We start from the raw sequence: 507535 nt of genomic DNA, 5'->3' as shown, positions 1-507535 counted from the left end.
AATCGTAGTGGCTGCTACCAACGCGCGGGCTATCATGGCGGTGCGTATTCGTATTTCGAGCCATGCCGATGAGCCGCTCCCGCCCCGGGGCCAGAACGGGCAAAAAACGCACACAAACCACACAAAACAAGGAGCACAGCAACACAATGCCAGGCCCAGGAACCTACCCTCTTTTCGCCCCCCGAATGCAACAAAGCATTTGGGCCTAAAAACCTAACCTACCGGTCGGGCAACTTAGGGGCGCCGCAGGAGGGCCCTGGAATTGCCCCCGTTGGCCCTTGGCGCGCTCGTGGGAAAGCCTGCTAAAACAAGCCTCGAGGTACGGAGGTACTTGTGATTAGTCGCCCGCCGCCCGCCGCCGCTGCCAAAGCGGCTCCACGACCACGGTTTGGAACGAACTCGCCCGGGCGAGAGAGCACACGGCGTGGTAAATCACGTGCCGTGTCAGGCGGTCGCCCGCGTCCCCGTGATTGGCTGCCATGACGCCAGCTCGCTCGCTCACCCGCGGGCGACTGAGTGACCAGCTTCGCGGCCGTCGTTGCTCCAAGCTCCGTTCCTCGACCTCACGAACCCCGAAGTCACCCCCCTCCTGACTGCCGCCGCCGACGCCGACGACTCAGCGCAGCGCTTACTCCGCCGTCGCCATCATGGAGTCTGAGCTCTCCCCCAAGTTCGCCCCCTTCATCGGGATGGTAAGGCCGCCTGCCCGCCGACGACGCGCGCACCTGGCGCTGGACATTGCTAACGCGGCCCTTCCTCTTCGCAGGCCGGCATCGCCGCCGCCATGGTCTTTGGCTGTAAGCTCTGGCTCCTCTCCGCGCGCTGCGCGTCGACTCCGGTGTAGTCTGGGTTTCTAACCGTCTTGTGCGCAGGCATCGGAGCCGCCTACGGCACCGCCAAGTCGGGCATTGGGATCGCAGGTGTAGGAACGTTCCGACCGGACCTCATCATGAAGGTATGCGCGCCATCCCTCTCGAAGCCGTCTCCTTGCACCGAGCAACGCCGTCTAACACGCCACAGTGCCTGATCCCCGTCGTCATGTCCGGTATCATTGCCGTGTACTCGCTCGTCATCTCCGTCCTCATCGCCCAGGACCTGAACCCCCCGGACAAGGAAAGCTACTCCCTCTTCTCGTACGTCCCCGACCTCCCCAACACCCCTCCTCTCTGCACATAGCCGAGAGCTTGGCGGCTGACATTGCGCGGCAGCGGCTTCCTGCATCTAGCATGCGGCATTTCCGTCGGCATGACTGGCCTCGCGGCTGGCTACTGCATCGGCATCGTCGGTGAAAACGGCGTCCGCGCATACATGGAGCAGTCGAGGATCTTTGTCGGCATGGTGCTGATCCTCATTTTCGGCGAGGTTCTGGGTCTCTACGGGTAAGCTGCTCTCGTCTCAGCCTCACGTTCCGGTCGCTAACAAGCTCGATAGCCTCATCGTCGCCCTGCTCCTCAACACGCGCGCCAAGGGCTGAACTCCGTGCGGGGTCCTACTACATCCACCGAAACCAGACCGAGTCGTGTACAGAGTACTGTTGGAGCGCAGAGCACCGCCCTGTCGTCCCGGACGGCACGAGCAAGCAATTTCTTACAAGCTGCATGGGGCATGGCGTTATGGGACGTGTATATTTACGGCGGCAGGTAGAGCTGAGGCGGCGCCCGAGACAGAAGCGAAGCTGCAATGTCTTGCGTAGGTACATGAATGACTTTATCACGCGCTCCCACGCTGCGTGGTGCGCCATCGCTCATCTCAAAAGGTCTACGTGCAGTGTACGCGTTGGTGCTTTAAGCCAAAAGCAGCGGCCCTATATTGCGCGTCCTCAGGACCGCGTATGTCATCGTGACCAAAACCTATGTACCGCACATCAAGCAAAGATGCGTTTCCCTTGGCAAGCGAACCATATCGAATGAGGGACGAGAAAACGAATACGAGCAAAACTCCGTTTGCCCCTGGCGGAGTGATGTGAGAGTGCACCCTGAAGGAGTCCATTCTAGACAGTTGCGCCGGTCAGATGCGGTCATGCGTTCGTGAAAGAGGTAGGTGTGTGCGCTCAGTGTGAAAAGGGGGCACCCCCGGGGTAAGATGGGCAGATGGGCCGCCGGCTCTGTTTCACGAGAGGAGACGGCCGCCGATGCGGTGGAGCAGCTTCTTGCGCTGCGTGTTGTCGAGGTCGCGACGGAACTTGGCCCAGCTCCGCTCGCGCTCGTCCCAGCTCTTCATCTGGGCTGACAGCAGCAACACACACGGTCAGCTTCAAATCTCCATGACAAGGGAAACAGGTAGCCTGGGTACCACGCACCTAGAAGCCAGTCCCACTGGCGGTCCTCTCTCAGAAGGACGTCTTCGCCGGACTCGCGGGCGAGGCGCTCTCGTCGAGCCTGGGCAGCAGCCACCTCTCCGACCAGGTAGGGGTCCTCCAGGGGGCGAACCTCGTGCGTGGTGGTCGTCTGCGTGCCGGTCTGGTGGTCAAGCGTGCGGTCGACGGTGCTGGCGGCGCTGTAGCGCCTGCCGGCCGGGCCGTCGCTCAGGTAGCGGCCATCGGTGATGCGACGCTCGGCGACGTTGCGGTAGTGGCGGGCCGCGGGCGCGTTGTTCGCAGACCAGGTGGGGATGCGGAAGTTGGGGAGGGCGACGGCGCTCTGAGGAGCCAGCGGAGGGATGGGCGGGAGGCCTATGGTCCGAGGCCGAGGAGTGGAAGACGAGTTCCGGGCAGGCGCACCGGCCGCTGCCGGGGCCGCCCCGCGAGGGGCATACGGCGGCGCCGAGTCTGAGTACTGGGCGGTTGAGTGGTATGATGGAGCTTCGGAGACTTGTCGAGGGTGTCAGCTGTCTGCTGGCTCGGTGGTCACGCCGGATGATAGGGCCTCCGTGAGATGCCCGCGTGTAGAGGGGCTTGCGGAACTCACCATATGAGGGGGCGGCAGATCGAATAGATGCCGTCTCAAAGTCATCGTGGCTGTAGCGAGGGGTTGAAATAGGTCCCGTCATAATGGGCCAACGGAGTCGAGCGAGTTGAGAGTCGAGGGCGGACAGAGAGGAGTGATGGACGGGCCCAGCATCGGTTCCGGTGCACGTGCTTATGAAGATGGCAAGGCTCACCGAGGGCGCGGGCAAGGAGTACGGTCAGACCGAGGACACGGGCGAGTGATGCGCGTACGCGGTGGCAGATCCGTTACGGATGGGTAGAGGGTCGAGGCCAACGCGTAGAGCGTGCTCGGATGATGTGACCTCCGTGACGTGGTTTCAAACACTGACACGGATCAGGCCGACATACAAGAGATGAGAGGGGCCGCTCTTGAAGAGATCGACACGGCACAACAAGAAGCAAGCTCAGGACACCGTCCGCGTTTGCTTGCCGTGCTGAGAGCCGCGTACTGGCCAAGCGGTGCTTGATGTGGCGAGGGAGCGAGAGCACACGTGAGGTCGCACGAGGCGGGGATCAGGAGACGGGCCGCGCCGACGATGTCAGTCTGTCCAGGCAAGAACCAGCTTTACTGGAGCGTGGCGATGGCCAAGACGCCGTATAGGCTCTTAGGCAGAGTGAGATCACAGGGAACACGGTAAACGGCTCGACCTGGGGTCGTCGGGGCAAGTCGACGACGAAGTTGAAAAAGGAGAGAAACGTCACTCGTGCGCACGCCAGGCTGTCAACTGTCGACGGGCAGCAGCCGCTTATAACCCAAACCGGGGGAGGGTTGCCTCCCTTTGCCGGTGGATACCGGGCGACGAGACAGACTGGTCGGCTGGCGACCGACACCGCGTCGTCATGCACAGCATGCACCGCTGAGACTCTTTTGGCATGGGCGGAGCAACGCCAGGCAAGGTACCTTGCGGCTGCGAAGCTAAGGTGCCCTGCCTTAGCTAGCAGCTCGGCGGGAGGGAGGGGGCCACGCAGAGATGGATGGAGCTCCATGGCTTGGCTGGGCTGGACTGGACTGGGCTGGGCAGGTGAGGGGAGGAGCGGCGCAGAGCATCCATGATCCATCCCGTCGACTCTGTATGGGCTGGGAGCCCGAGGTGTCTGGGAGGGAGCGCAGAGGAGCAGGAGCTCCAGGAGCCCAGTTAGCGGACAACGCGCGCCTTTTCGTGGGGCACTTACACGGCGTCGCGGGATGGCGGGGTAAATCGCTATCGCTGTCATGGGCAAACGGACGGATGGGTCCATCAGACTCCTGCAGACTGCCCACCTCATCTGCCCGAGTGGCTCTTCGTGGCCCCAGCGACCAGCGCCGCACAACGATTGCCCTCACTGCTGTCGGTGCCGAAGCCGTGCAGGCTTGCGCTCGGCGCGCCACCGCGTGGTGGAGCTGTGACACCTGCAAGTACAAGAGTAAGGTTGACGGGACGAGTGCAGCATTCGTACAGCGCTGTATTTGGACGTGCGTCTTTGCCCTTCCTCCGTCCTTCCCACTGGCTCCCTCTCCTAGAGTTCTTGGGGAGGGGGGCCGGCCCCGCGGGGGTGGGGTGACGAGGCGCCGCGGCGGGAACTGGAAGCCGACGCGCCCCGAACGGCTGGCTTCTGGCGCCCGGCGTGGTCGTGTGGTCACCATCAAGCTGCTGGGATCTGGAGGCAACCGTCAGCGGCTGAGCAAAAGGCGACAGCTGACACTGCTGGTGGTTGGAGGGCGGTTGTGCGGTGGAGGTGGCAGCCGCCTCCGCTGGTGAAAGAGGGGAAACGCGCTGTGGCGAGGGGGATGGGAAAGCGACGACGGAACGGGCATTCGCTGTTTACTGTACGGAGTACATGATGCCGAGAGCAGCAGGCACAACCCACTGCGCACCTGCCTCGAGGGATACCCAACCTTGCCAACGTTGCTGCTGCGGCTTGTGGGCCGCGGAGCCGGTGGGCAAGAGCCTGAGCTGTCCGGCCAAGGTACTTACTTGCCGTAGCACTTTGCCATCACCTCTGCACTTGGCACTGGATTTACTCCATACATTTGCACGTAGGGGCAGCAGCACTACAGTACAGTACAGTACTATACAGTAGTCTCATCAACGGCGGCAGGAGCAAACAGAGGTGCGCGCGTTGCATGCGAGCCTGCGAGGCGCCGGCTTGGCCCTGTCTGTTGCAACCCAACCCGAGCGAACAGACAACACAAAACACTCGGCCCTCGACCTCGTATCATATTCGCGCGACCGCGCAACAACCATGGGCGCAGCAGCAACCCGAGCCTCCCGTTTCCCGGACTCCGACGAGCGGGCCCTTTGTTTCGTTTGCCCTGGTGGGGGCTGGCGGCCGCCGTGCTGCGATCCGTCTGCTCCAGTGCATGCATCCGGCTGTCCAGGCGATGCGCGCCTTTAAGCAATCCGCAGCAACGGGAAACGATGGGGCTTCTCCACCCATCGTGGCGTGCCTTGTTTTGGCGTCTGTGCCCGTCTCCAGTTGCCCGGTCCATGATGCAGTCCAAGCCGAGTCAATCGAGATGTCAGTCACGACTCGCCCAGGGAGCAGCGAGCCAAAGTCCCACGTCGTCCAGACCGCAAATCTGGCAGAAGCAATGCAGCTTACGAGTCGTTGCGATCCAGAGCGGTACCCGCGCGGTCTGGCCTCTTGGCCCTGCACGCCGCCGTCCTGGGGGGGTATTTGTTCGTGTGCCTCGCCCCAAAGTTCCACTCCACGGCGCGTCTCGTCGAACAGAGTTGAGGGCCACAGGAGAGGCTGTGGTCCGTGGTCGACCCGACGTGCAGTAGTCGCCGGGTCAGGGGCTCGGGGCATGTGGACGGGCTGCAGTTTTGCCCGAGTGGCTGACGGAATCCCTCGTCTGGTCGACACCATCTCACCGCGGATGCGCCATCGTTCAACCTGTTGAACTCGTGGCGACTGTTTGAAGGCGGCCCATGCCTCGTGTGGCAGCCCAACGCAGGGTCCGCGCGGTCGGTGCCTGTCTCGGCGCCGTGCTGAGGCGAGGCCTGCCACGGCATCCACGCTCTAGGAGACGGAGTCCCATCCGTCGGAACAGCAAAACCGCTCAACAGTGAGGCTGATGCCCTTGTCCATGTCTCTCCGTCTCCGCTCCTGGGTGAGACTTGCAGCAGCCGCGATGCTTGGCTTCCAACGTGGGCGGACGCCACGGAGCAAACTCTTGAATATGCTTTTTTCTAACCTTTTGCTCAATGCAAAGTGACAAGGGCGCAGAGTGGTCCGAGATGTCGGGGCCCCGGAGCTGTGGCCGGGACGTTGCCCGCTGCTGCATCTGAGATGGTCACAAGCTGGCCTGCTCGTCTTGGGCTCACACCAGGCCGTCGCCGCCGCCTGCCAACGCTGGGCGGCTAAAGCAGTTGGGTCTGCTGGACACCCGAGGCGCGAACCACCTGCCACCCTTGGGACACTGTCTCATGACATGTCGTGAGGGGCCGACATGTCTGCCACTTACACCCCGCGGGCTGTCCATGGACGCGACTTTCCCGCCAACGACAGACTACACCGCCGGGTGCTATATACAGTATCAATGATTTTCCGTCAACGTGCAACGCAAACAGATGCAGCATCCTGCATCGGGACCAGGCCGCGCGAGAGAGGGTGGCATTGTTGTCGAATGCGACGCCTCGGTCGCTTGTCATACTACAAAGTCGGGCTTTGGGTAACCAACTGCATAACAATGACTCTGCCCGGTGCGCTCAAGGGCGAAAAAAGCACGAGATATTCATCAAGCCCTTTCGTTTGCTCCAGACAGTGAAAGAGCATGAAGACCAACGAAACGCAGGTGGCCCTACGTTGGGCAGACTTGCGAGAGTGAGTTGAAGGCGAAGCTCCAGGGTAAGGCGACGGTGGGTGCACATTGAGCTCAGCGCGGACGCGGTGGGAAGGACGCCTTGGATGCGATGCGGGGCGCCACTTCCCATTAGTGGCGGCACGCAACTCGTCGCGTCAACCACTTCGGCTTGGTCACGACGCGACCTGGGACGCTCTACCGAATCAACGCACCGGCGCCCTCATCCTCGAGCGCGGACTTTATCCTGACAGAGGCTGCATGCACGACACCGCCCGGGCGCCCAGACCACCAGCACGCGCTTCACGGTCCGCAGCCGGGCCCCTGGCCGCGATGCCGACCCGTGTTCAGTCCTCTCCCGAAGAGGACGACGATTCCGTCACGTCTCCCTCGCCATCTCCCACTCATCAAGGTCTGGCCGTCAGGCAGCGATCCGAGGGACGGACCGTCTCCGGAAGCAAGCGAAAGCGCGGCAACACCGCCAACGGAGAGGCAAACCACCGACAGAGAACGGCACCGCCCGACGCGAGCGATGGCGAGGACTCCGACGACGTCTACGATCCCGACCAGCCCGTCGAGGAGCGGCGCAGGGTGCAAAAGGAGTACAGGGACATGCTGCGACAGATCACGGAGCATGGCGAAGAATTCCTAAGCAAAGACTCGAGAGGGTTGCACGACACAATCCTCCAGGCCGACGCGCTGTCCAAGAAGCTGAAACAGACGACCGAGGCAACCATCGACTCCCGGCTGCTCGTCACCACCACAGATCTTTCGTACCGCAAGACGCTGCGCCTGACGCAGGGCAGCCTCTCGCAGGGGCTCGACGTCGACGAGTTTGTTTCCAAGTGCATTACCTACATGCGTCGTGGGGGCGGCATATCCGACGACAATGCGCCCGAGCTGTCGAGCACGCAGCGGCACCGCCGGCGACGCGGAGGCTCTGACGATGACGACGAGGACATTGGCGACGAAGGCGACATGATGAACTGGCCTCATCTCGGCCGCTTCGCCTGCTTGCCGCATATTCGCCGGCCTGCGTTGCCGGGTTTCCTGCTCGGGCCCTTATCCGTGGAGAAGAAAGCGCGCAAGATTACCAAGAGGACTGCCCCATTCCGGGCAAACGACCTGACGGAGACGCGGCCCGAGGTGCTCAACGTGGATGATCTCTCAAAGAAGGAGAACGACCTGACGGCCATCTGCGGAAAGATTCTGCAGCAACTGCACAAGATCCAGGCCGAGGCGCAGGAGACGGTCATGGAACTATTAGATGATGACATGGAAGACGAGGAAAAGACAAGGATCATGCACGAGCATGGCCTGCGAAGCACGGGCGGCATCGACCTCATGCGATTCGTCGTCAACCCAAAGTCCTTTGCGCAGACCGTGGAGAACATGTTTTACGTCAGCTTCCTCATCCGCGACGGGAGAGTCGAGATTGCCTTTGATGAATCTGATCTACCGGCTCTTGGTGAGTCCTTGCCCCTGCTGCGTTGATCGTCTTGCCACTGACCTTGACCAGCGCCCGTTGATAGGGAAGCGGATGAGGAAGGGACCGTGCGTCACAGCGCCGCCAAGCAGCAGGCGGTGCTGTCGATGGACATGAAGACGTGGCGCGAAATCATAGAAGTGTTCGACCTGAAGGAACCCATGATTGAGCACCGGAGAGAAGCAACCCATGGTGGCCCTGGCGCACGGGGCTGGTACAGCTGATCGTGAAAGGGACCAAGTTTTGGTCGAGTTCACGACACACACTGCTAGATTTTGTACGACGAGCGATACCATGATGAATACCAGCATTCCTTCATTGTCGATGGACTCTCCAGCTGTGTTCCGGCTTTGTCGACCGAGCCAGGTCGGCGCGAAGCGTTCAGTTCGCGGAGTGAGTGATCGAGCCACCATGCGGCCCGGTGCTGTCGTCGACTGAAAGAGATGGCCGGGCATAGACGAGAACAGGGACGGAACAGAGCGTCCTGAAGTCGACAAAGACTAGAGCGGCGGCTCGGTCGATAGTATAAAGCCTACAAATGGAGAGGATGCGAGCCCCCCGCATCCTCACTGGACTGGTCCGAAATCTCTCTTCAACACCAGACACTACCAGGCCATAAACGAACACATACGACGTGTCTACTTGCCGAATTTGGTGACGCAAAAGGACCATCAACATGGATAGAGCCCGGGGTGTGCCCCGGAACATGGCGGCGTCAGGACGCAGGGACGGAGCAGTCGCCGACGGTGATGGAGCAACTCCTTTCAGCCAGGCACTGGGTAAGACGGGGCACGCTCGCGACCTTCACAATCCTGGTGCGAAAGACGCACAACCCAATAATCAACAACCAAAGGCGACGGCAAAGGGAGCTTCAGCCAAGGGACCTGCAGCCAGCAGACCTTTGGCCACGGGGCCTTCGGTCAAGGGGCAGGCGCCCCTGCCCAACAACTCGATCGACGACATGAGCTACCTGAACCCGAGGGAGCAGCAACAATGCATGGCAGAGTTAACCAGGCTGCTGAACGAGCCCATCGAGGCCGACGCCCAGCTTTCCGTCATGGAAGCCCTCCTCAGGGCCACCGTCGCCATGACCAAGATCGTGCAGGATCACTGCGCCATGGCGAGCGGCGACCCCGTGTCGGCACTGATTGCCTCGCAGCCCAAGTGCGGCAACGCTACCTGCAACGCAGCCCAGAAAATGCTTAGGAAGATTGCGAGCCACCAAAAGGGCCTCCGCAAGACGGTCGATGCGAACCACGACGCCGCCGCCAAGCACCTTCGCGCGTGGGCGGGCGAGCGCCGGGATCCAGGCGTTCGCAAGCGCACACGCGCGCCAAGCATCGACAGGTTGGAGGCCGAGGCCGAGGCCATGAAGGCACTGTCGCAGGAGAAGTCGAAGCTCATAGAGGAGAACAGCAAGCTCAAGATGGAGCTCAAGCAGTCTGACACCGTGTTGCAGACCCTTCAGAAGGAGCTCGGCATCGACTTGAAAGCCAGGGGCGTAAAGGATGCATCGCAGAAGAAGGGGCTCGCCAGCTCGTGGTTCGGATTCGGAGGCCAGAGGGATGGTGAAGAAGCCGACGCTCAGCAAAAGAAGAAGCAGCAGGGCAAGGACAAGTTGGCGGGCACTCTCGGTAGTGGCTTGGCAGGGTTCAACAACTCCAAGACCAACCCCGCCGCTCTTGAGAAGCAGGTCGAGATGTGGAAACAAAAGGCAACCGAGCACCAGAAGACGGCGGAGGTCCTCAAGGAGGAGAACACCACGCTCCGCCGCAAGGTCGACGAGGCTGACATTGCACGAAAGAACCCCACTGGCAGCAAATGGAGCGGCAAGTCGCTGACAGTTGAGAAGAGCGGCACCCCCAACACAAAGATTACACCCAATATGGGGTCGCCCCGAATGCCGCCAACGGGCAAGAACGCCTTCGAGCCATGGTCGTCGAAAAAGGGCAGCGCGACGGCGCCGGGCCGTAAGCGGGGCCCGGCGTCCTGGGTATCATGGCTCACGGGGGGCTCGAAGGCGAAGACGGCCACCCACAACCGCCTTGGGGACGACAAGAAGAAGACGGGCCCCGGGTTCCTGCAGGGGATGCAGCAGATGGTGGCGGGCACAATGGCTCAGGCATCGCAGGCGTACGGCAGCTTGGAGCAGCAAATCCCGTGCACGCGGCCTCACGCGAACCGGGAGACTTACTCGTCCTACCTTTCTGGAGAGCTGATGGCATGGCGCGACGTCCTCGTCTTCTGCTGGCTTTGGATTCACTTCGTCTTCGCACTCGTCAAAGGCACGGTATTCCGCAGCCGCGCGACGTCTTTACCATCTCTCGAGCAAGAGCTGGAGGGCAAGCGGGGCATGAATCCGGCACGTACAGGCCTGTCAGACAAGAAGGGCACGATCGGGGCGAAAAAGACCGTCTGGACGATCCCTAGGATGCCCACGCTCCCGGCGCCGGATGTGGTGCTGCGGGTGACCCGGCACGTCCTCATCCTCGCATCCCTACACGCCTACTATGAGTGTCTGGTCCAGCAATACATCTGGCACCGGGCCAACAACTACACGCGCTCGTACCTGGCGGGCCAGATGCGCGGCGGCACGAGGGACCACTCGTCGCTGCTGGCCATGGTCGGCCTGGATCCGACGCTGTGGTGGGTGAGGCTACGGTTTCTGGGGCTGGGGCTGGTGTTGACGTGGGACTGGGTGGTCGAGCTCGCGATTCACACCGACTGGCTGACGAGCTTGGTCTGTCGCTGTGGGCTATGGGCTTGGAACGGCATGGGCTGGCTTGTGAGCAGGGACTGGTTCTACCACGGCATCTGGTGGGCTGTGAAGGGGGCAGCGGTCCGCATCTGGCGGTTCGCGAGACGGGCGTGGGCCAAGACGGCGAAGCTGCGGCGAAGGCTCGGCTGGACTCGATGCTGTGTCGTCGTCGGGGTGCTGGTCGTGTGCGGTGTTGCCGGGTGGTTCCTGGCGCCAAGGGCAATAGGGCTGACCGCGTCGCTTGTCAAGGCTTCCTCCGGTCGCTCCAAGCCAACAAGCGCCGCAATTGGTACCAGCGTACGCAGTAAGTTAGTTGCTTTCCGGTCGTCGTTGCTGGGAGCGGGCGGCGGCGGTCTCTGATAGATGGGGAAATTGGAACTCGGCGTTGAGAGGAGAGGCGCTTTGCCGGTATGAGCGTGGCTCGGGCGCCTCGTTTTCTGACGTGCATGCATTCGTCAAGTGATGGACTGGATGGAGCACATGGCTCTGTTCCGACGGCCGGTAGTGGTGGTTCGGCCCCCCCGTCGCTGATGGTCACCGCAGGCTGGGAGCTATTGACGTTCGTACATACCCGTACATGCACGCACGCACCCATTGCATTGCTTTGCATTGTATCATGCTCCGTTCATAAGATACGTACGTCTGTGCAAAGTGCGAGTGCAGGAAGTATCTAACTTGGGTAGAATGTACACGCTGTGTCAGATTATGGCATGATGGAATCAGAGTCATATTCATGCCAGGTTGCCCTGCATGGGCGCTGTGCGCAGCAACGCCACCCATGAGCTTACATACAAGCACCATGGAAGTAACTCGACTTACAAGGAGAGAAGCCAAAACAACCTTGAAAAGAAAGGCGGACCCTGGCCCTGAAAGACGGACGGGGGCGGGATCTTCAGGGCCCTTTCCTTTCCCTGGCTGGCTTCCATCCCTCCTCCGGCGCGGCGCCGCGGCCGGAGCCCGGGTGGCCCAGTGGAGCCCGAACGCTCCGGTGGAGGAGGCCCAGGGCAGTGGGAGGGCAGCATGGCAGCTCCACGGCCCGGCGGCCCCGCCGAGCCTCGGTAGCCGCAGCCCTGCAGCTGTGAGCACTCACTACCTACAGGGCTGCCACGGAGGAGCCATCTACTGGTGGAGAAGGCCCCGCCGGAGCCGAAGCAGCGACAGAACATGGCGGCGCGGCGGCGGCGGTGGTGGCAGTGGTAGTTAGTGCCAGGTGGTGCGTAGCGCCGCCCTCGTGGCTGACGCCATGGGCCCCTGCAGGCCCTCTCTCTCTCCGCCGCGCTGGCTGGATTTTTTATGATTTGAGTTGCTGATGTCATGGATAGCCCGGAAGGAATGGAATGGGGCGGGAGGAGGGCCCAAGCTCTCTCTTGTCCCTCTGGACACCATGGCCCGTTTTCGTGCGAATTGGTCCGGGGGGGAGCTAGTTAACAGGCAGGGAAGAAGGGCGGGCATGGGTTTGTCAGAGGACGGCGTTTTTGAATCATTCCAGGTTCCCGGGCGTCCATCGCTGTACTTGTACTCGGCAACCAGAGTCGCTAATGATACCCATCCGTACCTGCCTAGTAACAAAGTTGATACCCGCTCACACACACACGCAACGATACCGCACACCCACCTTTTCGGGGGATAGGATGATTCCATATACCCCGGGCCCGCGCAGCCTCGTCGCAGCATTTGTCATGCGAGGCCCTCCTCATCTGCGGCTGGGGCAGTGGAGGAGCAGTGGTGGTGGAGGTCGTGGCTGGAGCAGCACCGGCCGCGGCGGCACCGGTGGACGGCCGGGAGACCGCGGCGTGTCGTCTTGGTCGTTGTCGATGTTGTTGTCGTCGAGGCGGCGGCCGCTAGTTGTGCCCCGGGCCCTTTGCGTCATCGATAGCGCGGCGTTTGCTATAAACTCTGTGCCTGCTGCCGCGACGGCGAAGCGGCACCAGCAGCAGATACTTCAGCAGAAGCAGACGCACCTACAACAGCTACGGCATCTTCAGCAACGACACTTTACATCGTCAAGACACTCCGAGCTCGACTCGCATCCACCAGGCAGACCACAGCGGAAACGTACCTCGCGAATCGTGGTCTTAGCAGGCGTCCTCGTGGCAGCAGCAGCCACAGCAACATCACTACTCGTCTCATCGTCGACGCCAGCGGAAATGTCGGCCACGCTCATCCCGTCCAACCCGGCGGACGTCATGGTCATCCGCAACGTGACGCCCAACGTGGCCACGTTTTCGGTGCCGTTTCTGCGCTTCGGCAAGATTAAGATTGGCGGCCGAGGCACCGTCGGTACGTCTTGACTATTTTGCTTTCTTCCTCGTCATCGACCGTGCGTGTGTGTGGCTCAGGATTTTGAATACTGACATGGTTGTCACTGGCTCAGTCAAGCTCAGCTCGGGCGCGCTCGCCGTCTTCTCGCCCACGGCGCTGACCGACGACGTCAAGGCCAAGGTGGCCGAGATGGGCGGGCAGGTGGCGTACATTGTCGCGCTCGACTTTGAGCACCACATCTTCATCTCCGAGTGGTCCAAGGCGTACCCGGGGGCCAAGCTGGTGGGCGTCGAGGGTCTGCAGGAGAAGCGCGACAAGGCGGCCGGCAGCGACCCCAAGATCGGCACGGAGCGCTTCGACGTCGTCTTCACAAAGGCCAACAAGCGCGAGACGCGCATCGGCGGCGACTTCGACGCCGACTTTGACTACGAGTACGTCGACGGGCACCCCAACCTGGAGCTCGTCTTCCTGTACCGCCCGGACCGCGTCGTCATCGAGGCCGACCTGCTCTTCAACCTGCCCGCCACGGAGCAGTACAGCCGCGTGCCCGAGGCGGAGCGCAACAGGAGCGGCGGCCTGCTCGAGCGCGTCTTCCTCGGCGCCCAGGGCAAGAAGGGCGAGGAGCCCACCTGGGTGCGCCGCGCCAACTGGTACCTGTCCAAGGACCGCGCGAGCCTGACCGAGAGCGTCAAGCGCATCGCCGCATGGGACTTTGACACGGTGGTGCCCTGCCACGGCGACACGCTCGAGGGCGACGGCAAGGACGTCTTTGTCAATGTGTTTAAGTGGCACATTGAGGGCAAGCACTGATGAGGTCTTTGTCGTCGTCGTCGACTTGACTTGCTGTTATTCGAATTGTGTTGTGTTGAGTTCAAAGAGTTGGTTGTGCTGCGAAGAGATACCACGGCGGGGCGGGAGTTGGGGCGGGTTTGCTTTACTGGGAGGAACAAATGGTGTGGGTAAATAATCACGAGTGGCCACAGGTAAATTTATAGGGATATTGTTACTATAGAATTTCTTTTTTCACTGCAGCAGCCTTGCATCTGTGTGATGAAGACTGGATTGATCTGTGCTGCATGAGATGTCTGCTGCATGAGCTGAGAGGCAGACCACAGCGGGCTGGTCCTGCTGGAGTGACACACAGCTCTGGACTGGAGCTCCAGCCTACCTTAGGTCTGACCCACTGGCGGGGTCAAGTGCCCAACCCAAGCTTCCCTGGGGTGAGCTGCAGCTCCGCCCGGGACGTCAGCTACCGACCTCTTGTCCCTCCAGGGCTGCATCCATCAACTCAACTAGTGCCGCCTATCGGACGGCGTCCATCGCGACGGCGCAGCTCGCAGTGTCCTCCCATCTCCATCGCCCGCCTTCACCACCTCGCTCCGCGACGACTCCTCCCGAGCGCGCCCTTCTACACCCCCTCAGCATGACATGAGACTCGCTCCGCCGCCGCCATCATGACCGACTACGGGAGGATGGACCCCTTCTCCTTTGCGGGCTCCAAGGATGTCGACCACCCCGTCAGCGTTCGAATGTACGATACCCGCGTGCTGCCCCCAATGCCTCCAGCCTCGCTGACACTTCCGCGCCTAGCATGAACCTCGAGGGCGACGAGCCACCCGTCAAGTACTCTACGCTACTCGACCGACCCGACCTGCGACACGTCGGATCCAACACGAGGTGAGCCGCCCTCATCCCAGCGCATCGCAAGCCGCCCCAGCAGCATGCTGACCTGTCTAGTCCGCACTCCGATCTCTTCGTAACCGTCCAGGTTTGGGCGGGATCCAAACCGCTCACAGTCCCGGTACAAACAGCATACAAGGCGTTTCGATCAGAGAGAAAGTACGTCCAGCCCAGCCAGCTCCGAAGGGCAGATGCCCGTTGCCCCCAGACACCACGCTGACCACGTGCGCAGATGGAACGAGTGGCTCGAGCTGCCCATATCCTACAAGCAACTACCAGTCAACGCCCGTCTCGCCATCACGATATGGGACCTGTCGCCCACGGGCGGCAAGCGCGCCACCGATCACGCGATCCCCTTCGGCGGCACCACCCTGCCCATGTTCGACGCCGAGAACCAGGTGCAAAAGGGCCGCCAGAAGTGCCTCGTCCATCGGCACAAGCACGCCGATGGCACCGATAGCTCGAGGACACCGGCCCTCGTCTCGGCTCGGAGGCGCCCGGGATCTAAGGGCGGCGACGCGGCCGTCCTCGACAAGGACGCCGAGGAGCTCGACAGGATGGAGAAGCTCTTCAAGAAGCATGAGATGGGCGAGATTCCGCGCGTTGACTGGCTCGATCAGATGGTCTTTCGCAGCTTCGAGAAGCGCGGGCTGCAGGCAGCCAAGTCGTCCATGCAGATGCTTCAGCGCCAGCGCGCGCTCAACGGCGACGGCGCCGATGCCGACCCCGAAGACGAGGACGCCGTCGACGACGGGCGGAACGGCACTTCCACCTTCTTGCTCAACGTCGAGCTGCCGCGCTTCGACTTTCCCGTCGTCTTTGCCGACCACGAGTACGACCCGCCCCCGATATCGTCGCTGCAGTCGTTGTCCCTGTCGCAGGGCAATCTCGCTCAGCATCAGCCCCAGGTCCAGTTCGGCCCGGGCATCAACGCACTGGGTGAGAGCGCCGACGGCTTCGGCGCCCGCCTCATCAAGGTGTACGATCCCGAGGTCGGGCAGCGTGACAACCCGGCCGAGGCAAAGCACCGCCGGCTCTTCCGAAGCTCGCACCGGCACGGCATCCTCGACAAGGACCTCAAGCCCAACGCCAAGGTCCGCGATGAGCTCAACGTCATCATGTCGTACTCGCCAACCCACGTCCTGTCGCCCGAAGAAGCGGATCTGGTCTGGAAATTTAGGTATCACCTGACCCGCGACAAGAGGGCGCTGACCAAGTTCGTCAAGTCGGTCAACTGGAGCGACCAGAGCGAATCCAAGCAGGCGATCCAGGTCCTCGGCCGCTGGACCGAGATTGACGTCGACGACGCACTTGAGCTGCTCGGCCCTTCGTTTGACAATCCCGCCGTACGGTCGTATGCCGTGGATCGTCTGCGCAAGGCCGACGACGAGGAGCTTCTCCTGTATCTGCTGCAGCTGGTGCAGGCCCTCAAGTACGAGCATATATCCGCCGACGCGGACCATGAGAGCACCCAGGACTCGTCGCTAGCGCGCTTCCTCATCCAGCGCGCCGCGGCCAATTTCAAGCTTGGAAACTACTTTTACTGGTACCTGATGGTCGAGTGCGACGACCACAGCCCGGAGCAGGGCATCGACAACCGAAACATCTACCGCAAGGTTGCGTACGACTTCATGGCCGAGCTCGTCACTCAGCCTGGGGGCGCCGAGGACCGCAAGACGCTGCTCCGGCAGGCCGAGATGATGGCCATCCTGTCCAAGCTCGCCGCCGAGGTCAAGCTCGCCAATGAGTCCATCGCGAAAAAGGTGGACCGGGTCAAGGGCTTCCTCGCGGACCCCAAGAACGAGCTCCTCACCATCGACCCGCCGCTTCCCTTCCCGCTGGACCCGTCCATCAAGGTCACGGGCGTGGCGCCGGACCAGGTCATGGTCTTCAAGTCGTCGCTGAACCCTATCAAGTGCACCTTCAAGACGGTCGGTGGGAGCACCTATCCCATCATATACAAGCTGGGCGACGATTTGAGACAGGATCAGCTGGTGATCCAGATCATCACGCTGATGGACCAACTTCTGCAAAAGGAGAACCTGGACCTGAAGCTCTCCCCGTACAAGATCCTGGCGACGAGCACGACGGCCGGCGCCTCCCAGTTCGTGCAGTCGCAGAGCCTGTCGAGCATCGTCAACAAGTTCAAGACAAACCCGGCCTTGGCGTACCTCCGGCACCACAACCCCGACGACCGACAACCCCTGGGTGTGCGGGCGGAGACACTCGACACCTACGTCAAGTCGTGCGCGGGATACTGCGTCATCACCTACATCCTCGGCGTCGGCGACCGCCACCTCGACAACCTCCTGCTCGCGCCGGATGGGCACTTTTTCCACGCCGACTTTGGCTTCATCCTGGGCCGCGACCCGAAGCCTTTCGCGCCAGTCATGAAACTGTCCAAGGAAATGGTCGAGTGCATGGGGGGCGTCAACTCGGAGCACTACCAAAAGTTCAGGCAGCACTGCTTCATGGCGTACACGGCGCTGCGCAAGTCGTCCAACCTGATCCTCAACCTTTTCAGCCTCATGGTGCACGCCAACATCCCCGACATACGGCTCGAGCCGGACAAGGCCGTCATGAAGGTGCGCGAGCGGTTCCACTTGGAGCTCAGCGAGGAGGAGGCCATCGTCTACTTTGGCAACGTCATCGACGGGACGCTCACGGCCTTTGCGCCCGTCGTCATAGACAAGCTCCACGAGTGGGCACAGGCGCTCCGGGCGTGAGCGAGAGGGATGGTAGGTAGATTCTCTGTACGAGCAGCGGGCCATAACGACATCAATATAACGCCAGTATGAGACATGGTTGACAGCGTGATAGCTAAGCTTTGACGTGCTCGACGACCAAGTCTGGCCAACTTAGATGCCCTTGTCATTGCCTTTTTTGATATGCCAGCTACGGACAGGCCTTCTTCTGGGCCATTCGCCCACACGCCCGACGAGTCTTCGCCCTGGTGGTGGCTGGTCCGCCAACGCCATCCCTAGCGCAAGGCCAAATGCTTGTTTCTACGACCGCCTCAAACATAGTCGAGAGTCAAGTTGCTCAAGTCGACTACGAAGTCCCAATCATCGAAGGAGACATGAATGAAAAGTTTGCGGAGGAGTTGAACCTTTGTCAAGGGTTTCTGTCAGAAGTATGGCATATAAAAGAGGTCTTCTGGTATTCCCCCCCGGGTCCCTCTCGCCCATCCTTCCTCTGGCAACTCGTCGACAAGACACTCAACTACCGCTTCTTACCGAGTCCCTACCAGAGAATTGCAGAGGCTGTCGAGTTTCCAGAAGGGTCTTGTTCTCTTGCACGCGACTACTTTGCGGAGTTGTGTCGTCCTCAGTTGTCTCTAAAAGGTGAGTCTTGACAGCTCGCCATACCTTTCCCTTACGCGCCTTGCGGACGGCCCTTCGCGATGGGCTGTGACTGTCCCCCTCGCCCCCTGGGAGGCTGTATGCCGCACCCTCGCGTGGGCAAGGCCGGTCCGGTCTGGTCGTCGTACCGCAACCCGATGCCCCGCTCCTATGATGGCCCCTTGCCCGAAACACAGGGCAACGTGGACGGCGCCCGCACCATGGACGGCAGGGGCACTGTGCCCTTTCTCAAGATCTTCCCCTACCACGTGCAGCCCAGCCATCGGTACGAGTGGCGGCACCCTGCCGACACGTGCTTGGACGTGCGCTCGTGCCTTGACTGGGGATACGAGCGCATGGCCTTCACAAAGAAGACCACCGAGTCGCTCGAGGCGTTGCTCCGGGACTGCGAGCAGTTCCGCACGCAGAACCCCTCGCTGCTTCTGGACGATGACAGCAAGTGCTTGACGCAGCTGAGGGAGACGGCCACGAGGGTCATCACACGGGCCTGGCGGGAGAGGACGTACTGGCGCATCCTGGACCAGCTGTCGAGGCTGGACTGGGACAACCTCCGCGCGCGGTACCTGCAGTTCTTCCTCTGCAGTCTCGACGCGGCTACATCGTCGTGGAGCCCACTGGTGCCGTTCGTGTGCACCATCATCAGCGAGGTCGCCAAGGAAAGGCGCAACTACGCAGCGTGGAGGGACGCCGTCGAGGGCGGCCGCCTTGCCGTGACGTCGGCGCCTCCATCCCGTCGCTGGCACCGCATGCTGCTCAAGGTGTCCAAGCACGCGCACAATGTGCCCATGTACCGCGGGCGCTCGTTGGCCTGGCCATTTGCGCGCATCATGCGCGTCCTCGAGGAGACGCACGCGCGCATCCACGAGCAGCACCAGATGGGCACGTTCCTCACCGCCGCGCTGATGCACCGCGTCCACCCGCTCGAGGCGGGCCTCATCCTCGCGCGGGACACCGTCCTCGACTACCGCGCGCCGCCAGGGCACAACTGGCTGGAGCTCGAGGCAATACGCGCGGCCGTCTCCAGGCACGCTTCGCAGCTGCTCTACAGGGCTGTCGTTTCCTGTGCCGGGGTGCCGCTCGCGCTGCACTTCCGGCGCGAGGACGACGTGGGCGAGACGTGCCCCCCCTGCAATAGCTTGCTCGTGGAGTCCGTCGTCACGGCGCGCGATTGGCAGGCCGTTCCGCTCATCAGGGCGCGCTACAGGCGGCTGGTACAGGCGCAGCGTGTGCGGGTGGAGGACCGCGTCGCCGCGACCGTGTACCAGTACACGGCCGGACACGAAGACGTGGTGTCCCGGGCACATGTCGAGGCGGCGTGGGAGGACGGCCTGCGGCAGTACCTGGGCTGCCACGGGGGGCCTCCGTGGCCGCACGACGAGCTGGCCGAGCTCATCCACGCGGACCCCGCTCACCACGGCTTAACCCCCCTGGGCATGTACTACAACCACGGCGACAGGAACGTCGCGGCGCGGTGGGAGTCGGAGACGCAGTCGTCCAGCTACGCGTCGACGTGCTGGGGCGGCTACGAGGGCCTGCCCGTGATGGGCCTCGACTACGGGCACGAGGTCGTGCCCAAGCGGGAGGACTCGGCGGCGGAAGACGACGACGACGACAGGCGCCCGCTTTCCCCGCTGCCGCGCCTCCGGTCCCGGCCCGTGGGCGAGGCGGCCATGCACACGTGGCTGGACGGCGTGGAGCCGGGCCGCGCGGAGGCATGCATCCCGGCACGGCGGCCGTGGGACGGGTGGGACGAGAGCGACGGGGACGACTGCTGGCCCGGGTGGGGGCGGGTGTATGACGCCGACGGGGAGGGAGGGCTGGATGACGACGGGTGGTGCGGCTCGGAGGATAGCAGCGGGGAGGGGGGGAACCGCGGGCGCCGCCGACGACGGGATGGAGAGCCCGGTGAGGGGGGTCGCGAGGACGATGACGGGGGGGATGGTGAGGAGCGGAGCGGAGAGGACGCAGCGCCGGACGGTGTCGACAAGGAAGCTGAGGAGGGAGACTGAGACGACGCCGACACCGACACCGACACCGACGAGGAAGAGTGGGCGGCCAAGCATGAGGGGATGGAAGATCACGGGGGGAGCGGGCGGGCGATGATGATGATGATGATGAGACGGACGGCGATGACGGGCACGACAACGAGAAGGACGCTGCAGGTGCGCACTCAGTCCAGTCCAGTCCATGCATGCCCTCTCAGCCATGCCCTCCGCGCAGGCCCAGCGCCGAAGTCCAAAGCCCGCGATCCTCAGGGCAAATCTTTCATCCTCGTCGGCAGACAAGCACATGCGCCTGTTCAGTTCAGCTCAGCTCAGTGCACAGCTCAGTCAACATCTCGCGCCGTCCCGACGCCCATCACAGCCCCCGCGCTCTTACACCCCCTTCCGGCTCGAGGAGGACGTTGGCGACGGCGGCGCAACAGCACTGCTAAGGCACTATCTCCGCTGCAGCTTGCCGGTGCCGCTGTCATCATCGCCAGCAAGGACATACATACACAAGGCGATCACCTTGTTATATACGCTTCCTCGTCGACACAGCGCTCTGGACGTCATCGCCACTCACCCTGGACTCATTGCAGTAGCCTCCCTGCACATAGAGCCACCGCTCGCACGGTGGCAGCGACGACATGGAGGAGATTACCACCTACGACTTCTACTTGATGGCCATGCCCCTTCTCATCTTCGCCGCTGTGGGTATCCCCCCCGACTGGATCATCTTTTACGCTGTGCGCTGGATAGTCCCGGTGCCGTACGTGGATTGATGAGGGGCAGGAGGGCGTTGTCGTTCGGTCACGGATATGGTCAAGCATCTGATACCCAGACACGTACGCGCGTATTTTGGCCGGCTGCACGGCATCGTTTGGCACTTGTACATGCACGTTCCCAGACTGAGGGTCTGACAGGGGTCTTTTGTACTAGCGCCGGAGTTGGGGTTGGAGGCATAGGCGTCGAGGCGCTTGCTCCATTGGGTATATTCCTGTTATACAGTAGATAGACAGAGCTCAGGTATCACCAAAGACGTATACCCCCTTGCCTTGCCTGAAGCCTTCGAGGCCACGCTGCGCCGCGCCCCGCAGAGTGGCCTCGTCCGTATCCCAATCCCACTTGACCTCGTCGACGGGCGCGTCGCGGAACTTGCCATCGCGCATGAGGCCCAGGATGTCGGCCACCATGTGCCGCCGCCCGACCACATCCTGCTGGTTCCACTTGGAGAGCCAGAAGCCGACGAAGCGAATGTCCTTGAAGATGAGCAGGCCGACGGGGAGCGCGACGGGCTGCTTGGCCATGCCGCCGTACGAGACGAGCGTGGCGCCCTCGCCGAGCGAGCGGGCGAGGGCCGTGGCCGACTTGCCGCCGACGCAGTTGAGGCCGAGGCCGACCTGCTCGCGGCCCTTGCGCGTAATCTCGGCGAGCTGGTCCTTCCACCCGCGGGACAGGAACTCGGACTCGGCCACCACCACGTCGGCGCCGAGGTCTCGCAGCTCCTGCTTCAAGGCGTCCGTGGCCTCGACCGTATCGCGGTCGCGGATGACGTTGATGCTCCGTAGACCCCACAGCTTGCCGAACTGTATGGCGGCCCGCCCGACACCCGAGTTGGCGCCGTTCTGGATGAACCACTGGCCGGAGCCGACCTCGAGCGGGCGCATGCCGAGCGCGGCCTTGACGCCGGCGCTGGGTCCGTAGGACCGCAGGATGCGGTACGCGGTGCAGGGGTTCACGCTGACGAGGGAGACCTGGGTTGGCGTCAGGCCCTCCTTGTCGACCTTGAGCAGCTCATCGGCCCCGAAGACGGCGTGCGTCCTCCAGGTGCCGATCTGGGAGGCGGCGGGGATGACCCAGTCGCCCTTCTTGAGCTCCGACGAGGGGCTGCCGGCGGAGAGGACCTCGAAGACGCCCTCATTGCCGGGCACGGCCGATGGCTCCGAGGTGCCGATGAGCGACGTGAGGGGCTGCTTGGAGCCATACGTCCCCTGGATGGTGTTTACATCGGCCGGGTTGATGGGGGCGGCGAGGCAGCGGACGAGGACCGACGTCGAGGGGATGGAAGGGGAGATGGAGTGCGTGTGAAGCCTGCGGGGGACGCCGTCAGTGACCGAGTTCAAGCGTCGCAAGCTCAATGGGTCAGAAGGGCAGTCGCGCGTACTTGAGGACGTCGGCAGGCTCGCCGTTCTTGGAGTAGACGAGGGCCTTCGCCTGGGTGTAGCCGTACGGGCCGGACCTGTACCGGACGGCGGTCCGGGGCAGGTGCAGGGGCAGCGGCGCGGCGCGGCAATTGAGGGCGGCGGCCGGCCGCGAGAGGCCCGACGATGGCAGCCGCAGCGGCGGGCCAAGGAGGCGAGAGCTGGCCATGGTCGCGATGGGGATCCAATGCGGTGAGAATTGGGTGGCTTGCAGCTCCGAGTCGAGGTTGCCGGGCTGGAGCTCGTGACGGCGCGTCGGCCCCAGTCGGCAGGTGCAGCTCCGGCGATGACGTTGCCGGGTTGCCGGTTTGACCTCACCTCAGTGAACCTGCCGCGTTGGGTGTTGGGTGGCGCGGCATGCCGGGTACCCGGGCTCTGGGCGAGTCGACACCTGCAGCGCAAGTACCGCAGGAAGTACCTAGGTACCTGGTTGGGCACTGCAAGCCACACCAGACGCCAAGCAATTTCAACACCGCCATCGTACCTTCCCACCGGAGATGCACGGCACCTGGGCAGCAACCGCAGCGCCATAACGCGGCAGCAACGGCATTCGGCGCAACGAAAAGCCGTAGGTACGCAGCAGAGGACGAGGAGGCCGCCCACAGCGCCAGGGTCTGCTGGGCCTTGCACCAGGACCTCCACCACCACCTCCACAGGGCTTGCGAGCCGACGAGTGCTGTGCTGCGCTGCTCACTGTCCTGATTGACCTCGTCGTCGCCTGAGACTGGGGAGAAACGCCAAGCCGGCTCGGCTTCCCTATCCCCTCCCCTCCCCATCTCCCCCGCCTCGTCGCGCTCGCTCGACCCAGGAGCTTATGCCGGGCCAAATGATTATTACGTGTGCGTGGGCGACCGATGGTGTTTGATGCGCTGCGTCGAGAACCAACCCTCGCACCTCATGGCCGCGGGCCCCCCTCCCTGACGGGCTTCTGAGCCGTGGCCGCTTCGGCGCCGACACCGACGCGGGACATCGTGGGGCGGCAAGGAGGGTTGATGTCATGTCCTCGTGGCACCACCGGCGAAGCCAACGAACGGTCGGACGGACGAGCCGAGTCGACTCGAGTCGGACAGCCTGCCAGCCGCGCGTTTGGTGGCAACTCAAAGGGAGAGACCGAGGCGCTCTGCCAGCCGTGGGCGTCTGCCTTTGGGCACAGCAAGCGCCCCAGTGGCCTGGACGACTTTCTTCAGTGGAGAGGGGGCCCAGCAGCCGCCGAACGGGGGCCCGTGGGATGGGGTCGCCGTCGCTCGCGTTAAGATTCTGACGTTCAGCCAATTTCTGGCTAATGGCCTCGCCGCGCCAGCCAAGGAGAAAAAAGCTTGATCTGGGTCGCCTGGGTCCAAGTGGGCTGCGCGCCGCTGCTGGACGGGCTGTGGATGGCCTGTGGGTGGCCTGTGGGTGGCCTGTGGACGGCGTCTGGGTGTGGGTGACGGGGGCCCTTGGGGGGCCTCGCGTGCCTCGACAGTGACACCGGGGGCCTCTCCAGCTGGAGCTGTGGGGTGACGACGGGTCTGTCTGCGGGCGACAGCGGCCCTGTAGCGGTCTCCAGTCGCAGTAGTCAGGGGTGCGCCGACATGGAGGCGAGCCAATGGCAGGCGGTCCGCATTTCTTGGCCCAACGCTTGGGACTCGGCCGCCGCAGATCCTCCTGAGTCTTGACTCTGGGCGAGGGCGATTTGCGCCGCTGGACGGGCGGGCTGGGAGACACACACACACGCTCTTCTCACACACACTCACACACTCACACACACGGGGGGGCGTAATGCCAAGCATATCGCGCCCGCGCAACGCAATCCACTTGGCACAAGCCGTGGCCCAGCCTGACAAGCCTGGCCTGGCCCGTCCTGGCATGGCAGTCGTCGTCAGTCGCTCCCCGTCAGTCAGTCTCTGCGCGGCACTCAAAATCGCCGTCCGCCGTCTTCCCGTCCCCGGTCGCCCGCCCGCCTTGTCTCCCCTTCTTGTTGCTGCTCCTACCACCACCACCGCGCCGCCAACCTCCCTCCCCAACTCGTCGTTTCCACCGTTGGCTCCCCCCCGTCTGTCCATTCTCCCTTCCGTCGTCCTTCCTCTTCCTCGGCCTCTCCAAAATACCGCCATGACCTGTTGACGTTGTTCATCTTTCATCACGAGCAACCTCTCATCCCTCCCTCCCGCCGGCCGGTCGTGAGACACATCGACGACGACGAGCTCCCCCGACCCCTGGGACCAACAACGCCTCGTGCGCCCCGACTGCCCCGTGCGCGTGCGCGCCTCGCCCCTCCAAAAGACGCCTCGTCGAACTGCTCCCGCCGCCGGGGCCACTGCCACCATGGTCAAGCTGCAGCACGACGGGCCTGCGCCCTCGTCGAGGAGAAAACACATCATCTGGGCCGCCGTCCTGATAGCCATCACCTGCGTCTTCTGGTTCCGCCACCTCCTCTACATCTCGTGGACCCTGACGACGCTGCGGGCCAGCTGGCGCAACGACGCCGACGACTTTATTCTCTCCGAGGCACACGACAACTTCGACGTCACCTTTACCAACTACACGCGCAACCAGCTCTCCGCCGCCCCCTATGAAGACGTCGTGCCACCCATCCTGCACCACATCGCCCTCGGCACCACCAAGGACCAATGGCGCGAGTCGTGGCAGGAGGCGGTCCAGAGCTGCCTGGACCTTCACCCGGGCTGGAAGTCGTACCAATGGACCGACGACGACGCGGCCGCCCTGGTGGCGGAGAAGTTCCCCGAGCTGCGGGACATGTGGGAGAACTACCGCTACCCCATTGAGCGCATCGACGCCCTGCGCTACATGGTGCTCTACGAGTACGGCGGTGTCATCCTCGACATGGACATCAAGTGTCGGAGCTCGCTAGGCCCGCTGCGCCGGTTCGGCTTCGTGGCGCCCGAGGCCTTCCCGACTGGCTTCTCCATCAGCTTCATGATGGCGGCCAAGGCCAACGCATTTATCGGCGAGATCCTGCGCAACCTGCCCCTATACGATAAGCACTGGTTCGGCCTGCCGTACGCTACAGTCATGTTCAGCACCGGCGGCCACTTCGCCTCGGTCATCCACACCAACCAGCCCGACCGCGCAAACTTCAAGATCCTGCCGGGGCCGCTTCACAGCCTCAACGGCCGCGTCGTGACGCCCCTCTTCGAGCACCTGGGGAGCTCGTCGTGGCACTCGTACGACGCGCAGCTCATCACGGCGATCGGGGCGCGGGCGAACCTGATCTTTTTCTTTTGCGTGGGCATCGCGCTGGCCATCTTCATGAGGAGGCGCATCATTCGCCGGTTACGGACGATGTGAGAGAAGGAGGGAGCTGTTAATAAAAGAGACGGAGACGGACGCATGCATGTACATAGGCAGTGCTCTGCCGCAACGACACGACATATCATAATTGAACAACTTGAAATGGGTTGGTGGTCGACGACGTTGCCAGTGACGACTGAGTGCGCGACTCATGCCCTCCCTGTCGGAGGCGGACGCGGGCGTGTGCGCCACATAAGACGGACTTTATTCCCGTGCCGGTCCCTTCGCCAGCCCGTTGCTGCTCGACCGGCCGATACGGAGAATAGCAGCCGTTCAGCTTACGCTCGGCCGTGGGAAAAAAATCCGCGGAGATGAGGCTGGTTTAGGCAAGTGAGCCAGCCAGCCAGCCAGCCAGCCAGCCGCTCCATGCCAGATGCCAGGGGGGGAAGGGGGGGAGCTGCCACGGACTTTATATATATGCGCCGTCGAAATGGGGCGCCCGAACGACGGCGGCGGGGCGCGTGCATGCAAGCATGCATGCATGCACGCGTGCCTTAAAAATGTCAAAGATGGTACGTACGCTATTACAACCTCACCCCCAGACGGGACGTGACATCACACGCGTGCGTGCGAGTGAGTGAGTACAGTACAGTACACGGATGAGATGTGAGGATGATGATGCCTCAATGGGATACGTAACTTGATGGGATACGTAACTTGGCCGATGCAGATACGATACAGATGCACATGTAGATTGAAATGTAAATATAGAGATATGACGGCGGGTGGCGTTTTTCTGATGACGATGGGGCTGGGGCCGCAGGTTGAGACTTGCGCTGAAAGGGAAGGGCACGGCGCTGTGGCTTGTAAGGCGCTTGGGGCCGTTGGACCTGTGAGGCAGAATAAGGTACTTTGCACGAGCTCGCGTGTGTGCTGCATTACATTACATCAATGCCGGTCTCTAAAGTACGAGTTTCAAGGCGTGCTACGGACTGTAAAGGATGTGAGCACGTCAAGGTCGTGCTGAAGAGGGGGTGATGAAACGCGCTCCGTGACGATGACCCCATTCCAGCCCGTCGGCGTCGCGCGACTGCCTGTGGACGGGAGCCGGCGCGAGATCAGATCCAAGATCCGTCCACGTCGGTCCACGGCGCGGCCGGGGGGGCCAACATGGCGTGAGGATGGTCCCTGCGAGCGGTCCGTGGCCATGGCGCAGGAGCGGGTGCGGGTGCGGCGCATGACGAAAGGGAACTTGGGTTGGGGGCCGGCAGTTCGAACGTAGGTAGATAAAAGCCCATTCGTCTCAAGTTTATGGTTATCCGGCGCGGGCTTCCGTCCGTACCGAACCGAATTGAGAGAGAGCGGCCACCTAGGCAGGCGCTCGCGCGCGGCATCTCGCACCACCCGCAGGATCGCGCGTCCAATCGGGGGCGCGGGGGGGCGTGAAGCGGCAGGTCCACGTGCGTTGCGTCGGAATGGGACGCCGATGGGGGGATGATGATGCGTCACGCAGCACCACACTGTAATAGCATGTACGCTGCTTCGTACTCCGTATCCGTGTTTGTGCGTACATAACATGGTACGAAGCCCAACGCCGTGCCGCCCATATATTCTCCGAGCAGTGTACGGGCGTACAAGGGCTTCCCCCCCCCCAGCCCCCAACCGCTTCACGCTGGTGTGTGCTTTGCACGGGGCGGCTGGGGCGAACGAAGGAAGCAAAAAAGAGCGACTCCCTCTTTTGTGACATGTCTGCCAGCCTGTGCGGCGGGTTCAATTTGCTTTGCTTTTCGGCGGAGGAGAGATCGTCACCCTCCGTCAGGGGGTCCGTGGATGATGCGTGGGCATTGCTTTGCTTTTGGTTTATCGGGAGGGGCGGTCCTTTGCATAGGGAGTGTCGAGAGTTGGAGAGAGGTCTGAGAGCCTTTTTGTGTTTGGGGGTTCTGGGCGGTGGTGGAAGAGGGGGAGGGAAGAGATGCGGGGCCGACGTGTTGGAAGAAGGAACGAGGAAGGCGGTTCGTGTGCTGTCGACTGACGATGGCATGGATGGCATGGGACGGATGAATGCGCATATGCATACATACTGTACGTAGGTGGGCGCATCAGACGGGACGGAAACAGGTCTGTGGTAGGTGTGAGGGTGTCGTCCCGTCTCGAGTGCTGTCTCGACTGAGGTGCTTGCCCCGGTTGGCTCCAGGGCTGCTGCCGCAGATGGTACTCCGTCAAATACTTGTACTACCCGATACCAATTGGCAACCCGCCGTCACCTCGCCTCGCCTCGCCTCGCCTCGACACGGCAGACGGGCGGCACTTCTCGTAACACGTAGCCTACATGGCGCTCTCCGTGTCGATGCCACCATGGCACGAGGCAAGTACTTGGGCCCCCCGACAGGCACGAAACTCTCTTCAACAGTGGACACACGTCCACGGCGGAACCACCACCCCCCCTGGTCCCGTCGCCACACCCACTTCAGGGACTGGACGCACGCACATGGCATGGAATGGCACGGGAAGCTTGGAAGCCACACGGCCCGGGCGTCGTCACCTTTTTGGGGTGCCCTCCACTACCTACCCACTGCAAGCTGCCCTGTGCTGCTGCTAGGGCTCGGGTGCTGCCGCTGGGACGCCTGGAGCAGTCGCGCAGAGGCCCGTCCACGGGTCCCTGGAGTGGACCCCCAGCCTCTCCGGGCTCTTCCCCTGCTCCACCATCATGCCTGGAAGAACACCACCAGCAGCCTCACCTCGCCTCCCCGTCCGCTCTTCGTCAACCGGTCAGCCACGGGGAGGGGGGCAGAATTTCGTCAATGGATTGTCCATTGCCTGTCGCCGTGACGCCGATCAAGGTTACGGAGCACAGTCGAGATGAATGTACCTTACCCAGTGGACAGCAGCCCTAGCACTATCATTGCCGTACCTGCCCTGCCCTGCGAAATTGGCCACTTCGGCCTCCCCCCGAGCAGAATCAATTGCGCTGCAGACTCCATCATCCAATGCGATGCAGCAGCACGCCGCAGGGTGAGCGCCGGGCTGCAGCCACCCACCTTCAGTGCCTACCCAACCGAGAGGCAGGCGTGCCTGGCGGCTGCGCTTGCGTGAGTGACCGTACGGCTCTCGCCCCTGGCAGCGTAGCACAGCGCGCACGCACGCACACGACTTGCCATCGTCCATGATCCATCATCCGATCTCCTGCTTCCCGCTTCTCCTCCTTCTCCTCTTCCTCCTCCACATCCTCCCCTCATCGACCTTTGCCTTCGCATTCGCCCATCCACTGCCACCTCAATTGACGCGGCACAGACGAGCGCTCATCCCCCCGACCATCCCGACCGTCCCGGCCATCATCAACCCATCCCCTGGCACGTGGAATACGTACTGCCTGGGCTGTGCCCCTCATCTCGTCAAGACCCGTCGTCGACGCTCCTCTTCCCATTTACAGCGCCCCTAGCCGGGAACTACTGGCAGCACCCGTGCCACGCAGCGCCACGGCCGCCCACCCCAACCCAAACCCAGACCCAAACCCGGGCAGCAGCCGTCCCATCCAATTCCCATTCCCAGGACCCAGAAGCCACCTGGGCAGGAGGACCTGGAGCCACACACCACTCGCGAACCGACCCTGGGGCCAGCCATCCACCGCAAGCCATCCGCCTGCTCCAGTTTTCCAAATCGACCCCCGGACTCTTCATCACGCATCGATTCAGCTGTTGCTTCGCCTCCTGAATCGTCTGCTTCCGTCGTCAGTCCCGCGCGGAGCTTGTATTCTTGCGTCCGTTGCTCAATTGGCTTCCTGCGTCGTCTCGGCATCGCCAGCTCGACCGTCTTCTGCTGCACCCTGCCTCCCCAGGATCGAGGTGCTCTTGGTTTGCCGCTGCGTGTCTCACTGGCCACCGACCACCACCGACCCCCCCGGCCGACTACTCGTTCATTTGTTTCTTTCTTCGACTCGACGGATCCGTCGTCTCCCTTTGTCTCCTTTCCCGCCCGCATCGACCACCCCGTCGCCTGCCCGCTTCCCGTCGACGCCCTCGCTCCGTCCCGTCCCTCCCACGTACGCACCGTGCACCGCGGACCGTCGAATCGAATCGCCCACGATGCCGTCTCGCCTCAGCAACGGGGCGTCGCATACCAAGTTCGAGCTGCCCGCCCTCAACCTCGACTTTGGCAGCATCACCGACGGCACCAACATCCCCCCGCCTCCCGCCTCGCCCGTCCAGGAGGTGCCCACGCCGCCCCAGACCCCGCCCGCCGACAAGAAGGAGCCTGCCGCCATCGCCAAGGCCAAGCCCGAGGCCGCCGTTCCCAACGGGACTCCCAACGGGACTGACAAGCCCGTCACTTCCACACCACCAAATGGTAATCTTGCCGGAACCAAGCGACCCGCCGATGAGGCGCCCCTGAGCCCCGCTGGATCCGGCCGCCAGGGCAGCCTCCGCAGGCTGTTTAGTAGGAATATGCTGAACGCTAGTTATACAGAGGGCCGGTCGCCGCTGACGGCCAACGGCTCCGTCACCAACTTGGCCCGACCCGAGAGCCGCGGCGCCTCGAGCGTCGTCGACGACCGCAAGTCTAAGCGAAGCAGCGGCTGGTTCCGGCGCCTACGGGGCGGCGACCCCAAGCGGTCCAGCCTCATCTTCGAGGACGCCGCGTCCACGATATCTGTCCCCTCCCCGAAGAAGCCCTCGGGCCCCCCTCCCCCGATGATCCCGGAGCTTGCCGACCTCGAAAAGGACGACGGAGGCCTCGGCTACGACATGTTTAAGAATATCAAATAGCCTGCGCCGTCCGCTCTCAGGCGGCAGCCGGTGCAGCACGACATCGTTCACAACATCCCCCCTTTCTTCTTATATGAACGAGCCACGACGCATCCGAGGCGACTTGCGTTTTCATCACTTCATCTTTTTAAACACCCTTCTTTAGCAAATCCCCCTCTCATTGAACCTATCGAGACTGTCGGAACCAGAGCCGGAAGCACGAGGCTGGGGAGCGAGAAAAGGGGACGGGTCCGGGCACGCCAGGAACGTGCGAGAGCAAGAGGAGTGGCTAATCAAGATACCCAGCTCTTTTCCGAGCTCATTCATCTGACGTGTGGCCGTTTTGCGTTTTGTCCTTGTCGATTCACTTTCTCGGCACGACGCGGTATTGTTACCCCGCGACCATTGCGCGAGATGATTATGCCGCATCATCTCCAGGGGGCAGGAGGAGGAGCAGGCCAGAGGCAGTTTGAGACGCGGAGGAGGACTATTATATTGGCTCACACGGGGCATTGTGTCGATTTGAGTGCAGGTTTTGGACCGTGGAGGAGAGCAGTTGGCAGGAGCTAGTCCCCGGCGTCGCAGGTGGCGGCTTGCACGGGCGTGGGCGACGCAATGTCTTTATATAAACGACGAGCTTGGCGCGAGCAATTTACCAATGCACTGGCCGCACACGAGCATCATCGCAGCTGCATGTATGGCACGGACTCTTATGACGGGCACGCGGTGAGTGGCAATGGTATTACATGATGACTGCTCAAGCACGTCTACGCAGAACGTCCCTCCCTCTGACACTCCCAAGCCCTCCACGGCCGATGCCGAGACCTGGCACCACCCGGTCCCCCTTCTTCGCAACTGCCCTCGTGTCCGCTCAGACGGCAAACTCGCCCGAGGCGAGCCTCTCGGCCAGGAGGCGGACCTCGCCGCGCAGGGCGGGGAGCATCTGGTCGAGGGCCTCGGGAGGGTCTGCGTTGAAGAGGGGCACGACGCGGGAGCCCGAGTGGAGGACCTCGAGGATGGTGCCGTCGCCGAGGGCCGGGTCGACGACGAGGCGGAGCATGGCGGCGGCGACGTCGGGGGCGGGGATCCAGGAGACGGTGCCGGCGGAGAGGGCGGCCTTGGAGGGGTCGGCGTCGAAGATGCGCGTCTGCGAACGTCAGTTTGCGTATATTTGTGATGAGGGTAGCGAAGGGGGTTGACGTTGGCTTGTTAAGAGGTTGAGAGAGGGGAGCGGTGTTTACTTGCTATATGATGGGCATTGGGCCAAGGGGGAGTGTCGTTTCTTACCTTGACAGCACCCGGGGCGACGGCGCCGAAGCGCACGCCCACTGCATCCCTCAGCATGCCCATGGAGCGTATGAAGCCGTGCAGGCCATGCTTGCTAGCAAAGTAAAACGGATACGTGGGCGAGGCGGTGTGTCCCGCGATGCTACTGACGGCGATGAAGGACGGGTTGCCGCCGCCCGCACCGCCGCCGCCAGCCGTGATCATGCCGCTCCTCGTCCAGTGCGCGAGGGCCAGCTGCGCGAGGCGCATGGGCGCAACGAGGTTGACCCCCAGGGCGGCGAAAGCGCCGGGCTCGGCGTCGGCGTCGTCGCGCGAGGGCGAGGCCGGGTTGGTGGCGCTGCGCGGCGGGTGCCAGAAGGAGGCCCAGGGGGGCTCGAAGACTCCCGCGCCGGCGACGACGATGGTGAGCGTGTGGGGGAAGGCGGTGGCGGCGAGGGCGAAGAGGGAGGAGAGCTGGGGGAAGGAGGTGACGTCTGTGCGGTGGAAGAGGGCGCGCGGGGAGGATGATGAGGAGGGATCGGAGGAAGAGGTAGAGTCGAGGGAGGGATCGGATGTGGAGAGGGATGAGGGAGGCGCAGGAGGAGGAGGAGGAGGAGTGTACTTGTCGACGAGGGCTTGGGCTTCGGGCTGGAGGGCGAGGTCGCCGATGATGACGGAGCAGCCGCTCTCGAGGAGGAGCTGGGCGAAGGCGAGGTTGATGCCTGGATGGAGGGGTGGAAGGGTCAGCGGGATGTTGTGCATGGGGAGACTGGAGGAGGTTTATAGACTGGGACAGACCTGAGCCGCCGCCGGTGATGAGGGCGGCTTTGCCCCGGACGTCGTTGGCGGACATGGTGAGCGGGGTGTAAGCTGGAGTGTTGTCGCGGTGTGTTGCTGAGCAAGGCGTTGATATATGAAGCCGACGGGGTCGAGATATATAGACGAGGAGACGAATCGAGAGGGCAGCAGACAGCGGAGAGAAGCCCGTCAGAACAGCGCGAGATGCAGTCAACTTATATCAACACACAGGCCTGCCTCGGCGCTCGTGCATTCGTCTCTCCATCTGTTCAGCTCTTCTAATCTACGAAGTACTAGACCGCAGTATCCCACCCGTGGGGGTTAGCCCGGACGCGGTGCAAACCGGGGAGGGAGGCGTGGGCATCCCCATGTAACCGGACATGGCGAGCCAACGCCCTCCTCTTCTGGCCAAGGGAGGTGTGCGTGGGTGTGATATCGTACTACCTGTCGCATCTCAGCTCGTCCGAATGCGAGCACCCACTTGGGACCTGCTGGCGATAGCATCGTGACACAGCGTCCCGGGGGGTTTCACTTCCCCACCTCGCTCGTGTTCGGTTTATACATGGACTGAGCCTGTGACGACCAAGTCCCCCCTCCTCGGCTGGTTGGGACAACTGGCACCCCGCACACCTCCTTATCCTCATACATACATGCTACATGCTGTCTGCGCTGCGTGTGCGACCTACACATACATGCCATCAGACGCCCAGCCCCTTTTCTGCGTCCGAGGCGGACGCCGCGCGCGCCGCGGAGGTGCCACGACCTGCCGCCGCAGCATCATCATCCGCGGCCGCCACCATCGTCGTGCCCTCGCCCTCACCTCGCGAATTGGGACACCCGCGCCCATCCTCCGGCCTGCCCGGGCGACACGCCCACGCATCCACAAACGCCAGCGTCTCGCGGGACCAGAGGCGCGGCATGAGCGTCAGGCGGAGCGGCACGAGGGCCACGATGAGGAGCGGAAAGGCGGGCGCCGCGACGGTGAGCGTCACGCCGAAGACGAGCCCCGTGAGGAGCAGCTGCGCGACGGTGAAGGCGTGGACGCCGCGCCAGGACACGCCCCGCGGGAGCGGCGGCAGCGCGGAGGGAGGCGTGACGAGGTGGCCGACGCGCGCGAGCATCGGGTTGGCGCGCAGCGACTGGTACGCCATGAAGAGGAACAGGCCTGCGAGGACGGACGTCGGCGTGAGGCCGAGCAGGCGCTGCAGCGGCGGGGCGATGAAGGCGAGGATGAGGGCGGCTTGGAGGAGGGGCGAGTAGCGCTGCTCGTGCGTGCGTGCCGCGGGCGAGGGGGGTGGCGATGACGACGATGTTGGTGTTGATGGCGTTGATGATGGCGATGATGCTGCCGCGGGACGCGCGGGCTGCTGCTGCTGCTCCTCCTCCTCCCACTCCCGGTCATCGTCGGCCCCCCGAGACGCCTCAGCACCACCGTCGTCGTCGCCGTCAGCATCGTCATCACCGTCGACGTGGTGTAACAGCGACTCCGTGTGCAGCGGCGCCTGCGGCAGCAACCCATTCGCAGGCGGCACGCCCACCACGCCGCACACCGCCGTCGTCACACCCAGCAGCGCCACGTCCCACGCAAAGCCGCCAGGCTTCCTCACGCCGTAGCGGCTGCGGCTCGCGCAGATGATGCTGCTGATCTCGTGGTCGAAGAAGAAGAGCACCGTGACGATGGCGCCCGGCACGACCGCCAGAAACACCCACTCGACGGGCAAGCGCCAGAACTGGACGACAAACGTCCCGCGCGCGGGCCACGCAGACGGCCGCAGCGCCTCGCCCTGCACCTCGAGCCGCGCGTGGTCCAGCGCCGCGAGGTCGCCCATGTGCGGCACGCCCACCCAGAGGAGCACCGACAGCGCGGCCGCGTACTCGCCCAGCCCGAGGCGCGCCCAGCGCGGGAACAGCGGTGCCCAGGACGTCGGCGCCGTGGAGAGCAGCACGGCGAAAAGGCAGGTGCCCGTCGCGCCGAGCACGGCGTAGAGGAAAGGCGCGAGGGCGGCTTCGATGTCTCCGCCCTCGGAGTTGGCGCGGGAACGGGCGCGCGCGTGCTCGCGCTGCAGCTCCAGCGCCGCCTTGTGCACGTAGATGACGCTGTTGAGCAGCGAGAAGACGTCGGCGCTAAAGTGCGTCACGTACCGCATCGTCCAGTCGTGCGCGTTGAGCGCCGCGAGCAGCGCGTGCATCCACCCGGCGTGGATGAGCGTCCAGGCCATGAGCGACAGGAAGTCGACCTGCGGCAAACGGCGCCCATCGTGTGTGAGCAGCGGCAGGTTGGCACTAACAGTTGGAGGTGGGAAGACGGAAATAAAGGAAGGAGGGGTGAGAGAGAGAGAGAGCTGCTCACCTGGAAGCGCGTCTCGCACAGCTTGTATATGTTTTCCGCCAGCACGGCAAACGGGCCCGTCACGCCCAGGATAGTCAGGGGCTGCGCCGAGAAGCTGCACGGCACAAATCATCATCATCAGCTCGACAGCTCCCGACAAGGCACCCTGCGTATCACCTCGGGAGAATCACTTACACGGCAAAGACGACGCCGCACAGCCCCGTGCTGAGCACCACCTCGACGGTGCCCCACGACCGCCCCGTCTGCACCGCCAGGTCGCCCGCAAACGTGATGCCCGGCAGCAGGTTCGTGAAGAAGACGTACACGGCGCTCGCCACCACCTGCTGGTTGAAGACGGTCCAGTCCGAGGGCCATCGCGCCCGCAGGTTGGCCGCGTCGCCGCGCAGCAGCCGGAACGGACGCAGCTTGCCGTCTGGTCCGAAGTAGCGCCCGCGGCGTCGTCGGCGACGGGTGCTGCTGCCGCGCGGGCCCGGCTCTCCTGTGTTGGGCTCGTCGTTTACCGGCTGCGGGTCGAGGCCCGGAGTTTGCTTGCTTGGGGTTGCTGCTGCCGGCGGTTCGCGCGTTGCGGCATTGTGATTGATGCCGTTGCTGGGATCCGTGCCATTGGCTCCGGGCGGTCGGTCCATGCCGGGCTGTAATCATGTGCCTTTCCTTCTGCTCAATAACGGCTGCGAATGCCAGTCTCAAGCGCCGACGCGGGGGCCCGAACAGACAAGCTCCCACAACGAAGCTATCAACGACACGTAGGTCACTCGCACAACGACAGCTCGCTGGGGTCTGCATACTTGTCCACCTTGGACATCAGAGCCCAGCGCATCCCATCCTCTTTATGCCATGACAGACCTTTACCCCGTACCGCAAATGCTCGCCCGCCGCTCCACCGCGGCTACGGCCTTGCGACCTGCAAACCGTCGTGAGCCGCGCGCCATTGACTCCTCTTGCGCGGCCGTGGCGGCGAGCCAAGCCCCCAGCGCGCTCTAGCAGCCATCGCCAACTGCCTCAATGTGCGTGTGAAGCCATAGGCGCGGTGCCCTCGTGCTGCGTTCCCAAACCGTGACTGGATGCCGTCGTTTCTTGTCCCTTCTTGGCGGTGACGTCAGCTCCACCGGCGCGGTGCCTCGCTAAGGAAACAAGGTTATCTTATCGGCACGTGCAGAGGTGGGGCGGTCGTTTGTCCGTTGCTGCGCTGTGAGTCGTGGGTCGCGACTCGCGACTGCTCCTGCAGCTTTCTCGACGACCCAAGGAGAGTCCACACGGCGATCACATCTAACTCCCGAGAGTCTTCACCACCACGCTCGTGTGCTCGCGGCTCGCTCCCCCTCGAAGCAGCAAACACCGCCACAGGGCCAATCGAGGCCGCGCCTCGGCCAAAATGATCAGCACACGGCCGACATCAAGGTGACAGCAGCTCGCCACAGCCAAGGCTCCTCCCGCGATGGCCGCGGCCGCCGCGCGCTTCGTCCCGCGCGACTCCTTCGCCATCCCCTCGTCCATCCCCAAGACGTACTTCCTCGGCCACCACGCCGCGGGCGCAAGCAAGATCAAGGGCCTTCTGTCGACCATCTCCCTGGTGCTCGAGTGCCGCGACTTCCGCCTCCCGCTGTCGACGCACAACCCGACGCTGGAGCGCGCCGTAGCCGGCCGCGAGCGCCTCGTCGTTTACACAAAGTCGGACCTGGGCGCCGACTCGGCCCGCGCGGCGCGCCCCGCCCTGCGCCGCCTCTACGGGCCCGACCGCGTCCTCTTCTGGGACAAGAACCGCCCCGCCACGACGGACGCCCTGCTCGCGCGCCTGCGCGACATGGCGCGCGAGCAGGACTCGCTCACGGGCCTGCGCGCCCTCGTCGTGGGCATGCCCAACGTCGGCAAGAGCACGCTGCTCAACGCGCTGCGCACGGCGGGTGCCCCGCCGGGTCAGCGCCGCGCCAAGGCCGCTCGCACGGGGGACCAGGCGGGCGTGACGCGGCGCGTCGGCACGGCGGTGCGCGTCGTCGACTCGGAGGACCGTTCGGCGGGCGGCGTGGCGGGCGGCGTGTACGTGCTCGACACGCCGGGCATCTTCCAGCCGTACGTCGACGACGGCGAGACCATGGTCAAGGTGGCGCTCGCGCACGGGATCAAAAAGGGCCTCATCCCCGACGAGATCCTCGCCGACTACCTGCTCTACCGCATGAACCGCTGGGACCCGTGCCTCTACGCCCGCTACTGCGAGCCCACAAACGACGTCAACGAGTTCCTCGACGCCGTCGCCCGCCGCGACGGAAAGCTCAAGACGGGCGGCCTGCCCAACTGGCAGGAGGCCGCCGCCCGCGTCCTCTCCCAGTGGCGCGAGGGCAAGCTCGGCCGCTACGTCCTCGACGACCTTGACGACGCCCACCTGCGCGCCCACGAGCTGATGCTGCAAGAACCGCAGCTGAGCCTCAACCAGGCCCGCAAGCTGCAAAAGGAAGAGCGCAAGCGGGAAAAGACCCGCTGAAATTGGCCTCGACTATGCTCGTGTCATAATTCTGTATCGATATTCAATCTGCCTGTACACTAGAACGCCCTGTACTCCTAGACAAAGAACGCGCGCATCAATATATCACGCGCAAGCCATCCACCCTCCCCCCCAGCAGAGATTGGCCGCCTCGTGTACTGCGTGTGCCACATCATGCCGCCCCCAGTCTCGTTCTGCGCAACATGTAGGGTATATTGTGAAAGAAGCAGCCTGCCCGCGCGGGCCCGCGGACCTTGCGATCCAAGCCAGTGTGAAAGCCCCTACACGCGACAAACTTGCCGCCGACGAGACGCCATCGAATGCCCAGCAATCATCCAAACGCCACCTTTGGGAAACCATCCTGCCATTATCATACACGGTTGGGCCGGGCCGGGCCCATGACGGCAACACTTTGCTGCTCTGCCAGACAGGGGTGTACCGTCGATGACGCCGCAGCCCGCAAGTCAAGCGTGCAGCGTGGCTGTCATGAGTACTGGTTCTGCCACTTGACCATATCGCGTGTCAGGACGTCCATCATCTCCATGCAGCTGAGCTCCTTGAACCCCTTGGCGTCGGACGCGTCTGGCGTCGCGCCGTTTCTGCCCTCGCCGCCCGCCTTGGCAGCCGTCGCGTCCCCGTTGGCACCGGCAGCCTCGTCCTTTTGCGGCGTGTCGGCACCGCTGGTGGTGGTGGTGGAGCCACCGTGCTCACCCGCCAGGTCCACCTGCGTCCGCGATATGAACTCCATAATCGCGGCTACCCGGCGCTTCATGTCCAGCATGCTCATCTTGTGCGCGGCAGCTTGCTTGCCCTTGTGCCCGTGCTTGCCATCGCCCGGTGCCTTGCCGTGGCTAGGTTCGTCCGCGTTCTTCTGGATATCTCGCGACATGGAGCGGGCCGGCGACTCGTCGTCTGCCTCCCGGTCCTTGGTGTATTGGTTCCGCCCCTTGCCTCTCTTGTGGGAGCTTCGCGCGGCCCTCTTATGGGTTGTGCCCGCCGTGCCTGTTGGGTTGCTCGTGGGCGGCGTGCCCGGCGGCTGTGCGGGAGTAGGTGTTTCCTCGACGCTCGGTGGCTCGACGCTCTTGCTCTGGACGACTTTAGCTGCCGTTAGAGGCATCTCTTCCGACAAGTCTGAGTCTAGACGATGCAGCGTTAGTTTCCGACCATCATGACGCGGTGACAAATGACCTTACCTTCTGCCCGGCGCCGTTCGGCCCGGCCCTTGCGCTTGTTTGCTGCCTCCTGCCTTTGCTGTTCCTTGTCCTCCTTCTCAGACTTTTCCCGCTGACTTCTGTTATTCCTTGATTTCTTGGCACCGTTGCGGGCGCTGGAGTCCTCGTCCGAGGCGTCTCCACCGTTTGTGTCCGGCTGTTCTACCGGGGGTGACACGGAGCGAGAGCCAGTGCGCTGCCGCTTGGCGATTGTGCCGTTTCTGTGGCTAGTCAGACCGGTGTCGATTGCTTGACTGGTGTGAGAGACCAACTCTTCGCTGTCGCTTCGCCCTCGCTTCGCTGGCCTGGAGGCCGTGTCTGATGTGTCGGGAGGCGCGTCCTCCTTGCTCGCCTCAATCACTCGGCGGAGCAACTCGTCATCGTATGCGGCGTCGCGGCTATTCATCGTGGATCGCCTCTTTGCAGCGGCTTGCGAGGCGGAGCTGAGGCGCTCCCTCTTCGAGCCGCCCGGTTTCGGGGAGCGGGCACCATCCTTTGCTATCGACGTCGCGCGCGAGGTCGTTCGTGAGGCTTGATGGAGGGGGAGGTATTTGGAGTATTTTTGCCTGTTGAGAGGGAGTGTCAGTGGCGAGATGCGGTCGGGAAGCAAAGCGTCAAAGGAGCCCGCGTGAAAACCCTGCCCAGGTGGCTTCTGGGCCTCGTGAGGGCAGGGTTGCAAAACAGCCAGACTTTGCCGTCCGCGAGACAATCGCGAAAAAAAAGGGACAAGAGAATTGAGCGAGCGAGGCGTACCCATTACTGGCTGTGTGAATCCTGTGAAGGTCCTTGCGGCACTGCTCGCAAAAGTACTCGTCGGGCGACGCCTCGGCGCTGAAGATGCCGACGCAGGCGCCGTGCTGCCAGACCTTGCAAATGTCGCACTGCACGAAGAACCCAGTAACCTCTTCGGTGAGCTCGATACCGGCGAAGAAGTCGGCGTCGGGGCCCTCGACGGGTGGGCGGCCCGGGTAGTCCTCGGAGCCGCAGATGCAGCGGACCGCCTCGTCCTCCTCGTCCTGGAGGTCGTCGGTTCCATTGGCCATGACGATTGTGTTTTCAATGCGGGGGGTTTTGTCGGGGTCGTCTTCCTGTCCGCGCTTGCGTCTCCGGCTGAGGAGGGTGTCGTCGAGGTCGTCGAGCGGTTCCGACGACAGCGAGGCGCTGGGCGTCGACTTGCCCGACGGGGGCTTGTGGTGGGATCTGGTGCTCCGCTCGTGGCGGCCAGAGGTCCCAGAGGACACGGAGGACTGTTGGGATTGCGAATTCGTCGCGCGGGCTCTCGAGGATCGGCGCGGCGAAGGGGGTGCCATTGAAGACTGTCGGCGGGCCGGCGTGGGGTGACGGGAGCGTCGCGATTTGGACAGCGGCGTGAGGCAGGCTCGCCCGACCGAGTAGGAGCTGCAGCAACCGGAGGTTCTCCAGCAATCGGCGGTGACTGGGCGTTTGGGAGGCTGCGCCGCTGCTGGCGATGGGCAGCAGAGGCGGCAGAGAAGAATGCGACCGGGCTAGAGTGACGGGGACAACGCGCGAGAGAAAGCACAGTCGGGTCGAACAGAGAGGAAGCTTGTCATGACGGAGCGCGCCGGGAAACAGGATGCGCCCATGCCACAGCGTGCTTCGCAAAAGAGGGGAAGGAGGATTGGAAGTGGGCGAGAGGTGTCGGGTTGGCTGGCGAGGAGGAGACGAGGAGGAGAGGCGGAGGAGGAGGAGGAGGAGGAGGAGGAGGAGGGCTGGTGCTCTGGACGCGGACAGACAACAGCAGGAGGGACTGCGGGCAGTTTCCGTGGTCGGGTCTGGTGCTTTGGCACTGCGCTGCTGCGAGTGCGGCCACCAGTCCACCTCATGTACTCCGTACCAGCCAGTGGGCGGACCGGCACGGCTGGCGCCAGAGGGAAGGTACACGGCCGCACCTTGTCCGCACTCGATTGGTGGGCTGTGACGGAGGGATGGGCGCTGCGCTGGGTGCTGCTGGCAGTGCTGCCAGTTTAGTGGGGCCGAACCGGGCGGTGGAGCCCGCGCTGCACACACTCGGCAAGTCGCTTCCAGGTTGGTTGAGCCCTGGGGAGCTGCCGCACCGCACCGCCCAGCCGCCGCCGTGACATGGGGAGCAGCCCGCACACCTTGTCAGTGGGCGACGGGATCGATGGGAGCTTTACACGGCCGGGCGCTGCCAGATAGTGCTGCGCTGGCGGACAGTCGCAGTCCGCCAGGCCGGGCTAAGCTTCGGCTATTTGCCGCACACGCACAACAGGACATACCAGGACAGCTCCCATCCGGTCACCACAGACAGCCCAACAGGCAGACGAACCCATCCACCGGGGCATAAACGGAATTAGCAGCAGCAGGTCACCACCAGTGGGAATCGACTTGATTATGCGCGACTGCGCAACGGCCGGCCCGGGACGTAGATACCGCCAATTGGTCAGATGGCAGCAGCGCCGCACGGCAATCTTGTCGACGGCGACCTCCACGACGGCCGGGTGCAGCTTCGCAGCCATCGCAGGATCCAGGTCGCGCGCTGCTGGGCAGGGCAGTTGGACTCGCCCGTTCAGTGTCGACGATGAGTACATAATACCAGACGAGACGAGGCGGGATGGATGATTCAGTCACGGGCCAGGTCGCAGCTTACCTAATGGCCGCTAGTGGGCGCGCGGCCCTTGGCCGGCCTGGCTCGGGGCGGCACACCTCCTAAATCCACACAGCCAGCGGCCAGCCGCTGCCAAATGCTGTCATTTGCAATCAACCAAATTACAACCTCGAGCCTCTTGGTCGCTGTGCGCCCCCCTCGGCCTCATTCTGCCTTGCTCCCCGCGCCCGGGTCGGTCCTCGCTTCCCAGCTGCCATAGCATCGCCCGCCCCTCGCCCCAGCGGCCTGCCTGGTCCCGGCCGAGGCGTCCTCGCTTGTGCCTGTCGGGACGGCCAGCAAGGTCGGTAAGTCTCTGGATCCCCCCATCCGCCCCCCCTCCCATCGTGGCCCTCGACGACGGGAGCTGCTCGACGCCGCCCGCAACGCAGCACCCGGCAACGCCGTGAACAGCTCAGTGCCCTGCCAACCAGGGTAGCTGCCGCTGCGTCCGCGTCAGGCGGCTCCCTCCTCGTTTGCTCCCGCGAGTCCCAGAGGCCGTGGACCAACGCAAACGCTCTGGCCCCGACCACTCGTTGACCTCTAATGCAGAATTGTGGCTCTTGGAGCCCGACGACACGAGCCACCTCCGATACCTGCTCCCCAGACGGCTTCGACCATTTGCCGCACCGTCATATTCTCGGCTTCTAGGAGGCATATACCGCCACCTCGACGACTCGCTGCCGCTGTTGTCCATTCTGTCGTCTCGACTCCTGTTCCCCCCCTCGTTCGCTTGGCGTGGCCGCTGCCGTGTGGGAGAGGCGCTCGAGTGTACAATGATAGATGGGTACGCTTTCCCGCACATGTGTTTTCCCTCCTCCTGTTCAGTCCAACGCCCACCACGCCGCACAGCTTCCCTCTTCCCTCCTCCTTTCACAGCTGCCGCCACCCGCCGGTCCAGTGCAGAACAAACATGCTCGCTTGGCTGCTGCCACGCTGGACCGGCCACCTCCTCCGCATCGTCACCCCATACGCAATGCCTTCGCTCTGCGGCATCGCGGCGATATATCTGCTGACAAGGCGCTCTCGCTGGCGCTCGGCAGGTGAATGCAAAATGATGTCCCCCGATACAGTGTCGTCGCTGTTTCCCGACCGGCCCATTCGGCCCCTCCCCAAGCGGCGACTTCGAGAACGCCTCTCGCCAGAGGCTGCCGACTCGATCAAGTATCCGCCCTCGACACTCGACAACATTCCCCTCTTCTACTACCCGCCGTACACGGCCAAGGAGGACGGCCCGGCCCAGTCAAACGGCGACCCCGCTGGTGCTCTCGAACACGGCCGGCGACCCGACCCGCCTTCGTTCCAGAGTCTCCGCAATGGCGTCCGGCCGGCGGCGGGCGAGGAGCAGGAAAGCGGCCCGCGAAGCACGCTCGTCACCAGGTCCCAGCCGGACATCTTGACGCGAGCGGCACGTCACCCGTCTCGTCCGGACCCAGCACGCGGGGCTGATCCTCAGCCGCCTCCATCGGCGGCCTCGTCGGTCGACGGCTACGACTCGTTCGAGAACAGCAACAAGAAGAAGAGGAAGATCCCCTCAGCAAGCGACTCGGTCCTTAATGTGGCTGGCTCTCTGAGCAGCGACCTTAGCTCCCTGGGCATCTCTGGAAACGCAAATTCGCCCACCAACGATGCTGGCGAGAGGTTGCACCACGCTTCTGCTGGGTATTCAGCTCCTAGCTCCTACGCGTCAACCAATCAAGGCTTTTCTGGCCCTGGCAGAGGCAGGCTGGGTCGCTCTCGAAACGGCAGAAGCCCTTTGCGTGCTCTGGCCGACGGTAACAGCGTCTGGCCAGGCCGGCCTCCCAAGGGCGGCACTTCGCCATGGTCACCAGGTACGTTCATTCGGCTTACGCCTTCCCATCAAATGCCTCGCTCCTCCCCGTGAGAGACCCTCTGGCTGGCGGTAGAACTGTGGCATGGTTGCCTTGTCCGGCCAAGCAGTGGAGGGAAGGCATTTGTGCACTTTCCCCCCCGGCAACGTGGTCACGCACCGCCACCCATGAGGCCCTTCGTGCAGCTTCAAGCAGACATTACATGGCACTCGAATCTATATCAGCGTAACGTCCACGGGAATCTGGCTAACAGCATTATTTTGCAGCAACCGAAGGCACGGGCATCATCTCTAGCGCGATAGCCAACGCCGAGAAGCTCCCTCCCCAGGGACAGGAAAACGTGAGCCTGCTGCAGCAGCACTCGGCGACGCCCAAGTCCACGCCTGCATCGACGCAGTTCACCTTTACCTGCGACTCTCAGGTACCGGGTACCGTGCAGTGGCCTGGTAAGTCAGAGACCCGCGATGGCGCTGCGATTTACTCACGCGGACTAGGCCACCCGAACAGGCACGCCATGCCAGCACAGGCGTCGCCACCTGGATCTAACGCGCCCAATGGTGCGAATAACGAGGCGGCCCCCAGGGCAGCCGGAGCCAAGCCGAACGGGCGACGAAAGTCCCGTCGACGGCTGGATCGAGAGCTCGACATGGCCGCCCGCCAAAGGAAGCAGATGGCGGCCGACATGTACTATCACCAACCTCCCCGGCCCGAGGACGTCTGGATATGCGAATTCTGCGAGTTCGAGAGCATCTTTGGCCGACCTCCCCTCCGTCTCATCAGAGACTACGAAATCAAGGACCGCCGCCACCGCCAAGAGGAGGCCGACCGCAAGCGGCTGCTGGAGAAGGCAAAGGCCAAGAGCCGCAAGGCCAGGAAGACGGGGAAGCCCCTCGGCAAGGGCGCACACGGGGCGCAGGTTCCCGAGGACCCTCGCCAGCCGGACCCCCAGGACGACCAAGACGCAACGCCGATGCAGCACAGCCACAGTCACTCGACGCAGTCTGAGGAGGGCGAGTACGAGGACGACTTTGAGGACGATTACCCCAGTCCTCTTCCCGAACGAGTTCCACGACTGGGAGACGCTGGAGGTGGCGTCGTACCCTTGGAATCGGAGCCATAGTTGGTCTTTGTTTGGACGTTAGGCTTGCGGCGCCACCAAGCCCGTGTTCCAGAAGAGAACCAGAACTTGGTCGTGCATTTGCTGTGCATTTGCTGTGCCGTCCTGCTCATCGCTGGACGCAGACCCATACGGCAGAAGCTGCGTCGGGGAACTGCCCCGGGCCCGGATAGGCGACGGCAAGGACGAGTACGGGCACGAGCGCGCAATGAGGAGCCGGGGCGGGTTGGCTTGCACGGCGATGGCGGTGACGACTGCAAGGCGGCAGAGTGTTCATGTGAATGGTATGAACGAGTCTTTGTACGGGCAAGCGATCTCGGTGGGGAGGTCGCTTGAGAAGAGGCCATGGGCTATGGGGTGTGCCCACGGCCTGTGTGGCTGCATCGTTGAACTATGTCCAGGATACGGGCGGTCTCAGGTAGGCCGGCGACTTTGGAATGTCGACGTGGACGGGGTACGGCTCGTCTGGACACGGCATATGTTGGGCATGCACTCATGGCGAGGTGGGGAAGCGAGAGGCTGGCTGGGTTGTATCGACTGAAGCACTTGGCTCAGGTGGAAACGACAACGACCGGCATCCCGTGTACTTACTTGATGCTCTGGACGGACAGGATAGCGGCATACTGGTTCTAAGTGAAGCGTTGAGTTGCACGTGTTTGTGTTTGGGTGAGGCCTGCAGTGGGGTGTGCCCGAAGCAGTCGTAGCCAAGTGAGGAGTGTGACGATGTGAGGTTGGTGACGCGCGCCGCCGGGGTGCAGGGGCTACCCGATTGGGGATAGCGCCGGAAGCCCGAGATGCCGCTGGTGGATGGAATCGGTGGACGGACGATGGAGTCAGTCGTGGAGGGATGCCATGGGACGCGACGATCCAGACATCCCTGCATGGCCGGGGCGGAGAAGCGCCAGGGCCAAGTCGCCTTGGCCAAGGGGCAGGGACAGCCGTCTGGGCAGCGGGTTGACGACGACGCGATAGTAATCAGCACGAAGCCCAGACGGTGGTTGATGAGCCGTGCTGTCGAGCATCCCTGTTGATTGGCCAATTAGCGGCAGACAGAGCTACGCAGTACGTACTCGGTTGAGGGAGCTGTCGAAGCCGCCGTCTCGGTGAGCACGGCGCACCCCGGGCTCGAGCGCTGGCTGGCGGCGGCGCGGTTCAGGGCGACTCTGCAGGGGTCGGCTGATGTCTGGGCCGGCCGCTCCGTGCCTGGGAGCCTCCCGAGTGCACAGTGGCAGGAGACGGCCGGCATTCGAGGCACGAGGTACTACGAATCTAGTTCAGCAACACCATCTTACGAAGGTAGTACTGCAAGTAGCTCAATGTCGAATCGTGCGTGCCTGGACGGGAGGTTCCAGGTGGACGGGACGGGCTCCCAACGCATTCAATGTCTGGGCAGGCAGGCAGTGGAGGGCCCCGGGCCTTGCCCTGCGCCACTTGCGCTGCTGCATCAACCGCCGTGGGAGCGGAGCGGCCGCCGGCGACGACGCTACCGCCCTCTAGCCTGGCGAAACTGTCGTCATCGCGGGCGGGTCAGCCCTGGGCTCTGGCGCCGCTGGGCCAGTCACGGGCGGCCGCTGGCGGCCCACGGCGATCCATTGGTGTTGCGGGCCAAGCTTGCCCTGCTGGGTGTTCCCTGCAGCAGCCCTGGAACACCCGCCGCAGCACCTAGCAACAGCACCACCTCAGCAGGATCCAATGGCGCACCCAACGCCTGGCACCGTACTGAGGTATCATCCACGTACCTCCAGCTACAGCGCAGCTCATCGCCCCACCGCCAGCAGCACCCGCGAGCCCGACAGGCACCACCTGGCACGGCATGCGCCCACTAATACTGGACCGCTGCACTCATCCATACCACCACCTAGCAAAGGGTACCACCACCACCACCACAGCCGCCAGACCACCTGCGCGCCGGCAGAAACAAGCGTCGCCCGCATCTCCCGTCCTTGCTTGCCTTGGCCTGCCCGACCTTCCCTTAGCTTCCGTCATCGCCACCCGCCGTTCCTCCTCTTCCACCTCTTCTCCTCTCGTCTCATCCGCCGACAGCAGCGTCGCAGGCGCCATTATCCATTCACAGCATCGCCATACCCCGTCCGACGCGCACATGCCGTCCCGTTGAAGCGGTGACGACGACGACGACGACGACGACCACGGCGCCGCCATGCCCAGCTTGTTTGGCTCCCGCAGGCATGCGCCGCCTGTCCAGGTAAGCTTCAAGACCGTCCATGCGCCGCCCGCCCCATTCGCAAAAGCTTCATTTTTAGACTTTGCGCTCCTCAGCTGGTCTCCCTCTCCCCCCCGTCCCCCCCGTTGCACCGGACTCTGCGCCGGTACTCGTGGTCGTCTCGGCGCACTAGGGCAATGACGCACTTGTCCGTGTCCGGTGGTGCGGGCCAGACTGCGACGTTGACTTTGTTTGAGCCTGTCGTCGGTCGTCCGCCCTCGCCGTCGCCCGGGGGGAGCCACCCCTTATATACTGCCTTGGCGCATGTTTCCGCAACGGCTCTGGCGTTGAGTCCTGCACACCCGAGCTCGTTTTGCGCGCCCGCCCGTTGATTGCTTGTTTGGTTCGCCTCGCTGACCGGCCATGTCGCGACAGCCTCTGACCAGGGAGACGGCCGACCCCAATGCCGCTACCGCCGCGGCTTCGGCGTTCATGCGCCGCGGCTCCAATGCCTCGCTGTCGTCCGCCGCCGCCGCCGCGGCGTTGCGCGCGCGGCCCATGACCCCGACCAACGTCGCCGAGGTCCAGTCCAAGCGCGCCGTCCGGAGGAGTCCCTCGGTGGCCTCCATGCCCGGCGGCAAGGACCGCTCCCCGGGGAGCCAGCTCCGGCGCACCCCCAGCGTCGGCTCCATGATCGAGCGGACCTTTCGGTCACCGTCCCCGGGCGGCCGAAGCCCGATGCCGAGAGAGCGCAACGTCCCGCCCGTCCCGAACATCCCCGACGACCACATACTGGCGAGCAGGAAGGCTGCCGCAGGGGGACAGCGCAGGAGCGCACCGCCGCCGCTGCAGACGCAGCCATTCAAGACGGCTAGTGAAAAGATGAAAGGCGGCGGCCACCATGGCTCGTGGTTTGGCGGTGCGACAGCCGGCGACGCGGCAAACGTAAGGAGGACCGACTCTGTGATGCACTCGGCCACTTCTCCCGTCGAGCCGCGACCCGGCAGCGTCAGCCCCTCCATCAACTTCTCATACCCTCGGGGCCGCGTTCACTCCCCCTCGCCCTCCTTCGACGACCAGACCCTCGTTTACGACGCCAACTCGCGGCGGATGGTGCCGCGGGGAGAGCTGCTGGCACGCTCGCAGAGCGTTCGCGAGGTCCCAGAACGGCCGAGGAAGAAGCAGCAGCAGCAGGAGCCCTCGAGAAGCGGCTCGCATCTAGCAAAGGGGACCGTGGCCCGGACACAAGCCCCGGCTCTCGAGGCGCTGCCGGCCCAGCCGGCCCAGCCGAAGCAGCAGCTCCAACCCCAACCCCAGCCCGAACCAGAGCCCGTAGAAGAGGAGCCTGCTCCCGCACCGGCCCCGGTAGCTGCGGTTGCACCAGTCGCCACCGCAGAGCAGCCTCAGAGCCCGTCCAAGAAGAAGAAGAAAAAGAAGAAGAAGAAGGCGCAGCCTGCGGCAACCGAGACATCCGCGGCCATCGTGGCCGAGGCGCCGGCGATGGATCATCAGGCTCAAGTACCCGACGAGCCGCGGACCGTTGCGGCTACAGAGCTGCCGGCGGCGGTACAACAACCGCGCCGTGAAGAGCCGAAGGAAGCACCACCGCAGCAGCCGATAGCGCAGCCAGTTGCAGCAGAAGTCGCAGCCGTGGCCGCTACGCCGGTCGTCAAGGCCGCAGCCAATGGGCAGGCCCGCGACCCCGGAGTCCAGCTGCAGAGCAGCCCGCGAGCCGCACGAGTGCAGTCCGAGAGCCCCGTCCGCTCGGCTCGCTTCGCCCCGGCGCACGACCAGCTCGCCGTCCGGCACGAGCCGCCCCCGCGGTCCGTCTCGCCTAGGAAGTCGGCCATGAAGCTCTCGAGCCCTCGCGGCGTGTCTCCCTCGGACGATGGCTCCGAGGTGTCGGCCAGGAATCTGAGCCCTCCGCGCGCCGAGGATCCCGCCGTCTCTCGCAAGAAGAGTGCACGCGTTAGCTGGGATGATCGGAACACGGTCGTGGTCGGCGAGTCGGTCCAGCCTCACGAGACCGATTCGCCCGTCGTACCGAGCCCCCAGTCTAAGAAGCCCTGGCACAACATCGTCACCAAGTACACCAAGAAGGAGCCCTCCAATCTAGACGAGGACGAGACGATGACGCCTCGACCCGCGTTACCGCTGTTTGGGAGCGTGCGTGAGAAGAAGTCGAAAGAGGCCGAGGAGCGGCCCTTGGTGCGGCCGTCAGAGCGGACGTGGTCTGGCGCAGGCGAGACGGCGGATGCCGGCCAGTCGTCCGACGCCGCCATCGGGGCCGTCCTGAGCCAGGACCAAGCATCCAGAAACGCGGCCAACATCTCCAAGTACCGAGAGCCTTTGCCTCCCATCGTACAGTCGAGGGAGGGTGATAGCCGGGGCGACGACCTGGTATCCGACTCAGAGGACGACTTGGACACCGACGGCACCACCGAACTGGACGACGCGACCGCTGCGACGACACCCAGAACCACGCAGCTTCTCACTCCCGAACCGACGACCCCCACCAAGGCCGCGTTCGGCGCCGAGGCCACTGACGGCGAGGTCCCGACTATTTCCGTACAGCAACCCAGTCCTCGCCCACAAGATCCCAAGGACAACGCATTCAGCGGCGAACAGCCACACGACGTTCCAGGGACGTTCCCTCACGAGGACTCGCCTGTCGAGCCTACCGGTGTACAAGATGTGCCACTCACGCACGCCGTGTCCACGGATGCGTTGCCTCCTGCTCAGCCCATCGAGCCCGCCGAGTCCATCGAGTCCCCGAGCGCCGCGGCGGCCCCCGTTATGGACGACATCACGGAGGAAGAGGAAGAGACGGACCGCTGCAGCGTGTACAGCGATGCTTACGAGGACCTGGAGGAGGTCAACGGCGACGGCTTCATGTCGCTGGACGCCGTCGTGGAGAGCCCAGCCGGATCCAAGATGGCTAAGAAGATCCAGGAGCAGGTTATGGCTCAGCCGGCAGACGAGGCTCGTGAGTCCCGTGAGTCGTCAGGTTCGCCCATCCCACCGGCACTGGCCCAGTCATCCAACGACTGGGAGAATGCCAAGGCGTATTGGAGGAGCCTGTCGACGGAGCAGCGCCGCCAGCTCGAGGTGGAGGCGCTTTCAGAGACGGGCGAGGAGGCCGACGTGGAACAGCCCGCGACCCCGGACGGCAAGAGGACGAGCGCCTACGCCAGCGTCGAGGACAGCCCTGTTTCCATCACCAACCACAGAACCTACCAGATCGTGCCAGGCACGAAGTGGTCCGACAAGGAGTCCGAGGTCGCTGCCATGACGGCGTCTGCTCTGGCGGCGCAGCCCAAGACGCGCCCCGTCAGCGTCCCCAAGCTTCGACAGTCCATGCGAAGCGAGCAGCCCGCCCCCGCCGCTCAGGCCGGCCAACAGACGGGCAGCATGAGAAAGTCGATGAGGGCAAACGCCCCGGGCCCGGCCTCGACGCCAGAGAAGCGAGCGAGGCAGGCACGGCATTTCGAGCCTGAGCCCATCCCGGCTGCGGCGTCTGCCGCGGGCGCCGGCATGAGGAAGTCGTTGCGACAGAGCGCCTCGAATGGAGACACACTCCGGCCGTCGCTGTCGCAGTCCGGCCGGCCGGTGTCCTACAACCCCCCGCCCAGCGTCGAGCCGTTCAGGTCCCACAAGCGCAACCTCTCGGCCGATAACCTCGCCCCGGCGGGCGCGCTGAAGCCAAGCCTCCGACGCAAGGGGTCGGACGACAGCGTGAGCAGCTTCAAGCGGGCTCGCGCCAGCTCAAACACGGAGCACGGGTTCAGGATGTCGATGCGCGCCACGCCCCAGGAGCCGCCGTCCCCCTCGGCCCGGGGAAGCGGCCGCTTCAGCCTCCGCTCGTTGTCACCGCCGGCCTTCCGCCGCACCTCGATGAACGCCACGCCCGTGGGAGTCAGCTCCTTTGGCGCCGGTCGCATGCGCCAGTCTCTGCGCGCGGAATCGGTCGACGCCAGCAAGTCGCGCCTGTCCGTGAGCAAGAGATCATCGGGCATCTCGAAAGGCAAGCGCAGGAGCGCCAGCCGCTTTGCCGACTCGAGCGATGAGGACGAGGGAGGACCGTCATTCTTTAGTAGCCGATTCGCCGACTCGAGCGACGAAGAGGACGTGTCTCGGCCGCGGTCCAAGGGCAAAGGGCTCCCCAAGTCGATGCGGAGCAACAGGTCATCGAGCGCGGCCGCCGCCAGCGCCATGGGCATGACGCCCGTGCTGCGCGACGCGTCTCCGGACCTCCCCGACAGCGACGATGATGAAGCTGCGCGGGTCCAGAACGGAGCTCTCATTAACGGCCAGGCGCAGACGCTGCGTCGGAGCAGGTCAGGGCGCGGCACGCTCATGCCCCTCCAGACGTCACAAGGGGACGAGCCCGCTCGCGCCCGTGGCGGCTTCATGTCCATCCTCCGGCGCAAGAAGGACACGTCCAACCGCATCTCACGAGACGTCGGCGAGAGCGCCGCCCGGCGCGACACCAAGTTTGAGCGCTCGCCGGAGCAGCTGGCGCAGATCCGCAGCAACAGCCTCCACAAGCGCGAGCCTAGCTGGCCGCTGCCCGACGGGGAGGAGGGGACTTCGGCCGAGGGCTCGCAAGGCGCTGTCCCGGCCGCGACGGACAAGACGCGGCCGTCGACAGCCGGCGGGCCCCCTCCCACCACCAACGGCGGCGCCCGGAAGAGCGCCTTCCTTCGGCGCCGGAGCACCTCGCAGGGCGTCGTGGGGCTGGCGCAGCCTCCTCCGCAGGACGACGACATCCCGCCCGTGCCAGACCTGCCGCCCGTTAAGAAGAAGAAGTTTGGCGCGCTGCGCAAGATGCTCGGCATCCACGACTAGAGCTGTGGAGGCTGCTGCTCGGCGGGCTGAGCGCACTGCCCTTTACACGAACTACATTGCTACGGTAGCGACAGCAGCGACAGCAACAACAATCATCACACTATTGGACATATCAACACTACCACCAACAGCCAGCATCTCCTTTACTCGTATTAATACTCTATGGCGCTCTCACTGCGTCCTTGGTTTTGTGTACACCACGGGCCGCCCGTGGCCCGTTTTGCTTGCGCGGATTCCCCCCCCTTCGTGTCGTTTTGCTATTAGGTGCTAGTTTCTTGGGTTTTTGGTTTTGGGTTTGGCTGGTCGGTACACGACACACCGTGCATGCGTGCGTGCGACTCTGGTTTCTAAAAGAAAAAGGGGGGAAAGGGAGGGAGGTTTGCCCGATTCCCACGCGCCTCGCGGAGTAATATTTTGGGTCTTTGGTTACTGGAGCTGAAGAGGGGGAGGTTTGGCCCTCCCATCGAAGGCTGGCTGGCTTGTATAGGATGGGATGGGATGGGATGAACTGGATAGGAGGAGTATTTGGGAGGCAGCGGCAGCAGCAGCAGCAGCAGCAACAGCATGCATGCGATTTGCACGGCGAACAAAAAGGACAAACGCAGGGATAGATGGATGGATGGATGGATGGATGGATGGATGTCGCGATGTGGCTACTACTACTTCGTACATGGGACATGTAATACATACGAACCCGTGGTGGCGCGGAGCTGAATGCGCACTCTCAAGATCGTTGACGCGTGATGTAGAATGTAGATGCATATCCGCCACGTCGTGTGCACACCATGTTCCATCTAAATTGCCAGACAGACACACAGCTAGGGGGCCGAGTCTCTTACATCGTATATTATATATGTATCATGTACGGCATATGCCGCCGTCGCGCAGCTCATTGTAGATAGCTATTGTAGCCATTGTAGTCATTGCAGCCAGCTGAGATGAGCTGCGCTGAGCTGCGCTGAGCTGCCGCTCTTGCTTTTCCCATTACCTATTCAAAGCTTACATGCCATGCAGTCATTCCCCCACTAGACGAGCGTGCCCACTGCCCGCCAGCCCGTCGTGTCACTCACTACCTCAGCCATCTCAAGACTCCCTACTACCCTCCGTCGTGTTTGATGCGCCCCGTCCCTCGCCAACGGGGGAAACAAGAAGAATAAGGAGACCAAAGCAAGAATAATCGTATTTACACGGACCGTTTCGTTCCCGGCCGCTAGCGCTTCGCTCCTTCTCTCGCCGTACGCCTCTCGAGGTTTTTTGATATTGCTCCAGATTTCATAACATGAAAAAAGAGCCAGAAAAAGAAAAAAAGCAAGTGATGATGCCACGCTCCCGTCCCCTCGCTGCCGCTTCGCTGCCGTGGATGGACCAAAATATCGCAGTGGTGGTAGCGGCTCGGTATGAAAGGATGCAAAACTGAAAAAAGACATGCTACTGTACAAGATATTACGGGAATGCCCTTAAAGACATGGTTGAAGATGACCACGGGTTGGCGCCTCGCAGGCTGGCTGACCGCCGTGTCAGTTCCTCGACCGCGGCTTGTCCCCTATCCGGGCCTTTTCGCGCTCGAGCAGCAGGGTAAGCTGACTCCTCGTGCGCGCCATGGGCACGCTGGCTGAGGGCCCCGGCCGGGTCGGCGTCAGGCGTGAGTCGAGCAGGGACGATGACGAGAGCCTGCTCGGGAGGGCGTTCTGGTTCAAGGACTCGCCGAGGATGCTCGACTTCGGGAGCGAGCCGGACTGGTCGATGATGGTCCCTTGCGCAGCCACGTTGGTCATCGACGCCGTCGCACCGGTAAAGAGCTTGGCGTTGGGGCCGTGGCGGTCCGGATATCGCTCGTGTCCGTACCCATTGTGGGAGTGCGAGCGGCCCATCGCGGGTGCAGCTTCCGCGGCGGGAGAGGCTGAGGCCAGTGGCAGGTTCTCGGATTGCCGCTTATGATCCCTCATGCTGCTGGCCGCAGATGATATCGGGCCATGGCTCGCTCTCGCTGCAGGCTGAGCTGGCGACAACAGCGACGACGTCGAAGACGACACACTCCTCGCCTTGCCAGACTCATCCTTGTCCGTCGGCAGCCTCTGCGGGACAGCTGGCCTCTTCCCGAGTGCCTTGGCGCTGGGGGCCGGATCCTCCCCGTTTGGCTGTCCGTTACTCTCGGCTACTGGGCTGGCGTGATTCGATGCTCGCTCCGGGATGGGCGAGACGGGCCGGGCGAGTCCCGCGGATCGAGAGCCAGCCTCGCCATTGCGCGAACCCACGGCAGACAGCACCGGAGACTGAGGGCTGGCCTTCCTCTGCATCAGGGGCCGTCGCTTAGCAGACGACGTGCCCGCGACAAACTTCTTGGTCGCGTGCTGCGCCTTCTTCTTGTGCGCAAAGGCTGGGACCTCGAGCCCCATTGCAACCGTGCTCCCGGACGAGGGAAAGTCACTCTCTTTGTCGTCCTCATCGCCGGAGCCGTGAGGCGAAACGAAGCGGGCCGTGGGTCGGGGCCCGGAGGATGACGGGCCCCTGGACTTTTTCAGGATAGGGTGAGGTGGGGGCGGCTTCGAGGCGCTCGACGATAGGCTCTTGACGGAGCTGTCGCTCTGCTTGGTCTGCGGCGGCGGCGGACGCGGCTCGGGCGCGGGCTGGCGCGTGCCTCGCTCTTGACTCAGATGCGCGAGGATCAACTGTCTCGTCAGGGGTGGGGCCTAGGTTTGGTATGTCAGATCCCATCGCCATTCCACGTCGGCCAGATCGTCACTCACGTTGGGACCCTCCCATCGGTTCGGCGGGCCCTGAAGGGGGGCAATGGTAGGACCGACCGAGATGTCCTCGTAGAGCCTCGCGAGGGTGCGGCCGCTGAGGTGTCGCCGGTCGCTGCCCCAGACCTGCCACCAAAAGTTTTCCAGGCGCCGGGCCGTGGGATCCCTGAGCTTCTTGTTCGTGACGGTGTAGACTGGAGGGCGTTGGTCAGCATTCCGTAGCACCTCGCGCGCACGTTTTGGTTCTGGGGGGCGCCCTACCATGCCAGTACTCCCAGATCTTGTCTGCGGGGACGGTGGGGTAGCTTGCAACCTCTTTGTAAACGTTTGTGGTGTTGATGACGATACCCTTGGGCAGCATCATGGCTACACTGGGGTCCATCTGTAACGACGGCAGGCTTCCGAGAGCCGCGACCGGTTGGCAGAGCGGACGAGCCGGCGGCGTGCTGCGTTGGAGACTGGACCTCTATATCCTCCTGGGGGCTCAGCGCAGCCAGTGTACCTTGGCGTGCGAGAGAGACGGAGAGACTACGTGCGACTTGACGGACAGGTCATCGTGGTTGCCAGATATGAAGGGAGTCAACGTCGTCGTGCCGAAGGCAGAGCCGAATCTGTGCCGCGAGCCGGCGAACCAGCAGGATGACGGAAGCTCTCGATATGACTCTTGCGGCAAAGGTGTTGCTGTCGCAAAGTGGCGGACGGTCGGGCGCAGGGATGTTGCCGGGTCGCGCTCGCGCACGGAGCCTCGGAAGGCGACTGGGTTGGGGCGGCGGCGGGAAGACTGTTTGCTTATTGCTCGAGCACAGGCAAAGCCAGTCGGCAACTAGATCAATGCAGCGTTTCGGCGTGGGCCGGACCGCGGGGGTGGTGACGCCGTGTAAGTGCGACAACCTATGCCACTGTCCTGGTTGCGCGGAGCTTTGCAAATGTCCGTCGAGCCCGTGTCCCAATGTCGTGAGCGTCGAGTGAGGGTGAGGCGTTGGTCACGCGGGCCGGGTTAACTGACGCACGCTGCCACAACAGAGGGGGCGGAACGGATAGAGCAGTATTTGGCGGATAGGGCAGGCGAGGCTGCTGCTGATGAGTGAGTGAGAGAGTGAGTGAGTGACTGGCTGACCGAGCCAAGTCCGGTCACGGGTCCTTTGTCGGGCGGACAGGAGACAAAGCAATTCAGTCTGGCGCAGGACGGATGGGACGTCGGTTTTCAATTTTTGGCCCGGCGGCGAGGGCTTGTGCGGGACCAAGACCCTGCCAACCCAAACTGCGGTGCGGAGTGCAAAGGCGCAGGCAGGGGGATGGATGGGGAACCGCAATTGCGATGGCGATGGCAACGGCGACTGCCCAAGCAGCTGCGGTGGCGGCCTAAAGCAAGGTACAGGTACCTTGGCTGGAGCGGGCAGTGTGCCTTATCGTTGGCGTCGGCGGTGCGCTGCGAAGGCGAAGGGGGGCGGCGGCGCCTGGCCGGCGGCGGGCTGTGGGCGAGGGAGGGTCTCGTGATGCCGATGGTCGGGACGCCGGGGTGCAAAGGGCGGTATGGCGGCGGCTGCCCAGCCACTGATCCGGGCGGCCTGGGCCCGAGGGGTAGGTTGCTGGTGGTGGTGGTTCGGCGACCTGGCTGGCCTCGAAGAAGACGGCCGGGGTCGTCGTTGTCGTCCTGTTGTTGAGGCGAGGAGGAACCTGGACGACCTCAACTGTCAGGAGCGGGAGAGTGTCGGGGTTGTCGGTCGCCTGGGGGGTCAGCTGCGCTGCGGGCAAGACGCTGTGTTGCGCTGCGATGCGCTGCACGGCACTGCGCTGCACTGCGCCGCCTTCGGGCACCGGTGCTCGCCTGGAGGAACCGAGGTGGAGGAGGGGGAGGGGGGGTCGCTGGACGCTGCAGGGTCGCCCGGCTGCGAGGACGGGACGCCGAGACAGAGGTGGATGGGAGGAAGTGAAGGACGGAACCGCCTGGCAGGCGACGGGACGATGCAAAGACGAAAACGAGGGCTCGTCCGACAAGACAAGAGACGCAGCAAGAGGCCCCGCGTAGTGTGGAAAAACGAAAATTGGTCACGACTGATTGATGGCGGAGAAGGTGGACATGGACGGGAGCCCAGCGGCGGCGTGCACGCGGCCACGACTGAGGTGCTAGTGTTTAGTGGATGAGGTGGCCCGTCGGCAGGTGGCTCCCAGCCCTGAGCCCAGCCCAGTGGAGGTCGGAGTCGACGGCCGGGCCTCCGCTGCCACGGGACGCGGGCGGTTCACAGCAGCCGGTCGCCCCAGTCAGCAAGCAGGCAAAGTCAGGGCCCCAAGGGCCCGTGGCAGGCGAGGGACCCGTTGGGATTGGATTGGCGGGCGGAGGTGACAGACAGGCAGCCCCAGCGGTGAGTTCCGGAACCCCTCCACTGGAAGCCGCGCGCCAGAACCCGCCTTCGCCGCCCCCCTTGGCCCACCAGCCTGGACTGACAGGGGCCTCACCTCAGCCCTGTAGGCACGCGTTCCAAGCCCCCCCGGGCGGTCTTTGGGCAACTCCGGACTGTCGCCAGGAAGCCTTGGTGCTTAGGTAGGTAGGTGCCTCCTGCTGCCCTGGGGTCTCCGGCGGCCCAGCCCAGCTGAGACGAATCCACGGACGGGTCCAGTGACCCCGCCGGACTGGGGGATCCGACGTCGTCGCCAGGGACCAGGCGGCTTTGCCATCTCGGCGGCATGCCAAAGCCACCTTCATCGAGCACTCCAAATATTGTCCCATCCCTGGCTTGCCTGCCTGCTCCTCTGGTGCCCGCCTCGCGATTCGATTCGTTCCCGGCGTGGCGGTTTAATTTGGCCCAGTGGCCCATCCCATCCTCCATGCCTCCCTAGCAAGGGTTACAGCGGACAGTCTTGGGAGCATGTGGCCGTGCAAACCGTGGTCCGCGGTCGCATCTTTGCCTGCTTCCGGCTGCTGCCCAACATGGACCTTTCCAAGACACGCGGTAGAATGTTCCAAAGGTCTCCCCACACGACGCCCCGGGAATCGTACGAGTCCCCATGTCGCGGGCATCCTCAAATCGGGCCATCTGCGCTTCGACCTCGATCAAGTGGTCGGGTCCAGCTGAGACGAGACAGCGGCTCACCCCGGAAATGGGGGCATCGCCTGCCTAGATGGGGGCATCCCGAGGCCCATCTCTGGGCAGGCGAGGAATGCCCGCCCGCCCGGCATTGTTTTACTCGAGCCTCCCGCCAGCTCGGTTCGCCCGCAGGAGGCTTGGGCGGAGGCAGGCTTGGCAGGCTTCGGTAGGGCAGGCACGCGCGCGGCCAGGGAGCTCGTCGAACGCCCTCGATGATGTGGACATTTATAATGCCGTCTCGAGCGTGCCGGCGGATGTAGATAGATCGGTGTCGTTCAGTAGTTGCCTGCTCCCGAGTCAGTACCAGCCACGACGGACGGCAATTCATCGACGCCGCCGCGTCTGCGTCTGTTGGGACCCCAACCTCGCCCGACCGCGGGCGTCCGGATGCCGTGGCTGCATACGCTGCTCCATCGCGACTCAACACTTGACGTGGCTAGCGAGGCTCAAACAACTCAAACATGCTAGCGCAGTGCCGTGCTGTGCCGTACGCTGCGCTGGATCCCCGCGTCAACAACCGGGCCCGTGGACGTGCCGCTCGCCGCGATGATTAGCGGCTGCCTGATTCAGAGCCTTGTCCGCGACAGAGGCGGCGACGAGTTGCAAGAGTCATGACGGCCGCAAGTGAGACGAGGCTCCAGCAAGCATGCCTCGTGAAGCTGGCGGGCTGGCGGGCACGGACGCCTCTCCGCACTTTGCCATTGGCCGTCCAGTATACTCCCTAGAGCAAAGCACAGTAATACCAAGTATTTGATGCTGCCTCTCTGTGCCTTGGGTGCCTGAGGCGCGTGGTCTTGGTGCCGAACCCAGAGGAGGCAGGAAGCAAGCACGCTAGGCGGTTGCTGCCTCTTTCAGTGGCCGACTGACAGGGACCGCTCGTCGGGCTCACCCACATCCTCGTCCATGGCGAGCAGCGCGACAACAGCTTCAACGCACTCGACACCTGGACACGCCGTGACGTGCGAGTAAGTCAGACGCATCCGCGTTGCACCCACACACCACCGCGCCAATGCCATGGCAGCCAGACGATCAACCTCTCCGCCAGCGGGACACCAACGCGACAGCTCAATGCCAACTCGTCCCCTTGCGCAGCGGCAGCTCGTGCCCCTCATCCGCATCCTCGTCCGCACCCTTGCCGCCGTGGCAGCTCCACTCCGCGTCCGCCTGCATGGCCGGCCATCCATGCATGGTGTCCCATGCGTTCTAGAACAGAAAACGTGGTCTGGCGCTGGGTTGGCACTGCACTGCCTCGCCTGCCACGCCTGCTTGGCCTGCCTCGAATAGCCCCCGGTTCCATCCAGCATCAGCTCCAGCGCTGTTCCTGGCCGATCAGCATGCCACCTCGCAACTGGCAGCTGGCAGCTGGCATGCCTGGACTGATCGACGCTCGTCGCCAAGGGCCTGGCGACTCTGTTGCGAGCCGCCGCCTCGTCCGCGGCACGTCGAGCTCGGGGGTTCCGCGCGGAGCCTGGCCCTGTCGTCCAGGCCTAACAGTTGGGCATTTGGGCATCAGCGCCAGCAGGGGCATTGCGACCGTTTCCCACACCGAGGCATGACGGCCGAACCGTGGCGGCAGGACCAGATCACGCGTGCGCCACCTCTGCCAACAATTGACCATTTCGCGGCCAAGCATCAGCAGTGTCCCGCTTACATCTGGAATCCCTGAGAGGGCACGCCGCGACGCTGGTCAGCAGGGACTCGAGTCGAACGGCATCATCGGCTGTAGTTTACTCGTAGACCCGGACTCGGCGCCGCCGCCTCCTGCCCCTCGTTCTCTGCACGTCGAGCAAGGGCCAGACAATTCCACCGTTGCCACGACGTGTCGGGATCGAACGACTGTATTGCGGGATTGCAGGATTGTCTTGTTATCGACCACCTTGGTCCCCGCATTGGGTGTACCGCAGGAGCGCCGATGCCCGCGTAACACGACACCAGAGCGGTTCCTTGGCCGGCCGCGGAAGAGGCCTGCGGTTCCCCCATCGAGGCATGTCCTGCCGAGGCCCGCCGTTCGCCCGATGGCCCAAGCTGAGATGGGGGCGGGCCATATTCACGTCGTGTGACACGCGCTCGCCAGCCTTGGGGTTGACCATCCCGCGGAACCCCGCGCGACGCGAAAATCCTTATCCCGTCCAACTCGAGGGATCATGGAGCTGACCGTGGCATTGGCCGACTGCTCGCCTCATCATGGCCATGGGATCACCAGAAGAGGCAGTCAAGTTCTGTCCCCTCGTTTCAAGTAAGCCCAGCACGCAGGGGCAGCGAGGCACCTGACCATGATCCCCTCCATGGGGTTTTACCATTGGCGGGCGACATTCCATCACACGCTTGATCGCTGGGCAAATCGGAGTCGGGTAGCCCAATTCGGACCTGCTCGAAGCCGAGGTGCCATTTCCTCGCTCGACCCCGACACTGACAGAGTTCAGTCGTCATTCTCGGCGGCGGATTGGCAAGGCAGCCGGCCATCGCCCCGCGGGGGCTGCCTTTGGCGGCGTTGTCATGTGAGCGCGATATCGTGGGCCCTGGACGAATGCGGGTGGAGGCTCAAGCCGTCTCAGTCGCAGCCGGCGCAAGCCCTGCCCGCTGGAGCCCCCAGCGCCCCGCTCCGGCCCCGCCTGCCGCGAACCCTGGCCGTCGCCGCGCCGGCACGCCAGACGCTGTGTTCGGCGCCGGCGACGAGGGAGGGGCATGACCTCGCCCGAACGTCAGATCGACCACGCATGCCACGGCGACGGCGACTCACGCTGGATGACTGGCTACACGGACCGCTCGCTGACGTATGTGCAGGCGGGCCTCGCAGCTACGAGAGGCCCCCGTGAACGCGTATCGCTCGCCATCCTTGACGAGTCGGCCCGTAATCAGACGGCATCGACGTTTCAAGCTGCCGGCAACTCCTCTGCCGCTGCGTATGGCGTATGCAATCGATCGAAGCAATCAAGTCTCGGGCCTGACACACGCTCGGCCAACCGCCCTCGCAACGCGCCGAGCCTCGTCCTGCATGATTGCCTGCCTGCCTGCCGTCTGCCGCACTGCCCCAGCGCCGGTGCAGCCGCCACACGGCGGGCCCGAACCGCTGCTTGCTCGGTGACCCTCAGGCCTCGACAGGCCGCCCCTTATCGCTGAAGGCAAACATGCCAGCCAGCCAGCCGTCCAGTAACGAGTCTCCGCCCCGCCGCTTCGGTGTGCAGGGGTGACGATCGATTGCAGGTGGGGAGCTGCGAGGATGCGGCAGGGTTGTGGGGATTCGTGGCGACGGATCCCTGCGAGCCCTCTCGCTGCGCTGGGCTCTGCGACGACTCGTGTGCCGCTGAGATGTAGATGTACGAATCTGCACTCGAGCGTATGTCCACACTTGGACGTGTAGGTCGGCACTCGGGCACTCGTCCGTCGTCAGTGCTGCAGTAACCTGGACCTTGACACCTTCACTTCACGAGCGCCAACTCGTTGACAAATCCACTCCTGCTAGCACATGGCACACGACCTTCACCAAGGACACTTGTTCATAGAGCATCGATCTTCATCGTTGGTTCAAAGTCCGCGTCTTTACCAGACTGCATTATTATCATTATGTCAAGCACAGCCAACGCCACTGGTTTTTCCCAGATGTAGATTTCCCCGGCGCCTGCAATCAACCAAACCGACGATTCCTCCCCGCCTGCTGGGCACTCAGGTCCCGGCCCAAACAATGCGTAAAGACAGTCACCACGCGAGCACAGCCTGCCGCTTAGGTGACGGTATAGCCGCCGTCGACGCGAATGTCGGCGCCCGTGACATACTGCGACGCGTTGGACAGCAGGAAGGTGACGGGGCCCATGAGGTCCTGGGGCTGGCCCATCTTGCCCTGGGGGATGAGCGAGGTCCACTTCTGCTTGAGGTCGGGGTTCTCGTCGAGGATCTTTTGAGTGAGGGCGGTGAGCATGTAACCGGGGGAGATACAGTTGACGCGGATGCCGGCGTGCGCCCATTCGACGGCGAGGGAGGCGGCGAGGTGGCGGACACCTGCCTTGGCCGCGTTGTAGGGACTGCGAAGCGGCTGTCAGCGGGGATTCGAGAAGAGAGCGATTAAACCAGAGAACTTACGCCTGAGGCTGGGGCACGTTGACGATGGAGCCAGACATGCTGCCAATCATGACCATGCTGCCGGGGGCCTTGCGCTCCATGAGATGGCGGGCGACGGACGTGGCGAAAAGGTAGGTGCCGTCAACGTTGACGGCCCACAGCTTGCGCATGCGGTCGATGGGGTAGTTGATGGCCTCAAAGTTCTCGGTGAAGCCGGCCGAGGTGACGAGGTTGTCGATCTTGCCGTGCTGCTGGATGACCTCGGCGATGCAGGCCTCGACCGACTCGGGGTCGGAGACGTCGGCGTAGTGAGCCGTGACCCGGGGGATGCTGTGGGCTGCGTCAGCGATTAAGCTGGAGATTGCAAGGCTTCAATGGCGACTCACCGCTCGGCGTTGGGGTTCTCCTTGATGAAGGCGTCCACCAGCTGCTGGCACTGCTTCTCGGCCTCCTCCTCTGTTGCGCGGTCAGCGGCTGCGAGTGGCATGATTGGGGACGGTGCAAGACTCACTGTTCATGTCGACGAGCGCCAGGTCAGAGCCCGAGTAGACCATACCCTGGCCAATGACCAGGCCGAGGCCGCGGGCGCCGCCAGTGACGAGGCCGACGTTGCCATCGAGCGAGAAGCTGGCGAGCGTAGGCTTGACGTACTGACCGGGGAGGCCACGGACGGGCTTGGAGGGCGGCAGCTCGTGCTCCTCGGGGTACTCGACCTCGATGTCCGAGTCGGTTCGCGCGTACTTGCCGGGCTTGTCACGGCGCGGAGGCACGTTGTGGAGGTTGCGCGCGGCGGCGAAGGACGGGCGCAGGGCGGCGGGTCGAGCCGCCGAGGCAGCTACCCGGCGGAGGGCGGGAGCGAAGACGCTTGGTCTGGCGGCCATTGTGAGGGATGTGATGTGTGGTGAGTGAGTGAGAGTGTTTGCGAGCTCAATGGAGTCGCGAGAGCAGCAGAGGCGAAAGTCGTGAGAGGAGCGGCACGCTTTCGATTAAGAGGGGGATCGAAGAGGATGCGTGCGGTGGCAAAACGGACGGCGCAGGATGACGACGGGGACGCAACGATCGTCGCTGGGGCCAACGCCGGCGATGCTCAACGAACCCGACAGAGGCGCGCAGAAGCGAAGGGACGGCGGAGACGAGAAGAGTCGACACGGATGAATGAGGAGAGCAGAGAGGAGGGAGCAGAGGGAGCAACGGCGGCGGGCTTATATCCCATCTCACGAGCCCTAAGGTCGGTGGCTCTCGTCCGCGTCTCCAAATATTCGACACGCCCCGAGCTCGGGAGCCACCCCTCCCCCCTCTTCGAGATTCTTCCCTTCTGGCGCGTCCCCATCCACCTCCCCTGGCATCCCTGGCACCATGCCTGGGAACAGCCACGGCATCCCCGCTGCGGGCACAGTGGTGGACACTAAAATGGGAATCAAGCTCGCGCTAAAATCTCCCATCTCGCCGCAGGCGCGTGCGGGCGATGCGGCCGGGGGCAGAGGGACGCCCACTCAAGCCCCTTTTGACTCTGCCTCCAATGGTTCCAGGGGCGCCGTTGTGGTCGAGTTCTGGAGCCACGGGGAGCACGGTTGGATGTCCGCGCTTCTCCAGCGGGAAGAGAGGAGAGGAGAGAGGAGGAGGAGACGACTGAGGTGGAGCTGCGACACACCTCGCCGCCCGGCCCGGGCAGGTCGGCGAATTGTGCCCTGATCGGATCCAGTGGCAGGCCACCAGGGTTCCCCTTCGCGGTGCCGAGCCAGCGCAAGCGCCGCGGAACGTCTTTTTTTGTCGATGGCAGAGTCCAGACACTCTTGGCTCGCATTGCAGCTCGCTCCGGCTTCGCAGGCGTGCGCAGAGTCGATTTGGGTTCCATGCAGCGTTCACCCCCACAGGCGAGGAGGGGGAGGGTTGCATGGTGGGCGAGCATCGGCACACCGGCGAGGCGGGACCGCGGACGGGGAGGCGGTGCTGGGACGCACGGGCCGGGGGGGTCGACAGCTGGAAGGGTCGACCGGACGATCCTCGATGAAGACGACGAAGGGAGTCTGTCAATGTCGACGACGCTCGCTCAATGAGTGGTACGGTATGGCAAAGGGGCACTGTGCAGCGAATTCATGCCGTACGATTGATTGCCTTACTGCTGGTCAGGCCCAGGTGCTGGGCTCATCAGGCAGGCGCTCACCGACCGGCCACCAAGGTCAGCAACAGCAGCAGCAGCAGCAGCAGCAGGTGCGATTTGCAGGGTCCTGGGGTGTCCCTTCCAAACAGCGTATCGCTCCTGCCACCACAACCAGCCAGGTGGACGATACTTGCCAGCCTGGCAGGACGAATGCACCGGCAACGGCACCAGCAGTGGTCACGCGGCACTCTGCGTTTTTGCCCCTGCTGCTCATCGGCAGGCACCCGGGGCGGCTGTCAAACCTACCCTCCCCTGGGAGAGTCACATCGCATCTGCACGGCCGGCTCTCATCTCAACAAGGGCATTCTACGGTGCTGTTCTCGAAGGCGGAGCGTCGAACAAAGGTCCTCCTGTGCGAACCCAATTCAATGAACGTGGACTCGCCGCTGGCCCCGTCTCTGCAGCCGTCGTCGACGTCGCCGCCGTCCCGCCTTTAGAGTCTTCAACGGGCCCCCGGTCCACAAAGCACAAGCCCTCGCTTGCTTCGCCGGCGAGCGGAGCGCGGACAGAGAAAAAAAAAGCTGGGGGTGGCCCACCGATGCCCGCCGCACCCACTGGCTTGGGGCTCGCGTCGACTCACGATGCTTGCGGATGGCGGCCACCCATCTCCGCGAGGGCGGCGCCGCCGCCGCTTCCGTGTGTCGCCCCGGCGTCTGTCGAACCTGCTTCGTTCCGAGCCCAGGATCGGCCTTCGGAATGCCAATTCATCACACACCGTCCCATCAGCCAATGTCAATCATATGGAATCACATTGAGCCCATGGGCAATCCCTCGACTCGCAATGGCAATTCGCATGCCCTACTCTCTCCCCCCTCCCGTGCCTGCGATTGTCCGACCGCGCTGCCCGCCGGCTCCTCAATTAACTGGGTAACAGTCATATGGATGCCTTGACCACCCTCCACTACGCGCGGCTTGCCGCTACGAGTACCGACGCCGGGTCAGCGACTAGCCCCTTCTCGTCTCCGCCCCAGCCCCAGCACACCATCGTGACTTTTTCTTTTTGGTGTTTGCTCTCTTCTCCCACACTCCTGTCCGCCTAGCAATCTGTCCGCCCGCGCACACACACACGCACGCAATACAGGCACTCGCAAACCCCCTATTGCCCATGCTCGTTTCCCCCCAGCCACAGGACGGTTCCACAGGCCGGTCCCGTGAGCACTCGAGATTTTTTCCCTGGCTGCTCCTGTCTCCCTCCTCTTCGGTTTGGTTGTCTTTCGTGCTGTGTCTCGTTTATCCTTTCAACCATCGGCTTGTCGCCCCTCTTTTCCTGCCCTCACTGCTGGGTCTCACGGCTCCGATTTTTGAAAATCTGCATGGCTAATTTTGCTTTCTGGATCTTTATTTATTTATTTTCGGCTGAGCTGCCACATGCACCGTTTTGGCCTGGTTACGAGTATAGTACAGTTTTGTAGATATTGGCCTTTATGTGCCAATTGACCCTGTCGGCAGTGCCTTGCTGCCGTGATGCGCGTCGACGCATCCACTTCATCTGCCGACGCCCCTCAGCCCGTGGGCCTGCATCCACAGCGCATCTCTGATGGTACGGCGCAGGTGAAACCCGTCCTCCCGTCGTCGCGGCGAGGGTTCCAGATGTGCGGCTGCTTCGCCTCCGTGCCATGCAGCCAGGCGTCGTCGCCCCGGCATCCCGCCGCGACATGCCGCGCTTGACTCTCGCGTCGTCGTTTCAGCATACTGCTGCTCCGTCGCGACTCTACGCGTTGGCATACTCCTTGTTGAACGCGCGGCCGATGACCATGCGTCGAATCTCGGACGTGCCGGCACCGATCTCATACAGTTTGGCGCTGCAAAGGGCGAGCTGTCAGCAAGAATAATTCAAAAAGCAGAACGCGAGGCGGGACAGAAACTCACTCTCGCAACAGGCGCGACGCCGGCATCTCCTCGACGTAGCCCATGCCGCCCAGCAGCTGGATGCAGTCGAGGGCGCACTCGGTGGCGCGCTCGGCGGCGTAGAGGATGGCGCCGGCGCAGTCCTGGGTGCGGATGAGGCCGCGCTCGTCGACCTTGCGGGCCGTGTCGTAGGTGTAGGCGCGCGAGGCCTGCAGCTTGGTGTACATGTCGGCCAGCTTGCCCTGGACGAGCTGGTTGTGGGCGATGGGCTGGCCGAACTGCTTGCGCTGGTGGGTGAAGGGGGCGGCGACGTCGAGGGCGGCCTGCATGAGGCCGAGGGGCCCCGCGGACAGGACGAGGCGCTCGAGGTCGAGCCCCTCCATGAGGACGCGCACGCCGCCGTTGACGGCGCCGAGGACGTTTTCGCTGGGGACGAAGACGTTGTCGAACATGAGCTCGCCCGTGTTGCTGCCGCGCATGCCCATCTTGTCGAGCTTGCGGGCGCAGCTGAAGCCCTCGGTCTTGGTCTCGACGATGAAGGCCGTGATGCCCTTGGAGGCGCGGTCGGGCTCCGTCTTTGCGTAGACGACGATGACGTCGGCGTCGGGCCCGTTGGTGATCCACATCTTGGACCCGTTGATGAGGTAGCCGCCGTCGACGGGCTTCGCCGTGGAGCGCATGCTGACGACGTCGCTGCCGGACCCGGACTCGGACATGGCGAGCCCGCCGATGCTGGTGCCCGCGATCAAGCCCGGCAGGTACTTGGCCTTTTGCTCGGCCGAGCCGTTGAGCTGCAGCTGGTTGACGCAGAGCTGCGAGTGCGCGGCGTAGCTCAGGCCGATGGACCCGGACGCGCGCGACATCTCCTCCATGACGACGCAGTGCGCCTGGTAGCCCATGCCCAGGCCGCCGACGTCCTCGTCGGCCGTGATGCCCAGGAGCCCTGCCTCGCCGAGCTTGGGCCACATGTCGTTGGGGAAGGCGTTGCTGCGGTCCGTGTGCGCGGCCACCTCCTCGCTGATCTCGCGGCGCGTGAACTCTTGCACGCGCTCGCGCAGCTCGTCGAGCTCCTCGGAGGAGGGGGGTTCGAAGCCCTTGGGGTGTTTAGAGGACGAGTGCAGCCGCGTCTGCACCATTGAGGGCACGGCGGCGGCGGTGAGGCTAGAGCGGCAGGAGGCGGACGGGGAGCATCGCAACTGGCGGGACGGACGGGCGAGGGCCCGGCCGAGCGTCCGGAGGCTGGTGGTGCTGGCCATTGTTTGGTGTGTCGTGTGTGCCTCTCGTGAGTGTCTGTAGTTTCGCTCGGTGTCGACGCGGAGGGAGGGGGGATTGAATTGGGGGGACGGCGAGGGCAGCTGACTGCGTGAGGGAGGCGGGAAAACGCAGAGGACAAAGTCGCCGGCTACAAAGGCAATGGCAGTGGCAGTGTCGACGGCGACGGTGGTGGTGATGACAACGGCGAACGGCTAAGCACACGCACGCACACATAACGGAGGCCCAAGGCCGAGGCAGCCCTCGTTCGGCCACCCAAGGCTCACTGGCGGCCGACCCCGCGGCTCAACGCGGCTGGACGCGGGCCGGTACCCCAGATTTTGGCGACGTCAGGGCGGCTCGGCTTAAGGTAAAGCTTGCCAGCGCCTCCCCAGATGGACCCGATCCCCACTGTAGCAGCTGCAGCGGGCTTACAGCAGGGCAGGCAGTGTCTGTTGAGCAGCGGCGGCACAACCACCACCACCACCATCGTCAACCCGTCTCACACCTCTCCTCTGCCCTCACCCGTTGCCAACCAGTCACGAGGAGATCAATCGCTCCAAACACGCTCAATCCTGCCCAATTGCTCCTCGCAGGCTCGCCCTCATCTCCTCCCGGTCATCCCCCGTCGCCATGTCTCTCTCGCGGACGTCGCAGCAGGCGGCCCTGCGGCTCGCCGCTCGCCGGCCGTTGCGGGCGTGCTCTTCGTCGTCCTCCACATCCTCGTCCGCCTCATCCGCCGCCGCCGCCGTTCAGTTCCCCTGCCGTAGCAGGACCACCGCCACCACGCGCCGCGGCGTGGCCGGCCTCACGCCGCCGCACCAGGCCGCCGCCATCTCGCGGCTGCCGACCAACGTCGACCCCTCGTCGGACGAGTACCGCGACAACGCGCAGCAGATGGGCGAGGTGGTGTCGCGCATGCAGGAGCTGGCGCGGCGGGTGCAGCGCGGCGGGCCCGACAAGGCGCGCGACAAGCACCTCGCGCGCAACAAGATGCTCCCCCGCGACCGCGTCACCGCCCTCGTCGACCCGGGCTCGACCTTCCTCGAGCTGTCGCCCATGGCCGGCCACGAGCTGTACCCGGAGGCCGACGTGCCCGCCGGCGGCATCATCACGGGCGTCGGCGTCGTCGAGGGCGTCACCTGCGTCATCGTCGCAAACGACTCCACCGTCAAGGGCGGCACCTACTACCCCATCACCGTCAAGAAGCACCTCCGCGCCCAGGCCGTGGCCCAGGAGAACAACCTGCCCTGCATCTACCTCGTCGACTCGGGCGGCGCCAACCTCCCCCACCAGGCCGACGTCTTCCCGGACAAGGAGCACTTTGGCCGCATCTTCTACAACCAGGCCCGCATGTCCGCCAAGGGCATCCCCCAGATCGCCGTCGTCATGGGCCCCTGCACCGCGGGCGGCGCCTACGTCCCCGCCATGAGCGACGAGAGCATCATCGTCGACGGTCAGGGCCACATCTTCCTCGCGGGCCCGCCCCTCGTCAAGGCCGCCACCGGCGAGGTCGTCTCCCCCGAGGACCTCGGCGGCGGCAAGATGCACTCGTCCGTCTCGGGCGTCACCGACTACCTCGCCGTCGACGACGCCCACGCCATCACCCTCGCCCGCCGCTCCGTCGCCAACCTCAACTGGCCCCGCGGCACGCAGGCCTCCACGGTGCCCCCCGCAGAGACCTTTGCCGAGCCCCTCTACGACCCGGAGGAGCTGCTCGGCATCGCCACCACCAACCTGCGCAAGCCCATGCCCATCCGCGAGGTCATTGCCCGCATCGTCGACGGCTCCGAGTTCTCCGAGTTCAAGCGCGACTTCGGCACCACCCTCGTCACCGGCTTCGCCTCCATCTACGGCCAAAAGGTCGGCATCGTCGCCAACGACGGCATCCTCTTCGCCTCCTCCTCCGTCAAGGGCGCCCACTTCGTCGAGCTCTGCTCCCAGCGCGGCATCCCCCTCGTCTTCCTGCAAAACATCTCGGGCTTCATGGTCGGCTCCGCCTCGGAGCGTGACGGCATCGCCAAGCACGGCGCCAAGCTCGTCACCGCTGTTGCCTGCGCCGACGTCCCCAAGTTCACCGTCGTCGTCGGCGGCTCCTACGGTGCCGGCAACTACGGCATGTGCGGCCGCGCCTACTCCCCGCGCTTCCTCTGGATGTGGCCCAACGCCCGTGTCGGCGTCATGGGCGGCGAGCAGCTCGCCGCCGTCATGGAGACGGTCGGCCAAAAGGTCGACCCGGAGCTCAAGGCCCGCATCGACCGCGAGAGCGACGCCACCTACTCGTCCGCCCGCCTCTGGGTGCGTTTGAAGCCCCTCTCTACTCACTTCCTGACTCATGCTAACTCTTTCTGCCCCCCAGGACGACGGCATTATCCCTCCCCAGCACACACGCCGCTATCTCGGCCTCGGTCTTCGCGCGGCCATGGGCGGACGCAACGAGGTCAAGGCCGGAGACACCAAGTTTGGCGTCTTTAGGATGTAAGCAGCGCTCGCAAGAAGAGCAGATGCAAAATGCGGTCACGGGGCATGGCTCGGGTTCATCACTGTACATATAGACTCAGCACATATGTCCCTTTGAAATGTAGAGGTTACACAACACTAGCTAGACGCCCGCGCGTGACGGCCTACCAAGCCATCGAGAGAAGCTCGTCTCCGTCTGCTCGAGGCTTTCTCCTCCTACAGATGGTATCTAGTCCTTTGAATCAACGCCGTCGCTAACTGCTTTCGAGAGCTGCATATGCACATCAAAAAGGAGCCCCGTTGAAATGCCGTATACAAGATCTCCCACCCCGTCCACCATATGGCGTATACCTCCCGACGTCCAGGAGGCAAGGCCCGAGCCCGGAAAGGTCCTGGCAGCCCGCAAGATGCTCGCAAATGTCTAAGGATTCGGCGTTCCGTGGCCATGCTAGAGAGGATCTCGTCGCCAGGCCCGTAGATCTACTCGTCTGTACCTGCCGGATGCCTGGGTCATGGCAGACCAGACACGTCTTGTCGTCAGCCGGGGCCTGGAGGCAAAGCGCCGGCCGCCGGCTCGACGCTGCGCTTTATGTTCTTGCGCCCAACCGGCCCTTTGCCCACATCGACCGTGAAGTCGACGAGGTTGATGGTGTTGTCGCCTCCAACGATGACCTTCCTCGCCTCTTGCTCCGTCACTTGGACGCCGAGCTGCGTCTTGCTCTTGCTCGCTCGGCTAAAGAGGGCCTGCAGCTCCGTTTGCGCAGTCTCGGCCGCGTTGACGCTCTCCTCTTGCAGGATGTACAGCATGGCCACTCGGCCGAAGTCGACGACCTCTTCAGTAACAGTAAACAGGCCAGTTGGGGTGGGGGTCGGCGAGCCCGTGCCAGAGGCGCTCGAGCCTGTCCCCGCCTCGGTCGTCGTGCTGGCCGTGGTCGGCTTGCTTCCGGCAGGCGGTCCGTACGAAGAAGTGTCGACGATGATTTGCACCGGCGGTCCACTCGTAGAGTCGGGCACGGGAGTCGGCTGCGTGTCCACGTGGCCGCCGGTGAGGACGGCAGAAGTAGCTCGTGGTACGAACGTAATGATGGACACCGGGGGGAAGTTTTCGTCGCGGTTCGCCAACGCCCTGGCTGCCTTGCCGCTAGCGTCAGTCACCTCGTCCTTGGCTTCGCCGCCTCTTGTCGACCAGCCGTCAAAAGTGACAAGGGCGTTCTGCGCGATGCACGACAGATTGGCCGTGTTCACTTTGGCGAGGACGATGGTGCCGGACAGAGGCAGCGAAAAGTTGGCGTCACCCTGTGATATGAGCCGGGGGATGGCCCTGCCCAGCGTCACGTTGTTGATGCTGGCTGACCCATCCGTCGCCACCAGGTTGGTCGTAGTGCAGCCCATGGAGCCGCTCTGGCCACAGTTGGACCCCGTGAACCCGTTTGTGCAGATGCACGAACAGACGCCCTGCGAAACCACGTTTGTGCCTCCATTCAGGCACGTCAGCGAGCTCTGACAGTTGGCAAGGCTATCCTTGTCGTCCCCGTGATTGCCGAGGTTCTTAAAGACGAAGAACTCCAGGGGCACCACGATCGCAGCGACGACGAGGCACAGGAGAAGGAAGATGACGAGGATAAAGGCCCACAGCGGAAGGCCGCAGCAACGACGCCGTTGTTTCTTGGCGCCATCGTTACCCCCGATGCTTGACATGCGCGAGTGGCCCCGCGCCCCTTGGTCACCGACCGCGGGCCAGGAGCTCGGCCGAAACCACGACGCGTTGCTCTGTCGATTTCCTCTGGGAGTGTGTACGGGAGGAGGGAAGGCAGCCAGCATGTCTGAGAGACCGGAGTGGTGCCGTTCGTCAGCTTCATGTCGGTTAGACGATGGACATTTTACATAAGAAAAAAGAACTGCAATAAAGCCGACCTACCGGATAGTGATCCCTCGCCGTTCCTCATCGGGCCCTTTTCACCGAAAAAGGTCAGGTCGTCCATGCGACTGCCTGGCCGCTTGCCCTTGTCAATCATGGAGGCAAGCCTCGTAGCCCGCCGTATCAGGTCCGGCAGGCTGGTCAGGCTACCCCTAGCCTCTGCCGCCCGGACGGCATCGATGTCCAGGCGCGGCGGTCTCCTCATGTTAGAGAGGCGATTCGGTGGGCGAGACGGATCCGTCGCATCCGCGGCGTCTCCGAAGCCAGAGCTGGCGATTCCGATGGCCACCGGCGTGGCATCGGGGCCGAGGGCTGTCTGGTTGGTCGTTGCCGGGGTCGTGTCTGGCGACGGCTTGGCGGTCGGAAAGGATTTGGACGAGCTGGTCGACGCGTCCACGTAGCCCGTCCCGCCGTTGAATGGCTGCACTGGGGATGGCGCCGGCCTCGCATCGCCCAGTTTGCGGCCACTCCCAGTCCTGTTCATGACGAGAGCCGGCTTCCCCTTTTTGCCGATGCTGGCGCTTCGCACCAGCTTGCTTTCGTCGCCAAACTCGTCGTACGTCGACTCCTTGTCCGTGATGGAGTCGTCGAAGAAGGCATCTCCATATGGAGGGCTGCCCGAGATCGGGGAGATTCTGTCCCAGGCCTCGGGCATGGCGGCGCTCGACGCGTAGGACCCGTGCGACCTCGATCGGGGGCTCTCCTCGGGGATCGGGGACACGAACGACGCGGTCGAGTAGAATGATGATGCGCCGCGACGAGCCGACGGCGGCGGCCCGAGAGTGGAGCTCTTCTTTGCGGCGGCACCAGACGCGCTGGCCGGGGCCGGGGCGGGAGCCGGCACGGGGAAATCGGGAATCGTGCCGATTGACGAGGTGGTCTGCCTCGAAGAGGCGACCGCGGGTGACAGCACATCGTAGCTGCCGTCGCTCGCTACATCCGGGCTCTCGGGGGGGTTCGAGCGGGCCGTCAACGGGGGTGCGGGTTCTCGTGCTTCGGACTCGTCGAGTATGGAGGGAACGTTGCTCGGGCGAGGCGGCCTACGCGGTGCCCGCGCTGACGGCGTGTAGACGGGCTCCGACTCTCCGGGGCTGAGAGGCGACGCGGCCGGACCGGGGAGCGGCCATTGGGGTGCGTGCATCGGCCGCGAGATGTTGCGTCCCGCGCGCCCGTCCCCGGCCTGCTGGGGCCTCGACTTCGTCAGCCGCGCGGGCCCGGGCGCGACCGCCTGCGGCAGGCGAGATGTCGACGTCGGGTAGTCGACCCTCGAGGGTTCCGGGTTCGTTGGCAATTGGCGCAGGGGTAGCGACTCTCGCGGCAGTCCCGCCTGCACCCGTTCCCGCGCGCGCTTGACGGACCCGGCGGGAGGATCCGAGGCGCCCACGTCGCCTCCTTGATAATTTCGATTCATTTTGGTCCTGTTCTTTGACGCTCAACCGAGCAGGTGGCTATTGTCGCGGTTGAAGGACCTTGTCAAAGGTCGGTCGCCCCTATTCGCGACTCGACGTCTGACTTGCAACACCAATGCGGATTCTGTCGGAACCGGCGAGACGGTCGTGTAGCGTCCACGTGTGTGCCGTATCAGCGACTAGTCGAGATGTGCGCGGTTCCGCAACATGAAAGAGTTGGTTACTTCCGAAGCCGTCGGGCTACACGAGCGCATCGATCTGTACCCTCGTGATCCGTCGCAAATGAAAGCCGGGCAGGCGCATGAAGTGAGAGAAATGTAATGATACGAATGTACAGGGCCACAAGAACGGTCAGAGGCGGCCCCTTGAACGAGTGTTGGGGCTTCTGCCTTTGCGGTCGCTGAAACGCTGCGCAAACGCAACTAATTGCGCGATGAGCGAAGAAGAACTGTGCCCAGAGGTCAGCACGCAAGCCGGCAAGTTCGTGAGGCAAACACTGAGCCGCGCAAAACGCCCAACCTGGCCACGAGACAAGTCGTGATGCGGTCACCGACTTGAACCCGAGGTCGTCGACGGCTCGATTGTGCGACAGAGACAGAGGGCGATGGGAGCCTGGGTCACGTACGAGAAACACCTGGAGTCTCAGATGGCACAGCCAGATGGTCAACGCTTGCCGCGCTGGTCACCGTAATCGACGGGGCGGTTGCCGCGATATCCGGCCCGAAGGTGATGAACAGTCGAACGACGAACTGCGGCGAGCAGGTGCGACAAGGCGGTGTCGGCCGACTTGGGCTCGACGAGAGAAGATGGATGAATGAAAGTGGGCACCGATGGCCACGGTTGTGTACACAGGCAAGTTTGATGCGGCTGCTCCGTGGTCGTGTCACGAATCTCTACCGGAGGTCGTGTTTCAGATCCGATGCCAGCAAAAGGTAGCACGGCAGGAAAAAGCTACGATGCGTAACTCGGTAAGCTCTTGTCGACTAAACCAGACGCCGCAGCATCCCCTCAACTCGCGACGAACGAGCGCCTTCCACGCCCCGTCGATGCTGGAGATTCCTCGAGCGGCTTCGCAGCACGAACATGCGACGTCTCCGGGGCGTGTGGGTGAGGGCGTCGCGAGGCCAGCGGAGGCAAAGGCAGACGAGAGCGTTTTACCTTGTAAGTCAGAAGCCACTCTGGTGCGGCGCCGTTTTGGGGGTGGAGACACGGGGTCGTCGAAAAGGGGCCAGATCTCGCTGGCCGCACCGAAGGAAGAGAAATGACGGATCAAAAGAAGAGAATGCCAATGGCCGCGGTGAAGGGGTAACCGGCAGCGGCGGCTGGCTGAGGCTGAAGCCAAAAGGAGAGAAGTGAAATGGGAGTGAGTGAGTGAGTGAGCGCGGAAAGAGGGGAAGTGCGAGCGAGGCGCACAGGGCAGGGCTGGCCGCCGCAGGACCGGGAAGGCACGATGGCGTTGGGAAAGAACGACGGCGGTGGGCGTAGGAAAGAAGCAAGAAGGAACGAACGACGAAGCGCCAACCAGCCCCACGAACAAGCGAAGAGGCAGCCACGCGTTACTAGTACTCCGCTCGCACCTGCCGCAACTCTGTTAATACCACTACAGTACAGTACCAAGGCAAGTACGAGAACTCTGCTCGCACTGCGCCGTCCGTGGGCGCGACGGGAAAAACCCAGCCAGGTCACGACATGCCTCCGCCGGCAACAACAGACGGACACGGCGGACAGCCCACGGTCCAGGGTGTGAATCAGCCGCCTGCGCAAGATTGAAGGAGGGCGGAGCCGTCGAGACCGGCCTGTGAGGTGAGGTGCGTCGTCCCGATCCAACAAGCGCAGCGGGCTAGCGAGCCACCTTGGCCGCCGGGGCGACTAATAAGCGTCTTCGTGTCCCGGACCCTGGTCGACCGACTCCGTCTCGTCCCCGTTCAACGCACCGTCCGTCCGGGGAGCCTTATTATCTGGGCTTCCTGCTGCTCGCGGGGGACGTCTTGAGATGCCGCTGCGAAAGGATCGCCCTGGCGCAGCTGTGACGCTTTCATCGCCTGGTCGAGAGATCCGAAGCCCTGAGCAACCACGGGCGCGGCGCGGACGCGTTGTCGCAAAGGAGTCGGATCCGCACGAAATCGCGCCCGAGCTTCGCCCAGTGTCGAGGGCCTGCCGCCGGGTGGGGACGCATTGCAGGAGGGCTTCGTTCGGGCCGCCTGTGGCCGGTGCTCACTACGTCCATGTCCACGTCTTGTCGACGCCGCCTCACCACGCCACCTCTGCCAGAACCGACAGCACTCGGGTGGCCGCGGCCCTGGTCGAAGGAACGACTTGCGACGATGAGTGCGTTCCGAACCTCTCATAGCGGTCCCCTCGCGTCCTTGATAGTCTTGGACAGCGTACCAGTACTCCGGACAGCCCTGGCAGTCGCAGCCAGCTGGTCCGAGGCCCAGCCAGAGTCCCGCCCGCTGCTCGGGCCACGACTGTGCGCGCTCCTCTTGGCGTTGGACCAGGCCTCCTCGCATCACACCAGACTTTCTTCTTGGTCGCACTCGAGCCAACTCGAAACATCCCGGAGCCTGGAACTAGGGGTCACCAGTCCAATTTAGCCACTGAAACCACGAGGCGGTCCCTGGCAACCCGGTCAAGCCACTGTCAAGCGGAAACACTAGCGCCCCCGTTCCTGCATCTGTGGTTGCGTCCGCCAATGAGCCTGTTCAGGAGCAACGCCGGGCAAAAGCTGGCAGCAGACCAAGGAGGTGGACAGCTGCGAAAGAGCACTCAACATGCCCAGGCTGTCGCGGGCGCTCCGTTTAAATCCACCACTGTTGGCTGTCAGTCGAGGAGCGATCGCCCAAAGCACCACGTCGACAGAGTCTGAGCCAATGAGCCTCCCAAGGCACGGGACGCATCCATCTGGCGGTCGCTACCTGCAGGCCCTCGCCGGCGAATCATTCAAGGCGACGGCAGTCGGCGCGGCCAGGACCTTGGACGCCATACCTTGCCGGCCAGACGCATCCTCACGCAACCTGCGCATTCAACTCCGCAAATAGGCGACAGAATCATGTTCCCGCACCCACGGTAGCGTGCTTGCGTGCATCGAGAAAGGCAGCTCGCGCGGCGACCCCAGCAAAGCCGCCTCCGCCCCAGTCTCTAACCTGGACCAAAGGAACCCGTCTGAACATCGCCGGAATTCGCACGCAACCCGGCGACTTTTGCAACGTTCCCGGACCGACCCTGGCATCGTCGTCAGCGCTTACATCTCCGATCATCTGTCTCCGGCACCCATCGCCCTCCGGCGCTTCCTGCAATTTCGCAGCGGGCGCTGATTAGTGTTGCTCCCTGTAAGCCTGCCAGACGTCAAGTTTGCGACGATCGCGAATTGCGCGCGATTTACGGAGTACGTCAGATTCCATCCCATGTCCGGGTCTTCATTTGTGAAGAGATGACGGAGGCGCGAGGACGACATGGAGCCCGCGCTGCGCTGATCCGGCGGCAGGGCTCGCGATGCTGTCCGAGTGGATGCGAGCCGTCCCACGCAGTCCCGCATGACAACGTCGTGTCTCAGATTTACCCATCCGCAGTGGAGAGTGGGGACGTGGTCCGCAACCTGCTCAGTAATGCGTGTAAATGATGAGGTGGGACAGGCCCTGTCGATGGGTGCAGTGCAGGACTGCACAGTCCCGTACAGTACAGTTTTTAACGGCTCGTAAGGCATTGCGCGCCGCAAAGCTGACGTAGTTCGATGGCTGCTTGTCCGCGCCGTACGATGTGACAGCAATGCGGAATATACGACACTGCTCTCGTTCTGTCGACCTCGAAACACAAAGACATTGCCAGCCACAGGTCCCGGCTTGGCTTTGAACGCCATGTGCCTGCCAGCAGATGAAGCACATGAGCAACGAAATGAGCTCGATATCGTCAGGCATCGCTTGAGCAACACGTCTGCCTGGGCCGCTATCACATCGACGGTGCGGCGCAAGGGCGACCCAGTTCCGGCTCGACAGCCGGCAAGTCGGGGCATGCCAGACATTGCCCCGTGCTGCTCGCCGGGATGCTCCGAGTATCGTAACTTTCGCGTTCTGTCTGGTGATGAGCCCGCGGTCGTGGCATGGCCGCGCCATCAAGTTGCACAAACTCAACATGTTCACCACGGCCTGAGCCTCTCGCCTCTCCCATTCCGTTTCCGTTTTGCCAAAACGCGTTCGCGTTCGTATTCATGCAGTGCTCATGCGAGCGAGACCAGGTCCATGGTTCGCGAGGAGCTCTGGCCAGAACTGTTGGGCAGTGTAATTACGAGCACAGGCGCTGCCCCGTGCTCGATGCCCGAGCTCGAGACAGCAAACACAAAAATAACTCCCTGTACGAAGTACTCCGTACACGAGGTGTTATTTATGGCGGAGACGGAGGGTTCTGTCTCAGAATTATCATTCTTGGTCGCGTGCTGCTGCGCGTTGGGTCGAGACTGGACGTGGCCATGCAGAGATGATGGCTTCCTGCGGCCTGCGGAACGGCACCGCTGGGGCTGCAAAGCAGAGTTCCGCTAGGTACTAGGTAGCTGATGAGGTGCGAATATGTCACGGAGTACATACTGTACGTACAGTGGCCCTACCAGGAAAGAGTGGATGACAAATTGGGACAGCGTTGCTGCAGCTTGAAGCCGTGATCAGATATGCTCGTGTTTAGGGTAGGCCGGCCGGATACACCACTCCAGATCACAAGTTCACCACCACGCAGCCCATTTACTGCGTCAATCAATCTTGATATTCATAAAAGAGACCGTGTATAAAGGGGGTTTGCCAGTGTAGAGCTCGAAGGCACCGACTTGACTGGCCCGGCCGGCGTCATCACCGCCGCCGCGTCACCGCCGCTCCCACAAGCCCGGGGGCTCACGGCTGGTGAAAGACCTCCTCCATGGGCCGCCACCAGCCCGGCTCGCCCGCCTCGGAGCTCGTCGCGCCCTCCACCAGGCTCTCCTGCATGGCGTCCGTCATCTTCCACCACTCGCGCACCTTGGGGTTCTCCGCCATGCGCTGCATATCGCCGGCGAAGTCGTAGCCAATGTACTTGAAGGAGCTGAAGAGCAGGCCGTTTTTGTCGTCGTACCAGATGGAGTCTGGGGAAGCCAACATAAAAAACAAGGTGTCAGCGCGCGCGGCACACGTCAGTCGCTCTGGAGGGGGGATAGGAGATAGGTATTTGGCCTTGCGTACAGTCTTCCAGCCCGCAGTCCTTGATCTGCTTGAGCACCTCGGGCCAGACCCGGGCGTGGCACTCCTTGTACTCGGCGACGCACTCGGGCCGGAGGCGGACGACCTGGCCGAAGCGCCGGCCGGGGTTCTTCATCTTCATGGACGCGGAGCGGTCGCGCATGGGCTGCTGCGCCGTGGACTCGGTCGGGGACGGGGGCTGCCACATCTTGAGCTGCTGCTTTTGCTTCGTCTTTGTTCTCTGCTGCCTGCCGCGTCTTCCGTCTTCGTCGCCCTCGTCGTCGTGGTCGCTCGTCGGTCTTTATACCGACTCACCGAGCTAAGCCTGTGGGGAAGTGGATAAAAGCCGTCGGGAGCTCTGGGGTGTGTGGATGTCGTGTCGCGCGCGGGCAGTAGCTATTTCGTACTCGTGGTCACCGCTGCATGTAGGTAACACCGCCGTGTGTAGAATCTCGCCAGATGAGCCACAGCTCGGGATGAAGGAGAGAGAGAAAAGACAAAATCGATCGCGAGACTGCAGCAGCGCCCGCGCGAGGACAAAAGTAATAAGCTTCCCGTCCTGGTTGCTGCTTGCTCCCCCTCCCTCCACCGCCGCCCCCGCGCTCGCAGCTGCAAGGATGACGGCTAAGACATTTGTACCGCGCGCCGCCACGGCCGAAACCCCGCAGGCGTGTGGTGAGGGGTCGAAAAGGGCAGGCAGCCCGCCCGTGTGCGTGTGTCGCACGTTACGTCAGGTCTGGCGCGCGCGCAGTGTTCGGTGGGATGACGCGCCTGCCTAGAACGGACTGCTACGTCTGCTACGTTGCCGCAAAGGCCGCAAAGCATCGGCGGCGGCGGCGGCGGCGTCGGCTGGCTGGCCGGGGTGGGAGGGATGGAGGGATGGAGTGGTGGTTGGGCGGCGCGCCGGACGTGGCGGGAACGGTGGCGGGGCTGGAGTCTGGAGTCGCTGGACAATGGGGGTTGTATTGTCGATGGGAGGGGCCAAGGCAAGCTCCGGCGAGGGTTGTCGATAGGCTATTGGTAGCTCGTGCGAGGGGAGGAATGTGATGTGTGGTGACTCGCTCGTAAGACGTGACGTGCGAAAAATAAAAAGTCAGGTTATCGAATTGTCACGATCATCGGGGTCGGCAGAGCAGACGGGCCCGACGACGTTGCGAGGCATCCACGTTCACTACGAAATATAGACGATGGACGGAGCGTCGAGACTCGAGACCCAGGTCCAGCACCGGCTCGATGAATATCAGTACACACTCCGGGCATCGCGCTTTGGCGAGCCGGACTTCTTGCAGCTCCTCCACCTATCTCGCATCTCCTCCCAAGTCGAGAGCACTAGCCAAGTACAGTTTACAACACACTCGGCGCCTCTCTTCGGCGATCCGGACCGCTCGCGGCTTCTGCCCGTAGCTCCTTCTCTCACTGCTCCTCTCGCACCTACTCCGCCACAACTCCTCCGCTCGCCGCTCTTCTTCTTTTTCTCGCAGCTCCTGTCGCGTCTACTCGGACCACGCATCTCGACGTCACAATCCTTTCTCGCCACAGCTCATCCTTGTCATCATCGCCATCGCCATCGCTGTCCTCCTCCTCCCCCTCCCCTGCCTCCTCCTCGCTGTCTTCAATCACGATCGTCTCTGGAGGCGAACGCGGCGTACATGGCGCCGACAAGGTCACAACCGACCCGCCCTCTGCTTCGTCACCATTCTCGTCTGCGTCCATTACATCATCCCCAACGCGGCTCTCAACATCACCACTGTCGGCCTGCAGGCAACGTCAGCTTGGCTGCCAATTCCGAGGCGCAAAATACTTACTGATTCGCCTGTCGCCCTTTGCTTAGGAGACTGGTCGCTGGCCTGGAGCTTCACGTCCATCCAAGATACCAGCCGCATACCCGCGAGATCGCGCTGTGCGAGCATCAACATCACCACCACCGCAAAGAAGACCACGGGTATCGGATTCGGGAACCTGACGCTCATCAGGTAGGCTGCCTGGCCAAGAGACAGCCAGCTCCATGACGCGAACGTCCACACGACGGCGACGGCGTCGAACGCGAGCTGCTCCCGGACCGTCGCCGCCGCAAATTCGCGCCAGATCTCAGCAATAAGCCGCCTCTGGCCGTCCCTACCATCAGGCTTGTCCTCCTCGCTGTAGCACCGCCTGTTGTTGATGCGCGCGGTCCAGAACCCGTGCAGCTCGTGAAGCTGTCCCCAGGGCTCCTTGGCGCAAAAGGCAACCCACCGGACCGACACCTCGCGTGCAACTGACTCGTCCACCTTGAAGTACTCGCAGTGCGTGTTCTTGAACGAGCATCCCGGGTCGACGCGAAAGTTGTGCAGCTCTCGCTGGATGAGGTCTTCGGCCTGTTTGGCGTGCGCGATGAGCCGCTTCGAGTTGTAGACGACCCGCACCGACTCGTGCTTGCACTGGCTCAGAATCTCCGTTTGGCGCTTGCCGACGCTTCTTTCAGAGTACCCGATCTTGATGCATTGCACCGACGTGCCGTTGACCTTTCTGGTGACGGCAAGGACGTAGTTGACTCCTGGCGGCCGCTTCGCCGCGGGCGACATGATGTAGTCGTTTATTCGCGAGTCAATCTCCTCGGGCGACTGCTTCTTGAACGACGACGACGTCCGTGACCTCGCAGGAGGGCGGCCGGCACCTTGGTAGCTGCTGACCGATCCTCCATCGTCTGTCCTTCCGCCAGGGCTCGACCCGCCCACGTCGAGCACATCGTCCTGGGCCGCTGCTTTTGCCTTTGAGCCCCGTCGCGGCTTGGGACAGGGACTCGCGTCTTCAGGCACAGACAGCTGCGTCTGCTTGCTAGACTTGCCCGTCGAGCCTCGACTCGAGGTCCTCGACCTAGTCGTGGCCGCAGACGAAGGCGACAGGAGGCTGCTGCGGCGGTCCGGCGTCTCCATTGTGTGTTGGAGGGCAACGGTAGAGCCACCGGATCAAACGAGCGGCCGCGTTCTATATACCGTAGCTTCGTACGACCTGGCTCCCTCCCTCCCAGCCATCCTTTATAGTCGTCTAAGCGCCGGCCTCCTTGGCGACCCGACCCGGCCGGGTGTCGTTATCGTGGGGGCGGTGCGGGGAACGCGGGCCGTGCCGTGTCTGTCTATTTATGGCGAGGCACACTATCGCGTGCGCCCCTCAAACGGCCCTTGAAGTCGATGCCTTTATGGCCTCTGCGAAAGCGATAAATAAGTATGTGGCGTTGAGCGCATCGGTGATGCCCGTACGCCCTTGCTATACAGGAGCCGCAGGGCCGTTCTTTCAATGGCTTAATATTTCTTGTATATTGAGTTAAGTAAGGACTTCGTAGGACGATGCAGCCACAAAATGTGCATAGCAGGCCTACAGGAATTAGACAGCGTTCATACGGCTGTCTGCTTGCCTACAAGGGTTGGGTTGCTCATAATCTCTCTCATAACCTCTTGCTCCTCCTGGCCACTTAGATCTCCAAATGCTTCATCCATCTGCTCGAGGGTCTTGCCCATAGTCTGTAAGGCACTGTCAGCTTTGCAATCGTTATTCGCGTGATGATGTGAAGCATTACTTCTGGAACGAGAAAGTACGCCCAAAGGGCAGCAAAGCCGCAGAAGCAGGCGTAGAAAACGTATGTGCCGAAGCCGATGCCGTCAATCATGGGCGGGGTGACGACGCCGCTATGACTTTCTGTTAATTGATCGATCTATACCATCCTGTAAGCACCTTGTACTTACACTGTGAAGTTTGAAAGCCAATTGATGGCAACCGAGAAGGCAACACCCTTGGAGCGAATACTGACGGGGAATACCTCCGGCGGAAGAGCCCATCCGAGCGAAGAGTAAGAGGCGCCGAAGACGACAATGAACAAGAAGGCCATGGTAACGCACGCCCAGCCTGCACTCGTGTTCTCGGCCCAGATGCCTCCATACTTGCCAACGAGCACCGCGATAATCACGAAGCAAGTCAGGTTGCCGATGCCACCGCCAATGGCGAGCGGCCGTCGCCCGATTCTGTCAATAAGCACAAAGGCAATGCATACACCGACGATCTGAAGCGCGTTGAAGATTCCGGATAGGATTAGCGACATGTCGTCAGATTGGCCAATGTTTCTGAAAAGTGTCGGAGCGTAGTAGATGAATGCCTATGTTTACAGGATTGGGTTAGTTTTCTTGTTGACTCAGTGTTCAGGATGGTATCAATCCGGCTCACATTCACGCCTTGGAGCTGTTGGAAGAAGCAAACTCCTACACCAACAGCAGTGCGCCTCCACCGCTTGATCGTGAAGAGGTCAAGCCACTGCACGATCTCCAATCTGAACCCACGGACTCCAGGATGGCGGCGCTCTAGCATCACGGCCTGGAATTTGACCTCGGCAAGGATACCCTGGTACTCGGCTTGAACACGCTCATCCGAAGCCGGAAGATTCCGCAGCTTGCTCAGGCTGTCCAAGCAGTCTTCGTGTCTGTCCTGCATTGCTAACCAGCGAGGCGAGTAGGGAAACAGTTGGATCATGGCGCCGAGGATAAGGGCGCAGGGCAACTGCAGCGCGAAAGGCACGCGCCACGAGGCGTCGCTTGCAATGTCTTTGCATGCGTACGAAATCCAGTACGCGATTGTGACTCCCGAGACGATTGCGACTGACTCCAGGACGAGGAGAGTTCCGCGGAGATGGGGTGGGGATATCTCAGAGATGTACTGCAGCCGTGTTAGTCACGGGAGGATCATGTCGCGAAAAGGCGTTGGGTCGCTCACCATCGGGGCACCCAGAGCAAGTGTCCCGGTTCCGATACCTCCGATCGTCCGTCCTGCAACAAGCGTCCCGTAATTGTAAGCGGCGGTCTGGATAACTCCGCCGATGGTGAAGATTATGGAACTCAAAAGGAGGGCCTTTTTCCTGGACCAGCGGTCGGAAACGTATGGGTAAAACCAGCAACCGATAAAAGCGCCGAGTAGAAGCATGCCGGTCATGAATCCCTTGCCAAATGCGGTTTCCGCTCGCGGAATGACTGTGTGGAATTGCGGGAGGACGTTGATGATACCCATGACGCCCTGATCGTAACCGAAGGAGAAGCCACCCAAAGACGCCAAGAATGCAGCATAGAGGACGTAAGGGCCCGAAGAGAACATGCCTTTCACGCCGCCTGGTCCATACGGGATGTTGTGCGCGAACAAGTCGATTCCGCCATGGGCTTTCCCTTCCGTTGGCATCTCCCGGTGTTCCACGCAGCCGTCAGCCTGGGATTTGTCACTGACGCCCTCCATGTTGAATGACTCGATGAACAGTTACGTGTTGTACAAAGATTCTGGGCCCAAGAACAACGAGCTGTTCATGCTCTGTGGTGATATGAGAGCAAGTCAACACGGGCGAGTGAGGACGCTCGCTCTTATAATGACCAAGGGCGACTAGGGTTCTGCGCAGATTGTATGGTAACGCCAGGGGTGACATGAACATGGCGTTCGAGTTGTTGGGTGGCGCACCCTTGATGCCGTGCGTGGTAAATTCCCCCACTGAGCACAGAGACTGCGCACAGACGGCTGTGAACCCATGAACATGGCTGACACCGACTTTTGGCTTGTAATGCGAATCTACGAAGCTTTTATGGCGTTCCGGAGACTAATCCTGCGTTTACTGGTTAACATTGGTCTGAGTTGCTGGAGGTTACGGAGGTACAAGTACCGTGGGGAACATGAAGCCGCGACCGCGAGGCAACATTGAAACGGAGCCCCGTCGGTCCTTACAACAAGTATTGGGACATTACGTTATTGCTGGTGCTTGTGATTTGCTAAACACTATCATAGATCTCAGTTTTCTATTTAGAAGGCAGAGGTTTCAGCAAAGGCTGGCCCGACTCATCGAAATACACAGGTTCGCCCAGACGGAAGGAGTGCTGCAAAGCGCATGCGATCTTCCCAGCCTCGTAGGCATCATCAGGCGAACAGGACAAAGGACTGTCATCAAGCACAGCGGCGGCGAACTCTGCGATGTCGTTGATAAACGTCTTGTCGTAGAGAGCAAAGGCGTCAGGAGTCGAGGTCGTGCGGACCCCGTACTCGTCCCGAATCTCGACTCGGTTCAGAGTTGAGTTGCCGTTAATTACGGAGTGACCCTTGGTGCCGCACACGCGGGTGGAGGCTTCGAACCCGTTGGTGATGGTGCGGCTCAGGCGAGCCTGGAGAATCTTACCGTTGGCGAACTCGACCAGTCCCCAGGCATTGTCGGCATCGCCGAATTTAGCAAGCTCGCTGTAAACAGCTTGCTGGCCGAATGCGATCACGCGGTTGACTTGCTTCTTGGGGTTTGGAATGTTCTTCTCGACGTCGAGGAAGTACCGGCCAACATCGATCTTCGGCTGAGTCAGTACAAAACATCATCAAGGACCTCCTCAATGGAATAACTTACAATGTGAATACCGGCATCGACGAATATGCCACCTGATTGCTGGGAGAATGCGACGTAGAAACCTGTGGAGTTGTCAATTCATTGATCTTAGCATGATATTCACTATCATAGAGTGCGTACCATCCTTGTCCTGCGGATCAAGGCACGAGGCCTCGACAGCATGAATGTCTCCCAGCAGGCCGCTTTTGACCATGTGCTTTGTGGCACGGTAAGACTCATCATCTACAACGCGTTAGCTTGGCAATGATATCGGAACCGTAACACTCACAGCGGCGCGAGAATGGGAGCAAGAACTTGAGGTGAGGCTTAGAAGCAGACTTGGCCACGACCTCCTCGGTAGTGATGATATCCACTGAGATTGGCTTCTCGCACATGACGTGCTGCATCAATCGTTAGCGTTTGCGCACCGAAACAGACAAGTGGTAAATGGCATACCAGTTCCAAATCGAGGGCAAGACAAATCAAGGCAGCGTGGGTTGCAGTCGCAGTGGAAATCAAGACAGCCTGCGCACCGCTATTCTTCATGCAGTCCTCCGGATCCGAGAAGAACTTGACAGAGGGCGGAAGGTTGGCTGCAGCCCACTCGTTGGCACCAGGTTTGGTGTCGCATACGGCCACAAGCTCGATGCGCGGTTGCTCAAAGGCTAGTATCGTAGCCCGACGAGCACCGAGACGGCCCAGGCCAATAAGACAGAGCTTGAGGCGAGGTTGAGCGACCATGGTAGAGTCGTCGGACCGGCGTAGTGATCTATCAATATGAACGAAGACTTCCGCCTTAGTAAGATCCCATAAAGAAGTTCAATGAAGCAACATGAAGTAGACATTGTCATGGTTCAGGCCATGTGTTGGGTTTTTGAACATATGTAGTTCCAGGGGCTGCTTTTGCCAGTCACAGCAGCGGACAGAATTACTCTGTCGGGACACTGCTGTACACGGCGTGGAGGAGAGCGAGATCCCCCACAGGCCACTGGACACTCTTCTACTCGTACAGTCAAACGGCAATTCTCCCCGCTCGAAAGGCAATCCCCCCCACTCGAATGGCGAATCTCCACAACCGGCAGAGGCTCGTCCAGGTCCGTGCCCGCTTCTGTTGGGCGCACGTTGGGGCGCATAAGCTGACTTTCTCTACTTCATACTTGAAGACGGAATTCTGGCCCGTCGAGTGGTGAGCCAGACTTGGTTGGCTGAATCTTGCAAGCAATGCACTGGCTTACTTTAGGCACTGGTGCTTCTGTGCAAATGGCGGGCAGTACGATGGCCTGTCTTATGCCGAGTGTGCACTAACACATGTCACAGGACGGGCGCAACAATTCCCAAAGGGCAATGCGATTGGGAAAAGGATATTCATGGACAATTTGAACAACTATATGTCTCTTACCAAGTTGGAAGAGGAGCCTCGTAAAACATGGCAGAAAGAAGATTTCCTTAGAGTCTATGTGAATGAGCCTATCTATGCACTTATGCCTTGTATGGGGGAGGCGATATGCCTTCCTTCAGTGCCTTCAATCGAAGAGCCAGCACCCTTGACTGGTAACGTGTCATGGGCAGAAAGCCGACCATGATCCAGAGTTTGGACACCCCAGTCTCTCTGAAAGCATTCCTGTACTCGCCTTCCTCATCAATACCCCAGACGGGACCAACCTGGTCAGCAATCCTGGGGCCCAGGGTGTCGCGAATCGAGTCGTTCAAGTTGGAGAATCCCGTCGCGAAGACGATCAAGTCAAATTCACGCTCACGCCCCTCGCTGAGGATGACCTTGTTCTCTGTGAAGCGCTTGATGTAGCCCTGTTCGACCTTGATCTTGCCATCTATGATGTGCTCACAGGCGCCGGCGTCGAAGTAGAAGCCACCGTTCCTCGTCTGGCCAAGGGTGCTGTTACCAGTGTTCCTCTGGCCACGCCATGTCCTCAGACCTCGCGCGTTGAGCGCCTCCAGCAAAGGCTTGTCAAGGTCTTCGAGCACCTTGGCGTTACGCCGAGCAAGCTCCTCGCCGGGTCCCACGGGGGTGGAGAAAAAGATGCGATCGTGCTCCTCGGGATCGCGACGGTTGCCCTCGGCGTCCGGAGCAAAGCCACCAAGCAGGAGAGGAACAGAGTGTGTGAGAGACATGATATACGTGGGCGAGCGCTGAAGGAGGGTCACGTCAATACCGCGGCGGGAACAGTCGAAAGCAGTGTCAAAGCCCGAGGAAGAGGTGCCGACCACGCAGACCTTCTTGCCGACAAAGTCACGAGAGCTATCGTGAGCAGAGGAGTGACGAATTTTACCACCCTTGAAGTGGTCCATTCCAGGTATATTCGGTGTATATGGGACGCCGCAGAGGTAAGTGGCCATGACGACGTGCATAGGGTGCAAAATCCTGGTGTCCTTGCCGCCCTTATTGATCTTCACCGTCCATTTGCCATGGTCGTCTTGCTCGGCGTGGGTGACGGTTGATTTGGTCCAAACATTTAGTTCCAGTGCGGAAGCGTACCACCCCATGTATGTGCCCTGCTTCTGCGCAGGGGTATACGTGGGCCAGTGTTTCGGGTAACGGAAGAAGGGCAAATCGTCTGCCCAGTGAGGGAAGTGAAGAGAGAGATACTCGTATCTCTTCTTCCAGACATCTCCGATCTCCTCATCGCGCTCGACAATAAGGCAGTCGAGGTCGATTGCTTTGCACCGCGCAGCCAACGCAAGACCGCTGTCCACTGTCAGTACAATGCGGTAAGCCTGCCTGAAGATCGCGAATCTTACTTCTGTCCACCGCCAATGATCAAAACCTCTGGGTCCGCCGCATCGACCTCCATCGCGCGCTGCGTCTCCCAGCTAACAGTCCCGGTCATATGGCCGTCGGCAGGAGCCCGCTCCGGGAATTGCTTGAGTTGCTCGGCGACTGTGTGCATCGTGTAGATCTTCCAGCCATCCTTGGTGAGGACGGCCTTGATGACGGCCGAAGCGACGACGAGCCCTGTCTCGAACGACACAACAAACTGCAACTGCGCGAAGTCATCGTAAGGCCGGTCAATTGTAGGAGCCGGTTTGAGGAAGGCAAAGTTGAACGCTTTCGTAGTTGGAAGGATTTCCTGGGCAGCCTTCAGAATTGCAGGGCGGAAGTTGAAGGTTCGTTGGTCCCAGGTGAAGGAAAGCTTGTCGCGCCACACACCTGAGTTGTTCGTCAGACTCGCCATGATATGTTAGTAGGAGGCTGTTGGAAAGGGAACGTACCGGACTCGAGGAAAATATCCGCAAAGCGAACGGCGTCTCCAGCCCCTAGAGCGTCAGAAAGCCGCTTGACGATGCGCTCGGCTTCAGCCTGCGTGTCGCATTCCTGGGGGATTTCGATCCCGAGCACGTCGGTGGTTGGAAGAGGGTGGTTGTACTTAAAGTCGTACATGTAATCGTCTGCCACAGGAGGGCGTTCTGCAGCACCGTTCACCTCCGCCTGCTTGGAGGCAGCCTTGGCCTTGACGGCAGCGACATCGACGCGGCTATCGCGCAGCTCGACGTGGTCGGCGATGGTATGGGGAGCCATTCTGAAGTCTATGCAATGAAGCTGTTGTGGAACAGATTGTGACCTAGAGCGCGGCATCGCCCGCTTTCATAGGCATCTTTGTACCGCCACGAGACGGGAATCGACCCTCTTCTTCATATCTGCAGTCTCCTTAAGGCTTTGGCCAGGCGGGGAAAATTACCCCGTAGAGTTAGACGAGCCCCGCGGCGATGGGCTTACACGTCTGGACAGGGAAGCCGGAGGGAAACTTCGGTGGGGAGTCTCTACAGATCATCTGCAAGATTCCGCCCAATTGCAAACGCTAGTTCACGCTGGGCAGAACGTGGCTGTTGCAATTGAGCGGACGGCCATCAGTCAGGCGGAGGACGATCAACGGAACGGAAGGCAAATGACCCGGTAAGGTGCATCAACGCCTACCTCCACATCGACAAGGCAAATACGTTGCCTGCAGCTATCGAGAACCCCTTCTATCTAAAGAGGCTGCTGTAACTTACGCGGCAGTGTCGGCTTGTCGTGTACGGCCGGAACGAACCCTTCGCAATTTGCCTACTCAAGATTCGCACCCAGATGATCACTCCCAAACTGACTGGTTCAGTGGCCTGCGGAAAAAGTCCATATCAACACAATATCGGGCTGGCCGATCCGTTCAGGCTTCTATCCATGACGTCGAATGTCCATGTTCCCGGGATTGTGTGCCGATAACATAGTCCGCAACAAAAATGATCAAAGCTGTGGGTTCGAAGCCTTCAATCGTCCTCGATGTTCTCGCTCCACTGTCGCTGTAGCGATTCGACGAGCACCGAAGTTTTCCAGCCAGAGCGCCGACGCCATTTCTCTAGAAAGTCGAGGGCGGCCCTTTGATCGGCCGGGTGGTGTAAGTACGCCCCCCAGACAGCCAAACAGTGCCTCGCAGTAAACCAGGTGTTTTCGGCCCTCTCATTCGACGTAGCCAGGCCCAAAACCATGAATAAATGATGCCGAATCCGTCGTGCTGTTGCTCTGCTGTCGGCGAGATATTCGTGTGTGTGGACAACATCTCGTGATCCTATGGCGTTCAGGATAATCTGGGCTATGTGGTAATATTGTAAGCCAACGGCATGGTAGGGCAACAGCATCCAGACTTCCGGAAAGCAGCGGCCTTCCTCTCGTGATCGTGCTCGAAAGTAGATGGGCTGGTGGGATGTCGGTTTGGAAATGTTCCAATCTGCAATCTCGGCTTCTGATAGTGCTAGATTGGCAGGGTCCCTCGGTGTAGAGAAAGCGCGTTTCAGGAGGATTGCAAGGTTGAGAATTGATTGGCTCGCCCAGGAATAATCGTCATCGCGACGGATCGAAGCAGAATCATGGAAGCTGTCGAGCCCAGTCTTGATGGGTGTTTGTGTTGTCAGCGATATGTAGATATCTTCTCTTAAGCATAGCCAGCATGCGGCTTCGCCAACACCGCCCATGATGGAGAATTCTGGAACCATGTTCAGGATGCGAGAAGCACCTTCCAAGTGGAAGCGATTGTCGTGCTCTAGATATTGTTAGCGTCCATACGACAATCGCCGTAAAGGCTCAACTCAAGATGTGCGTGGATCCAACACCCTCGAGGACGGTGGTCGAATCATCATTGAGCATGCCAAACGAGCAAGGTGTTCAGGCCAACCTCGGCTTCAAGGAAGCCTGAATAAATACGTGAAGGGTGGAATCAAATGGTTTACCGACCGTCCATTTCCTCATTCTGTCTCAGTAGAGCAACCGCGGTCAAGACGCTCTCGGTAATTTTCTGACCACCGGACATTGACGGTATGAGAAGGTTGAGGCATCGATTCTGGTAGTCCAGAGCCTTGCCATCTCCATCTTCATCATCCTGGCATCGGTAGAAATGGCGTGCTGAGAAGGCGCAAACGGCGTTACGAATTATGAGATCTGTAAACGCCAGTCGTGATACAACTGTCTCAAATGTCCGGAAGGGATCCGCGATGTCAGTCCATTGGGCCATGTGATCAGTAAAGTTGCGGATGAGGAGCGCCTCAATCGGAGTCAGAGGTGAGACAAGGTCCACGAGGTGCTCAATCGGGGCCCTTGTCAAGGGCTCAGGCAACGGCGAAGTATCGTCTGCCGAGTATCCTAGGAGCATGGAATCGTTTGAGCACTGATATGCCACGTGGCTGCTAGTTTCGTTGTCTTCCCCAGCACTCTCTGCTGACATATCCTTGCCCGAAGAGCACCGGGAGGGCGACAGTTTCTCGGGCTCAGGCGGAGGCAGCTCTCTCTCTCGATACATGGCGCGCAACTCCGGGGTCTCGTCGTGGAACCGGGCCGGGCCTCGCGGTAGCGGACACGGGTGCCACTGACCCGAGGAAGCGCGAGACAATGCCTTCTGCATTGGATGATAGCGAAACGTGAGCGACGGCTGGCGTACGCATTCGATGCCGGCGTTCTTGCATTGCAGACAGCCAACTTCCTCCCAGTCGCACTTCCGATGGCGAAGCTTGCAAGCCTGGCAAACTTGAGTCGGTTTCGTGGCTGGGCCTTTTTCGGGGACTCGCATGTTCCCAAGCGAGACCGCTGTCCGGGTCAAGGAGGATTTGGTAGATATGCAGCAAATAGAGGCAGCTCGATCTCTCCGGCTGCTCTGCCGATGCAAGCCCCGAGTTTCCCCAGACTTCGCTTTCTCGCCCAACCCGATGGTGTTGGGCGGGGGCGCAACCAACTAAATGGGGCTCCAATTCAGTTAGTAGCCAAAACGTGGGACAGTCACGACTCACGACTCAAAAAGTGCTTAGGTAGGAAATGATTTGCACTAACCTTGAACACTGATATTGCATGAGACCGCAATGAAGAATGCATCGCGATATTGAGTTTACTCTCTGTGGCTGTCCACATCCAGAATTCGAGCTTCTGGCGCTGCAAAATCGGGTGCCGAAGCCTTTGCCCGTGGCATGGGCCTGAGCGTGCTTTGGTGCATATTGGAGCAAACCTTGGGCCCTGCCCGCGTTTTTTGGCCAACGGTTAGTGGCACGAGACTCCCCCAGCTGGTCGGGTCCTCATAGCTCTCTCGGCCTCAGTCGTCTCATGTAGCCAACTCTCTTTCCTTTCATGTTATCATAATTAGACTACATGTATTGCTCGTTCAGCCCTCTCGTCAGAAAACAATAGTAGGCCTAAGTGATCTCATCGGTTGTATAATAGTTCCTGGCTCATCTGGACACCGAGGAATCATCGTGGGTACCCATTAAGACCCATGGGTACCCAACCTTGCATCCCAGACAGGATCCAGGGTGCTAGACACGATGTCCGACAGATTGGATCTGGCGCCGAATCCTCGCTGCAGAGTCTGCAGAGCCATCGTGCGCATGATCAAGACGCCACTTCGACGTCAGTTCAGCCAGAGCATATCATTTACCGAAGACGAGGATCCCGTGTCGTGGAACTGCGCGTTCCACGAGCCGCTCCTCCACCTTTCTAACCCCCATGACAATGGCATCATCTCGCGCGGCAATTTGAGCCTCTCGAAGTGGAAGGGTCAGCCTGTGTTCAGAGTAAAAAATACAGTGTTGCATCTTGCGCGTCGAGACAACGTACCGTGCCATTGGGGCATGGGCAGGATCCTTGGACATGAATGGATCGACCTGGATGTCATCAAGGGCTTTATCGACAACTGCGCGCAGAACCACGGGGCCATCTGTGCAAAGTTCCCGTTTGGTGACGCGCCGAATGCCATCGACGCCCCTCGGCCCGCGTTCCTAATCGATGTCGATGCATCGTGCGTGGTTGACGCATATGATGCGGCAACCGGCGAACCGTTCACCATGCTCAGTTATGTGCGAGGCGACCAAGGAGATCACATCAGTCTGACCACACGCAACCTCAAGGAGCTGCAGCAACCCGGCGGATTGAAAGCGCTCGGAACGTTGGAGTTGATTCCACGCACGTTTCGTGATGCGATGAGTCTCGCCGCGCTCCTCGGGATCCGATACATCTGGATCGACCGGCTCTGCGTACTGCAAGACGACGACGCGCACCGCCGGTCCGAGATGACCAAGGTAACCCTCTTGTCGGTCTGCGCGGTATTTGTCATTGCCGAGTGCGACGGCACGAATGCCTCGCACGGCATAAGGGGCATTCGCGAGATTCCCGACGCGCAGCCACGCTCCTTTGCACAGAAGTGGGCCGCGTTTGGAGATGGCGAGGCGTTTGTGCGCTCTGCCGCTGTCCGGCGAGGCCATCAGGTTGAGGCGGGCCGCGCGTGGCGCGATGGCGTCACATACACGTGTCAGGGCGACACCTTTGCCGAGACGGTCCTGGCCCGCCGCGTGCTGCGGTTCGAAATGGGCACGGTCCAGTGGCGATGCCGGTCATGGCCGACGTATTGCGGCGACGAGGAGCAGGATGACCATATGTGGGAGGACTGCGCCCATCGCTGCGACCGAGCGAGATGGCTTTGCCAGATGGACTGGCCAACGGTGATCGAGAAGGAGGAGGAGTGGGACAGCGAAGAATCCGACGATGACGGGCTATCGGACGGTGGACCACCGCACTGGACGACGGCACTGGCTAAGCCATGGCCGGGGGTGAGAGAGTACTACTCCATGCTCATGGACCTGACCGCACAGAAGAGTGTCAAGCCCAGCGACATGCCCACCGTCCTCGGCGGACTGGCGGTTACCTTTGCGAGGTGCTTTGAGGGCCGTATATTTTGCGGCCTGCCCGAGACATTCTTTGACGCCGCCCTGCTTTGGAGAATCCCAGCGCGATCAGTACCGTCGGGCATAGCCCCGAGCTGGTCCTGGATGGGCTGGGGCTCGCCTCCGAACAGCCAATATCCCTGGGGCCTGTGGCACGCACCGGAGATGTACGGCGTCGACCACCCCGCGATCAAGGACACGGCTAGCGTGGAGATTATTCCCATCGTTGAGTGGGCGGTCGGGGACGAGGCTAACTGTGCGCCGGACCGCCGTCTTCCTCTACAGAGCTCGAAGTGGCATCTCGCCAGGGAGGCCTTTCGCGATGCGAGCACGCCGCTTCCGCCGGGTTGGGTCCGTCAGCGGTTTCACCTCGATCCACTGTCAAGGTCGTCCGTGCCGAGGGGCTTCGCGACCGAAATGGTGTGCAGGCTGGTCGGTCCGGAGCCGAGCAAGTCCTTTTGGTATCCCATTCCGATGGTAGATACCCTCGGCTTCTCCAATGCTGACCCTGGCAACCCCCATGGGCAATTCTCGAGCAAGATTGTCAACGGACCATTCCATTACTTATTCGGGACAGTAAGTATCAGTCGAGGCCATTTCTATGTCCACGGCGCGGATTGGGCCACCGGTACGGGTGACGTGTTTGTCAACATTGTCACCCAAGAGGGCAGGTCGCACACAGGCACCCACGTGCTGAGAAATGAGGCCGGTCGCGTTGCAGGTGTCTTGGAGATGTACGACCTGGACCAGGACAGCGGAGAAAAGGCCGCGTCGCAAAGCCGCGTCCCTTTGGACCTGATCGCCATCTCAAGAGGAGTCACTCGGCAGACCAACCAGGGCTACCCAGAGTGCGCCGCAAGACAAAAATTGAGCAACTTTCAGGACGATTCCTGGTATGAGTTCTACAATGTGGTCTGGGTTGTGTGGTCGCAAGGAGGAGCGAATGTGGCGTTGAGGAGAGGACTGGGCCGAATCCCAGTAAAAGTGTGGGATAAGTCTTCGACGGAACTCGAGGATATCGTATTTGGTTGAGGGTCCTTGATGCGGAAGTACGCGTGTAAACAGAACGGGCTTACAATGCAGGTCTGTGATGGCTACTACGACTGGATTGTGGACTGTCGAAGCCACAGCGACTCCAGTCACAAGGCCGCGATTGCGTAGGAAGCCAGTAAACTGCTGAGCATCGAGAGTTCGCACATTGCCGCTCCCAAGACACACAAGGTTCGCATTGGAGTCCTCTGTGCAAGTGTGTACAGTTTCACAACGATTTGCGTGATTGTCTTGGAAATGACAACGAGGGAGCTTCCCTCATCATTATGGGGCGATGATTGCGGGCAGCTATTAAGTCCGTTAGCGAGCCCATCTCCAAAGTCGGGCCCGATAGCTTTGCCCGAGTGCGACATCTGCGCTGGAGGTGTACATCAACCTGGGTAAGCCAAGTGCCGGAGTGCAACGGCAATGAGCATCGGGATGTGATCCGTAGTCCGCCCCGCACACCCCTGATACACCCACCCTCCGTGTGCGATTGTCTATCGCACATTACCGTGTGAAGCCTGGGAGGTAGCGCCCGGCATCGAATGTTTAGCCAAGCAAGAAAGAACGCGGAGGGCTGTTTGGACCAGGTCATGTTTGAGACGACTCATCGGCATATCCGCTGAATCGCCTACTTATCTTTCACCTATACTGTGCCAGTGTTCCCTGGAGCCAAGCCCGAGTGACACTCAATCCCTAGCTACTCGACATGGAGAACATCCAATATCTGACTAACGATGCAATTCACAGCCTGCTGATAAACTTGACCAAGAATGAGGCTATCAACTTCCGGGCGACCATCGAGCAGGCGTTGGAGGACTTTTCTGTCGGGGGCGAGCGCCAGTACCAGCCTGAACCCAGCGGCATACTCCGACCCAACGGCCAGAAAACACTATTCCGACCCTTCACCTCGGACACCAGCGTGGGAGCCAAGCTCGTCGTCGAACCACCTCCCGGTCCTGGAGGCAGGAAAGAGCCCCTTCACGGCATTCTCATCTTGATGGATGGGCAAGGTAACCCCACTGGGGTCCTGGCGGCCGAGGAAGTGACTGGCTACCGAACATCGATGAACGTCATGGTGCCGTTCTCTTGGAGAAAACACGTCAACAAGATCGTTATTTTTGGCGCCGGCGTGCAGGCTTTGTGGCACACACGCCTCATGTTGACGCTCAGGGGTTCCGAAATTGACACCATCACCTATGTGGGCCCTCGAAGAGACCAGGTCAAGGCACTCATCGAAAGGGTATCCAAAGAGAACAAACCTCGTTCGGGTTCAGATTGCTCCTTCCACTTCATCGACTCGACCGCTGTGGACTTCCATGAGCATATTGAGGCACGTCTTGGCGAAACCGACTGCGTCTTCTGCACGACACCTTCCACGACGCCCCTGTTCCCCGCTAGCTACCTGACCAAGCGAACGAATGACGACCGCCAGCCTTTGGTCTCTGCCATAGGCTCTTGGCAGCCTCACATGATCGAGCTGGATCCCTCTTTGTTGCGCCATTGTATCGACGCCAAAGGCGGGTACAACCCTGTCACCGGAGAAGCCAAAGGAGTAGTGCTCGTCGACGACCGGAACTACGCTCTCGAGAACTCTGGGGAAGTTATTAAGAGTGAGATCATGGCCGAGGACATGGTCGAGCTAGGTCAGATAATCGCACTCAGGAAGGGAAGGATGCAGCCGCCAGACGAGGAGCACGCCGAGCAGGCGGACCGCTTCATCTCGGAGGGTTTTGTTGTGTACAAGAGCATTGGCGTGAGCCTGACGGACCTGGCGGCTGGCAATGCCATCATCGAACTCATTCAGAGCAAGCAGGGTGGAATTGACATTTCCAGTTAAGCAGACATATTGGTGAAGGTCTACAAATGCAGACTGTCCGAGCGCGGCGTGCCACTTGAAGAATGCCGCCATTCTTTTTTCCCATATGCCAAGTCGGCTGTAGCATGGCCAATCCACTCTGCTTGCTCCATTATAAAGTACATATTGGCATAGACCTAGACTAGACTACGATTCAGCACCGCTTTCCTGACACTCGTGTTGACAACATTCCCAACCCCGAATGCTGGTACGATCCGCAGAATACGCAAGGGGACGGCAACCGCCATGCTATCTCGAACGGCTGCCAAGCGCCTCAGGAGCGGAACGCGTCCCTGTCTGTTATAGTGATCCAAGCCGAGGAGGTGGATCGGGGTCGTGATGAACTGGGCCAGGGCAGGGAGAGCCATCTGCGCCGCTTTGAGGCTCACATCCTCTGATCTCAAGACGCCGCCATACGCTCCCAAATTTGCGCTAGCAGCCGCGCTTGAAAGCCATTGAGCGACGGAGACTGGCATCGTAAACGAGGCGTACACCGTGACGGCATCTCGCAGAACGAACAAGGCATAACTCTGCGGGGGCACACCGAATGCCAACGGCCGGGAACCGAAGATGCGGGCCAATTGGCCGTCCTTGTAAGTGCAGAGCGCTGTGCTGACTGCTGTCGTGCAAACGAGTTTCTCCGTCGTAGACGACTGATGCGCAGGCGGCAGCGCGTTTCTTTTCGCGTGGACCGAGTCGACGAGATTTGCGGTGGCGAACGTGAAGAAATAGACCCCAAAGATGAGCCGGAAAGGCAGCGATCGTACCAGCACTAAAGGATTTCTGCCCATGACTTGAATCGAGGCCCCGATGCAGGATCTTAGTGAGTGTCCGGTCGCTGCGCGAGTGACGACGGAGCTGGTCGAGGGACCTCATTAGTACGGGTTGGGGGTTGCGCCGTTTGGCGATGTGCAACCCTCCATCGAGAGATGTTTCAACTTTGAAGGCGCAGATTTCCAAGCTTACCTGTCAATTAATGTCACCAGCGGCGAGACCAAGAGAGAGGCAGTGGCGGCGGCGCCCAGGTCTGCAGACATGGAGATCGTTCGAGTGGCTCCTCCATAGGAGGCTCCTTCTGTTTGCAATTTCTGTCGCCCGGTCATCGTAGATAAAGCCGTCCAATTCATCAGAGAGGACTGCCATCGAAAGCGTCACCGGCTGGGCACGTAGCTACCCCGACCGACGAGGTGCTCGCTGGCCCTGTCCATACATTTGACGGGACGAACTTGCCCCGGGGTCGGAACATTGGCCTGGATGAGGCTCCCTCACATGCCGCACTCTGCAACTCATACTTACATGCGCGCTAGAGTCGGATACGCAGCCGTCGCGACATGTATCATTATGGCTCAGCGCCTGCATGGATCGGTTGTCGAAGCCGACCCCGCCATCCGGTCATGATGCAAGCTACGGCCCCACTCCGGTGACCCCGGGCCCGATGTTTCGGAGGGTGGCCGTTTATCATGCGGCTGTTAAGAGGCGCGTGTCACGGGAGCGGAGCAGTATTCAGTGTCGCCTATTAGAGCCATGTCGGCGCCCAAGATTACAGAAGCGATGGGAGGCGGGACAAGATCCATCACAAAGACAGTCAAATTGACGATTTTCTTGCTGGCCAGGAGCAAATAGACCCTTAGCTGTGTCGGGAGTATGTTATGGCACCATTAGCTAAACTAAAAGGTATCGCATGGCGGTTGGGAAATATATTTCGCTGGCCGTGGTGTCAGCTGCGCGTGAAGGGGAGCACGCGTCGCCCCATTTCCCTCACTATTGCTAAAGCTGTTGTCCTGCTCCTTGCCGCAGCATCCTTGTTCTCCTCGGCGCGGCGCAACATGTACAAAAGGCATTCCTGGAACGTACCCCATATAGAGTACTTGTAGACTCCAATGCCGGGGAGACGACGTGCAACGTCGGGTTCAGCCTCCAAGGCAGTACCGCTAGCTTCTGCGGACATGCTTTCAATCTCCTCTGTCAGCTTAAAGGACAGCTCATCGGCCATACCCTTGAGCTGCGCAAAGGCCAGACTTCTTAGGCCGGCTCCGTGAGCTGCAGGCCCGATTCCGCGGGTCAGAAAGCGCTCCCGGTACAGTCTCAGGGCTTCCCTGGCGCTATGTGTGTTGTGAGTAGCGAGCATGAGATCCGCGGACCAGGTGGCGCCTGCTCCGTTTTCGTCGGCCAGGCTCGCTCCGTTGCTCCCAACCAGAAGCCGCACTGCTTGATCATACTCGGCGTCGGTGTCCGCCTTTGTATCGTGGAGTAGATCCCGATCGGGTTCAGAGTGGATGTACGCTCCTCGAACCATCTTCACGCCGAGAACATAGTTGTTCTCAATAGAGTGGTGTAAGTGGGCTACCAGTTTGGAGACCCCAGCTTTGAGATACCTGATCCCATTTGTAAGTAAGGTGGATTCTATCGACACGCGCTGTGAGGAGAGAAAGGACACGATGCTCACATTTGATACGTATTCAGAACCACGGCGTGGTCGCCTTTATTAAAAATCGGCATGATGCTCTGAAAAGTTGTCAGCCCCAGGAGTGATGAAACGGCGGTCATGCTGCCTACCAAAGCAACGTGATCAATGGTAAGCTGGCGTCGTGTGTCTTCGGCATCAATCAGGACTCTGATGCCACGAGACTTTGCAGCAGCACAAATCTTCGTTAGAGCATCCTTGAAGACATTCACTTCCGCCGAACCCCGTCTCAGAGCTTCCCCGAGGCCAAAGGCTTTGGAACGCTCAAAGACGTCATCCATGCACCTCAGGGTTGCTCTCCCAGCTCCCGTACATCGCACGCCGAGGTAATCTCCTTGATGAAGCTTGTCTATTGTTTCGAGATTGGAATGAACCCATGACTGCAGCTCCGTATCCTCTGCGGTGAGTTGCGCGCTGGCGGAAGATTTGCTGCTGTCGGCGGCTTCTCGGGCGAAGGAGAGGATGACACCCCGAACGCCCATTCGCCTCAACTCATCCACGTGCCTCTCAATCTCCGACTTCGTTTCGCCGATGCAAAAATGGTTGTAGAAAGTTCTGCGAGCAATCCCGCGCAGAAGTGGGATCGAGTCGACCCAATGGCTGTGGCGCTTGACTGCACGAAGCAGCAGCGAGAGTGCCGGCTGGGGTAGTGAGGCGACAGATAGAACTGCAAGTGATCGGAACAAAACACTAGTAGGTAGGCCACGTAAGCCGGTTCTTTTTATCGCCGTGGTTGATGGTGTTGCTTCAATAGTGCTTTCATTATTTATGGACGCGGCTTCTTTTGAGTATAACCTCGCCGTTGCGAAAGCTGGACGAGATGGGCGCGTCAGCAAGGCAATGGAAGCTACCCTCTGAAGCCGACCAGTGACGCAAGACATGGTTGTCAAGACAAGCTAAAGATTGAAGAACCGTCAACGTTTTCAAAATAGATTCTGTGATTCAACATGAATACGAATGTACTTTGTTAATATCTCCTTGCCTGGCTGGCTGTTCTATGGCCCTTCGTCGGAGCGGCTCAAATGTGGGATCCCGTCCTAGCCCCTGGGAGTCTGCGAAGTAGCCCACATCCTCTTTGGTTGCCGGCATGCACGTCCCACGCACAGAACTTTGTGGGCGGAACCTTGTGACTACGTGGCTCGCGAATATGTGATGCGGTTGCTTACACCCGCCGGCTACTTCGTTGCAACGAGGTTACCGCAAGCGAGGATGGGGCACATCAGGCGTTTTTTTTTTGCCTTTACCTGCCACGCAACCCCGAACCCCCATGTCTCCAGTATGTGTGTGTGCCTCCAACTCGGGCTTCGGACCAGCTCCGAGGGAGCGCACAGACAACCCGTGGGCGCTGTCTTTTCCGATCGGCTCTGCCGGTCCCTGGTCCGGGGCGTGTGCGGGGAGCCGGACTCTCGGTCCAGAGACCCCAGCCCCCAGGCCTTGACTGCACCCCTTTTCTCACCACCCTCCTGATCGGTACGAGTCCGTTGGCTGAGGCATCATGGCGCGTGTCAATATAGCGGGAGATTCAGATATAGGCTCCAGAGTCTACGTAGATCCTGGGCTAGACGTACATGTAGCGTGCAAATACTTACGATTTGGGGAGTCAGATAGACTAAGGTTGGCCTACATGTATCGGGAAGGGGAACCTGTCGCTGAACTTGTATACTATGGGTTTAACAAGCACACCGCAACCTTGGCAATGGACATGAACCAGGCTCGGACAAACTATGCGGGGCCTGCGCGAGCGAGCGGCGCTGGCATGTCTCGTCGGTAATACATGAGCGGTCGCTGTGGGTACATATCGTGCTGCAACGCCTGAGTAGAGTCTTCTTTCGAGCAGCGCCACGGGAGAACCAATCTATTTATTTACAGAATGGCAATCGGAAAGTCATCGCCCGTCGCTGTCGTCGGAGGCGGCGCATGGGGTCTTTCCACCGCTCTGCACCTCGTCGAGTCCGGATATACAAACGTGACAGTATTTGATCGATCCCACAGCGTTCCGTCGCCGTATTCAGCGGCAAATGATCTCAACAAGATTATCAGGGCCGAGTATGAGGATCCATTCTACACCACCCTGACCTTGGTAGGTATGTTCCTTTGCAAGACCACTTCCTCTTGACAGGCGTTCTAATCATCGGTCGGGGCAGGAGGCAATTGAGAGGTGGAAGACGCCTCTGTTTGGCCCGAATCTCCACCAGACCGGATACATCAACTGCACGTCGGGTCGGGCTCCTCAAAGATCGGTCGACACCCTTGCAAAGAACTTTGCGTCCGCCTCATGCTTGCCAACCTTTGCCAACGAGATACGGATCCTTCGCGAGAAGAAAGACTTCAACAACGTTGCCTGGCAGCTGACGGGCGAGCTCACTGGGTTCAACGGCTACTTTAACCGCCTTGCGGGTTACGCCCACTCCGGCAACACCCTGGCCCGTGTGCAGGCGTTCTGCGCGTCGAAGGGTGTGCGGTTTCTCCTCGGCGAGAGAGTCGGCAAAGTCGAGGCCTTCATATACAACGTGTGCGGCCGCTGCACTGGAGTCCGCACAGCCGACGGGAGCACCCATGATGCCGTCGTAACCATTTGCGCACTAGGAGCTAATGCTGCAACTCTGGTACCGAGCATTGGGAAGTTTGCGATCGCTTGATGCTGGTCGGTGGTACATATTCAGCTGACAGCGGACGAGGTGAACCTCTTGCGCGGTATACCTGTAGTCAACGTGCGGGACTTGGGCTTCTTCTTCGAACCCGATCCCCACACTCGTCTGTTAAAGCTGTGTCCTCTTGGAGGGGGCTACACTAACACCGGCGTCGACGGTGTTTCTCTTCCTCCCGGGAGTGTTTCGGAACCAGGCTGGGGTAGCTTCGTTCCGCCTGATGATGAGCGGAAACTACGAGCCCTCCTTCGGGAAGTTCTGCCGTGGCTCGCAGACCGGCCCTTTGTTGACAACAAGTTTTGTTGGTTTTCCGACACGCCAGACTCAGAGTATTGCATCGACTTTGTTCCAGGCAGCTCGAACTCGCTGGTCGTTTTAGCTGGAGACTCCGGCCATGGTTTCAAGATGATGCCCACTGTGGGCAAATGGGTGCTGGAACTGCTTGACGCAGGGCGGCAGGCCTTGCCCCGTTGGCAGTGGAAATCGAATCAGGGCAAGGCCGCATGGGAGGGAGGAGTGAGCTGGCGCGTAGGGAATTCCAAGGAAATGCGTGATTTGATCGGTGAGTAAGGCAAGATTGCAACCGCACGCTTATGAGGCGGGTAGACTATTTCATCCACATGTAGATACGCCTGCCCTTAAGACAGAGATGGCTTCTAAGTCCCGACCGAATACCCCCAGATCCAGGCCTGGAGAACAACTAACCAGTGCCTGTCCAAACAGGGAAGCATATACTTTTTGAGACTGAAAGATACAATACAGTTACGACCATGAAGTATCGATATATCGACGATAGGTGAGCTGGGTCAGGGCCCGGACCGCGAGGCTTCACGAACAGATGACCAACGGCTAAACGTATCGCGACTCCGCTCCTCTCAAGGGGCGAATCGGTGACGGCGACGGGGGCTCATTGCTCTCTCATCGCCCTCAAGAGACCGGTGTCGGGCTTGTCCGAAGAAGGGACATGTGCTTGACACGGACTGCCGACAGAAATTGATGCCCTCCGCCGTTCTAGACTGCTCGTATGTCCAGACCGTTACCCCTTGAAGCGCGATCCAACACCCTGGTACCGCCGCACGTCCCCGATGTTGCAGGACAACCGGATTGGAGTACTGGTGCCCGGGCCATGTCGACTACAACCACACCCCAGGCCCTTACAGGCACTCGAAACTGGAAGGCAAGAAAACGGTTCATTTCCCCGCAATTGCCCTGGATCGAGTGCCACAATTTCCCCAACGTTATTCATCGATATCTGGGGACCCCAGAATCGCTTAATCGTAATGACGTGGAGCCGTGCGTCGCGACTGGACGCGTTAGGAGCAGTCGCAACGCCGTTCGACTTCGTACTCGTTGCAGGTCTATATTAAGACTCGACGCAGCCGCTCGCATGGCCATAGGTATCGCTACTGCTCGACCGTTACAGAGCCTCGGATGACTTCGTCTCCGAGATCCAAGTTCTAAATACCTGGCCCAGCATATTACTACGGTGCGCGAGTCCCGAGTAAGCTACTGCAATTCTGTATCCAGCCGTCACGCGCCCCGTACCTTTCGCATTCCTTGCGAAGCCTTTAACCCTACGCTCACGGCTCCATGATGGAGAAACACACATCTTCAGAACTTACAATCGGGCGCGACGCACATTCACATCCAGGTGGAGATTCTGAGCATGTGGCTACCGCCCATGATGCCGTCTTCGGCGAAATCACGGACAAGGGGCCCAACTATCGCAACGTGAGTATCAACGCCTCTTCGTCCTGTGCGTAAACTGGCTTACATAACGCCTTCCAGGTCGGATGGCTTGGGACAACTGCCCTCATGATGAAGACTCAGATCGGCCTGGGTGTCCTCTCCATACCGGCCTCCTTTGATGTGCTTGGACTAATTCCTGGCATGCTTTGCATGATTGCTATCGCAATAATCACCACCTGGTCCGATTACATCATAGGTGTCTTCAAGCGTCGGCACCCCGAGGTATATTGCATCGACGATGCTGGAGCTAAGATGTTTGGCCGCGTGGGACGCGAGGTTTTGGGTATCGGATTCTGTATCTGTAAGTATATGTTACCCTTGCTCGGTACAAATGCCCACCCCTAACCCCTCGTAGACTGGATCTTCGTTGCTGGATCAGGAATGATCGGCATGTCCATTGGTCTAAACGCAGTATCAACCCACGGCGCATGCACGGCCGTATTTGTCGTTGTTGCCGCCATCGTGTGCTTTGCCTGTGCAAGCATTCGAACCTTGGGGCGTATCAGCTGGCTTGCCTGGTTTGGGCTGGCTTGTATAATGACCGCGAGTGAGTACTAGCAGCCCTGTTGCCCCTGATATATAAGTTAATCACTCCCATAGTTCTAGTTGTCACCATCGCGGTCGGGATCCAAGACCGGCCGGCAACTGCGCCCCCGCACGGCCCTTGGGCCTCCGACTTCAAGCTCTTTAAAAAGCCTACGTTTACCTCCGCTATATCTGCTGTTTCCGCGCTCGTCTTTGCCTACGCTGGGACTCCTGCTTTCTTCAATATTGTCTCTGAGATGCGCGACCCACGCCAATATACCCGGTCGCTGCTTGTTTGTCAGTCCGGCGTGACTACGACATATACCGCCATCGGGTGCGTGGTCTATTACTTCTGCGGATCCTACGTTGCCTCGCCTGCTCTTGGATCCGCGGGCGTGTTCATGAAGAAGGTTGCGTACGGGCTGGCTCTTCCGGGGCTGACCGTGACCACGACCCTCTCCATCCATGTGAGCAGTACCACACCAGCTGTATAGTGTGGACGCATGCAGTGCTGATGCAACTATTCAACAAATTTAGCTGCCTGCCAAGTGTGCATTTGTGCGTATTTTGAGGGGCTCTAGGCATCTCACGGCGAACACTCTTGTTCATTGGGCCGTCTGGCTTGGGTGCACATTTTGCGCCACCTTGATTGCCTACCTCGTCGCCAGCGGTATCCCTGAGTTTGGGGCTCTGGTGTCGCTCGTAGGTGCTCTTCTAGGCACCCTCATGTCCTTTCAACCCATGGGCTGCATGTGGTTATATGATAACTGGGGCAAGCGCCACACACAACAAGAGCGTTCACTGAGGTGGATTGCGATGGTGGGCTTCAGCGGCTTCGTGGTTGTTTCTGGGACATTCCTTATGGTTGCTGGGACATATGGCTCAATCGTCACCATCATCGACATATTCAAGTCGTCGGGACACTCAGCTGTATGGACATGTAAGGATAACTCGAATTCCGTTTGAGAATTCCATTTGAGAGTAAAGGAGTTTGACAGAGGGTGTGGGATCTGTTGACCTGTTTCCACCGAGCAAACACCCTTTAAATGTACTCAGCGAAGCTGTCCTCTATAGACCAGCTGCGCGGTGCTGCCTTTAGTCACTGCATGTGCCTTTCATTTCTGCGACTGCGTGACCGATTAAATTGGCATGCTACATATAAGTCCGAGACGACCTATGCAGTGGACTATTCGACACTTGATAACCGCCAGTTAGTAGTTCGAAACGATAATGTCCAGCGGCAGCCATTGACGCTCAATGCATTGACCATTGGGGGTTGACACCCTCTAGTTGTACCATCACATGATTCGGACTTTTACTTCCTTTGAAGTGGAGCATTCGGAAGGCTACCAGTTGTGGAACGGTCCGTGGCATGAGGAGAGTTGCGTCAAGCTCCCAGGGGATCTGGTCAAATCCCTCTCACGGCACCGTTGGAGATGGTCGCTACGGCTCCTATCCCGATGAGTGTACGGAGTACATGTGGGTGGTCGGAGTGGGGCCGGTGTGGGGCGGGACGCCGGTTCAAACGGTTTGTAGTCCGGAGCCATGCCGACGCTTGTCCCACTCTTCTCCGGCCACCCCTGTTCCCGACAAGTCCTGGCACACCACCTCGTCTGGGTTGTCACTTCCATCTTCACACGTATGGACAAACTACACTAGGGTCCGTATTGAGTGTCACTGTTTTCACTCAATGTAAATTTACAATGCGTCCAATGTTGGCTGAAAGTGGGGTCGTGTCGGTTTCTGTTTGAGCCCCTCTTGTATCCTCGCCAATTGCCCATAGACTTACAACAGCTAGAAATGCGTCATGCCAGACGAGAGAGACCAAAGAAACTCAGGATGACATGGACTGGCCTTGCAAACAGCCATAAGAGCTCCGCAAGATAGCATAATTCAAATCCGGCGAATTGCCGACCAAAAGTTGAGGGAGTCCATGGGTACAGATACATCCAGCTTCGGCGGAGGAAAAAACCAGCACCAACAGCCCAAACACACAGGCTTTGCTCTCCGATTTTATTGATCGGAAAAGGGACACTCAAAACGGACCCTCCTGTACTCGCGGGACGTAAAATGAGGATGGACACATTACTAAGAGCATGACTTTGAAAACGGAACTCAACTTGTGCCACCTCTTGCTGAGGCAGCCACTTTTCAGCGCCAACCAACCCGACCGCGAACATGTTGGCGCGTCCAACAGGCTGAGTTGGGAGCGGTTACGAAGTAAGGGCCGACAGCCTCCCTGACAGACGAACAAACCGATGTTGTCACGGGCTAACCCATACCGTACCCCTGGGTGTGATCACAGCGGCACGCAGGGTCAGCGGCCACCACGATTCACCATCGGCGACAATCCCGACGTGGTGACCAAGTTGTCCGTGCTGGGCGCGCGGGGCATCTTCCCGAACTCGGCAGACCTACGTCAGGGCCAGTTTGGCGGGCAATGGTCGTCATATACGACCACAAGTGGCTGTGTCTTGGCAACAAGAAGCAAATACATGTCGTCAACTACAATCGATCTGGGTCCAAAGTCAGTACCTCCCTGGATAGTGACGCGTTCCCCGAGGCCCTAAACAACCCATCGAGATGGTCTTTGGAAAAGTCATTCATGTTGTTGGCGTCCATGCCGCTGGCGAGGTTTGCGATGTTGTCGTTGGTGGCGTGCTCGATGTCCCGGGAAAGACCATGTACGAGAAGATGATGCATCTCTGGAAGAAGGCAGACAGGCTGCGGCAGCTGTTGTTGAACGAACCGCGGGGATCGTCTGCCATGTGTCACAACATGATCCTTCCTGCGTGCAATCCGGAAGCAGACGCCGGGTTCATCACTATGGAACACGAGGAATATCCGCCCATGTCTGGCGCAAACGCCATCGCCACGGCAACGGTGCTTCTGGAGACCGGCATGGTTCCCATGCTGGAGCCCACGACTCATGTGAAGCTGGACACGGCAGCAGGTTTAGTGGCAATGGAGGCGGAGTGTTCCGGAGGGAAGTGTACCAGCGTCCGTTTTCACAATGTGCCCGCCTTCGTCTTCGAACTGGACCTGGAAGTTTCCGTTCCCGGGCTTGGGATTGTCAAAGTGGATATTGCGTGGGGAGGCATGATATACGCGCTCGTTGACGCTTCCTCTGTTGGTTTGCATATCAAGAGCGAGAACGGCGCAAAGCTCGTGGAAGTCGGTGAGAAGATCAAGCGTGCAGTTCAGGAGCAGTCAGACCCAGTTCATCCCGAGAACCCCGGCATCCGAGGTGTCAGCATTCTTGAGTTCACGGAACCGCTGACGGACGACGGCCACCACAAGTCGGCTGTTAACACGGTTGTCGTCTCGCCTGGGCGGCTGGATCGGAGCCCCTGTGGCACGGGGACCTGCGCCCGTCTTGCTGTTCTCCATGCACGGGGTCTTCTTGCGCCTGGCGACTCGTTCATTCACCGCAGCGTTATTGGAACAGAATTCGTGGGCTCCATCACCGGCACGACCACTGTCGGAAAGTACCCTGCGGTACTGCCTACAGTACAGGGAAGTGCCTGGATCACCAGCTTCAAACAAGTCGTGCTGCACCCAAGCGACCCGTTCCCGGAGGGGTTCAGAGTAGGAGACGTTTGGCAGATGTAGGACGGTATCAAAAAAAAGTTTGTTTTGTACAGCACGGAGACAGGTTTCGTCGCGAAATGTTGAGACCTGGATAATGTCGCACTTGCGTCCTTAATTCCAATCTTGAGCAAAGCTAGTGAGATACAGTAACAGCAAACCAAAGGCCTCTCTTGGCGATGGTTACCAGCAATTTATACATAGGCCTTTCAGTCAATTGAGGCGCTCAGGTCCTGTGGAAAGCGGCATGCTGGCCATCGCTGGGCCGACACTACGCGAGGGCTCTCACCGGCTGCACCCGAGAGCGGTGGTGTCTTCTTCGTGAACATCTGTCGGAATCGCATTGGGCTCAGTTGACTCATAGCAAGCCCCGATGAACACATTAACGTTCTGGCTTTGTGCAGGGACCCATGTTCTTCGCAGCCATTTCTATCCAAACGCGGTGGTCCCGCCACTAATACGGTACCACGAGACGACGAAATTTTGTTGACTGACTCAGAGCGGCACAATCGTTTTGTTGAGAAGTCAAGGGGCATCCGATCAATCAATTGACACATTCACAGCCACGGTTCACTTACCGACTTTCCGAGCGGGCAAAGCCGGGATCGAGTAGGTCGCACACTAGATTAGGATTGCAACTCTTCATGTTGTCGGTCGGAGGGACGGACAGTCACCAACCATCTATATCGAGGTAGTTGCTACATCAAACAGCAAGCTCCTTGCCTCCGGGACCAGCACACTACCACAGAGCTCACTGGGATCTTCCTTCACCATGGCCGAGGTCGAGAGCGTGAAATCGCAGCAACGCTGCACCTGGCGCTCTGTTGCTGCCGATCTCTGTTCTGCCGCCTGTGCGTCAGCGGTTGCCTCTCCAGTGGCTGCAGTCATCGACAAGTGAGTTTGACGCGTCTCCGTGCATTGCTAGCCTCGCACACAAGCCCATGCGTCTTGATACCGTGCACTGGATCTGGCCGTTGACACGAATGGGCACAGAATTGTCTACAACAGAGCAGTACATAGCATCACCATGACTGAGTCGCTACAGTCATGGGTGTCGACGCCTCAACCATTGATCCGCTCCTTGGCAATTCCGTTCCTGGTCTATTTCGCAACGTATGCCACATTCAACTGTCTCGATACATTCTACGCAGCGAACGATTGCAAAGACCAAGCAACCGCGTCGTCCACGAAACTTGTCGCCACGACTGGTATCGGCATCGGCGCATGTGTTTATAAAGACGTCAATTTTGTCAAGATGGCTAGCAGAGTTCCCGTACGCCCGTTGACTTACGCATTGTTCACGGCAAGAGATGCTTTTACTACGTTCGCGGCTTTGAACCTGCCGCCGATCGTCGCCGCGGCGCTGGGGTCATTTCCCAGCGTTGGCCCATCCCAGGGCCAAACGGCGTTTCAATCGGACGAGTCGCGGCTAAGAGCCGCGCAGATGATCGCTCCCGTGGCATCTCAACTAGTCAGCACCCCCATCCACCTGCTGGGGCTCGATATGCACAATCGGCAACATAAAGTTACGGTCCGCGATCGCCTCAAGGTTGTGTGGAAGCACACCCCTTTCGCAACCCCCTTGCGAATGGTGAGGATGATTCCAGCATTTGGAGTTGGCAGTGCAATCAACACTGGCTGCAGGACATCGATGCTGCGCTGCTTCAATTGAAGCTGGCAGGCTGATGGCATGGCTTCGTCACTGCCTGGTAAGGCTTTTACTTGGTTGGTCAACTTTGGAGTTCTAGAAGTGGTAGTGATGCAACAAGTCGAGAGTCCAATGTAATCTCATGTCCAAGCCAAGAAGACATGTCTCAGAGCCCTCTTTATTCTCCATGGACAACCCTCGTTAAGCAGGCGAGGGCCAATCTACAGGCCACTACAGCAAGCATGCAGTCCCAGTGTGTGTGACCGAGGCACCATTATCAGTTGTATCGACTGTCTCTTGTGCTGTCGTTTCCAATCGTAATGATCACATTGGACAATACTTCCCCGATGCTCTAATCTGTCCCACGTATTGACGAGTGTCCTCCTGGTTTTCCACGAGGTTGGCCGTGCTCCCCCAGCCCAGACCAACGGCCACGTGCATTAAGCCTGGCATTACCCCACGAATGCCTTTCAGGTCCGGGCGCGCAGGCCAGGCCCGCGACTCAGAGCGCGTATCTTGATCTGCCTATTTCTGGGGGACCCAACCAGCTTCACGCCCTACTCCGCACTTGGCGGAGCGAAGTCGGGGCAGATCGTAACCGCCCGCGTGCTAACCTCGTCAGATCACGCACAAACCGAGAAGGGTTACTCAGGGCTATGACGCCGAATGCGCCATCGCTGGGCGGCGATTCGGACAAGACGGAATGGGGGAGAACAGCCCCCCGACTTGTCAAACGATCGTCCAATGCGTGGGTGGTTGCTCTGGCCACTTGAGCGGGGGGCTTGCGCTAACTGCAATGTGACGACGCAGATGCGACCGCTGTCGCAGGCAAAAGATCAAATGCACAGGCTACCGCCCCTGCGACGCCTGCAGCAGGCGCACTTTGCCATGCCACTACGACGAGCGTGACCGGAACGTCTTGGTAAACCGCGAGTACGTTGTCACCTGTTTATTCTAGCCCTGCACCGTCTCCCCTGGCGCTCAAGTAGCTGACTGGTTTACTTGTTAGGTATCTCACATCTCTTCAAGAAAAGGTATCGAGCTTGGAGAAGGCGCAGATCGGTGGCAATGGCGGCAGCCATCCGCAGACTGTCGTCAACGACGAAGAGGACTGCAGTACAGCAGCTTCTGGTGCGATCCCCTAGCTGCGTACCAGGCAATGGCCGGCTTATTTAACATCTGTGAAGCCGATGTCCTCCGAAGGTCACCGTACCGCCATGATTCTGCTGATCGAGGACGAGATGAGGGGCAGGCGGCGGCGCGCCGCAATGCGTCACCGTTCGACGCCGAATCGTCCAGCCTGAGCTCCTTGACAAATCCTTTATCCACTGGGCCCTCCATGTTCATGACCTCCGATACTGGGAAAACATGTGCGTCTGGAACCAGATGGCTGATCGTACACGGCTCCTAGAATATGCGTTGCTAACACCGTGGAAGTTTACCTTGGGATTTCATCCAACTGGTCCTTTACTCGGCGGATCCTGAACATGACTCACGAATACATCTATCATCGCGCCGTACCTTCTCCAGGCTTGATATTCGACGGCGAGACCTACGAGCTGGAGTTTGCGTCTCCGCAGTCTGCTTCCGATACGCATGCGGCGTTGGTACCAACGATGGACTATGCCATCCACCTGATCAATACAGTAAAGTTTCACTGCTGCCAGCTCTTTCACCTATTCGACGAGACAGAATTCATGGGGCTACTACACGAGTTTTATGCCCAAACACCACAACCCGCACTGGGCGCAAGCTTATGGGGCGTTCACTTTCTAGTCCTTCTGGCCCTTGGCAAGGCATTCCTATCCAAAAGCCAGCGAGGGAGGCAGCCTCCGGGCGCCGAGTTCTTCATCCGGGCAATGCAGCTGCTGCCAAACATGGTGATTCTTTGGCGGGACCCAATTCGATCGACAGAGGCCTTGTGCTGCATCGCTCTATACCTTCAGTGTATTGACTATCGAATTTCTGCCCATAACTTTGTGAGTTCCACCAATGACCGACAGGCAAAACTCTGACTCTGTACCAGATCGGTCAGGCGATACGGCTGGCTATGAGTCAAGGCATGCATACGGATGTGTCTGCGAACCAAGTTGGAGACTGTGTCGCCCAGAGATACCAGCGAATCTGGTCGACTGTATATGTGCTAGACCGAGAGATGACCTCGTGGATGGGCCTCCCACAGTCGGTGAATGACGAGAATGTCCCTACCCCGTTGCTGAACCTTCCCGACGACCCTCGCCTCGCCAAAGGCCTTTCTATGCGTATTAAACTTTCGCGCGTCATCGCCCGTGTGAATCGAGGTTTGTCGGCACGTACTGTAGCACTAACACCCTTATGGCACTGACAATTCGGTTACAATATCTAGACATCTACGGCTCCGACGGGCGGGTTGATACCAAGTTTCTGCTCCGGACCAAGGAGACACTGCCAGGGATCGCCGAGCTTACGGATGAAATCCAGCACGACTTTCCACTATTGCTCGATAACACAGAAAGCGGCATCTCACGGCTCTCTGCCCACGTCCATCTACTCTACCATCAGGCACGTAGTCCGAACTTGGCTATCACGCTGTGCGGTGGCAGCATACTTACCGGTTCTAGTGCATCGTCCTTGCGACGCGACCGCTGCTTTTCTGCTTCCTCAAGATACGGCTCGAGTCCGGCGACACTTGTCGAATGTTATTACACTCTTCTCAAACAGCTCTGAGCCTGATTCAGATGTGCCTTGACTCGTGCCACCAAATTGTTGTCATCCTGGAGTGCTTGCAGCATCAGGGGCTTCTTGGTAAGCATTAGACGCCTTTCCGCCCTGCACAAGAAACCTTACTCATTACTCTGAGTTCAGAAACGTTCCTGGTATTCGATCTCGAAGCACTATCAGTATCCACGACCAATCTCTTGGTAGCACCAGCGTTAAGCCAAGATCTCACACCAAATCACCCGGTCTCGGTTCAAAAGGCGTATGCCATCTTTGAGGAACTGTCTCGAAATGGAAATCTCATTGTAGATTTACAGAGGTTTGAACTTCAACTCTTGGAGCAGTTGCTTTCGGCCGTTTCCCAACAGGACTGGCGGGCACCCAACGATCATCTGAATGCACAACCGCCTAGTTACGCCGAAGCATCATCCATGAATGCAGGGCCCCCGATGCCTAGTCAGATCTTCTCACAGGGGCAAGGATCACTGTGCGAGCAACTCCCAGAGACACCAATGGGCGATGGCTTTGGAAGCGGGCTCTCGACAACGCAAATCATGGCTTTGGCAGATGCCATCGATATCGACCACACGGAGTGGATGTCTCAGGCAATGACTAGGTACAGCGAATAACACTCCCAGAGACCACCACTATTGGAATTGTACTACGTGTCCGCCGGGAGGATGTAGAGCTGGGCATGTGTGCTTGTGAGCAAAGCGACCATCACGGCTGTCGGCAGGCAAACTATATGTGAGTTGGACAGCACGATACATTACTTTAGCGGAGCTCTTCTGGTCTGGTACATTCATGACGACGTCAATTGAACTAGCTATTTGAGTACTCCCTCCAACCCAAATCCTCCGTAACTGTGCCTTTGAGGCCCCCTTGAGCCCGTGCTGGAGTCCGCTCTGAAGGCGTCCTGGGTTTCAGGATCTTACAAACCGCGGTTGAACCAGACCTTGCCACCGACGCCGCCCATGCCATGGAACTCCTCTTCGAGACTGTCTGCCTCAATGTACTGCTTCTGCGGAAATACGGCAAGGGCCAGGGGTAGAGCGGTGAACGACGTCACGGCGATCAAGCCCAGGTTAACCCCGATGGGGATCACCATAGCGACTTTTGGTCTCGTCACAACCCATTCTCTTGCCATAAGACGCTTATACCAGGCGCCCTTTTGTTGGATATAGTAGAGGAGCATTGGCGGGATAGTCATGATGGGAGTGCTGTTGAAAACGCGGCTGGCAGCCGTTTCATACACCGCAATTTTGGCCGCTAATTGACTACGCCCCAGAGCGGGCGCGTCGTGGTCGGATTTGCCATCTTCTTCGAGCGTGTCCTTCGGAAGAGCCGGATAGATGTCAATGCCTCTCCCAATCTCTCCTCTTCGCATAAGGAAAGAGTTGAGCGCGCCGGCCGATGCTACTGCCGCAAAGGGGACGAGGCGCTTAAGAACATTCCTGGCCCCATCTGAGACACGAAGCCTTGGCACTAAACGGCCAAGGCCGACGGCAACGGAGCATGATGCGGTAACGGCAATGGCGTACGACTGGGCAAGCGTAGCAGTAGGCATAGGCGAAGACTTATTGGCGTTTGCGCTGTTGATGGCGACGTTGACGGACTGGTTAGCTATTTGCCAACCAATAGTCCCTGCGGTTCCGAGTCCGGGCTGTAGCATGCCCAAGGTCACGACAAGGCTTGTAATAACGACGCAGGACATTCGGAATGGCAAGAAAATGGGCTCGCCGGTATCTATCTCAGTCAATATTAGTGGCATCCCGCGAGTATCTAACAATGAGATAGCACATAGACATACCCGGATGGAGCGTCGCGTCGATGATCTTCTTCGCTTGCCATAGTTCTGGCGTCATTTGCTGCAGCTTCCCAGTCTTGTATTCTATGACGAGCCTCTTGGCCTTGTCAAGGCCGGTGGCTCCAGCAAGCAGGGTGCTATAGTCCAACAGAGAGTCAGCACCTCTTCCGTTCCATAATACTAGGCGCTAGTTTTCAAGATGTAGCATGGTGGTTTTTGACAAGGCGGTTGTACGCCAATATAAATTAGGGACCAACCTCGGATCCGTTATAGACATCGAGTGCCGTACGCGGCCCATATAAGTGGTCAAGTCATATTGGGAGGCAGGCAGCTCGCGACTGCCGGGCAATGAGGACGTCATGACGAACGACAATCCAGAGGCTCCAGCGAGACGCTGCAGAGAAGATCAGAAGTCGCGGGATGATAGATGCATGGAGAGACTTCTCAACTTGACGTTCCACCCAAGGCTATCCGCTTGAGTATCACTCACGGGCCGGAGCTGAAGCGCTGGCACAGGCGACGTGTAATAGATATGGGCACCCTTCGGGTGAACGAGCTCCCCATGTCGGGTTCTTGGTCGGCTGGTCCGGTGCGAGAACCAACGGCAGAAGGCCTACTCCAGGATTTGTACGGAAAGTCTCCCGCTATTTCGTCCCTGTCGCAAGTGGAAAGCGCACTTGTAAGTTGGCTGCGCGACTTGCCTGCCGCCTTTGACCAGCGGCTAGGCCTTGCATGGCCACGGCTTCTCTCCCATGGCTGTAGCAGCTTGGTCAAAACCGAGGCCTTCTCTAGCCCTCACAGTCTCCGCGTCACTATTAGGCCGCACGTCATGTCCGTTGGTCGTCTGGTGGTTGGGCCGTCTCCATTGACTGATCCAACAGTAGGTACTCTTCGGGTGCAGGATCCGCGCGCCATTCCGAATGTTCCTCCCTTCAACTTTCACTGCTGCTGCAACCTCGTGACGGAGAAGCGCAACTGCCATCGGCACGGGCGGGCCGTCCGTGAAGATCCAACTCTTTGCTCGTCCCCCCCATCACCGCCATGGCGAAACACGACCCTCCTGACCCAACATTAGTCCCAGGGCAATATTTCCAGCGTTCATATGCTCGGGCGCCTTTCGTCGTAGCTGCCATCACCTCTATGTACTTATGCACCACCAATTAGCTTCGTTTCACAAACTAAGATCCTACGTAAAGTGGTGATCTCTGCCTTCTGCATCGCTATTTAGACGTCTACTTTAAGTGCGCGACAGAGCCGAGGGCTTGCGGAAACTGCCGCTGCGGACGTACTCCACGACGTGATGTTGTAAAATATCTCGGTACTACAGTGCGACTGGGCGTGAGTCTGCGTGACTACGAGTATATAGACGCGCTATTGCCATATGAATGGGTGAACCGAATTGCAGGGCGAAGCCTACGGAAGGTCTGGTGGTGCGTGCAAGCAAGAGCATACCTTGCATCGATTAACACACGCCACTAGCTGCTGCAACTTTGGAATAGTTGTTGACACGATATGGGCATCGAATTTTGCGAAGCCAAATGCAAGTTGTGGCGAGAGCAATGTGTTCTGGCAAGGGGGAGGACCTGACCAGATCGGGGCGGTCGCATAACAGGCCGCAGGTTGGGGACCAGGTTTTACCAGGCACACTGCACACCACCATTTTTAGCGACCGCACACCCAAAAATGCAGCAAAAGCTTGTCAACTTTCACGATGATGGCTCTGCTCTCTGAAGAGTAGAGACAAAAATTTGGCCAAAAAAAAACATACAACAGCCGGTGTTCGCTGGTCGTCACCGACCCAACTACTAATCTGCCCCTTACCAGCTTAACTATGGGAGAGCGGACGGGATCCCGTGCTTTCTAGTAGGTATGGTCGTATGTACTGGGAGTCGCCGTAAACCAGGTTATATACACCCCAAACGCCGCATCTGCCTACAACCCATATGCGCCAGTTTCTAGCCGCATGAACACAAGTGCGTCTATTCCACTACCATCAGACTTCAAGTCAATGCTGTAGTCACATGAGATGTCCTGAGCAAGGCGGCCGGTCATCACAATCTACGAAAAGAGAAGCGGAGTTGGCCGGCTCTCGTATGACCTCACAATTTTCCAGCATTAAAACAATGAACAATGAGTTCCCTGTCTAAGAGTTCAAGAAACCCTGTTGAGCACTGGTCTTCCAGTCGCGTCCTGGAGAGGAAACCGCCGAAACTATAAGCTTGCACGGGCGGATCGGCCAACAAGGCTGCATAGCTGCAGCTTTTGGCGCGGTTTGCTGACCAGGAACAGGCTTGCCCATGCTCGTCATCACGATCGCCCTCGTGCATGCCTGCTAGCGTGGTGGCCGTTGTTCGAGCTGTTGCCCTCCCTCATCTATCCAGTTTCCAGCGATGATGGGCATTCTGTCCGCAACATTCCATTTCTCCATCCGACTGGCCATTGGGGCCAAGTCGCCAGCATCATCATGGCTGCGACGACAAGCAACGCCTTTACGACGACAAAAGCTCGTCAAGTAATTGGACCACTGACGACCGTCTTCAACGCGCCGCAAGACTGCCATGAGTGCACCCTCGAAAGTCAAGGAGATCATGGAGGGCCTTCGTGGTTCGAGGGTTGCAACATCTTCAACACCGAGACGTTCTGTGGGGAGCCTCCGCTTTGCTTCCCTCGCGTCACGAGCTACAGCGACATCGAGGGCGGCTACTTTTTCTACTCGCCCGGGTTGGCCTGCCCCGACAAGTGGCAGACCGTTGCGACGGTGAAAGCGGAGGATGCGAGCTTGGGGAGTCTCGTCAGCGGTATCCGCGTTGACACGTTGATGAAGGGAGAGACTGCTGCGGTGTGCTGTCCCAAGTAAGTTGCCCCCTTCACAGCTGGGATGAACAAGTGCAACACCCACGCCCAAATCGACTTTAGTCTGACAGCTTTGAAGGAGTTTCACATATGTACCCGACAACACGACCACGGCAAGCTGCATCCGCCATGTCACCACGAACCCCTTCTTCTACTCCAGCTGCGGCCAGGGAAACACACAGACGTTTATCCAGCAGACGAGGATCGGATCGCCGACCGTGGTGTCGACCTTGAGCGCCTCCGGCAGCACGACGTGGATGATAACAAACACCATGGTCTTTGCAGGTGTGGAAATGAGCGCGCCCACGATCCAGCTCAACTTTCGCTCCCAGGATTTGAGCCTCAGCTCTACTAGCAGCCAGACCTCCAGTGCTGCCGATCCAAACTCCTCCTCAACGGACCAGAGCTCATCCGGCGATTCTCAAAAGTCGTCTACCTTGAGTGGCGGCGCCATCGCCGGCATCGTCGTCGGCATCGTGGGTGCGCTGGCGATTGGCTTGGCCATATTCCTCCTGATGAGGCGGCGGAAGAAGCGCCAAACTCTGAGCAACCAAGACCCTGATCCCGCGCAAGGCAAGGATAATGCCTACCACAAGCCGGAGCTGAGCGGCGTGCCAGCGACGACTGAGCCTGTGCGATATGGCGAGTTGCCGGCGAGCGAAGAGCCACGCTTTGAGCTCGATGCTCACGAGAGGCCAGTGGAGGCTCCTGTGCATGAGCTGCCGCTGGAAGCTGACGCAGGCGTCACTAATAAATAATGCGTACCTCGAGGTGTGCCAGTACTTCAAGCGATGGAGTTTTACTGTTCGTCGGCGAAGTTCCTTTAAGCATCAAACGTGGATGGGCCGGCAAAGGCGTGTGTCGTTCACACTGTCAAGCAGGTGCCATCGCAATTTGTTGTTCCTGCCTCTGCATTCATCTGCTTGTGATTGACCTCCCAGTTAATCATTCCGGTTGACGAACCAGCTTTTGCTGTATAAGTGAAGGCAGGGCTCTCTCGGGAGCTCCCTTGCCTCCATGAACTCGCCTCGCCGCAAGAGACCTAATCATGCCATGGGTAACGTGAAGGCAGACACAGTGGATGCCGCATTCCATGTCGGGGCAGATTTGAACTTCCTTGGCCTGCATGATCGTACCTGGACAGAGGCTGCGGCTCAGAAGATCCCAACGACGATGGCCAGACATGCTGATCTGCAAGATGCGGCTGAAGGCGAGCAATGCGAAGCGCACGGCTCCAAGGCACTTAGCGCAAGCGCCTATGCGCCGTCAGCATAAGCCCCGAAGCCATGCAGCCCGCCGTCCTGCGACAAGCCACCCCCACAGGGCCTATGGCGACTCTCCATTGGATGTCGCTACTGGACATTGTCGAGGACACAATCAAAGGTGCATTCAGGATGCCAAAGAACGAGCGCGGGCAGCCTTCACTTCCAGACATTGGCATCCTCGAAATGCTAGCAGCCGCCGTGAGCCGGGAAGAGCACGTGGAGACTGGCATGCATGTACAAGTTCGAGTAGATTTTAACTTAGTTTCTCTCGAGGACCATATACGAGGAACATGTAAAGGAGTTTGTTCAATAATGCGTAGTACAGGTATTTGTAGGGTGCGGCCCGGTTATTGATGCAGGCTCTCTCACAGAGCGAGCGCAGCCACGAGACCAGCGACAACAGCCAAAGCAGAACCGCCAGCAGGCCCATTGGCAGCCATAGCGCCACTCGTAGAGGTCGCAGAGGTCGAAGAAGTCGAAGTGGCAGTCGCGCTCCCGCTGGAGGCCAGGGGATTATCCGTCGTGAACTCCGTAACGCTGCTGCCCCTCGTCGACTCCGGCGGCGGCAAGCCCGTAATAGCACTACTCGTATAATTCTTCTTGCAAGCACTGCCAAAGATCCCATCACCAATAAAGACCGTAGAATTCGGCACGTCCACCTGCTTCATCGACGTCGTCGTCGCCGCCCCACTCCCCCCGGTGAAGACCAGCGTCAGGCTCTCCTTGCAGGTCGCCGTAACCGTGACGGACAGGCGCGAGGCGCCGCACTTGCGCAGGCACTGCGCCTTGGACGACAGCGTGGAAAAGTACGTCTGCAGCACGTCTACGTAGGAGGTGTACGCCTTGGAGAGCGACGCGGGCATGGTGAGCGTGCAGCCCCCGGTGTGGTCGTTCTGCGTGGCCCAGCTGAGCAGCGCGGAGTCCAGGGCCGTGGTCGGCGGGCTGAGCTCGCTGAGGACGGACGTGAGGCATTGGCGGTCGACGGCGCGGCGGTGCAGCGGCGGGGGGGTCACGTCGGCGAGTGGTGGTGGCGCCTCCGTGGGTGTGGGAAGAGGTATGCCGATGGTGATGCCGCCGGCTGCTTGGGCGAGCTGGTTGGCGGAGGCGAGCCCGCGGGCGAGGAGGAAGCTGATGAGGATGTGGCGCATCGTGAGCAGAGGGCGGTGCGAGCTTCGCCGTGGTTGTTATGATCTTGGCAAGAACCGGATGCGAAAAGCCAGCCTTGTTCTCAGGGCAGGCGGACAGATTGTCTTTCACAGACCATTATCCACAGGCATGCGAGGCATCGTGCCGTCTATATAGCTCACCCAGTGCTACATAAAACGCGGCCGAGCTGCGACTCTGGCAAGGGACCCTCTCCACAAGCGAATATAACTTGTTGCCAATACTCCAAGCCGGTGATCGCACGATCCAAGTGGGGATGCATGCTGGGGGCGGGTGGTCGCCAAGGACAAGAAGGAGCGGAAAGGGGGCGCAAACAATGCCTGGCTTACAGCCCTCCAACCATGGACCAGCCTTGGAATTACGTCGAGGGATGGCAGATGCACCACCACCTGCGGGATCAAGTAGGGCTGCATACGGCCACTGCCCTTTTGGGACAGACACGGCAGCTTGCATCTCACCCCTGCCCCAACTCCTGTGACAGAAGGTTGTCCATCACATCCGTTTGCGAGCCGCACAGCAGCCAGCGAGGACAGGACCAGACCTGAGAGACGCGTCGTGGGACACTTCCATGTCGGTACGCACCACCGCTGGGGAAGAGAACGCGCTGTAGAGAAGTAGTAGTATGCTTCCAGGCCTATCCTGCCGCTATCCGCCAAGTCGATAAACCAATACACGATACATGCTTTCCTAGTAATACACGTGGAGGCGGCTTTGTGCCATCCCCACCGCTCCTCGCGACGGTCAAGCCCAAACGCTACTCCTACTCGACCCTCACAATCACCTTCCACCCGAGGGCGCCCGCCTCGCGGATGGCGCAGGCCAGGCACCCGCGCTTCCTCCTACTGACGAGGGCGTTCCAGCCGCGCTGGGCGCACAGCGCGCGCACCAGCACCTCCATGTCGGAGCCGAACTGGCGCTTGCGCGACTCGAGGAACATCTGCGCCGCCGCCGAGAAGCTGCCCTTGCGGTGGCCCACGGGCGAACCCGAAGGCGACGACGCCACGCGCTCCAGCGCCGGTGACTGTGGCGCGTCGGCGAGGTTGGTGATGCAGTCGACGACGAGCACGCCGTTGGTCGCCCCGCCCGCCTTGCCGAGCGTCGGGTCCAGGAGGAACTCAGATAGCGTCGTCCGCGGCTTCTGCAGGAGTTCCGAGATGTGGATGACGGTAAAGTTGTAGTACTTGTGCAGGGGGTGGCCTGGCAGCTGTCAGTCGCGGCAAGCAATTGTCATCATCGCGTGCCTTACCCATCTTGTTCACAGACCGCGAACCCTGGAGCATCGCCGAGCCAGAAACGTCTATCTTCTGAATCGTAGGGCTCGAGGGTGACTTGAGCATCCTCACGCGGTGCGACGGCGCGCACGGGTGCGCCGTCACGAAGCTAATGTCATAGGTGAGCGGGTAGGTGACCTCCTCGTCGTCTCGGCCCTCGACAGACACAGAAAAGCGGATGCTCGCTGGGTACGAGATAATTTCGGGCGCCTTGCCGGCGTCGGTGGTCGTCGAGGGCGTGGGGATCAGCTCGGCCAGGGGCGTCGCCGGGACGGCTCCTGCTGGCGCGGAGAGCTCGAGGGCCAGGAGCTCGACGTAGACGGAGGGCGGCGAAGCCGAGTAGCCTGTCTCGTGGGGCACGATGAAGTCGGCTGGTGAGACCGAGTCCTCCTTGCCGTCACCGAGGATGCTCGATTCGCGCTCAAGCCTCTTTTTACCCCAGATCCTCGCCTTCTTGCCGAGGTGAGCCAGGTCGTCTGGGCGGTGCCTAGTTAGTCCAGGAACATCATATGGGAAGGTGAAGGATAAGAGGGGACAAACCGGCCACGTCCTCGGCCTCGATACTGAGCCAGCCGTCGCTACGGCCCTCAGGTACCACGTCGGTCGATATCCACCCCATGCACTCGGCTGCGCCTTTGCCGGCGGCAAGCACCCGGCCGACAATGCACGAGGTGCTCCAAAAGCTCTTGCCGGAATAGACGAAGCCGCCCGAGAGGTTCGCGCAGGGCCCCAGCTTGGCCATGGCCTCGCGGTCGTTTTCCAGTAGCGTCGCCATGAGGTAGTGGCAGAGCGTCTCTCCGGGCAGCACGAGCCCAAAGACGTAGGACTTGGTGATCCACCCGGACTCATGCAACGCGGCCGCCAGCTTGCGCCTCTGCGCCTGAGCGCGGCCCTTTCGCTTCCCGCGGTGGCAGGTCACGTCCCAGGCGCCAAAGTAGGACGATGGCTTCTCCGAATCGACCGATGTGGTGGAGCTGCTGGGGTGCTTGGTGGGTGTCGCGCCGCCGGCAATCTGGGCGCGCTCGGAGATGGTGTACTCATAGCGGTCGATGCCGGGCCACATGAGGTTCCGCGCAAAGTGGATGAGCCCGTCGACTTGGCGCTGGCTGTGGCGGCCCTGTATCGTATAGCGGCACGGCATCGCGGGCGCGTGCCTGTGGTAGCGGTTTGAGACTCTGCTGACGAGGGAGGCCAGCCAACTGCTCCCGCGCCGCGGCATAGGAGGCGGCGGCGGCCGTAAAAGGCCGGGCTCCTTTTCCTCCTCCTTAATAATCTCGACGTTCTCCAGCCAGCTCCGGGCAAGCATCAGGGACCACTTGACCGTCTGGGTGGCGCCCCGTTCAAAGTAGGCGACGTCGATGGGCTTGATGCCACCCGAGCCAAACTCGACGCCGTCGGTCACGGCATCCAGGCGCAGCAGCAGCTCTGAGGCGACGAGAATCTGCATAAACAGCCAGTACTTTTCCTCGGCGCGCTCGGCGGCGCTGTCGGCGTCGTGCACGGCAGTGGCGTCATCGAGGTCGTCGTCGCCCTTTTCGCCCCAGAGAACCTGGCCGAGGCGGATGCGCCACTCGACGCGCGACAGGTCGATCCAGACGTTTGCGGTGCCCATGCACTTGAGGAGGGCGACAATCTGGTTAGACAGGCTGTGGCGGTCGGTGCGGTCGATGACGGTGTTGCAGGGGCGCATGAAGGCGTGGAACAGGTCAGCGTAGGTGTCGGCCGACTTGCGGGAGCGCAAGTCGTTGCGGCGGTAGAGGTCAGCGTTGCGGCGGAGGCGGTCGAGCAGCTCATGCTCGGGCAGGCGGTGCAACCAGCCCTGCGGGCCAAGGATGCGCTCGCGGGCGTCGACGATGGCGCGGGCCTTTGTGCCGACGCTTTCAAAGCCAAACTGTTCCTCCTCGAGGGAATCGGCCGCGGACAGCTCGAGGGCGGCCTGGTAGCCCATGGTGCCCTTTTCGACGCCATGCATGCTGAGCATGTTGGGGCGCTCGCGGCAGCGGACGTAAAAGTGGGCGCGATGCTTCTCCTCGGCCTGGCGGCGCGCAGCCGCGTCGTGCTCCTGATCGCGCGTGATGTGCGGCCAGGCCGTGACGCCGCTCCAGGCGCGGTCCTCGATCTGAACGTGGTCCGTCAGGTCGCGGATCTCGAGCTCCTCGTCGAAGGGGAAGGCGACGCTGGGGTGCGGCGCGCCATGGTAGTGGCTCTCGGTGCGGGCAAAGTACTGGGGCGCCCCGGAGAAGAGCTTCTCGATGTCGTCTTCGCTGAGGGCCGCCATGGTGGTGGCGCCGTCGTCATGGGCGGCGTGTTGTCGCTGCTGCTGCCGCTGATGCCTCTGTTGCGGACGCCAGGTTTGGTGGAGTGTTGCCGGCTGCCAGCGCGCAGGCGAAGCATTGACCGGCGGCGGTTCGAGGCGGAACGGGAGGAGGGCCGGGGAGGAGGCGCGGGCGGCGGGAGGAGAGGCGTGGCAGCCGTCGGGCGTGGGCCGTGCGAGGTTGAGGATGAGGTCGAGGACGAGGTGAGGTCGACTCTCGAGATGGAAGCTGGAGCGGGGCCGCCGGCAGTGACGGACGGGGGTGGCGGCGGCGGGAAGGGCGGGGTCGACCGGGCGCCTCTAGCATCAACGTCGGGGTGTTAGTGAGATCGATTTTTGATTGATTGATAGATTACGCTGTGCGAGAGCCTGCTATTGAGGCCGACGATCCGGATGTCGAGGCGACCTCGACGTCTGGCCCGGGGCTGCTGCGTCAATGGAATGCGAGCATGCGACCCCGGAGAGGCACAGCTGCTGGGAACGGGGTCTGAAGCTTGCCGGCCGCCCAATTCAATTCGGCGGGCGGCAGCACAGCAGGTCGAGGTGGCGTGACCCTCGAGCAAGGTGTCGCCCGATGTCTTGCGAGATCGGGCTTGGCTCAGCGGGCGGGCCGCCTGATCAGCGAGCAGCACCGCGGGCACGTAGCCAGCTGCAGCTGCTAACGTGGAAGTTACAGGGCGAGGCGGGTGGGGGCCGCCTGGCGCTCGCTGCATGCGGACTTGAGAGCACCTCCACTCACGAAGCAGCAGCGCACCGCACCACACCACAGCGGTTCCATGGAAGGCACCGAAGCACCCTGCAAGGTAGCACTGACAGCTGGGGAGCCCCACCTGCAGCTGCCGAGCGCGCGTTGGGCCTTGTCCGCCGTTCCTGCAGCTCCAACGTCCCGGGGTCGCACAACCGATGCCCCGTCGCCTGCATTGGCACGTCGCCATGCCTCGCCCGCCACAGAGCACGCACTCCACGCGTTGAACAATGCGCAACGTCCAAGATTACACTAATAACCACGCCGTGGAGTCCATTCCTGTGCCTGCACCTGTACCTGTAGCCGTGCAATGCGGTCGTGCAATCGTGCCTCATGTGCTCGTAACACCGTCGTCCCAGCGCCCCCACGTCAATAATCTTCCGAGAACAGCGTCGATGGCTGTTCCATGTCCATGCTTCCGTCGTCGTCGACCGTCTTCCCCCGATCCCAATCCCGTTTCTCGCCTGCCTTGCTCCACACCACGTCCTTCTCCGTTTTCTCGCCGCCATGCGCAGCTCTGCGGATTTGGTCCTCGGGGAATCCTGCGTCTCTCATGCGGTGTTCCTGGTTCTGCTTGAGCTTCAGTCGGTCTCTAAAGGCTTCCACGGCGTCGTCCCAGTCGCCGCCCACGTCGCTATCGGGGTTGGCGTCCATCTTCGGGTCGTAGGACGCGCTGAATCGCCGGTCGAGGTCCGCGGCACCGCCGATGGTCCCTCGTCCTCTGAGCTTGGGGGGTGGTGCCGGACCGATTAATTCGTGATCCGATTCTTCGCTGGCTGGCTCGACGGGTTTGCGATGCGACTTGTGCCCGTCTCGATATGGGGTTTTATGGGGTGAACGGTCCCGGTGTCGCCTGCTTCGTTCCCGAGAGCGCGATTCGTGCCGTCTGGGAGACCTAGACCTGTCTCGACGTGACGTTTTGTGGCGATGGGATCGTTCCTCACCTGGCCTGTCGCTGTCGCGTCTAGACCGTCGACCTGTGCGCTCGTCATCTCTCGATGTGTGCCTGTCGTCGGTGAGCCGACCGTGCCGATTTCGATGGTCGCTTCCTCGTGCCAGGAGATCACCGTCACGCGTCTCCGGCCTTTCGTCGCGCCGTCGCCTGCCGCGGCCCTGATCCCGATCCTCCCTGCTGGAGGATGGGCGTCCGTCTCGGTCTCCCTGCTTGGCCGATTCACCCAGTATGGCGTGAATGCCGCTCATCTGGCGCTTCCGTAGATCGTGGTCGCGCGTCTTCGTCTTGCGGCTCGATTCCTGTCGCTTGGGCTCCGGCTGCTTCTCCTTGACCCGCTCGGCTTCTCGTGCGCCCGCTGCAATGCGTCAGTACGGCACACGCAAACGCACACAAACACGCCCACTGTGCTCCATACCTTGAATGATTTTCTGCAGGAACCGCGTATTCGGTCTAGGCATGTTTGCCGGCCTGCAACCCGTCAGCTTCGTGCCACTCGACGTGCTGCAGAAAACTTACCGTCTCTCGGCGGGGAACGCGCCGGAGCCAGAGGCTCCCTGGCCGCGCTGCGCCTCCTCGACGAGCAGACCGGCAACATGGTCGTCTGAGAGGATAAGGTCGTCAGTCATGGCTGTCCAAGCTGCCGCGGAAGGCGGTCGCACCCGTGGCAGAGACAAGACCTTGTCCGGATGATGATGCAAAGGCAGGGTGCGGCGGGTCTGTGTCACGTTCAGATGGCCCACTGATCAACTGGGGCAGTTGCGACAGGTGCAAACGAAAGCGCTGTGCCAGGTGCCCCACCGCCCCCGATAAGCGATAAGCCTGGCTTCCCTGCCACTAGCCTGATTGGGGCCAAGTAAACAGCCCTGGAGCACTTCAACTGCCGACGCCGACTTCATCCTCTGTTCGTCCGTCACTCCAGCAATCGAACAACTGCTTGAACAGCTGCCCAACAGCTGCCCGCACGAATAAACGCTGTACGGCCAGTCTATACGCGTCGCACCAATAATCTGAGCCAAAGACTCCAGTCACAAGGCATTCGCCCAGGCGCCGAACATGGACACGACACGCGCAGAGGAGGTCCTTGAGACCTTGCGGCGGCTGCAGTCCAAGCACGAACTCTCCATAGTCCGCCTCAGCGAACCCATCGCCAGCTCCGCGGCGCGCGATGACGGTGACTCGCGGCAGCGCGGCTCCGACGCCTCCAGCGCGCCGCTCGACGGCCCCACGCCGGCCGGTCTCGAGGCCGACCTCGCGCACTACACGGAGCTGTTCGCCAAGCTGCGCTTCTCCTACGTCGAGCAGGTGACCAAGGAAAAGTTCATCCGGGCCATCGTCGGCGACCCGCCGCTCATCGTCACGATGCAAGAGAACCTGGACCTGGAGCGGGCCAACGGCGAAGCCAAGGCGCAGCTCAAGTCGCTCAAGCTCGAGGTGGCCGACATGGTGGAGGAGCTGGAGCGCCGGGGCCGGGAGCTGAGTTCGCGATACGAGCGAGTGCGCGTTGAAACGGCGCGCCTGGACGAGCTGCCGGACCGGATCCGCGAGCTGGAGGCGCAGGTCGAGGAGCTGCGGGCGGAGCACGACGTGCCCGGGGCTGCGCCGGGGCAGAACCTACCGCTGGCCAAGACACTCGGCCTCGTCGCGAAGCGCAAGACGGAGCAGCAGGAGCTGGCGCGTGAACTGGAGGCGCTGCAGTCGAGGGCGCCGCGCAAGAGGAAAGAGGCAGAGAGGCTGCGCGCGGAGCTGCAGCCCCTGGAGGCGAAGCTGCACAACAGCGCGGCGGCGGCCCGCGAGGCGCAAAGGCGGAAAGAGGCGGCGCTTGGGGGCGCGGCCGACGACCTCGAGCAGCGGGCGCGGTGGTGGCGCGCGAGTGAGGGCGTGCTGCGGCAGGCGCTGGATATCAAGGAGTGAGACCAGGGTGTGGACGCTGTTGGCTTCACCATGGTACGACCAGAGGGGTTGAGGCGGATGGTGATACCACAGGGCGGGGGCAGTGACCGCCTAATTATGGACAGAAGACGTGCTGAAACGGATCCCGGATATCACGAATATGATGCGAGGAAAGGGTTCGCTTGCTGCGCCGTCGCACAGCGGCTTCAGCATTGGCCATGGTCTTTGATTTGGACTGTCATTTGAGCGGCACGGCGTTGTGGTGTTGAGGCAGCAGGGCCAGCAAAAGGCTGCCTCGGATTATACATGTACATCAGGGAACAGTCAACACGGGTCATTTACAAGCAGCCACGGACAGAACATGTCGAGATATGAAGGTAGTCAGTCAACACTGGTCCTGTTGAAGCCATGGCTGGACGTGCCGACATGTGCGAGCAGTCGCAGCAGACCATCTGGACAAGCCATTGGCGGCATACATGAACAGGTGCAGAGAGTCGACAGTCCCGATCAGTCACCGAAGCGATGCGTGACCCTGGAGGAGCAGTCAAGAGTCGTCATCTAGAAACTGACATTGGCGAAATGGGTCGATATATGGGTGTGTTCAGTGGCCGCTCATAGAAGCCATCGAGAGACAGACACTGTCAGCTCGTTGCAGCACTCAAGTACCGATCACTTGGAGAAGTCAATGACGGGGTATATCGATATTTAGTGCTTCGAGGCAAGTACTTCTTACACAGGCACGAAGTAGTCAACAGTCGTGTACTTGAAGCTGGTGTTTACGAGATGCGTCGTATATAAAAGCAGTTGACAACCCTCGACGCAGCCAGTGACGTGATGTATAGACATATGGAAACACTCAATAGCAGTCTTCTATGAGCCAGAGCCATAAGGTATGTCGATGTGTACGAGCGGTCAACCGCCTTCATCTACAAGCAGCTGTAGACGGGACATCTGTTTCTCACCCAATTGCTACGCGCAGGCCTCATGCCACCGCATTGACATTTCGAGGCGCCCCGAGCCCGCACATCAACGCCGAGCTATCACTCCAAACCACACAGCTGATCCAAACCGACTCTCGCCTCTCGCAGCACAGCACTCAGTCCAAAGCCGGTTCCCCCCACCTACGAAACTCCCAAGCAGCACGACGCCTCGCGCCGCCCCCATCGAGTGCAATGACGACGATGAGGGCCTCGTCAACACCGGATATCGGCATCAACACGCTACGCTCTTCTTCCGTACGCTACTTCTTCTTCGTACGTACTGCAGCAACACCACCACAGCCTGCGAGGCCCCCGCCCACGCGCCATGCGATTGTGGCCTCATCTCGGACGCCTCGTTTTGATCGCTTCGCGGCGTGGCGGCTGACGGACCCGCGCTCGACACCGCACCAGGGTACGCACCCCGTCAGCGCTGGCCCGCATCCGGCCCTGCTCTTCGGCGTGGCGGCGCGCGGCTCCGGGTCGCTGATTGACCGGTTACCCGCATGGAAGCGGCAGGGTGCGATACCAACGCCAACTTGGCGCGGCGACACCAGCCATCAATGCAATCTTTCAATCAATCGGTCAATCCGTCCGCCGGGCCCCCCTCCCCTTTCTCCCCTTCGCATTTATCCCCGCCGCGGGGCAAGCAAAGCGAAGAAGAGCCCCAGGCGGGTCGAGACGCGGCCTGCGTGCGCGTATCGCACGGGCGTATGTATGGTGGGAAATCAATCGCCCTACACCAGAATGCGACGACAGCCGACGCTGCTGCTGCGGGCAGCGGGAATCATCGCCAACGTCGTCAGCCGCCCCTCATCCCAACACCAAGCCACCGAGCTCGAGTATTTGTCAAAGACGGGTACGGGTACGGGTACGGGTACGGTGGAGTCTTTGTTGGCGTGCACAACAGGGCTGTGAAATGCGTGAGCGAGATGCGATGCGATGGCTTGACTGACAGGTTTTCTCGGCAGGGGTTGCGTGTAAGTCGGGGCTGTGCCTGGAGCCCTGGACCACCCACAACGGCGTCCGAATATCAGGGAAAGGTTGGGCCCTGAGCCGCATCAGGGAAATAAGAAACAAATACGTACAGTGACGAATGCGCGCGCCCTGCGCCGCAGCCCGTGAATTAAGGTGCGCGGACGGGTAAGCGGGCGGGCGGCGCAGAGTCAAGTCACCCAGGCACAGGCACAGGCACAGCCAGCTGGAGAGCCCCCGAGATGCGAAAGCGAGTCGCATTGCCCGTATCGCGAGCTCTGCGCGCTGTGCGTACGCGGATTCGCCGTCGTCGACCGCCGCCAAGCTGGCTCCGGCGCACGCCACCGAGCCTCCTCTCCCCCTGGCGCCTTGTCAACGAGATGGCCTTGTTCTCTCGGCTTGGCTTGCGCGCTGTCGACGCTTGGCTGACTTGAAGCGGGGACGTCCACGCCCGCCGTTGGAGTCATCGTCGTCTCGGCCCTTCACGCACAAGCTTGAGCGGACTGGTTTCATGACATCTGGCTATTCTCAGCATGCTGAACCCGGACAATAAGCGTCACGACATGGCGGTCCCTCGCCTTGCGACGGTGGGGTCGAGGCGCCGGCTGCATGCCACGCGAGGAGGCGTCCGTTAGGCTCAGCCCAGCGAGGCACGTCGTCTCACAGGGTCCAGCTGGGATCTGGGTCTGGGTCTGGGCCTGGGCCCTAACGACATCACCAGCAACGACAGCAACGCAGCACCCAAGCCCTTGGTGGGTTGGCCGACGGGTCTTGACCTCCTTGGCCGGGCCTCTGTCAGACGCCATGTCTCGACTGCTGGCCGGGCCAAGGCCCACGAGGGGGAGGAGAAGGAGGGGCGAGCAGCCGGGCAGGCAAAAGCAACACCTCTTGTCCGCCCTGCACGCGCACGAGGCAATGACACACAATGAGCCAGATTGCCGCCATTGACGCGGGGCGAGTGAGACGAGACAAGACACCGTGTCAGTGCATGCAGCCAGGCAGGCAACAACCCAGGCGAGCAGCTCTTTCTCCCTCTCCGCAAATCTCCACCCCGGACGGCGGACATTTGGAGAGACCGTGACCCCCCCTCCTCCGCTCGGGACCTCGCACAAATCGCGGGCCAACAAGTTATGCGCGTCCCCATCGGGATTTCGGAGCCGAAAGAACGTGCATCCGCACAACAAGGTATGGCAGTAAAGTTTTACGGGCGCGGGACCCCTGAAGGGCGGGTGCGGGTGCGTGCTCACGCGCGCGCGACGGGGTTGGCTGCGGAGAAGGGGAACAAGAGCGCTGCGGAACGGGAACAGACGACGACCGGGGGGGGGGGGGGGGGGGGGGGGGGGGGGGCCAGACCCAGGAGGTCAACTCAATGGGCTGACCAGTGGTGCATCCTCGTCGGGAGGCAGGGCGAGCCCGAACCCGGGGGTGCGGACCACGGGGGACGGTGGCGGCGACGACGACGACGACGATCGCAGAACGGACGGAGAAGGGCGGTGGAAGCTGCGCTGTGCCGCTCGATTGCACACGCTGCACGATGGAGAGCAGAGCAGCTGGTCAGGGGTGGTGATGCCAAGGTGACGCGAGTGCGAGCAGCAGGGGGCCCCGGGCGGGCGGCCAGGCCCAACGAGACACATTCATGACATTTGTGCAGACGGGCATCTCGTTGGCTCGTTTTCCCGCTCGGGTTGTCGCCCTCTCTCCTCGTCGCATTCGCTCGCTCATCGGGCGCCGGCTCGGCGGCGGCGGTCAATATACGTGTACTCCGCACTACATGCGTATGAGCGCACCGAGCAGCAGCAGCAGCACGTCGTCGCCAAGGCGGGGATCGCTCCCTGCAGGCGGGCGGCTCATCATCATCGTGTTTGCAAATGAAGCAAGGCAGGGCATGCGTGCGTGCGTGCGTGCGTGCGTGTTTTGGTACGGAGAATGCTTTTCGCTGATCACACAGCCCAGCCCTCTGGGCAAGGACATGGGCGCGAGCGGGAGTCATCTCGGTGCCCGAGAGTCCACGCACGTGTTTGTGCCGTAGAGGGAGAGGGAGACGAAGGTGCGATGGACGATGAGGCTTGGACTTGAGGTGTGTGCGAGGTCAGCTGCCGTATGGGTCGAGCGCGGAGCGGCATGCATCCGCGTCTTGAATACCTCGTTGATGGCCTGACGCTCCGCGTGTTGGATATTGATGTCTATACGTCGAGGATTGAGGGTCGACGCCGTGCACGTACGGTATTTCGATACAAGCCGTAATCTCTGTGTATCATACATCGGCAACAGGTCCTCTGAGCTATCGAGAGGCTCCTGCGCTATCGAGAGGCTCCTGCGCCAGGGATCGTGGACCGACGCCTCCACGGTGCGATTACAGCATGCGTCTTTCTTGCGTCCAGCCCATGAGCCAAGTCACAGCACCGTACCTGCTGCATTGCGGACGAAGCCGCACAAACGACTCGCGCATCCACCACAGCCCCGCGCGGCCCCTGGACCTTGGCAACCCCCGAACGACAGAAGCGCACCCACGCACCCACGCACGCACATTTGACGCACCCAAGAACCTTCAAGGTTTGGAGCCACGTCCCGCAATCAAGGCAGCGCCGCCCGCTAGTTGCCCCCTCGCATTCCAGGGCCAGATACCAACGTTACTGTACTACTTCTGTTTCCTGCATGTGCTTGCGGGCGGTGGTGGTGGTGGTGCTGGTGGTGCCTGTTCGGCCCCGGCAGATAGACTTGACTTTGGGGCGCCGCCCGTTTATGCTCGCGCCCGCGGCAACTCTGATGCAAATCGCGGCCATGCGGTTGGCGAGGAGGAGGAGGAGGAGGAAGAGGGGATCGGATCCTCTACGTATCGCAATGCTTGTCTCCCGCCTCATACAGATAGAATTCTCGTTAGCTCGTTGCTGTACCCGTTGCCGTGCTTTGCTTCGAGATGCGATTTGCATGTATCGCGGCCGTGGATGGCCATTTCCCGATGCGGCAATCGGACCATCCCGCGGCGCGTCGCCCCTCATTGGGCGCAGGCACTTTCACGATTTGAGGCTGGCCGCACGCCCACCGTCCTCGCAGCGCCAGCGAAGTATCGACGCTGCATTCCCTGCAGCAGAAGCTACCTGCACCACGACCGCCGCGCCCCGCTCCTCCTCCTCCTCCGAGAATGAGGCCCCCCCAGCGAACCGAACCGGGGGGCTCCACGCAGGTCTCCACAATTCCCGGAGCTTGTCAAGAGCCCGAACGCCGGGAGTCGCTTTTCCGTAAAGTCGCCGGCTCGCTGTTTTTTCTTGGTCAACTTCTTGTCCGTGCAGGTGGTGGTGCTGCTGCCAAGCTGTCCACTGCCATGTCTCGTCCGCCGTGCTTGGCGCCCTGGTCGACGTGACGACGATGGCGACGTGTGGCGGGCTGCGCCCCGTTGGTCGTTTGTGCGTTATTGCAGTAGGTATGTATGCCCGCGTGACTGACTGCGTCTGGTCATGGTTGTTGTCATCGTCGTCGTCGTTATTGGCGCCGTCCGGGGTTCGGGGGGCGTGATGTGTATTCACGGCCGGGTTGAACCGCAGCCGTTATGTGTGTGCGAATACGTATTATACGGCACGCACTTTGTCCGCACAACGCGTAAGCACCACGCACCGGACGAGGCTGCTCCGTATTCGCCATGCCCCGGAGTCATTCCCTTCATTCACGCAGCCCGTGCCAGGCAGGCTCTTGCAGTCCGCGGCGGGCATGTCGTGAGTGAGTCCCACGCACGCCCGCACAGACCAGGGGGCAGGCAGCTCATTGTCCCGCCGCCCCCATTGACGCCCATGCTCACGACTTTCAAGGCAACAGACAACACAACCCGGGATTTGCATCCAACTTGCTACGAAAGCCGCCCGGCCCAGCCTTGACCAGTCCGACGGCGCGCGTCTGCGCGTCTGCGGGGAAGAGACAATATCAAAATGAAAAATCAAGGCACCGCACCGCACCGCACCGCACCGCACCGGCGCACCGGGAGCAAGGCGGCCAACCGAGCCGAAAAAGCTTCTTGGCGGGCGGGATGCAAGTGCCGTGCATGCACTTTGCCAAATGGCCAGCTTAGCAAAGCCTGAGTAACAAGCGCGTGTCGTGCTGGCTGGTGGCCCCTCCATTCATTCCCCCTCCACTCCCCTTCTTCGGCCGCCGGCAAGGGGGAGCCCCAATCCACCGGGCGCGCGAGCTTGCTGACTGACGCTGTTGTGTGGGATAGAGCGAGCGCAGCTGGGCAGACAGAGGCAGACCATTTGAGCTTGATTATTTTAGCTCGGGGCTGCGTTACCGCCCCGTTGGGTTTGGTTCTGGTGCCCGGTGGCTGAGGAGGGCGGGGCTGCCGATGGGGTTGGAGGGATGGATGATGGCATGGGAATGGATGACGATGCGACTGTTGCAGCAAGCTGTGTGTCCCCAGCTCCAGCTCCAGCTACGCACAACACCAGTAAGAACGGGACGACCGCAACAGCGCCAGTGGCAGTAGCTGAAAGCTTCCCGCTCTCCGTTTCTGTAGCAGAATCGTGGGTTTAGTGACATTCGCCGGGCTAGGGAGGCACAAAAACTGTTTCGTTCTCCACGTCAATGGCCGATTTGCGCAATCGATGGCCAACCGACATCGATACGTCGGAAACGGACATGGCACGGCAATGGGCATTCTGGCAATTGCGTTTTGACGGGAACTGGTCCGTCTCTCATTGACTCGCTCACTCACGCAAATCAAGTGACGGTGGATCTCCCCTCGAGCCAACCATCCGACTTACACCCATCTCGTAGTCCGTAGGCCAAATGTACATCCCGCCTTTCCTGCTGCTGCTATCAATTGCCCATCGCATTCTCGCATTGGCCATGGGCAGATCTGCACCGTCGCAGCCCTAGCGTGCGCATCGCGATCCGGGGCAACGCAACCCCCCTTGTCCCGGTGAAATCACCATCATGTCAAAACACGACACGCGGCATTCGACGCCCGACTGGGCCCCCAGGACCGCTGCCCAAGCGCAAGCAGGCACGCCCGCCAAGGCGACTGACTGACTGGAGCTCCGTTGCTCTGTCCCATCTGCCGAGGCGCAGGAGTGCTCCGCCGCGTGATGATGCGCCTCCTTCTCTCCCATTACGGTCCTGTGCCCCTGCGCCCTGGGATGAGGCCCGTCTGCCCAGGCCGCGCGCCAAGGTGCTCTGCCAGCCAAGGCTGTACGCAAAAACCACTCCAAGGCGCAGTTCCCGCCGACTGCACGATGCAAGCCTCCCCCCAATCACGTCACTGCGTCACGCATCATCGACTCTCGACAAACATGGGGGAACTTCATTGTGCTCTGACCAACAGCGTGGACAAGTCAAAATCGTCTTTTTGTCGGTTTGAACACTGAAATCTGGCGGCTTTGTGCCTGCGCGTTGTGTTGTGTGTGTGTGAGTGCGTTGCTTCTCCCGTCTCTATCGTCTGCCCTGGTGCCTGTCCCGGCCCTGAAACCCCGAAGTGCCCATCCCACGCGAGACCGCCCCATCTCCCGTTCTTTGCAAAACGCCTGGCCCCCGTCGGACATGAAAAACAGAAAAATAGAGATTCGTATGCCGCCGTGTCATGTCCCCAGTAAAATGAAATCAAAAAAAAAAAAAAAAATACCCCGAAGTGAAATCGTGTGGCATTAACAGAGCTCCCCCATTCCACTTTGAAACGCCTCCCTCGGCCATGGGCACAGCCCACCGGCCATGCCCGACATAATCCAATTCGAGTTGGCCGCCGCCACCACCCTCCGGCGCAGAAAAGTCAAATAGCGTACCCGCGATATTAGCTGCGATGAGGGGGAGGGCTTCACCGCGGGGGGTGGTGAATAAGCCGTGTGTAGTAAAGTCGTATGTGCGCGAATCGAGTTATGTGACAGGGTGCGTGCGGCGGCAGCAGCGGTAGTGCCCGCCCAATTATAGCCGCATGGCCTCGCCGTCGAAGCCGGCGTAGATCATGGGGTCGTTGATGCCCATCATGACGTCCGGGTTCTGCACCGACAGGATGTCGGGCTTGATGCCGTAGTCGCCGTCGACGAGGCCCTGGTTCAGGACGTTGAGGCCCTGCAGCCCGCCCTGGAAGAACTCGAGGCTCAGGTCGCCCGGCTTGCTGCTGGGCGGCAGGCCGGACCAGACCTGGAAGCTCTGCGAGCTCTGCGGCTGCGAGGGGAAGAAGGCGCCCGTGTCGATGTCGGTCGTCGGGCTCAGCTCGTAGTCGGTCGCCGTCGTGCCGGCCGAGTGCGGCGACATAGTCAGGCTGCTGCTGGCGCCGTGGCGGCCGCCAAACGCCTCGCTGCGGTAGTTTTGCGAGATGCCGCCGAAGCGGTAGTCCTGCTCGCTATCTGAGTGCTCAAACTCAGAGGACGAAGCGCGGTCGTGGCGGTCCTGCTGCTGGGAGGCCTGTTGCGTGGATGGCTGGTTCTGCTGCTGCTCCTCGAGCTGGCGGGCGAGCTCGACCATGCCGGCCTCGTCCTCGGGGAAGACGGAGTGCACGGGCAGGTCGATGTCGCTGTTGGGGCGGATGCACCCGAGCTTCTGGGCGATGTTGTGGATCACGGGCTGGCCGCGGTCGTTGAGCTCGGGCTCGCCCAGTGTCCAGGGCTGCGAGTTGCGGACCATGGAGTAGAGCTTGTGGACGGTGGCGATGAGGGCGAACTGCGTGTTCTCGAGCACCTCGGCGTAGCTGTCATGGGGACTTCTCGTCAGCTAAATGCCCTGCCAGTCAAAAGGGAGAATGTGTCCGACGTACCCCTTGGGCAATTGCTTGTACTCGACCTTTTTGCGGACGCCCGCTGTGCAGACGACGCCGTCGTCCTTGCACCGCTTACACGGGAACTCGCCATCGCACTGCCAGCCCGTTAGTGACCTGTCCCCGCGCTGCCCCCAATCAGACGAAGCCGGTTGCGTACCTTGGTCTTCTTCATTCTACACCGCTCGCAGGCCTTCCATACGCGCTTATGTCGGCCGTCCATGCCGGCGGCGTGGGTGACGTGGTCGTGGTGGTGAGCGGCGGCGACGCCCGAGTTGGCGCGCTTGGAGGCCCGATTGGAGGGCTTGGTGGATTTGCTGCTGCTCGACGTCGACGATGACTTTCTGCCCTGCTTGCCCTCCTCCGCCGGCGGCGAAGGTAAATTATGTGATCCCATGGCAGGGTATGTGTGTCGTGGTAGTGAGGGTGTGTGTTGGTATTTCGAGGTTCGTTCGTGAGAGGCGGATGGTGCGTCGTGTCAAGGGCAGAGCTCGACGTGTGAATGTGTGCGAGAGTGAGAGTGACGCAGGACGATGAATGGATGCTGGGCAGTGAGGAGTGACGACGAGGTGTGACGAGTGCCTCGTATAAGTAGAAGAGTGCACGGTATGTGTGTGTGAGAGGAGTGCGTGCGTGGCGTGGCTGTGGCTACTACGAGGTATGTATAAGAAACCACGAGGTAATGCACAGGCTGGATGTTGTCATGTATGTATGTAAGACGGGATTCAAGAGGCAGCGGCAGGGCATGCGAGAAGAGGTGGTGGCCCCGGCCCGGGATATATAAACAAGGCACGCAGAGGGTATGCGGGCCGGCGTTGGGTCAATGAATGACTCGACGGGCAGGCCTAGGGGAGCTTAATAATGGAACGGGAAAGTGCCCAGGCGTCGAGGGGATGGATGATGTGACAGTCTCGGAGCCTTTATTAATGTTCTGCACGGAGGCCGGTTGCGGGTGCGGGTGCGGGTTCTGGGTTTTCGACTGGGGCCCTTGGGCTTGGGTTCCCCATCCATCCATCCATCCATCCATCCATCCATCATCGTCCATCAATGGCATCCCTCCATCCCCTCCTCCATCCCATCCCATCCATGATCCCGCCAATGCACAGCGCGGCCGTGGGCCGTTTTCTTTCGAGCAGCCCGGGCCTGGCGCTGGGTCTGGGTCGGGGAGGGGGACGGGGACTGTGGGTGGGCGAGCGAGCGAGCGAGCCTGCGAGGCGGGCGGGCTGGCGGGCGGGCGTGTAAGCTCACGGCGACGCGGGAACCCGGACGGAGGACACGACTGGGTATTCCGTACATGGCACCAGGCAGGCGGGCCAAGCTGGGCCCCATGTACGGGTTACTACCGCCTCGATGATGGGTGGATGGGGCCCGGGAATTTTTGGCTTCGGCGAGCAGGATGAAGCCGCCGCCGCGGCGGGCAAGCCCCCAGCCCCAGCCCAGCGCATTCCCAGTGGGCGGCGGCGGAACGTTGCTCAGTAGCGAGCGAGCGAGCCAGCGACAGAGAGAGAGAGAGGGACCACAGATGATGGGCGCTGGCGCCGGGCGCGCGGCGAAAAGGGGGGGCGTGCCGGGGGGCGTGGACTTAGCGGTGTCGGTGCAAAGTTTATGTCCGAACTGGCGAGAGAGGGGCGGACAGGGGTTCCGCTGCGAGGGTGGGCCCACGGGCAATCCCCCCCCCCCTCCCCCTTCATCGGGTTGCTTGTGAGGTGCTCGCCGCGAAATGGGTACTCGTACTCGTGCAAGTAGCATCACCAGAATGAGTCCAAGTGAGTCCCATCAGGAGCAGCTGCGTCGCTGCTATCGTTCGACGTCATGCTGTACCATGGCCCTGCTGTTGCTGCTGCCCACATATGCACGTAGACTCGCACTACACCTAGGTGGCCCTGTCTGGGACGGTCCAGCGGCAGACGCAACCCGAGCCCGTTGCGAGAAGCATCAGCACATCCCATCCATCAGAGCGACAGCATCAGTGCATTGGATCGTTGGCGCGCCGTCCGCCCACCTCCACCCCGACAGGCAGCCCAGACCAGCCCAGCCCAGCCCAGCGCTGAGGCTCGCCCTGGGGAGCCCTGTCCTCCACTGGCGGGCCACCACCTCTTCCATCATTACAGGGCACAGGGCCCCAGCATAACAGCAACCCGAGCCCGCCAACGCCGCTGCCCGCTCAGCACCAGCACCACCACCAACCTAACAGCCGACACCTCTCGGCAGCAGCAGAAACACAAAAAACCACCCGAGAGGCCATGCATGTAGTTCCATCCAGCCTCGCAAACTCCGCCGCGACGCCGCGGACTTGGGATGCCGTGCCGGGCGGGTCGCCCGCCGGTCCGCTTATACAAGCGGAAGCACACCAGCAGCGCGCGCCCGCGTTTTTTTTTTATGCACGCGGCTCATTTTCTTAATTGTGGGATCTCACTCGATCGACGACTCGCCCGAGAGGAAGTGATGCAATGCCAGACCATGGCGGCACCGACGCAGGGACGGAGCTACATCCATAGGGAAGAAAAAACTGTTCCACGGACACGGAGATTCCACAACCCCCTCCCTCCCCCTAACCCCGGAGGCGCCCCCCTTTGTGGCCCTGGCACGAGACCACATGGCTGGTGGTTTTCATTCGCAGCCCGCGCCCACGGCAGTAGGGGACGCAGAAGCAGTACAGAAGGAGGAGGAGAAACGAAAAACTGCCTGCCGCGAGGGATGACGACGGCTCCTGGGGAGGGTGCTCGCCCGCCGGTCTGACTGGGCGCCCTGGGGGTTTGGGTTTCGCGTCCAGGGCTCCAGGCCCCAGCCACCGGGGACTCGCTTCGTACACTACGGCGGTGGTTTCGCTTCAGCGCGGGAATGTGAGGTGAGCGAGCGCCAACCCCAGGTGCCCAGGCGGCTGGTGGGTAGGTAGGTAGGCTGTCAGCAACGCGCCAATGCACCATCAGCAATCAGCAATCAGCAACCGGGGGCCATCAGCATCATCAGCATCCATCAGCGTGCTGTCATCCGCCATCAGCCCAGGTGCCACAGCCTTGGGAAGCGCTAAGGCAGCCCACCCCCGGCGCCCCGCCTGGGCAGCAGCACCAGCGGCAGCAGCATAGGCTACCTTGCCTTGCCTGCGTGCTTGGCTGCTGCTGGGCTGGCACGCCGCATACCTACAGTGCCCACGATGCCACTGCCTACCCACACCGCACGCGCTACGGGGGCCCGTACCTACATGGAGGATGGAGGAGGCGCCGCGATGCAAACGGTGGCAGCGGTGGCTCAGCGTGTAAAAATACCTTTGATACTATTGCCCTTGGCCTGGGCTGGCCTCGCACGATCCACGCCTCGCCTCGAAATACTCATCAAACGTGCTCGCGTATCGTCCATGACGTCCTGTGCTGGGTGACTGCATCGCCGTCGTAGCTGCGCATCGCATCGTCGCCCGTCCCCCCGACCCGTAGCATCGCAGGCTATCTTCGTACATGATTGCAGCATTGCCCTCTACAGACCCATCACGAGTCACGAATGGCACCGGCCCCGTAGCTCCATGACAAAATGACAATGACGCTGGAGCATAACGCATACCACAAACGCACGCACAACGGCCGCAACAACAACGGTAATGCCAGCACTAGCACGCAGGAGGCAGCAGCAGCACCCATAGAAGAGGCTCTGGCACTACCCTCGTAGCCTGGGCTTAGACTCGCGGTGGCGCGGCGGAGCTCGCACGAGCTGCTGCCGCCACGGGAGCCAGCCCGTTGCGCTGGGGCTGGGCTTGGGTGCTGGCATAGGTAGGTGGCCCTGTATACTGTAAGGTGGCGCTGGCTGGGCGCGGGAGCGCCGAGAGCAGTCGGCCCCGACGAGCGCTGCTGCCCGCCCGCGACACGCTCGTTCGCTGCTGCCGCGAACAGAGTTTCCGCTACCGTTGCGCCTCGCGCGGCCGGGTGTGTGCTGGGCCAGCCCCAAGGAGTCTCAGCAGCAGGCTCGTTGGTGAAAATGCGATGCGTCTCGATGTGCCGCTTGTGTGCGTGCGTACGAGCACGGCACGGTGTCGGCAAGCGTTTGTGCTTTCAAGCTGGTGGTACCTCGTAAGGCGGTCGATGTGCGATGCGTGTGTCCCTCTTCAGCACCAGTACCGTTTTGGTCCACAGCGGGTTTTCCACAGGGCCACCACCACCACCTAGGTCGCCCAGGGAGGGAGGGACCCCCATCGATCGGCACGGACATGGGGGTGTCCATGCAAAGCGCCCTGGAATCATCGACATGGAGCTCCCTCACCGACGACGACAACGCAGACGGGGTCCAGATCACCAACCTGCCAAGGCCCATCTGGCGATGTCTGCATTGCCGTTTGGCAACTCGGGCTCTCAATGCGGGACAATGCTGCCCGTCTGCCGGCGCCAGAACAAAAACACTCCTTCCTGTGCGGGCATCAAGACGCAGAAGAATTCCTCCGTCGAACCAGGACCCCCGGCCGTCCGTCAGCAACAAGCGGACGCCCGCCCGCACGCAAACGCAACCAGGGGGCGCGGAATGGAAGCCATCGTGCGTGCCTCCAGAGGTGGAATTCAAGACGCCGTGCCCGTGTGCGTCCGCTCATCGAAGCCAAGCCAACAGCGAGAGGGGGTGCCACCACCGTAACCGTAGTATCAAGTAGATCAGACGCAAACCGAATCAAGGACAGCGGGAAGCAAAGCTTGCCCGCTTCTTTTCCGTCCTCCTCGCAGCCGTTTAAGCTCGCCAAGCGCGGTGTTCCCAAGCGAGCTGCTTCTTTTTCTTCCGTTGCCCATTCCCGCAAAAGCGAAAAAAACGGGTTTCCCATCAAGGGCATCGTCGCGGTGCGATTCGCAGGCAGCGCCTTTCGTCGATATGCTTGCCGAACGAGGTCTCCCCCCTCCCCCCGCCGCCGGCGTCTTCAGCCTCAAAACCCAGTTTCCGAAGGAGCACCACTTCCATTCCCACTCTTAACCACATCCAGGTAGTAGTAATAGTACAGCATAGTAAGAGGAGCCGTCGTTACTCGATTATCTCTACGCGGGCGCCCGTTTTTTTGCCCTTGCGCCGCCGTTCCGCCAATCCAAAAACACCCCGCAACGTCGCGCAATTGGATATCTTCCAGGTTGTCGTTTGCCTGCCCTGTTTTTTGCGTTGGCTCTCTGGAACGCGGGAATCGGGGGGCCATCTCGAGGGCAAAAACAGGCCACCTGCTTTTGCGTTTGGGAAAGATGGCTGGCCGTTGGGCGGCCCCGGGGGGATTGGTCGTCCTTGGCGAACACACGCTCACCCAGACGCATGCCCCTCAACGCATGTCGTCGTTCGTCCGCCTCATCTGGGGTCCTCCAGGGGGACGAGACAGGGCCCAGGGTGCGTTGCTGGTCAAGTGCTCATGCTCATGCTGCTGCTGCTCGTTGCCCATCTCGGATCCGTCCACGGACTTTGCAGGTTACGAGCGCGTGCGCGCGCGCGAGGTGACACATCACGGCGCTTGTGGAGCCCCGGCGATTTGCTATGCCCGACTCCGACCGAAATCCGCGGACGGTCAATCTCGCCCGCCGCCCGCGCTGTTCTGCTGCCGCCGCTGCAAGGCTGTTAGCTGATGTCGCAGTCGCTGCCTCCTGCCCGTCGCGGTAATTAGTTAGTGCCCTCCTCACTGTGCCCTCCTCACTGAGGTGCATTTCCCAGCATGTTTTGTTGTTGGTGCACAGCGCAGCATCCATCCATCCACCGGCAGTCAAGATGCCGATCTCGTCCTTGTGCAGGCTGGTCTGGTCGTCACCGTCGTCTCTCGTCTGGCTTGGCACTCCCCCCTTTCCCGCCTCCGCCCAAAAGCCAAGACGAGGTGAGCTGCGCAAGCTGCTGCGCGCGGGACTGGTGCTGATGCCCACCACCAACCATCTGACCTCCAAGCTTCCCTCCAGACGGTTGGCACTGCGTCCGTCTCCAGCACGGTGGTGGCGCCCGCTGGACCTGTCAAGCACTTGGCGGCAACCACTTCTCCCACTCCGCAACCACCAACCACAAGCCCGCCCGCCCAGGAGCGCCAACTCTATCGCCCAGGCCAAGCACATGCCGTCCCGTCGAAAACGACCTGCCCAGCTCTCCCGGCCCCAGGGCCCCAGCACCAGCAGCAGTAAAACCGATGCGAAAAAAGGCTATCGGGAAACCCAGGCCCTGACGGCTCTAGACTTTCAGCCCCGGATGGGCCAAGATAAGGCACCAGCCACAGCTCAAAGCCTAACGGCTGGAGGACGACGCAATGTCGCGACGGGCCACGGGCACAGACGGACGGACTGATTGACCGACTAACTGACTGACGTGACGGACTGGCACATGCTTGGCTGGGCTAGCTGTCGTGGACAGCGGACACAAGGCAGCCGTCAATCACATCGCATCATCGCATCACATTCACCAAAACCACCGGCTGGAGCATGTATCGCGGCCGGCCGCCCGGCGCCCAAGGTTTTTCTGGCGTGATTGATAGTGGATGATTACTGAGCCCCGCCCTCGTCGTGCCCCCTCCCCGGCTCGGTTCCCCCTTGCCGGGCGCCGCAGCGCGTTTCGGCCTAGGCTCACCGGGCCTCGCAGCGCTACGGCGAGCCTACGACGAGTGCGTGCGTCTGTGGGACAATATCGCCGCGGCGGGCCGCCAATGAGCGTCGGCACCGTCATCATCAGGTCAGCACCGCCATCCCAAGTTCTCGATCCATTCCATTCTCAAATCTGACGCTGCTGACGGGCGCTGGCGCTCGAGCAAGCACATGCATGCACCATGCATACTCGCACGCACACACGTATTGCACCGTTCTGCGAGTGACTCTTTTGTTTCTGCCGCGGTCCTCATGTACGTAAGCGACGGCCATGCACGAGAGCCGTTTACCCAGGCGATGCTTATGGCTTTTTTTTTTTTTCTTTCTCTTCCCCCGGCCGGTCGACGGTGCATGTGGCCCGTTGCTTCAAGCACGATTCGATTTTGGATTTTTCCACGAACTCCCTCGCCGTGTTCTGAAGCCCGCGCGCGGAACGAGAGCGCGCGCACCTTGCACATTTGTCCGTGGCGCCATGCATCCATGGAAGCACATGCCGACCCTCGCAGGACGTCGACCTGGAACCGTGGCACAGAACGGTGGCGGTTCGCCCCCCCTGCTAGGTGACCCCTTTGGGCCCAGACAGGACCCCTGGAGCGCATGTGCAGCAAGCCTCCGTGGCAGGTGGCTTGGGGGGGAGTCTTTGGCCGTTGGCTGGCGCTGGGTTGGATTACAAGGGCGTGGCGCGCGCGCGCGGCTGGGCTGCTGAATAATTGATTTGAAGATGGCGGATTTGGACGCGAAACCCTGATCGGCAGCGGCAGCGGTGCCGAAGGGGGCGGGCCCCGCCAGGCGGGAATAGGCGGGGCCCGGGCGGGAATAAGCGCGCAGGGCTGGAGCTGTCATCAGCCCAGCCAGCTTTGAGCCTGCGCCTGTGCTGTGCCGCTGCGGTGCGAGGCGAGTCGTGCTGTGTGTGCCCCAGCGGACGCGGTCTGGGCTCCCAACGACACTCGATGTTGGATGATGATGATGATGACGATGCTCCATCACGACGCTACTATTCTGGGGTCTACAATCCGACGAATTCGTTCGCCGTCTCGATCGCATTAACAGGAGTCGCGAGCTTGTGGCGAGGGCGTGCGTGCGAGACAGCTGGGTTTGACACCATCGAAAGCATGGAGGTCCCGGAGCTGTTATGACGCGCCTCCGTTACGCTGAGGTTCGCATTTGCGTTTTGCCCTGCCTTGCTGCTGCTGCGATGCCATACAATGCGATTTTGATGCCGCGCTCGGGCAACCTTGCTGCACAAGGCCCGCCGTCGCGCGGCTCGGCAGTTGGCCCGCATCGTCTGCGACGGCCTCGGCAGCCGGGACGCAGGCGCTCAAGAAACAGCAAGGCCGCACGCTCCGCGCCGACAACCACGACAATTGATGCTTCACGGTAGATGATTGGCTTTGCATTGCGATCCTCTGCCCGCCCGTGAGTGTCGTCGGTTGGTCGAAGAGGTTCCAAGTACTAGTGGTGATGACGAGACAATGCTGTCGCCCGACCCGCAACCCGCAAAACCTGCACTCCGCTCCAACCCAAGCTCCCGGGACCTCGAGTCTCGACTGCCCCCATCAACCCATCAACCCTTCAACAGGGAAACGCGCGCGAGCGTAAAAAGCGGTGCCTGCCTGCCTGTCCGCACCCATGCCTTTTCCTTTTCCAAAATGTTGGCGAGGGTTTCGCGCCGTCTCTGGTTTCGGGCAGCAAGGCCCCGTCCGCAGCGGGCTTTCAGGAGTCAAGCTCCGTGGACCAAAAAAACTCACACACAAACCACAATCCCGCACAATGGAGGGTCCACGGGACGCGGGTGGGAGAGAGGGTCCCGCCGCCCCGCTCTTTTTTCTTCGCGAGGGCCGAGGCTCCGAGTGGGGCCTCCGTCCCGCCCGCCGCCGCCGCAGTCGCTGGTGCTGCTGCATACTCGTAGGGTGCTGGTGGTGCCTGTGGGCGCGGTGACAGAGGTGGCTGCCCACTGGGCTGGCGCTCCAGACGCGGCAAGTCGCAGCGGCTGCGGTAGAGCTACCTGATTGAGTGCTACTATGCCCCGCGAGCGACAGGAACCCGCGACTTGCCCTGCATGCACTTGCAAGTGCCGTGAACGCCAAAAGCCTCAGCGCCTCGTGGCTCTGCCTCATCACGCATTTATTCCATCTCCGTTTACTAAACCAAAGTTGCCGTTGCCTGCCCCCGTCTGTCGGTCGGCGTTTATGCCAGCCTTGTCTCGCCATGGGCCCCCCCTTGTTCGCGCACAATAATGGCTGTTCGGCCGCTTCACTCACGCAAACTTGGTGACGCACCTGCGGAATGACGACCGTCCTCTCGCGCCTTGAGGCGTTGTTTTCCCCCATCCCCCGTCAGGTCGAATCCTTTGAACACGGACAAGCCCAGCGGTTTGGTACACGCCCCCTCCCTTTTCCCTTCCCCGGCTCCCTGCCCCCCCTCCACCTCCTCATATGCGCCCTACCTCGATTTTCTTTTCCTATTTTTTGTTTTGTTGGTGGTGGTTCGGCTCTGAATTCTGATATCGTCATCCGCCTCCACCCACCACCACCCTCCCTGGCTGTGGGCTCTCCGGCTCCGATCCCGTGGAGACGCTGAGAAGCCGAGCCTGCCCCGGCCGCCCAGCGCAGCACACCCTTGGTACGGTACCTACCTAACCTGCGCGGTACGACCGGCTCCACCCTTGCCGTGCCCTGCGGTGGGTGGTGCGCCAGGCCCAGCCGCTCTCCTGCGCCCCCAAGTGCCGGGCTTCCATGCGGCGTTCTGGAAGGCCAGAGCGAGAGGGGTGCCATGCGGGATGCTTACGCGACTGCCGTGATGCCGAGCTTCGGCGCTCGCGAACGTTGTTTGGGTCCTGCTGCTACGCCCGGCCCGTCAGCCCTTGCGCTCTGACGGGCGTTTTCCTCTACCTACCTACTGCTGCCGTTGCTTCCAACCCCGCGCCGCCTTTCTCCGTGTCTCACGGCCGGCTCTCGACATCCGGCGGGGGGTCCTTTTGATGCTCGTCCGGCACGGAAGACGCCGTATGAGTGAGCGTTGCGTCTTACGGCTCCGTGACGGGGGCGCGGTGCGGTGCGGCGCGGCGCAAACTGCCCCTCTCGTCATCATCATCATCACGGCTGCCGGCGCCGACAGCCCTCGAGCAGTGAAGGCTGGTGCCGATGGCCGTGATGATGATGATGATGATGATGATGATGCGCCCTCCCCGCCCCGGGCGGTTCTGCTGCCCCCGTGATGCTTTGCATGGCCTTTCTCCGCGGGGCCGTTTTTTCTTCACCTGCATGTACTAAGAATCAACCACCACCCGGCCCAAGCCAGTGTGTGCATCCCGCCGTAGCGCGACCCCTGGGCCTTGCCTGGTCCCAAACCCCGGTTCTGCAACGGCCAGGTCGGTCGCGGGGGAGGCTTGCATGAGGCGGTCGGTCGGTCGCGTGGTGGTGAGTGAGGGTTGAGGGACCAGCCAGCGCACATGCGACAACGGGCGCTGGGCTGGGCTGGGCTGGTCTGCTGTGGCTGCCCCCCTTCGCGCCTCCAACGGCGACTTCGGGTGCCGACCGGCATCTTTTTGCGCCGCCGCGTTGCCGCCCGCCCGCCCGCCGTCTGCCCGGCGGAAACCCACCACCCACGGGCCACGGCCACCACCACCACCTACCACTCGTTGCGTTTGCCGAGCTTCGCCCAGGCCAATGCCGCGCCCGGGTCCCTGCCTCTCTTGGTGTCTCGCAGGGCTGGCTGGCTGGCAGAGGCAAGATGGCTGGACGGGCGCCCTTTCAAGGTTTACAGGTCCCACCAATCGCCCGCCCATGCCCATTCTGGAGCCATGCAACGGTCGGCGCCGCTCTGTCTCGTCCGCCGTGACTCTGTCTGCCGGCTGTCGCCCCTCCCCCTGGCCGACGACCACGACGATGTCATGCCTCGCATTGTCGCTTTGCTCGCCGAGACGGCCCCGCCGCGCGGGCCTTGTTCTCCCCCCATGACCCTGAGAGCGGCGCTCTCCTCCCGGCCATGCTTCTTCTGGGCCAAGTGCGCCGCCCTCGATCTGGCCATGTAACGAGAACAAGCCGGGACGCGCTCAAATGCCTCACGTCTGCCGGGCGCAACAACGAAACCGGGGGGGTCAGCTGTCCCTGAATGAACGAACCCATGGACCCTCGCCTTGATTGGGGGTCCTGCACGGAAATAACGACAATGATGATTTCACGTCGCACCCACGCAACGGCGGCGGGCTCGCTCATACGAGCAAAACACCGGCACGGCGCGCGCATGCACATTGGACAATTCGCATCGCCCAGCAGCGCACGCACAAAGATCATCATTGCAGGGGACAGGGAGGGCCCCTGGGAGGGAGGGAGGGAGGCGGCCGTCTAAGTCCGATCTCGCGGGCCCACGCCGCCCCAGTCGGGTCGGGAAGCTGTTCGGCAACCCGGGCGGGTACCCGGGCATGGGTGGCTTCCAGAACGCCGACCCTGTTTCCCGAGCCCGCTTAGATGCGTGTGCTGGCTTCGCTTTGCTGCTTGCTGGCTTGCTGCTTGATCGAGTCGAGCGTTGAGGCCATTCCGCTGCTGCGGCGATGGCGGTTTGGAGGCTTGATGTTAGGTGAAGCCATGAAGCCATGGCGTGTTGTCTTTTCCGCACTTTTTTTCTTCTCGATGCCCATCGTCCAGGTCGTGGTTCCTGGCCATGCCCCATGCCAATGTCGTGTGACGCGACACAAGGCGCTGTTGACATGTCGACATGCCAGTCTTGGCCTTGCAAGTCCTTGTCGTCCGACTATCACCGTCGTCAGGATCGCCCCGTCACTACGTGTGCCCCCCCTCTCCCCCGGCCGCCCGCCGTCCATCCATCCATCCATCATCATCAACCCCGTCGATCCAGTGATTGCCTCATCCTCGGTGCCGCGGTCGGTCGTCGCGCGTAAACATCCATCACCACCACCAAGCCCCCCGTCTGGAGAAGACCCCTCGACGACGACGACCGGTCTTTGCCCCATCTCCGACCCCGATGCACAAAATTAACACGGCTCGTGCCCTCCCCGTCGCTAGGAGGTGGGCCGTCGAACAAGGATCCGCTAGGGGGGGCGACAAAACGTGGTGCGATAAACCCCGACAACGTCCATGGAGTTTTGCACGCGCTACCGACTACCACCACCTACCAAAAACCCACTCGGCCGAGTCAGGCCTCCTGAAAAATTCCTGCGACTGCCCTGTCACAGGGCCCGCGATGCGTCTGCATTGCATTGTCCAATGCAGGATGCCGCGGGTAGTGACGTCCCGGCGGATCATCGTGTGCGTTGGCCAGCATGGACAGGGCCAAGAAGACCGTTTGTCCCCCCATCGTAGTGGCCCCCTTTTTGGGGCAACTGACGAGGTGTAAAGTCGCCGAGCCCCTGCCAGTGAGGCTGTCACCCTGTCACCGGGCGTTGACAGCTGGTGGGCTCCACCGCGACAACGACCAACGCTCGACCACTCACCGTGACATCATTGAGCCTGCGCGGTCGCATCTCGCGAACGGGCCAGCACGACGACCTGCACGTTCCGATGGCTCGCGATCTCGGCACTGCTCATTGCCCTCCTCCACGCCCCCCGTGGCCACCGCGGCCCATATCCGAAGCACACGGCGCAAAAGCCCGCGGACCATCTCGTCGTCTTCGTCCAACTCTGCATCAATCATCGTCCGATGCATTGACGTCGCAGCGCCCGCAACGGCCTGACTCGATCGATGCGTGTCGCCACAGGCACCGCTCGGTAGTCTCCGAGAAGCCAATGCAGCCCAAGGGTGGAAGCCAAGGCTCGCCGAGGCTCGGCAGCTCTGCCGTCGTGTCGCCGCGGACGAAAGGGGAGCCAGCGGGCGAGCAGAGTTCGCCGGCGCCATGGCCTGACGCCGTGGTGTTGCGCTCCCTCATCAGCGGGCGAGCGGCGAGTCCTTTCTCGTCGCTTGCAATGCCGAGGCTGTCCCGATGACATTCATTCGCCGCTTCTCAATACAGACAACAGTTTTTTTTCGTCGAGTCGCTTCAGCTCTCGAGATTGTGTCGTCACAGGGAGCCATTGAGTTGCAAAAACCCACACCGGAACATTTCCCGACCACCACGCGCGGGGGAAAACCGACGTTTAGACTTTGCGAGGTTAAATCGTCGTGGCGCCGCATTCCGCCGCAATGTTGGATCACTACCCGCTCTGGCAGGGGCCGCAACCCGCCGCCGCCAGGCCTTGAAGCCATCGCCAAAGCCTGATTGTGAGGAATCATCGGTCGTACGCCGATGCAGCGCAAACCCGTTGAGCCAGCCGCCAGCCGCCCCTCTCTTCAAAGCCAAACCCTCCTAGCGAGCGGGCTGCGCGCCTCGAAACTATCGACGGTGAGGCCAAGCCAAAGCCGGCTCCTGGCTTCCGAACCGAAGTCTTCGAGACGCCCTCTAGACGCGGCGCGCGCGCCCCACCTAGACGAACTTCCCGATCCGCTTCGGATGGCACCGATCTACGTTCAACGACGTGCTGTGCTAGTGTGCAGTTGGTAGTCAAGAGCGAAGGCGACGATGGATCTCATCCCACCGAGGGGAGTACGTCGTGATGGTGTTTGGCTATCGATGGCCTAGACGCTGGCCCCGTGGGAAAGGGTTGACATCATCCTCGTATCACCCCAGCGTGGCGGCCCTGGCCTCCACAGATGCAAGCAAGATCCGGCACGCGCAGAGTCTTGGGACGCTCGACAAGGTTTTCGCGCCAAACCATCTCCCAACGCCCCAGGAATTGGACGTGTGGCCAATCAACGAACCCGAGTTACATCTGGAGCAGACCGCAGCCTCCCGTTCCACTTACACGAGGACGACCAACGGCGACGCTACTGCGAGACATCAGCCCATCGCAGGGCGACGCACCACCGAGGCGAAAAATGCGCCTCCAACGGCCCTGGATCGTGAGGCATCGTCTCGCGCAAAAGGGGGCGTGCAGGTACGGCCTCTCTAGCTTAGATGTCGTTGAACAGCAGCATCCGCGGCTCCTCGTCCTCGCACACTGACCACGCCCACGCCGCGCTCGGCCAATATCCCAGCAGCGCAGAGTTCTCGAGCCCGTAGTTGGCCGGCTTGAAGAGCGTCGCATCACGGGCCCGGGTCTCGGCAACGGCATCTGGAGTCGCCAGCGCGAGGAAGTGGCTTCTCCTGGAGCCCTTCTCCAGCGATCTGGAACGTTACGTCGGTTAGTTCCGGACGAGCATCATCGCGGAGAGCCCCGTCTGCTTCCTCTTCGCCATCGGATCATGATCAGTCGTGACTTACAGCGCGTTGCCGAGCACGCCGTGGCAGAGGCTCGGCTCCTTCTTGAGAATGCCCTTGGCCCAGGTGACCTCGCGGCCCTTCTCAATGGCCTTGTCAAACCGTCCGGCGAACTCGGGGTAGTGAGGGCGCAGTGACTGCAGCGCAAAGACGTAGCCTGGCGCGCCGTGGCAGTATTGCACCCGTACGGCCGCCTCGCCGGCGTCGAGCGCCTTGGCTGTGTGTACCCAGTTGCCCTCGCTGTTCTGGAGGGCCAGGAGCTCCTCAAGCAGGCCGGTGAGCTCGGGGGCGAGCGACGGAACGCATAGGATAATCTGCGCCAGTGTGCCAATGTCGCCGTGAGGGGCGCCAAAATATCGCGCGCCGTTCCACAGCCAGTGGCCCTTGCCGTCGTCGTCCTTGTCCAAGATGCGGCGCGCGAGCTGCTTCACCGGCTCCTCGAGCAGGTCCGCACAGTCGGGCACCCAATGGCGCACCGCGCGCAGCATGTAGAGCATGCCCGCCCTGCCGTATATCATCTCGGCCGGGAACTTGTCTACGCCCTCTCCCGACGCCGGCTCGAGCAGTCTCGGCATGTGCGCGAGCAGATCTGTCACGTAGCGGCGGTCTTTGGTGACGCAGGCGCGCACGGCGTCGAGGGCGAGCACCTCGGCGACGATGCCGCAACACCCGTCCTCGAGGACGAGCGTCCCGCGGTCGCCCTCGGTGTACCTCTTGGCCCAGTGCAGGAGGTCGTGGCCGTTGATGCGGAGGTCCGGGTGACGGGCGGACAAGCAGAGGAGGGAGTAGGCAACGCCCGTCGGGCCTGCGAGCAGCCCTATGCACGTCTCCGGGTCGTACTTGTCCTGCGGCGGATTCGTCGTAACGACCTTTTCGAGGCTTTCCCTTAGCAGGTCCGCCGGGGCCGCCCCGAGGGCCTTCTGCGGCATGGTGTTGTCGATGTACAGCTGGTCCATGATGGTGTCGGCGATGGATATGAAGAGAAGAAGTACGGCTCACGAGGCGGTGCGATCAGCTCGGTTTTGAAGGGACAGCCCGCGCAGTGAGACAGTGACAACCCCGCGCCGACTGGGATGAGCGTGCCGTGCCGACAGCCCGTGACGGCGGGGAGCTGAAGCCTGGGATGGCGCCGTCGACGATCAGCTCAGGGTCTGCATCCCGGCCTCGACGCTAGACGCACCGAATAGGCAGGCGGACAAACGTCAACCGCGTACGCGAGGGCTAGCCCAAGACGGGGTGACTCAGGTCATCAGGGACCGACGCGACTTCATCCCACGGTGTCATCTCCACAGCGCGCGAAGGAACAGGGCGTTTCGTGAAGGCAGCTTGGGACGTGACTCCATTCAGGGCCCAAGACGTGGCTTCTTGAGCGAGCTGGGTGTGGGCTCGTCGCGTGAGACAGGCGGGCGGTGGGCCGTCGACAAGTTGCCCCCGTCGCCGGTGCATGAAAGTGCCTCGATGAAGTGTCTTCGTAGAGTGCAATGAGCAAGTGGTCAAAGAAGCATATCACATCGACGCAGTGCGGCAATGTTCTCGCCAGGTGCTGCCTCAGGTGTCCGTGCCACCTCTTCCCAGCTGATAGCGACATTGGCTGCCCCTATCAATCGCTGCGATGCAGGCGGACTACGGGCGACGTTGAACCTGGAACTGCCCCGCGCCCACCCCACCGGAGCAAAAGCCCCTGCCCAGCGGGCAGCAGCTGGAGCTATACAGGCTGTAGTTGCAGCGATGACGACATCGCATCGAGCTGGCATGACCAGCTCGTGATTCACCTCGCCAGCCTCTCCCCGGCACTTGAATCCTCGTCTCCTTCGCATCGAACTGGCACGAGAAGCTCCCAAGGCCAGCCAACAGCTTCTCGCCCGCAATTGAGTCTCCCTGCTCCGTCGCATCGCATAGCAGGCCCGCGACTTCGCCTCGGCATCTTCCCACCGGCGACTAACCTGCGACACCAGACGCGCTTTCATCTACTCGCGCGCATTCGCCCACCGCAGCAATGGCAGACTCAAAGGAGCAATCCGTCGACCAGACGTCGTCGTCCCGGGGACAGTCGGCCAGCCGTCGCGTTGCCGGCTCCGTCGGCGAAAAGGCGCAGCAAGTCCTGTATGAGCGAGCTCTCCTCGCCCCCGAGGCAAGAAGACGTGCTGACTCTCCGCAGCAAGGAAGACTACGACAAGGCCAGGACGCTGGCGTTCGACGCGCTCAAGAGCAGGGCCTACCTCTATCCGATCAAGGTCCCAACCCTGAGCGCCTCAATCTCGTGATCCGATGCGAAGCAGGGCTGACTCTCACAGGGGATATTCTACTTCCTCACCCATCGCTCGCTGTGGAAGCCCTTCACCTCCCGCCTCGCCCCGTACATCGGTCTCTCCGTGTCCGTCATCGGCGGCATGTTTGCCTTCACCTACCTGCCGCAGCTTGCCGTCCTCGTCTTCGTCAACGGCCCGCTCGCCGTCTTCTCCACCGTGCTGGTCGTCCTCAACGAGTCCTCCACCATTGTCAACATTGTTGCCCGCAACTGGTTCCTCCAGGAGGCGCTCCTCGACACCTTCGACGGCACCCTCATCGCCCGCAACAACACCGCCATGGTGAGCGAGGGCCGCGAGGTCAAGTCCGGCAGCGACCCCATGGCGCGCCTCGGGCGCATCCTCAAGAGCCCCTTTGACAAGTCTAGCATCACGGCGCTCGTCCGCTACGTCATCCACCTGCCCCTCAACTTCATCCCGGTTGTTGGAACCGTCATTTTCATCGTCCTTCAAGGTGAGCGGCCTCGGCGAACCTCGAGCTGCGGTTGCTGACAAATGTGTAGGACGCGCCCGCGGCAAGCGAGTGCACGGCAGAGTACGTTGCTTCCCCAGATAGCTTTGCAGACGACGGAAGCTGACATTGCCTGTAGTACTTTCAGCTGAAGAAGTGGTCAGCTCGCCAGCGCGAGGACTGGCTCGAGAAGCACACGGGCCCGTATACGTCGTACGTCAAGCATCTCCTGTTGCGTTGAGCACGGTGTCACCCGTGCACGATCTTTGGCACTTCAGCTTGCTAACCTCGGCTGCCAGGTTTGGCCTCGTCGCAACGTTGCTCGAGATGATTCCCGTTGTTTCCATCTTCTTTACGTATACAAACACGGGTGAGTGTTCTCGCTATATCGGTGCTGAGAGTGAGCTGACACGAGCAGTTGGTGCCGCGCTTTGGGCGGCGGATATCGAGGCGATGAACACGTCCATGACCGACGACACGGCGCCAACACTCCGGGAGGCGGCCAAGAAGGTCGAGTAGTACCAATGCCCTTTGTTTCTGCTCAGCAATCTACAACATCTCCAGCGTACCTAGGGAAGCAGATAGAACCAATATACACGATGCTCAAGGAGTAGTTTGTCTCGCCTACGTGAATGAGCTTGTCGCGACTTGTCTTGCCGCACGCCCGCCTTGTTGACTCTCGGCTGGCATTTGCAGCGCATGTGTTGAACCGCCAATTGCGCGACCCCGGTACAGCAAGGGCTCACGATGCAGGAACAGTGATACTGTCTCGCTCGCCGTGCAACATGACAGCCCTCAACGGCTGGCTGCACGACACTCTGCCGAGGGCAGCAGATCTCGCGCTGCCCGACCGGATCCCTGCATTTTACGGTAGCGATCAGACACAAGTCGCCTCGCACAGACGATGTTACCCGTCCTCGAGTTGGTTGACACAGGACTGCTATCGATCCTCGCATGAACTCCGCTTGTGCATCTCGCTTCGGACCCTGGCAGCTCTCCTCGTAGTGGCCGTAGACTGACATACTGGGTCCTGGCATATCCATGGCTGCGTGGGACCTCGCGGATTCGTGTATGCGACGTCGGCTGTGAATAGGCGAGGGCAAGAGATTCAGCTCACCAGGCCAGATACCTCCATGGTCTAGCCCGACGAGTAGCGAGGTTCGGCCCAGGGCCGGCAAGGAGTGAGACGCCCAGCCTGCAATATCGCCGAAAGTCATGCCTTGACGCGAGCACCGCCGGTTCGAGTGGCTTGCTCCAGCAGTTGCTGGGCAGGTATTCCGGCCAGGTGTAGCCATCGGAAGACAGCAAACCTCGGACACGGCAGCGGTGTCGTAGACGGCACCCTGCGGTGGGCTGCGAAACATCGAGTTTGATCGAGATGAGCGGATCGCGGCCTCGCGGTTGACTGACACCTGTGCGCGCGTCGCCGGCCGCTCCTTCCCGCATCGCCAACCGACACCGCCGCCCACGCGAGCTATTTTCCTCGACCCGCCGCTCTCTTCTTCTCTGCCCCGATGCCTCGTCGCATTCTTCTTTGTTGCTCCCTCGAAGACGCGTCGACTCGTCCCTCGTTGTTCATCTTTGGTCATCACCTCTCGTCTCTGCTCTGGAGACCATCTTCGCTCCCTCTGGAAGGCTGAGAGCCAACCGCTCGCTAGACGACTCTTTCTTTACGCTCCCTTGTTTTGCCCGTCTGGACGCGCACATTCGTTACTTTTGAGACATCTCAGGATATCTGATTCTCAATACCATCTGTAGAGAGCAGGTAAGGATCGTTGTTCGTCTGCATGGGTCAGCCCCTTCTAATGAAGGAGTGTAGCCCCGTTACCGATTGCCAACATGCGGCTGCCGATTGCCTCTGGTGGCTTCGTGTCAGCCATTCTCTTATGCCTCCTTGCTTTCACCGCTGCCGTTCCGCATGGCAAGTGGCAGAAAGACAGAGGCCGCCGCATGGAGGCCCGCGACTCGCCTCCCTCATACTACGACGACCCGGGCAATACCTACAATCCTCCGCCCCCTTACTATGGCGATCCGGGCAAAACCTACGGCAATCCGCCACCTTATGACTTTGGAACCTCTTCTTTGGCTACTATCTCTACTTCCAATTCCTGTAAGCCCGGTGCTGCCCCTCTCTTCTACCTCACAGGCTTACCTTTGCAGACCGCACTCCTGGTTCGTCGTCATTCGAGACCTTTGATCCCACTGCAACGTCGCAGTCTTGGACCAGTCTCGTTTATCCTTCGACGCTGAGCTCTGGCTACTCCGGAACCAGTACATCTAGCAGCACGAGCACGTCGAGCAGGGAGTCCGGCCCGACGAGCCACTCGTCTGTCGACGAGTCCGGTATTCCGGGCACGGCACCGACCTCTACGGACACGACCACGAACGCCTCCACAGCCTCCAGCATCTCAATCTCCACCGGGACTCTACAGACATCGCCAAAGTCTGTCACGGAGAGCTGGCCCTCGACGTCACAATACCTCACATCGTCGTCCACTTACGGGCCATCCAGTGACTCGCAGGCATCGCCAAGCTCGTCAGCATCATCAGCGCTGAGCAGCTCCTCGCGAGAGCCCAAAGCATCAATTTCGGCGAGCGACCCGAGCTCACGCATCTCTGGAACCTCTGTCACTTCCATCTCGACAACCCAGTCGCAGTCAACCCAAAGTGGTACTATTGAGACGAGCACGTGGACCCCTCTGTCCTATACCTCCTATCCAGGCTCTGGGGGCTCCCTGCGACCATCGTTGACGCACGATAGCTCCATGGTCATTAATGGTACCAGCGCCTCATCCTCTAGCGCCACTCAATCTCAATCTCGGCTATCGGGGAGCAGCGCCGAGACGTCCCTTACCGTCACCTTGACAATGCATCCCTCAAGCGCCACTCAGTCTACATTTTGGCCGTCGGCGAGCAGCGCCAAAACCTCTCTTACCGTTACCTTAACAATGCACCCCTCGAGCTCCAGCGTCTCCCCAAGTGACTCGTCTCTGCCCGAAACCGAGACTGTGACATTAACTCGAGCCTCAGATATCGGCAAGCCAACACAAAGCCGGTCATCGCCGAGTTTGTCTACCGTCACAACCGAGGATCCGAGCCTGACGCAGACTGGCTACCCTATTTCCCTCTCTTCAGGCTGGGCCAGCTTCACCAACTCATCGACCGAGACGGGGACTGCCACTGAGACCAGGACTTATTCTCAAACTGTTCCCTCGGCTGGAAGCAGTGCCTATTCATTCAATACGGGATCCACAGGTATCTCAACTGGTGTGACCACTGCATCCCCGGCCACGACCGTGACCGCATCAACGGACGGACCCGGCACGCCGCCCTTGCCATCCACAAGCCAGAAGGTCACGTATAGAACAGAAACGCGCATCATCACCAGCTGGACCAACTCGACCAGTTCTGGGGCGTCTGGAACTCCCACGAGCCTCCCGGGGTCAATGCCGTCAGCCAGCTATTCCTCTGCAACACTATCGCAAGCATCGACGACTGTGTATTCCTTGACTTCATCTTCTCCTGCTTCGGGTATTCGTCATTCGACAACTACCAACAGATCTTTGACCTCAAGCCCGGGCTGGGATCCCGGCAACTCGTCTCATACCTATGCTTCCTCAATTCCATCCTCGGCTGCGAAGCAGTCCACTTCAAGTGCATGGAACTCCTCAGCTACCACAGCTTCGCATGCTTCAACTCGCACCTGGACTTCCTCTCCGCCATTCCCTATCCCATCAAACTCGACCAGCTCTACTCTTCCAAGGCGGAGCTCCGTGTGGATGAGCACCTCTGCACGAGAAAGCTACAGCTTTGGCCCTTCCGGCACCGCAGTCAGCTCCACAACTCGGACGTCGAACGGTGTCTCCAGTGTCCCAATCAGCAGCCCCCCTTATGGCAACTCTACCTCGCGCTTCTCCCAGACACGGCCAGCCAAGTCCAGTGATCTGGGCACCATTGGAGTTACCCCACAGTCTGGTTTGTCGAGCGCGACGAGTCGCAGCTCTTCTCGCGTCAATTTGACAGCGACAGTATCCAGCGCAAACTCGACGCATTCCTTTACGTATGCGTCGCCACTCTCTCCCACAATCTCGCGAAGTTACACGTGGGGAGGCGGCACAGGGTTCCCCTCGAACAGCGGTCCTCGGACGTCGCCGATGACTGGTGGCAGCTCAATGTTCTCTACAGTGACTGAGTCGACTCCCACATGGCCCAACACGACAACACGAACAAACACTGGTCCTAGACACAGTTCGTCGCCTCGGTCAGCAAGCTACTCGGCGCCTTACCCAACCACGTCAAACCACACGGGATCCGGCACGTTCACTGGTAGCGTATCGTACACGCGGCGATCGACAAGTCTTGAAGTCGTCACGGTTGTGCCAACGACGTGGACCACTGTCAGCAAGGTTACGCATGGCACCTCGACGGGAGTCGTGACTGTAACTAGAATCTCGACGCTTACGCGAACCTACCCTATAAGCTCCGTGGGGAACACCAGTTACACCACCCACACCACAAGATCGAGCAACGAGTCCGACGAACCGACTGTGGGATCATTGACAAGCACCTCCGGAGTCGTGAGTTCCGGGGGGCTGAGCACGACGATTTGGCAATCGACCAGCAGCAGTCCGACGGCGTCTGAAACGACATCGGAATCTGAATCATACAGCCTGACCCAAGTCACGCTCACAAAGGTCACCCTGACGCCGCGTCTTAGCTCCAAAAGTACAAGCATTTCGAACAGCTCGTCACTTGATACTACGACAGAGCCAAACACGACCACTGTTCCGACCTTCTGGACGAGCAGCTCCCCAGGCTACTCCACGACAGATGCGGCTATGTCGTCGACGTCTAGCTTGTCGACGGGCATTAACGGGACATGGACAAGCGTGGATACGACTTGCACGCACAAAGGGACTTATGTGAGCCCACTGCCCGCAAGTGAATCCACAGCGTCGTGCACCACAGTCGTGGATGACATGACGCTGGTTTTGCCTTGCCCTGGGGATATGACGGCGACGATCGCGTCTATTTCGTCTTGTGGGGCGTTGGATTGCCCAACAGCGAGCTCCACAGATGGCTATGAGACATCGCTGAGTCTGGCAAGCGCGCCCGGTAGTATGATCCCTAAGTCGATCACGGAGACTGCAGAGAGCTAACGCTATGCTCAGGAACAGAGACGCATGCCGCTCCAACAACATTCAGAACGTCGGTGGCCAAGTCCGGTGCGGGCTCGCAGGGCGTCGAGTCGTCGACTGGGCTCGCACCGGTGACGAGCCTTCCCAACAACCCCAACTACCCGTGGGGTGGCGACTCGCCGATTCATAGGCACGAGAACGTGACGGAGCTCAACAATGGCATGGCGAGGGTGGGCGTGGATGCGCGCACGTACGCGTGGCCGAGGTGGGCCGAGGTGGTGGATAGGCTGCGGACGCTGTGGTCGTGAGATGGCGAGGGGCGTCTCTCTTGTAGGCAGCTGGCGACTCCCACGAGGATCTGGGTCGACGCGGCACCGTCTCGGCGGTTGGTTGGGCATAGCCTGCGCTCTGGCCACGGCGAGAAATGCGCGTACGTCGAGGGCGGTGTGACGATCGACAGAGGCTTGGAAGCAAATGAGGATGCATTCGTGTAGCAGTGCTCGTGGCTGCAAGCAGAGGTAGACGAGACAGCCCAGACTGACTGACAAGACAGAGCTTGCATTATGGCAGTGTGTGTGTGTGTTGTTGCACGCATCGACAAACGAGCTCGGCGGGCTGCACGCGTCTGAGACAGCGATGGCGTGGAGTCGCGGACTGCCCGAATCGGCACTTGGGGGTGGGCTGGTGCCACGGATCGTGGCCGCCCCTGCAAGTGCAAACCTCCACTGAGTGAGCCCACTGGCCGCGTGGGCCCTGGTACCTGCCGGGTGCGGAGGCCGATGGCGTCGCCGCTGGTACCCCTGCTGGCCCTGCAGGCGTCGAATCAGGCGTCGTGGACGCGGGGGCGGGTGGGGCCCTCGCGCCGTGGCTTCCGGGGCAGGGCGAGCGGCCAAACAGCAGCCCTGAAGGGGCAGCGCAGCCCGGGCGGTGCAGTGACAGCAAGCACCAGCGGAGAGCAGTGGGAGCACCGCATCAGCACTGCCAGAGGGCCCCTACGCCAGCCCAGTGCCGCCCGGCGACGCAGGCCAAGCCCAAACGGCCGTGGAGGCCGGGCCTCATGCATCTCTCCCCTCCCGCCCGCTCGCCACTCTTCTTCCCTTCTCTCCTCCATCCATCCTCTCGTTCACCCTTCCCATCTTATCACCACACGACGGTTCCGTTTGTTCCCGCCGAACAACTATCGAGCAGCATCATCAGCAGCCGGCTCTGAGCAGCATACGACACGCGCACGCGCCGGCCCACCATGCAGCTGAAGCCGCTCGCCTTCGCGGCCGCGGCCGCCGCGATGCTCATCGTCCCCGAGACATCCGAGCAGGGCGAGGGCGTCTTCAAGGCGCTCCCCGTCCACGCAGACACCTTGTCCGTCCCCTCGAGCGCCGTCGCCCAGACGGTCAGGGTGCCCTGCGCCCAGTGCAAGGGCAGCGACACCCAGCTCAAGCTCGATTTCGCCGTCGAAGGCGGCTCCCGCCTGATGCTCAACGGCTTCGAGCTCTACCCCACCGCCGACCCTTGGAACGGCGATCTATCGGCAGTCGTCGTCAAGGCCGATGGCCACGAGAAGGAGCAGCGGCTGGGCTACAGCCTGTCCATCGAACCCGAGGCCGTGGACCAGGATCTGCAGATGCAGCTCATCGCCGTTGAGCTGCGCGTCATCGAGGTGGGCAGCCGTTTCGTCGAGGGCGTCCCGACGGTAAGGCTGCAGGTACTCCGCGCCGCCGACGACGAGATCGCCATCGCCAACGTCGCCCTCATCGAGTCGCCCGTCTCCGGGTGCACCACCATGTTGTGCCGCGCCAAGCACCTGACCGGCGACATGCTCAAGTCCCTCAAGGGCTTCAAGGGCGGCAAGGGCTGCGGCAGGCACCGCAACAAGGGCCACCCGCATCACGACGGCACCGGCCCCGGCGGCGTCATGCCGCTCCACGGCGGGCGTCCGCCGCACCCTCACCCTCATCGCCCGCATCCCCATCACCATCACATGGGACCTCATCGCCACGACTGGCGCAAGCTCATGAAGAACGTTGCGTCGCACATTTTCCTGCCGGTCCTCATGGGCATCACCGCCGGTGTCGGCGTTGCAGTGTATGTTACGCTCTTCCCGTTGACTGATTGATTTCGCACGACCGTTACTAACACGAGCCAGGATCGCTATGGTCCTCTGCAGCGTCCTCGTCCGCGTGACGCGCCTCGCCACGTGCAAGCGCGCTGGCGCTCGCTGCTGCCGCAGGAAGCAGGCCACGCCTCAGCAGGATTCCGACGTCGAGAAGGTCGGCCTGATGTCGGAGGAGGAGCACGAGGAGCCTCCCCCTCAGTACCGGGACGACGAGACCAAGTAGGCCGGACTCGCCGGCAAGCCAAAAAGTTTTGCGCATCATGCTTTGTGCGGTGCACTTTTGCGCGCGGAGCAAGACGGGCACACTCATCGACACAAGACACACACACAAATACCCACCATGTATCGGTACAGAAAGGGTTGGATATTGGGCGTTATTTGGGCATGCAGGCACGTAAAGGGGCTGGCGGACTCTGGTTCGCGCGTTGACCGGCCGGGGGCGAGATGGATGCTGGATCGCCCACTACCCTCCTTTACATGACGACATCTGGCTGCAGCGTTTTCATTTTGATATACCACACATGTCACACAGGCACACTCCTTATTGAACAGACGATTGTTTTAGCGCACGAATCGGAGGCGGGTGCAAGTGATGCTGGCTTGCTGGTGCCGTGCCGTGCTGTGCCGTACCGACAATGCCGTGAAATGTGCGGGCCGCGGCGAGGCCGCTGGGTATGAAATCCCATGGACTCGGGACTGCGAAATGGCTCAATGCATTGCGGCGGATGCCCCGATCACAACGGACAGTCCCGCGCCTCCTTCTCAAGCCTCTGCCGACTTGAAAGCCTGTGAGGACGGCGGGCGGTTAGGACGCCAGGCAGGTGAAAGCGCCCGGACGCCTACCCTCTCCCAGCGGCTGCGGGCGTGCGCACCGGTGCGCCTCGAGCCCTGACTCGTTGGGCCCTCCCCTACTCTGTAACTCGGGACGAACGAGGAGGGGAGGGGGCGCTGGAGGCTGAGTGCGTATGACCCCTGGTCCGGGCGAGGGTGGGACACTTGACTATAGTACGTGTGTAACACAGGCAACTACCTTGCATACACACATTCATACACCTTGTCGCCCGGTTGTACGGCATCTGTTTTCCTCTCTGCGCGCGCGCCAAAAAGGGGGGGAGGGGGGTTCCCAGTGGAGGAGTGCGGGCTTGGACGCTTGCTTGCTTGTTCAGCTGGATGGGGACTGGGCTGGGCAGGTGGACGGATGGACGGATAGACGGCACCTTGGAAGGAGCAATCAACCACTTCACTCATTTCGCGCGCAGGCTGGGGTTGGGGTTAAGAGCTATTTTGTACCTAATGAGAGGATGGCCGGGGAGTAGGTAACAGTATCACGACGATGATGGCGGCGCGCCTTCGCCGACACAGTACAGTACAGGGCCGTACACAAGCAACATGTAAATCAGCAGTGTTCTCTTATGTAGCGCAGGCTCCAGTACCTTACTCTGGGTGAGCTGTGCAATCTAACACGTGCCGAAAGCGCTCTCTTCCCGCTGCGTGGGAGGCTCTACATTACACATACGTGGGAGACGGATGACGAGCAGCGCCAACGCGATATGTTAACTCTATCTCACTGTCCTTTCTCTACTTACTTGACCCTGCACGGCTCTCCCTACCCACCACCGCAGGCCTCCTCTCCAGCCCCGCCGCATTCCCCGTGTTCTTCCTTTGGCACCCCGCGCACCACTCCGTGCTCTTGTGCCGCAGCTTCTTCGGCACGACGCCCGGCTCGCACGTGCCGATGTGATGCTCGGGGTCTCGCGGGAACCACAACTGCACTTGGTAGCACGGCCGCGGCGCGTCTCGTCTCCAGAGCCACTCGGTTCTGCAGCTAGGGTGGCTTCGGCACTGCCGGTAGTGGAGGTCTTGCGTGCACATGATGACGACGATCACCACGACGACGACGACGACGGCGGCGGCGGCGAAGTTGGGGGTGCGGATTGCCCTTGCTTTTTGCACTCTCTTTTTTTTTGTTTTTTATAAAGTTAGCCGCTAGATGGCACAGTAGATGATGGGGCTTTGGTTGGTTTCGGGTCGGGATCTGAGAACGTGTTTGGAAGTTCGCGGTGTTTTAGGACGTCAACGGTTTTGGGTACGCTCGTGTTTTGCGCACGGAATGTATATATGTGTCTTTCGAGAGTCGCCGTGATTCAACGGCGCAGGACAAAGAGTTCTTGTTCAGTCATTCACCCGGTTATGGTGGCAGCAGTGCGAGGGAAAGCCATTGTTGTTATCCACCCGACGTTTATGGCAGCCTTTGATCAAATGACAGTCCCCCCTTGACCATGGTTGTTAAAACGTCTGTCACGCACTCGCACTACGCTTCTTCTTTTAACTGCGCGATACCAAGTCGTAAGTCACTGCCAAATAGAATTAATCCTCGACAGTCTGGGCGGGTCAAAGTAGGCCTACACAACCAAGACCACCAGATAAACGCCTGGTATCAACATGCCGACATGGGAGGTTTCACGGTGCAGTGTTGCAAGGTTTTGAACTTCAATTACGATATACTGCTGCTGCAATGCTCATCTGCGCGACACATGTCTGCTCAACTAGTTCTTTGGGTAAAACTCGTACTTGAGACAGCCGACCTGCCTCGAGCCGCCCGCGCCACCGTTGTTGCCTGCGAAACCACAACTCGTCAGTCCAAGATACCATAAACAGAGAAAGGCAAACACGCAGATAAGTGGGCAAAGAGCGGAAGGATGAAGGGAACTTACACTTTTGGTAATTCTCCACCATGAGCGTCTTGCAATCGAGCGAGTCGTCCTTGCCCAGGGGCTTCATGGCCGACTGCTCCTTGACGATGTCGCAGCCGTCGACCCACGAGATCTGGTAGTTGAGGAAGTAGATGAAGAGCGAGTGCCAGTAGATGGGCTTGTCGCCGGGCTTCATCACCGTGTCCGAGTAGTCGCGGCAGCCGATGTCGGCCCACGTCTCCTGCGCGCCCCAGGGCACGTCCGGGTGCGAGTACTTGTCGGTGCAGACCTGGTCCTGCGCCTTGGGCGGGTCCGGCTTCGGGTCCGGCTTGCGCGGCGCCTCGACGTGCCACGTGTACTTGCCGCAGCCGACGTCGATGACGGTGTCGACGAAGAGCCGGTCGCCCGCCGAGCCGTGGTTGCTGCCGCCTGTCGCGATGAGGTTAGCCAGGCAGGCCCGCAGGGCTTTGCTGGAGAGAGGGGGGGCGGGGGGCGAGTGAAACTCACAGTTGGTCTGGACGGCCTTCTTGTAAGCATCCACGCACATGGTGTCCTTGGGCAGCACGCAGTCGCCCTTGGCCGGCTCCCAGCTGACAAAGAACTTGTAGTCCTTGTAGTTCTCCTGATACTCTGGCGGCGTGCGCTCGTACAGGAGCGAGCGGCCCTCGATGGGCGTCTTGGTGGCCACCTTGTTCTTGAGGAGCGGAATCTTGTTGCCGTAGACGTCGTAGGCGATGGACCCCGTGCCGAGCTCCGACTTGTTGGCCAGCGGGCAAAAGTTCTTGGTGATGTCGCCGAACCACTTGCTCGGCGCGTTGGAGATGGCCGAGTCGCAGGTTACGCGCACCTCGGGCTTGGCCTCGTGCAGGTCCTTGGTCGCGGCCCAGATGGTCTGCTGGTACTCTTGGAAGTACGGCGTCACGAATTCCACCGAGGGGGGGTTGCACTTGCAGCCCTTGGTTTTGCCCTGTCGAGCGAGAAGCAGGGCGTCAGTCTACGTGTTGGGATGTAATGAGGATATCAGCGAGGACGGGGACTCACCTCGGAGCACTTCCAGTCGGGCACTCTGGTCTTCTTGGGGTCCTCAATCTTGACTTGTGTGGGAGCACAGTCGTCACCACAATCAGGCTATCAACTTGGGTTACTATATGTGTTGCTTTGGCTCGTCGGAGGTCAACTTACCACTTTGGTCCCCGTGGGGCACGTCGAGCTCGTAGTCGTGCTCTCGTGCGTCGTGCTCGGACCCTTAGTCTTGGTCTTCGTCTTGGTGATCTTGTGGATGCTCTCCTTGGGAACCTGGTACACCTGGTCGAGGGCCTTGCCGCCCTGGAGGGTGGTCCACAGCAGAGCCAAGAAAGACCCGGACGTGACGGTCGAGGCGCCGAAGATGGACCCAGCTTCAGATCCAGCTGCCGCGGCCGCAATCGCCGCAGCCTCCTCCTCAGAGGAGAAGACGACGGCCTCGACGGTGGTGTCCCCCTCGGCGCCCTCAAAGAAACCGTCAGGGTCATCGGAGAAGTAGCCCTCATCGTCATGCACGTGCTCGAATCCAGGGTTCTCATCAGGCCCCCCAGAGTAGCCCTCGTCGACACCAGCCCACACTTCGTCAGTGATCTGATGGGTGAAGGTGTCTCTCAGCTCGGCGTCTTCGCCGACGCGGTTGACAAAGTCGGCCAGACCGCATGACTGGCCTTGACGCTTCTGGACCCCGCGCCTGCGCTTCGCCGAGCAAGGCTTCACCTGCTTGGCAATGGCCTCGAGCTTGGCCTTGACGGCAGGGCTCAGGAGGATGTCGAGGCCGCCGGCGGCGTTCTTGGCCGCGCCCACACCCATGGTGATTGTGGCCACGGTGGGCTTCCCGGCCTTGGTGGCGGTCTTGGTGGCGACGGTGATGAAGGACGGGTTGGGCCCGATCCACTGCAGGGTGTCAATGCGGCGTTCGTCTCTGCTAAGGGGATATAGGCTTACTTTGGTGCTGGTGCCCAGGTCTGTTAGGTACTTTGTGTTTTTGCCAATGTGGCCCTTTCTACGGGGTCGTCAGCACCAAACCACGTCAATATAGGCACGCTAGAGGTCATCTAGACTTACACGGACTCCGGTGGAGGCGGGTTGATGCCTATTTGACCAGACTCTGTTGGTATAATGGCCGCGATATGGAATCTAGCACTGCGTCAGCAAGAGTCGCACGATGAACGCCGTGTAAGTCAAGTCTTCATACGAGGGCGCGCCAGTGATCTTTGGCTCCCGCGGGTCGATGCTGCCAAGGGCGCCGGCGAATGCACCCAGGGCAGCAAGAGCTTGCAAAGCACGCTTCATGGCAAAGACTCTCGGCGTGCAGTGCAGTCGTCAAGAGTTCAAAGCAAAGTGCAAAGGTTGTTGGCAGTGGTCTTGATGGGTTCCAGCGAGACACAGAAAACACTGCGAGGATGCCACAACAGTTAAGTACGAGCATCTAGTGACGACGGCTATACTCAGTGCTCTTTGTCAGACTCAATCGCTAGGTCGTCATCGCCACTGCGAGTCAAGGCCGAACATCCCGATGCCATTCTGTAAGTGGCAGACCCCGAGGAAGGATCATGCTTGCAAGCAAGCTGAACATCATGAACGATTCAAAGTCGCGCATTTTGGGGGCTGTGGTCAGCCTCGATCCTTGAGCTCATATGATGCCTCTGATATGATGATGCTAAATGTGTGCTCGGAGTTAAAGCTCGAAGCAGGTACATGGTTCGAGATGGTGTCACCGCCAGCTGCAAGTGCTGGCGCCTGCAGCGGCTAAACCCTGAAGATTCAACGTCAGCACATGGCTGAACCCCCCCGCAGGAATCGGCACGCGATCGATGTATCGCGATTGCGCAGCAGGCATAAGCCGCAGGAACAGATGCCCAAGACGGGAAGAGCCGGCCGCTGACGAGCCTGGGTGAGGGTGTTGTGATGGGGGCCGCCACACGTGCAGTTCGTTCGACTGCCGCCCCCAACAGGGCTGTGTCGCTTACACGGCCCCGGCGCTTATGCACGCACGACTGCCGCGCTTGTCGATTGTTGCCCTTCCAGGACTTATCCTTGGGATATACCCAGTTTCTTCGCGTGAACTGTATACCCTCGGCGGCGGGTGTATACGAGTATGGCCATGGCCGAATAGCTTCGACTGGGTTTCTCACCATCGTGTCCTCGTCATTGTTGGGGCGAAGGATCGGTGCGGCTGCGAGTCGGCCATATCCCGATAAATTTAGGCTCGGAGACAATGGGTTCATGTCGGTCTCAGATGCAATGTCATTGTCCGAGCTGAACCGTGCTAGGCAAGATCGGAAGGCTTACAGACGACCTCGTAGTGTCGAATATAAGTCTCTGTATAAGAAGCGTCCCGGGCCGTTGGCGGAGTGTGTCAGACAAAGTCAAACGCAAAGCAGGCAACTTCCTTGATACTCGACAAGCTTTCGTTCTCGCTCAAGATGCACTTGAGCTACGTCCTTGCTTTCCTGGTGCAGGCCGCTGCGTTTGTCGCCGCGGCAGATGAGCCACCAAAGGTCAAATGGACCCTTCACAAGAGTTGCTGCAAGTAGGCCGTTTCTCCCTCTAAGGGCCAAGTCGCTGACACTCAACCTAGACGGAGACAAGGCGCTTCGTGATGCCATCCTCTTGGGAATGGAAACCACCAAGGATCGCGCCGTGGCTGCATCCACCAAGGTCCTAGACACCGGCAACGAAAAGGTGCAGGCCGCCGTCAAGTTGCTTCTTGGCGGCGATGCTGAGAAAGCAAAGGCTGTCAGTGGTATGTAGTCTCCGTTGCCTACCTAATACCAAGGTAGACCACCGCCTTGTCGATGCGGCGAAGCGCACTGGCTCACTCCGTTTAGAACAGTTCCGGCTGTACAACGGTCTAGAGGGGCCGATAGGGGCACCCTCGGACAAGAACACCCTGACTGGGGCCATCTACCTCGACTCTGATGCGTGGAAGGCGGTGGCAAAGGACAATGACAAACATTACCTCAATTTTGTGAGTCGTTCCCGCTTCAAGCAGGGAAAGTCTGCGCCACTGACACACCTATCCCCCCGTGCAGGTCATCTACTGCGCACCAGACATCCTCGAAGAGAGGGATGAGTGGGGTAACAGGATCTGGACAGACTTCGGGCGCCAGCGACAGTTCACCTTGGGTGGCTCGACGCTGGTGCAGATGAAGACCGAAGCGGACAATAATGCCTGGAACAACCCCAAGTCCAAGATTCTGGGCCTCACGGAAACTGACAAGCCTGGAGAGCGGGAGAACGGCCTCCCGAGGGGCGACCTCAAGAAGATTGCCGAGACCATCACGCTCCACCCGCTCTGGTTGCGGGAGATGAAGGACCACGCATATGACCTGCTGACTGCCGAGAAGCTCGCCGACATCAAGAAGCCGTCGGCTTGGCGGACGTTCCTCCAGCGCCTCAAGGATGCGGAGCCCGAGGCGCGGCCCATCGACGCCCTGATGGGACTCGAGGGGACTCTACACCACGAGGTACGAGAGGCCCCTACCTCTGATATGCGAAACTCTCCCCGTGATGTGCTAACACGAACCAGACGTACCACTTGACCTCGTTTGGCAAGCTGCTGGATACGCCCGAGGGCGCCGGCGCATACGGCTGGGTCAACAACCAAAAGACCAAGAACATCAAGAATCCGGACCTGCTGGCGTATCTGGCGCTCATCATTGACCTGGTGGAGAACAAGAGCTGCAAGATCAACGAGAGGGGCGAGGTGACGCCCCCCTCGTGATGCGGCAGAAGGTGCTATGTGTGACGTGTCGCGCTGGATAGAGTCGAGTCAATCTCAGATAATTCAAACGAGCCTTGCGTGTATGTTCGGCAAACGTATGTGTCTTTAAAAGTAGTAAAATCCCCGCCTGTGATGTCATCCGATCTGGCGAATGCGCCGGCTATGCGTGTCATGTCGCACACGATGCACCATGTCGCAAGTTGCAAGTCCGGCCACCTCGTTTCTAATCAAGCGCTTAAAGCGTTGAATTCACGGCGTAGAGGGCTCCGATACCTGTTTCAAGTGGCAACTGTCTCTGTGAATTACTCCATGTTGCGTTCTATAAGGCAAGCCCAGGAACCACAAAGTCACCCAGACTTTGGCTACATCCAACTCGCACCTCTCTGTTTGCTTCGTCAGCTTCGGCGTGTAAAGGCGATACATTCCTCAAACCATCGGAAACTAACCTCGAATTGCTTGTGCGGATTAGGCTGTCCTTTCCCAGGCGCACGGCCAGCCGGAGCGTATTCAGGTAGGGATGAAACCGATCTCCCGTGCCCCTCTTCCAAAGCCTCACACCTGGCTCCGCCAAGCTCTCGACGTATCCGTCTTCCGGCTCGATGCCGACACCCAGGGGCATGCTCAGAGTGACGGATCCGATCCCGGACAGGGACTCTGTCATTCTCCTCAATGCCTCCAAGTCCAACTGGTTCGAGGCGACAAAGTCGCGCTCCCCGTCGTAGCGCAGAGCCAGGCCGCGGGCTGCGATCCAGATGTTGAGGCTGCTCAGGCTCGTGAACATGCCAAGTTTCAGCCAGTGGAAGTCGTAGGGGCCGTGAGCAGGGCCGCTCTTGCGGTCGGTGGCAACAGTGCATGGTAGCAGGACCGGGAAATTTGCGCTGAGTGACAGCTCCAAGCTTCTCGCATGCTGGAACAACGCAGAGGGTACCCTTGGCGGTTTGTACGGGATCTTCATCGGGATAGGAGTGTCACAACTGCCCACGAGTGCCGTCAGGGTGGTCGTGTCCGTGACGACGAATGTAGTAGACCCATAAATGGAAGGTAGGCACTCAGAAGAACTGAGAATGGGAGTCAGCGTCTCATATCTTTTGAGTAGGTTGAGGGCTCCCTCACACGGCTTTACACGACAGCAGCATCGGCAAGTAGGGCGCTCGTACGCGCGGGACGTGATCTAGTCGTTCTGGCGTCTTCCAGCAGCTCGTTGCCGAGGTGGCCAAGGAGTGGACGGCTTCGACACCGTAGGCCGACTCAGCACGTCGGCCACACACGCGATGATTGATCCACGGGGAGAGCAGATCGTGGCAGAGCTGGGTGTTTTCGAATTCGCGTCCCAGAGGGATGCCTGACCGAGACCTCGCGTCTTCGATCTCCTCCTGCAATGCGTCTTGAACCTCGTACGGCGTGGTGCAAGGCCAATGGCAGAAGTGTGCCGGGGCCTCGTCGGTCTCACCTCGATGGTGGAGGAAGTGCTGGCGAAGGCCGTACGAGCGCCACAGCTCGAGGTACACGAGCTGGCGGATCTCGGGGGGCAGCTTGGTGATGAAGCTGGACTGGAGCTGAGGATCTGCCATGTTGCGCTGAGCTACCCAAACACTGGCCACGGGTAGAAAGGGTCTCTATGGCAGTGCAGTCGTTCAACGCACGATCCCGAGCCGCGGGGCAGCAGCTTTAATGCAGGTGTAAGCGAACGCATACAGGCGTACATAATGTATGTGGAGCCGCGATTCGGCCCCCAAGGAGCAGCAGGTTGCTTACCTTCTTCAAGGCATGTCCGGCGCCGCGATGACGATTGGAGAGAAAGATCCGGGCATGATGCGACGACGTTTTTAGAACGATGGCCGAGGCGTTTGTGCCATGCAGAGGCGGCGGCCAGGCACCGCCACGCGACAGGCGTTGATGCAGCAGGCCACGATGCAGCTAGCGGGAGTGCGTTGGTTGCGCAGCCACAACCGCAGATTTGGATTGCATGCTTTTCTCGACTGGCTGGTGCAGAGAAGAGGAGGAAGCTCCTATTGATTCGACTGAAGAGATGTTGTCGTTTGAGTTTTCAAGACCGGTGATTTAAAAGAAAGCATTTGTGCGTGTGTGAATGAAGGGCAATGAAGGGCACGAAGGGCAGGCAGGCGCGCACTGCAGCAGCAAAGGCAGGAGCAGGCTGAGGTGAGCTTCAGCTTTCCCAAAACGGCAAGTGTCCCTACTGCTGTCGCAACTGGCCGCTCCCGCAAAGCACAGACCACCTCAACTCGCCCCATCCCCCAGACCCCCAATTCCCACAGCTTCACCGTCGCCATTTCGCCGCCGTGTCTCGCTCTCCTCCCACCGCAACCCGCCGCCGTCCACATACCCCTAGCCCTCAGCAGCACCCGCAGTAATGGCGCCGCAGACCAAGGACATGCGCCGGCCCGACCTGAGTGAGTCTTCCGTACCCCATGCCCCCCCCGCGCGCCGGACGGGAGACACTGCGGCGCCGATCGAATGGCGCCCGGCCCTCCGTGGCCCCGACCTCCGTCTTTGCCTGCCGTCGGCTGACATGTTGCAAAACACAGTCGTCCCGTATCAGGAGCCGGCCGCCGCGGGCGACAAGCCCGAGTTTGCCTCTACGCTGGCCTCGACCATGCCCATGGCCGCCATGTTTACGCGCAACAAGTTTGTCGGCTGGTGCGTCGCCCCCTTTGTGTGCCTCGAAGCCTCCCCTCGGCGAATGCGGACACCGGAGTCGCCTCGAATCCCGCGCCGGGAAATCGCATCGAATCATACAATGGCTGTCGCAAGGACACGGGTTTTGCTAACGAGCCACCCTCTGCAGGGCCGCCGTCGTCTTCTCCATCCAGAGCTACCTCGGCGAGAGCGAAGACGCCAAGAAGGCCTCGAGCACGCCGGGCTACTTTTCCATCCTCATGTCCGGTACGTCGCCTCCGTGCCGAAGCCGCGGGCGCATTCTGCGTCAGTCATACAGGCGAGTGCAGTGCTAACAACCAATGCAGTCATGGCCCTGGCCGTCACCTACCTGCCGCTGTTCCTGCCCCCGCGACCCGGCATGCCCGGCTCGGCCACCGAGGCCCCCGCGCCCGTCCCGCCGCAATGAGAGACTGGGAGAGATGATACTGGGAGAGCCTGACTGGGCGTGTAATGGCTGTGGTTGAATTGGGCGCGAGGCGCGTCTCGGTCCTGCGAGTGTCGATGGACGGAACCTGTACTACCACGGTGTACTATGGTGGCAGTGAGTGCATCAAGGACTCAACATGGGGAGGGTCACTTCATGGATAATAGCCAGACTGGGTAGCATTATGTCAGCCCTGGGATTCGCGTGTCAAGAGGCTCGGCGCATGAATAGCACTCCAGCGCATGAATAGCACTCCGCAGGTGTCACGACCCTGACAGATTGGAGGATCCTCGCAAGATCGCCAGCCGAGCTGCACTCCACCACCATCAACGAGGGACCCGCCTCTGTCGACCCAGTCAATGGCACGCTTCTCGCAGCATGTGAGTACCTTTTCAACGGTGCTCGGCTGGCAGCTGCAGCAAGAGCCCGCAGCGTTGCACCCGAACCCACGGTGCCCTGCCATCTGCCTCCACCACCACAGTCGTCGCCCCACCACGGCGCTTGGGTCGCTCGCCGCATCCTGAAACCTTGGCCGTCCCGGCGCCAAAACCCCACTGCGACGGACCAAGTTTGAGGAACGAGGCCACCGCCGAACCACCGCCCGCCGCCATTCGCCGCAGTCTTTCCCTGATCTTGGCCTCTTTGTCCCCTCGCCTCTGTCTGCGTGCCGCCTGGTTTATTTCCTCCTTCTTTTTTTCCCCATCCATTCTCTCTGTGTAAGCCTCTTTGTCGTGCCCGGTTTCGCAAAACCCGCAAACTGTCCAAGCCTCAACGACAAGGTCGTGTAAGCCAAAGCGCGCATCGGCGGCAACGGAATTCGAAAACCAGCACGCACGCACGCACGAACGCGAAAAGAAAGAGTGTGCGTCCAGGCCAAACGCACAGCCATGAAGTCGCCCTTTGCGCTCGCCGTCGCGGCCGCCCTGCTGGCCGCCTCGCTGGCCAATGCGGGCATCGTCATCACGCCCATCTTCAGCGACCAGGTCGTGGAGAAGACGTCCGGGGACTGCTTCTTTGGCGTCGTCACGCCGCAAGGCTGCGGGTACGTTCTCACTTATTCTCTACCTCCCCATTAAGCTTTCTCCATCCTAGTGTGAGCCGCTTGTGCTGACTTGAGTGACTTGGACAGGCCGAGACGAGGGTGATGATGAGAGCGAGGTACCGCGATGCGTTTGCAGGAGGCAGTCTCATCAAATTGGTGTGAGCACTGGAGGAGAAATGTTGAGGTGTGCTGGTTTTTCTACTGGAGCGTTACATGGGGACACGGCGTTTTGGACAGCGTTGATCGCTGGGCATACCCTCATCGGCAGGCGGCTTGCACTTTGCAGCCGCGAGAAAGAGCCACAGCCACGGGGCTCAACTTACACACGTATCAACCAACATAATAGTGCATTACATAGTTTCACATCACATACATAGCCTTCAAAGCCCTCGCGTCAGGCGGAGCAATATACACGCAACGAGCCCCGACTCGTCAGCATATAGATATAAAAGACCGCAGCCTTGCCTCGACTCAGTGACGACGCACTCCCTCAAAGCAGACCGACCACAAGACAGACTGACTTACGCAACCACAACTTCGCTCACATACTACCTCCGCACTGCCAAATAGGCACCCCTGGCATGATGCCATGATCCCCCGTGCATGCTTGGCTCCTGTCAGAGACCGAACCCCTCTCCCCCCCGCGCGGGCGCTGTCGTCCGAAACCGCGGCCCCGTTTCTGCCTCACCCCCGTGGCCGTCTCAGACCTGTCCGCGTGCCGGATTACAAACCGCCAGCCGTCGCTTAAGTCACGTCAGGCTTGCGCCGTACATAATACTTCGTACAGGGTTCTCTGGCCGCGGTTGTGGCGAGTTGCTACGTCGCAGAGGGGTCGGGCGCCGTGTCACTGCATGCGATATGCGACGGCGAGCAGGGCGAGTCGACAGAGTCTAGATACTGCGGTGCTCCATTTTCAGCGGTAAGAAAGCCGCTTCCACATTCTATGAACAAAGTCTCGAAATACAAGGAGCTGTGAAGGCAGCGCCCCATTTCCTCCCCAGTCTGCAGTGGCAAGTCCCCCGCCTCTTCACACACACACGCTCGTAGACCCAAATCCGCACACTCCATCCGTAGACTGAACTGCGCCATCGAGTCTCGCCCTCATCCGGCATGCGCACGATAGTCAGTGGCACACAAGTCTCGCTGAAGATTCCACTTCTCGTCAGCCACCAGGAAGTCAGCATTCATGCCAATGTTTAAAACTATCCACACGTATTAAAACAAAAGAGTCAGCATAATTCATTCGGCATCCTCCAAGCCAGCCGTTAGAGCTGCTGGTCAGAGAGCTCCGATACACAAGTCGAAAACTGGTCCGCGCAGTCAGCTTCGCTGGTGCCGCCCAGGGCCCCGGAGCTGACGGCGTCAGCACAGACGCTGCGCTGGAGGTCGCAGGCTCGCTGGACGACCTCGGCCCGCTTGGTCAGGAGTGCTGGTTCGCCGCCAACGACGAGCCCGTCGGTGAGGTCTCTCGGGGTGCGAGAACCGGCGCGGTTGTTCGTTCCCTTGCCCCGGTTCGCGGCGCCCCCTTGCTTTCCGGTGCGGCCACTACTTCCTTTGTTGCCGGCGCCCGTCTGGTTGCCATTATCAGCTTCCGTTCCATTACGAGACGGTACGCCGGCTTTGGACCCACTGGTGCCTCCCGCCTGACCTCCCTGGCGGCCACCGCCCTGCTGGCCGTTTTGGTCCTGTTGACCATTCTGGCCTTGTTGGCCGTTGCGGCCTTGCTGACCATTCTGACCCTGCTGGCCGTTTTGACCTTGCTGGCCCTGCTGGCCGTTTTGACCTTGCTGACCATTCTGGCCCTGCTGGCCGTTTTGGCCTTGTTGACCGTTCTGGCCGTTCTGACCCTGCTGGTTGTTCTGACCTTGTTGACCGTTGCGACCTTGCTGACCATTCTGGCCCTGCTGGCCGTTTTGGCCTTGTTGACCGTTCTGGCCATTCTGGCCCTGCTGGTTGTTCTGACCCTGTTGACCGTTGCGGCCTTGTTGTCCATTCTGGCCCTGCTGCTGGTTGTTGTTGCCGCCTCGGCCGCCCTGGTTGTTGTTGCCACCCTGGTTGTTGTTGCCACCCTGGTTGTTGTTGCCGCCCTGGTTGTTGTTGCCACCGTTGTTGTTGTTACCACCGTTGCCTCCCACGGTGAAGCGGACGCAGTCATCCTGGGCTCCGCGCTGGGCGACAGGCATCAGCACGGGCTGGTGGTTGGCAGCCGACGACATGCTGCAGACGCGGTAGTTGCCGGCGGGCAGGCCACCCGCGACGTCGGCGGACAGCAGGCCGTTGCCGTTGCCGTCGTCGTTGATGCCCTTGAAGAAGGCAAACTGGGTGGGGTCCAGGGGCCGCGCAGGGTTGAGGGTTCTGCCGGTGTCCTGGACGGTGACGTGCGTGTGTCCAATGATCTGGCCGTTGCCGTCCAGGTCCTGGGGAGCAGAGTAATAAGTCGAGGTAGCGTTGGTGAAGGTGCCGCCCTTGAAGTTGAGCATCTGGACCTGGATCTGAAAGTCCTTGTTGGCGGCGAGGTTGTCTCCGTTCTTGGGGTTGACAAAGACGCTAGAGACCATGTTGTTGATCGAGGGGATCCTTCCCATGGCTGTAGGGATAGTCAGTGGTGAGCCCAGGACTCTCAAACGTACCAGACTTACGGATGCCGTTGCAGGAGCCGGCCTTGAGCTGCTGGCCGTTGGTCACGGTCTGGCCCTGGCAGAAGTTGATGAAGTTGTTGTTGTCACTGCTCTGGTTAGATTCAGTCCCGTATCAGACAGCCTCAATGCACCTACGTAGCAGAAGCAGCCTGGCCGTCGGCGCCGGGGTTGTTGCCGTCGTCCGCGGAGGCAGACTGGACCAGGTTGGCGGTCAGGGCGCGGCCGCCGCCGCCACCATTGTTGTTGTTGCCGCCATTGTTGCCGCCCTGGTTTCCACCGTTGTTCCCACCCTGGTTGCCGCCGTTCCTGCCGCCTCCTTGCTGGCCACCGTTTCGACCACCGCGGTTGTTCTGACGGCGACTCAGGGTGTTGGCGAAGAGAGAGCGGTGAGGGAGCTCGGTGGCTTCCGCCACGGCCGTTATGCCCACGAGGGCCACGAGGACAGTCTTGACGTGCATATTGGTTGTTTCTTCGCAGGTCTCGTATGTACGATATGCTGTGGTAGCGTCGAAAGGCTTTGTGAAAACTTGGTGCCAGACCAGTTGAAGTAAAAACGTCTATGTGCGAACAGACAAGAAGCCGACCAGACGGAAAGCGGCCTCGAAAAGGAGAGTTGATACGGAGACAAGGAACGAATGTACTGTACAGGCACACAACCAGCGCGGCAGAGAAGGGAACAGACGACGGCTGGTGGGCGTCTAAGGAGCGGGCACGTTTAGAGAAGAGAAAGGGAAGAGGACGGGACACAAGGCTCGAGGAGACGACGGTCCAAAATAGTCTGCGAGTTGCCAAGACCACGGTTATAAGCTGGACAGGGCCGATGGGACACATCGGAAACCCGGCAAAGGCGCGTCTGGGCCGGCGACTAGGGCGTCGAAGGTGCGGTCCTCGACTCCTCTGGCGCCGCCCGGCAGAATGGACTGCAAGAAGTCCTTGACATCCGGCGAGGCGATCAAACCGGGGCGCAAAATAGGCGACCCCTACGTGTATGCGAGGTCATGGAGAGGCGGCCTCCTAGCGACGGGGGGTTGCGGTCCCGGGTGGTGATGCCTCAAACCTCGGGGGTACCAGATGACAGGCCCCGCAGCCCACATCTGCCACCGGCGTCACCGGCCGAAACCTGGTAGCCCATGATACATGGCAGTCATCTGGAGGTGCCAGCTGAGAGCGCTGGCGGTCCGTGTAAGAGTCCGGGGAGAGTTCTCAGCGTGACGAACACCGAGCCGCCTCGCCTTCGTCTCTCGTTAGCCGTGCCCGTCGTCGACAAACTCGACGGCCATGGCCGTGCGCACCCGTCGTTGCGAGGAGGGTTGCGTGCGGCACGGGCCCCGCTGCAGCGTGTGCGTACGGATTGTAATCCCAAGAGGGTAGAGAGCGAGCGAGCGAGCGAGGCGTGGGCTGCAGACGCGGCGCCGCAATGGTGACGGGAAGCCAGCGACGTTGGCGTCTGAAGTCGGAAGATTGAAGCGGTTCCTGTCTCGGGCCTGTCGCGGGCCCCTGCACAACCCCTGGTCCTCTGGGGCTCCCCGCCCGCTGCCCTACAGAATTCCCACAGCGGGGCCCAGCCGACCCAATGGCAGCGAGCGAGACGCCGGGCAGGCGTTCGGGGGTGGCACCTGCCAGGCAGTCGGCGTTTCGCCGAGCCGCGCCCAGGCTTTCTGGGTTCAGCGACCTTGGACGAACTGGGTAAGCATAATGGATGGCAGCCTCCGTACCTTCTGTACTTCGTCCACAGCGCCAGACGGGCACCGATACACGACCAGCCGCCCACCCGCGAGCACGACTCCTACCACCGTCACACACACACACACCCATCTCATGCGCGCCATCGCGTCTCTGCGACGCAGCCCGGGCCCTCGTGCCGGCCGCCTGCAACCCGCCATCCGCATTCTTCACCCTGCCTCGTGGTGGTGGCGGCGGCGCCTCACCAAACCCAGCAACCGCGCCGGCGCCGCATACCCGGACGAACCGCAGCTAATGATGGCCAGCTCGTCTGATGTCGCCTGAAGACGGAACGCGCAGGATCTGGCCCTGAATGAAGCCGGCAATCAGTCTACTGGACCACAGCTGTAGAGACCCGGCTACGCTACGAAGTAAGTTACTCGCAACCTGATATCCCATGCTAGAGCCCCGCCAACCCATCGCGGAATCCGAAACGCATGGCCGTCACGGCTGGTTCCCTGTTCCGCGCGATATCGCCTGTATGGCGTGCAAGTGTCCACTCCCAAGACTCTGGCCGCTTGGCATACGCGCCCTCGTCTCTGACTTCGGATGGTTGTCGGCAAAACGACTACCCCTTCATCGACGTTCGTGGGACACACATTGGCTCAGTGTGCTATCGCAACGACGTCATCAACTTCCGAATAAAGCCCAAGCAGCGTAAAAATGCCTCTGATATCAGGCAAGTTTAACCAGTCCGTGTGGAAAAGCAGGGGTAGCACCTGGTGTTTACAGTTCGAATCCTGCAGAACCAGGACCAGCGAGAAATAGGTAGTGCACCTATGGAACTACTTATGAAAGTGGCCATAGTGTCCTTCGATGCTGCCACTTGCGGCCGCTCACGGCACGTAGTACCACTACAGACGCATCCGCAACTCTCTGATTCCGGTGCATTTACGCTGCAGTCCGAGCCTTCAAGACGCAGCGCTTACGAATTGCTCAGCTGCAATCTCTTGGCCTTGTTCGCAATCCCGCGTGACCTGCAGGAAGCTGTTCATCACAGGATCCGGTTGATCAAACTCGCAACTCTGCGTTCCGAGAGCGCCCACCCTCGCGTCAGGGGCCCTCCTGCGACACGCGCGATCCAGGCGAGACCCTTGTGGCGGCCCCAACCATCCCAACGCGACAAGCACAAGAAAGTTTTCGTCTCGTTTCTCCCGCGGCCGTGTGTCACGGAAATTAACTCGAGCGGTGGGCACTTTGCAGCACGGTCCGGTGTCTCAGGAATCGTTCGTCCGCCTCCTCTCGTGCTCTCGTGTCGAGACGTCCGGTCAGCGATTGTGCCGGGCGCCGTGGGATGGCCGAGTTGAGACGGCTCATGTCCGGCCTCTCATACGCTAGAATGAAATGCAAACCTGATCGGACGGGTCGTCAAACGTTTTGCATTCGTCTGTATGTTCTGCCGGCTATGGTGCAACTCGCCGTCTGATCTCCGCGCGGCTCTACAACTCTTCGTTTGCCGGCTGCGCGACCCCGTCCGCCTGATACTTGTCGGCGATAATATCCAGCCATGCCGCCATCCGGAACCCGGCGCGGGCGACCTGCTTCTCGATAACGGGGCCGGCCTTGGTAAAGTACTCGCCGCCGAGCTCCTTGCCCACGATTGCCTCGGGCCCTTCGGGCAACACTTGGAGAGCGGCATGTCAGCAACATCTTTGACGTAGGGAGGGCTTTTGCACATCATCCTCACCATGGGTGCAGACCAGCGCGTTGGCCTCCCTGGACCACGCCATGGCCGTGTCAATGGGCTTGTCGAAATCGAGGTCCTTAAGCCAGGCCTCCTTCTCTTCAGTAAACTTGCCGTCGGTGATCTCGACTGCCAGCTGGTTGGCCCAGCGCTGGGCGATGAGGTACGGCTTGCCGCGCACTCCCCCGATCCACTTCTCGGCGATGGACGAGTCCCAGACGTGGTGCAAGTTGTACTCGCGACCGTCCCAGCGGACGTAGATGCCGTTGCCGCCGCGGGACACGTCCTCGTTGTGCAGCGGCTGGTGCAGGTCGCCGACGAAGTGGACGACGAACTTGGCGGCCTGCGCGCGCAGCCAGGCGGGCAGCTGGCGGTCGAGTGACTGGCTCGTGTAGTTGGCAAGCGCGTTGATGACGCAGCCCGTCTCCTTGCAGTCGCGCTTAAAGTCGACGTTGCACGATCGCGGCGGGTCGTCGTGCGCGTCGATGAAGTGGAACGTCTTGGTGAAGCGGCCCCATTTGGTGTAGCGGATCGAGTCGGCCCACGAGGCGACGCTGCCGAGGTAGTCGTCGCCGTCGTTGCGCAGGAGCTGCTTAAAGTAGGCCTCGGTCGAGTTGGATACGAAGCGGCTCGCCACGTACGCCGTCGCGATGTGTCCCAAGCCTGGTGAGTTCGTCAACGTCAGCGCGTCATGTTCACGGTCGTGGCACGCCGGGGGACAGGGGGCGACGCACTGCCCCAGGCGACAACGCCGGGCGCGGACACGAGGCCCAGAGCCAAGGCGCCGAGTGAGATCTTCATGGCGGCCTGAGTGAGGTGTTTGATGGTGGTGGTGAGGGTGTTTACGTTCGGGCCGGCAGTGCAGCACCGTGAGTCGCAGATAAGACCCGGGCTTCCTCAGGTACCTTGTCAAATGGCTGGCGCTGTCCACGACGCGTGCCGCGAGTCTACAAGCGCAAGCTAATGTCGACGCACGTCAAGGCACAGGCCACGGCCAACTGACCAGATGACGCACGGCACGAGTTGGTTGGTGGTGAGTTGCCGTAGGAACCACCACCGCCCAACGGGCCCTCAGCTGACGGCCGCCGCAGGGGACGGGCCGGGAGGCTGTAGCGGCTGCGTGCCTGGGGGCGAATCAAGCGGGCCCACGTGAAGCAGCCGCGGCGCAGATGGGATGCAAGGCACTGATGAGCGCGCAGCCATCCAGCCACCACGGGACCGGCTGTGCGAGGTTTGGTCCTGTGCGATGGAAGCTGGCATGAGCCGCAACGGGACGCTTTCCATGTTTGGTCAGCCCGCTGACCGCAAGTCGCGGAATGATGTAAGTTGTATCGCTGCCGGCGGCTCCAGCAGCGGCACACCCTAGCTGCCCGGTCAGGAGCTGGAATGGCCCAGCAGCCCGGGCATCCATCACTCCCCGCGGCGGACGTAGCAATACTTAGATACTGTAGCTCAGCCGTCCCAGCGCTACTGCACCGGTGCACTCAGCACGCGAGCTGTGCGTCAGCAGCGTCAACCATCCCATCTCGGGCGGCGACGCTTGCGGCACTGGAAGAGGGTGACAGTGACGATAAGGTGGGAGCTAAAGCCCGCTCCCCAGCTTTCCAGGCGAGCTCCAGGGCTGCACGCCCCACGCTGCGAACCCGATTGGGGAGGCGGGGCCATCCATTAGGTTTGCAGCCTCTCGCACCTTCCTTGGCTGCGCAGCAGACGACAGACAACTGGAGCCTCCCGCGAGCAGCTCCCGTTCCCTATCTCTGGCGCTGCACCCGCGGGCCTGCATCGACCTGCAGTGGCACCACACTCGCCAACAGTCCACCCCAAAACCCCCCCAAACGCAACCCCCCACAACAGCGCGCGCTCAGGGTGCGTCATAAGGCCGCCGAGATCGCGCCCTGCCCAGCCAATGGGGGACCCCGCTGACAACCAAATTCTCTTCGATAAGTCGATAAGGCCGATCCGCCTGACTCTTCCTCCACCGACTTTGGCCTGCTAGTCCCCGGGGCCTACTACTTGACGCTTCTTCCCCCCTCTCGCTCGAGGAACACCTGATCTCGTGAGCTTGCCCGCCCTGAGCTGCAATACCTCGCGAGACGCCTTAAAGCTGCCACCGCCTCCGCCGCCGAAACCACGATCCAGTGCGCCCCTGCTATTCGCGTGCCTCGTCTCGGATAGCAGGACCGGTACTTCGCTTTCTTCTCCAACATGGCCTCTCTCGTGGCGACCGCCGCGTTGACCGCCGCGGCGCGGACGCTGCCCATTGGCGAGGCTCTTTCGGGTATCTTTGGAAGCATCAGCTTGACGGCGTGGATATGTCTGTTGGTACGTCGTGCGCTGCTCGCTGAGACTTGGATCTCCTCGTCGTCGCGGCTCAATGGCCCGTGCCGTCGCTGACCAGAATGCAGATTCCGCAGCTGCTGGCCAACTACAAGGCCAAGAACGCTGATGGGCTGAGCATGACCTTTCTTGTCGTCTGGCTCATGGGCGATGTTTCGAACTTAGTCGGTATGTTTATCCGTTGACACTGGCGACTGTCGCGTGCAGCTTCACCGAGGCGACAAGCCAACCTCAAACGCACCTCGCCGATGGTCCCCAGCTGACAAGGTCGCAGGGGCGCTACTCACCCGCCTGGCCCCAACCGCCATAGCGCTGGCAATCTACTTTTGCATCCTGGACGCCGTCCTCATCAGCCAGTGCCTCTACTACAACACGCTCAACGCGCGACGGCTCGCGAGGGAGCAGGCAAGCCCTCATACCGAAACGTCTGAGGAGTCGCCGCTTCTGCACAGGCGGCGCAGCTCTTCCCTCGGCCTGCCCGGCTCGCACCGCCGCCACTCCACGCACCACGAGTCTTCGATGGAGCCCATCAGGAAGATTGTGACTGGCGAGGACGAGACGCCCGACAGCAGGCCGTGGCTCCACAACACCCTGGGCCTTCTGGCCGTCTACGTCGTCGGGTTCGCGGGCTGGTTCGTCTCGTACAAGGCTGGGGCTTGGGACGGCGACGGCCCGGGCGTCCCCGAGTCGCCAGACGGGAAGAAGCAGCCGCTCGAGATTCTCGGCCTCTTGCTGGGCTATGCCAGCGCAGCATTCTACCTCTGGTAAGGCGATTCTCAGGCCCTCTGTCGCAATCATCTGCTAATGCTGTCCCAGCGCCCGCATTCCACAGATTTACAAAAACTTCAAGGAGAAGTCATGCGAGGGTGTGTTGAATCCAAGTCTCTGCAGGCGCCAACCACTAACTGAATCCAGGCCTGTCTCTCCTCTTCTTCCTGCTCTCCCTGACAGGCAACCTCACCTACGGGCTGAGCCTCATCGCCTACTCCCAGAGGAAGGACGACCTGCTCAACGCCCTCCCCTGGTTGCTAGGATCTCTCGGCACCATGGTGGAGGACGCCACAATCTTTGTTCAGTTCCGCCTGTATCGCGACAACCACCGCGCCGTCGTGGACGCATAATGGTACGCATGTGGTGGAGACATGTTGGGATGCGCGTGGCGGATGCATGATGTGTAACGGTTTCCATTCATTCCTCGACTGGCATCAACGTCGGGTTATCGGTGCATTGGTTGGCGTTTGGGGTTATTAGGGTCGCGATAAAGCAGACATGCTGCGCGGGTCTCGTACGGATTTTGGACGCTGTAATGACCGTGTTTTGGCACCTGGACGATTGGCTCGTATCACGGGCTGCGAGCTTATTCATACGAAGAGATGTTTTATTTGAACTGACGTTGATTGACACCGTCTAAAGTGCACGCTCGGGTCGTCGGCGACCGTCTGGTTCCTCCCTTTTTGACGTCTCTCCGAGTCGCTACTGCAGCCCCACCATGCTCCGATGGCGGGGCAGCATCCTGATAATGGCGGGGTCCCGCAACAGCACGTCAGTCCAGCAGCCCATGAATTTGTTTGGGAATTTCCAGGCAGCCTTCCTTGTCACCACCAACCCTCTCTTGGCCTTGACTCATTTCACCACCCATCCGCCTCCCGACAAAAACCCTCGCTTTCTGCGTCCCGGTCCCCCCCTCGTTCGCATCCTACAGTTTGTACATATCCCAATTGGCACCATGGCTTCGCAGATGCCCACCAAGAAGTGCGGTACGTTTCGTCCCTCCCACTGCGGTCTCCCTGACCACCGATCCCGGAGCGCCGCACCTGTCGCCTCAAAACCCTCTCTCCACGAGGAAAGGGGGGGAGGGGGCCCTTGCGCGTCCGTCGATAGTGTTCGAAAGAAAGAAGCTGACATGAATGGTGAAACGACGACGCAGGCGTCCTCGGCTGCACCGGCTCCGTGGGCCAGCGCTTCATCCTCCTCCTCGCGCAGCACCCGACGCTCAAGCTGCACGCCATCGGCGCCTCGGCGCGCTCCGCCGGCAGGAAGTACCGCGACGCCGTGCGGTGGAAGCAGGCCCGCCCGATGGGCGCCGAGATCGCCGACATGGTGGTGCGCGAGTGCAAGGCGTCCGAGTTTGCGGACTGCGACGTCGTCTTCAGCGGGCTGGACTCGGACGTGGCCGGCGAGATTGGTGAGTCTTATCCTCCGTGCCTCACCTCCTCTCTATAGACGACGTACCCCCCTTCCAGGGTCACCGACGACGTGGACCTACGGCCGAAATCGACAGCAACAAGAAAAGCTGACGAAGGGAAACCTCCCCGAAAAAAATATAGAACTCGAGTTCGTCCAGGCCGAAATTCCCGTCTTCTCCAACGCCAAGAACCACCGCCGCGACCCCCTCGTGCCGCTCGTCGTCCCCACCGTCAACCTCCCTCACCTCGACCTCATCCCGCACCAGCGCGCCACGCGGGGGCTCTCGCGCGGCTTCCTCGTCTGCAACTCCAACTGCGCCGTCATCGGGCTCGTCGGGCCCTTCGCCGCCCTGCAGGCCGCCTTCGGCCCCGTCTCCGCCGTCAGCGTCGTCACCATGCAGGCCGTCTCGGGCGCCGGCTACCCGGGCGTCTCCTCCATGGACATGATCGACAACGTCGTCCCCTTCATCCCCGGCGAGGAGGACAAGCTCGAGTCCGAGGCCCGCAAGATCCTCGGCGCCCTCAGCGGCGACAAGACCGCCTTTGTCGAGCAGCAGGGCCTGCGCGTCTCCGCCACGTGCAACCGCGTCCCCGTCCTGGACGGGCATACCGCCTGCGTCAGCTTGAGCTTCGAGCGCCGCCCCGCGCCCACCGCCGAGCAGTGCAAGCAGGCCATGCGCGCGTACGTCGCCGAGGCCCAGACCCTCGGGTGCCCGTCCGCCCCGTCCCCCGCCATCATGGTCTTTGATGAGGACGACCGGCCGCAGCCCCGGCTGGACCGCGATCTTGGCAACGGCTATACCGTCAGCGTGGGCCGCATGCGCGAGGACGAGAGCGGCATCTTTGACATAAAATTCACGGCCCTGAGCCATAACAGTGCGACCCCCCAATCCCTGAACCCCTCGCCAGGAGACAGCATAGCTGACACCCGTGTAGCCGTCATCGGCGCCGCCGGATCGTCCATACTTAACGCCGAAGCCGCCGCCCTCAAGGGATACATCTAGATCCGCTACCCCATGCCATAGAGATGCGATTAATGATGAAAAGCTACGACTGCGATTTTGACACCAACAGAAGCGCTCCAGCGTCGCCTCACGTCCCCTCATTTTCACCGTCACTGTCACAGAATGCCGATGCCGATGCCACCGAGCCCCGAAGGCAGCCGTCCATGTCATCACGTAGAATTCAGGCCCCTTCCGAGGTCCATCATCGAGGGGTATATACCTCCACAGCCTAGAGATTTGCGGGCGCCGCCGCGTTGCGAAACCAGCCCCAATACAAAAAGAGGAAAGCAATGGTGCATAGTAAAGAGTGATGCTATGCTCGAGACTCCAGTGTCCGAAGCCGATGGAATGCGTGCCTGCTCCCGAACAAATATCCCGACCCTTCCAAATACCAATTACGCCTTAGACTATCGCCGCGCTGTCAAAACCAAGGTTCGGAATGTGGTGGCACAAGTGCCGTGTAGTGTAGTGTAGTGTAGTGTAGTGTAATGCGGCGTGTTGCAATGTGGTGTGATGTCGCCAAGGTGATTCTACTTTGCGATGCACCCAGGGCTTCATCGGCTGCGATCTCCTGGCGACGGGGGCGGCGACTGCCGCCTGGCTCTGGCGGCGAAGCTGCTAGAGAGCAACCCGAACCAGCTATCTGGTCGAGAGGGCTCTTCCGGGTCTCTGGGCCGTGGCGAAAGCACGCCCTGTTCGAGGTCGGGGGTCCGCTCTGACGAGCCCGAGCCCGAGCCCGAGCCCGAGCCCGAGCCCGACGCCTCGATCGAGAGGTCGTCGTCGCTGTCCTCATGGTAAGGCTCGTATCGTGGGCCGTTCCTAGATCCGTGCGCCAGGGACCGGACGACGTCACCCTTGCAGATGGGGCACGTGCGTCGACGGGTCGTCAACCAAGGGGTTCTTCAACAGACGTCAGTGCCGTGCTAAACAGTGTGGGGAGGCACGTAGATACTCACATGCAGTCGGCGTGGAACTCGTGGCCGCAGGGCAGACTCATGACCCTGCTCACGCCGTCGACGTACTCCTCCAGACAGACCACGCACTCGACTTGCCTTCCCATGTATTTCCTCCACTCCGCCGAGAAGCCTCCCGCGCCCTTCTCGTGCTCGTTTCGCGCCCTTGACGATCCTGACGGCGTGGGCACGACGGCGCTGGGGGCCAGTAAGTTCTCGCTCTCCAGCACGCCCGTGGTGGTCCTCGAGCGCGGCCGCGGCCGCGATGCGCTGTGCTGCTGCTGCAGAAGTGGCGTTGTTGGGGTTGCGCTCGCCGGCGACGGCAGCCGCGGAGACGAGCTGGTCGAAGAAGCAACCGTGTGATATGTCCGCACAGGCAGACGGTCCACGACGGATTTTGGCGCTCGCCATCGTCGGCGACGAATCCTCGCGCGAACAATCAGGAGCGCGTAGACCACAGTCAGCGTCACCAACGGGCTGATGACGAGCACGAGAAGCGTGTCGAAGAAGGGCGTTGCGCTGCTTGTAGGCGTGATGGTCACCCACAGGCCTTCATGAGGCTCGGTTTCGGGGTCGTGATCCGGGTCCGTGGGGTCCTCGTTGTGGTCGTCGGCCCTGCCATGAGCGCCCGAGCCCTTGTGGTCGCCGTCATCGCCGAATAGCTTGGACATGAGTCCGTGGCCCTTGGCCCCGGCCGCTGCGTTCGCCGAGGCTGGCTTGGCGCCGGCTGCGTCCTTGCTATCTTTATGAAGAACATTGACAGGGTTATACTCGCCGCTTCCCGGGGTGATGCTGCCGCCCTTGGGGCCGTTAGCCTCGGGCGCGGTCTTGCCGGCACCGTCGGTACGGTCCTTGGCGTTGAAGGCTGGTTTCTGGCCAGCCGTCTTGTCCGCGACGGCGCCCTTCTTCGCGCCAGTCTTGTCCACCAGGTCAGGGTCCCGCCAGTCTTGCACGCCAATGACGAAGTCGTCCTTGGCCGAGCTTGACTTGGACGACTTTCCGATGCTGTCCTTGAGCGCCTTGTCCTTCTCGTCGCTCCAGTCCTCGACCAGGACCCAGTCCAAGCGACCGCTGCTGGGCGGCCGGCTCTCGTCGCCGATTGCCCGAGCCGATTTGCCCCAGCTAAACAGGCTGGGAAACCACCCGCGTTTGCCAGACGTACTGGGCGTCGAGCTGCCCGCCTTGTCGTTGACTACTGCTCGTTTCGTCTTCGGAGTCGACGAGCGCGTGCTGCGAGACGCTGCAGGTCTCTTCCGGAGCGAGCGCTTCTTGTGTGGCCTCGACTTGGGGCCTTGCTGCACTTTGAGGACTGGGTTGCCGTTGTCGTCAAGCGTGTCCTCGATGAAGCTGCCCGGCTGCGTCAAGGACGACAATAGGTGCGCGGTCGTTCGCGCAGTGAACACAGACGGGACGGTGACATTGTCGACCTCGCTGCCATGTGCAAACATCTGAATAAGGGGCCCGCCCTTTTGATTGTCGCCGACGATGACGGCGATGGCACCGCGTCGCTGTGCCCACATGACCTTCTCCAGGAAGCCGCACCCGCCCCGCATGAGAAGGACAATCTTGCCCTCGATCTCGGCGGCCTCTTGGATGGACTGGATATCCGCGTGCTGCGGGGGAGGGGAGGACGCATCGCGCCGCGAGAGAACGCCGGCCGTCTTGTCGTTGAGGTGGTTGTCGGTATTATCGGAGCCGGCAGCGGTACCGGACACGGAACGGCCTTTGACGGTGGCCTCGTGATCACCCGAGCCGTCAAGCTCTCGACCGCGCTTGGGGTGGCTCGACTTTACCTGCGTGGCAGCGACGCGAGCGGCACTCGTTCGGAACGAATTCTTCAACGACGCTCTCGTGTTGCCGCTGCCCCAGCCGGGGAGGTCGCTGCAGCCCAGCTCGCCATTGCCGTCGAGGCTGTCCTCAGCGAAGCCGCTGCCAACCCAGAGCTGGCCGCTCAAGCCGCGGGCCGCGAGCTTCGGGCCAAAGGCAGCCGGGCGGGCGGCAAACGAGGTGCTGTTGTCGTCGGTCAAGCTGATGGCGGCGTTTGGGGGGAACAGCGAGAAGGGAGTGTTGTAGTAGACGAAGCCAAAGAGGTGCCTCGAGCGGCCTTCGGCAGGATAGGCGGCGGCATGGCGTCGGTTCGCGGAGGTGAAGGAACGGAATAGGATGAAGACGGAGGCGGCGGAGAAGAGGGCGAGGATGGCAATGCGCGACGGCCGCATCGTGGGCGGTGCCGCGGGCGGGCGGCGGCAACGATGGCCGCGCTGCGACGCGGAGTGGTGTCGTTGGCGGCCGCCAGTCAATCACGCGGCGTCGGCTGGCATCAGCTCGCGGCGAGGTCGAGGACGGCGGGGGCGCGAATCGAAAGGGTGATGAGACGCAAAGAAAGAAATGACGGAGCAGGGACCAAGCATGCACAGACACGCACCAAACGCTGGAGACGGCGACGATGAAGGTGAAGTTGGGTTGAAGGGCAAGACAGGATGGAAGGAAAACGGGCCGGGCGGGGGATGGATGGATGGATGCGTCACGGATGAGCGAAACAGCCGAGTGAGTGAGTGGTGGTGGTGATGGGACGCCGGGGCTGGACGTGGCTGCGCCAGCTGTTGGTGCTTGACGGCGGCAGGGAGGGGGAATGGGGGGGGCGGAGATGGGGGACTTGGAGTGCCGCAGGTGTGTTAGGCAGTCGCAGGGTACTTCCAGTGTTCAAAAGTACGTACCCCCGACCATCCAGCGCGGAGTCGCCAGTACTGGCCCGGGGACCTAGGGAGGGAGCGGCACAGGCTCCTGCCGCCTGAAATTGACCCTGGGCGTCAGCGGGCTTGGCGCCTGGGCTGGGCGGATCAGGCGGTTGGCGGCATCGTGAGCCTGACGAGGTCCCTTGATGGGCGGCGTGCCTGTGCGTGCCCTCGGGGTTTCAATGTGTCAGGGCCCCGGTTGCCCGCGCTCGTGGCATCTAATTGACGTGCATCGTCCGCATGGGCAGCTCTCGCGGGTCAAACCCTGCATTGACCATCCGTCGTCGCCACCGAATATTAGCTTTCGGCAGTCCCTCCAGTTTGCTGCCCGCTTGGACGGAGACGGCTCAAACGCATGACGACGGGACCCATCCAAACGACGCATCTGAATTCACCGGGGGAACCCAGACCTTGTCCGCCAGACAAACGCTGTAGGTACTTCGCACCCAGCCCAGCCACCGCGGCGACGGACGGGGCGGGAGTCAATGCAGCGCCGCCCCTCGACTGCCGGCACAAACGGTGCCGTGGATGGAATTGAAGAGGTCCCCCGCGGCATGGCCGTGCCGAGATGGACTGCGCCCCGAGTGACGCATCGCCTGCCCTGCCTCTTGTCTTTCTGCAGGGCGCGCGTGGTCTCGGACACGCTGAGACATGAGACATGCCCGCCTCTCTTGACGACGCCAAAGCCAGAGGAGCCAGAGGATTGACGGGACCTCAGACAGAGGGATGCGTTGGAGGCGGCTCTAGCGCCGCGTCGGAGTGGCTTGGACCCAATGGGGCGGCAGTCAATGGCTGCTTGAAGCTGCAGCAGGGGGCCCTGTGACACTGTCAGTCGCGCACGCCAGTGGCCGCACCGCAAGACGCTACGTCACCGGGCCCGGGTCAGTCAGGCCATCCATTAAATGTCCTCACCGAGGCTCACCTTGGGCTTGCCCCACCGACCTTGGACCCTCCAGACGGAGACGGGAGCCATAGGGTCATGGTCCACGGATGTTGGCCAGACGGTCCGGGATTATAAGCAGCCAGTCATTGTCATTGCCGTCATCTCGGCGAGCACCGAGGCCATCATGGGTCGCCGGTACGAGCTTAATCAACAACGAGACCTCGTTGCCTTGCATTCTCTCACAGGGTCACCAGATCAAATCATTGGGTAATCTCAACCCCAGCCCTACCATGACACGATGCAGTACGTGCGCAGGTTGAAGCTCCTAATCAGCGAACACGCCAGCCACGAGCTCGACCGCGCACCAAAGCGGCCATTTCGTTGAGTAACTGTTTCACAATCAGAGTGTAGTAACAAACATGCCTGGCTTGAGGCATTTTGCTGTTGCCGACGAGCCCTCGTAACTATTTGAACCACTGCAGAGATGTGTTTGTCAGTCTAGGTATCTACCAACGTCATTTTTTTCGCAATGCTGCGCACATATCTCTGCCTCTCCATCTTCTCGCTCTTTGGCCATGTCACGGACGCTTCTCCGGCACCCCGGTATGTCCTCCGAAACAAACCCCGAGGGCTCGCTCTTTACCAATCCGACCCTATCAAGTATTTGGCGGATGGGGGTCAAATGATCGTGATTGAGTGCAAGGGAAAGACCGAGGAGGAGGCGGACGAATTGCTAAAGCCCTGCTTTGTGTTTGGCAAGTGTCAAAACCGCTTCTACTCCTACAACTCGCTGTATCACCCGTCGCCATGTCCGGGATACTGCGCTTGCGTGCCGCATACAAAGGTATGGGCTAATCCGCCAGGTCTCGGACCAGCCGACTGATGCAGTCCACCGTAGAAACCCTGTCAGTCGGGACCTTCTCAGAGCGCAATTCACGGAATGGCTGCCTCGACGTCGGCACACTACATGAGGCCAACGCAAGGGCCGCTGCCAGCATAGGTTCCGGAATATGTGCTCTCGCGTATCATCGCATTGGAAGGGCCGATATATCGAGGCAATTTGGATTGAGATGAGGTCCCGTCCTGGGCGTGCGTTATCACGCCACAGCCGCCGATCCGCTAGACTTCCAATAAAGCAATCAAAAAAAAAAAAAAGAGTTGATAGGGATTCACGCAGCAAACCACCAGCTCTTTCAGATAGACACAACGAGCGCCAAATGCTAGCAAAACGGCTCCATCAGTGGCGAACTTGAGATGATGCACTTTCCACAGTTGTGTTGCCACCCTTTAAAGAGGATGTGAAGCGAGATGCCACTCGTCGGATACAGCTCCATGCGCATTCCATTGCTGACCTCATACCTCGAGTTCGTACAGGCTGTACGGTGAAAGTCCCCAAACGACCCCTGCTTAATGTATTCAGTCCATCCCCGCCTGGCATCGTACTGCTGCTTCCTATCACAGCCCATCACCGAGCAGCGCCCGCAGGTTTGCTATGACCTCCTCGCAACTAAGGCCCCTAATGCCAGACTGGAGCGGGCTTGCCGTGCCTGCCTCGGCAGGAACACCTGTCCTCCAGGTCACGCCCGTACGGACGTCGAAGTGCCACAACTTAGCCACGCCGCGGCTTCTCGTATGCAGACTTGGCCATACTGCGTTCGGCCGTCTTGTTCGTTTCGAATGGGTATCAAAGCCGTCGTTATCGTGTGTACCAGCGGTTTCACGCGGGTGGTGTATCGTGGACCACGGTGAGGAGGTATTTCGCGTCAGGGACAATGACAATCTCCTGTTTCTTAGTTCGTAATCGCAGCAACCTGAGCTCGTCCTGGTACGGATTAGCCATTGCCCTTCGCTTCCCACGGACATGTTACGTACATCTGTGTCTACTTCCTGCACCAGCTGTCCCGAGTTGTTGACAAAGTTCCAGATCATGGCAGCAAAGTCCTCGACGCCCTTGGCCTCGCTCGCCTCCGCCAGAGGGGCCTCGTTGGAGAAGGACGCGGCCGTGGCGGCATCGCGAGACTTGGCCGTTCTCAAGGCAGACACGTCGCCGCTCGTCTTGAGTACGGCGCCGCTGGCGCGGTCCAGGACGATGCTCGCCTTGACGCCGGGCTTCTTAGTCAACCGGCCCAGCTTCTCGTCGAGGGAATCGTGCCCGTTTGCCTGCAGTGTCGATTAGAACGCAGCCCAACTACCACGGGGTCCGTCAGGGGAACTCACAGCGGTGATGTCGACCATGTTGATTGTTTGTTCACATTGGAGGGGTGCGACAGGGACGCGTGCTCAAGCTGGTTGTCCCAGTTGTCTCCATTAGGCTCCGTCAATCCGTCGTGATGGGGCAGCCCAAGTGGGGAGCTTGGAGAGCCACCGCGGCCCCTTGACGGCATGCGATTCTGCCAGGCCACACCGCCAAAATTTCGGGACCCACCTAGGCGGCGGCTTGTCGCAAACCTCAAAGCAGAGTCCATTGAGAACTTGAGCCAGCTCAACGGTGTAATTTGAGAAATCGCTACTCTACAAAGCGCCCGCCTGCCCGCGACTATTCTGTACCTACAAGTCATTATCATACGCAACCGTCAAGATGGGCTCCAGCGCGAGGAAAAAGGCGGAGAAGAAGAAGGACTTCCAGGTAGACCCCGTGCCCCTCCTCAACTCATCAGCAAACACTGACATATGGCAGAAACCAAAGTACAAGGTTGGAAAGGACAAGCCCAAGGCTTCGAATTTTACGGACACTAGCTTCAAGGCAAAGTGTAAGTTGTTCCGCCCTCCGTCTCCCGCATGTGCTCTAACACAACTCAGCCATTGTGATGGGCCATCAATCCCTCTCAACCGATGCCCCAGATGTCGTCCAACAGTTCAAGCACACCCTGTCGCTGGCATCATCTTCCAGATCAGACAAGCAGCGCCGTGAGTCTCTGGCATATCTAACAAGCCAGCTGTCGTCAGAGCCGCCGACCAACCCTGTGGGGACGCACGCCATCCTCGCCAAGCTCCTGCCTCTTATTTCTGACAGCTCGACTCCCGTTCGAGCCCAACTCTTGAAACTTCTCCGGACTCTGCCCCAGGACGAAGTCAAACACAGCATCGAACACGCCGTCATGTACATCCGTGCCGGGATGACGCACTTGTCGTCGGACATCAGCAACGATGCCCTCGGCGTCATGGAGTGGCTCCTGGAAGTTGCGGACGACGAGTTGGTGACCTGCCCGGGCGGCTGGGTCAAGACGCTTAACACATTCTGCGCCATGATGGGTTGGGCCGTCGCGACGTCGAAAAGTGGCTGGACATCTGGGGCGCGCGGAACACTCAAGGCCAAAGACGCACAAACACTGGCCAGGCAAATCGCCGCGCTCTCCAAGTTCCTCGGAGCTGGCCTCAAGAACGAGGATGTGGGCGAGACGGGCTCGACAGAGTATTGGGACAACCTGTACAGGATACCTCGCGCGCCGAACGCGTTCGATTACTTGAATCTTTCCGGAGCGAGGCGCGACGAGGAGGGCGAGATGTACTCGAGCCGCGAAGCGCGGCAGCAGGTTTTTAGCAGACGTTTCCTCGATCCGATGATGAAAGGCCTCGACAAGGCGAAGAAGGAGGGTGGGGCGACGGGTAGAGCGGCCTCTACGCTGGAGCAGACTCTGCTGGATGGCATGCAGGACTTTGAGCCTTCGACGGCTATGGACACGCAAGATCTGTTGGACCTTTGGTGAGCGGGAGTGTATCCCATGAGAACCGAGACTACACTCACCACCACAACTCGGGTGCGCTCGCCGCAAGTAACCTGGCGCCATGGAAGTGCCCGCAGGGGGTGCCCTTCAAAAAACAGCCCGCAGCTGCGCCAGGTCAAAGATGGCTCACGGCACGGCTGCCAGCACGTCTGCAGCCTTGTGGCTGCAGAGGCGGATGCACCCCGCGCCGACCAAGTCGCAACAAGACACATCAAGCCTGGCACCTCGTTTGCCTCGCGTAAGGTGGAAGCCTCCATGCGTGCAGCGCCTTCAATGCGGCGATCTGTGTGCGTGTTTGGTCTTGCCGCAGTCGTGCCTCGCCGCCACTAGAAGTCGGGAGTATGCGTATGGTTGAGGTGTGAGACTGCCCGACACGGGTATCTCACTGCCCTCCTTGACTCAATGGTCATCCAGCACAGGGTGGTAGAATAATCTAGTAGATAAAGAAAGATGACCTGCTGGCCATAGAAGGAGCCTTGAGCTGGCGGTTAATAGAAGAAAAGAACCAGCTTCCTTGATACTCGGCCGCGTCATGACATGGTGGCCGCTGTACAAACAAACACCTTGCCGCTGCGGTGAAGCGCAGGCTACTTGAAGTTCACCGTCTATTGCCTCTGGTCGCTCAGCTAGAGCACGTGGTTCCCATCCCACTGCAATATCATCCTCGGCAATTCCGGGTCTCGCGAGGCACGACCGACCAGCGTCAGGGGTCTCGTCACATACCCACATTGGGCGGGCGGTGAGAACAGCAGGTGTGCACCCTTCGTTCGTTTGCACGCCCGATCAAAGGGGGCCCGGGGGGCTGCCTGTTCAGGGCCGGTTGCTGGGCCAGGTGCGAGGAAGGTGCGTGCGGGTGCTGCCACCTGCCACCTGCCACCTGCCTGCTGCCGTGCGCCGCCCTCCTGCCTATTTAACACCCCCTTCCTTCCTCTTCCTTCCACTTCCCTCTCTTTTCCTCCTTCAACCTCCTCGCATCCGCACAGTGGTCACGGAAGCCTGCATCTTGGACCGTCACGTTGGTTCGGCCGGGCCTCCACTTCCCCTGTGCATCTCGAGGCATCGCAGCACTGCCTTCAGCTTGCCTCTCGCATCGACACGCAATCCCGTTTGCCAGCAAGGTTTGTTGTTTTTCTGTCTTTCCCGTGACACCTGCCCTCCAACATAGAATCTGTCTTCGTCCCTGCACCGTTCTGCCCATTCATCCGCGGTCCAACTTGCTCCCTTCTCGAAGGCAGTGCCACATTCGCCTTTCCTTCCAGAGCATTCTTCTTTCCGCGCCCCTCTTCACTTCAGCACCAAGGCTTCGCGCTTCCTCTCACCAAGCTACCTTCAAGACCTTCAGGCTTCGATGCTGATCTCGTTTGTTTAGTGTCCTCGTCCAGCGTTGAGCATCTGCATCGGTCGCAATGGAGCATTCTGCCGACACCGAGGCTGCCGCCTCCCCCGGCATTCCCGACAACACTGTCCCCGGCTGGGTCGGCCGGGAGGCTGTTGACTACACTGCTGCCACCGGCGGTTCTGGACAGCATGAGTTCGACGGAAGCGCCCGCATCTACCAGTTTGATGAGGAGTTTGGCGATGTTGGCCCCAAGTTCCCCGAACTTGAGCTCGAACTCTTCGGCGATCCGGCCCTTCGCCACGAGCGTGCCGGCCTCGACTTTGCAAAGTTGGTCCCCTCCCCAAGATGGCTCGCGTTGGTTCTTCTGCTGACATCTCTCAGGATCGATCGTATCGAGGTCCAGCAGGAGGGACCCGTCAAGATCAACCCGGTCCGAACTTTCAAGGACGCCGGAATTCACCCCTTGATGTTGGAGAATGTCGAACTGGCCGGCTACGACACTCCCACTCCAATCCAGAAATTCACGATCCCTGCCATGCTTCAGGGCTACGACGTCATCGGCATCGCTCAGACTGGTAAGTCCTTTGCTCGCTTAAAGCCAAGTCTCCAGCTAACTGTCGGGACAGGATCGGGCAAGACTGCCGCGTACTTGATTCCCATCCTCAGCAAGCTCATGGGAAAGGCGAAGAAGTTCGCTGCGCCCCGCCCCAACCCTTCCGCCTTTGTGGAGGGCCGTGATGAGGTGGTGGCGGAGCCGCTGGTGCTCATCGTAGTTCCAACTCGGGAGCTTGCCGTGCAGATTTTCAACGAGGCACGGAAGTTCTGCTATCGTACCATGCTTCGTCCGGGAGTTTTGTACGGTGGTTGCCCAATCCGCCAGCAAGTGGCCTTGTTGAACCGCGGTTGTGACGTCCTCGTGGGAACTCCGGGTCGTCTGGTCGACTTCATTGGCCGTCCCAATGTTCTGACCCTTCGACGCCTACGCTACATGGTAATCGATGAAGCAGACGAGATGCTTGACTGCGATTGGGGCGAAGAAATTCGTCAGATTTTGGCCGGCGGAGGTTCGTCTCAACATTTCACAATATGCCCGAATATTGGCTAACAGTCTCACAGAACAAGATGAGGGAAACATCAAGTACGGACTCTTTTCGGCTACTTTCCCCAAGGCCGCCCGTGATCTTGCCAAGGATCACCTGTCGGCCTCTCATGTGCGCTTCCGCGTCGGCCGGGCAGGCAGCACGACCGAGAATATCAAGCAAACTGTCATCCGTGCGGAGCGCGACGAAAAACGAGAGGCTCTATCGCGCATTCTGGGCGAGATGCACGGAGTGAGAACGATCATCTTCACCAACAGCCGACAGGAAGTCGACAGCCTGGACGACTTCCTGTACAACATGCAGTTGCCCGTCACTTCGATTCATCGTGACCGGACCCAGCAAGAGAGAGAGATTGCACTTCGAAGCTTCAGATCTGGCAAGGCGCCGATTCTCATCGCCACTGGCGTTATGGCTCGCGGAATCGACGTGCGCAATGTCATGCACGTCATCAACTATGACCTCCCATCCATGGATCATGGCGGCATCGAGGAGTACACGCACCGCATTGGTAAGTCCCCGTACCCTCCAGAGCATTGTGAATTCACTAACGGATTTTCTCAGGCCGCACCGGTCGAATTGGCCATCGGGGCTTGGCCACGTCCTTCTTTTCGGAGAGAGACGAGCCTATTGCCAGTGTGCTCACTCGTACTTTGCTCGAGACCAAGCAGGACATCCCCGAATTCCTGCAGATGTATGTTCCGGACGGCCCAGAGGGCGAAAACCCAAAGTTCGAAACCGAATCCGACTTTGACCCCAACGACATTGCTGCACGCGATGGCGAGGCTGGTGGAGACGCTTGGGGCGGAGGAGACGCAGCCAACGCGAGCAACGCCTGGGGCGGCGGCGGCCAGAGCAACGGAGAAGACAACGGCGGCGGCGGTGGTGGATGGGGAGCGCCTGCTCCTGAGGCCAGCGCCGGAACCAACGGCTGGGGAGCGCCTGCTCCTGAACCGGCTGGATGGTAGATGTGTGCCGCAAGACGGCACACGCTGAAAGCCATCATCCGAGGCGCATCGATCTCGTTGGGGGAATTTGAGGAGACTAATGGCAATGGAGCACTTCGGCAATGTAGTCTAGATGGTGAAGCTCGCTACGAATGTGGCTGGCAAGAACTAGACAGAACCTGATGCTGAAGAGACTCCGGTAGTATCGCATGTTCCAAGCTGCCTCGGGTCAGTGATGATTGTGGTGGCAGGGCAACTCATAATCTTCCAATAAGTGAACGTGGTCTATTACGGCATTATGTTTATATTGATACAGTGGGATTTGTGATGGCTCAACCGTCCGTCGCCCACGCGCAACCCGCGTCTATTCCACCGCTAATCTCTACAGTTGATACGTCTGCAAGCATGAAGCAGCCTACATGTTCTTGAGCAGCCTGGCCAGGCCCTTGGCCTTTCTGGCGGGGCCGCCGTAGCCGAGCTCGACGACGCCCTGGGTAAAGTTCCAGCTCCTCTGCTGGCTAGGCACGGGGTACTGGACGGGCGGGGGGATGGCGGTGCGGACGCCAAGCCAGCCGAAGCGGTCCTCGCAGACGCTCTTGAGGTTGCACATGCCGCGGAGGCCCTCCTCGCCCGCGAAGCGGCCGTAGCCGGAGCCGGCGACGCCGCCAAAGGGCAGCTGGACGGCGTAGTAGGCGGCGAAGTCGTTGACGGCGACCATGCCGGCGCGGAGGCCGCGGACGACGTGCTCGAGGGCGGGGTCGCGCTCGGAGCCGTGGACGGAGGCGCCGAGGCCGAAGTCCGGGGCGTTGGCGATGGCGAGGACGTCGGCGGGGGAGGAGGAGGGGGCGCGCAGCATGGTCAGGACGGGGGCGAAGCACTCGTGCTGGGCGATGGGCATGTCGGGCGTCACGTCGACGAGCAGGGTGGGCTGGAAGTAGTGGCCGCGCGGGTGGTCCGGGTGGCGGAAGCGGCGGCCGCCGGCGAGGAGGCGGGCGCCCCGGGCGACGGCGTCGGCGACGAGGCCCTCGAGGCGGTCGAAGGAGGCGTCGGAGATCATGGCGCCGACGTCGGCGTCGGGCCCGAGGCGGAGGGCGCGGACGCGCGGCTCGAGCATGGCGGCGAGGCGGTCGTAGACGGCGCCCGAGGCGATGACGCGCTCGATGCCGATGCAGTTCTGCCCTGCGGCCTGGAAGGTGCCGCGGAGAATCACCTCGGCGATGCGGGGCAGGTCGCGGGCGGCCGAGTCGAGGACGATGAAGGGGTCCTTGCCGCCGAGCTCGGCGACGACGGGGGTGAGGCTCGTGGCGGCGCTGGCGGCGACGTGGCGCGCCACGGCCTGCGAGCCGATGAAGGTGACGTGCGCGACGCCCGGGTGCGCCGTGAGGTGGCCCGCCGTCTGGGGCCAGCAGGCGACGGCCTGGACGAGCGCCGGGTCGTGCCCGTGCGCGGCGAGGGCGCCCCGCGCGACGCCGAGGAAGTAGGCGCTGGACCAGGCCGTCTGCTCCGAGACCTTGACGACGATGCCGTTGCCCGCGAAGAGGGCGCTGATGACGGGCCCCATCATGTTGTGGAAGGGGTAGTTCCAGCTGACGAGCGCGGCCACCACGCCCATGGGCTCGTAGCGCACCGTGTTGCGCTTATACGCCATGAGGAGGTTCGTCGGCCGGCGACTCGGCCGGAGCGCCCTCTCGCCATGCTTCAGCGTCCACTGGATCTTCTCCACCGTGACGAGAATCTCACCCAGCTGCGCATCCACCATGGTCTTCCCGCTATCGAGCCCCGCGACGCGGCAAATGTCCTCCGCATGGTCAAGCACATGCTGCATGAGGGTACGCAGCACAGCCCTGCGCTGCGCAAACGTCGTGCGCGCCCATGACCCAGCCTGCGCGGCCGACGCGGCAGCCACGGCGCGGTCGATGGCGCCGGGCGACGAGGCGTTGACGTGGCCCAGCAGCTGGCCCGTCGCGGGCGCGTAGCAGCGTATCGCGGAGGAGCCGGCCTCGCGGATGGACAGCGGCTCGTCGAGGAAGGTCTCGGGCGAGGCGGCCTTGGGCAGCGGGACGGAGTAGGGGATCGGGCGGGAGGATTCGCACCGGGCGAGGAGCCGGACGAGGAGCGTGGAGACGACGACGACGACGATGGCCGCGGCCACCTGGAACGTGCTGGCACTGCATACCCAAAGGACGTGGTCAGCTAGAGAACGAGCAAAGATGACCAGCAAAGCGGAAGAGCAGGGGGTAAAACGCACGAGACGCCCAGCCGCGAGGTTGCATACCCGCCAACCTCGTGCCAGAGGGCCACCGCCCGCGCAATCGGGGCCTCCATTGTGAGAACACAGCCGATGCAAAACAGACCGTTCTCCCCGATTGAAAAGTTGCCGGAGCAAGAGACACAAAGTCGGCGTGTCAGGTGTGCGGTCGGCGGTGGTGGTGGTGGTGGTGCCACCAGGGGATGAGGCCGCGAAATCTTGGGGTGAGGTCGGATTTGGGATTGATCAATCACCCGAGCTCCTGTGGACCCCTGAGCTGCCGCCGCCGCCGCCGCCACACTTGACCTCCCGACAACCCCTTCCCATATGTGCCTCTTAAGCTTCACTGCACCGCACGCCTCTGCAAGACACGGCAACCCTTACCCTTCACCGCTCCCGCACGACTACGTACTGCACATCCCGCCCTCACTCATCGCAGACACCCAGCGTTGATGATACTCGTCTTATTCTCCAAAATCAAGGCTACTAGGATATTTCATATTCCCCCTATCCAGGGTCGCAGCCACTTCATGACCTGTGGGCGCGTCGCCCTTCCCATCCACTGACGCCCGGCGTCGACCACGCCCGAGCACTCGGGAAGCGCCGCCCTCTCCCCTCCATCAGCTCTAAACAAGGTGTAAAGGGGAATAAACACTACAATGTCGCCCGAGCAGCAGAAAGCAACCGTCTCCCATGCCCCAGCCCTAAAAACGCCTTGCAAAAGACAACCCGTTCCCCGATTAAGGGAAGGAACAAACCCCCCCGGAAAAACAAAAAGGAAAAGAGACTTCTTTTATTGCCATGCCATGACGACGGTGGTCGGATGTAAGATGCGTCTTGCGTGCATTGTGTATGCGTGGTGGTGGCAGCCGTCGTGCAGAGCAAACCGCCGACACGGCGACCCATATCATAGATTGCTCATGCAGATCGTCCAAGCATGAAAATGCTGCCCGCGCGCGCGAGCGAGCTGTCGAGAATATTTGACGATGCGGCTCGGCAAACGAAAAACCGTAATAAGGGAAAGTGGAGGCCGCATGTGGTGGTGATGATGTACAGTTGGAAGGGCTGAGCCTAGCTGCTTGCGCGGCTCGACCGCGACAAGCGAAGCTGCGATGATCTCTAATAGTTCGCACTCTTCGTTAGCGACAGCCCGCGCAGCCTGGCTCTGAGCCGCCCAGCCCCGTGCTGCTGCTGGCTCGCACTCGACTCGATGCGAGACAGCCGCGCCGCAGACGTGAAGTCGCTGCTGGCCTCGTAACTGGCACGGACCCTGTCCATGGACATGCGCATCCGGTCATACGAGGGACGCGCCCTGTCCATCGACGGCCGCCCGTGCGCCGGCACATCCAGCGACGTCCGCTGTGCCGGTGCGATGTCGAGCGACGTTCGGTTGCCCGTGTAGTTGGTCGAGTCGCTGCCGTTTTGCGTCCGGTTGTGCGTCGTCGTCCGTGTCGCCGTCGACGGCGGGTAGATAGGCCGCAGGTCCTCGTCCACGCTGCCGTAGGCTATGTGCTTGGACGGCTTCTTGCTGCTGTCCGACGACTGTTGGCTCTTGGCATCGCTGCCGTTGATCGTCTTGTCCGCCCCGTCCTTTGCCGTCAGGTGCGCAAACTTGCCCATCTTCTCCTGCTCTCGGATGATGTCGACGTCGTACGGCCAGTACACCTTCTGGAGCGCCTTGATGGCGAAGCGAGGGAACAGGCAGATGACGGGCACGATGAAGAAGACGGCCCAAAACGTCGCCTCGCCGTACACCTGCGCCGCAGTATGGTAGAACATGCCCGACGACGTAAACGACGTGTAGACGCCCGTCCAGAAGAAGATGAACAGGTCGCTGATGGCCACGATGAGCAGCATGATCCAGTCCCACCGGTACGTGTTGATCAGAATGTATCCGTTTATGGTCAACACGGCGGGGTGGGCAATGTAAGCGCCGAAGCGCAGCCTGTCCTCGACGCCCAGACCGTTGAACGTCACCGGCCTCGAGGGAATGAACAGCAGGTAGGGGATGAAGAAGACCATGACGGACTGGTAGACACCGTCAATCATGTAGAGCCTGTGCAATCGCGTCAGTAAGTGCGCACTATCCGCGTGCTAAAACAGGGCTGGCTTACCAGAACTTGCGCTGCGTCCACTCCAGCCGCTCGATGCCGCGGCGATACAGCTCCGGCACAGCCAACGACACCTTGTCCGACACGTCCTGGTCCAACACACCCATGATACCGACGGGCACCGAGGTGAAGAACAGGTTGAACATGAGAATGTAGGTGTAGTCGAAGAGGTACGTGATGTCAAAGTCGCAGAAGATCTCGAACCAGAAGATGCTGAACGTCCAGACCATGTTCTTGTAGAAGAAGTTGCTGATGCTCTCGGCCAGGCGGCGGTACGACCAGCGGCCGTGGACCAGCACCAGCCTCTGCAGGAATCGGAACTGCGCAATGGCGTAGTCGGACGACATGGCCGCCTGGCGACCCTCGACGCCTGCGATGCCAACGCCGACGTCAGCCTCCTGGATCATGGCCACGTCGTTGGCTCCGTCACCAATGGACAGGGTCATGACATCCAGACCGTTCTTGACCATGGCGACGACGGCGGCCTTTTGCGCAGGGCTGACACGGCAGCACAAAACCGACTTGCACTGCTTGCAGAGGATCAGGAATTTTTGCTTGAGCTGGTCATGGAGCGCCCATCGCAGGGTGAAGCCGTCGATGACGATGCCGTGCGTGGGGGCCGGCGGCTCATGGCTCTTCTTGGCTGCAGCAAGGTCGTTGTCGTCGCCCGTGAGGCCGAACAGCTGCAGGTTCTGGTCGAGAAGCTGCTCCGTCGATGCGAGGAACATCTCATCGCTCGTCTCGCCCGTCTCATCCTCATCGACCTTCATGTGCACCAGCTCCATGTCGTTGTTGAGCAGGTTGCACGAGAAGCCGATGTTGATGGCCGTCTCCACCTTGTCGCCCGTCAGCACCCAGAGCTTGATGCCAGCCTGGCCGAGCAGGGCAATGGTGTCAGGCACGCCGTCCTGGAGGCGATCCTCGATGGCGGTACCGCCGAGGAGGTAAAGGTCCTGCTCGATGAGCTCGGCGACCGACTCAAGCTTCTCTTCGCGGTTCTCGAGGGCGGCCGCTGCGGCGTCGTGCTCCTTCTTCCAATCTCGGTATTCCTGCTCCGTCAGCTCCTTCTTGGCGATGCAGAGCGTCCGCAGACCCTCCCGAGCAAACATCTCGAGGTGCTCGGCAGTGTCCCGCCTCAGCTGCTGCTGCTCGCCGCGCTTCAACCGAGCATAGATGACCGAGTCGGCGCCCTTGCAGTACAGAATGATGCGCCCGTCAGGCATGCGCACAATGGAGCTCATCCTCTTCCTGCTAGAGTTGAACTCGATGGTGTTGAGAAGCGGGTAGTGACGCTCCTCGCCATGGATGCTGAGGTTGATGGCGTCGCTCGAGTTGCCCAGGACCACGAAGCCCATGTCGCGCGCGGTGGCGACGAGAGCCTCCTCGTCGGGCGACTGGGCCTTGAACACCATCTTGGGCGGGTCACCGGGGGCTCTCTCGGCAATGACCGTGTGGCACAGCGCCAAGGCCAGCATAAAGTCGTCGTTTGCCGCCTTCTGTTCCGGTCCAGACTCGCCAGCCATGTCCGCGACGAAATCCGGGGCGATGAACGTGACGTCCTCGTCGTGAAGGTACGGGTTGTCGTTGATGCTTCGAAGCCCCGCCAGCGCCTTGGTCTTGGCCTCGGCAATCTCGGCGTGGATCCTCTGCCCTTCCTTCTCCACGTCGACGCCCAACCGCTTCTGCATGCCGGCCTGCGCCTCGGTGTAGGCCTCGCCGTACGGCTGCCCGTTGATGGTCGCCTTCTTGAACTCCATGACGTTTTGGGTGAGTGTGCCGGTCTTGTCGGAGAAGATGTACTCGATCTGGCCCACGTCGTCGGAAATGTTCCACGACTTGGGAATGCACGGCTGGTCAATCTTCTCGTAGTACATCTCCACGTCGCTGAAGATGAAGATGGCCTGGAGCGTGCGGACGATTTCGAGGGTGATGTACAGGGAGATGGGAACCAAGTTCTGGAAGACAATGATGGCGGCCCAGAATGTGATGAAGCCACTCATAGGGGCGGTGCCACCAATCGACCCGAAATCGAAAAAGTACAGCGAGGCGTCCGTCTTTGCCCAGGCCACGCCGTTGACGATGGCCGCGAGCAGACACATGATGAGGAGGATGCCAAAATTGCAAATGACGTTGAAGTTCATCTCTCGAGCGATTCGAGACCGCTTGCTGGGCGTGATGCCGGCGTTCATCATGATCTTGGTGTCGTGGCCCGTGTACACGACGACTCCCAGGACCCACTCCGTGTTTCGAAGGTTGCATCCTCGGAGGAGCAGGTTGTCGATGGTGATGGGCTCCTGCATGTCCTCGGGTTCGTCGTCGTGGAAGCCGGGCACCAGCTGCTGCCATCGAATGGCGCCGTTGTATTTGTAGAGATTCGGTTGCGGAGGCTCGCTCTCGATGACGAACTCGGCTCTCTCGCAGTCGCGGGCGTGTCTGAGCTTCCTGCCGCAACGAAGGGCCTGGCGGACCTTGAGGTTGGTCTCACCGTCCAGGTTCTTGGTCTCCACATAGCAGGCGCCGTCCGGGTCGGACGTGGCGAGGATGATGACATCCGCGGGCAACTCGTCGTCGTTGTAGATGCGGACAAAGTCGCCGACAACGAGGTTCTTCCAAGCGTCCTTCTTAAACTTGGCACCCTGCGGCGCGTGAAGATAGTTGATGACGTCCGACTTCATATCCTGCAGGGCGATCGCACGCTTGGCGTCCTGGGTGTCGGGCAGCTCAATGCGGATGGCGCCGTTGGCAGGCGTCGGGGATGGCACGGGCGTCATCTGGATGTCCTCGCGGGCAGACACGTACGAGTCGCGGTTGGTGAATGGCGACGAAAGCGACTCACGCACCGAGCGCCTGGTGCGGATTGTCTCGATCGACGGACGGCCCTCGCTCTCCTCCGGAGGATTCAGCTTGCGCATCTTGCGCTCCTGCCTGGCAGTTCTGGCCTTCTTAGACCAAAGACTCTCAATGGCGTGCCATATGCTGCCAAAGAACTGGGAGGTGGCCTTTTTGAACTTGCGCCAGTCAGAGACGTTGTCCGTCTCGACATTGACATTGTTCCAGTGGTGCAGACGGTGGACCGGCGCGTTGTTCAGCTCAATGTCGAGGATCGTTCTCCGGTAGTCCTCGATCGCGTCCTTGATGGCCGTCACGACAATGATGAAGATCAGGGGCACGGCATTGAGGCCCGGGTTCACACCACCAAAGATGGGGAAAATCTGTGGCGAGACTGGTCAGCATCTGCGACGGCTCAATTCGGGGTAGGAGGCAAGAAATTGGCTACTCACGACGAGGATGACGAGGAACAAGAAGAAGATGTTGGCCACATTGTGGAACTGAAACCACAGGTTCTTGGGCACAAACGACAGTGGTGTGTACTTTGCCGTCCTGATCTTGTTCCGCGGAAACGTGTATATAGGATGCCCTTCCTCGAGCATGTCATCTGGGAGGGGGAGGTTGAAGTAGAGAGTGCGGCTCTGGTGATCCTCGTCGTCCTCCGACTCGGAACCGCCGTCATCGTGATTGTCCCCGTCGTTGGGATCGTGATTGCCCAGCGGCGGCTCGTTGCCGTCGTCTCCGCCCGGGTGATTCTTCTCATTCGAGGCGGTCCTCCGGTGCTGCATGCGGTTCAGGAGGGACATGCGCTTTGTACGGCCGCTCTTGACCGTCATCTTGCGGGTGGCCCATCGCGCCCGCTGCGTCTTGACCTTTTGCACGTCGGCCTCGGTGCCGGGGTCGGTGGTCGTTGAGGTGGCCATGATGATGGGAGAAGGGAAAGAAAGTCGCGGGCTAGCGCCCGTTCAACCCCAAGTCGCCAGCCAGGGTGCGGTGGTGTTGTTGTATCCGGGCGAGAGGCCTCAGCACGAAGGGGGGGTTGCCGTCGGAGCAGGCGCCTCGCTGAGCGTGTGTCGGAACGGCGACGGGCAAACGTGTCGACGACGCGGGACGTCGAGGCGGGTTGTACAGCAACCTGAGCCTGACCCGTGGAGGGAGGGAGCTCGATTCGAGGCCGCACCGGGCGAGAGGTATCGCTTCGAGGGGTGGGCGAGTCGTCGTCGCCGCGGGCGATGGGTGCGTGGGTGAGGGAGAGTGAGTGAGAGTGCAGGTGGAAGCGAAAGATTGGCGATGGATGGACGGATGGAGGCTTCAGGTAACGGGCCCAGCGGGCGGGAAGGGGGATGGGGGGCTACGAAAAATGCAATGCTCACTCCAACCTGTCCTGTCCGTCCGGCGCTCGACGATGTAGCGTGGCATGTACCGGGACGCTGCGAGGGGGCGGCGGCGGGTACGTCGCGACACGCCCTGCGGTACCTCATGGCAAGGCCCGGTAAGCCAGCGCCGTGGGAGGGCCAGGGGGTGCGAGAGGGCCACTAACAGCGCGCAGGAGACGGGGAGAGCACCAGCACCCGCAGTTGCAGGGCAGGGCAGTGGAGGGCACCGCGCCGGGGACTGGCGGGCACCACGGCAGGCCGCACCCCCCGAGCAAGCACCCGACCCTCAGTCACCTAGCATTGCCTCCACTGGACAACTGGCGGGTGCTCACTGCCCGCCCACCCGCCCGCGCGTGAGTTGGATGGCGGCGGCTGGCTGGCTGCCAGGGCCACTAGCTCCCGGCCCATCCGACCACATTCGCTCCGCCCCCACCGGCGTCCCTGCGAGGAGCAGGCCGTGAAACTGTTATTCGCTGCCAAAATGCGCCCGAGGCGCAACCAAGTTGCTATCGTAAGCACCAGCCGTTGCGGTGCGGTGCGGTGCGATGCGGGAGGAAGTTGGACGAAGCAGACGGGCGATCAATTGGTCAGCCGGCGACCGGCCAGCGGAGAGGGCCAGCGTCCTGCTCCCCGGGCATTCGGGGAGGGCGAGCGCGCGAGCGCCTGAGTCGGCGCCGACGCCGATTCGTGCACGCAGAATTGGAAGCCGTGATTTCACACACACGTTTGTTCCTCGAGTAAGATGCCCGTACCGCTAAAAACTCTACAATGGCGTTTCTCTTTTTCCCCGTCATTGTCGTTCGCATCGGCATTCGAGCAGCGCTACCGAACCCTCCCGCGCCGCCGGGCCTCCGCACACGACGGGCTCGGGAGACGCGCGCTGGTATTCCACATGCCAGCGGAATATGGACGGCCACGAGCGACGGCCTCCGCGAGTGGTCGAGGGGCGCGTCGCCCGGGAAAGGGTCCATCCATCTCACGTCCGTCCCTATTATGTACGAGTCCCCTAGCCCGCAGCGCGTGTCGCTGGGGCCGGACTGGGCGTGGGCGGACGGCACAGGAGCCCCTTGAATTCCGGTCCATGGCACCCGCCGCTTGGCAAGACATGCAACGGACGCGTCGCGAGCTGGACGAGAGAGCAAGATGCCCGTCGGTCGCGGCTCGCGTAGTGCACGATAGCCTGTCCGGAAACCGGGCGGGCATCGCTGCGACTGCATGGACGGGAAGCCGGGCAAGCCGCTCCTCGTCTGGCTGGCTCAGAGCCCGTCCGTCATTCACGATGCTTCAAAACGTCCGTCGTCCCCGGGGTTAGCGGACTCGGACTCCATGGGCGCACCGTGGCTCCGCCGCCACGCACGCCCACCGCAACCGCGCGACGGAACACTGGGCTGCGTGTGGGGGGTGGGCGCTGGGTCCCACGGCAATACGGGTCCCGCTCCGCTCGACACAACCTGGAAATGTGATGCATATCATGAGAAGTCGCACCGCGGGGCGTCGCATTGCGCTGCGGGCCATGCCCGGACTGGCACTGCTCGGGGGACGGCGGTGACGTGGAAGAAGCGCAGTCACCCGTGAAGTTTGCTGTCGAGACGCGCACGCCTGTGCACGCTGGACAGGCACCTGGGCAGGTTCCACGGATGACGACAGTCGGTACGATGCTATAATCTCAGCGCTGTTACAGGCGGGGGCCAGTGGACTTTGGGTCGGCAGGTAAAGTGCCCTGCCATTTGAGCCCCAAGCGGGCACGGCTGCCCGTGCTGCTGACAGCGGGCCCTCCCCCTTCTGGGCCGCCCTCCACTGGCACACCTCAGGTGGCAGCTGGAGCCCGTCGCCGGGCACCCATGAGTTCCTGCAAGCCCCCCCCTCCCTCCTCCGCTCCCTGCCACCCCCGTCGTCCGTCCGTCTTTGCTCCGCCTGCGCCGCCGCTGACGGGGCTAAAAGGAGCCCTGTGCATGGCCCAACGGCCGCAAGTAAAATTAGATAGACTTGGCTCCCGCGCCACAATTCGATGTGGCAGCAGCGCCTTGTCGCTTCCATCGCTTTTATGCGGCCGGCCGAGGCCCCGTGGGTGCGTGTGCATGTCTGTGTCTGAAGGGGACGATGGGCGGCGAAGGGAGCGCTGGGGGCTCAAACGTGGCATTCTGGCATTTTCGTGCCCCCAGCGCCCGCCAACGCCGGGTCCCCGGGCTGCCGGTGCAGGACGGATACCGGAAGCTGCCATGACGCAACAGCTCCCTTCTCCGCAGAGGCAAAGGCTTGTTTGGGAACTGCAATCACGCACTGGGAGCACCAAGAGTAAGATACTGTAGTACTACTACCTTGGACTCGCACATGCGAATGGACGGGCGGCCGCGCCATCAAAGGGCTCGCAACGCGTCCACCCACGATGCAAGAACGCGCACTACGAAGCAGTACGGTGCACCAGCAGGACGCGCGTGTAATACTCCATACGACATGCATACACGCTCCTAAATATCGCAGTCCCCCCAGAAAACAAGCACGTCGTCATTTGGCCTTGTGGGACGGACCCCTGACCACCGCCTCACCTCGCAGAGCCATCTCGGACTTTTTGAAGCGCTACCCGCGGCGGACCTCGCCAAACTCGGATCTGGTGGGGGTCCCTGTGCTGTGCCTGCGCTGTGCCTGAGCTGTGAGCTCTGTTGGCCTCCTCGGAAGGGACCCTCATCGTGTCATCCATCCCCTCTTGCCCCCTTTCTCGTACTGTACCAAGTCATTCATCTCCACCGATCCCGCCGTCTCTTGACACGGTCAATCAATCGCGCTGGCCAGCCGGCCGCGGCCGGACCGTCTCGGGCGGGTGGGAGGGTCGGACGCCCGACTCGCTGGCCTTGTCGCGGTTCCGACGCCGCCGACGCCGCCACCGGCGTGGCCGTTGGTGATTAAGGTATTCGCCACCCGGACGGGAGTCAGGACAAGAGTTGCCTTCGCCACGTCCGTCCTCCACGGTTGCCGCCCGCCGCCGCCGCTGCCGTGATGGACTTCGTGCTTGTTCCGGTCCGGATCTTCAAAGCACTCCGCACGCGAACGGCGTACCAGATTACATCGGCGTGCGCCTCCAGACGCATACGTACCCCCCGGCGAGCAGCTGGTAAATCCCAGTCTCCCCGGCCCCTGACCTGGGCTGGCCGCTAGGAGGTACCTTGCTTGCCTGCTTGCTTGCTTGCTTGCTTGCCTCACCTTGGCACGGCTGCGCTGTCCTGCCTGTGAGAGCCCCAAAATGTCCAGCGACGCGGGTGAGTCGCGATTGATCCGCAATCGCGTGGCATTGGGGTCAAGATTGTCGACTGGAATCCGCGCCAGAACCCACCGCGACGGGCACTTCTGCTTCGCTGCCTCGCCGCGGCGTGCAACCCTGCGAGAAAAACCTCAGACATGTCCATGTTTAAGTCTACTTCGTGCCGCCCGTGCCATCCCCCGTCTCACATTGTCTCGCTTTCAGCCCCAAGCCATTGGGTCCAGCTGCCGAGCGCAGGGACCTGCCACCTGCCACCTGCCTGCTCAGACCGAGAGTTCGTTTGGGGAGACTTGGGCCGGCGTCCGTCACCGTTCATCGCGTGCATTGTCGGAAGACGCTCATCTTCCCCTTCTGGTGGGCGCACACGCTGATCACTTCTGGGGGGGCCAAGGGGGGCTGTTGATTATCGCATTTGTGTCACCCTACCTTCAGCATCGCCTGCGCGGGCCCGTCAAAGATGTGACAAGTGTCCACTTGGGACGGCCATGCGGGTAGCCCTATTCGGCAGGCGGGCAATCCCATGTTTGGGATGTTCGCGGGATGCTTTGCATTGGGCGGGCCGCTTCGTGACGAGCGTGCGTGCGAGCATCGCCGACAGAGCCACCACCGGCAGCATCGAGACAAGTGGGCTTGCAGTTTGCGGCAGCTGCGGGAGAACGTAGTATCATGGATGTTTCAGCGCTGCCGCCTGTTCCTGCACGGATGGACCAGAAGATGAACACCGCGCCCTGCTTGGAGGTGTTGTTGCCGAAAGAGTCCCGAGACCAAGCTTTCCCTCGACGTCTAGCTACGTGCGGTACAGTACTCGAAGATAAACCCTTGAAGTGTTTCTGTACATGCTGTTGCATGTACCACTGCACTTGGCATTGACTAAGGACGGCGAGCATTGATTGTCCTTTTGATGTGCCAGCTGTGATCCTTTAGTTGCCGGTCCGTGAACTTCACGGGATATGAGAGGTATAGGGTAGTCTGGGCTTATATAAGCCGACGCGGTGGGGAAACGCCTCGACGCGCCGTGGTGGGACCCGATCTATCGTCCTAGACCCTGCTTGCCTTGACGCGGATGGCACCGAACAAGGCGAGACCCTGGCCCCAATGACATCTCAACGCCACGGCCGTCAAAGACATCGCGTCAAATCCAACGTCGAAGCCCCCTTGCCGCGGGGTCTCCGGCGTCGTTTGCGCCGTGCCACCGTCGGAGCACCTCGCAAGAGTTGTCGTGGCTGATAACCGGCGCCATGCCGTCTCAGAAGCCCAACAAGACGGCCGCTGGGAACGGCAACATCATGAGCTTCTTTAGGCCCATTCCGCAGTCGCAGTCGCAGTCCCTGCCGCAGACGCCGCCGCGGGCGTCCTCTTCCTCGCGTCTCTCAGCACTAACGTCCCCGTCCCCGGTCCCGTCGCCCTCCCCGCTCGGCGCCAGGAGCCGGAGCGCCACGACGACGCCTGCCGGGCGACGGCTGCAGCGCCAGGAGATTGCGGCGTCCGACGATGAAGGAGCCGAGTACGAGGCGTCCTCATCGGACGACTCGCTGGAGGACCTCTCTGTGCTGCTCGGGGGTACTGCTCGCCGGGCCACGCCGGTGCAGCAGAGGGCCGGGCAGAACCCCTACGCGACGCCCAGAGCCAAGAGGACGGCCGTGGAATTTCACTCGAGTCCGCTCGCCATCATCCCAAAGCACAAGTTTGACATCAAGGCGTTGGCCAAGGATGCCCGCAAGGACAACGCTACCATGGCCAGCTCGCTCGCGAGCAAAAAGGCTGCCGAGGAGTCGAGGCAACGAGCCGACGCAGCCAGCGCGGAGGCGTCAGGAGATGTCATCGCCGGTGTCGTCACAGAGAAGGGCGGCCACGATGCGCAGAAAGTCCTGCGGGCTGTACAGCGATCGGACCCCGGCCAGGCTCAGCTGCGGTACTGCTTCTTTGACCAGGAGCCCGCCGCGCCGTCGCCCAGGCCAGTGCCCAAGGAGGGGAAGAAAGGACCCTGGCAGTTGTTGACCCAAGGCAGCATCAAGGTCCGGGAGCAGCATCTCGTGTCCGGCTTGCCCCAGATGGTTGTACGCAAGCTCAACAACCTGCCGGATGCCATCTTTCAGTGGATTCTGGACGATATGTGCACCCAACAGTCTGTGATTATTCGGCAGGAATACCTACAAATGATACTGGACTGTCGCGAGCAGGTTGAGCGGCTGCTCACGCCGGAGCGGTTGCAGTACCTGTTCCTCCAGCTAGGCGCGGCCGAAGACATCAAGAATGGGGCCCCCGAGTTCTCAGTGTCTAAGCTGGCCAACGAACCATACCAGGACCGCGACTGGTCATGTCTGCAGACGTTCATCGAGCTGCTAGGATGTATCTCGGCTCATCTGTCTGTCCCTGCTGTCCGATATGCGGTCAAGACGCTGCTGCGAATGTCCATGGACAGGCTCCTGATATGCAGCATCGACCTGTTGAATGCGTACCAAGACTCGGTCCAGGGTCTTGTCAATGCCATCCCTGGACCTTCATGGGATTCGTTTGTACGTGCCTCCAACCACCAATCGCCTCTGAGCTATCCAATGCTAACTAGTACAGTGCTTCGAGGCAAGCTCGTTCCTTTCCGCAGGTATCAAGGTCCAAAGCATACGGGCGGACTCGCTGCTGTGCCTTCCCGTCAGTGACCGCAGGACGCACGACCTGAGGCGGAGGTTGGCCGTCGTGTTCCTCTTCGAAGACGACACCCTCGGCCGGCACAACGCCGAGGATATTGTCACCCTCCGGACTATGATCGATCTTGTCAGCGGGGACGACTTTGGCATCACGTCCAAGACCGACTTTGCCGAGCTCAAGGCCAAAATCATTCTCCTGGACATGGCCGTCGACGACGGGTCCGTCGGCGCCTTTGACGACCGCGAGGCCGAAAAGAGGTTCAACGACGACGTTGATGAGCTGGCCTCGAAGCTCCGCGAGATTTGGCGAAAGATCAACGACTCGGGCATGAAGCTGGCGCGCACCGAGACCAAGAGTGTTGTCGAGTGGGTGCAGCAGCGGTTGCTGACCACGGTGCGAACCAAGAGAAAGGCCAAGAAGAGCGTATTTGACCTCCCGGGCGAGTCCGACGCCGCAGACCTGCCACGTCAGCAGGACTACATGAAGAAGTTTCTACAGAGATAGGGCGAGCCACCCTGCCGGCCCCTGCCCCAACGACGGATGCATTGTTTTCGCGGATTGATCTAGAGTAGCGGCCGATACCCACCCATTATCACGAGGCATGTTGGCGACGGATGACAGGAATTTATGTGTGCGTGCTTGGAGCTCGGCGTTTGAGGCTGGAAAAGGTCATGTTTTATGGTACAGCATCTAAAGTAGGTACGGGTCGCGCGGTTCGAATAGAAACATTGCAAGAGTCCTGTCGATGCATACACGCACATGCGCAGCTCCGTCTCGTGTCCCCCCTCTTGCGTCTCCCACGGAGCAGTCTCAACACTTGGCCGTGCCCCATGCGAGGAGATATCTAGTCGACGAACTTGCGGTTCGGGTTCTTTCCAAACAGTGACTGGCGCACGGCGGGGGCGGCAGAGTCCTTGAGCAGCTCCAGCCGCGTCTCGAATGTGTTGTCGATGTCGATCTTGCCGTCGCCACCAACGATGATGACGCCTCCGGACCTGCGTGAGCGATTGTGTGTCAGCACGTTTACTACCAGCGGCAATTGTCGGTGGTCGAGGAACGGAGGGTTGCGACGTCACGTACGAGCCTTCGGGCAGGGGATGCTCCTCGTGGATGACGCCCTCGACGTCCTTGCCCGTCTCCTTCTTGTACTCCTGCGCCGCCTGCTCGCTCGCCTTCTTAACCGCGTCGTAGTCCTTCTTGCGGGCGCGCAGCTGCAGCTTGGGCTCGTTCATGGCGTAGAAGCCCTCGAGGATGAGGCCCTTGAGAATCTTTTGGTACTTGGCCTTGTCCTTGGCGCCGTCGGCGAGCTGCTTCTCGGCGGCCTCGAATATGTTGTCGAGCAGCTCCTGGCGGGCGCCGAGGACCTTGAGCCGCGTCTTGTTGGCGACGGTGGAGCGCGTGATTTGCTGCGACATGGTGGCCTGCTTGAACTTCTTCTCGTACTGCGAGTCGATGGCGTCCGTCTCCTGGCGGACGAGCTTGGACTTTTCAATCTCGAACTCCTCGTTGGCCTTGATCTCGATCTCGCGGGCCTTTTCCATGGCCTCTTGCTTGATGAAGGCCGTCATCTTGCGGAGCTCATTGTCGACCTGGTACGACGGACCTGCGTCAGCGGTAGGTTCTACGCGCGCGGGGGAGCGACCGCGGCGGGGGTCGCAGCAGAAGCAGCGGCGAGGGCGAAGCTCAGCGCGGAGGCATCGCCGCGAGCGCCGCATCGTCGTCATCGGCCTTCGTGCGCACGAGACGTACCTGTTGGTCGGACAATGCGTGTTGCGACATGGCTGCGGTGTTGGGGCGGACCGGCGCGGCTATAGACGGGGGAGAACGATGGGCGACAGGCGGGCGGGATCCCGATCACAGCCCGAGGATGGCTGCGGCGTCGAGGGCGGAGGGATGTAGGTCGTTGCTGGGGGATGGACGGAGCGGAGATGGACGTTCGTCGCAGGAGGAGCTGTGACGCCTTGGGGTCAGTTCGAGAGGCGGGAGCTGTCGTCGGCGGCCCCCCCAGTGAGGTGGCTGTGGGTACGATTTGAATTGGAACTCGCAGCCTCAACCGCTGTTCCACCAGCCACAACGGCCCAGCTCAGGTGATGCTCCCCGCTATTGGGCTGGTGCTTACAGGGCGTTCCAGCGGCTGGGATGACGTTGCGACCGTTCCTAGGTACATCATCATGTGACCCCCGGCCGGGCACCAGCCACATGCGCTCGAGCACAAGGGGGCCTTTGGGGGCGCTGCTACAGCACCCGCGCGGGCCTGGCTCGGCGAGTCTCAGGGCCACGGTAACACCTCAGCGTGTTTGACCCTGTCAGGTGGTCTCGACGGGACGGTCTGGCGCATGAGCTCCGCCAAGCAAGCGCCCATCCCGCTCCTGCGACGCTGCTGCAGCCTTCATTCAACCGTCGAGACATCATCAATTGCAATCGCTTACCTCGAGAGCTCCCGCGCTCCCTCCCGTCCCTCACGCAGCCCCCCTGTTTGACCTTTTTGTTGCGCGGGTGCCGGCGCCCTTCATTATTCGCTTATCCACCCCCCTCCCGGGCCATCGTCATAGCTGGCGAGCAGCCACCGCTCTCGCTCCCTCACCACCCAACAAACCTGGCCTGACCGACAGAGGGCCTGCTCCTCCAGCCATCAGCGAGCCTCGCGCCCCGACCGACGCCGACCGCGCACTCCTCCTCGCTCCGGTGCCCACCGGCTGCAAGGTGGCGCTCTCGATATCGACGCGCGCACGAAGCTCCCGTTCCGCTCCTCATGCCTGGCCCCAGCGACGCTCTGCCCTTGTCCTCCGCCAGATGACCGTCGATCTGGACGCCGCGCGATGGGACCATTCAGCGGCATCTCCCCTGGCGGGAGCATAGCTGTAAGCACTGCTCTACGCCTCTCCCTGAACGAGGCTCGCAATTCTACGAAGAGAGAACGCACTAATACGATGTGCGCGCCCGCAGCTGGGAATCATCGTGGGCTTGATATCGACGAGCGTGCAGAGCCTCGGCCTGACGCTCCAGCGAAAGTCGCACATCCTCGAAGACGAAAAAGGCCCGCACGATGTGCGCCGGCCGCCATATCGGAGGCGCAGATGGCAGCTGGGCATGGGCATGTTCATCATCGCCAACCTGCTGGGTAGCACGGTGCAGATCTCGACGCTCCCCCTGCCGGTGCTGTCGACGCTCCAGGCGGCCGGCTTGGTCTTCAACTCGATCTGCGCCACCCTGATACTGAGCGAGCCCTTCACGCGGTGGTCGCTCTGCGGCACCGTTCTCGTCACGAGCGGCGCCGTCCTCATCGCGATATTCGGCGCGATCCCGTCCCCGGCACACAACCTAGACGAGCTGCTGGAGCTGCTCGCCCGCAAGCCGTTCGTGGCTTGGATGATCTTGCAGGCACTATTCGTCGTCGGCACTGCCATTTTGATAGACGTCATAAACCGAACTTCCAGCATATCGCATAATTCTCGCTTCCGCCTAGCCCGCGGCATCACGTACGGGGTCATCAGCGGCGACCTGTCCGCTCACGCCCTGCTCTTCGCCAAGTCGGCCGTCGAGCTGGTGATCAAGACGATCGGGGGTAACAATCAGTTCGCTCACTGGGAGTCGTGGGCCATAGTACTGGCGCTCGTTGCCCTCGCGCTGTGCCAGCTCTACTACCTACACCGCGGTCTGAAGCTAGTGTCTACCTCGGTTCTATACCCGCTTGTGTTTTGCGTTTACAACATCATCGCCATCTTGGATGGATTGATATACTTTAACCAGACGAGTCTCATCTCGGCGCTGCACGCGTGCCTGATCGCGCTCGGCACCGTCATCCTGCTGTCGGGCGTGCTGGCGCTGTCGTGGCGGCTTAGCGACGAGCAGCACGCGCCAGGTGTCGGCCAGTCGACACTGGCCCCTGGGCTGGGCCTTGTCGAGGACACAGAGGGCGAGGAGGAGTCCCTCTTGGGGTCCGAGGAGGCGGCGGTCGAAGAAGAGGTCCCTACCTACCAAACATTCCCAGCCGTCAACGGCGAGACATCGCCGCTTACGCCAACGCGCAAGAAGACGTTCCGGTGGGCAGAGCGGGCCGAGATCTGGGGTGAGCTGGAGGATCAGGAGGAGCCGACCACGCCGGTTGGCAGGCTGCGGGCCATCACCCTCCCTGGACGGACGGAGTCTACGCCGTTGCTCGCCTCGGCGCGGAGGTCCGTCAGCGGCGTCATTGGCGGCCGCGACGATGGCAGTGGGCCGAGCACTGAGGCGAACCCCCGCAAGTTTACCCGCAGGCGGAGGAAAAGCACCGGCTTCCCTGGTCTCGTGGCGAGGCGCAACGTCCGGAGAAGGAACTCGTCCGGGTCCGGGTCCGGCTCGATACGAGACATGCTCTCGCTGAGTTGGTGGACGCAGCGCGGGAGCCGCGCCTCGGTCAGCAGCGCCGGAGCGGTGGGCAGTCCTTCGCAGCCGCGGCCGTCGGACGGCGACTTGGGCGATGACCGACCGGAGAGCGCCGGCGGCAGGGGGCGCGACGACTCGGCTGTATGAGTTGGAAAGAGATACACTCTTGTTTCTGTTTTGCATCATTTCTCATGTCGGGCGGCAGCTGGCGAGGCGAACAAGGCGTCCTAGAATATCACATACACGACACGCACGCACATTCCGGTGTGGAGACGGACTCGTTGCAACGACTTGGGGGGTTCACCGGTGTACTTTGGAAGCGAGGGCCTCGCGAAGGTGAAAGATGGCCGAGGGCCCCTTAATAATATACGATTATGCCTCTGGTGTCTACAGAACAGCCACAGCTTGGCTCGAAGGGTCTCCTGATCGGAATTTTGCACAGACACCGACATGTCTCCATTCCTGTATACTGCCGTTGGAGGACATGATGATACCGAAAGATTTTATTTATACCGTGCATTGACAGCTGCTTTCTCTAATTACAACAAAGCTAGGACAGCGCGTGAAGAAGGAGCAGCTGGGCAGTGAGTGAGTGAGTGAGTCTTTGGTTCAGACCAGGAGCCAAAGGATTTGTTGGTAGAAGGAGTATGGGGCGAATATGTCGTCAATGCGTGACACTTGTTCTCTCGAGCAGCGCTCCAGTGCTGCTATATCGCTGATATCCAGGCAATATACACAAATTCTTCCTCCCGTACAGCGGGCACGCAGCAAGATACCAACCAAGCTGGGCTTAGGGACGGACGCTCGCCCGCTCCGCAAGCAGGCAGGCAGCTCAGAAGCCGCGGTAGCCCGCCTTCTCGTCGATGTGGCGGTAGCGCTCGCGCTCCTTGCGGTCCTTGAGGAGGCACGCGATGGCGAGGATGAGGACCGCGTCGACGCCTAAGAGGAAGAGAAGGGGATGTTAGATGGGACGGATGCCGGATGGGAGCAATGGCAGCACTAAGGGGAGGGGGTTTCCGCGAGCGGCTTGTGGGCAGAAGGCGGGCAGAACGTACCGACCATGCCAAAGACGGCGGTAAAGATGTTGTCGATGAAGATGTTGGCGAAGCTCGAGATGGCGGTCGCGCAGCCGCGGACGAGGGCGGCGGCGGCGGGGCTGGGGCAGGTGTCGTCGGTGACGAAGGCGGGCGTCGTGCGGTTGAAGTAGCCGCAGCAGTCGAACTGCGACGAAGCCGTCATCAGCACACTCAACGTTTCACCCCGTGATGCACATATGGACCCAAGCATATGCCCACACACCGACTCAACCCAATACAGAAGTTTGTCCACTCACCGAAGTTTGTATCAGAGAATGCACGGCGGGTGTCTGGTCGACGTAGGTATCGAAAAACGCGTCCTTGATGCGCAGCGTCATGATCCAGAGGAAGACGCCGATGCAGAGCGTGAAGAGGCCGCAGACGGTGATGAGGTAGCCGCCGGCCTTGAGCCAGCCGCGCATGGGCGACATCATGCCGGGGATGGTGAAGACGAAGGCGGCGAGGATGAGGGCGGCGTTGACGATGCCCGCCGTCAGGGGGAAGCGCTGGTACAGCAGGTTGCGGACGGCCTCCTTGCCGTCCCGCGGCGCGTCGTCCATGAGCCCCCGCACGACGAGGCAGAAGCCCAGCTGGACGCAGCCCGTGGCGAGGAAGAGGACGTCGGCCGCGAGGGCCGCGAGGAAGACCTTGTTGGGCATGATGGTTGGGTTGGGTGGGTGGGTGGTGACGTTCGCCCGGGTTGCCCGGACGGATGAGTGAAGAGAGCGCTTCTCGAGGGGGAGAGTGAGTGGTGTTGATGACGGCCAGCGTCTAGAATCGGGCGTTGCGTTCAATCGAGCATCCGTATGCAGCGTGCGTCCGGTTCAAGTCGAATCTCGTAGGACGTCTACCAGGACGGCGTCTTCAGTCGGCGATGAAGCGAGTGACACGGCCCTACACAATGGCCTCGACGGAAAGCTCACACCAACGAAGAGAAGATAAGAACTCGAACAGCCCTTCACGGCCTTCAGAACGAAAGAATCAAATCACCACGCTGCCATGACGCGAGAGGGAAAAGGAAGCCTCAGGAAACCACTACCGCCGCTGTTACTCACGGAGTCGCACCTCATCAGTCCCACGGAGACCGAGCGGGCACGCGGGCGGGCGGGCGCTTACACCCAAGGTACGTCTGTCGGTCGGTTGGGCCAAGCCAGACGGGCGGAGCAGCGCCCTGACAAGGACCGTTTCAGGCGTGCATCAGAAATCAGTGCGTCGACGGTGGGCGCGGGCACGGTTGCGCGGGCTTCTGGCTGCCGGGGTGACGCTCGGCCAATCAGGAGCGCGCATCCGCTGGCCAAATCGCCTGATTGGGGAGGGGGCAGGGACGTCTTCCACTGCTGGGGGGGGGGGGCCCGAGTTTTGGTTTGGCCCCCCCCAAGCCCCCCGTCATCGCCCGCTCGTGGGACTACTGCCTGCCTCGTCGATGTTGCACTGCGAAAACCTTGCTGCTGCTGCTGCTGCTGCTGCTGCTGCTGCTGCGTGTCTGAGGAGGTGACGAGGCCAGGCCAGGCCAGTCGCTGCAATGACAGGCAGAAAAGTAATTGCCAATGTTAATTTCACGGTGAACGAACATGTTTGGTGTCCTCCTGGTCAATGAATGCGGTGCATTGATATGATATACCCTGGGAGGGTATCCGGCCCGCCTTGCCCGCGCCAGAACAAGGAAGAGAGGACTTGGCATCACGCGCATGTGCAGACGGATACCCATACGTACTCGTACAAATTTTGCAGGCATCACTGCTGCTCCGTACTCCCGTGGTCCCTTGCAACGGTCCTTGGAACCCTCACTTGCCTTGCCGGCTGCTTGCGTTCTTGCCTGTCTAGCTCGTGGGATGAACCAACCGGCGGCAAACGAGCCTCTTGCTCGTCCAACACGCCTCCATCGCCGTGTCGTGTCATGTCAAGACGTCTCTCGTCTTGACGCGTTTGAGCGAGGCTTGCCTGCCTGCTTTGCCTGCCCGTCAGCTGCCCATCCATGCGCGGCAACCGTCGTACGAGCAACGCCACGCCCGTGCGACCCGACGCGCGACACGGCCGGACATCCGGCGGCTTGGTAGTCGGGTATCTGTCGTCCTCGCTCGAAGGCAGTCAAGCGGGCAGGCGAATGGACGGGCAGGGCTCGGTCAGTGTGTGCTGCCACCGCTGGGCGTGACGCCCGCGCAATGCGTGTCGTGTCTCACGGCGCTGCGGTGTCAGGCCAGGGGAGGGGACGAGGCGTCCGCCAAATGTGCCCATGCCGGCATGTGCGGCGTTGGGCGCGCGTCTGGAAACAGACGAGGGTGATGCTGGGAGGTCGGCGGCCGTTGAGACACAGACGTCGTCGCCATGAGAGTCAACAGGCACACCGGCGCTGCACATCTAATCTGGGGGCCCAAAACGGTAGGTATTGCTCTTCTGCCTTTGCAACCACACCACGTGGACGGGTTTCCTGAATCGTCCCCGTGCGGAAAGACGGAGCGTCGCGAGCTTCCGGTGCAGGGTGGCTTGCTTGTGTCGTAACGCACTCGCAGTCGGCCGAGTAGCTTGCGAGGGTGCGTGCGCACAAACCCTAGAGTTGGACAAGGCAACTCTACTCCGACTTTATTAAGGCTCTCACCTCGATTTACTGGTCTCGGGACGCCTCCAAGCACACATCCCGAGGCATCATCTTACTGTAACAGCCGCTGCCGCACTCGAGCGTTGTCGTCGCCGGCGACCTCTGTGGCCGCCGCCTCGCTCCAACCGCCACGCGCCCTTGCCGCTGTCGACAGCGCCATCGACTGCCACTGCCGCCGTGCTCGCAACGCACCCAACAGGTGCCAACGAGGCGCCCGAGCGCGATGTGCCTCGACCCGTCAGCACCGGCACCAACGCGTTGCCCATCTGTAGCGGAGTATCCCGTCTTATGCTGCTAGCGAGGCCCCCCAAGGCGGCTCCGCCTAAGTGCATACTCGTACCAGCACCTTTTGAACTGCACTCCGTAGGTGCATAAGGTAGGTACCTCGTACGTCGTACTTTCCAAGGTTGTCAGTTCGAGTACGTGCCAATCACGCCGGCCATGCCAGTGGAGGCATGTGGCAAGCAGGCATGCTCTTTCATCTCGCCCCAGCGTCAACACAAAACAACCGTTCGAGCCGCCGGCCCCTCGCATGGGGGTAAATGCCACGGGAACCCCTCCGAACGCTCGACGCCCTGCGTTTAATGCCGCCGGCCGGCCATCCGTCTGATGTCCCAGCCATCCTGCGTGCCATCTCGTCGTGTCCTCGCCCCGGGGCTGTCGCTCGTCTGGCCGTCAGCCGGCTTGCCTCTGCTGCCCTGGGCCTGGCCTGGACGGACTGGACCGGACTGCTGCAAGGCGACAGGGGAACCGTGGCGCCAGCGGGCCACGCTCACAAGCTCCGTTCTGGAACCTTTCCGGATTCACACTGTGCGCGCCCAGGTAGCTGCCTAAAGCGGCCAAGCGCGCAGGATCTCCGCCGAGCCAGCCCTCTGACAAGCTCACTGGCGCCGGGGCAGCCAGAGCCTGGGCTGGGTTGGACAAGCAAGCATTGGACAGGCAAGCAAGGAGAGGGGGCATGGAGCTTGGGTTGGAGGGAGGGTTCCTTGTGGGAACGCCAGTGCAGGTCCCTGCGGCAATCATTGGGCCAGGCGGCATCCGCAGGAGGCGTCATGTCGAGTCGCCCGCCCGCAGACTGAGACGGCCGAGCCGTTCATGTCACGACGCCTGTTGAACCGATCGCGCTCGCAGCCTGCTGTATTCGGCCTCGACGGCCTGTCGGATTGGTTGGGGGCGCGGCCGTGTTGGTACGGGCGCCAGACGACTTGTACGACCGACGTTACCTGGGCCTTCTTGCCACGATCGATGTCGAGGCATCCGGATCGGCTTCAGTGACCTGGACGGAGTCGCCACTACCAGGTACCGTACCCTCCATGCCTCCTCCAAAGCGCCTCGTCGTTTTGCACCGGCGCATCCTTCGATACTGTTCCCCATGGTGCGTGCAAGGCATGCATGTGCCCCCCGGACGTCGTCTATAGTTGGCAACACCACAGCTGCGACCCGGCACGCGAATGACGCGGGACAGGCCAACAGCCCAGGACCCTGGCTGTCTGGAACAACTGATCAGCATGCTCCGGCTTCATGACGGGACCGCATGCTTAGCACGAGCGCTCGCCAGGGAACTTTTGCCGCTCTCAGCTGCCAGCGCCATGGTCTCCCGTGCCATGCATCTCCGATTCCTCGAGTGCCCGTGGCCATGGACTCGTGAGTGCCGCGTCTTTCTCTGGGCTGTGTCGACAAGCGGGCTGTCTGTCTCTCGCGTCAACGGTGTCATCAAGGCAAACGTGTGCCATGGGGTTGCACAGAGACGGCTGACGTCCGGCAGAGCCTGTCAAGCAAAGTGCTCCGCACCCCGGCACGCACCTCGACCACACCACCCGGCGGCACCGCAAGAGCACTCGCGGTTTTGGGGTTGCATCACAGTCGAGGTGGAAAGGGGTTCGACGGCCAACGCCCAAAGTGCAAAATTACCTGATTTGATTGCGTCGATTGCTGACGACAAGGACGTTTCGCACGAGATCATCAGAGGCGCCGATTGCCGTGGCCCACCCTAGCGCAGCTTCACCATCGACGCCGCCGTCCAGCGTCCCTTGCTGCACGGGGGATGTGACGGCTGGCGAGAGCGAGTGCCCGCCAGCCAGCCCTGCACACGCACACTGCCCGTCGGAGCAATGTCCCGAGTCATGGCCTGTGCTAAGCGAGGGCCGCCTCGGTCTCTCAAGTCGACGGCTGCGAGACACTCTGCTTGCCTTGGCCCGCCTCCAGTCGTCTTCATCACCGGCAAGCGGTTCGTTGGCTGCGTCAATCTCAATCGGCAGCGGCAGGGCGCTCGCTCGCCGTCTGGGGCCTCCTGAGGCGGGCCGGGGGACCGGCCAGGATGGCGTGCCGTGACCCTGGATCATTAAAGGGCCCCAATTGTGTGGGTGGGGACTGGCGAGCCAAGTCCAAGCCGGAGAGTCCAAAGTCCAAGGCATCAATCCAGGCCGCGGAGGCAAGGAGGAGGATGGAGGGTCGCCGCCAGTGATTGATGGACTGATGCATGCCGTGCGTGGTGGACCAGACAGCAGTTTTCCCAAAAAGACCGCCCCGTAGCGGCTGCGACTAGCGAGTGGCCCAGGCCTGGCCTTACGGGGGCAGCGCGGGAGAGGCACGGCCAAGCTCTTACCTTACTTTACCTTTCGCCTCGTGCCCCGGGCGGCAGCAGGTCCTCGGGGCGAGGCCCCAGTTCAGCCCCGGTGCTGCCGTGCGAGGCAGCGCGCGCATCTTGTTACCCTGTGCATGTGCCGACTACGAGGCCACGGAGTGGGAGCAGGACACGCAAGCAGCTCGGCCACCATGACGACCGCGAGACATGTCCTCGGCAACCTAACTCTGATGCCATCCATTGTACCTGACAGTCCCAGCGTCAATGCGAGTTGGGCGGACGCAAGGCCTCGGGGCTGGGGGACGTGGAGCTTATCTGGCCGATGGCGGGATGAAAAGCCACACTTGGACGCCGGCGTGCGTCGATGCATCGACAGCGCGAACCATGCCATGCCACCTGCTAGTCCCCGGCCGGCGCCATGAGGCACTGACGAAAGCCCACGCTGCAGAATGCACATCCCGTCCGTCTCAATCCTGCTTGTCATCTGCACAAGGCTCGTCGCCCGCAGGGTACGAGGTAGGCAGGACACGACAGGACCGGACGGGCCATGACAGGCAGGCTGGAACAGAGCTCCGCCGCGTCTCCCCCACAGGCACAGCCCTGCGCGCTGCATCCAGTCCGGTGTCTTGCTTTTTTTTTTTCGCGCGACGGGCCCGGTGGATCCCCCGGCCTGCCCAGCCCTGGGGGCCTCCACCGATGGAGCCCTGCTCCAAGGCTCCTCCTCTCCCCACTAGGTCCTCGTGCTGGTGCCGAGCGGCGCTGCTCTCGGTCGGGTACCGCTGCTCCTGCTGCTGGTGCCGCCGCCGGCGCGGTACCTCAGCAGCCGGACGGGGCCCCCTCCACTGCTCCAGGGCTCGGAGCACCAACAGTGCGCGGACAGTGCTACTAGTACGGGCCACCCATGCCAGCTGTGGATGGGCCCCACCCAGCTTGCCCACTCACAGGCGGCCGTTCGTTCGTCCGTCATTCCAGCGACCGGGGGGGCTTCACAGAGCCGTCCAATCAGCGCGTGGCCGTCGGCCATTCTTGTCGCTGCCCACCCACTCCTGCTGTCTCTCTCGTCTCTTGTCCGTCGCCAGAGGTCAGCAAGTTGCACGCGGCTCCAGTCCCACTGCGAGCCCAGCACCGCAAGGCCCCCCCCCCCCCCCCCCCCCCCATCCTCGCCCCCCCGTTGTTGCTCTCCGCCCCCCCAGGCCAGCCACTGAGCCGCTGTCCTCTGGGCTGGCTGGCTGGCAGCTCCGTGACCGTGACGACCACCAGCAACCTACGCTGCCCGCCCACCCGCCTGCAGGACGGCCCCGACAGTTGAGGTGAGGTGGGAAGTGGGAAAGGCGACAGGGCAACGACGAGCAGCAGCAGCCGCCAGCGGCGGGCGGGCATGTACCTCACCTGCCTGCCCTGCCTGCCCTGCCCTGCCCATCCCCCGCCAGTCCAGCCTGCCGCCTGCCAGACTTCCCCCCCGATAATCAAAAGTCAGGCCCAACACTCTGCCCGTTCGCCCTTCTCTCTTCCTCGCAACTCGCCTTTTCCACCAAGCGCCCCGTCCCGACTCTCTCGAGCGCTATGCGTCAGGGCCGAAGCTGGCATCGCCAAACAAAGCAATAAGAACTGGCGGCAGGTCGTACCTTGCCTCGTTTCGCACACTTCCTACCTTTGCCTAGCACCTACATCCAACTGCCCTCGCTTCCCCTTCCGCCCAGCGCGCCCAGCAGCCCACCTGCTCCTCCCGAGTCCCGTCCTCACCTCACACCAGACTCAATCCAGAAGAGCGCGCGCCCAACCGGGTGTTTCTGCGACACACAAGGGCACCTCCCTCCCTCTCCGCTTCGCAACTCCAGATCCAGTATAGATCCATCGGCACCACGCTCAAAGCAGTCATCTCCACCACTTTGTTGCCTGTTCCAGCTCTCTTGTCGACGCCGACAAGCAACTCGTCGAGACCGACGACAGACGTGACGAGAGCCCGTCTCGAGTCGACTGCTTTGCAGCGCCGCCGCCTCTGCGCACGCGCGATTGCCTGACTGATTGACCCGGGCGCTGCCTCGACCCGCCAAGCCGCCCGCCCCCTCGCCTCCTCCCACCTCGCTCTCGCCCACCCAAACGGGGCAAACAGCAACAACTCGCACCTCGCGTCGCCGCGTCTTGCCCGCACTGCCGCTCGCCGCCTGCAGCCCCCAGCCCGCCGTCGCCGACGTACCCCAAAGGAGAAACAATGGCCGACATCACCGACCAGCACGACCAGACGTCGCCGACCGACCTCGACGAGTCGCACTCGGTCGGCAATGGCAACGCCGCCGCCGAGAGCCGCGGCATCAAGCGCCAGCGGCCCTCTGCCGCCGACGACGACGATGATGACGACGAGAAGGGCGGCCGCGAGCGCCGCAAGATTGAGATCAAGTTCATCAGCGACAAGTCTCGCCGGCACATTACCTTTTCGAAGCGCAAGGCCGGCATCATGAAGAAGGTGCGTCGCGACCCTCGCCAACCCTCTCCCAGACCCCTCCCCTCCTCGCCAGCGCCCACCGCGTCGATGCATCGCGCTCGGGCGCTGTCTCGACGCGGCGCCAAGTCCCTTCATCATCGATGCGGTGGCGCGTGGATTTGCGTCACGTCTCTTTCCTAAGAACGCGTCTGCTAACTTGCATTTTCTCCCGCAGGCATACGAATTGTCCGTTTTGACCGGCACGCAGGTCCTGCTCCTGGTCGTCTCCGAGACTGGCCTCGTCTACACCTTCACGACACCCAAGCTTCAACCGCTCGTCACTAAGGCTGAGGGCAAGAACTTGATTCAGGTACGCAACTACCCCCACGCGTTTGCGTCGCATTCAATCCATTTGCCTTTTGCTTTTTGGCTGGCTCGTTGCTTTGTATTCCGTCCAGACCCGCTCTGCGACCTGTCGCGTCAAGCCTGCGCCTGGGCCGCCCGTTGTTATGTTGCGGCTTGTGAATCAAGCGCGTATCGGCAAGGCATAGCATGCTTTTACGCTCGTACGATAGGCTCATCTTGCTGACAACGGAAACCTAGGCGTGTCTGAACGCTCCCGAGCCGACGCAGGGCAACGAAAACGGTGTCGACGGCGGTGATCAGGTCGAGTCCCCCGAGGAGTCAGCCGGGCAGCACATCCCCCCTCAGGGCAGCCGCCCCGGAATGCCCCAGAACCCGCACATGCCCGGCAACTACATGCCCAGCATGCCCTTGGATCCCCAGCAGGCGCTCGCGTACCAGAACTATGTACAGCAGCAGCGCAGCCAAGGGTACGGGTCCGGAATGCCGCCGCAGGCTGGGATGCCACCCAGCAGCCACCATCAGTCATAAGGGGGAGGGCAAGTCAAGAGGGGATGCTCGATGGGTCGTTTATACCCGGCTTCCGATGCTCCATGGGAACGTCGAACGACCACGGCCGTCCTGCTCGCGCGCGCTGCCATATTCTGCGGGGCTCTGGTGATTTGGCGTTGATGACGAGTTGGTACGCTGATTCGATGTTCGGTCTATACTTGTTCCTGGTTCTCTTAAACACAGAAAAAATGTCTGCCGGGACCCCGCGTCTCGGCTGTGTCTTCGTCGCGTTGGTTTGGCTCAGAATTCTGCCGTAAAGGACGACAAGGCGCTACTGGCCGGCCCCGCCACGTCCATCGCAGGACGAGGAGCGGCCACGTTCGGATGCTTGGGTCAGGGGTGGACAAGGCTGCCGGTTCCTGTGAAGCGTGTGGGTGTGGAAGCAACGCGCGATCACGTTGGCGCATTGAGGGTCACGGACGACGGGCGGATGGATGGGATGCTAATGGAGGTACTTAGGTTTGAGGTCAGAAGGCTGAGAAGCCACGGCTGGTTTGCACGGCCGCAACACGGGGCAACAATGTTGTCCTCTTCTTCTACAAGTAGGCGGCAGGGGCGGCGATTTGACGGTCGCAAAGGTCAGGGTGCTACGACAACGGCGCATTCAATGGAAGTATCGTATTCTTTGGGTCCAGTGAACACGGCACACGGTGACAGTAGTACGCATCAAGAGAATTGCCAGTGCTTTGTAGTTACAAGCCATTTTGTGTCGAGAATCACGGGCCATTACACACGGAGCTGGCCACAGGTGGCCGTGTAAGTCGAGTCATGGCGCATTTCCCATCCTTTTTTAACCTTTTTGGAGGAAACAGAAACACCACTTCCCCTTGTAGACAAGCGTAATTATGGGCCGTTCGTTGTTGGATCGGCGGGGTGTCGGGAGGGAACGAGTCGAAATCTGATGAGATTTGCGGGATTGAGGGGGGGGCCATTTCCGGGGACGGGGAGGGGGTGGCAGATCTGGGGAACAGGCGGGCGGGCGGAGGAGAGAATGGGAGAGAGATGGGAGGGCAAAGATCGCCTTGGCGAGGCGGCGGCCCATGCCTGATGGAGTAACCTCCCTGGAAGGGGGCATCGCGCGCGCAAGCGGGAGCGGGAGCAGGCGAGACATGACGAGGCCGATGGGTTTGAGTTTCATTAGGCAGCGGGGACGAAGGGACCCCGGATCCAAAAGTAAAGAAAAAAAAGAAAAGCAAAGCGGTACAGTAGATACTGTAGCCCGAACTACGAAGTGTGTGATTCTCTTGTACGGCTTTGGAGGTGAGAGTATGGGCGAGTACTCGTAGCAAGGCAGGCTGCTTCGTCACCGCGGAACACTAGGGTTCTTCGCAACATGTCGGCACGATCTGATCTGTCTATGGCCTTTCCGCCACGGCCCCCTTGTGCGTACAGCGTACAGCGCTGCGAACTGGTGATTGATCATTGCTGTTTTGGTGGTTGTCATTTGGTCACGCGCGAGGGTTGTACGCCCAAGCTCCGAGGGGGGTTAGGCGGGTACAGCGGCAGGCGGGTAGGACATCCGGATCGGGCATGGGGAGAAAGTTGCCATTTCGGGGCGAGGCGCGGGACGTGATTGGGGAAAAAAGGGAAATAGAGAGAACAATGGAGGAATAGGACGGGCTGAGGCGTCTGGGATGAGCATACACGGACTACGTAGGAGGATCACCCGTGGTGGACGGAAGACGAAGGGTGAAGGGTGGTGGGATTTTGGACCCGGCGCGATGCTTGTAAGTTGTCGAGGTGGGCGGGCATCGCGTTCAGCGTGCTCGGCACGGAGGGGCAAAGACATGGGCATGGGCATGGGGATGACTGGAGGAGCAGTGCCAACACGCAGAGGATGAGGTTTTGATGCGCGTGTGAGCGAGTGCTGCCCGACCGGGCCGGGAAGAGAGGACGGACTGAACGAGTGTTGGCTGGATCTCGTCCACGTACATACATGCAAGCATACATACAGTACAGTACCGTGGTGCGAGGCCGCATTTCCCCGCGGACGGATCGAGCCCAACATGTGACGACAGCTCTGACCCGAACCCTGATGATGCTGCTCCGCAAAAGTCCGCGGAGCGGGGGAACCAAAGCTCGACAGCAGCAATCGGGGGGCGGCCATAGCTTCACGTTGGGGAGGGAGGGGGGCGATGACCATGGCCCTTGAGAGGTGACGTATCGCATCGGGCGCGCACAGACGACGACTCTCCAGCTTGCAGATATTTTAGGCGGGGGGAGTTTTGACCCCCATCACGTTGCTTTTGCTGCTGCTGCTGCTGCTGCTGCCCATGATGAGGATGATGCGACATGATGAGACGTGACGAGACGGATCGGCGGAGAGGACAGATGGCGACATGTGTATGCGATATGTGCTGCTGCTACTGCTACGCGAGTGCGTGCGTACTGTATGCGACGGTACGTGGATGGCATGACGGGTTATCACCACGACACGGCCGAGGGCGTCATGGCAGTGGCACGTGTCGATGTTGTGAACGCACGGGACTGGTCATGTGCTTATCACGATGAGCCATCGCCGCATGCTCTATACGTTTATTCTGCACACTGTACAATACAACGTAAGCTGTGCGCAGAGTTTGTTATCCTCAAGATTGAGGAATGTACTAGACGGGCCGAGTGCGGAGGTCATCATCATCATCATGGTGCGAATTATACATAATAGTTCCTTATGGGATACAGTACAAGTGGCTTGCTGCTGCACATGACTTTGACTGGCTGGCCCATCGTTGCCTACTCCTCGTATCCTCCCTCATATTATCTCCTATCTGCATGCAGCAGCATCAGACATGAAACCTCTTATACATAATGAAAAGCCAGCTCCAGGCGTGAGCAAAGTCTCGGGCACCAGGGTATCCCGCCTTGTCTTGACGTTCGCCTGAGGGAGGCATGCTGCTGCACCTCCGACCTCTGACTGGTTATTTTTAACTTTATACCTCATTTAAAATCTTCCGTCTTTTATGTCTCAAGTGTGTTATCTCGTAGTTGCCTTGCCGGTGTGACGTGGTTCCGTGCTGCGGGCAGGCGACCTGTGTCTTTTGCGGCGGCGCCTCTTCATAACGGCTGCAAGGGGCACGTAACCTAGAATGGATGACGTTCGTGTACTGATAAGGCTGGAGGTTGGAATATTCTGGAAGAACCGGCGAAGGCAATGTATGAAAGAACCTTGATGCTGCCCATGGAGGCAGCCAATACTGATACGTGCCGTCCGACACTCCCTGCTCATCGACCGCTGACGACAATTGTCAGGGTTCAGGTGCTTTTAGGCTGGCATAGCAAATAGCTCAGTGATTGGTGATTCACGCGAGCTCGATGATCTGTAGGGACGCAGTGGCATCCGGCTTCCTGTTCGTAGTATGAGTGTTTCATTACACATCCTGATTCTCGGCACGTTGGCAGTCGATGTGTACGAGATACATCCTGCGGGCCACTCGCACGGAGAAACATGACACTGAGGTTGTTCAAGTCGATCTGACAACTTTTCTGAGGCTGAATGCCGGCCTTACAGCCAGAATGTCCTCCGCTGGAACTGCAAGTGTCTACTCAACGAACCACTTTGGCATGCTTGATCCATGTGACACACGTGCCGGCCACATAGTAGACTCGTGCGACTGCAGTACTTTTGGAGCCACTGGCTGCATGACAATGATAGCCTGCCAAGTAATACATACCTTGCATAATGACGGCATCTTGAAAGTGTCGTGGCAGGCGCCAGACTTGGAAGTACATGGGAATATATCGCCTATAGCCCCGCACGTGCCAAGGGAGCTCGACTTTGACAGCCCTTCTACTTACTTCTCTTTATTGCCTTTTCTGAACCTTGTTTTCCGCCCGAAATGGAGACCCGCGTACGCTGGTCAATGCCACGCTGGTGCCGTCGCTTCATGCACCAACGGCGTGGACTCCCTGTAGCCCACGCGAGGTTCTGGAAAAGTGGCCTCACTGACGGTAGGTAGTCGTACCCCGCCTGACTCACCATCTCTGGTGTCTCTGCACATGAGTCTGTGGCATGGTAGAGCGAAATTGAGAGGTGAAAGATGTGATTGATGGGTTATGCGGCTTACACGATGAGAAGGCACCTCGAAAGAGGCACTCACTCGGTCGTCATTCGTGTGGTTGGATGCTGATTCAGCAACGTTGGCGGAGCTCTCGGGCCGGGTACTGGGGGGCGGGCAAGGCGGGTTGCCGGTCGTGGGTGGCCCCGCGCTAGTGCCTGTCGCTGAGCAGATAAGAGCAAGTTTCCCGCCTTCCAGGTACCTGTACCCGCGGTACCTCACCTCGCGTGTCCCTGGTGGAGGAAGCGACAGCGACAGCAGCCCGAACGATCCATCAAGCTGGCTTCATCCGGCGACAAGAGGCACGTGCGACATTCCAACAAGGCACCAGCAGAAGAGACAGAAAAATGCTTCTAATAGTATTCCATATTGCGATACAGTACCTACTACCCGGTAGATAGACTCGCCGCGCCGCAATTGCCTGCCGTTCCTTGTATGATGATGCCCGATTGCAACTGATTGCCCTGAACGCCTGCTAGATAGTGTAAGAATGTGTGGGAAAAGACCGCTTGGTGTATACCGAACGCGATGCTGCTTGCTGCTGTCGCCGAGGGAAGAAAGACGTTTAAGTCCTCTAGTGCTCGCCCACGCCGCTGTAGCGACCGACGGCGAGGCTGCCGATGAAGACGCCCGCAAGGACGGACATGAAGTAGCCGACATTCATGGTCATGACGGCCAACATGCTGTATCCGAGTCAGTCAGCTACTTCGGCTCCGACAAACACAGGAACAGAACGGGAGAGAAGACGGGGGAGCAACAACGCACAGCAGGTATCCGACGCCCACAATGACCGTGTCCATGACAGCGCGGACAGGGTCGACGCTGAACCGCCACGGGCGCGCGACGTGGCCCCTCCGCTCCACGACGCAGACCGACTCCTCGACGCCGTTGACCGACAGCGCGACGTGCTGCTTGGCGTCCGGGTCGCGCGAGAGCGCCTCCGCGAGCGACGCCTTGCCGGGGGCGGCGACGTAGCGGCGGCCGAGGTCGCGGTCCAGCCAGCGGGCCTCCTGGAGGGCGCGCGCCGCGAGCAGCAGGCGGGCCACGACGGCGAGCACCACGAGGAAGATGCAGGTGCCGGCGTAGGCGCCCGCGCTGCCGGGCGTCCACGCGCTCGAGTAGAGCGGCGTGGCCGTCTGCGTCTGGAAGACCATGGCCATCATCATGGAGCCCATGGAGCCGTCGTGGCCGCCCGACGTGGACGAGTTGCCCATGTCGCCCATGCCGTCCATGCTGTGGCCCTCGTGGCGGGGGAACGACGGTGACGAGGACGATGCCATTGTTGCTGGTGTTGGTGCTGTGCTGTGCTGTGTGTGTATGCTCGTATGCGACTGTGCGGTGTGCCGTTTGAAGAAGCGGTGCGTTCGCTACCTATCCGTCCAAAAAGAGATGGAAAGTAGTGGTTGCTTTCTGTTGTTTGTTGTCGTATTGCTCGCGCTGGTCTTCAATGTCTCGTTGTCGATTCCTCAGCCAGACTGAATCCGCATCTGGTGGGCGCCCGCTCGCAGATATAAATGGAATCTCTCGTCTGCTTCTCCGCCGCTGCTGAGACACACACGCACGAGGAACAATGGTGCGCTTGTTTCCTCCGCACCCGCCAGTGTCTGAGCCAAGCACGGAAGACTGAAAAATGCGAAACGGGCTCACGAAACCGAAAAAAAAAAAGACCCAGGGGGCGATTCGGTGGTCAAATTGTTGGCGGGACTGCTGATGATGCGACAATACCGTCTTGGCTGGAGGGAGGGGAGGAGGGGCGGGCGAGCGGCCCTGGTGGCCCTTTTTGTTTCAACTGTTGGCGGTGCTTCGGTCGTGATGCTTGACAGTACGTTCTTTACTTGCTCGTCAAGGTGGGGAGGCCCCGGACCCCATTCAGCTTCCCCTAACACCCGCACACGGAATCTGTATGGTGCGCTGTTAGTGAGGCGAAGGGTGAGACCCGCGCGCCCCGGCTTTGGGTGGACGGGAGGCGGCGTACCGGTACCTGCCTGAGGTACTGTACCTACCTCCCTGCCTTGCCCTGCCTGTCTGCAGCGCTGACCTGCGTGTAAGCCGTGCTGCCTCAGTCAGTCAGCACTGCAGAACTTGACGGCAACCTTTCAACCAACAATGAACTAACGTTCACTTGCAATCAAATCCCAGCACCGGCTCGTCTCACTCCCGTGAAACACGCTCGCCGTCTCGACGTCCCCTCCCCCCCGGGGGGAGAGCGAGCCATATAGAGCACGTTTGCAACGGCCGGCCCTTAGTTCAGGTCAGGTCAGGGCATTCCCTCCTCCTCCTCCTCGTCAATCCCACGGCCACGACATCCCGAGTACCTACGCCGCGCTCGCTCCCGATCTTGACCGGGGGCCAACGACACGTCGTCAGCCATCCCCAGATCTCGCAGCCGTCGACTGCCAAAAGTCCCCCTCCCCCCTCCCCTCTGCGCAAGTTGCCTGTCTTCCCGCGCTCGGCTCGTCGCCGCTCCGGACGCCATCCCGTCGACCAGCCGGTCAGACCGCAGGCACATCACAGGGTATGGTAGCAGCCGCAGCCGGCAGCAAAGAGAAAGGGCTGGGTGGGTGTTGAGCCAAGGTGTGGCGCTGTGTGATCTACCCAGAACGTGCGGCAAGCCTCGCGAGACCCTGGCCTGACACGGCCAAGAGGAAAACTAACTCACGGCGCTGGGCAGGGGACACCGTCTTAATTTCCACGCAACCTCGATGGCAATGGCGAGACCGAATCGACGGCACTTGGGTCGCGGACTTATTGCAGATACGAGCAACTATGCGATTCATTCGCGACGACTTCGCCCGGCTACGGTATGAGGGCGCTCCCGCTACGTTCTCGGCTAAATTACTTGCTGGCTTGTCCAAGCCTGCATGCGAGACAATGCCGACAACATCTCCCAGCAAAACTGCGTCTGTTAGTAGTAGTACTCCCCGGTCGCACGCAGCCCTCCCTCCCTCTATCTCACACGAATCACACTCGTGTAGAATTGGACCTCCCCTGGCAGCCCGAACCCGGGTCCTTCATGTGCTGCGCTAGGTGCGCAGAAACCGCCGCCGAAGCCTCCGCCTTCTGCGTCGAGTTGGCCGGCAGCTCCGACAGGCGATAGCACATGACACCCAGCGTGATGCTCACGTCTGCTGCAAGCTTACCTGCGTCGCCACTCTCCGTCAGCATGCTGTCTGGCCAAGGAAAGAAGGGAGGAAGGTGGAAAGGGGACGGCGACGCTCCAACGCGTTGCCGTTCACATACACCAGTTGGTCTTGTCGCAGCGCTCCTCGGCGCAGCCCTCCATGCCGGAACCCATCTTGCCGATGCTGCCGCAGAGGCAGGTGATGTTGTTTGCCGCCGCGCAGGACGTCGCGGCGACGCCCGGGGCCCAGCACGACCAGCCGCAGTCGGGCATGTGGTCGAGGACCTTGGCGACTGTCGGCTCGTAGAGGATGCCTCGGGACGCTATCGCTCCGGGGATGAGCGCGAGGAGGGAGCTCGTCTGGGGCTTCATTTCTGCGTGGCTGCCGTATGCGTGGTGAGCTGGTCCGTAGAGAGGGCAGTAAAGGTTGGCTGGACAGCTCCTCGCGTAACATATATACTTTCCGGGAGGGTCCCCGCCGTCGAACGTGAATCATGGAAAAACGATGGTCGAGTCCATCTCATGGAGGACTGGCGAGAATTGCAACAGTAGACCAGTGCGATGCTGCAATGTTGGGGCAGGCATCCATCCCACACGGCGCGTAACTTACGGCCGCGTCTGCCGCAACATGTTCCTTGGGTGCAATAGTCGCGTCAACATGGTAATGTCAAGTTGGTGCTGCAGAGGCAAACGTTTCCGTCTCCGTTTGCACCGCGCTGCTTCATGTTAACGCGCCTTTCCTTTGAGATACTCACCAACCACACGATGCACAGACATGGCACGTCAAGAGTAATAACCTCGTCTGCTGTATTTCATGTCAGCCCGTAATCTTCCAAGCTAGCAAAGTTGTCGACATGATTCCTCTCTGAATACAGCAGCGAGATGAACTCAAGGGGGGCGGAAGGGGGACTTATGGGTGGAGGGTGAGAACCATAACCAGACGCAACAAACCCAGCGCGACAGAACTAAACCTCTCCGGCCAGACCATCATCGGCAAGGACAACAATCAAGGGCAAAACAATTAGCAATCGAGAACTCCCACCGTCATTACCTCACTCCCCTCCAGCCTTCCTCCATCCGCAAACCAAAAAAGAATCGCGGGTCACCTTATTCGATAACCTCCTTGTTCTTGAGCATGTCCCAGGTGGGCTTCGGCCGGATCGAAAGCTCGACGCTCTCGAAGCGTCCCTCGGCCGCCTTGCGGGCGGCGTACAGGCGGGCCGTGTCCTCGACGTCGCGCCAGTCGGAAACGGCGGTGCCGATGGAGAGAAGCGCGCCGGAGCGGCCGTTGACCTCGAGCTGCTCACGCGAGTCGGCGTGGAGGCGCTCGAAAACGTCGGCGACCCAGGTGCGGCAGCGGAAGCCGTCGGAGCTGCACGAAGGGCGGTAGTTGTGGTCGAGGACGCCGCTGGCGGCAGAGTGCTGGACGGGCGCCGACGCGGACGCGATGCCGGTGAGCGTGGTAGAGCGGATGAGAGTGCGGAGGCGGCCCTCGTTCTCGACCTTGGCGATCAGCACGCGCACGAGCAGGTTGGCCGAGACGCGGGGGTCGGGGAGCGGCTGCTCCTCGTAGATCCAAGCCGAGCCAGGAGGATTCTTGACATGGAAGCGGGTGCCCTCGGCGGGATGGCCGTCCTTTTCTTCGACCTTGGGCGACATAATCAGGGCCCAGTGGTAGCTGCATGCCCAAGGCATAGTCGGTCAGCAACAGATCGATTGAAACTCATGAGAAGGAACCAGAGGTGTTAGAGAAAAGAAACACATACCGGCGCTCTTCATTGCCAACGACGCCGCTCGGGTAAAGAGCCACGTAGAGGCGCTTCTTGTTGCTCTTCTTGCAACCGAGTCCGGCCACGGGGAGACATCCGGCAGGAGCCATGTCGTCGACGTAGTCGTTTTTTCGTTTGCGTTTGCGTTTGCGTTTGTTGTCGTCGCCGTGGGCGTTTGCTTCGCACTGTAGAAACAGGGGCTGAGGAACCCGCTGCAAACGCGCAAGGGCGTGGGATACTCACTGGTAACGACAAGAGATACCAGGCCTAGGGCCTTGTTGCTTAGCGTTGTGCAGATGGTTGAGCGTTGGTGTTGGTGTGCGTGGATGCGCGAATGCAGCTTGCCTGACGCGAGCGGGGAGAGACGTGAGAGAACGGGAGAGGTTGTTTGAGAGAGGTTGAGTGAACAGGGCACCGGCCGCAGCGACGAGTTTATATACGGCGGCTGTGAGCTGTGAATGGCTAGTGTTGTCATGGCCAGACAGGACCAGCTGGCAGCCAGCTGCGCGGCCTGCCGGCTTGTGCCATGCCCTGCGACCCTTGGCTCTGCGCGGGAGCTGTTCAGTGCCTGTTGCTTAGGGGACACGGGCCCGCGTTCAGGAGCTGAGCCGGCCGCAGGAGAGGGCATTCCCCTGAGCGCGACGCGAGGCCTCTGCCAGCGAGCGGTATACCTGGCGGCTTCTCCATGGCCGTCTCGACGCAGTCTGGCTGGACGTGTTGGGCATTTCGGAGACCTTGGTTGGCGGCTTGGACGATGGTCCTGTGAGTGGTTGTCTCTGCCCATCAGTCAAGCCGTCACGATCCGGTGGCACTCTCGCCTCGACGGATTGCCTGCGTTCCCATCCAGCTCCGCAAGCCCTCTACCATGCCTAGCCTTCGCACTCGCGAGGGAGACGGTCCCGCACAGTTATCACGGCCGCTCTGCAAAAGGGGCGTCGTGTCCAGCTCAGAATTCCACCTCTACGAAGCTCAACGGCCCGACGCCGTCCTGCACGCGGCCCTTGTCAGTCGATTGACCGATGAGATGGCAAGGGCAGTAACCACGCCAAGACGCCAGAAGCAAGGCCACGGCAAGACGAAAAAGTATCGTGGGTATAGCAAGACAGCCATCATCGAAGCACAAGATACCGTCACTGTGCCCGTGCTTCACCGATTCCGTCATTGTCCACTGGCGCATCTCGAGCATCGCCTTCGGACCGTACGGGCGCAAACCAATTCGGCCGACTGTGTGGCATCAGGTTCGGCTTAGCCACGCCTGTCGTGACCATGATAGACCGAGGGGTGGGCAAATTTCAAAGGGCAGATGCGCTGACCTGCATGGTCGCCCAGGCCGCCTCGTTGTCCAGATATGGGGCAGAAAAACATGGCAACCCCGAGATTCCGTCTTGCAGCGCCGAGCATTGCACGATGCGCCCTTGTGCCTGCTTGAACCTAATCCGCCGTTGCGCGTCAAAAGGGTGCACACATGGTGGTCACGATTTCGTTCACATGCACCCACAGCCTCCCTTCAACGAGCTCTAGACTTCAAGGATCACGATTCAGCGCCCAGCAGGTGCAGTGCATGATGCTGACATGGACCTTAACTCACGGCCTCTGGCCAACTCGTTCCATACTCACCTCGATGATCGGCAAGCATCAAGCGATGGCCGCGCCCTTGGGATGCCCCTTGACGGCACCGACTACAACCAGTCCTGGACATGCTCCGTCAGCGACATCTTGTCTTGCCTGCCTCCGCCAGGAGGCTTCGCAGAGCCGACAGATAGACGACAAAAATAGAATGTGTAAGAGGTCGCCAGGGTTCGTTGGGGCCTGCTGTTGTGTAACCTCTCTCGGCGTACTTTGTAAGCCCCGTCCCGCAGCGCAGTTGCCCGAGACGCCGAGGAAGGACAACAGACAATGCCGGGTCCATTCGATCAAGCCTCAAGCAGACATCAACTTGTCCTCATCGGATAGCGAGACTCCCGGGGTCGCCTAGACTAAGGCATTCACGAGCAAACGTTCGCGCCGAGAGTCGCGTTATGCACTCGCCCGCGAGGATCCATCATTGCCTCTGTTTGTGCTGGGGTGTCCTGGGTCGATCGCTTGCTGCTCCGCTTCTTTTACCTAGGTTTAGGCTGGACTGGCGGATTCTGCTTTGGTGTCTCAACTATATCTCCCCAGGCGAACATGGCCAGCGCTTCGTCGCAAGTCGTCGTAGCGCTTGCGCAGCCGGAAAAGCCCAGACTGAAAAAGCAAAGACAAGGGTCGCCGGCCGGCCCGTCCACACGGGATGCGAGTATCCGCGCGAGAGCCTAATTCGACGACGCGAGGACCCCGAGCCCCAACCCCGTCTCCGCACAGTTCTGCACTGGGTGGGAGGCCATTTGTCCCACGTCAACTGCATGTTGGCCCGGTGCAGAAGGGAGGCTGGCCCGATGGAGACGTCCGAGCCGGGGGTCGCATGAAGAGAGAGAGAGCAAAAGAGGGGGGGGGGGGGGGGGTGCTGCTTCCCACCGTCTCGAACTGGGTCGCACTGGTTGGAGTAGGGGGTGAGCAAGTTGTCCTGGGTAGTTTGAGGGCTCTTCGAGTGTGTACGCTGTACTTGGTAGCCCGTGAGCATGCGAGGACGCGCTGGTGTTAGCATCGCGACACGCACAAACACACTCACGTCGGAACCGGAGCTGCCCAGACGCACCGAGTCGAATCCGAACCTGTTTGGGCCTCACCGGTCGCTGCCGTTGCTGCAGGTACGGAACGCCCCAGGGGAAAGGAGGGGCCGGTGGCTGCCGCTCTGCCGGGCTTCCGTATCGCCGTGGGCATCGCGAATCTATAACACGAGGATGCATCCGCCCCTGACGTCGCGTCCCGCACCTCCGTCAGATCTCGCGGGCAGATGAGTTCATGCCGAGGAGGGGGGCAATCACCGTAGGGCGACATTGCACAAGGAAGATGAAGAATGCTGCGCGCCGGGGTGTGATGTTGGTGGTGGTGGTGGTGCCATGCCGGGGTGTAATATTGGGTCCATGGCTGGGAAGGCCCACGTCGCACCAAGAAGCATCCATTCCTTCGTCCAGTTTGCTTCGTACGACGGACACTGCGGGCGACAGTGAGAGAGTGCACGGTGCCGACTCCGGACGGACAGACGCGCGCACAGGTCTCTCGCGCAAAGTCCAAGTCAGGGGTCACGGCGTCGGAAGCCCGTGCCGAGGCGAGGCGCCGTGTGGCCCGCTGCACCGCATCGACGCGGGAAAGCGTGTTGGTTCCTTTGGACCAACGTCCGGGCCGAAGGCGTGTTGTGTCCGTGTATGCGTATGTATCGGTCTGTGTGTCTGGTCGGGCGCACAAAGAGTCGACGTATGTCCTTGGTATGTGTCTATGTGCCTGGGCATGCATGTATGTGCGCACGACGTCGCGGGCAGCGCATGTCTCGAAATGCTTCCGAGTCGTTAAGCGAGTCCGCATGCGCATACGAGGAAAGCAAATGGCAAAGATATTGTTAGAAGCAGAGCCCCTCTCGACCCCGGCTCGCCAAGGGCGTGCGCCATCATTTCTCGTGTTTGCTACTCCTGCTGTTAGTCGCAAGATATCGTCAGTCAACCCCTGTCAATCCGTCGGTGCCGAACCGAGACCCAGGCCAGCGTGTGGACGAAGCGACGCAGCTGGCCTCGAACACAGCCGAGACCGACGGAGCAATCAGATGGACCTGTACGGAGAGGAGAACAGGGCGGGCGACAGGCGACGGACTGGGTAGGGGTTTCGTGGACGGCGCAGCCAGACCAGCAGCCAGCCGACCAGGCGGCCAGCCAGCCACGGACAGAATTGGAACCCAGAGAAGCGCTCGCAAACACTTTGACGGGCGCGTTGGATGGCAAGGAGTGCAGGTTTGACGGGCAAACAAGCTGATGGGCTGACAGACGGAGGGATTGACGACGGACAAGGGGGCCCGGATGGAGGCGCAGGTGCAAAGAGACGGGAGACCGACCAAGCAATGCAAGATGCAGCAACAAAGCTTGCGCGGTGAACCGTGACGAACGAGCCCCGACAAGGTCAAGTCGTGAAGTTTGCGACTTGCGTGCGTGCGAGACGGTAGAATGTAGGTACGATGTAAGTACATACTCCAAAGTACGTTCTTCGTACAATGTACCTGCCCTAAGTTATTTGCCGAGACCGACATCACTGGGCAATTACCTTGCTTCGAGTATAACCTGGAATGTACCTTTCGAGTCGCTACTTCCCCCGACGATTGCTGGCTGCAACAGCAACTGCGACCGGAGGGCCAAGGCCAACAGCGCTCATGTTTATCCTCAGGCATTCATTCATTCATCCATCCACCCAAGGAGCAGACAGAGGTGAGGGAGTTTCTCTTCCGCTGAACGAACCACGGCTTCCATCGGCCATCTTTTTAGGTGCCCACGGACGTCTGCGGCACTCGACTTATCCATCTATGCTTTCTACTAGCACCAAGGCATGCAGGCGATTAGAAGGTACGGGAAGACCTCTAGGTGACCGACCGTCATGCAGCATCACCAAGTCAAACGCCGGCCATCGACATCGACGCGCCTCCATCAAATGCACCGCGGCCATGTCGAGGGCGGGTGCGGGTGCATCGCCCCTTGGCTGGTAAGAGCAGCCATGGAATCAGCCATCAAACCACCAGTCTCCACAACCGAATCATCACCATCTCTCGCACTCTTCATCTCTTGCGACATTGATATCGCCGTCGCCGTCGCCGTCGCCGTCGTCATCGTCGTCCTCGTCGTCATCGCAGCCGTTGTCGCAATTTGTCGTCGTCCATCTGCGTGCCGCCGACCTCGCATCCGCCTTCCCCCCCACCTGAACCAGAGTCGCAGGTCGTGCCGCCGCCGCCGTCGCCGCCGCAGCCGCCCGCCCGCCAGCCGCAAACAAGCCAACGCCATGCCAGGCCATGCCATCCCACATGTCAGAAAACCCTCCATCCTCCCGCAATTCAAGCTTTCTTGGCCGCTACGTCCTGGGTGTGGCCACCTTCCTTATCCACCCCCCCGGCTCGTCCTTTCTGTACGCCCCCCACAATCAAGCACACCCAAAGACACGGGCGCCAGGGCGCCCGCGCAACTCACGCACACACACACAAACACAACACGCCCCCCCCCCCCCCCCCCCCCCGAAATCTTCAATGTAACCCCAACAAAAGCCACCCCGCCAGCCAACCAGCCAGACGGAAACTGGACCCTCTCCGACTGGCACCAGAGCTCCCCCGAGCTTGCGACCGCATGCATCAGCAAAGTCCTGCCTATGGAGGCGGCCGCGGGAGAGGAAGCTCGGGCAAACGACTTGTCAGCGCGGACAAGCAATGCACATCACAGCACGGCGCCGCACAGCGCCGCACGCAACGAGCACAGTCCACAATCCCAACCGTCAATCCACCTTTGCACGGTTATACGTGCATCTTGCCTAATACTTCGTAAGCGTCAAGGTTCGCGACTGTAGGAATCTGTCCTCCCCGCCCACGACCTCCCTCCATCTACGAGAACACCCGACACTACTAATTGCAGGCCAGGTAATACCTATCTGCAGTCTACCGCGATTACTTCGCACCGCCGCGACCGGCCTGAACCCACATGGATTTTCGTGGATCGGACGGCATCTCGAGCTGTCGGATCGACACACTCACAAGATAGAGTCGCAGCGCACGCCGACTGAAGGGGCCGTGCGGGACCCCAAAATCAAGCTCACCATTAGCGCCCACCCCCGTCCTTCCCCACGCGTTGCAGCAGCCACGTCCAAACCAAGCGCCACGATCGTGCATCTTGGCCGCCGCGCTGCTGGCACCTCCGCGCCCTCTGCATCGCCTGCCCGATCCTGAACAACAACATGAAAGGCAATGGCTGACCCGCCCGAGATGCGTAGTCGAGGCTAGCCGAACTGACGATCCGTCCGGTTCGCTTGCCGTCGCCGACGCCGTGCCCGTCCGTCTCACTTCCAGAACCCGCCGCCGATGATGAGACGTCGACCTTTATTAGACGCACTGGCAGCTTCTGGCCGTCATCGACCGCATCCGTCGCGTGCTCAGGTGTCTGTCGACGTCGTCGCATTCTTGGCTGCGTACCTCTACCGTGCTGCAATTTCAACCCGATTACCTTGTACCCTGCATGCACTTCTACCCGGTGCAGCGCACAGTGCCGTGCACTTGCTTTGCCGTAGCTACGCTACGCTCACGCTCGCCGTTCACTTCACTGCTTTTCGCGCGGCCTGCAACGACGCCAAAGCCATGTCCAGGACCTGCCGCTGCATTCGCCCCCTCCCCGGGCCAAAACTAGTACATCGTAGCTTCTACACAGAATACAGCGTGCTTCGCCGTCGGGCCGTGGCGCCAACCGAGCGCCACCTCTCGTCCGACCCGGAGCCCTGCGCATCAAACCAAAAAGCAAATCACATGCGTCGACTGACCCTGACGTTCCCCCGTCGCGGCTGCGTGCTACCCCCCGGCTGCGTTTCTCTCGGTGGTATCGAAACCCGTCCAGCCCCAACCGTAGCCGATGCTCCTTGCCACTTGGTCTCGCCAGACCCCGGAATGCCTCGTCAACCATCACACGTAGAACAAACAAGACGCTCCTAAACACCCCCCTCCCCTAAACACAAAGAGATGGGAAGGGAGGGAGGGAAATTCACGCCGTTCACCTGGTACGCCAATCTCCTGATAAACCAATCCCCCGAGTCCCAGTTCGCCGGAGCTGTCCCAAACGTCATCCATGATCATTGCCATATGCAGGCGGCCCGCCACGCTTCCAATTGTGCGGTCCTGTCGGTCCCGTACACATGCCTCTGTCTCTCTCGCCGCGTACCTCCCTAGGAGCTTCACACCTCCTTTCCCACCGGAGATCGATCGTCGTCGTCTACGCTTCGGTCCGCGTCCATTCTGTCGCCGCTCGCGTTTTCGTTGGATTTGGTCTCGCAGCCCTTGACCAGTCGATGCCTCTGTTGCCCCAGAACGGTTAGATGGTGAACCCAAAGTGAGCAACGGACAGGTGGCTAGAACAAACCTTGAGGGCGTCCTTGCGGGAGAAGCTCTTGCTGCAGTAGTTGCAGGGGAACGGCTTCACCGCCAAGTGAATCCTCTTGTGCCGCTTCAGGTCGTGGTTCCGGCTGAAAGACTGCGTGCACTGGTCGCACTTGAACGGCCGCTCGGACTGGGCCTGCGGCTGGCTGTGGTGGCCGTACATCATGGGATGCGCTCCGTAGCCCGCCGGCATCCCCATGGCTGGAATCACCGACATCTGGCCGCCGGGCTGGTGAATGTTGGACATGACGGGGCCGTTCATGGACGGGGGCATGTGCTGATAGCCGTAGGGCGTCCTGCCATACGACGCCGGGGGCGGCGCCATGCTGTGATGCGGGCCGGAGATGGAACCCATGCGCGAGCCGACCGAGCTCGTCGGCGAGGTGCCGTGCGGCGCGTACGAGGGAAAGCTCGACTGTTGGGGCGTCGACGAGGCGGCGTAGTAGCTCGACGTGCTCGGCGGGCGCGAGTACGAATAGGGGTCGACGGCGGCCGGGGCGCCAGATGCGGCGGGAGGCTGCGTCGAACTGTGCGCCGCCATCATGGCGTTGCTCTGAGGCCCGCCCTGGCCCGGTGAGAGGTTGTGGTGGCTCTCCTGCCCACCACCGCCGCCACCACCTCCACCAGGTATTGGCGTGCTAAACGTCTGGTGCACGCCGTCGTAGGGCGGCGCGGGGAGCTCCTCTCCGCCCGTCGCGGGAGACTGGGAGCTGCGTTGGGCGCCGTAGCTCAGGCCTTGCGGCTGCCCGTACAGCGAGGCGCGCCCGCCATACGGGGACTGGCTGAGTGGCTGCTGGCCTTGCTGCTGCTGCGAGGCGGAGCTTACGCTGTATGACGAGTTGCCCGGCGTGGGCCAGCTGCCCTGGGAGTGACCATACGTGTACTGGAGGTTGCTCGAGTGAGCGTGGGAACCTTGCGAGCTGCCAGTATTGACGCTCGACAGACCCGGGCTCAGGCCGTCGCTGGCTCCTGGAGAAGATGATGTCAGAGAGCCGCCAGACGTGAAACCAAACGGGGACTGGGGGCGAAAGGGGTCACGGTCAGAGAAGAGGCGGGCCATACGGGGAACATCTGACGTCTGCGTCGGCGGTGGCAGAGAGAACGTGGGCAGCGCACCCGCGGCGGGGCGACGCGATGAAAAGCTCGTCATGTCCATAACGTCCGGGTTGATACGGAGCAGATCGAGAGGCTACTTTTCCCGCTGCAGAGAAAGGGGGGGCGTCGCTAGCCGGACGAAGAGCGTGCTTTGTGCCCGGTTGCTCGTCTACGAAGTAGACGGGAACAAGAAGGAACCGGTGACGGCCTGCGCTCCGAGTCGTCGCGTTGACGAGACTGGGCCTTTCGAGAGGCAGGAGCAAGTTCGGCGCCTGGAGAGGAGAAGGGCTAGCTCGATGCTGTGTAGCACTGGCTGGGGGATGGCTGCTGTTTTGGTCGAGGAGCCGGCCGGGGGAGTGGAGGGGAGACAAGAGCAGACAGAGAGGTGGAAGGGGTCGCTCAGTCGGTCCTTGTCACCTCTGGGATCTGAGGCGTTGCTGAGTGGTTGATAACAGCGGCGTGCCCCAGTTCGCGGTGCACCCTTGCCCTGACTGTGCCTTCTGTCACTTTCGTGCTGCACGGGTCTCGCGCTCCAGACGAGCTGAGCAGGAGGTTTCCAAGGATGCTGACGCCAGCGGCAGGTAGGAACCGTCCGAGATGACGGTGAAGGAAGTTGGCGTTGGTGTCGCGGAAAGGTGGTCGCGACGCCGAAGGGGAATAAAAAAAAATATCCCGTGGACCGTGAAGTCTAAGAAGAAAAGGGGAAGGATGGGAGAAAATCGACCAAGCCGTTCGCGGCTGGGTTTTTGGCGGCCGGGCTTGCGTATGGAGGCGTGCAGGCGGCGAGCGTTGTGGCTGCTGCAAAGTAGATGGGTTGCGGATGAAGCCCTTTCCGGGAACGGCGTATGGGCAGAATTTTGGTCGCAGTGGTGTCGCTTCTGGCTCCGAGGACCACAGAACCCGGGGCAAAGAGGGTTGAAGTAGTAGAGGAGGACGGAAGAGGAGGAAGAGGAGGAAGAGGATGGAATGGATTGAATGAATCAATCAAATCCAAAAAGGTAGAAGGACGTGGGCGTGCGGGAGGGAAAAGGCAGCCCAGACTCTCGGGATGCCTTTCAACCTCTGACTGGCCCAGAGTTTGTCTCGACACACAGCGCAGGCGATCGTTCGCGGCGGCCGGCTAATGGGTTAGATGGTACAATAGTGTACCTGTCGGGCTGGCCGCAGGACCAAAGTCTTTCGTCCAAAGCTTAAATACAACACCCTTTGCGGCCGCATTCACCTTGTGTCGAAGACACCACCTCTGGCGCAGCTGATGCCCAAGCTGAATCGGCACAGTGCCCGCCTGCTGGAGCCTGCCGGAGTCGTCGTCGCCTCTCCTCGTCGTCGGCCTTGGTTTGCTGGCCGGACTGTCGCGCTGTCGCCGAAGGGACCGATGCGAACGTGAGTCAGGCGTCGCGCACGACGAAGTGTGAACGGCGGTTGATAAGGTTTGCAGCTGCCCGCCTGGTGCTGTGACAGCTGGGGGTTCCGCGCCAGGGCAGTATGCTTCTGGTGTCGTCTCGTCTGTCCTTGTGTCTTGCCTCTGCGCGTCTGGCTCGCTGGCGTCCGCGCTGTCCAAGACGGCTGTCTGACGAGGGGGCCACCGGATGCGTTATGGGTGCGGGAGTGCGTGCGTGCGAAGGCCTCTCGACATGTCGACTGACAAAGAGCAACACGCAATGTATATATCTTGTCCCCGTCACTTCCCACTTTTCGTGGCCCTCCGGGGGTCCTTGTCTCTGTCCCCTTGGGGTACGACAATCCACGGCTAGCCTGCGCGCGACTTGGCAGCAAGTCAAGGTCAAGCTCTGCTCAACACTCGCTGCCGCTGCCGGGGGTGCAGCGTGCCCTTTGAGTTTAGCGTCCTGGACGGGGCATGGCAGCCAGGCAGGCAAGGCAAGGCAGGCCGGGCATGGGCTTGCGACGGCATCGCTTGGTGCGTGCGTGTGTGGGCTGTTGCTTGTCTGGCTGTTCTGGCCGTCGTCCGTCATTGCTGCCATCCTGTTCGCCAAAGGTAGACCAGCCTGCTCCCCGAGGTACTCGTACACCGTGCGCGGCCGGCTCGAGTGCCCGTTTGCGTGTACAGTGCACCATCCGGCTCGAGGGCCTCGACATCCATCGCCCTCTGGCCACCCATCCATGACAGCCCGCGCGGCCGGACTAGCAGCTACAACAAGCTACTAGCTCGGAAGGGCTGAAGAGGACCCAGCGATGGGGCGACTTGACCGGACCAGGGGTGTGGGTGTGTCTGTTGGCTCCAGGCCTGGAACCAGAAGCTGGGACGACCGACGCCGGGCCCTTGTGCTGGGGATGGGATGGCATGACTGGGGGCCTGGATTGGACTGCCTCTGCCTGTCAGAAGGCGTGCCACTCTGCAGGCACGAGAAAGAGAAGCGCCAGAATGCCTTCAGATGCGAGCCTCCACCTCGTCGACCCTCGTGCTTGCCTTTGCCCTTCCTTGGGGCGCTGTCTGACGGCTTCCTGCTCTTCAGCTCCTCTCTCTTTCTTGTCTCCTCTGTGCCGTGCCATCCCCTCCCCCCCGGAAGAAGCACACAAGCACGAACGCTCGCACGCACCACAACGGCGGCACCCTCCACAAGTCGTGGACCTCTCGAGTCTCGACGGGGGCCCAAGGGGTGTGTGGGCTCACTGGGCTCCTTGGGAAAAAGGGGGGGCGTCAACAAAAAGACGGGGGTGGATGGGTGGATGGATGTCGTTTTTAGCCCGGGGTGTGTGGAGCTGCGTGCGTGCGTTTCCTCTGCTGGGTCCGTTCTGGGTGGTGGTTGGAATCAGCGATGGGCGAGGGCACTCACTGACAGGCGCATGGGCAGAGAGCGGCGCGTGCTTTGCGCTCCCTGGCCCGCGATTGCAGGATCCTGCTGGCCCTGCCGCTGAGATTTCGAGATGCGCGGACGGTGGGGAGGAATGCGTCGCTGCGCGCGCAAATGTCTTCCCTTTGCTTTGCAGCGACGACGCAACCATCTCGCACCCACCCCCCCCCCCCCCCCCCCCCCCCCCCCCTACTTCGCACATACGCTTGCCTTGCCCTGCCGCGCAAGCACGATGCTCTTGTTGGCCCTGTTGTCCTCGGACAGCTCATCGACTTAGTCGTGGGCCCTGTGCCAGGGGTGGCCACAGATGAACCAGTCGAGGCATTGCTAGTTCGTGCGTCTGCCGTAGTCCGTTTGAATTGCTGCAAGTCCTTGATACACCGGATGGCTCACGGATCTTTCTGTTCGTCCCTGCCATGTTGTTGCAAGGGGCGGCGGCAAACTCTCGCGTTTGTGACACTGCAACAACGCGAAATGCGGCCAGGATTTGTCCGGGGCCAGCCTGTTGCACCGCCAGAGGCCAGTCTCGAGTTCATCCCTCGCCCTTACCGGTTGGCGCCGTCATGCCTCGCAGGCAAGACTCTTTTCTCGCACCCACGAGCTTCGATAGAGTGCAGACCAGACCTGTGCATTCTGGACAAATTGGAGAGTCTCAGACCCGCAACGGGCTAGTTCGGCGCATATCGGAAACGGTCCATGGTCGGGAACCGGGTATTAATGAATGCCCAAATGAAGCGCGTCTCGCTGGCGAATTATACGCCACCGAGTCAGCTCCCGAAGTCGCAGGCCGTGCTCGTGTCAAGAGCGGACCGACGGTGACACTTGTTGATGTCGAGTCCACTGATGCCGGACAAGCCCGCGCCCTTCACCGCCGACCGTAGATTCGTCTCCTGCTGGAGGTGCAGTAATCATGGCCTGCTATCGTTCACAGCTGCGCGGCGGCCGCCTGGCTTGACTGTTCCGCGGCAAGCTTCTTGTTGAGCGGTAGACCTGCGACCCTTTTGGTTCCTCGGGCTGCTGGCGAGACCCCCTTCGAAGTGCAGGGGAAGCCTTCGTCGCCTATGCGAGTCTTCTCGTATGTACGTCCCAATGCTGATGACGACCAGCCAACGGCCTCCCCTTTCCTCAGCCGCACCATGTGCGTCTTTTCCAGGGCCGCCAGGAAGCGGATCCGCGCCCGCCAGACGGAGCCCGAGCCAGCGATTGGCACCTCCGCTGCTCTTGAGTGCCAGTGCCGGTGATGCGCGTGAACCGGCGAGTATTATTTTCGTCCCTGCAATCGTTCCTGTATCGCAGCCCCTGCTCGGTGTGCAGTTGATCGCAGATCCAGGCGGGCCTGATACCACATCCTCTCCCGAATCCGCCCACTCGTAGATTTTCATTATTACTGTCCTCGTTTGTGTGACCACTGAGCAGCTCTCGGGACCGTGATCCCTGTTCGCGCGCCAGCACCGACAGCCTGAGGCTTGGACCCCAGAAAAACAACAGCCCAGCGAAAGCCTCCCGTCAGCCGGGTCACCGCCGCACTGTCAGTGACACATCCTGGCGCCTCCGAAAGCGCCAGGCCGGGTCCCGCGTGGCGGGCTTTGGGTATGTGCCCCAGCGCCATCAGCCGCCGCCATCGACGGATAAGCTCAGCCATGCCGACCCAACACTTGGGAACGTTGGCGCGAGGCGTTTCTAGCCTCAGCCGCATGTGAACGTCCTGGGGCCGGGGGCGGGGTTCGACTTGGCGATCTTTGAAGCCCCTCATCCTCGGCTTCTTTTGACCGTGTCTTGTCTTCGCGTTGCCCGGTTTGCGGGAAACGAGGACAATAGGACGGTGTGCACGCGTGGTGCGATGCCGGCTCACGCTGTCGGCCCTCATGGCTGATATTGTTCAGGCCTTTGCGTTCGCCGGAAGGGCCGCCTCCACCTCCTCAATAGCTTCCACATCCCTGGATCGATCCGGCTAGCCTGTTCGTCTCTGCCAATGAGACGGGTGTTGAATGATCGACTCCAGGGGATGCCCTGTTTGCAGGCACTGAGCGCGTCCGCTCCAGCGCTGTCTCTGGCTGCTGCTGCCCTGACCTTCGTTATGAACGCTGCGTGTCAGGGACGCTGGCATCACACACGAAATTGTCCACAGGTGCAATACTGCTGCATCCGGATCTTGCCTGGACTATAGGATCCGCGGGCGCATACTAGGTAGGCAGCTGGTCTTGAGAGACGCAGATCAGGAATGGAGCACGCTGTGATGAAAGCCTCTGCTGGCTGGAGGCTTTGCCTTCATAGCAACGGCAAGGAACGGTGAATCGACCAGAAATACCGACCACTACCGCTTTGGACCAAACGGTCCGGAGAAACTCAAAACGATTTGTGCTTGAGCGACTTGTGCGGGAGACTCCGCACAAGACGGTGAACTTCGTACATGGTACAGGGCTTCCACCCGATGATCACTCGCACAGCGACGCAGATGAATAGACGCCAGCGTGTCAGGCTGCCGAGGGACTCGTCGGCCGATCTTGCCTCGCTTGAGGGGTCTCTGAGATGAGCGCAGTCGCCAGCGGCGCGCTAGAAGGCCGCTCCCGCCAACGGCCTGTGTCTGGCGAGCCTTTGGTGCCGAGCCATGCAGACACCACGCGGGATCATCCCCAGCGCACGTTGGTAAATGGAGGGATCGAATTGTGGCTGTCCTCAGCGTTTCGTGTCTCTGGCTCCTGACGGAGGTGTTCACCACACCGGCGCGCTGAAAGTGACTCGTCAATCTGCACCCGTGGTGAGCGACAACTTCTCAGACTTGATGTCGGTGACTGAACCCAGGCACCGCCGTGCCGGGCCTGACATGATAGGTCTCAGGATTCAGGACTGGGGGCCATTCGTGGTGGACCCTCGTGCATGCCTTCGGGCAACACCAAGTGCTCTCCCGGATGAGGCACGGAGCAGGGGAGTAAAATCCAGTGCTCCCGCCCCTTGTTCCCCAGCAAGTCAACATCTTCACGCGGTACGGGTTTCGTGGCTGAGCAGATCTGTCCGACGACCGGATGGGCACTCGCGAACCGTCAATCCATACCAGACCGACGCCCAGACCTCGCCAGGCAGGCCGGGAATGACCATGTGCACATGGCCCAGCAGAGAGACGAGTAAAAGCGACGGATGCTTGCCAGGGTCGCGACTCAGCTTCGAAGAGGCCCAGGACCAGGATGAGCAGAATGCCTTCCAAGGAAATGGCTCAAAAAGCAATTGTCTCGCCATGGTAGCACATGCATCTGGTCAACGGGCTCCAAAAGAGACGCCAATGGTGCTCCGCTCCGTGCTCTGGGGTGTGGTGCTCGCTCTGCAGGGTGGTGCGGAGCCCTTGCTGGTGCTTGGAGGTGGCAAGGGGGTGTGTCTCCTGGAGTGCTGGACCCGAAGTGAAAATAGCTAACTCGTCCAGCTGGCGAATGCTTCGATAATCAGCCGTTTTCCCGCGCACAAGCGGTGACGAGCCCAGAACGTCGAACCCACTGAGGGCGGCAAGATCGGCAAACGTGGAATAGATGCTGTCGAACGGCTGTGCCAGATGCCGTGCTCTGCTGTGCTGTCCATCAAACCGGTCGCGAGCTTTCAACGTTGGGAAGACGGTGGTGTCAAAAGCGAGTGGCTTGCCCCAGCAGGGGCAGCTCGAAACCCTCAAGGCCAGACCCTGGTTCTCCGTGCTGCACACGAGTGGCAGATTGCCGACATGCGCGTCCCCCACAGTCGAGAGTGTTCGTCGTCTTGGAGCAGCCACCGCGCTTGTGTTGGGCTGCCTCCTCATCGGCGGGCTGGCCACAGGCAAGCGCTATCCCGCATCCAGCGCCGATGGTGTGTGGGCGACAAGCGCTGGTAGCGTGACCATGCGACGGTGGCTGCTTGCACCACAGCGGTATGTTCCGCTCTGCGGCTGTTGAGAATGCACGGCTCCGCCGGCCAGCAGCCTCACCCGTGGCCGGCTGGCAGCTAATCGAAAAGGGGACTAACTTGGGGTGGAGGAGGGTCACTGTGACGCGCGGGGAACAGAGTTGACAAGCCGGGGAGCATTTGGAGACGAGTGCAGTGTCTCGAGTCAGCTGGTGGACTGGCAAGTGCCCTACCTCTGACAACCTAGCCAACAAGCTTGCGGAGCAAGGTGGTCCGTCTGGTGGTCGAGGACGCCTTCTATTGTCTCCCGAGTCCATTAAGTTGCGAAATGTCATTGACGAGGTTTGATTGACGCCCTCTTTGCAGGTCGACACCACTACTGCCCGACATCAGCCGTGGACTCGGCATAGTCGCGGGTGACGGAGATGATGGGCATCCAAGCCACGGCCCGTTTGCCTTGCCTTGTCTTCTCGCGCACTGTCCTTGTGCCGATGGCAAATGCAGGTCAGCGGTGGATGCTTATCTGCGTCTGTCTCCAAGACCCGTACGTCGCCGAACATCGGGCTTCAGAGCATCGGAGCAACAAGACGAATTCGCAGAGCCTAAGAGCTTTCAATAGCCGTGTCCTGGAGGCCATACAATTGGGAAGGTACACGGTACAAAGGGCGCCTCATCGTTGATCCAAGCTTTGGCTCTGCTTGTCCCTTGCAAAAAGCGGCTGGAAGCCGGTTGTGTTAGTCACAGAGTGTTGCAGCTTCGAGGGAGTAACGTGAGTCCATCTGCGTCTGCATGCAAGAGTCCCCATGACGAGTTCAGTCTCCCTATCTATTGCTGTTCCATCGTTCGGTCTGTCCGAACGGGTACGTAGCCCAACGGTGAGCTCGGGGGGCGAAGCCACACTGCGGAGGTGGAGGCAAGGGTCGAAGACGGGAGTGGATGGCGTTGGAACCCGCAGATTGGGGTTGGCTTGGGAAGCAGCCACGGCGATCGCCACCAGCCATCCAGGGCGAGAGCCGCGCTGGGGTCCCGCTCGGGGCGTCAGAGACGTCTGATGTGCGTGACGGGTCGTCATCGTACAGGTCGAGTGATTGCGGGCGTCTGCGGCACCCGTTCCTGAACGACAGGGCTGCGTTGGAGATGTACAAGTTGCCAGCAGGGTACTGTACGACGAACGAAGTACAGCTGGCCCCGAATCGAAGCTCGGACTGGCCTCGGGTCACGGCTCAGCGTGCCTGACGCCTCTGCTCGCTTGATTCGTTCCATGCCTCAACGTCTACGGATGAAGCGCGCGGTGCAGTAGCATTCGTGATTCGGGGATCAAGGACTTGATGAGCGGAGCTGTACGAAGCACTGAGGTCACATACTTGCATGGCCAGCTTAGCCCGTCGCAGGCGTTGCAGCGCGCACCAGACCAGGATGTGGGTTGTTGGGCATTGCTGCAACCCCGCCAATCTCAGTTGCAGGCTGCAGCAATGTGACGGGCCCCCCGGGCGCTCTGCCGGGCCCAGGAGCGCACGCTGTTGGGACGAGTGGGCGACTCGTTTGAGGATCTGGATTCTGGAGGAGCACGTCAGATGGCAGCTCCGAGGCGGCGGCAGATCTCGTGCGCGTCGATGCGGGTGCGGACAAGCAGGGGGTGAGAAGTTGACTTTACGACCAACATCGCCGGCGCTTGAGAGGATGGAGCAAGCCCCCTTTCGAGCCGGAGAGGCAGGCGCCAATGCATCGCGACTGCATGCACATGGGATGCACACGGTAGCTCCTGACGCAAGCTGGGGGCATGGACATGGGCAAGGACAAGGGCAAGGGCAAGTGCGAGGGCGGGAGCGAGTGTGCTCGAGGGCAGGAGCGAGGTCAGAAGGTCGGCCGGCTGGCCAGTCCAACTTCATCCACCACGACACAAGCACGACCTTGGGAAGGTGCGTGACGTACATGATGATAGCGCAGCACGCACCACATGCACGTCCAGCGCTCCTGTCAGGCCTCCTAGCTTCCAGCTTTCCTTGGAGATCAGTAGCGCCTCGCTTCCGGCTGCAATAAGAAGGCGCGGGCCACAGCGACTACTAGGTACTCGTCCTTGGTACCTCGTGATGCTAATTTCTCCGCTGGGGCAGGGGCATACCCGGCGAGGGCGATTGCACGCGAAACCTGTTCCTGTCCGCATCTTGCAGCTTCTCATGCCCGGTAAAAACTCTCCACGCCTCGTACATTAACAGCGGCACTGGATCTTGGGCTCGCAGCCCGCAACGCGGTTGGGCTTTGGACTGCAAGACAGACAGGCACGAGCAGCCGACTCCATCAGGCGCGAAGCTGGTACGAAGTGCAGCGCTCAGGGCAGTATACCAAGAAGAATTGCATCGCTCGACATACGACAATAGGAATCCCTGCAGTGAAGCTGCAAAAACGCCAACACGTGTTGTCTCTGTTGAAGATGCAAAGTCTGGGCATGCATACAGGACTTGCTTCGTGCATCCCAACCTGGAAGCCCCCTCAGCGCTGCTCATGGGCGCCATGGCACCCAGCCGTCTCCCCCCTGGCCCCTGGCAGGAAGATGACCTGCTGACGGGCATTGAATGCCGAATAGCTGCAGTACCAACACCTCCATTCATCGCGCGGCTGTTCGATCGCGGCGGCTCCCAGCTCCAGGTCCAATAAATATCTGGCTGCATGAGCTCGGGCCTGTTTCTGCTGCAAGCTTGCTAGCATGGCAGCACACGCGCTGAACGATCCAACATTCAGCCCCGATCCCGAAGACGGCAAGGTGTCATTTACCGCGTTGGAGCAATCGCCTGCGGGCGGTTGAACCGCTGGAAAGCCCAGATCGCCCGGCGCTCGAGCCAAGTCAGTCGCCTCGACCATCCCCGCCCCGGCTCCAGCATGGGGCCCCCCAGGGGTGTGTGTCGTGCGTTTCGCTGGTCCACCCTTCCAGCGGGTTGAGGGCGAGCGAGCGTCCTGCACCGTCCGAGGCTAGCCCGGCGAACGATCTCGCCAACCTTAGATGAGCGAGGTCGATACGGAGACGGCGAACAAGGCGGGTCTTGGGGTCCCTCACTCTCGCGCCCAGAACCCAGTCCCCCGTCTCTGCCAGTCCAACGCCACTGGGCCCCGCGGTGGGACGGTGTTGCACAAGCGATCCCCGGTGGCCCATCTGAGCGAGAAATGGGTATCTCGGGCATCTGATTGGGCTGGGCCGTCGCTCGCGATTCCGCCCTCTCGGGACCAGTGCTTTGCCAATCTGCGTCGCGCGCCGGCAGCGACAGACGCCCGCTGCGCCAGGATGGGCTCCCCGGCCGGCCGCTGCAAGTCCATGCTGCTTGTGCGGATGTTCCGCGCTTGACTCGCTCTGTCCTGGACGGACTAGCAAGCAGATTCGGCATGTTGTGCGACGAGTCCCCGGCGGAAATGCTCGTCTCCCCACAGACCCTCCGTTCCATCTCATGTCAGCTGTCGGGGCCCTCCCTGCCCCCCTCTCTTCGCTGAACACTAAACCCACGATGCCGAGTCTGCCGGATCAGTGTTGCAGTCAGCGAGCTCCTCGGCGTATGTACGAGGTACAAGCCCGTGTGAATACGGCGTCTCTCCGAAGGCATGACACAAGAATTGATTCGCCCGCTGCCAATTCTCCGTCACCCGCACCAAGGCGACAAACGCTCACGACATCCCACATCTCATGGGGCAATCAGGTGCAGCAGAGACGCCCCTGGCGCGGGTTGGGCTGGGGAGAAGAAGTTGGAGCTAGGCCACTGTCGTTCGAGGGGCCCCCCATCCCCCCAAGCACAATGCAGCCAGCGGCACCACGGCCCCAATTCAATTGCGCCAAACGGCACTGAGGATTAGACCATGGCCCCTCCGCGCACGTGGAGTGGCGTCTTGGGCGCCTGGCCTGGTACGGACAAGGTGAAAGGGAGGGGTGTGGGCGTTGGCGTGGGCCCAAGGTTATGGAGGGCGGCAGCGCTGACGAGGGGAGCATGGCACGGTCAGGCCTCTGGCATGGGATGCTGGCACGGGATGGTCGACCTGGATGCTGGCCAGGCCTCGCGGGTGTTTGCTAGCATGACCCACTCTCAACGGGCTGGCACCCGGGCGCACGGGAGGATGTTGAGGGGGGTTTGTGCCAACTTCAAAGACACGGTTTGGCGACGGCATGGCATGGGGCATTGGAAGTGCTGCGCTCGCAGCCCGCTGCTCATGTTTGCCCTCCCCAGACTGGAGCTGACGTGATGGCCATGCGAGGCGGAGCACTACGGGCACGTTATTCGCTCACTCGAAACGCGGCGGCAGTCCAAATGATGATCTCCTCCTACTGCCGGCGGAGGAAACCGCACTTGACCACGTCTCGTCGCCACTCTGAGAGGCAGCTCCACACACAGCGCACAACATGCAGTCGGCAACCATGACCATGTCTGGAGAGGTCGACCAAGGCGAGGTACCGTGCCGTACCGAAACAGGCCCAGGGGTTCCGTCTTGACGGCCAAGGGCGGTCGTGAGCATCCAAGCATCGGATATCTCAGCTTCGCGGGCATTCTCCCGTGTTTCCTAGAGCTGGCCACTTCGGAGGGCTCGCGCAAGCAGGCTTTCTCCTGCTTCAGAACAATGAGCGCCTTGAGAGGGACCACATCACATCAGCGGACGTCCCTCCGCACGGCACAGCCAGAGCCGTACAGGAGCTGCACACATCGCGAGCATGCATGTACTAGAACAACGAGTTCAGTCCCGCACTTGCTGCAAGTCCCTGTGTGTGTTTTGCGCTAACGTCCAGCTCAAGTGAATTTGCCCACGATACGTCGCCGCCCGACCACAAGCACGGTGGACCGAAATTGGCCCTCGTCACCCGCCTTCATTTCAACCCGGAATCCGCGCGGATCCCGGGCGCCCTGGCAGGGACCCTCGAGCTGCAGAGGGGTTTGCCTCTCGAGCCAGAAGATGGCCCCAGGGCTGAGGTGCAACGACGCACTACGATCCCGTGTACTCACCCATGCAGGCTCCGCACTGGTCTTCACATCAGGCTGTACTGGACTATAGTGCTCCATGTCCCGTGAAGCAGCATGTTCATGATGGCTGTGCGTGGCGGCACGCATCAGAGGCCGAGGGCCTGCATCACAAGGCCCGGCATGGCGGTTATACGAGTAGTCGTAGGGACGCGACGTCCAGGGCTGTCCAAGCAGGGTGAAGGCATTGGTATTGCGGTGTGTGAATCCCTTTGTCAAGCTTGAACGGACAAAGATGTGCCGGTTGCGCATGGCGGACGCATGAGGATTGCTTTTGTCAACGGCAGTCCTTGACACTAACGCGGTGGCAGTCGCGGACCTGTTGCTTTTTCATTGCCGCCACGGCCGCCCATCCCGGAACGCACTGAGACTCTGGCGGAGCATTCATTAACCCGCTAGGGCTGCCTCGTGGCAGGGTCTTGGGCACTTTGCCCTGTCGCTGCTTGGTCAATGAATGCGACAGCCACCCTTGAGTCCAGCCGTTGGCGAAGGCGTTCTTTAGTGCGGCGCCGAGACAGCCGCCGCCGCCGCCGCAGTAGCAGCAGCAGCGGCGGCAGCATTGAAGCAGCATTGAAGCAGCAAGGACAAGCATCCCTCGGGACAAGGGATCCGTCATGGTACTATCGCTTACTCGTTTGAACAGTAATTACCCTCTCGACGCGGCTGTGCTTTATGCGACGTGGATGCGAATAAGCAGCCCCTCGTTGGTGGGATAAGCTCAACCCGGCCTCTTTGATTTTGCCAGAGCGCCCTGGGCCCCTTTCGACCTGCCCGTGGCGTACGGGCAACTCTCCAGGTCACCGATCGTGGCGTCTGCGCCTTTTAACGGCCAGTTCCAGTGGCAACGATCTTGGTCGTGGAGACAGACGTTGGTCAACTTGGTTCTTGGGACCCAGGACGGGACGAACGGGGTCAAAGCAAGGTGCCCGCCCCATTGACCCGGGTTTAAGGCAGAAGCCAATGCAGGCTTTCCGGTGCCGCGAGGCAGGGCAGCGCGAGCCAGCATCGTGCCCGAGCGTCGGGGCCTCCTCCCCTCCTCCCCTGGACGGGACGGCGGACAGGCGCCTGGCCTCGCGGGTGAAAGCTCTGACTCGAGCGCACACACGAAACTTGGGGACGATTCGACCCGCCCGCTCATTCTCGAGCGAGAGCCCGGGTCCCGACCAGCCGTGGGTCGAGTGGCTGCCTGCGGTCCGAGGGGCAAAGTTGGGGCCGACATCTGAAGTTGTCGTCTCGCTTGCAGGCGCATGTTGAGGGCCCGAGGTTGGTGAGCGCGGCCGGGGCTGGCGTCGGGGTGGGACGCGAGGCGAGGCGCCCCTGCTGTACTCTGCGTGGTACTGTAGTCTTTTCCGAAGCTCAAGTACGATTACACGGAACTCATACGACAGTGGTCTTTCCCGACCTCGTCTCCATGTCAGCAGTCCTGCCTTGGCTTGGCGGTATTTGACCAAAGGTGTTTCCCTTCCAGGAACCTGTTTGAATACGTAGAAGTGACACAGAGACAATGCGCCTCAAGCAGGCATCCCCGCTGTTTCCCTCCAAAGACAAGTCAGTGCTGAAGCGGACGCGGATATGAAGAGCCTCTTGTGCAAGCTGGCTGCCTGAAGAGGCAGCGAGCGAGAAGCACAGCAAGACACCTCTCCCCCCAGCCAATGTCAACTTCTGCGCGCGTCAAGCTTCCAAGCCCCTACATCCCTGTGCAATGGGAGATTATTTGTCGACCGAATCCCGAACAAGCTCTGTTGCGGTGGTTGGAGTTTATGAGCTGAAAGCTGAGGGGCTGAGTTGGTCACACCCACGATGGGAAAGGGGGTCAGCACAGCTCGAAGCATGTTGAGCCACGTAGAGCGAAGGTGATGGGCATCCATGGGATGTCTGGTCCTCTCTGTGCGTAACTGAAGAGGCTCGTCGATGGTCTATGTCCGCTCGAGGCAGAAGCAGCTACACAGGTTTTGGCTGGTATGGTGCGTTGGAGGAGTGTTGGCGCTGGTCGAACGGCTATATGCCAAGTTCCCCCTGTCCTACCCGTGAGTCGTCTTTTGGCTTCGGGGTCTCGCCACCTCGAGAAATGTCAAGTGGCCCAGCAGGCCTTTCTATATCGCAGGGCTAAATCAGAGCGGCCAGCCTTTGGGGGCGCGAGGTGAGGGCAGGCCAGGGGGCCTACGTCCTGACGATGGCGATGGGCCTTGTGATAGGGTTTGGAGGGCCTGGCGTCCGTGGGGCTTTGCTGGGTATGAATTTTCAAATCTGTGGGAGGAACGTGAAGCCGAGCCTCTTGGTTGTTGTACGGTCGGTCCAAGCAAAGCATGATGGGAATCAATGAGCGCTTGCCATGAAATTCTACTTTTTGTCAGTCTCAGCAAGATTTTTGCTGTCGACATGGAGCTCCATTGCAAGAGAGCAATACATTACGACGACTTTTGAATATCGGTGTAGGTCCAGTCCCTTGTCTAGTATCCGGCCGTGCCTTTAGACGGTGCAGGTACACCCGAGTTCGAGCAAAGGTCCAGCTATCTCACAGTAAGGGACATGCTCATCCGTACGAAAAAAAAAAAAAAAGAGTAGGCAGTCATCCTCCTTCGTCTTGACCATCGTAAGAGCTCAGAAGATACGTCCGGAGCCAGTCCGCCGATGCCCCTTACAGGAGTGAGGCGGACCTGTAGTGGTCTCACTGCCCTGCTCGGCCCGCGAGCCTGGAGCTCGTGGCTTCCCTGCTGAGAGACGAGATCGTAGATCCTGCTCCGTTTGCTTTAGATACAAGCGTTGCTGTGTCGGATGCCAGTTCGGACTGGAATATGAGTGATCAGGATGACATTGGCTCGTCGCCTGTCAGCAGGTAAGATGAGTGGGCAGCCAAACTGTATGTTGCCGTTCTATGAATTACTGAAGAAGCGCGGGTATATATGTTTGTCCGCGCCATGAACAGTTCTGTTGTACATGTAGATATACACACCTTCTGCCTGAATCAATTATTATTTGTCCATCCGGTGCTTGTTTCTCATTATTTCCTCGGTGGCCCGCCCTTTGGCGTCCTTTTCGGCCCCGACAGATTCCCTCAACGTCGCCATGATTCTGACTGAGTACCGCGTAGTCGAAGTCCCTGGCCTGGGCCACCCCAATACTCGGGCGTCATCCGATGCGCCCAGAAGCACTCGAATCTGTCGTGATACGGGTGCGTCCACGGCCAGTCGGGCCGCCTCCTGTCGTCGGCCGCGTTGCACCACGCAAAGGTGCCGCACTTCTTCTCGTCGGGCCCCGGGTCCGACAGGCACTGGAGCTGCACGCGGTTGTCCGTCGGCGCGGGGTACGAGGGCAGCCTCTCGAAGGTCTTGATGCAGAGGACGAAGGCGTTGTTGCCGCGGGCCCTCTTGCAGAACTCGAGCGTGCCGCAGCTCTCCAGCGCCTTGGTCGTGTCGCACCGGTACCAGTCGAAGTCCTTGGGCTTCGCGACCCACGGCCGGAGCGCCTCGACGCGCTTGTGTGCCGTCATGGGGGCGGCGGCGGCGGCGGCAAAGGGGAGGGCCAGGCTGGCGAGGAGGGAGACCAGCAAGGTTAGTTGCATTGTGAGGGATTTGGTCCGTTGGAGCTGAGGTTGAGGTTGAGGTTGAGTGGTGTCGTGTGTGATAACGTCGAGGGTTTAAGGGCAGACTACTATCTTTATTATTGACAGGGAGCAGAATAGCGAGTGAGAACTCCTGAGTGACGGCAATGTACAACAATTCGCAGGGAGACCCTTCCCATGTGTACGTTTTATATTTCGACCAAGAACGTGTTATATGCCGACGAAGTCGGGGACGCCTACCGCGACATCACGAAGCATGAGGGCCTCACTTTGCGCAAAATGGGGGCACACGCCACGGGAACAGAAGCGGCATCATGCCACGGGCAGTTGACCGTCTTGGCAATGAAAAACGCTTCATGCTGCTGTTGAGTAAACGGTGTAATGAACCCTCGGTCAATGCCGAACGCGGTGGATCCAGTCCCCATCACCAGCGACCACCCGTCCGTCCCGCTCTGCGATGAAGAGAAATGCGGCGGTGAGAAGTATTATGAATGGATTGTATATGCATACTCGGGGAACACGAGATTGCCGCGCCCCCCGGGTTTTTGGGTCGTGGGCTCGTGGCCCAACCCAGGACATGCGTCACGCAGAGGAAACACCTTGTATGCTTAATATCGCCTACGCTGTCAAGATATAGTAGCGGAGACGGCGACGTCACGCCGGGGTTTCATGGATTCCGTGGGGCCTTCCTTTTTTTTTTTGTGTTCGGCGTGGGCGGCGGCGGAGGGTTCAGGGCGGAGCGGCCGGGCGTGGTGAATATAAATTGACATTGCCGGGATGGTGACGTGGTCACGCGCAGTTGCGTGCGTCTTCCTGATGATGAGACGAACAACCAAAAAAAAAACATGTTCCTGGACTACAGTACAATTTCTTTGGGGGGGTTCTTCTACTTCTTACAAGAAACGAGATGAAGTGACATGTCCCGCCATCGCGTCGTCTGCATACACTCTCACACACACACACTCGCTCTCCCCTCCAGGGACACAGCCAGCGACTGGGCTGCTCTGCTCTCCTTGTGATGATCAACGATTCTTTTTTTTGGGGTGGCGTTTCATCCTCCGACGAGAGGGAACAAAGCTAACAAGTACTCCAGGATTTGCCGTAACCGTGACACGAATAGAACACGCGATGAGGGCTCCATTTGTCCTTCCTTCGCGAACCACTACATCCCAACTTACTCCTCTCGAGCGCGCATGTCTTCCCCGACTACAGCTTCGACGCCGGGCTGGGGGATCCGGGGGCGGTAATCTCGTCGTACAGGAGCCTGCGAGGAAAAACTTGTCAGTACATGGATGTGCATGATCTTGGCGGGCGATGATGGAGATGGGAAAAACTCACGTCGTCAGGAAGTCGGCGTAGTCCTCGCCGGTGACCTGGCCGGCAAAGTACTGGGCGGCGAGGTGGTACTTGTTGCCCTTGCCGGCCTTGGCGGACAGGGCGTCGGCCGACTCCTTGAGGAGCTTGAGGGCGTAGGCCTTGTCGACGCGCTTGCCCTCGGCGGTGTAGACGCCGTGCTTGACCCACTGCCACAGCTGGCTGCGCGAGACCTCTGCGGTGGCGGCGTCCTCCATGAGGAAGTTGATGGGGACGCAGCCGACGCCGCGGATCCAGGCCTCCATGTAGCCGAGGCCGATGTTGAGGTTCTTGCGGATGCCCTCCTCGGTGATGCTGCCGGGGACGTTCATGTTGAGCAGGTCGTTCTGGCCGACCTTGACGTCCTCGCGGCGCACGAAGAGCTGGTTGGGCGTGGGCATGTGCTTGTTGAAGACGTCGAGGGCGATGGAGGCGAGGGCCGGGTGGGCGACCCAGGTGCCGTCGTGGCCGGCGCGCGCCTCGCGCAGTTTGTCGGCGCGGACGTTGTCCATGGCGCGGTCGTTGGCCTGCTTGTCGTCCTTGATGGGGATCTGGGCCGCCATGCCGCCCATGGCGTGGACGCCGCGCTTGTGGCACGTCTGGATGAGCAGCTTGACGTAGGCGTCCATGAAGGGCACCGTCATGGTGACGCAGGAGCGGTCCGGCAGCACAAAGTTGGGGTTGTTGCGGAACTTCTTGATGGTGCTGAAGATGTAGTCCCAGCGGCCGCAGTTGAGGCCCGACGAGTGGTCGCGCAGCTCGTAGATGATCTCGTCCATCTCGAAGGCGGCGAGGATGGTCTCGATGAGGACGGTGCCGCGGATGGTGCCGCGCGGCATGCCGATGTAGTCCTGGGCCAGGTTGAAGGCGTCGTTCCACAGGCGGGCCTCGAGGTGGCTCTCCATCTTGGGCAGGTAGAAGTAGGGGCCGAAGCCGCGGCGCTGCGTCTCAAAGGCGTTGTGGAAGAAGTACAGGCCAAAGTCGAACAGGCTGCCCGAGATGGGCTCGCCGTCGACGATGAGGTGCTTCTCCTCGAGGTGCCAGCCGCGGGGGCGGACAATGAGCGTCGGCAGGCGGCGGTCGGTGCGCAGCTTGTACTCCTTCTGGCCCTGCTTGAAGTCGACCTGGCGGCGGTTGGCGTCGTAGAGGTTGACCTGGCCGTTGATCATGTTTTCCCAGGTCGGGGCGGAGGAGTCTGGGGGGTTTTCCCATGTCAGCACGTGGAGCTTTAAAAGAAGGCAATATTTTCTTTTGGCGGTGGGCTGCGTGAGCCGTGAGTGGTAGCATCGTGATGTAGCCGGCCTTGGTGTTGAGGCGTCGCCTCACTCGCCCGCCCAGAGCGAGTGAGAGCCTCACCACCAACACACTCACTCACCCACTCACCCACTCACAGACAAACAGCATGAAGAATGGGCAAGAGTGGCAAAAGCAGACTCACCCTCAAAGTCGGCCATGTAGGTAAAGACATCCGAGTTGAGCGCATTGACCACCATCTTGCGGTCCGTCGGCCCCGTAATCTCGACGCGGCGGTCGACGAGGCCCGGGGCCGGGACGGCGCCCCTCCAGGTGGGGTTCTCGCGGACGTGGCGCGTCTCGGGCAGGAAGTCGGGCAGGACGCCGCGGTCGAGCTCGGCCTGGCGCAGCTTGCGGCGCTCGAGCAGGTTCTTGCGGGTGGCGTTGAAGGAGCGGTGCAGCAGGGCGAGGAAGGCGAGGGCCTGCGGCGTCAGGATCTTGCGGTGCGCCTCGTCGACCTTGCCGAGGACGGTGACGCCCTGGAGGATGGACTCTGTGGTGGCCATTTTTGCGGTGGTGTTTTTTTTCTCTTTTCCTTCTCTTTTCTTCTCTCGAAGAAAGACGGTGGTGATGATGGTGATGTTCTGGTGGTGGTGTTGGCGATGCCGAGGTTGTGGGCCGGCACGAGGTACGCAAGTTCCGGGGAACCCTCAAAACCGATGGAATGGAAAGGGGCTTGGGTATGAGGGGAGGAGGTTTTGAAGGAGGAAAAGAAACGCTCGGACGGGAAAAGATGCCTCGAGCTTTTGGTGGTTTTGCGGTTTTCGTGGAGCGCCTCTCTCTGCTTTCACGTGTCAGTATGGGGAATATCCGAGCCGGCGGCGCGCTCGCAGCAGCCGTCACCATATAAGACGGCGGCAGCGGGCGGCAGTGTGGGACAAGAGGGAAGAATGACGAACCAGCCTTTGATCACTTGGGCGTCTGGAAATCCAAATGATGGTATCACGAGAAATGGGATAATGGAGATGAGGGGAATTGTGCGAGGAAGGAGCCGAGGATGAGGAGGAGGTCAAGTTAACTTCTCGGGGCGAAGGGAGGGAAGGAGGACGAGAGGCGCGCGGCATTGATAAAAGATGAGGGTGCTACGTCAGAAGCGTCACCAACCACCACCACCACCACCAGCCCGTGCTGCACCACCACCACCACCACCACCGCTACCACCCACTGCTACAACCCCGGCTATGGGAGCTTCAGCGCGGGCCACCACCGGCGGTTGCGCCTCCGCGATTTCCAGCACGCCGTGCGAAACTAGTACCTGTACCTGCACCAGCACCGTATTGCAGCGTTGCCAGGCTCCCTGGGCAGAACCGGTACAAGGCCCAATGGCCTGTTTCCCTGTAGATTACCACAGTACCTAATTCTGTGACCCGAAGTCGCCGCCGCCTCGCCGCCGCCATCACCCATCGCCAGGCCCCGGTTCCCACTCTGTCCGTTCTTCGGCACCCATCGGTCTTGCTCGGGTGTACGGATATACGTTGACCAAAGCTAGCCACACAGTAACTGGAACTGCCCCAGGCCAGGCCCAGACAGAGGCGATGCAGAGAGAGAGGGGGGGCCCCCTCCCCAATCAACTGCGGGCGCCTGCCACGCCCGGCATGTGCATGGAGCGCGCACTTGGCTCTCCGGCCATGGCGGCGGGTGGGGATTGGCGGGCGGGGGGCGGTCATCGGAGGCTGCGGGGTAGCAGCGCCGCTCGCCCCTGAGGTGTTGGAGCGCGCTCTCAGGCGCTGTAATCTGAAATACAGCGCCTGCAGACCCTGCGCCCAGCGCTGTGGCATGCACGGGCGGGGGCTGCGCAGAGCGCGTGTCGGCAGCCAGCGCCCGCCGCCGGCCGTTTGCTGTGCGGAGCGGCCGCTGCCGAGGCGCTCCTCGCCCAGGTGCCCTCCGGCCCGCCACCGACCTCGCCGCGCCTGAGGTGCTGCTCACTCACCTTTGGTCCCAGCGCCCGCCCCGCCCGTCTCCAGCCCCATCGGCGCCTCACGATCGCTTCAAGATTGCGCTGCAGCGGCAACAGCACGCCCCACGGCGTGGATTGCAGCGATTGTGGCCAGCACGGGGACGAAGTGAGCCGTTTGAGTCCTGATATCTCATCCGCTGCTGGTGATCCTTCGCCAGGGGTGTGAGAGGGAGGAGGACTCGGCGAGCGCCTGGAACGGCCTTGTCCTCCTCCTGCCAGAGTCAGAATAAGCCCCGTGCCCAGGCGCGTTTGCCGTGACAGGCATGACGCATCTCTTACGGACTTGAACGCTGCGACAGCTTTCGCAAGAGCTGCTTCCCCACGCCCGACCGAGCAGCCGAGGCTGCTGCCGCCCCACCGCCGCCCTCGATCCACACAAGAGGAACCACCCCCCGTCCGCGCTGCAGGCCCTCCATTCTCCGGTTGCCGACCGGAAACTCCCGGGCCTTCGGCTTCGGTCACCACCACCACCAGCATCGCCCATGACCTGTGCTAAGAGAATGAGGGTCGACGCCGCTCTGGCAGCAACGTAGGCAAGTCGTCTGTCGCTCGGTCGATCGACGGGGGGCTCGGCTCAAGGCATTGGCAGGGGTGGTGGCGGGCAGGCGGTCGCATTATTAGAGTACTCATACGTAACTTAGTGGTGCTTGTACAGTACAGACGTACACAAGAGTCGAGACGGCCTGCCTCGACAGGCGAGATGGACGTGACAGGGTTGCGGCGACGGCAGCCCGTGGCTTGATTAGGTATGCAACCACCGATCCTCCTCGACGAGTTGCTGGTGTCGCGCGTGCCGCTCGATAAAGAGCGCCTCGTTCCCCTGCCCGCCGCGGGGACCCCCAATCCACTGCTCAGACACCTCGTTGGTTTTGACTCCTACAATGCGCGCTGTATTTTTGGCTCCGGTAAATGCTGCCGTAGGTTCAAAAGCTATGTAGTACACCGCGGCGAGACGGCGCCCCCGTCCAGGGTTCTGTCTATCTTTCGCCTTGTCCCCGGTCCTGCTGAGCCCTTCTCGCCGCGCTTCTCAAACAGTCCTCTTCCCACATCTCTCCTCTTCTACACCACAACCGGTCCCGGCCCTGCATGGCGTGGCATGACATGCAGACACGCGGGGGAAGGGAGCGGGGGGGTGCAGCGCCAGCCGCGTGGTGGCTACCACCGGCTCACGGACGCACGCACATTGCGGCCCGCTCACTGCTTGAACTCGCTGGGGCCGACCATGAGCTCCGGCTTGACCAGCGTGTCGAACTCGTCCTCGGTCAGCGCCTGCAGCTCCAGCGCGCTCTGCTTGAGCGTCAGGCCCTTCTTGTGCGCGTTCTTGGCCACCTTGCTGGCCATGTCGTAGCCGATCTTGGGGTTGAGGCAGGTGACGAGCATGAGCCTGATCATCGCCCGTTTGGTCAGCAAACACTCGTCAAAACATCCGACAGCAGGGGAAGGGGGCACACGCCGTGGAAGGTGTGTAAATGGGGGGAGGAAACACATACGATTCCTTCATGATGCTGGCAATCTTCTCCTCGTTGGCCTGCAGGCCCGCCACCAGGTTCTTCTCAAACGACCGCATGCCGTCGGCCAGCAGGCGCGAGCTGTGCAGCAGGTTGCGGATCACGAGCGGCTTGTACACGTTGAGCTCGAACTGGCCGTTCATGCCGCCAATGGTGGTGGCCACGTTGTTGCCCATGACCTGGGCGCACACCATGGTCAGCGCCTCGCACTGCGTCGGGTTCACCTTGCCCGGCATGATGCTGCTGCCCGGCTCGTTCTCCGGCAGCACCAGCTCGCCCAGGCCGCAGCGCGGCCCACTGCCCAGGTAGCGGATGTCCTGGGCGATCTTGGTCAGCGACGTGGCGAGTGTGTTGAGGCTGCCGTGCGCCTGCACCACGGCGTCGTGCGCCGCCAGCGCCTCGAACTTGTTGGGCGCCGTCTTGAACTCGGTGCCCGTCATGCGCGTCACCTCCTCGGCGATGGCCTCGGCGAAGCCCTTGAAGGTGTTGATGCCCGTGCCGACGGCGGTGCCGCCCTGCGCCAGCAGCCGCAGGTCCGGCAGCGAGCTCTCGACGCGCTTGATGCCAAAGTCGAGCTGCGCGACGTAGCCCGAGAACTCCTGCGCCAGCGTCAGGGGCGTGGCGTCCTGCAGGTGGGTGCGGCCGATCTTGATGATGTTCTTGGCCTCGAAGGCGTCCACCTTGGCCTGCAGGGCGGCGCGCAGGCTGCGCAGCGCGGGGAGCAGGTCGCCCTCGAGCTCGAGCACGGCGGCGATGTGCATGACGGTGGGGAAGGTGTCGTTGGACGAGGCGCTGCGGTTGACGTGGTCGTTGGGGTGGACGGGCTTCTTGCTGCCCATCTGGCCGCCCAGGATCTCGATGGCGCGGTTGGAGATGACCTCGTTGGCGTTCATGTTGGACTGCGTGCCCGAGCCCGTCTGCCAGACGACGAGGGGGAAGTGGTCGAGCAGCTTGCCGTCGGCCACCTCCTTGGCGGCCTGCTGGATGGCCTGGCCGATCTTGGGGTCTGTAAGGAATTGGACAGGCAAGTCAGTAAGGAAGCAGAGCAAGAGCAAGAGCACCCAGGAACGGGCACCCAGTCTTGGGTCACGCACCAAGGCCGTAGCGCATGTTGACCGTCGCGGCCGCGCCCTTGAGGATACCAAACGCCTTGACAATGGGCGGCGGCATGCGGTCCTGGGGCTGGTTGATGCGAAAGTTCTCGAGCGAGCGCTCCGTCTGCGCGCCCCAGTACTTGTCCCCGGGGACCTGGATCTCACCAAAGGCATCGCTCTCGGTTCGCGTCGTCGCGGGTGCCATGATGCGTGCTGTGCTGTGGAAGCCCCTGCTGCGGCTGCCGTTGATGACGATGGTGGAATTGGATGATGAGGAACCGAGGAGGCGGCGCTGCTGCTGCTGCGGGGTCCGGCCGCATGTGGTGGTGGTGGTGGCTGCGAAGACTCCCGCCCGTGATGACGACCAAGTCGCAGCGGCAGCTCTGCTAGCCGCCGTCCTCGGCATGCACGCCGCTCCCGCCGCCCTGCTCGCCGTCACTGTTCGCAACATCCTGGCTTTCCCTAGCGCTCTTCGCTCTCTTCGTCTGGCTGAGTTTGATACCGTCTGGGCGATCTGCTCGCGGGGACCAATTGGCGTCTTGCTGTCGTGGGAAAGGGGTGCAGCTCGAGCAGCGGCTTTTCTCACTTGTGTTATTTTTTTTTCTCTCTCACACACTTCCCTGCGACCGGCTGCTCAATTCCCGCCTCAACGGAAACGCGTTGGGACTCAGAATAGCCTGGGGGGGGCGGACCCGGTTATTTTTCGGGTCCCGCTGCACCGGTGCCTTCTGCCGGCCATGGCATCGGAAAGCGACGGATTATCCGGGGTAAACTCCGGATTCCGGAATGCAGAACAGTTCCCTGTTGGACACTGCCATTCCACCTTAGCCAGCACAAATTTGTCAAACCATGATGCAGTGCTCCGTTGTCTAGTACATGTCAAGCCTTCAATTTTGACTGAACAACTAAGAATACAGCCAAGTCCTGTTGGAGCCACTTCCGCAGGTCAGGTACAAGCCCCTCCAGTCCAGTCCTCGTCCAAGTTAACTAGACGTCCAACATCAACAAGAAAGCCCTATACCACAGCCCCCAAGCATGTCTGATAAACATGCCATTTCGATCCCAAGGTACTTCGTAGCCTTCCCAACTAGCAATTGGATGATCCAACCAAACACCCTTGGCCCATGGAGAAACCAACCATCCCCTGTGCCCCCTCGCCAAGCCAACTCCCTGCGCCAAGAAAGAAAGCAGTCCACCTGCTGGCCGGTGAAGCGGCGGTGCCTCTGCACCGATGCTTGCCGCCCAGACTTTATCGGCAGTTGTACGAAGTATTTTCAAGCAGATATTCCGACACACAAACTCACACCAGGACGGACGCAGCTCACGCGTTCAGCGTCTTGATCATCATCTTCTGCTTGTTCTTGTCCGCAACCACCAGGTGGCGGCTGTCAAACATGATGCGCATCGTGTCGACGATTCTGTGGAGGCTGCTCGCAGCACCTCGCTCTTGCGTGAAGCGCACGATGCTCAGCGGCTGCTTCTTGCCGTGCTCGATGACCGTCATCACCTCGGCAGCAAACTCCACTTCCTTGAGGTTCAGATCTGCGCCTCGTGTCAGCAAGCATGTCCTACCTCGAGACTCGTCTTCAACTTACAGTTCTTAGCTCCGAGCCGTGCAAAGACAATGTTGCGCTGCTTGTCCACCTGGATCCCCCGCATGCCGTAGCGTCGCCACTCCCGCAGCAGGATGGCGACTTCCTGTCGGGCCCGCTTGCGCGAAAGCGTCATGCAGATGTAGCTCGTCGCGGGCTTCACGCGGAACAGTCGCGTAAGCCAGTTCTGCTTCACTGCCACGTTTCGAATGCTGCCTGAACCAGAGTCGCCCAGGTCTTGCTGCCGAGAGTGCCTCGCCGCCATCTTGTCCTCCGCAGCACGGACCGGCCCTGTTCCACAAGTCAGTCTGTGGTGCGCAAGACCGGGGGTTGCCATCCTGTCCCACTTACCTTCCACAATCATACCCGTGTCCTTCTCCTTGTTGCTCTTCCAGAAGGGAAAGGTGAATGCCTTCTTCTTCGCCGCAGGAGCGATTACATCGGCGTCCGAGGACTGCTTGGACGCAATGGAGTTTCGGGCCGTCTTTGCTTCGCTGGCGGCTGAAGCAGATTCCGCCTTGGACACCCGTCTGAACCACGAGGTCTTCTTCTTCTTGGTTTCGGTGGAGTCCGCTGCCGGACGCTCGACCACATCATCATCGTACTTTTCCGCATTGTATGCAAGATGCCGATGCAATTTGTGTCCAAAGTCCTCCGTCACTGACTTCTTCTGCACGTTGAGCGGTTCGGGCATCTTGACGGGGCTCGTCGATCCGGGCGAGTGGACGACTCGAATAGTGTGCTCGACCTTGCTAAGATAGTCGAGGCTCCTATCAACGTCATTCGACCTCTTGCTCTTTCCATGCGGTGGAGCCGAGACGACTCTTGTTCCGTCACCTTCCACAACCGACGCTGTATTTTCGTGAATGGATGGCAGCGTAGTGAGCTTGCGGCCTGGCTGGTGGTTGTGCACTGGGGCGGAGACAACCCGTCGATCAGTGTGTTTCGACAGCATCACTGGAACGGCCAGGTGAGGCCCGTCATGCGTCGCGGACATCGAATCAGTATTCTCCTCGCCACCAAAGTCAAGCTCAGACTCGACGTCACGAAGGCTCGGGGTCAGGAACTGCTTCGAGGGGTCCTCAGAGGGCAGCGGAGGTAGCGGTCGACTTTGCCACGAGGCGGCACTCGATCTGTCGGTAGCAGGAGTGGTCACTGTCGGGCTGTCGACAGTTACGGAGAAGGGAGTCGAGTCGCGCCCCTTCTTCTCCGCGTCCGTCCACGAGCCGCCAGCAGATTCGGCCTCGGCCAGCGTGCCCTTGAACGCCTCATCGCAGTCCTTGGCGCAGCTGTTGCTGAAGTGGCGGAGCTCTTCATTAAAGATCATAGATACGCCATTCTTCGGGGCGCCATTAGCCTTGGGATGCGTGCCATCTGCTTGTCGGATAAGCTCGGGGGAAGGAGATCGTGCTGCCTCCTGTTGATACATCGATCCGTCGCCCGCAACCGAGGCCGTTGTGCGCAGACGAGTGGGTTGCCGCTTCGCATAACCAGCAGAGGTCGACCGCCTCCTAACATGCGAAAAGTCGACTCCACGCTTGTGCCGCAAAGCTGGAATCGCCACGGCAGGTGTACCCTGTCTATTGCTGCGGAGGGACAGCAAAGAGCCTCGCGATGGCTGCTTGGCCATGATGGACGCAGCTCTGGCAGAGTTGGCGCGCGCTCGTCGAGCGTTGGAGCCGCTTCGAGCTCTCGTCGTGCTCTTGACGCTCGTCGTCTCGGCATCCCGGTGAATGACAATCTTGGCGTGGCTGGCCTCCGGCTCGCATCCTTGAAGCATGCGGCTGCCTCTGTAGGGGTCGTAACTCTTGTCAGTTCCGGCTTCGGTTTCTGCGGCGTTGGAGATGACGGTGAAGCGCGAGATGGATCGGCCGTGGCCGTTGCCGCGAGGCTGCGCAAACTCGCACGTCGACACCTTCTTCTTCCAAATGGCAGGTTTGAGATGGTGGTAATCGCTCATAGAGTGTGCCAGCTCGGGTTTGAAGTCCTCTAGCTGCTTATCCCGATAGTTATAAAGCAACCAGTAGAAGGCCTTCTGGTCATTGGGTCTACCTTGATGTTAGCATCGTCGCGAACACTGCTGTCTCGTAGGACTTACTCGTCGCATGAGAGCTTGAGCACAAGATCTTGTTCGCTGAACATGTGCCACATGGATCGGAGCTGCCTGAGAAGCTGCGGATCGATCTCGCTGCGCAGCACCGGGGTGTATTGGAAGCCTTTTCGCGTGTCCGGCAACTGACCAGTGATGTCGCCAAAGTGGTCGACATAGTTATACTTCTGAACGAGGGGGTGACGCCAGATCTCCTTGAGGGTAATGCGGCGGTCGGGGTTCACTTGGAGCATGCGTCGGATGAGGTCGGCAGCTTCGGGGCTGACGCATCGCGGCATCTCGTAGTGGCCCTTCTTGGTCTTGGCCATCATGACGCGCAGGTCAGGATCGTCAAAGGGGAGTGTGGCGGAGAGCATGGCATATAGGATAACGCCCAGGCTCCAAATGTCAGCGCGGTCTCCGCGGTACTGTCGATTCTTGAGCAGCTCCGGCGCGGCGTAGTGAGGGCTTCCACAGGCCGTGGCAAGGTGATGGGTGTCTGTCTGGTGCAGGGCAGCCATGCCAAAGTCGGCAATCTTGATCTGAAGGTCGTTCGTAATTAGAATGTTCTCGGGCTTCAGGTCTCGGTGGCAGACGTTGAACGAGTGGCAATAAGCGATGGCGCTGATCATTTGGCGGAAAAAGAAAATGGACGTCTCCTCCGACAGGCGTCCGTATGTGTTGATGAAGGTGAAAAGATCACCACGGTCAATGTACTCGAGAATCAGGTATCTGTCTTGCGGTCAGACCAAGTGCCTACGCTCAGCAGCAAAGACCAGCAGCAACTCACATTTCGGAGCGATTTTCCCAAATGTCGTACAGTCTCATGATGTTTGGGTGTTCGATAAGCTTGAGGATGGCCACCTCGCGCTCGATGGCCATGGGGACGCGCATCTCGCCATTGATCTGCTCGGGGAGACTGCTGTCCCACTTGCTCAGGGCGGCCAAGCTGCTATCTTGAACCAGATACGCCATCCGCCTGTTGACGATCTTGACAGCGGCGAGTTGTCTGGTCACATTGTGGCGGCACAGGCGGACGCGTGCCGACGACCCCTTGCCCAAGGTCTTTCCAAGCTGCCACGGGCCGACATGCGTCTTGTAGCTCCTCTTGCTGCGGCTGCTCGACGAGGACGCGTACGAGGCCTGAGAGAACCGCTTGTCGTCGTCAGTCTGCTTTGGCGGGCTCAAGACTGCGGGGGCGTGAGCGGGGACGCCATGTGAAGTTGAGGGCCGGGAGTTCTCAGCCATGGGGTTGGGCACGGTGCGGCGAGTCTGTGCCTGTGCATGCGCGTGAGTGTGAGCGTGAGCGTGGCGTGCCTCGGCGTGATCAGGACGCGGCTTTCCGTGTGGCTGCTGCTCAAAGGGCGGGAAGGGCGAGTTGATGCGGTTCGTCGTCTCGGCCAGCGGCGAGCGGACTTTGGCGCCCGCGACCTCTGCCATGATGTAGCTTGGCGACCCTTACCGGCGAGACTGGCACATTCTACTCGGGAGACGCGGTTTGCGGACAAGACACGGCCACGACGCGGCGTAGGTGGAAGACGGGATGAAGCTGCAGCGGCGACTGATGAGCGAGGGTAGCGTCCAAACGGGAGAGCGAATGCAGTACAGGTGAGAAACAACAACAAAAGGTCGCGATAGCCGAGACGAGACGAATGCAAGAAGGAAACAGACAAGGCCCGTGATGAGATGATGGCGACCGAGGCGGACAAGAGAGACAGACACCACTCGCGCGGCTACAAGGACGAGGTTGGAAGCAGACGGGACGAGACGTGCCGTGCGGGCGAAGGAGGGTGAGAGAGAGAACGAGCGAGAGGGGACGCGGACGAGTTGAGAGGAGGAACGAACGGCTGCAACGTCTCGTCCTGTCCCGGGAAGGAATGCAATGTTTTCGTGGTGCTCGGCGCTGTAGGTGGTGTGAGTGATGTGAACAGGCGAGGTGCAGTGCTAAAGCGGTGTCTTCTAGGCGGCTGGGGCTGGGGCTGGCAGTGGTCGAGGTGAGGTCGCAAGGGAGGCCGGGTAGCGCACCTCGCTGGAACTGGAACACGCAGCGACCGATCGCTGGCATTGGATCCAGCCCAGGCGCTGGGCTGGGCCGGGCATGGGTACCTACTGCCCGTGTGTGCGCTGGAAACCGCAGAGCGAATGGGGGACGGGAGGGTCACAAGCGACGCATTGCAGCGCATCGACTACACCTGCCCAGCCTGGCCACGTCGGACATGCAAGCCCGCAGCCAGGCACGCTACCTCAATGCCAGCCGCAGCGCCGCCCGTGGCGGGGCCGCGCGCAAAGTGGAAGTGATGCGAGATTGTGCCATCACGACGCATTCCAGCCGCCCGGCGGCCACGGCAAATTGAAGGAGGCCCCAACCCCGCTGCCCGCTGCGAGTCCCAAATGAAACAATGCCAGTCCGCGATGCTCCGGCCCGATGGGCTGCGGCGCCTCGGCACCATGTACGTATGCAAGAGCTCGTGTCTTTGTCTCGAAGGTGCATCACGCGCGCGCCGCATCTGTCGCCGCGTCCCGCCACCACGCAACGTGAGCCGACGCCGGTGGCTTATTGTCCAGAGGTCTGGTCACTCGATGTAGAACCCCGTTGCGGCGTCGCGAGGGTCGAGCGCTCGACGATGCATTGCGTCGTGTTGTCCAGCGGACTTCGGGAAAAAAAACAGCGTGCAGACGACTTGTTGCCGCGCAACGACGCCTTGAGCTCGCATATTGTATCGCAGAGGACGCACTAAAACACTGCTACCCCCCATTCGACAGGTCGTTTTGGGGGCATCCGCGCCCGAGGCCATCTCGAGAGGCGGGAGGCGAGGGCAGCTCAAGCAGAGTCTCACTGGAATTCAAGGGATGTCGTCGCATGGCTTGGCGGGCAGGGATGTCGCGTGACTAAGCCGATTTCCCGCCCCTGCCCGTGCGCCGTTGGTGGCTTGACGGCGGCGCGAGCTCCCGCCTTGCCTGCCCCGCCATCGACGACGTTGCGTGCCGTCAAAGCAGGGCGCGCATGTTGTGGATAAAGAACCCCAGCGAGGCCCTGGCCGGATTTAGAAATACTGCGAGACCCCACCCGCCGATCGTTCAACATTCGAGACGTCTTACGACGCGCCAGCGCCCTCGCTCTTTGCTGCTACACTCGAGATATGACTTGGTGGCGCGAGCATATTCCTCACGCTTGGAGGCAATTGCTGGTGCCGAGGGCAGAACCTCCTAGTTATCTTGATCGGACCAATGGACGCTGGATCCAAGCCGGGAGATGCCTGGGTAGGGTTCTCGAAGAGGTCGTCGGGACCTACAGGGTAGATGGTCCCATCTGCCGCCACTTCATGTTCACCGCCGCACTCCGAAGCGACTCTGAGCTGAATCGAGCATTCCGACCGATTATGAAGCGGTCCATTGCCAGAGTCGGCCGTTCAAGCGCTCTCGGAAGCTATTGGCGACATTCAGCCGTCCGTACTCGAGTACTCGTAATTCATATTTGAGGCAGCTAAAGGAACTGAGAGCCGACACCGTCTCTACGCCCCGCTCGACCACTGGCTGTTTGCAAGGTAACACAACAGATGAGGATATCCGCCGGAAAAGTATTACACTGCCACCCCAAAAGCGCACCTGGCGCAACGTTAAGTCTAGCTCACAAGCCCCTGCGATTGCTCTTCCATGCGGTTCTTATGGTAGTCTGTCAAAAGATCCGGGATCCCGTTCATGACCTCTTGCACCTGGTGCAACAAGTGTTCTCGAGGGTTGCACCGCTGGTGATTTTCGGAAGGCGTCCCCTTCACATCGCCAATGTCGTGAATGATCAAGCTCGTCAGCTTCCTGTATAGCCCGACGAGACTGTACTGCACTTCGGAAGGATCTGGCAGCGGCCACAACCCTGCCCGAGTTAGACAAAAAGTCATGGAGCCCAGGATCATGGACTCGCATCTGTGGTGCCCCATCCACGTCGCGTGATGGCACCATCTGGGTTTCTCATCCACGACCGTGAGGGTCTCAACCATGTCGTGAAAAATGTCCAGCAGCTTCTGAATCGTATTGGACCGGATCGATACCATCCTCTCTTCCCCTCCGTAAGCCTTCCATACCAACAGTGCAGCCGGGTCCCGTCACTCACCGATGATGTATGGCGGTGTCTGGATATCTTCGAGGTTGTCCGTGTCGTTGAACCAGTTGCCGTCAAACTCCAACAGCATTTGCCGTGAAATTGTCGTGAGATCTTCTTTCCGGCCAAACTCCCACGATATCCAGAGCAATTTCGGCATGTCGCTGGGCGGTGTTTGTTGTCCGCTGCCGAGCGACGACATCCATGTCTCGACCCAGGGGGTCAGCAGCCGGGTCGCGTCGTAGTAATGGGTCAAGACTACCAGGTCGTACAAGTCTCCAACGGTCAGGGCTTTTGGCACTTCCGAGAAGTTGGCGTGTGCTATGTTCAGGAAGATTTTCATGGGGGCAGGATTGTCGTCTCCAAGGTTGATGGTCCAATCGTCGGGGGACTCCTGGTTAGATTTCGCCTCGGCAAAAGTCCCGTACAGCATGCGATCGAATACGGGAGAGACGCGAGCCAAGGTTCGGGAGCAAGCGACAAAATCCGTCTTGTCTGTCTCGTCCGGCCCTCCGACTTGCAATGTGATATCCCCATGCTGGTCCAGTATGATACGCGGACTGTTCATTTTGAAGTTGGCCTCGGCGGTTCAGCTTGGTGACGACGACTTGGAGGCTGCAGTGTTGTCTGAGATTCACGAAACAGCTCGAGTCCCCTCTGGCCAGAAGACCCAGGCCATGATAGATAAAATATCGACGAATTTACCCTTTAGATTTAGACTCGGCGGGAGAAGCCTCGTGGTTGTGCCTCGGTGGAGCACCGAGAGGCCAACCTTCGTATCCATATTGGGGCGTGGCTGAGGCCGCTCCATAGCCACTCGGCTCATCGAGGGCCAAGGTGTGATGTCAAATGATATGATGCTTCTCAGCCGCCTTTACGGGCGAATTGACCGCAAATAGAAGCGAAAGCCGGTGCCCGCGGGGCCTGGCAAAAAAATGCTGCGCGTCGGCGCGCATTGCGACTCGCGAGAAAGCAAAATTTCGAGTCGCGGAACCTCCAGAGTTGTGGCTGTTTGGCGACGCTAGGAGAATATTGCCAAGACCGGCCCCTGAAATAGATGCCGACATGCTTCTAAAAATACCAGCAGCGAACGGGGGGCGGTGGTCGAGTGTAGAAGCCGTAACAGCTGCTCTGGCGAGGTTATCCATGCCAAATGGGCTACGGATTCATGCGTCTCGAAAGATGAACCGGCAGGAAACAAGGGGTCAGCGTCGTGGAACAGTTCGGGAAGCGCCAAGCCAATATGTATTGAGATAAGTCACCTGTCTTCAACAAGAAACAAGCGTGATTGGTTTAGTGGTAAAATTCTCCGTTGCCATCCGAGCAACGTCGGGGAGCCCTGGGTTCGATTCCCAGATCACGCATTTCTTTTTGAGTTTTTTTTGTTCTTGTTTGAGCCTCCGACGATGCTCTTGTCCTCTTCGTTTTGTATGGTCTTTTTTTGGTCGTCCATTTGATCGGGGGTCGGCTTGGTTGCCTAACCCAGTTGCCACTGTGCTTCGTGGGTGCCGAGCGTGAACTGGAACGGCCAACGGAGGATTTTGGGCTTATGGTGGGGTTGAACTGCCTTGCCGACACGCGCGTGCACGCGTCTCCACGCAACGTTGGTTAATTACTTGGCTTCGCCATCACCACCTCACACCCTCAAGTCGACGTCGACGTCCACAGTCCACGTGTCGCCTTGTTCATCGGCCATCACTGCGACGGCCAGACGGTTCAGGCGCCATGGCGCGCCCTACAGCTCGTCGTCGACCGCGCGACGAGTCTGAAGACGGAGCCGAAAGCGACGACCCGCGCTACGGCGCATCATCCCAAGCTTCCGACACGCCCAAGCGACGCCGCGTCGAGCCCGAGTCAGACGATGACGACGACGACACCAGCAATGCTTCTCCCGTTGCCGCTCCTGCCTCTGCGCGACGCGTCAACGGGGCCGCAAACAACGGCGTCGTAAATGGAGACACCATGAAGGACTTCCACCCTGGCTCCATCGTGCGCGTCAAGGTCCAGAACTTCGTAACATACGAAGAGGCAGAGTTCTTCCCGGGGCCTAACCTGAACATGGTCATCGGTCCAAATGGCACCGGCAAGAGCTCGTTGGTCTGCGCCATATGTCTGGGTCTCGGATACGGACCAAAGCACTTGGGGCGAGCCGGCTCGGTCAAGGAGTTCGTCAAGCACGGCAAGGACACGGCCACCATCGAGATCGAGTTGCAGAAGAAGCCAAAGGATCGGTCCAACTACGTCATCCGAGTCCAGATCCGCCGCGAACAAAATAGCCAGAAGTGGTGGCTGAATGGCAAGGAGACGACACACAAGGCCATCCAGGCACTCATGCAGTCGCTCAAGATCCAGGTGGACAACCTCTGCCAGTTCCTGCCGCAGGACAGGGTGGTCGAGTTCGCCGCCTGCACCCCGGTTGACCTGCTCCGTGAGACGCTGCGTGCTGCGGCGCCTGAGGAGATGCTGGAATGGCAGGCGCAGCTTCGGAAACTCCACAAGGACAAGAAGGACCTCGCCGAAACGGTCCACGCGGACAATGAATCCCTCCGGAACCTCGAGAACCGACAACAGGGGTTGCAAGCAGACGTGGATAGGATCCGGGAACGCCAAGAAATCCAGGAGCGAGTCAGCAACCTCCAGTCTGCCCTCGTCTTCTCCAAATACACCGAGGCTCGGACGAGATACTCGCAAGCCCGGGAGCGGAAGAAGGAGGCCGAGCGTGCTCTGCGGCGTCTGGAACAGGAATGCGGACCCTCCCTCGAGGCGGTCAACGCAAAGCAGGAATACGCGCAGCTCATCGAGAACGCGATACCCGGCAAGGAGAGGGCGCTAAAGGATGCCGAACACGCTGCTCAGAGCATGGCCCGTGATGTGGCCTCGGCGGCTGAAGATGTCTATGAGATGAATAACAGGCTCGAGGCCGAGCGCAAGGGCTTCGACTCCAAGAAGAGGGACCTCGCCAATTCCAAGACGAAGCTTACGGCCTACCAGGCGGACCTCAGGAACCGGCCATCGGAGTTCAACGCCGCCGACTGGAACCAGAAGATTGTAAGCCACCTTTCTTGGCTTCAAACTTGTCTCCATTTTCTAACCAGGTCTGATGTAGCGTGCCGAAGAGCATTCGTTGCGTGAGCTTGACGCAGAATATAGGCAGCTGTCAGCACAGATGGGCGACGTCAGAGACAAGGGCAAGGTCATCGTCAGCGAGATGCGCAGAATACAAGAGAACATTGAGGGGCTCGACACCCAAGAAGGCCAACAACTCAATTTCATGAGGAAGCACTTTCCGGAAATCGCCCAGGGATGGGAGTGGGTCCAACAGCATCAAGACGGCTTTGAGAAAGAGGTCTTTGGCCCCCCGATGATAAGTTGCTCGATTAAAGACGAGCGTTACTCGGACCAGGTGCAGTCGCTTCTTCAGCCGGACGACTTCATGTGCTTCACCGCCCAGACCAAAGGCGATTACAAGAAGCTGACCGACCAGCTCTACCGAGTCATGAGCCTGTCTGTTGTCATTCGAACCTGCGCAGCACCCCTGGAATCGTTTAGGCCACCAGTAGACGCCAACGAGGCCAGGACCCTAGGACTTGATGGGTTCGCCATTGACTACCTCGATGGCCCAGCACCGGTCCTGGCGATGCTCTGTGCGGAGAAGAGAGTCCATCAGTCTGGTGTTGCCCTCAAGGACCACAACGATGCAGAATACGAGAGACTGATCCACAGCGGCAAGGTTAACAACTGGGCCGCCGGCAAGCACTCGTACATGGTGCGACGGCGCAGAGAGTACGGCCCACAGGCCATGACGACAGTCAGCAAGAACATACAGCCGGGCAGATTTTGGACATCACAGCCTATTGATGCGCAAGAGAAAGCGGAGCTCAACCGACAGCTCACTGAGAAGAGGGGCGAGAGGGATATTCTGAAGACGGAGCATAATGAACTCAAGACGAAGCAAAACGCCATCGACGAACAGAAAGACGACATCAACAACAAGATTGTGAGTAGAAGCGTACATGCTTCTTACTGGTAATTATACTGATGCGATTGCAGACGACGTTGAAGAACGAAAAGAGCGCTTTGCAGCGTGAGTACCAAAAGTGGCAGTCATTGCCAGAGAAGATAGAGTCGGAAGAACGCGTCAAAGCATCGCACGAGAAAGCCATGCGCGACGCAAGAAAGAGCATACAGGACCTCCAGTACGACTGGGACAAGGCGGCACTGAAGAGGGCCAAGTTGGTCGTCCGGCAAAAGGCTCTCATCGACAAGATCCGTGAAGCGCACCACGCCCTGCTGGAGGCCAAGATCCGGCTTATCGAAGCGCGATCCGACATTCTTGGCCTCAAGGACCGTAATGCGGGCCTCATGACGCGCCTCGAAGTGGAGAAGCAGAACGTAGTGACTGCCGCAGAAGAGGCCAACATCGCCAGGGATCAGGGCCGGCGTCTCGGCGAAGAGGTCCAGGAGGTCTGCGCCCGGGACGAGGCCAAGAAGGAGCTCTTCACCCAGCTGTCCGCCGGCAAGGAGCCTCCGGAGCTGGAGATGGAAATCTCGGCCGAGGAGGCCAAGCTCGAGCTCATCCACGCCGCCAACCCCAACGTGCTGCGCGAGTTCGAGCGCCGGGCCCAGGAAATTGCTAAGCTCAAGGACAAGATGGAGGGCTTCAACGAGCGCCTCGACTCGCTCAACGGCAAGCTCGACGAGCTGATGGGCAAGTGGGAGCCCAAGCTGGAGGAGCTCGTGTCGCAGATCAACGACGCGTTTGCCTACAACTTTGAGCAGATTAGCTGCGCGGGCGAGGTGCGCGTCCACAAGGACGAGGACTTTGACCTGTGGGCGCTCGACATCATGGTTCGCTTCCGGTAAGCCTCGTCTTCTTCTGCTTCATCTCCTTGTCTATCATATCATCCGCGTCCTTGGACCAAAGCTAACCTCGTCGACAGCGAAAACGAGACGCTCCAGCAGCTCAACGCCCACCGGCAGTCGGGCGGCGAGCGCGCCGTCTCGACCATCTTCTACCTCATGGCGCTGCAGTCAATGGCGCAGTCGCCCTTCCGCGTCGTCGACGAGATCAACCAGGGCATGGACCCGCGCAACGAGCGCATGGTGCACGAGCGCATGGTGGAGATTGCCTGCCGCGAGCACACGTCGCAGTACTTCCTCATCACGCCCAAGCTGCTCACCGGCCTGCGCTACGACCCCAAGATGCGCGTCCTCTGCATCGCCAGCGGCGAGTACATGCCCAAGCAGGGCAGGAAGCTCGACTTTGGCCGCTGCCTCGCCGTGCAGCGCAGGTTGATGGCTGCGTCGTGAGGGAGGGAGACAAGACAAACAGACTGTTTATTTGGCGTCTGGGGAGGTTGGCGCGCCCGGGAGCGAGGCGATTTGGATGGGATGGACAGAGTGTGCGGCTTGGTGACGCCCTGAAGAAGGCATGGGGGGCCACGATGAACGAAGCATGGTGAACGAAGAGCGTGGTGTTGCTTTGTAGTACAAGGACTGCAGCCATTGACGTCCTCTTTCACGTAGATAAATCTGATTCCCACGTTGTACACATGTAACTATCCTACATCCCAATCGCGAACGCACGCAGTCAGTGTACAATGTCAAATATTCACGCATCGAAGATCAAGCAGACAACCAACTATCTTCCAGCGGACCCAGCAGACCCAGAGAACCCGTAACACACCACAATCAATTTTCATCATCTTCATCGTCATCATCATCATCTCAAGAAACTCATTTCATCATTCAAGCAAGCCCTAGCTAGCCAGAGCCGTCCCTTTGGCACGTGAGTGAATAAAGAAGAAAGAACAACGCAAAGACACAGAGCCAGCCACACAGAAAAAGCGCCGCGCCCCCTCCCTTCATCCTCCGTCCATCCTCCCGCAAAACAAGGACCCGAGCCCCAACCTCAAAACCCGCCCACCACAGGAGGCGGGGGTTCCAAACAACCTCTGTAAATGCTCAAAGGCAAAAAACGTCTTCCCTCCGCTCACGGCACTAGGCCCAGAGAGGGTGGCAGACGTGGAGAGAGACAGAGACGGGGATACAGAGATACAGAGGGACCGAGGGGCAGATAAAACGCTCGCGTGCTTGAAAATGCGCCCGCGGACCGCGCGCAAAGCACCGTGACGGCGACACCCCTTCCCCCTCGCCGCGCAGTGAGGAGGAACCCGTGAAAGAGAAAGCGTCGATAATGTTGCTTCAAAACGACAGTTTTTAGACTTAGACATTGAAGCGAGAGCTGTATCCAGCACTCGCGATGAGAAGAGTGAACAAGGAGTAACGAGAAAGAAACGGCCGGCAAAGGGAAACGGAACGAGGCAAGAAACAAGTCGACTCATTTCCCACAAACTCCGAAGCCCTGCCTCAGCCCTCGACCGAGAGAGCGAGGGTTGAAAGCGGCAGGCTGATGAAATGTACAAGACGTCGCCAAACTCGTATATGCGCTGAGCGACGGCTGGAAAGGAGGAAATAAGAACAAAAAGGTCCGCGGGGTATATCGTGTGAATGCATGGTCATGAATGCACGTAGCAGGGAAGTCCCGGAATTAGTTTTGGTGTGGCTTGTCCGGGCCGGTCTGGTGGTCATCGGTGTCGAGTCGCTTCCTCCAGTCAGCGAGGCTCTCGCTCAGACCTAGGCCGGCCCCTGGGGCGGCATCGTCGTCCTTCTTGCCGACGGGCGTCGGCTGGTCAAAGTCGAAGTTGGTGCTCAGCCGGTAGTTCTTGTTAGTCGCCTCCCAGTGGCTGCGCAGCGTCTCCAGCTCGCTCGCGAGGTTGTCCAGGGCGGCGCTGTCCCTGCCGTCGAGGCCGTTGCCACCGTACGCGCTCTCCGTTCCGGAGCTTTCACTGCGGACATGGCCGCCCAGGCCGTTGGCAGACGAGGTGACCTCGGCGACGGCCTCGGCCGGCAGCTGGCGGCTGCGGCGGCGGTAGCTGTCCACCGAATGCTCGACTTGGTCGAGAAGAAGCGAGACCTTTTGCTCCGCATCGGTGGCGCGCTGTTCCAGGAGGGCGTTCTCCGACTGGAGCTGCTCGAGATCCTTGCGATGCGTCGTGGCAGACTTGGCCGCCTCGTCTCGCTGCCGGTTGCTCTCGGCCAGATCCGCCCTCAGAGACTGCAGGTTCTTGTCCAGCTGTGCGCTCGAGTTCCGCAGCTCCGCTTCGAGACCCTCGATCCTCTTGTGGAGAGCGTCGCGTTCATTTTCCCAGTGGGCGGGTGCCTCCGACCTGTCACCGTCGTCTTGGGCTCGGCTCTCGAGCTCCTCGATCTCGGCCTTGAGGCGGCCATTGTCGGTCTTGTAGCGAGACAGCTGGTCCTTGAGCTGCTTAAGCATCTTTTCGGTTCCCTTGACATAGTGCACGGCCGACTGATAGTCGCTCTCGAGCTGTGAAAGCTTCTCACGATACGCAAGCTCCGACTCTTGCGCCTGCGCCGCAAAGGCCTGCTTGACCTCCTCATGTGCCGCCGTGGTGCTGGCGAGCTGCATCTCGAGGTCCCGCATTCGAGTCTGCTCGGGAGACATGTCTCGCGGGCTCGTGAGGCCACGGCCGCGCACGGCGCTCGTCGGACTGATGCCCCGCTCGTTGAGGATGTCCTTGAGTGCGTTGTGCTGCACCGTCATGGCGTTCGTCTCAAGCTGCTGGGCTGCCAGCTGGTTCTTGACATCTGAATGCGCAGCTTGCAGGGACTGCACCTCGCGAAGGGACGACTGCAGCTGCCTCCTGATGGTCACGCCTTCGCGACTGGCCTGCTCCTGGTACTGCTCCAGGCCAGCAATGCGCTCCTCGGCGCTTCGAAGCTTAGCAGCGGCGCTGTCTGCCTCCTGCTGGTACTTCTTGACCAATGCGTTCGCGGCAGCGACCTGGTTCTGGAGCGCGCCCAGGCGCTCCGTGTCCGCCTTGCCGACGGCGCTAACATCCCTTGCCGAGATCTTGTCGAGACCTGCCAGCACGGCTTGGCGATGGGTCTTGGCCTCGTTGGCGTGCCGTTCGGCAAGCTCTTCGGCGTCCCGTAGACGCTGCGTGGTCGAGACGAGTTCTGTTGTGCGTGCTTCGTGCTCTGCCTTCAGCTGGTTCAACTTGGCCTCGATGTCTTGCTTCTGGGCGCGCTCCTCCTCGAGCTTCTGCTCAAGGTGTGTTCTGGCATCTTCGGATGCAGCGATGGCGTCCCGCAAGGACTGGAAACTCTCGTTGTGGTCCTTGGCACTGCCAACGGCCTCATCGTACTTGGTCGCAAAGTCCTCCTTTTCGATCTTGAGAAGCTCGAGGGCCGCGACGGCCTCAGCACACGAGACCGACTGGTCCCGGGCCTCGCGCTGCACGAGATGCAGCTCGGCCTTGAGCCGCTCGACCTCGGTTGAGGTCTGCTGCTTGTAGGTCTCGAGATCCCCCATGCGCCTTTGCGCCGCGCTGGTCGTGTCATCGGCGAGTTTTCGAGCCTTCTTTTCTGCCTCCAACTCGCTCCTGGCGGTTTCCAGCTGCGACTGGAGACTTCTCTGAACGTGCAGCGCCGAGGCAAGCTTCTTGCTCAGCTCGCCCTCCCTGTAGCCACCGTCTTCTCGCTCGCGGTCGAGTTGCGGAGTGCTGTTGGCAGATCCCCCGTGATAGGCAGTGAGCCTGGCCTTGGCGTAGACCGCCTCCTGAATCGCTGCATCGCGCTGCTTCTCGGCCTCGGCAATCTGCTTCGCAGACAGAACAGCCTGCTTATCCACGGCGCTTTGGACGTTGGCCAGCTCGGTTCGCATGGCCAGGAGAGCCTCTATCAAAGGTCGATCCTCATCGTCAAAAGTTTCAGCGGCCTTGGCATCGAGAGTCGGGCTGAACGTCGCGGTCGAAACGTAACCCGACTTGCGGGCCAGTTCGAGCTCTGAAGCATACCAAGCATTCCTGTTCCGTGAAGCGTCCAGCTCTTTGAGAAGGGCAACCGTCTGGGAGTTGCGACCAGACGACCGCCTGGACAAGGGGTTGCTCGGCTGCCGTGTAGGCGGCGGGGGTGAGGATGGTCTCACGGCCCGTGCTGCGGCTTCCGCTGAGCTATCGACGGAGCCTGATGACTGACCGTGACGAGTCTGCTTGGCCTTTGCGGGCTCGACAGCAGGTGGCTCCTGCTTTGTAGGTCCGCGGGCCGGGTGCGTGGGCGTCCGGCGACCGTTGACTGTCGCAGCCGCAGCCGCGCTTTCAGGAACTGCGTCGAGCGATACCGGGGGTTGGCCAGGGCCCGCTGCGCCAGCACGGTCGGCGGATAGCCCACGGACTCGTCCGATGCTCGATGACTGATCGCCCGTGGGCTTGGCGGGTGTCGGGCCTGATGGAGGTGGTCCTGCCGGGCTGGAGGTCAGGGCGGCGCGAGGCTTGGCCGCAGCCGGGCCCGGGCCTCCAGAGATCGGGGAAGCGCGAGGATCGACGCCGGGCGGGGGTGACTTGTGCCCATTCGTAGGGCTGACCATGGGAGCGATTGCGCCGCCGCTGCCTTTTCTAGAGTCTGAAGGGCCGGTAGAGCCATCTCGAGCCGGCATCGCGCGGGGAGGATTCTGCACATCACTCGCGCTCGGCCGGCGGCCCTGAGTAATCTTTTGTGCGCCTTGTTGGCTGTCGTTGGGGTAGCGGATCTTACTCGTGTCCAGGACGTAGAGAATGCCGAGGTCGTTGATGGCGGACGCCGCGGAGCTCGGTTCGCCGCCAAGAACCACAATCGACTTGCCAACCGTCGTCATGCTGTGGCCAGAACGCGGAGATGGAGACGGGCCCATGTTTTGAAATGTGTACCACCTTCGCGTGGATATCCTGAAGGCGGCAAGGTCTCCCAAATCGCTGCCCTCCTCCGTGCGACCGCCAAAGACGTACATAACATCGTCCACGAGAGAGGCGGCGTGCCCCTCTCGAGGGGCAGGGATGTAGCCTATGCAATCCAGCTGCGCCCATGTGTTAATGGCCGGGTCGTAGCACCAGACGTCATTGAACCATTGGTAACCGTTTGTGCCACCAAACCTGCAACGGTGTGAGTATCTGAGGCGCAAAGGTAGAGCCACGTGAGAATGCGAACTTACAGGTACATCTTGTCGTTGTATGTGACCATTGAGTGGTTCGTGCGCGCGGCCGGGGCTTTTGGCGACGCCTCGCCTTGTAATAGGATCTCCCAACGGTTGTTGGGCATTTGCAGCTGGTTCAGGTCGAAAGCGGAGAGGTCATTCATGAAGTGGCCCTCAACCTGACCGCCGAAGATGAAGATCTTGGAGCCAAGGATGTTCAGAGAGTGCCCATAGCGTCCGGAGGGGCGAGGGCCGGCAGGCAGCGCGCGCGACCAATGTCGGGTTGCTGCAAGCGAGTGCATTAGCAAGGCGCATGGCAGGCACGTATCTCAGATTCATTCTCAAGCACTTACAAGTATTTAGGAGATAGAGCGTCTCGTCCAGCGCGTCCGACTCCTCAATCTTGGTGTCGCCGCCGTAGACAATGAATGCGTTGCCGACGAGCAAGCTGGCGTGGCCGACTCTTGGCCCCGGGCCCTCTGCAGTCGTCGCAAGCGGATAACAAGCCATGTTGCCGCCGGCCTCAATCATCCAGAGATCGCCCTTGACGGTCGAGCTGTTGATGAGGCCGCCCATCATGTATATATCGCCCTCCTTGGACGACGTCGCATTGACGGCGGCGCCATAGCGGGGGAAGGGACTCGGGTGCGAAGTGGTGTAGGTTAACCGGCGTTGCGACCAGGGGTAGAGGGACGCATTCGGGTTTGTTGGTTGGGGTCCGTTTCGAAGCTGCGGAAGGGTCATTAGGGACTGCGCTCTCCTCAAGGGCAGAGGGAGCTGCGACGGATGGCGACGGCTCCGCGGGGGTGGTTCGGCAATACTCACAGGCAAGTCGCTGGGTTGCGTGTTGTCGACGCTTCCTCCGCGGCGGCCATGGCCGCGATCTGGGCTTCCGACGCTGCCATCATTGTCTAGAGAGTTGAGGCTGCCCGTGGGCGTCGAACGCTGCACCAGGGCGCCCTTCTCGTCGCGGGCCATGCGAGAACCGGCACTCTGGATGGAGCCTTGGGAGCCAGAATTGCCATCGCGACTCGACAGCGCCCGGTCCTGGCTCTTCTTGGACTTGAAGAGGAAGGCCATGTTCGGCTAGGCGGGAGGGGGGAGGACCGCTCGGCGGCGGTTGGATTGAAGCCGCGGCGCTCAAGGCTGGGTGCGATCGCCGTCCAAGTGATATGCTTTCGTCTCGGGTTCGGGGGGATGCGCCGACGATGCGAAAGCAGCCGGTGGATGGTTTGCGATCCGGATGCGTGGCCCAAGGACGTCGTGGCTCGGGGAGGTCGAGGCCGGGGGAGGACAGTGAGCTAGAGAGCCAGAGGTGCAAGGCCAGGCTGGGCAGGCCGGGGCGGCGCGATGTTGCGGGTGGTGCGATGGCGGTGGTGGGCGCGGCGTCAGGTCAGCAGCAGAGCCAACGGCCGACGATGCAAAGAAGGACGGGTGAACCGCAGCTCGAGTCTGAAGATGGCTGGTTGAGCATCGGTGGACCAGCCCGCGGATGTTGTCAACCCGAAATTTTGGCCAGCCGCCGACTTTTTCGGGAGGTGGGATTCCAGAGGGGGTTTCGGTTCAGGGGAGAGGAGGCGAGAGAGCACGCAGTGGAGGCTAAAGAAAGGCAGGCACGCCGCCTCACAGGGAGTGACGGCGAACGGGGTGCGCTGCAGCTGCAGGCAGTGGGTGTCTAAGGTACCTCAGGTGGTGGACTGGGGGAGGCTGAGAGCGCCGCCAACGGTGGGTGCAGGTGGGCTGGGCTGGGGCGATCGCACCCCGTAAGAGGTTCAGCCCACTCATGTTCCAGGGCCGGCGTCCCACCACGGCGCGGTTCGGGGCTGGTGAGGTGACAAGCTTGGAAGCGCGCGAGGTGATGATGAGTGGTTGCTTTGACGGGCTGGGCTGGCGGGCGAGCGGCTGCCCGTCATGCTGTCCACCTCACGGCGTGTGTGCCTGCGTGCCCGTCACCAACAACGGCTTGAGCCCGCCCACCTCACTCTCAGCCTTTCTTCTGCGCCCGTCCCCTTTCCTTGTCGCCTTTGCTTTGTTCCTGGGCGCCGGCCCTGACAGCGTCCATTGCATGTCGTGGGCTGGGTCAGTGGGGGCGCAGCGCAACCACCACCGAACGGACGACCTGACGATGACGAAACGCATTGTACGATACTTCCGCAGAGCACCTCACTACGGAGTGCTTAATTACAGCAAACCGCCGCCGAGGGTAAATGACGAGCCCAGCGCACGTCCGTCCGCGACCCGCGACCCGCGACATGCGAATGCCCCCTCTCCCCCCGAGCCAGCCGCCGTCAGTTTCGCCCATCACCACCGTCCGCGACGCTCCCTCTGCCCTCGACCAGCCCGTCCCTCCTGAGGTCAAATCATGTCAGGGGCAGACGCATCAGAGCGGAGGAGGAAACAGGGTCCCCAGATGCGCCAGCGGCCAATTGAAGGCGCCGTCTCACCCGCAGACAGGTCCTTGGGGGGGCGCTCGGGGGGCGCTTGGGGGGGGCTGCCCGGCCCACGCGCGTGCGCTAACACACTCGGTCGCGCATGCAACAGCGCGAGTGCCTTCCACGTTGTGGGGACTGCCCCTTTTCGCGGAGGGAGGACCGGCCGGGTACCAGCCGGGGGCTGGAGCCGTCATGCAAGGGCAGGTCACTGTGCCGTATTCTGCGTCACCACCACCGAGCAGGGGCCCTGACGAAGGCGCTCGCCCGTCGAGAAATTAAGGGTAAAACAGTGCCAGACCATGACATCCATCCGCCAGGCCGGTTCGCGCGCGATGCAGAGATGATGTGCGTGAAGTGCGTGCGCGGTGCCGTGCAAGTGTCTGGCCATTACTCGTAGTACCAGCAGACTTTGTCGAGCACTCGCGTCTCGGCACGGCAGCAAGCAGCCAGATGGCAGGCCGGCATTTGTCGTGGCCATCGATCTGCAACTGCAACCATCACGGCCAGACGGGCTGTCGGCGGCGGCGGCGTCGCTCGCTCTCCTGGGTGGGTTGGGTGACGAGACGGCGCCTCCCATTCCAACCACCCCCGGCACCTCTCGTCTTTGTTCATTCCGCTCCTCATTTCTTTGGCCCATCGGCTGCTCCATCGGCCCTGTGGGCACAGGTCGCCGGGTGGCCTCCGAGGCCATGGCACTCCGGCCGCGGCCGTCGACGGACCGGGGCTGCGCTCACCAGCGACATCCTCCGTACCATTTTGAGTTTCGCCGTCAGCGGAGTCTGAGGCGCGGGCCGAACCACCCAGCTCTGGCTGCCAACTCGACGGCCGACTCGACGGCGGCGCCACCAGTTGAGCTTCGACACCTGCCGTTTCCGGAGCGGCGAGTCAGCGAGCACGTGTGGCGGCGATTCAAACGCCTGGCGCTTATCAGATCAAGCGTGGCCCTTTTCATGTCTCTGCCGATCGAACCGTCGAACGTGTGAGAGGCGCATCTGTCTAGGCTACGGCAGCTCTGCGACGTCGATTCAAACAAAAAGGCCCACGGGGCAATGAGGCTCGACTGCTGACCTCCGTTACAGTTCGCATGTTGACACCCGACTGGAAGACGCTGGTCGCGCATGTCGCCCGCGAGATGCCAGACCAACACTCGGCAGAGCATGAGCCCGCCTGCCAGGCCATCGGATCCTGTTTGCCAGGTAGGCACTTCGTACCATGCCCGGTCATTCTCCCTCTTCCCCGCGCACCGCCCGGGCGGACGCCGTGCAACGGTCGGCGGCTCCCACATCTGCCATTGGCCATGAGCAATTACATGTATGAAGGACAGCACAGTGCTTCGTACGAATCCTGAGATGAGACTTCCACCGAACCGGGGAAGCGGTGCGGTGGCGGAAGCATGTCTCGGTCTATCGCCAGCTCACTCCGCAGCGGTTGCTGCATGCGGGCGCGTTTGCATCGAGACGTGGTGCGCGGGCCGGCACGACGCCGTGGAAGATGCGGTGAGCGACGCAGCCACGTTGAATCTACACGGTGCCCGGGCCCGAGGCCGCCAAGTGGTGGCGAGCTTGCCATGTCACGGTAGGCGGTCGAGGCATGTCGTGGCGAGCATCGCGAGCTGCTCACGTGGTGCTGAACGGAACGTGGGTTTGAGTCGGTCAACCCTAGAGTCCCAGACAAAGCAACTCGTGCATTCCAGTGCCAGGAGTGCCCGGCTCGACCCTTGGTGTTTTTTTGGTATGGGAAGAATGTTGGTGCAGCACGAGTATGAAAGGCACCAGTATTTGGACAGCGTCGGGACGCAAGGCAGGATGCTGCGTCACTTGGGCAGGTAAGCATTGGCCGCTTGGTGAATGACTGCATCCGACGTGCAATGTACTTGGGAGTGCTCGTTGAGTCACCGCGCCGCGTGCAGCCTCACATCTGCATCCCGTGGACGACTAAAGCCGGGCAAACAGTGAGGCGATCCATGTCTGCGGCCGCTGGCAGGGGTTTCTTGCAGAGGACTGCGTGCTGCCGAGTATGGCCGGCCAACACCGGACAAGTCGCCGCCCATCCAGGTGATGCTTCCTTGCCGCGGATGCACTCCTCCTCCCAGGTACCGTATTATACAGCACGCACTGTACGAAGCACTGTACGGTCCTTGTACTCCGTACCTGGAGCCGGGTCGCGAGGGCCTAGCAAGCCGACACACTGCCCAGCCGCATCGATCGCGGGGTTTCCAGTCGAGGCAGGGAACACGGCTCGGCGTGCTGTTTGAGGTAACATCGGATGCCCATCCGTGTCGTGGACATGTGCGGCTGTCCCAGCGCCGTGCCAGCTGCCAGCTGCCGGCTGGGGGCGGGATGCGCTGCCCTGGGGTCGCTGGCACAGCTGTGGTGGGGCCCCGGAGCGTCTGCGGTCAAGCCGGGTGCTGCCTGGCCCAGCCGCGTGCCCAAGCTGCCCTCCCGCTGGGCCAAGCTGGGGTGGGAGGGGCGCCCGTCCCATCGCACCGCAATTCACCTCCCGCCTGCGTACAAAGGTACATGCCTTGGCTGCACACGAGCACCGGGGCACTGTGCACCTCGAGATGGTCAGCCGCCCGCCGCTTCCTTGTGATTGCCCAAACTCTAAACAACGTCGAACTGCCGCACCGCAACCACATTCGCAGCTCAACTCGACTCAACCCAACCCAGCGCACACCTGCCTCGCGCCGCTCTCCTCGGGCGCATTCCACTCGAGCATGACCGCGCGGGCTTGAGGTGTCCCGTTAGCGCCGCCGTCGACGCTCGCCCGGAAGCCGCCACTACGAGTGCCGCGAGTAGAATGACCGTCGTGGCGACCCAGTCCACGCTGCCGTCTCCACACCAGCCTCGACACGCCTCCAGCGCCCCGAGGACGTCGACGCACCAACGTCCTCGTACGGCGGCGTCGCATGCGCACGCAGATACCAATCTGCTCCCCCGAAGACCGCGCCCGCCGCCCGGAGATGCAGCAGCAGTAGCAGCAGGCATGACGTTACGATCCGACACCCACGGCTCGCTGCCCTCGGCCGCCACTGTCACCAATGGCGAGACGTCAAGGTTCCGTGCCCAAGGCGACAGCAGCGCCGACAACGACGCCTCCTCCGATCACGACGATAGGCGGCCCTCAAGCGCCCCTGGCCGTAAGAACGGCATCGCGCTCACAGGCGAGGCGAGAGACGATTTTGGGCACGACCGGCCGAAGCGCCCGACCAAGCCCCAGCTCCTGCGCTCAAAGAGCGATTACCGCCCGTCGCGCCAAACAGAAGATGACGACGACGTCGACGACGAGGTCCCGGCCTGGGGAGCCAGGCACGGCTTCGAGGACCATTACCAGTCCGAGCATATAATATCCCAGCTTGTGAATGTAGGTGGCGCCCTTTCGCGCTCTGCACCTGGTGCCGAGCGAGTGGCGAGCGCTTGCGCGCATATGTTTAGTAAGGAGACCAGCTAACCACAAATCTCTAGAATTGGTACATGTACTTTACCGACAAGCGACACGAGACGACCGGGAAGCCCAAGAAACTCGAGTACGAGCTGCAGGACTGGCGTCAGCGGGACCGGCTCAAGACCGTGTCCGCCGCGTTGGCCGTCTGTCTGAACATCGGCGTGGAGCCCCCGGACCAGCTCAAGACAACTCCCGGTGCCAAGCTCGAGGCGTGGACCGATCCAACGGTACCGCCTATTCAAAAGGCGCTCGAGAACATTGGCAAGGCTCTCCAGGCCCAATACGAAACGCTGGCGATCAGAGCTCGCTACAAGCAGTATCTGGATCCGTCCGTTGAGGAAACTAAGAAGTTCTGCGTCTCCCTACGCCGCAACGCCAAGGATGAGCGCGTGTTGCTGCACTACAACGGCCACGGCGTCCCGAAGCCCACCGCCTCGGGCGAGATATGGGTGTTCAACAAGAATTATACGCAGTACATTCCCGTCAGCCTGTACGACTTGCAGCACTGGCTGCAGGCTCCAACGATATTCGTCTGGGACTGCTCCGAAGCCGGCAACATACTCAATAACTATCACCGCTTCGTCGAGAAGCATGAGGAAGAGGAAGAGGAGGCCGCCGCGCGCGACCCTCACTACGAAAAAACCAGCTTCCGCCCATACATCCATCTAGCAGCCTGCGCCGTCAAGGAGAACCTGCCTACGAACCCACTGTTGCCCGCCGACCTCTTTACGGCCTGTCTGACAACGCCGATTGAAATGGCACTATGGTTTTTCGTACTTCAAAACCCGCTGAAGACGAACCTCACACCCGAGCGAGCGAAGCAGCTGCCGGGGCGCCTTCAGGAGAGACGCACCCCGCTGGGCGAGCTCAATTGGATCTTCACGGCTATTACGGACAGCATCGCATGGACCACGCTGCCCCGGGATCTGTTCCGCAAGTTCTTCAGGCAGGATTTGATGGTTGCGGCCCTGTTCCGCAACTTCCTCCTGGCGCAGCGCGTCATGACTGTGTACGGCTGCCACCCGCAGTCTTACCCGGCGCTGCCCGATACCCACCAACACCCGCTTTGGGAGACGTGGGATCTCGCCGTCGACATGGCACTGGCGCAGCTGCCGATGCTGGAGAAGAAGGAGAGCGAGGGAATCGATTACGAATATCACAATTCGACATTCTTCACAGAGCAGCTTACCGCCTTTGACGTCTACCTGACCAGGGGAGACGCAATGGCCCAGAAGCCGCCGGACCAGCTTCCGGTTGTATTGCAGGTGCTGTTGAGCCAGCAGCATCGAGTGAGAGCCCTCATTCTTCTTGGCAGGTTCTTGGACCTCGGTCCATGGTCGGTGCAGCTCGCCCTGAGTATAGGAATCTTCCCATACGTTCTCAAGCTTCTGCAGTCGGCGGCTGCGGAGCTCAAGCCCGTCATGGTTTTCATCTGGGCACGCCTCATCGCGGTGGACATCTCTTGCCAACAGGATCTCATCAAGGACAGTGGATATGGCTACTTTGCCCAGATCCTGAAGCCATCAGAAGGTCTTCCCGTTGTTGACAGCGACGAGCACAAGGCCATGTGTGCCTTCATCCTTGCCATGCTCTGCAAGGACTACAAGAACGGCCAGATGGTGTGCAACCAGATGGACATCATGTCCTACTGCCTCTTCCACTTGCAGAACGAAAGCAATCCGCTTCTGCGCCAGTGGGCGTGTCTCTGCATCAGCCAGCTTTGGCAAGACCTCCCCGAGGCGAAGTGGCGAGGCATCCGGGAGAATGCCTACGTCAAGCTGGCCTATCTTATTCGCGATCCTTGCTGTGAAGTTCGTGCGGCTATGGTGCATGCGATGACCACATTCCTGGGCATCCCTGACCTCACGGACGAGGTGGCGCGCATCGAAGAGTCCATCGCATGGACCATCCTGGACATGGGCACCGACGGCAGCCCAATGGTGCGCAAGGAGTTCCTGGTGTTCCTCTCGCAGTTCATCGTCCGATTCGAGAACAAGTTTCTGGTCGCGGCCTTTGACCAACTTCAAGAAGAAAAGGACTACCTGTTGTTCCCGCCGCAGGACGATGGCCAGGAGCACAAGATGGGCCTGCATTACACGAGACCCGAGAACAGAAACAAGGACGGCACCATCAAGGCCACCTCGCACGGCCTGTCGCACAATACCGTCTACATGGCCTGCTGGAAACACGCGCTTATTCTCAGCGTCGACCCGCACCCAGAAGTGCAGCGCGACGCCACGATTATCGTCGACTACGTGCACAACGCCCTTATCAGTTCTGCAGTCGGGGAGTCGGCGCAGGCCCTGATGCGGGAGATTCAGCTTCGCGCAAACAGGGCGGCACAGCGCCAGGCAGCTACTGCAAGTCAAAGGAACTCGCTGCGAGGAGCACCCAACACTCCCCCCTTGCCTTCGCCGGGCATCCTGCGGCGGACAGCGAGCCTGTTCCTCCAGTCCTTTATCGGCACGGAGGACAAGTCCCGGCCGACCACGCCGTCAAGTCCGGTGCCGCCCAAGTCTCCGTCAGCCAAGGTGCCTGCTGATCAAGTGTCGGCGCCGCCTGAGCAAAACGATCTGTACGGCACCCCTGCATCGTACAACGTCGCGCGCGAACCGCTGTCTGGTGCCTACCAGGCGAGAGATCTCACAAAGCTGCCTACGCTGCCACTGAAGAGCGGATTCCTCGAGTGGTCAATCGAATATTTCCGCGAGCCTCAGATGAAGGCCAGCGAGGCGGACGAGCCTGGAAGCACCGAGTACAACGAACGTCTGTGGCGAAGAGCGCGGAACGAGAATATGCTGCGGGAAACGCAGCCGCTGAAGGCGCTCGCCGGTACGCACAAGTGGAATAATCAGCTAGGCATTGTCAACAATGGTGCCCAGCCTGCGAAGATGACCTTCCATCAGTACGAGGATCACCTCGCGGTGTCAGACGACGGGAACACCGTATACGTGTGGGACTGGAAGAAGCAGGGCCGGCTGAGCAAGTTCAGCAACGGCAACCCCGAGGGCTCCAAGATCAGCGACATGAAGTTTATCAACGAGGATGACCAGGCGTTCCTGCTGACCGGGTCATCGGATGGCGTGATTCGCGTCTACCGAAACTACGACTCGGACAAGAACATTGAGCTTGCCACTTCGTGGAGGGCGCTGACGCACATGGTACCCAGCAACGTCAATTCGGGCATGGTGTTCGACTGGCAGCAGGTAACGGGCAGGGTGCTGGTCGCGGGCGATGTCAGGGTCATCCGCGTGTGGTACGCGGCGCACGAGACGTGCATAATGGACATTCCCGCCCGATCGGGCTCGTGCGTGACCTCGCTTACCTCGGACCAAATGACTGGCAACGTCTTTGTTGCTGGGTTCGGCGACGGAGCGGTGCGCGTGTTTGATACACGACAGCGACCTCAAGACTCGATGGTGCGCAAGTGGAAAGACGAGTCGGACCGCCAATGGATTAAGAGCGTCCACATGCAGCGCGGCGGGCAGCGGGAGCTCATCAGCGCGAGCCGCAATGGCAAGGTCAAGATCTGGGACATCCGGATGGATAAGCCGCTGCACTCATTCCAGACGACACGAGACACGCTGCGAACCGCCAGCACACACGAGCACCTGCCGGTGTTTGCAGTGTAAGTTTTCCTCCTCCTTGCCCACGGGACTTCGCTAACTATGGAATAGGGGAACGTCACAGCACTCGGTCAAGGTGTTCAACTTCGATGGCAACGAGCTGTCGCGGCTCGAGCCGTACTCGAGCTTTCTCCAGCAGACGCGCGGAGGTCCGATCTCGGCGACGGCGTTCCACCCGCACCGCCCGATACTGGGTTGTGCTGCGCGGGGCGATCACCACATCAACCTCTTTACTTGCGAGAAGGCTGAGCCGTTGCACTTTGCGTAGTTCCTCGGCCTCAAGCGTCGAGGACTGGCCGGCCGCTGATGTGACGCAGCGACGACGGCGCTCGTGCTGGCGGGGGCAACCTTGTACACATCCCCAACGGCTTGTATACAATGCACTGGGGCCTCATGCTTCGGCTGGTTTCTGTTGATTTGGGGGCGGTCATTCGGAACGGAGTTCAGGAACAGGAGTTGCGAGACATGTTGCGGTCGTCATGGGAGGCCGGTGAGGCTGCGGCGTTTCCCAGCAGGGCGCTGCTTTTGCTAGACTTGCTTGCTATTGACGAGACGCCTGTATCGAGTAATGAAGAAGCCGCTGGCTGTCCTGCGTGAGGGCAGCGGGGCTATTGCAGCGACTGTCTTGTTGCAACGGCGTGACGGTGGCCTAGCCACTGTGGTGAATGAAGAGTCACGTTTTGATGGAGTGGTATACTTCCGTTTTGGGAACACGGTGTGGGATGCGTGCGAAGACGGCCCCGCCAACCGGAGGCCAGGGCGTCATGGCGGGGTTTGGACGGGATTGCTCTGGTGCCCCGCCAAAGACGCATGACTGAAATTTGTCCCGCCGGTCGAGTCACTTCGACCTCTCTCCTCCCAAGGGTGTCATTGCCACGCTAAAGAGCAGCATCTCGAGCTCATCGTCCTTTCCATTGCCGAACCCAACACAATCGTCTCTCCGTCGGCTAACAAAGCAATTGGCGCCGACAGTCGAATCCGCCCCATAGTCGGCCGCAAGCCCCCTCGAACGAGAGCGATCACACACGAAACCATGACCGCCGAGAACCCCACGCCGCCGCCGTCCCAGTCCGAGGCCGCGGCCGCCAACCCTCCTGCCGCCTCTGCCCCTGCCGCTGATGGCGCCGTGGTCGGTGAGGAGGGCGCCGGCCCGTCCAAGAAGGCCCTGAAGAAGGCCGAGGCCAAGGCCAAGAAGGAGGCCGAAAAGGCCCGCCGCGCCGCCGAGCACCAGGCCGCGCAGGCCGCCGCAAAGGCCGCCGCGGGCAACACCGAGGACCTGGCCAAGGAGAACTACGGCGACGCGACGCACGAGACCAAGGTCGACGCCGAGCGGGTCAGCCTCAAGAACATTGGCGACGAGCACCTGGGCAAGACGATCAAGGTGCGCGGCTGGGTGCAGAACTCGCGCATGCAGGGCGCCAAGATGGCCTTTGTCGAGCTGCGCGAGGAGCGCAACTGGGCCATCCAGGGCGTCGTCGCGGCGAGCCCCGAGGGCAAGCCCGTCAGCCGCCAGATGGTCAAGTGGATCGGCGGCCTGAACCTCGAGAGCTACGTGCTCATCGAGGCCCGCGTCGAGAAGCCCCTCGAGCCCGTCAAGAGCGTGCGCGTCTCCAACTACGAGCTGCACATCGCCAAGTGCTACCTCATCGCCCCGGGCCCCGAGGTCCTGGGCATGGGTCTCGTCGTCGCCAACAAGGCCGTCACCAACTTTGACGATGAGGAGGTGCCACAGGACGCCGCCGTCGAGGAGGCCCGCAAGGGCGTCGAGGCGACGAGCCTCGACAACGTGCCCAGCGCGAGCATGGCCACGCACTTGAGCAACCCGGCCATGCACAAGCGCGCCCCCGTCCAGCAGGCCATCGCCGACGTGCGCATGGCGACGCGCAAGCTGTTCGCCGAGTACCTCGACACGCAGGGCTTCAACCAGTTCGAGCCGCCGTGTCTTATCGGCGCCGCGTCCGAGGGCGGTGCCAACGTCTTTACCCTGCCGTACTTTGAGAAGAGCGCGTGCCTGGCGCAGTCGCCCCAGTTCTACAAGCAGATTGAGATTGCCGGCGGCCGCAAGCGCGTCTACTGCATCGGCCCCGTCTTCCGCGCCGAAAACTCCAACACCCCGAGACACATGACCGAGGCAAGTTGAACCCTAGATGAACGACCGAGTCGTGGTCGATGCGTGAGGCGCGCAGTGAATGTCATGCTAACGCGATTGTGTGTCCTACAGTTCACCGGTCTCGATCTGGAAATGGAAATCGAGGACGACTACCACGAGGTGCGCAACATGCTCGAGGGCGTGCTGCTCTACATCTTCCGCGGCCTCGCCGAGCGGTGCGCCGAGCAGATTGCGCTGATCCGCACCATCTACCCGTCCGAGGACTTCTTGCTCCCCGAGGCCGGCAAGGAGGTGCGCCTGACGTTCGCCGAGGGCCAGGCTCTGCTGCGCGCCGAGGGCCCCGAGGAGTTCCGCAACGTCAGCGACGAGGAGGACATGTCGACGCCGCAGGAGAAGGCACTGGGCGCCATCGTGCGCAAGAAGTACCACACCGACTTCTACGTGCTCGACAAGTTCCCCGAGGGCGCGCGGCCGTTCTACGCGCTCGAGGACCCGGCGGACCCCAAGGTGACCAACGCCTTCGACTTCTTCATGCGTGGGCAGGAGATCCTGTCGGGCGGGCAGCGTATCCACGTGCCGTCGCTGCTGGAGGCGCGGATCCGTAAGAAGGGCATCGACCCGGCGAGCCCGGGCATCAAGGAGTACGTCGACGTGTTCAAGAGCGCGGGCGTGCCCCCGCACGGTGGCGGCGGCATCGGCCTCGACCGCGTCGTGGCCTGGTACCTCAACCTGCCGAGTGTGCACCTGGCGAGCTACTACCCACGCACGCCGAAGAGGCTGCTGCCCTGAGCGGATGCCTGGGTTGACGATATGAGGCGCGCAAAAGGCGCAGGGATGAGTGTCTGTAGATAGAGAGTGAGTGTAGAGGCGAGGGAGAGGAGCACAGACCGGAGGGGGAAAGAGAATAGACCGAGAAAGTCTGGACACACCCACACGCACATGTCTTTACTATGTTGAGTGAAAGAGTGTCGAGGTGTGGCACGCATACGGCGTCCTGCTGCTGGCGGCCATGTATGCCCCGTTCTTTGCAGTTGATCCCCGTAGGTTGATCCTCGAAGCCGGAACGTCAAAGACAAGGCATAAATAAGGCTGCGTCACTGCAGTTATGGCCCCTCCCCACCACACCATACACGGGCAGCACGGCATCTCAAGCCCTACCCTACTTGTCTGATACGGATGCGGATACGGAGACCGGGTGGTTTCTTCACACTTGACAGCGTGTAACAAATCAATCATGCTTTTCCCGGGCCATGGCTTCCCGTCTCCGCGAGGCTACCAAGGGGACGCAGACACACACACACACTCTTGGTGTACCCCACAGATCAACGACGACGACGATGCAGGCAGGGGCGGGGCGGGGCAGGGCAGGGCAAGTCAAGGCAGAGACAAGACATGGCAAGGCAAGGACAAGACAAAACCGTTTGGGCTTGTCGTCGTCTGCCACGAAGGGTGGGTGTGCTCGCTCATCCGTCGGGTCCCCCTGTCTGGCATCCTGGATCGTGAGCTCAGATTATCACTACTACGTACGAGTTCGTATAGAGATGCATCCCCGTTGCGCAACCGGGGGATCACAAACGGGGGCAGTGAGAACTGTCCCGTTCCCCAGATGCCCATCGGCGAACCGGCCACGCCAACGTCACGTCAAAGGTCCGAGGTAAGGTCTTTTTCGTACGAGTGACGGCGGAGAATAACCTGCTCTCGAGCGAGCCCACACGCCGGGATCCCTCCCGTTGTCAGGATAGACACAGACATAGACATACACACGCCAGGGGGGGGGCCATGGGAGGCCCCGAAAATCCCGAAAAGACGTGCGAAAAGGAGGCAAGAATTTCGGAATGTCACAGACGCCGGCCGACATGCACACACCCGCACCCGCACCCGCACCGACATGCCCACTGCCTACTACTGGGGTATCAGGTCGTATCGGCCGGCATTCCCAAGGCGTCGGGTCGCAGATCCCGCCCAGCGGCGCGCGCGGCGGCTAACACCACCCACCCACCATCACCCCCCAACTGCCGCGGCTCTCTTTCCCTCCCTCCGTCCCTCCCTCCCCCCCTCTCTCCCCCGAGGACGAGCGACAGCCGGAGGCGCCGCCCAGTGACGTACGGCCACGCTCTCCAGTTTTTTTTTTTCCCTCTTCCCTTGACGGGAGCCAGGCGGTAGTGTGTGTGTGGTGTAGTGCTATGGTCGTACTTTGAACCATACAGAGGAGCCGGGGGACTGACACCCAGAAAAGGCGTTGCCAAAAGGGGATGTTTAAACCCAATTTCAGCTTTCCGCCTTCTCCGCTGCGGCGCCGCCTCCTCAACGCCCTCTCTTTCCCACGACGGGTTTATTACAGTACGTACGACCATCTTAAGGCTGGTTCCGTGAATGATTTTGCATGTTCGGGCGGCCGCCGAGACGGGGTGGCTGGGCTGGGCTGGGCTGGGCTGGGCTGGCTGGCTGGTTGGCTCTGTTTCCCATCCCTCCTCGAGCCCAGCGACTGGGTGGAAGAAAAGAGGGAGGGACGGAAACGGTTCTCCACCCTGTTGAAGAAGCTTTTCTTCCCCTCCTCCTCCTATCTAATACTCCATGTCCCGTTTCGCGGGGGCCTGCTCGTTATGGAATGCATGGCGAGGATGCGATGCGATGGGGGTGGAGGGAGGGGATACTTGTAGCAATGGGCGGCCGGCACTCGCTGCCAGGGCTGCCAGGGCTGGTGCTGGTGATGATGCCGGGGGGGCGTAAACGGGGTCGCCGCCCAGAAGGGAAACGTATCTATCTACGGCAAGGGGCGGGCTTTACTGAAGACTTGACACATGTGGTCGAAGTATGGGGGACGGCAATAATGGCGAGCTCATGTTGGTGTGCGTCGCTCGCTGCATGTGGTCGCCGTTTCAGGCCATCGCATGCGCCCGCTCGTTCGTTTGTTCCTTCGTTCGTGCTCCTCCGACTCCATACTCTTACAGACACTGATGCATGCATGCATGCATACATGCATGGGTGCATATCCGTGGTTAGTACCACCCAGAGCCATGGGCAGTGGGGGTCCAAAATCATGCCATGTCGCACCTGTGGCTTGTTAGCCAGCGACGATGAACCCTGGCCCCTTCGTCGTTATCATCAGCCCTCGAGAGACGTGTGTGCCAAGTCCGCCTTTCAGCGGCTGCCACTTTCTCCGTGACAGGGCCCCCTCCACACAAACGAGTCAACGACAGCAGCAAACGGTCGACAGCGGACACGGACTTTGGCCGGGCTGCCTCCCTCCCGGAAATTGCCGTAGGCAGCAGCAAAAAACCACTGTCCCGGACCACAGAAAGGCCGTGGCTGAGGCGCCGCTGCCGCGCGCTCCTCCCCCTCCCCCCTTTCCTAGATCCGGCCCAGGTGCCGGCCGGTCGCGTGGCGGGAGGAGGGTCTTCGTTGATGCGTGGCGCGAGACGCCGGGCGTGGAGCCCACAAGGCTTGTTTTCCATGCAGGGCTCGGCCGAAGAGAGGGGGATCCAGCGACGAGAACAGAGCAGAACACGTCATGTTCACGTCGATGGGACCTTCACACCTCGGTCCCGTCCGCAACGAGGCATGCTATTCTGTGTTCTCTGCTCCGCCTTGGCCACGAACCGCACCCATGGGTCCGCAGAAAGAATCATGCCAGCGTTGGCACGTCTCCGAACCCGGCGCGCTGGGCTGCCTGTTTCCTGGATTCACCTCGGTATTCCACTTCATGGGATTACATTCCCCTTTCTCACGGTAACGCGCCTCTGTGCGCTTTTAGAATTTAACGTACTGGCTGGGCAACATGGGCTTCACGCAGAAGCCGCACACGGTATTGTCAATTAGTAGGGAGGTTTCATCCCGATAACACCATGAGAGACAATCACCATTAGCAGCCCCTGAGAATGATGAAATGCAACGACGCATATCGAGGGCGCGCAGACAGACCTGTCATTCGTGGATTTCAAACACGCCCACGTCGTTTGCAGCCGCGAGGGCCCAACTTCCATGGACTATCAGGGAACCCCCTTTCTCGCGGTGACATTCCCTGCATGATGCGAACGTCGAGGTCAAAAACTATGGAGAGCATGATATTGCGTGTTTCACCGCGCACAACTCTATCCCCATGGCCCGCCTGCCTACATGTACTTGGCATGACCCTGCCCCACGGAACGCAGATTCACGGCCGAGATGGAACCGACGCGGCGAGCGGGCGGGCCTTCAACCCCATGCGATGCCACGTACCAGGTTGATGGTATCATGAACCTTCTGCTTTGTACTACGCGTAACCCCGGGTCGGGGTCTTGGCTCTGAAGAAAAAAAAAAAGCTTCGTGGTTCTGGACCTGAGGGGATCGACAGACGGTCCGCGATTGGGTCCAGGGGCGGAGAGTCATGACGCTGCCCGAGCTCACCCTCATCGGGTCTGGCCATCTCCGTTGACGAGCGTGACTCGGCCGCATTGCTCGGGTCTCTGCCTTGCCCGCCCGCCCGACATATTGTCGCCTCATACCAGCAGGGGCGATAGCCACCGTCTTCAGATACTCGGGAACCACATTGACCCGAGCCTACGGGGGCAGAGTCCCACAACGACGGAGCCGAAAAGACGCGTACGTGTGTGCACGGCGGCCCCATAAGGCCCAAGGCCAAGTGTCAGTCGGGGCTATTATCCGTGTTTGGAGGGGCTCCGGGAGTGATGCCGGTGACGGGCGACGTCAAGCAAGCATTGTACGGGGCAGCGCGGCAAGGCGAGTCGTTGGCTGCCTTGCGAGGTTGTCACAGCCGCGCCGGTGGCGAGGTTGAGAGCCGCCCTGCCCCTATCCCGGTACTCGGCCCCGCAGAGATTCTCTCCGCCGTCGGGGTGAGAGGGGCGCTAGCAAGTCAACGAATGCGGGCGCGTCGAGTGTTGATCAGTTGTTGATATCGCGACGCCAGCCCATAGGCAAGGGGGGTCGCAGCTGGGCCGGGGGACGCAACGCGATGCTCACGCTTACCGTTGGCTGTGCGTCCTTCTAGGATCTGACCTACACGGCTAGGACGGCAGTATCTAGAGGCAGAGTGAAAGCAGCAGTGGCAGCAGTAGCAGCAACAAAGAAGCAAGCAAAAGTCGCAGCCGTCGCGTCGCTGGAACCAGAGACGGGTTAAGAGACGAGGATGAGGTGAGGTTGAAGATGAGGTTACACGGCAAACAAGGTTTACGCCCCCACCGGCTAGCGCAGCGTGGCACCGCCCCGGGGCGTCGGCGATCCCACCGGCCAAGCATGGCCAGCACCCAATGCGTAGGTTGTTTGGGCAAAGGGGTAATTAGGCCAGCCAGCCAGCCGGCTCTTGGTTCAGACGTACCGGTTCGACGATGCGATTCGACCTCCACTGATGGACATGGCTGCAAGATCCCCCCCCCCCTGGCCCAGGAGGAGCCCGCATGCCCGCCTCGCCATGTGGACGGGGCCGCGCGCGCGCGCGAGAAAGGCGACTGGCAGATACTCATACCCAGGAGGGCAAGGCGCCCCCCGCGGCGTGTCGTGCTTTTTTTGTGGGCTGAGACAAACTGCAAATGCAAGCCTCGTCGTGGGCAGCAGGGCAGGGCAGCGAGTGTGTTTCGGTGGCGTGGCTGTTTGCGTGCTGTAAGTTGTGAGGTGCGCACAGTTGACTGCCCTCCGCGCTGTGCATCTCCGAGGGGGGCGTTGCAGCGACAGCTGACAGCATGTCAAGCCTGGCGGGCAACTGGAGGTGCTGCGTGCCTACCTTATGGAACAGCTGGAGTTTCCCGTCTACCCAACCTGGAAGGTAAGGTACCTATGGGCTGCGTCCTCCGTGCATTACTGCATGTCCGCTAACATCCCGCCTGCTTGATGGCTCTCCGGCGATGCTCGTTGAGATGGACAAGCACACTACAGGCTCACTGTAGGCTCTGCAATGAAGCGCGTCTTCTTCCAACCCCCTTAAGTCCGACTTCCAGAATACAAAAAGCTCTGGAAAAGTCATAAAACGGAGTTAACAGGGCATCAAGCGCTCTCCACGTTCCCCTCCGTTCTTTAGCAGCGGTTTTCATGTCTGCGAAAGGTTAGGCACGGTCGCCAGCCTGGCCCGCGAGTCGTTGCGATGAGGTGGCGGCCCCAGTGGCCCGAGCTGCTCCCGCTGCCGGTGGCGGCGAGGCCAGCCCGGCTATGCCCAGGCGACGATAGCGCGTCCGTGAACGCCAGTGGCTTGTCCAGCAGCACGTAGGGCGGGCACCGGCAGTCCGTGCCAGGCACAATCGGGAGCTAGGGCCCTGGGAGGCGGCTTTGCCAAGCAGTGACGACAGCAGGTTGATGAGTCGAGTCGGGTGAAGACGCCAAACGATCCATGGATACCACGACGACGGCGACAGGGACCACACGCCCTGCCCCTCCCGCGGAGCAGCTGGCAGCTGCTCCGGTGTCATGTTCTCGGTAGGGCGCCGCACAGCACGCACGAAGCGCCAACGTCTGCGGGCATCCAGCTCACAACGCCTGTCTACCTTGCCTTGTACCTTACCTGGCCCCATACCTCAGGCGCTGATGTTCGCGTCGCCGTGATCCTTGCCCTGGGCAGCAAAGGCGCCCTGACCTGGCCTGACCGCCTGGATTTGCTTTGGCTCCCGTGCAGGATCTGCGGCCGGCGCAGGAATGCCACCTCGAACCTCGAACCTCGAACCTCGAACCTCGGGAACCCTATACCGTAACTTACTACGGGATGGTTGAGCTACCAAAGCTGGGCTGGGCTTGGACGGGCTCAGCCAGCCATGCCATCCGTGGATGACCACACCGCGACCGAAGCGCCCTCCCGTCCGCAGTCTCGGAGGCTGTCTGGCTGACTTGCCGAGGCGTGCCCGCTGTATTTGCGTTGGTGGCGGGCAGCTCCAGGCAGGTAAGGCAAGGTACCTTACCTCAGCCAGCAGTGACCAGTCCGGAGATGTACCCGCTCCACCAGGGTCTTCAACGGCTCTATCTTGGTACCTAGCGGGCCATGGACCCCTCTGACGGGACGCAGTGACCCTAAATCCTCGCAACGGCCGACCCGACCAGGCGGCAGCCGGGCAAGCCCCCCCCAAAGCCAAACCTTCCAGGTTGGATCCTTGCGTGCATCCGTCCACCAATATCGTCGTCATCATCAACGCCCCCGTGTCGTCTGTCTTCCTCCTCCCCTCCTCCCCTCCCACCTCCTGCGCCGCCCGCCGCCATCGCCGTGTCCGTCTCCGCCCCTCGTGGGCCCAAATTCCTCGCCCGTTCCGCCCAGTCCTGCGCTCCCCTCACCCTCCCCTCCCCTCACCCTCACCCTCCCATCCGACCCCCGCCGAGTCGCCGTCTCGGCTTGCGCGCTAAATCGGTGTCCCCTCCCCCCGTTCACTGACTCCAAGCCCTCTGTCTCGTGGATGCGTGGATGCCCTCTCCGGTCTGGACACACCCAAGGGCCAAGACAGATTGTCCGTGTCCCACCGTTAGCCGCGCGTGCTGCCCTCACGGCAGCAGTACAGTACCGTACCGTACGCGTACTAGCCAGGCAGGCAAGCAGCGCCGCCAGAAGCTGCGGCACCGTCATCTTTGGAGATTTCTGTCGACGTCTTCCTATCCGTCCCGGCTCTCGCCAATCCATCTCCTGTCCCCATTTCATCTCGTCCTCTCCCCTTCCATCGCGCCCATCGAGAACTTGCCTTCTTCCCTCTGAACCACCCTCGCCGCCGTCCTCTGTCTCGTCCGCGTCCCACCCCCCGCCTTTTCAGCATCTCCAGCCAGGCTCTCCAACCCGCCTTGCAACATCTTCACGACGCATCTCCGTTGCCAGTCAGTCCGCGGGAAAGAAGTGCCAGTAGCAGCACCAGCAGCGGCCAACAACGAGAGCGACGTCAACCGGCAGCACCAACAGCATTAAACATAAGGCACACCATGGACTTTACGGGGCAGTACGCCTTTGCCTCGACGCAGCCCTACCCGTCGTTTGCGCCCATCCCGCCGCTCACGCCTGGGCAGTCGGGGCCCTCGGAGGATTACAGTCACACCTCACCTGTCAGTGCCGAGTCCCTCCCCTGAGCATCTTGCATTTCCCGATCTACATGCGCCCGAGATCGTGGCTCCGCGAACGCGGCTGTCGCTCTCCATCTCCCGGGGGGCTGCAGTGCGGCCAGCTCGCAAAACCCCCACGAGCTGGGCTTGATTTGCTGGCGCGCCGCATTACCTGAGCATTACCATAGCCACGCCCCTGCCTCTCCCCAACCTGCGTGCCTGGCCCAGCGCCGCGCCGCAGTTCCCGACTCGCGGAAGTGTCGCCTCCATTCATTTCCGTCAAAGCAGCTGCTGACGCCCGTTCGCCCTAAGCAGGATCCCTTTGAAAGCATCCCTGCTGCAGAGCCGTTCCATGCTTTCGACATCCCAAACGGCTTCGGCGGCAATGCCCACCACGGCTTCGCCGGGCCGCCGACCCCGCCGAACCAGCATGGCGTCAACCCGGGCTATCCCCAGCATCAACACCAGCCTCTAGCCCATCAGCGCCAGCCCGCCCTATCGAGAAGCGACAGTTCGAATGGCACCATGCCCGGCCCCAAGAGCGACATCGGCGCTGACGACTCCGGCGGGGCGCGCGGTGGCAGCGAGGACGACGATAACCTGACCCCCGCCCAGTCCAGGAGAAAGGCCCAAAACCGAGCTGCGTACGTCCTGAAAACCCCTCCGCCGTCTCCGGCCTCGTCCTCCGGGCATGCAGCTCCTCTCCGGGGCGCTGCTGTCCTGGTCGCCGAGGGCCGGTTCGCGCCGCCCCGTGCTGACGTCGCTGACGGTTGACCCCACAGCCAGCGAGCCTTCCGCGAGAGAAAGGAAAAGCACGTCAAGGACCTCGAGGCCAAGCTGGCCAACCTCGAGGCGGCCCAGCAGGAGGCATCGGTCGAAAATGAGCGCCTCAAGCGCGACCTGCAGAAGATGTCCACCGAGAATGAGATTTTGCGCGCCACCTCATCCATGGGCCACGGCCACCAGAGCTCGCACTCGCCGGAGCCCATCACCACGGCCCCGATGAGGTACAGCCCCACCGACTTCTACTCCAACGTCCTCCAAAACCACCCGAACAAGCAGCCCTCGCACCGCATCACCACGTCGGACCAGGGCGAGCGGCTGCTCGCCGCCGGCGCGACGTGGGACTACATCATCGCCCACGACCTCTTCAAGCGCGGCCTCGTCGACGTGGGCGGCGTCAGCGAGCTCCTCAAGGACTGCGCCCGCTGCGACGGCCAGGGCCCCGTCTTTGCCGAGTCGGACATTCTCCGCGCCATTGAGCAGAGCGTCGCGAGCGGGTCCGACGACTTGTTATAGTCGGGCGGTTGCCTCGGCCGGCACGGCGTGTGCGCACCGTAGGGGATGCGGCACGGGAGAAGCGAAGCAAGGGGAGTGGCGCACAACGCGTGCGTATTATGGATGAGTTGCATGAGCGTGCGGTGGGAAAATCGGGCTTCTGGGTGGCAGGGATACCTTTTTTTGGCGTTTGGGTCGCTCGCTCGTTTTGTCGCGAGGCCACACCACATGGGACGGGAGCGTACTTTGTAGTTTTGGCGTTTATTCATCCGAGGCCGATGCTAGGAGGGAAGTAGTCGTTTCTTGGATGCACGGCGACGCAGGGAAGGGGCAGGAGTGGTTATGCATGAACTGATTGATTGTCTGATGACGGACTGAGAGGCTGGCTGATTTATGCTTGTGGCATCTTGATATCTAGCAAGCTATTTACTCCTTCGTCCCCAGCGTCGCTCGCCAGCCACACACCACCGTGATGATTTGGAATCGTGTCTTCGTCTTCCTCTTTGTCCTTGTCCTTCTCTTTCTCTCTCTGTGTCTCTCTCCTCTGCCCAGCTTGCTATACAACCGAGAGGTCTGTCTCAACGCTCTACCCCCCCTAGCAAACCTCCCCCATCGCGACCCGAACGAACGAGTCAAGTGCAGGAAAAAAAAACACCACGCGCACGGGTACAACACCTACTACCTCGTGGGGGGGTAGCAGACACGAAACAACAAATGCCCTGCTGCGTACCGAGCTGCGGGGCTAGGTATGTGTCCCCCCAGCCCAGTATCGGAAAAAAAAGAGGAACCCTCCCCAGAAAACTCCAGTGGCTGCTGGTGGACGCGTGAGAAGAAGCATTATCCTTCCCCGCCTGCACCGTAATGAGCCAACGACTGTAAAGAAATAAAAAGACAACAAATGGGGGGGTGTCGGGGCGGTGAGTGCCGTGGCCGAAGGCGCTCACTGCTGCCCAACCCGAACCCCCCCCGTCCGCCCTCGCTGCTGCATCGCTGTCAAAAAGATCATCTTACATGACTGGCCATTACATCTCTGCTGGGTCGCATAACAACCCTGTCCGGATTCCCTGCCACCTTTTGTTCTTCTCCATCTCGTCTTGCGCTTCCGCGCGCTGTCTCGGTCTCCTCTGGTTCAAGCGCATCGTCGCATCGTGCTCGCAGCCCGACCCGAGACCTGACATGGTCTTCGCTTAAAAGTTCTTGGTCTTGCCGTTGGAGAGCGGGTTGCCGCTCTCGTCGTAGTGATGCTTGATGGTGAGACACCAGATGTCGAGGTAGTCGCAGATGGTGACGATGACGTCGACGGCGAAGCTGCCATAGACACCGAGCGCGGTGCCAAACATGAGGAAGACGAAGCCGACCTGGTACTCGCCGTCGCCGATGGAGCTGGGCCAGCCAAAGCCGTAGCGCTGCTGGAGGAAGGGGCCGAGCGAGTCGATGACGCCAAAGACCAGCGGGACGCCGAGGACGTTCCAGTAGGGGAAGCGCATCTTGGTGAGGTGGGCGGTGATCATCTGGCCGACGCTGTAGGCGTTGACGAGGCCGGCGAAGAGCACGAACGGCACGAGGTGGTTGTGCAGGATGTCCTCGTTGAGGAAGAGGTACGTGACGATCAGGACCCACATGCCGAAGAAGGGAAGCAGGCCAAGCAGCGCGCCGCGGGAGCGGTCACCCCTGGCACGGCGAGCCCGGATGACGTTGAGCGAGGACTCGACGGTGTTGAGAACGAGCACAACGGCGCCCTGGACCAAGTACCAGTCGGTGAAGGAAAGCTCGTAGACCTGAGGCGGGATGCCGAGATTCTGGGGGACGCCTAGGCTGCGAAGCATGCTCCGCTGCCAGATGTGGGCACCGCCGAGGAAGCCGGTAAGGGCATAGACGCCGACAAGAATGAGGACGCCCTCAACGGGCCCGTTGACGATGCCCAGGGTCAGAGTCTTGGTGTGGTACTCGTCCCAGGTCTGGACATAGAACGTGAGGAGAGCTATAACGGCTGATTAGCATGGGAGCAAGGAATAGGCTGTTCGGCGGCAAAGGGAGGCTCACATGCAAACAGGGTCGCGACCGTCTTCCAGCCCTGGCCCATGTTTTGGGAGGCGGCGAAGATGAGGACTTCGAGGCTGGTGTTGAGAGCGTCGACGCCATGGTCGAAGAGCTCGCCGAGGGGTCCGGACTGCTTCGTTCGTCGACTAGCCAGGTGTCAGCATTCGATTCCCAGATATCCCGCTCAACCAAGGCAACACTCACGCCTGAGAGCCGTCAACGGCGTCAAAGGTCTGATACAAGAACAGGCCGACAGCCCAGCTGTAGTAGACCCAGCTGGGGCAGTCGTGGTCGAGTGTCGGGTTGTACCACAGCAGCGTCAAGACGTTGGCGACAACGAACATGAAGCCAGTCAAGGTGATGAGATTCGGCGCTATCCACATGGGAAAGCACTTGATGACGAAGTTTGTGTAGAACGGCTTCAAGATGTACTTGGACACGAGCGACCGGTCGACCGAGGAGTATTTGTACTCCCGGAGAGCCGGGAGGTTCTTTTGACGGACGTAAACCATGGCGGCGGCTCCCTCGGCGGTTCAATCGAGCGTGCGAGTCTGTCGAGTGTTCGTCTGTTCGAGTGCGCGACCGGCGGCGGCGGTCAGCGGGAGCGCGCAATAGAAAACCGAAGACGTGGACGGCGACGGGCGACGCGGGTGCACGGACAACGGGGGGGGGTTCCGGTGGGCGGGACCTCGGGGGCACCGAGCGCGACTTGGGACAAAGGGTCGAGTTGAGGACAGCGTAGCGGGCGAAGCGACGACGATGCGACAGCGATACACGGGGCGCGGCGCGCAGCGGAAATGCAGGAGAATTAATTAGGACGAGCCGGTCGCGTGTATTGGGCCGAGGCAGCGGTCGCTTCGCGTGGCGTGCGGGAGGGAGGGAGGGAAGAAGGGGGAAGGGGGAGGAGGGACGGGACCGGGAGGGACGAGGAGGAGGGCTCAAGAATGCATTTCTGCGGCAGTGGTCTTGCTTGCTGGCTTGCTTCCTCACCTCAGATGCTGGGGAAAGAATGGGGCGCTGGCAGAGTTTTGGTCAGTCAGGCAATCCTCCGACGGGGTGGGCGCGTTGATTGGGTCGTGGCGGAGCCGGGGGGGACGTCATTTTTTTTTTAACGGAGGCGGCCCCTGAAGACAAAGGACAGGTTGGGCGGCCTAGTTAGCTTCGGGAGGGCGCGCGTGTGTCGTGCCCAGTTGGGGGCTCGCATCATCATTATGCTGGCGCAGTATGCATCCCCCTCGGGCATTTCCAAGTTTAGGTACCTACCTACCTAGTCTCTGCGCACACGTGCCCCTTTGCTGGAAAGGGGTGGAAGTAGACAGCCGCAGCTCGGTACACTGCCATGGCTGTTTGGCTGTTCAGTTCCAAGCTGCTACGACGCCCGTTGGGACGGGATGGGTCATGAGGGGCGCATCGCGTGGACGCGGCGCGCAGCGGAGACGGCACAACTCCCGAGCCATCGTGGTGAATACGAGACTCGTCGTCGCATCATGTACTCGGTACCAATCAATCAGCTGAAACACATACGCCAAAAGACGTCGCAGAGTACCTACCTGCCCTCGCTCCCCAAGTTCCTAACATGGTACGTTTTACCTTGCGTTGCCAACTGGACGGCCTCTGTCTGCAGCAATCCAATGCGCCAGCCAACATTGTCGCAGACGATGCGCCCCCGCTGCAGACATGCCATGCCATGCCACAACCTCGTACTCCGTACGCGGGTCGGATTAAATCGACCACCTTAGTAACTTAAAAATGTCCGTAGGTCAGGCCGGCAATTCGTCCCGATGCACCGCAGCGCGGTCCCTGCAGGGAAGCAAACAAGGGCACCACCACCCGCGCCAGGTCATTGCCGTGCGGGCGGCTGTTCCCGCGTGGCGGCGTCGCAGTGCGTCGGGCATCAGCCCCGGGCTGTCAAAACCCAGCACTGATCTGCGCGGGATGATGGCGCCATTCTTGCACGCGCGCAAAGTCTTCCACGGTCGACGAGTTCGTGGAGGAAGCCCGACGAAATGGCACCTGGAGAACTGGACCCTGTGATTCTTCTCGCGGCCCCCCTGGTCAGGCACAGACAGGTGTTTGCTGAGTCCGGTATCCCAAAAGCCAACACCCAGGTGCTCACCTAAGTGTACCTGGATACCCTCAGTGTCTGGGGTATGCCCTACCTGGAACTATCGTCTGACCAAATCGCAGGTGAGCAGCGGAGACAAAGCACCTCGCGACGCAGTGACCCGGGCCTTGGAGTCTGGATCGGGCCTCACTGGGCCGCGCCGATGCAAGTTTCCGTAACCCTCCTGCAGCTGCCAGTGAATAGGTTGCCGGGCCGTTGACGGCGGCTGGTGTGCAAACGGGATCCCAACAAGAGCCCGGCCAGCAGCCGCACCATAAATACCAAGCTCGAGGCCACTCCTCCGAGAGCCATCCGCGCAGTGACTAGAGCCCTGATAGTGAATCACTGCGCTCGTTCAGGCCTGAGCCCTCGACGCGTGTGTTGCAGCGACTGCGCGCAGCTGGCAGCCGCAAACGAGCCTGGCACCTTCCTCAGCTCACGCGCGCCCACACGCGCCCGCACCGTCCCCCAAAAAGCCCAGCCCGTCGCCAGGGCAAGTTGCTTCTCACTTCGCACACAAACACTCGCTCGTGCTCGCACTTGCTGCACCTGGGCTCAACGTTTGCTTCGTTCGTTGCTTTTCCCCTTCCTCTCCTCCCCCCCTTCTCTCTCTCACACACTCTCTCTTCATCTCCCCTACCCGCCCGCCTACCATTTACTATCCGTCCGACCTCCACTACAAGCGGTCGCGCGATTGCGACACCCATAAATTAAGCGATAGCGAATTACGCAGCGCACATAGGGTTTTGTTTCGTCTCTTTACAATAAAAAAGGCATTTCCATTTCCTCTGGTTGTCGTCCTCTTCGTCTGCTGACCGTTTTCTCCATAGTCACAGCGATAAAAGCCGGTGGTCAGCGCGAAGGTGGCGCGTGGATCGGCCCCGTCGGCCTTGACATTGGGCAATCCCCATTGACGGTCGTGCGTGATCCACCAAGCCATCACTTAATCGCTTCCGCCGTCCGCTGCCGCCGCCGCTATTCCGTTGTTTCGGCTTAAAGACTGAACGACCAGATACGGTCCATCGCCACGGCTCGCCGTCCAGGCTTCTCTCCTGGGAGAGGTTGCCCAGTTTACCGTTGCCCACTACCCCTGCCCCACGCCGCCGGCGCGACCCAGAGTCCGCGGCTGTTCATTCGCGGAGACACGAAAACGCGACCAAATCGAGCCTCACCCTGGGCTAGTTGCAAAGACCCTCCCATTGTCCGGTCGCGCGACCAGCCTACCATCCGGCGCCTCCACGACACTGCAGCGTCTGGTCGGCACTCAATCGGCAACATACCGATCAGCCGTCGGCGCGATGTCAAGCATGTCCAAGGGGGGGGCCCCACGCCGCCCTCAGCGGACTCCGCGTCGGGACAACAGCTCAACTGACGGCTACAAATCTCAATCCTCAGTTACATCCCGCCAGAGTCAGGCGCACCACAAGTCGCAGCGTACTCCCCATAAGCACAGAGGCTCGTCCAAGGCATCACCGCAGTCAGATCCTCAAGCAGAATGGCGGCAATGGCGCGAATTGACCGTGAGGCTCGATGGCCTGCCACCAGACGTGACTCCCCAGCTGCTCTGGCAGTGGTTCTCGGCCCACGGTGCTGTCGTTTGGATAGACATCTTCAAAAGGGGAACGGGTCGCAGCAATACCTCCGCTCGAATCCGCTTCGAGCCTCCACCAAAGCGCGCGTTCTGGGCCAGTGGCAAGGTCACGGTCCAGCACCCAAACGTGCGCAGACATCCTCAGGGCCTCCCAGTTTTCGCAACAATGAGCGAGGAGCGTCCGCGAAGGTGGCTCATCGGTAGCAAAGAGGCTCACCAGCAGGCTCACCAGCGGAAGTACCCGGTCAAGATGACCATCGGACTCGAACAGCTTGATTTCGGATCCATGATCGGACCCAAAGCCATGATGGCCATGAAATCCATCTTCCCCACGCCGCAGTCAGGCTCAATGAAAATGGAGATCGACGTCAAGAACAAGTGGCTCACCGTCTATTTCCCCACCGTCGTGGATAAGGACGACTGGCAAGAGCTTCGAGAGTTTCGTTTTCAGGTCGACATCTCAAGCATCAAGAATTTGCATCAAACCACAACTGCTGATGGAAGCACCGTATGGGTGTTGCCTCTACAGCGCCCGCCTCAGTACTTTTGGAAGATGGACGACGTCGAGGCTTCCTTCATTGACAGGCCCACAATATGGAGCTTCACTGACCTTTGGTTCCGCGCAACGGACATCGCAAACGATCCAAGCCTCCCAATGAAGCACCCAGTCGCCGTGCACAATGAGATCGATGACCCCGGCTACATGGAAATCGGACGCTGGACCACGTTTCGTCTCGTCATCTCACAACAGAAGGAGATGGGTTGCATCGATTCGCCAGATCTCATGCGGATGGCGCTGGAGGACTTCAACGTCACAGTACATAGAAGCGACGCGTTTGAAGTCCGAGAAGCAGGCAAAACCATGTGGGACTTTCTCGATCACTCACCTGTTGCTACTGAAGGAAACGCCTCGGCCTTGCTGGAGCTATCGGCCTCGCCCGTCATTCACTTGCCCTTCGAGGTCCGATACCAGCTCGAAGTTTGCGTTTCCCGTGGCATCCTCAACGAGCACACAGTGACCGTCGACTTCTTGCAGAGATTGGCGAGTTTGAAACCCTTCGATGCTACGCGTCGCCTCGAATACCTGGTCGACCAGGGAGAGCCCATGTACGATCCGATGGAGCTCTTTAAGCACCCCGATGCCGAAGCCTACATTCCCAACCTCAAGACGCCGCACTACTGTACGCTGGTTCGCAAGGCCGTCATCACGCCCACGACGATACGATACAACTCTCCAACAGTTGAGACATCGAATCGGGTCATGCGCAAGTACAGCCATATCCAGGATCGATTTTTGAGAGTCCAGTTTATCGAAGAGGCGGAACAGGGCCGGATTGCCATCAACAAAACGCAGAACGACGAGATTTGGAAGCGCATATTCAGGGCGCTGTACCAGGGCATTCGCATAGGCGATCGAGTGTACGAGTTTCTGGGCTTTGGCAGTTCACAGCTGAGACAGTGTGGCGTATACTTCTTCTGCCCAACGGAGCATATCTCGTGCGATGACATTCGCAAGTGGATGGGGCACTTCAGCCACATCCGAGTCGTTGCCAAGTACGCCGCCCGCCTCGGTCAATGCTTTTCGACGACCAGAGAGATCCGCGGCATCTTCCGTCCCGCAGTCAAGGCGATAGCCGACATCGAACGTGATGGATACTGTTTTACCGACGGTGTTGGCAGAATCTCGCGGTTCCTGGCCCGCCTCATCATCGAAGAAATGACATTGGACGTCTTCGATGAGCCGACTGCGTTCCAATTCCGAATGGGAGGCTGCAAGGGGGTGCTGGCGGTCTGGCCGCAGGCCCAGGGGATGGAGGTCCACGTCCGGCATTCCCAGGAAAAGTTCAAGGCGGTAGCCAACGGCTTGGAGATCATTCGTTGCGCCAAGTTCTCCACAGCGACACTGAATCGACAGACAATCACCATCCTCGAATGCCTTGGCGTCCCGACTGGCACGTTTGTGAATCTTCTCAATCAGCAAATACAAGAATACCAAAAGGCCATGCGCGACAACTCTGTCGCCGTTGGGCTCTTGACAAAATTCGTCGACGAGAACCAGTCCACGTTGATACTGGCCGAGCTGTTGAAGGCTGGCTTCAGAAACGAGGACGTTCAAGAACCCTTTACTCTCAATCTTTTGAATCTCTGGAGGTCCTGGTCCCTCAAGCTACTCAAGGAGAAAGCTCGGATCCAGGTCGAAAAGAGCGCCTTTGTGCTTGGCTGCGTCGACGAAACCGGCACGTTGAGAGGTCACTCTGTGGCGACGGAGGGTTCTAAGAACAAGGATGTCAACAAACTCCCACAAATCTTCCTGCAGCTTTCGGATCCAAATCGTTACGACGAAACCATCATTGTCAAGGGCGTTTGCATCGTGGGCCGCAACCCTTCGCTTCACCCAGGCGACATTCGCGTCGTGCAAGCTGTGGACAATCCCCTTCTGCACCATCTCAAGGATGTTGTTGTATTTGCGTCGACAGGGGACCGCCCCGTGCCCAATATGCTCTCCGGCGGTGACCTGGACGGCGACGACTTCTTCGTCATCTGGGACCCCAACCTGATACCGACGGAATGGAACTTTCCGCCCATGAGCTATACGCCCTCGAAGCCCCTCGAGCTGCAGAGGGACGTCGAAGTCAACGACATTCGCGACTTTTTCGTCAAGTACATGAAGAACGACGTTCTTCCCTTGATCGCGACCGCGCACCTAGCACACTGCGACCAAGAAGAGGGCGGACCAAAATCACAAAAATGTGCGCATCTACCTGAACCCCCCCCCCCCCCCCCCCCCCCCGGGCCAACGCTCGCTCGATCGCTGCTAACGACTTCTAGGTTTGAATTTGGCAGAGCTGCATTCGAAGGCCGTTGACTTTCCGAAAACTGGTGACCCGGCGGAATGGGTTCCAGAATTACAGCCAAAGAGATGGCCACACTTTATGGATAAGCGTAGCTCGTACCCGTCGACCAAAACATTGGGAGTGCTCTACAACAAGGTCAGTCGGCACACCATCGAGTTTGAGCCTGACTGGGAGCACACCTTCGACCAAAGGATCCTTTCGCGGTATCAACTCGGAGACGACCTGCTCCAGACTGCCAGAGCAGTCAAGCAGCAATACGACCTGTCCGTGCGCCGGGTCCTCGCGCAGCACGACGTCGCCACCGAGTTCGAGCTGTACAGCGGATGGTCAATGTCGCGCCCGGCCATCGGCACTGACTACAAGCGCCAGGAAGATCTCGGCCGGGAGTACGACGCCATCAAGACCCGCTTCCGCGAGCTTTGCTACGAGGCAGCGGGCGGCAGTGACGACGACAAGCTGGACAAGTTCGTCGCGGCCATGTACAAGGTCACCGAGGAGGAGGCCATGGTTGCGCTGTATGAGCCTGATGCCGAGACGGACGACGTGTCCGATGAAGCCGCTCCCAATCGCCACCAGAAACCCAGAGTCATGCCCCTTATCAGCTTCCCCTGGATCTTTCACTGGGTCCTCATCCGCATCGCTTCGGGTGGACAATACCAACCTAAGAAGTCGCTGCTGGCCGCTTTCAGGCGCAAAGCGCAGGGGCACAGCGATAGTGCTGTACGGCACCCTACAGATGTTGAGAAAGCAGCAAGAACAGCGGCGGACCTGTCCATCCCGAGCGGGAGCGAGGTGGGCAGCTCTGCAACGTTCCTTGACGGCGATGATCTCATTAGTTTCGGCACGCTCGACGAGTTCGACATGCCGCTTACTACCAGTGGCGACGAATCCGGGCTCCTGATCAGCTCTCCAGGCGGCGATAGTGTTGCAAGCCTCTTAGATGCACCTCCTCAGGACGAACCGTCGAACGGAGCCACGCCAGGAGGTGATAAGGTAATCGTCATGAGTCCCCTGCGCGATTCACGCGATACAAGCGCCGAGCCCGAGCAGGTCGAGACTCAGAGTCGTCAAGAAATAGACTTTTTTGATGAGGACGACGACGCCGATGCCGACGATGATGAAGGTCGCGGGGATGATTGTGGCGGCGACGACAGTGGCCAGGGCAAGGAAGATTCAGGCCGCGGTGGTGAGAGCGGCGACGAGTACGAGAAGGTGGGCGTGTCCGACATGGATGGCCCGGCCGATGAGCGGGAGGTGAGCCCCGCTATGGACAGGGTTGCCGCGCTCATCGGCTTTGACGAAGACGACTAGTCGGCGACGCGACGGTTGAGCCATCTGCGGGTACGTGCGTGGGCATGGGAGGGTGGCACGCAGGGCGTTTTGCTCAGGGAAGGGTGACGACCATGGCATACTGGATCGCTTGGAGTTTTGGAGTGCGGCGACACATACAGGCCCGCTAGGAAAGCACAGACGGGCCGTCTTGCATCTCGGTGGCGTTTCTTTGCATGAAGGGATGGCTTGAAGGAAGCATAGACGACGCTACGTAGCGAGCAATAATGTGAGGTTATAATGGCAACTGTACCCTGCGTCAAGGCCGAGTGTTACTCTGTACGTGTCATATGTACTTGCTGCATCGGCGTCAAAGCACGTTACATGTGCGTCTCCGACGGCTCGTCCCGCTGCCCGGCGTAATTCCCACGCCGATGATACCCTTGGGGACCGCACCAGGTCATCTGCGTTGGAACCCTGCGACGCAGCGGGTACGTCAGCCATCCGGGTACACCAGCCGTGACATGAGGTTGAATCATGGTTTTGTGAGGCTTCAGCTCGCAGGCCCGGGCAGGGGAGGGGTCCCCGGCCATCATGCCCACCCCCATCCACCCACGCCCTCGGGCCGCTCCCTGTCGTGCCTTGCCGACTTTTCCGTCAACAACGAGGGAAGCGCGGAGCGTTAACGGCAGATTAAGCGCGGAGGATGTGTCGCGTCTAGTTCTGGGTCGCGTGGGTGCGTACGTAGCCGCGGGGGGGACGCCACCATCACCATGGATCCGAATCGGGCTGTCGCCGAGCATGGTTCGCGACTGGGTGCGGTGCGCACGCTCGTGGCGTGGGTGCCTGGGTGCCGGGCGAAGAAGAGGGAGGGAAGGGGGAAGGGACCATGGGCGCGGGTCGGACTGCTGTGACAGACGGCGTGAACAGGGTCCCCCGGGCGGAAGGGGGTAGTTGATGGATGTCGACGATGTTGTCGTCGAGAGCTGCGCGTTGTGAGTGCGTGGAGGAGGCGGGTTGCTGCTGCGGTTGGTGGGTTAGTGTAGGGTAACGGCGCGTTGCCTCTGCCAGGTCGGGCTTGATCTCGCGTGCGCCTCCCTAAAGACAGGATATAGTCTGGAGATTTCGATGGCGAGGATGAGGCGATTTAACCCGGCGAAGGCTCCCAATGCTGCTCGATTAGAGGCGGAGGGTGGCCTCGTCTGACGTGCATACTGTTCACTTATGGGCAGAGCTTGTGAAGTGCGAAGCTGTGAACTACAAGGCCGGGGCTGCGATTGCGCCTGCAGACGTTCCACAGCCCGATGAGACAAACCCAGTGCCTCAGCAGGTCTTAGATTAAAAAATAGAACCTCCTCTCCTGTCAGACTCCCCACTCATCAAAAAATCATCCAGAGTCCTCAGTCTTCAACAGGTCGTCTAGGATGCAGGTCAAGGCCCCAGCCACAGCGCGCCCAAGCTAGCGCCACACTTGCAAATCCCCCAGCTCAGCCACTGCCCACTGCCCACTGCTGCAATGCGAGCTCCCTGACTGGCCCGCCCAGCGAGCGACTGACTGGTAGGTCTCCCCGAGCCTGCCGCCCATACGTAGTGGCAAAATCGCAAGCTTCGCGCGCCGGCCGTTTCGTCGACGACATCATCGACCACCTACCTACCTACCTGTTCCTTCCTCCACCGAAACAGTCCCTCTCTCCCCCGCGCGCGCACACATACGGTCACAAAACTCGACGACGAAGACCAGACAGAAACGAGAAAGAAGGTCAACGACGCCACAGCAAAACACGAGAATCGCAGCGGCGGCTGTACAATTGGAACAGGCGCACCTCGACCAGACAGACGGACGGACGGACGGCAGAAACGAGGCACGCAACGCCGGCCGACACCCTCTCTATTCGCGCGTGCGCAAAACACCCCGCAGGGCAGCACCCGCCCTCCCGCACTCCCATCACAGCAAGCATGCCTCCGAAGAAGCCCGTCAACTGGCGGCTGTGGACAAAGGTCCTGATCGGGTACGTTTCGCGAACCCGCCCTCTCCCCGCTGCGTCGGGTGCAGCGCTCGCGCTCGCGCACCGCCCCGTGAGACCGTACGAAAGATGGAGAGGTGTCAAAAATACGACGGGGACGCTGGAGAGAGAAAAGAGACAGTAGAGAGAAGAGAGAAAAGAAGCCCGGCGCTGACTTGGTGTCACTCTTCACAGCGGCGCGGCCGTCAGCATCGGCGGACCGGCGCTCACCTGGTGGCTCACCCCGACGGAGGAGCAGCTGCGCGCGCGGTACAACCCCGACCTCCTCAAGAAGAGCATCGAGCAGCGCGAGGAGCGCGAGCAAGAGTTTGACGAGTTCGTGACGAAGCTCAAGGAATACTCCAAGTCGGACAAGCCCAGTGCGTTTCTCCCCCCAGCTCCCCTTCCCTACCCTCCCCCCCCATCCCCTTCTCTTTCCCTCTCCACTTCCATCGGAAGCCTATATCGCGGTGGGCGCCCGCGCCTACGAAAGAACACTCATCACCGTGGACGTGCTCTTGGGCTGACAGCGCCGGTGGTCGCAGTCTGGATCGTGGTCAAGGAGGAGGAGGAGCGGAAACGAAAGGCGGCGCTTCGGGCGGGCAAGGCGCAGCAGCGGGAGGCCGAGGCGCAGAGAGAGGAGATGAGGCGCGAGGCCGGCCTGGGGTCAAAGTAACGAGCGCGGGAGCGGCCCGTTGGAGGGCATCACGACGGCGCCTTCGGGCCGCGAGGATTGACCACTGTACCATTATTGTCAGGTAAGCTCTCAGTTCCTGGCTTTCCCCGGATAAGTTTCCAGCGGGAAATGTATCAAAATCAATACCCATTCAACCCATAACGGCGACGCGTGCATTCGAAATCTCTCTCACTGCGGCTCAAACGACGACGTTGACGACGAGTACTTCGTACGGCGATGAGTATGTACGACAAGGTGCGGCGGTAGGTCGATGGTTGGCAGGTCGAACCAGCCTGGAGCTCTCTCTGGGGAGCAATGCGGTCACAGAGCCGGCCACTCGCGAAATCAACCCAGTCATGGATCCTCACCCATGTCCGGGACTCCCCCAGGCGTGGCAGGAGACGGAGTTGGGACAACCACGTATTGCTTAGTGTTTGGCTGATGGCCCGTAGGAATTGTCACGGTTTTCTGCCGTCGAGGCTCGTTATCGCGCGACCGTGGCACCTTTGTCAAGCCGGCCACCTGCCGACCCGCCCACATCCCTCGCATTCGCCCATAGTAGATGCGTCGACGACTGGCACGAGGCCTTGGCTGCACAGTGCTTCGGAGCCGCCCACCGTCGACAATCGAATGGGACCATCTGTCAGTCGAGCCGGCCGGTCTTCTGTGCTGTACAGTACAGTACCAACCCAAGTGTGCCAGAGTCCACCCACCCAGCCCCGACCCAACAAGACTGCGCGCGCTCGCGCCAACACCACACCCTCAGCTTCCCAATAGTAGGACCGAGGGCTGCATCCCAGCCAACCTCATTTCATTTCGGGGGGCATCAGTGAAAGAGGCAGGCGGGCAGGCCTCCATCTCTTCAGCGCCTTCGGATATCGCTCCAATTTCCCCATCCGCCCGTCTCCCGCCTCCCATCCGCGGTGGCGGTTGTCTTGGCGGGCGACAAAAAGACCCATTGCCGGCATCTCCGCATCCAAACAAGGTGTTGGGCGCGCGTGGTGCAGCTCATCGCGAGTTTGGGGCGTGCTCTCTCGCATTCCTGGATCCGGCGACTCAACGGTGCCCGCCAGACCTCTCAATGCACAGGCGCATCAACCTATTCCTGAAAAAGCGCATGGTTTTCGGCTCTTGTTTAGCAAGCGAGCTGCGCTTCACCAAGGGAAGACACGAACTCGAGCTTGCGTCTTTGCGCCCCAAGGCGCAGGCAGACTCAAGACGCCTTATCTCGATCCTGAAAAGCCGTCCTTCGCAAGGGTCATCACTACAGCAGAATATCTGAAGGCCATCATGCCACTGCTGTCTACTTGAACAGACAGACCCCTGGGCGCGTGTGACAACGCCTGAGACCTGCGGTGTGCTCCGGGCAACCTCAGTCATACTGTATACAGTCCAACGCTGGTTCTTTGGGCGCGGAGAGAAGCCGGAACGGTCCTTGGGCGTTGTGCATGTAACGAGCTTGGGATCCCGGGCGACGTACTCCGTACTTGCCGTCGACCTCGTCTCTCCCAAATCCGAGCATGTTCTGAGTGAGTACTGTACCAGATGGGGGCTGCCGACCAATGCCCCTGCCATTGGTCCGTTTTCCTTGAAAGAAGGTGCAAACCGCCAACCACTGTCTCCGTCGCATCGGCGGCGGTCGATCTTGGTCGAATGCTGCAAGCTGCACGCCACCTACCGTACGGAGCATTCTCGCCAAGTACCCAAACGCGCCGGGAACGAGGCGCTTGGCCATCACGGCCGCCGCCGCCACCACCGTTGGGCCGACTTGGCGATGACTTGGCGATGCCCCGTCGCCTCCACCTCAGTATTGGGTCCATGCTGACGAGAGTTCCTGTACTGTACTGTACTGTACGTAGACAGCATCGATTCGCTTCGTGAGGTTTGATATCCATCACCAGGTGGAGTCTATGAGCGGCGGGCCAACGCAGGTTGCTCGGCCTCTGTGCCATGTGCTTCCATTGACCTTTGTGACGACGTCCAGGCTATCAAGGCGATGAACTGAGCTGTCACAGAACGTTGCCGATAAGCATAAGCACAAGGCCCCTCTGCGGTATGATGTAGAAGGCCTGAGCGAAGGGCGCTCCACGCTGAAAACGTGCTGTTGGCGCTGGCGAAAAGATAGTAGAGACGCGATGCGACACAATCGAAGCAAGGTTGAACAAGGCTTTGTGCGATTCCATCCGTGGCGCGCAACATGAACGTTCGTGCAACGCGTAGCGCTACGCACGCGACAGGTGCCCAGTCACATGCCGTGTTGCGTCACTCACCTCGAACAAAACAAAAGTTCACCAGACGGTCCAACGGGGAGCTCGAGGCCTTGGCCTGTAGGTGAGTGAGTGATGCTGGGAGACCACACTCAGCAGCATCCGGGGATTCGTGGCCCCAACTCCCCAACCACCACGATGTGAACGTGCTGCTTGCCGGGCCGCCGGGGACCCCTGTGATCGCATCACGCAAGTGGTGGGTGCTTGTCGGCAAAATGGCTTCAAGGAGACTGGACTGGTGGCTTCGGTGCAGGTATGCGGAGGTGACCCGGCCCCGCGTCCGGAAACGGGTATCTTTCATGGCGTCCGTCCAACCGCCCCTTTGTCAAGCCGCAAAAAACGCCTCGACGGGATATTTCCTGCCACTTGCGGGATAGGACAAACTGCCGTGCGACAACTGACGGAGGAGGCGCAGCGAGCCATTGGCTCGGCCACCTCAGGGCAGCCGTGGAGGCTGCCACGGCACGGGCGCTTACACTGGCAGCCGCAACCGCAACCGCGATCCCTGCCCTTAATATTAAGGGTCCGATGCTGTGGGACACGGGATAGACCGCCCCAGTGGTGATTGAGGGATGAGGTGTCATGGTAGTTGTCATAATTGTCGCTCAGCAGCGGGTTCGGAGCCGCGTCGCTGCGTCAACGCGACGCGACTTGGTTTGCTGGACGAGCCTCGTGTGCGGGGTGCGATGCACATTAACGGCGGCCCTTGTGCGTTTGCGGGCGAGACCGCGGCCGAAGGGGGATCGCATCGGCGAGCGCTTGCGCAGTGGCACGACGCTTGTCTCGCCCCTTCTGCGACCTCACTGTGGCGAGCCGCGATGCAGACGAGTGCAGAAAACCCGAGACAGCAGCGTCAACATTCGACAGCACAGCGGAGGGGATGGACGGCGGTCGAGGGGGAGGCACCGTGCCGCTCATGAACCGTCTGTCAAGGCTTGCGTTGAGGAGAAGCAGACAGGGTTGGGCCGTCAATGCAAGCCAGTAGCAAGATACTGTGCTGTCTGCGTGTGGAGAGCTCCCGTCCATACAGCCACTGTAAGCCGAGTACAGTACAGTACTGTACTCCATCCAGAGGCCCAGGCGGTCGGAGTCTCGCCGGGTCGTCCATCTCTGGGGTCACAGGGGGGGTTGCCACTTGTCACCATGAGAGAATGTGCCTGGGCGACACCGACCGCATCCGCCGCCAGACACTGACGCAGACAACCGAAGAAAAGGCATTGTCGTTGGTGGCAGTGGCGTTTGTCCCGGGCCAGCGGCCGACTCTCAAAAGGCCCTCCAAGATAAAGCAGGCGCTAACAATGCAGGTGGGCACAACCGACAAGGGAGCCCTGGGCCGCAAGACGCCGTCGACCCCACACGCTTGTGTCGGGCTGTTGCGGACTGGTCGTTGGACGAGACGGCCTGACACTGTTTGACAGTCCCAGCTCGCGGCACTGCGGGCCTCAACCTCCCAGGTTGGCTGCTGCATGGCGCTACGCGGGCCAACGACTTGTCTTGCCGTTGCCGGCGCCACCCTCATCACGGTCAAGAGTCAAGATCCCGCCTCCTCTTGCATTGTCTCTTGAGCTGGCTCGGAGCTGATCGCGGGAGATGAGAATATGCGGTGGACTGCGGGCTGGACGAATAGGTGGCAAAGGTGCCTGACAGAGATTCCACAGTATCTGCGGCGGCCTGCGCCATGGTGTTGGCGGTTGGCCGTGACGCTCGACTCCACGATTCCTGATGCTGGCTCGTGTCCCGTCGGTGGCGGGCTCAGGAAGCCTTCTCGACGAATCATGGCCTCGTGTCCAGGACGCAACGCGCTGCGCTCGGCTTGATACCGCACCTTGGCCGTGTCGGCTCGGCTGCCCCGCGCCGTGTCGTGTTTGCTGCTGCGTGGCTCGTCCGCCGGTGGTGGCGGCGGTACAGTAGTGCAGTGTACGTAGTACACATCGTGTATGGTGTATGTGATGCTGTTGGTCGCGAGCTCCCCCTCGTACTGGCCCGGTCGGGACCTGCAAGTCAACAAAAGAGCCCGCCACGAGACCAGCCTGGGCCTGCGAACCGGCGAGACAGGCGATGCAGGCTGTGGAGGCGATGGAGGTGACGGAGGCCCGAGGCGAGAGGGACTCTCGCACGAGGCGTGCTCGCCCGGGCAGGTGCGACTGGGAACTTGTGCAATGCTCACGACGTGTTGGGAGGCTCCCAGGGTACTACTCGGGGCAGGTACTATCATACCACCATCTAGTAGGTACCTAAGGTAGTTGCACCTCCATCTTCGTTGAGAAGTGTCATCAGCAGTGTACAGTACGATATACGCAGGCTCGAGACCCTTTGTCTGCTTGTCGGAGCAACAGGGGCAGTAGCTGAGGCATCGGAGCCTGAGCAAGACACGATGCTGCGGTGGGTGCGACGCAGCCGGTAGCGATGATCGTGTACATGGCACCAGAGGTACCAAAGTACCGAGTACTCGCCCGGACGGGCATGTGCGCGTGGATCGAAACTTCCATGGCAAGAGCGCCCAGACCACTCTCCTGCCGGTACGTATCTCCTCGGTAGCTTGCATGGCACTTGGCGCTGGGAGCTTGGATTCTCGCCCTCGGCCTCATCCAGCTCGCAACTGACGCTTGCAACGCTGGCGGGACTCTTTCCACAGCCAAATCTCCGTCGAGTTCTCTTCAGCAGCCCAGAAACTCGATACGGCATCTGCATCGTACGAACCATGCAACAAGAGCCAGAAAGATCGCAAGGTAATGGACATTACACATTGTACTCCGTACAACATCGCCAGCTTCAGCCAGCTTCGCATACTCCGTACCTTACACAGGCATGGCCTCCAATACGGCTAGGACGGCATTCCTGCGGCTGCAAAGTGACCTCGTTGCCGGCTTCAATAGGCAGGTGGGTGAATGTTCAGCACCATAGTCCATACTTACCCATCTCATGGCGAGGAGCTGCCCCTGGCGTGCCCGCGCGGGTGGCTGCCACGCTTCGACCCTCCTCCCTCGTCCCTCCTCCATCCTCCACCCGCCAACACTCCTGTCCAACGTCAACCTCTCCCACGAGGCGCACGTCCTGCCACCGCCAGGTGCCCGCCGGCCCAGCGCGGCCCAGCCCAGGCCCTGCTCTGGCCCACTCACACGGCCATGTTTCGACGAGGGGGCATTGATGGCATCGTCGCAAGAGCCTGGCGCATCACTTCCTACTCCATACTGTGAGGCTTGCTGATGTGTAGGAGCTGCGCCGTGCGTTCACTGAGGACGACGACCGGGGTCCCGGGCTGGGAGGGGGTGTACAGTATGCGATTGCTCCTCGATCCCTTCAAGTTGGCACAGTATGCCCGGGTCCCTGGAGCAGTCGACGGCTCCGTTTTCAGGCCGAGCCAAGGCCCTGCCTCGCGAATGTCCCGGGGCACCGCACTACCCGTACCGTACCGTACCGTACAGTACAGTTCCTTAGTCTGTGCAACGCAGGATGATGTTGCTTGGCTCAGGGCCATGTGCACCGCAGCAAGCCGCGGCGCGGAGCCTCGTCAGGCTGTCGCCAGCTGCCAGGCACGCACGAGCCCATACTCTGCGTCCGGGCCCACGGCGATTCGGCCACCCACAAGTCGGCCATTCCCGTTGCGACCTTTTGCCCGAGTTGGCGGCGTTCGCAAGGTTGTCTCTGGCACATGGCTTGCAGCCGCCAGTCGAAGACATCCCACCCCGGCGCATGCAGAGCACGTCCCCTCGGCCCCTTGTCTTACCTGCGGCCATGGCTATCATGCCTGTTCATGGCCCTGTTTGGCTGTTTCTGCTTCTTAGGCCCTTCTCAAGATATAAACCCCCCTTCGCGGCGCCTTTGGTTTCCAGGCCCTCTGCTTCCACCATCCAGACCACGTCTTTCCTCCTATCCTTCCCCAGAGCGGAGTTTTGACCGCACAAGACCCGCCATCATGGGCTTCAAGGATCGCTTCAGGGCCCGCGAGGAGCCTGTTGAGGGGGGCGAAGCGACTGGCGCCGACGTCCTGCCCGAGCAGAGTCACAACCCTGAGCGTGAGCTTCGCAACTTCCGCAAGCAACACACATGGGATCCGTTTCTCGACATCGACAAGCTTGACAATATCGACGATGCCCTCGCCTCAGGCAACGCCGAAAAAGAGGCTGCTATTGACGAATCCTTGATCCAGGAGGATTCTCCGTATCCCGAAGTCCGCTCCTCGGTATGATCCAGACTCCGAATACTTCGGCAAAGAACAAACGAAAGTTGCTAACAGACAGCCTGATAGATTCCCCCCATTGATGTCGATGTTCCTTGCAACACTATTCGTTCATGGACCATTGGTGCCCTCCTGTGCACCATCGTCGCAGGTTGCAACATCCTCCTCACTCTTCGCAGGAGTCCTATTTCCATCGGCTCCACCGTGGTGCAGCTGATCGCCTACCCGTGAGTTTGAACGGCCCCTTGTTGCGATCCATCTGGAAAGCTGGGTGCTGACAGGAGTCTCACAGTTTGGGAACTGGCTGGGCCAAATACATGCCTGCTGCAACCTTCAAAGTATTTGGACGCACCTTTGAACTGAACCCGGGGCCTTTCAATATCAAGGAGCACACCATCATCACCATCATGACGGCGGCCGGCTCGAGCGTCAGTTACTCCATTGATATTCTTCTTGCCCAGGAGGTTTTCTACAAACAGTTCTTCAGGTGGGGTTTCCAGATCCTGCTCATGATTTCCACCCAGGCCATGGGTTTTGGAGTTGCAGGCGTCGCCCGCCGCTTCCTTATCTGGCCCTCGTCCATGGTGTGGCCGGCAACGCTCATTACATGCACAGTCATGTACTCGCTACACGACCATAGTCCCTCGGACCCGTTAGCTACTAACGGCTGGCGAATCGGCAGGTATAAGTTCTTCCTGTTTGTGGCCCTAGGCACTTGGTGCTGGGAGTGGTTTCCCCTTGTGATGGCCCCATTTCTTTCGACATTTATGTGGCCTACCTGGATTGCCCCGAACAATGTTGTCGTTAACCAGGTCTTCGGTGGAAACACGGGCCTGGGACTTATGCCCATGTCGTTCGACTGGGGCACCGTTACCGGCTTTCTGAACTCCCCTTTGCAGACCCCATCCTTTGCCATCTACAACGTCGCCGCCGGCATCTTCTTCACGACCATCTGCGCAATTGGCCTCGCCTGGGGCGGTCCTGAATTCTATCGCTACCTTCCGCTCAGCGCCAACGCCAATTTCGATCGGTATGCTAAGAAGTACAATGTTTCCCGTATTCTTACCCCCGAATTTACGGTCAACGAGACCGCATATAAAGCATACTCGCCAATCCTGCTCGGCCCAACGTTCTCCCTCTCCTATGGCCTATCCTTCGCGACGTTGATATCTACCGTTATGCACGTCGCCCTCTTCTACGGCCCTGATATATGGAGGCGAGCCCGAAACGCCAAGTCCGAGGAAGCCGACATTCACATGAAGCTCATGAAGAAGTATAAAGAGGCCCCTGAGTGGTGGTTCATCGCGGTGTTTGCCGTAAGCTTCGCTTTTGGTATGATTGCGTGCCAGGTTTGGAAGACATTCCTCCCCTGGTGGGCGTACATCCTTTGCATCTTGATTGGTGTTGTCTTGTTTATTCCTATTGGCATGGTTCAGGCGATCACAAACCAACAAACCGGACTCAACGTCATTACCGAGATGATTATTGGGTATATCATGCCCGGACGCCCGGTTGCCATGATGCTCTTTAAGTCATGGGGTTATATGATCTCGGCCAACGGCCTCAACTACATCTCCGACATGAAGATTGGTCACTACATGAAGATCCCTCCTCGAAGCATGTTTGCCGCGCAGGCTTTTGCAGTTTTCTGGCTCTCTATCGTCCAGATCTCGAGCTACAATTTCATCATCGGAAATTTCAAGGATATCTGCACCGACGACCAACCTCAGGGCCTCACGTGCCCCAATGCGAAGACCTTCTACAACGCCAGTGTGATCTGGGGTGTCATTGGCCCCAGAAAGGTCTTTGGCCCTGGCGCCATCTACGCCTGGACAAACTGGTTCTGGCTTATCGGTGCAGCTGTGCCTACGGCCCAGTACCTGCTTGCCCGCCGTTACCCTCGTTCGTGGCTTCGATATCTTGTCAGCCCGGCGTTGTTCGGCGCTGCCGGCATGATGCCACCCGCCACCCTCTACTTCCTTCTCCAGTGGGTCATTGTCGGGCTCATATTCAACGGGTTCATTCGCAGGCGATACTTTGGCTGGTGGTGTAAGTTTTTGTCTTTCATCCGGGCTCAGTCCCGGTGCCATCGCAATGCTTTGAGTTGACTAACCGACTTACAGCGCGGTACAACTACGTCCTGTCCGGTGCTCTCGACATCGGAACGGCCCTCTGCGTCGTGATCTCGGGACTGGCTCTCGGCCTGTCCGAGACAAACTTCCCAACATGGTGGGGGTTCGAGGTCCTGGATTCTACTTTGGATGCCAACGCCGCGGCTCGCACCAAGATATTCATTCCGAACGTGACAGAGCCACTTGGGCCTTCCACCTGGTAGTGTTGCTGAGCGCGGCCGATTGAAGGATATAATCGCATGTCGGTCTTCATCTTGCTCATTACGAAGGCACGGCGAAGACGGGTCACGAATATTTTGTACTGTCTTGCACGCTACCTTGGCTTGCTTAACATTTACGAATTAATTGCTAAACGCGTGCACTGTCAATGAATTTGTCACCCCGTGATATGCTTAAGTCGTGGTGATGCGACACCCTTTTCACGGATGCTGTGCCACGTCACTTTCCGCGGAATGCATGTCCTGTTCTAGAGAGGTAGCAGCAGTTGGCATACGTGGCGAGCTGCCAGCCGACACGACAGGCAAGCAGAACCCACATGCACGCAAGAGAGTGGCGTAAGAAATCGCTGCGACGAGGATGAGAGTCTTGCGTGATGTAGGTGGTTGGCCTTATGTTGAGTAGCACGAGTACCAACGGCGCGGTCGCGCGGCGAGACCTTGCTGGTGTGTAGGAGGGCGTAGTCGAGTGTCGCGGATGGGGTCTCCAACATGAGGGCCTGCAAGCCCAGGTTCACTGCGTCAGGGCGGGGGGCATCATGGCTCGCGGGTTCGAGGAAAAGACAGGGGAATGGGGCTGTCTGCGAGGAGTCTTGATACGCATATCGCCCTGGTTGATTTTGTAGCTCGAGGCCTCCGAATGAGCAGTCGCATGTGTCCTGTGTGAGATTAAGTTGGCAGAGGATCAACAACTCAAGGCATTTTGTTGTCCTAATGCGTCATGCACACGTCGTTGCGCTATGTTAATGGACAGGCCGCAGGTGAGAGTGAGAGCTGGGAAAGAGGTTGAGTTGAGGTCGGATTGCAAGCTTGCCCTGCCGGGTTGCTACCCCAGCTTGAGCAAGGTGGGCTGGTGGAGCGCTTGGCCGTTCTGGGACGAGGGGCGGGACCCCCTCGGCAAAACACAAATTCCAGTTGCGAAAAGTCTTGGCACGCACAAAACTACGCTCTGCGTTTGCTCCATCACCAATCCGAGCCGACGGCGTCAAATCAGCCTTCTCAACGACAACCCCTCATCTCCCGGTACGTGTTGCGGCTACGGCCATTGCATGCGCCCCTCCGCCTGCTGAGCCTTCCGTCCCTCCGGTGCCTCCCGGACCCTCGAACTCTGGCTAACGCGACCGGACGCCGCAGCTCTCTCCGACACCTCCCTCTCGTCTGCCCATCATGTCCGACGCTATCCAGGAGCGCCTCAAGAAGCTCGGCCAGGGAGCCCGCATTGGTGAGTCGGCGATGCCATCGCAGGACGCATGGCGTACATTGCGAAGCTAACGTGGTTAATCAGGGTACGATGCGCACCCCCCGAATCCAACAACCCCGAACCGATCCCCACCGAGCATCTGATTGCTAACGCCCTGCGCAGTGGCAAGGGCACCCCCCGGAGAAAGGTCAAGCGCGCTCCCGCCCGGTCCGGCGCCGACGACAAGAAGCTCCAGCAGACGCTTAAGAAGCTCAACACCCAGCCTATCCAGGCCATCGAGGAGGTCAACATGTTCAAGTCGGACGGCAACGTCATTCACTTTGCTGCCCCCAAGGGTGCGTACATGCCATCCCTTGGCGCATACTGTTGCTTTGGAGGTCTCTCTACTGACGCGCTCCAGTCCACGCCGCCGTTCCCTCCAACACCTTTGCCATCTACGGCAACGGCGAGGACAAGGAGCTTACCGAGCTTGTTCCCGGCATCCTTAACCAGCTTGGCCCCGACTCGCTCGCTTCGCTCCGCAAGCTTGCCGAGAGCTACCAGAACATGCAGAAGGGCGAGAAGGGCGAGGACGATGATGAGATCCCCGACCTGGTCGAGGGCGAGAACTTCGAGAGCAAGGTCGAGTAAGGCTGACCGGGCTCGGCTTTCGTGAGGCGGTCGGCTGGAGGGTCCATGGAAAATGACCTGCGTCCGGCCGACGGGGACACTGCCCATGGGAATTACTGGGCGGCGTGCTTCTCCAGCCACGGGGGGTCCCCGCGGTTGCGTTGCTTCGCTGGGGAAGGGTTCAAGGTCACGGCTCGGAGTACGGCGGAACAGCGCCGCCAAAACAAACTGTCTCGGTTGATTGCTTTGTACAAAATCGAGGAACTCCATCAAGAGAAAACGAATTAATCTCTTCAGATGTTGAACCCCTTTCGTCATACGCCGACGTCTATGCCGAAGCCGGAGTCTCCGTCATTGATCACCCAGCCGGCCAGTGCGGTGCCACGGACTTCGGCTTTGACGGCCCTCCTCGTGGCCAGGAGCGGCCCGTGCTTTACCTCCTGATATGATCTGCCATCTAGACAGTGCTTGATGTCGTCGTGGTCGCGCAGCTGGCTGGCGACTTCTCTAGCCAGTACCCACATTTGCCGTCGTGACATGCGACTCGCCCCCCGCGGGTCAAACGGCCGCCTCCCCTGCACCACGCCACCCAGGATCGATTCCTCGAAGCCCGAGAGCGACCACGCCGCGGCGAGGTTGCTCGGCGAGATCTTATCCGCGCGAGCCTGCACCGCCCGCCGAGAGAAGCCAAACTCTCTCGTCGTCGTCTCCACCGCAAAGGGCCTGAATCCGTACCCGCCCGACCAGCCCTTCTCCCCAGCGACCGCCTCCATCCGCCCACTGGCCGCGAACGCGCGCTCACACGCGGTGCTCGAGTACTGCGACAGGGGCAGCACGAGGGTGTCGATGTACGCGCCCTTCGGATCGACGAGCAGCGCGGCTAGCGAGGAGAGCAGCGACGTGCTCTGCTTCAGCGCGATCTTGTCGGAGCACGACTTGGAGAGCGTGGGAGGGGCGTCTCCGCGGGCGGGTTTGCGCCGCACGATGCCGAGCTGCGAGAAGTAGGCACGCCCGGGGAGCGTGGCGTCGCTGCTGGCGGCGGATGCGGGCGCGTAGTCTGGAGTCGGCCAGGGGGAGGCGTCGTCTTGCGCGGCCATAGTGAGCTCCATGCTTGCGTCGCCGCCTGGGAGCTGTGAGCTATGAAGTAGGCCGAGCGTGAGAGTCTCGACACTTACAAGGAGCTTCGGAGCAGTACATGTGAAGTTTGATTCCATCCCTGACGCGAAACGGAGCCCGCGATGTAGACACACGCGCGTCAGGCTTAGACGCGCAGCTTTCAAGCACTCCGAGGCCATTCCCAGCTTTGCCTTCGCTCAGCACCCTGCACTCGTCCAATAGAAACCTGTTAAACGTCCGTATGGCAAGTATCTCTGCGTGCCAATCGTGGATTCCATTGCCATTGGCCTCGGGCAGCTTTGACGTGGGGAGGCATTTCATGCCAGTCCTGGACGTTTTACTTAGACATCATCCAATTCTCATTGAGACGGGCGTGGAGCTTACGCAAGAGCGACACAAGTGAGATGTCCATCTTCCTCGGCGACGATGCCGCTCAGGGGCACCCATTCGTGAAAACCATTGTCGCGGATGCCTGGCTTTCGCTTGGTCGGTAGCTTGTTAAATTGGTTGATGACGACATCTGCGATGAGGTCGGCTCGGGATGTCATTTAAGCGCGTCGACACTCATGTCCGCTGGGTGACGAGGCAAAGTCACACCAAGTATCCTTTTGACTCCAACGAGCTAACGTCCAACTCCAAGCCGTTGAACCTCACCCGTCGTCGTCGTCGCAGCAGTGCACGTCGTCAATGGTAAATGCAGTGCCGTGCGTCTGTCTGATTGGCGAGCTCGAGCCAGGTGCCGTGCAAGCCGGCCCCACCCAGACCAGGAGTGGAGCATGTGCGACGTCACGTGCGCACGCTTTCCCGAGGGACTAGCGTCTTGCCTGCCCTAGACCGCTTAGTCATTGCCACACACCTCCAATTCGAGGAAATTGTGAATGGCGCCGGCCAGCGCAGCCGTTCAACTTTTCTGAACAACCCGCCAAATCCCCGCCCCCCCTACGGTCAACCGACACACAACACCTTGTCGCCCGATTAACCCGACAACAGCGACAAGATGCGTACCTACGACGATACCTTCTCGGGCCAGAGAATCTACCCCGGCAAGGTACGGCTGCCTTTTCCTTCCCTGAGGCGCATTTGTGGCGGTTTCGTCATTGGATTGGGGTTCGAGATGAGGGTCGACGCTGGATGCCCTGCCCCCCGGGGCTCATGGAAAGGAAGAGGAGGACGCATCTCGGGCTTCCGAAACGACGGAGGATGGAATACTCGGGATCAATGAGCAGGCTGGCTAACCCGCATCGTCTTGCAGGGTAAGATCTACGTCCGCGGCGACAGCAAGGTGTTCCGATTCCAGAACGGCAAGTCGGAGTCGCTCTTCCTGCAACGAAAGAACCCCCGCCGCATCGCATGGACCGTCCTGTACCGCCGCCAGCACCGCAAGGGTATCTCTGAGGTACGATCGAACGCCCTGCCCTTCCTCACGATAGCTCCCGGCCGGGGATGTCGAAGCTGCGAACCATCGCAGAGCCGGATATTCGGACCAGGGAGCTATACGTGTCGAAGGACTGCGCCTGGATAATAGAGGCAGAGGACTAACACCCCCCGCAGGAGGTCGCCAAGAAGCGCACGCGCCGAACCGTCAAGGCCCAGCGTGCCATCGTTGGTGCCTCGCTCGATGTGATCAAGGAGCGCCGCAGCATGCGGCCCGAGGCCCGGTCCGCCGCCCGCGCCCAGGCCATCAAGGAGTCCAAGGAGAAGAAGAACGAGGCCGCCGCCGCCAAGAAGGCTGAGAAGGCCAAGAACGCCTCCCTGGCGTCCAAGGGCCAGACCCAGCGGGGTGTCAGCAAGCAGGGTGCCAAGGGCGCGCCCGTCAAGGTCGCTGCCCGGACTCGCTAAGTCCTGTCCCGAGGGGCGGGCGCCGAGCGAGCGAGAGGCTGTATGCGATTGCGATGGGGCAAAATCGGAAAGGAGAAAGTGGTGGGAGTCCGTGGTTCTTGTGTCTTTCCGGCCGGTTCTTCATCTCGGGTGCATGGAATGCCATAGGGCGCATTGGTAGTTGACAGCAAATGACAAACCGATGCAATGGTCAAAGCATTGATGTCCTTCGGGCGCGGCTTGGCAGGGCAGGCGGAAGCCTTGTGTTCTTCTCTACAAGTGACGACATTCCCTCGCAGTGCATCTTTCGAGATGAACAGAGTGTACGACGGATACAAGCGTAGTGGGGAGACTCAAGCTCGTCTTGTCTAAATTTTTGTAGAATCTATGTACTCAAACCTCGTCTACTCGTACTGGTCTCGGATCTTGGTCGCGTCAGCCTGGTTGCCCGAGGCGAAATTACAGCTTGGCCAGGACGGCCTCGGCGCCAGACTGGTCAATGGACTTGGTGTTGTCCTCCTGGCTGGCGTAGACGACCTTGCCGTGGTCGACGGCGATGGCGTAGCGCGAGGTGCGCTCACCAATGGTCCAGCCAATGCTCTTGCTGAACTTGGCGTCGGCGTCGGAGGCGAAGATCTATGGAGCGCGGTTGGAATTGCGTCAGCACGCGGCCGTCTCGCGTCAAAACCGGCACACTCCGCCGGAGAGGGGCGCTCGAGCGGAGGGGAGCGGGAGGGCAAGCTAGCTCACCACATAGTCATCAGTCACGCCGTTGGCCTTGCCCCACGCGGACATGACGAAGGCGTCGTTGAAGGCGATGACGACGACCTGGTCGACGCCCTTTTGCTTGAGGGCGTCGCGGTTGTTGAGGTACGAGGGCAGGTGGGAGGCCTGGCAGGTGGGCGTGAAGGCGCCGGGGACGGAGACGAGGACGACTTTCTTGTTCTTGAACTCTGTGTCGGGGGAACACACGCACAAACGAGGGTCAGCAGGGCTGTCGACAGGACATGGCGAGGAGAAGCGCCGGCGGTGGCAACTCGATCATGAGCGGCGACGGGGTTCTGGGGGAAACATGACGAACCCTTGCTGGCGTCAAACTTTTGCGGGATGCCGCAGACCTTGATGTCGCTCTCGGGCGCGGGCGGGACGTAGGTGAAGGCGACGTCCTCGGGGAACGAGTCTCCGACCTTGAGGGCAGACATGGTTGACGATGTGTAGTGTTGTGTGTGTTGTGTTGTGGGTGGGTTGTCTTCGGTGAGAGCAAGCAAGCTTCAAGTGCTTCGAGGCGGCAGATGACAGATGGCAGATGGCAGCGAAAGCTAGCGGTGCGAATCCGGGTCTCGGAGGAGGTTATATACGCCTTGATGCGAAAGTCCCAAGGCGGCAGGTACGGTACTGTACCTATTTGGAATAAGGCGCAATGGACGCCGCTAATTTATCATGGAAACGCCGCCCGTACCTCGGGGCCGAGAGAGAGACGGGCCCGCCGCCATTGACGAGCACCTAGGAACGCCGCGGCAGTAGCAGCAGCAGCAGCAGCAGCAGCAACACCTTGGCCCTTTTTGGGTGGAATGGTGGGTGGCAGCGGGGTTGGTTGATGTCACCACCAGGCGACGGCGGCCACCGGCGGGGTCCTGCTGCTGGTGCTGCTTGGTGAGCAGTCCGCAGCAGGACCAGGACCAGTGCCAGCGGCGGTGGCTACCTACCTTGGCCCGGGGGTGGCTGCAAGGGGGAGCCGAGACTCGGACCAGGCCGGCGCCGGCGGGCGGCACGCACGGCGGTGTGGCTGCGTTGGCTTTGCTGTCGAAACGGCGGCTTTCCACAAATGCACGAGAGGCGGCGCTGGACCGGCATTGCAATTTAGAGAAGACAATCGGTTGCAGCAAGTATCACGTTGGTCTTTTCAAGCGTCAATTGAGCAGTGCCCGTTGCTCCCCGGGCCAAGTACGAGTACAGGTACGAAGCTGTCTGCTGAGCCAGACACGGGTAGGTACCTCCCGTCCAGCTCAATCGTGGACCCTGATGGGCCCCAGCCAACAAAATGCCCAACAGCTCTCTATTGGTAACCCCCTCCGTGTCCACCAAACAGACAGACCTCCTGTCCTGGCGTACCGCCGTGACTCGGCCGCAGACGCACCGGCCGCGCGCTTCACGGGAGCCCTTCCCCCGCCTTCAACGCCCGCGTCGCCTGCCGCTCGCCGTCCGGCTCGGACACCGACACGGATGCCGTGCGAATGACATCCGGGCGAGTACCTTAGGTGGGTTTTGGGCCGACGCGGATGTCGACGCCCCGGGCGGAGAGGGCATGACGTGGTCGACGGCACATCGTACGTGTGACCACCGCGCGTGCGCGTTGCTGGAACGGGAAACCTTCTAGCCGAGCTGCTTCTGGGCATCTTGCGATACGTAGAACTCGTAAGTACGAAGGGCGATGCGGGCCCGTGTCGTGACTCGACCCCCGAGAATGCCGACAGGAGGGGGATTCAACCACCTAAACAGGCGACATCCAGCCAGGCCGTTAAGCATATACAAGAGAGAAGCTAGTCGTGCATCACGTCCGCGGCCGGTGCCTTATAGTGCCACTCTGCCGTTCATTCACTGCCATGGAGGTTTATGTGCACGTTGTGAGGTTCTAGGAAACCTGTTCTGGGAGACGACAAGGATGATTCTGCTTTACACGTCGTCGCTGCATCTGAAAAGACACCGGCGACGACTCAGTAGCACCGCGTTTGGTCCCTTGAATCAGTCCTCCTTTCCAAGGTAGTATAAAATTCGCTCGAAAAGGGCAATGGTATTGGCACTTCTGTCTCTTCCCATGGCAAGATCTCCAAGACCATCCCGTGTAGTCCACCACCAGCTCCGTAGAGACGCCGACACCGCTACAACGCAACAGCTCAGCTACTAGACACTCACCAAGCAGGCTTTCCAACATGAGTCCGCAAAACTGCGGTAAGAAGAACCCTCCAAGACCAAGCGGAGGAGGTGGTGGCGGCAGCAAGCAGCCACAGGGGGAGGGAAAGGTATACTGCGTCTTTCACCACAGGTACTATTACGCTCGCGATGGCGGGTGTACTATTTGCAAGCACAAGAAAGTCTGGGAGGGCCGTCCCAAGTTCGGGAGGAAGAACTGAGGCCGCGAGGGATGCGGAAGCTTGGCCATGGAGGAGGGGCGTAGAGATGTGAGATGGTGAGTTGCTGGGACTGCCTAGGGTAGTGTGGAGCGATGTGGGCGACCCGAGCGCAAGAGTGACAAGCCCTCTTGAGCATTGTGTCTACTCAAGAAAGGGCTTTTCAATAGTCCATCACAGGTTTGGTACTGTATAGTTTGGGAAATACATGTCATCGTTTGCCATTACATTGGGTGCGCCGAAGCTCGCGGGGACCAAGGCCATCGTTTTCCAGCGGCTGATGTTGTAAACGAGGAAAGACAACCAGATGAATTAGATCCTGGGTCGGACGGCTGCGGGCTTGGCATGGCGCAGATGTCAGTGCGACGCCGGCAATGGTCGGCGATGGGCCGTTTCCTTATAGCATTGACTGATGCGCAAGATGGCTGCCGTTGTACGGAGATGCGAAGTATTTCAGTTGCAAGCTGTCTTGGCAGTTGCGCCGATCGCCCCTTCCTTGGAGCTCGCACTTGCCCCACCTCAGATGCAACATCTCCATCGGCACCGGTTTGGCGGCATCTCGACGACGCGACTCCTCCTCTCCCTCCCGTTCGCAGTTCAATAGCTGCCCGAAAGCCAAGCCCCCATATGACTAGCGGAGCATTATGCCTCGCAAGGGCATCTCCAAAGTCCGGACAGGCTGCCTGACCTGCAAGTATGTTACCCGGTCTAACCACAACAGGCGCCTCAGGAGTGAGAACGGCGTACCCTGGGCGCTGGAGCTCTCTACCCTCACTGCTGATGCTGGTCCACGTCCCTAACACTAACAAGCGTGCAGGGCCCGCAAGGTCAAATGCGACGAGGGCCGTCCCGAGTGCTCCAGGTGCAAAAATGCCGGCAAGAAGTGCCAGGGATACCAGCCCCCGCCCGTCGGCTATTTCACCTGGGACGACCTGCTCTCCGCCGGCCTCCGGCCAGCCCTGCCTGCCGTGCCCGAGGCTGGCTCACTTGAGCTCCGGAACATGGCATTCTACCGCCACGTCGTGGCGCCGTCCGTGGGCGGGCCATTTAAGAGCACCTTTTGGACCGAGACGGTGGCCGAGCTGATGCACAGAGAGCCCGCTGCGCGGCACGCAATCCAGGCCATCAGCTCTCTTTATGAACGCAGCAGTCTCGGCCTCAGCGACGGGCCCGCCATACCATATGAGGACCGTCAGCTTGCCGTGACGCACTACAATGCCGCCATCAGGCATCTCGTCTCGCCAGCCGGGTCGAGCTCCAAGGACACGGTGATGCTTGTTTGTATCCTCTTCATATACATCGAGTTTATGCGAGGCGACAATGAGAGTGCCACGACTCACATCCGCCACGGCATCACGCTGCTCAACTCATATAACGCCAGGGAGGATATTGCCCGCGCCTTCCTCCACCTCAGCATTTTCCCCTACTTTTTCATCGAGGGCGTCACCGACTTCCCGCTTCTGCGAGAGGTGGACTGCGGGCCTTGCCCTGACAGCTTGAGCCTGAACGACGCCCACTTCTGGCTCGACCCGCTGTTGCTGCGAACCGTTCGGCTGGTGCGTATGGCCAACCAGCACCGCCTTGGGCTGCCCGAGGTACATAGCCTCGAGTACGTTGTACAAGCCGCACCGGTCCTCGACGCAGATCTCGACAGGTGGTGGTCCGCCTTTGCTCCGCTGCAAGATGAGTGGCGCCAGGACGACCGGCACCGAACCACCCTGCTTCTCTTGGAAGCGAGGTGGCTTTCCGCCAAGATGCGGGTAGCGACGCAGCTCGATGTCTCCGAGACCATCTGGGACTCCCAGCTGGACCGATTCCGCCGTCTTGTCGACATCGGCCGACAGGCGCGAGCGGCCGAGAAGCTATCCGGATGGACAAGCCGAAAGTTCGCCTTCGTCATGGGCTTCTGCCCACTCCTCTTCTGGGCCGCACATAAGTGCCGCTTCCTCAGGCTCCGTGTTTCTGCGCTGAACTTGTTCGAGACGCTTTGCTGGGCACGCGAGACGGCCTGGGACCGTGCCATGTTGCACGGTCTGGCGAAGAAGATAATCGAGGTCGAGCACGGCATCGAGCTGACGCCCGACAAAGTCAGAGAGCTGTCTGTGGCGGTCGATAACGGCGACGACGACGAGCTCGCACTGCCGGCTGACAGACGGCGTGTTGGTCTATTCTTCATGCAAGGCGACGTGGAACTCTCGACAGCCGAAGACGGCACGCCGATCGGCCGCAGGAAGATTCTTCTCCACTTGCATAGCTCGACCGGTGCCATGGAGCCTCACGAGTGCTGGATGGAACTACGATAGCCATTGCCGAGTGGTCGATGGGATGATACGTTACGGTTGATGATGGTCAGACTCGGTGTGCAGAGTAGCACAGAAGGACATGATGTATAACTGCAAAGAAATGTGACGACCGGGCAGCGAACAGGCTGCACCGCGCCATGGCTCAGCCCGTCGGACAGTCGGCCGCGCAGGCTTCTTAACGGCGGCCGGGACTCTGGATCCGTCCGTCTGAGACCCTGATGCTTCGGCTTCGACCCACACAGCTTTCTTGTTTGTCTCTTCCCCCAATCCGTCGATCCCCATGCGGGTCCGGTGCGACGGTTCAGCCCTGCCAACTGACCTCGTACCAGAAAAGGTGCCACGGGTGCATGGCTCCCCAACATCACTCGGCCTTGCCCGACCAGCAGAGTAAGCCCAGGGTCTCAGCATGTCCCTGCGATGCTACTTCGTAAATGGCCGCCCGAGCCAATGGCGCCGCCGACCCCCTCCCCAGAGCGCCCTCCGCCGGGACTTCTGCGTGGCACAGGCTGTGCTGCGGGATGGACGCGGCGGATTGGACGCGCCGGGCGAATCTGACATGCCTGCTTGCCTTGCGAGGTCGCCTTTATGAGGCTCCTGTGTCGTCGAGGACGGGTGCCTATGCTTGCAAGTATATAAGGCGACGGCTTGGGAGCGGTGATGATCACACGACACAACTCTAAAGCACACCTCGACTATTTGCGGCCCAGGGACGGCACCGTTACCACACAATTTCTCGTTGCGGGACACATAACGAGCAAACACATAGCTGTATCGTCCTCGCAGCTGCACACCGTCGGCTACACGACGGCCCTCGCTCGCACGGCGAAACACGACGAGACACGACGCGACATTCGGGCGAGCAATGTTCGGGACATGGAAGTACGACCCAGAGACGGACCAGATGAGGAATCTGCGCCGCGCGTACGACCCCATCACGGCGCGCTCGTGGCAGCACCAGGCGTGTAACCGGTGTCACGAGAAAAAGGTGCGGAGCGCTTCAGTCTCATAAACACACGACTTACACGCCCACACGCCTACCCGTATATGCACCCACCCACACGCCAAGCACACAGCTACTCCGCCCATTGCCTCTGGGGAAACTTTTACTGACGAGTGCGTACAGCTCAAGTGCAGCGGCCGCAGAGACCGATGCGACAGGTGTGCCGTCAGCGGCTCTGTCTGCGCGTATGACCGCCCCGGAGGGAGTCTAAAGGGGAGCAGCGGCAGCGGCAGGAGGGGGGCACACGCTCGAGCGGCGTCGTCGTCGTCAGCAGGCAAGGCGCGAGCACGTAATGGATCCGGGACTGATGCCCGCTGCGGAACGTCGCCTGCACTGCAGTCTGCGGCGGTGGTGACGGCGGCCTTGGCCCAGCAGCGGTCGGGTAACCAGACAGCGTCGCGGATCGCGTGCCGGAAGACGGACTTTGCGACGGCCAACGATCCGCAAATGGACACCGCGTTTGATCTTGGCCAAAGGCAGCAGGTGACGGCGGCGGCGGCACTCGGTGGTGCATGCTGCTGCGGGCCTTGCTACCATGGATGCGCGTGGATCGCCGACTTCTCCAGCCGGTCGGCCATAGATTCCAGCATGAACATGGCGACGTCAATGTCGGTCTCTGGAGTGGGCGCAGCATCATACGCCGGTACCCATCCGCAACTCTACGACGATGGATGTGGTGTTGCTATTGGCGGGCATTCGATGAACGTTGATGAGAGCTTCTTCTGGAGGCAGAGTCGGTAAGATTGTCGTCTCGGCGAACAACAAGCAGGTTTCCATTGGGGTCGGGAAAAGGTAGACTGTACGAGCCATCGATTATAGACAAGACTGATCACACGACGACATCATTAGACTGGGGTTGGGAAACGGGACTTTCGACATCGGCAGGCTGCAGCTTTTGGCTCAAATTTCTTTTTAGTCTTTGTCATTAGCCTCGAGGGCTGGCTATCTCCAGGGTAGTCATTGGGACCCTCATAAAAACGAAAACGTCAAAAACCCGAGACTCCAGTCCACATGCCATTTTTTCCGATGAAGCGAGTTGCCACTTTAGTGGGAGGTGGCGTAGGCACGGCGGCGGTCACGCTCCTCAGCAATGGACAGCTTGACACCCTTGCCCTTGGGCAGGGAGATCCAGGGCTTGTCCTGGCCGATGACGAAGACGTTGCTCTCACGGGTGGCGAAGCTGTTGTCGATGGCGTCCTTGATGTGGACGATGTTGAAGCCACCGTCGTGGCGCTCACGGTGGGTGATGACACCAACACGGCCCATGTTACGACCACCAGTGACCATGGCGACGGCGCCAGTGTCGAACTTGATGAAGTCGGAGATCTTGCCGGTGCTCAGGTCGATCTTGACGGTGTCGTTGACCTTGATGGCGGGGTCAGGGTAGCGGATGCTGCGAGAACACGCAAGGTCAGCGACGGGGGGAGGTCAAAAGGGGATACATTACAGCCGTCGGAGAGCAATGCTTCCGTGGATTGTGCGTTCCGGTCGGATGAATGACTGAAGCGGAAAATCTACCAAAGCTTGATCCAACGGCTGAATGATGTCTGACAGAACTCACGTTCTCGCATCGTGCGTGACCAAGAATGGGATTCCACCGCGGCCGAGCTGGACGCGCTTGACCTTGCCGAGCTTGTACTCGGCCTCCTCGGCCTGGATCCGGTGGACGGTGAAGCGGCCCTTGGTGTCGTAGATGAGGCGGAAGTTCTCGCCCGTCTTCTCGATGGTGATGACGTCCATGAAGCCGGCAGGGTAGGTCATGTCGGTGCGGACCTTGCCGTCGACCTTGACCAGGCGCTGCATGAGGATGGCCTTGGTCTCGCGGTAGTTGAGCGCGTACTTGAGGCGGTTGCGGATGAAGACGATGAGCGGCATGCAGTCGCGGAGCTTGTGGGGACCGGCCGACGGCTTGGGCGCGTAGGTGCCGGACAGCTTGTCCAGCAGCCAGTGCGACGGCGCGCTGAGGCGCTTCTGGTGCTTCTTGCTGTGGAGGGAAGACAGGTCAGCCCAATTCGTTCCATCACCGACTGTTTCTCATCCCCGTCCTCCATCGCCGTTGGCTTGGCTCTCCGCCGCACGCGCCCATTTGACAGGCAAAAACGCGGCAGCAGGATCGTCCCCCCGAGAACAAGATTGTGCCAATTCGACTCTTTCGTGTATTGCTTCTCGGGGGGCGTCGCCGGATGGGACAGGCTTGGGGTATGTCGTTGCTGCAGTGTGTACTCACATTCCTCGGGCCATGGTGACGACTGGCTGTTGTGCTGGCGGTGATGAGGAAAAGACAAGACGGGCGGAGCGCAGATCGAGGTGGTGTTGAAAATGGCCAGGGCCACAGCTTTTTTTCTCGCTGCCCTCGTTTAGCGCCAGTCGTCGAGGGGTTTCATGCCCTACCCACACCACAAGTGGGGACGAACCCCAAGGGAAAATTGGCTCACCGTCGTCAGGTGCACTGGCACGTGAGACAAACACGTGATCTGGACCTTCGGAACTACCCGGTCAGGCAATCTTTCACATGCAAATCCGTCGCAGGGCCTTGGCGATCCCGCACCGCACACCTGGATCTCTTTTCTCTCATGAGGCTCCACCGCCAGGGTCCCAGGCTTGCCAGACAAAGCCAGGGTCACTTTCACATGTCTGCCGTGGCCCTCCCCAAGAGCTCGAACCCTGGCCTTGCCTGGCGTCACTACGTATCTTTCTGGCCAGACTATCGTGCTATTCTTGGACGACCTGCCTGTATGAGTGACATGTGCTTGTGACGTCTGCCTTTTGGCTCGAAAATTGTGCAATTACATTTTTATCAAAGTGGTATCTATTCGAGCGTATCGCTCATCCTCCTGAAAAGCACAGGCTTCGCTGCGGCAGAAAATCACCGAGGTATCCATAATCAAAGTCGTTGCGAATCCGCGGCCGAACCTTGTGGTTCCGCGAGTCCCGTTCCTCTTGCGCCATGTCCCACCAGCCCACTTTCCCTGCTCCAACTCCGATCCCAGAATCATTATGCAGTGCCCTGCGAAAGGCGCCGTTTTAAGGTTGGCATGTACTCGTACTGTTCAGCATTTCACAGGGTGAGGGCCGTGTCTGTCCCTCCGGTGTTCCACCGCAAATGCGGACGGAGACGATGGGCCAGACATGCCATCGTAGCCCTGCCGCGTAGGCAGTTGAGACAGCCGTGAGTCGTCAAGTAAGAGGCGAGAGATGTCCATCTCGCCACCCATAAAGTGAGGAGCACTCTCGCCAAACTCGAAGCTGTGAGGCGGGTGCATGTAGTTTGCCGACTCAAGCATTTGCATCGGCCACGAATGCAACTCGTCCTTTGAGTGTCCGTAGCTGGCCCGGTGGCCGCCAGATGTAGCCTTTGAACGCTTCAACGAGTCATCAATAGACATGTTGATGGACGGCTCCATGGTGTCGTTGCCACGGGCATCGTCCTTGGCTTGGAAAGTCCCCTTTTCGATGCGTTGGTAGACTCCGGGGTACTTGTTGCGCACTCGATCGCGCAAGTCGGTGGGTTGCCGACTTGAAAGGTGGAAGCGGGAGTCTCGCTGGATCTTGGTCCAGGCCGGGCCGTAGATATCCAGGCCCTCCAGGATCTCTCGGTCGTCTTGCTCCGTAAAGGGGCGCCTCTCACGCCTCAGAGACTTCTTGAACGGACCGTGGATCCCGAGTTCGGCGAGGTCTTCGAGCTTTTTGCGGTGTGCTCGGCTCTTCTTCTGCTTGGGCGGCGCGGAGGATTCCTGGGGGCTGGATGCCGGGTCCTGGGGCGACGGGCTGTCTTCGATGAGAATATTCTCCGAGTGGAGGCCCTTTTTGGCCCTTGGTTTCGGGTCGCGTGAGCTGGGGGGTGGAGAGTTCGGCTGTGACGAGCTCTTGGACGGGCCACGAAGCTCGACTGGGCAGCAGGTCCTGAACCTGTCCTTGAGATCTCCAGCTGTTCGGTCGTTGAAGGTGAAGTCCGGATCTTCAAGAATGGTGGTCCATTTGCCGACGCCGTGTCGGTTCACGCCGAGGAGAAGATGTTTTGTTTCCTCCTCGGACCACTTCCGCCTGGGCTTTGCGGCTCGTTTCCTTGCCTTGCCAGCGGCGGTCTTGTCGGCTTCGGGAGACGAAGCAACGTTGCCGCTGTCTGCGGCGTTGCGGCCAAAGTCGTGCATCATCTTGACTTGGCTCGCCTCGTTCTCGTTGAACGAGGTCGAGGCAATCGGAGGAAATAGGGCGGCGTGAGGGGGCGGCTCATGTAAGCCGTTGATGATGGGTGGCATAGCCAGCGACTGCTGGGCCGACTTTTGCTTCTTCATGGGCTGTGGCAGCTGGACAAAGTCGTCCTTGACGTTGATATTCCGCGGCCGCTTCTTGGTGTAGGAGTCGTCTGACGTCTCTGCGGCGTCGTTGAGGATCTTGGAGTGGGAGTAGGACGAGGACCCCTCGTGGATGTCAGGCTCGCCAAGGAGCATCCGGAGGGGGTGGGACGACGTGCCGGACGGGCGGCCCTCCCATCGGGCGTCGTCCTTGCGATAGGACGGGTTTACATCATCGCTCGAGAGGAGGCTGGCCGAGCCAAAGATGGCTCCGTCGGTCCCATATCGGTGGGCGGCATCTGACTCGATGGGCGGGAGAGGCCGGTCGGACGAGGTGGGCAGCGGCAGAGCGTAGAGAGGCGGGAGGTCGGCGTGCTGGATGTGAGGCGTCGTGGACTCATTCAGCAGGTGGATGAGGCGTGGCTCGATGGTGGCCATCTTGGGCGAGTCGTGGATGTTGGGTGCTGGGGCATTGGGCGCAGGTCAAGTCGAGGACGAGACGAGACAAGACAAGACGAGGCGAGACGAGGGAGGGAGGGCCCGACTTAAGGCAAGACGGAGCAGGAGAGGGAACGAGGGGCGTGGGAAAGGCGAAAGCGCAGCGGGATGGAGCTCGTCATGTCCTCGGGAGTCGAAGTGGGTTTAAGAGCAGCTGGGCGCGCGGCGAGGGCGGGCATGAAAGCGAACGAGTGCCGAGTCGTGTCATCCATCGGCTGTGCAGAGTGCTATGCTGTGCCGTGCTGTGCTCGGAGCAGTGCTGCGTTGCGCCGGGCTGGTGGAGTCAGTCGACCTGGTACCTTGCCTTGCCTTGCCTCGCGGCGGCGGCATCGAGCGAGGCGTGCGTGGAGCAAATGGCGTCCATGAATGAGGTCAGGGAGGTGGAGGAGCGACGATGCATGCCGGAGCCGGCAGACAAAGTGTGCTCCCGGCGCCGTTCGTACGTACCCTTCCAGGTGGTAGCGGCGCTGTGGTGGGCGCCCGCCCGTCCATCCCAGCGCCCACCTGGGCAGCGCCTGGGCAGCGGGCACCTGGGGCCTCCTCCACTGCCCTGGGGGCCCGATTTCACGTGCTATCGGAGAGTCACATGGGGGGTCTGGAGTGTCTGGAGCCCTGGAAGGGGGGGTGGGGTTGACACTTCCCACCCTTTCCAGCGGTGGGTAGAGTGAGTTTTGGGGGCCCTGCCCGCCTAGCGCCACCACTGCCAGGACTGCCCGCCCGGCCTGGAGAGGTGAGGTGCCTCCCCGCCCACACACGCACCACCTGCACGCCACCTCTAATCACCACCCCTTCCGCCGGCGGGCGCATCCACGAAATCCATGTCCCGTCCCCCAAGGCATCCCGTCGCTCGACAACTGCCATCGCCAATCGCCCGCCTTGACTCGGCAGTACCCGGGAACCATCGCGAGCCTCCTCTGCATCGAAACGCACCGGCTGCATCGACGCGGGCCGCCATAAGGCACCCCACGGGCCTCCCTCTGCTGCAGCGCGCGCGGCACATGTAACGCCGGAAGAGAAAGACACGGAGCCGGCGATTGAGTCTGCCACAAAGCTCCGGCCCCGGTCGCTGCGACTACGACACACCAGGGTAGCTTCGGCCGTGGTCCCTCTTTTCAGACCTCACCCGCCGGGCCCTCGAACTCAAGGCATTGACTGGCGAAAAAGGGGGCCCCCCCTCCCTCCGAAGTCTGATCCGCCCTCATCCCCCGCCCCCTTGACGTGCGGGCGCTCTGTCGTGCCACCTTTGCAAGGGAATCAGGCGGGACCGCTGCCCGTCGCTGCTCTCCTCTGCACGAGTTGGTCACTGTGCGCATGCTTTCGTACGAGTTCCCTGACGAAGCACACGGCGCAACACGAAGCAAAGAGCCATGGCCTCATCGCTGCCGACCCTTCCGCGGGTTACCTTTACCGTTATCGAGCCAATATCGCTGTGAGCCCACCTCTGCGCTGCTGCGCCGGCCCGGTGAAGCCACCTGCTGGTGCCGCGAGCGATAGCTAATTCGACGGAACCTACCAGCGTTGCGGGCTTCCTCGGCGCCGTGACCGATCCCGCGTGGTTTGTTGCGGAGCAGGTGCCGCAAAAAGCCCCGGCCCCCGTCACCGAGAACAGCATCGTCCTGGCCTGGCAGCTGGGGAACCTTTACCTGCTTATGGGGCTCGTCGGCCTCGCCGTCCTGCTCTCCACGTCCGAGGTCAGGGTCGTGCGCCGCTACCTCGCAGCCCTGTGGGTTGGCGACGTCGGACACATCGCCTTCAGCTGCTACGGCCTAGGCAGGGAGCGCATGATGAATCCCGCCGGGTGGAACGCCATGGCTTGGGGCAACATCGCCATGACGGTCAGTGACTTCACATGCTAACCCGCGAGCGTGTACACCCTCGTGCCTCGTACGCGTGCGCGCATCCTCTCGTTTTCCCACATGCTGACGCCCTCCGCCTCGACGGCGCCGCAGCTCTTCCTGCTCTCTATGCGCTCTGCATACTTCCTTGGCGCCTTCGGCCCCGACAAGGCGACGGTGCCTCGTGCAAAGAAGGCAGCCTGAGCGACGGACGGCGTCGCGGCGGCCGAGATGTGCAGCAGCACTCCCTCGAGGCGCACGGAAGCTGTGCGCGCCGACGTCTCTAGCGCTATCTCAGGCACGGCACGGATATATTAGACGTAGATATAGCATGTCAATCCTAGAGCCTTCCCGGGCAGCCTCCTTGATACGTGCATGCACCGACGTCTCATCATGCGCCACGCAGAGCCTGTCCGCCCGTCGAGATTTGCATGTGACGGAGGACAAGACCAAGAGCCGCTGGGTGGATCGCCCTGCCAAGGATCCCGTTCGGCGATGGGCGCCGCGCTGAAGTGCCGACTCGACGAGCAGGGAGGTGACAAAAATGACTGCTTTGGGCGCCGCCAGCACACGCCCCCACTGCTTGCCAGGGTCCCGGGCCTCTGGGTTGTTTGTGTCTGCCTGGCGTGCTGGGGCTGCTTGTGGCAGAGGTCGCGGGACCCCGCTAATTGCATGTGGCGCGTCAGTTGCGGCGTCAACAAACCACAGCTCGCTAGCCCCCCCAAGTTCCACAACGTGGCGATTTCAAGGGTTAGGGTTGACAGCGATCGTCGACACACAGCATCAACGTCGCTTCAACACCGCGTCGAGGTCGCCTTGACGACCGTAGTCGACCGCTCGACGGTACGCACCGAGGGAGCTCGGCTCTTTCAGCAAGGGTGGCCGCATTGTTAGCCCCCCGTTGGCCAACCCGCCCGTTCCTCAACAAAGCCGAACAGCAAACACAATGAGCACCCGTCGAGTCACGCGTCAGCGGACCGCTGCTATTTCGGGTCCAGCTGGGGGTGGCCTGTTGACAAAGGACCCTCCCCCTCGCCGCGGCGCGCCGAACAGAGCATCAAGCGAACTGAGCATCTCAACTCGCCGAGGGAGCGATGAGGAGGAGGAAGAGGCGGTGGTGGAAGTTGTGGACGGGACGGAACCCGCAAGCTCGTTGAGTAACGGCCAGGATGAACAACTGGACGACATGGAGTCCCAGCAGCTCATGAACAGCCTCCTTCCCGCTCTGAAACTGGCCGCGGACGATTTGATGCAGCGGCTCAAGGAAGGCGACTATCGGGACAAGGTTTTCAGGAAAATCACAGCGACCAAGAGAAAGCAGTTCCACTCGGTGCGCGAAAACTACGAAGTCTCCAAGACTATGGCGCCATTCGTCTCCTGGCTTTGGAAGGTCGATGACGACAGCCAGGCAAACATCACCAACACCATCGTGCGAGCCAACCTCGTCTCTGTCCTGGACAGTCTTCGCCTCATCCAAATCGACAAGAAAGGCGATGCCTTGTCGTTTCTCAGGGCGCTCGATGCCGCCTACGAAGACGGACTCTTTGGCGAGGGTGGAACCGACCCGGCCCTGGCACTGCGCATTCGCACCGCCCACTTTGTCGAGCACCTGGCTCGCCAGAAGGGAAGGCTGCGGACCGCCGAGTTCATCGCATCGGTCTTCTGCAAAAAGACGAATAGCGTTGACTTTCCGTCTATGCTAGAGAACGGACCCTTCAGGGCCTTGGGTGGGAAAGACGACAAGGGCGCCGCCGAGGTCTCGTCGAAGCGCACGCGCAAACTGGAAACCGTCATGAATGCGAACAAGAAGACGCACGGCGTGGAGATTCTGAAGAGCAGTTTCCCGCTCATCAAGCTCCTCGGCGACCTGGAGAAGTGGGCGCTTGACGAGTACGCGAAGGTGCAAGACGCGGACTCTCAGGAGGACGTCTTCCACGACGCCAGGCAAGGCGCACGCGAGTCGAGCGAGCCCGACACTCCGGTTGTCCGACGCGCCCCCATGCCGCAATCTAGGTATGTTTCGTCGACCGAGCGGGAAATCGCTCCCCGCTCCTCAACCCCCAGGACCTGATGAAGCTTTTGGAGCTCGGGGACAAGAAAGGCCATGTTGCTAACTATGCTGCGGAACCAGCCTCTACGCTGGGCGCAGTTCCTTGACGGAGCTCAACGCGCCGCCCTCCAACCAGCAGCAGGCGGAGGCGGAGGCGGCGATCAACATGCCTCCGCCCCCGACGCCCGCTCGGAATCAAGGATCCAAAAGGCCATCGCCGGCGCGCCCTGTGGCTACCGAGTCGGGAGGAAACGACGACGGCGACGACGACTTCGAGACGGACTCGCGGGCCCCCCCTCCAGCGAAGCGGCGGCGCATCACACCGTCCGCCGCCCCCGCGTCAACAGCCGGCCTTCCGCCCACGTCCGCCTCCTCCTCGAACCCCGCCCACTCCCAGATCGAGATGGACGCCGTCCGAGGCCGAGGCCTGGCCACGTCCTCGCAGGCGCGCCTCCAGCAGCGCACCGAGCTGGGCCGCCGCACGCCCTGGTCCGCGCACGACGTGGACCAGCTCATCCGCCTCGTGGCCAAGCACCGCGCCGCGTGGTCCGCCATCGCCAAGGACGAGACGGCACGCTGGGACCGCGACAAGGAGAAGCGCGGCCAGCAGGGGCTCCGCGACAAGGCCCGCAACCTCAAGGTCGACTTCCTCCTCGCGGACATGCCCCTCCCGCCGTGCTTCGACCTCGTCGCCCTCAGTAGCAAGGAAGTGCGGCGCGTCGAGGACGCGGGGAGGAACCCGCATCGCAGGGAGGATGAACTCGACGAGAACAGGCAGCCTACGAACAAGTATTCCTTGAGACGATGAGTACGAGATTTACAGACCCGTCGCGGCGCGGATATCTCCCTTCTGCCCTTGTTTGCTCTAACCTACTCGCACTCCATGTCCATGAGCTTTTGCCGACAAGTCATTCTTACCGGGGACGCGCTGTATCGACTATGCCATGGGCCAGCCAGCATTGCTACCGTCTTCGGCGTCGCTGGCTCCGGCGCGCACGACGAAGGGAACACCACCATCTGATTGACAATTTTCGCAAAGGCATCGCCCGGGGGGGTGGGGGGATGTTGCTCTCGCTGCCCCCCACCCAGGGCTGAGAGGGCGGTTGCCGACACATAGTGGAGGAGAAGCATGTATCGTTTACCACGCATTCATAGCCCCAGGGTAGTTGAAAGTGATGGGAAGTTTTGGTGAGCACCGCATGTACTGTACCGTTCGATAAAGCAACGTTGGATTGGGGCGTGGGATCCCTACACATGACTGAACACACGTGAAACCGCTCGCACGACCCGTGAGGAAACAAGAAGCACACTCGAATTCAGGGCCAGACACCCACAGACAACAAACTACCTATCGAGTCATCTACAAGCAGTCTCGCCGGGTCCCACGGTACAACTGACCCCTCGGCCCCAGAGCCGGCCGTTCTTGCGGCCAGCGGGCCAGACGCCGGCAATCGGGGCCACGTCCTCGTGAAGGGGCCACCAGTCCCTGTCCAAGGGCATCGCCGATCCGCAACCCAAGCCCAGTTGGTACAATTCTCATGCCATGCTGGCCGTAAAGGTTTCCCGCCAGCCTGGACCACAGCCCGCCGCGTCGTGTTCGTGCTCTTCTCGTTGTCGTGTGCTTTTAGTCAAGATCCAAGCTTGAGAACAAGGCATCGAGAGTAGAAGAAAAAAGGTAGTGTCGTAAGAAAACGCAGTGCGTCCAGAGGGCGAGCTTGCCAGTCGTAACGCACGCCGCCTTGGTCGAAATAGGCGATGCACGTCATTGCGGCCGTCGCCTCTGCGTGGGTGAAAGCGGGATCGAGAAAAGACCAGAGAGAGGTTGGCGAATCGATCCAAGAGGAATCCTGATCCCAAAGACTCCGCCCAGCGGTGCTCTATTCAAGCGACCAACCTGGGCCAGACGATTCAGAAAGTGCCGTCTCCTCCTGGCGCCAAATGGGGTTCAGACGGAGACAAATAAAAGGGGGTATGCCACAGGCCGTACAGAAAAAACAATGTCGCAAGAGGTATTCGGAACTAGGACGCAACGTCGAGAAAGGTGAGAGGAAGTATAAAAAAAGAGAAGCTCCCGGGTGCGATTTCAACGCCAAATGTCCAGTTGTTTTGTGGTCGAGCACACTCGGTGCTGATGAGGCCAAATCAGAAAACATCACGCCCCTCGTTTTACTTTCACATCTTCGTAACAAGCCGGGCGCGTCTACCGGGCGCGGAATGACGCTCCGGTGCCGCGGTTAAGCTTGTTGGTCCGCCAGCCCTCGTACCACTGCTCGCGGCTCGCCTCACGCAGCTCGGCACGCCACTCGCTGAAAACGGCCTCCTTGAGGCGCTGGAAGTCGCAGTGGGTCTCGTTGTATGGGTCAGCGAAGCCCCAGGGGAACTGTCGGCCGGCGACACCAGGCTCGTAGAGGTCGGGGCTGATGATCGACAGTGGTAGGAATGGCGTATCGTCCTCCTTGGTCTCCGGCTGCGCCTTGTGTTTGCGAATCGACTGGCTCGAAAGACGCTTTGAATTGGGAGACGTCGGCGGCGACGGCATCATATGCGGCTCGTCGTCGATGGCTTCTTCATCCTCCTCGTCGATCCGGCCGGACAGGTCGTCGCCCTCGTCATCCAAGCCCAGGGCCTCGAGCGGGTCGAGGTTGGCCTTCTTGATGCTGTCCCAGACAGCCTTCTTCAGGACATTCATGTGCTTGGTCGTGACGGTATCGGCTTTGGCGATGACGGGAATGACAGTCGTCTTCCCAGAGAGGGCACGCAGGATCTGGAGGTCGACGTCGTGGTCAAGGCCGCCAAAGGTGCGGTTATGAAGGCCGTTGACGCCGCCATTCTGATAACCTGCGGCCTTGCGAGCGGAGGCAATGTTGCGGTCGAGCGCCGCCGGGTCCAGCACAAAGAAGACGGCGTGAATGTGAGTGTCTTGAACGCCTGGCGAACGGACAACCTTCATCTCCTCGGCAAACGTCTCCTCAAACTTGCTCTCGAGGAAGCCCGACATCTCCCTCAGCTGCAAATCCACCAGATTCTTCTCAACGCCTTCCGAGTCCCATAGGGTCAAGCCAATGCGCTCACTGTCGATCTCGGTTTCGAGGTAGTGGGGCACAAAGTTGCCGCTGGCGGGAGCGTTCACCTTGAAGTCATCCTCTTCGGGCTTGCGAGTAGGACGCTTGTGCGCGGGCAATGCGAAGGCCGTCTTCAGGAATTCGATGAAGGAAGTCTTGCCCGAGCCCCGGGTTCCGATGACGAGGATGCTGAGGAGATGAGGTTAGCTCTTGCCGTAATAAAATAGTCGCCGGGTGCATGAGACGAGACGAGACGAGGCTACTCACTTGAACGGAGTGGGATCCTTTCTTCTGCGGACCCTCCGCGGGCTGTTGATAGTGCTGATGGCACTGCTGGCGTAGCTGTAACGACCGCGGTGCGTCATGCTCTCGGTTCGGGCATAGGGGTCGAAGGGAACGGGCGGGACGGGCGGGTGGTTGGCGGCAGAGTAGGAGCGAGGGGCCTCGGCAGAGCCGCGACTGACACCGTGATGGCCGGGAGAGAGGCTGTAGGCGGGCTCGGACGACTGCAGGTCCGGGCCGAGAGACTTGGAGAGCTGCTCGGAGTGGTTGGAGAACTCGGGCAGCTTGGGGGGCACGCGCGATGCAGCGGCCTGGCGCTGGCGCTCGAGCTCGGCCTCTTTAAGAGCCTGAGCCTTCTTGCCTTTGCCAAAGTCGCCGCTCTTGCTACGCTTGAGCAACATTCCGAAGCTGGAGCGACGCGGCTGGGGGCTGGTCATGACAAAAACGGACGAGGTCGTGAGAGGTTGGGCAGGCGTCGATTTGAAGGAAGCGGGCGGTTACGTCGAGGACGGCGCAAGTGCAGGCTGTGGAATGTACGGGAGCGCCACTGGGCCCAAGGACCGCCAGGGGGGGTGGCCAGACGTCAGATCAATCAGCCTTGTTGGTTGGGTGTAAAGGTGAAACGCCGGCTGGGCAGGGCAGGGCGATGAGAAAGGAGCCTCTGCCGTGGTTTGGAGCCGCGGGTTTCTGTTGCTTGCGCGATGGCAGCTGCGCGGCGCGTGGAGATGGATGCTCGCCGCTCGGGGGCCCTTGATGAAGAGAGCCACCTGGGGATGGACCAGGCCAAGAAAAAGAACAAGATGGAAAAAAGGGCCAAAACGAAGGGACACCACGCAACAGGCGGGATCGGCCGAGAGCAGGGAGGATGGGGAATGGATCGAGAAGGAGAAGCGAAGAATGAATGGTGTGGGAGAAGAGAGGGCGACGGGCACGCACGCCAAGCAGGTGGTGGTGAGAAGTCGAATGACGACGGCGGGCCAGGCACGGCACTGCACTGTGTAACGCACCAGACGAAAGGGAAAAGGGGGCCAACAGGCAGAGTCGACAACGGCCCCGAAGACGGGCCAGTCAGACGCCAGACCCGGCGCCCAGCGACCCGGGGGCGCTCGCTGCGCAACAAGACGAGGAGGCGGTGGTAAGAGCTGGTGGTGGGTGAATGGACGGCCGCGACCTCGATGATCCATGAAGGGCATGGGTGCCTGTGAGGTCCAGCGAGGTGGGCGTGTACCTGCGGACAGGGGTCCCGATGGACGGGGTGGTGGATGGATGGTGGAGGCGGGGCCCGTGGCTTTCCAGGTTGATGCTGGACAACGGCGGCTAGCGGGCTCGATTGGCCGTGGCGGCGGCGGGCTAGTGCGTGCCTGGGCTCTCAGTGCTTGTCCCTGGGGCCTGGGGCCAGGCACAGTGCAGCATGGTGGAGCTCGCAGGTTCAAATGAATCAATTCGACGCGGGTGTGCTTCTTCGCTCCAGGTTCTGTTCTGCGCTGCGAGGCGGTAATAAAATGGGAAGGACCCTGCTGCGGGCTGCTGAGGCTCCACCACCTCGAACCTCCAAGCCAAGGCACGTTACTGAGGCCAGTCCACTGTCGCGCCGCCGCGTAACAACTGCCCGCTGCCCGTACCTGCAGGACATGGTACCTAAGGCACGCATGGCATGGCAATTGCATGGCCCGCCCGGGGTCGTTCCGTCGCCCGGATCGGACAACGCAACGCAGGGCGCAGCTAACCACCACACGACGGACGCGACACCACGACACAGACACGAACGCGGCACGACGCGACGGGACGAGGCATGGACCGGCCGGCAGGCAGGCAGACACCCAGAACGAATGGATGGATGGATGGATGGGCGGCCGCCACGATGGCTGGCACAGACGGGGTGGCACGAGCGGCAGTCCAAGCTCCGCAGCGAATCGGGCGCCGACGATTCCCATTCCGCAGGGCCATTTCGCACCCGAAGAGTGCACAGCGCAAAGGGGGCCCGAGCTGAGTAGGTGTTGTGCTGGCCGCTGCTGCTGCCGCTGCAACGGCATCCGAGCAGCAGTCGTTAAAAGTCATCGACAAGGCCAGTGCGCGCCATGCCACGCCTCGCAACGCAACGCAACGCAACGCAACGCAGCTGCCCGCCTCGAGGTCCCCGCGCGCCCCTTTGCGCCGTTTCAGCCCCAACGGGCCGGACTCTTCTTGATGCCTTCTTTTAATCTTCTGCAGCCCAGCTGAGGGCCGAGGCTAAAAGGCCATGCCTGCAGTTTAGCTTACACTTGGTATCTCTCCAGTTGTCCAAAGCTGGTGAGCTTGGCCCCAAGGCAAGGTACCTGCGCGAGCTGGGAGGTGAAGCAAGTGGGGACCTACCTCCCAGCGCGTTGGCGTTAGCGTGCCCGAGGAGAGCTGGAGGCGGCGCTAGCATGGAACCCACTCCCCCCATGTCTGGCCCCCCGGTGCTGCAGCAGAACGTTCTTTTTTTCCCAAGTCCCTCCCCCGCCAGAGCAATTGGGATTGAAGCTGACGGCGCTAACAAGCTCCGTGGGAGAGAAAAAGGGGTCGCATGAGAGAGCCAAGGTGAGCGAGCTGTGGATAAGGTATTTTGCGCGGTGCACTTCCTAACGTTACCACGTGTGTTGCCCTTCACTTGGACGGGCGGCGCCTTGATCTCGCCCGCCCTGACGATGTGCACACACACCTCAGTGCTACCTAATCTGCAGCGGCAGTGAGCAGCAAGCAAGAAATAAAAACCCAACAGACGGAGCGCCTGCCTGCCCACCCCTCCTCCCTTTCCAAACTGCAGGGTCCGGCGGGCCGGAGATATTGAAGGAGAAAATGGGGAGTGAGTGAGGCCCCCCGGCGCACCTCCTCCGATGAGGAAGGAATGAGGAATGACCCTCGGGACTCGTCCCGCGTGCCAGTCGACGACACGCTGCTGCGTGTGCATCAAGTGGACGGTTCTTTTTGCACGCACGTACCAACTGAGCTCGGTGCGCCTACTGAACAGTGGGCAAGCTCTCCCCGTCTGTCATCAAGCCCCGTTGAAAGCTCGAGGTTGATGATCAGGATGAGTGAGGATGACGCGCCCCTGCCCGTCCGCGACAGGCCGAGAGCATGGGGGTTTTCAAGCTCTCTGCCAGCGCTGTGCCTTATTACCTTGCGCACCGAAATGTATTTCAGGCTCAGCCGGTCCTCTCGCTTCCGTGTCCGCATAAACGTCTTGAACGTGCCCCCAATCCCACCCACCCACATTTTTCTTGTCCCTGTCCTGCCTGGTTCATCTCCAGCAAGTCGTCAGCGCGAGTCGTCCCGTTGTCAACCGTCTGTCTCTTGTCTCGTCCCGCTGTCTGTCTCCCTTTTGCTGCGCTGCCAGCTGCCTCTTTGCTTTTTCGCCACGCGGGGTTATTCTTCCTGCAGAGTCATCTGATCGTCCAAGACAAGGACAAGACAAGACAAAGAAGAGACATTCGTCCCCTTTCCCCGGCCCCGCGAGGGAATCTGGCGGAGGGGAGGGCAGACGGGCGGGACCCAACACGCGGGTGTTCGTCACCGTGTCTCACTCTGTTGGCACCCAGCCCGCCGGAGCGGGCGCAGACGCAGACGCAGACTTTCTCTCCCTTGTTGGCGTCGCGCCGAAGAACGAAGAAATCGTCATGATGAGGGGTCGGGGATCGTGATGATTACTCGGGCGCTGAGACTGTGAGTTCTCGCCATCGGCTGCACAGTTTGACCTTGATGGCGCTCGTACAGTGCTTCGTCTCGGCTGATGGGCATCAACGGGCAGACAGCGTCAATCAGCAGTGGTGAGTGAGCAGGGCCAGCAGCACCAGGGTCCGTCTCACAGACCGTCCTCCCGAAACGACCACCTTGCTCGTCCCGTCCGCCGAACCCGTCCCCATCCGTCCTCCTCTGTCCTCCTCCCGTCGCTGCTGGCCCGGCTCTTGCGGGAACTCCCCTCCCCCTTCCATCCCCCCCCTGTTCCGTCCGTCCATCCGCCCATCTCGGAAAGTCGTCCAGGCACGAAAAGACGAAATCACCGAAACCACCACCCCATGGCCGCGGGGTCATACGGACCACGCTGCTCACGTCCCTCCCTCCCCCCTCCCTTCGCAGAAAATAGACATCTGCCGAGTGGTAATATGAGGAGGGCACGTATGTATGTAGCAACAGCGGCACGTGCGTTCCCTCGCCGCAGGGCATCACGCGTAGCAGCCTACCCGGCTAAGATTGCAGGGCGGGCTGCCTCATTTGCCCTCGACATCGCCCGCGCGCGTCAATCACAGTGTAGCAACTTGAAACTGGGAGGTGGCGCGTCAAGCCCACGCGGTGCAGTCCGTAATAGTACGAGTAGAGCATCCATCCATCCATCCATCCAGCCACAATTGCTCCGTACCCGTTAGAATAATAGGGGCGGGCCAGGCATGGCACCCCGGCCGCAACGGCGGCGGCGGCGGCGGCGAACAAAACCCGGTGGATGCGGGATATCCGCTCCGCACTCGGGCTGCCGATCGAGGCGCCTTTCGGCCTTTCTCTGGAAATGAAAGCCCCTCTCCTTAGGTCTCTGTCCCCCCGGGCGGCCCGCCGGCGGCAAGGGCTGCAGCAGCGGCATCCGTTTCTCGCGTGGCGGACGGACCTTCTCGTTGGCGGTCTGCCGCTGCATGGCCCTGCCCGGTCGGAGGCCTTGTAAGCGTGATGCGAATGAACATCTGCAAGCCTAATTGTACTACGAAGCATCATGGCGGCGGAAAAGTGAGGAGTGGCATTCTTCCTGCCTAACCTGTTCCGTCTCTTCTAAACCCAATTCGTGTCAATCCGCTGTGCCTCTTCCATCTATGAAAGCCCCCCCCAACGCCGTGGCCGATGCCCGATGCCATGTAGTCAACACAGATCACAGAGTGGGATATCATCACCTCGCACGTGCTCGCCGCTCCTCACAACGCGATCACGCAAGCTCCCCCTTCCCCAGGCTATCCCTCAAACACCTCGTGCTGCAGCTCGATGCCAAAGTCCTGCGCCACGTCCTTCATCCTCTTCTCCATCTCGTCCTCCATGCCGCCGCCGATGCCCAGCCACTGCCGGATCTTGAAGAAGTAAAAGGCCACGTCCGTTGCCGTCAGCACCGCCTTGAACATGATGTGCCGCCACGCGTTCTGCAGCCGTTGCCGCAGCGGCAGGTTCGGGTCCTCGAACAGGCTGCGGCTCGCCCACTCGCCCATCATCTTGACCCGGTTGACGGGGGAGCCCAGGTACTGGTTGTTGCCCTGCACGATGCGCATGTTGCGCCCGATGAAGATGAGCTCCTTAGGCCACTTGTCCTCGTCCGAGAGCACGTCGCGGATGCCCTGCTTCATGCGCTCTTGCATCGCGTAGTGTCGCTCCGCCGGCGTCTTGCCTTCCAGGTCCTTCATCAGGTCCGACTTGGTCGACGAGTCGCCGCCCTCGTACGGACGCATCAGTGTCGCACTGGCAAACAGGTCCGCTCCCTTAATGCCCCAGGCTTCGGTGACCTTGACAATCGTCTCGTTGTCGAATGTCATGAGCGCCTTCCAGAATGTGCCGTACTGGTGTCGGAACTTTTGCGACATGTAGACGTAAAGGCCATGGTCAATGAGCACCAGCTCGGCCTTTCCATTCGGCAAGCGTCGAACGAAGATGTTGCCGGGATGAGGGTCGCAGTGCACGACTCCCCACTTGAAGATTTGCGCCGAGAAGAGATCGATCATGGTGGTCATGACCTCCTTCGTCGAGAGACCAAGGCCGCCCCGACCACGCTTGCCCTTCCACTCCTGGCGCTCAGGCTTGATCTTCTCGTGGTAGGGTTTGGTGCGGATTTCCTGGCGGGCAGCATCCATGTCGATGGGCGGTAGCGGGCTCTTTGCACCCGGCGACCCCTTGCCGTGGCCGCCGAGCCATCTCGACGTCATGGCCTTCTTGTCCCAGAGCCTGATGCCCTCTATCCACTCGGTTGTGAGAACCCGCTTCGTCGTGAACTCTGGGTACACTGTGGGGATATACACGCGGCCTTTGAGGCGCTTCTCCGAGTTGACCAGTTCCCGCATATTCTCCGAGTTCTTCGCCTCGGCTTCAAAGTCCGTCTCGAGCTCGAGGCGCTCGGTGATGTACGGCACCAGACTGTAGAAGGGCAGGTCGAACCACTTTGAGTATATCCAGGTCACGGTCCTGTTGACGCTGTCAGTGCTGAGTCCGGCGAGACGATGAACGAGGAAACTCACTTGAACGCCCACAGATCCCAAGCGATTTGCTTGGCAATCTCCCGCTTCTGGATCTTGATGGCCACCTCACGCCCGTCCGGAAGCTTGGCCCAGTGAACCTGCGCGACGCTTGCGCTCGCCCTCGCCTTGCGCTCCATCAGTCCCATGCCGGGCTTGCCGGTGAAGCTGACGCCAAACACCTCCTCGACGCTCTTGCCAAAGTCCTGCTTAATGACCTTTTCAACGTCTTTCCACTCGTCTTGCGGCGCGTCGTCGAACATGCGGCTGAACATCTTTTGAAACTCGGGCGGCAGGACGGCGCTCTGCATCGCGATGGCCTGCCCGATCTTGAGGTACAGGCCGCCGTTGGCGCGCAGCAGGTCAAAGAGCCGCTCGGCGTTGCGCGTGTGCAGGTCCGGGACGGAGCCCGCTGTGATCGGCTCCGGGCGGAAATTTATCTTGTAGTCGATGGCGACGAGGAGCGTCGTGCCGAACGTGCGGAGGGTGCGCCCGAAGCCCGAGGCATAGACCTGGCGGTCCACGACGTAGATGGTGCCGCCAATCGTGAGGGCGATGACCGCCCAGCGCGTCCATCTCCGGCCTCGGGGGTATTGTTTGGCGGCCTTTGGAGCTCCGAGCTCATCGGGCGAAGGCGGTCGCAACGGCTTGAACGGCCCCGACGACTGGACGTGGCGCTTCGTGATGGCGGGACCGGCGACGACGTCATGGCGAGGCAGAAAAGCTCGAGGCACGCGACAGCCCGGCAGCACGGGGGCCGCACCCCTCGAGGCCCCCAGTATGCTGCGTCGGAGCGTGCTGGACATCATCGCGAGGCCCTTGCGTGCGTCTGCATGGACAAGGAGACCTCGTTTGGAGGAGCGGCGGGTCGTGGGAGGTGGGAGCCACGAGGGAAGTCATGACGGCTCGACTCCGGGAAATCGCAATCGCCGAGACGCGCTATCGCCGGCGCCGCCCGGACAAGCTAAGGTGCGCGACACCGCCCTGGACCCTGGAAATCGGGCTATTGCACGACCCATTGCGCCGAACGGGCTCGGCTTGTTGCGAATCCTTCAAACTCAATGGGCATCCGGCCCCGCGCTGAAAATATCTCGTAATAAACCGTCTTGCTCTTATCCAGGGCAATTGCTAATGTTTTTCGAAGAGTCACGCCTGGGCGCAACGTGGTCGTTCAGGCGGTTACCTGCGGCGACTGTATCGTCTCCAGCTTGAACTCATCATGCCCAGCTCAAGGTCCACCTCCGCAGACAACAAGGCGTGCCGAAAGCATGACCGGACCCCAAAGCCGCGCACCATATGGGACGACACGATCAAGCTGTCATCCAGCTGCGGCCAATGCCTGGCCGCCGCCGCCGAGATGTGGCTCGTCTAGGGTAGCCCACAGGACAGCACGACGCGAGAGCTTCCCGGACACAAATGCGACACATCGAGTTTATGAGTCGGAGACCCAACCGAAAAGTCGAGGATCCAGGTGCAAAAGGCCCACGCGTTATGGCCATACGAGCGAGGCTCTTTGTACCCGTACGAGCACAGTACATTTGCCATGGCTACTGTACTCGTACACGAATCGTTGGCCAGCCGTACCTATGTACATATGGAGTATGAGGTAAAGAGCCGAAACACCACAGCCACAGATGGTGAATAATGCACGTGCAGATCCAAGAGCGCGGCAGCTTGCACGTTAGACGCTACTAAATTTGGCACAGTGCCGTCGCCGAACGTGACCCTCAGTCCCAGCGGTGTCTCAGCCGGAGCCGTAACCCGGCGCTCTCTCATGGTCCCTCATGTGTGTGGTCGTTGGTGAGCCAGGGCTGGACGAGTCCATTGTTGGGCTTTCGTGAGTTGCGGGAGGGATGCAGACCCCCCAGGCGCATCCTACCCCCAGCGCGAGGTGTAGGGAGTAGGTACAGTCTCGTGTGAAGGCGATCGCTCGCCCGATTATGGACTTTACTTCGAACAATCGTCAGTGGATGCGATGGCCATGTCCAAGAGGAAGAGCTATTACGCGGCCGATTGTCAGAGAATGGCGCAACGACCCCAGCATGAGGAAACCGTGGCGCCTCAATTTCCGGAGCCACATCCAGGGCCCCCGTCCGTCACACCGCACCACTCACTGGTGGCTTGTCTCTCCACCACGGCTCGCCCAAGACGAGTCTCGTTCCTGGTGCCTGGGCTGACGGGCTAGAGAAAGATAGTGAGGGAGAAATGGAGGGAGCGGAGGGTCAGCGGTGAAAGAGGGGTCGTGGTGCCTCTCGGACACGATGAGTCGCAATACCGACGATGCGATTCGAGCTGCATGTGTCCGACCTCGTACTGCGGCCCTACATACTCGTACACGAGGGTTCGCGAGCGAGGGACGATGCAGCAAACAACCGCGACTCGACTCGACGCGGCCCTCCAGCATTGGCTCCGGGCCCTGTGCTCTGCGCTGGTGCGAAGTATGGGCCTTATTAACGGGGTCGAGGCGGAGCCCATCGACCCAACACCCTGACTTGGCAGCCAGTTCCACGCGCTCGCGGTGGGGAGGGGGGGAGAGGCCACCTGCTGGAACAGGCAAGTACATGAGTTTGCGATGCTGCGGGCAGTGTCAACTGTCAGGACGGATTGAGTCTGGACGCGGGAGCGACGCAATCAATGTCGTCGTCGCCGATCACGCGTTTCGCTGCACTGCGTGTCTCGGCCCCGTCCGCCCGTCGGGCCTCTTCTTTCTACGGCGACGGGATGGACTGGCTCGGGGGCTGCAGGAACCGGCGCGGAACAGCAGCTCTGGTGGCGCCAGCTTGCTTCCACGCAGAGTCGCAGACGCAGACGCAGATGCAGGTAACAGATGGGTCTCGCAGTGACAACACAATGAGCCAAGACGAGCCCGTGCATGGGCTGCATGCCCGCATGGCCGCGCTGCATGACAATGCGCAATTGGGTTGGACTGGGCGGGCGGGCCGCGCATCCAGAACCTTGGAAGGCGACGGGACCAAGGGCGACGAGGGCTTGCAGGGCCACCACCTCACCAAGCATCGAGCCATCAGGGCAGATGGGGATCCATGGGTCCACTGGGCGTCCGGCCCACAGCGAGGGTGGAGCTGTGCCCCTGCCACCGTCCAGGGCCAAAGCAAGCCGCCGTCCCGCCCCCGGGATAGGGTGCCATCGAGGGCGGTGCTGCCATCATCTCATGCGTCCATCCCGTCAAGACTTCCAATTGCGTTGGGACGCGCCAATGGCACACTGCCTGGCTGCTAGTGCCCCGAGTGCCCCCCCGGTGGCTGTCGCTTGCCCCCAGGCCGCAGCCTGCATCGTCGAAGCCACTCATCCACGGCGCCGCGCCAGGACACTTTACGAGCCGTGGCGTTGTTCCCGCCTCGTGTCGTACAGGTACTGCTCCTGCTGAACGCTGTGCCCAAGGTACCTGTCTACAGCCCGGTCCCGTCGGCGCGGCGAGCTTCCATTGTCGACTTGGCGCTATCGCCCACTGCACGGGCTGCTGTTAGGTTACTAGCAGGTTGGCTGGCTTCCATCCTGCCTGCGCCGCTACAGTAGTACCGTACAAAGTACCTGGAGCTTATTAGCCGCACCACACAATCAACCACCGCACTTCTTTGGTGCCTCGTCCACCACCTCGCGACCGACCCCCCCCTAGCAACCCCAGTCGCCCGTCGCCGATGGGGGTTCCGCTCCACCCCCTCGTCTCAGACAAGCCCAGTCCAGCCAACCGCTGGAACCTGCTGGCCCGGCCCTCGTTCTTGGTCGTCAACAGTCTCGACGCTCGTCTCTGCCCTCGCACCTCCGACATCAGCGGACTGGCCTGCCGTGACGACGTCGACGACGAGGCCGACGACTGATTGCCTGCTCTGCGAGCGCCGCCGCCGCCGCCGCCGCCCGTCATCGTCCCGCTGCTTCACTTCGCCTCACTTCGCTTCACCCCCTGAGAGTTCGGACGGGCTCTCGCGACCTCCGTGGCAGACGATAGATTGCTCGCCGGCCGGTCGCCTCATCGTCCCGCCCGCCCCGTGCGCCCGTCGCCTGTCGCTTGGGAAATCTGACAGCTCTCAATGCTGGGTGCCCCAATGAGCCTGTGAACACGACAGCTGGCCCTGCTTCTCGCCTCGACGACCGCTCCCTTCGCTCATTCTTGCCGCACCCATCTTTCTTTCTCCCATGAACCGACGACTGCGCTCTCCCTCGCTCCGCTTGGCGCCGCCGGTCCCACGATAACCTCGTGCGCGTCATTTTGACGCCGCTGGCATAGCGCCGCCTCACCATGGGGATGCTACGGCCAGCCACGCCCTTGTCGGTCTTGCTCTTCGCGGCCTTTGTCCTGCTTCTCCTCGCCGTCATCTCCGTCCCGGTCACCCAGTTTGTCCCGCTGGGCAAGTTCAAAGACGTCACGTTTGGCGTTTTTGGCTACTGCAGGAGTGGCGGCAAGTGTAGTGCCATCGGTATAGGATACGACACTGGTATGTCTACAACCTCCCGTGCACTGTAACGGGGTACCTTTAGACTGACACCCTCCAAGGGAAACTCCTTGACAATGAGAATCAGGCCTTCGACTTGCCGACCGGCGTCCGCGACAGCCTGTCGGCGGTCCTCATCGTCCACCCCATCGCCGCGGCGCTAACGCTCGCCATGTTTGTCATGGCCGTCGTCTCCCATTTGCACTCGCCGTCTCATTCCGCGAGATATCTCCTCGTCCTCTTCATTCTCATGCTCATTACCTTCCTCGTCACCCTGCTTGCGTTCCTGATTGACGTGCTCCTGTTCATCCCGCACATGGCTTGGGGCTCGTACCTGGTCTTGGCTGCTACGATCCTGATCGCCCTGAGCGCCGTCGTCTCTTGCGCTATGCGCAGAACGGTCGTCGGCAGAAAGGCGCGCCAGAAGCGCATCGCCGAGAACGCCGAAATGAGCGGAGAGAACTATTATAATAGGGAGGGACAGTCGAAGCCATCTCTCGCAACCGCTGTCGAGCCTACCATGCCCATGGTGAGCGGAGGGAATTCCGGACCCGCCGACAGCTTGCCTACGTTTGCGACTTTCGAGAGCCGGAAGGAAGACCAGACTAGCGATGAGCGCATTCCCCTGACCCAGCGAAGCCCTACGCAGACGTCGCCAAATGCCTTCCACAACGACATGGCCAACCCTGGAGAGGTGGCTGCATATAACGCCGCGAGACGAACCCCCTCGCGAGACCCTTACGGCAACCCCACTGGACCGCCTGACGCATATGGCGTGCCACGTGTGCCGTCCGCTGACCGCATGAACCGGAGGGGTGATATGGGTGGCGTTGGAGGCCAGAGGGGCCGCGGCGGAGGGTATGGCCGGGGTGGATTTGACCCTTACGGCGCCTCTACGAGAAGTCGGGGAGGATACGGACCTCCTCCCAGAGGAGGCTCTCGCGGTGGACGGGGATATGGGCCACCGCCACGAGGTGGCTACGGACCAAGAGGAGGCGGCCGCAGCCCGCCACCTATGAATGGACAGGGCCAGTACTATGGGCAGCAGTCTGACGGGCTGGACAATGGCTGGAACGCGCACAGCAATGCCTCTGCGCCCAGTCTCAGCAGTGGCACCACTGGCTATGCGCCATACAACCCTAGCTCGGGTGACCTGCCCAGGGCTGAGTCGCCGCCACCTCTTCCGGGCACCGCAAATGCGCGAGCAATGGACCGGCCTGTGGAGATGGATTCTACGCCCATAGCGGCGCCCAACGCGTACGGCCAGTACGGCGGGAGCATTCGTGACAGCGACACAGACGTCGCTGGCATGGTCGGACTGCAGCAAGGCCGCCCTCCGAATCGCCATGACACCGTCTTGAGCGATGGGAGCAAGTACAGCACGGATGAGTGAGTCACCGAACACCCCCTTGCTAAGAAAGCATTGTAGCTAAACGCGGATATGCAGCGCCTACGTCCCGCCACGAGCCGCGTGGGCCGCCAACAATGGCCGCTCGTCCCCTCGGGCCGCCTCACCAGGTGGCTCACAGCTCCGGTCGCATGCCGAGCTCCCTGGGCGAAGCACGCCGCCTGTAAATGCGCCGCAGAATGCCAACTACTACGAGGACGTCGACCCGCGATTCGCTGCCCCGGCGCGCCCCAACAACATCCCGCCGCCGCCAGCCGAGCCCGACTATGATGACGTTCGCGCTGCAGCTGGTGGGTCGCGAAGCCCTGCAGAGTCCGAGCGGTCCAACTTCACCTCCATCTCGCAGCGGGGAGTTAACCCGCGCTGGAACCCGAACCACCCGCCGATGCCGCAGCAGCGCCGCCAGGTGCAGCAACAGCAGCAGCGCCAGGACGTGCTCCTGAATAATCCGGACTTCCAGCTGCCAGGGAACCGCGCGAGGGCAGGCAGCAGGGGAGCCGGACCAGGCATGATTCCCGGCAGCGCCTACCCCACTGGTGCGATGTGAAAATAGCCAGGAATAACGTTCCAGGCGGCGCGCGACGTACATAGACACCGGTTCGATTTCTTCTTTCACACGATCCTTCACCGTCAATCACAGGCAAAACACTAGGGGCCCCGAACGCGGGCAAGATATCCTCGGTAAAATGTTTCGACTAGTACTCGTTTGGTAAAACCTTGCCTCCTCTTCGACACGATCCTTTCAACTCCAACTTGCCCGCGGGGCCCCCTTTCCCTGACCTGGACGGACTCGGCCGGCTTTGGCAGCCACTCATTTCTTACACATATATCGGACGCGGACAGCTTTGAGGATACACAGGAGATTTTGTTCACGCGGGTTGCATAATGATGTCTGGCCCCCTTCTGCGGCGTGCGGAGGGTTAGGTGTGGGAGGACGGACGCCAAACTCTGCACTGTGAGCGCGGGACAAGTGCCATGAGGCGTGGATGGCACTTCTGGATGGGTAGTTTATTCTGATGGGCTGGTTTCCCGCAGCAGGAAGCCAGATGCGGTGGGCATGTCGGGCTGTCGCCGCGAGTGATAGAGCATGGGCACGGATGCACAGCTGCATGGGTGAACTACCTGCCTAGTGCTTCTTCGTAGACACGGCCTGCAGACAGACACGGCATGCAGATGGGCATTGCACTCCTACTATCAGTACTTAGGTAGCCAATGCGATGCATGCAGGAAACATGAGCAAAGCTGCCTCAGATGTACGTAATCGGTTGCTGGGGCGCGGGTGTGGCGCGCATGGCACTTGGATGACGCCGTGTGGGTGACGATGGGGCTTGTCAGGCGGCTTTTCACTACGCAAGAATGGAGCCAAGCGTCGGCCAAACTAAATCTCTAGAGACTGGGAGCATGGAGAGCGAAGGAGAAAGGGGGCATCGGACGGGAGCAAAGGGTTTGCTGCGAGAGAGAGAATGACCTCAGGCACCCAAGCGCGTGAGTGAGTGAGTGAGTGACAGCATGACAGGGTGGGGTGAGTGATAGAATCAGGGACGCATGCTAACCGCACCCCACCAGCTGCGAGCTCGACGTCGTTCGTCCCCCTCATGCCCCCCGCGCGTTGAGTCGAATTATTTCGCACACCGCCGATTTTGAGCTATATTAAAAATAAGAAAGCCAGAAGCCGAGCGCTTGAAAGGACCCTTGAACAGAGAAAAGGCAGAGCATCAAAGCGCAGAGCTGTCCCGAGGCGGACGAGTTGCTGCTCTGGCGTGCGGGAAGGGGGTGTGGGGGTGTGGCTCGGGGCGTGTGCGAGACTGGCGGCTCTGCGCGAGGAGTGACCGTCTATCTCCAAACATGTTTGCAAGTTAGAATCATCCGCGGGAAACGGCTCGCTGCCATGCGCTGGCAGAAGCTCCCAGGGCCGGGTAAACGAGGTTGAGAAGGTTAGATAGGCTCGTAGAACTGGTACGGCGAGGTTGCTACGTCTCGTGCGGGTGTGGGGAAAGGTGAGTCGATACTTTGCCGCCGCGGTCGTGTGCTCGACTGCCGTCCATGGTTTCCCTGAAAATAATCGAGCCGGAGAAAGAGGGCGGGAGGACGATCTGACAGATGGCAGCCCTCGTCCCGGGCGGTCCTGCGCTCGAGTGCCCGCGCAGTGCCCCCCGCCCAGAGCAGCAGCAGCAGCCGCCGCCCCCCCAGCAGCACCAGCAGCACCACCAGCAGCAGCTCTTGCCCTCTGCCCACTCCCCTTCCCTCCTTCCCTCTCGCCCAGGTGCCTTTACCTTCTCCTCCAACTCGCAACCCCGGAGCGGCCTGTTCTTCTCCCCCTTCATCGTGCAGCAGCCCGCCTTCTTAATCCCGTCGTCTTCCTTTCTGCGCCTGCTTCATCTCGTACTGAGCCTGCGCGCAGCTGGTCTTTCGTCACGGGATATACCTGACCTTGCACACTCTCCCCGGCATCGGGAGAAAACCTTGCACTCCCTCATTGGCGAATTTCAGTCTCTTCTTTCCTCGGACACCTGTCGAGTCCGCCGACTCGTTTGCCTACATCCACCTTCATCGATACGGCGGCTCTCGTCGCTGTTCCCCACCGCGGCTCTTCACTGCCGTCGGCTTCCCCATTCGTTGGTGCCGCCTCCCCGTAAGGCAGCGCGGCTCGACAATTAACATGAACTTTCCTCTAGATATTCCGTCTTCCCGCGTGGAAGCTGTATCCATCACCCGGGCCGTGACTTGGCATCGGTAACGACCATGGCGGCCCTGCCCTCGTCTGGAACTAACATCGCCTCGTCGCCTTCGCCCGCGTCTGCTGCGTCTGCTGCGTCGTCGCCCGCGCCCCAGCAGCAGCCGACCTACACCACCGCTGGCACTATATACAATCCAAACTCGTCGCAGCCGCTTCAGCCACCTGCACGTCGCGGACGCGCCACCAAGTGGAACGTTGGCAGTAACCAAACGGACCTTTGCCTGTTCCCCAAGGCCGTCCTCGCCGGACTGACCATGAAGGCGGCTGCCAACGGACGCACCACCGGCATGCAGCAGTATGCTCCGCTGCAGCAGAATTCGGATCGTGCCGTCAGCCCCCTGAGCATTTCTGAGCACGGCTCCATGGGCATCGCCCTGGTCTCCCAGACTCCGCGCCTGCATGCTGGCAACCTCTCCACTCAGTCGCACTCGCTTGCACACAAGGAGAACGTCATCGCCTCTGAGGCAGCCAACGAGAATTCGGACAACACCACCGACAGCGGCGGACATGATTACGCTGGACATGTTTCGGAGCAGCATGGAGACGGGGTCGATGACGACAACACTGCCCCCCCAGCGCACCTGCTCAGCATGAGCATCAATGGACTGAAGAGCCTGGCATCGTACCCGAACCCTTGCCAGAAAGATGCACAGAAGCTTCTCAAGCCCTCTGTTGATCTGGCTGCGACAAAGGCCTCGACCACTCCTGTCCTGGGGTTCCCTGTCACGGGTATTCAGAAGGTACCCCCTCAGGACGAGGCGACGGGCATGCGAGGAGTCCCGGGACTCAACCTGCTGCGTCCTTCGCCTTTTGATGCCACCGGCAACATTGGTTCTACCCAGCAAGGGCTGTTTTCACTTCCGACCACTCGATCCCCTAGCCCGGCATCGGGTCTCGAGAGGGCAATGACCCCGCCGTCGTCTAGTTCAGCGTCTAGCACACGCTCTGGCCCGGCTCCCTTGACTGCCGGACCACCAGGCCAGCGGCAGTATCGCCCATTTGCCTATGACTCCATGGCGAAGGGTTTCCAGTCCGCCTTCGAGACACTGGAGCAGCCACTGGAGTATGCGGACGGAAATGGCAATACCAACAACGCCAGCATGGGTACGGAGATGTTCTCCAACGGCCCCGGAACCAACATCCCTCGTGCCTACACTCTCCGCGAGAGCTTCAACACGGCGTCGCTGATTCAGACGCCCCCTCCCTCTGCTGAGCGTCTTGAACAAGACGAGCAAACTGGACCCAAGGAGAAGAGTCTCCTCCTTCAGCTTGTCGAGACGTCGGAGCCTGATGGCCCACCCGTTCGCATCAACACGGGTATGTCTCCGTATGTTGACGGTCCCGCTTGGGACCAGGACATCAATTGCGGTGACTGCTACACGCAATCCCAGTCGTTCTATGGAAATGGCTATTACTCGTATGTTCCGGGCATGTGCAGCCACAGCGCCTCGGTCTGGAACGATCGAGAGGAGATTATCAGGCGCGGCTGGTACGCCGGCTCCCACCTTCTGGGAAAGGGAATGAACGAGATTATTGCGGAGAACAACTATCGCAGGCGACGCTGCGCCTTTGGCGCAATTGGAGACGGGCGCCCCAAGCCCTCGGGTAAGAAGAAGGAGTACCCACGCATCTCGGTCGAGGAGGCGAACCGCATCACGACGCCCGAGCATGCGGAGCCGCTGCTGCGCATGATGTATGGTTCTCTACTCCAGGCTGTCGAGGAAGGAAAGCTCAGCACCGAATTCTACAAGTGGGCGGAAGAACAGGACAGGAAGTATGATGGAAAGGTGTGCGTTGGAAAGACCGCCCCGGATGCCTATACCGAGGTGGAAGCCGAGTGAGGTGTGATGCCGACTCGTTTTGGGTCGACGTCGATGCAGTGGATTTGCATTATGGAAGATTGGTTTCGGATTGGTTGGATGGATCTTGGTGGCAATGCGCGGAAGGTCGGCCGAGGAGGAGAGGAACCTTGCATCGAGACACGGAGCCATGTTTGCGGAAACGTTTGCATGATAGGTGTTATTCTTGCTTTCAGTATAGCCGTGAGCAGGCTCGTCGGGCCTGACCTCCTGGCCTCTGGGCCGGGGAGCAGGCACCGGGCGCTTGTCTCATGGCCTCAAATCACACTTGATACCACAGTATAGTAAATATGCTGTCCCCTTTGTAATTGATTAAAACGTAGCCGTGGGGTGCGCGGACTGCGAGGTTTACACGGCAACGACTGGAGCCCACCTGCATGAGGCGTGGAGTCGAGACGGGGCAGGGCATCGATCGTGGCAAAGCGAGCTCCACACCGGATGTCGGCTTTGGCTCTTGAGAGGCAGCAGAGAGCGAGATCCGTCAGGACGGGACGCCAAGTTTGCTCCAGTCATCAACATCCATGCAGTTGGCCACGGGTGTTGGGCACGACATCGACGTCCACTCAGGGTGATAGGAAGTCTAATGTGTGCGCGGGCCTTGCTGCCATTGCCCATGGTCATGGACACTCTCATCAGAGTCTCAGGCACTCTGGCTTCGTTAGCGCCGGCTAATGCCCGTGGCAAATACTGGAGCAAAAGGGGAAGCAGACGGGCCCAGACTTGGCGGGGGGAGGGAGCGGGCGAGCCTCGTTTGGGAAGGCGCCGAAATCATGGGCCTTTTCTTCGCTTTTTTCTCTCGGCCTCTCGGCCCCTGACAGGAATAGAAACCTGGTCCTAGTAGTATTATTGCCGGCGCGCGAAGGGCCGGGGCTGTTCCCGGTGTGGCTACGCGGGTTTGAGGGGAGATTTTTGTATAACTTGTGGATGTTGCCATCCATCCATCCCTGTGCGGCTCCTTTCTTGCCTTCTTGCTCTCCGGCCACTTGTGTGAGAGATACTGGGGAAAGATTGACGACGCTCGTTTCCTGACATTGGCATTCTTTTGGAGTCCAAGACGCTCGTTTACACAGCCACTTGTCTATCCTTTCTGAGAATCAAAACCGACAAAAGTTCTACGGCCAAGACGGGATCAGACGATAAGAAGAAAAAAAAAAAATGCTCGGCAAGTCGATCCTCGCGGCGCTGGCCCTCGCGGGCGCGGCGTCGGCCGTGTGCGGCACGCACAGCTACACGACGTGCGACGACGGCATCACGCACTGGTTCGACCCCAACACGGGGGAGATCTGCGACCCGCTCGACTGCGGCGGCGGGCGGGCGCCGCCCAAGAAGGACGTGCCCGGGTGCGCGGCCTACACGGGGACGGAGACGCGCCGCACCGAGGCGTCGTACCTGTCGTGCTGGACGCCGCCGGGCGGGAGGACGACCATGGTGGGCGTGGGGGGCAAGAGCACCTCCGCGGAGGGGGGGAACAGTCCCGCGGCGACGGCTACGGCTGCGGCGGAGGTTTCGTCGTCGTCTTCGGCGGCGGGTGATGAGGGAAGCGGCAGCGGTGCTGTGACGACGACGACGCCGACGACAAAGGCGGGCGGCGTGTCTGCGTCTGCCTCGGGGTCGGCCAGTGGGGAGGCCCCGTCCACGACGGAGCCGGCGACGCTGACGACGGCGGTGAAGAGTTCTGGTTCGGCGAGTGGAAGTGGAAGCGGCAGCGCAAGTGGCAGCGCGGCGGGCGCGACGACGACGAACGCGGGAGCCGTCGTCCAGGGGGGGTCGCTGATGGTTGTTGCCGGAGCGGCGATGGGTGCCGTGGCCCTGATGTGAGAGGGCGAGGAGCTACTTGGTAGCTAGCCGGCTGAGTCGATGATGCTTCTACTCGAGATGTACGTACAAAGAAACATGAGGTACGGCGTAGGGTCAGACGACGATGACCGGGATTGGGTTGGTCGCATAGGCACCCCTTGATAGAGAACGTAATGTGTTTATCTACATCGTACATCGTGTCCTGGGGTCTGCTTGTGCCAGGCTCCAGCCTTGACGAGCATGCTAAATGTAAACTGCCTCTTCTCCAAGCATGCATACATGGACGGAGGCAGTGGCAAAGCTGAGAGTGGTCGTCGATCGAATTCCCTGGTCCGGTCGGACGAGAATACTTGGTACCTAGGATCTGCTAAATGTATCATGCCGCAGCTTGTAATGTGATGCACAGCTCGCCCATGCGAGATCCCGCTCATGTCGGTAGTTGGCCAGGCAGCTGTGCTTCTTGCGCCGTCCAGAGAGAGATGGAGGCACACACCACGCGTCGTATGCCCCGAGCACGCAATCGTGTCTAGCGACGCATGGAGGCTTTGTTCCTGCAGGTCATGGCTTTCCGGGACGTCGAAGGGAAACCCCAATGGCGATTCTGGAAAAAAGGCCCCAAGGTAGGTAGAGGTACCTCCGGATACTCGCCTTGACAGCCTGCCCGCAGAGGTGCACGAGGTCCCGCGCAGTCCAGCAGCCTCCATCCAGCCTGCATAAGGTACTTAAGGTAGCCTGCACGCTCACCTCACCTAACCCATCGGGGCCACCCACCCCCGGAAGAGTAGGTACCTAATAAGCCCTGGACAGGACGGGAGATGGGAGGGGGCATGGGGGGCGTCCGTGGCGGAAGCTCGCTGGCGGGACGCTGCTGCTGCTGGTGCTTGTGGCGGGCTGGGCTGTCAATTTGCGGGACCCCTATTGTATTACTCGCGCGCGGCGGCGCCCTCTCACCAGCTTCCCTGGCAGCCCGCCCGTCCTGGTTGTCCGTCTCGTGCCCACACTGGAACCTCCATCCCCATCTCCAGCTCCACGCCCGCGCAGCACCGTTACCTCATTACCTGAACAACCACTCTCTCTCCCGTCTCTCGACTCGGCCAAAGCTCTCGGAACTTTCCAATTCGACCTGCTGTGCACGCTTTCTTTCCCGCCCTCACATACGGATTTCTCTGTTCGCTGCACGCATAGCCCCTCACACGGACCTCCTGGGATGCTGGTGCATTGATACCTACCTTGTCTGTTCCACTCGACACTCGACTGTACCACGACGTACGTCGTCGTCGTCGCCGCCGCTCGAGCTTTCGCCTCTCCCCCCGCTGACGACCGCGCGCACGCAATCCCGTCACCGCTGCCGTCCTCCTCCTCCGCTACGGCTCCGGCTCCGGGCCGCTTCGCCTGTTCCTCGCTGCGCTGCGCCGTCCTCCATCCGGTGACGACTTCCGCCCGCCCCTCCCGCTTCGACCCCCGACTCGGCCTCTCTCCTCTCTCTCCCTCTGCAGCTCGCGTCCGTCCCGTCCCGCTCCATGGCCTAGCCGCGCACATGGCGACGACGGCCCGCCCTCACCACAGGGCCTCGTCCATTGCCTCGTCCACCTCCTCCGACAAGCTCTCCCCCCTCGCGCCCTCGTCCTTTGTCGCCGCCGCCGCGGCCGCCTCCTCCCCGATCCCCGCCTCCGCGACCTCTCCCCCCGATACCCACGCGACGACGACGATACCCGCGCAACAGCAGCAGCAGCGATCACACCAGCAACAACGACAGCAACAGCATCCAGACGCAACGCCGCCGCCGTCCGTCCACCCGTCCATCCTCCAGCCCCGCGTCGCCGTCGTCCTCAACGTGCCCCCGCCATGGCACCCGTGGCTCTTCGCCCTGCGCCTGTGCTCCATCCTGCCCGCGCTGTGGTGGGGGCTGCCCTGCGCCCTCGAGCTGCTCCTCCGCCTGCTGCCCAACAATGGGCCCGGGCGGGCTCCCCGCGGCGCGAACCGTCCCGCCGGCGACGATGACGCCGTGCCTTTTGCCCTCACCGAGGGGGCGCTTGCGACGATATGGGTGCGTGCTTACCCCCAATACATGTCTGTTCTGGCTCGCGAGAGGTCACCGCTGACGATGCTCCTAGTGCTTTGCGTGCGGATACCTCGCCTTCTTCTTCACCGACTGCCTCATGTCCAGATGGTATGTGCTTCGATCACGAGAAAGCTCCTGGTTATATAGCGAAACAGACAAAAGACTGACCCTCCGGCGCAGGCTCATCAACTACACCCCGCAAGCCACTATCGTGCGCCTCCTCACCATCAACGCCGTCAATGCCTACCTCACCCTCTCCGTCCTCTCCCTCACTGGCGGCTTCCACGACCAGCGCCTCCTCCTGCCCGGCTGGATCGGCATCGCAACCGTACGTGCTTCTCCACCCCCCTCCCCCTCCCTCGAATAATCCATTCAAGCTTATTACATGCCGCGGAGGGAGAACACGATGCTAACTCCAAAGCCTCCGTAGACCCTCACCGTGTGCTACCACATCACGCACCAGAAAATCAACATCCGCAAGGAGACGTCCACGTCGGTCAACGTCTTCTCCATCGCCAGCTACATCACCATGGTCACCTTGCTCGTGCACATGCACTCGAACCTCGTCGACTACCCGACCATGCCCTTCGTGGCGCGCGGGAGACAGCTGCTCAACGACGGGCGGGGCATGTGGGCGAGAGTCAAGGGCGCCATTGAGCGCTCCGAGCTATAGGCGGCGAGACGAGAGTTAGAGGCGTATTTTTTCACTTCATACTTGGGCCTGTCATATCTTCTTCTTCCCCTTTCCATCTTGGCGACCGTCGTACTGAGTACTGCTTCCGTCCTGTGCATCGACACAGCGCCTTGAAGGGTTCACTTCTGCTTCTTTGGATACATGGCCGGCCGGCGTTGGGCTTGGAGTGGATTGTTGTTGTTGTATCTTTTACTAGTACGCATCACGATGTCACGGCGTTTTCTGGCGCACGCAGTCACATATAAGGAGGGTGCTCCCGCGTTTTGCCATCTTCTTTTCGATTTATTGCCCCAGGCTACGGCTGGGCTTGCCTGAGAATATATAACGAGCGACCGACAAGCCATGTTGATACTTGGCCCGTAGCCTGACTCTCGTGTGGGATAAGCAGGACGGCTGACCATGGTCTTGGTCTGCTTCGCGGCGACGGGAGCGCAGGCCGATAATCCCCTCATCATCAATGATGAAAAAAATCTCGCGCCGTTGGAATGGGTGCCCGTCGTCCCTGAACGCTCGGAGCCGAGTTGACCCCTGGTATTATCGATACATCTGGAGGAGGCGCAATATGCCGGGGGGCCCTCTCGTCCCAACCGTTCTCGCCATCAGCGTGCCGCGGGGACGCAGGCTGCTGCTGACAGGGCGACGGCGCATTGCGAGCTTAGAAGCCGTGGACCTTGATGGTCTTGGGGTCTAGCTCAAGGCCTTCCTTCTTGTCGACAAGAAATTCCTGGACATCTTTGCGCTGGTCTCCCTGGAGCTGGATCACCTCGCCCATTTCGGTGTCGTTGACGATGGTGCCATTGCAGGCTGCACGTGCGGGTTAGTGAGGGGTTCGGAGGGGGGGCCTGGGGCCGGAGCGTTGGCAGCATCTGGGGCCAGGGGGCAGCCGTACCAAACTTCTTCTTGATGACCTTGAGAATCTTCTTCTGGTCGAATTTCTTTGGGAGACCCTGGACAGTGGTCAAAGTTTTACGTCCATTACGCTCTGCAGGGAACGACACGTTAGCATGCGTGCGAGGCAGCGCGTGACAGGCGCATCGGGCGGCCGGAAGCTCGACCTCACGTGAGGTCGGCCGGTGCGGGGGCGGGGAGCGAGGGACGTACGCTGAATGCGTATATGGATGTAATTCTGCGTCTGCTTGGTTTCTCCGGTGTCTTCGTCGGCTTCGGCGAAGGGGTCTAGAGGCATGCAACGTTAGCACATTTCATTTCGAGCTCGAAATGACGTCTGCGTGAGTGGGCGGCGTGATGCGTGATGCGCTGCGGGCTGTGAGGCGGGGTCCCATCCCACGGGCGGGCTTGGCGCGATTAATCAAAACGAGCCCCAGGGGGGCGAGGGCGGGCTGGCGGGCGCGCAGAGCCTGCGGCCGCGACGAACGGGGGGGAAACGAGGGCAAAGGGGAGCAACCAAGGGGACCAAAGGGAGGGCGTACCGTAGGTCTTGAGATTTTCGATGGACATAAACTCGGAGGTAACGGGGTGTCGGTGGGAAATGGGTTTTGTAAAGGGTGGACAGTTGGTTCGCAGCGAAAGGCCTGAAGAAATCGCCTCGCTGGGTTTGTGTGTGACTGTCTTTTCGGGGGGGCGGGTTCTGCGCTGGGAGCGGGAGAAGACGACGCCGACGACGATGGAGAGCGGGGGGGAGAGCGGTGGTCTGTCGAGCAGAGAGATGTTTTTGCGGGAGCGAAGATTTGTCTTTGCGTGCGAGAGCGTTTGATGGACGTATGCGACCGGGAGAGTGTTGTTGCTGCTGCTGCGTCTGCTGGGGTTGGAGGTGAAGGTGAGGGGCGGTAAAATGGAAGGAAACGGAATGCCCAGTTAAAAGAGAGCGAGGGGCAGTGCGAGGAGCGAGCGGGCGGGCAGACGGGGGGAGAGGGTCACAGGCAGGCAGGTGGGTGGCCAAAGAGCAGAGAGAGTGGCCCAGCCCAGCCCAGCCCAGCCCAGCCCAGTCACTCACTTCCCAGCCAGTTGCGGCCAGTCCAGCGCAGGCAGCGCAGCAAGCGCAGCGGGACCCGCCCCACGAGGCGAGGCGAGGCGAGGCGAGGGCAGGCTTTCTTTGGTAGGTGTGTGGTTCTGCCTGAAAAGTTAGGTACACACACGCGCGGACGCACGCACACAATCACGCACACTGGGCCTCACACCAAGAGCGGCGGCGGCGACGGGGGCGGCACACACCGTCAGCGGACTCACACAGCACTCACTTTTACCTGCAGCACCCCCCAAAGCCCGTGGCCACAGGCCAATCGCAGCCGAGGCAGGGCGGCGCGCCACCCACCGCCGTTTCACAGCAGCCACCTCACAGGCAGGCCCTGCGTGGGATGTCAGTATGGATGCGCCGCTTGCACACACTCCATCTCCGTTCCGTGGCTGTCCATTCCCAGATTTCCGTTCCGGCTTGGCCTGCCTTGGCTTGTGTCGCTGCTGCTGTCACTCACTCGCTCACTCTGACTCAACTTCCACCGTCTGGGTCGCCACGTTCGTGGCGTGGACGCGAAGGGCGGGACGTAGGCATGCACGAAATAAGGTACGGAAATATAATACGGTGTGGTCCTGCGTCAAAACTCTGTTGTGGCGGCCATGTCCGTTTTGCCCTGCATGCTGAGGCCATGCTGAACGCGGCCATGTGGCGTGCGCCGCTGGCTGGCTCTGGTGCTCACCGGGGAGACCACGCCATCGCTTGAATGATTTTTGATGATGCGGAGTGACATGATGCGCGCGCGCGCGGAGGCGTCGACGTCGTCGTCGTCGTCGTCGGCGCAGAGGTCGCTATCGCTATCGCCTACTTATCTATCGCCGCCACCGTCGCCTTCGCCGTCGCCGTCGCCGAAATGCGCCGGATGCTGCCACGGGCGCCCGTCGTGCTCGTCGTGCACCAGGTAGTAGCGAGCTTGCATGCATGCATCCGCGCGCTTTGTGCGGCTCCTCTCTCCCCTTTCACAGACAGACGCACACAGACTGGCCCGGTCGCCCGGCCTCGTGAGCAGGACAATAAGAGCACATGGCTCTGCCGTGCATGAGATGACGCCGTCAAATCGCCGTGTCGGAAGCGTGCGGCTGCAGGGAGGCGGTCCGGTGACCCGTCGTCCGCCTGTGCTGCCAACCTACAGCACCTCATGGTGTGGGAGTACCTGCGCGTTGGCGTGGCGGACCGCGCCGTGACAGGTACCTTCCATCACTCTTTCGGGACTGTGAGGTGCCTGTGCTGCTGTGCGACCGTGGGGGCTGCTCTCACCGTGACAGCGAGTGATCCACGGATGCCCACCTGCCCCTCCAGCGCTGCCCCTCATTCGCTCATCAGCGGCTGCCCCGCCGCTCTGCCCTGTCGTCACCAACCTGACAGCGCTGCCGTCGTCTTGTCTGGCCCTGCAACATTGTCACCCTCCCTCGATATGCAGGGTCAGGATGGCCATGGCCATGGATGAGCCTTGTCCCGTCGTTACCCTCCTTTGAGGTGCACGCCTTCTTCATTTGTTGCTATTTTCGCGATGCATGCTGTGCGGGTCTCGCAGCACTCGGCCGCCGACAGACAAGCGACGAGCCTCGCAGCAGCTCGCCAGCGTCACGGCGCCCCCACCACCTAAAAAAAACCACCTGCTCCGTCTGTGACCGGCCGTCCGTCGTTCCCTCTCAGAGACATTGACCATCGGAGGAGCCACCCGAGAGCCACCGCCGGCCGCCCTGCAGCACCGTCAACAGCATGCTCTTTGAGCCCGAGGAGCTGCCGCCGTCCACGCCGCCGCTCTTCGAGGACACGGCCGGCGATGCCTGGGTCCCGCTCTACCGCCATGGCTGCACCTTTGGGCCCGACCTGTTCGTCGAGAAGATGATGAACATGGTCCGGAACCCCAACCTCAACTCCAGCTGGCTGTTCCGGGCCGACATCCTCTACGACGACGACGAGGAGCCCTGCTGCGACGGGGAGGCGGAGACGGCTCCGGCGAGTGCCGCCCAGCCCGTGCCGCGCGATGTCAAGGGCATCCCCCGCCGGCGGACCTTGGTCCGCAAGCTCATCCCGCGCAACGACCGCCGGGACCAGCCCATGGAGCAGACCTGCACGTTCCACCGCTCCGATCCTCCCGCCGACGACGACGGCCAGATCCGCTCCTTGGTGCTCTACATGCCGCACGCCGCCGCGGCAGCCGAGCTCCCCTTTTACCACCCCAAGGTCCGGGGCATCGCCCACTTACACGAGTGGGACCCCGCGCAGGGGCTGGGCTCGATATCAGCTCACTTCCTCCCCTTCCAGCAGGGCGACCTCGACGACAACCAGAAGCTGCGGCGCATGGCCTACCACCTGCTCGAGATCCTCCACAAGCATGGCCAGGGCGGCGCCTCGGGCTACGTCAAGCGCGTGCACCACGACGTGGTCATCCCCCAGCCCAGGTTCCAGGACCGCTACATGGCGCTCAAGAACAGGTACGCGCGCCAGCTCGTCGACACGTGGGCCGAGTCCACGGACCCCGGCAAACACGTCTTTGAGGATCTCGGCATCGCGTCCTTTCTCATCGAGCTCTGGGAGGTCATGTACAAGGACGTCGAGTTCCCCGGCTTCGTCGACATTGGCTGCGGAAACGGCCTGCTCGTGTACATCCTCAACAAGGAGGGGTACGCGGGCTGGGGCTTCGACGCGAGAGCGCGCAAGTCCTGGGCGCAGTATCGCACCGAGGCCGTTGGTTGCGCGCCGCCCTCCGCCCAGTCGTCCCTCGAGCAGCGCCTCCTTCTGCCCAGCGTGGTGCCCCGCCCCGACGCAGACTCGGAGACGCCCCAGCTCGACGCCGACGCCATCCAGGACGGGACGTTCCCGCCGGGCACCTTCATCGTCTCCAACCACGCCGACGAGCTGACGCCCTGGACCCCCATCCTCGGCGCCCTGTCGCGGTGCCCCTTCATCATGATACCCTGCTGCAGCCACAGCCTCACCGGCGAGCGGTTCCGCGCGCCCCCGCCCCGCGACAAGGCCAAGCCCAAGTCGACGTACGCGTCCCTCGTCGACTGGGTGACGCAGATCGCCGAGGACTGCGGCTGGGAGGTTGAGACGGAGCACCTGCGCATACCGAGCACGCGCAACACGTGCCTCCTGGGGAGGAGGCGGACGAGGGACGCCTCCGAGGTGGACGTGGAGGCCGTGCTGCGCAAGTATGGCGGCGTGGAGGGGTACTTTGCCAACGTGGCGAAGCTGGTCAAGTCTGGGCCGCGGAGTCACTGAAGAGCCCACACGCTGTCATTGACATCCGGGACAGACAGGAGGCGGGGCGGAGCCCGCATACAGGCCACAAGAGTTAAGGAACGAGACTATGCCATATACAATTCAGGATAGACAAGCAAGACCAAGGCGTTTGGCAGACATGGATGATACAAGGTCATATATAGACAACCATTCAACCCCATCTCGGGGCATTGTGCTACCCTAACTCCATAGCCATGCATTGCTCAACTTCAGTGGCCACAGGCCACCCTTCCTTGCCTATACCAGCCAAGTCCCAAGTCAGGTCCCAAGCTGCTCGTTTCCGGCGTGTCGTCGTTCTCTGAAACAAATGTCCAGGCACAAGAGTTTAACATCACCAGGTTCAAACCAGCCAACCCCCCCATCCAAACATGCCATTCCTTGCTCCTCCTCTCTCGCTCTCTCCACAGATGCTCAAAAGACCAAGACCAAGACCAAGACCTTGCAAGGCCTGGCGCCCACAAATTGTTGTTGCCCAAAACACTATAAGCAAAGGACTCCCGCAACTCAATGCTTGGTTGGGACCGACCGGTCGGTCGTCTGTCTCCCCATGCCCCCCCATTTGGCCAACGTATGCTCGGAAAAACACATCATGCCGACTTTGCAAATTTGTGAAGAAGAAAAAAAGAAGAGAAGGAGAGGGGAAGCAGAACAAGACAGATAGACAGGACATGACAAGACAAGACAAAACAATAACAAGAAGTGGTATCTGCACGACGGACATGCGTGTCGCGCCCTCGTAATTCGTCGTTTCACGGTCGTCATTGGAAAACACCAAATGCCCACCCTGCCCGCAACATGCGAAGAGGCACTTTCGTGCGGGCATGTCATTCATGCATGCAGCCATCTGCCCATGGCGCTGCGCAATGTCGCCCGTGCAATGTGCCAGGGGACCAATCGCCGGTCATCAATCGCTACTACTCCTCGTCGTCCTCCTCGATGGGCGCGGGGGTCCGCCTCTCGGTGCGTCTCTTGGGCCGTCTGTGGCGGGAGCTGCTGATGTTGCTGGCCGAGTCGTCCGGCATGATGTCCACATCATCGAACCACTCCTCGTCGCTGTTGGCGCCATCCGCCTCGCTCCCGGCGGCGGCCCCGGCCGTGGCCCACGCCGGCCGCTCGTATCCGGAGCCCTGCGAGTTGGCGGAGCCCGGGTTCGGGAGCACGTCAATTCGCTGGCGGCTCTGGAAGTTTTGCATGAGTCCGGCGCCCCGCTGTCGCAGAGCCGTGCGAACCATCTCCGCCTTGTGATGGAGCTTCTCGAAAGCGTCCTCGAGAATCTCCATGCCTGCGTAAATCTCCCTCTCGATCTCCGCGGCGGCGGCCATCTCCATCTCCTCGTCGTTTGAAACGGGCTGTCTTCCGCCAGGGAGACCCGAAGACGCGAGACTGATGAACGATGCGGGCGTGGTGCCCCTGGAGTACGGAGAAAACGGCGTCGCATTTCTCGACCCCATGGCCGACGAGCCCCGCGGACCTGGGCTCATCGCCGAGCGCCCAAACACCGGCGTCCCTCCTCTCGACTCGGCTCCAGCGGCAAAGTCGTCGGCATCTGCGCCCGACCACAGGAAGCCGTCGAACCGTCCGGATGTCAGAATCTCCCACTCCGACTTGTTAATGTTGGAAATGGTCACGAGCAGGTCATGCGTGTGCGGGTTCTTGACGAGGTATGTGACGCATTCGGCGTCTCGAGGAGCCTGTTGCAGGCGATATAGTCTCTGGAGAGACAGACCGCACTTGACGACAAAGTCGCTCCGAGGGCGGTTTCCGGGCGTCGGGGCGCGTGTCGAAGACTTGAGTTCTCGGGACCCCGTCAACAGGGCGTTGAAATACGGTCGGTCCTCCGCGTCCAAGTTGGTCAAGATGGCAAAGGCAAGCGTCTCGTCGTCCACCTCCTGAGGTGGAGGGACGGGAGCCTCGCCCGTCTTGTTGAGCCACTTGTCGACGGCAGACCGCACTTTCTTGGACTGACGCAGATAATGCTCTCTGAACTCTTCCGCGATATCGGGATCCATCTGCACCGGCGACGACGGGCGCGGGGGCGCCTCTGCGGAAATTTCGGCCGCTTTGAGGCTGATCTCGGCAAGGTCGAACGGCGGCCATTCTGGCAGCTCGATCCGGCCGCTCACCCACTCCAGAACGTCACCCCAGGTCAAACCCCTATGAATCTCATGGGACCGATCGCACATGACACAGGCACAGCCGTGGGGGGGCAGGTCGCGCGAGAAGACGTTCTCGAGCCGGTCGAGTAGACGCCGCGCTACAGAGCGATGGCCTGTGGCGACCGCGATGGAGCCCTGTTTCGTTAGGACAGTCGAATACTGCTCGAGAAGGTTGAAGAAAGGCGCGAATAACGTCTCGGCGCCAGCCAACGGCGGGTTCGAGGGCCGCGTGCCGTTTTGCGGCGGCAACACTGACAGGAAATGCCTCGGAACAGGGTAGGACAGGCCGCCGTTCTGCAAGAGGTAGTCGACCCGGGGTATGTCTTGGATGTCGACAGCGGGAGGTGGCGGAGGGGGAGGAGGCGGCCCAGGTGCGGCAGAGGCGGGTGTTGCCGTCTTGGAGGGGTAGTCATTCTGACAGACGTCGGGTGTCGCAGGTGGCTCGTTCTTGGCGCTGCCATAGAGCGGGAACTGGGTCGAAGGGGTCGGCGTCTTGGGGGACGAGTCCTGAACGCTCGACGGCGAGGATTCGTCGTCCCTGGGCTCGTGCCGCCGTGAGCTACTCCGCGTCGAGTCCGTCCGCTTGGTCGAGTGCCGCGATGAGCTGGACCGGACCGACCCAGAGGGCCGAAGCTTCTCGTGAGCCTTGAGCTTTGGAGATTTTATGTAGGTGGCCTGACTGGACGAGCCAGACTTGCGGCTGACCCTTGAGGCCTTGTCGTCGTTGCGCGAACCAGACCTGGAGGCGGGCGAAGCCGGGTCGTCATCCCTGGAACGCTTCTCTGATCTCTTCTTATGCGCCACGTCCGTTTCGGGAGGGGTCGGCGGCCGAGACGACTTCTTCGAGGTTGACGACTTGCGGGGGAGCTCAGCCGACTTGGAGCGGCGCTCCTCGTCTCCGACGTCGGTCGGCTCTGGCGTCAAGGGGTGCGACGACTGCTTGCCGGAGAGGTCCTCGCGGCTGTGTACGGCCTCTTTGCTGTGCGCCTTGCTGAACGTCGGGTACGGCAACGAGATGCGTGGCCGCTCGAGCGACACCCTGGAGATGCCGGCGGCCAAATCGCTCGTGGACGCAGACCGCTCCCGGGTGTCGTCCTTGTCCTTGTCCTTCTTGCGGTGGCGCTTCGCCGGCGAGGACACGTGCGAGTGCAGGTCGCTGCCGTCGACGCCAAGCTTGCTGCGCGACTTGGAGGAGCGGTGGCGGTGCTCGCGGTCTTTGTCGGGTTTCCGCTCCGACTTGGAGCGGCGGGCCTTGTCGCGCGGCACGTCATCGGCGCCGGCGGCAGAGGCGGCGGCGTCGACGGCGGCGTCACGATCCTTGGAGGGCATCTTCTTGCGGTTTTCAGACCATCGGGCAGGCGGGTCGGAGGAACGGCGGCCCAGAGGCAAAGGGAAAAAAATGCGGGCGTCTGGGCGAGATGATGGGGGAAGGAGGCAAGGGTGCGTCGTGGTCGATGTCGAGGCTGATGGGGTTGTGGCGTCGGGCGGGAGCTTTTTTGGGAGGGGTGGTGGTGAGGCTCGAGGGGGCTCAGGCACTGATGACTTCACAGCCTAGGTGCTAAGGCACCTTGACGGTGGATAGCTGGTTGTACTAACGGGAGCAGCCGTTGGGCTGGGCTGGCGCCTGCGACGAGCCTTGTCGATGAGGGTGGACGAGAAAAAGGGCTGTGCCCGATGGGCTATCTAGCGAGATTCGAGCCGACGGGAGGAGGGGGGGAGGGCACGCGGTTTCGAAGTGATGCCCAGGCTTGTGCCGCACAGTTGGGCGATTCACAAAAGAGTGTGGGATGCTTTTGCCCGCCTTCGTAAAATGCGTCGCACAAACGCCCGTCTCGTTTGGGTCGCCTGGGCTGTCGATGGATGGGTGTGAGGAGCCTCGACCTGCGGCGTTGAGAAATGGGAGCTCCGCTGTGGGCGGCGGCGCGGGCGTGGGGCCTGCCTTTCAAGCTTGCCGCCAGCCAACACAGGCCGAGACTTCCAATGACTGAAGTGACTTGACACCAGAGAGGAGGGAGCTTGCTTGACCCCTCCTTTTGGCTGCTGTGACGGAGCCCCTCATCACAAGCGCCCGACCGATCTACTGAGGAGCAAATGGCCCATCCAACGGTTCCAGGTTGCTCCTAGGCCGTATCACTATGTTGCCACGCGCCAGTCAGTTTTCTCGAGGCACGGGCATTCAATGGCAGACGACGTCGAGGCGCTGAGAGGTCACCACCCACAATGGACAGCTCCCGTCACCTCCATAGGCGGCAGGTAGGTCTGGTGGCGTCAAACAGCCGCTGGGCCCTGCGCCAGCCCGCTGTGGGCCGACCTCCCCGGCGCTGGATGATTGGCCTCTCTGTTGCCCGTTGGCACTCATGGCACTGCACGCTTGCGCACAAGCAGCCCCTCGACGGTGAGGTGCCTTGGTGGTGTCTTGCCCTGGACACTCTGATCCTGATCCTGCCGACCTGCGCTGGCGTGTGCATCAGCCTCCCAAGCACACGCGCGGCCACTGCTAAGGTATTGTTGGAAACCGCACGCGATGGACAATGCCGCAGAGTCAACAAGGCACTTTGCCTTCCCGCAGCCCACAGATGATCAGGGCACTTAATGAAGCTTCCTTCCATGCCCGTGGCCTGGTACCTATCGGTCATCCGACCCGAGACGCTCCCGCCGAACCCCCTCGTCCCCTTGATACCTACCTACGTGGCCAGGTGCGGGGCCCAAACCGAGGCGCCGGGGCACCGCATAGGGGTTCACTGCTATCGTCGTCGTCGTGGGAACAAGACAGGCCACCCACCGCCCAGCCGCGTTCACCGCCTCTGACACCTGACATCGCGAATCCAATTGAGGGGCAAAGGTGGGACGGGACCACCGAGGTCCAGACAGAACAAAGGCTCATCTCATCAGCTCGTCCGGGGGTCCTGCTCCCCTCTTCGCCTGGGGGGTGTGGCTGCTGCCAAGGAGGAGCGCCCGTGATTCTCCATCGTGCGCTTCCGCTCCCAGGCGGCTCCACGATGCCAATATTCTGGGGCGGGCGGCCCGAACACGAGCATCCCACTGCCGCGCTTCCAGACTCCAGAGCCCGCCTTTTCCGTTCACGAGGAACTGCTCCATTCATCGAAACGTTGCCGCGTTAGGCACCAATGGGATGCGCCCAAGTCACCCGACCGCCTCATGTACTTTGTAGACATCATCACCACCACCAACATCCCCCCGGATCTGCGAGATAACGAGCTGGCCGCCCCCCTCGGCGAGAATGTGGTGTCCATGTGTATGCGCAATGCATTGCATTGATCCCATGTCTATCTATTTACAAAGGACGACAGCCCGGAAAGTCTTCGTCAACAGTCCTCGTCAAGTCGAAGTGCACATCTAGTGCCAAACAGCATGCTCTCTACGTTATGTTCATGTAGCCCTCGTCATCAATGTCCCCTCCCAACGCCATGGCCCAATATGCCTCGATAAGCTTTTTGCGTTTTCCACGACCTTCTTCCTCCAGCTAAACGGCGCCCCGATCGATCCGCGCTTTACAGTCGGTCCAGCAGACCCCGGCTCTCGAGCATAAGGATAATCTCGTGCACGATGGACCGGACGTTTTGCTTCTCGAGGTCGACGACAAGATCCGCCTTGGCAGGGTTCTCATACGGGTCGTCGACACCGGTGAAGCCCTTGATCTCACCGGCACGCGCCTTCTTGTAGATGCCCCGGCGGTCGTTCTTCTCGCAGTACTCGAGAGGAGTAGCGACATGAACAAGGAAAAAGGGACCCGACTTCTCAACAAGCTCTCTCGCCTGCTGGCGAGCGGCCTCGAAGGGCGCAATGGGGGCGGCAATGACAGCGGCTCCGGCCTTGGTCAGCTCGGAAGCGACAAAGGCGATGCGAGAGATGTTGAGGTCGCGGTCCTGGCGGCTGAAGCCCAGCTCAGACGACAGCTCGTGGCGCACAGTCTCGCCCAGCAGCATCGACACCGGCCGGCCGCCGCCCTGGTTGAGCGTCGTCTGCAGCGCGCGGGCGATCTGGTCCTTGCCGCTGTTCTGGTAACCAGTCATGAAGACGGTGAAGCCCTTCTCGGCCGGCAGAGGGTTCTGCTCGCGCAGCACCTTGACGACCTCGGGGTACGAGAACCACGCGGGGATCTCCTTGCCCGTGCGGAGGCGGTTTCGCAGCTCCGTGCCAGAGATGTTCATGGTGCGGGTGCCCTCGGGGATCTCGTTGGCAGGCATGTACTCGTCCCTGTCGGGGATGTAAATCATCTCCTGGAACTCAACCATCTTGATGCCGAGCTCGTCCTGGTACTTCTGGACCAGCTCCTGAGCCTCGTAAGGGCCGTAGTGGTCCTTGCCGTTCTTGTTCTTGCCGGGGCCGGCGTGGTCGCGGCCCACAATGAAGTGAGTGGCGCCGTGGTTCTTGCGGATGACGGCGTGCCAAAGCGCCTCGCGGGGGCCACCCATGCGCATGGCCAGGGGCAGCAGGGCCAGGGCAGCCATGCCGTTGGGGTATCGGGGCAGCAGCGCCTTGTAGACTCGGACGCGGGTGAAGTGGTCAATGTCACCCGGCTTCGTCATGCCGACGACCGGGTGGATCAGGACGTTGGCCTGCTGAGAGCGCGCCGCACGCACCGTCAACTCACGGTGGGCACGGTGCATGGGGTTTCGGGTCTGGAAAGCGACGACCTTTTGCCAGCCGAGCTTGTTGAAGTGCGATCGGAGCTCCGCGGGGGTGACTGAGCGAGTTAGCACACTGCCCAAAGGAGCCTTGGCTGCCGGCGTTGGTTCACTCACAGCGCAGGTCCAGGAAGTCGTAGTGCTCCAGGCGGTTGATGGCCTGCAGCTTGCCGCCAACGTAAAAGTTCTTGGCGACGCTGAAGAGGTGCTTGATGCCAGGGTGGGTGTCGTCATCGCTGCCAAAGACCAGCTTGGCCTCCTTGACCCTAAATGCGCCGTTAGCAGCCTGCACCCGTGGACGGGCAATTGACCTGCGAAACGTACTTGTCTGGCTGGTAGACGTCCTCGACCGTCAGGATGGCCAGGTTGCGGTCATCACGGTGGTCGCGCAGGGTAAGCCTGGCACCGGCCTTGATGCCGAGCTGCTCGATCTGGGCCTGGTCGACGTCGAGCGTGATGGGCATGCTGAAGAGGGCGCCATCGGTCAGACGGTTGTTCTCGACGACTCTATGCGGCTGTTAGCAATTGCGCACGCTCTTTTTGCGAGCCAGAGGGCGGAACGCACCCATTGTAGTCCTTCTCCGTCATGAAACCTGCAACGGCACCCCTGTCAGCGCCGAACCCCGCCATCAACGTCAGCCGGGCGCGGGGCAGCGCGACGAACCTTCGAGGGGAGAAAAGCCGCCATTGAGGATCAGCTCGAGATCGCAGAGGTGGCGATCGGTCAGGACAACGGCCGGGAGGCCCTCAGCCTCCGCGGCGAGCTCGGCCTGTCGGGGCAGGTCACGGGCAAAGAGGTCCTTCAGGACGCCGCCGTTGGGTGTGTTGGCCATGATGGAGTATAGGGAAGGGGTATCAAATTGGGCGTGAGGAGAGGTACGGGAGGCGCGGAGTTCCAATCGCTACCGGGGAGATCTGACGGCGGGTTAGACATTATATTACATCTCAGTCCGCAGCCGGAGGTCTGGTCCTGGAGCTGGCCCACAGGCGCGATCACGCAATGGTGGGGGAGGGAAAGCTAAGCAGAGCCAAGTGGCTGGAACGTGCAATGGAAGCAAGCCGGGAGTCGGGGGTGGGATTGGGTGGAGGGCAGCCACCGTACCTTGTGAAGACGAAGGCCGCGACGTCGTGCTTTGATGAGAATGTCGCAGACCAGAGACGGGATGGGAGAAGGGGACGGTCGGCACTTCCAGAGCACAGGGCGACGGCCACGTTATATGCGACCTGCGCTGGGAACGCGGTACCGCGCAATGCCCGCGCAATTTTGTCGTTTCACCTAGATCGCAGGCAGGCTGGCATCTCCGTCCGTCCTGCCCCTCGGTGCCGTTCGCGGGAGCGACGCAAAGCGCGCGCTGGACCTGGACGGCGGCTCCACCTGCGGCGCAAGAGGGTGGGATGGAGGTTTTTTTTCTGGGGCCAAGTCCCTGACGATGACGTGCTCGGGGACGTCGCTGGCGAGGTTCCGCTTGGCAGGCGGCGAGGCCAATCAGCAGGATGAGATGTGGCGGCAATGAGCCTTTTGCGTCGCCCTGCCGGACCGCTGGCGCGGGCATTCACGAGTAATTTGCATGCGCGCGCGCGCGAGCCGGGCTGCTGCGGGAAATGTCATCATCTTGAGGGATGTACAAGCGAGGCCCGCTGTGCGACCGCCATCGATGGCGACAGAAACGGGCGCCCTAAAAGGGACCACGTTGATGGTCTGGCGCACGACGGCCACGTCGGTGAAGATGTCTGAAGACGACTCTCGGGCAAGTTGAAGCGTCGCACACTTGCCGTTTAACATGGTACGAGTACAAGTCGCTTCCACGTCCAAGGGCAGGCGCTGCCGTCGTCGTCGCGGCAGGTGACACGCGGCTCGGATGTCGGCTCCGTGGACCCCCGACGCCCCGTGCTCGTCCACAGCGAGCTGCAACCGCGCGCCGGCGATTGTGTCACTCCCTCACAAGGGCCCTCATGCATCTCGCTCGCCCGGAACATCAATTTTAGCCCTTCTGCGACCTGTTCACCACCTTCTCCGCGGCGTCGTCGGGTTGATTATCAAGCGAGTGATGATGGCATCCATCGGGCCGTCGGCCGCCCCCAGTCTTGAAGTTGGAGACGGCAGCCCCGCAGCCCCTCCGTGCCTCCACGTTTCCCACTCATGCAATGTGGCCGTGAATTTTGTCACCCACTCGATGCAGATCCCGATCCTCTGGCTTGAGTGTGCCATTTCTGCGCACACTTGACTGTGCTCGGGACGTCCCGTTGTTCCTTCGGTGAACCAGTCGGTGAATAATGGGACGGTCCATCGTGGATCATTGACGCCGGAATCGCCTGGGGGACTTTTCACCCAGACAGCTTTTGAGCCCACTCTGCCCCAGCCTCTTTAATGAGAGCTGCGATGGGCAGGACTACTACTCAACGCGCTTGGGCTGCCTCTGAGGTGGCATTCTGGTGCTGCCCGAGGAACTATACACACGAGGGCTACAACGACTAGAAGCACACAAGGGCCGCAATAGACCCCGAGTCATTCTCATATCGAGGATAGCCACGTACATCTTACAGTGAGCTTTGTGGGTACCACTGTCTCGTACACGAGAACACTGCAACGGGATTCTACCGCGTGCTACGGCCATCTTCAACATGCACTACTTGCATGGAATTTACCAAGAGTAGCTCGCACATAGTCTCGGTGCCATTGATATCTTGGCGGAAAACCAGGACGGGTTTCGACGCTGGCTGTCGGCTACTGCACACGCGCCGATTTCCGACAGCGTCCACAGAAGCAAGAGGACTGACCGCCCTGCAGCCCTCCTTGCCGCCTTCAACGTCAAACCGTTGGCACCGCACATTCCTATGCCAAGCCCTATACTCCAGGTAGGGCAGTCAGCACGTGGGGGCACTCGGCCGAGAGAGTTCATGCAACCACCTAACCCATGGAGCTATGGAACTTGCGCAGTGACGCGAGCACTTAGTGGACTGCTTATTGGCAACAAAGGGGCCCATTCTCTGACCTCGCAGATGGAGCGACCAGTACTCTCGACGATGCGTCGCACATGGCGACTTCGACCTTAGCATGTAGCGGGCACGCGGGGCGATCGTGCTTAAACCTGATCGCTTTCTGGCTCTGTTTGCCACTCATGTCAAAGTACGGGTTTGTTGCACACTGCACCGTGCAAGCATGCTGGACGTGCCAGCGGCATGACTCGAATACAACTTTAGCAGTTGGACAGCACCAGCGCCTGCTATTTGGAACACACTCGATGGCCAGAATGTGGATGTGAGTCTGAACCAGAGGTCCTGATTTCGAAGGTGGCAATGGCCGTGGCATACGCCATCGGCCTCAGTAGCATGCACAGGCGCCGCACTTACCATGCCTTGACGCCTTGACTAGCTGCCAGCGACCAGCAATTATGCATGCACGCAACAGAGACCGATTCCCGTCGACGCAGTCCGTATTTGGCCAAGGTTTACGCACGGCGCCATGCGGCTCCCGAGTCAGGTATCGTTACGCTGAGACGGCTTCGAGGCTTGAGCTGGTGCACTGGTCGAAGTGCGGCATTTGAGGCCGGAAACGAGCAGGCAAAGAGCCGGTACCACGGAGCGTCCACGGGCACGAGCAACCCCGCGTCAGATCGGCGCGATCCATGTTCATTGACAGCTATCCTCGCCTGAAGCTGGGGGAAGCAGCTGGAGACGTCGTCGCGGCCCGTCTGGAAGCCAATTCGTATACGAGGCAGCTGGGTCTTACGCTTGCTTGGCAAGGAAGCCATCGCAGGCCACGGCACCAGCAGCTCAGCAGCATCGATGCAAGGGCCAGCCACCCACGTCCTCTCACCTACCGCTTCGAGCCAAGGGTGGTTGGCGGCGCGGTCCTGGTGTCCGAGACAGCCGGCGGCCGGTTTGATTCCACGTTTCGGCACCATTGGTGGACTCGCCTGCTAACGTGCCAAGCGGGCACAAAAAGCACAGGGGCTGCGGCATTGCGCCACTGACAGCATCCCTGCCCTCCTGCGCCGGCGTGGCGTGCAAGCGCCGGTTCTGCGTGGGAATAGGCATAGGTGCTGTACGAAGCAGGGCTGGCAAGAAAAAAGTCGGGTAAAACGTTATCTCCAAGCTGGACCCATCTCGTATAGACTGATGAGCATGCCATCGCGCCGCCAGACACGGCACGGCGAGGCTGTGCTGCGCTGCATTATGTGCTGGAGTCCTGGGCCTCCCATCTCGCTCCCCCGCGTGACGGTTAACGGAAATTGGTGCAAAGTGCCCGTGATCGGGTTAATGCACGTTAGCAGTTGCGCTTCCCGCTGCTCCGGGCGTTGGCACCTGGCTCCGGCGCCGCTCACTGTTTGACGCCAGAATCAACCTCTTCCTCCACACCCGTGCCGTCAAGCTCCCGCCCTCTCCTCAAACCATCCATCACACCATCCGTGTTCCCCAGCGGAGCGTGGAACCCACTCCAGCAATTCGCCAGCGTTGCGGCACGGCTCGGGCAGCACTGTCCAGGCCCCAGTGGTTGGTCGAGCGCTTCTGTTAGCGCTTGCTACTGCGTCTCGGCGCAGTGCTCCACCATCTCGACCAAATCACGGCCAAGATTCCACTGCTCCCTCCCTCAGCTTTACACACCGACAGGGTGCATTGCGCTGCGCTGCCCTGCTCAAACAACGGTGCCCGACGAATCATTCCCGGCGCTCCATCTCAGACCTTCGCAATCGCTATCGCTCGTTTCCCAACTCTCGCTTCATCATCCTCCGTTCCGTCGACGGCAGCTGTCGCCGTCCGCCGCTGACTGACAGACAGCCGCGAGCCTGCCCGGCCGCCATTGTCCGTTCAAACAATCCGTCGCTTCACTGAGACAGCCTCCCGAGACATCTTCTTTTCTTAGCACACAGAGACGCCGGTCGTCCCTATGTCTCTGCCGATCGGTGCTCTGCGGATCAAGTTGTTCATCTCCGCCATCGAATACCTCCCCTAAATCTTTCACGACGCGAGTTACTACCCGCCGAACGAGACTGCGGCTGCGTTTCCGCCATCCTTTCGCTCGATCCTGACACCGCCCTCGGCCGCCGCCGCGGCAGCGCGAGGCAGCATGGCTTTGCCAAAGAGGCCCTTGGCCTCGACTCTCTTTTTGCTCCTCTCCTTGGGGTGCCTACTACTTTCAACCGTCATAGGTGCAGACACGGTCTACATCAAGGGCTATGGAATCGATGGCAAGACACGTGAGCTCGACGTCAATCGATACCCTGCGCTCTTCACTCGCGACTTTGACGATTGCCTCGGTGGCCAGAGCTTGTTCAATGTCACCAAATTCGATGCCGCCTACTATGCCGACAACCTCACCGTCCTTTTCCATCTGGACGGTACCACCAACATCCGCAAGGAGAGCCTCGTTCGTACGTGTTCCGGTACCTGCCCAGACGCCGAGCGTCTTCTTTCTGACCATATCGCAGTTCACATTTCTGTCGAGGCTTACGGCGAGAACCGGTTTAACCTGACGTACGACCCGTGCAAGGCCAACATCGCTAGCATGTGCCCACTCAATGCCACTGTGCCCGTCACCGCGTTCGCCGTCATCCCCATATCCCCCAACGATGTTCGCGGCATCCCCTCGATCGCACTCGGAATCCCCGACCTCGAAGGCTTTGCACGCCTACAAATTTTCGCCAACTCGACACAGACCGAGATTGGCTGCTTTCAAGCCGTCTTCACCAACGGGAACACGTTTTCGCAGCCACAGTCCGTTGGCGTCGTTATGGGCATCCTGACGTTCTTTGCCGTGGTGGCCTCGTTCATGACGGCAATATACGGCATCAGTATCCCGCATATGCGCATGCACTATGCTCACTCATTCGCCGTGCTCGTCATATTCGAGACGTTCCAGTCCATATTCTTCTCTGGCGCCCTCTCTGTCAATTGGCCCAGCGTCTTACCGGCCTGGTGGAGCAACTTTGCCTGGTCCGCGGGCATGTTCGCCAACGACCAGCTCGTGCGATCCATCAGCTCCTTCACGGGAACGAACGCTGACATCAGCCAAGTCGGCGGTGCGGGATCTGTTCCCATCAACAATGGAGGCGGCCTGACACAACAAATCTACGGCAGGTCTCTGCCTGGACCGATGACCATTGAGAGGCACGACGCGCCGGCTCTTGCGCGCCGGGCGACGCACAATGCCAGCGACCCGTATGACTACACTTGGAACGGTGGACCTCGGATCCCGGGCATGCCTATGCCGGGTACCTGGCCAGGCTTCGGCGGCACCCTCTCGGCTGTCAACATCCCTCCTGCTGAGGCATTCCTCGTTGGCTTGATCTGGTTTCTCGTCATCTTCGGTGGCATGGCAGTACTGATCGTGCTAGCCAAGCTCATTTTGGATCTGCTGGTCAAGACCAAGGCTATCAAGACGGACGGCTTCGACTATTTCCGCTCCCACCTCGGTGGGTATCTCGTCTCAGCCCTGCTCCGAACGCTCCTGATCGGTTTCTTCACCATGATGACCCTTGCGCTGTTCCAATTCTCAGCACGAGGCCCGGCGGGACCGACTGCAGTCGCGGCCATAGTCTTTGTCATCTTTTTGGCTGGCCTGGGCGGCATCACCGCCTACGCCTGTTACTTCAGGCTCCGGGACGGAAAATTTGAGGTCGGGCCCGACACGGTGCGGCTCGAACGAGGAACCATCTTTAAGAAGGTGCCGTTCGTGGCCACCACAAGGGCGAGCCAGCTGGGCGAGCAGGAGACTGCTGACAGGCGATACTTGCTCGGCACGATTCCCTTCTTCCGTATCAAGTTTACCGAAAACGATCCAAACAGGGCGCCAGTACACCAAGATGAGGCGTTCATCAAGAGATTTGGATGGCTGGCTGCACGGTATCGCCGCTCGAGGTGGTGGTTCTTTGCCGTGTACGTGGGCTACCTGTTCGTCAGAGCATGTTTCGTTGGGGGCGCCGTGCGCAGTCCACTGGCCCAGGTGTACGGACTGTTCATCTTTGAAATCCTGGCGCTCCTCGTCATCATCAAGATGAACCCGTTCGAGGGCAACCGAAACACCGCTATCGCCATCTGGATGCTGTCGATATCCAAGATTGTCACGACAGGCTTGTCCATTGCCTTCCTGCCGGACTTCAACCTCAACCGCATCGTCGCCACGGTTCTGGGCGTCATCATCATAGTCGTCCAGGGGTTTCTCGCCGTGGCCGTTTTGATACTTATTGCGCTCGGCATGATATCAAGCTGGATGTCTCTGTCGCGCAACCGGGAGAAGTTCCCCGGCCTACTCGAGCAGTCTCGGATCCGATACTTTGAGCATATCGATGCGCGGGCCGGGGACTTGCCACCGCCACCGAAGAAGAAGAAGGAGAAGAAGAAGAAGGAGGAGGAAAAGCAGCCGGAGCCGATCCAGCCTTACTTCAACGTTCGGGACGTGCGGCGCGCTCCCAAGATTGAGGATGAGACTGCCATACCGGAGGGCCTCGAGCCACCTGGCCCTCCTGGACTGTCCAGTGCCGCCGCTAGCATCCGACGCAGCCGTGCGAATAGCGCAAGCTCGCGTTGCTCGGTCGCCAGCATCCCCCGTCCCAATCGAGCGCACCGCACGTCTTGGAGTTCCAAGGACTTTGCACAGTGGGACGCCGAGATGAGCAGAGGAGACAGCGCCAGAACCTCTCGCGGCAGTTCCCTGCGGTTGTCCGGCCTCGCCAATCGAGACTCGCACGGCACCCACACGCCGACGAGAAGACCCCCGATGACGCCAATGGAGGAGTCGTTCGAGGATCCCATGCTGGATATCCCGCCTAACATTATGGAGTCGACCCCGAGGACAGGATCGTCTCTTGGTGAGGCGGAGGTGGCTAAGAAGAGTGAGGGCCTGGCGGAGGAGCCGTCTCCGGTTACCCCTTTGACAGCATCAAGCCACGAGGAGTCCAACGGCGAGAAGACCGAGACGGATGTTGCCGACAGAAATCCGGAGGCCGGCCCCCAGAAGGACGAGCCGGGTGCGGCGGCGCATGAGGAGGCCGAGGATGTCAAAGTGGCTCCAGCGACACAGTGATCGGGTGGGTCACAACTTTCGTGCTGACTGCCTCCGCGTTTGTGCGTATGATGTGCGTGGAGGCTGGGTACCGGGATAAATGGAGGGCATCAAGCGGCATTGAAGTCGCCTGGCTTTGAGTACCAGGCAGGCGTTTGGGAGTCATTCTGGCACAAGTGCATACGCATCATTACAGGTTACCATCTAGTTAGACATTTCGTGCTCGCACGAACAGGCCCACCGGACAAGAGTCCCGTGTGGTAGCGCCTCGGGTGAGGCATGACGACGAGCTGACTGAAGCATTGACGGTGGAGGGCGAGCTAGGCGTGCCCAAACCAGGGTCTTGATAAATAGATTGGTTCAAGACCAGGGCGTTTCCTGAGGAGCAACTTCATGTGATGGCGACGAACTGGCTCTGCCAGATGGCGATACCAAAGACACTAACCGAGCAGCCGGGGCCTCGATTGGACAAGGGGAGTTGGGTACAGATGAACCCACCACCATCTTTGCTCCTCTTCGAAGAAGTGGTCCCATCCGGCAGCTCACCGAGCCGGCTCTCGGGCCGTTGGTCGCCCTGTGGCGTTTTTGATGGCTGCACGGCGCGGGTCCTTCTTCGTCCACCGTCTCCACTCCTCCCCATTCTCCATCCATAACCCCCCTGGCGACCTGCCTGCATGGATGCGCGCATGGGCTCAAGACGAGCGAGGCCGTAGCCTCGGATCCGGGCGCTCGGGGGTATTCGTGCCGTGGCTATTCGTGGACACGCGATGCATGTGTGCATTAACTGCCCAGGCGGTGGGGGGGGAGGAGAGAGCGGGCACGGGCACAGGCGGGGGGAGCGGAGGACAGGGAGGGAAGACGGACATGACCTGCCGGGCTTGCTAACATACGTAGGCGATAGATACTCTGGAGTCCGGAAGGCGTGTTGACGAGGCAGGGTTGACAGGGTTGACAGGGTTGTGGCCGTGGTTGTGACTGTGTGCGTGCGTGCGTGCCTGTTGTGTACGTTAGGTTGTTATCCGTACGTATTCGTACATGTACTCGTAGGTTGCAAGCGCCACGGAACAAGCATGTGAGTCCCTCAGGCCAGGCCCGTCGATGGGGCTGGGGGTTCCAGATTGGACTCTACGCCTGACCCCATCCGCTCCTCTCCCATGTACACGGAGCATATACATACGTCCTTCAGGGCCGTGAGTCAGTTGCGGACGAGGGATCTGAGATTTATGACTCGGCACTTCGACACCGAGGGCGGACGGGGGGGTTGGGTCTGCACGCTCGGTGTAAGCATGGTGCCGTTGTCGATCGAGTGACGGAGGAGGGCGGCCAACAAAAGCTGTTGTTGCTAACGCACCGTACATTTTAGTATAAGTTTATACAGTACAGTAAAGCACGTATGCATGCTGTCAACGAGAGTAGACCCTGGATTTCGCACACGGCGACTGCTCTGGCTCTGTCATGGGAAACTTTGCCCGCAGGAACGGGGAGTGTCATGTCACGGTGAAAGCAGGCAACACGCCATGCGTTGCTGCACGTCAGGTGCCCGAGCAGCAGGAGGAGCCCGAGGCGGTGGACTACGAATTGACCGACGCAGGGTTCGGTTACGTGCGCGTCTCTTTGCTCTCGCACAGCAGGGCGCCGAGCGCAACCCAGCACAGCGCCCAACTGGCCCAGGGAGGTGGGCTAGGTTGCGCCGCAGGTCGCGGCTCGACGCTGTCACATGTGCAGAAACATACCAGGTTGTTTCTGCTCTGGGTGCCAGCGAGGCGCGAAGCGACGACTTCCGTCAGTCAGCGGTGAGGTGCGTGAAGTCAAGGAAAGAAGCGAACCCTGTCTATCTTGAAGGCTGCCTACTGTACTTGTTACAGAATGCTGCTATCGGGTAATAGCAACGCCGTACTGGGCGCGTAGGATTGTTGGGCGGACGAGCATCTGCCCGAGATCAACGGCACGGTCTGGACCTGGGTGGTGGCCGGCAGAGGGAGATCGACTTTTGCCCTCCGCCCAAGACAGGGGGTTCATCGGGGGCTGTCGTTGGTTCTCCGTTCCCCGTAGCCGTGAGCGAGGGTCGCCGACTAGCGGATGGGCATCTTGATGATTGGCATCAAGGATGGTGGGATGATACCTGGGGGGAAGGATGCACTGGCGGCGTGCCACTCGCGAGCACTTTCGCTGCATATTTCATGGGGACCTCGCTGCCAATCTTGCATACTGGTTGTCTGTACTGAGGAACAAGGCACAGCCAAGCAAGCAAGGGCCGGTATTGGGTACCGGCCATGCTTCTCCTTTGAGCGCGCAACCACCAGACCAGACACGAGGCCGCCACAGGCACTGCGCCTGGGGTTACACAGCCTGGCGCACGTTCTCGACCAGCAGTGGCAGCAGAAGGACGAGCGCCAACCAGCTCGCTTGCGTCAGTCAGTCACTCAGTCACCACGGACGCGCTCGCATGCTCCGTCAGTCACCAACCCACCAGCCCACCTCGCCTCGGGGAGAACCACTCGACGACGTGTCTTCCGGGGAGGCAGTCGCTTGCGACCGTGCCAGCAAGTCTCCGGTACCAAACATACCGCTTCTCAACGTGCGTCGTATCGCATACGTCGGTATCTCGGACCCGTGCATAATGTACTGTCAAAACCCCAGTCTGTGTCATGGAAGGGAGCCGCCGTACGTACCTCCAGTCTCTTCTGGGCGCCTTGTGCAACGTCGGCAGGTGAGGCGTCCTGCCAGGGGAGAAAGAAGGCACACATATATACGCACACTCCCCCCCAGCCTCATTAGCAACAACAACAACAGTGTGCGCGCACCGTGTCGACGCAAAAAAAAAAAAATCAAAAAAAAAAACGTGCGCACGTTGGCCGGCGCTGGCTTAGGGACTGGACGCACACACACACATACACACTCACGGATCAAGCTTTTTGGCAGGGGACTAAAGGAACGGCCCTTTGCCGACGCATGTGGGAGGGGAGGTGAGGGAGAGAGGGGGAAGGGAAAGGAAAAGCACTGGCAGGCAGATAGCGGAGGATTTGTTGGGTAGCTGGCGAACTACATGATTCTGTTATTTCCGCCTGCAGGGGGGGCTGGAGGCCGATTGCACATTGGGGATGTCAGCCCGAAGACGCGTCCGCCATGATGACGAGGAAATTAAATTCCAAAATGCTGATAACCATTGATATTGCCGTGTTTCCCCCCTTAGATTGGCGATCGATGTTCCTGTTCCATCAAAAGGACCAGCCCGAGGGACGCAACGGCCGTGGACAGGAGTATCAGGAGCAGAGCGCACGTCAGTGCGAGAGCCCTGGCATTCTCCCACGCTGGCCGCCCCGGAGACGATAGCTGCGTGCTCGTGTCCAGGGGCTGGATACTCATGCCACGCTCGTTGTCCCCGTTTCTGGCTCTGATGCCAGCCTCAATATTCTCGTCATGTTCCCCCACGGCTGCTTCTCTTGCCCCTGACCACCCGCTGCCGCCGGCTGCCCAGTCTTCATAGTCGAGAACGCTCGTCTGAAGCTCGAGGTCCGATATGGCGCGCGGCAGGGGCTCGGTGACGACGCCGCGGCGGCCGATGGTATACGACCGTGACAGCGGCATCTGCGTGCCGACGTGTCTAACAAACGTGTTGTACGCCGGCGGCGGGTCGTCTTCGCGCTCGTCGTCCGTCGTCGACGGGCTCCATGCCGAAGGAGGGAAGTGGGCTCTCGCTGCTTGTCTGGTGGTCGCGGTCATCGCAGGTGTTGGCTTGGGCTCGTCGTCATGCTGGCGTGCTAATTCCTCCTTCCTGGGGGAGGGGGGCCGGGTTCCAGCGGAGATGAGGAGAATCTTGTGCGTTGGGTGCGTAGGCGCGTGTGTACTTTCCCCTCGGAGTGGAAGGAGAGAAAGGAGTAACTTGGAAGGAGGGTAGATAGGAAGGAAGGAGGCAGAATCAAGGGAAAAGACAAACGTACGCGGCGCAGTTGAAGCACTCGGAGAGGGGCTGGCTCGTAGACACGGGGATGCTGCATCTGGGGCAGCGGATGATGTCGTTGCCGTTGCTGAACATGCTTGTCTCAACCTTAATACGTCGGGGGGTCGGAGGGCGGATGACGAGCGGGAGATTTGTGACTGGTCTCTGCAAGCGAATCGCGCCCGTCGACGATACTGTCTCGAACAACAAACAAAGACGGTCAAGTTCGCTCGACGCCTACGGAGGCGGTCGTGTCGACGTTGCGGTCACGCGAGGAACTCTATCTGCTCGAGGGGCTCAATGACGCGGTTCCGCACCGGGCGCCGTTTTTATATCCTCTCCGCCTCGAGGCCGTGGTGTACGAAGCACTGTATCACTGTAACTCGGCGTGGATCCAGAACGGCAGCTCTCCCGCGCGCGCACGAGTAACAAGGAACGGCGAGCTTCTCTACGCTTACACCTGCTGCTGCCTCGCAACCCTGGACGCACCCCGTCCCGGCTCGACAGGGGGTTCAACTGCGCAAGAGCGAAGAGGCTGACGGGACAGGACGTGCGTACGTGCGCGCTCCTCTCTCTCTCTAGGTATGTAACAAACCCCTGGTCCGCCCCCTCCCCTCCCCTCCCAAATCTGTCCGGCATTCGCAAGAGGGCGGGAAAGACGAGCCCACGACGGGAAGGGGGGTGGCTGACCACTCGCGCGTTGCTATCGTCGCCGGGGGCGTCAGGGCAGGGTTTGCGTATGCGTCTGCGTCTGCAGGGCATGCGTCGTTCACGGCCGTGTCCCCAGCGGCGGCGGCAAAGGCCGCGAGGTGAGTAACGTAAGGGCATGGCGTGAGGTCGTTGGTCGTCGACGCGCATGTGCTTTGCATGCACACGGTACGTACTACGTCAGCCTTTTTGCGAGGAGTGTGGACGATCTGTCCGTTGGGCTCGGCGGGTGTCCGATCCGTCTGCGGCATACGTAGGAGAAGCGAGGCGATGCGTTGGTTTACAGCATCGTCAAGCGAGCACGGTCAAGGCCGATATCGATCGGAGCTCCTGCTGGCCAGAGATGCCATGCACGAAGCGTTGTCTCTCCTGTTCCAGCTCCATCTAGAGTATGGCCATCTGCAGTGGATATCTATCTTGCTCACAGGAGGGCGCGGCACTGCATCCAAGCTCTGAACCTCTACGAAGTCCATGGGGGGCCCATGCTCGGCTGGTGTCACTGCCGCACAGGCGATTTGATATCTCCGGGCGAATGCTTCTCACAAGCCCGCCGCGAATCCGCCCTTCCAGCGCCCAGCTCCTCTCAGTCCTTCTCAAAGCGGCACACGTCCACGAGATGGAATCATCCAGAAGCCCTACCGGGCCTCGACCACGAGCTCGTAGCACCCGCCGCAACACGAGGTTGAAGAAAAGAAGGAACCAAACAGGCTACAGGGCTGGCCAACCCCAGCCACGAGGCGACATGACCTGCCCTGCCAGACCTTCGCGGAAGATGAGGCCGGTAGTTGGATGGGCAGAACTGTACGACCTTGAACGGGCTTGTACCGAAGCAGTGTAGTTAGTTCGAACATCTGGATCTGCATGCCCGGGGGGTGGTGGTGAGTGGTGAACCCTGGAAGGATTCCCAGCAGGGTCCAGGCCAGCCGCGCTGCGCCCCTTGTGTCGCGTGAGCGCGGCAGCTCCCCAGTCACCCCCTCCCGTCTCCGCGAGATTTGGCGCCAGCGGCTCGTGCCAAAGCTTGCCGATAGAGTTGAAGGAATCGGCCCTGTCAGTCTGCAGCAGCATGGGGCGGCGGCCGGGCGTGTGAATCATTCAACGACCCGCCTGCCGGTCCGTAATGAATCCCACTTCACATGTCTCTATGCTCGAAGCGGTGTCTACCGTCTACAGAGCAGTGGTCTCTATCTAACGTTCCCCAATGGAGCAAGATGAGGCGAGCAAAAGGGAAAAAAGAACCCTTGTTTCTGCAGTCCCTCCCAACTAGTTCCTTGTTCCGTCGTCCCCTGCAGACGCCACGCGCGCGCGCGCTCGCTCGCCAGACGACCCAACAGTCCAGTCCAGCGACTCCCATCAGTCCATCAGTCAGTCCGTCCGGCTGCAGCACCTGACAAGGGGTGTGCGCTTTCCCGCGCCTCTCCGCTGACGAATGCGACTGTGAAGCGAAGCGCAGCTGGGATGGACACACACACGCACACACGGGGATCGGAAAAAGTAAAAACGAAATGTGCGTAGCGAAACTTCTGCCTGGGCTGGGAGAGAGGACGCCGATCTAGAGCAGCCATCGTTGGTTACAAGTATGTACTGTAGTTACGCTTTGGAACAGAAATGTGTCGTTGGGCGAAGGGTCTCTGATCAGTCGGACCCCTGCTCGTGTAAGTGTCTGCTTCTTTTACTCCGTCATCGATGGAGCCTCCACCATCGCGCGTAGCTGCAGCATCTTTTGCTCCAGAGTGAAACATTCTCACGAATCCACACCGTGAGTTCATTCAGCCACAGTGTCCCATCCGGCGAGCGAGAGAGCGAGCTTCCGCCCTTGCTGCTTTTCCCGCTCCTCCTCCTCGTCCAACTTCCGCCCACCTCGCCTCGGTCCCGTCTGCCCCGAAAGCCCGGGCGTCCGGACACTCCCCGATGCATAACCCGGTACGCCGCGTGCCGCGTGCCCGCCCATTCGCCCGCCTTGTGGCGCAAGTCCAAGCTTCGTGTGCAAGCTCCGTGCACATGGGCTCTGGCGTTTTGCCGTGTGCTGCCTTGGAACAAAAAGGTAGAGCATAACTCTCCTGCCAGTACGTAAAGTAAACTCCAATGCCGAATCAGTCTTGTCAGTCCATGCTACCCTTGGGACCCCTGACCGGACAGCATCCGGGCCGTGATAAAGACACAAGTTTTGTGTACGACGCCGACCAAGTCTCTTCGTCTATCCAGCCACGCCCTGATATGAAGCTGCCCTACCCTCTGCAGCACGCGGCCAGTCATCCACTGCAATAAACGCATCCTCTACGAGCTCTACGAGGTACAGAGTAGGTACGGTAGCACCCCACAGCCTCAGAAGCAACATCAAAGGGAACAGGGGCATGGTGGCTCGCCGTTGTCCGGTTCGGTCCCGCGACGCAACCCTACCAGCGCAGCGTCCCACGCGGAAGAAGCTGCCTGCTTCCCTCCCAGACCCCAGGACTCGCACCACTGCTGTACTACATGTAGGCATACATCCGTTACTACTGGATACGCACAGAGTAACTGCCACGCGTAGCCAGCCCTGCAGCTCTGTGACAGCGCCAGAGCGCGTCTACGCTGGCCCTACCCTGCCCTACCCCCCCCCCCGGGTTCCTCCATGTCTCTCACCACCATCGGTTGCCAGGTTCCAAACGCGCTTCCTCCGCGGAGCCAGCCAGCCAGCCCTGATTCGATCCTTTCAGGTTTGGCAACCCCGGTGCCGCCATTGGCCCGACCAGTGTGACGGGATGGGAGGAAAATCAGGCCATAGTTCGCCCCAGGGGGGAACTGCAATCCGTGACTAACGCGCGACGGGTTAGCAATGGGCGGCGCTCCCTCCACCCCCGTCGAGATGTCGTCGGCGCGATTGCCGAGCTCCCGTGGGTCTGTGGGATCGGAGCGGCGTCGCGGTGTTGCAGCCTGCAGGGGTGGCTTGGACGCCAGTCATGGCTGCGAGCGATGTGACGCCAAGTCAGTCCGCCTCATCTTGTCTTGTCGTGGCTGAGCTCGAAACTGTCTCAGTCGGACAAACCTCTTTCAACTTGCTGGATGCAAGAGGCGGAAGCGTAGCATAGCGTACCTCACCGAGCGAACTCCCCCACGCCATAAACATGTCAACGTGCTTTGGCTCTCGAGTGTACATCATATGGTCTGTCCGAGCGGTGTCAAATCAACCCTTTCCCTATAGTTGCGCCAGTCCAACCCCCATCTATCCGCAGGCCTCGGCTCGTCCTTTTATTATCCCCGTGTTGCGTCCATAATGTGCACCATGCCTCCCACCGCACTCTGTATAACTCAGCCTCCGACGCCGCTGGGACGCCCGCAACAGCAAAGGGCAGACATACCCCAGCCACAGATATGCGTCCCCAGTTGCGCTCGCTATCCACTTTCCAATACATTGACCTCTGGCCTGTGACTCCTCCTCGTCCCATGCGCAGCGGATACCAAAAGAAAAGCGACCGTGTGTGCGCGTGTGCCCAATTACAACAGATAGTAGCCCGCCAACTTGTCCACATGAAGAAAAATGAGCGACCCCGACGTCGGCGAGTCGGGACGAAGCCGGCTACCCGTGCAAGGCCTCGATGAAATAGATAAAGGCGAAGAGTAGGAATGCAATAGCGCCGCCCACAGTTACTGCAACAGAGTTAGCTTCACTTCGACTCGACTCGACTGGACCCGTGCTATTCACTTACCAACTTTCAGGCTGACCCGGCCCGCGATGGCGCGGCCGCCGAGGACAGCCACTCCCGTGCAGATGGCATGGCCGCAAGTTGCTCCCAGTGTCACCCACCAGTAGTCCTGGCCTGCCGCCATGGCAATTGTCGCGATCTGGCTTCGGTCACCCCACTCGCCCAGAAACGTCATGGCAAAGGTCTGCACCCACGCAGGGCTCAGGAGCAAGGAGCACAGGTTGCTGACGCCGTGAACAATATTTTGGATGGATCCACCGCTGCGTGTTGGGCTGCGCGTGGGAGACTGCGACGGTGACCGTGGGGGCGAAGGGAAGCGACTCTTGGCCCTCGAGCTCCTGCCGTTGAGGCCCATCTCCAGGGCGTGCGGCGACATGTCGTGGCGGCTGCGACCGAGTTCCTTTTCCTTCTCGGCGAGCTCCTGCTCCACCTCGTGCATCTCCGCCGAGACGCCTTCGTTCGGATCCATCTTCATGCCCTCGCGAAGGAGCTTGGCGCCGAAGATCAGGAAGAGACCGGCAGCGAGGAAGCTGGTCAGTCGCTTGGGGATTAATGTCGGCACGGCGTGGCCAAGAACGGCAGACAGGACCGTCATGACGAGCAAAGCCCCAAAGGCCGCCGAGAACACCACCATGCGGTCGTGCTTCATGGCCATGAGCGCCGCCACCAGGAATGTCTTGTCGCCTACCTCAGAGACGAGGATCATGGTAAACGACAGGACGAAAGAGTGAAACGGCTGAATAATGCCTTCCTCATCTTGTGGCGTGGTCTTGGTCTTTCCTGTTGAGATTGGAGCGACCTTTTCGGGTTCGAGAGGGGATTCTTTGACAGAGTCGGGCAGTGGTGTCTTGTCGCGGTGCTTGCCTGGAAGGTCTTCGGGCTTCTGTTTAGAATGTTAGCTATCGGTGGCGCGAGAGTAATTGCGGGAAGAGAGGCATACGTCGAGGCCCGTGTAGTCTGTGCTGCCCTCCACCTTGTCTGACGACGACTTGGCCTTGGTCTTGTCCTTTCCCTTCTCCTTGGTGCCGTCCTTGCCCAGCTTCTGCTCCTCGCTATGTGGCATAGGGGGCTTCTCCTTGGGAGCCTCCGGCTGCGCAAACGTCTTTTCGCCGGTCTTGCCCTCTTGGGCCTTTCGAGCGGCCGACTTCTCCGTCACACCGCCCTCGGTGCCCGTTGAGCCTTGCGGGCGCTCGCGGTTCTTGTCGAACATTACACCGTCATTGGACTCGGGAATCTTCTTGCCGTCTACTACGGTCGGATCGTGAGGCCGGCCCTTGAGGGGTGGCAGGCCGTTGTTGTCAGAGTCGGTTGCGGTGCCGTCCGTCTCGACGAAAGGGCCGAGATGGGGCTTGCCGTCCTTGCCATCGAACGGGGCGTCCTTTGTGGAGAGGCGTGATCGGGATTTCGCGCCATCGTCGGAGTCGAGCAGGGACGCAACGGACGCATCCTCCCGCTCTGCAGTAGTGCCGCCAGACTTGGCCGCGAGACCAGCAGCCAGCGACGGCAGCAGCAGGAGCAGGAGAGGCGAATGCTTGGTGCGGAACCTCATGGTGACGTGAGGGTGGCGGCGGCGGCTGCGGCGCGATTGCTCGGCGCTGTTGCTCGCAGGAGAGTCGCTTCGGCCGCCTGCTGATCAGGAATGGAGAGGAACAACGTGAAGGAAGATTGGGATGGTGGTGCAGACGCGGCGTCGACGGCCTCACAGCGCAGGGCGGTCGGTCTGTCGTGGCCTCGAGGGTTCGCTAGAGGCGCGTGTCGGCGCCGGGTAAATCGAAGGCACGCGACCGTCTTTTAGGTCGCGACGCGCGGCAAAAGAGTACGGGGTGCAGCAATGGTAGGAAAAGGAACGGATGCAAAGACGCTATGCGAGGGCCGAGTGGTCGGGACTCGGGAGAAAAGGAGAGTCGTGAAGCGATGGCGATGTTGAATGTCGAGAGCAAGGGGGAAAAAGTGGACGAATGTCTGGTGTCTGTCCAACCCGCCGCTCCTGTCCTCACAGGGAACGCCGTCGTAATGGGGAGGTACCGGACAGGGTTGCCTTACTGTAGGTTTGGCATTCGTAACCCGCGCGCCGTCGGCCGCGCTCCTAGTGGACGAACGAGTGGGCCCTCCACCTAGGTGGGAGGCTTGGCCGCTGGAGGGGCAAAGGGGCCACCGGAAGGGGCGACGTAGGGGGGCATTGGGGGGCCCGCGGCGTTCCAGAAAGCTGCAGGCGCCTCCAGGGCCATCAATTGAGGTGCCACGGAGGGGCATTGGGGCGGCTTTGGGCCCAACTGTCGCCGCTTCCAGTGGGTGGCACTTCGCCATGCCACCGTTCCGGCAGGGCTTCTGCCTCTGCGACGGCGCATGCATCGTTCTTTGCGGCGTGGCTTCGAGGCTATTCTGGCGGCGATGCTCTGCTTAGACCGCTTCGTATTCCCTTTTATGTGTATGCCTTATTCCATCCATCTTCCCCTGTCCCGTCCGGCACGCGGCCGATCCTGTTCGCGGCGCGCGCCTCGTCGAGGTAGGGCACGATTAGCTCGCCATCGTGCTGCAAAAGCAAAGGTGCCGTATCTTCTTCAAGGTAGAGTACAATAACCTTCTGCTTCGCATTCCATGGCTCCCCAATCAGCGAGTGATCTGCGAGCGTCTGTGCTGCTATAACGAATGCCTGTGTGATGTGATGCCGTGGCCGCATCATTGTATGACCAGACCACTGCAGGGACAGCTTCCAACCTTGGAACCTTGGACCAGCACCTGGGTCGTCGCGCCGAGCCGAGCTAGGGTCTCCCCAGGTCGGTGCCCAGGTGGGCGTGGCGGCTGTTTGCCAGTGCTCCTGGGCGCTACCCCGTACCTCCCAGTGACGGGCGCCAGCACTGGCGGCGTGCGGAGGCCCCGTGTAGTCTCCTGTAGCTCTGTATCCGTCCCCATCAGGCCCACCACCGACCCGAAGCTGGCCCATTCGGAGACTTGGACCCTCGCTGAGCTTAACTCCGCCAGCTAAAAGCCCAAGCTGCTTATCCAGCACAGCTTCTCGATCCCCGCCAGACCGTCATGGCGTCACTGACCTGCGCTCCCGGAACCTTCATTCTTCACGTTGCCAGCTGATACTGTGTCCTACAGATGTCGGCGCCGTAGCTGCATATATCCGAGAACTGTTTTCCCATAGCCCTATCTCGAGTTCTCTTCTTGCTTTTCAACTAGCAACAAACCGCCTCCGGATATCAGTATCGTGCGGACGGCGCCTCGCCCCGCCCACTACGGCCCGCGTACCAACCGTGCAAGAGCATCGACGAGCTCACATTGCCCCGTGCTCAGGGCACGGCTTATCGAATCGAACAACTAGTCTGACAATGAGTGCACCAAATGAGCAAGGGGCCACTGGCTCCCAGCATCTGAGGGAAAGTGATGACCACGATGATGATGTTGCCGAGCACTCCGAACCGGACCGTGAGACGGGCGACAGCGACGAGGATAGCGACGACGATGCGCCATATCTCTACCGCATGCCGGGCTCTTACATCGTCCACGGAGATGATGACGAAGACCAGGACGATGAGGAAGAAGACGAGGACTTTGAGGTCGAGGAGGAGGACCTTGACGAGGATGACGCTGAAGCCGACGACTTTGACGATGAGGACGACCCCATCCAGCAGATCATGGGTTTATTCCGAGGTGCGCTCTAACAGCACCTCTCTACTGACCTGGGCGTACTGACAGCTGATCCAGACGGTGAGAGGACAGGCCTGTTGACGCGCGGCCAACTCATGGCGCTGTTACGGCAGCGCGACTTGAGCAACACTCTGTTTAACAACGCAGACGACGAGGAAGGTTTCATGAGCATGTGGGGTTCGCGGAGGCGGCGGCAGGCCAAGGACCCGAATCGCTTTCCCACGGTGCCAAGCGAGGAGGGCATCAAACTCATGAGGAGTGGCGCTTTCGGGGCCAACGACTACGACCTGCACGCCAAGAAGCGCATTTCCAGGCGCATGCTCGAGCGAGAACTCGGTCTCGGCGACCGCGAGCAGAGGAAGCGGAATAGTGACATTGTAACCCAGGTTCGCACTCGGAGCTTCGTCCCACGCCGTCTGGCGCCGGCTAACAGTCTTCAGACCATGATACCCGGCACGAGAGCAGAGAAGATTATTCACTACGATGACCCCGTCTATTCGGGTCAGTTCTCGGATGACGGCAACTTCTTCTTCTCATGCTGTCAAGACTTCAAAGTCCGCATGTACGACACGTCGAACCCGTACGAGTGGAAGTACTACAAGACAGCCTCCTACCCGTGGGGGCAGTGGACCTTGACAGATGCAAGCTTGAGCCCGGACAATCGATGGTTGGCATACACATCGATCCAGAGCATGGTGTCCATGGCCCCTACGGACCCCAACGATACCGGCGACCCATACACGCTCGATCTTGACGACGCCGCCGTACGCACCGACAACACCTGGCGGACGCGAGGGGGTTTCGGCATCTGGTCTATCAGGTTCTCTGGTGACGGCAGAGAGCTCGTCGCAGGGACAAGCTCAGATGCCATCGTCGTCTACGACATCGAATCACGCCGTGTGCTCCACCACGTTACCGGACACGACGATCATGTCAATGCTGTCTGCTTCGCCGATAAGCTGTCGCCGCACATCGTCTACTCGGGTTCAGATGACTGCACTATCAAGGTCTGGGATCGAAGGAGCATGGGGACGTCTCGCGAGGCCGGCGCGTTCGTTGGCCACGTCGAGGGATTGACGTACATCGACAGCAAAGGCGACGGACGGTACATATTGAGCAACGGCAAGGACCAGAGCATGAAGCTGTGGGATCTGAGGATGGCCAAATCATCTGCCAAGTTCCGGGAAGAAGCACCGCTGCGTCGCACGATTGGCGGCACGTTCGACTACCGCAGAGAGGCATACGACGAAGAAGATTGGGATCCGCACCCGCAGGACAACTCGCTGGTAACATTTAGGGGTCACAAAGTCCTCCGCACTCTCATTCGGTGTCACTTTTCGCCGCCATCCTCGACCAACTCGCGATATGTCTACTCCGGAAGCGCCGACGGCAAAGTGTACATATGGAACATGGACGCAACGCTGGCGGGTACGATTGATGTCAAGAAGGCAACGATGGCAACCCGTCGGAGGGATCGGCACACAAGACACTGGTTCGACGAGCCGGGCGGTTGGGGCACTTGCGTGCGTGACGCGAGCTGGCACCCGACCGCTCCAGTCCTAGTTGGTAAGTCGCTTTCGCATTCTGACTTAGAGGAGCAGAAAGAAGCTAACGGATCCCAGCTTCTGCGTGGAACGGATACAGCATGGCACGCGGCACTTGCAGCCTGCACGCGTTCAACGAGTCGACAGACGACGAGGGCGAGCCAGGAATGCGGCGCAGCGTGGACTCTAACCTGCGGGAAGACCCAGACGTGTTTCAAGACTCTGGCTATTGAGTTGCCATTGCTACGGGAGCTCTCATCGCAGCAACTGTATGTTCTTTGGACCTGCAGGAAAGGAAGATCTGAATTGGGACTACTGCTACGGCGTATCGGGCCGGCGAATCTGGGAGGCACCAGCGGTCCCATTTGGAGTACGGCATCGTCCACAATTCATCAGCTTCTTTGACACTTGATGCTTTACCGTAAAGCTAAGCCTCAGTATTCGTCAGACCCTGTGCTCGATCGTTCAATTTGGTCTAAATTTTCTACGCCTGCGACCACAGCTTTGTACTCGGTCTGGATTCTCTGCTGCTCGGGTCCAGTTGAATGACATGGATCTGCCTTGGGAAGGTCAGCTGGACCAGGACCTCGGCGCCGCCTTTCTCTCCAAACTGGAGAGACACGACTCCGTAATGTCTTCAGAAGGCGCTGCGACTTGCGTGTACGTGTTTGCGTAGACGGATCAAAGTGCGCTGGAGAGCCCATGCCTTGGACGATGTCGGGCACCTCTGCCCGTCTTACATGGCGACCGAAGTCAGGCTGCTACTCGCTCTCGCATTCGCTCTGTTAATTCAGCGACAAGCCACATTTCCAGCGAAACGCGCGTCAGCCATAACACAACTTCCAGCATACCTTGACGCTAATTTCCGGGCGTTTCGACCCATGATCCATACCCTACGATGACGTTGCCAGCTTCACTGCCGAAATCCAAGCTCTTGAATGCGCAGTTTTGACGGAGCACAGGTTAGGCCAAAGGCTGAGAGTGCCGAGCCAAGACGGTGACGATAATTGACGATGCGAGTTTGCGCGGCCCGTGGCTGGGGTTTCGTCGATCGCATTCGGGCTCGTAAATCGTATAGGCCACATTTGGCTTACACGGAGAGCATCACCAACTTCACCCACATGGACAATAGAGTACGATATATAAAAAGCCTAGAGAGCAGCAAAAGACGAAATGTTTGGGATGACGGGTGAAAAAGTAGTACAGTGCTTGAATCGCAATCGTTTACATCGACACAATGAACAAGACTCTCTTCGGGCTCCTCGTCGGGGCTGCCGCTGCGCTCGCAACAACCATCGGCGGCCGGTGCCCTCCAACCGGCCCCGTCCTCCCTCCTCCCAAGTATCCCACCAAGCTGGACCCCCAGAGACTCTCATCCAAGATCGACGCCTTGGTCAAGAGCCCCGACACAAAGTGGAACGTCTCCACGACATCCTTTTCCGTGCAGCTCACCTCGGCGGACGCCACGTTGTTCGAGTACCACCACACCGCCGCCATCAAGAACGCGAGCGGCGTGAAGACGGTGGACTCGGATACGGTATATCGTGTCATGAGTGTGACCAAGACGGTCAACGTGCTGGCCTTGCTGCTGAATGCTCCGCATAAGCTCGACACCCCGATTGGGGATTATGTCGAGGAGCTTAGGGGGTTCGAGCCGTACAAGGATGTTACGCTGAGGATGCTGGCCAGCCAGATGGCTGGAGTGCCGAACAAAGGTGAATCCCAAATCATGTCGAGAGCTCGCAATGCTAGGCAGTGCTGACTTTACAAGGCTTTGCGTTTGATCGGTACCTCCGCTACGGAGACGAGCTGGAGAAGGCGGGCTTCCCGAAGCCAGATCCCAAGGACATACCGACATGCGACAACCTCTCCATGAAGTCGTGCACCCGCGCGGGTAAGTATAGCAGCGCCTCCCCTGCCCAGTCTTGCAAGGTCATTTCTCTGAGACTCTATAGAAATGCTCGACGTCCTCAAGAGCAACAAGCTCGTGTTCATGCCGGGCGACAAGACCGCGTACTCGGACCAGGCTTACATGCTGCTCGGCTGGGCGATGGAGAACATCACGGGCAAGCCGTTCGAGCAGATTATTCGCGACAGCATCACGGGCCCCCTGGGTCTCTCCGCGACGGGGTTCCAGGTGCCGGAGCTGTCGCGGGGGATCATCCCCGTGGGCATCGGAGCCAGCTTCTTTGACCTGAGCATCGGCAACTTTAACTAGTCAGTACACCACTCCCAGACGGTCCAACACGGGAGCGATGCTAACACAGAGCAGCACCGCAGGCCTGTTCTCCACGCCGCGCAACCTGACGGCGTACACGCGCGCCATCCTCAACAACACGCTTCTCACGCCCGCCCAAACCCGCACGTGGCTCAAACCCTCGTCCTTTGCCGGCTCCTACGCCATGCACGTGGGCGCGCCGTGGGAAATCTTCCGCCTCGCCCATCTGACGCCCGACGGCCGCCCCATCGACGTGTACACCAAGTCCGGCTCCATGCCGGGCTGGGCCTCCTACGTGTTTCTCGTCCCCGAGTACAACATCGGCGGGACCATCATGGTCGCCGCGGTAGATGCCAACAGCCCCAGCCTCTCGCTGCTCGACGTGGTGACGGAAGCTGTGGTGCGCGAGGCGGACGCCCTGGCGAGGAACCAAGCTGAACAGATCTACGCGGGTCGCTACTCGGGCAGCAACTCGTCGAACTTGGAACTTGTCGTGGACAAGGGGCCTGGCCTGCGGATTAAGTCGTGGACGCGCGGCGGCAAGTCCATACTCGCTGTGCTGGCGGACCAGAAAGGGGTTGAGGATGCGGAGCTTGATGCGCGCATATATCCCATCGGGGAGGATGGCCGGTGGAGGATGGTGCTGGAGAAGCTGGGCAAGAGGGTCGCGACGCCGTCGCGGCCGAGTGAGGCGTGCGCCAACTGGTTCAACTATGATACCTGGCGGTACGCGGGCCGTCCGGTGGATGAGTTTGACTTTGAGGTTACGGATCAGGGAGCCGTGAAGAGTGTGTTCAACCCTGGTGTACGTTCTACCATGATCAAGGCATAGCCTCGGCAGGGGTCCTGGGGTTTGACTGTACAATGATCTATACGGCGTCGAGGCGGAACTCTCCAATGCTAACGATGGTCGGAGCCATTCGCATCTGAGCTCGATCGGGGATCAATGGATATGCGAGGCGTGATCAAGAATGAAGTTAACTCGTTTCGTCGGCGGCAAGTGACCCATTTGAGGGAAGGCCACCATGCTCTTCAGCCAGAAGCACAGCCGAGTGAGGCAGCACGTTGCCTCACCAGCTTTACCCGAAGAGATGGCGTCAAATCTTCAACGATCAGTAAGCGCCGGTGCTCCAGGGGTTACGCGGTGCGGAGCGGTTGTTGGGTCAGGCGACATCTGGCGTGCTGCCCTACGCAGCGTCTTCGACATCGCAACATGTTACCAGGTGCAGTCGCAGGATCCATTGGCGACTTGCGCCGTAAGTTCAACGAAAATGCCAGTCATCTTCGTGGTGTTCCAGCCACGGAGCACTGTGAGCAGTGAGATGCTAGCTGTTCGTGAGGCGCCAGGCCCCCAGGTTTAATGGTTGGTCGGAACATTGATGCTCCGCCACCGACGTGCGGCGCCTCCAGCTCGGCGTGTGGGCCAGCGAACACAACGGCTGTGCTGGCTCATGCCCGCTTCCCGTCAACCAGCTCTCTTTTGCGCGCCCTTGTCACCGACCGTCCGACGATCGCCAACTCCCACCACGATTTCCGGTCAACACGCACCCAGGAGAGTAGCCCGGCTCCTGTAACCTTATCATCGCCTTCCCACGACTCGACTTCCGCTGCTGCACCGTGACTGTCGAAGCTAACCAGCAGTGCCCGCGCAAACGCACCGCCCCGAAACCTGGCACGGACGAGCCACCCCCCGGATACGCGCGTATTGGAGGTTGCTTCGAGGAAGATTGTTTCTACCGTCAGGCCGGCGAGGCCCACTTGTACCGACGCTGCCTGAGGTTTCGGGTGGTCGAAAGAAGCAAAAGCAAGAGCGAGCTTGGAGCGCCGAGGACCGCGAGCACAGAGCTTCGTCTTCTGGCTTGATGTCATAAATTCTCTTCACGATACGATACCCATTCTTTTCTGGTACCTGTACGTACTATCAAGCATCGACTTCTCTCTTCGTTTCTTCCGTGCGGAGACCGGCCCCGCCGAACCTTCGTTCTTTTCATCCGCTGCAGCCTGTGTCCCTTTTCATTTGGGAAGCAATCAAGCGTTGCGTTGCTGATACCCCTTGTCTCAAAGATCAAGGACCGGCCCCTGTATCTCGAAGACACTTAATAGGACTATTTATCAAGCCCCGTCTTCCCCATCTCCCCCCACAGCCGCGCAAGTCGCTGGTACACACTCGCGATGGCCGAAGCGGATTTCGAAATCGACTTTTATGGGGACGCCGCCAACGACCAGCAGAACCACCAGGAGGGCGGCCACAAGGAGGGCGAGAATGAGTACCGGGGCGACCACGATGACCACGGCAAGGTAGATCACGGGGATCAGGGACATCATGACGACCACGGAGACCACGACCAGCACAACAGAGAGGAGCATGGCGACGACCATCAGCGCCGAGCGAGCGAGGCGGAAGACACATCATCTCGCCAGGGCGTCAAGAGGAAATCGGAAGAGGACGACCGTCCAGTCGATGCAAACGCCACCGCTGCCGTTATGATTTCTGAGCTCAGCTGGTGGACGACGGACGACGACATCCGTGGCTGGCTCCGTGGCGCCGATTGTGAGGCCGAGGTCAAGGAGCTCACCTTTAGCGAGCACAAGGTCAATGGAAAGAGCAAGGGGTAAGTGGTAATGCGCCAAACCGACAAGTACCCATGATTGCTAACAGATTTCTCAGCCAAGCGTACATCGAGTTCTACTCCCGGCAAGCGGCCACGGCGGCCAAGCACCATATCGACCACACGGCTACTGAAAGCGCCCAGCCGGGGCAGCAGAAGAAGCTGACAACGTCATACTGGAACCCGGGGATGAATCCGTTCAGGACGCTACCGAAGGACGCCCCGGCGCGTGTCAAGGAGCAGCCCCGCGCCGCCCCTTCAGGGCCGTACAACGACCGGGGCAACTATGGCGGTGGCTTCCGCGGCCGTGGTGGCTACGGCGGCGGGCGCGGCATGAACCAGAACAACTTCAACAGCAACCGCAACTTCAACAACAACATGGGATTTAACAACAACATGGGCGGCGGATTCAACGGCCCTATGGGTGGCGGCAACTTCGGCTTCCAGGGCGGTCGCGGCGGCATGATGGGAGGCGGCATGCGGGGTGGCCCTGGTGGCATGCGAGGTGGCCGCGGTGGCAACATGATGGGCATGGGCCCCATGGGCGGCATGCCGATGGGGATGCCGGGGAACATGGGCATGATGGGCATGGGTGGAGGCATGCCAGGTGAGCCATAGCGCAACGCAGCACCAGGGGCTGGACTTGCTAACATTGTCACAGGTTTCCAGGGCATGAACCCCAACTTCAACGGCGGCTTCGGCTTTAACCAGAACCAAGGCGGGGGCGGAGGAGACTGGGGCAACCCTCACGGGGCAAAGCGCCCACGACCCGAGTAGAGAGACGTGTTGCTAGGACCGCTTCCTCCGGCTAGTTCGTTGGGCAGCCAGAGCAGCTCTCCAGGCGAGCGGCGGCGCTGTGAAAGGTGCACATGGGAGACGTGCAGTTGTACAATATTATAGGCCAGCATGGCCAGGGATCGTTTATCCGGCGGGCAGAGCGTTTAGGGACTTGCTTTTTACCTTTGCGGGTAGGATGAGGCGGCATTACAGCCTCTTCGAAAAAACGAAAAACCGGCGGCTGATGGGACGTGTTCTCATGGGGTTCCGAGGCTCGGGCAGCACGCAGACGGACGGGAGACGGGACTGACTGGCTGCGCCCCGGGCCGAGCACAGAGGTACATGTAGTAATAAGGAACACACTCGGACTCACAAAGGCTCGCAAGGGGGAGTGCGAGCAAGTGGCACGGGCCGGTGACGGCGGCGTCTCTGTGTCAGTCTTGTATGCGTGATATTGCGGCGACTACCAGCTCCTTTATCTGAATCCAGCGCGCGCGCAACACATGCCTTGCGTCGTCGGATCCGGCAGTGAAGCGCTCTATCTCGGCGACCTTGCCGCGTATGTCCTTTTCGTACTTGCGCAGCACCCGGAGCAGCTCGCGGTCCACGGCCGGGGCATCCACGTCCTCGTCGCGCACGCCGTCAAGCACGGCGCGCCACTGACCAGGCGTGACGCATAGCATGCGCAGGGCCGTCTGCGTACGGTAACAAGACGTTTGCGCGTCAAGCACGTACCCGCCCCAGAAGCCCGCGTCCTCGAGGCGGCGGCGCTGGGCGGGCGCGAACAGCGGGCAGACGTAGGCGTCGAGGCCCGTCTCGTCCCAGGGGTTGGCGTCGCGGGGCAGGGCGAAGCCGTACTCGACGAGGAGGAAGTCGTTGGAGTGGGCGCCGTAGCGGATGGAGAGCTCGTCGCCGGGCGCGTGGGCGCGGGTCGTCGCGATGGTGAAGCCCGCGGCGTCGTAGGAGACGGCGCAGCTGCCGTGCGGGGAGTGGTTGAAGAGGTCAGCGACGGGCTGGAGGACCATGTGGTCGTCCTTGGGGAGGCGCGTCTCGGTGCGCGGCGTGGTGTGGTAGAAGGTGCGGCTGTTGACGAGGTTCCACGCGTAGAGGAAGGAGTCGCGCGTGAGGCGATCTGCGCCGGCGATGGAGGCGGCGTCGGGGAACGCGGCGGAGACGAGCGCCCAGTCCTTGTCGAACTTGGCCTGCTGCTTGTCGAGCATAAAGGCCGCGGCGGGGGGCAGCAGGGCCTGGAGGTCTGCGGGCCAGCATATCGGCATGCTGGCTTCGACGTCGTCGCGTGAAGGCAAGACGGCGCGCCAGACGTCGAAGTCGGGATCCGACTCGAGGCAAAGCGCGGCGGCGAGGATGGCGTGCACCGTGGCCCCCTTGAGTGCGCGGACGATGGGTTTGGGGGTGCTGTCCAGAGAGCGGAGGAGGGCGGTCGGGACGGTGAGGACGGCTTCACCTTGCTGCGAGGACGTTGGCCGGATGAACATGATGGGCGTGGGTGGCATTGATGTATCTCACCTTGAGCTCTCGGGTCGCGACGATGCCGATGCCGCGCCCAGGGAGCGGCTTGGGGCCGATGCCGTCAAGGACGACGCCCCGGGCCGTGGCCCAGTCGAGGAGCTTCTCTATGGCCTCCATGGGGGAGAGTGGTTGTGCGGTGCGATGAGATGCGGCGCCGACTATGGCCTCTCATGTCGCCAACTTTTGAGGTTTGTGAATCGAGATGGGTTGAGTGCGAGAGCGGACACGGCTCTTTGTTCAGCGGCCCCGGCGCTTAGCATGCCAGTCTCGGAGCCATTAGACGAGCAACGCGAGAGAACAAAAACTAGGAGTTTGTGGTTGCACCTCCAGTTATACTGTACCTCCAGCCTCACTCATTGAGGTTGCGGGTGGTAGAGGGTGAGTGAGTGGGCGTGATGCAGAGAAATCCAGGGCAAAGCGACGAGGCCCACTGTCCACTGCCGAGCGCCCGCCTTACAGCCCAATTAGGCAATCGCCTCGATAGTCGCGCCTAGCACCCCGCGAAACTTAGACACGGCATAAATGCGACCCCAGCCAGCCCAACTCAACCAGGCTCTCACGTCGATCCCATGCGTGAGCCGCAGCAAGCCAGGCATGCCTGCTCCGAGCTGCCGACCGCCGTCATCATTTAGGCGCAGCTAGCTCTCACGACATACCGGCATCAGCCCAGCGCCAATGAGCGACGCAACTGAGACGCCGCATGACAATCCCGCCCGATTGCCACGGTCATCTATAAAAGGTGGCATTGGGCGCCGTCTTTGAGCAGTCCATTCTTGCAAGTGGCCAGAACACACGCGAGCAAAACCAGGGACGGAACATTTCGAAACAATGGCAGACCTGGACGGCATTCTGCGGCGTTACACCGTGCACGACGATGACACCAAGGATCGCCTCCTCGGAGGCGCGTTCGTGGCTGTGAATAAGGACGGTGAGCTTCACGCGAGCGCGGATTCGGCGACAAAATTGGCGGGTCAGAAAGACAGGCACTGACGGGTGGCAGGAGTGATTTGCTCCGGCGCCGCGGGCAGAATCGACTTCGACCGAGACGCCAAGGCGTTCGCGGGGGACACGTTCACCTGGGTTGCCTCGCTCACGAAGCTGCCCACCATCACCTGCGTCATGCAGCTGGTTGAGAAGGGCGTCGTGAAGCTTGAGGATGACATTCGCCAGGTGGTCCCCGAGCTGGGCAAGCTGCAGATCCTCAAAGGGTTCGACGGCGACCAGCCGATCCTCGAGGACAACACGAAGCCAATAACCCTGCGGTAGGTTCTAGGGGCTGGCGACTTCCGAATAACGGCTGAGCTGACGTTGCAGGATGCTGCTCTCTCACGTCTCCGGGCTGGGCTACGACACGAGAGATCCAGACACCATCCGCTGGGCCAAGGCCATCGGCCGCACGGGGAACCACCTCGCCTTCAACCTCTCGGGTTTCAGCACGCCGTTCAAGTTTCCCCCCGGCGAAAGCTGGCAGTACGGCTCTGGCGTCGACTGGGCGGGCATCGCACTGGAGCGGCTCACGGGACAGACGCTCGGGGCGTACATGCAGGCGCACGTCTTCGACCCGGTCGGCATGAAGGACTCTGGCTTCTGGCCGGAGCGGCTGCCCGACACGGAGCCGCGCACCGCGCCGGGGTCGCTGCGCCAGGACGACGGCACGCTGGCGCCGTTCCGCATGCCGCTGCCCAAGGAGCACGACCTCGAGGGCGGCGGCGCGGGGCTGCACACCACGGCCGACGACTACGCGCGTTTCCTGCGGGCGTTCCTCGCGGGCGAGCTACTCACCGAGGAGTCGATGCGCACCATGTTCACGCCGCAGCTCGACGAGCGGCAGCGCGCGGGGCTGGAGCGCACGGCGTACGACCCCGCGAGGCAGTCCGAGTACGCGCCAGAGTTCCCCACGGGGCTGCCCATCAGCTCCGGGATCGGGGGCCTGCTGAACCTCGAGGACGTGCCGGGGAAGAGGCGCAAGGGCAGCATGATGTGGACGGGGGCGTGCAACAGCCGCTGGGTGAGTTGCTGTTCCCCTTGCGTACCACCCTTGACGCCTTGATAATGGGATGACGATGCTGACCTTGATGTGTGACTGTACAGTGGGTTGATCGCGAGACGGGCGTTGCGGGCGTCATGATTGTAAACTGCTTTCCATGGGGCGAGCCGGTGAATGGGAAGCTGTACGACGAGCTGGAGAGGGCCGTGTATAAGAGCATTGGGCAGAAGGCTTGACCTCATAGGGAGAGACATCCACGGAAGAAAGGAAGCGACAGCAAGAATTCTAATGATCATGACGCTGATGCGTGTGCTGACATGGCTTCGACCAAAGGTATCATGTCTGGCTGCGGCGACATGCACGACGTCTACCGTATTGTACGAACTTGCTTCGTAGTCATCTCAAGGATTGGTGTTACGACATTATGGTGTGCGCGAAAAGGAAAAAGAAACATGTGAAAGAAATGAAGCAATTTAATTGCTTTCTCAATCCTTCACGTGCATGTTGTCACAGCATCCTCCATCAGTGTCGGGATGTTTGCGTACCTAGATGCCTTGGTGGGGTGACTGGGCTAAATTGGGAACCGACATGCCGACGTCAAGCTCGTACGTTTTCCACCGTCCCACCAAGCTTCAACCTCCGACCTGAACCACTTCACCCACCTTGCCGCCGCGCTTTCACTCGCCTCGCCTAGAAGCTGTAGCGCGGTCCGGACTGCCATTTGCTACAGCATCGACAATCAAACATGGAGGCGACACTGTCCAGAATACGGCCGTCGAGGCTGCAGCGCCTCGCCCGCTCCGCGACGTGCGCTGCCTGTGCTTCTTGCACATCAACCTCATCGTCGTCGACGAGGCGCTTCTCCGCCCTCAACAGGCCGGAGCCAAACTACCCGGGCCATGTGCCGCTCACGAGGGTCGAGCGCCTCGGCATGGCCGTCGGCGCCAGCGTCATGTCCTTCTTCGACCCCTACCGCCATGGTGCGTCCGATCCCTCCCAATCCCCCTTCGCAACCTCGCCAGCGCACACCCTCCACCATGACAAGGACCTTGCCCGACTGACTGACACGCGCCCGCAGACCTCATCGCCGCCACGGGCGAAGCCACTGCGACCCCCTACTTCATCTACCGCCTCCGCGACGCCATGCTCGCCGACCCGACCGGCCGGCGCATCCTCCGCCAGCGCCCGCGCATCACCTCGGAGTCGCTCTCCCTGCCCAAGCTGCGCGCCCTGTCCGCCAACACCGTCGGTCGCGCCTACGTGGGCTGGCTCGACCGCGAGGGCGTCTCGCCCGACACCCGCGCCGACGTGCGCTACATCGACGACCCGGAGTGCGCGTACGTCATGCAGCGCTACCGCGAGTGCCACGACTTCTACCACGCCGTCACGGGGCTGCCCATCTGGCGCGAGGGCGAGGTCGCACTCAAGGCGTTTGAGTTTGCGAACACGCTCATCCCCATGACGGGGCTGAGCATGTTTGCCGCCGCGACGCTCAAGCCCCAGGAGAGGCGTCGCTTTTTCAGCGTGTACCTCCCCTGGGCGGTGCGCAACGGCGCCCGCAGCAAGGAGCTCATCAACGTCTTCTGGGAGGAGCAGCTGGAACGGGATGTCGACGACCTGCGCAGGGAGCTGGGCATCGAGCGGCCGCCCGACCTGCGGGAGATTCGCAAGAGGGAGCGCGAGGAGAAGAAGCGGCTCAAGGAGATACAGACCCAGGGCATGTGAAGTCTCCGGAGCCGGCATGGTTGCGCCCAGCGAATCCTCATGTATAACAGATGTAAAAACGAGCGTGCAGTGGCATTGCATTAATCCATTCATCCCATTGGTATCACTTTTTGTGTTGTGTGTCTCTGCGTCTGTCTTGCCTGCACATTTTCTTCCGCCCATCCATCCCCACCACGACTACAGGTCCAGCAAGTCGTCGTCGTCGTCGTCCCAGGCCTTGCGCCGGCTCACCACGATCCGCTCCTCCTCCTTGTTGTCCGCCACGGCGTTGAGCAGCTCCTTGAGCTGCGCCTCCGTCACCTTCTGCCGCAGCTGGCCCGTCTGCGCGAGCGTGATGAGCCGGTTCTCGACGTCGGTCGCGCGCTGCTCCTTGACGAGCCGGATGCGGCCCAGCCGGTCCGCCGCCTCGGGGTGCAGGATCTGGTTGAGGATGTGCTGCCGCGCCTCCTCCTGCTGCTGCCTGTTTTCGTGCCGCCGCACCCGTCACGCGTTAGCCCACTTTGTTCCATTGTCGTTCCAAGTTCTCGAGTAGCCACACGGACGGGGGAAACACCCCGAATGGGAGCTTGGAGGAAGGCTCCGGAGAGGGGAAGATGGGGATAGGTCGCGACGTACTGCTTCTGTTGCTCCTGGTCCTGCCCGTTGGAGGACGGCCCGCCGGCGCCGCGGCCGCCGCCTCCCTGCGACTTGAGCTGCTCGAGACGAGCTTTTCGGATCTGCGGGACACTCCATCAGCGGTGGCGGGAGGGTTGAGGGCGATGCGCGCGCACCTGCTCGAGCTCTGAATCGTCCATGGTCTGCAGCTCGATGGGGGGTTTGTGGTGGTTTACCTGTGACGCCAGCTCTCGCCGGGCGGCGGGGCACGATGGCTACAAACCTAAGCATTCTGGAGGGGCAGCAGCTGGGCGAGGCCCCATCACGTGAGCCTTCAGCGCGACGACATCATCCTCATCAATGCCGAATGCACAGGATGATTAGTCCAAACACTAAATGCTTAAATGTTTATGAGCGAAGGCGTGCAGAAAAAGAGGTTTAACTAAAAGCCAATACAGAGTGTTTGCGCTGATAGCGGTGGCTGTGGTTGAAACTCGCGACCATGTATTTACACGCCCTTGCTATGCTAATGTGACAAAAATGTACAGTTCATCCGTTCCCCAATTGTTTTTACATCACCGCGGCACCGTCCGGTACCGAAACGCGGAGTCGCTCGGTATCGACGTCTCCTCCACGGGTATGAATGAGTTGAGTCTCTCAATCGCCTGCGAGTGCCTCGCCTTGATCATGTCGCGCATCATGATGTTCGTCCGCAGATCCAGCCCGAGCTTCTGGCCGCGCCGCAGAAAGTACCCGTTCAGGTAGTCGACGTCTGTGGGCAGGCCGTGCTCGATCCGCCGCACCAGCTGGCTCGGCTGCGAGCGCTTCGCCATGATGCGGTTGTACAGCAGCTTCTTGATGCCGCGGCCGCGGACGTAGCTCTGCAGCACCGACGACCCCTCCACCTCGGGCATCTTTTCCACCACCTGGATGATCTCGGATAGCAAGCTGTGCATCATCCGCTGGGCTGCTGGATTCTGAAGCAGACCCTGATATGGCGTCTCGAGCAGCACGCAGACGGGCTCGACGACCGAGTCGAAAATGACTGACGGAAGCTTGAAGCGCAGCCATTGGTCGTATGTCGTTAATGATGAGTGAAGATCGGTAGCCTCCTGGAGTGTTCGTATAAAGTTGGACCGCGTCTCCGTCTTGTGCGGTGCCTGGTGCAGCTGCTTCCCCTTGCGCTGCGAGAGCTCCGCGAGCGTCAATCTCGTCTCGCCGTTCTTGAGCTGCTTCACCGAGTCGTAGGTCCGGTTGAACGCCAGACGATGGCTCATGTGGCCGAGCAGAAAGCTGGGGCTCGTCTCCATGCCCTCGAAGATCTTGCGCCGTACGTCCTCCAGCACGCCGAGCCCGTCATTCATCAGGCATACCGTTGTGTTTTCGTCGACTCGGTGCTTGACTGATTTGAGGGCCTCTGCCGCCTCGTAGCCCTTCCCAGTTACCACGAGTTGGTCGATGCGCGAATCGTCCTCCTTTGTCAGGATTCGGGGTACAGCCATGTTTGCTTCGACCTTGGCCGCAGCCCGCCGGCTGCTGGATCTTGACCTCTGGATGTTGCGGTATTTGGACGATATGTTTCTCCACCCCAGCATCTCAACCGAGTCGTAGACGCCCGAAAGCGCGTGCGCGATAAATTTTGATCGTTCATCCTCGCCGAGGATGTGAATCTTGTGCACGGTCGGGGACTTCGCGGCTTCTGGCGGTAGCAGCACCGAGGGCACGTAGAACTGTGGAGCGGGCCGCGGCTTCACGATCGCCGGTTCGGGCTGCAGCGCGCTGGACCACGGGCGCCGCATGGGTACCGCTGCCTCGTCCGTAGCTATCCGGTCGCGCGATCTGTGTCTGTCGGAGCTGGACGCGACGGTCCCGTAGCGCCGCCTGGTGGCCGCCCGGCCGGCGTACAGGCTACCTCGGTTCCATCGTGGGCGTGTCTGAATTATCCGTGCGGATAACCGCAAGCGGCTCGGATCAGCCACCTTGAAGGTCGTCGTGGTGTTTGGCGCAACAGGCGCAAGGGGGCCGTCGGACGTCGAGGGTCGGTGGCGCTCACGACTGCCGGGATGCGCGCATCAGGGTCCGCAGCAGGCAGCGAGTCTAATTTGCGAAGGGTAAGAAAATATCGTGCTGGGAAGCAATTGGCCGTTTCGAAGGAAGGACTTGGGTGTGTGGCAACGTAACGGGCGACGTAGATGTCGATGATGCCCTCGAGTCTTGACAACCGGCCGGGATCACTTTTCCAGCTCCTGGCAAAAATCGGCGTCACGTGGGCGCCATTCCGGCTTCACGGGTCGAGCCGGCCCCACTCTATTGGTAAAGGCCGCCTCCCCATTCGCGCATCCGCTGCAACTCACACGCCCTGAGGCAATGCATACGTAGGCGCGTCGTGGACAGCAATAAATACGGCGGCAATACGGCATCAGAGACGCGATGGACTATACAAGACAACGCGGCTTGAGGCGGTCATCGTTCGCGAAACGCCGGACCTCAATGTGTACCGACGTCCGAAGCTTGCGTCTGCGCATTGGCATCCACCAGCTAGGCTGAGTCGGTCGATGACTGGTATACAAACCCCAGGCAATTCGCCTATTGTCTTCTGGATCCCGATACATGTCAATCAAGAATTCAATTCATCCTTCCTGTGAAACCAAATATGAAGATTGCCATCATTGGCGCCGGCATCTCAGGATGCACCGCATACCTCCTGCTCAAGAAACACCTCCCCAAAGCCCTCGATGCTGAGGACCACTCCATCACCATCTATGAGGCATATGACACGAACAAGGACACCACTTACGTTGAGCGTGGACAGGGGCCAACTCACTCCTCCACGCTCATCGTCGGTGGCGGGCTGGGCGTGGGGCCCAATGGACTCAACGTCATCAAGCGTCTTGACGAGGACCTCCTACGTGACATTGTCAGGGGCGGGTATGTTGTCTCGACCATGATCATGAAGAGCAAGAATGGCACCGTGCTAGTCAGGACCCAGCCGGCAGGCGACCCAGAATCCGACAAGGTCGCGGATCGAAACATGCACATGGTCTCCAGCAGCCGCCACTCACTCTGGAAATGCCTACGCGAGCGCATCCCAGATGATGCCATTGTCACCAAGCGAGTCTCCGCCGTCGTCGCCAACCCAAGCGGGCCAAACACCGTAAGCTTTGTGGACGGGAGCCCGTCCGTCGAGGTGGACCTCGTCATTGGCGCCGACGGCTTGAAGAGCTCGGCAAATCGCGCCTTGTTCCCCGAGGTTAAGGAAGACCCGTTCCCGCCTCATTACGAGTGAGTCGTGCTCTGCACAGGCCATTCCGCATGATTATCCTCTCGATGCATTGTCTGACGGAGCCAGGGGTCTCGCCGGCGTGGGGGGCTTCATTCCGGCCGCAGAGGTTCGAGAACACGTCGAAAAGGGGTCCATGAACTTTGTGTTTGGGGGCAACGGGTTCTTTGGGTACTTCTTCTCGGAAAGCACAGAGGATTCGCCCCATCGTGACTCGCCGTACCACATCTCGGAGCCAAGCGACAGGCTCGCCTGGTGGTCTACTTACACAGTCGCAGAGCCCCCCACGCCGGGCAACCTGGATAGAGCCGCCGTTACGGCGCAGCTACGGGAACGTCACCAGAGCTGGAAGGATCCTGTCATCCAAAAGATTCTGCAATCACTCACGGTGGAGAACATGTATCCCACGTGGACCATCCCGCCGCTGCCGACCTGGGAGCGAGATGGCGTCGTGCTGGTCGGCGATGCTGCCCATGCCCTGCCGTCGACGTCGGGCCAGGGCTCCTCGCAGGCCCTCGAGGACGTGGAAGCCTTCACCCTGCTTCTGAGCCACCATCTGCGCAAGGCGCACACCGCGGGCAAACCCGGCACGCTGGAGAAGAAAGATGTGATCAAAGCGGCGGCGAAGCAGTACATGGAGCTGCGCCTGCCACGTGTTACGCAAATCTTGCAGGACTCTAGACAAATGCAAGATTCGAAACGCGACAAGGGATTCGTCGAGGAGTACATGATGTACATTTTCATGTGGATGATGGGTAAGTTACATTGCAGGTTCACTGCAGGCGGGCCTCTCCCCGTCATACCCAGGCCCCTCACGGCAAGGTAAGGCTGACGTCGCGCAGGATGCTTCCCCGGAGTGATGGCCAAATTCATGAACAAGGCCTTTTCTTACAACATTGCAGACGACGTCAAAAGGGTGCTTGGTAAGGACGACTAACATGTGACGGCAACTGGCAGCTTGGCCCTACACTTTGTATAGTATGCTATTTTTAATCTTCACTTCGTAATGTCGCCATGTCTGGTACGGATATCCCAGGTTATGCTGGCTTAACCTCAACCAAATACGGTCCAAATGCTCGGGCCGCACCGAGACCATGGATCCCAGCTCTAAGTAGGTGGGAGAAAACGCTTCCCGGTGCACCGTTTCATCATGCGGTGTTTCGCCACGTCTGTCAAGCTGAGCAAGGGGTCTGGCTCTTGTAGCCCTGAACCTACAGGCTATCTCCCATGGTCGTGGCGCGACGCGGACCTCAAGCTTCTTGGCCGCCGGAGTCAAGGTAATTGCATGCCTGGTGCATCTGACCCTTGGCCAGGAAGGAAGCCTGCCGGTAATCCCATTCTTCCAGAGTCTGTGGCGGGTCTCTGCTGTCACGTTACGTCAAATACGCTCAACCACGACATGAACTAATGGCTTCTTCAAGTGTTTTGTATGATGGGGCACCCCAACGTCTCCAGAGGGGAAACCACCTGCGAGTGATGAACGTCATGCCCTCGCTTGATCATATGGGCCCCAACGCCAAGAGCGCAGACACATAGGAACCTTTCGAAACCATTTCCGCATGACGCCTGCAAGCCGGGGTAGCCCGGCATCTGGACCGCCAGCAGAGTTTGTCGAGCCCCACGCTACTGTAACCAGCACGCCGTCCTTGCACCACGGCCTTTGAACGGGAATGACGCAAGAGAATCTGCAGACCGACTTATGCGAGGGTTGAGGCCTCACGGTGCAGGGAAGTAGGACGCTACCTTGTATCCGACAAGCTGAAACAAAAGAGTGTGCCCCTGTGCTGTACTTTCACGGGCACTGCGGACTTCGTAGACGGGCCAAATCTCATGCCTTGATGGAGATCCGCCTCCGGCCCAAGGAAGCTTGATGCTGCTTGTGTGCCGTTTCCTTGTCCAAGCAACCGATATGGTTCTATTGTACGCCGGAAATCTTCATGGTTACATGAGTGCTGTTCCATGACGTCGAGAAACTGCCGAGGCAGACTGCACGCATGTGTTTGGTGATGTCGTCAGCCTAAGACATCACAGCCAGTCGATGAAGCATCGTGTCGGCAAAAAAGGAACAACTCGCTAGTGCAAGTAAGGCTTGAGGCCGGATGGGATGGAGTCCGTGCAAACACCTGTAGGCATCGTCAACCTCGGCAACTCGCCCCTCATACTAGCGCGACGAAGCGACTCTTGAGGGCTGCCGCGAAATGCAACGCCGTGGAATGGGGAGAGCCCGGAAGTATCACGGAGATAGGTAGCTGGCGAACAGCTGGTATCATGTCGGGTCTGCTCCTGCGGCCGGCCTATTGAAAAGGCCTGTCACTTATCGCATGCGAGGAGAATCTTGCGGTGTGTAAAGCCGATCATCCCGGTGACGACGGGCTCAGTATAGTGGTGCCTCGGCCGATGCCTGCGGAAAGGCGCGGTATCGCGGGGCATGAAGGCAAGCCAGGTTGGCGATCCTTCAGCTGGAGGCATTGAAGAGTTTGTTTTGCTCGAGGGCGTGGGTGGCTCGGGTGGGCTGCTTTCGCATGACCTGGGTGAAATGGCTTACACTCGTATTATGTATGTGGGGAGCCGTTTTGAGCAGCGAGCAGGTAGATCCCTGATGAGCCGCCGGCTGTTGCGGCTGTCTCGGGGGACGCTGTCAACAACGATGAAGGAACTAAATTGTATCACCGAGCATTACGAGCCACTTAGGGTCCCTACCTTGCTGCAGTGCCTGAGGTATTGCCCAAGAGAGGCCTGGCAGCTACACCTGGCAAACGAAATGCATGCATCGGAGGTAAGTTGGGTGCGACGGAAGGAGCAGGCAGGGAGACCCTCGAATGCACCTTCCGTTCGGTAGCTCACCAGACCCTGAACCAGAACCTGGACCCGGACCTGGACATGGACCTGGGCTGCCGGAGTATTACGTACCACTGCGGTACTTCGCACTTCCTGCGCATCCCGCGAAAACTTCCCGACGTCCCCCACCCCGGAAGACACAAAGTCCTTAGAGTTTCGATCTGCTCCACCACCTCCCATCCCCGATGAGCGAAGCACTCACGCATGTCGCTGGAGTCGCCGTCACGGCACCCATGCCGCCAGCGCGACGTCACATTTTTGACATGTCCGTTCTGAAGCGTATGGCCTGACTTTGGAACCCAACATCAGCTGGACGAGGAGGCCGGAAAGACAATCTCGCAGCACCACCTCCATCCCCGCCTCCGTCACCGTTGACAGCCGTCACGGCTCAAGGACCTCTGCAGTTCCAATGAACCCCCGGAGTTCGGCCACTGATGGCTATAGGCGATGGCAGTCTCAATGAAATGGAGTCGCCAGCGATTTCCCCGCGGTGGATGTTACCTTACGTTGGCCATTGTCCATCCACCCATTCCTCAAAATGAACGCGCGCACCATACGTCGCTCTGGTGCACAAAGGCGACAACGATGCCACCTTGTCGCGTGGGGTTTCACTGTTTCGCATCTCTAACTGCGCTTGGGTTAGCTTGCTAGCCGCCGCCTCCTTACGCCCGCTGCCAAGTCCATGCGTCCGACGCAGGCAGTCTGGCATACTAGCTCATCAGTGGGACACGCTGCCGGAACAAGGACCGGACAAAGCCATGACACAGACATGGCAAGGTTGCGCGAGAGCTTTTGGTTCGGCTCGACGCATGGCATGAACCAAGATTCCACAACGCTCTCAGATCGACGGCACCACAGCTCCCCGTCCCGGCGCCTGGGGACCCAATCCAGCTTGCTCCCAGACTGTCGGGCACTCCCCGACACAGACGCAGGTGCCGTCTGCCACTTCCGGCCCTGGACGTACATAGAAAGGTGCTCGCACCAGGGCAAAGTCCGAGCGCTCGAGGTTGCCCTCTCATAGGGCGGCCGTCGAGGATGGCGCCAGACTTTCCGGAACTTGACCCGTCGACTCGGTATGGAACAGCGGAGGCGACCTTGACACCAAATAACGTGATGCTGGAGGATGGGGGGTTCGCTGTGGGCCCTACCCTTGTTCACTGCCGGTCGATCATCCTGCTTCACATGCGCGGTGCTGTGACGGAGCCTCAGCTGCCTTGCGGTGGAGGCGGTGGGTTCCCGACTTGACACTGACACGCGACAAGCTGATCGCGCCATGTCATTGTTTGGCAGAAATTCCTTCGTCAGCAAGCAAGGTTCGATCCTGATCACTGCGGAAGGCAGGTGGAAATGGCAGCAGGCGCGCCTCCGGGGGGTCGGCATCTTCCGAGCCTCCGAGGCGGCCACGGAGGTAATGTTTCGTCGGCCGGCAACAACCCCTGGTCGGTCGAGTTGACGACGACTACGTACGGACCTACAAATGTCTCGCGCGCAGGCCGCCGTGAACGCCACCGTGAGCCCAGGCCTCCCTGTTGACGATGGCGATCGGCTCCCAAGTCGTGAGTGGCTGGCTCTTCTGCCCTCGAACGGAGCGGGCGTAACCATCACTTGCGGACCGTGTCTGCGACGACGCTAGTTCATCACGCTTCTGCTGGTGCCGACTGCCGAGCCTCCGCTCCGGACCTTGGCTTGTCAACAGCGAACACCCTTGGAGGCTCAGGTTGGGGTGTGATGGACCAAGCAGGCCGTTTTGGTGCTAATTCCACAGGACCTCTTAGGCCGCCCCACAGAGCTGTTCTCGACGTGGAAAGTTGACGCTCTTGACACTCGCTCTTGGTCTCTTGGGGCCGATCGCAGACGCCCCAATTGGCCGGATTTCGCGGCCATTACATTTGTGGCTCGGAAAGTAACGACGCCTCCACGGCTAGCCGGTGAAACGGGCGAGACGTAGACGTTCGGCCTACCCATCGGCCTAGCTGCCACCACGGGCCGGCGCCTCACCTCTCATCCTCTTATTGTTGTGATGATCCCGATCAATGACATCTCACCTCTCTTACGCCCTGCCTATTCATGCGCTCGACTAGAGCTGCGTCGCAAACATGGTCTACGGCGGGAAGCCCTCAAAGGGCTGTCAGATGTGCAGAATCCGCAGAATCAAGGTGCGCAATAGACATTATCGGAGCAGGCCGAGACGCAACCGAGCTGACTGGAGCAGTGCGATGAAACGCGACCGACCTGCAAGCAATGCGCAAGGGCACGCAGGACGTGTCCGGGTTACCGTGATGTGGGCGATGGAGGAGACTCGTCCCGAAACCGAAAGGCCGCGTCGCACGAAGCAGACCGAAAAGCTGCCGTGTCGCGAGCGGCCGCGAAGCCTCTCGCGCCTAAGACGCAAAGCGGAGAGTCAGACAGCTCATCGGAGAGCGAAGGATCCGCGACGCCTGTTCTCATGAACGAGGAGACCGTCAAGAGCTTGTTGCAGCTGCCTGTGGAAGACCTGGCTTCCTGCCACTTCATCGCCAACTACGTGCTCATCCCGCGACAGCACATACTGAGCACGCGCGGCTTCCTCGAGTTCCTTCTACCGCTGCTGAAGAGCGGCACACGGATCTCCCATTTCAAGCATGCTTTTGACGCGTGTGCGCTCGCGTCTCTCAACAATCGTGTGGGAAATGGCAACGAATTCGAGAAGCAGGCCTTGGGGTCGTACACAAAAGCCCTGGCAGCGACGTTTGCCGCCCTGAAAGACCCAGAATTGGTGAAGAAGGATGAAACACTGGCCGCCATTTTACTGCTCGGCTTATTCGAGAACATATCCGCGAAGAGTCTCGGGATGATGGCCTGGAGCTCCCACATCGAAGGTGCCGTCCAGCTCGTCAAGACTCGCGGACCAGCACAGCTCTCCACAAAGACCGGCATGGACCTCTTCGTCGCGGTGCGGACGCAAATGGTAAGCTTGACGCAGATGCGAAGTCACCGTCTTGTCTGACAAGGAGTCACAGATCATCCACTCGCTCAGCACCGGAAAGGCGCCATCGCTGGACGTGGATTGGTGGGTCGACGACAACCCAAACAGCGAGTACGGCGTACATTTCCAGCGCCTCAGCAGCCGGACCAGCGAGCTGAAGAACGAAACGAACCACCTGCTTGCAACCGTCACCAGGACACCAGAAAACACAGAGCTCATGAAGAAGGCCATGGAGAAGTGTCAAGAGCTGGACAAGGAGATTGTTGAATGGCTGGAAGACTTGCCCGAAAGCTTTCGATGGAAGACCGTAGCGTGGGAGGACTACAACCCAAAGTGCGACTACTCCAAAGCCGAGGCATTCCCAGGCCGCATCGACATGTACGCGGATCTCTGGGTCGTCAACCTGTGGAACGTTATGAGGTGCATGCGGATTGTTCTCGCATCGCTGATAGTTCGATTTACGGCATGGATCATCTCACCGGCGGACTACCGAACGACGCCCGAGTATGCCGCCAGCGCCAGGGTGTGTGTGGAGGCCATTGCCGACATCATCGCTTCCGTCCCGTATCAGCTCGGCTGGTTCGCGAAGCACCAGGATCTCCGGGAGCGTGCTCAGCTGTCTGGATTCGCGTGCGGGGAGGATGACGCAGAGAAGGGTCTGGCTGGTTACTTTTTGCTGTGGCCATTGACGTGCATCCAGGGACAGGACTACCTGACTGATGCGCAGAGGACCTGGGTCAAGGGGAGACTCAAATGCATCGGCAACCAGATTGGCGTTCGGTACGGAAACATGCTCTCGCAGGTAAGATCTCGTATACCCTTCGGTGAAGAGACGACATATGTACTGATCCGGTCCTGCAGCTCAACGTTCGGATGCCGTCAATGCTCATCCTCAGAGATCGCCTTGTCAACAACCCGCACAGCACTCCTCCTGCAGACATGGCCAGCTTCCTCGCCAGTCAGGCAGCCGCTGCCAAAGCCGAAGGTACGGCTGCCCCGAGCGCGCCTCCGGGTCCAACCTGGAGGCCGCCCTCGCCCGACAAACACGACAAGCAGGAAGCAGCACTGAGAAGGGTGATTCAGCGTCAGACGGAAGAGCTCAAGAAGAAGGCAGTGGATAGGTCAGCAACGATGGACGAATGGACAGTCAAGCAATGGCTGCAGCTATAGGTCAAGAGGGCTACGCAGACTTGAATGTTGGGCCCAGACGGCACGTTGCGCCACCTCGTGCGCAGCCATAGGGTCGTTTGGTGGCGTCTGCCAGATCTCGCGTTACACCGGGAAAGGGCGCGGTTGCTTCCAGGCCTTTCCAACACGATCGCGTGAGAGGAGGCCATGAGGCAGCCAAGCGGCCCTTCACCAGAGCTGAGTGCTCTTGCCACCTGCAATGTCGGCTTTTCGCGGTCTGCCGGAGAGTCGCTCGCTCGGGGAAGGACAAGACCCCGTCCCGTGGCTATCGGCATCCCAGAGCGTCGCTGCAGGCCTCGTACGAGCCGTGTGAAGGCGCAGGGGCGAGCTGGATGAGGTGGTACAACCATGGGCCGGGCCACAGTGATGACGCACAAAACTGCATCCAACCGCGTCACTACTTTGGCCTCCAAGCCGGTTCCCCTGACAGGGCAGATGAAGGAGACGGTCCGTGCAGGACCATTCGCAGCCAAGAGATTAGACCATGACGGACACAGTTCGGCGTTGCGGGCGGCCTCAGGCGCAGCCGTCACGGGCCAACACAATCCCATATAAGCGTGGGCTTGTAAGTCAAGCACACCGGGACCCAAACTGTTTTTGGAACCCTGTCCTTGCAAACCTCGCAACTCCCTCCTACAACATCTTCAGCCCTCCTAACCCAACTGATACCACATCACATCTTGGCGCCATGACGCAAACGACACCACCCAGGGCGACGGTTCCGCTGAAAATCCTCATCGTCGGCGCGGGCGTCGCTGGCCCCGCCACCGCATTCTGGCTCTCGCGCCTGGGCCACGACTGTACCATCGTCGAGCGCTATCCCGGCCTTCGCGTCAACGGCCTGCAGATCGACGTCCACGATGCGGGCGCAGAAGCCGCAGATCGCATGGGCGTCCTGGACGAAATCCGGCGCCGGCGAGTCGAAGAAGAGGGGACCAAGTTTGTCGACGCCGAGGACCGTGTACAGGCCATTTTCGGACGAAACGACGGCAAGAAGCAAACTCTGACCAGCGAGTACGAGATTATGCGCGGCGACCTGTGCAAGCTGCTCTACGAGAGAACGGAGGAGAAAGTCAAGTACAGATTCGGAGTGACCGTCGACGACTTCAGGAACGGCACAGACGGTGTTACGGTTACACTATCCGACGGCACGGTCGAGAGATACGACCTGCTCATTGGCGCCGACGGACAAGGCTCTCGGGTACGCAGAATTATGCTGCACCAGAACGCGGAAGCGTCGTACAGGCGCCTCAACGCCTTCTGCTGCTACTTCACCATGCCGCGTCAGCCCGAGGACAAGGACAACATGGCGACCATCTGCCACGTGCCGGGACAGCGTTTCATCATGACCCGCTGGCACACGCAGGCGCGGGGTCAAACATATCTCTTCACCATGAGCCACACCGAGGAGCTGCGCGAGGCGCTCAAGAAGGACCTCGAGGCCGAGAGGCAGGCATTCACATGTGCATTCGCGGACGCTGGGTGGAAAGTGCCGCGACTGCTCCAGGACATGCAGACTGCCGAAGATTTTTACGGCCAGGAGCTGGTGCAGGTGGTGTGCCCAAACTGGTCTCTCGGACGGGTCGTGTTGGTTGGTGACGCCGGGTATGCGCCGTCACCGTTTACGGGCATGGGCACCAGTCTCGCCTTCATCGGAGCCTACGTGCTGGCGGGCGAGATCGCGAGTCACCCCGGCAACCTGCCGGCCGCTTTCGCCGCCTACGACAAGACGCTGCGGCCGATGGTGGAGAAGACGCAGAAGCTGCCGCCTGGGTTCCCAGGGGCGGCCTTTCAGGAGACGGGGCTGAAGGTAGGGGTGCTGCATTGGACGGTGTGGCTGCTCAGTGGCATGTTCCAGCTGGCGCTGGTGCTGAGGCTCCCCGAGGCATTCTCGGCGATTGGCAAGTGGTTCCCGGGCAAGGAGTGGACGCTGCCCGTGTATGATGAGCTGGAGGCAGTGCGGCCCAAGAACCCGTACCCGATATGAGCGTTGGGTAGCGCAGCGTTGGGGGCCCGTGGTGAGATTCTCCTCTTAATTTGCCATGTTTCGATAGAGCGTTTAAAAAAAGATTTCTCCTTCTCAAATCAAGAAACCATTACGGCGTACGGAGTAAGCCGTGACATGCCACATTGTCGGCATCTGCGAAACAGCGCCGAAAACGTGGGACAAACTGGTCGGCGTGGCGGATGCCGAGCGCATGGACGGGCCTGCTTCGGGACCAGGGGTGGCTGAACCGGGACCGAAAGCCCGTCTGCACGCCCGGGGTCGGACGTCGGGCCGCAGCCGAGTCGACCAGCACCCGCCTACGTGATCTCCTTCCCGACTGATGAACTTTTTCCCATAAGGCGATGCCGCCCCCCAACGCCCTGCCGTCCTTTCGGTTCCCGGCACAGGCTAGCTGTTTCCCGCTGCTGCTTGTTGGGTCGCATCTCCGACGGGATGCCAACCCTGCATGTCTCAATCTGCAACAGCAAGATAGAGAGAGAACAGAAAAGGGGATTTGCGCAGCCGATCTCTGCCCGAGGGCGGTCCGTTCAGAAAAGTGACCTTTTCTTTTTTTCGGGCGCCGAGCGTCGTTTTCTGCAGCGTGGTTGCGTGGGTGCAGGGGCCGCGGGGCGGTTTGCACGTTACGTGACGGATTTTGCCTGGATGACGGGGATGGCGAAGCTCGAGGCTGGTGTGCGAGCCGCCAACAGAGCGACAACAACGAGAGTCGGTACTGTATACAGGCTATGTTGTCGAGTGCGTTGCAAGCGGATGGCGCAGCTCGCGTGATGTTGGCATCCATCAAACGATGGGCCGATGCCGTACGTATCATACTACGGGCTGTGCAGAGTGATTTGCCACACGATGAGGACCAACGTCCCCGTGGCGCAGCCTATGTTGGCTCTCATCTTTCACTCTAGGCGTACTGTATGTACTGTACCCTCGGCAGTCCGTAGTCGGACTCATGCGGGAGTACGAAGTACGAGACATGCAGACTTATGACTTGATCCTGGCGAAGTTTAAGAGGTAAGACAGCGTACAGGTCAGGATTCATCGGCCAATATTGGTTCTTGTTGCTCGATTAAAGAGTGACAAGTGTCTCTCTCCCGAGGCTGGTTCATCAAGGTTTTGAGTAACAACGCGGCAAAGGAGAGCGCTCTCTCGCGCAGTTGTGTGAAGCCATTAGCGCCTCGAGCGTACTGTAATGCGGTGGCGCTGTGTGCCAGGTGCATCACATCCGTCTGTCCCAAACGCGTCTGTAATTAAATTCCACATGTCTTATGCATTATCGTCGCCTAGAATGCCAGAGACTTGGCGGGGGAAGAAGACAACAAAGCTCTCGACAATTCAGATGACGGCCTACAGGGTAGCCCGCTCGCCACCCGCTTGGCTGTATCTTGAGGAGGCGAAGGCATTGCCCGTTCATGAACCGTGAGAGCTGGCGCGGAAAACTGCTCGACACATTTTCGCTAGTGATGATCATTCACCCGTGCCGTGTAGATGATAAATGCGACTGGCAGGCAGTTTGCGGTTGAAGCTGCCAAACGCTAGCGTCGTGGCGCGAGCCTGGAGTTGAGGTCCTGTTCCAGAACCCCGCTAGAAGCATATCCCGCCTGGGCAGCGCAGAGTTCGACCTCACGACTCGAATCGTAAAAGCGTTCGGCCATCTTCATCTCAAACTCAACGACCACTTCGAGCGCACCGCCAGCATTCATCCAAAAACAAAAGGCGACATACACTTTCTTATTTCGAGGCCATATCGTCGACAGCCCAAAATGGCGGAGTCGAAGGGCCTGGTGCGCGACCTCGACAAGCTGGACGTCCAGCTCGACAACCTCGAGGACGCGCTGGGACCGCTCCTGGACGGCCTGGATGAGCGTGCATCGCAGCTGCCGCTCCTCGACCGGGCGAAGTTGTTTTCTCTATCGGCATACGCGATCGAATCGCTGCTATTTTGTGAGCCACCCGGAGGATCCTCGGTCTCAGGACAAATCGTGGATGCGAGATGAATGAACCGAGTTTTGCTAACCGCGGCGGGCGCCGCTGCATTGCAGCCTCACTTAAACTCCAGGGCACAGACGCGCAGAGCCACGCCGTCTTCACGGAGCTGAAGCGCGTGCAGCAGTACTTTGCCAAGATCAAGGGCGTGGAGGAGCCGGAGCCGCAGGGCCAGCGGAGCACGACGGTGAACCAGGAGGCGGCAGCGCGGATTCTCAAGGCGGATCTGGTACGTCCCTTTGACACAAACCAAACCTGGAAGCATCGAGGTTCCAGTGTGGGAACGATTGAGAGCGATTCTTTGCTGACGGACATGGACGACAGGCGGACAACAAGGCGTTGGGCGCTAAGCTCGCCGAAAAGATTGCCGAGGAGCGCGCCAAGGCGCTGCTCAAGTCGGTGGAGGGCGGCGGCGGCGGCGGCAAGAAGAACAAGAGGAGCGCGGACGACTCGGCGGCGTCGGCGGGCGAGGCGAGCGCGGATCAGGGCGGCAAGAAGAAGAAGCACAAGCAGGGGAAGAAGAGCCGACGGTGAGGGCGGGAGCCGGGATTTGGACTTGAGACGACGGCATCCGGTATTTGGCATCGGCATTGGGCGCAAGGCGTTTCGTTTGGCATTGCTTCGATAGAGAGAGAGGGCTACTGGGTCAGGATGTGTAATGCGCTTATGGGGTTTGGCCCCGGCGAAGGTATCGCCTTGGGGGGTAACTGCGCATGGCAGCACCCGGCAGCATCGATGGAGACGAGCCGCTGTGGCTCCCCGTCGCAGCAATAGATCCGGAGGATAGAGACTGGGGTGTGAATGATACCAAATATCAACTTGGGGAAGGAAAGATGGAAAGTCTGCTCTAAACTGCCAGCATTCTCTAACATCGACTAATAAACAAAGTGATCAATAGATATCCTGGAGGTTGAGGAATGGCCCTATCCATTCTACGTATCTAGGCTCGCTCCAGCACGTCCAGGCACAACAAGCTCTCTGTAGCGACACAGCGAAGACGTTCAGTGGACCAGGCGAGACCCCTGCCCCAGACGGGATTGAGCTTGATCGCTCTACCGAGGCCCCCTCGGACCCACGCCTGCAAACCCCAGCCCTCCCATTGGCCCGCCGGGTCCCTGCAACCCGCCCGGCGCCAGAACGTCCATCCATCGCCAACTCTTTCTCCGGTCTTCCACCTCTGGCCTCTTTTTGCCGCTTGACCTTGACTCTCTCTCTCTCTCTCTCCCGCTCAACGCCCCCCCCTCGACCGCCGAAATCCTCCCACCCGCAACACCACACAGACCACACTCTTCCCAACCAAACACAAGCCATCATGCCTCGTCAACGCTCCGTCGGCCGCGCCCCCAGCCGCCCTACCGCCCCGGCTCCCGCCGCGCCGCAGCAGCACCGGCCCGCGACCACCATGGCCGCGCCTCAGCAGCACCACGCGCCCCCGCAGCAGCAGATGGCGCCGCCGGTGCAGCAGTCTGCCGGCCCGGGCCTGTTCGGCCAGATGGCCAGCACCGCTGCGTAAGTCGACCTTTTTCTCCCCCCTCTCCCGGGGTTTGGGTCTTGGACCGATGGAATGCGCTTGGGTTGGTGCATGGGCCCGGGCAGGATAGGCATCCAGGTGCGCGCGCGTTCCGCCACGCCACGCTCAGCGTACGGCGCTGTTGCGAAACGAAGAAAGGATGGCCTCGGCTCTATGCACAAATACCCTCGCAAACCCGCAGCAGCATTTTCAGAGTCACTGTGAAGAACCAAGGTAGCTGACAGACGTTTCCCGCAGCGGTGTCGCCATCGGCTCCTCCGTCGGCCACGCCATCGGCGGCCTCTTCTCCGGCGGCTCCTCCGAGCCTGCCCCCGCGCCCCAGCAGCAGGCGGCCGTGCAGACGCAGAACCAGCAGCAGCAGCAGCAGTGGGGCAGCAACAACTGCGCCGGCGCCGCCCAGCAGTTCACCAAGTGCCTCGACGACAACGGTGGCAACATGCAGATCTGCAACTGGTACCTCGAGCAGCTCAAGGCGTGCCAGGCCGCCGCCAGCCAGTACTAGAGCATCGCGTGCGGAGCATGAATAGGAATGGGCGGGGGCTAGATGGGATATCGAGCATGTGGATGTTTGAAAGATCTCTGGGGACGACGGCATGAGCGTGCATATCATGGGATGGGCAACACGGACAAGCCCACGGACGAAATCGCCGCTTTTGGATTTGTATTATACACTGTAAAAAGGCATTCCCGCTCTAATGGGACTCGGCGTCACGTTTGACACATCTATCGTGCCTCGCTATCCTCCTCGTCTGGCCGTGGCTCGAAATTCAGCTGCGAAGTGTCTGTCAGTGACTCCCGTTCTTGACCACGGAATAGTGTGTGCATGTCTGGCGGGTTACTGACCGAGTTTCCGTTGTATAGCTGGTGGTCCCTCCGCTGGTCGTTCGGATTCTGAAATCCACGGATCCGTCGGTCCTTTTCCAGTTGAGCTGCGCTCGATGTACCCTCCGTCTCAGGAGCGGCCGCTGGTCTCGGAGCCGCCTCGCCTCTCCCTCCCAGGCCGATGAGCCCTAGGAGCCACATGACCAAGCCCATAATTGCTGTGAAGATCCGTGCAAAGATATTTTGCGGCGCCGCATCATAGGCGGAGGCAAAGTGTTGTACTGGGATCAGAATGAGCGTTGATGACGGTGCCAGGCCTAGCTCGCCGAGGCTCTTGCCTTCCTCCGTCGCGTCGATGGCCCGGTTGGGCCTCGGTGTGAGCAGCTGGCGGAACGTATACGGCAGCTTCCCGTCTGTTCTGTTCTCGTCCACCCACCGGCGCACGTCGCGGAATGGCACCCTTGTCTTGAACCTCGAGCGAATCGTAGACCCGTCAAACAGTCGTACTTGCAACGACGTCATCTCGCCAATGCGAGTCGTTGAAGGGAGCTTCGTCTCGGGCGCGTTGACGAGCGCGGCGGCCACGTCACCGGTGCGCTGGGTGTCGAGGCGCATCTGCTGACGCTCGGCGGCGCGCTCCCGGCGCTCAGCCTTGTCGTCCTCGATACGCTTAAGGATGCGACGCCGCTCCTCCGTTTCCTGCTGACGCTTCTTGCGGAGGAGTTCCGCCTGGCGATGCGTGCGCGCAGCGTCGGTGTCGGCGCCCGCCTCGGCATCTGCCCTGGCCTTTTCCTTGGCCTGCGCGCGTTCCTCCTTGGCGCGGCGCTCGGCCTCCTCCTTTGCGGCCTGCAGCTTGGCGGCGCGGTCGGCCAGTACACGGCGTACTGTTTCGGAGCGCTCGTTCTCGGGTGACGAGGAGATTCCCGCCGCCGCGGGTGCTGGTGCTGAGGACGAAGAAGAAGCGGTTGACGGGTGGGCCGCCGGGGAAGATGATGACTCGGCGGTTGAGGAGGCTGCGGCCGGGGCGGGGGCAGGTGTCGCGTTAAAGGCGTTCTGGACGCGACGGAAGAAGTCATCTCGGCTGGTGCCCGCGGCAATGTACTCCTTGAGTTCGCCATGCTTCATGATAACAATTGTGGGCGTCTGGGGTAGCGGGAAGATTTGGGCAAGGTAGCCGGCCTCCTCGGAGCCGGCTTCCAGGCGGAGGGCCACTGCTTGCTTCTGGATGAGCTCTTTCAACTGCCGCGCCGCGTTAGAATACGGAGCCGGGAATTGAGACAAGACTGTGCACTCACGGTGCTGTCCTGAAGATGCTCATCCTGCCATTGGCGACTCTCATCGTTGTCGTCTGTGTCTGAGGTCAGTGAACTGACGCTGGCCCGTCCCACGAGGCAAAATAAGACGTGGTAAGGGGACACATACTTGTGACGAAGCAAAAGACGAGCTTCTGCTGGCCGACGGCCGAGGAGATGCCCTCCTGCAAGGACCCTTCGTAGAACATGGCGGGTGGCGGGCGTGTCGAGCAGTAAGCTCAAGTCGGCATGGAACACCGTGACGGGTTCTCGGACCGTATGGTAAAGATGCAGGCCGCTTAGGCGCGGGTCCAGCGCTGATCGGCCGGCGCGGACGGTGGCAAATGAAACGTTGGTTCTGGCGGGAAATGTATACAGAGGCCAGGTGCTGGGGGCGTGGATGAAAGTCGAGCCGCTGGCAGTCGCAGTTGTTGGGGAGCTCGCCGAGGTCGACAAAGGCCAGCGAGTGAGCTTCCGCCTCCCCCACGTCACACCATCATTACGAGTCGGGTCCCGCCGCCCCTATCAGGCAAGCGGTGAGCACCTACTCGGTCCGGGCATCCGCAGCGGACCTGTGGTGGGGCCGCCCTGGAAGCTTCAGCGCCCTGCTTGGAGGCTTTGACAGTGGCGGCTCCATTTGCAGAACTTCATGTTCCCTGTTCCCTCGATCACTTCGGTCGGCGGGCAGCACACCAGCCATGAATTCAGCACAATTCCTGCTGCGGAGCCTACGGGCGAGCAGCCTGCCCAAGCACGTCCCCCGACGCTGCGCCGCGCTGCCTAAAGCACCGCTTCGAAGGCCATTCTCGACGACGAGGCCGCGAGCCGACAAGCCACAGCCCGTCGACGACCCGAACTTCGTCTCCATCCTCGATGCGCCGCCCAAGATTGTCCGCGCCGGGCGGCGCCACGGCCCGGGCCTCATCCTCCTCGGTGCGCGCGCCCCTCACATCCCCGTACTATGAACAATGCGGCCCCCCTCGGCGTCCGTGGCTAACTCCTCCTCCGCGCAGCCCTTATCCCCATAACTGCCTTCGCCCTCGGGACGTGGCAGGTCCAGCGCCTCGGCTGGAAGAACGACCTCATCGCCAAGTTTGAGGACCGCCTCGTCCGCGACCCGTTGCCCCTGCCGCCGACTGTTGACCCGGAGGCGATCCACGACTTCGACTACCGCCGCGTGCTCGCCACGGGCCGCTTTCGGCACGACCAGGAGATGCTCATCGGCCCGCGCATGCGCGACGGAAAGGACGGGTACATGGTCGTGACGCCGCTGGAGCGCGACAATGGCTCCACGATCCTCGTCAACCGGGGGTGGATCGCTAAGGACCGCCGAGATCAGCGGACGCGCCCGGACTCGCTGCCCCGGGGCGAGGTCACCGTCGAGGGTCTGCTGCGAGAGCCCTGGAAGAAGAACATGTTTACGCCGGAAAATAGGCCCGAAAAGGGCCAGTTCTATTTCCCAGACGTGCAGCAGATGGCTGCTCTGACGGGCAGCCAGCCCGTCTGGGTAGAGGCCACTATGGGTTTGTCACTCCGCCCTTACACTCTGTGCCCGCTTTCCGTGTCCTTCCTCGAACTAGGCTAACGTGTCCTAGAACCCGAGTTCATGCGGATGATGGACTATGAGGCCCGCGGCATTCCCTTTGGCCGCCCCGCCGAAGTCAATTTGAGAAACAACCATGCTCAGTACATCTTTACATGGTCAGACACGACACCTGCCGTATCGTCTCAGTGTTCTCTGCTAACACACCGCCAGGTACGGCTTATGCTTGGCCACAACAATCATGCTGTACATGGTCGTGAAGAAGCCGGCCAATAGTGTGGCTCGCCGCGTCCAGGTCACCAAAAATCTGTAGAAGCATCAATGCCCGTGCTTCATGTAACCTCCGTTGCGTCTTCGTCTTCATCACGCTCTCCACGCGAGCGCTTGACGCGACGTAGCTTGGCGGGCTGGGGCAATGGCATTCTCAGTTCCTGAAGCAGCTCTCGTGGCAGATGCTTCTGTGCCAGCGAGAACAATGTAACATCAGACCCTATTTGGCGTTGCCTGTACAATATTAGAAGACAGAATAAGACTCCATGATACCCACGAACTTACCGGCCCATAAGTGTTGCCACGTCGCTCTCCTCTATCGTCTTCCTTTTCGCATGTCGCGCGTATGCGCCAAGGTCATCTCCCAGCTGCTCAAAGTACCACTCTGACGCCTGCGTCAGAGCGGTGAGCGTATCGGCTGATATGCGAGGGTTGCGGAGTCCCGAGGACTGGAGGGCCGTCTGTGCCACCCTCTTTACGAAAGATGGTGGCAGAGAAGGGTATTCGATGCCATGTCTGGAGATTCGCTTCTGTGGTTTGCGGCTTGCCGATCGCGATACTTTCTCCTCCACGATCTGGGAGATCTCAGCCGTCGGGTCGCCGGCCTGTGACACTTCGAAATAATCCTGCTCATGGGGAGCACCCGAGGGATCATCGTATTCCTGTTGCACTGATGCGTCGGCTACTAGATAGTCACCCGGCGCCTCATCATCCGATTCTGATGGCGGATCCTGCATTAAGAAGGTCGTCTGGTCGTCCAAACCCGGCGGTAATTCCAGACCGAAGTCACTTTCTTGTTCGAGAGTGGCAGGCCACGGGGCGTCGACGTCAATGCTGTAGTCGGGTTAGAGGGAGTGATTACACCCACGTGCTCCACGGTGCTCTTACCGGTCATAGGTCAAATCGGCGGCTTCGGGTCTCCCTTCAAGATCCTCGAGAAAGCCGGGGAAGAAGTCTGACGGCCTTCCCAGGTCTGCGGTCGGGTCGTTGTTGAATATGTCGCTGGATCGGACGCTTCCGTAGCTACCACGAGAGAGTCTCGACCCTGGCTGCTCGCTATATGCGCGCCTCGGCTTCTCGACCGAACCCATTGTAATGTCCTCGAGACCAGAGGACCGCGGAGGCTGCAAATCCGAGTCATCGTCGTCAAGAGGTAGCGAGAGACGCGGCTGATCAATAGGCAGCTCGTCGTCGCTCTCTTCCGGAATTGGCGCTATGCTAGAGGGCTTGCCGCGGGGCGACGAGGAAACCACGGGCTGGCTCGTCGGGGCCAAGACTTTGCTCAAGTTGCGCAGTATTCCCATGGGCGTCTCCCGCTGCTCCCTAAGGCTCCGACGGCGATTCTTACCCGGCGTGAACATGGCCGTCCGCCGCTGGTGCAGCGCGCGACGAGCCGCCGTGGCGTGAGGAGTCGGGGCATTGTTGTTGCGACGACCGCCTGACGCCGAGGCGCCGCGGCGGACCGAGGCAAGGAGTTCTCGCGTCGCGCTTCGATCGAGGGGCGTATGAACGGAGCGGCGGGAGGAGGGAGGCTCGGCGCTGATGGCTCGGCGGGCGGGCGTCGCGATGGTGATGTTTCGTTGAGTTGGCGTCTTGCCGCCACGAGCCTGGTCGACGCCTCGGGTTCCCGGCGTGGAAGCCATACCGGCAAGGGGCCCAGGTCTCGCGCGCTGTTGTGCCGCAGCACACACGCGTCACGGGCGACGGCGAGCGGCGACAAAGGGTAAACTGCGGTCGACGATTCAGCGATGGCCTCGCGGCGCGGGTCGGTCCTCCAGCAAGGCGAGTTCGTAGCGCGGACAAGATAGGACGCGCGCGCAGACTGGTGATGCAGAAGCCTAGTCGCTCGGCGACGCAAATGCTGGGATAGGAATGTTGGAGACCAATCCTCGAGATCGATACGTGGGCAGTGGTGCGAATGGTGTCAATGGGCGGCGAAGGTGTAAGTGCAACGCGTGTTAGCTCGACGCGGTTGCCTCGTGGTGTGGATGTCTCCCAGCAAGCATGGAAGGCGGCGCGCGCCAGGAACTGCCCGTGTCAGTGGGCGGGGACTGTCGCTGTAGCGGGGCCCTGCGGGAGCCCTGGAGTTCAACGGTGGGGCTGGACAGGCGCTAAGAACTCGCCTCGGGGAGAACGCCCTCTGAGAGGTAACTCTCCTAGTACTTGTAGTTACTTTGTAGCCCGGATGAGATGGAAGAGATGTTAGATCAACCTGATGACTTCCGAGACGTCAACCTTGATAATACCATGTCTTGCGATTGATACGTGGGCTGTTTCCATCCGCCCTCGGTTCCGTCATACTTGCAGTGCCCGCACCATGATGATGTCCACCGGCAACAGTCGTGGGCCTTCTGAATCGCTGCTCATACGCATCGGACCTTTGGGCATCTCGCATTCAACTTTCGTACCCAAGCACGGATTTTCTGAAGCTAGCCCAAACTTCGCGCAACTATGTCGGAACACCACCAGACTGATCCTCCAAGGCAAAGCGAATAGCATTCGTCACGGCAATGGCTCTTTGGGAGCGGAAATTTTGAGCCGGCAACGGCCCTTTTCTGCGGGTGGTGTGAGATGCGGAATCGTTGTGCATTACCTAGCATATCGTAGAATGAAACCCCAACATAAAACGCCCTGCAGGGGAGTAACCCGCGAAATAGACGATACAACGACTTGGCTCAACCGCGGTGGTGTATCCAGCACACACCCAGCATATGCGTGAACACGTCGTTCAGTAGTATGACCCCCCTTGTCCATTCCCCCCCGCATATTGTCCTCCTTGTCCACCTCCCCCCCCATATTGTCCTCCTTGTCCACCTCCTGATGAATATTGCCCCCCTTGTCCACCTCCCGATGAATGTGACCCTCCTCCATGTCCACCTCCCGACGACTGCGATCCTCCGTGTCCACCTCCCGAAGCTGGCGCCGAGTTCATCAAAGTCATTATAGCCCCGCTAAACGAGCGTGCGTCTCTACTGGCCATTAAAAGAGATGCGACTCTTCCATACGGAGTCGCCTTCCCCATTAACGCCAGGGCGTTGAAAACCTGGTTGATCGCGCCATTGCGGTCGCCACTGTTAAACTTCTGCATAGCGTAGTCTATGAGCCATTTCTGGGGCGAAGGTATGCCCTGAGCTATCTCGTGCTTAACGAAGCCGACTGGGAAAAGCCTCGTCAGTAGAGTTCCAGCGGGACGAGGGTTCGGGTCAGCGTACCCACGCCCATGATGAGTTCTTGGTGGGTTTCAGAGAGTTGTCCTGGTGAATGGCCTGGCGTTTGCCGAAGAGGATTTAGGCTCGTCTGTTAACCTTATATCCTGCCGAGCCTTGCATGCTTGCCGAAAATGGTGCCTGAAGGCCATTTTCATAGTCAAATCATTTCCTAAGAGCATGTTTCAAGCGTCGACGGCCAACTGGGTCTTGTTGCCATAAACGACATGCGTACCGCATGTGACGGGGGTTCGCAGCTCAGTTGTAGATGTGGGGCAAGTAAATTCATTTGTACATAATAGAACGAGCAGGTATCAAGACGTCTCAGCTAAAGTCTCACAGGCTATTGCGTACCTGGACGTTGACAAAGTTGTCACCAACCGAGACACTATCTGTGACAGCGAATACACTCGAAACTAAGGCCACTCAGTCTCTGACGAAATGATCATATGACTGCGTACGTCATTGCCGACGGAAGTAGATAGGAGCGCAGTGACGCACTGAAACTCCTACGTAGGTGTGGGTGAATACATGTTTTGGACCTCTACATTTGGCAGAGAGCGCTTGATCTGTGCACTCCAGTTTGCCTCGAATGAACACAAATCTAGGCCCCGCTACCGGTACACCTCGACTCTGATCCAGCTTTGCTGCCCCGTGCTCGTGTTCGTTACGTTATCGTAGCCCAGTAGAAAATCTCGATGACGACGACTACTCGCAACGCACCGGTCTCATCCCAAATCTCACAGGAATTACGTGCTTAACCCAGCGCATGTCTTGACCGTGCCGTTCGAGCTCCGAGTATAGCAACCGCAACCTTGAATGCCTCGCACTACCTGCATAAGCTGAAAAATCGCCTTACAGGAAGGCAGCAACGACGGGAGTGACCTTGCGTCGCGAGCTATTTTGCTACCTAGGTTGGCGCACTCCCTTTCTCCATGACGTAGAACATGCACGACGACATCTGGACACAAAAACGAGACAGCGAATAGTGAGACCTCTCCTACTGCTCATCTAAGTGACTGCCTCGTGCTCAAGGGTAGTAGCCAACATTTTTCCGATCATTGAGAAATTCGAGCAGTCCCTCTCTAAACTTCTCGGTCGAACCTCCGCTCGAGTACGTTAAGGCATGGAGGCCAATCACATTCCAGGTATACTTGTCGCTAATCTCGGTCAAAAAGATGTTAACTGCGCACTCCTTGTATCCGTTCCCGAAGATTATCACGGCATCATCAACAGCCAATCGGATCTCGGGGTCCAACTTCCGGTAGACCTCTTCCAGGCAAGACGTCTCGTCACCTTGGAGTTCAGTTAGCATCCACCTTGTCAGGCCGAAACGAATGGCATGCCATACGTCGATCAAGAGTGCGTTCGTCAGTTCCACGACGCCGTCGCCCACGGGGCCACACCCGCCCCGTTTTCATGAACATCTCCTTTCTCCATACATCATGTGGGGATTCGCGCGTAGGCATGACTGTTTGACGGAATAGAGATCCAAGAGAAAGTAGTCGAGATGGTTCTACGCTGGCAATTCAGGATGCAAAGAGTATGCAAACATCTTGGGATCACCAGACGTGCAGCCATGGTCGCATGCGGCCTTTAGTAGTTCTAGTCCGCCCGGTTGTGCTCAAACGAACTCTTGACATCAACTCGTCAGTAAGTTTGGCAGCCGTTGAAACGCAGCCGTGCTGTTTATTGTGACTTGCATGGGCACGATTTATCCCACCACCCGCTGGGCAGGGCGTTGTCTCTCAGGAGGCATGCCCAAACCACCGTGCGCCGATGCCGCGCTGATTCGAAAAGCCTGCTTTTAGGAGCACGAGCCACAGATGGAGAAGCTCCAGTAGCATACACAAGGGCGCAATTCACAGGCGCCTCGGTTATTCAAACGGCCATACGGCCCTCCCGGAACATCGTTCAGGCCCTTCAACAGGCTGCATATTGCTGAAACCGACCACGGCCCGCACCGCGAAACGAGACCTTGTCGCCACGCGTCTGCCACATTTTTCTCAATAATCGAGAGCAGGTGCCTCCCTGTGGCCTGCTTCCGCGTATCGCCTTGGTTGGGCACTGCGCGCTGACAGCTGCGACTTCTGATATCGTCACGCGTGACGCGGCTTACGAGGGAGGTGTTGCAACTGAGATAGAAAAATAACATGCGCGAGAATATGTTCAGTAGAAGGAATCCTGTGACGGTTGCACACGCATCGTGAAATGGGCGGAAATGGCTATGACAACGAGAGACGTGTCAAGCGCGACGAGTTCAGGTCAATGGACAAATATGAAGAGGGCGCTTTGTGAATTCCAACTAAAATCGCGCAATAAACGATTCAGTCTTAAGGAAACAAACTCTCTACATTGCGACCCATTCTCTCGCCTGGCTGCCTTCCAGTACTTGGCGCAACGTCACTTTCCTGCCAAGGGGATGTCTGAATGAACCATGCTCAAAGTGGACATCAGGAGATTTGGACTGTTCTCCCCATGTAGTCTCATCACGCGCGTTTTCGAAGTCCGATTTTCTCGTGTCTGATGAACGCGAGAAGCTCAGTCCGATAGTCTTCTGCACTTAGTTGCAACACAGTAAGCGAGAGCCACATTTTCCCAATCTCCGAGATCTCCTGCGTAGAGTTGCGTCGGACGAATTCTAAAAAGATGCGATCCGCTCCTGCTTTGTCGCCATAATAGAATCTTGCTACGGCACGGTCTACAGCCGCTCGAGCTTGTTCGGTCAAGCTACGAAATAGGCTGTAGTACATGTAAGGATTCTCTCGAAGGGCGCGAGTTTCCGCCTGAATCATATTGATGTAGGCGGTCGTCGTTTCACAACGTCGACTCTCTGAGGGGCCTGGGTACCGGGGATCGTTAAGCTGTCTGCTGTGTACTCGGATGGATTTAGATCATCTGTCAAGCGTTCCGGGGGAACATTGGCTTACTGCCAGGTTAGGGTCGAGCCAGGAGGGCCATGAGATCGCCCTGGGATATCTTGACCGGAGGCATCGTGATTGACGCCAGGTGGCGACGTGTGGAAGCCGTTTTGAGTCTCAGTCAGCTAGCCGATGGATGGCCCGAGGAAGAAGTCAGATTTGACCGGTTTATGTTAGGGGTGGTGGTGTGCCTTTACGACTTGATAGACCGCACGCTCAGAAGTCTCCAGGCGACCTTACGTACAACCTGGGAGGCGTCAAGTGGGCGAGAGAGCATCAGGGTACTGATGTCAATCCAGACAGGGTATTTTGCCTCTTGAGTCAAGTCCGAATCCTCTGGACAAGACTCGAGGATTGCGTTTGTCACGGTATGCGCGAATTCAGACCAACACTAGGTCAAGATTTGGGGAATCGATGATGTAACGGCGCACATTAAAAACAGTACAAGCCCGAATAGGCGTTATAGACATTGTTCCCTTGAGTCACTCGTCTCAAATGGCGAAGAGCCCAGGCCGAGCATGATACCCCAGGCTTGGGCGTCACATCACGCCCCCTTGCCAACATAAAGCCTTGCCTTTGATGCCATTAATGTATTTGATATACTTATCTAGGTGCATGTGATCATTGATATGCGCGCCTGCCATGCCGTCCTTAGCGGACCGCTCATAGCTAACCCTCGCCAACACACCGCCATGTGTACAAGTCTGCCAAAGACCCATCCATCCTCGCCTGTTTCCCCTGTAGCCCTCTCTTAGTGCAACTATAAGTTGCTGCTCAGCATGTTGTGAATTTGTCTTTGATACCACGCCTAATGAGTGCATGTCATCGTCAGTAATTTGGCGCACGCGAGACTCTGGAATCCTGGAAGCGAGGGGTCAAACGTACCGTCTCCGCGCCTCCCGCTATGCCCTTGATGCCGAGCTTCTTGAACAGCCAGCTGCCAGGAACATTGCGCGCGTACACTGTCGCATCCGCGTCGGTAACTTCCGCGTTGAAGAGCGTGTTTGCGGGCAGATGGGGGTTGAGCACGGAGGGCCGACCAAGGCCGATGATGTCGCAAGCGTCCTCGCGCAGCGCCGCCTCCATGCCTTGGCGAGTTCGGAAGCCGCCCGTCACCATGAGCGGCACGCTCCTGAACTTTTCGCGGATGGCCTTGGCGAAGTCGAGGAAGAAGGCCTCGCGCGCAACGGTGCTGGCGGCCTTGGGAGGGGCGTTGGCCATCATCTGCGGTGACGTGTGTAAGTGGCCAGTCTCATATCACGCCCGGTGGGCGCGGCAAAGCCAGGACGAGTCTCATTTGACTTACAGTTGGGTCCTCGTAGGTGCCACCACTGATCTCGAGAAAGTCGATACCCGCGGCGGTTATGTCCTCGAGCTGCTCGATGCACTCCTCGAGCTCTTGGGGGCTCTGGTGATCCACGCTGTTGAATTTGAGCCCAACCGCAAAGCCCTTGGGCACTTGCTCGCGGATGGCCTTGATGATCTCGACGACGATGCGCGCACGTCGTCGCGGTGAGCCGCCGTACTCATCGGTACGCAGGTTGCTCTTGGCGCTGAGGAACTGAGCAACGAGATAGCCATGCGCGCCGTGGATCTGCACGCCGGAGAAGCCAGCCTCGGAAGCCAGACGTGCAGACTCGGCGAAACGCGAGACGACGTGCTGGATCTCCTCGACGGTCATGGCACGCGGCGTGCCGAAGACGAAGGCGCTGATGGCGCGCGGGATGATGCCCTCGCCGAGCAGCAGCGGTACGGCGCTCGGGGCTATGCTCTTGGCGCAGAGGCTGCGAGTGCCAGCGCCGATGATGGACTGCCGGCCGGGATGGTTGATCTGCATGATGGTTGGCGTGCCGTTACGGCCGGTGACCTGGGCCCAGCGGCGCCACGACTCGAGCAGGCGCTCGCGCGGGATGAGATGGTTGAGGGCCGTGTCGTCGGGCGTTCCCAGATACGTGACGTCGACCTGGACGTTGCCGGTGAGGACCATGCCCCAGCCGCCGTCGGCCCAGACGCCGTACGTGTCGAGGAGTCGCTCGCTCGGCAGCCGGTCGCGGTCGGCCCATGCCTCGGCCAGCGCCGCTTTGGCGAGGCGGTTCGGGAAGGTGAGCCCGCACGGCAGCGTGATGGGCTTGGAGATTTCCAGCTCGCTCTTCTTCTCCCCCATGATGGCGGTGTTTCTACTTGGGAAGTTGAGTGCTGTTTGATGGCGGACGATCGACTCAATTCATCGGCACAGACCCAGACACAGACAAAGGTGGTTTGTTCTCAACGACGAAGGACGGACTGGGCGAGTGTATAAGTCGGGCTTTGGCCCCCCGGCCTCGGGTGAGTTGTCAACGGCGCACCGCATCGGTGGTGCCATCCCATCCCAATCCAATTCTCGGAGGCGGCACATGAATCCGGCCGCCAGAGCGGGCTAGAGCTTCGGGGTCCAGTCTGGTCTCCACGGACTCATGGACCACGGACATATCCACCTGAATCGCGGATAGGGACTGTTGAAATTTCCCAGTGTCTGCATTGCGCCCGGCGTTGCAGAGTGGTATCCCGGGGCGGACTTGCGGGTCAAATGGAGCGGACTTTCGGGGCAAATCGAGACGGGGGCGCCACGGAGGCGGGCGGCGCCCCGAAAGGGGCAATTTTCCTAAAAATCGTTCGACAACGTCGTAGCGCGGGGGGGGAATGTGCCTCGGCACTTTGTTGGCGGCGCGATGTCGCATTGTATATGCGTCGCAAAGGTGTGGCTGCCTGCAACGGACGGGCCCCCTATCATGAAAACAAATGCCGCTGCCGTACTTGTGTTGTGCCAAGATGTTGTGTCTAATCTCATGGTTGCCTCATTCATTTTCGCTGGCACGTCCCGAGCAGAGGCGCACGTGGTCGTCGATGGCAAATGGCATCCCGAGCATCTATGGTGCGGCACGCAACAGCTGTGGTGGCCAGTGTCACGTACGTACAGCATTAGACATTGCGCTGGATGTCACATCCAAGCTTGGGCTCGTAGTCGCACTACAGCGCTGGCAAGACATAATGTTGGGACACCTCTCCGTGGTCGTCTGTGGACGCAGACACCACAATCGCTAGCATTAGTTGCGCAGAAACCACTTCGTTGGTCAGCCTGTACAGCCCCGTCCAGTTCGGGCCATGGCGTCAAGGGCCAGACCGGATTGCGAAGGACATGGCCACTTTCAAGTCCTCAGTTTCCGACGTAGAGACAGTTTGTTAACTCGCAGCGACTCCAGGAGCAGAGGGCGATCGCGAGTAGGCAGACATTACAGAAAGACCTGCTCTGAAGTCTCGAAGCTTCGGGGTAGAGGTTTTGTTGTATTAATGTGGCAAGACGACCTCACACATAAAGTGTAGATGTCTGAAGAAAAGAGGAGGTGACACAGGGCTGAAAGACTGAAAGAACTGCAGTCACACATGAAGTCTGACAGCTTTGCGAGTGGAAACCCACGGCAATGGTCTGCCGTAGTGGAGATCCAACTTGACGCCCGATCTGGGCCCAGGATCCCGTCCGGCAGTGTCCTCGAACGACGCCGTCGTTGGCCACGGCCGTGCTTACTGCACCGGAAATAGATTTCGTCTTCGGCACCTCGTCGCCGCTCCGGGCCGAGTCAAGCAGACTGCGTCCGGGCCAGGCCGCCGCTAACTAGCGACGCCCCAGGTCGCGGAGGCGTCGTGGGATTGTCGGTGCTCGCCTCGCATTGCAATCCCTATTTCTGGCCCTTCGCATATGCACGAGTACAGGCGTCCCGCCGCGCCTGGGTCGAGCGCGGGCCCGTGATCGGGGCAACGGAACGAGGCGCCCCAGCGTGGCGGTATCTTGTGGTGTAAGCCGACGCATGACGGTAGGCAGCCGCAAAGTCCGAACAGTCCACCTCGCCCTGACAATTTTCACTGCATAATGGCGGTAATAAGCCGGGGCGCTCTTCCCGCGCCTTTGGCATCTACATAATTAGTTGAATCATAGATGAAGGGCGGCCAACAGTCGCCGCTTGACAACAAGTCCACATGCACTTACAAGCATCGGCCTCGCGGTTTGGCCCGGCGCCACGTGGGCCCGCGACCGAAGAAGCACAGGCTTGCCAGCCCAGGGAGCGAGCGGGTTTTTGCGGCGTTTCGTTTCACGTCTCGTTGGCAGTGAGGCAAACACTGTCGCAGGACGTGCGTCAAGTGGTTCGCTCCGGTGAAGGCCGATGACAGTGCGTCGGCAGAAGGCCAAAGGGGGCGCCACCCCCAGGGACGCCGCCTAACAACACTCCGCAGCCTCCTCGCGCCAGTCTGTTAAGGCGCCACGGCGTCGTCGCCCAAACTGCTAGCTTGTCGCGCATCCCTGCCTCCGACTTCTTGCCAGGGGCGCGACATATTGACAGGCGGCATCGGCGCCCTCATTGGGCGTACAAACGACAGGTCTTGGACCATGTTGGAGGCTGCTTGCGCGGGCATTGGACGTGTGCATTGTCGCGTTCCGCCAGTTCAAAGGTCACGAGCAAACCATGCGACGACGGCGAGCATGACATGGTAATAAACAAAGAGGGCAGCGCTTGCGTGCCTTTGAGAGAGCCCCAATGGCGAGGACGCAAGACGTGGCGGAAACGACGTGGCGGAAACACGTCAAACATCCGCGGGCCATGAGGAACGCGGGCTCTCTCGCCTGCCTGAATCCGCGACTCTGTTGGTGCAACGCCCGGGCCGGGGCAGTGACTCGGGCTCATGCCTCGAGGCGCCGGGCTTGCGGGAACGCATGCGGGCGGCGGGCGGCGCCATTTTTCTCGGGATGGACGTGTCGTGACGCGAACGCGGACGGACGCGCCGCGGGCGCAGAATGAGGCAGACGGCGATGGGGGGAAGTGTAGGGCTTGCGGCGGCGTCGTGGGCATGCAATATCAGGGTACAATGGATAAGGCGCTGTGTAGCACGACAATCTCACAGTCGAGCAGCTGCGTTCAAGGTTCAAGGTTGGCCAGCCTCTTGACCGGTGTGAGCCGCTGCGCTGCCCCTGGCAGGGGAAGCGGCCTGGAAGATGCGTGGAATCGCAAGTACCCGGCGCGTACCTCTGTGGCGCCGCCCACTGAGATCAAGTGCCACAACCACGACTACCACCACCACCACCCACCACCACCCACCACCAACGAGAAACCGCCTCGGCGCGTCTGTCGTGGTCGCATCGTGTCGCGGCTTGAGTGCGAAAATGTGCATGCGCCTCAGCACTCACGTGCTTGACGGTTCTGCTTTGTTTACCTCCCTTTGTATGCCGTGGCTTGCCAGCGCGCGCGCGCGACACATTGGCGGGGGGTGCGTGTCCAGTTGAGAGCACGCGCTGTTGCTGTTGCTGCTGCGGCTGTTGAACCCACAAACCCCCTTTCATCGAGCGACTGTAAGTCTTGTAGCGCGCGTGCGCACAGGCACAAGCTGGAAGCATCGTCAACACGCGGAGCACTGCGCACTCGCGCCCGTCACCGCCTGCGATTGGCAATCATGCGATCGAATGCACTCCACAGGCGGACAGGGGCGGCGCTAGCGCACCCCTGCGCCGCCGACAAGAAGCGTGCAGAGAGCCCTGGAGCCCGTCAGGCGACTTATCAGCCTGGAAGCGCCCGCAAGCTCCCGTCAGGCAGGTCCGCCGACGAGCTGGCAAGCAACCCCTGGGAACAAAGTACCTCTCAAGTATCGGCCGCCCGTGCATGGCTCACAGCAGTCTTCCAGGCCCCCCAAGCCCACCCAAACCGATGGAAGGGCAGCCCAGCGTGCCTCATCAGTGGAGGCAGCACCAGCGCAAGCCCCACCTCACCTCGCCTCAGCGCCCCTGTGTCCCTGACATCTGGCCGCCGCCCTGGACTGGCTTCCTCCATTGCCTGGCTCCTGCTGCTGCCCCGGCGGCCCAGCTCCGTTCCGCTGTGTCAACCAACCATCCGCTGTTTCTGACCTTTAATGCAGCCTTGAAACCCACACAACCTCAACCTCCAACCACAGACACACCTCGACTCCTGGCGCCCCTCACGACCGTCACTTCGCCCGCTGGCCAGCCCAGCTCATCCATCACTGTCCTCGCCCGCGTCACCAGTCTCGCATCAACACAACCATCGAACGTGCATCCCGCCTTCTCGTCGCTGCTGCCCGCTCGCAGCTCGTAAACAGCGCCTCCCACCTGCTCGCTCGGCCTTCCCCTCTCCCCGCCGACCTCCTGCCTTCCGTAACCCGAAACGCGAAGCTCGACGCCCTCGCTCGCGACCAACACCGGAACCATGGCCCAGCCCGGTGTCCAATCTCTCAAGGCAAGCCTCGATACAGCTTTTGCGCCTCAATATTGACACTTTTTGCTGACTGCTCCCCCAGTGTGTCGTAACCGGCGACGGTGCCGTCGGCAAGGTCAGTCCGCCGCGATCCTCGCCCACAGCGACCTTGGCCGCCCCGTGTCGACTGACGCCTCGCTAGACATGCCTGCTCATCTCATACACGACCAACGCCTTTCCCGGCGAATACATTCCCACAGTGTTGGTCCCCTGTCGACTCCTCTGCTCGTGGTGCTCTTGGCTAACGTTGGGCGGGCAACCTCAAGCTTCGACAACTACTCGGCGAGTGTCATGGTCGATGGCAAGCCCATCAGCTTAGGTCTGTGGGATACTGCTGGACAGGAGGACTACGACCGACTCCGACCTCTGTCGTACCCGCAAACCGACGTCTTCCTCATCTGCTTCTCCATTGTCAGCCCCCCGTCGTTTGACAACGTCAAGGCCAAGGTGCGCACTGTCCATTGATCCTCGCCACACGTGATGCAAGGGAGCTGACGTCCGCCACGCAGTGGTACCCCGAGATTGACCACCACGCCCCGAACATCCCCATCATTCTGGTGGGCACCAAGCTCGATTTGCGCGAGGACGCCGCGACGCTGGACTCGCTGCGACAGAAGCGCATGGAGCCCGTGTCGTACGAGCAGGCCCTAGTGTGCGCCCGGGAAATCAAGGCCTACAAGTACCTCGAATGCTCTGCCCTGACGCAGCGCAACCTCAAGAGCGTCTTTGACGAGGCAATTCGGTGGGTGCAGCGTTCCATGCTCATGCGCCAGGACTGTTTGTGGCTAACCAGTTACTGCCGCAGCGCCGTGTTGAATCCTCGACCGCAGCCTTCCAAGTCGAAGAAGTCGAAGTGCTCAATCCTGTAATCGTCACCCGTCGATGAGCCCGCCGCCCTTGCACTATACCGGTCCACACGCGCGACGATATAGGCGAGGCTCACCGCGGCGGCCCCCGGATTTCTCACGCGGCGTATCCGATCAACTACAGTGTTCATTGATACCGATCGGCGGTTCTGACTTGAAGAATTAGACGGCCTATGTAGCGCATGGTGGAGCGAGAGCGGCCCAGGCAACTCCGTCTTCCGCGGGCTCGGTTGCGAGTCCTTAGATTTATCGTGTCATCGTTCTGCGAAGGAGCCCCTTTAATGCCTCTGCCGGGCTGTTTGGCGGAGCGGTGGAATCTCCTGGTCGAGCGCCCCGACTGGAGAACGCCCCGATCTGACGGGGCCCGCTAGCTGGGGATTGCAAGGTCTGGGCGTTGGAAGATTTGCTGCTCGCTGGCGTCTGGCAGGTTGATTTTGCATCCCGTCTTTTCTGCCATGTCTCTCTCTCTCTCTCTCTCTCTCTCTTCCTAGTCTCAAGGATATCCCAAGCTTTTTTCCCCTTTACGATTTGTAGATAGCACGCATATGGACGCTTGTTTCACGTTTGCGAATGCACGCACGGGACCTCTTGAAGTATGTCGATGCCCCAAGGCTACCTGACGCAAGGTGGTCCAGGGCACAGCACTAGTCGTCGAATGTCATGTCAGATTGATCCTCGTGGGGTATCGTTCTATACTTGGCGATGCGCTTTTTGTGCTCTCAACGGTACCATGACCCCAAACGCCCAAGAAAAAAGAGGAAGGAATTCATGCAGAAAGAGTGAGCGAGTCCAGCGACGGGCAGAATTCGCCGCAGGCGTCTCGGTCTCGTCACTCAGCGATGCCCCAAGCGCGGGTTCCTAGCCAGCCGGCTGGGGTGTATGCTCTCGCTGACGCTCTGGCGCTCCTTCTGCGCGCCGCCGCCCTCGCCGTTCTCCTTGGCCGTCTTCTCCTTCTCGATGCGCTTGGCGCGGTTCTCGTCGAGCTTCTTGTTCTTGGCGATGATTTTGTCCTTGCGGTGCTTGGTCTTGCCGCCGCCGCCGGCGCTGCATGGTCGGAGGTCCAGTCAGTATACGTATGTGCAGAAATATGGATGGCGAGAGTTGTCGGAGAGAGCGAGGAGCAGCAGCAGCAGCAGCAACGTGTGGGAAGAACAGTGAAGGGGGTGGGTTATGAAGTGAGGAAGGGAGGGGCGAGAGGAGAGAGGAAGTGTAAGAAAAAACTCACGTCAACTCGACGTTTATCTTGCGCGCGGCCGACTTGCCGTCCTCAAACGACGAGTGGTGGAACTTGTCCAGGCACGTGCGCATCGTCCACACGTTGGCAAACTCGACGAAGGCGATGCCGCGGCACGTCGCGCCGCTCGTCGTCGTGTCGTCCCTCTTGGTCAGGCACCGCACCGACACGGGGTTGAGCGACGCAAAGTGCGCGCGCACCGTCTCCTGCGTCGCCGTGTAGGGCAGGTTGCCGACGAAGACGATGTGCCGGTCGGGCTTGCCGCCGTCGCCGTTTTGCTTCGCGCTGCTGCTGTCGTCGCCGTCGGCGGCGGCGGTGGTGGTGGTGGTGGGCGTCGAGGTCGAGGTTTCGTTGTCCTTCTTGTTGGCCTTCTTGTCCTTTTTGCTCTTCTTGGGCTTCTCTTGCTCCTCCGCGGCAGCACCCTCGGCGCCCTCCTTGTCGGCCTTCTTCTCCTTGGACTCCTTCTTCTTGCTCTCCTTCTTGCTCTTCTTCTCCGCCTTCTTCTGCTCCTTCTCCACATCCGCATCACCAATCACCGCATCCTCGGCCTCTTCGCCCACGCCGTCATCCTCCTCCGGCAGGTCCTGGAGGTCCTTGCGCTTATCTTTCCTCTCCCTCCGGCTCTCCTTCTTGTCCTTCTTCTTGTCCTTTTTATCCTTTTTATCCTTCTTGTCTTTCTTGGCCTTCTTCTGCTTCACCTCGCTCGCGTCGTCGTCGGCGGCGGCAGCGTCGTCTCTCCTGCGCTTCTTGGCCGGCTGCTCGTCTGCTGCCGTCGCAGCGGCCGGAGCCGGCTTCTCCTCGTCGTTGGTGGCCGCGGCCTCGCGCGCGCGCTTGCTCTTCATGATGGCGGTCGCTTTGTGGCGCTCTCCGCGGCGAATTGTGTGGCTGTCGTTGTGGAAGGAGCTGCCGCCGAAGAAAACGAGTGAAGCTTGAGGTGTCGCGACAGAGTTTGGACTTTTCTCAGAAATTTTGGCGGGGCCATGCCGCCGAATCCACAATGGACCCTTGCCGCTCATCCCAAGGCGGGCCCAAAAGGGTCACCCCAGGTCCCCAAAAAATTCCACCTTCAAGCGACAGGTCTGCATTCACGCACTGCCAAGCCGCTACAATGCCGTTTGTGACATGGGCGACACTTACAGCGAGTGCAATGTAGCAACAATTCGGCATACGCTGCCAAACACTTTGCCAGTTTGTTGGAATGCCCACGCAATCTTTGCATTGGTCTAAGCCTCTACCCGCGAAGAAAACCACGCCGTTAACAATGGCAATGCACATTCCCCCCAGACAAATATTCCATACAAAAGAAACGGCAGCATGACAAACTGCATATAGCCACTGCTCGATTAGCCCGCAATTGTGCCACCCAAAAAGAAGACTGCTAGACCGACTGCAAAGTAAAGCGCAGTTCGCAGCGGCTTCCTTGGTGTGGCACTCCCAGTTACTATCATTGGGGTTGCCTCCACCATGGCAGCCGTTTCGCCCGCTACCTCGACAGTATGCATCGTCCCCTCCACACGCTTCAGTGTTGAGGGCTCGCTTCCAAGACTCTCAGTGCTCAGACCGTGTGGGCTTGGAGCAGTGAGCTCATCAGCATGTGTCAAAATATTGCCTGCGAGCTCTGTACCCTCTGGAGGGTTTGCAACGAGCGCCAGTCCAGTGGGAAGTGGCGCATCCTGTTGAACTACCACCACCGATGTCTCCATCCTGCCGCCAGCGCCGAGTGAGATGATGGTGACTTGAACGACACGGGCCTTGGCCTGAGATGCTGTAGCTGCGGGGCGCAAAGGCGCGTCGTCATAGTCGGTGCGTTGCGAGTCTCTGGCAATGCCCTCGTCGCGACGTTCCGTGGCAGATGCAGCAAGGACATGTGTGGGTAGTTGCAGCGACGGTGCAAGGAGGGCCGTGGTGGGTCCGTAGACATATTCTTGGGTAGTTTCGCGTGTGGATGCCGCATGAAGTGTGTTGGTGGTACCGGTACCAGTGTTGAGTACAGTTGTGTGAGAAGAACTCGAGATGCTCGAGCCGTAGAGTGGCGGCGTACTGAGAAACGAGTACTCATTCAAAGGAGGGAGATACGCAGGAGGCGTAGACGGCGCTGTTGTATACTCCGCTGGCCCTGTGGTGAGAACCACGCTCTGCGAAGAAAAACTACTGGACCGAGAGCTCTCGGTATGACTTGTTGAAGTCGTATTGATGGTCGCCTGTCGGAGAGAAGCTGAGCCATGGGAAGGTTGCGTGTGCTGCGTGCTGGACGTAACTGCAGATTCGCAGTCCGTCGACACAAGGCTAGTGGTAGTCGAGTGATGCTGTGTAGAAGAACTCGATGTGGTAGTTTCATCGGTGCATGAGCTGGAGCTCAAGCTCGTACTTGATGTGAAGGATGTACTCGTGTAGCTAGATGACGAGTTGGAGCAATGACCGCTAGAAGCCAGGGACTGAACGGAGGGAATCGTGCTGGTGCTCCATACAGAACTTGCCGTCGGCAGGCTGAATGGCATCGGTGGCGTCGGGGTCAGTCTCAACATCTCTTCGGAACAGTCAGTGGACTCTGGTCGAGACGTGGATGAGACGGTTCCAAAGGTTGTTGACTGTGTCAGAGTGGAAACCGGAGAAGTAGTGGTAGTAGTGAGGCTAAACAACGAGCTGGGCTCGTCACAATCTCTCGTCGACAGTTGAGTTGTTTGGCTGGGAAAGTTGCCAGAGTCAGGACTAGTGGTTGACAAAGAAAACTGTGCAGATGGCTGGCTGGCATAAGTTTGAGTCGGACGAGAGAAACTTGGAGCCCCTGGGGCAGACTGCGTGCATGGGCAAGCAGTACTCTGGGCTGCCGCGGAGCCTGACGGACCTTCTGTTGAAGTGGACAGAGTCGTCGATTGACAGTCAAGGTTCTCGGTAGGGCCATGCCTGCCACCATTTCCTTGTTGGAAAGTCCTTGACACCGGTTTCGTCGAGAAAGAGTAGTCGCTGCTGCTTGCCAGGGTTGTTACGCTTCCCACGTTCGAAGACCCATCTGAGCCCAATTCGGGGTTTGCGAAGTGCGTGCCGGCCGACGCGGGAGCTGGAACGGACAATGTGACCAGGCCATCCGGGCCGGCCCGACAGTTGAGTTCGATGGAGACATCGTGGTTGAACGTGATAATTGAGGGACCGCCCACGATAGAAGGATTGGGCAGAACAGGTCCTGGCTCTGTTGGAATATCCTGTCGTCTGACGAGGTCCGCGCGATGGACCTCGATCGGGTGCAATGGTCGAATGCTGGCGCCAAGGGCAGAGCAGGTAGAGATGGCGAATCCAAGAGCGTCGCCATAACTGTTGGAGTGGCAAGAATCTACCAAGCACTGGAACAGGGTCTGTGGATGCCGTTCGTCAGTACTGAGCCATATCTGGGAGACTATTCCACACTCACCCTCTGGGCTGTGCTGTCGTGGCAGACGAGGCGCATCGCCGCGAGGGCGGTCTGATTCGACGAAACAGGAGTGCAATCAACGACACATTCTTCATTTGTTAGAACTGAGCGTCTCACAAGTGAGATGTCTTCGTACCTGGGGCTTTCCCTCGGGCGTTCACCTCTCTCGCAGCGAGTGCTGCAAGAACAAGGCTGCCTGCGACGCTTGTCTTCATGTTGCCAGTGTGTCGACTAACTGGATAGCGATTTGAAATGGCTGGTCGTAATTAACGATAGTCACCAAAATTGGGAGAATGAGAGATGGATGGAGCGGTGATCCAAAAAACGAGTGCAGGGTCTCCGAAGACGTGCCGGCGGAGCTGAGGGTGATGCGATGATTGTTGATGTCGTGGAGAGGAAGCGAAAGGAGAATACGGCCACGTCTACCATGTGGGAGGCGACGCGGCACCGGTAGCAACAGTCACGGCAGGAGCAGCCATCGACAGGCGAGGTCTCGCCTGGCACCCATGAAAGAAAGTGCAATCCGGGGTTTCGCGGCGTGACGCACCTTCTCACAACGCTTAAACACACGTGAATAAAGTAGCAGTCAACTGCAGAGCGACGGGCCGCTCTAGAGACAGCAAGTGCCCTCTATTTCATGTATACACCATGAACCGCACAGCCCTTCCGCGGGTATCTAGTAGAACAGCAGCGCCAACGGCTTCTTCTCGTCCACATATCTGTCCTTGAACTCGTCCCTCACCAGGAACCGCGCCAGCGGCATCATCGTATCCTTCATGTCCAGGACGCCGCGCTTCTTCTGATCAACGTGCGAGGCGTCGACGACGAGGCGCTGCAGGTTGTCCAGCGAGAGCGCCCCGTTGTCGATGAGCTCCATCAGACGCGCAGGCGTGCCGACGCCGATGCCTGTTTTCCTGTTCTTGAGGAAGGTGACTTGCTCCTCGACCTTCATGTGCTTGGCGAACTGTGGGCAGGGGTGAGCAGGCGCGCCCTGACGAGTTGAGAGGGGGCTGGGCCGCGACGTACCAGTTTCGCCACCACGTTGTCTTTGCTAGAGAACTTGCGGACAGCTCTGCAGTTCGTCAGCTCGGCTACTTCCGGTGTGTGAAGGATGAGGCGATGGCCAACGTACCTGACAATGTCCGCAGCCCTCAGGCCTGCGCCTGCGACAATGAGCGTGTGCGGCGCGCCTTTCTTCTTGGGCGCCTTGCCCAGGCTTGCGGGATCCTCTGCAAACTTCTCCATGAAGCCGGGCAGGTGATCGAGCGTCCTCGTCTCCTTCCACTCCGTTGTGTCACGTATTGAGTTTGCTGCAGCAATCGGTTAGCCAGGGTGCCTTCATTGGGGAGCTTCCTAGGAAGGCGCTGCTCACCCGAGACGGTCAGGTCTGACAGCTCGACGGAGCTGAGGTCGCCGCCGAAGCGCGTCAGCTTTTGGGCGAGGTGGTCGGCCAGCAGCTGGTTGTCCATGCGCGCGAAGAGCGTGTTGACGCCGAGGTCCATGTCGAGAAGCTCGTCATCTTGCTGGGCCTTGGTCTTGCGCTTCTTGGTCGTCTTTGCGGGCGCCGCTGGCTCGGCGGCACGCTTCTTTGGATTCGACATCCTGCCCGGTGACCTAAAATATATAGGCACGTTGGGCAACGGGCGTCGTGTGCGTTGTGTGAGTGAACACTGCCGACGAGATCTTTGCAGAATTGAGCAGATGACATGCGGTTGAAGCCTCTGCCAGTTCCAGGGTCTTTTTTCGAGGTGGGGCTCCCGGATCCGTCAAGGTGGCGCTGGTGGCGTCTAGTGCCCGTGACGGTGCGGCATCACCTTGGTCTTGAGCCTTGAGCTATATGATCCAGCATCGAACATTGAAAAGCAGATTAGAACACTATTCAATTCACTCCTAATTGGTTGCTCTTGCTACGAAAGCTGCTTGCGAGCGCAAAACTCCAAACGCCATACCAGAAGACTTGCGGCACTACCGCCCCCTTGCGCTGCTTTGAAGCCCGTCAAGCAAGACAGGGAATCGGCCCGTGTCCGCTGAGCATCTAGAAGATGCTGTTGACAATGTTGCCACCAATCGTCGCGCCAGCACCAAAAATGGCCGCATTACCCAGCTTCTTGCCAAACTTCTTTCCGTACTCGCCAACCTTGTTGTCGCCCTGCTGCCCTCCAGCCGGCTGTCCGCCCTCGGCGACGGCCATGGGCGGCACGCTCGAGTTGTAAGGGTTCTGCTGCTGCGGGGGGCCCTGCGGATATCCGTACTGCGGCTGAGCTGGGTACGCAGCGCCGGGATAGGGCTGCTGGGCCTTTTCCTGGTCCGGCTCGACGAGCACGTAGTTGCGCGGGAAGATGCCCTCCTGCCCGGTGCGGAGGTTCTGCCCCATCCACCAGTCCTGGTTCATGTACTCGTGCACGGCGATCTTGTCGTCCTTTTCGAAGCTGACGTCGCGCGCGTCCGACGCGCTGTAGCGGTATATGGCGCGGGCGTGGGCGATGACGGGCTTGCCGCTGCGGTCGGGCACGTTGGGCGGGGGCGTGTCGTTGTAGGACGGCGGCGCGGGTGACGTCGAGTTGATGCCGAGGTTCTGGAACGCCTGCGTCGGGGGCTGTTGGGCCGGGGGAGGCGAGTTGCTGTTGTTGTTGGGCGCCGGGCTGCTTCGCGCAGGGGCGGGGGATGCGTTGCTGCTCGTCGCGGTGCGGAGGGGTCCGTGGAGGGGGGATTCGTCGGGCAGGGCGGCGTGAATCTGGTCGAAGACGGCCTCGTCGATGACGCCCTTTTCTAGCAGGTTCTCGAGCTCCTTGCGCGGCTGTCAGCGACGAGAACATCCGGCGCCTTGATGGCAAGTCGGTGACCTACTGTCTTAATGTTGCGGAGCGACCTGTTGGTCTCCATGATGGTCTGGCGGTCGGCCGACACCATCGTGACTGGGGGGCCGCGGGCCGAGCGGCGTCTCTCGTTTGCTGTCGGATGGAGGATAGGAGGATAGGGCACGTCGTACTCGGTTGAGCGTGGAGTGGATTGTAGGATGGGAAATCACACGAGGAGCGGCGGGTGGTGCAGAGGGGATGGAGGCGCCAAGTAACTTTAGTAGGAGTCGCACTGAGGCTGTGCCGCTGCCAGTGGAGCCCCGCCACTGCATCCAGGCTCCCCTATGAGCCCCGCTGTTTCGGTTTCGAGTGGGTGCCGAAAGCCCGTGTCCGTGTCCGGCCGGCCGAGATGCCCTGCAAGCCAAACCCGTGCCGTCGATTTTATATCCGTGCAAGGATGGTGATGTCCGTTCGTCATGCGCCACACCTTGCCATGGAACAAGCAACTTTTCATTTCGTTTTCCTGGGAAAAGTACGTTCGTATGATCGCCCTGTAACCTTGAGATTTGAGAATACCCTCGCCGCTGCTCTCAAGCAAATGGAGGAACCTTGGGGTAATGGCCCCCGAGCCCAGCTTCCCATCATCCCACACTTCCCCGTTTCCCCCGGTATGGCCTTGCTGTTGCCAGATCACCACCATCCCCCCAAGACCCCAGGCAAGTATCAGTGGTAGGAGCCGACAATGAACCTGAAGATGTCGTCGAACCCCTCCGGCTCCGTGATCCAGTGAGCATCCTCCTCCTCACCCGTATAGGTGAACCACTGCGTCGCGAAACCCATGGTGCCGAGCGTAATCAAAGCTTCGTCAGCCAGGTTTATGTCCACAATCTTATTGTTCACGCCGTGCATCATGAGAATTGGGGTTCTGCACACGCGGGGAGGGGGCTCCGGGCTTCCCCGCCGAATCGGTCGCAGTATCATGGTCAACTTGTCCGTTACAAACTCGTCCTGTCGACAACGCTGCTCCTCATAGGGGTCGTTGGGTCGTGGCAATCCCACCTCCCCTCGCATATGCCTCTTGATACTCGGCCCAAAGGGCAGTGTTGTGTTGATGCCGATGAAGCCTCCCAGCGCCTGGACCGCCGGAGGCAGCGTCAACAAGGTCCACAGGCCGATAGAGCCGCCGTCGCTGTAGCCAACGATGAAAAGCTTCCTGGCATTTCCGCGCAGGCGGTTCGTCTCCTCGACGATGAGGTTATGGAGAAACTCGGTCCCATCGACAATGTTCTGCGTGACCATGTCATGCTGGTCCACGTCCAGTTGATCCAAGTCATAGAAGAACTCCTCCAGCCACGCAGGCGTCCACTCGGTCAAGCCACGACTAAAAACCAACCGCGCCGTCGGGAACACGAGGCGGAAGCCGCGACATCTCAGCGCGTTCTGCAGCGTTCGAAGATTGGACATGACGCCCTGGGAGAGGTCTTCGCAAAACTCCCGGCCGGTGCTGCCGCGGCCATGCAGGAAGATGACGGTGTTGTAGTGCATGCCACTGGGTGGCAGGATGTAGATGTTTCCGAAGGCATGAGAAGACGCCCCGTCGTAGTCGTCCAGCCGGGGCGGCATGATGCTGATTACGGATGTCGGTCTGAGGTTGGTGGCTTAGGGCATGAACCATACAAGTGTTGTTGGGAACGAAGTGGCGGTAACTGACCGACGGAAATATCCAGATGAGAGGCCACCAAGAGACGATTCATTCCGTTCAATATATATTACAAACCAATTGACTCCTATCTAGCTGGAAACCCATCCAGATGCTGGCCTAGCAAACGCCTCATTCGCAGATGGCCGACGTGATACAGGCATAACACAGGCCGCAGACGATTGTACGATTCAACAACCAGGTAGGTGATGTATGGACTAAGCCGCGGAACCATAATGCCGTTGGTACTGTTTGCTGCCAACATCATCTTGTCTCATATATTGTAAGATGTCAAAAACAGGGTTCCGTACCGCACAAGTGATCCTGTCTTGCTCTCCACCGAGGTGACCTGGCCACGTCCTGGGGTGTACAGCCAGAGCCGGTTTGATCGCACCATGACAACAGACATACACGAAGCGAACACTCCCGTCACACTCAAGCGCTGCCGCGCAGAGTGATATTTCGCATCTCGCCAACAAAGCCCTCTCCAATGCGCGCCAGCGGAGCCTCAAACGCCATGGGCGCCCAGACGAACCGCAGGCCCCAAATGCCCAACCGAGTCAGGAACTCCATCTTCTGCGGCTCACGGTCCGACACCGACAGAAACGTCTGATTGCCCTTGCCAATGAGGCTGACGCTCGTCCAGGCGCCTACGGGGAGGCTGTAATTGAGAGCATAGTGCTCGCCACCGCTGACCATTGTGACGTTGCCCGCGGCGTCGGCCGCGGCGGAGAGGAGCGTCGAGTCGGGTCCGGCGAAGAGCGTGCCGTATTTGTTAGAGCCGCTGGGTTTGACGGAGAATGACAGCGTGTAGTCCCTGCCCTTGCTCTTCAGCGGTGTTTCGATATGGCAGTTGCCCGAAAAGGAGAGTGTTGAGCCGCTGATCTTGCAACCCTCTCCGTGAATGCGACCGTGATAGTTGTTGCCCGACCTGTCCTGGACAAAGGTAGAGTCCTTTCCGCAATTGGAGAAGCGATAGTTGAGCACCACATCAGTCCTTGACTGGACCTTCCTATCGAGATTCTGGTCCGGAATGACCGCGCGCAATGCATCGATGACACCATCGTACTCGTCTTCGGTCAAGTCTCCTCCCCACTGCTTATCCCCAATGGCGGGAACATCGCGCAGGGTCCTATACGCCTCCAGCACCGTGGTGCCGTTAGGGCCCCAGTCGTTCCAGAGAGCAACCAGATGCCCCTGCACAGCGGGACTGTCCCGCGGCGGGTTGTTGGTCGCGTTGCTGATGTCAAAGATGTTTGGCGAGAAGGGGCCGCCCGTGGCGGGGTTACCGCCCGTGAAGGCCTGGGACTTTTTGAGGGGAGGCGGGTAAGATGAGGACCACTTGTTGACGACGTAAAAAGAATGGTCTGCATTGAGCACCTGATACCCATTGTTGACGTAGTCGAATAGTGCGTTATCCATGCGAGACGACCAGTGCTGGATGACGACGTCCTTGGAGACGTTGGCGCCCTGCTTCGGCGTAAAAGTACCCCAGATACGTATGTCTTTGCCAGACTCTTGCTTGATAAATGACGCCATCTCATTGACAAAATGCGTGTAGTCCGCGACAAGGTTCTCGTCATATTCGTCTGCCCCGATGTGCACTACCTTGGAGTGGAACCAGGGAAGGAACGTCTTCCAGATCGTCTTCATCGTGGGAATCGTGTCGGGGTGCGAGATGTTGAGCATGCTGAGGTCTTCGAGGCCAATCTGGTTGCGCCACTTGACAATTGCCAGGGCATGGCCGGGGGCCTCAATCTCGGGCACGATGGTGACGCCGCGCCGCGCGCACCGACGCTGCATGTCGTCGAACTCGTCGCGCGTGTACGACTCGTTGCGTCGGTCGTTGAGCCCCGCCACGGCCGGGTCGTCGGACCATGGGCGGAACGCCGAGTAGAGGCTCATGGTACGCTCGCGGGAGTAGCGATCCGGGTAGTTGTTGAGATTGTCGCTCATGTGCAGCTGCAAGGTGTTTTGCTTGAAGAAGGACAGGTACGAGCACATCTCGATGACGAAGTCCGGCGGGTAGTAGTGACGGCCGCCGTCAAGCTGTACAGATGATGGTTTACTCGTGAGTGAAAGGCACGCGGGGGGGCCGTCAATGTGTACGTATGTAAGTGGTGCTCACCATGATGCCCCTGTAAGCCCAGCCAGGCGCGTCTACACCTTCCCCGTGGGCGACATTTTTGTCATTGAGAGCTGCAGTCTGCAAGATGGAGCGTGTCCCCCACCAAGCACCCAGCGCGCTCGCACCCGCAACAGTGATGCCGTTGGCACCAACGGACAGTCGGTAACCCTCCGCGGTGTGGCGTCCGGCCGCGTCCTTGAACTTGGACTTGTCGTCGAGAGTCACAAAGATGGAGTTGGGCGCTGGCTGAGTGCCTTTAATCACGGGTACATCCAGTCCGAGGCTCGACTTGAGGTCTTCCTTGAAGGTGCGGGTAAAGTCTTCGAGGGTTGGGGGGATGAGGGTCTGGCCCGTCTTGTCGACTGCCTGGGCATGGCGCGAGTCGAGAACGATGCTCTTGAGATGGCGGAGAGAGAATTGGCCGGGTTGGCAGTTGAATGGGGTGCTCGGAACGGTGACCAAGCATCCGTTTACTGTAGGGTGTCCAAGTCAGCAATGTTCTGGGGCAGTGTTATGTGAATAGCTGGTGACGGACCGGCACTGGCGATGGCAATCAAGCCAGCAGCCAGATTCACTCTCATCTTGCAACGACAAGACGCTCTTGGCGCATATTTCGCAATGCATTTCTGTTTGTCGCAGAAACGACGCACTTATAGACGTGGACTGGTGCAGCTGGAGATGCCGGTCGATCCTGTCGATCTCGCGAGCTCGCCTCAAGGTTACATCTGATACCAGGTCCGGAGCCCGGTGCCGTTGCGGGGCCGCCTCCGGAAGCTATGCCGTTCTACCGGCTGACGCCAGATATCACCCCATCAGGGAGTCAACGTTCAATGTGACCTTTGAGGCCTACGGCAGATGCGACGTCTAGGCCGATAAGTATTTCGCGTGTGACTGTAACCATCACATGTCTGTAAATTACTTGACTCGTTTCAGCTAGGCCTGGCCCTGCGGGTCGGCGTCCCGCTCCCAAGCCCCTTCTTCGATCGACGTGAATCCATGATTATCCTGGAGTACACGGTGGGATGCCAGACCTGCTGTCGGTCGCGATAGGGGCAGCCTGGGGCGTCACTTGTTTGATCGATACCCAACGCCTCGATGCCAGCATTGAAGCATTACGCCACTGACAATGCATGCCAGACTTCAACGGCAGGTGGGCGGCCGTGACACCTCAGTCATCGCCGCAAGCTGCAGACACGCGTCTCGCAAGGGATTACCTGAATGCGACCTGCTCAACGACGAAGAGTGCTGTTAACGGGGACATGGAGGCATAGACATCAAGGCGCATGCAAAGAGCATTGCAACCGCTTACACGGCCCCTGGTATCCGACGGGTGAAATCCCTCGATTGAACATACATCATCCTTTGACTAGGAGGGGAAACCAGCGGGGTGCATCGCGGGGTAGCGTGTGTTACCCATGTCCGTGGTCGTCGACGTCGGCAAAAGAAGCGATGCCCCATTCGTGGAATCACGCAACTCCACAATCGTTGGCGATTGGTGTTCTGTCGATCCCGGATTTAATCAGACGAGCGGCGCGGAGTCTCGCCCCGTCATCCATGTAACGTAGTGGACATGTCGACAGACTCGACAGATACGCACAGCTGCGAGCGCAACGGTACGCATTGAAGGGGGAAGTAAGATGATTAAACTGCCGGACCTCGTCCACCCCCCTCCGACGCCCGGTTTGACGCGAGAATATTGATGTTGCTTGGGCCTCACGGATCATCAGTCCTGGAGCCCCGTGCAGTGCTGTATTGCCCGATGGCCGATGACATGCCTCTGCGTATGAGGCAATGCAAGCCACAGTCGTCCAAACCAGGATGCACCACGGCCGGGTGAGATGCCGATTGGGAACTAATGCATCATCACCGCGAACAGGGCCGATTCGACGCGGCAAATGGCCACCGCGGCGGCCCGCGATGTGACACCCCAATAGCCGCTGACGATGCCTAAATGAACGACTCTCTGAAGGTATATTTGAATGGGCATTGAGACGCAGGAACGGGATCACGGCTTCGGTAGACTTGACGAACTGAGAATATCATCAATTGAGTTGACTGCCGCCTCATGCCTGCCAGGATGTTGTCTGGAGGACTTCTCACACTTGCCGCAGCGGCGACTGTCGTCGCTGCAGATACGTATAATGTGCCGGCCAAGGCGAATCCCCTGGGCGAGCCGTTTGACGGCTTTGTGAGCTACTCGCTCGAGTTTTCGTCGTTTCCCGATTTTGCAGGTTCGTCGACTTACACGCCCACCCGTCTCCGCATGTCCACATCATCACCAAGAGCTTCAATTCCTCACTGAGAGTCATTGCTATGCCCCAATTGTCATCCAGTCTTCAAATTCTCTATACTAGCCCCGCTCTGACACGATCTGCACTCAGGAAACAAGTCCCACCCCAACACCTTCTCCGGCAACCTCCTCGCCAACCTCGCCCGCCTCTCCACCACGCCCTACATCCGCGTCGGCGGCAACACCCAAGACTACGCCCTCTTCGACGCCTCCCAGGCCGCGGCCCTCATCGGCACCGTCGATCCCTCCCGCTCCCCGGACTACCCCACGACCATCACCATCGGTCCCGCGTACTTCGAGTCGTACGCGACATGGCCCGGCCTCGGCGTTCGCTTCTCGCACGGCTTCAACATGGGCCTCGGCGGCAACCGCTCTGCCGGCTGGCAGACGCTCCTCGATACCGTGCCGCTGGCGTGTCGCGCCCTGAAGGGCAAGACGTATACTTGGGAGTACGGCAACGAGCCTGACTTGTTTAGCACCTCGGCGCAGGGGCCCGTCCGGCCGCCGACCTGGAATGAGAGCACGTACGTCGAACAGTGGCTCAACGCGACGAGGCACATCCGCGAGTCTGTTAGGAAGAACTGTCACGGGACGGCGTCTCCGCGGTTCATGGCGCCGTCGAATGCCGGCGTGAGCAACCATCTCAAGGCGACCAAGATGTGGCCCGCCGGCCTGAACCAGGACAATGATATCGAGCTGTTCTCAACCCACAAGTGCGTGCCAAAACCGCTACAAGTTTCTGCAGGGCCGTCGCTGACGAGATACACAGCTACATCAGCGGCGCGACATCCCCGGGCGTCACGCTTCAGGGCACGCTCATGAACCACACCAAGACGATGCTGTCCGTGGACGCGCACACCAAGGAGTACGACGCCATCTTCCCCGGTGCCCGCGCCGCTGGCGGCAAGGGCAGCGACAAGACGCCGCCGCTCATCTTTGGCGAGACCAACTCGCTCTACAACCAGGGCAAGCCCGGCCTGTCCAACTCGTTTGGCGCCGCCCTCTGGGGCGTCGACTTCAACCTCTACTCTGCCTCTGTGGGCTTCAAGCGTGTGCACATGCACCAGGGGACCAACTACCGCGTACGTCTCGATACGAGTCGCATGCAAGGCGAAGAGCTGACTTGACCGCAGTATCAAGCATGGCAACCCGTGACGACAGACCTCGACGTCGTGGGCACCAAGGCGCCATACTACGGGAGCGTCGCCGTCGCGGCCATGGTCCGCCCCGTCAAGAAGAACACGCCCGTGAGCATCTCCGCCATTCCTCTGGGCTCCGACTCGGCCGAGGCCGCGTATGCAGCGCACTTCCACCCCGCGGGCCGCAAGAACAGGGACGAGTCGCGCCTCGCCCGCGTCATGGTGATCAACCTGCACGGGTACAACACCACGGTCGGCGGCGCGGGCCTGGAGCCGGTGCTGAACCCGCCTGCGCGCATGAGCAGGACCTACACCTTTGCCGTAGGCGGCGCCGGTGTCAAAGATGGCGCGAGGGTTGGTGTGCAGAGACTCTTAGCCAACGGCAGCGACGCCATTACCGGCATCACGTTTGACGGCTGGAGCTACAACTGGGATCTGGATCATGGCAAGCCCGTGAGGCTGCACAACGTCACTGTCGGCGAGACCGTCAAGGTCAAGGGCGGGCAGGTGTCAGTAGATGTCCCCGATTCGTCGGCGGTGATGTTGTCATTCGGCAACTGCTAGATAGGCGCCTACGACGGCACACTACAAGCACACAGGAATGATGATTGTTTTAAATCCAGCCTTGTTCAAAACTCCATACATCTAAGCTCTAAAAGACCTCCAGCTTTTTTACTTACAGAAACTTGCTCTCCTTGACAGTGTACAGGTCGACGTACTCGTCCACGGACATGGACTCGAGCTTCTTGCTGTCCTGGCTGAGCTCGACGAGCTCCTTGACGCGGGCCTCGGGCAGGTGGGGGCCGAGGTGACGCTTGTACTTGGCCAGGATGACGGGCTTAGCCTCGTCGCGGCGCAGGCGGTGGCCGAGGGGAGCCTCGACGGCGACCTCGTCGAGGACGGTGCCGTCGTTGAGCTCGACGGTCAGGGCGTTGGAGATGGTGCGGAGCTTGGGGTCGTGGTAGTCCTGGGTGTACTGCGGGTCCTCGACGCACTTGATCTTCTTGCGCAGGGACTCAACGAGCTCCGAGGTAGCGGCCTCGCCGCCGTCAGTGTAGTCGGTGGCCTCGAGGCGGCCGAACGTCAGCATGACAGAGCACATGTACTGGATGCAGTGGTCGCGGTCGGCAAAGTTGTCCATGGGCTTGAACTGCTTGTCGATGATGCGGATGCAAGCCTCGTGCGTGCGGCAGGTGACGGCCTTGATGTCGGCGGCCGACTTGCCCATGGCCTTGAGCTGGTGGTAGATCTTCTCCGAGGCCTCGACGGCGGTCTGCGAGTGGAACTCGGCCGGGTACGAGACCTTGAAGAGGACGTTCTCCATGACGTAGCTGCCGTAGGGGCGCTGGAACTCGAACTTCTTGCCCTTGAAGAGCACGTCGTAGAAGCCCCAGGTGGGGGCGGAGAGGACGGTGGGGACACCCTGCTCGCCCTTCATGACCTTGAGGGCCAGGTTGACGGCGCGCTGGCAGGCGTCACCGGCAGCCCACGACTTGCGGGACATGGTGTTGGGGGAGTGGCGGTAGGTGCGCAGGGACTGACCGTCGACCCAGGCCTGGGTGACGGCGTCGGCGATCTGCTTCTCGCTGAGGCCGAGCATCTTGGAGACGACGGCGGTGGAGGCGACCTTGACGAGGACGACGTGGTCGAGGCCGACCTTGTTGAAGGAGTTGAGCAGGGCCAGGCAGCCCTGGATCTCGTGGGCCTTGATCATGGCCTCGAGCACGTCCTTGACGGTGAAGACCTTGCCACCGGCCAGGTTGCCGCCAGCCTTGTTGGTGCGGTTGACCCAGTCGGCAACGGCGAGAATGGCACCCAGGTTGTCCGAAGGGTGGCCCCACTCAGCGGCCAGCCAGCAGTCGTTGAAGTCGAGCCAGCGGATCATGGCACCGATGTTGAAGGCGCCGTTGACGGGGTCCAGGACGAAGGGCGTGCCGGGGACCTTGGTGCCGTTGGGCACGACGGTGCCGGGGACGATGGGGCCCAGGAGCTTCGCGCACTCCTTGAACCTCAGGCCCTCGAGGCCGCAGCCGAGGGTGTCGAGGAGGATCCATCGAGCGGTGTCGAACTGCGAGGCAAAAGAGCGTCAGCCAGGACATTCTGTTGGGGATGTGTGTGTGCTCCTCAGCCGGGGAGAGGAGCCGGCGGGGCAGCGCGGGGCGCGGGACTGCGGAGGGGAGAGAGCGCAACTCACGGCCAGCTCAGAGTCAATGGGCTTGTTGGCGACATAGTCGGCAATGTCCTTGATCTCGGGATCGTACTCGCGGGCGGAGGAAGCCATGGCGGGCGCACCAGATTGCTTTGCGACGGAGGAGGAGAAGGTGCGCGTGGAGGAGGAGAGTGATGGGGAAGCGGAGCAACGAGCGGCGCCGAAGGAGGCCGAGGGGCGGGCGGCGGCACCAGCGAGGGCGGCCAGGCGCTGCGGGTTCTGGATGCGCAGCGTCCGCAGGCTTCGGTTGGCGACAGACATTGCAATTGACGCGGGGGTCCGGTCAATTCGTTCGTCGATGGAGCGAGACGGCGATGATGGAAGGATGGGGGAAAGGGGAGAGGAGGAATTGGAACGGGAGAGGGAATGGGAAGGAGAGGATAAAAAAAATGTCGTCGCGGTTATCCCGTCGCCGCCGCCGCCGCCGCCCTGTCTGGCGTCCAGCATGCGCCCGCCGCGTCGGCACAACGTGAATCTGCCACCCGCCCGGCCACTGGAGCTCCTTTGCCGGTGCATGCCGCGGGGCTCCAGTCCGGTTGGCCTCGGTTAGCCGAAGGGTTGGGGGAAGTGGATTGGGCGGCGGCCCCTGGCCCGTGCGGGTGAGACGGAGGGCCGAGCGTTCGGCCGACGTATAAAACGGGGCCAGGAATCCCAGGGCACGCTCTGGGCCGTCTGTTACGGACTCGGGCCCGGCCTGTCGCAGCAACATGCAACTCCGTCGCCGGAAGCCCAGTGACATCCCGTCCCTTGCTGCGTTTTCGAAAAGAGATTGGTCCGGCCTGATAGCCGAACGAACAGCCTCATGGAGTCAAGGGGTCGGCAGGCAGTCGCCTGCCCTGCGCCGCATTGCATGGTCACGCAATGGATATGTCCGACAAGCTCGAATGGAGCGTCGTCTTCTAGGGTTCCAGACCCAGAGAGCATCATCCACTGAGTTCAACATAACCCACCGCAACGTCCTTGCCACCTCTGCATTCTGATCGTGAAGAGAACGTGGTCCCCGTCTTGTATCAGTCGCTGTAGCAATACCCGGCACATGCACCAATTCCTTGGCTCCCATAGATGTTAGCCGTGGTACCCACAAGTTGCCACAACCACTCGCTCAAGGCAACATTGGGCACGGCCCATTATCCCCGTCCATGTCCAGCTCGGGCACACCATTCACGTCGTTCAACGCTTCTCTCTTCTCCAACCCTTGGCCGCGGCTCCGGTCCCACCTGTGATGCCCCCACCGCTTCGACTCGGGCATGTCGGGCCCCGTCACCTCTGCGGAGAGACACCGCGTCGCCGACGTGTCTCATGTCCAGGGCCCAACATTGCGCTTTCCTGTCTGTCGCAGTCTGCTGTCTCAGCCTCATATATTCTGCCTGGAACGTCGCCGTTCCGCTCACTCTGTGCCTTTGCCGAGCAATCGTTGGTGAAGAGCACCCCAAGATGGCTGCCTCAAGTGCCTCGAACGGGTACACCGCTGACAGCCGGGCCGCCGCGGGTATCGCTTCCAGGAACCAGCCAGGCGAAGAATTAAGCTTGATTCCTCCATCTCCGTCATGGGGGCCCGCGGCAGTCACAGTACCGGCCGATCGGCCGCGGTGCGGCGCCCGGAGGCGATCTCTAGCGCCTCCGGACTGGAGCGGAGGGATTGACACCAATGGAGTCCGCAAGCCGCCCGGTGTCCGCAGGCGCCCCGGAGATGGTGGAAGCATAGGCCATAGAGAAATTGCATCTCCGTTTACAATTGTATGTCGCTATCGCCTGTGCTGACGACCTTGCGAAGAGTTTAGTTAAGCTGTGACGCAGCGATGCCACCCGTGCGGTGATGCTGCGTAACGCAAGCTCGACTCAATGGCATGCGCATCAGCTGACACCTCTCCGCTCGCAAGCGTGACCATCCCAGCAATGGAACAAGAAATCTAAAGCCGATCCTTTCGCGCCGCCGTACGTGCCACGGAGAAAGACTGCATTAGGTCGCGATGAAGATTGCGGTTGTCCCTCAGAGCTCCGGCAGTCCGTGGCACATCGGGACTGGAGAGAGGGCCACCGGAAGCGGACATGCTTGCCCTATATAACAAGCCTTGCATTGGCGATTCGCTCCTATATTACGAGTTTCATGTTAAACGTGCTCAAACGTTCTCACACAAGGCTCTTTTCGTGACTTCTTCGAACTGCCGTCATGAAGTTCTGTTGCGGGCTCCTCGCCCTACTGACGGCCCACGTCGCGGCCAAGACAATCCGAATCGACGTCGGCAGTAGCGGCAAGTCTTTCTCGCCTGACACTGTGACGGCTGATAAGGGAGACGTCCTCGAGTTCCACTTTAGCAAGTCCAAGCACAGCGTCGTGTCAGGCGACTATGACAAGGGCTGCTCTCCTCAGAGCCAGGGTGGCTTCTACTCCGGCATGCTCCAGGCAAAAGGGAACAACGTGAGTCGCACTGCATGCTGCACTTGGCAAGGGATGGAGACGCGCGGCCTGACTCTCGAGCAGCCAAGCATCTTTCAAGTCACTGTGGAAAGCACTGACCCGACATTCTTCTACTGCTCCGCCGGGAGCCACTGCCAGGGCGGCATGGTTGGGGTCGCCAACCCAAGCTCGGGCAAAAGTCTCGCGACGTACAAGGACCACGCAAAGTCGTCCGGGAGTAATGTGAGCCCCGATGCTCCGTATGGTGGCAAGCTCGTTAAGGAAGGCGAGGTCAACAACGGCGCCACGGCCACTACTGGCTCTGGGCCGAGCCAGACCAAGGACAACACCGGCGCTGCAGCGGGCCTCAGAGGGACGTTTGGTGTTGTAGCCGGCCTCGCCGCCGGCGCCGCTGCCTTCCTCGTGTGACCGAGCAGTGAGACGACGAGCTTGACGAATAGGTTGGGATAACTCGCTGTCCGGACATGGGTTGGCTAGAGAGGTTTTAGTTGGATAGTCCAGGGTGGTGGATCAAGAGATTTTGGCACCGCGACATTGCTCGGCGCGCTTCAACTAACTTGGACGAATGCGTTGAGGCACTGTGAATAGATTAAGGAGCAATAGGCCCGAGAAGCAATAATAATGAAGTGGCGTATGAGTGGCGAAGGCATTGCCTTCTCAGGGTCCAGATGAGGCTGATGTTCGGTAGTCTTGTGTTCGACTCGCCTCGACCGTAGCACCGACCTTGACACCTGCACCGCCAACCAATCGTACGGAGAAGGCGCTGTGCAACCCCTCGGCGGCCAAAGCCCTCACCGAGCCGCCAGGGGGTTTCGAGACCCCGGTTCCCTGGGTCCGGGCCATTTCCGTGGCGAGGCGGCAACAGATGGCTTGATGTTGTGCAACCGACTGCTTGACGGAATAGACTCCGAGGCAAGATGCGCGGTGTGGTACCACCGCCGCATCGATTCCAGTCCATGAACCTCTAAATCGACTCCAGGGTCGGCCATCAGCGACTGCGACTGACAGGCTGGGGTATGCTGGATTGGTGCTGATGATGCTGTGCAGGGATTAGCAGGGACCATCCGTCATCCACGTCGGTCAGCGATGGCGGCCTCGTGTTGCCCATCTCTCAATAACCGGCCTATCGACGACGACAGGGGATGGTTTACGAGTAGGTGCCATCGTGGCTGGCAAGCGACCCGCCGGCATGGACCCGTCAGCCAGAGATGACATGGGAAACTGGCCGATTTGCATGGGAGCGGGAACGGCAGTCCTCATCGTCGATGAGCGCGCCGGCGTTGCGCACGTGAGATCTGGGGATGCGCGTGCCGGCTCGCCGTACCGCCAGCGGCTGTCGGTGGGCGTGGAGCCAATGACGACGGACATGGCCGTGAACCACCATCGGGCGCCCATCATCGAGAATTTTTCGCGCTGTCGCTTGCTCGACAGCTGCCAGGCTCACAGCAACGGGCCGACGCGGCATGACACGCGAGCAACTGACGAGCGGCGGATTAAAGACACAGCTGGATAGAGATTTGTCAACAGGCCAGACAACCAGCCAACAACGTTGCTCACCGTTTGTTCGGCTGTGACCAACAGACACAACAGACTAATGGCAGGCGATGACGACCTCTGGCCCTGCATCTTCCATGGGTGCTGTAGATGGGCGCTAGTGCTTGTCTGAGGTCTAGCGGACGAGGCAGATCGCTAGGACCCTGGATCTCGCTCAGGGCGCGAGCTGGGGTGGAGCAGAAGCTGCAGCACCGTGACAGAGAGCCCTGAACTTGCCCGGGATGGGGGGAGGAGAGGGGGAGCTGGGGTTATCCATTCACACAGCACGGCCGGAACGGTTATGCCGCACTGGAGCTGAGGCTGGCCCCTGGAACACGGGAAAGGGGGCAGGCGGTTCCGCGCGCAAGGACAAAGGAAAAAGATGGCACTCGATCGCAGAGGGACGGATCAATGGATGGATAAATGGCTGGATCATTGATGCTGGATCCACGACGGCTTCGGCCCATACGTCGTGGAGAGCGCGCCCAGTGTGAGAGAGCTCGGCCGCGCCTGCCCAGCCCGCCGCCAAAGCTCGGGCGCCCACATGCCGATGCGCCAACCTCCACTGACAGGCAAGAGCTCGCCCGGGCTACGGAGCACGCAGGCACTAGTACTGAGTACTGACGGCCCACGGAGTTGGAGCTCCACCGGCCCAGTTGCGCCTGCCCCATAGAATGGCTCGATCTGGACGACCAACGGGGGTCCTGATCATCGTCATGTTGCCCTCGCCATCTCTCCTATGCCTCACCCAGCACCACAGCACACGACATCCTTCACGGCGCCCAGGGGCCCCAAAAGAAACAGCCATGCGTCAGTCCACTGCCATCGCCTCTCTCAATGGCCACTTCTCCCACGGCTCGACTCCCCGTAGCGGGGACTGGCCCGACTTTGGTCCAACCTGTCCGCCCGTTGCATCCCGCGGTGGCCGGCCCCCCGTCTGCCACGGCCACACCAAACTCTCTTACCGCGCGAGTGCCTCGTCCACGTCCAGGAGCCGTTCCCCCTAAATAAACCACGCGCTACTCCGTACGTGCTCTGCCGTGCTGGTTCGGCCACGGCCCCTTGATCCCGCAACCGCCGCCGCCTGCTAGCCTGCACCAGCCTGCGGCTCCATGACGCGTAGCAAGGACGCCACGAGGAATGCACAGATCTGGGGATCGGATACCCGCTGCACCTCATCTCGCCCTCTGAGTCCCAGAGGCAAGCCATATCAAGACCCACGAGTGTCGCCCTGCTTGTCCCCACCCGTCGGGCATCATTTATCACGTCGGGGCCGGCCAGTCGTTTATGCTGGTGGCGCTGCCTTGCTGCTACCTCTGTCCCTATAGCCTCGAGCTCTGCTGGCAGCTCCAAAGCCACCCCAGCCGCCGCCATCGGTACTTTGTAGGCGAGACCACGGCTCCATGACCGCTCGTCCTGCCTGTTACGACATCGATTCGGACCGCCTGGCCCACTATCAATAAGAGACACAGCCCTCCACAGCTGCTCCGTGGCCCTTTCCGCAAGACCCCCGACGTCCTAGCTTCGCCAGCCTGGTCCATGGCGAGTCAATAGCGCTTAGAGGCTGACGAAAAACTACTCCTCCTGTGCCAATTACTTCTGCTCGAGCCATCGGTACGTCGTCAATATCAATTAGAAACCCCAACAACTGGCTCGTGCCTGCCGTCCCTGCACATGGCTGCCGGACGAGTTCTCGTCTACTTCCTGAGGCGCGACCTCAGGGTCATCGACAATCCCATCCTCCAACATCTGGCGACCGCCGAACATGGCTTCACACATCTCCTCCCCGTGTACGTGTTCCCTGCTCACCAGGTCGAAGTTTCGGGTTTCTTGAAAGACGGAGAGAAATCGCCTTACCCCCCTGCGAAGAGCCTTGTAGCGGGCCACTGGCGTTGTGGCCCACACAGAGCCAAATTTCTCGCACAGTCCGTCTGGGACGTCAAGGAAAGCCTGGAGAAACTCGGCAGTGGCCTGGTCATTCGCGTCGGCGACGCAAAGGATGTACTCAGCCACCTCATCGATGGCCTTAGGGACAAAGCAACCACCGTCGGCGCCGTCTGGATGACGAAGGAGTTGTCTTCGGAGGAGAAGATCGAACAGGATGCCGTTGAATCTGTATGCTCCGCCAACGGCATCGACTTCAAGTTGTGGCTCGACGAGAAGTATTTCGTGGATGAGTAAGTTATCTGATCGCACCCCTGACCTTGGCTAACACAGTACACAGCCGTGACACGGGCCTTGAATCGCCCAAGGACCTTCCCGACGTCTTCACCTCCTATCGGAAATCTCAAGAGCCCCTGCGAGAGCGCCCGCGGGATGTCCTTCCACGCCTCGAGAAGTCTTCGCTGCCCCTGTTCCCCGGCTCAACATCGATCCCGGCTCAACATCATCCATTCAGCGTACCGGCTACGCTTGAGGAGATAGAGGCTTGCCTGCTTCAACCGCTCGGAGATCTCCTTCGCAACGCGCCATCCTACCCCGATGGCGCAGAGTCTGCTCACCCTTTCCGAGGTGGCGAGAGCCACGCCCAAAGGCGCCTCGCTCACCTCATCAAATCCGGCTCAATGTCATCATACAAAGAGACCAGGAACGGCCTCCTTGGACTCGATTTCAGTACTAAGCTATCAGCTTTTCTTGCGCTGGGTTGTTTGTCTGCGAGAGTAATTCATGCGGAGCTTTTGAAATTGGAAGACGGAACTGCCCCGGAATACGAGAAAGCCCCTGGTTATGGAGACGGTGAATCTGATGGAACAGCTGCAGTCCGGTTCGAGCTCTTGTGGCGCGACTATATGCGGCTTTGCATGGCCAAGTTTGGTCAACGATTATTCCGTCAGTCCGGTTTCACACAAGGCGACAAATACGACAAGATATGGAAGACTGCGAACAAACGCGAAGCGAAGCACGATCAAGACCCATCACCGGACGATATCGCGAGGATCCTGGAGCGGTTCTACGAAGGAACAACGGGCATGGGGCTTATCGACGCGTCGCAGCGAGAACTCTTCCACACTGGATATACGTCGAACAGAGCGAGACAGAACTCTGCCAGCTTCCTCAGCAAACACCTCGGCATCGACTGGCGCTACGGAGCAGAGTGGTATGAAATGCTATTGGTCGACTTTGACGTCTCCTCCAACTGGGCAAACTGGCAGTACATGGCGGGCGTGGGCAACGACCCTCGCGGAGATGCGCGAATTTTCAACCCTGTCAAGCAGGCATTCGACTACGACAAGGACGGTACGTACGTTCGGACGTGGGTGCCGGAGCTCAAGGACCTCGAAAAGCCCGAGAATGTCTTCCAGGCTTGGACGGCAAGCAGCTCCGAACTGGAGCAACACGGTTTGGCAGACAACATCATGGTCACGGATCCGGTGAAGCGAATCGATTTTACTGTGGACAGGAAACCCAAGGGATCGCGGCGGTCCTTCCCGAGGAGGCGTGGTCCTGGAAGAGGTGGCCGTCGGGGTGGGAATGGCCAAGGACCAGTCGGCTCAGGGCCACCTCCAGAGAATGGCATGGACGGCTCAGTGATGCAACACGGTGGACATTCGAGCGGCATCCCAAGCCAGAGTAGAGGGAGGGGAGCGCTGCGACCTCCCCGAGGTGGAGGATATGCACCAAGACCCAACTACGACTCGCCTCCCGTATATTACAACAACGGGTATGCTGCACCTTGGTCTGTCGACTACAGCGGCGCACGTGGACGGGGCAACTTTGGGTTCTACCGTGGAGTTGCCCCGATGTATGGACAACGCATGCAAGTGCCGTTCAGGAACAGCTATGCACAGCCGATGTACTTCCCTCCGCCAGCTATGGGGCCTGGAGGCCCGTGAAGCGGGCGCACATCGTTGTCAGGAAACCGGCGTGTAGCAAATGGGTAGCCTGAAGCAAGTGAGCTTAACGGTCGGAGCTAGGATTTACGATACTTTATTTGCGAGTGTGCGGAGAAAAGGTGAGGAATGGATGGATGTGCCACTCAATACCACTTGTCTATAGCAACCTTTGAATCATTATTCTCTTTTTCTACTGTCCAAAGATTTGATTCGTACTCAAGCCCAGCGACACAGATCACAGCCGTAAGCCAAACCACACCTACATTTGAATCAGTTCGCACGCTGCAATTGTGACGCATTTCAATGCATTAAAGCCATATCGATACAATGCCGGATGCCCTCATCATGAACAGCTGGCAAGCGTGTACATCAAAACCCCGCCTTCCGGTCCTTGTCTTGAATGGGGAAATCACTGCCCGTGGTACCCTTGTACTTGTCGCGGATAAAGTCGGATATGGCCTCGTCCTTGGCCTGCTCGGCGGCAGACTCGTTGCTCTGGTCGCCCTGGCCGAGGAACTTTTCCTGAACGAAGTCGACAGCTGCGATCAATGTCAGAGATGGAGTTGCGTGCGCCCTCGAGGCGAAGGCCGAGGAATAGAAGCGGCGCATAATTACCCTTGTCGAGGGAGTCCTCGTTGGCCTCTCCCTGCTTGCCGCCGCCGGCAAAGTTGTTGAACTTGTCCATGAGGCCCCCGCCGGAGCTGCTGCCCTCGCCTGACTGCTGTTGGTTGCTGCTGTTGTTGTTCTCGGCGTTGTTGCTGCCGCCACCAGTGAGGTTCTTGACAAAGTCCATGATTGCTAGTCTTTCACAAGGTCTCTTCAGGAAAGATGATGATGGTGATGATGTTGAAGCTCAGTCGAGGTGCAAGTACGGGAAGAAAAGGGAACGGGCGTTTTCTACGCGCGTGTCATGGAGACATAAATCCTGCCTGATGCATCATGCATGATGTCGATAAGCTCAGCTTCGGGGGGTCGCTACGCTGCCGATCACTGGCGGGGTCACGGCCTGGCCAGACGACAGGTTTGCGTCGCTATTGGCGGTGAAGCGCGGACTGCTGGGATGAGGAGGCCTTGGCTGGGGGGGCGGGTTCAGCTGGGTTGGGTTGGGCTGCGCTCGATGAGTGACGTCGCCTGGCGGGGTGGCGTGGAGGCGTGGAGGGGCGGGGCAGCTTTCGATGGGATGGCAAGATGGGCATCTTGATTCTCGTCGCGACGCGCGTGTCATCATCGGGCGTGGATCATGGAAAACAATGGAGCAAATTGGCGAGCTTCATCTCATACCAAGGCTGCGGCAGCTCACTGCACGATGCCTTGGGAAACGCGAATGGCGTCCGGTACGTTCCCACTTGCAGGTACCTCTACTGTATCTCAAGTGTGCAAATGCGCAGGCCAAGTGCGTTGGACGCACCTTCCTCAAATGCAAACAAACGTCTCACGATGTGACGACGGCCAAGTGTCACGAGACCCTGCCGAATGCTCAATTGCTATCCGGATTTTCCACCCTCTCAGCAGTCGAGCACGACTCGGCAATCCACGACAGTTGTCCTTCCGGCTTGCACCTTGGCGACCGCATCCTTGAGCACCGCCTCGAGCTTGTCAGCCGTCTCGACCTTCAGCGCGTGGACCTCTCCGGATCCAGCAGCCGCCGCGATGCCGGCGTAATCCGGCGGTGGGGCGAACGAGATGTTTATGTCCTCGTTGGAGACCTTGGACGCCTCGCCTCCGGGGTGCACCAGGTTGTACGACTTGCGCGGTGCGTTCCAGCCTGGTCGGGGTCAGCCATCGGTCGGTAATGAGGCATACAAACAGACGGAAGCATGAGCCAATGTTAAGAGCAAGGGACGAGACGCCAAGTCGAGACTCACCGTTGTTGTTGAGCACAATCGTCAGCACGGGGATCTTGTATCGCTTGGAGATCCAGTACACACTCCCCGGAATGGAGAACAGATACGTGCCATCGCCGACGATTTGGCAGACAAACTGCTTGCTGCCCTCGGCGTCGGCTGCGAGCTTGATGCCCAAGGCGCCGCCACCAGACCAGCCCAGACCGCCGCCGCCGCAGTTGATCCAGGAGCCGGGCCGCGTCGGGCGCACGTTGGAGTGGATGAATCCCGTGTTGGTGACGGCCTCGACCGCCCAGATGGTGTCCTCCGGGCAGACGGATCTCAGAGTTTTGCTGAGATGTGCTGTACCGAAGGTGCCGTCGGGGAACGCGGCCGCCGCGCGCTCGATGCCTTCGATCTTTGCGGCGTAGGACTCCTTCCGAGCAGCTTCCGCGGCGACGAGGTCCTGTGAGCTGAGCAGCTTGGCAGCTTCACTGTCTGGATGGCGCAGGTTCTCAATGATTTGTTGCACTGAGAGCAGGGCATCGGCCTGATACCTAGCATCGGACTGGATGTAGAAGAGCGGCATCCGCTGCTTGAGAGGGTCGACATCGACATGGAAAACGACGGCATCCGGCCGAGGCTTGCAAAGCGTCTGGATCCACGGCACGTCGCAGTCCAGCACCAAGATAACATCGGCCTCAGGGATAGAGTCGTCCGCGCCCTGCTTGACACCCAACCACGCAGGGTGGTCAGCGGGGAAGCACATGTCGCTGCCAGCCATGTCGAGCACGCGCAGGGCCTTGACCGTGTCGGCCAACTCCACGAGAGCCTTGGGGATACCATGGTTGCGGCCCGAGAATCCCGTCACGACCAACGGCTTCGACGCACCAGCCAGAGCCTCGGCGATTCTGCTGGCGCCCCTCGGCGGCAAGCCTCCCAGCTCGATCGGATCCCAGTACTTCTGGCCAAGGGCCATCTCATACGGCTCGATGTCGGCCTCAAGAACCTCACGACCTGCGCACAGATAAACAGGCCCCTGCGGCGAGCTGGTGGCAAACTGCAACGCGCGGTTGACCATTTGCTTCACGTTCACGCCCGTCCTGATCTCATTCGTGTACCGGCAGTACTGCGCGACAATGGCACGCTGATCGGGGACATCTTGGAGCCAGTGAATGAACTCGCTGCGAGAGCCGCGCAGCTCACCCTCGAGAGTAAAAGGTGACAGGCCCGCGAAGACAAGCACGGGAGCGCGCCCGCTGGAGGCGTTGTGGACGGCGACACCCAGAGCCTGAGTACCGACGTCGACGTGAATGATGACGCACTGGGCCTTGCCAGTGAGTCGGGCGTAGCCATCGGCCATGGACATGGCAACCATCTGTGAAAATCTGGTCAGTCCTAGCCCGACTCTTTCACCGACGGAACGACAACACACCTCACTCGGGCAGGTAATGATGCGCGGAAACTTGGGATTCGACTTCATCTGCACCATGGCCTCGATGATGCTGGGGTGGTCGGAACCCAAGTTGACGAAGCAGTGCGAAACGCCTGCATCGGCAATGGCCTCGAAAAAGGCGAACGACGTGGTGTACATTGTGGCTTCCGAGGGCTGTTCCGCGCTCCTATGATGTTTTCCCTAAGTGGTAATGTGACGGAGCGGGATCACAACGTGCAGTAGAGTCAAGGACTGTCGTAGCACAGCTTTGAGGCTCTGCGTGCTCCCAGTACAGGGACCTTGAAACGAGATTGCCGACACGACGCTGGTGACGATGCGAGGTCGCAGTGCGTGAGGGCGGGTTATACCTCGCGGCGTGGGAGAGACGATCCCCCACCACCTGGCTGGCACCCGGAAACCGGGCCAAGAGGCGCATCCCCACCGCATGGCCGGGGTTGCTTGTGGTCCGCGGGCAAGACGAACACCGGTCGCCAGTATCTAGCGACGTACTACGGCCGAGCCCAGTGGCTCATCGGTGCCAGTCCGGGTTGCTTGCCAGGGGGAGGGGGCCAAACGTTTAAAAGTCGCTACGTGTGGATTGTCTGGGTCTGGGTCTCCGCCTCCGGCCTGGAGCGCGCCTGGCCGATGGGGGCGGCGGCGGTCCCTGGCCTGGCTCGTGGCGAGGGCCGAGATGAGCGGGCCCCGCGAAGATGGGTCCGTCAGCCATTCCCTTGATTTAGTCACGCGCTGCAGATTCGTAGTTTGGCGCTGGGTGACCGCCGCTTTTGGCGGCGTTTCTGGTGTGCTTTTGTGTGGCGTCGATGGGCTTCGGCCGCAGCCGAGCAACCAACCGTGGCTGGTCGGCCGCTCCTCCGCCCATGTTTATTCGCTGATGAATTGTCTGGATGTATGTGTTGAGCACCTTTGGGCATCGCAAGGCCTACAGACACCACGCATGTTTGATCGTAATGTTTTTCGTTGCCGGGAAAGAGGCTGCATTGGCAGACGCGGAGGCCCGCAAAGGCACTCGCCTGGCAGTGCTGGTGATACTGTTGTCGTTTGGAGGACAGTGATACAGCCCATCTCGACCAGGATTCAGCACGGCACATTGGCCAGAATTGCGTTGTCCGAATATTAGTAAGGTTTTGCTCATACAGGCCAGGTATTGAGGAAGCTAGGCCACAGCATTTTTCGACGATGTCGGCGGTGGGCTCTCCCGTGTAAGCGGCGTCATGAGATGTAACGGTCGGCATACAACAAAGTCGTCAGCACAAGGCTGGTCCGAAAGCGGGTGTTCAGAGCCAAGGCCGAGAGCGGGTTATGCCAAAGCCCATTGCTGGGTAACACCGATGCTTCAGGCCAACTGCTGCACAAGGAAGAGAGGCGACCAGTTTCACGGGTTCGCTGTTTGGCTCGCGAGACGCTTCTGATCCCACGACTGCCGTTCAATGCCATGGAGGCCGAGCCACGTCCAGTGGTCCGGTCCATTCGATGTCAGAATACTACCCTAAACACCATCCGCGATGCAGATCTTACGGCGTCTCGCCCGTAAGCAGCCGGTAGTGGTTCCGCCATGTACATATGCGCCACGGAACTGCGGCCTGCAAATGCCGTCTTCGCGCACCGCCAGGGCAGGCACGTGCAGAGGCGACGCCTCGAGGCGCCACCGCATTCGGCAGCTTGCAGCGTGCTGCTCGCCAGACGGGATGCTCTGAGCCCGAGTGGACCGTTGCTCCCGGTGAGAGAGCCGGAACACATCCGGAGCCCTTGGTGTTTGGTCGGTGGTACGTATGCAGTTTAGGTGTCTGGTCTTGTACCTTCCACGGCTCGGCATCCTCCAAGCCCGAAAGTACGAACATGGACAGCTAGCCACCGTACCTTGTATGGATGTCGGAACGCTATTTCCGAAGAGCAGACGCACCCCCTTCCATCAGACGAGATAGCGAACCGCCCTGGCCTCCCCCCAACCAGTCTGAGGAGGTCCAGGAGTTTTCGAACACACACACGCACACGCACGCACAGGCAGGTGAACGCACCATGCCGAGGTGATTGGAAGTTTTGCTTGGCGCCCCGCCGACCAACCAACTCTGGCTACGTGATACAGGTACGAGTACGACGAGGAAGTGGCCGACGAAGTCGAGAAGCACATTTGCGACGGGTGGGCACACAAAAGTCACATCCGGACCAGGGGTGCCGGCGCGCGGCTCGCCTCCACGTGGAGTCTTGGTCCCTTGTCGTCGTCGGTCGTCGTGCAGGATTATGGGCCGACAACGTGCGTGTAGAACCACGGACCAGACCGCCGGGCACAGATGTTTGTATTCATACACTCTGCTGTGACCACGGCGAGACGTGCCCAGACGTGGGAGGAGAAGGGAAGGCAAAGAGCGTGGCCCATTGAGATGATACGATTAAAATGTAGATATTCTACAGTCATGCGAACTCGTGTGACAGACGGGGGCGGATGCGAGGAGGAGGGGACAGACGCATGGCAAGGCATGGGTAGGGGCTTGCATGAACATCATCCAGCGGGCATGCGTGCAGGTGGATGCTTCTCACGCCACCCAGCTGGGAGATATGCCATTACCGCAGGGTTTTATTTAGCCAGCACTGCCGGTATGGTATGATATCTCTCTATTTGCTAGGACCCTCGACCTATAGGCTCCTCCTCCTGGGCAGCATCGCGGCCTCATAGTTAGCCATCGTATAGCAGCATGCATACGTAGCTTCACCGGCATTTCTAAAACCCTTATTCTGCTGGTCTGGTATTATTTACCCGCCGTGCCCGTGTACGTAAACCACCCCCCATCAACCATCCCCCGTCAGTCACATCAATAGCGCCCACAATGCTGGTGACGCGCACTTGAGCCTATATCAAGGGCCCCCCCGTCGCCTGGTCAGTACGGAAATACCACCACGACATATATCCGTCTAGCTTCCGTGCGTGCAGCAAGCTACCTACTGCCCTTGTAAATTGAAGCAAACAGACGTCGAGCCTCCCTGTTTGAAACCACCAAGAAGTAATACTAATATCCGGTGACAAGCCCGGAAGACAGCGTTTGCAGCAACCGTTGGGGGTTCGGTGACCCGGGGTCCAATGCCTGGCCCCAGGTGTGTAAGTCCGGACAACCTTTCCCAGCAAGGGCGGCAACGGCACTAAGCCGAATGCGCGTCGCGGCGCCGAGCCGGAGACAATTTTGGGCGAGCGGGCGGGCGGGCGGGCATCACCCAGAGGCCATTCTCGGTCCCCGGGCCTGAGGACCCAGGACCCCGCCAGGACCCCTGGACTGGCTGGCCGTTTTGCTCCTCCTCCTCCTCACCTCAGGCCAGTCTTGCCAGTGCCCATTGGGGAGCCACCACTTCGCTGGCCCCCCGGTCGGCCAACTGGGAAGAGAGCACCCTAGTGGACAGCGGCAGCCGACAGGCCAGCCAGCCAGGCAAACCTCAGGCGCGCCCTTTTCCCAGGCAAGCCAGGTTCTTCGGGGGTCGTCGCCGCTCCGTTCGCCGCATGCCGGGGATCCGCTCGCTCACCATGCACACGCCTCGCAGCCCTTGCTTGCCTTGCCCTTGCCCATCTCGCCATCTGCCCCCATACCCGTACGAGCACCACAAAAAAAAGACAGACCCATCGCATCCGGACCAGGGTCCGCCTCCGTTCGTTCGCTCGTTCGCTCGCCGTCGTCGTTGGGCTGCTGCGGCATATCCGACGGCCGGGGGTGTAAGAGAGCGGGCAACAGAGGGGGTCCGCATTCGCAACGGCGAAGCACGTCCACACGCCCAGAACCTGCTCCTCCTGCTGCTGCTGCTGCTGCTGCACACGCCAGCAAAAGCGAACAGGATTGCGATCCTTTCATGCCCACGAGGCCCAGCTGCATGCAATGCCCACGTTTTTTCTCCCAATCCTTTCGCTTGGGGGGGGGGGGGGGGGGGGGGGCAGGAAATTTCCTTTTTCTTTGGCCCCTTCTTCGCCTCGTGGCTCGTGGACACCCCTTTCCCACGTGCGAATCGTGGGTAGGATTTGGAATTCCTCCGTGGGCTTGGGGTTCCTTCATTCTCACCGTCAATGGTTTCGCCCTCGCTACCGGGGTTAAGCGGCGAATAATACTTCGTGCTAATACTCCGTAGATGTTTGCCTGCCCCTACCCAGACAGATGCCCGGCCGGGGTCCGTGACTCTTGACGATTCCGGTTGGGCCCCTGGTGTGCCTGCTTTCGGCCGAGTCCGAGGCGTCCGTGCCACTTACACAGATATCGTACGTACCAAACGTAACATCATGGCCATGAATCGTGAGTGGCAAACTCTAGAGCAAAACACGAGTAGTAGCAGTTATGATTCCATCTACTCAGACAATGTCAATCTGATGGCATTTTTGTATGTAGATGTAGCTGCGGTAGATGTCGCAGGAAAACGGTACTAGATAGATAGTCTGAACGCGCCCGCCAACACGCTGATTAAAACGCCATATTTACAGGGTGAATCTGAAGCTCGGGTGCCAGTCACCCATGTTGAGTCTGTCCTCCTCGGGCAGCGAGAGTCGGTCGTCGCGCTCGCCCTTCTCCCTCTTGCGGTTCTCCCTCCACATGAGCGCGGCCATGATAGTGGCGCAGATGGCGCCGAACCACATCATGCCCACGGCCACGCCGTAGCCCGTCTTGTAGAGCGGCTTCTCCTCCTTGATGAAGATGAAGGCGCCGATGATTCCTGCCAGGTTACCAATCATAACTTGCGACGAGGCGCCAAACGAACGCTTCCAGTGGCCCAGGCTTTCTATCCATACGCGGATGGAATAAGTGATGGAGTATGGAATATTCCATACTCCATACTCCATATTCCATACGGGCTGTTCGTATTCCATACGTATGGAATAAGACCGGAAAAATGTTAACCCTACCGAACCAGTTCAGGGGTATTGAAATTACCGGGAGCTTCCATCATGTTTCCAGTTCGAGAACAGCATGAACACGACACATCGTGATGCGGTCGGCGCGGCATGTCCCAGCAGTCCTCCCGCCTTTCGGGTGGCTTTACTAGCCATGTGGGGTCGCCATCGTCCACTATTGAGCCTCGCTCATCTCCAACTTCTGTTCCACTGAACCCCTCTGACGCCAGCGTCCGTAAGACTCGAAAACGGAAGGCAACAGCCAACACTTGGGCGCACGCCCGCGAGCCACAGGACGCAGAGCCAGCGCGCTGCCCCCGGAAGAACGAGAAGATCTATTACTGTATGCATTGCCGGGATCCCACCTATTCCACGACCGTCTCGACTACGTTTCGCCGCCACTTGCTCAAGGTCCACGGAATTGAGCTCCTTGCCCCCGATCATCCGATCAAGAAACAGCGCGACAACCTCATACAGGATGCTTTCGCCAAGGCAGGCGAAGTAAATGCTGCGAAGCAATCAGCGAGACAAGAGGAGACTCTTCGAGCTGCAGTCAATCGCAAGGCAGCGCTCGAAGCCCTGATGCAGCTCGTCACAGTCCGCAATCTCTCCTACAATTGTAGCTCTTGGCCAGAACTACACGCGCTTATTTGTGCGGTCAACTACACTGCGGAGGATCTTGTAAGCCTCTCACACGGCTCCATTCAAAAGCTGGTCTCCAATTCCTACTGTGTGCACAAGGATATCCTGCGGAGAAAGCTCCAATCCTCGCCCTCGAAGCTCCATCTCTCCGCCGATGTCTGGTCAGCTCCAAACCACAAAGCATTCCTTGGTATTTGCGTCAAATTTGTGGACACGGATGCCAGAGAGACACTGCAGGCGCTACTTGCCCTGTCAGAGCTACCGGGCATCGATGGGCCCGGCAGCCACGGCGCAGCTGAGCAGTGGAAGTTGATTCAGCATGTGCTCGATGACTACAACATCTGGAATAAGATCGGCTTCTACACCGGCGATAATCATGGTTCCAACGACAAGCTCTGTCGTCTGCTCAGCGAGCATCTGCGGAGGAAAGGTATCAATTGGGAGGCAAAGAAGCAGAGGATTCGATGCCATGGTCACGTCATCAATCTCGCTGTGCAAGCATTCCTGTTCATGGACTCCAAAGAGGCCGCACAGGCAGCTTTGGAACAGATCGAGAGCGACGACGAAGTTGCGTTTGGCAGTGACTTTGCGGAGAGGGTCAGGGCGCAAAAAGCGCTTGGCTGGCGTCGACTAGGGCCGCTTGGCAAAGTCCACAACATCGCCGTGCATATGCGCGAGAATGACTATCGATGGAACCTATTTAGGAAGCGCGCAGGAAGGTCCTTGGGGCTTGACAATGATACGCGCTGGAATTCATGGTTCATTCTTCTCGACGTTACTCTGGATCTCCAGGAGCACGTGGAGTGGTACCTGAGAAAATATTACGAGGACGTGCAGGACGACTATCTCACCCCGAATGAGTGGAGAGTCCTTCAGGAAACACGCGCCTTTCTTCAGCCCTTCTGGAAGATTACTCTGCTCACGGAGGGCCGCTATGCCACTCTAGACCGGACGCTCTTCACCATGGACGTTCTTCACAAGCATTACACACAAACGTTCCAAAGACTGTCCGACAATCACTGTCTCCGAAGTTGCATTGCAGCCTCGTGGGCTGTATTTGACAAGTATTACCAGCTTACAGACGAGAGCCCTGCTTACGGGGCAGCCATGATACTCCACCCGTCGAGGCGGATGGCCCACATCAGGAAGAACTGGCCGAAAGCGTGGCACAAACCAGTCCTTGACGGCGTGAAGAAGTACTGGGAGGATCATTATCAGGGACTGCCGATTACAACCACAACGCCCGAGTTACGAGATAGCCTACAGGCGCTCGACGAGTATGACCTGCTTGCTCGAGAGCTGGATGTCGTTAGCCCAGCCATGTGCAACCTCGACGAGTACAAAGCTTTCACTGCAGAAAGTCCGGTCGCCATCGATTGCTCCCCGCTCGCTTGGTGGCTGAGAGAGGAGCAGCAGCAACGATATCCCCGCCTATCTAGAATGGCCATCGACATCCTCTCAATACCCGCCATGTCAGCTGAGCCAGAGCGCGTCTTTTCCGGCGCACGGCGCACGATATCGTGGGACCGATGCCGGCTGGGAAGTCGTACAATCGAGAGGGGAGAGTGTATAAAGAGCTGGATCAAGAGCGGCATCACGCAGGGGATTCCGGTTGACTTGGCTGAGGAGGGGGACGACGAGGAAGCGGGTGGTATGGAACAGTGGCGACAGTCAACACCTTGCTCCTCCTAGGACTAAGGTCATTACATGTTAAGATTATTAATTAGATGACGTCACTTTGCGTATTCCATACGTATGGAATAAGCTTCCATACGAGGTCCATTCCATATTCCATATTCCATACAGGCCTGTATGGAGTATGGAGTATGGATAGAAAGCCTGCAGTGGCCTGACAGATTGTTCTGTAGCCACGCCAGACACATGGGCGTAATCATGTAGGCGCCACCAAAGACGAGGAAAACGGCGGCGAACTTGTAGTCACGCGACTTGCCCTCTTGGGCGAGCAGCATGGCGTATCCGATGGTCGACAGGCAGGCACCACCAAAGATGAAGCCGAAGCGGTGCTTGAGGCGGTCCGACGCCCAGGCGCCGATCAACATCATGCCCGCGGCAAAGACATAGACGGGGATTGTGCGAATCTGTGCCTCCTCGGCCTTCCAGTTGAACTCGAGCAGGATGGTCGGCAGGAAGAAAGTGCCGGAGAGACCGGCCACCGAGACGCCCATGTAGATAAAGGCAGCGAGCCAAATCTTGTAGTCGCGGAGGATGCGGCGGAAGGCAAACTTGTTGAGCGTGTCCATGCGGCAAACGTCGCCAACGTCGGCCGCCATACGACGGCGCAGGAGCTCCTTCTCCTCGGCGTTGAGGTAGCGGGTCTGCTCGGGCCAGTCGATGATAACAAAGGACAGGATAATAGCGAGGGCCGACGTGATGGCACCCTCAATGATAAAGATCCATCGCCAGGCGGCCATGCCAGGGCGGCCGAGGCCAGCAATGGCATACGCGAGCAGACCACCAAAGGCACCCGCAACGACGGTGCTGCAGAAGAAAAAGGACATGCGCTTCTGGTACTCGTGGCGCTTGTAGTACATGGAGGTGACGTAGACGATGCCCGGGAGCACACCGGCCTCGAAGGCGCCGAGCAGCACACGCAGCGCGACGAGGGCGGCGTACGAGTGGACGAAGCCCATGCACATGTTGATGATGCCCCAGATGAACATAAGGCCCGAGATGTACAGCGAGGGCCGGACCTTTTTGATAATCATGTTGGAAGGCACCTCGAGAAGAACGTAGGAAGCATAGTAGGCCTGTCTCTGTCAGTCGGGGCCCTCAATGGCTCATGCGACGAGGCGACCTACAAAGAGAGCGACGTTGAAGCGGGTGCCAACATCGAGGTGAAGCTCGGCGGTGAGACCCTGGATAGCGGCATTACTGATGTTGATGCGATCCAGAAAGGCCATCATGTAGATGAGGAAGAAGCAGGGAAACACGATGAGATCGAGCTTCCGAAGCAGCTTGCTCTCCGCCTTGGGGTCGATGTGCGTATCAGACGTCTCCGACCCGGCCGACTCGGGGGGCGACACGTCGGACGCGCCCGCCTTGGGCTGCTTTTCCTCCTCGAGCGACATGTCTGCGGCCGCGTCGATGCCTCGCTCGATTATACAGCCCGGAGGTTGATGCTGGATATCAAAGATCCAAAAAGGAAGATCAGGCAAAGTCGAGGGTGAGCGAGCGAGGATGAAAAGGAATGGGAAAGGGCTGTACGAAAGAAGAAGGTGAAGAGAAAATCAACAGCCAGGGTATTTTGACGAGGATGGCCACACGCTCCGCGCTCACGCAAGGGGGGAACTGTCTGGGGGAGCGCAGCAAGACAGTCGGAAGGGGGGTGCGCAACGTGGCCGCCACGAGGAGGTCGCGGACGCGAATGTATAAAAAGGGCCGCGACGAACGGACCCGACGGCGACGGGCTCCGTCGGACGCAGCACGGCAGGGGCGAAACGGTTTGACGGCAAAATGCAACGGCTGCCAAGCTTCAAGTTAATTTCAAACAACGGCCGCGGTAGGGAGCCACGACCACGGGACGAAGTGGCGAGCAGGCTGGAAGCGGCTTGGGAGGCCTTGACCTCGCCACGGATCCAGACTTGGAGACTGCTGCTGCACGAGTGGTTTATCCCCGGCGTCCTCGTCTCGGCCGCGCACCGGTCGTCCTTGGTGCTAGTCCTGATACGCCTCGCCTGGAGAGCTGGATCGGCCTTGGATGGAGCACGTCGGCGACGGGTTTCCAGAAGGGGCCTCGAGGCGGACAAGGGGGAGAGGCATGGGGGAAGACGCTGCGAAGGAGTGGAGATGTCGCTCGTTTGTCATTGTCAGTCAAGGCGAGTCTGCAGCGTCGTGTGCCCTCCGTCGCCCGTCCCAGATGCCTTCAAGCTTGCGCCGCACCCTTGCCTCGTCGAACGACAGAACGAAGCGACTTGTCCCGCCCGTCCGCCGGTCGTGCAGCGAAGTTCCAGCGCAGCGCAGGGCCGTACCATGGAAGCTGTGCCACCGCGCGCAGGGTTCTGCATCCGGTCCGATGTGCCGTTGTCGAATGGGACGCGGCGAGACATGGGGGCGCGATGGAGCCGGGCATCCATCGCGTCGTTTGCCGTTGCAGATGCGGCATGGTGGGAGGTGGAGTGTCGAGCTGCAAGAGCGCACCCTGGACACCCTCGACGACGACGTCTGATTCCAACGCCGCCATTGGCGGACTGCTCGCGGGCTTCGGTCAGCATCAGCAGGACCCCTGGGGGCCGGCTGCCTGGGGGGGGGGCCCACTGAACTAAGTTGGCCACCCGTCAGAAGCCTCCAGCGGCCAAGACACCCAAGGGGGGCCGCCGGGCCAGCAGGGTCCCCCCTACCGGCGCTCCGGATTGGCGGGCAACCTGGCAGCTGGCCCCTCCTCGGCCGTCGGGAGGGGCTTTTTCGTCGGGGCTTGGAAGGCCAGCGGTCCAGCGATGGAAGCCGTGAAGCCACTGACGGGTTGGCTGGGGCGCCCAGGCGGGACGGGCGGGCAGATCACGGGCCCTCAGGCGGGCGCAGATGCCATCTCAGATTGACTTGGGTTTTTTTTTCTCTTGCGCCTAAACTACTGCCCGCCGTCTCCGCAAGCCACAGTCAGCAGCCTCCGCTCGTATTATACCTGACATACGAAAAGATACCCGCGAGATTAAAAAAACCGCAGCTGGTCCAATTCGCCCGAATCGGCAATGGCCGATCGTTCAACGAGACGGCGACACATTTCAACGGTCCACCACGTCGACGTCGGTCCCTCCCAATGCCTCCCCCCCTCATTCCCCCCCTCTCCAATGCAACGACGTTTTGTCGCAGAAAATGAGGAGAAGGGACCCCCACCGTAAATTTCCCTTTTCTTCCTCGCAGCGTGGGATCGCGGGCCCTGCAGAGCCAGGATCGTCATGGCCAAGGGGGGGCATGGGGGGGACTTCTGAAGCGACATCGCCCAACCGCATACGGCGCGCATTAGCGCCGACCGGGGCAACAACCATCATCATCATCTTCATGCTGTCTGTCGACTGGCAAAAGTGGCTTCGAGGTGGGCTGCTGAGCCCCCGGCCGGCCCCCATTTTTGAGCCCTTGCCTGCCCTCTGGCCGTCAATGTAACAAACCAGCCCGGCACCTGTCGCGGAGGATTCCAACGAGTACCGCCACCGTCAGGCACACGCTTCTTCTTCTTCGTCGGAGCGAACGCTCTCTCACTCTTTCTCCAACGGCACTAAACTAGCCCGCCGCTCACTGCAATGTCCGGCGAAGCCAAACCAAACCAGAGGCGGTCTACGACGACGGCAAACGGACGACGACGACTGCTCTTGGCAACGGTCCCGGGCAACGGATCCGCTTTGACAAACTCCGCGGCGTCTTTGAGACGTGGTCTCGCTGTGTTTCCTCGTCGTGGTTTGTCTTGTGTCAGCCGTGGCGTGATGGCCTCTCGCTATCTGCTGACCTGGCCTGGCCTGGCCTGTCGACCCTCGATGGAGTCGTCGGGGGTGTGCGACACTTATTTGTATTTCTGAGCAATATGCTCGCCTTGCTGGGCCGGTGGGGAGGGATCTTCACTCCAAGGTCATGCGAGTGATTCGATGCGATGGCGATGGGCGATGCGGTTGCGTGCGATCACGCCCTGCTCCCTGCCCTGCCCTGTCCCGCCCGTCTGTGCCTCCTCCCCATCTTGCCCGTCCATCCATCCACCTCGGTCGCTGCGGCAGTCTGTGCGGACGATCCCTGAGGGATGGGGTCAAGGATCCACGCACAGATGGTTTCCACTTGATGAAAGCAAAAAAGCCCCGACCTTTGACGTGAACGATACCTTGCAACCGTTCCCCGGTGTCTCATGGTTCCGGCCAGGTACTCCGTGTCTGCCCTGCTCTGCCCTGTCGTGTCGTGTCGTATCGTTGTCGTCGGCTCTTTTCATGGCTAAAGGCGGTCTCTTTCATGCACGTTCCTGCAGCCTGTTACGGAAACGCACCAGCTCCGTGGGAATGGGAACCCTTTCGTGCTGCTCCTCCGGCATCAAGACCCGGCCATGCCGGGCCAATGACCAACACCGTGCAAGCCAAGTTACTATTTCTTTCGCGCAACGACACCCGGCTTTCGCCCAAGTGTGCATGAACAAGACGTGTACCCCCCGGCCTACTACGTTCGTACTAACTTGGGTACGAGTACCAAGTCGAACGGTGTTCCCCGGCGAGTGTAACCGAGCCACTCGAGAGGCGGCGCAAATTAGCGGATCAAGATGCCTGCCACACACACACGCACCCCCCTTCCCTCACTCCAGCTCACCTGGGAAAAAAGGCCCAGCCCAGCATCTGAAGCGAACAAGGGTTGTCTTCGTCTTCCGCGGCCGCTCCTCGGTCTGTGATCCGTCATTGGCCTACCTCCCGGGCTCCGGGTCCCCGTCTGTTCCTTTGCGTCGCCTCCAGCCGGTGTGGTCGACCAGACTTGCTATGCTTTGGGAAGCTGCCCCTGCGCAAGTCCGTTCCCCGGGGGGTGGTCTTTTTGCTCCTGTCGTATGCGTGAGTGTGTGTGCAATCGCACGTAGTTGGCAAAGTCCACCAGTGGCGTGGTCGTCGATCCAAGGGGACAGATCCCTTGGGTCCAGTCGGCTGGCTTCCCAGATTCGATCGTCATATATCACGCACGGGTGTGTGTGCCTGTGTGTGCATCTGCGTCTTGTTCCATCCTTCCGTACCACGGGCAAAGGCCTTTTTGACCCATCGGCCTCCCACCCCCGGGCTTGTCAAACCGAAGATCATTTCTCTCGAACGCCTTGTGCCTGGGACGCCCGCCGCCACGCCACTCTTTCGAGAAATGTTGCCCTTCCGAGCCGCCATCTAGAAAGCCACACGACAACAGAAGGAAAGAGGTTACACGGACGGGCGTGTGTGCGTTCCGCGTCGAACCTGAACAGGCACAATGGCGGGCAACTCGACGGCCGCGGACATCGACCCCAACGCCAGCAATGTCCACCTCGTCTACATTCCGGCCGGCGTCTTCGTCGTCATCTGCCCTCTCCTCATGGCGCTGCGCATCTGGGCTCGCCTGAGGAAGGGAGGCAGCATGGGCGCCGACGACTGGACGGCGATAGCGGCTCTCGTGAGTTCCTTGGAAGCGATGGTCTTTGATTTTCGCGTTTCGGCTACTGACCGACCGTCGTTAGATATTCACGCTCCTGACAAGCGGTTTCCTCGTGGCCTGTGAGTCGATACCTGCTTCACCTTGATTTTGCAGCTTTCGACTCGGACACGCACTAAAGCAGACAAACCAGCTTGTCAGTATGGCATGGGAAAGCACTGGGCCACAGTTGTCGGCCACAACAGGTTTGAAACCATGAAGGTATGGATCGAGAGAAAAGGGGCGATTGTTCTGCCACGCCATGGCTCATGCTGATACCCTTTTAGTACTTCTTCATGGCCCAAATCACGTACAAGGTCTCCATCAACCTCGTCAAGTGCTGCATCCTCCTCCTCTATCTTCGCCTCTTCCGCATCGTCCGATGGTTCCGCTGGGCCTGCTGGGCCATCCTCGCCGCCGCCATCATGTACTGCATCGCGTCCGTCGCCGTCACCATCTTCCAGTGCCGGCCCCTGATCCGCGCCTTCGACAAGACCGTCCCCGGCAGCTGCATCGACACGGCCAAGTTCTGGTACGCCAACGCCGGCTTCTCCATCGCTACGGACGTCATCATCCTGCTGCTGCCTATGCCGCTCGTGTGGAAGCTCGAGGTGCCCATCGCGCAAAAGGTCGCCCTCATGGCAGTCTTCGCCATCGGTGTCTTCGTCGTCATCACCTCGTGCCTGCGCGTCACGACGCTCGATATCCTCGCCACGACGCCCGACCAGACGTACGACATCGCAAACGTCATGTGGACCATCGTCGAGCCCAACGTCGCCGTCGTGTGCGCCTGCCTACCGATCCTTCGCCCCTTTATCGTCAAGATCTTCCCCATGCTCCGCAGCAAGGGATACTCGGGCGCCTACGGCACGCCGGGCTACGGCACTGGCAAGTCCCGCGTCACGACCGGCAGCCAGGCGAGGGGCGGCGGCCGCGACTGGGTCGAGCTCGGCGGCGTCAAGTCCCAGGGCGTGCACCTCGCCTCGATCCACCGCCCGAGTTCCAACACGGGCAGCGAGGAGAGCATCCTGGCGGGAACGCAACCAACCAAGGGCCCAGCTGCAGGCGGCCCTGGCATCCAAAAGACGGTGGAGTACAGCATTCAGTATTCAAAACAGTAGATCAGAGCGGTGGATCGGAGCTCGAGCTCAGGAGAGACAGGGGAGGCTGTGTGTGTGTTCGCCACGCTACGAGTATCCTTGTAGTCGTGGCAAGTTCATAATGAGTCTATGAACATCATGGTTGGGTTACGATAGTTGACGGCCCAACGGATGTGTTGGAATATGTGCCCTTCAGAGTTCAGACCTTTATAGATGTGTAAATTTAGCGAATCGAGCAATTAGACTGGCGTTTAAATGGACAGTTTGGTGTCGTTTGTTCAATTCAAGATTGCGAAGAGCAAGCGCACAACAAACCCGACGCGTCATCTAGGGCAAAGCCTGTGTTTTTTCAGCTACATACCGTAAGACTAGCCTTCTGTTTGACTGTGTGAAGACTGCGGGTAGCTTGGGTTCTTGGTGCCAGCACTATATTACTGATGTGTTGATTGGGCCTCGGTTTGCATCCGTCTGAACTGCTCTTAGACCAGTCCGTGTCGGTGCTAGTGTCGATAGCACGGCTTACTTCTACATATTCCTCGAACCATGACGCCAACATCATGAGCGGTCGCACTGAATGTCGAAGCCCTCCGTTTGGGCTCACCTTCAGACGTGTTTTCTCCGATTCAGCGTTCATTGGTCTGTTGGCGCTGTTTGCTGCGCCCCTTGCAGCCTTTGTCATTACCAACGAGCCCCTGAACCTTGAGAGCTGACCGTCATCCACATCCTCCGATACCCGAACAAAGACAAGAATTTCTCGCCTTCTGCCGAGGCACAACTCGAATATATTATCCCCGATCTTTGGTCTGGACTCCAGGGCTCCATTCTTATACAAGCAACATCCTGGCTGAGATTTTCTCATGAGTAGAAGGCCACCAAGACAGCCAGTCACGAAAAAGGCTGGCCGTGTTTCACTGCACGTGTGTGCTCTCGTCTCTCATCCAACTCATCGGACCAAAGGAGTTTGAGTACGGACACGTTCCGTGAATGAGGCTCTGAGCGTAATGGGGCCGGCAAACATAACGTTGACCTGTGATTGGGAGCGCGGAAACACCACGGCAAGATTACAGTCGCTTGTGAAGCGGTGGTTCTTGCTGCTTCCATTGTTCACTGTTTAAATCATGAATAATCCATAAGCCGTGCAGCCTTTCTTTCGCGGCCTTCAGATATTCTCAATAAACTCCCTCTTTCCTTCTTCAAGAAGGGAAGTGCTGTAATCACATCAGCGATATTTCACCAGTTTCAACCAGCTACAGGCATCAAGGGCACGAGCAATACATTCCCTCAACGGCCATGCATGAGGCTGGCCATCGGTCTCTCGCTCATCAACGCGACCGTTTGCGCCACTGCAAGTCACCATGGCGATGCCCTCATGCAACCGGGACCCGCACTTCTCAGACCCGTCGTCGACCCCGTCCCTAGGCCAGCCCCTCAACTCTCCCTACATCATCAAGCCACGCGCACGGCACACGCACACCGTCATACTTCTCCACGACGTCGCCTCCAACGGCCGCATCTTCAGCCACGATCTCCTCACCACGGGCAAGACATCCGCGGGCAAGACGCTCGACTACCTATTCCCCGGCGTGCGATGGGTCTTTCCCTCAGCACCGCGGCGACCCTGCCACGCGCTTGAGCACGCCAGGATCGCGGCATGGTTCGACGTCGTCAACCTCAAGGACCCGAGTCTGCGGCAGGAGACGCAGAGAAAGGGTCTCTGCACATCGGCGAGGGAGATGTTCACCATCATGGGCTGGGAGCTGAAGCTCGTGGCGCCGGACAAGGTGGTTCTCGGCGGCATGGGCCAGGGCTGTGCCATGGCGCTCGCGATCCTGCTCAGCCTTGGCCACAAAATTGGCGGCGTGATCGGAATGAGCGGCTTCCTCCCCTTCCAGTTCGAGCTCGAGATGAACACGGCCGAAGACTCGTCGAGCGAGAGCGAGAGCCAGACCAGTGTCCAAAGCGGCGCTCGCAGCGCGCGCGGCAGCAACTCGTCCATGACGTCCCACGATCCAGCCGTCAAAGCGCACATATTCCAGCGCTCACTGCTTCAGCTCGCCAGCGCCGAGCATCCCACGAAAGACGAGACCTCCTACGGGACGCCCGTGCTGCTTGGCCACGGCGCCGTGGACGACGTACTGCGTTTCGCATTTGGTGAGCAGGCTGCCCTAGCGCTGGGGACCGCCGAATATGAGGTCGACTTCAAGCGGTACGAGGACCACGGCCACGGATACAAGGTACCGGAACAGATTGACGACATCGTCGAGTTTATGCGAAGGCGTGTAGGCATTGAGCCTCGGGGTGACAGCGATTGAGGGGTCGTGGTGTAATCCTCTCGTGCGGGGCTGACGAGATGCGGACTGTAATACATGGACGCAAGCAGAAAGAGCTGTTCAAAAGCCGATTAAATAAGCCTGTAAATGCAAATGGGTATATCCAAACTTCTCAGCCTCCGGGGCTTCCTCGCGCCTTTCTCCGAAAACCCCAACGAATGACATGTCGATCACTGGTCGCTTGGCCGTCTTGGCAATGCGAAGCTCTCAACCGGTGACGCTGGGTACGCTTCTCTAATGAACTTGTCTGCCTCATTTATGATGCGCAGGCTTTGGTCAACGCTTGGGGATCGTGGCCCGCCCATCAGTCGCTGCCACCCTTGGAGAAGCCTCTTGAGATGTTCGCCCGCATGAAGGACCTCTGGCCCAATGAGATCCTTAAGTGACGGAACGCGGCAGGCTGCTAGAAGAACAAGCATGGCGCATGCCATTCTTGCATATCGCTGATCAGTCCCAGCACGTGGTTCGCAGATATGAGGACTTACGAAAGGGAGCATATCCATGTGTCAACAAGAACCGTCTGCGGGAACCCTCTGAGGTTGAGTACATGCATTAAGCAAGCGTCGAGGCAGGCCTTGCAGCTCTTTCTCGCCTCTTTGCTCGGAGCACTTGCACTCAAGTCATCGTTGCCACCACGACTGCCGCTTAACAGCCACATCAGGTACGGCCTGTATATGACGCTGCGACATGTGAGATATCTCTGCCTGAGGAATCCGCTGGCAGCGTTGGTGGTTGGCGCCGTGTCAATCGTGAACGCGAAAGACGTGGGCAGAAGGTTGCGCCATTCGTCCAATTGGTGTTGCAGCTCAGCAACGATGAACGGAAATCGAGCAGTGTCGAGAGCCGCTCCGTTACCACTCGCGTAGAGAAGATGATGTACGCGATTTAGAAGCCGGCGCATGCTGATACACGCAAGGAAGTACAGGGAAGACTGCTCCTCTTCGTGTTGCAGCGGGTGGGTGTTGTACGAGCCGGGAAGAGGAACAGACGACTCGATGCGAGAAATGCCCGAGACGGGACTGGCAGAGAGCTCCGCAATGTAATCGCTTCGAGCTGTCAGTGGAAGTCTAAAAGAGTCTTGCGTGTGTATCACCTCTCTAGTATGTAGCAGGACCAAAAGATCCGCCTCGTTCGCTCGCGGTCCTCGTGTGTGTCGGCGTCCGGAGGATACGAGAGGAGCATCATGCACTTCGCCGCAGTGGCGCCAATGTACTCCCAAGCCTGGAGTGGCCGTGTGAGGAAGGCAAAGTATAGACTGATAGGCTGTCAGCTCTGTACTTGTCTCTCCCCTTTATGTGACCCTGAGATGGATTACTCACGCAACGAAAAAGAGGCATTGCGCAGAGACCGAGCTCACGCTGAGATGCGCATTATAGGCCTTCTTGAGCGCCGCATCAAAGTACACGTCGCCCATCTGCCGTCTCGACGTCCGCCACCGCTGCTCTTGGTCCGTTAGCTCCGCATGTGCCTCGAGCCCAGAAGTGGCCTGGCTGGCACAGCCCAATGCCATGGTCAGGAGGGAAATTGACGCTTCAATGCTGTCCTCGGATGTGACACCAGAGTTGAGCACCGCTCTGACCCTGTCTAGCTGACTCTGAGACATGGTCGGGTACCAAAAGTTGACGCTCTGCTGAAACGAATCCAGAATGGAATCTACATCTTCGACAGTAACGTAAGGATATACAGTTGCGACTTTCATCGACAAGGCAGGGCGTGACTGTTCCAGCTGAAAGATCGACGTGTAGTCGTTTCGCAGTGAGGGGAAGCCATCGAAGTGATGCCACTGGAGCACCGACTCGGTCGTTGACGTGTGCATAGAATCGAGGACGGCATTCTCAAAGGCGCCGTTAGCCCCTTTGTCAGGGCGTGTTTCGCTGATGGGTGTTTGGGTCTGAGGGTGGGAGACGCGTGACGACCCCGTCTCAGTGATTGGTGGTGAGTCGACGTAGGAGCTTGTGGTGGGATGAGCCACAGGCGAGCTGGATGAAGCCTGTCGCCCTGCAAACGCTGAATAGGCAGTCTGTCGGCGGTTCGGTTAGCCTGACACGAGTGGGTTTGCCTTCATGGGGCCCACTGACGATCGTCGAGTTGAGCTCTCGCAGGGTTTGTTCGATGCGTAATACGCCGTCTAAGACGAGATCTGTCTTTCCACGCCTTGCCTACAGAGTCAGTCACGGCTAGCAAGAGGTGTCCAAGCCTGTTGGGGATACCCACGAGCTCGCCTCGGACCCGTACGCGCAGTCCTGATCGGATGCAGCGCACGTTGCGCAGGGGCGGTTGCCGTCACACCTGGCAGACCGTCAGTGAAGTGTCTTACTCAAGCCATTGAGAGATGACCATGAGGCATACCTGATCTTGCGGCTCCGGCAGATATCGCACTGATATAACAGCCAGTCAGTGGGGTTCATCAGTCACGGAAGGGGACCCTGTGAGCCAGGACAGAATTCCAGGAGTGAGAGGCCCCTGAAGCACCAGGTCAAGTGCGCTCACAAGTGGCAACGTACCGCATGTGAGGTCCTCAAGCGCTTTCTGGCCGGCTCATTCGGCGGTGACCACGCTGGAGCCCGTGGTTCTGCCATGTTTCGTGGCCCTGCCAACACGAACTCTTATCGCTTCGAGGGCTTTGTGACTCGCTCCGATCCGGGCCGAGGGTGCGAGAGGAGGATTATTTGGCGTTGGCGGAGAACCTGGGCGACCACGCAGGTCATGCGGGGCAGAGCGTTTAGTGTACGTTGGGGGAGGGAAGGAGGGATCCACGCGGCTGCACCTGGCCAGAAAATGGCATGGGGCCAGCGACGAGCGATCGGGATTCTGGAGTACTGGGGTCTGCCAGGCTTCCCCTGCAGCCACAATCGAAGCCATGCTCTTGGTTGATCAAGGAAACGAATTGATGGGATCATTGTCGTTGACGCGGTACAACATCGCTTGCGTTTTCATCAAACGGCAGAGCGTCGGCTAGTGCGCAAACGTGCAGAAGTTTTGAGCACCCACATTCCTCTCCAGATACATGCGGCCATGAGCTGATCTCGTTGTACGATGAAAATTTCACCAATACTCTGTCGCGGGCCAAGATATTGCCTGCAAGTTTGCCAATTTTGCGTATTACGAAAGGGTGGTATGCTCCACGCGCACCAATGCCATCCTTGCGCAGCCGGCAGGCGCCCTTTAAAAGCCCCAGTATGTCTGTCGATTATGTCGACCGCCGGACTGGCCAAGCCCGCAGGCAAGAATCCAAGAAGCTCACATCTGGGGTCTCCAAGATCGCCCGGCTGCACTGTGACAGGATGAGATGCCCCATTAAACATCCTCCACTTCCTTGCCCTGATCCTTGACCTGGAGAGTGTTCATGACCGTTGTGGCGCTCCGCTTCTCCAAACTCTTCTTGACCGGATTCGGCGCCTCAAACACCTCTGCAAGCTCCTCCAGAGTACGATCCTTGGTTTCAGGGAAGAAAAAGTACATGAACACAGCCTCAAACAAGTCCCAAAACACAAACACCAGGTAGAACTTGTAGCCAATCTTGTCGAACGCCGGACCGCTGCTGTACTGGATGACAGTTGAGGCGGCCGAACTGGCAAAATTGCCGATTGCCGTTCCCTTTGCACGAGTCGCCGTTGGCTGTGTCTCGGCAATGTACATAGACTGCAGCGGGGTCCAGCCAAACGAAAAGACGATGCCGAATATGAAGATGAACGCGACAGTGCTGTTGGCGGCAGCCGTGTTGTCGGGCTGGTCAAGTGAGACCTTACTCGTCCCCGTCATGACTGCAAAGCAGCACGAGCAGAATACGATCGAGTATAGGAGTAAGGGTCGGCGGCCGATGACATCCGTGAGGCGAGCACCCAAGATGGCGCCTAGAAAGCTGAGCACCGGATTAACGCCGTTCAGCGCCAATACCTTGTGCTCGTCCGTGATGCCAGCGTTCTTGAGCATGGCGGGGAGATAGTAAGAGCTCAAGCTGTTGCCGCTAATCTGGCCAAAAATTGCCATGCCCAGGACGCAAATCAGGCGGCGGCGAGCGCTGTGCGTGTTCCAGAGCTCGTGGTAGTCCCACCACTTCTTGTCAGACGCCTCGGCCGAGATCTGCTGGGACATCTCGTGCAGTTGGAGCTGCACCAAAGGATGCTTCTCATCGCCTTCTCCATGGTATGTCGCGAGGACCTTGGCGGCATCGGCGTGTCGGTCTTGGGCCATGAGCCATCGAGGAGACTCCGGAAGCCAAAAGGTTCCCAACACGACGATGCCAGATGTAATCATCTGGCACCAGATGGGGATGCGCCAAGCGGAGTTGCTGTCCAGGTAGCTACAGCCGTAGACGACCCAGCTTGCAATGATACTGCCAATGTACCAAGTGCAATTGTACAGTCCAGTGAGCGTGCCGCGCCATCGCGGGTGCGCCATCTCGCTCACGTAGCATGGCGCCGACACGCAGCAGAAGCTGACGCCGAACCCGAGGACAAATCGGCCGCCTAAGAATTGGCCACGGCTATGGCAGGGGGCCTGCACGCACGTGCCGATGATGACGATAGCCGCGCCAGTTATCATGCCCCATCGGCGTCCGAAGTAGTCGTTGACCGGGCCGGTGAAGAAAACAGCGGCCACGGAGCCGATGTTATACATTGCAAAGACCAGTCCGGTGCTTGAATCGGCCACTTGCCTGAAAGGGCAATCAGTACTGGACAGCGAACGAGCAAATGCCTTCGATGTAGAGCAACTCACATGCCGAAGAACTTTTGGTAGGAGGTCATGCCGTTCAGGCCGCCCATAAGTGAACCATCGTACCCGTTCTGCAGGCCATGTCAGCCAGGGTGCTCATCCGCATCAGGTCAATGGGGAAACTTTGGCTTACAAGGCAGCCGCACAAATAGGCGCAGGCTAGGACGAGGTAGAGGCGGAACATGGACGGAGTCCATGGGGACGACTTCCTTTCCTCGGCCGCGTGGGCCAGCTGGACCGCCGTGCCAACATCTGGGACGGTATCGCTGTGGTCCACAGTGGCCTCTCTCTTCTCTGACAGAGAAGCAGTCATACTGACAGGACAATGGGCGCCGAGTGCAGGCTTTGCACGGGATTGACAGACAAAGGCCAATAGTGACGGCCGAGAGCGAGCGACACTGCTTCAGGTGCCGAATTGGATATCCCTAGTGTCGCTGTCGGGATCCCTGGGAGTCTTTGAGTCTTTATACCCGTGCGTACATGTCCTCAAAGATCGAGCATCATGCGACAGGCCAGGCTTGCAGGCGACCGCGGCTTTGGTGAGGGAGGGGGCAGAGATGGGCCAGGGCAAGTACCGGCCGTAGGCACGGAATCAAGCCAGAGTCATTCAAGCGAGGCCATCTTGGACGACGGGACAGACTTCCGGGGGGGAGTTGTCTCCGGCACGTTTGGCCGTATTGGGGGCACCATGACAGGGGTCCACCGGGGGTAGCTGGCTGTGGCGCTCTGCTCGAGGTGCGCCAGGCGCCGGTCCCGCTCGACTGCCTCGTGATGGCTGAGGGAAACCGGCCACCTGGGTTCTGGTCAACAACACGCCACGTCTCGGCAGCGTTGGCTGGGGAGAGAAAAGCTGGGGTACCAGGGTAAGCCGGGTAAGTGGCGGACGGGTGAAGTGAAGCGTGCGAAGCGTTCGAAGCGTGTGGGGGAGCCGATCGGCTGTTTCCATTTCATTGCTGAGGAGGAATGGAGGATTGGGGAACAAGCCTTTCGAGCCTATGGTGGGCACTGCCGCTCCTGCAGACTGCTGAGTGATGAGGCACCTTCCATGCCCTGCCGCTTCGGGGTGCATGGAGTGGCTGCCTCGCAGTGTGCAAAGTCGTCGTTAGTGGCCAGTCTTTGCCCCCTGTGCCCTGAAGCCCTCGGCTCCGGCTTCCCCGACGCCAAGGGTCGCCTCCAATTCCCCGCACGCCACCATTCTGCACACCATTCTGCACCAACTTCACCCGCAGCGGCATCGGCGTCGGACAGCTCAATTGGTGCGCTTCCCCAGGGGGAACCACGGACCCTTCCCAATGGCCACGCCAATTCCTCACGCTGCCCACTGCTCAGGCGACCAACGCGCTGACACAACAAACTATTGCCTCCACGCCACCCTTTGAAAGCATAATCGAGACCGTCACCATTTGCTTCTACGTTGCGGCCCGTGGCGGATCGTGACCGACTCGATGGCAGTTCGGGTTCCGACATCCCCGTGGATTCCAAGGGCTCATCCGGCCTCTTCCCCGAGAAGCTCTGTCGAGACCGCCAGCTCCATGTGGGGTGCGGTGGCGGCATCTGGAATTAACCGTGGCATGATGAGTGCCATGGCCACTAGCAGGCGGCACTCGAATCATCCTTGTGTACGCGCGGGCTGTTGTGCAACTCCACCGACCGTTGAAGGCTCCCGTACGGGTTACCCTCTCGGGGATGCGGCTTGCGCCGAAGGTTGAAAAGGCATCTCCCACCAGATGTTCTCAGAACTCTTTTGCTCCTCACTGCCAATTTGCCTCGACTGCTGGCATCGACCGTTTCCCTAAGCGCCAATGTCGTCCTCCAAAGAAACAGTCGTCGTGCGCCCGAAAGGGATCCCTCCTCGCGAGGATGACGCCCGACCGGATTACTGCAACGAGGCAGTTTTTCGCAGAAACTGCCTCCCCACGCGTTCGTACTACATCCCGGAATCCTCAGTTGAGCTCAATGGCACCTGGGATTTCCACCTGTCGTCGACCGCCGCCGGTGCGCCCGACCCGACCGACTCTGACATCGTGGACTGGAAGCCTCTCGCGGTCCCCGGCCACTGGCAGCTCCAGGGATACGGAAAGCCGTGGTACACAAACACCCAGTTTCCCATTCCCGTCTGCCCGCCATATGTGCCGACGGAGAACCCCACGGGCGTCTACCGCCGAAGCTTCCAACCACCCGCAGGCTGGCCCCGTGATTCCCAGCTGCGGCTGCGCTTCGACGGCGTCGACAGCGCTTACCACGTCTACGTCAATGGAGCTCTAGTCGGCTACGCGCAAGGCTCGCGCAACCCCGCTGAGTTTGACATTGGCAAATACGTGGATCGCGATGGGCCCAACGAGTTGTTTGTCAAAGTCTATCAGTGGTGTGATGGTACCTATATTGAGGATCAAGACCAGTGGTGGCTCTCAGGTACGTGCTCTGTCAATATCCTTGGGTGCATTCAGCTAACACTGTCTAGGCATCTTCCGCGACGTCCATCTCATCTCTTTCTCGGAGAGCTTGAGGATTGAGGACTGGTTCCTGAGAACTGAGCTCGACGCCGAGTATAAAGACGCCACTCTGCGGGCGGCCGTCGACGTGCAGACACACAACGATGCAAAGCTCATGTTGACGCTATCTGAGCTTCAAGAGAACGGTGGCGCTGTGATAGGGTCCGTCGAGGCCGCGATCAGCCCCAACGACACAAAGGTCGACCTCAGCCTGCCCGTTTCTAACCCTCAAAAGTGGACTGCAGAGACGCCCAATTTGTATTGTGTCGAGCTCTCTTTGAACAGTGACAGTGGTCTCCCGTGCGCTGTCAAGCAGCGATTGGGATTCCGCAAGGTTGAGATCCTCGACGGTCTCTTGACTGTCAATGGTACCCCCATCCAACTTCGTGGTGTCAATCGACACGAGCACCATCCGCTGCACGGCCGTGCTGTACCTATGGACTTTGCGAGACAGGACCTTCTTCTCATGAAACAGTACAACGTCAACGCCCTGCGATGCTCCCACCAGCCCAACAACCCCAAGCTCCTTGACTTGTGCGACGAGATTGGCCTATGGGTCATGGACGAGGCGGACCTGGAATGCCACGGCTTCTATGATGCCGTGGCACGACCGCAGGACATCGCAGAGGAGATTGACTACGAAGAGCGCAAAAAGTTTACATTCCCGCAGGCCGCCAAGTACACCACAGACAACCCGTCATGGGAGGCGGCTTACGTGGATCGTGCTCGCTCGCTGGTCCAGCGGGACAAGAATCACCCAAGCATCATCATTTGGAGCCTGGGCAACGAATCCTTCTATGGCTGCAATCACAAGGCCATGTACAAGTACATCAAAGCGTTTGATCCAGAGCGGCCCATTCACTACGAAGGCGACGTTCACGCCGAGACGGCGGACATGTATAGCTACATGTATCCCCCGATGGACCGCCTTATTAAGCTTGTGGAAGAAGAGGGCGTCGAGAACGGCAAGTTCACCAAACCAATGATTCTGTGTGAGTATGCCCATGCCATGGGTAATGGCCCAGGCGGATTGGAGGATTATGAGAAGGCCTTCACCGATTACCCTCGTCTCCAAGGCGGCTTCATCTGGGAGTGGGCCAACCATGGCCTGTGGAAAGAGAACGATGGAGGAGATGGCGGGTACTATGCCTACGGTGGCGACTTTGGCGACACTCCCAACGACAGCACTTTCGTCATGGACGGCCTTCTCAACAGTTTGCACCAGCCTATGCCAGGGATGGATGAGCTGAGAGTGGTAAACCAACCAGTCCTTTTCGAGGTCGTCGACGGCCAGCTCATCGTGGAGAACCGATATAACTTCCTGGAATTGGACGGCCATACGCTCACATATACGGTGAGATATTTTGACGACGGGTAAGCTCACACGTTTCGCTCGAGCTCGCAGGTGACTTGGTATTGACATGAGTACAGCGAGACCGTGACCAGCAGTGGAGAACTAAGCCTCCCCGGCGTCAGGCCGGGAGCAAAGGCGCCGGTGACGGAGCTCCAGAAGCTCATGCCAAACAATTCAAGCACCGGACGGGATGCCTACCTGTCTCTGTCAGTCACATTGGCGAAGCCAACACTTTGGTCATCGCCTGATCATGAAGTTGCCTCGTTCGAGTATCAGCTTGCCTCTTCGCAAAGTGTCCCTCGCAATGTCCGTCCCACCCTCAATGGGAATTCTCATGGTGTTCCTCGAGAGCTGTCCGTGTTTGAGTCTCGGGAGAGCACGATAATTAGCGGAGACGGCTTCGAGTTCTCTTTTGACAGCGCTCGGGGTGGGCTCAGGAGCTGGATCTCAAAGCAGCGGACCCTGCTTGAGCCTGACCCTGAAAATGGGGCGGCGCTATATCCCTCCTTCTGGAGACCGGCTACGGACAATGACGTACCGCTGTCCCTACCCTACTGGAAGCGATTCGGGCTTGACCAGTTGACAAGTCAGCTTCGATCCATGAGCGTCGACAAGGCCGATCCCCACGCGATCGTTGTCAGGGCGCATACATTTTTCTCTGCCCCCGTGCTTGCCTGGGGCTGGGACTGCGAGATGGAGTACACCATAAAGTCAGACGGTTCATTGAGGGCCTATGCCACTCGTATGACCCCGTCGGGATACAAGCCAACACACGTCCCCCGAATCGGCTTCAACCTGCGCCTCAGCAAGGCTCTTTCCGAGGTCCAATGGTTCGGCCACGGGCCTGGGGAAAGCTACCCTGACAAGAACGCCGCAGCGCGTACCAATATCTGGAAACAGTCCGTGCCCCAGATGCAGGTGTCCTACGACGTTCCCCAGGAGAACGGCAATCGCGGTCGCACCCGCTGGGTTGAGGTCACGGAACCCGGAGAGTCGTTGACGGGCATCCGAGCGATTCGCATCGGTGACGAATCCTTCTTCGACTTTGCTGCCTCACACCATAGTGCGCAGACTATTCAGAACGCGAAGCACCCCGATGATCTCGTCGAGGACGACGCAACACTGCTCCGGCTGGACGCCAAGGTTGCGGGTGTGGGCACAGCGGCCTGCGGGCCAGGGGTGCGCGAGGATCTCTTGGTCAAGTGCGAGGAAATTAGCTTCGGGTTTGAGCTCAGGAGTCTCTGACCTGCGAGTCGCGGGCCAAGTTGCATTGACAGGACGGCTGGCGGCGAAGCGAACGGCCCGAGGGTGTAACTGCTGGTGTTGTATCCTGATACATGTCTGGGTCGTTATGTCATAGTCCTCCGCTCAAGGACGAATAGATTCATATTTATATGAGGCCCTCCGAGGTGTTGCACAGTGGCTGCCACGATCATTTACTTTGTTTTCCGTTAGAAACCTGCCGTATGACTGTGCGGATGAATCCATTTCAAGTTAGTTAGTTAGTTAGTGTGTTTTCCGTCCAGCGGCCGTGAGGCCGCTCAGGTCCCTATGGGGCACAGGACGTGCTGAGCTAGTGGGTCTATCCTACGTTATCGATACAGGTTCTGGTGGGTCACTCAGAGATTACCTCCTCGGATCCCCCCTCTTCCCTATCGCGAAAAGTAAACAAACCACCATCCAGCATTTCATCGGCTCAGAGGCGCTCCGATTCGTGCTCGGTGCCCGTCAGCGGGTCGTCCAAGCGCGGCATCCAAGTGCCGTGTTCTGTAGGCCTCGAAAGAAGCCATCGTCGGAGGCTGCAAGAGCGGCCTCAATTGACCCGGGCGGGCAAAGGGTGGTGCGACACCCTCCGCCTACACGGGCAAAGAATATGTATCGAACATGCAAAAGTACAAAGGAAAGAGAGAAGGGAGGGTGGAGCGGCTTGCCTAGTAGCGAGGACGCGCCCATTCGAAGAACGAGCTTGCCTTCGCCAGCTTGACGAACTTGTCGAAGTCTCTGCCTATTGCACGATTGACTGCCGCAGTCGGTGAGGGGGCCAGCCTCATCCGATGTCGCGGCAGGATCTTTCGGCAATAGAAGAGATGACTCGGTTCTTTTCGTCGGCCACATGAACATGTTAGCCGCGCGTCGTCGTGGTTGAATCTCTCGTGGTAGTCGGCAAAGTCTCCGTGACGAGACCGTGCCGCGAGCAGGTGGTGGAGCAGTGGTCGTGGGAGCTCTAGCTCTGGTGGGCAGCCGATGGCAGGCTTGAGATGCAGTGGCTTGTATTGGTCGGGTGCAGAGGCGTCCCACCAGGCTTCAAAAGCGTCTCTGGGCTGCTGCCGGGCAGTCCTGCGCAAGTGAGCGAGTGTCGGGAGAGCGTCTGCGGGTTTGGGCAAGGAGGTGGCCGCCTTCGCTAAGGCGTCCGCCTGCTCGTTGCCCGCAATGTTGGTGTGGCCAGGGATCCAGCGGACCTCGACGGCGCCATGCGCCGTGGCCAGAGCCTGAAACTCGAGGAACACTTCCTGAGAAGAGTCCGCGGGCATGCCTCCCAGGCAGGTTGCGACCCCGAGATTATCGAGGCACACAAAGATGCGTCGTGGGCTAGGGAGGTTCAGTGCAGCACGCAATCCCTCAAGGGCGCCCTTGGCTTCGGCGTCGAAGACCTCCGCTGGGCCAAGGCGGCCGTTGCCAGTCGTCAAGGTATGTCCGTCGCGATGGATTACATAGCCGTACCCAGCGGCCTTCTCCTTGGAGAGGGATCCGTCTGAGTAGACGATGAGCGTCTCACGAGGGATAGACCGGAGCCATTCCAGGAAGTCTTTTGCAGACTCGTCTTTCGACGCGGTCTGTAGGGTCGTCGCGTGCTCGTCGAAACGGCGGGGCAGGAGCAGTGGTCGCGTGCTGCGAGGTAGCAGCTGATCGCTGCGTCTGAGTCTAGTCCGGAAAGCCTCGCGAGGCATCTGGTACTTCAGCTTGATCGACCTATGGATGGTCGGCGGCTTCGGCTGCAGTGTGCGTTTGGCCAGCGGGTGTGCCTCATCCACACGCTTAAGGCGGGCTGCGAAGCGCATCCGGCGAGTTTCGAGCAACTGGGCGATCGGCGGGATGCCACTCTCACGATGCAGCGCGGCGATAGGCGTCGTCCTCCAGACTGGCAGAACGGCACGCATAGAGTTGTGAAGCGACTTGTTCATCTTCCGCAGCAGCTGCTGGATTCCGGAGGAGCCCTCCTTCGTGGGCTGGCTCCAGCGAGGGGCTCGCAATCCAGGGTACCAGGCCTCGGCGCCGTGGAGCAGCACTGGCTCGACACAGGCTCGGACGGCTCTTTGCATAGCGCTCGGGAGTGGGCCATGTTTGGTGTTGGCGAGCCCTCGCAAGTGGTGTGCCACGGCTTGCGCCTTGGCTGTCCATTTCTCGACGTGGGTCTTGAACGTCAGAGTGCTGTCGAGCCAAATGCCTAGCCAGCGCATCGCTTTTTCCGGGCGTCTCTCGCCCTCGTGGAAGATAGGCGGCGACACCCTGGGTTTGGTTCGGCAGAAGTGCATGACCTCAGTTTTTGCAGAGTCGAAGCTTATTCCGTTGGCGGCGCCCCATGTTACGAGCTCGCTGACATAGCGCGACGCCCTGTCGGCCGTCGACTCCAGCGAGTTTCCTAGGCATAGGATACCGGTGTCGTCGGCATAGCCGAACCGACCCTTCGGATTGCCCAGGCGATAGATCGGCTCTGTATAGAGCAAGAAGAGGATGGGCGAGACGGGCGAACCCTGCGGCAGCCCGCACTGGAGCGGGGAACTGGGTGTGGTAATATCCTGATATCGCACGCACGCCGAGCGGTCTGACATAAACGAGCCAGCCCACCGTGCGAGATGCTCAGGCCATCCCTGTTGACGGAGGCGGAGGATCAGTCGGTTGCGGAGGACGGTGTCAAAAGCCCCCTGGATGTCCATTGTCACCAGCGTGGCGACCAGTCCGCGAGCGAATGCTTCTTCGATGTCGTGCACGAGAGCAGCCACGAGGTCAACAGCGGATCTCTTCGGCAGGGCTCCAGCTTGTTGCGGATGGAGCACACCATAGTGGATGGACGCCCACGCTAGACGGCGTGCGATGAGCCTCTCAAGACCCTTGCCTAGGCAGGAGAGCAGCGAGATTGGTCGCCAGGCGCGCGGTGTCGACAAATTCCGACGACCCGGCTTCGCTATCATGACCACTTCCGCCTCCCTGAATGGTTGAGGATGGTGGCCTAGTCGGAGGCAGCCCTCGTAGAGGCGACGGACATGTTCGCCGATGATATGCCAGGCGGCTTTGAGCATATTGACAGTGATGTTGTCGGAGCCGGGGGATGTGTTTCCCGTGCGGATGGTCGCGTCCTGCACCTCGGCCAGTGATACATCCTGGGAGAATGGTATCGCTCTAGTCGCGGCGACTGGGACCCACGGGTCGGCTATGTCGTCTTCTGAGGTTCGCCTTTCCAGCGTGGCTCGTCGGAGGGCATTGGCTTTGTCGAGCTGCGTTTCGTGTACCACGCCATCCACCTCGAGGGGTGGTGGTTGGAAGGCACCTGGCGACTTCAACCATCGGACGGCTTTAAACACAGATGAACTGTCGTTAAAGCTGTCGATGAGATTGCGCCAGTATCGCCGTTTAGCTTGGCGGACAACCCTCTGGAAGTCTTTCTTGGCGAGCTGAACTTCGCGGCAAAATCCAAGGGGATAGACTCTTCTGATCGCGCGGTATTCCGCTGCGGCCAGGCGGCATTCCTCGGTCCACCATGGGGCGCTGCACCCTTGCTTTCGAACGGGGCGACCGGCCACCTTCGCCGCCGTTTGGAGGAGGCGCACCAGGGCGGATGCAAGAGCATCAAGGTCATCGGTAGTTGAAGTCGGGGCTGGGATATCCACTGACCCATACTGGACGAGATCTACGAACCGCTTGATCTCGTCTTCCGTCGTGACGCGGACTTTTCCAGGTGGTATTGGCGCTACGCCCACCTCCGGGAGCGCTATGCTGAGCGTGAAGTGGTCGGAACTAGTGGCCAGATGGTCCTCCACGACTGCCTCGGACAGTGGTACATTCGAGAAGGCAAGGTCTATGGTATTTCCATGCGGGTTTGTAGGCACGTCGGTCGGGTTGAGCAGGCTGAGACTCGACTCTGATGCCCAGTGAGCGATGTCGTCGCCCCGGCCATCGAGACGACCGGTCTGCCAGCTGTAGTGTTTAGCGTTGAAGTCTCCCGCGACCAAGCACCTGCTCGGCGGGCTCCAGGCAAGGAGTATGTCAAGAGCCCCGTCGAAATCAGGCTGTCGGTAGCAGTTGACTATCGTCGTATTGTTGATGGTGAGCCAGAGAATGTCACGAGTTGTCGCGGGACGCCGTTGGTCGGCCGTTAGGCCGGGGCGTCGCCGGACGTATGTCATGACTCGTGGGCGGGTAGTATTGTTGGTCCAGCTATCGACTGGAGAAAAGGTATCATATGCTGGGTGAGTTTTAGTGAGACAGCGGCCATATTTAGCTTCTGTCCAGGGCTCTTGCAGCAGGACAACGTCGTATTGCTCAGAGTCCGCAAGGGCAAGGGCGCAGTCGTGTGCTGGTGGGATCTTGCCCACGTTCGCTTGGAAGATTCGTAGAGTCTTCTTGCCGTCTTGTCGAGCACGGGTATGCCTCGTCATGGGTCATGCGCGATGGGGTCGATGCGTCGCTTCTTGGAGGGGGAGGCAGGTCTGCTCGCGGGCCGAGGAGTCGTGTCCACGATGATAAATGGCGGGGTTATAGTCATGGTTGGGCTGAGAGTCGAGGTCTCGCTCTCAGCTCTTGAAGTGTTGGCTTCAGGCTCGATTTGGCTGTCGTTGGGCTGGGGAGCGCTGGGGGGCGTGCTGCCGGGCATGCTGCTGGGCGTGCTGCCGGGCGTGCTACCGGGCGTGCTACCAGGAGCAGAAGGGCTGGGGCGGTCGTTCGCCTCAGGTGCGCTCAATGGCGCCGGTCCGGGTGAGGGGTTCACGGTCTGAGGCGATCCTCCGTCCGGTGGAGGGAGCGCGTCCGCCTGAGCCGTGCCTTGCCTTAGCTGGGCGGATAGCTGGGCGCCCATTTCTCGGACGCGGGTTTTCTCTTCCTTGGTCAATCGGCGGAAGGCGCCATGGGATCGTATGGGACGAGCCGGGCATTTCAGGAAATCTGCGGCATGCGGTCCGAGGCAGTTGCCGCACTGCTCCGGCGCTGCGCAAGAGGAGTCGTCGTGTCCGACCTTGCCGCATCGCTTGCAGGACGGTCGGCGGTCGCAGCTATGTCGGGCGTGGAAGTCCCAGCATTTGTCGCATTGGCGGGGCGCTACGGGTTTGTCGATGTATCGGGCCAGCCTGCTAGAGCCGAAAAGCCGCCAGGGTTTCTGCGTGGGTTTGAGGAAAGACACGAGGAGTGTCTTGACAGGAAGATCGTTTGAGTCGTGACGACTAGGGCGGATGTTGACGGCCGTCTGGCCGGTTTGGCAGGTAATTTCGCTTTTGAGGGCTTCGTCGTAGTCGGCTTCGTTGCCTTGGACATCAGTGAGCCTGCGAGGACAATTGGATACGACGTAGGTGTACCATTTCTTGCTGACTTCAACGGATTTCGCGCCGAGAACGTCAGCCCATTCGGACTGGCGCTGGACGATGAGGTCTCTAATGGTTGCATCCGCGGTGCGAATAGCCCAGCCCGAGTTTACGGGGAAGGCTGCCGGGATTTGGTGGAGGTCGATGCCGACTTTCGCGGCGATGTGGGTCCGGATCGCGTACGATTCGAGCTTCCTCGCCGGTGCTTCGGCGTCAAGTCGCACAAAGACCCGGAGGTCCTCTTTCGGTGGGGCGGGGATTGGTCGTCCCTGGAGACGTATTTCAGCTGTTTGTTGTGGTGCAGATGGCGGGGCCTCTGCAGAGGGGGTGGTGGCGTGGCCCGCAGGGGCCTGGAGAGGACTGTGACCGGCAGCAACGCTGCTGTACGTCGGCGCCGTCACGGGCGGCAGTATCGAGAGAGACTGGCGCCAGAAATCGAGGAAGCTGGTGGCGAATTGGTTCGCGAAGGTATGCTCAATTCCAGAAGTGAACTGCTTCGCGGCCTGGTCGAATGATTCGCAGAATGCATGGAAGACTGCTAATTTGGCGTTGTAGGCATCCGTTTGCTCTTTTGCGACCCGGTTGGCGCCTTCGACGATGGAGATAGGCTCCAGAATGGGTTCTAGCGAGGGCCTATACGGCGCGAAAGCAGGCTGCGCACCCTCCGTAGCAGCAGAGTTGGAGAGTCGGAGTAGAGGCGAAGATGGCGTCTGGGCCAATCGCCGTGGCGCCGGCGAGACACCGATCGGCCGGTCCACGACCGGAGAACTGTTTCGGAGCTGGGCAGCACGGGCCCGATCGGCAAAAGTTAGGGGAATGTGATTATCCAGATCAAAGGGATCTGAGCCGGCATGCGAGCCCGTGGCAGTTGCCATGGCCGCTGCCAAAGCCAGCGCAGAGCGCGGCTCGCAGAGTTGGTGGCACAACTGTTAATCAAATTGGTATAGAATGCGCTACTTTCTTAACACTTGCATGCCAAGAAAGTATGATGACAAAGGAAGGTGTGAATCCATTTCAACTTTTAGTTGAGTGCCGGTGTAGGGTAGCCAGGCCCAAATGTACAACACCGCGATAAGATAAGCCACGGTAGCAGCGTCATAAGCTTGAGGTTTGATGGTGGGGCCTTGCCGGTTGACTCAACTCAAGTTACTCAACACTCGAAGTCCCAATTCCGAGGCGCTTAAATTGCTCTGAGTGCGGTCCCCCGACTCATTATTGCGAGGTCCAGTGGGATCTATCAACAACTCAGACTGAGACGCGCTGAAGCATCCGCGATGGCGAGCCGCAACGAGGAGCTCCTGAAACGACCGCTTTACGGTAACGCGACCTGCCCCGCCATGGCTGAGGAATCACACTGACGGCCGCGCAGTCTACGACCTGCCGGGAGAGGTCCTGGAGACGCTGACGCTCAAGGCCGACTCAGACTCAGTAGTCGTGCCCGAGCCGGAAGTGTCGCGCTCACCAAAGGACAAGAGCCCAAACGCCTCTACCGATAACCTCGTCGGCTCGCAGGCCTGCTCACTCTGCGGGCTGACGTTTGCCACCCTGCTGGACCAGCGCAGCCACCTCAAGTCGGACCTGCACCACTACAACCTCAAGCAGAAGCTTCGCGGCCTGAAGCCCGTCTCGGAGACTGAGTTTGAGAAGCTGATAGGCGACCTGGACGAGTCCCTGTCCGGGTCCGATTCCGATGACTCCGAAGACGAGGATGAGGATGGGCGGCAGGAGTCTACGCTGACGGCGCTGCTCAAGAGGCAGGCGAAGCTGGCTGACAAGAGGGGTGACGCGGAGGACGATGAGAATGATGATGAAAACGCAATGCGCCGCCGGAACAAGTCCAAGCCACCTCTCATATGGTTCAGCTCACCAGTCCTGCCCGAGAAGTCGTATTTCGGGCTCTACCGGGCAATCCTGACGGGGCAAGAGCTACGAAACACAGATCTGGTCGACGTGCTACGAAAGAAACAGGTTGAGCCCATATCCGTACCGAAGCCGGCCAAGGATGGAACTCTGCCGCCCATAGCCTACAAGGGGCCTCACATCTTCTTGTGCATGATCGGCGGCGGCCACTTTGCCGCCATGGTCGTCTCCCTCGCGCCTCGGCCATCCAAGTCGGGCACCACCATGAACCGCGAAGCCACCGTCTTGGCCCACAAGACGTTCCACCGATACACGACCAGGCGGAAGCAAGGCGGCTCGCAGTCCGCAAACGACAGCGCCAAAGGCGCCGCGCATTCTGCCGGTTCAAGCTTGCGCAGGTACAACGAGCAAGCTCTAGTCGCCGACGTGAGGGCTCTCCTGCACGACTGGAAGGCTCTCCTGGATACGTCTGAGCTGCTCTTCATCCGCGCCACGGGGACGACGAACCGCAGGACGTTGTTTGGGCCCTACGAGGGCCAGGTAATCCAGCACAACGACACGCGCATACGCGGCTTCCCATTCAGCACGAGGAGAGCCACGCAGAATGAGCTCATGCGATCGTTCATCGAGCTCACGCGCCTCAAAGTCCGAGAGATTGACCCGGAGAAGGAGGCCAAGGAGACGGAGCCGGCCGCGACTCCGACAAAAGCAGCCAGCCCAAAGCCATCGAAACCAAAGCTATCGGAAGAGGAAGAGACGGCATTGCTGCACACCTCCCAGCTACAAGCATTCATCCGAAGATCAAAACTACCCGCACTCCTCTCCTACCTCACCAACAACGGCCTGACCGCAGACTTCGAGTTCCAGCCCAAGGAGCAGAACCACCACGCGCCCCGGCCGCTGCACCTCGCCGCCGCGCAAAATTCGTCTCCGCTCGTCCTCGGCCTCTTGACCAGGGGAGGCGCAAACCCGCTGCTCAAGAACGCCGAGGGCAAGACGCCGTTTGAGCTCGCCGGCGACCGGTCCACGCGCGACGCCTTCCGCGTTGCCCGATCCGAGCTCGGCGAGGGGAAGTGGGCGTGGGACGACGCCAAGGTCCCCGTCGCAATGACCAAGGCGGAGGCGGAGAAGCGCGACGAGCGGGAGAAGCAGGACGCGGAGCGCAAGGAGGCGGACCGGCGGAAGGCCGAGGAGGAGCGGCTGCGTAAGGAGGGGCCGCAGGTTGTTGATAGTAAGACGACTCGCGGGGGCACGACCCTGGCCGCTGGAATGGCGAAGACGGCGCAGGAGAAGAGAGAAGATGAGGCGAGGGGTCTCACGCCGGAGATGAGGATGAAGCTGGAAAGAGAGAGGAGAGCCAGGGCGGCGGAAGAGCGACTGCGGAGGATGAAGGGCGGGGCGTAAAACCTCGCTTTCACTGTCCATAGCCAAAAGAATGAAGCATGAGATATCCAGGCAAACCGTGACTAGGCGTGATACTTCCTCCACCATTATTGAGTGCAATGTGTCGCTTTTGTGGTGACAAGCATGCTCGGCGTAGGTCTGAAAGAGCATCGAAGCCGTCCGTCGTTCCACAGCCCGTCAATCTCACTGTGCGACGCCGAGGACAGAACCACACACATGATGAACATGGAGGGGCGCACCGATTTTCCCCTTCCAAATTCGCAACGCAACTTACCTAGAGCCGCCATTCAATGCCAGATGGCCGAAGACGGCAAAGCTGGTGCCACTTGGTGATACATCTCTTACAACTCGGACTTCTGTAGCGGTGAGCTACATCACGGCGACGTGACACACTCAGTCAGGTCAGGCACCTACGACGATGTGCCTGCATAGCAGTGCTGACAAGGCATGAGCTAGGGTCATCACTGTCTCGACGAGATTCGCGTGCGCTATTCTGATCGTTTAATATGCGAAGTGTACATGTGTACCGCCATCGATAAGTCCGATGCGGGTCGTGCGAGCTCGCTGTCTACGCAAAAAGTTGAAAAGCTGATGTGCACACTGAAAGACGACAACATACTCTGTAACCGAACACCAAAGACGGCCAGACGCCCCCCAAACTCCGACATGTCGATGCATCCGACACTCTACAGCTTGGCGCCGTTCTTCTTCCGCCGCTGGGCCTCCTTGTCTTTGAGGAGCCGACGCAGGATCTTGCCACTGGGACTCTTGGGGATGGCATCGATAAATTCGACGCCGCCCTTGAGCCACTTGTGTCGTGCCTTGTGATCCTCAACGTGCTTGCAAATCGCAGCGATAACGTCAGCGTCCGAGGTGTTGCCCACGGCGGCCGTCGCCTTGACAACATATGCCTTGGGGACCTCGCCCGCCCAGTCGTCAGGAATAGGGATGACGGTGCAGTCGGACACGAAGGGGTGTGCGAGAAGATGCGCTTCAAGCTCTGCCGGCGCAACTTGATGACCCTGACATGACCCGTCAAATTAGCGTCGTTGAGATTTGTTTACGGCTCAAAGGAGCGAGTCCATACCTTGACTTTGATGAGCTCCTTTATGCGATCTGTAACAACAAAGTGCTCGTTCCCGTTTTTCGACTTGCGCACGAGAACTTCGTCACCCGTCTTGAGCCACCGCCCATCGTCATCCCAAACGAACGTTTCCGCGTTGGCCTTTTCGTTGTTGAGATAGCCGAGAACGACTGACGGCGACTGGACGAGCAGCTCGCCGCGAGTCTCGTGCTCCGTAACCTCCTTGCCCTCGGCGTCAATGATCTTGGCAATACAGCCCGGAACGAGTGGCCCGGATGAGCCGAACAGCGTGTCGGTCTCGATAGTGTTGAGGATAGAGGGCGACGCTTCCGTCATGCCTATGTTGACACATGTTAGCCACGGAGGGCACGGCGTGAATACTTGGTCACGCGGGGAAGACTTGCCATAGCCTTGGCCGATGCGCCAGCTCGGATACCGTTTCAGCAAGTCATCAATGACTTCCGAGCCCAACGGGGCAGCGCCGCTAAACACCCAACGCACGCTGCTCAGGTCGTACTTATCGCACTTTTCCCGGTTGGAGATCATCTGAATGAGCATGGGCGGGACGACGCTCAGCTGCTCGATCCGGTAGTTTTGTACAGCCGCAAGCACGCTAGTGAGATCGAACTTGGGGAGCACGACAACTTGGTCGCCACGGAAGTGGCCCACAAGCCCGACAAGCACGAGCCCGTAGATATGACTGAAGGGTAGGACACCGAGGGTCGTCTGCGTCTGGAGGCCGATCTGGTCGCGCGCCACGGAGTCGGACGCGCAGATTTGGAGAACGTTGGCAATGACGTTGCGGTGAGAGATCATAACGGCTTTCTAACGAGAGTAAGATGGAGCCCACAAAGTCAACCGAAGGGTGCTGCTACTTACGGGCAAGCCTGAGGTGCCGCTTGAGTAGCTCAAGTACGCTGTCTGCCGTGCGCCTTGACCCTTTGACCACTTGAGTGGCGACAAAGCAGGTAACGCCTTGCCCTCCTCGATGAGGTCCTCAATATTTGAATGGGACACATTATGAGGGACGTTGGGGACGGGTAGAATAAAGATTCGGTCGAGGGGCAAGCCGGCGCCTTCAGCGGCCTTGAGGGCGTTTTCAAGAAGCGGGATGCAGGTGAAGAGAGCTTTGGCGCCGGATGTGCGCAGCTGATGCTCGAGCTCCTGGTGCGAGTAGGCAGCGCTGGCGGGAGTGACAACGCCAGAGAGGCGGTGGACGGCGTGAGTGAACGGGATGTAGTCGATCTGGTCGATGGCTTGTCAGCTTATTTCTCCGGCCAGACTGATAAGCGGGCCCACGCACCGTGTTCAGAGAGTACAATGCGACGACGCGATCCCACTCGGTACCTTCATGGGGGTTGAAGCCTAAGCGCTTGCCAATGGCGCGAGAGAGATGGTCGACTCGCTCGGCGACTTGGGCGCTGCTGCGCGTGGTACCGGTAAGGCCACATGTGTACGGCGGCCGCGAGAGAGCGAAAAGTCGGCGGCCATACTTCTCAGAGTTGACAAATTCCTCGACGGTAATGGAGTCGGGAGGGACTGCAGCTGGTCAGTTGTCTGGGCGAAACGGCCGATCGTTCACGGCATTGGAGGCGGCGCACGGCGCACGCACCTGGCAGCTTGGGAGACCAAGGCGGGGGTAGGAAGACCATGGTGAACGAGGCGGGAGAAGAACGCGACTCGTGTCAGGGTTGCTCTGTCGTCCCAGTAGAAGGTGTTGCGGTGAGGCTCTGGTCGTTGTTGGTTCGCAGGACGCAGGGCCGCACAATCTAGGAATCCGGGGCAAGGTCGGAGGTGTCGCGGGGCCTGGGGGTGGTCAAATATGAAATCGACGCGCCGAATGGCGGGATGACGAGCCGGCCTCGGGCTCGGTAGGTCCAGGGCAAGATGCACGACGTAGCCACCCAGTTCAGGCAGTGGAGGACCCCGGTCCTTGATTGCTTGCTTGAATGCTTGCCCGCGCAGGCAACGCAGGGCAGCACCTCACCCAACTTGGACCCGATCCGAGGGCCGAGGGGCCTCCCCACCTTCTCCGCGATTGTCCTGGGACTGGCCCCGACCACAATGGCCGCTTGCTATTTGCCTGCGTTATTGCCGGGCAAGCC

The 507535-nt window shown here is 60.6% G+C and overlaps 141 protein-coding genes and 2 non-coding genes across 143 annotated transcripts; 68 read left to right on the top strand and 75 right to left on the bottom strand.

Annotated features, from left to right (window-relative positions):
- Positions 1 to 647: 647 nt before the first annotated feature.
- PLICBS_001561 (v-type proton ATPase 16 kDa proteolipid subunit 2) lies at positions 648 to 1474 on the top strand (the record flags this gene model as incomplete). The annotated part of the gene is made up of 6 exons (XM_018317355.2): positions 648 to 692; positions 767 to 797; positions 873 to 955; positions 1021 to 1133; positions 1209 to 1379; positions 1432 to 1474. 6 exons carry the CDS (start codon positions 648 to 650, stop codon positions 1472 to 1474), a joined length of 486 nt encoding a protein of 161 aa, XP_018182880.1.
- A 635-nt stretch (positions 1475 to 2109) lies between these two features.
- PLICBS_001560 (uncharacterized protein) lies at positions 2110 to 2988 on the bottom strand (the record flags this gene model as incomplete). The annotated part of the gene is made up of 3 exons (XM_018317356.2): positions 2110 to 2225; positions 2300 to 2809; positions 2907 to 2988. 3 exons carry the CDS (start codon positions 2986 to 2988, stop codon positions 2110 to 2112), a joined length of 708 nt encoding a protein of 235 aa, XP_018182881.1.
- Positions 2989 to 7043: 4055 nt separating this feature from the next.
- Positions 7044 to 8420, top strand: PLICBS_001559 (nuclear protein; the record flags this gene model as incomplete). The annotated part of the gene is made up of 2 exons (XM_018317357.2): positions 7044 to 8178; positions 8230 to 8420. 2 exons carry the CDS (start codon positions 7044 to 7046, stop codon positions 8418 to 8420), a joined length of 1326 nt encoding a protein of 441 aa, XP_018182882.1.
- Positions 8421 to 8902: 482 nt separating this feature from the next.
- Positions 8903 to 11314, top strand: PLICBS_001558 (uncharacterized protein; the record flags this gene model as incomplete). Its single annotated transcript, XM_018317358.2, has 2 exons — positions 8903 to 8910; positions 9094 to 11314. The coding sequence occupies 2 exons, from the start codon at positions 8903 to 8905 to the stop codon at positions 11312 to 11314; spliced, it is 2229 nt and encodes a 742-aa protein (XP_018182883.2).
- Positions 11315 to 13101: 1787 nt separating this feature from the next.
- PLICBS_001557 (uncharacterized protein) lies at positions 13102 to 14026 on the top strand (the record flags this gene model as incomplete). Its single annotated transcript, XM_018317359.2, has 2 exons — positions 13102 to 13234; positions 13329 to 14026. 2 exons carry the CDS (start codon positions 13102 to 13104, stop codon positions 14024 to 14026), a joined length of 831 nt encoding a protein of 276 aa, XP_018182884.2.
- Positions 14027 to 14670: 644 nt separating this feature from the next.
- PLICBS_001556 (phosphatidylinositol (PI) 3-kinase) lies at positions 14671 to 17622 on the top strand (the record flags this gene model as incomplete). Its single annotated transcript, XM_018317360.2, has 4 exons — positions 14671 to 14747; positions 14807 to 14893; positions 14954 to 15055; positions 15129 to 17622. 4 exons carry the CDS (start codon positions 14671 to 14673, stop codon positions 17620 to 17622), a joined length of 2760 nt encoding a protein of 919 aa, XP_018182885.1.
- Positions 17623 to 18338: 716 nt separating this feature from the next.
- On the top strand, positions 18339 to 20267 carry PLICBS_001555 (uncharacterized protein; the record flags this gene model as incomplete). Its single annotated transcript, XM_065599855.1, has 1 exon — positions 18339 to 20267. The coding sequence occupies one exon, from the start codon at positions 18339 to 18341 to the stop codon at positions 20265 to 20267; it is 1929 nt and encodes a 642-aa protein (XP_065455927.1).
- A 995-nt stretch (positions 20268 to 21262) lies between these two features.
- Positions 21263 to 22610, bottom strand: PLICBS_001554 (mitochondrial 2-enoyl thioester reductase; the record flags this gene model as incomplete). The annotated part of the gene is made up of 2 exons (XM_018317362.2): positions 21263 to 22331; positions 22405 to 22610. 2 exons carry the CDS (start codon positions 22608 to 22610, stop codon positions 21263 to 21265), a joined length of 1275 nt encoding a protein of 424 aa, XP_018182887.2.
- A 2135-nt stretch (positions 22611 to 24745) lies between these two features.
- On the top strand, positions 24746 to 25729 carry PLICBS_001553 (uncharacterized protein; the record flags this gene model as incomplete). Its single annotated transcript, XM_018317364.2, has 1 exon — positions 24746 to 25729. The coding sequence occupies one exon, from the start codon at positions 24746 to 24748 to the stop codon at positions 25727 to 25729; it is 984 nt and encodes a 327-aa protein (XP_018182889.2).
- Positions 25730 to 29754: 4025 nt separating this feature from the next.
- PLICBS_001552 (uncharacterized protein) lies at positions 29755 to 30435 on the top strand (the record flags this gene model as incomplete). Its single annotated transcript, XM_018317366.2, has 1 exon — positions 29755 to 30435. The coding sequence occupies one exon, from the start codon at positions 29755 to 29757 to the stop codon at positions 30433 to 30435; it is 681 nt and encodes a 226-aa protein (XP_018182891.1).
- An 850-nt stretch (positions 30436 to 31285) lies between these two features.
- On the bottom strand, positions 31286 to 32533 carry PLICBS_001551 (uncharacterized protein; the record flags this gene model as incomplete). The annotated part of the gene is made up of 3 exons (XM_018317367.2): positions 31286 to 31561; positions 31702 to 32402; positions 32479 to 32533. 3 exons carry the CDS (start codon positions 32531 to 32533, stop codon positions 31286 to 31288), a joined length of 1032 nt encoding a protein of 343 aa, XP_018182892.2.
- A 643-nt stretch (positions 32534 to 33176) lies between these two features.
- Positions 33177 to 35454, bottom strand: PLICBS_001550 (uncharacterized protein; the record flags this gene model as incomplete). The annotated part of the gene is made up of 3 exons (XM_018317368.2): positions 33177 to 34715; positions 34829 to 34922; positions 35003 to 35454. 3 exons carry the CDS (start codon positions 35452 to 35454, stop codon positions 33177 to 33179), a joined length of 2085 nt encoding a protein of 694 aa, XP_018182893.2.
- Positions 35455 to 36263: 809 nt separating this feature from the next.
- Positions 36264 to 37304, top strand: PLICBS_001549 (mitochondrial GTPase; the record flags this gene model as incomplete). The annotated part of the gene is made up of 1 exon (XM_018317369.2): positions 36264 to 37304. The coding sequence occupies one exon, from the start codon at positions 36264 to 36266 to the stop codon at positions 37302 to 37304; it is 1041 nt and encodes a 346-aa protein (XP_018182894.2).
- A 484-nt stretch (positions 37305 to 37788) lies between these two features.
- On the bottom strand, positions 37789 to 39825 carry PLICBS_001548 (uncharacterized protein; the record flags this gene model as incomplete). Its single annotated transcript, XM_018317370.2, has 4 exons — positions 37789 to 38441; positions 38498 to 38736; positions 38788 to 39081; positions 39269 to 39825. The coding sequence occupies 4 exons, from the start codon at positions 39823 to 39825 to the stop codon at positions 37789 to 37791; spliced, it is 1743 nt and encodes a 580-aa protein (XP_018182895.2).
- A 2367-nt stretch (positions 39826 to 42192) lies between these two features.
- Positions 42193 to 44090, top strand: PLICBS_001547 (uncharacterized protein; the record flags this gene model as incomplete). The annotated part of the gene is made up of 2 exons (XM_065599854.1): positions 42193 to 42970; positions 43237 to 44090. The coding sequence occupies 2 exons, from the start codon at positions 42193 to 42195 to the stop codon at positions 44088 to 44090; spliced, it is 1632 nt and encodes a 543-aa protein (XP_065455926.1).
- A 2581-nt stretch (positions 44091 to 46671) lies between these two features.
- On the top strand, positions 46672 to 51096 carry PLICBS_001546 (uncharacterized protein; the record flags this gene model as incomplete). The annotated part of the gene is made up of 1 exon (XM_018317373.2): positions 46672 to 51096. One exon carries the CDS (start codon positions 46672 to 46674, stop codon positions 51094 to 51096), a length of 4425 nt encoding a protein of 1474 aa, XP_018182898.2.
- Positions 51097 to 52613: 1517 nt separating this feature from the next.
- On the bottom strand, positions 52614 to 54204 carry PLICBS_001545 (uncharacterized protein; the record flags this gene model as incomplete). The annotated part of the gene is made up of 3 exons (XM_018317374.2): positions 52614 to 53786; positions 53844 to 54034; positions 54102 to 54204. The coding sequence occupies 3 exons, from the start codon at positions 54202 to 54204 to the stop codon at positions 52614 to 52616; spliced, it is 1467 nt and encodes a 488-aa protein (XP_018182899.2).
- A 6443-nt stretch (positions 54205 to 60647) lies between these two features.
- On the bottom strand, positions 60648 to 61863 carry PLICBS_001544 (uncharacterized protein; the record flags this gene model as incomplete). Its single annotated transcript, XM_018317375.2, has 4 exons — positions 60648 to 60945; positions 61004 to 61312; positions 61369 to 61438; positions 61494 to 61863. The coding sequence occupies 4 exons, from the start codon at positions 61861 to 61863 to the stop codon at positions 60648 to 60650; spliced, it is 1047 nt and encodes a 348-aa protein (XP_018182900.1).
- A 2991-nt stretch (positions 61864 to 64854) lies between these two features.
- PLICBS_001543 (uncharacterized protein) lies at positions 64855 to 66247 on the bottom strand (the record flags this gene model as incomplete). Its single annotated transcript, XM_018317376.2, has 2 exons — positions 64855 to 64945; positions 65013 to 66247. The coding sequence occupies 2 exons, from the start codon at positions 66245 to 66247 to the stop codon at positions 64855 to 64857; spliced, it is 1326 nt and encodes a 441-aa protein (XP_018182901.1).
- Positions 66248 to 66875: 628 nt separating this feature from the next.
- PLICBS_001542 (methylcrotonoyl-CoA carboxylase beta chain, mitochondrial) lies at positions 66876 to 68724 on the top strand (the record flags this gene model as incomplete). Its single annotated transcript, XM_018317377.2, has 2 exons — positions 66876 to 68540; positions 68602 to 68724. 2 exons carry the CDS (start codon positions 66876 to 66878, stop codon positions 68722 to 68724), a joined length of 1788 nt encoding a protein of 595 aa, XP_018182902.2.
- A 515-nt stretch (positions 68725 to 69239) lies between these two features.
- On the bottom strand, positions 69240 to 72031 carry PLICBS_001541 (uncharacterized protein; the record flags this gene model as incomplete). The annotated part of the gene is made up of 2 exons (XM_018317378.2): positions 69240 to 70555; positions 70621 to 72031. The coding sequence occupies 2 exons, from the start codon at positions 72029 to 72031 to the stop codon at positions 69240 to 69242; spliced, it is 2727 nt and encodes a 908-aa protein (XP_018182903.2).
- A 4872-nt stretch (positions 72032 to 76903) lies between these two features.
- On the bottom strand, positions 76904 to 77432 carry PLICBS_001540 (uncharacterized protein; the record flags this gene model as incomplete). The annotated part of the gene is made up of 2 exons (XM_065599853.1): positions 76904 to 77130; positions 77228 to 77432. 2 exons carry the CDS (start codon positions 77430 to 77432, stop codon positions 76904 to 76906), a joined length of 432 nt encoding a protein of 143 aa, XP_065455925.1.
- A 1223-nt stretch (positions 77433 to 78655) lies between these two features.
- PLICBS_001539 (uncharacterized protein) lies at positions 78656 to 80136 on the bottom strand (the record flags this gene model as incomplete). Its single annotated transcript, XM_018317380.2, has 2 exons — positions 78656 to 78979; positions 79030 to 80136. 2 exons carry the CDS (start codon positions 80134 to 80136, stop codon positions 78656 to 78658), a joined length of 1431 nt encoding a protein of 476 aa, XP_018182905.2.
- Positions 80137 to 80595: 459 nt separating this feature from the next.
- On the bottom strand, positions 80596 to 82471 carry PLICBS_001538 (uncharacterized protein; the record flags this gene model as incomplete). The annotated part of the gene is made up of 5 exons (XM_018317381.2): positions 80596 to 80721; positions 80778 to 80886; positions 80944 to 81350; positions 81419 to 81904; positions 81962 to 82471. The coding sequence occupies 5 exons, from the start codon at positions 82469 to 82471 to the stop codon at positions 80596 to 80598; spliced, it is 1638 nt and encodes a 545-aa protein (XP_018182906.2).
- A 548-nt stretch (positions 82472 to 83019) lies between these two features.
- On the bottom strand, positions 83020 to 84329 carry PLICBS_001537 (uncharacterized protein; the record flags this gene model as incomplete). Its single annotated transcript, XM_018317382.2, has 5 exons — positions 83020 to 83553; positions 83610 to 83671; positions 83730 to 83831; positions 83878 to 83989; positions 84045 to 84329. 5 exons carry the CDS (start codon positions 84327 to 84329, stop codon positions 83020 to 83022), a joined length of 1095 nt encoding a protein of 364 aa, XP_018182907.2.
- Positions 84330 to 85067: 738 nt separating this feature from the next.
- Positions 85068 to 87123, bottom strand: PLICBS_001536 (uncharacterized protein; the record flags this gene model as incomplete). Its single annotated transcript, XM_018317383.2, has 3 exons — positions 85068 to 86292; positions 86346 to 86754; positions 86817 to 87123. 3 exons carry the CDS (start codon positions 87121 to 87123, stop codon positions 85068 to 85070), a joined length of 1941 nt encoding a protein of 646 aa, XP_018182908.2.
- A 1678-nt stretch (positions 87124 to 88801) lies between these two features.
- Positions 88802 to 89371, bottom strand: PLICBS_001535 (uncharacterized protein; the record flags this gene model as incomplete). The annotated part of the gene is made up of 1 exon (XM_065599852.1): positions 88802 to 89371. One exon carries the CDS (start codon positions 89369 to 89371, stop codon positions 88802 to 88804), a length of 570 nt encoding a protein of 189 aa, XP_065455924.1.
- A 1009-nt stretch (positions 89372 to 90380) lies between these two features.
- On the top strand, positions 90381 to 92807 carry PLICBS_001534 (uncharacterized protein; the record flags this gene model as incomplete). Its single annotated transcript, XM_018317384.2, has 1 exon — positions 90381 to 92807. The coding sequence occupies one exon, from the start codon at positions 90381 to 90383 to the stop codon at positions 92805 to 92807; it is 2427 nt and encodes an 808-aa protein (XP_018182909.2).
- A 709-nt stretch (positions 92808 to 93516) lies between these two features.
- Positions 93517 to 94647, top strand: PLICBS_001533 (uncharacterized protein; the record flags this gene model as incomplete). Its single annotated transcript, XM_018317386.2, has 1 exon — positions 93517 to 94647. The coding sequence occupies one exon, from the start codon at positions 93517 to 93519 to the stop codon at positions 94645 to 94647; it is 1131 nt and encodes a 376-aa protein (XP_018182911.2).
- Positions 94648 to 96432: 1785 nt separating this feature from the next.
- PLICBS_001532 (uncharacterized protein) lies at positions 96433 to 97164 on the bottom strand (the record flags this gene model as incomplete). The annotated part of the gene is made up of 3 exons (XM_065599851.1): positions 96433 to 96446; positions 96520 to 97040; positions 97112 to 97164. The coding sequence occupies 3 exons, from the start codon at positions 97162 to 97164 to the stop codon at positions 96433 to 96435; spliced, it is 588 nt and encodes a 195-aa protein (XP_065455923.1).
- A 1835-nt stretch (positions 97165 to 98999) lies between these two features.
- On the top strand, positions 99000 to 99768 carry PLICBS_001531 (uncharacterized protein; the record flags this gene model as incomplete). The annotated part of the gene is made up of 2 exons (XM_018317388.1): positions 99000 to 99209; positions 99274 to 99768. 2 exons carry the CDS (start codon positions 99000 to 99002, stop codon positions 99766 to 99768), a joined length of 705 nt encoding a protein of 234 aa, XP_018182913.1.
- Positions 99769 to 104634: 4866 nt separating this feature from the next.
- PLICBS_001530 (uncharacterized protein) lies at positions 104635 to 105663 on the top strand (the record flags this gene model as incomplete). The annotated part of the gene is made up of 1 exon (XM_018317390.2): positions 104635 to 105663. One exon carries the CDS (start codon positions 104635 to 104637, stop codon positions 105661 to 105663), a length of 1029 nt encoding a protein of 342 aa, XP_018182915.1.
- A 5252-nt stretch (positions 105664 to 110915) lies between these two features.
- On the bottom strand, positions 110916 to 111849 carry PLICBS_001529 (uncharacterized protein; the record flags this gene model as incomplete). Its single annotated transcript, XM_065599850.1, has 2 exons — positions 110916 to 111607; positions 111795 to 111849. 2 exons carry the CDS (start codon positions 111847 to 111849, stop codon positions 110916 to 110918), a joined length of 747 nt encoding a protein of 248 aa, XP_065455922.1.
- A 1703-nt stretch (positions 111850 to 113552) lies between these two features.
- On the bottom strand, positions 113553 to 113672 carry PLICBS_r0004. The gene has a single exon (XR_010602335.1). It is a non-coding gene; the product is annotated as a 5S ribosomal RNA (ribosomal RNA).
- Positions 113673 to 114255: 583 nt separating this feature from the next.
- Positions 114256 to 115402, top strand: PLICBS_001528 (uncharacterized protein; the record flags this gene model as incomplete). Its single annotated transcript, XM_018317392.2, has 2 exons — positions 114256 to 114644; positions 114724 to 115402. 2 exons carry the CDS (start codon positions 114256 to 114258, stop codon positions 115400 to 115402), a joined length of 1068 nt encoding a protein of 355 aa, XP_018182917.1.
- An 872-nt stretch (positions 115403 to 116274) lies between these two features.
- Positions 116275 to 117057, bottom strand: PLICBS_001527 (uncharacterized protein; the record flags this gene model as incomplete). Its single annotated transcript, XM_065599849.1, has 1 exon — positions 116275 to 117057. One exon carries the CDS (start codon positions 117055 to 117057, stop codon positions 116275 to 116277), a length of 783 nt encoding a protein of 260 aa, XP_065455921.1.
- A 776-nt stretch (positions 117058 to 117833) lies between these two features.
- PLICBS_001526 (uncharacterized protein) lies at positions 117834 to 120622 on the bottom strand (the record flags this gene model as incomplete). Its single annotated transcript, XM_018317393.1, has 3 exons — positions 117834 to 118270; positions 118320 to 118820; positions 118885 to 120622. The coding sequence occupies 3 exons, from the start codon at positions 120620 to 120622 to the stop codon at positions 117834 to 117836; spliced, it is 2676 nt and encodes an 891-aa protein (XP_018182918.1).
- A 1150-nt stretch (positions 120623 to 121772) lies between these two features.
- On the bottom strand, positions 121773 to 122984 carry PLICBS_001525 (uncharacterized protein; the record flags this gene model as incomplete). The annotated part of the gene is made up of 3 exons (XM_065599848.1): positions 121773 to 122713; positions 122774 to 122826; positions 122875 to 122984. 3 exons carry the CDS (start codon positions 122982 to 122984, stop codon positions 121773 to 121775), a joined length of 1104 nt encoding a protein of 367 aa, XP_065455920.1.
- A 427-nt stretch (positions 122985 to 123411) lies between these two features.
- On the top strand, positions 123412 to 124269 carry PLICBS_001524 (uncharacterized protein; the record flags this gene model as incomplete). The annotated part of the gene is made up of 1 exon (XM_018317394.1): positions 123412 to 124269. One exon carries the CDS (start codon positions 123412 to 123414, stop codon positions 124267 to 124269), a length of 858 nt encoding a protein of 285 aa, XP_018182919.1.
- Positions 124270 to 132101: 7832 nt separating this feature from the next.
- PLICBS_001523 (uncharacterized protein) lies at positions 132102 to 133330 on the bottom strand (the record flags this gene model as incomplete). The annotated part of the gene is made up of 3 exons (XM_018317395.1): positions 132102 to 132867; positions 132934 to 133031; positions 133094 to 133330. The coding sequence occupies 3 exons, from the start codon at positions 133328 to 133330 to the stop codon at positions 132102 to 132104; spliced, it is 1101 nt and encodes a 366-aa protein (XP_018182920.1).
- Positions 133331 to 146435: 13105 nt separating this feature from the next.
- PLICBS_001522 (uncharacterized protein) lies at positions 146436 to 147698 on the bottom strand (the record flags this gene model as incomplete). The annotated part of the gene is made up of 2 exons (XM_018317403.1): positions 146436 to 146649; positions 146746 to 147698. The coding sequence occupies 2 exons, from the start codon at positions 147696 to 147698 to the stop codon at positions 146436 to 146438; spliced, it is 1167 nt and encodes a 388-aa protein (XP_018182928.1).
- Positions 147699 to 148738: 1040 nt separating this feature from the next.
- On the top strand, positions 148739 to 150018 carry PLICBS_001521 (uncharacterized protein; the record flags this gene model as incomplete). The annotated part of the gene is made up of 7 exons (XM_018317404.2): positions 148739 to 148845; positions 148901 to 148976; positions 149037 to 149502; positions 149552 to 149583; positions 149639 to 149712; positions 149799 to 149869; positions 149918 to 150018. The coding sequence occupies 7 exons, from the start codon at positions 148739 to 148741 to the stop codon at positions 150016 to 150018; spliced, it is 927 nt and encodes a 308-aa protein (XP_018182929.2).
- Positions 150019 to 151756: 1738 nt separating this feature from the next.
- Positions 151757 to 152137, bottom strand: PLICBS_001520 (uncharacterized protein; the record flags this gene model as incomplete). Its single annotated transcript, XM_065599847.1, has 2 exons — positions 151757 to 151925; positions 152001 to 152137. 2 exons carry the CDS (start codon positions 152135 to 152137, stop codon positions 151757 to 151759), a joined length of 306 nt encoding a protein of 101 aa, XP_065455919.1.
- Positions 152138 to 152447: 310 nt separating this feature from the next.
- Positions 152448 to 154945, top strand: PLICBS_001519 (uncharacterized protein; the record flags this gene model as incomplete). The annotated part of the gene is made up of 5 exons (XM_065599846.1): positions 152448 to 152705; positions 152906 to 153329; positions 153471 to 153559; positions 154169 to 154178; positions 154671 to 154945. The coding sequence occupies 5 exons, from the start codon at positions 152448 to 152450 to the stop codon at positions 154943 to 154945; spliced, it is 1056 nt and encodes a 351-aa protein (XP_065455918.1).
- Positions 154946 to 155880: 935 nt separating this feature from the next.
- Positions 155881 to 156973, top strand: PLICBS_001518 (uncharacterized protein; the record flags this gene model as incomplete). Its single annotated transcript, XM_018317406.1, has 2 exons — positions 155881 to 156719; positions 156781 to 156973. 2 exons carry the CDS (start codon positions 155881 to 155883, stop codon positions 156971 to 156973), a joined length of 1032 nt encoding a protein of 343 aa, XP_018182931.1.
- Positions 156974 to 159296: 2323 nt separating this feature from the next.
- PLICBS_001517 (uncharacterized protein) lies at positions 159297 to 161759 on the bottom strand (the record flags this gene model as incomplete). The annotated part of the gene is made up of 8 exons (XM_018317407.2): positions 159297 to 159367; positions 159465 to 159872; positions 159951 to 160410; positions 160485 to 160571; positions 160626 to 161360; positions 161412 to 161469; positions 161532 to 161603; positions 161662 to 161759. 8 exons carry the CDS (start codon positions 161757 to 161759, stop codon positions 159297 to 159299), a joined length of 1989 nt encoding a protein of 662 aa, XP_018182932.2.
- Positions 161760 to 162892: 1133 nt separating this feature from the next.
- Positions 162893 to 164193, top strand: PLICBS_001516 (uncharacterized protein; the record flags this gene model as incomplete). The annotated part of the gene is made up of 5 exons (XM_018317408.2): positions 162893 to 162989; positions 163048 to 163212; positions 163298 to 163437; positions 163502 to 163936; positions 163999 to 164193. The coding sequence occupies 5 exons, from the start codon at positions 162893 to 162895 to the stop codon at positions 164191 to 164193; spliced, it is 1032 nt and encodes a 343-aa protein (XP_018182933.2).
- Positions 164194 to 164512: 319 nt separating this feature from the next.
- Positions 164513 to 165764, bottom strand: PLICBS_001515 (uncharacterized protein; the record flags this gene model as incomplete). Its single annotated transcript, XM_065599845.1, has 3 exons — positions 164513 to 164576; positions 164640 to 165241; positions 165462 to 165764. The coding sequence occupies 3 exons, from the start codon at positions 165762 to 165764 to the stop codon at positions 164513 to 164515; spliced, it is 969 nt and encodes a 322-aa protein (XP_065455917.1).
- An 800-nt stretch (positions 165765 to 166564) lies between these two features.
- Positions 166565 to 167278, top strand: PLICBS_001514 (uncharacterized protein; the record flags this gene model as incomplete). Its single annotated transcript, XM_065599844.1, has 4 exons — positions 166565 to 166604; positions 166740 to 166851; positions 167000 to 167097; positions 167178 to 167278. 4 exons carry the CDS (start codon positions 166565 to 166567, stop codon positions 167276 to 167278), a joined length of 351 nt encoding a protein of 116 aa, XP_065455916.1.
- Positions 167279 to 169603: 2325 nt separating this feature from the next.
- On the bottom strand, positions 169604 to 171435 carry PLICBS_001513 (uncharacterized protein; the record flags this gene model as incomplete). Its single annotated transcript, XM_018317410.2, has 3 exons — positions 169604 to 170925; positions 170978 to 171063; positions 171113 to 171435. The coding sequence occupies 3 exons, from the start codon at positions 171433 to 171435 to the stop codon at positions 169604 to 169606; spliced, it is 1731 nt and encodes a 576-aa protein (XP_018182935.2).
- Positions 171436 to 174138: 2703 nt separating this feature from the next.
- Positions 174139 to 175184, bottom strand: PLICBS_001512 (uncharacterized protein; the record flags this gene model as incomplete). Its single annotated transcript, XM_018317411.2, has 3 exons — positions 174139 to 174323; positions 174387 to 175046; positions 175118 to 175184. The coding sequence occupies 3 exons, from the start codon at positions 175182 to 175184 to the stop codon at positions 174139 to 174141; spliced, it is 912 nt and encodes a 303-aa protein (XP_018182936.1).
- A 1404-nt stretch (positions 175185 to 176588) lies between these two features.
- PLICBS_001511 (uncharacterized protein) lies at positions 176589 to 177841 on the top strand (the record flags this gene model as incomplete). Its single annotated transcript, XM_018317412.2, has 5 exons — positions 176589 to 176705; positions 176789 to 176888; positions 176995 to 177484; positions 177537 to 177586; positions 177636 to 177841. 5 exons carry the CDS (start codon positions 176589 to 176591, stop codon positions 177839 to 177841), a joined length of 963 nt encoding a protein of 320 aa, XP_018182937.1.
- A 605-nt stretch (positions 177842 to 178446) lies between these two features.
- On the top strand, positions 178447 to 179910 carry PLICBS_001510 (uncharacterized protein; the record flags this gene model as incomplete). The annotated part of the gene is made up of 4 exons (XM_065599843.1): positions 178447 to 178477; positions 178648 to 178905; positions 178964 to 179782; positions 179843 to 179910. 4 exons carry the CDS (start codon positions 178447 to 178449, stop codon positions 179908 to 179910), a joined length of 1176 nt encoding a protein of 391 aa, XP_065455915.1.
- Positions 179911 to 180464: 554 nt separating this feature from the next.
- Positions 180465 to 183082, bottom strand: PLICBS_001509 (uncharacterized protein; the record flags this gene model as incomplete). Its single annotated transcript, XM_018317414.2, has 2 exons — positions 180465 to 180810; positions 180867 to 183082. The coding sequence occupies 2 exons, from the start codon at positions 183080 to 183082 to the stop codon at positions 180465 to 180467; spliced, it is 2562 nt and encodes an 853-aa protein (XP_018182939.2).
- A 3116-nt stretch (positions 183083 to 186198) lies between these two features.
- Positions 186199 to 186716, bottom strand: PLICBS_001508 (uncharacterized protein; the record flags this gene model as incomplete). The annotated part of the gene is made up of 3 exons (XM_018317415.1): positions 186199 to 186303; positions 186354 to 186641; positions 186699 to 186716. 3 exons carry the CDS (start codon positions 186714 to 186716, stop codon positions 186199 to 186201), a joined length of 411 nt encoding a protein of 136 aa, XP_018182940.1.
- A 343-nt stretch (positions 186717 to 187059) lies between these two features.
- Positions 187060 to 188188, top strand: PLICBS_001507 (uncharacterized protein; the record flags this gene model as incomplete). The annotated part of the gene is made up of 2 exons (XM_065599842.1): positions 187060 to 187231; positions 187281 to 188188. 2 exons carry the CDS (start codon positions 187060 to 187062, stop codon positions 188186 to 188188), a joined length of 1080 nt encoding a protein of 359 aa, XP_065455914.1.
- A 1424-nt stretch (positions 188189 to 189612) lies between these two features.
- PLICBS_001506 (uncharacterized protein) lies at positions 189613 to 191610 on the top strand (the record flags this gene model as incomplete). The annotated part of the gene is made up of 5 exons (XM_018317417.2): positions 189613 to 189872; positions 189927 to 190120; positions 190172 to 190609; positions 190662 to 191153; positions 191207 to 191610. 5 exons carry the CDS (start codon positions 189613 to 189615, stop codon positions 191608 to 191610), a joined length of 1788 nt encoding a protein of 595 aa, XP_018182942.2.
- A 394-nt stretch (positions 191611 to 192004) lies between these two features.
- On the bottom strand, positions 192005 to 193914 carry PLICBS_001505 (meiotic Sister-Chromatid recombination aldehyde dehydrogenase; the record flags this gene model as incomplete). The annotated part of the gene is made up of 2 exons (XM_018317418.2): positions 192005 to 193757; positions 193838 to 193914. 2 exons carry the CDS (start codon positions 193912 to 193914, stop codon positions 192005 to 192007), a joined length of 1830 nt encoding a protein of 609 aa, XP_018182943.2.
- A 1042-nt stretch (positions 193915 to 194956) lies between these two features.
- PLICBS_001504 (uncharacterized protein) lies at positions 194957 to 199700 on the bottom strand (the record flags this gene model as incomplete). The annotated part of the gene is made up of 3 exons (XM_018317419.2): positions 194957 to 195893; positions 195952 to 199160; positions 199230 to 199700. The coding sequence occupies 3 exons, from the start codon at positions 199698 to 199700 to the stop codon at positions 194957 to 194959; spliced, it is 4617 nt and encodes a 1538-aa protein (XP_018182944.2).
- A 4947-nt stretch (positions 199701 to 204647) lies between these two features.
- On the top strand, positions 204648 to 206559 carry PLICBS_001503 (uncharacterized protein; the record flags this gene model as incomplete). Its single annotated transcript, XM_018317422.2, has 2 exons — positions 204648 to 205925; positions 205981 to 206559. 2 exons carry the CDS (start codon positions 204648 to 204650, stop codon positions 206557 to 206559), a joined length of 1857 nt encoding a protein of 618 aa, XP_018182947.1.
- A 340-nt stretch (positions 206560 to 206899) lies between these two features.
- Positions 206900 to 207623, bottom strand: PLICBS_001502 (V-ATPase V1 sector subunit E; the record flags this gene model as incomplete). Its single annotated transcript, XM_065599841.1, has 2 exons — positions 206900 to 207050; positions 207136 to 207623. The coding sequence occupies 2 exons, from the start codon at positions 207621 to 207623 to the stop codon at positions 206900 to 206902; spliced, it is 639 nt and encodes a 212-aa protein (XP_065455913.1).
- Positions 207624 to 208874: 1251 nt separating this feature from the next.
- Positions 208875 to 210567, top strand: PLICBS_001501 (uncharacterized protein; the record flags this gene model as incomplete). Its single annotated transcript, XM_065599840.1, has 2 exons — positions 208875 to 208916; positions 209002 to 210567. 2 exons carry the CDS (start codon positions 208875 to 208877, stop codon positions 210565 to 210567), a joined length of 1608 nt encoding a protein of 535 aa, XP_065455912.1.
- A 685-nt stretch (positions 210568 to 211252) lies between these two features.
- On the bottom strand, positions 211253 to 212155 carry PLICBS_001500 (phospholipid scramblase 1; the record flags this gene model as incomplete). Its single annotated transcript, XM_018317424.1, has 3 exons — positions 211253 to 211359; positions 211476 to 211641; positions 211754 to 212155. 3 exons carry the CDS (start codon positions 212153 to 212155, stop codon positions 211253 to 211255), a joined length of 675 nt encoding a protein of 224 aa, XP_018182949.1.
- A 6733-nt stretch (positions 212156 to 218888) lies between these two features.
- On the top strand, positions 218889 to 219992 carry PLICBS_001499 (transcription factor of the MADS box; the record flags this gene model as incomplete). The annotated part of the gene is made up of 3 exons (XM_018317425.1): positions 218889 to 219140; positions 219334 to 219468; positions 219702 to 219992. The coding sequence occupies 3 exons, from the start codon at positions 218889 to 218891 to the stop codon at positions 219990 to 219992; spliced, it is 678 nt and encodes a 225-aa protein (XP_018182950.1).
- A 4650-nt stretch (positions 219993 to 224642) lies between these two features.
- PLICBS_001498 (uncharacterized protein) lies at positions 224643 to 225348 on the bottom strand (the record flags this gene model as incomplete). Its single annotated transcript, XM_018317426.2, has 2 exons — positions 224643 to 224751; positions 224834 to 225348. The coding sequence occupies 2 exons, from the start codon at positions 225346 to 225348 to the stop codon at positions 224643 to 224645; spliced, it is 624 nt and encodes a 207-aa protein (XP_018182951.1).
- A 1681-nt stretch (positions 225349 to 227029) lies between these two features.
- On the bottom strand, positions 227030 to 227561 carry PLICBS_001497 (uncharacterized protein; the record flags this gene model as incomplete). The annotated part of the gene is made up of 2 exons (XM_065599839.1): positions 227030 to 227208; positions 227309 to 227561. The coding sequence occupies 2 exons, from the start codon at positions 227559 to 227561 to the stop codon at positions 227030 to 227032; spliced, it is 432 nt and encodes a 143-aa protein (XP_065455911.1).
- Positions 227562 to 228296: 735 nt separating this feature from the next.
- PLICBS_001496 (uncharacterized protein) lies at positions 228297 to 229068 on the bottom strand (the record flags this gene model as incomplete). The annotated part of the gene is made up of 2 exons (XM_018317428.2): positions 228297 to 228867; positions 228956 to 229068. The coding sequence occupies 2 exons, from the start codon at positions 229066 to 229068 to the stop codon at positions 228297 to 228299; spliced, it is 684 nt and encodes a 227-aa protein (XP_018182953.1).
- A 6706-nt stretch (positions 229069 to 235774) lies between these two features.
- On the bottom strand, positions 235775 to 237132 carry PLICBS_001495 (uncharacterized protein; the record flags this gene model as incomplete). Its single annotated transcript, XM_018317430.2, has 2 exons — positions 235775 to 235894; positions 235960 to 237132. 2 exons carry the CDS (start codon positions 237130 to 237132, stop codon positions 235775 to 235777), a joined length of 1293 nt encoding a protein of 430 aa, XP_018182955.1.
- A 14656-nt stretch (positions 237133 to 251788) lies between these two features.
- PLICBS_001494 (uncharacterized protein) lies at positions 251789 to 252295 on the bottom strand (the record flags this gene model as incomplete). The annotated part of the gene is made up of 1 exon (XM_018317431.2): positions 251789 to 252295. One exon carries the CDS (start codon positions 252293 to 252295, stop codon positions 251789 to 251791), a length of 507 nt encoding a protein of 168 aa, XP_018182956.2.
- Positions 252296 to 253501: 1206 nt separating this feature from the next.
- PLICBS_001493 (malate synthase, glyoxysomal) lies at positions 253502 to 255447 on the bottom strand (the record flags this gene model as incomplete). The annotated part of the gene is made up of 3 exons (XM_018317432.2): positions 253502 to 253559; positions 253634 to 254843; positions 255087 to 255447. 3 exons carry the CDS (start codon positions 255445 to 255447, stop codon positions 253502 to 253504), a joined length of 1629 nt encoding a protein of 542 aa, XP_018182957.1.
- A 2645-nt stretch (positions 255448 to 258092) lies between these two features.
- PLICBS_001492 (fumarase fum1) lies at positions 258093 to 259705 on the bottom strand (the record flags this gene model as incomplete). Its single annotated transcript, XM_065599838.1, has 3 exons — positions 258093 to 258282; positions 258389 to 259412; positions 259501 to 259705. The coding sequence occupies 3 exons, from the start codon at positions 259703 to 259705 to the stop codon at positions 258093 to 258095; spliced, it is 1419 nt and encodes a 472-aa protein (XP_065455910.1).
- A 1116-nt stretch (positions 259706 to 260821) lies between these two features.
- Positions 260822 to 264621, bottom strand: PLICBS_001491 (uncharacterized protein; the record flags this gene model as incomplete). The annotated part of the gene is made up of 5 exons (XM_018317433.2): positions 260822 to 261042; positions 261096 to 261383; positions 261444 to 263140; positions 263191 to 263913; positions 263972 to 264621. 5 exons carry the CDS (start codon positions 264619 to 264621, stop codon positions 260822 to 260824), a joined length of 3579 nt encoding a protein of 1192 aa, XP_018182958.2.
- A 2183-nt stretch (positions 264622 to 266804) lies between these two features.
- PLICBS_001490 (uncharacterized protein) lies at positions 266805 to 267845 on the bottom strand (the record flags this gene model as incomplete). The annotated part of the gene is made up of 2 exons (XM_018317434.2): positions 266805 to 267235; positions 267290 to 267845. The coding sequence occupies 2 exons, from the start codon at positions 267843 to 267845 to the stop codon at positions 266805 to 266807; spliced, it is 987 nt and encodes a 328-aa protein (XP_018182959.2).
- Positions 267846 to 268559: 714 nt separating this feature from the next.
- Positions 268560 to 268641, top strand: PLICBS_001489. The gene has a single exon. It is a non-coding gene; the product is annotated as a tRNA-Gly (tRNA).
- Positions 268642 to 269002: 361 nt separating this feature from the next.
- On the top strand, positions 269003 to 272587 carry PLICBS_001488 (structural maintenance of chromosomes protein 5; the record flags this gene model as incomplete). The annotated part of the gene is made up of 4 exons (XM_018317435.2): positions 269003 to 270325; positions 270384 to 271274; positions 271328 to 272136; positions 272218 to 272587. The coding sequence occupies 4 exons, from the start codon at positions 269003 to 269005 to the stop codon at positions 272585 to 272587; spliced, it is 3393 nt and encodes a 1130-aa protein (XP_018182960.2).
- A 1240-nt stretch (positions 272588 to 273827) lies between these two features.
- On the bottom strand, positions 273828 to 278387 carry PLICBS_001487 (negative regulator of mitotic exit; the record flags this gene model as incomplete). The annotated part of the gene is made up of 4 exons (XM_018317436.2): positions 273828 to 277266; positions 277326 to 277593; positions 277661 to 278036; positions 278133 to 278387. 4 exons carry the CDS (start codon positions 278385 to 278387, stop codon positions 273828 to 273830), a joined length of 4338 nt encoding a protein of 1445 aa, XP_018182961.2.
- Positions 278388 to 282724: 4337 nt separating this feature from the next.
- PLICBS_001486 (uncharacterized protein) lies at positions 282725 to 287077 on the top strand (the record flags this gene model as incomplete). Its single annotated transcript, XM_018317437.2, has 3 exons — positions 282725 to 283102; positions 283204 to 286811; positions 286861 to 287077. 3 exons carry the CDS (start codon positions 282725 to 282727, stop codon positions 287075 to 287077), a joined length of 4203 nt encoding a protein of 1400 aa, XP_018182962.2.
- A 765-nt stretch (positions 287078 to 287842) lies between these two features.
- On the top strand, positions 287843 to 289708 carry PLICBS_001485 (uncharacterized protein; the record flags this gene model as incomplete). The annotated part of the gene is made up of 2 exons (XM_018317439.2): positions 287843 to 288895; positions 289031 to 289708. The coding sequence occupies 2 exons, from the start codon at positions 287843 to 287845 to the stop codon at positions 289706 to 289708; spliced, it is 1731 nt and encodes a 576-aa protein (XP_018182964.2).
- Positions 289709 to 296794: 7086 nt separating this feature from the next.
- PLICBS_001484 (uncharacterized protein) lies at positions 296795 to 298210 on the top strand (the record flags this gene model as incomplete). Its single annotated transcript, XM_018317440.1, has 3 exons — positions 296795 to 296914; positions 297227 to 297555; positions 297694 to 298210. 3 exons carry the CDS (start codon positions 296795 to 296797, stop codon positions 298208 to 298210), a joined length of 966 nt encoding a protein of 321 aa, XP_018182965.1.
- Positions 298211 to 299376: 1166 nt separating this feature from the next.
- PLICBS_001483 (uncharacterized protein) lies at positions 299377 to 300741 on the bottom strand (the record flags this gene model as incomplete). Its single annotated transcript, XM_018317441.2, has 3 exons — positions 299377 to 300170; positions 300233 to 300375; positions 300434 to 300741. 3 exons carry the CDS (start codon positions 300739 to 300741, stop codon positions 299377 to 299379), a joined length of 1245 nt encoding a protein of 414 aa, XP_018182966.1.
- Positions 300742 to 304090: 3349 nt separating this feature from the next.
- Positions 304091 to 308090, top strand: PLICBS_001482 (uncharacterized protein; the record flags this gene model as incomplete). The annotated part of the gene is made up of 2 exons (XM_018317443.2): positions 304091 to 306674; positions 306754 to 308090. 2 exons carry the CDS (start codon positions 304091 to 304093, stop codon positions 308088 to 308090), a joined length of 3921 nt encoding a protein of 1306 aa, XP_018182968.2.
- A 1914-nt stretch (positions 308091 to 310004) lies between these two features.
- Positions 310005 to 310727, top strand: PLICBS_001481 (assembly factor cbp4; the record flags this gene model as incomplete). Its single annotated transcript, XM_065599837.1, has 3 exons — positions 310005 to 310057; positions 310247 to 310431; positions 310597 to 310727. The coding sequence occupies 3 exons, from the start codon at positions 310005 to 310007 to the stop codon at positions 310725 to 310727; spliced, it is 369 nt and encodes a 122-aa protein (XP_065455909.1).
- Positions 310728 to 316910: 6183 nt separating this feature from the next.
- Positions 316911 to 319509, top strand: PLICBS_001480 (uncharacterized protein; the record flags this gene model as incomplete). The annotated part of the gene is made up of 4 exons (XM_018317446.2): positions 316911 to 317177; positions 317244 to 317401; positions 317467 to 319223; positions 319298 to 319509. The coding sequence occupies 4 exons, from the start codon at positions 316911 to 316913 to the stop codon at positions 319507 to 319509; spliced, it is 2394 nt and encodes a 797-aa protein (XP_018182971.1).
- A 1179-nt stretch (positions 319510 to 320688) lies between these two features.
- On the top strand, positions 320689 to 321352 carry PLICBS_001479 (nascent polypeptide-associated complex subunit beta; the record flags this gene model as incomplete). The annotated part of the gene is made up of 3 exons (XM_018317448.1): positions 320689 to 320747; positions 320807 to 321057; positions 321123 to 321352. The coding sequence occupies 3 exons, from the start codon at positions 320689 to 320691 to the stop codon at positions 321350 to 321352; spliced, it is 540 nt and encodes a 179-aa protein (XP_018182973.1).
- A 293-nt stretch (positions 321353 to 321645) lies between these two features.
- PLICBS_001478 (uncharacterized protein) lies at positions 321646 to 322440 on the bottom strand (the record flags this gene model as incomplete). Its single annotated transcript, XM_018317449.2, has 1 exon — positions 321646 to 322440. The coding sequence occupies one exon, from the start codon at positions 322438 to 322440 to the stop codon at positions 321646 to 321648; it is 795 nt and encodes a 264-aa protein (XP_018182974.2).
- A 1004-nt stretch (positions 322441 to 323444) lies between these two features.
- Positions 323445 to 324286, top strand: PLICBS_001477 (60S ribosomal protein eL24; the record flags this gene model as incomplete). The annotated part of the gene is made up of 3 exons (XM_018317450.1): positions 323445 to 323495; positions 323700 to 323843; positions 323999 to 324286. 3 exons carry the CDS (start codon positions 323445 to 323447, stop codon positions 324284 to 324286), a joined length of 483 nt encoding a protein of 160 aa, XP_018182975.1.
- A 438-nt stretch (positions 324287 to 324724) lies between these two features.
- PLICBS_001476 (uncharacterized protein) lies at positions 324725 to 325467 on the bottom strand (the record flags this gene model as incomplete). Its single annotated transcript, XM_018317451.1, has 3 exons — positions 324725 to 324901; positions 325016 to 325218; positions 325347 to 325467. 3 exons carry the CDS (start codon positions 325465 to 325467, stop codon positions 324725 to 324727), a joined length of 501 nt encoding a protein of 166 aa, XP_018182976.1.
- A 2570-nt stretch (positions 325468 to 328037) lies between these two features.
- PLICBS_001475 (uncharacterized protein) lies at positions 328038 to 329696 on the top strand (the record flags this gene model as incomplete). The annotated part of the gene is made up of 2 exons (XM_065599836.1): positions 328038 to 328087; positions 328211 to 329696. The coding sequence occupies 2 exons, from the start codon at positions 328038 to 328040 to the stop codon at positions 329694 to 329696; spliced, it is 1536 nt and encodes a 511-aa protein (XP_065455908.1).
- A 2044-nt stretch (positions 329697 to 331740) lies between these two features.
- Positions 331741 to 332937, bottom strand: PLICBS_001474 (40S ribosomal protein eS4; the record flags this gene model as incomplete). Its single annotated transcript, XM_018317453.2, has 3 exons — positions 331741 to 332089; positions 332258 to 332680; positions 332924 to 332937. 3 exons carry the CDS (start codon positions 332935 to 332937, stop codon positions 331741 to 331743), a joined length of 786 nt encoding a protein of 261 aa, XP_018182978.1.
- Positions 332938 to 333746: 809 nt separating this feature from the next.
- On the bottom strand, positions 333747 to 335429 carry PLICBS_001473 (uncharacterized protein; the record flags this gene model as incomplete). Its single annotated transcript, XM_018317454.2, has 1 exon — positions 333747 to 335429. One exon carries the CDS (start codon positions 335427 to 335429, stop codon positions 333747 to 333749), a length of 1683 nt encoding a protein of 560 aa, XP_018182979.2.
- Positions 335430 to 336856: 1427 nt separating this feature from the next.
- On the top strand, positions 336857 to 337528 carry PLICBS_001472 (uncharacterized protein; the record flags this gene model as incomplete). The annotated part of the gene is made up of 3 exons (XM_065599835.1): positions 336857 to 336918; positions 337006 to 337324; positions 337439 to 337528. 3 exons carry the CDS (start codon positions 336857 to 336859, stop codon positions 337526 to 337528), a joined length of 471 nt encoding a protein of 156 aa, XP_065455907.1.
- A 982-nt stretch (positions 337529 to 338510) lies between these two features.
- Positions 338511 to 340182, top strand: PLICBS_001471 (uncharacterized protein; the record flags this gene model as incomplete). Its single annotated transcript, XM_018317455.2, has 2 exons — positions 338511 to 339337; positions 339456 to 340182. The coding sequence occupies 2 exons, from the start codon at positions 338511 to 338513 to the stop codon at positions 340180 to 340182; spliced, it is 1554 nt and encodes a 517-aa protein (XP_018182980.2).
- Positions 340183 to 341574: 1392 nt separating this feature from the next.
- PLICBS_001470 (uncharacterized protein) lies at positions 341575 to 343119 on the bottom strand (the record flags this gene model as incomplete). The annotated part of the gene is made up of 2 exons (XM_018317456.2): positions 341575 to 342625; positions 342704 to 343119. 2 exons carry the CDS (start codon positions 343117 to 343119, stop codon positions 341575 to 341577), a joined length of 1467 nt encoding a protein of 488 aa, XP_018182981.2.
- Positions 343120 to 347667: 4548 nt separating this feature from the next.
- PLICBS_001469 (uncharacterized protein) lies at positions 347668 to 349736 on the bottom strand (the record flags this gene model as incomplete). The annotated part of the gene is made up of 2 exons (XM_018317457.2): positions 347668 to 348880; positions 348934 to 349736. The coding sequence occupies 2 exons, from the start codon at positions 349734 to 349736 to the stop codon at positions 347668 to 347670; spliced, it is 2016 nt and encodes a 671-aa protein (XP_018182982.2).
- Positions 349737 to 353185: 3449 nt separating this feature from the next.
- On the top strand, positions 353186 to 355333 carry PLICBS_001468 (regulator of ime2; the record flags this gene model as incomplete). Its single annotated transcript, XM_018317458.2, has 3 exons — positions 353186 to 353381; positions 353441 to 354767; positions 354826 to 355333. 3 exons carry the CDS (start codon positions 353186 to 353188, stop codon positions 355331 to 355333), a joined length of 2031 nt encoding a protein of 676 aa, XP_018182983.1.
- Positions 355334 to 357528: 2195 nt separating this feature from the next.
- PLICBS_001467 (uncharacterized protein) lies at positions 357529 to 359364 on the top strand (the record flags this gene model as incomplete). Its single annotated transcript, XM_018317460.2, has 1 exon — positions 357529 to 359364. The coding sequence occupies one exon, from the start codon at positions 357529 to 357531 to the stop codon at positions 359362 to 359364; it is 1836 nt and encodes a 611-aa protein (XP_018182985.2).
- A 1173-nt stretch (positions 359365 to 360537) lies between these two features.
- PLICBS_001466 (uncharacterized protein) lies at positions 360538 to 361200 on the top strand (the record flags this gene model as incomplete). The annotated part of the gene is made up of 1 exon (XM_018317461.2): positions 360538 to 361200. The coding sequence occupies one exon, from the start codon at positions 360538 to 360540 to the stop codon at positions 361198 to 361200; it is 663 nt and encodes a 220-aa protein (XP_018182986.2).
- A 1516-nt stretch (positions 361201 to 362716) lies between these two features.
- On the top strand, positions 362717 to 363914 carry PLICBS_001465 (uncharacterized protein; the record flags this gene model as incomplete). The annotated part of the gene is made up of 4 exons (XM_018317462.2): positions 362717 to 363226; positions 363294 to 363349; positions 363422 to 363569; positions 363672 to 363914. The coding sequence occupies 4 exons, from the start codon at positions 362717 to 362719 to the stop codon at positions 363912 to 363914; spliced, it is 957 nt and encodes a 318-aa protein (XP_018182987.1).
- Positions 363915 to 364590: 676 nt separating this feature from the next.
- Positions 364591 to 365393, bottom strand: PLICBS_001464 (eukaryotic translation initiation factor eIF-1; the record flags this gene model as incomplete). Its single annotated transcript, XM_018317463.1, has 4 exons — positions 364591 to 364739; positions 364825 to 364917; positions 365037 to 365111; positions 365366 to 365393. 4 exons carry the CDS (start codon positions 365391 to 365393, stop codon positions 364591 to 364593), a joined length of 345 nt encoding a protein of 114 aa, XP_018182988.1.
- Positions 365394 to 367629: 2236 nt separating this feature from the next.
- PLICBS_001463 (tRNA(Ser) Um(44) 2'-O-methyltransferase) lies at positions 367630 to 369138 on the top strand (the record flags this gene model as incomplete). The annotated part of the gene is made up of 1 exon (XM_018317465.1): positions 367630 to 369138. One exon carries the CDS (start codon positions 367630 to 367632, stop codon positions 369136 to 369138), a length of 1509 nt encoding a protein of 502 aa, XP_018182990.1.
- Positions 369139 to 370073: 935 nt separating this feature from the next.
- Positions 370074 to 372644, bottom strand: PLICBS_001462 (uncharacterized protein; the record flags this gene model as incomplete). The annotated part of the gene is made up of 1 exon (XM_018317466.2): positions 370074 to 372644. One exon carries the CDS (start codon positions 372642 to 372644, stop codon positions 370074 to 370076), a length of 2571 nt encoding a protein of 856 aa, XP_018182991.2.
- Positions 372645 to 374827: 2183 nt separating this feature from the next.
- Positions 374828 to 376797, bottom strand: PLICBS_001461 (sulfate adenylyltransferase; the record flags this gene model as incomplete). The annotated part of the gene is made up of 5 exons (XM_018317467.1): positions 374828 to 376023; positions 376082 to 376230; positions 376289 to 376471; positions 376530 to 376557; positions 376629 to 376797. The coding sequence occupies 5 exons, from the start codon at positions 376795 to 376797 to the stop codon at positions 374828 to 374830; spliced, it is 1725 nt and encodes a 574-aa protein (XP_018182992.1).
- A 4235-nt stretch (positions 376798 to 381032) lies between these two features.
- On the top strand, positions 381033 to 383987 carry PLICBS_001460 (uncharacterized protein; the record flags this gene model as incomplete). The annotated part of the gene is made up of 2 exons (XM_018317468.2): positions 381033 to 381336; positions 381394 to 383987. 2 exons carry the CDS (start codon positions 381033 to 381035, stop codon positions 383985 to 383987), a joined length of 2898 nt encoding a protein of 965 aa, XP_018182993.2.
- Positions 383988 to 387155: 3168 nt separating this feature from the next.
- On the bottom strand, positions 387156 to 387689 carry PLICBS_001459 (uncharacterized protein; the record flags this gene model as incomplete). The annotated part of the gene is made up of 1 exon (XM_018317469.2): positions 387156 to 387689. One exon carries the CDS (start codon positions 387687 to 387689, stop codon positions 387156 to 387158), a length of 534 nt encoding a protein of 177 aa, XP_018182994.2.
- Positions 387690 to 392167: 4478 nt separating this feature from the next.
- Positions 392168 to 393843, bottom strand: PLICBS_001458 (uncharacterized protein; the record flags this gene model as incomplete). The annotated part of the gene is made up of 3 exons (XM_018317470.2): positions 392168 to 392238; positions 392298 to 393177; positions 393235 to 393843. The coding sequence occupies 3 exons, from the start codon at positions 393841 to 393843 to the stop codon at positions 392168 to 392170; spliced, it is 1560 nt and encodes a 519-aa protein (XP_018182995.2).
- Positions 393844 to 395629: 1786 nt separating this feature from the next.
- PLICBS_001457 (uncharacterized protein) lies at positions 395630 to 397725 on the top strand (the record flags this gene model as incomplete). The annotated part of the gene is made up of 3 exons (XM_065599834.1): positions 395630 to 395951; positions 396006 to 397514; positions 397571 to 397725. 3 exons carry the CDS (start codon positions 395630 to 395632, stop codon positions 397723 to 397725), a joined length of 1986 nt encoding a protein of 661 aa, XP_065455906.1.
- A 1004-nt stretch (positions 397726 to 398729) lies between these two features.
- PLICBS_001456 (putative beta-lactamase-like 1) lies at positions 398730 to 400542 on the top strand (the record flags this gene model as incomplete). The annotated part of the gene is made up of 4 exons (XM_018317472.2): positions 398730 to 399207; positions 399264 to 399386; positions 399448 to 399709; positions 399765 to 400542. The coding sequence occupies 4 exons, from the start codon at positions 398730 to 398732 to the stop codon at positions 400540 to 400542; spliced, it is 1641 nt and encodes a 546-aa protein (XP_018182997.2).
- A 1340-nt stretch (positions 400543 to 401882) lies between these two features.
- Positions 401883 to 403096, top strand: PLICBS_001455 (uncharacterized protein; the record flags this gene model as incomplete). Its single annotated transcript, XM_018317474.2, has 3 exons — positions 401883 to 402322; positions 402379 to 402926; positions 402981 to 403096. 3 exons carry the CDS (start codon positions 401883 to 401885, stop codon positions 403094 to 403096), a joined length of 1104 nt encoding a protein of 367 aa, XP_018182999.1.
- A 434-nt stretch (positions 403097 to 403530) lies between these two features.
- On the bottom strand, positions 403531 to 404743 carry PLICBS_001454 (uncharacterized protein; the record flags this gene model as incomplete). Its single annotated transcript, XM_018317475.2, has 2 exons — positions 403531 to 404565; positions 404624 to 404743. 2 exons carry the CDS (start codon positions 404741 to 404743, stop codon positions 403531 to 403533), a joined length of 1155 nt encoding a protein of 384 aa, XP_018183000.2.
- Positions 404744 to 405454: 711 nt separating this feature from the next.
- PLICBS_001453 (uncharacterized protein) lies at positions 405455 to 406849 on the top strand (the record flags this gene model as incomplete). The annotated part of the gene is made up of 4 exons (XM_018317476.2): positions 405455 to 405554; positions 405627 to 405888; positions 405941 to 406634; positions 406718 to 406849. The coding sequence occupies 4 exons, from the start codon at positions 405455 to 405457 to the stop codon at positions 406847 to 406849; spliced, it is 1188 nt and encodes a 395-aa protein (XP_018183001.2).
- A 509-nt stretch (positions 406850 to 407358) lies between these two features.
- On the top strand, positions 407359 to 408338 carry PLICBS_001452 (ubiquinone biosynthesis protein; the record flags this gene model as incomplete). Its single annotated transcript, XM_065599833.1, has 2 exons — positions 407359 to 407593; positions 407692 to 408338. 2 exons carry the CDS (start codon positions 407359 to 407361, stop codon positions 408336 to 408338), a joined length of 882 nt encoding a protein of 293 aa, XP_065455905.1.
- A 177-nt stretch (positions 408339 to 408515) lies between these two features.
- On the bottom strand, positions 408516 to 409132 carry PLICBS_001451 (uncharacterized protein; the record flags this gene model as incomplete). The annotated part of the gene is made up of 3 exons (XM_018317478.1): positions 408516 to 408798; positions 408954 to 409054; positions 409109 to 409132. 3 exons carry the CDS (start codon positions 409130 to 409132, stop codon positions 408516 to 408518), a joined length of 408 nt encoding a protein of 135 aa, XP_018183003.1.
- A 375-nt stretch (positions 409133 to 409507) lies between these two features.
- Positions 409508 to 410731, bottom strand: PLICBS_001450 (uncharacterized protein; the record flags this gene model as incomplete). Its single annotated transcript, XM_018317479.2, has 1 exon — positions 409508 to 410731. One exon carries the CDS (start codon positions 410729 to 410731, stop codon positions 409508 to 409510), a length of 1224 nt encoding a protein of 407 aa, XP_018183004.2.
- Positions 410732 to 411585: 854 nt separating this feature from the next.
- Positions 411586 to 413038, top strand: PLICBS_001449 (uncharacterized protein; the record flags this gene model as incomplete). The annotated part of the gene is made up of 2 exons (XM_018317480.2): positions 411586 to 412214; positions 412282 to 413038. The coding sequence occupies 2 exons, from the start codon at positions 411586 to 411588 to the stop codon at positions 413036 to 413038; spliced, it is 1386 nt and encodes a 461-aa protein (XP_018183005.2).
- A 4253-nt stretch (positions 413039 to 417291) lies between these two features.
- On the top strand, positions 417292 to 419185 carry PLICBS_001448 (uncharacterized protein; the record flags this gene model as incomplete). The annotated part of the gene is made up of 4 exons (XM_065599832.1): positions 417292 to 417312; positions 417368 to 417997; positions 418050 to 418817; positions 418877 to 419185. 4 exons carry the CDS (start codon positions 417292 to 417294, stop codon positions 419183 to 419185), a joined length of 1728 nt encoding a protein of 575 aa, XP_065455904.1.
- Positions 419186 to 419891: 706 nt separating this feature from the next.
- On the top strand, positions 419892 to 421190 carry PLICBS_001447 (uncharacterized protein; the record flags this gene model as incomplete). Its single annotated transcript, XM_018317483.1, has 1 exon — positions 419892 to 421190. One exon carries the CDS (start codon positions 419892 to 419894, stop codon positions 421188 to 421190), a length of 1299 nt encoding a protein of 432 aa, XP_018183008.1.
- A 1775-nt stretch (positions 421191 to 422965) lies between these two features.
- On the top strand, positions 422966 to 423722 carry PLICBS_001446 (uncharacterized protein; the record flags this gene model as incomplete). Its single annotated transcript, XM_065599831.1, has 3 exons — positions 422966 to 423146; positions 423245 to 423417; positions 423513 to 423722. The coding sequence occupies 3 exons, from the start codon at positions 422966 to 422968 to the stop codon at positions 423720 to 423722; spliced, it is 564 nt and encodes a 187-aa protein (XP_065455903.1).
- A 778-nt stretch (positions 423723 to 424500) lies between these two features.
- On the top strand, positions 424501 to 425221 carry PLICBS_001445 (uncharacterized protein; the record flags this gene model as incomplete). The annotated part of the gene is made up of 2 exons (XM_065599830.1): positions 424501 to 424697; positions 424957 to 425221. The coding sequence occupies 2 exons, from the start codon at positions 424501 to 424503 to the stop codon at positions 425219 to 425221; spliced, it is 462 nt and encodes a 153-aa protein (XP_065455902.1).
- Positions 425222 to 425442: 221 nt separating this feature from the next.
- On the bottom strand, positions 425443 to 427042 carry PLICBS_001444 (uncharacterized protein; the record flags this gene model as incomplete). Its single annotated transcript, XM_018317486.1, has 4 exons — positions 425443 to 425490; positions 425563 to 426780; positions 426837 to 426889; positions 426964 to 427042. 4 exons carry the CDS (start codon positions 427040 to 427042, stop codon positions 425443 to 425445), a joined length of 1398 nt encoding a protein of 465 aa, XP_018183011.1.
- Positions 427043 to 427531: 489 nt separating this feature from the next.
- On the top strand, positions 427532 to 428689 carry PLICBS_001443 (surf-like protein; the record flags this gene model as incomplete). Its single annotated transcript, XM_018317487.1, has 4 exons — positions 427532 to 427766; positions 427847 to 428356; positions 428429 to 428534; positions 428590 to 428689. 4 exons carry the CDS (start codon positions 427532 to 427534, stop codon positions 428687 to 428689), a joined length of 951 nt encoding a protein of 316 aa, XP_018183012.1.
- Positions 428690 to 428927: 238 nt separating this feature from the next.
- Positions 428928 to 430289, bottom strand: PLICBS_001442 (uncharacterized protein; the record flags this gene model as incomplete). Its single annotated transcript, XM_018317488.1, has 2 exons — positions 428928 to 429480; positions 429535 to 430289. 2 exons carry the CDS (start codon positions 430287 to 430289, stop codon positions 428928 to 428930), a joined length of 1308 nt encoding a protein of 435 aa, XP_018183013.1.
- Positions 430290 to 435533: 5244 nt separating this feature from the next.
- Positions 435534 to 436937, bottom strand: PLICBS_001441 (uncharacterized protein; the record flags this gene model as incomplete). The annotated part of the gene is made up of 3 exons (XM_065599829.1): positions 435534 to 435581; positions 435659 to 435997; positions 436080 to 436937. The coding sequence occupies 3 exons, from the start codon at positions 436935 to 436937 to the stop codon at positions 435534 to 435536; spliced, it is 1245 nt and encodes a 414-aa protein (XP_065455901.1).
- A 4081-nt stretch (positions 436938 to 441018) lies between these two features.
- PLICBS_001440 (Rho GTPase protein rac1) lies at positions 441019 to 441935 on the top strand (the record flags this gene model as incomplete). Its single annotated transcript, XM_065599828.1, has 5 exons — positions 441019 to 441033; positions 441110 to 441142; positions 441209 to 441267; positions 441333 to 441513; positions 441576 to 441935. 5 exons carry the CDS (start codon positions 441019 to 441021, stop codon positions 441933 to 441935), a joined length of 648 nt encoding a protein of 215 aa, XP_065455900.1.
- An 830-nt stretch (positions 441936 to 442765) lies between these two features.
- On the bottom strand, positions 442766 to 444008 carry PLICBS_001439 (uncharacterized protein; the record flags this gene model as incomplete). Its single annotated transcript, XM_018317493.1, has 2 exons — positions 442766 to 442976; positions 443158 to 444008. The coding sequence occupies 2 exons, from the start codon at positions 444006 to 444008 to the stop codon at positions 442766 to 442768; spliced, it is 1062 nt and encodes a 353-aa protein (XP_018183018.1).
- A 3240-nt stretch (positions 444009 to 447248) lies between these two features.
- PLICBS_001438 (uncharacterized protein) lies at positions 447249 to 448173 on the bottom strand (the record flags this gene model as incomplete). Its single annotated transcript, XM_018317495.2, has 4 exons — positions 447249 to 447536; positions 447599 to 447644; positions 447705 to 447882; positions 447945 to 448173. 4 exons carry the CDS (start codon positions 448171 to 448173, stop codon positions 447249 to 447251), a joined length of 741 nt encoding a protein of 246 aa, XP_018183020.2.
- A 434-nt stretch (positions 448174 to 448607) lies between these two features.
- On the bottom strand, positions 448608 to 449482 carry PLICBS_001437 (uncharacterized protein; the record flags this gene model as incomplete). Its single annotated transcript, XM_065599827.1, has 2 exons — positions 448608 to 449369; positions 449420 to 449482. The coding sequence occupies 2 exons, from the start codon at positions 449480 to 449482 to the stop codon at positions 448608 to 448610; spliced, it is 825 nt and encodes a 274-aa protein (XP_065455899.1).
- Positions 449483 to 450093: 611 nt separating this feature from the next.
- Positions 450094 to 450993, bottom strand: PLICBS_001436 (uncharacterized protein; the record flags this gene model as incomplete). Its single annotated transcript, XM_018317497.1, has 1 exon — positions 450094 to 450993. The coding sequence occupies one exon, from the start codon at positions 450991 to 450993 to the stop codon at positions 450094 to 450096; it is 900 nt and encodes a 299-aa protein (XP_018183022.1).
- A 511-nt stretch (positions 450994 to 451504) lies between these two features.
- PLICBS_001435 (uncharacterized protein) lies at positions 451505 to 453778 on the bottom strand (the record flags this gene model as incomplete). The annotated part of the gene is made up of 3 exons (XM_065599826.1): positions 451505 to 453118; positions 453351 to 453670; positions 453733 to 453778. 3 exons carry the CDS (start codon positions 453776 to 453778, stop codon positions 451505 to 451507), a joined length of 1980 nt encoding a protein of 659 aa, XP_065455898.1.
- A 1496-nt stretch (positions 453779 to 455274) lies between these two features.
- Positions 455275 to 457190, top strand: PLICBS_001434 (uncharacterized protein; the record flags this gene model as incomplete). The annotated part of the gene is made up of 4 exons (XM_018317499.1): positions 455275 to 455428; positions 455579 to 456200; positions 456257 to 456569; positions 456621 to 457190. 4 exons carry the CDS (start codon positions 455275 to 455277, stop codon positions 457188 to 457190), a joined length of 1659 nt encoding a protein of 552 aa, XP_018183024.1.
- A 112-nt stretch (positions 457191 to 457302) lies between these two features.
- On the bottom strand, positions 457303 to 458907 carry PLICBS_001433 (ATP-binding cassette transporter CGR1; the record flags this gene model as incomplete). The annotated part of the gene is made up of 2 exons (XM_018317500.2): positions 457303 to 458694; positions 458821 to 458907. The coding sequence occupies 2 exons, from the start codon at positions 458905 to 458907 to the stop codon at positions 457303 to 457305; spliced, it is 1479 nt and encodes a 492-aa protein (XP_018183025.2).
- A 2098-nt stretch (positions 458908 to 461005) lies between these two features.
- On the top strand, positions 461006 to 461662 carry PLICBS_001432 (uncharacterized protein; the record flags this gene model as incomplete). Its single annotated transcript, XM_065599825.1, has 1 exon — positions 461006 to 461662. One exon carries the CDS (start codon positions 461006 to 461008, stop codon positions 461660 to 461662), a length of 657 nt encoding a protein of 218 aa, XP_065455897.1.
- A 2799-nt stretch (positions 461663 to 464461) lies between these two features.
- On the top strand, positions 464462 to 466620 carry PLICBS_001431 (uncharacterized protein; the record flags this gene model as incomplete). Its single annotated transcript, XM_065599824.1, has 2 exons — positions 464462 to 464964; positions 465012 to 466620. 2 exons carry the CDS (start codon positions 464462 to 464464, stop codon positions 466618 to 466620), a joined length of 2112 nt encoding a protein of 703 aa, XP_065455896.1.
- A 369-nt stretch (positions 466621 to 466989) lies between these two features.
- Positions 466990 to 467413, bottom strand: PLICBS_001430 (uncharacterized protein; the record flags this gene model as incomplete). The annotated part of the gene is made up of 2 exons (XM_018317505.1): positions 466990 to 467159; positions 467236 to 467413. 2 exons carry the CDS (start codon positions 467411 to 467413, stop codon positions 466990 to 466992), a joined length of 348 nt encoding a protein of 115 aa, XP_018183030.1.
- A 712-nt stretch (positions 467414 to 468125) lies between these two features.
- Positions 468126 to 470037, bottom strand: PLICBS_001429 (uncharacterized protein; the record flags this gene model as incomplete). Its single annotated transcript, XM_018317506.1, has 3 exons — positions 468126 to 468385; positions 468486 to 469821; positions 469879 to 470037. 3 exons carry the CDS (start codon positions 470035 to 470037, stop codon positions 468126 to 468128), a joined length of 1755 nt encoding a protein of 584 aa, XP_018183031.1.
- Positions 470038 to 474340: 4303 nt separating this feature from the next.
- Positions 474341 to 474595, bottom strand: PLICBS_001428 (uncharacterized protein; the record flags this gene model as incomplete). The annotated part of the gene is made up of 1 exon (XM_065599823.1): positions 474341 to 474595. One exon carries the CDS (start codon positions 474593 to 474595, stop codon positions 474341 to 474343), a length of 255 nt encoding a protein of 84 aa, XP_065455895.1.
- Positions 474596 to 477119: 2524 nt separating this feature from the next.
- Positions 477120 to 478485, bottom strand: PLICBS_001427 (uncharacterized protein; the record flags this gene model as incomplete). Its single annotated transcript, XM_065599822.1, has 3 exons — positions 477120 to 477132; positions 477251 to 478164; positions 478216 to 478485. The coding sequence occupies 3 exons, from the start codon at positions 478483 to 478485 to the stop codon at positions 477120 to 477122; spliced, it is 1197 nt and encodes a 398-aa protein (XP_065455894.1).
- A 3838-nt stretch (positions 478486 to 482323) lies between these two features.
- PLICBS_001426 (uncharacterized protein) lies at positions 482324 to 483642 on the top strand (the record flags this gene model as incomplete). The annotated part of the gene is made up of 4 exons (XM_018317508.1): positions 482324 to 482503; positions 482568 to 482604; positions 482676 to 482743; positions 482809 to 483642. 4 exons carry the CDS (start codon positions 482324 to 482326, stop codon positions 483640 to 483642), a joined length of 1119 nt encoding a protein of 372 aa, XP_018183033.1.
- A 1334-nt stretch (positions 483643 to 484976) lies between these two features.
- Positions 484977 to 485933, top strand: PLICBS_001425 (uncharacterized protein; the record flags this gene model as incomplete). The annotated part of the gene is made up of 1 exon (XM_018317509.1): positions 484977 to 485933. One exon carries the CDS (start codon positions 484977 to 484979, stop codon positions 485931 to 485933), a length of 957 nt encoding a protein of 318 aa, XP_018183034.1.
- A 1107-nt stretch (positions 485934 to 487040) lies between these two features.
- On the bottom strand, positions 487041 to 488460 carry PLICBS_001424 (uncharacterized protein; the record flags this gene model as incomplete). The annotated part of the gene is made up of 4 exons (XM_065599821.1): positions 487041 to 487206; positions 487271 to 487971; positions 488301 to 488329; positions 488442 to 488460. The coding sequence occupies 4 exons, from the start codon at positions 488458 to 488460 to the stop codon at positions 487041 to 487043; spliced, it is 915 nt and encodes a 304-aa protein (XP_065455893.1).
- Positions 488461 to 489248: 788 nt separating this feature from the next.
- On the bottom strand, positions 489249 to 490980 carry PLICBS_001423 (uncharacterized protein; the record flags this gene model as incomplete). Its single annotated transcript, XM_018317511.2, has 3 exons — positions 489249 to 490608; positions 490671 to 490738; positions 490801 to 490980. 3 exons carry the CDS (start codon positions 490978 to 490980, stop codon positions 489249 to 489251), a joined length of 1608 nt encoding a protein of 535 aa, XP_018183036.1.
- A 1489-nt stretch (positions 490981 to 492469) lies between these two features.
- PLICBS_001422 (uncharacterized protein) lies at positions 492470 to 495758 on the top strand (the record flags this gene model as incomplete). The annotated part of the gene is made up of 3 exons (XM_018317512.1): positions 492470 to 493079; positions 493129 to 494533; positions 494591 to 495758. The coding sequence occupies 3 exons, from the start codon at positions 492470 to 492472 to the stop codon at positions 495756 to 495758; spliced, it is 3183 nt and encodes a 1060-aa protein (XP_018183037.1).
- A 6598-nt stretch (positions 495759 to 502356) lies between these two features.
- Positions 502357 to 504346, top strand: PLICBS_001421 (uncharacterized protein; the record flags this gene model as incomplete). Its single annotated transcript, XM_018317513.2, has 2 exons — positions 502357 to 502399; positions 502452 to 504346. 2 exons carry the CDS (start codon positions 502357 to 502359, stop codon positions 504344 to 504346), a joined length of 1938 nt encoding a protein of 645 aa, XP_018183038.1.
- A 686-nt stretch (positions 504347 to 505032) lies between these two features.
- On the bottom strand, positions 505033 to 507082 carry PLICBS_001420 (uncharacterized protein; the record flags this gene model as incomplete). The annotated part of the gene is made up of 6 exons (XM_018317514.2): positions 505033 to 505368; positions 505434 to 505768; positions 505820 to 506255; positions 506310 to 506675; positions 506734 to 506969; positions 507043 to 507082. 6 exons carry the CDS (start codon positions 507080 to 507082, stop codon positions 505033 to 505035), a joined length of 1749 nt encoding a protein of 582 aa, XP_018183039.2.
- Between the last annotated feature and the right edge of the window lie 453 nt (positions 507083 to 507535).

The sequence above is a fragment of the Purpureocillium lilacinum genome (genome assembly GCF_023168085.1).
Source record: "Purpureocillium lilacinum CBS 284.36 DNA, scaffold_1, whole genome shotgun sequence".
Taxonomy (NCBI): domain Eukaryota; kingdom Fungi; phylum Ascomycota; class Sordariomycetes; order Hypocreales; family Ophiocordycipitaceae; genus Purpureocillium; species Purpureocillium lilacinum.
This window is presented reverse-complemented; position numbering and strand designations above follow the sequence as displayed.